The sequence below is a fragment of the Equus asinus genome, chromosome 12 (assembly GCF_041296235.1).
Source record: "Equus asinus isolate D_3611 breed Donkey chromosome 12, EquAss-T2T_v2, whole genome shotgun sequence".
NCBI classification, from domain to species: domain Eukaryota; kingdom Metazoa; phylum Chordata; class Mammalia; order Perissodactyla; family Equidae; genus Equus; species Equus asinus.
This window is the reverse complement of record NC_091801.1, coordinates 5,419,450-5,996,165: the sequence shown is the minus strand read 5'-3', so window position 1 is coordinate 5,996,165 and position 576,716 is coordinate 5,419,450. Positions and strand designations below refer to the sequence as shown.

At 36.0% G+C, this 576,716-nt stretch overlaps 2 long non-coding RNA genes and 1 pseudogene across 7 annotated transcripts; 2 read left to right on the top strand and 1 right to left on the bottom strand.

Moving 5' to 3' along the window:
- Positions 1–134,595: 134,595 nt before the first annotated feature.
- LOC106822062 (calcium-binding protein 39-like pseudogene) lies at positions 134,596–136,253 on the top strand (annotated as a pseudogene).
- A 1,801-nt stretch (positions 136,254–138,054) lies between these two features.
- LOC139039873 (uncharacterized) lies at positions 138,055–561,197 on the bottom strand. 6 transcript variants are annotated; one of them, XR_011493095.1, is made up of 9 exons: positions 560,952–561,197; positions 434,004–434,115; positions 292,791–292,919; positions 287,071–287,137; positions 249,490–249,548; positions 248,443–248,546; positions 147,674–147,799; positions 147,429–147,576; positions 138,055–138,199 (listed from the first exon to the last, which is right to left on the bottom strand). It is a non-coding gene; the product is annotated as an uncharacterized lncRNA (long non-coding RNA). The 6 variants fall into 6 exon arrangements; XR_011493091.1 differs by lacking the exon at positions 138,055–138,199 and adding an exon at positions 139,403–141,018; XR_011493093.1 differs by lacking the exon at positions 138,055–138,199 and adding an exon at positions 139,403–141,018 and having other exon boundaries at positions 433,994–434,115; positions 560,952–561,110.
- LOC139039832 (uncharacterized) lies at positions 379,110–386,552 on the top strand. The gene is made up of 3 exons (XR_011493040.1): positions 379,110–379,257; positions 383,686–383,834; positions 385,473–386,552. It is a non-coding gene; the product is annotated as an uncharacterized lncRNA (long non-coding RNA).
- Positions 561,198–576,716: the final 15,519 nt, after the last annotated feature.

The window sequence follows — 576,716 nt, the reverse complement described above, 5'->3', positions numbered from 1 at the left end:
CGCATACATACAGAATTTTACAAAAATGAGTTTGTGGGTCTCTCAAGGGAACCTCAATAAATAGCATCCTTTTTCCACATCTGAAAAGTTAGAGAAACAAACTGCAAAGGAATATAGAGAACAAAATCATGTTTATTACTAACAGAGGTTAGGTAGGGCAAGTAGCTTTATATCCGTTAGCCAAATAGGCTTGCTAATAGGAAATTCCAGGACCACACAGATTTCTCCAGCTACTCCCAGGTTATTCTAAACATAGATCTAAATGTAAAATGCAAAACTATAAACTCCCAGAGGATAATTTAGGAGAAAATCAAGATGACCTTGGATTTGGCAGTGATTTTTCAGATACAATGCCAAGGGCATGATCCTTGAAAGAAAGAATTGATAAGTTGGATTTCATTAAAATTAAAAACTTCTTTGTGAAAGACAGTGTCAAGAGAATGAAAAGATAAGTCACAGATTGGGAGAAAAGTTTACAAAAGACTTAGTTGATAAGAATGTTATCCAAATATAAGAAGAACTCGTAAAACTCAACAGTAAGAAAACAAACAACTCGGTTAAATAAGTGGTCCAAAGGCCTGAATAGATAGACCCCTCACCAAAGAAGATACACAGATGGCAAATAGGCATATGAAAAGACACTCCACATCATATGTCACCAGGGCAGTGTAAATTAAAACAACAAAGAGATACCACTCACTTCACACCCATTAAAATCGCCAAAATCCAGAATACTGACAACACCAATACTGGCAAAGATGTGGAGTGACAGAAACTCTAGTTCATTGCTGGTGGGAATGCAAAATGGCACAGCCACTTTGGAAGACGGTTTGGTAGTTTTTTTATAAAACGGAACATACTTTTAACATATGGTCTAGCAATCACACTTCTTGGTATTTACCCAAAAGAGTTGAAACTTATGTCCTCACAAAGACCTGCATGCTTATGTTTATAGCAGCTTTAATCATAATTGTCAAAACTTGGAAGCAACCAAGATGTCCTTCAGTAGGTGAATGGATAAATAAAGTGTGGTGTATTTAAACAATGGAATATTATTCAGTGCTAAAAAGAAATGAGCTATCAAGCCATGAAAAAATTTGGAGGAACCTTAAATGCATATTACTAAGTGAGAGAAGCTGATCTGAAAAGGCTACATATTGTGTGATTCCAACAATATGACATTCTGGAAAAGGCAAAACTATGGAGACAGTAAAAAATATCAGTGGTTGCTAGGGGTTAGGGAGGAGAGAGGCAGAGGGCAAAGAAGTTTTTGGGCAGTGAAATTACTATGATCCTATAATGGTGGATACATGTCATTATAAATTTATCTAAACCCATAAAGTGTATAACGCTAAGAAGGAGCCCTAACGTTAGTTATGGACTCTGCGTGATGTGTGAGTTTAGGTTCGTCAGTTGTAACAAATGTACAGCGCTGGTGGGCGATGTTGGTAATGGGAGAGGTTACGTCTGTGCAGAGGCAGTGATATAGTATGGGAAATCTCTGTGGCTTCTGCTCAATTTTGCTGTAAACCTAAATCTACTCTAAAAAATAAAGTATATTAAAAAAATACGAAAGAAAACGTAATTCTGTGCTAAACTGGGTTATCTAACCTCTAAATATTCAAAGTAGGCTTCCACCAATATTGGGTCTAAATAATCAAAAAGGACTTTATGGAGGAAGTTGGACATTACTTGACCCATGAAAGATGGATACAATTTGACTGGCTGTGGGTCAAAAGAGGAATGCCCTTAACAAAGGTGTAGCAGGATCTAAGACTCAGAGAACTTAATTATATTTGTTCTCAGAGAGAGTGGCACATCTCAGATTAGAACACTAGTCTGGTCCTTGGCTTTCTTCTTAAAGTGGCTTTGAAAAGTATATGTTGAACCTTCAGAGCTGTACTGGGGGAATTGAGTTCAGCACCTTCATCATTATAGTAATTCTGCTTTTCTCTGTTATGTGGACTACGTATGTTTTCCTGATCTTTGTGACAAAATATTGAAAATGATAAGAATTGGAAAATTGAATCTAGATAGCACTGGCAATTAAAAGAGTTACCTCTGTGGAAACTTAACTTCAAATCTCATGAAGCAATTATGAATAACTGTTAATTAACATTCACTTGAACATTTTTGTGGCAAACCATTAAGTGCTAACTCTGGCCTAATCTTTTGGGTTACATTACACAGTAAAAAGTAACTACAGTTACCAAGTATTTCCTGCAAGTTAATATATACAGGATGAAGGAAAAATTGCTGAAACCAAGAATATTAGCGTCTGAAAAATGTTGTTCACCAGAGGCTAGTATAAATTCTACAATAAACAAGAAGACTCATTGCACTTTCACATTTATAATAGTTGTTCTGATAAAATGTTGAATCAGCCATAATCATTTATATTCATGAATTGTGATTTCTTGGTAATTTTGATAATTGCATATGCAACTGTGGAATTCTTTACCATTTGGTACCTGTTGTGCTATGCATAGTGAAAAACCATTATATTAAATTGCCTCTGGAGCAGGAAAGTATTTTCTGCTGGAATAAATTCTTGGAGTAGATGTCTGATTCAAAAATAGAGAGGTGAAGAGATTCAGTTAGGATTAGGATTTTGAATTATGTTAGCCATTATTTTTCTCCTTTTTGGAAAATCTAAAACCTAAGCAAAGATAGAATTTAATAACTTCTATCACATAATCAAGGCATTCTTTTTTACATAGTAGCTAATCCCAAACCATCAGGGTATAGATTATGCTTTTTTTTTTTTAATGGGTTTTCATTTTTAAAGTCAGTATTATTTAACTTCAAAAAACACAATTATTATTATCCTATCTTCTGCCTACACAGCCAAAAATTTATAAAATCTTTAAAATTCTTTCCTCATATCTTTCTAGTTTACCATCAAACAGTATATGTAACATATTCTAGCTAGTATGAATATAAAAAGTCTTGCCTTTTGCCTTGTATTTTGGACCTAATTGTGATTTTATTAAACATACGTTTTACCTTAGTCTTTTCCACCCTACATGTCTTATTTGTTGCTTGTTTGTTAATGTGCCTTTTCCCTTCTGCATCATACCCATTGAATGGGCACTTATGAAATATTTGAACTCAACCTCATTGGATTTTTTTTTTTATCTTGCACTGTTTGATCATTCTGTTGACTAATTTTCTTTAGATAATAAACATATCTATTTAAAGTTTTATGTTATGATACTATGATATAATACATCTTACTAATTTTCCAATAATCACTTTGGCATCGAATAGCCTACCCCTTAGGATGTATTTATTTATGATATCATTATAGATATCATAATAGTGCATGATTTTATAATCATGTATAAAGGGTTATACTTTTCCAAAAAGCCTTACTGTAAATTTTTTAAGGGCATTGTATGATTAATTAATGCTGCATGTTTTCTAAGAGACAGTAACTTCATACTGGGAAAATTAAGGAATCAATTTCAGGAAAAGCAAAAGGGATTGCTCTGTGTAGTGCAAGTGTGGTAGAAAAAATGACACTTGCATCCTGGTTGTACATACATAGAATTATTGTAAAGTTGTTCTTTGGTTTGTAATTGGAGTGTTGTTTCTCTGTCTTTTTGATTCACTGTCTATAATATTACTCAAAATGACAACAACACTGGGCATTATATTGTGTGATTGGGCATTATAGTGTGTGATTGACAGGTAAGTCTGCCATTGCAGTTTATTAGCGCGTTACAACAATGCCTTATCTTTCACTGCTGTGATTCATTGAGTACCTGCTATGGCTCTGCCATTTCTTTCATTATATGTTAGCTTTTGAGTAAATTTCTGTCATTTATTCTCCAGCCAAGACTAACCCAGTGAAGTAGTTCGGAAGCAATCACTCTTTCAGAACTGATAGCTTGGCTTTGTTCTAGAACATTAGTTGGTGACATTTTTTGCAATAAATGTTTTATTACTCTTGGGTCATATTGTTGAAGTTTGATTAGAAATCAAGGACCCTGTCAAGTAAAAAAGGGTCTCTATGGGGCCAAAAATAGAGTGTGTTACCCAGGAAGCTCAAGATAGAGCATAAACTCTTCAGGCACGGATTAGAGTCATGTTGTGTGAGTTAAAATCATGTGTTGTATCAAAGTTACAAGATAAGAGTGGCTGTTGGGATGAAATCTATGAGGACAGTCAGTCTAGTGTGTATGTGTTCTACAAATTCATATTTATGTCAAATGTAAGGTTTTAGAAACTTTGTAACAATTCTCCGTGGTATATATGTCAGCATTACTACTGCCTATGAATAGAAGAGAGAGTGATTTCAATAGCTTTGCCTCAGGTCAGCCACCTAACGCATAAGTTGGTGATTAAGAAAACGTTTTTGCCGGCGGGCCCAGTGGTGCAGTGGTTAAGTTCACACACTCTGCTTCAGCAGCTCTGGGTTTGTGGGCCCAGATTCTGGGCACAGACCTACATACTGCTCATCAAGCCATGCTGTGGCGGCATCTCACATAAAATAGAAGAAGATTGGCACAGATGTTAGCTCAGTGACTATCTTCCTCACACACACACACGAAAGAAAACATTGTTAACATCTTGCCTTTAGGAAGGATCTGTGCTAATTTCCTCATTTTTCATATCATCTTTAGATGCCGCCCAAGATGATTAACTCAGAGCTAGAAATTTAACTATGTAATTTAAAGTCCTAGAGGCAACCACGGGGATAACTCAAATAAATAATATAAGATGGAGGAGAGACAGGAAGAGGAAGTAAGGTAGGTGCCAAACTCCTCATCTCTCGTGGTGGGGAAATGAGGGAAACTGTCAGGCATTTATGAGTAAAGAAAGGGAAATAAACATATTATGATGAAGGTAACCAAGAAAAGAACTGCAAATTAAAATGTTAAAATACCAGTTTTAGGAGTTTGGGGCTAGAAGGTCAGATTTAGGAAAAGAGACCTTACTTTTCATTCTTAACTTCCATATTGTTTGAATTCATTTTTTCATGTATATCCTATATCTTTAGAAAACAATCTGTCCTTTGGTATTTCTCATTATTCTTATTGTCTATACAATATTTTATATTCATATGCAACTTTACGGAAATCTCAAATAGCTTAAATCCTCCAGTCTCTATCTAAGAATGAGCCATCTCATATGACCTCCAGAGCATTTTCACTGGGTTTGTGCACCTGCCAGTCCTCTTGGTGGAACCGTCTAAACTGTGCCTACACTGTCAGTTTGAAGGCTTATTGGAGCAAGATAGTTGTCATAGAATATGGTTCTAAAGGTTGGAACAAGACCTACGTGCAAATATAAGAAGAGAACAGTTGGAGTTGTTCAAAGATGGGATAAATTACTTCGGGAGCTAGTGAGGCCCTGTCACTGGAGGGTTCAGCTTAGGGTAGGGGGCATTACCATCATTCATACAGTGGACAGTAAGACAAAACTGTGGCTGAGTTTCTGCCTTATTGGGGTGCAAGGTATATGCAGGAAATCTTTTTTTCTTTTGATGTGTAGAAGAGGATATAGTGCACAGCCTCCCAGGTAGCGTTTCTCCATGTCTCATCCACAGACCTCCTAAAGGAGAATCAACATGGAGTGTTGAGAAATTTCTGGGCCCCAAAGTATACATGCTGCCTCAGAACCTTTTGGTCCTGAGAATCTTAACCTTTTTTTTTTTTTTGAAAAGATTAGCTCTGAGCTAACATCTGTGCCCATCTTCCTTCGTTTTATGTGTGGGACCCCTGCCACAGCATGGCTTGATGTGTGGTGCATAGGTCCTCACACAGGATCCGAACCAGAGAACCCCTGGCTGCTGAAGCAGAGCATGCAAACTTAACTTCCACACCATGGGGCTGGCCCTGAATCCTCACTTTTAATAAGCTCCCCAGGTGGTTCTGGTGCCAGCTAAAGTGTGAGAGTCTTTGCATGAAAATCAGAAACACATACAAAATTTGTGCCAGATAAGTATATTTCAAGAATGTGGCTCTTACGTGACCATTACAATGTGTGCAGTGAAATAATATCTGGGGAGAAGATAGTCTGTGCCAAGATTTAAAAAAAAAATTGTGTCTTTTTTAGTTTTATCTCCTCTCTTCATTTAATATTATTTTCCTTTCACTTCATGCTATAGCGGTAGTGATGAATGCTGATGAGGCAATAGTTAATCCAACCCCAGGCACTCATTTTCAGGTAATTATTCGAAACCAGAACAGCTCTTAACAGCACTGACTTACCTGTTTGGGAGATTGACTAATTAAAAGCTCAAAGCAGACAGCCTTTATTTTTTTCTAAACTGCTTAAGAGGAAGGAAAGAAAAAAGAAAAGAATGTTTGCCTTCTGATGTTTTTCTGCCGTTATTTTATAGTATTCAAATATAGAGGGTGTTTTTGATTTCTCTGTTCTGAAAAATAGGATGGAAAATTCACATGAAATGGTGGGGGAGGCACAAGTGAAAAATGAATCCAATTTATTTAGCCAGATTTATTTAAAAAGATGCAGTAGAAGAGGGCAATGTCTTAGACAAATTATCCAGATGATTAAGGGAAAATAAATAAAAGTTTTGAGTTTCATTAACTAGGTATATTTTTTATACTGTCTCAAACCACCATACTTTGTGGATTGTAAATTTTAGTTCAAATTATCATTGGTCTAATAAGACAGATTAATGAGCTATATGCTGTAGTTCAAGTAATCACTCCGTTGATTATGTAAAAACAAATGCCACCATCTTGTTGTTGATACAATGAGAGAGGATTTATTTCTTCTTTTGTTTCTTTTTTCTTTCTTCATTTTTTCGCTCGAGACAACCATCAAATCAAACCTCAGTATATTTTCCACAGTCTCACACTCGGCCAGGTCAGTATTGGAAATGTGTCTTTCTGAGCACCCTCGTCGCACTTGGGTGCCCGTTTACTTTTGGAGCTGTGTAGTGATATATCAAAACCATCTTTTTAAAGCAAAATCCATTTCAAACGACAGTCTCCTATCTTTAAAAGTTTCCAGCCACCTTAACATTCTAAGAAAAGCTGAAATACCTGCTATGGGCGGGAGGATTTTGGCTAAATTTCACATGTTATTAATCTTCAAGTGTTTGCTCCGACCAGTGTGGTTGCACTTTCCCTTTTCAAATGCACTTTTAAACTGTGTGTGTCGCTCTGCTGTCTCCGCAGAGGTGGCTGTGCTATCATTGTGTGTGAAATGATCCTGTTTATAGTTTGATGCCATCTTGTTAAATCTGGGAAGTGATTAGGGGTTTTTTTTGGTTTGAGAAACACCGTAAGATACTGTGACTGTTGCCATTCATGAATTCAGATTCATCCGTGTAGATTATACCCCTTTTTTCTTTTTCTTTTGAAATGAAAAGACGAGGGCTTTTGAAACTGTTCTTTACGATGGTATGTGCTCTTTCGTAGAATCTGAAATGTAACGGTAATAAATATTCATCTAATCTACAGGACTTGCACACAGAGTTTATCACCATTTCAATTTCAAGCTTTCATTATCTGCCGCTAGCACTGTCACTTTGGGCTGGCTCATTTTCCATCCTTTGATAGTGACAACAAAAGATCTAGACTCTTTTTATGTGTCGTAGTTATGTTTGGGCTTAGTAAAAAACCTTATAATGTTCATTCATTCACGCACGCTTGTCTCATGGGATAAGGTAACCACATCATTTGCTTCGGTTCTTTTACTGTTCTTGTTTAAATTCTGAAACTCTTCTGTTTCTGAATTCATTTTCTCTGGCACATCCAGTTCTCTCCAGTCCTCCCGTGAACAGCTGTGGATGGTGATGGGGCGATGTATTGCGATAGTGCTTCTGCGCCCTGCACATCCCCCCTGAGTGGGTTTATAAGACATGGGAAAGTACAGTATAGCTCTGTGGCAGGTGGACTTTCAAATAGCGTTCACCGAGACCTTTCCCTTTCATATCAAGAAACGTGAGTTATATACCCTACTTGCTACGCTGACATTTCACAATTGATATCCTCACATGTTTTCCCTTTCACTTGACGGGCAGGGATGGAAATTGAGGTGTCCTTTTCAAACAAAACAAGCTTTCATTTTTAACATCTGTGAATGTTGACTACAACAAGTCTATTTGGCTGAATTCTACTTGTTTTCTAAATTCCTGTGTTGTACACCTGATGCAGTGACTACCAAGCGTTGGAAAAATGCTAAATAGTTATCTAAGAGTTCCTTACCAGTTTAGCTCAATGATTGCTATATTCAAATATATATTTAGTTTAGAAATTGTTAAGAAAGTAATTTTATGCCATCTTTCATTTCTTTTTCTCTCCACTAGTTTGAGTATTTGTTTTATTGATTTAAAGATGTCACAGAAATTGATGCTAAAAGAACTCTTGAACAGTTTGATATCAGATACAGTGTTTAAAAAATCTTGACAGTGAAAAGCATTATCTAGTGTAATTTAGCCCCCGTGTTTTGAACTTATTTTTACTTTGTACTCTGGAACAATTAGATGACCAAGCAGTTTTCCCAAATGGAAAAAATGTTTTGCCGAAGAGATAGGGAGTTGCACCTACGTTTTAAGCTTCTTTATACCAGGCAGTTTCAAATATCAAAAACTTTCAGCAGAAATATCACATGCTTGTTCTCAGTCCTGCAGTAAATTTGGTTATGGAAAATTTAATACAGTCTGTGTGGAGAGTCTGGAGATAAGTAAGTGTGTAGTTTCCTCTCGGGTAACTCCAAATTGTTTTCTTTAAACTTGTGATTTAGCAGGTAATCCTCGAGGTGAACCTTGAAAATCTGGTTATACTGTGACTCCAGGCCCTCTGAAAGCAGCAGTGATGGGCTAGCTGCCTCACCACTTCCAGCTCGGGGCCTGGGGAAACAGACATGGGAGTGTTTATGATGAATTGTAGTGTGAGGTTTACTTAGATTGAAAAGTAACCATGAATGGTCCTAAGAGAAGTTTTGAAAGGGTTTAGGACCCATTAGTGAGTGGCAGTTTTGAAAATTTCATTTGTACAGGTATGACCCCTGGTACCGCCTCTCTGCTTATTCAAAGGGAAGACAAATGCTTATGAAAGGTTTAAGATTACCCTATAGAAACAGGAAAGTTTGTCCTCTGAGAAGTAGAAAAGAATCTGTGATAGGGAAGGGTTCAAAATCAATGACCCTAACCATTTTGTTGTAGTAGAAAGTGGATTTTGTTGGAAGTGATTGGGCACAGCAGGAACAGCTTATTATTTATAAGAGTAGCTAACAGTTTTAGATCCTCAATTATATGCCAGATGCTGGGCCAGCTGCTTCGTGTGTATAATCACATTTTATCCCTTTAACTATATAAGGTAGAAACTATTATTTCTCCTGTTAGACAGGTGAGAGAATTGAGACTCAGAAAGATAATCGTAGAAGACAGAATTATGGCCTCCCCAAATATGTCCACCTCCTAATCCCTGAAACTCATGAATATGTTATTTTCCTAGGGATGTGGGAGGATAATCCTGGCTTACCTGGGTGGGTCCATCCTCATCACATAAGTCCTTAAAAGGAGGAGCACTTTTCCTGGCTATAGTCAAAGATGTAGATGTGATGATGGGAGAAGAGTCAGAGACATGCAAAATTATGGTTTTAAAGATGGAAGAAGGGGGCCATGAGCCAAGGAATACAGGCACCCTCTAGAAACTGGAAAATACAAGGAAACACATTCTCCTTTAGAGACTTCAGAAAGTATTTTAGTTCATTTAGGCTGCTATAACAAAATACCACAGACTGAGTGGCTTATAAGTGACAGAAATGTATTTCTCACAGTTCTGGAGGCTGGAAGTCCAATATCAGGGTGCCACCATGGTCAAGTGAGGGCCCTGTTCCAGGTTTCAGATTTCTTGTTGTATCCTGATATAGCAAAAGAGTCTAGAAAGCTCTGTGGAGTTTCCTTTATAAGAGCAATAGTCCTTTTCATAAGGGCGTCACCCTCATGATCTAAGCACTTCCCCAAAGCCCTGCCTCCTACTAGCATCACACTGGGGATTAGAATTTCAATATATGAATTTTAGGGAGAAACAAACATTCAGTCCTTAGCAGAAAGGAACCGACCATTGAGAACAGTTTGATTTTAGTCCAATGAGACCCATGTCAGACTGCTAACCTCCAGAGCTGTAAGATAATAAATTATGTTGGTTTTGGCCACTATATTTATAGTAATTTGTTACAACAACAATAGAACATTAAGACAGTAATGGTATTTGTATCTATGAAGGTCTGAGAAGCCTCAGAATCCTTAGCAGGGCTGACAGAAAGTATTTCTCCCCCGAAGTCAGTCAGTAAAGACTAGAGGAGGTTACTGCTACTTCAAATGCGAAGACAGCAACTCAATATCTCAAGAAACATAAAAAGTCAAGGAAACATGACACCACAAAAGGATCACAATAATTTTCCAGAAGACATGAATATCTGCAATTTATCTGACAAAAAAAATAAAAATAGCTCCCTTAAGGAAGCTCAATGAACTACCAAAAAAGCTAAAACACAGACAATTCAACAAAATTAAGAAAACAATACATGAACAAAATGAGAAGTTTAGCAAAGATAAAAATGATAAAAAGGAATCAAACAGGGGAAGGCCCCATGGCTGAGTGTTTAAGTTCACATGTTCCACTTTGGTGGCCTGGGATTTCACCGGTTCGGATCCTGGGCGCAGACTCAGCACCACTCATCAAGCCATGTTGAGGCAGCATCCCACATAGTACAACCAGAAGGACCTACAACTAGAATATACAACTGTGTATTGGGGGACTTTGGAGAGAAGAAGAAGAAGGAAAAAAAAAAGATTGGCAACAGATGTTAGCTTAGGTGCCAATCTTAAAAATAAAAACAAACAGAAATTCTGGAGCTGAAGAATATAATGAATGAAATGAAAAATGCAAAAGAGAGCATCAATAGCAAAATGGACCAAACATAGGAAAGAATTTGTGAAGTAAAAGACAGGACCTTTGAAATTATCCAGTCATAGAACAAAGAAAAAAGAATGAAAAAGAATGAAGAAAGCCTATGAGAACTATGGATGCCATCAAGAGAAGCAATCTGCAAATTATTGGAATCTCTGAAGGAAAAGAGAGGGGGAGGGGACAGAAAGCTTATTTAAAGAAATAATGACTGAGAACTTCCTAAATCTGAGAGTAGAGTTGGATATCCAAGTTCATGAACCTTGTGAGTCCTCTAAAAAACTAAACCTAAAGTGATCTTCTCCAAGACACATTATAATAAAACTGTCAAAAATCAAAGACAGAGAAAATCATAGATGCAATAAGAGCAAAGAAGCTTGTTACTTACATGGGAATTCCCATAAGGCTATCTGTGGATTTCTCATTAGAAACCTTACAAGCCAGGAGACAGTAAGATGATATAGTCAAAGTGCTGAAAGAAAAACCCTCCCAAGAAAGAATACTTTATTTCACAAAGTGGTACTCGAGAAATGAAGGAAGTAAAGATTTCCCCAGCCAAACAAAAGCTGAGGGAGTTCATCACCATGAGACCTATCTTGCAAGAAATGCTTAAAGGAGTTCTTAAAGTTGAAATGATAGGATGCTAATTAGTAACGTGAAGACATATGAAAATATACAACACATTGATAAAAGTAAGTATACATTCCAATTCAGCATACTCTCATGCTGTAATATGGTGGTGTGTTAACCACTTAATTCTATTAAAAATATTAAAGGAGAAAAGTATTAAAAATAGCTATAGCTACAATAATTTGTAATGAAGACCCAATATAAAAGAGGTAAATTGTGACATCAAAAACATAAAAGCACAGAGGAGTAACAGGGTAGAGTTTTTGTATGCAAAGTTAAGTTATAAGCATAAAATAGATTGTTATATCTATAAGATGTTTTATGTAAGCCTCATGGTAACCACAAAGCAAAACCTACAATAGATACACAAAAGATGAAGAGAATCAAAGTATACCACTATGGAAAATCATCACTTCACAAAAGAAGACAGGAAGAGAGAAAGAAAGGAACAAGGAAACTACAAAACAGCCAAAAAACAACTAATAAGATGGCATTAGTAAGTCCTTACCTATCAATAATTACTCTAAATGTAAGTGGATTAAATTGACCAATAAAAAGGCATAGACTTGCTGAATGCTTAAAAATCAAGACCCAACTATATGCTGCCTACAGGAGACTAACGTCAGAATAAAGGACAAACGTAGGCTCAAAGTGAAGAGGTGGAAAGATATTCCATGCTATGGTAACCAAAAGAGAGCGGGAGTAACTATACTTATATCAGACAAAATAGACTGTAAGACGAAGTCTGTAATGAGACAAAGAAGGTCGTTATATAATGACAAACAGGTCAAATCATCAAGAGGATATACTAGTTATAAATATATATAAACCTACCATTGGAGCACTTAAACATATGAAGCAAATATGAACAGATCTGAAGGGAGAAATAGACAAGACAATAATGCTAAGGATTTCAATACCCTACTTCCAACAATGCATAGATCATCCAGAGATAAAATTAATAAGGAAATGTTGGACTTGAACTACGCTTTAGATCAAATGGACCTAACAGACATGTACGGACCATTCCTTCCCACAGCAGCAGATTCTTACACATTCTTCTAAAGCACACACAGAACATCTCCAGGGTAGGTCATATGTTAGATCACAAAATAAGTCTTATCATTTAAAAAGATTGAAATCATACCAAGTATTTTTTCCTACCACAAAGATTTGAAACCAGAAATTAATAGTAGTAGGAAAACTGTGACATTCACGAATATGTGGAAATTAAACAATATACTCCTGAACAACCAGTGGGTCACAGATGAAATAGAAAAATATATTGAAACAAAGAAAAATGGGAAAACAATATAGCAAAACATATAGGATGCAGCCAAAGCAATTCTAAGAGGGAAATTCATAGGGATGAATGACTACATTAAGAAAAAAGAAATATCTCAAATAAACAACCTAACATTACACCTCAAGGAACTAATATTTGACAAGGGAGCCAAGAATACTCAATGGGGAAAGAAAGAATAGCCTCTTCCTTAGATGGTGTCATGGAAACTGGATAGTCACATGCAGAAGACTGAAATTGGACCCCTACCTTAGACCACTCAAAAAAAAAAAAGTAACTCAAAGACTTAAACATGAGACCTGAAGCTTAAATATCCTAGAAGAAAATGTAGGAAAACCTCCTTTACCTTGGTCTGGGCAACAATTTTTGGATATGACACCAAAAGCACAAACAACAAAAGCAAAAATTAATAAGTGGGATTACCTCAAACTAAAAAGCTTCTGCAAGGCAAAACAAATAATTAACAAATGAAAATGCATCCTATGGAATGGGAGAAAATATTCACAAACCATCTATGTAATAAGGGGTCAATATCCAAAATATGTAATGAGCTCCTACAACTCACTAGCAAGAAAAACAACAATCAGATCAAAAAGTGGGCAGAGGACCTGAGTAGGCATTTTTCCAAAGAAGACATACAGATGGCCAACAGGTATATAAAAAGATGCTCAACATCACTAATCATAAGGGAAATGCGTATTAAGCCACGAGATATCACCTCATGTCTGTTAGAATGACTATAATGAACAAGATAAGAGATAAGTGTTGGTGAGCATGTGGAGAAAAGGGAACCCTTGGGCACTCTTGGTGGGAATGTAAATTCGTACAACCACTATATGTGGGTTCCTCAAAAAGTCATAAATAGAAGTGGCATATGTTCCAACAATTCCACTTCTTGGTTTATGGCCAAAGCTAATGAAATTGGGATCTCAAAGAGATCTGCATTCCCATGTTCATTGCAGTATTATTACCAATAGCCGAGACATGATAACAACCTAAGTGTCTACCTACCAATGAATGGGTAAAGAAGATGTGGCATATATATATATATATATATATATATATATATATATATATAATGTAATGAGATATTATTCAGCCATGAGGAAGAAGGATTTCTGCCGTTTATGAAAACATGCATGGAACTTGAGGGCATTATGGTAAGTGAAATGTCAGACGAAGAAAGACAAATTCTGCATGATCTCGCTTATATGTGGAATATAAAAAAAACCAAATGCATAGAAACAGAATAGAATGGTGGTTGCCAGGGGTGGGGGATGGGGAAAATGGGGAGATGTTTATCAAAATGTACAAACTTCCAGTTATAAGATGAATAGTTCTGGGGATCTGATGCACAGTGTAGTGACTATAGTTAATTTTCTATTATATACTTGAAAGTTTCTATGAGAGTAGATCTTAAATGTTCTCACTCTCAAAACAAAATGATAATTATGTGACATCATAGAGGTGTTAACTAACCCTACTGTAGTAATCATTTTGCAAAATATCAAGTTATCATGTTGAACACCTTAAACTAATACAATGTTATTCGTTAATTATATTTCAATAAAGCTGGAAAGAATACATAAATAAACAAATAAACGAATAAATAAAAAGATAAAAGATGTTGTTGCAAGGGGGAAAAATCATTTATTGAGTGCCTACTATATGTCAGGCATGGGGCTACATGCTGCATAGGTTGTATGATATGTTGATACACAAAACAGTCATGGTTCTTGTCTTTTTGAAGTGGAAGACATTAAAACAATATGAAAACAAGGAAATGGACCACTAAATATCATCATGACAATTGTGATGAGTTATGGCGCATATTTATATATGTTCATATATTTATGAATTATGAAAGAATAAGATAGTAACTGTGATGAACTATGTTTAAATTGAGAGACACAGAAAAAGCTAGCACTTGGGCCATTGGAAAGAGTGTTAGACATAGAATAGGGCACATGCTAATATCCTAAGGAAGGAAGAGTGCGTTAGCGTGTTTGTGGAACTAGGGGAAAGCCCTAGTAACTGGCAGGGTGAGGTAGAAAGAAGACCCAAGATGAGGCTGAAATCATGAGCCAGATCAGACAGGGCTTTTATGGGCCATGCATAGGAGTTTGAATGCCATTGGAGCCACTGTAAGAAGCCATAATAGAGTCTGTAAAGCGAGGGAATGACATGAATTGATTTCTGCCTTACCAAAAATTGATACGCAGAGAATGGATTGTGGAGGACAAGAGTTGAAGCAGGGAGATGAAGAATGTAATCAATGACACAGCAGACACCCACTCCCCCTCCTCAGTCTGCGCAAGTTTAGTGAATGGCTCCTCCGCAAAGAGGTTATGCGTGATTCTTGTCTCTAGAAAGAGGCAGAGGGGCTGCATTACCCCTGCCTTATCTTAGCCAAGATTTCAACTGCCAGAACATGAACTCCTTAAATGACTGGACATAAACAACAAAGATTTCTGTCAGCTTTCATGTTGTAATAAAATTTATCCTCTCTGCATTGACATTTGTATATTTTCCCCCAAAATTTGGTAGCATGATTTTGCGGGACAAGTATTAATCTAATCTGTGAGTTGGAAAGCTAACATATGAAGAAATAACTTCTTCAGTATCACAGCTTATATGAGAACCATTTTAAATATCTTCTTCTGACTTTTATTATAATTTATAAAATTCAGGATAAATAGCCAAGTTTCTTAGGTATGGAATTGTGTCTGCTACAGATCTAATATCTCTCCGTATTCCTCTTACCTCAGTTCATCTGAGCACCTCTGTATAAGAAGCTCTATTTCGCTCTGAAGATATTACATGAAAGTCAAAAGATGCCGAAAATATAAGTGAATGCAAGTTCCAATTTCATTTTGAATTAAAAAACCATCACTGGTGTAAAACTTGACAATAATGACAAGCTAAGGCTTTATATAGAAGAAAAAAATTCTTTAAGAAATTGAAAAGCTAATCATCTTACAACAATAAACACTTACCCACATTGTTTATACGTAGTATTCTGCTTGTTAAAGAGATTTTAAGAGTGTGCATTAGTGTGTAGAGTTAGTGCCGTGTTGGTGAATTAGAGTTGCTAACTACTTGAATTGTCAACTGTGCGTTTTGGTAGATTTTTGCCTTGAATGCTAATGTGGTCTTTTAAGTATCATTTTGATGAATTTGATTGTTACATTACACACAGTCTGGGTTTTCCAATCAGTCATGTCCACTTCGTCACTGTCAGTGTGCTCCCGTAACGTTAAATATGACCAGAGGTAAACATTATTGAAAGCTGCGCCTGTTACTGCGGTTTTACAGTGGCGTAATTTTGTTTTTATTTCCTTTGATTTTATGCCGATATGGGTTTTAGAGGTATTTGCCTGCAGCCTCTTTCAACTTTTCTTTTTAATTAAAAAGCCTAATTGGGAGTAATAAAAACTTCCAATTAAGCCTTTTAAATAAAAATTGCAAGCTGAAAGTGGCTGTGGTTGCAGACAGAGGCTGTGCTGACACTTTCATCATGGCAGGATTCCTTGACTGCAATGCAATTTGTGTTCCCAGTTCAACTTGAGACCTGTGAGTAGGAGAAGTGGACCTTGAAAGGGAGACCCAAACAGATAATTATTTGGTTAAACATCCTTGTTTTTTATGGGGGAGTGGTTGCTTTTGAGGCAGGAAGGATAGTGAAGGGGAGCTTAGATCAGTCATCATCATGGAGGGTTCCTCAGATAAAGATTTCAGTCATATTGGACTTTTAACAATAAAAATAGGAGATTCTAGCATTTGAAGAAAAAGATAAAATATTCTAGCTTATTTGCTTTCTTCGTTTAGGTATAAAATAATCTAAAAGTTTTTGACTTGCTTTATTTTCTTTTGTTTCTTGCATTAGAGAAAAGTGCTAGAAAAAGCCTGCAATGAAGTCCAGAATTACACAGTCTCTAATCAGACAGATTGGTGCAGAATTTGCTTATCCTTGTCTATTAATTGAATAATAAAAGACTAAAACAAACCTTTCCTACTATTCGAAATGTGTAAATATGTGACTTTCTGCAGTTTTCTTGTTTTGTGTATCAAGCTTTAATTCCTACTAGCCATAGGATCGTATATGCCTGGGGGCAGGAGGAAAGGCTATGGCTGGTGATTGGACTGCAAAGGAGCGGTATTTTAGCTTTTCTCTGTGATTGGCTCCTGGTTGATTTCAACATAATTTGCAAAGGTTAAAGGAGGGAAACAAAATGTCTGACTATCTCAGTTAAGTAAAATATTTTAATACAAATTTTTATCCTTTGAAATCTATGGTCACTATTTATGCCTATTTTTAAAATTCAGTTTTCTTATTTTCTATACAAGTAGCACCTGTTGCTTACAGAACAATTGGAATATATTAAAAGTCAAAATAATACATAGTCTTACATCCACCCGCAGTTAACATGTTTGGTATATTTCTGCCCAGGTTTTTTCCCAATGCATTCTTTCTACACACAGGTGTAGACACATAGGCAAAAATAATATAATTGGAATAATATAATTGGAATTATACTGTTATAATGTTTTATTTACTTTTTTCCACTTGATGTTACATCTAAGCATTTCCCATTTTTAAAAGACGCATATATCTATCCTAATTTATTTGACCAGTTGCCAAATTTTTGGACATTCGGGACTGAGAGGCTGAATATCACAGCGTGTCAGAGCTTGAATTTTGGAGTCATGCTGCCCGGCTCTAACTCTTGGTTCCAAACTCTACAAGCTATGTCATCTTGGGCAACTTCCTTTTCTGAGCCTTTATTTCCTCCTGCATAAAATGCAGAAAAGCACATTGTGCATCTCAGGAATGCAGGTGAAGATTATATGGGTTGTCTACCTAAAAGTGCCATGGCACACGGTAAACACTATATAGGCATTAACCGTTATTATTTCTAATTATTTCCCATTTTCAATAATCTGTGAATTTCAAATAATCTAGTAATATTTTTACTTGGTTAGATTTGGCAAAATTAACTCATTTCTTGTTATCTTTGGTCCTACTAGATGCCTCTAGAAGGATGTATTTATGTCTTTGATTATTCTCAGGAAATTTTGAGAGCTTACTTTGTACAGAGCCAAATATTTATTGTTAGGATTATTCTCAGATATTTTATATTGTTTTTAGTAGCTATTATAAATGAAATCTTTTTTCTTCATTGGACTTTTCAATTGCTAGTTGTTTGCCAGTTATTGATTTTTAGATATCCATCCACTGATAATTTGCTATGCTTTTAGTAATAATTGAAATTAAATGTTACTCTAAAGACATAAGGGCATCTCAATAAAATTGTTTCCAAGCCTTTTAAAAAATGAATATTTTGATAGACTGTAACGTTTCCTACCTGAATATTATTCTCTTTAGGTTTCTGTTTTTCTTTGAGTAAATTTTGTAATTTTGTACTTTTTTTAACAGAAAATTATCTATTTCACAAATTTCTTTTCAAATATCTTAACATAATTTTGCATTTAATTCACTGGTAATTTAAATAAAAGCCCTTCCATTAGTTATCAGATCCTTTTTTCCATGTTTAATTTTATTTACCTATTATTTAATCTTTTATTCTTGTGTAGTTTTTCTAGAGGTTTATTAACAGTATTATTTTTTTAAAAATATAAGCTCTGATTCATTTTATTGTTTTCCTTTTGTTTCAAATTTACTTTTACTCTTATTTTTTAAAACAATTATTTTTATAATTTCTCCAGGTCGATGATTAGCTTGTTTTTAAAAAGTTAGACAATATAATTATTGTAAATTTGCCTCTGAATATAGCTTTGCTTGCATTTAGTGCATTTTGTCATGCATTCTTTTTGTCATTTCCTAAATTTTAGAAAAGTCTCTTTTTGACTCTACTGTGGCATAAGTTGTTGTATTATAATTTCCTCATGATTTCTTCCCTTGGCTATTGAAGTCCTGTGGCAGTTTCCTTCCTCTGTGAGTCTCCTTGCCACACCATGCTCCAGACTGCTGCTAGGAGTTTCTTTGTAACAGCAATATGATCTCCCCAACACATGTCGTTTAAGGGTACAAATTTGCAAGCAGTAGATAGAAAAATCCTGGAAATATGATGCACAACATAGTCATTATAGTCAACAATACTGTATTATAAAATTCAAAGTTGCTAAGAGACTAGATCATAATTGTTGTCACTACAAAAAAGAAATGATAATTACTCGATGTGATTAGGTGTTAGATGTTAGCTAACACTATGCTGCTAATCATGTTGCAATACATAAATATATCACATTAACACATTGTCCACCTTAAATTACACAATGTTATATGTCAATTATATATCAATAAAGAAAATAAAAGCAATATACTCTTTTCCCCACTGACTCTCTACTTTATATGCTGTAAAGCCAACATCCTTTAAGATATATTAGGACATCTTTTATTTAGCTCGAACCTTCATCTGTAATCCTCACCTGCCATTTTGTCACCATCACCTCTGGGAAATCCTGTCACCATTCACATTGTATGACTCCTTCTATTTGGTTACTTATGATCTTACTCAACTTCTCTTCTCACATCCTTTATTATGTGTAGCACCCTCTGTGTAACTTCTCCTTATGCTCAGTCATAATTCAGCCATCTCTCTTGGGAGCTCTCAGAGAGTTTAGGAGTCATTCTGATCCAGCACCCACCATATTCTGTAGGCATGATTCACCTCCACGTTTGTTTCCCACAATTGACAGTTGATAAGCACAGGGAGCAAGTCTTCTGGACTTTTATATCACTGTGACATTTCATTGTTAGAATGCTTCTTTGAATTAGATATTATATGTTTTTGAAGATGAAGAAATTGAGATTCTGAGAATTAAATCATATTTCCAAAGCCACAGAGCTATTCAATAACATAGGATAGTAATTAATCCAAATTTATATCTACTGCACTAATATTTCACAAGCTTTGACACAAATATCTGCTCACGGTCAAAGAATTGTAAGGGTGGAAGGCAGCATCTGAGGGCTCTGCCTGAAATAGCTCAGCACGAGCACATTCTCATTTGAAGTACTGTCTTTCATATTAAGCATCATTGCTTTACTTCTACTCTAAAATATATTAATATGTATTTCAATATAAAGCAATATTTCATTATTCTCCATAAGGAAAAATAATCTTTTACCTAGGTTTGATAGTTGGTTGTAGACACTGTTCTGTGCTGACCTAGCTCATGATTGTTAAGCTGAATTATAAGGAGATGAAGCCACATTTTAAATTCACCATTCAAGTAATTTTTTTTTACATTAATTTAGATTCCCGTAAGAGTACAGATGCAGCTAACAACAGGTTTGCCCCTTCAGTTGCTGAAGAGAGCTATGCAGAATGCTGATACAAAGGTGCTATGGTGCAAAGTTTTAAAACTATTCTTGGTGGGCATTTCTATATACTTATCATCTTAGTGAGACGTCAGATCAACTTTTTATACCGTGAACTGAAAAGTTACTTGAGCTCTGGCTCTATTATTGTTCCAGGAAAATTACTGTCAAAGGACCTTTTTAAATAAGACTCTTAATTTTATCATTAATACTGGCTGAAACAACTCATAGTGCCTACAATCAGCTCTCTTTGTCCAATTCTCAAACTTCATTTTTGCTCTAGTAATCATGTGTTTTGCAGTAAAAATATTCATAGTTTTGTGTGGCAGTGTTTAAGCATTCAGTCTTGGGAGAATATTTGATTGATACACTGGCTTTCAGAATGATTCTATTATTAAGAATTGAGTGAATTAACAACTTTGTCATTATATTTTTTGTTTCCTTCAACAGAAAAAATAATACACTTTAGCAATAAATTAGAAGCCTCTGACCACTGCCTTCGTGAAGCCTAGGAAAAATCTGTGTAGTAGAACAATCCTTAGTATTCACCTTTCATGTTTGTATATAGATGAATATTCATAGAGTATTTAAATCAGTTTTTTGCTCCTATAGTTACCATCTCTACCATCTTATTGAACACACTGAGATGATCTAGAAACACATTGTTCACGGTCCTCAGTGTATGACATTGTAGTTGCTGAGTGTCTGATGAATTTGATCTAAGCTAACTTTCCTGGGATTGTGACTCTCATAAATTTGGCTCCATTCATATTCACCCATTTTCCCCTCCCAGTCAATAGTGTTCCTTCTTGTAAGAACCATCAGAAAGATCATTGAAAAGTTGTTTATCAATTATTTTACAGTTAATTACTTTAAAATTTGACATGTTTTTATAGATATCATCACTGGAGATAGTGTACCATGATCTACACAATTGTTTCATCATTCTGTATTCTTGTCTAACAAATTGTTTTAGTATATGTAGTGAGCACATTAACATGCCTGGGACATGTGATAATTCATCAGATTGGCTTTTCCTCATCCGAGGTCTTTACCCATTTCCTCCTACTACATGAATTCTACTTTCCAAGATAATTTTGAAGTTGACTTTGAAGGAAACTAAGAAATTTTACTTTACTTAATTGATTGTAATTTTCATTATATTACTCTAAACCCCTCTGTAACTGAAGTCAATGGGTTTGTCTCTTGGTCATCATGGAGCCGAAAAGCACAGCCAAGGCCGAGGTAGGTGAAGAAAAGTTTTATTGCTTGGGCAAGCAATGGAGAACACTGGGGATAGCTCTCAATACAGTGTCTCTCAGAGCTCAGTGCAGGAGGAAACTTTATACATAAGAGAGCAGAAGATACAAGGTTTATTTGTAACAACTGTGTAACAACTGGATAACAATTTAGGGCTCAAGTGTAGCAGGTAAACATGCTATTACATACATTGCATGATCTAAATATGGCTGTTCAGACCTCCCAGGGAAGGAGAATTTAAGATGCTAATGAATTTAAGGTCACTTTAGGACACTTGGGGCTGGAATATTTGGCAAGGGTCTTGCAGCAAACATGTAAGTTTCTCTGCGAGATAGCAACCTGCGCAAAACAGAGCACATAGTTTCTTCTTGTCTGAAAAACATTTGACAGACCATGTTAGTTGTTGACCAGATCCTCTGTGACCCTCTCTTTGCCTGGTTCCTTGGTCACACCTCCAAAAAAAAGCACTCTGAGCACAAAAAAAAGCACAAAAGCACTCTGGCGATGTGATTTTAAAATTTCCTTCTGTTGGAATGTAAATGTTGTTGTCTCCGTGGTTATGGGTCAGGGCTTTCACATAAAAGACACAAGATTTAGGCTTGTTTGACTTCCCCTGAAGTCAGTAAAATTAATGCCATAAATAAGCTTGTAAAGATATCTTAGTGGGTTTAAATTTACTTATTATCAATTTACAAATTGTGGTTGGGTTAGGTCTGTCATCTCTTTTGCTTTAAAGTTCATTGATGGAGCTTCAGGGTTAGAAGCCGAGAATCACGGAATCTCTCTCATTATCATGAGTATCTCCAAGTTCCAAGCTTGCTCTCTAATGTTATTATTTCTGGTGTTGCATCTTTCTATTTGAAAATAATTAACAAAGTTATTAACCTTTGAAAGGTAAATGGAAAATGATGCAGAAATAACCAAAATCAAAGTTTTTAGTACGTAAGTATCGACAGGGAAGTAAAAGCAATACAGAATAGTTATATCTTGTATTTTGTAAACCAAATTTTGATCTGGGTGAATTTTATCAGAAAGTTGACCTGATTTATAGAGTATTTGTGTGTGTCTGTATGTGTGAATTCAAACCTTTAAAATTTCTATAATTTATAAGGTGACAAACATTAAAAAAAAAACATAGATCTCTACATGTGTCTTCCACAGACTAGCTGAGTCATCATGCAGTAAGCTCATCTTCTCTGATGAACCAATGGAATTAGGATAAAGTATTCAAGCCATAGCTCTTTCACTTTTGAATGCACCTCAAATATTGATACTGTAGGCATTCAGAACGAGTCACCCCGAGATGTGCCACTCTGGCAAGCAGGTTATTTCAAGCTAAAAAACAATCAAGGCCCAAAAGACTCAGGAAGAACCTTTGACCTTCCCCCTAAATGCCTAAAAAGAATTTAGATAGAGAACCTGTTCCAGGAAGGAGCTATTGTCACAGGTAACTATAGGGTAACATGAACTAGGTGTGGCAGACAGGGAGGAACCTAGCAAGGCCTGTTTGATCAAAGTCCTCTCGGTATTCTTTTGTTTGTGGATGCCCCCGCAAACATTTGTTGATCAAACGTTAACTCTTTTTTCTTCCTGTGAATTGTCCCCTTTCCCTTTGAAGTCCCAGAACCCTGCCCGTTCTTCTTAGTCAAGAATGAAATATATACCTCATTTGCCCGACTGTCTTTGGAATTTTTCATGCTTATGTGAATTCCTTGTGCACATGTATTAAATCTGATTTTCTATTGTTAATCTGTTTTATGTCATTTTAATTATTTGACCAGCCAAACAACTGAGAGAAGGGGGGGAATTTTCCCCTTTCCAACAATATCTTTGATTTTCTCATTAGATAAATGTAGCAAATCTTATAGTAGTTCATCACACTTGTAAATATTCTAATTTATTGTGTTTTCATGAAAAACATGGATTGTCCAGTATGGAAAAATAGATTTCTGCTAATACGTTTGTGCAAAATATGAAAAAACCTTATACCATCCAACTGCCATCTTCCCTACCCTATTTCATCCTCCCCCACATTTATTTGGAGATAATAGGTCTTGTTTCATCTTCACTTGGGAAAATCATTCCCATTGAAGCTACTCCTGTGGAGTCCTTCCCTGTTCTGCTTTGGGCTCCCATTCACCTCTGTGCTGTTGGTTGCTGGATATTCCTGGATGTAGTCCTCTCAGCAGGATGTTCCTCAGTTTGCAGAAGAGCCAATAGACAGGGATGAAATGAGTGGTCTGCACTTCCCTGTACTGCCTCCTCCCTTAATTTTTTCCTAACTCTGTCAATAAATTAGTACACATTTATCAGACTTGACTGAAGTGCTGAGGGCTTCTGGAAGTTTATTATAATGAGAAGGCAAACACTTTCAGCTGTAGCTTCCTATGACTGCCTCCTTGGTGCAAAGGAAAACACTTTTCTAATGGGGTCCTAACTTGGCTCTCCTGGCACCCCAAATGTTCTAAAGCACCTCCTCCTTTAAACTTCTGTAGTATGAATCTCCGTTATTTTAAAGGAAACCCCGTGAGGCAAATGCTCCAAAGTGGAACATAACCCAAATATTCAGCTATTTAGTCCATCTTAACTTGAGTAATGTTTTCAGCAGGATGGTTTCCATTGTAGACTTTGGTACTCTGAACTCAAGAAAACTGGACCCTAATAAATTGAAATATAGTGATATTTCATATGTTGATTTTTTTTCTCATGGTAAGAGATATTTGCTAGCATAATATGAATTTTAGTAAATCAAATCACATTTTAAATACACTAGAGATGTTTGATGCTTGAAGGAATAACATGATGAATCATTTTGTAAGACAAATTATCAATCTTACTGTGTAGTCTTAGTTTACATAGATCATCTTAAAGTTGGCATATATATGTGTACAATTTTCTGGCTTGTAGTTTGTCAAACACCAGGTATATTGTGCTAGTTTCAAATAAAATAAGATATCAATGCAAAGTCAGAGTTTCTTGCAACTTTGTGAAGTAGTGATTATTCTAAATGGATATGGGAATTTGTGTGTGTGTGTGTGTGTGTGTGTGGAGAAGAGCATTGGAGACACTTGTAGAGTAAATATTAACTGTCATCGATCATTCTCATCACGCTGAGTTCTTCTTGGGCTGCAGTCATTTATAAGGTAGCCCGTAAAAGAAACAGAGGAGCACCATGCAGCTCAGATCAGGTATCCATCTTCCTTCTTTGTCCACAAACCTCACTTTATGTGAGGTCTTGGTTTTGGGGACTGATGGGCTAGGAAAGAGTATGAAAGGATGAGAGGACATTAGTGGCTAAGAAAGAGGTATCTTTTAAAGGGCGAAAACTTCAGCTCAGCAACTGAGATGCGTGAGGGTCTCGTGAAGAAGCAGCAAACTCTCTAGGCATTTCAAACAGAGAGTTTAATACAAGAAAATGGTCACACAGGTGAGGAAGATCTGAGAAGCCACACAAGAGATGGCAAGTCAGTCAATATCTGCAAAAGGAGGAAATCATTACCAACTCCACCTGGGGGATGGCAGGAGGAGATGTTGTTACAGGAGCTCCCAAACCTGGGGATGCAGGTCGGAGCTAGAGCCATGGTGAGGGCTGTCTTGTAGGAGCTGGGTCTATGAAGGGATGAGCTGTTCTGAGTGGGCTGGAGCCCTGGGGAGATGCAGTTATAGATGCCACTCTAGGCTGTGGGAAGAAGTGCATCAGTGGAAACAACATTGTTTCTCCCTTCTTCTCACTTTCCAATCTGCATTTTCTTTCCATTAGCCAGACCTAGGTGGAAATCAGTTGGGAAGGGTGTCTGGGTTGTTTATGGGGTTAATTCCCCCCATATACAGAACAGAGCAACAGAAGGGCCAAAAATGGATCTGAGATTAAGCAGAAGAATCACCAGAACATGTGGTATTGACATTTTAATTTCTGCTTGGAAATCAAACATCACAGAGATGCAGGTGCCTTATTTGGTTAAGAAAAAAAAACATAGTAAGAGACTATATGGGGACCTACTAAACTTCTCCAGACAGTGCATCCAGAAATGAGTGGGTTTGAATCTAAGTCACTGAAACAGAGTGAATCCTAGTAGAGCTGTGGAAAAAATTTTCTGAACTGGGAATGAAATGGAGATTCTAGTATTGACTCAGCAACTCCCTAGCTCTTTGTTCTTGAACACATCTTTCACATTTTGAGCATCAATTCTTTTTCTCCCTTCTTTCCTTCCTTCCTTCCTTTCCTTCTCTCCCTTCCTCCCTCCCTTATTTCCATCTTTACTTTCTCCTCCCTCCTTCCCTCTCTCCCACCTTTCATTCTTTCCTTTCTTCCTTCCTTCAATGCTAAGTTTGAGGATTGGATAAGGATACTGTAGGGGAGTAGGATTTGCTACTGCAAAATGTGTCTCTTTGGCTTAATTATTTTTAAGAACAAAAGACTCAGGAAGAAACTTTGACCTTCTCCCTAACTGCCTAAAAGAATTTAAGATAGAAGGCCTGTTCCAGGAAGGAGATGTCACCATAGATAACTATAGTATAATATGAACTAGGTGTGGTAGACAGGGAGGAACCTAGCAAGGCCCATTTGATCAAAGTCCTCTCTATGTCCCATTGTCTTTATAAGGCATGGCAAACATTTGTTTACCAAACATTTGCTTTCCATCTCCATGTGAAATGCCTTGTTCCCCTCTGAAGTCCCAAACCGCCACTCCCAACATCCTCTTTTGTCTTTAGCTGAAGATAGTATTTAAGGTGGTGGCTTCAGCCATTTTGGCAAGTTACTCAGGTTTGCTGGGTTTCTCCCATGTATATACATGTTATTAAACTTGTTTGATTTTCTCCTGTTATTCTGTCTCATGTCAATTTAATTCTTAGACTAGGCAGAAGAACCTACAAGGGTAGAGGAAATTTTCTTCCTCTCCTTCAGTTGGCGATGAGGTTGGGGGAAAGCTTAACTGGCTGGATGCTGCTTGCTCTGGGACTACCGCAGCTGTGAGATCTTGGACCTCCGACAATTGTTGGCAAGAGGTAAGAGTTCTTACCATGTCAGTCTCCCAGATCTATGCCTGCAGCATCCAATGGAAGCAATAGTGGTGTGTTTTTTCCTTTTCTAAATTTGGATTAACAGGAGAAAATATTTGTGAAGCTAGTTTCTTGGACTTAGTGACTAGGAAATTTGGTAGAGTGTTCTTTGTTTTTCTTGATCCTTCTCCTCCCAAAGATCGTCACTGTTTTTCCTTGTCTCTATCTTTAGTGTCATTTGTCATAAAAAGGAAAAACCATAGGGCAGGACACAGGCATAGACCCTATAAGCCTGTTGTTTGGGCCAGCCCCACAGTCTTGTCACAAACTTTGCTGTGGGTTAATATGCACATGAAGTAAAAGATACTGCTAAGGGACATCTTGGAAGCAAAAGCTGCAAAATGGTGAGCATGGTTGGAGCATTTAAGAGCCATTAGGGTGCTCATCACCTCAAGAAGACTCCCATGATAGAATAAGTTGGTCATGGAGCAGATTAGATGGACACTATGTCACCTCCTAACCTCAAGACAACTTCCATGAGATGAGGTACACTGTAAAAACAATATACAGTCCCCAACCCTGTGGTACATCTCTCTTAGGTATTAGTTTGGCTCCAAGAGACCTAAGACTTAGCTAAAGCTGTTATGTGCATATAAGGAAAAAAAAGTGGACGAGGTTTTTCCTTTTGTCTTGCTCTATCTCTTGAGAGCTGGCTTTGTGAGAATCTCCTTTCTGATCTCCACCATCCAGAGCACGCACACACTGGCATGCATCTTGGCCACCAGTCAAATGGACTGGGGTTCCAAGACACACTGTGTTTGTCTGGCTGTGTTAGCTCTCAGGGAAGTTTGTCATAAAGGATCCCAGTCCATAAGGGGCCTTTGTCTTCTCAACCTTTGTTGCTTGTTAGTGCTGGAAAAATCCCTGTGGGAGGCTGGAGCACAGCTCCCTCCTTACTGCTGTGCAATGAAGACCTTTGCTTTCTCAGACTATTTTGGGGAGTGAACTTTCTGGATCTTGTGGGTTTGAGTTGCTATTAAGATAAACTTTGTTTGATTTTCTCCTGTTATTCTGTCTCACGTCAATTTAATTCTAAACCAGCCAGAAAAACTTAAAAGGGCAGAGGAAAATTTCTTCCTCCCCTACAATACTCTCTGAGATTCGTTTTGTGTGTAACGTTTCATGCATGTTGGTTGCCAGAGTTGTATCTGTGAGTATAAGATGCCTTTTCCATGATTTTATCCATGTGTTCCTACATTGTGGTGTGACATCCAGAAAATTATTCTAGCCAATAGGAGCTCTGCCTACTGGGTTTTTACCCTTATTATTCTTTTAGGACCCCGTGGAGGAAGGGTGGTAGCCTTCAGTATTCTTTAATAGTGAAATCCTTTGAAAACATGATATCTTGTTAAAAGCTCAGTTTTTCTCCTTTCCTTCCCTTGGACTCCTCCTGTTCCTTCTTCTTCTTTCCCTTTTTCCTTGCTAATATGCATTTAGGGTCTAATATATATAAGCTATAAAAATTTAAATGAAATGTCCTTTAAAATGTTTCATGGAAGACATATAGTTACCAGGAAGTGAATACGCAGAAAATGAAATCAGGACTTATACACACTTTGCTACTGAAAATTTGGTTTAAAAATGTAATGATTAGGTTAAAAAGGTAGCAGTATGGCTGGACTTGCTTTTCAAAAACACAGCTGCTAATTAATGATCACCTTTCCTGAAATTTCATCCTAGGGCTTTCTTCTTCTAACCTATTGATTTCTATTATCAATGAAATGCAAGTGGTATCAGAACGCTGGTCTCACATTCCACCAAAGCTGATCAAGTGTATTTTTTAGTTTATTTGGGCACCAGATACCCAAGGGAGAATGGAGACGTAACATAAGATGGGAGAAAGCATGTAACAGGAGTCCCCGAAATTGATGGAAATCTTTGCCTGTTTCAAAATTTACTTTAAAGGCTAAATTGCACAGTCAGGGAAAGGCAGGTTTTAGTTTGGGAGAGGGAGGTTGAAGGCAGATGTCTGTGCTCTCTCTTGTCTCTTTCAAATGACTGCACATGTGTTGCCTCTAAACCCGGCAGACTCAAATGCTTGGATGAGCTACTAAGTAGAAATAAAAATGATAATTCTCTTTTATTTCTCCTTTTGCTATGCAGTCATAATAGGTGGATTTTCATTAAGCATGGGAAGATAAAAAATGGGAAATGCACTTTCCCTGAACTCTCTCAATGTTCTATAAAATGTTCAATTAACTGTACTTGCCACTGTCCATATTTCTTTCCGTACTCTCTAGATTGCGTGAGGCCTCTCTAGTGTCTCAGTTAACATTAAAAAGAGAGTCAATTTATTATTTTTTACTGAACTCAGAATAGCTGGGTGAATAAATACTGCTATGAATCATTTCTTTTGCTTCATGACCTGTTGTTTAAACTTTTGAGGAACCATAACACAGTAGGAACTAAAACTATCTTAGACGAAAAGTCAGCTAGAAGATAATAGGAATAAAACTTGATTTTCCCTATTTCTTTGTGTACCATATCCAGCCACCACCTTTACCCTGGGCTATCAAGCCATGTGACCACCAAGTAAGTAATTCCATTTCTCATACCACATACACAATTAATAATAATAAAGATTACAAAGGAGGATGAAGAGTCGGTTGAGAATCTGAGGCATTACACATAGAGGAATTTGGGTAGGAATCCCAGCTCTGTAATGTAATAGCTGTGTGACCTGTGGAAAGTTATTTACTCTTTCTGAGCACTAGTCTCCTCATTTGTAAAATGGAGATAATAGTACTTAACTGGCAGATTATTGTAAGGATTGAGACACTGAATGGAAAACATCAAGAATAGTCAGGGATGCGTGGTGACAGCTCAATAGTTCCAGAGTGCTATTATCAATGGAAATGAAGCAAGAGGCTTTTTGTCATTGTTACAGTCAAGGGACTATTTTGCCACAAAAGAGCAAAGTTCAAACAGTGATTTGTCTTTTTATTTCAGAAAATGTGAGTCTAGCTCTGTTGGTTTTTATCTAGGGAAGGGCGTGTGTGTGTGTGTGTGTGTGTATGTGTGTATGTTGTGTATGTGTGGTTGCATGTGTGTGTGTGAGAGAGAGAGGGAGAAGAGAGAGAGAGAATATCCTGGCACAGTGGGTGGTGATGTTCCTTCTTGGGTGTATTTATATCAATTGCTTTAAAACGTTATTTAGTGGCAATGTATAGGAAAGAGCAATTGACTTGGAATAAGAAAACTTAGGTTGATGTCTCAGCACTGCCAAATATTGATTGTACTAAATGCTTGATTCATGTAGGTGCCCAAGAAATGTTTATTAGGTTTAAAGACAAATGAGTTGTTAGTCCCTGAATATTGGAGTTGGATGTAATTTCAGTAGGCTGCACTATTTACTTCTTTTAAAGATCTTGAAAGAGTGATGAGAACTTGAAAGCAAACTTGGGTTGAGTAACTGTCCATGTCTGTGGAACAGGTCGAAGCTGCTAGAAATGGCACATCGTCCAAAATGTTTTCTTTGCTGACCTGGAGTCACTAACAGGGATTTCATTATTACTGAATAATTTGTCTACATCAGTGATTTTCAAACTTTTTGCTCTCAGACACATTTATACTTTTAAAAATGACTGGGCACCCCAGAGAGCTATGGTTTATGTGAGTTATATCTGTTGATATTGCTGTATTAAAATTTAAAAGAAAAAATTTTAAAATATTATAATAAGACCATTACATGTTAACATAAATGACATTATCATGAAATGAACTACATTTTCCTAAACTAAAAAACAAAATAATTAATTAATGAGAACAGTGGCATCCCTCCCTCCTCATTTTTGCAAATCTGATTAATGTCTGGTTTAATAGAAGACTGCTAGATTCTCTTATCTGTTTCTGCCTTCAGTCTGTTGAGACAACACCTATCATGTGGCTTCTGGAAAACTCTGTCATACACTTGTAAAATAATGAGAGTGAAAAAAGCAATGAATATCTTAGATTTGTTATGACATACATCTTGACCTCATAGGTCTCCTGAAAAGGTCTCAGGGACTCTCAGGGGTTCCTAGCTGACACTTTGAGAACTGCTGAATTGGTTAATCGTTTCTTTCAGCTATCTTCTTTTAAATTCAAAGGCTCATGGAAAGGATACTACACTTATTTAAATTCTTAAGTTCTGAGTGAGAGAGAGGGAAAGAATGAGAGCAATGTAGACTTGAAGGGAATGTGGCCTTGAAAAAAGTGGGAAATCAGGGCAATGAATCCTCGTATCAGTTCCGTTTTGCAGTGTGAAAATTGGCTCCATCACTTAACTGTGGCTTAAATTTGGACAAGTTACTTAATCTTTCTAAGTCTCAGGTTCTCCGTCTGTAAAAATAGGAATAATATTTAATTCCTGGCATTGTGATGAGTAAATCAGATAATGTTTTTAAAACACTCAGCTCAATGTGTGACACATAGTAAGTGGCCCCTTATTAAGCCATTATTTTTAATTGTTATTTTATCCAAGATTTGACCTGCTTATAAACACAAAACTCTCTTCTCAGGGTTACACTTTTGTGCAGAAATGAATTTCTTTGTGTAAAAGATTTCCATATTTAGAATAATGTCCTTAAGTTAGAATGTTACTGGACTTACTAGCTCAATAAATATTTTTAAAGCTTTGAATTTATGTGAGGAAATTACTTTCCGAAGGGCTATATCATTCCCACTCCTATCAGGAATCTAGTATTTGATAATTTTATGTAGATTCTGGGCCCTGGGAGATAGCGGTAAGCAAAATAAAAGAGCTGGATCCTTAGCTGTAGCAGGTAGTATAAATGTTTAAATTTTTACAAATTTCATAGGTAAGAAACGAAATGTCTACTGAGTACAAAGCATCAACATAAGCACTTGGGAGTATAGGTGTGGTCTTTTGGTATATGTGAAATTTTTCTAATGTCACAACTGGCATTTAATAAAAGTAAATTTATTATGTTTTCCTGCACTAAACCCTAGTACTAATGATTTTGTTTTGTTTTGGCTGGTAGACCTTTAAAAGCTTTCAGGGCATACTTTATCAATGTATTTATTTTCCAGGCAGGAGCTGACCCATGGGCAATATATTCTAAGAGCTCTAATTTTATCCCGTTTTGAAATCCTGGTAGAGCTAAAGTAAGAATGAGGGCGGTGTGGAAGGCAGAGTGGAGGCAGACTGGGGCTGAAATTCCAGGATAGACGTCATCAGACAGGTCTCAACTAGGCCTGTGGCAGTGGGATTGTGGAAGAGGGCTTCAGATGGTGTTATGGGCTGAAAGGTGTCCCTTCTCAAATTCATATATTGAAGTCCTAAACCCTAGTGTCTCAGAATGTGACTGTATTTGGAGATAGGGTGTTTAAAGAGGTAATTAAAATTAAACGAGGTCGATTGGTTGGGCCCTAATCCAGTATGACCATGACCAGTGTCTTTATAAGAAGAGGAGATTAGCACACAGACAGACTAGAGAGGGAAGACTGTGTGAAAGTGCTGAGAGAAGATGCCGTCTACACGAATGAGGTTAAGCCGCTTACAGGGAGAAACCTGGAGAAGAGTTTTTGGCTGCAACCTCTGTGCTGAGCCCTGGGGGAATAGCCACTGTGTGCAAGTGCTTACTTGCTGGCTCATTAGCAGGTGCTTCTCCCTTTGCCATTGTTTTGTGAGACTCCTGAATGCTGAGCTCTCTGGGCTCTTAGAGCTAAGTTACTTGCCGGCTTCTTCCTCAGGCAGCAGCTTTAACAGTTAGGGCTCTTGTGTGTGCACAAACTACTTCCAGGGGATGCTGGTGACTTGGTTGTGGTGTTGGAGTGAGCAGGAGGAAGAAGGCAGGAGAAGTACCTTCTGGCTCCTCCAGGCTCTGGGAGGATTGTCGTCAGCCCTGGTGCATGCTAATCAGAAGTCAGACCCTCAGACAGCAGCTTGTGAAGTATGCAGTCCAGCCTCTTCCGGGGAGAAACTGCAAGAGGTGGATTTTGCTCCTGCTCCCTCTGTGCTGAGCCCTGTAGGGACAGCTGCAGCTGCTTGCCGTCCCATTAAGAGCGCCTTCTTTGTTTGCTGTAGTCCTGTGGGACTTGTGAACGCAAGCTTCATTGGCTTTCAGAGCTAGGTGCTTGGGGGTCCATGCCTCAGGTGGGGCAGTTGATGCTGGGATACTGGATGTGTGGTCCAAACTCTTCTCTCCTCGGGGAGAAGCTGGGAGTAGAGGGTTCCATCCAAGATTGTATAGGGCTGTCCCCAGGGGTAGGGTTTATGGCCAGAGATGATCTCAGCCTTTCCTACCTATTTTGATGTGCATATTTTCTTTTATGCCCCATGTCCCACAGCTGACTTCTAGATTTCTCTCAGAGGGAATTGTACATTTCGAGCGTACGTGGGAAGAGGGAAATTCAGAATCCTCTTTTGTCGCCATCTTGGTCCAGAGTCCAGTCAGTGTTCTTTTGAGCGAATTCTGACTCAGGCTTGTGGTTGGCTGACTGGGTAGATGATAATACTGTCAAGCATATAACTAGTCGGGCCTCTGTTTGAGCATGTAATTGTTAGCATAAAGTATGACCTTAATCCATTCTTTTCATAAGAATATTTCACTAACTAGTTGTTTATAACACTTGCTCATTCTCACAAGCGTCAAAAATTTTACTTGGTCATTTATTTTACAAATGACCTTTAATTGGCCTTTTAAAAAATTTAAATTAACAACCAACAGGTCATCTTACAAGGTAACTTTTGCCCTTGTTTAGCTTTTTTCTGCTAAACTCTTTTTTGCAAGTGTTGCAAGCTGATTTGGAATAAATTTAAACTTCCTTAATTGAGTTAGGTTTTATTAAAGTTATAGAACTATGGATAATTAAGTCATGAACAATAAACTACAAGAGATTTTAGTGGAAAAAAAAATCAATGCATGCAAACCTGATTGTTGCTTTTCTGGGAGATACTAAATTAGACCCTGCAAAGGCTGCATTGTGTATACTACATTTGGAGCTTGTCTTTTAGCTAGTGCACGTTAGCAGAGAGACCATAAACAAAATTAACTTAGGTAGTGGCTTCAGTGTAACAACTTTTTTTCTTGCTTTTCTAACTTTGTGGACACTGATACCAAATTCTCAAATATTTTTTTTTTTAAAGGAGACTGCTATTCATATCATTAGTTTCTTTTCTTTGTCAGAACAAATAAAGTAGAAAAATACTTAATGGTGATTTGGAATTCAGCAGAGATTAAATGGTAAATACTACTTTTTTGAAATTAAAAGGTCTTTAAAAAAAGATGTTTTTCTGAAATATTTGATTATTTTATACTGTTTACCCATTGATTTATTTGTTCATTCATAAGAACTTTCTTATTTATTTTTGAGCTATTTCAGAAATTAAGATGGTAAAGTATTGTTATTTTTACAGGAATCACGGGAATATGTGTACGAGGATGTTTATTCAAAAAAGAACGTCTTTTTTTTTTTTTTAAAGATTTTATTTTTTTCCTTTTTCTCCCCAAAGCCCCCCGGTACATAGTTGTGTATTCTTCGTTGTGGGTCCTTCTAGTTGTGGCATGTGGGACGCTGCCTCAGCGTGGTCTGATGAGCAGTGCCATGTCCGCGCCCAGGATCCGAACCAACGAAACACTGGGCCGCCTGCAGCGGAGCGCGCGAACTGAACCACTCGGCCACGGGGCCAGCCCCCCATAAGTCTTTTTTAAAAGTAGATGTTCTCTTTCTTTATTTAATGTTCTACAGCTCAAGTATGTAGGATATGATGTGAAAGGAAAACAGAGAAATCTAGAGAATATAATCCTAAGAACATACAATTTTAGAGATGTATCTACAATTCATTTAAACTCATGATTTACTTATATACCTAAGTTATATGCTTTTTATGTCTAAATATATCTTAATTTCGACTATTTAACTGTCTCTCTCCCTTCCTCCCTCCCTTGCCTTAGCCCACAGGTTTGTTTTATTGCACCATTTCAGGTGCACCATTCATGCTGCAGTCTGTGTGACTAGAGCCCCCTTGTGCTTTGTGACCTCACATAGCAGTCCCATGAATCCAAGATATGGCCACTTCTTACTTAATTTCTACAATAACTCCATAAGTGGCCTCTATGACTTCCCTCTACGTGATTTCTACTTTGAACTGAAGTCATAGAAACAAAAGTTTGAGTTATAGAACTTGCTTGATGTGAGGTGCTTTTAAAACAGTGAAACGCTCCTTGGGGAATACGTCTATAGAATACATTCAGGTGTCCTTGTTAATCATACCACCAGCCCATTTCATTCATCTGTTTTTCTGAAATATTTAAAACTCTTCTAGAGAGATCTTTTAGTATCCAAAAAAAAAATCCATGGAAACTGAATCTTCACTGGTTATTGGATTGGGTATCAAGAATTTTTGGGGATCTTTGCTTCTTCGTCTGCAAAATGCAGGTTGTGGGACTAAATCAGTAGTTTTCAAATTCAGAATAGCTGGGTATAGTTGTTAAAAATATAGATTCTAGGTCTCAACTCCAAGCCTGTGAAATATGAATATCAGTGACTTGGACTTGAGACTATGTATTGCTAAAATGCTTCTCAGGTGGTTCTGATTTGGAGACCATTGGAACTGGGATTATAATACTTGTACACATACCAGCTGCCCTTGATGACTTTTTCTTTTTCATTTATGGTTGAGTTTTTTATAATATTTTCCCCCTTCTCCCTCTCTTCCTTTTCCTCTCCCCTGCTCCTCATTATTTTGCATTTGGCTTGCTGTTCATTCTGTTTGCTAATCTATTTTGAGCCATGAATGCAGTGTTGTTGTGCTGATAGCATGTGGTGTGTCTAGAGCTGTTTTACCATATGTTGGCTTCCCTCATTCAAAATGCCATTGCTATATCGAGTTATTATTTATGAATTTCTGAGCTTAATTTATTGGATATATCTACTTTGATCTCCATTTGTTATTATTCATTGATATGGATGTCTTTTCCTTAATGAGGATTAAGTAGATTTCCTGAACAGACATAGAAAAGAAAATTCTAAGATGATAACAAGAATTAAACTACTGTAGCTTGGCTAACTCTGACAATAGGAGATCTTGTGATAGATAAAACATTCAAAATCAAAAGTAACTCTGAATTTTGCATGTTTTAAGGGGGCTATAGGACAAAAATAAAAGAAGCCTCTGTTGCTGAAAGATAATTGAGGTCATTGATAAAGTCAACAGTTATTTATGGGGCACTTATTCTACACCAGGCTGTTCTTATGATGCGAAGGTGAACAAAAGGAGCCAGGTCCTTGCTCATTTGCGTTAGACTCATGCTCGTGGGGAGACAGAGAGACAATCAATAATTAGTAAATACATGCTAATATTAAAATAGACAGTGGTAAGTGGTAGAAAGAAAAGTTTAATGGGATGATGAGATAGAAAGTGTTTGTGTGGTCACTTTGAATTAGAAGGCTACGAAAGGCCTCTTTGAAAAAGTAACATTTAAGCAGAGAATTGATTGACCAGAAAGAAACTATGCAAAGATCAGGGAGAAGAACATGCTGAGAGAAGGGGGCAGTTTAGTGCAAAGACTCGAAATCTAAGGATGTGCTTGGTGCATTTGAGGAGCCAAAAAAAGGTCAGTGTGTCAAGAGAGAAGTAGATAATAGGTGAGAGAATTGAGAAGCAATACAAGTGGGGATAAATTGTGCAGTAACAAATATTTCTTGTAAGCCAAAATAAGAAGTTTGTAGGTAAGAAGTGGCATTATTTTATTTAATTTATATTTTTTGACTGCCATATGAAAAATGTACTAAAAGGGACCATAAGCAAACTTAGGAAGCCCAGTTAGGAGTCTGTTGCCTTGGCCAAGCAAGATATGGTTATGCCTTGGGCTAGAGTGATGGTAGTAAGGACAGAGCAAAGTGTAACGATTTGAAATGTGATTTCAAGGTAGAGTAGAGAAGACTTGCTGATAGATTGATAAGGGTATTAAGGGAAAGAGAAGCACAAAAGTCTTATGTCTTGAGCAATGGGGAATGGTGGTGCTGTTTCCTCAGATGTAGATGACTGGAGCAGCCTCCCATCTACCCATTCTTCCTTTATAACTCTTCTCAGGCATTTTGATATGGGATCCCACAATCAGTCTTCTGTGGTAAAAAGAGTTGATATTGACACCTCTAACCTCTGCCCTTCACCAGCTTTGGGCAGTGAGAAATTTACACAGATTTTGTGGACTCACATTTCTCATTTGTGATCAAAATATTAGACGAAATTGATACCGAACCTCTTACTCTCAAGTCCGTCTGCTTGATGCACAGTAAATCAATCATTAAGACACCAGTGTTTGGAGGTAGAGAAAGGTTTATTCAAATTGGCCAGAATAAGAAGGCGGGAGAATAGGTTCTCTCAGATCTTCCTTAACAAAGGAGAAAGCAGGGAGTCTTTATAGGGCTAAGGGGCTTGGGAGGTGGAGTTTTGGGGAAACAAAGGGGAAGACTGTGTTTCTTTCACTTTAGATAAGACCTTGGGCAACCAGACTGCTTGGTGTTAGTGGCAGCTAGGGCTGGTTGTCTGGTGATTGTAACTTCTTTAAAGGCATTCTTTTTCCTTTGTGAAACAAGCTGATAAATCCTTAAGTGACCCCTTTGGTTAGACAAGAAAACAAGTCAGTAAGTTATAATTATGTGCTGGCTGTGAAGCAACCATTTGGATTCAACAACTGTATCTAACGGTGACTAGGCTACTTAGTAACTTCTTTTCATCTGTGTCTGTGTTGGGAACAAGGTCGGAGGGTAACCACATTCTTATGGAATATTTGCAGTAACCCTCGGTTACCTGGCTTCAAGATCATGAATATGAATAGCAGAGGACCGGCACATAAAAAGAGCACCATTCGTTACATATGAATTTAAACTGTCCCCAGCTATATTCTTTTCTTTCACTACAGAACATAATTCTTATGATTTAGATGCCACTAATCAAGGTTGTCACTTATGTGCATTTTGGTAGATTTTGTCTGAAAAGATGGAGGACTCTGAAGATTGTTATTACATCTATTTGAAGATAAGCCTATCTGAAACTGTAGTTACCATTTGAACTTACTTCTTAAGAACAGGTGTTTCTCTATTTACCAACTCACAACCTCATGACCGTATTGGAAATAATATTTGTTCTTCTGATATTTCAAGGTTCTTTTTTTTCGTTCCAGCCTTATTGAGACATAATTGACATGTAACGTTGTATAAGTTTATGGTATACAATGCAGTGATTAGATACATGTATGCATTGTGAAATATTTACCACAGTAAGGTTAGCTAATACATCCTTCCCCTCACATAGTGACCATTTCATTGTTGTTATGATGAGAACATGAAAGCTCTACTCTCATATCGGTTTTCAAGTATACAATACAATATTGTTAATTATAGTCATCATGCTGTACATTAGAGTCCTGGAACTTATTCATCTTATCACCGAAAGTTTGTATCCTTGACCAACATGTCCCCATTCCTACCACTCCTCAGCCCCTCAAAACCACTATTCTTCTTGTTTCTATGAATTTGATGTTTTTAAGTTCCACATATAAGTGAGATCATACAGTGTTTGTCTTTCTCTGTCTGACTTATTTCATTTAGCATAATGCCCTCAAAGTCCATCTCAGTTGTCGCAAATGGCAGGATTTGCTTCTTTTTTTGTGGCTGAATAATATTCCATTGTATAGACCACATTTTAAAATCCATTCATCCATCGAAAGACACTTAGGTTGTTCCTGTGTCTTGGCTATTGAGTAATGAATTATTATTCATTAATAATATGAATAATAAATGATGAATGATATGAATCATGAATAATGCTGCGATGAACGTGGGAGTCCAGATGCCTCTTTGAGATAGTGATTTCATCATCTTAGGATATATACCCAGAAGTAGGATTGCTGGATCAGAGGTGTTTCTATTTTTAATCTTTTAAGGAACTTCCATACTGTTTTCCTTAGTGGCTATACCAATTTACCTTCCCACCAGCAGTGCCCCTGGCTGTCAGTACGCACTACCCTGGCTGCTGGGTTTGTTGCAGGCTCACGGCAGTGGAGGTTCCCTCTTGTGGCTGAGCAGTGCTGGCTTTGGGGACAGGATGATATAGGCAAAATGAAGCTGTCTTCCTTCCCTTTTTGTGTATTCTCAGGTCTTTTGTTCCACTGTGTTGCTGAAATTTCTTAGGTGGACTCCAGAGCTTTCCCAGAGCTATTTTGGTTTGTGGATAGCTGTCTAATTATTGATCCTTTTCGGGGGGCAGGGACAGAGGCAGACGCCTCCTGCTCTTCCATCCAGGTGATGTCATTCATAAACTCTGTGTATCTTCTTGTTGACTAAAGGCAAATCCTCAGTCCTAGAACAAGAGTAGTGTCAGAGAAACTCGAGGAAAATAAAGTAGCTGGTCAGTAGGGTAAACTGATAAAAAACAACAGTGGCTCACTGCCAGGGTTTACATGTGTATTTCCATACATATATTTGAATCATATTTGAATACAAAGCAATAAATGAGAGTAAGAGATATAGAAAAAATCTGGATGCTGCTAGAAATACAATTTCATATTCTGTTTTTCCTTAACAACAAAGAGTAAGCATTTTCCCACCTGTGTATATACTGTGAGAAGCTGATTGTTAGTGTATGTGTGGTATTGCATCATATAGATGAGTTATGTGTTATTTCATCAGTTCTCTAAGCACCCATAGAACTCTGGTTTCACTACCAGTATCACAATTTTATGCTGTTTAACAAAGTAGGATTGAGCATTTCAGAAACTTATGGACTCACTTGTTTGTGGATTTACTTTAGTGGCTGCTAACGTAGAGTTCTACTCTGCTATATCCCAGTGGATATGCTCTATATTTTGGGTATATACTCTTATGGGTCTGGGATTTCGATATACTGATTCATAGCTCTGGGCTCATACTTTTTTTTCATGGATAGTGCACAAATTGAATTATTTTTAAAAGACAGTAAATGGTATGCTTTAAGAAGTCTGTATAACTTACCTTTAGCTCCTTTTGTATATTTAAATATGTTTTAGAGGAAAAAAATCACAGTACCCAATACTTTTAAAGCTAGAATTAAAGTGCATTAAGACTTTCTTGAATCTTGTTATCTGTCATTCTAAATCCTCTTGAAGTTAGGTATAAAGAATAATAGATATATCTTCAGTCAGGATACTGACGATTTTCACTGGCTTTTGGATTAGAAGATTTTCAACTATCAGTGTTTAAGCTTCAACTTACTGTCAGTTAGTCTTGACAAGGCCAAGATAAGATTCTAATAGTTCTGATTGTGGAGAGGGTGCTTTTTCATTAGGTGAGGCAAAGTGTCAATTAAAAGGGTATTGAGATAAAGAAATTGAAACTAGATTAAGTTTATACTTTTTCGTGGATGATAAGAAAATCCATTTTCGAGTTACATTTCATTGAGAATATATACTATCAGGGGCACAGCTGGAACACCTTATATACTTAAAAGACTGCCTTTAGTCCTCAGAAGACTTATTAACTGTCTAATAATCATTTCAAAAGAATTTTTGTATGTATAAAACAAGCATATTTTACATAAAGTGAAATGCCAAGGTCAAATAATGGCAGTCACTTTTAAAGAAACTATAATCAGCAATCTTATTTTTACTTTTCTCTTTCCTGATAGATCCCTACCATTTAAATACTGAGCATTTGCAATCTTTCCATGGGGTTTCTAGTCTTATAAGGAAATTTGAAAACAGTATTTGATATGTATCCACAAAAATAAATACCGTGTACATTTCCAGTGTGACTGTCCTTTTTTAGAGGCAAGGCGTGGTAAGGCTAAGCTTAAGATTTTAGTACAACATTGAAAATGGAGCGTGTGTCTATAAAATGCATGAAACACCAAGTTAGAATTTGCTATCCTGGCTAATCTATATAAATAAAATTAAGTTTCTCTCTGATGGTTACTGCATCTAGTGAAAAATGGTTGGGTAGATTTTCTCAAATTCAGAAAGCCTGCTAAGGACTTAATATGTAGGCTATGCATTAAATAGGAAATTCACTTAGAGAAGACCCAGAAGAGCCTCAAAGAGATGCTTCCAGTGGAACCTCAGGCACCGACTGGCGCAGAGCTGCTTGTCACACTGCAGCTTGATCTGGTTTGCTTCCTGGGCAGCAGCACCAGAGGTTTATCTATATATTTAGCAATAGTTAATGAATTCTTCCTGTTCATTGCAAAAAAGACATAGTACTGAAATTTAGCTACTTCCTTCTGGCCTTTATGGCTTCATATGAGAAATTCACTGTTATTACAATGAGTGTTCGCCTATAATGTAACATATCACTTCTCTCTGAGTGCCGTCAAGATTTTTTCTCCATCTTAGATTTCAGAAGTTTAATTATTGATGGATCTTGCCAAGAATTTCTTTGAGTTTATCCTGTTTAAGGTTTACTTAGCTTCTTAAATCTGTAGGTTTGTGTCTTTTGCCAAATTCGGGAGGCTATTATTTCTTTGAATACACATTCAGCCCTACTTTCTTTCTCCTTAGCTTTTGGGGCTCCAGTGGTATGAATGTTGAGTCTTTTTGTTATATACCCACCAGTCTTCTAGACTCTGTTCACTTTTTTTTCTGGCCTATTTTCTGTCTAGTTTTCATCCTGAGTAAATTCTATTGATCTTTCCTCAAGTTCACTGACTCCATCCTCTGTCATCTCCACTGCTCTTGAACCCATCCAGCAAGTTCGTTAGTCCTCTTATCATATCACAGCAGTTCTGTGATTTCTATTTAGTGAATATTCATTGTTTACATTTCTTTGCTTGGATTTTCTATTTTTTCCATTTGTTTTAAGAGAATTTGTAATTGATTGTTAAAGCATTTTTATGATGGCTACTTTAAAACACTTGTCAGATAATTCCAACCTTTGATTCATCTTGTTGTTAGGGTCAGTGGGTTGTCTTTTCTCCTTCAAGTTGTGATTTTTTAAATTCTTGGCATGCTGAGTGATGTTTGATTGTATCCTGAACAACTCATCTATTATAATAGGAAACTCTGGATGCTATTTAAATCTCATGTTTAGCAGGGAGTTACCCTATTGTTTAGTACACAGGCCTTGGCTTACGGTTTTGGTCTGTGGTTCCGACAGCAGTTTACCTTTCAGAGCATTTGCAGTGTTACTTTGGTCTACTCGGTTTATCAGTGGCTGAAGTGGTTGTTATTGGTCCCTGCTGGTGCTGCACAAGAGGTTTTCTGAGGCCGGGGAGCTGGAGCCTGTGGGTGGAGCGGGAGCCTCAGACCACAGGTACTCTGAGGCTTCCAGGTCCAGGTGGGGTTGTGTTGGGATTGCTCTTGCCAGCCGCCCCCTGTCTGTTGGTGAAGGAGAGGAGTCTCAGGCCCTGTGCAGGAGAGCACTTCCTGTGGCAGCTAGTTGTTAGTGGGGTTCCATGTCCATCCCCCTTATGGGTGGTGCTGGGCTTCCCTGGTGCTGTCAGAGAGACTCCCATTCCACCGAGGGAAGGAAGGACCTTGCCTGCTATTGCTAGGTTGGGAAGAGAGTGCGTGTAAATTGCCCTCCCCTTGTATTGTTTTTCTAGTCCTGGGATCCCAAGCCAGTTTGCCTTCCTTTTATTGCCTTTCACACTTTCGTTTTGATTGCCTCTTGTGTTATTTCCAGAATTTATAGTTATACTTAGTGGGGAGGAACAGGGAGAAATGAGTCTTCTCGTCTTGTCTGGATCTCAGGTTGCCACTTACCGTGGTATATTGGAAAAACAAAGGAATTTGAGGTCCAAAAGTTTCAGCTTGGAATCCTTGTTCAGCCACTAATCTATATGACCTATATGATCTTGGGAAATTTATTTAACTTCTCTGAGTCTTATTTTCTCGCCTGTAAAATGGATTCATTTATTCATTCACTCATTATTCATTCAACAAAGTGGCTGCCATTGTGATATTTCTTGAAGCTGGGCACTGTTCTGGGCACTGGAGATGCAGTGGAGCATAAGGACAGAAAAGATCCCTGCTCTCATGGCACTTTGTTTTTGTGGCATATACAGATAACCAACAGGTAATCTGAAAATAAATAATTCCAGAGAGTAATCAGTTCTATGAGAAAAATAAAACATGGTAATGTTAGAGAATGACTGAGACTGGTACTTAGATGGGTGTACTTCACATGCTCAGGGGGAGTCTCTCTGAGGAGATGACATTTCATTCATTCGTTCCGCTGATTCAGCCCACATTTACTGAGCTCTTACTAGGTCAATGGGTTATATCTGAGAAAATACCTGAATGATGAGAGGCCCCCAAACAGTTGGAAATATAGGTGGAAAGCACTTCAGCTAGAGGAATTTTTGTAAAAAAGCCCTGAGGTGGGAAGAACTTTGACAAGATCAAGCTTGTGTGGTTGGGATGTTGTAAATGAGGAGTATTATACCAGCAACGAGCAGAAAAGTAGGAGAGAAACAGATTATACAGGAGCTTTGGAGTCATGATGATGAGCTCAGTTTTATTCTGCCAATAATGGGAAGCCTTTAGAGGGTTTAAACAGATAGGTGATATAATCTATGCATTTTTATAAAGATTACACTAGCTCTTTCATAAGAGAATGGAATGTAGGAGAGCAAAAATAAAAGCTGGGACCCTGGTTAAAAGCTATTTCAGTAGCCCAAGTAAGAAATAATGAAACTCGAACTTGAGAGGCAGCCGTGGAAAAAAGAAGTTGTAGATTGGAGATATATTGTGCAGTTTGAGCAGGCAAGATTTTCTCAAGGATTGGCTCTGTGAAGTGAGGAAAAATGAGGAAACTGTTCAGACTTTGGCTGGATGATAGGAGCCATTTTAGACATGAGAAGATTGGGAGAGGAGATTGTATTAGAGTTGGGCTCAGAAATAAATGTATTTATTTTTGATAAGTTAGGTTTTGAGGTGTCTGTAAGGTATCCACGGAGATGTTCTGTGAGTAGTAAATATCCAAGTCTGGAGCTCATGAGGTTCAGGGCTGGGGCTACAGTATGAGTCTGGGTATCACCAACATTTAGATGGTAGTATTTAAGGCAGTAGGACTAGAGGAGATCATCTAAGGGGAGATTTCAGAAAAAGAAGAGAAAGAGCTGAGTTACTCCATAATTTTAAAGTCAGGAATAGGGGATACGTGCAGCAAAACAGATGAAGAAGGAAAAGGAAAAGGTGGGGACAAAAATCAAGTAAGTCAGTGTCAAAGAAGCTAAGTGAAGGACACATTTCAAGAAAGAAGGGTTCAACTTTGTCCAATGCTTTAATAAGATAAAGATGTAGGCGTAACTGGGGGATTTGATAACCTGGAGGTAAGTGGCCTTGACAAGAGACACTGCAGAGGAGCAGTCACAGTTATTATGAAAATTATTTATATATGAAGTTAGACATTCTACTAATTTTAATTACTTCCCCATGTCAGTTTCTTCATGTGTAAAGTGGTGATAATGATGCTTTTATGCTCATGTCACTCTTTTTATGCTCATATCATTAGATTTTTATAAGGATCAAATGACAATGCATGAGAAAAATTAACTTTTGTAGAGTTCCACAAATGTACATTTAATATTTATTTTTCTGTTATATATTTGGAGGTAGATATGTTTTAAGTGAATGAACACTGACCACATACATCCAATGAATGGATGCTTTTCCTTTAAAGAATGTTTGATCCAAAAAGAATTGCCTGTACATCATATATATTTAAATAGTTGGACTTGTTTTTAAAATGCACATGGAGATATGCCAAAAAATCCATTATTTTAAAACCAAATATTAAGCCGTACTTTTCCAAGGTGACAGATATAAACATTTTAAAAGTGCTTCCGAAGTTTGTTTTCAGTGATTACCTTATTTTTATGATCCACTACTACTGACGTTACCATCATAATAACCACAATTAAAATCGCAGCAATAATGGCTACCATTTTTAGAGCATGTTATATATCAGACACTTTACGTATGTTAATCTCATTTAATGTTTATAATCACCCTATGATATAGGTAGTATGATTATCTGCACTTTACAAGTGAAAAATTGAGTCTCCGAGAGGCTAAGCAATTTGTCCAAGAACTGCAGATAGTGGAGGCCATTTTTAAAATCAAATTTTTCTTAATCTTAACACAATTCTGCCTTTTCACTTTTGAGTGTGTTGAGAGGTTTAGATTTGGTAAGATGAGAATTCTGGAATATACCTACATAGACAAAGTTTCTAGACATGAGACTAAAACCAAGTTTTGTTTATTCTAAGAAAAGGAAAACTACATAGGGAAAAAGCTAGAAAGTAGATTAGAACATCAGAATTAGAACATTAGATCAAAGAAGAAAAGGACTTGAGATGTAGAACTCTACCCAAGAGAGAATGTATGTGTTGAAAGAAAGACAGGGGAGATAGCTAGGTTACTGTATATGTAAATAAAACAATATATCTTAGCTATCAGTTTACTAAGCAAGAGAAAATTCTAGGAGTCACAGTTGGGGAATGCTGAAGTTTAAGGATGGGATATCCGTTACTTGGGAAAGGTCAGGAAAGGGAAAACATATGTATTTGTTTTACGGGCAGCTGAGACGTGGAATTGATTGCCATAAAGAAAGTAGTTTATTGTATTCACAGATCCCTAGAAACAGAAGGCATGGCACACAGCACAGGGCCACAGCGGGAAGCACCAGCGTCAGTCAGAAGGGTCAGTCACTCCTTTTTTTTTTGTTTTGTTAGATTTTATTTTTTTCCTTTTTCTCCCCAAACCCCCCCCCCCCCCCCCCAGTACATAGTTGTATACTCTTCGTTGTGGGTCCTTCTAGTTGTGGCATGTGGGATGCTGCATCAGCGTGGCTTGATGAGCAGTGCCATGTCCACTCCCAGGATTCGAACCAACGAAACACTGGGCCGCCTGCAGCGGAGTGCACGAACTTAACCACTTGGCCACGGGGCCAGCCCCAGTCACTCCTTTTGAGTGAGGGGACAGTATGGCCAAGATCCTTTATTGTGGTTTCTGTGAGAAAGAACAGGCAAGGCAGGATAAGCAGCCTTGGCTTTGGCTGGTTTGAATGATTTCAGCAGGCTCTGGGCTGTAGGATCTTCCCCAGTAGTTGGTACTGGGCCCTAGGGTGATAGGGCAGATGGACAGTGGCCTGGAATGTGAGAGGCTGATGAAGAAAGGGTTGATGTGTGGGCTCTGCATTGATTGATTTGCATATGAAAGTTGCGCTCACAGGCAAGTTGTTTGATGTCACTAGGAATTAGCTAACCCTGGGAGGAGCAGTAACCCTCCCAGGTCACTGAGGCCCCAGATGTCAAAGCATTAAAATACAGAAAATAAAATTGCATGGTTAATACAGCATTAAGCACTTATTATACACTAGCACAGACTTTGTCTCGTTTATTTCTCATGACAACCCTTAAGGTAGGAATTATGTTTTGATTTTATAAATGAGAAAATGTGTGTTGGTTGATTGTGGGAAAAGTCCCAATTTGGGATGAAATCCCGACAGTGTCAGGGCACTAAGTAATCACTTAGCAGCACTGGGCCCTGCCGTTCTGCAGTTGCTGCAAGATGTGCCTATGGGTGGTGGGGAGAGAGAGGCCTAGATGATTTCTCAGGTTTCTCTCTGCCTGAGTTGCTTGGTATAGACTCATGGGATTTGTAGGAGAGGAGTGATTTGAGGAAGCTTATCATGGCAGTGTGCATGGGAAGCACTGTTGAGAGGGAGCCCACCCAAGTGAGTGTGGTCACAGAGGCACCAGGCATAGGGGAGAATTAAACTAATAGTAGGAAACCTGCATCTGAACTCTGTCTACACCACTTTGTTTCTGGGTAACATTGAGTGACTTCCTGGATTAAGGGAGCAAGGACCAAAGACAATTCCAAAGAGCCTGGGAATTCAAAGTTTAGTAGAAGAGCTGGCAGTGATGAAATTAAAGAGGAATGGAAAATCATGTGTTGGAATAAGATGTTAATGAGTTATGTAGAAAGTATTCAATAAATAGATGTTGAGTTGGATATGGTTTCATCTGGTGTAGATTTTCTAAGAAGAGCGGGCTGTAGTTACCCTGAAGAGAATCTGGATGTTCTTATTAAACTTAAATCTAGAGATTTCCATTACTTATCTCTCCCTTTCCTTAGTTCCTGTGACAGTGGTCAGCTACCACACATTCTCTAGTAAATACTCTGGTAATTGTTTTTTAATTGCCTTTAATTGTGCTCCAAATGTTTTTCTTATTTCTTATAAAAATAGACTAATAACAACTCAAGATAAGAGCATGTCTAGATCCCTTATAGCATCTAGTAACTTCTGGACATATAGATATCCAGTAATTATGAATAGGTTATGAATTTGTGGCTTGAAAGAATCTTAGAGAGCTTGTAATTTAGTCCTCTGCTCTTGCTAATGAAGAAACAGTCTTGGGAAGGGTGAGGTGCTCATCCAACATCAAAGGTGAGGCAGTGATGGTGCCATGACTCACAGGCTAGTGCCTGCTTCACAATCATGCCTTTTGATTGAGAGATTGAGTATTCAGTGCTTTCGCTTTCTTATGAGCGTACTGGGCTTTAAAAAAAAGCTAAATTCATTTAAATGTTTTACAAATTCTAATTGCCCATAATTATATAAAATGTCTTAGAGGATATAATTTTTTAACAAGGCCTTTATTCTGTCATTTGTCATTGATAGAGATGACAGGAATAGAATATGTATTAAAAATGTCAAGTGTACTAGGATGATGACATCTTATGTAAGTGCATAATTAAATCGTATTTTGGAAGAACCGATAATCCTTATTTCCAAAGAAAGTGAATTATATTTGAGAACCCTTTGAGGGGGTTCCAGTTGGCATTCCATGACTCAAAACCAGCTTTGTTTGTTACCCCAGAGCTGCCAAAGAAGAAGACAAGATGATATTCTCTATGGCAACACAGGAAAGACTATGTAAAATGTACAGATGTCTAAACGCTTCCCAAAGGCACAGTGGAAGTTGCACATTTTATTTCTAACAGCATGTCCTGGGGCCAAAAACAAACTGCTCACCCTCATTACAAACATTGACAGAAGTATGATCTAATATGGGATTACATGAAAAAATGTTTGCTTACCAGAAAATAATATTACTCATAGGGCTGCAGATGATACTATTAAAAAGTGTTATTCTGCGGCACTAATGTTTGGCAACACCTGTGTTTCTACCCTGATTGTATATAACTCTCAAATTGCCAAACTCTATACTCAATCCCTTGTCAAAAGAGGAGAGGAGTGGTGACAATTTTTGAAAACTTGACTATATCATAATTCTACTTTATAGTTATCTGAGCCTAATCCTATAGGACAGATAATGCTAATAATGAAAAGAAATGTGTTCTTTATTAGTAACACATTTATGTCAGTGCTAGCTCCTATGCTGTAAACAAATGTGGACCAAATAAAGAAGGAGAGTTAATGGGAAACAAGAAAAATTGTGTAGGAGAGATGAGGTGAAGTGGCACTCTCAGTGGGCCAAAATTGTCATAGACCAACTTTAGTCAGGGGTTTTCCAAATGCAGTCTTTTTCTAGGGGGTGTTGAGATTTAAGAGAATGCAGTCGGTGAGACAGGGGAGTGGTACAGCTTTGTGAGATCATGGAGCTTTAAATTTAGGAAAATTGACCTAAGATGATGTGGGATGAGAAATGGAATATGCTTGTGAATTGGCTTCAGAAGCTACACAGGGCCATTGGACTGTTAGAACGGCAGGTCTCTGAGGGTCAAAGAAAACAGAGAAGCTTTGGATATCTAAGAAGCATAGAAAGTAGGGATCAAGTAAGCGACCTATCTTCCTCGTGGGAGACACGCAAACGGTTTTAGAATTTTAGAGAAAAAGGACCGAGGAGGTACAAAAATTTTTCTAAAACTTGCCATTTGATGAGCAAGACCTCTGATGAGTTGTCTTACTTGGTTTGGGCTGAGATGCAAATGCACTGAATTAAAGCCCAGGGTGGAAGGAGTCATACTCAGGCTCTTGTGAATGTCATTCACCCTTTGAGGGTTTGGAAATCCTTAGTTGTCACTGCTGCTGCCGTTCTGTGTGGAGGACTCAAGGACACTTTTGTTCTGCACGACCACACTGCAATGCCTTGTTCCAAGTGTGGTTCACTTTGGTACAGTGGAAACAGGACACATAGGGAGATACCAGCTATGCAAACATATAGAGAAACATGCTTTTACGTATGAACAACAGCAGTCTGAATTTAACGTTGGTAACATTGCAAAGACCGCGGCTCTGTTCTCTCTGCATGACTGCCCAGGGAAACAAAGGTTGGGTGCTTAAACATAGAAATAGTATCTATTGTTTTAAGATTTATTGCATACAAGCACCATGGAGTGTTTAGTCAATGTGAGGCAGGATATAGATGTTCATTTTTCTCTTTTTTTGTTTTGAATGCAACTATTTCTTCACCTCAGTACCTAGTTGGATTTGAAGATTAAGCCAAAAGGGAATTTATTTTCCCTCATTCAAACTGAATTTTAAGGGCCACTGAATGCTATTTTTAAAGGATGTAAGATGAAAGAAAAGAGTTCACTTGGAAATTAGGAAGGAGAAGAGGGTTTGCGGAACAGACAAAAGACAGGACGTTTCTTTGGCAGAAGAAAATATTTCCATATATGTATATATTTATATATATATATATATATATATATATGGCTTGAGGACAAAATTATATAAAGGAGAGGGTTTTCAGAAAGAATATTTTCTCAAAGCTGATCCCAAGAAAGTTTCCCCAAAAAGGAGGCCTTTGAAATTTGGGAAGACCAGACGAAAGACCCTGCAGACGATCAATGCAGAGTCATTGTTGGGGTTCCTGGCTCCACATGGGAGTTGAGCCATTGCAAATTGTTCCACCTTCTCTTGAGACACACCTGCCATGGCTTGCCCCCAACTAGAATCTGTCCTAGCAGTTTCTCCTTTCAGTGTCCTCTGAGGACCTCGCTTCTCTGTAATTCAGGGTCCTATGTTATTCTTTCCCAGCAGGAGAGATACCTGACCTTGCCCTGTGACTTGCTTTATTCCTGTTTGATTATTTTACTGTTGCCACCTCCTCATCCGCTGCATTTGCCCACCACAAATCCCAGGAGATTTCTAAGGAAAAATTGAAGTTTGAAAACTGTGCTCCCTAGCCACGTCCCTCCACTTGGGAGCCCTGAACTAAGTCACCGTGAGACTTTCTCAGGTGTGGTAAATAAAGCCATGTTATACTTGTATCTCTCACTTAATACTAATCTCTGGTGTAAGTTCAGCTATTTTTTAGGCAAATTTTTTAGGAAAATGAAGCTTTAAGAGGTTATACAGCTTGCAGGAAATAGAGTCGTGTGAGGGATCCTGTTTGGTCAACTCCAAAACCAAATTCTTGATGATTTTTCCTTCCTTGTCTTTTATTTTTTTCCTCTCCCTTCCTGTTTCTACAAGCAAAATATCAAGTTAGTATGCATCGTCTTTACTTTTAAACAAAGGCCTTCTCCATTGCAGTCTGTCTTGCCTCAGTTAGCTAATAATAGGAGTGAATCAACTGTATCAGGTGACCCCGACTCTGACATCCAAGAATCAGCCTTTTTGCCAGAACAGAATATAAATATCCTAAATATTTAATAAATATGCTTCCGGGCAAGAGTTATGTAATGCCTCACCAGGAGGATGGTTTATTCATGACTGGCCAGCCTTTTTAAAGCTGGATGCCTTGCTATAAAAAGCTGAAGGAGGAGATGGAAGAGGTAAGACAGACAAAACACAAATTTAGATATTCAGAAGTCTGAGAATGGTCTTAAATGGCCTACTTAGCTCCCTCCTGAATTGACTATTTATAGCTCACCATCCTGTCAATTAAAGACCTAACTCCGCCTAAACAAATGTGTATGTTCTCTCTGAAAACCGCTTCATGTCCTTATGTGCAGTCTGCTTCAGACCTTTTGAAGCCTGAGTTTTGATGTATATTTCGTAAAAATCATGGAACTCAATATATTTTGATATTTTATTATTATGGTTATATATAACCATCATAATACATAGCTAAGAATAGCATAATTATTTTTTCAACCCCATCTCCTGTCTCTCTTTCAATTACATATGAGTTGGGCAGTATTGAAAACAAGAGAGCCGAAAACAAAACTATCACCGATACTGAAATACTCATTTAAAAAATACCTATCTTAGCTCAGGAGCAATAACCAGTAAGAGACAAGTTGAAAATGGTCATTTTCTCAAAAGTCTGTTAGCACTCCACGTTAAGGATAAGACACTGTTTTTGTTTACTATTGTCTATGTGGTTTGAACTTGAATGTTCAATGTGGGTGTAAGACTAGATTGAAATGGAGCTTGATCTAACAGCACATGTGTGAATTTGAGAGAACTTGCCTAATGGATGACACCTTCTTGGTAAGCGCGTTATATCTAAAGCACTGAAGGGCATCTCTAGATCTTGGTTGAATTATTTACTTGCAAGTGATAGTGCTGGTGGTCAAATGAGCAGTTGCACAATTTGTCAATTAACAGCTTACTTAGTCTTGCTTTTAACATGTCATATACAATTCATATTATAGGTTGCATCCTATAGTTACTTTTTTGTTCAATATTTTCTTCTTAATTATTGTTAATTTTCTGTTGTCAATAGAGAAGGAAAAAAAAATCTAATTTTTGCTTGCCAAGGAAAAATCTAGGGTTTTTATTCTCAATATATAACTGTCAACATATCTGAAGTAGGAGAGTTTTGCTGAAGAAATCATTCTTTAATCAAGAAGGTACAAACTGGCTCCTCCTTGAAACAATAGAAAAGTAAGAGTAAAAAAATGATTGATTAGAATTGCGTGAGCAACAAACTTACCTAGGATTTTATCCACAGATCAGGCTGTATCATAACCAGCTCTCGTATTTAAATGGGACAATCGTTTCTTGCAAACTGGGAAATTACTCTGGGAAGGATAAACAGAATAGAAGTTCCTCCCATCTGACCCTATGCCAGTTTTTCTGTTTATTCTTACTTCTTTATACTTGCACAGTCTAACACATTTAACCTTCCCACAGGAGTTGCTCGGATATGCGTTAGATGTTAATATGCACATTTGAATGAGGAGTCAGGTTCCGAGTTATAATAAAATCCACTTGTAAAGAATTTCCTCCCGATTTCAAATATTTAAAACAGCCACAACAGATTAAATTATTTTTTCAAGGAAAGTCAGTTGTGCTTTATTCTTCTTAAATGTTCAAAATTTACTTTATTAGTTATTTTATAGTATGTCCTTAATGAATACGATCATATCAGACCAAGGGGAATGAAACCCGTTACTGAGAGGGCTCTCTAATGAGCCATATAGAACTGAAATAACTACATATGCATTCCACAAATGGACCATTAATTGGGAAAAGAACCAAAGTGTGAAGATATAATCCTATAGGATGGAACTTCAAATGGTGATCTATTTTAAGACTTTAGAACTTTCGATTCACTCATGTGGAGGAAAAGGTGAATGTGAAACCTATTTTGTTTTTCTTTTACCTAAGGTATAGAATTTCCATTAAGCCATTGTTGTAACCTAACTTTGAGGAAGAAGTAATTTTTGAGAATTTTGTGAACAAGAACTCTTATCTCAATCTAATACTTTTTCTTTTTTTGGTTACTCAAGTAGCATGTTCCATCACACTGGGGTCTCTTCTCTTGGGTTGCTGGTGCTGCAGAGTTTGCTTAAGATGTAACATACTGCCCTTAGGGAAAACAAGGACATCTCGATACTGCTGTGTCCACTAGAACAACCCTGTTAAGAACCAGGGCCTTCTGTGGATGAATAGCAATTTATCCTCCACAGGCCAAGGGGCAGGGCAGGGCTGGAAGGGAGCATGAAATCAGGCCACGCTGCCACCAGCTACCACCAGCCTCCACTGGCCCTGGAAAGAGTAGCCTGGACTGGGCCAACAGCCACCTCCTCCAGCCAGCCAACCCGATCGTGTGTCCACACTGCTGCCCCTGGTACTTCCACCCACCTATGGGGGCTTTCATCCCCAGGGCCCCAGTAGGCCTGCTGGTTGCCTTTCTCAGGGCAGCCGTCAAGAGACAACCCACCCCCAACTGAGCTGGGGCCACCACCAGGCTCTTCCTGTGATGCATTTCAGATATACGTGACCTCTCCCTGCTTTGTAAAACAAAAACAAACACTGGATGAATGTGTGAGTGAAAAGCCAAGCTATTAATGTTTACAGTTGACCACAAGCATAAACCCGGTCTGTCTTGGACACACTGGGATATATGGTTGCATTACTCGGGGTTCTCCAGGATTCTTTACATGTATTTTATATATATACATATATGTAAAGATACTTATTAAAAGGAATTGGCTCATAAGCTTATGGAAGCTGGAAAATCCAAAATCTTTAGAGCCCATGTCCCAGTTCCAGTCTGAAGGCTGGAAGCTGCTGTAGAACCAGGAAGAGCTGATGTCCCAGATTGAAAGTCGTTTGGCAGGAGAATTCTCTTACTCGGGAAGGGCCAGCCTTTTGTTCTATTTAGAGCTTCAGCTGATCGGGTGAGGGCCGCTCACATATGCAGGGCAATCTGCTTTACTTGGTGCGCCAGTTTAAATACTAACCTCCTTCAAAACTACCCTCACAGAAACACCCAGAATAATGCATGACCAAATATCTGGGCACGCCAAGGCCCAGTCAAGTTGACACACAACATTTATAACTGCAGTGGTCATCCAGCTACTTTCAAAGCAGCAGATGATTTGCGGTCTCATCGTGAACCTCTGTCCACAGTGATTCACACAGCATTTTCTTTCACATTTACCTGAATGAATTCAGTCTCTTCTTGTTCTATACTTGCTCTCAGCTTGGGCCAGAACTTCCCTGGCTCTCATCCCATCGTGTTTATTTACCTCTTTCTTCCATATATCAAGTTTCATCTTGTCATTTGCAAACAGCGACCCCTCTGTGAAGGGTATGTTGTGGTGGTTGGTAGATGGAGGGATGGAGGCAACGGGGGTTAGCACGTGCTGCCTTTGCTTCAACTATGACAGCTCTTTTTTTCCTGTTTTATTTATTTTTCTTCCCAGTAAGCTTTTGTTTGAGGGCAGATTAGTTGGCTAAATTCTATTTTAAAATCACTACATATTTTCCTTAATGAATCCATGATTTTTCATCCAATGATCCATGAAACTGCTAAAATTGTTTATAATAATTTGTTTCTTCATACAGATATATTTTTATGAGAGAGGGAACACAAATTCTCATTTACTTAAAGAGATCTATAACTCACAGCAAATCAATCATTGGTCAAATGTTGTGCATGCCATCCTGTGTTTTCAAAAGGAGATACAATTTAGAAATGACATTCAAAGATTTTGAGAGTACTGTTATTTAATAAGTCATCTCCTGTGTTTCTATTGGATCACTTACAAAATGATAGTGAAGTGATGCAAGGGTTCAACACTGGAAAACAAAGAGAAAAAAATGCTTTTTCAATCCACATTTAGCTGTAGACATTCCTGCCTTCTTGGTGGGGTGGCGTATTTGATATATGGGGAACTAAATATTTTCCTGCTCAGCAGCCTTCTCTGAAACTTGGCTAAATAGAAAAGTCATTGAGTGAGATCAAGTTTAAACAGGAAAACTTTCAGTTTTCTATTGCTGCATAGCAAACATTCTCAACACTTGGTGGCTTCAAATAACAGTATTTCTTTTTTCTCCTGATTCTTTTGGTTGACTGGGTGGTTTATTTCTCCACATAGCGTCAGCTGCTTTAAGCTGGGCGCTTGGCCACATCAGCTTGGTTCTCCATGTGGTGTCTTATCCTCCTTAGTATTTTCATGTGTCCTCTCTCTTCAGGAGAACAGCCTGAAATTCCTTCTAGCATGCAGACTGGGTTCCAGGAGGACAAGTCCCTGTGTACAAATGCCTATCAATTCTCTGCTCACATCATCATGCTGATGCATGGCCAAAGCAAGTCCCATGTCCAAGCTCAAAGTTAACATGGGTGAGAACTACACAAGGCTTCAACACTGCACATGTGACTCTTTGGGAGTCACCAGTGTAATGTCTAACACAGAAAGGACTTGAAGAAGTTGTTTGCACCAAGCAGGCTGGTAGCTCATGGTCAGAAGTTAAATAAATCTACTTTTAGTAATTAAAAAATTGTGTCATTTTGAACACCCAAGTTTAGGAAATGCATCCATACATATAGTAATGGAAAAACTTACACCTTAATTTTATTTTAACTCTCATTATTAAACTAGGAAGAAAGAAAATGACATAATTGTGTTCTCTTCAAATTTTTTCATGTGTTCTCTTCATATTTTTTAATCCAGAAAATTAAAATTAAGGCATAGATAATAGGGCAAAAGGAAGAATTTAATAATTTGCAAACCTTTCACATAAGTGATAGATTAATATAAAAAATTGCGTCCTTGAAAAGTCTAGCGAAATAGACGAAGCTCTCATAATTAAAAATCAAGTAAAACAGAGAAAACATATGTACAAAATGAAGAGTGAAAATTGGTCATAGGGACAAAGATTATTATGATTAATTCTAGGTTCACTAATATGTCCTTCTTTATATTATTCGGGAATCCATTACCAAATACTATAAAGAAACAAAAATTTGAAGTAAAAATATTGAAAAAGATGGTGCAAAATTATCATTATTTGTAGATAATGTGATTTGCTATCCAGATAACTCAAAAAACTCTAAATTATTGAAATTAACAAGAAATTAGATATTTATAAAATACATATAGAAAAATACAGAGATATATTATTTATCATCAATGATCACAAAACATTGTGGAGAACAGTTTTCATTCACGTTAGTAGAGGAGCTTTATCTAGGAATAAGTAAACATATTACCTGGTTCATGAAAGGCTCTCAAGAACATTTTCTGGATGATTGAGGATGAGTTAAAATGAACAAGAAGAGTGTAGAAACCTATGTAAATAGAGCTAATACACTTCACCCAAGACACAGTAAAGGCTTGGTTAAATAAATGTATATCATGTTCCAGGATGGGAGGTATAAATATTGTAAAGATGTTAATTTTATCCTATTAATTTAAAGATTTATTTCAATTCCATTATGTACCTCTAAAGAATTTTTTGTGACTTAAAGTCATGTAAAAGTTTAATGGAAGAACAAAAAAGGGAAGAATGGTATACAGTAAAAAGAAGGGTAAGATATGAGAGCATTACCAAGTACTTGATATCCTACCAGGGCCATGGTAATCCAAACAGCATGTGATGAGTACCAGATCCCAACAGTCGGATTAGTGGGACTGAATAAAAATGTCAGCGACAGGTTTTAGTGTAATCAGAATTTGATATATGGTAAGTAAAATTTCAAACCAGTAGGAAAATAACTGTTTATTTAAATAGTGATGCTGAAAGCATTATTAACCATAAAAAAAAAAGAGATCTCTATCTCAAATTATAATCCATCAGAAGTAAAAACAAAGGTAACTGGCACATTTGCCTACATAAAAACTCAAATTTTTATATGTCAACATATTATGAATAAAACTTTAAAAATATAAGTTTCAGTTATGCAAAATAAAAATGTTCTTGAGACCTACTATACAACATTATGCCTATAATTAACAATACTGTGTTGTACACTTAAAGTTTTGTTAAAAGTGTAGATCCCACGTGAAATGTTCTTACCACAATAAAAAACAACTTGATAAAGTATTTTTTAAAAAAAACAAAAAGTGAATATTTTCATTAAATAGAGAGCCTTTACAAAAAGTAATGAAAGAATGAGTAATGAAAACACAAATAACAAAAACACCATTAGGATGTGAACTAACAAAGCCAATACAAAATGGAAAAAGAATGATAGTTTAACCTCATAATTAATTAAAGAAAATAAAAGTCTATGCATTTTGTATTTTAAAATATGGAAAATTGTGGAAAAATGATAGCCAGTGTTGGCAACAGTTCAGGTAAATGGGACTTACACGTTATAGAGGGGAGTGACACATTTGTGTAGAATCATTTGGTAATACATATCAGAATATTTTAAGTGATAACATCTTTTGATCTAGTAATTTTTTCTCCTAAAATTTGACCTAAGGAAATAATCATGGATGTGAATTAGAGCACTAATATTTAATAGCAAACATAAAATGAAATATAAACAACCCACATTTACAACCATAGAGTATTATTGAAGGACCTCAAATCTATATGCTGGGAATACTTGTAGGCATTAATAATGCATGGCAAAAGAATATCTTCTGCACAGCGGGCAATAATGTTCAGGGTGATTAATATTGTATGAATAAGTGTTTGATAAAGTATTATGCATAGTATAATCCCAGGGGAAAAAGTCCTGGGAGATATATACCAAAATGTTAATAGTGCTTATTTCTTGTTTGTGACATTATAAATAGTATTTATTTCTTTTCTTAGTGTGATTTTCTGTATTTTCCAAAATTTCTTAATTGTTGTTTTTTATTTTTGTAACCAGAAGAAAGCTATCCAAAGTTACTAAATATTGGATACAAAATGTAATAAAACAAGACTGATCTTTCTGCTTGCATACACTGATGTGAGCACGTTTACACACACACCTGCCAGAGCACAGATCTCTTGGTTTTGTAGCATCAGCCCTGAGGGCAGCTGTGAACTAGTAAAGCGTCCAGAACTATGGTGTCTGGCACACGTGGACTATTTTGACGTTCTCAGCTTGTGTTCCCCAATCACACGGGGCATTGAAGACCCCTGTGACTGCGTGGTGTAGAGATTTGGCCTGCCATGGCCAAATCTGCTGTCTGAGGGCTTTTCTTCAGGCCCAGACCTGACCATTTTCAAGTATGCAGAATACTACTGGCCTAAAAGATATTTATTTATTTTTTTACTTTTTCTTCAGTTACTCCCTGGGGTGTTCTCTGTCAGCGACTGATACAACATTTTCCATTTTATGTAAGTCAAGAAGAAGCATTGCAATGTCTGTCTGATGTTATTCATCCTCCCTCTCTGTTCCCGTGTTCTTTCCTCCATTTCTCCTTTCTCTCTCTCTCCAGTCTCTTGTTCTTTCCTTCCTTTTTCTCTCCCTCCCTCCCCACTTCTTCTTCCCTCAAGTGCCTACTATATGCCAGGTGTAAACTGAGTGTTGCCCAGCGATGATCATACCTCTTTACTTGCCTTCAAAGAGCTCAGTTTCTTGGGGGGATACGTAGTACTTAAAGTAAAACTTGCCATTAAAAGTGTTTTGTGTTTTCAGAGACTTTATGAAATCAATACTTTGCAAGAGCTAAATTGAATAATTCTCATCAAGATTTAGTGAGAAAGATGGTGAGAAGCCTAAATGTTTTGACAGAATACTTCAACAGAAGCCGGGTGACTTGCCTCACTATATCACAACACTATTAGTATGGAGCAAAACCTCTTGGTGTGATAATCAATTTGCAAACCCTATCTTAGCAAATTGGAACTATTTTTTCCAATATCGTGCCATGTTCTGAATGTTTCTGTTCCCTCCAAATCCATATGTTGAAACCAAATCCCCAAAGGTGATGGTATTAGGAGGTGGGGCCTTTGGGAGCTGATTAGGTCATGAGGGCAGAGACCTCATGAATGGGATTAGTTCCTCTATGAAAGAGGTCACAGAGGGATCCCCTGCTCCTTTGCCTATGTGAGGGTACAGCAAAAAAGACAGCCCTCTGAGAGGAAGCAGATTCTCACCAGACACCAAATTTGCCAGTGGACTTGATCCTGGACTTCCCAGCCTCCAGAAATGTGAGAAATGAATTTCTGTTGTTTAGAAGCCATCCAGTCTATGGCATTTTGTTATAGCAGCTCAGATGGACTAAGACCTATCCCCTGAAAGTGTTTTCCAGCTTACCCTGACCAGAAGTAAACTTTTCCTCTCCCCATTCACTGCTAACTCTATATAGGAGTGTCTCCCAGCCCCGGTCCCCAACATCTGCAAGTTATTTCATTCTCACCGTGGCCTCAAATGTGGCCTTTCACAGAATATCTGGTTTTTCTAGGGTGGTTAGAACGATGGACTTGAACTTTGCGCTCGTTTCCTCTGCTTCTCACCATTCATCGCTTTTACTTTCTTTTGTTTCTAAAGATTCTGGTTGTGAGTATGTCAGCTTGGGAGTGGGGATGAAAAAGGTGAAATCAGATTTTAATTGGTGTATGGGAATTTTCCCCTAGAGATTAAAAAAAGAGCCAAGGCCATGGTACTGTTCAAAGTTCAGGTAGTACGCACACTCATGAATTAAAGATAACATGATATTGGTAGACAGGAGTCAGCTATAAGAACGTTCTGATTTATTAAACTTGTCTTTTTAAGTAAGATAAAGTAGTTGAGCTAATAGACAATTCGAGTCTTTCTCTCTGAGTCTCAGAAGGAAATAATTCTGCTATGAGAGCCTTGGGAGAGAGTGAACTATAAAAACAGGTTCCCCTCTGATGGACAGACATTGGGAGAGGAACTATAAAGTAGAGAAGGGGACAGGTGCTGGTATATCTATTACTTTTTTGTCAGCGCTTCCTGTAAATTAACTTTTGCTGTTAAGGGATGCTTAATTTATGTGACTGTGCAGAGGGGCAACGGAGAGTTGACATGGGATACAGAGCAATGTTAATAGCTTAAATTTTTTATGTGCTTCCCTTTTTGACCTTCTGAGCCTTCCTCCACTCTTGTTTACCTGGGCATCCATGAACCCAGGAAGAGATTTTAGGTTTTAACATTCAAAAGGAAAGTTTTTGCTTCTATACTTTGCCTTGCAAACCAAGCTAGTGTTTGATGAACTGTTTAGAGTTTATTTCTCTGTAAGCATGGGAGAAATCTTGTCCGACAGGCTATATCACTGAGTTTTAAATACAGGGAAATGTTGATAGGTAGCAGAGGAAGAAGAAAAAGGGAAAGTTCCCTTTTCCAGTCTTGAGGGATTGTGGAAAGCAGGAAGATGAAAGAGACAAAGTAGCATGTGAAGTGGTCAAAAGCACGGGTCTCAGTTCTGTTCTCCAAACTTCCATCTAGAGCAGGTAGTGTGTGAGAGAGATAAAAATATCATGAAGTAAAGAGGGGGTGGGACTTCTCCGTGCCCCTGTTGGCTACTTTGGGAGGAAGTCAGGTTTTCACTTTGCAGACTGACCCACCCTGCAACACTGAACACATGCCTGGGGAGAACTTGATAGAAAGCACTAGGCTAGCAGTACAGCCCTTTAGCCATGGCCATGGGATGGATCATCTGTGCCAGGAAGCAGTAGGATCAAAGTTGGACCTTAGAACTGTCTTTAGTACCAGCAGGAGATATGATGAGACCTTCTGTGCCAGGAAGCAGTAGGATCAAAGTTGGACCTTAGAACTGTCTTTAGTACCAGCAGGAGATACGATGAGACCTTCTGTGCCTGAACCCTGAGCAGAAACACAGGTCCAACCAAAGAAGAATGGACTGAAAGTTTACCAGGGCCAACTTCTGTAGTGGCGACTAGAGGAGCCTGACAACAGGTCGGGAAGGAATCTGGTTCAAGAATCATAAATTGTTCCGCTCTGCCTCTCGTCTAAGGCATGCGAGCGGTACAGCCATCTCATCCGAAGGAGAGAGAAGCAGCTGGAGGGATGCCGTCTGCAAGACTGAGCGTCTTTCTGAGATGGAACATGTCCTGAAAGGCTCTTTTTTGATATCAGATGAAACTTTAGGTTAGATTGGGTATTTACTTCACAAACCATGGGGGGGCACAGGAGGAGGGATAGATTAGTTATAGACAAAATAACAAACTATATAGTATATGAAAAAGTTTGTTATTTAACAAACTTTTAGTTGCTCAGGTTACAGTATGAATAAAAATTGGAAACTGCTCTTCGGATGTCAATTATTGAAGTTAGCCCACAGGTGTCATTCTGCAAAATTGTCTAGTTTCCCATTCAACATTTTTTAAAATTAAATACTGATTAAACCTCCTTTGTTCTTCCATGTTTTCCTCACACCTCAAGCCTCAACCCCTACCCCATGCATGTTCTCCTTCCGAGGTTTCCAGCGCTGGATTATGGGAAACCAGGTTTTCAAGATCACAAAGCTTGGCTTGATGAAATTCCATTCAAGGAGTGTCACCTGGTGTGAACCTGCTACGCTATCTCTTTTGTAAGAGCCTGGGTGCAGGTGTTCGCTTCTGCATTTCTGCATCCAGAGCTGAAATTCACCTTTTTTTTTTCTTTTAAATCTTTTAAAGACAAGTGGGAAGAAACGTTACTGCCTACTCCTGTTGGAAATTATAAAGACTCTCCGGGTGTTAAAATGTGTTAGTAGCAACTATAATTAAAGGAGTCAAGAATGGCTTGCCGTACAGATAATCTGCATCTAGCCTTTGCTTCTCCCTTTTTTGTGTCTAACTCCATGTGACGTTCTGCTTTTTCTGTCTCTCTGGATCATAGTCTTTTGTTCTGAGGTTTGCATGTGCTTCATGTAATCTATGAGTCCACTAAAGTTATATAGAAAGGCTGTAGAATAGGCATGTTTTTCTGGTGAAGATCCATATTTTTCAGGAGATTTTCAAAGAGGAATGGGACTGAATAAATTCAAAAATTCTTTTTCTGTCTTTATATGTCAGCCTTATGTTGTCTCATCAACTCTTCGTTTTCCCCTTTCCCGTCCCCCTCCTGTTCCTCCAATATGGGTAGGAAAGATGAACATAGAAAAACTTTGCTTTCTAATTATAACATAAAGAGGAAAGAATGAGATATTTTATATATTATCTGAAAAAATAAAGTTGTTTTGTTATATGTTCCTTGGTTTATTATTTAACTGTAGATCATTAGCTATTTTAAAGCAAACAAAGAAAAAATCAAAATAAAACCAACAAAAAAAGCAACAAAACACCCTCTGGAATCCTTTTGATTTTGAAAAGAAATATAAAAAACAAATTAGCTAATATTTTGAGGAAATTGTTTTTTCAAGTGAAAACATTTTTCTGAATATTAGAATAATAAATTATTTTAGAAACATTTAAATCATACTTAAAGCAGAATATGTATATATCCTAAAATCCTACCACCCAGACTTAATCACAATGCAAGTTTTAGAAAAAAATCTTGACGGTACCTTTTGTATTAACATACAATTTAAAATAAATAGGGTCATAGTATAATTACTATTTTGTAATCTGCTTGTTTTTCCTGCTGAATAGTATATCATGGTCATTTTTCTGTGAAAGAGACGATCTAAGATTTTCAATGCTTATGTAGACTTCAACTTATATTCATATACTAGAATTAATTTTACCAATATATTATTTAAATGTACTTTAGGTTTTCCTAATTATTCACTATAATAAACAATATTTTCATGTGTGGCTTTTTAATATATCTTTATATTTTTATTTTTATTTTAATTTTTAAAATTCATTAGGTATAGTTCAGACATAACAAAAACATATAAAGGAAAAGGTAGAGGACATGTATGTATTCACCACTAAGCTCAAGACATAAGACAGTGCCGTAGAGTTGGGTCCGCTGTAGGTGCTGACGTCTTTACACAGTTGTCGAATTGACTGCTTCAGATAAATTCCCAGAGACTGAATTTCTAGATCAAAAACATGGTGAAATCATTGTTTTGAATACATTTTGTTTATTTTTATTTTTTATTCAATAAGTATTCAGTACTTGTTGAGTTCTAGGGGCTATGCTTAGACCAAGGATAGAGAGATAAAGGACATAATTCCTATCTTCAAGGAGAATATAGTCTGGAGTCAAATAATATGACAAGTAAAATACAGCATGAAAAGTGAAGAAATAAAAATAAAAATAGGACACAAATGGAACATAGGGAAGTTAAACCTAATTGGATTGTCATAACAAGTCTGGAAGAGGAAGTGATTAGATTATGAATTAGTTAAGAAAGGAAGGTAAGCATGGAAAACTTCAAATGGAGAGTAGCATCTGCAAAGTCCAGTAATGAAAGAACACATCCCACTGGGAAAGTGTCCCTAGTCTGGTGTGGCTGGAGCATGGAGTTCTACGAGAGAACAGTGAGGGAGAAAGGCATAAGAGAAGGCGGAATTTGAGTGTTAGAAACAGAAAAACATTAGTGAGCGCTACTGGTAGCATGAGTTGAAAACTAGTTTTTGATAAAGTAGTAGTTAACATATTTGAAGGCAGAAAGGGAGAAATTCTAGAGAGAGAGATTGAGAATACTGGGAAACCATTAAATTATCTGATGAATTTTACTATGTTTACTGCTCTGTTTCTGTGTCCTTCTTCAATTTTAAATATTTCCTTTTGAGAGTCAGTGTAATAAATATTCATTCTTCCGGCTCCTATTGAGGATGCAGCTTGCAAAGAGAAGTCTATGGTTCTTCCTTGCATGTCCCATCCCCTCTGGCTCTGTGCACGGAGAGGCAATGCCAGGTGCTGCGTCTCTTTCTGACCGAACATTCTCTGTGTTCTTATTGATTGCACAGAGAGCAGAGAGTGGTTATGTGAAGATCAGGACTAGTGAAATTGTTAGATCTCTTTTCACTAAAAATACAGCGTCAATGGTCATCCCAAAGCAGTAAATCGGTATGCAATGGCAAGTTATTCATGTTATAGGCAATTAACTTTAAAAGTTTTATCTAAAGGAATCATGCTTCTTATGGCAAGTTCTGTATAAAATTTATGGCATTTCAGTTAAAGCTATTAACCACCAGGGAAGACAGTAAAAATTGAGAGTGTGTGCCAAATAATCTTCTATAGTAGTAGACGTGTGCTTTCTTCCTTTGACCTTTGATTGCCTAGATGTTAGGGGCTGCCGTGTACTGAAACAGCGCGAACGCCCTGCACCTTCCAAGCCTTAGCATCTGCTTGAAGCTTAATGACTCACATCCCTCCGGGCAAGTGTGCTTCGGACTTACAGCGGTAACGCTGCTTCTTGTGGGTAATGGCAAGTTTTCTGCCTCTCCAAGTAAATGGTCTTAAATGAACTTTGTTCAAAGAACTTTCCTTATAGAACCATTCGCACTGTTTTTGACCTTGTACAGAACTCATTCTCCACTGTAAGAATGGTCATTGCTGGCTAGAGAGATAAAATTACATAATGATCATATAAGACTGGCACAAGCTGAACCATGAAAATTGAAGAAAAGGGATTTTCTCGAAAAAATTACTTTCTGTCCTTGCTGTGTAGTGTTATTGTTTCCTCTGTTTTTATGCTTGAGACTCACTTTTTTTGGGATTTATGTTACCCAAGTAATTGGCTTTCTAATTTCCTTTGGGAGTTATTAAACTGCCTAATAGACTCAGTGGTTTAGTGTAATTTATATGTGTTTTGACTTTTAGGTATTTAGAATTCTAATGAGGGGTTTCAGTTGTTCTAGCTTATCCTGAAAATAAGTAAAACTACTCTAATTTTGAATTTTAAGGAATACTTACTTAAGAAATGAAATATGCAATGAGCATAAAGCTTTACTTTTATGCTTTTAAAGTTAGTTCAGCGGCTGACCCCATTGCCTAGTGGTTAATTTCAGCATGGGCTCTGCTTCAGCAGCCCGGGTGCGCGGGTTTGGATCCCAGGCACCGACCTACACCACTCATCAGCCGTGCTGTGGCGGCAAACCACATATAAAATAGAGGAAGATCAGCACAGATGTTAGCTCAGGGCTAATCTTCCTCAGTGAAACAGAAAATTAATCCATTTGTTTAAAAATGTGTGTGTGTGTGTGCTTTATTTAACAAACACTATGATAGTGACACACCTGAAATATTACAGAAAAATATCAGGAGTTTGAGGAAATGTTTGAATCTGTGGGAAATTTCACTTCATAAAAGATGTTACATGAAACTAAGCAAACCATGAACTCATTGAAAATGACAAAGTTAGAGCTAAAGTAGCTAAAAGGATCATTTTAAAGACCTGGGAGCATTGCTGGAATACTGTTCAGCTATATTTTAGTAGATAATTCTGATTACCTTCCTTATAAGGAAAATGTTTAGATTTCTATGCTTTCAGACCTTCTCCTTCAGGATCTGTTAAAAGTTAACATGAACTGGAGAAGTTATTCCAATTATTGAGTGCCTCTTATATGCAAAGTTTCATGATAGACATTTTGAGTGATACTTATTCTTTCATTTCACAAATATATATTGAGCTTTTTCTATTGTGAATCTCTGGAAGCTTTCAGTAAGGTAAAAGCTAAATCCCTTCCACTTAGTGGGAAGGCCAAACTGTGCATGGTAAACTGGGGTAACTGAGGGGTGAATGCAATAAAACTGAAGCCAGGGAGACTGATTTGGAGGTAATTCAATAGCCAGAGAATGGACTATGAAGGACCTAGACCAAGGAAGTGGCAATGGGAATAAAAAGCAAGTTGTGAATTGAGAAATAGTTTTTAAAAGTTGACTAAGTGAATGTATGTAGTTGGGACAGGCAAGAGAAAGAGCTAGAATAATAAATGCAGAGGGGAAGACGGTCAGTAGAGAAAGACCAAGGCTTTGATTCTAAAAAGTATGAGAGTGATGGTAGAGACTTCCAATTGAAGGGGTTGATTAGCAAATGGAATGGTCTAAGTAGAGACTAAGTTCTTAGAGAGATTGGGAGGCCGTGGAGGGAGAGGGAAATGAGAATTTCTGTATTAATTTCTCCATAGTGGGAGGGGAACTTACCCACGAATAGAGAGGTGAGACCTCACCACTCTGAGTAGACTTCTACAGACCTGGGAGCTGCAGCTGAAATTATCTGGAGCCAGAAGGAGAGCTGCCTCATTCATATCCCTTGACTGAATTCTCAGCTCAATGCCATCCCAACTCTGTTCACGTTGGTCACCATCTCATCCAGACTCAGCACATGGAGCCCCATCCTCATTCTGGTAGTGATCTTACTGGGTTCATCATGTCCCATGGGTGCCTAGACAATGCAAAGACTAAACTGCACTCATCTCCCTAATCTTCAACAAGGTCTAATGGTATTGATAAGTTTCAGGTCAACAGCTGGAAAAGAAAAAGGAAAAATGAGCAAGGAAATGGATTGTCCCCTAGAACCTCCAGAAGAAGACTTAGCTTTATCAACACCTTGATTCAGCCTTGTGAGATTCTGAGCAGAAACTAAGCTGAGTTGGCTGGACCTCTGACCTATGGAAACTGGGACATAATAAATTTGTGTTGTTGAAAGTGGCTGCATTTGTGGTAATTTGTTATGACAGTAACAGAAAATTAATATAGATAGTTTCTAGTTTAGGACAATTATGAAAAAAACTGTTATAAAACTTAAATATAGATGTTTTTGTTTAAACATGTTTTCATTTATTTTGGGTAAATACCTAGGAGTGTCACAATCAATTCTTGGTATTTGTGGTAGTTATGTTCTATAAAGTTACCTCGAACACTGAGTTAGCAAGTAATGAGACATTGTTCCTGGGAGAAATGCAGGGTTAAGTTTCTCTGAGCTAAAGTCACGTTTTTGTCAATTGATCAATACGTAACCTTGTTTTATGTGTGTTTTCTGTTTAAAGACACCTTATGTAATATGCATTGTTGCTTTGTTAACATTGAACTCATGGCCAGCAGCACTGTAACTTATGGCTGAACCAAACTCATGTAACACGTGTGTTTTCTCCGTGAGGCACATCACAGCCTTCTTGAGTGGAAAAATGCTGGACAACACTTCAGCACTATGCACATGGGGGCCATTTTCAACAGCAAAGTCACCAAGAAAAACACAGAAATGCAAAAAAAATTAGAAAACTAAATAGACTTGGAAAAGAACACTTATTTACAGTAGGAGAGTTAAAACAAGAAGCCAGAACATTGGCTTGTTCAGTCTCAGCTGGGAATGTCCATGTTGGGTGACTCAAATTTTTTACTGCTGCGTACATGCCAGCGAATGACCACCAAAGCCTTGCCAGTGTTGATTTGGGGATTACAAACGAATTTCAGCAAGTAGGCAAATTCACAAATATGGGATCTGTGAAAAAGGAGGATTGATTGTATTATGGGACCATATGGTGAGTGTCTGTTTAATTTTATAAGAAAATGCCAGTGACTTTTTCCAAAGTCACTGTTCCATTTTGCATTCTCAACGGCAACGTGTGAGAGTCCAGTTGCCCACTCGCTCGCAGCAGTTAACATTGTCAGCCTTTCTGATGTCAGCTATTCTAATTGATATGTAGTGGGATCTCATTGTAGTTATAACGAACATTTCCCTAATGACTAATTACACTGAGCATCTTTTCACCTACTTGTTTGTCCTCCTTATTCTTCTTTGCTGAAGATATTTCTGTTCAAATATTTTGCTCATGTATTAAAAATTGGGTTGTATGATTTCTTATGGTTGAGTTTTGAGAGTTCTTTCTATAGTATTATGGATATAAATCCTTTGTCAGATATGTGATTTGCAAATGTTTCCTCCTAGTGTATGGCTTGTCTCCTCATTCTCTTAAGAATGTCTTTGGCAGAGCAAATGTTTTCAATTTTGATGAAGTCTAATTTATTAATTTTTTCTTTTATGAGTCATGCTTTTGGTGTTAGATCTAAAATCTTTTCGTATAACAAAGTAATACAGATTTTCTCTTATGTTTTCTTCTAGAAATTTTATAGTTTTATGTTTTACATTTAGGTCTATGATGCATTTTGAGTTAGTTTTTATAAAGGGTGTGAGATATAAATTGAAGTATAGATAGATGTGTAAATGAATAAAATGTCCACTTGCTTCAGAACCATTTGTTGAAAGGCTCTCATTTCTTTATTGAAGTAGCCTTGCATCTTTGTAAAATATAAATTCACCACACATGTTTGGATCTGCTTCTGGACTTGATTCAGTTCCATTGATCTGTGTGCCGTTCTTTTCTCTAATACCACACTGTTTATATTAAGCCTTGAGACTGGGTGGTGTGAGTCCTCAAACTTTATTCTTTTTTTCTAAGTACATGTGTTTCCCTATAAATTTTAGAATTAGCTTGCTGACAAAAAAAAAATCCTGCTGGAATTTTGACTGGGTTTGCATTGAACCTACATATCTATTTGTGGTGAATTCACATCTTAATATAAAATCTTTTAATCCATAAACACATTATTTCTCTTAATTTACTTAGATTCCCTTTGACTTCTTTCATCAGTATTTTATGTTTTCAGCATACAGATCCTGCACATATTTTGTTAAATTTATAACCATGTATTTCATTGTTCAGTTGCTTTTTTTTTTTTTTTTTTGGTGAGGAAAATCCGCCCTGAGCTAACGTCCGTTGCCATTCCTCCTCTTGTTTTGCTTGAGGAAGATTAGCCCTGAGTTAACACTTGTGCCAGTCCTCCTCTACTTTGTATGTGGAATGCCTCTACAGCACGGCTGATGAGTGGAGTAGGTCCACATCTGGGATCCAAACCCCTGAACCCCAGGCCGCCAAAGCGGAGTGTGCGGAACTTGAACCACTCAGCCATGGCGCCAGCCCCTGCTTAATTGCTTTTTAAATTTCAATTTCCAATTGTTCATTGCTAGTGTATAAAAAAAATCAAATTTTGTATATTGACCCTATAACTTTAACTTTGTAAACTCACTGATAGTTTCAGGAGTACCCACTCCCTTTTTATTTTAGATTCCATAAGGATTTTTTAAATAGATAGCTAATTAGGTACTTTATGAATAGTGACAGTTTTATTTCTTCCCTTCTAATGTGTATGCGCATATCATTTCCTTATCTTATTGGTATGATGATGAATAGGAGTAAGTTTCTAAGTTTGGGGGAAAACATTCAATCTCTTACCATTAAATATGATGTTTGCTGTAAATTTTTTAAAAATGCTACGTTTCAGGTCAATGGAAGTTCCTGTACATTTCTAGTTTGCTGAGAGGGTTTTGTTTATTTGTTTGTTTTTATTATGAATGGATGTAGAATTTTGTAAAATGCTTTTTCTGCATCAATTGAAAAGATCTTATGGTCTTTCTTCTTTAGCCTGTTTATATGATGAATCATATTGATTATGTGTTAAATCGGCCTTGCATTTCCAGGATACACCCAAACTCCCACTCAATTATAACATGCTATCCTTTTTATATATTGCTGTATTTACTTTGTTATATTTTGTTAATAATTTTTGTATCTGTGTTCATGAGGGGTGTCAGTCTGTAGTTTTCATTTCTTGTGATATCTTTGTCTGCTTTTTTTTTTCTTTTTAAAGATTGGCACCTGAGCTAACTGTTGCCAGTCTTCTCCCCAGAGCCCCCAGTACATAGATGTATATTCTAGTTGTGGGTCCTTCTGGCTCTGCTATGTGGGACGCTGCCTCTGCATGGCCTGATGAGTTGTGACATGTCCACACCCAGGATCCAATCCAGCGAAACCCTGGGCCACTGAAGCAGAGCACGCAAACTTAACCACTCCACCACGGGGCTAGCCCCCTGTCTGCTTTTGGTATGGATGTAATGCTGGCCCCACGAAAGATTAAGAGGAAAGTGTTCTATCCTCTTATATTTTTGTAAAGATATGATATACAATTGGTATTATTTCTTCCTTAAATGTTTGGAAGAATTCACCGTTAAAATCACCTGGGCCTGGATTTTTCCTATAAAAATGTCAGAATAATGTTTAAAAAATGTAATTGAACACCTATTATGTATCTGAACTGTTGGTCACTTTCTCACACATTTTCTCAATTTCTATACCTTTCTTCCCTCTACAGTGAGTTTTGGCTTTGGTTAGCACAAGGTATTGATGGGAGGAAAGATCAATAAGTAGATTTGATGTAAAGTAGACACTACTGTGTTAGTATTCTTGATATTTCACTGAGAATGCTGACATCTTCCTGTAAAAGAGCTAGACTTAGCTGAAGATGAGGCAACTTGTGACTTTAGATTAAGTTGTGAGACTCCTTTGAGCCTGTTTTCTTATGTAAAAAATAGATATAATGCATCATAAAATGTAGTACATCAGATAAAGTATTCTGAATTTATGCCTAATTTATAAATGATCTAATTTGTCAGGTTTTAATGGAATACAAACATTCGTTTTTCATCAAGTTAAAAAAATATCAAGGGTTTAAGTTATTTGACTGTGAAAGAAGAAACTAGTTAGTTGGTCATCAAAATGTGCATTCCGTTTGTGCCCTGGGTACATAGCAAGATTCTTTCTCAGCCTCCCTTGGACATATTTGTGGCCATGTGACTGAATTCCAGTCACTATAATGTGAGAGGAGACTTGCATGCCATTTCTAGTCCTGGTTCCTAAAGACCTCTCGTATGCAGACCTCCTTGTTTCCTTCCCCTTCGTGCTGACTAAGACGGAGACAGTCAATGGTGACCTTGAAAACTGCACAACTACTCTGGACCCCAGTCCCTGAATTCTCGCGTGGATGAGAGTTGACCTGCCAACACGTTCACCTGTCCAGTAATGTGGTGTGAAAAACAAAATAATCTAATGTGTTTGGCTCATTTGGGGATACATTTGTTAACAACAGCTAGTGTTACCACTTGTGCCGTTAGAGACGGTGAGAGTTCTTGCCTAATATTACTGTAATTTTCTTTTGTAAAAAGTTATTTTTTGGGGTCACATTGGTTTATAACATTGTGTGAATTTCAGGTGTACATTATTATATTTCAGCTTCTGTATAGACAGCATCGTGTTCGCCACCAAAAGTCTAGTTTCCATCTGTCACCATATGTATGTGCCCCTCTACCCCTTATATCCTCCCCCATCCACTTCCACTCTGATAACCACCAATCTGTTCTCCTTATCTATGTGTTTGTTTGTTTTTTATCTTCCACATATGGGTAAAATCATATTGTATTTGTCTTTCTCCATCTGACTTATTTTGCTTAGCAACGTACTCTCACATTCCATCCATGTTGTCACAAATGGAATGATTTCGTCTTTTTTATGGCTAATATTCCATTGTGTATATGTAGATACACACACACATATACACTTATATACATATATGTATATATACACCACATCTTCTTTTTTTTTTTTTTTAAAGATTTTATTTTTCCTTTTTCTCTCCAAAGCACCCTGGTACATAGTTGTGTATTTTTAGTTGTGGGCCCTTCTAGTTGTGGCATGCGGGATCCTGCCTCAGCATGGCTTGATGAGTGGTACCATGTCTGTGCCCAAGATTCAAACCGGCGAAACCTTGGGCTGCTGAAGCGGAGTGCGCAAACTTAACCACTCGGCCGTGGGCCGGTCCCATATACCACATCTTCTTTATCCAGTCCACTGTTAATGGGCATTTGTGTTGCTTCCCAAGTTTTGTCTATTTATAATTTTCTTATTAGGAAAAATAAATGTTCCAATTTGAGCAATTCCAAATGGAATAGAAGTATCCTATTTCAGAGAAGATACAATTTATCATCCCCAAAACCTGTAAGTCAAAGGTAAGAAAGAAAAATATTTTTAAGAGTTTCTTGATCAGGGAAAGATTTCAGGGGTGTTTGTGATTGTGTTTGGTTCTTTAAGGACAGGCATAGGAATCTAAGGAATGCTGCACAATAGGGCATTCCAAGCAGCCAGGATATTTAGTGTATGTAGTAGAAACTTTGCTCGCACCTATAACTGTGTGAGACACAGTCTTTGAACAATGTTGATTCAGGAATTGCTAAATGACTCCTGGAGAAGCTAAAGGATTTATATGTCCTTGAGAGCAATAGGAGCTACCAGGTATTCATATGCCTCACTAACAATTTCCATGATTCTACTTTAATGCTGCGAAATATTTGCACACGTTTAAACAGAATGCTGTGAGTACTTTAGAAATAACAAACCAGCAATTAAAATACAGAGAGACAATAGATTCATGTGCTCTCTGTATGATGGAAGATTGTTTAGATTTCAAGGTTTATTTTGTCCTGCCAACAGTGTTATTAATCATCCTTCCTCATTTCCTTTCACTGCTGGGATTTGACAAGGATTTTCTTTCACCTTGAAAAAGTGCACATAGTGGAGAGTTCCTTTGCCTTATTCCTGCAGTCTTAACATACCCTACTGAGTAAAGGTAGATTGCTTTTTATTCTGTATTCTGCTATATTTTTGAAAAATGGTTTTCAAATCACAGGTTTGATTCCTCTCTTGGTATTGAAAGATCGTAAACAAATACGTTTTTATGTTATTTTTCTTTAGTAAGCTTTACGACTTTATCCTCGGCAACTGGACTAATTCAATAAGCAGCAGACCATAAGGCAGTAAATGGACACACTATTAATTTTTATTGCTAAAGTTTCTTTTATGTACTATTTGATCTAAAGATGGTATTCACGTTTTTATGGTGATACGGGGAGACTTGAGAAAATCTAGTTGTATAATTCTTATTGATAAAGGCTGGATATTTTTAACTCAGCAGCCCAAGGAATGGCAACAATTCAAATCTTATGAACCAGTTCATTAAGTGAAAAGTCTTGAGTGGGAAAAGGAAAGCAAAGCAGGTTGATCATAGTTTTGTTGCTCATTCAGTAGTGCACAATTGTGGAGCTTTAACTACTGTGCTAATACCAGCACACTACAAGAGCTTGGGGGATGATTTGTTCTTTTCTTTGTTCACCTGCAAAATGAGAAGACTAGGCCCGAATTACCTCTAGAAGAGCTTCTTAAAATTGCTTTGATTAAAATTGGAGCTGAAGCAGTTAACCATTAAAACAGAATAGTCAAATTAAAAAAAGAAATATAAAAGGGAAACAAGGGTGTGCCCTATTTCTGGGTGGGTGGGCATTCTACAGGCCCTCATCTCCAAGACATTTTGCTGCTAACTTTGAAGTCATACTAATTGTTAAGTACAGCAGAATTTCCCTTCCCAGGCTCACACTGACTGAGCCAATGCTCTCACTTCATATTCCCTCACCTTTGAAAATACTGTGTGTTCTATAGAGCCATGGAAGAAGTGCTGGATACAATCTAGAACACTGGGGTGGGAATGATGGTACAAGCCTTGAAAGGACTGTATTCCATCACTTTGACCAATATTGATTGAGGATTTATTGTAAAACTTCATGGAAATACAGATAAATACAGGCCATGCCCACTAGGAGCTTGATCGGAGAACTATGGTCCAGTCATAAAAGATACATAAAATATAATTGAGAATCATGCAAAAGCTGTTTGAAATCTGTTCTGTGCTATATGCTAAATGACTGGTGTGGATAATTAAAGGTGAAGCAGCTCATTCTATGCCACTATGGTCTGGGAAGTTTTATGGGCATTTGGTTTACTCCTCGAAGTTTGTTTCATGTTAAGCAATATTAGAACACAAAAGATTATTATATTTACATCCATGAGGCAGAAAATAAATACCAAAGGCACACAATGAGGAAGACATGATTCAAGGCTGGAGTGGTCTGAAAATTCTCTAAGGAGGACATAAGACATGAGTTGGGTATCTCCCCAAATCTATGGCAAACATACTACTTAATGATGAAGAGTTAGAAACTTTCCTTTACAGTGAGGACTGAGACAAGAATGACCATTATGATTGTTCCTATTTAACATTAGGCTAGCAATTGTAGTAAATGTATTAAGATAACAAAAAGCAATAAGGGAATGAGAATTTGAAAGCAATATACAAAACAGCCAAGTTGCTGGACACGAATCTATAGTAGACACTTTCTGAAAAAGCTATAATGAGATATAATTTACATACCATACAATTCACCCTTTAATATTTACAATGTACAATTCAAGGAATTTTTTATATTAATTTTAGTATATTCACAGTTTTACAGTTTTAAAATCATAATCTGATTTTAGAATATTTTCATCAATCAAAAAAGAAATCCCATGCCCTCATCCCACATACCCTAGCCTTAGGCAACCATTAACATACTTCTGTCTCTAAAATTTGCCTGTTATGGACGTTTCCTGTGAATGGAATCATACAATATGTGGTCTATTGTGACTGACTTCCTTCATCAAGGATAATGTTTTTGAGCTTCCTCCATGTTATAGTATAGAACAATACTTAATTATTTTTTACTTTTTATTGCCAAGTAATATTCTACTATATAGAGAAGCCAAATTTTATTATCTGTTAATAAATAGATACATCCATTCATTAGTTAATGGACATTTGAGTTATTTCCACATTTGTCTATTATAAATAATGCTGCTCTAAACGTTCATGCACGAGTTTTCGTGTGGATGTTTGTTTTTATTTCCCTTGGGTAGAAGGAATTGCTGGATCATATGGTAACACTCTGTTTAACCATTTGAGGAGCTGCCAGACTGTTTTCTATACCCACCAACAGTATATGAGGTTTTTAGTTTCTCTACATGCTCACCAAACACTTGTTTTTATCTGTGTTTTTGATTATTGCCAATGTAGTAGGTATGAAGTGGTGTCTTGTGGTTTTGATTTGCCTCTCTCTGATGGCTAATCATGATGGCACATATTTTCATGTGCTTATTAGCTATTTGTATATTATTTATGGAGAAATGTCTATTCAAATCCTTTGACTTTTAAAAATTGGGCTGTTCATCTTTTTATTGGTGACTTGTCAGAGTTCTTCAGAAATTCTGAATGCAAGTCCCTTATCAGATATATGATTTGCAAACATTGTCTCCTAGCCTGTGGGTTGTAATTTCACTTTCTTGCTGATGTTCCTTAATGAACAAAAGTTTTTAATTTTGATAAAGTCCAATTTATCTACTTTTTCTTTTGTTGCTTGTGTTTTTGTGTCATATCTGAGAATCTGTTACCTAACCCAAAGTCATGAAGATTTAATCATATATTTTCTTCTAAAAGTTTTAGTATTTTAGCTCTCACATTTGGTTCTATGATCCATTTTGAGTTAATTTTTATATATGATGTGAGTAACTTGTCCAAATTCATTTTTTTTTTCTCATGTGGATATATGATTGTCTCAGCACCATTTGTTAAAAAGATGATTCTTGCCCCATTGAATTGTCTTGGTACCCTTGTTAGGAATCAATTGACCATCAACATGAAGGGTTTATTTCTGGACCTGAAATCTTTCCCTTTGATCTATATATCTACCTTATGGCAATACCACAGTGTCTTAACAACTGTATGGTAAATTGTGAAATCTACAAGTGTGAGTCCTCTAACTCTGTTGTTTTTTCTGGGTTGTTTTGGCTATTCTGGGACCCTTGAATTCCCATATGAACTTTAAGATCAACTGGTCCATTTCTGCAAAAACCACCAGCTTGCATTTTGATAGCAATTGTGTTGAATCTGAAGATCAATTTAGAGAGCATTGCCATTTAACAATATTAAGCCTTCTGATCCTTACACATGAATGTCTTTCATTTGTTTAGATTGCGTTTAATTTCTACACTGTTTTGTAGTTTTTAGAGTATAAGTTTGGCTGCTTTTCTTAAATTTGTCCCTAAGTCATTTATTCTTTTGATGCTATTGTTAATTAAAATGTTTTCTCAATTTTATTTTCTAACTGTCCGTTGCAGGTGTATATAAATACAATTGGTTTTTTACTTTGATCTATGTCCTGTAAACTTGATGAATCCATTTGTTAGTTCTAACAATTTTTTAATGAATTCCTTAGGATTTTCTGTATATAAGATTTTGCCATCTGAAAATAAAGGAAGTTTTATTTCTTCCTTTCCAATCTGGATGTTTTCAAATTTCTTTTTCTTACCCAATTGCCTCGCTTAGAACCTCCAGTACAATGTTAAATAGAAGTGGGGAAAGCAGACCTCTTTCTTGTTTCCAAACATAGGAAGAAGGCATTCAGTCTTTCCTTGTTAAATATAATGTTAATTGCAGGCTTTTATCAGATTGAGGAGGTTTCCTTCTCTTAGTTTGTTGAATATTTTTATCATGAAAGATTGTTGAATTTTGTGAAATGCTTTTTTCTGTTTATTGAGAATATCATGTGATTTTATCTTTTTTTCCTATTGATATAGTGTATGAGACTAACTGATTTTCAGATGTTGAGTCAAGTTTGGATTTCTGGGATAAATCTCACTTGGTAATGATGTATAATCTTTTTCATATACAGTTTTTATAAACTGGATTCAATTTGCTAGTAACTTGTCAGAGATGTTCGTGTGTGTATTCTTGAGAAATATTGGTGTATAGTTTTCTTTTCTTGTAATATATTTGTCTGTTTTTGGTATCAGGACAATACTGGCTTCATACAATGACTTGAGAACTGTTACTTCCTCTTCTATTTTTTTTCTTAAAGCATTTGTGAAGAATTGCAATTAATTCTTTGACTATTTCGTAGAATTCACCAGTAAAGTCATCGGGGCATGAGTTTTACTTTTTCAGATGTTTGATTATTTATTTTATTTCTATACTTGTTATAGTATATGCTGATTTTCTATTTTTTCTTGAGTCAGGTTTGGTAGTATGTTTTTCTAGCAATTTGTCCTTTTCATGCAAGTTATCTAATTTCTTGGCATACAGTTATTCATAGTATCACTATAATCTTTTTTATTCATGTAAAGTCATTAGGGTTGGCTCTTCTTTCATTACAGATTGTAATTTGAGCCTTCTATCTTCTTGGTCAATTTACTTAAAGTTTTGTCACTTTTGTTAATATTTTCAAAAAACAAACTTTTGGCTTCATCAACATTCTCTGTTTTTCCTTCTCTATTTCATTAGTTATTATACCAAAGTGTTACAATATGTCATGCGCTGTTTAAATACTTTTTGTATAAATAACCCTCTCTTCAGCCCTTTGATGTAGGTACTGTAATTATCTACATTTTACATATGAGGAAATTGAAGAAGAGAGATGTTGAGATGTTGAGTAATATGCTGAAGGTCACACAGCTAGTACTTGACCGGACCAGGGTTTAAATCTAGGGAGCTTGCCCTTAGATTTCATGCTCTCAACCATTTACTACACTTCATAAAATTATTTGTAACAGCACTGTTTGTAACAGTGAATCACAGCTATTAAACTGAGTCTGATAAAATTATGTATATTGACATGGAAATATATTCCCTCTATGTGTGCATAAATACATATGTGCCTGCAAAAATGCATATTATATATGTTAATACGAGTGATGAGGGAAACAAAGCAACTTACTACAGAATATGTTTAACATAATCTTGCTTTGATTCAAACAAAATAAAACCCTCTATCTCTAACTGCATAGAAAAAGTTCTGAAAGGATATTTAATGAAAGTTTGAACAAAGCTGGTTTTATTTTTTCTTTGATGATGTGATGATAAGAAATATTCACTATTTACATTTATCCATTTTATAGTTGTTTTCAAAAAGTATGTGTTATTCTTTATAATAGAAGTACAAAGCTATCATAGATTGATTTCCATGAAAAGTGATTGAAATAAAAAAATGGCACAACATGGTTTAAGAAATGTCAAATCCTTGTTAATACATTAAGATTTTTCTAATTCCTGAATACTCTCCTGACAATGGAGTGAAGATGACTCTAGGGTATGTGTTCAGACTGTGAAAGAGAGCACACCAAGTAAAGGATAGTGGGGAATTGTGTGAATAATTAAATGAGCATCTCTAACTTGACAGTGTTCACATAAATCTGTTTTCTATAAGATAAAGTAATTTTTAGAATTATCAGTGGGAAATTAGTGTGAATTCATTTAAGCAGAGAAACTTATGGGAGTTGGAGGGTAAAATGAGCTAGAGACAATGAAGATTTGGGGGGCAAAGTGAAGGGGTCATATAAGCAAGAACTTAGAAGCAGAGGATGCTGCACAAGAGATTCCTATGCTTAAAGTGGATTCTTCTGACTACATTGCACTAAAATGGGAAAAATTGCCTTTGGTTGGATAGTTTAAGTCAATTGTGTTTGACACACATTTATTCGCTGTGTATCACCAGCTGGGGACTCTGATAGCTCCTATGGTAATACAGAAGTTACCAGGTGATGATACATACCCCTTAGTAATAAATAGTGCTTCGTCTGCTGTCTTCATGCAGTCTCACATGTGTCTCTTTTATTTTCATTAATCAACAAATCAATCAATAGCCATTTAATAAACATCTACTCTGGAAAAAATATAAACCTTATCATTAACCTATAAAGTAAAATTTTGATTTAGCAAATTAGCATTTCAGATTCAGTATGGAAGGGAAAGTTTTGCTTCTTGAAGTTACCCTTTATGAAAACAGAAAAATGCTAATAGTGTTCCAAATGTAGTCTTGGCATTTGCAAGAGTTTTGATGTGCATTATAAAAGATGCCTTTGTTTCAGCCTTTCCCCTCCTCATGGGAAAAGGAATCTGCAGGGTCAAGAGGATGCTCCACTCCTCCCAGGACTGGAGAATTCTCTGAGCAAATAGACCCAGCTCACTTCTAAGGTCTTTGGGGGCTTCTTTGCCAACTATGTTTTTTCAATGACTGGTCAAGTCACCAGTGTGTGCACTTTTCTGCCCAATAGTTGGTCAAGAGGTAGCTGTTTGGAGGACAATGGAAGGAGTTTGGACATGTAGCCCTGGGTGTTCGTATCCATATGTATGAAACCTGCAAAAGGTGTGATGGGTCTGGCATGGAGGGAGGTGCTGGTCAGGAGCTTGCACTGGTGCTCTTACCCGGACTCCGCAAATAGTAAGGGAGGCCTGGTCTTTGTATTCTCTCTCTTGTCCTTTACTTGTTCCTGAAATAGAGAATGTTCCTTCACACCTCAGAGCCCATTCACACACTGTTCTCTTTGTCTTGCATGCCTTCTTATCTTCAGTTTCTTTATTCCCCTGTCAGCAACCTTTCATTCAAACTCCTACTTCTTCATTTCTTAGCTTAACGTTGCTTCCCCAAGGATGATTTCCTTGACAGCACATGCTATGTCAGTTCTCTGCAACAGGCGCTAATAAAACCCCAATGTTTTTCTTCATAGCACGTACTTACAGTACTTGAATTTATATAGTTATTTGTCTAATGCATGTACCAACCTCTAGACTTAAGTTCCATGGCAGTCGCATGATGTCTATGTCTGTTTTATTTATAACTGTTTTCTTATCACCTGGTATAGTGCCTGGCACATAATAAACATTTAATAGATGGATGAATAAATGAACAAATAAACAGACAAATGAATGAATGGAAATCTCTCCATGAAAAGAGACTTTCCTGATTTGTTCTTTATAATCCTAGGAGGCCCAGCGTTATGGGAGGCTATTTTAAGTTTGTGAGTTTGTCTGCAATGCAGGATGCTCCTCCTGAGTTTGGAATTTGAGGAGCAGGCCAGTTACTGTTGTTTTTGAAGATGTAATTCTGTGGTGGATGGAATAATGGCTCCTTAAAGATGTCCATACCCTAATCCCTGTAAACCCTGAATATATTATTTACGTTGCAGATGTGATCAAGCTTATGGACCTTGAGATTGGGAGAGTATCCTGGATTCTCCAGGTGTGCCCAGTCTTAGCATACAAGTTCTTAAAATCAGAGACCCTTCTAGGGTTGTGTAAGAAAGAGATGGCTGTGTGAGAAGGACTTGATGCCCTATTTCTGGTTCTGAGACATAGTGGTTTATATGCAAAGACTGGAGAGAGGCCTCTAGGAGCTAGTGGTGGCCCCAGATGTTGACAGCCAGAAGGACGTGAAGTCTTCAGTCCTACAACTGCATGGAACTGAATTCTGCCAACACTAAAATGAGCAGGAAATAGATTCTCCCCTGGAGGCTACAGAAGGAAGGTAGGCCTGTGGACATCTTGACTTCAGCCCAGTGAGATCCATGTCAGTCTTCCGACCTGCAGGACTGTAAGATTATCAATAGAGGTTGTTTTAAGCCACTAAATTTGTGGTTACTACACTATAGAAAAATAATACACATTCCTATTCAGTTCTGAGCTGTAATGGGGTCTTCAGAGTTAAAGTCTTTGCTTTTAATTTGGGGAAAATGCTCTTTACTGTCCTTAGATTTGTGAACATTTACTCAGTGTATTGTTTCATGTCATGAATTTCAGTGTTATTCATTTGTATATTCTTTTGCAGTCTCATAGTACTGATGGAAGAATTTACAGAAATTTCTACAACATTCTTGAAATTCTCCTTTTGACATACTGAAATAATAATAATAAAGATTTAATTTCTAATGGGCTGTACAACATATTTCCAGGTTATCACTTAAGTTTGCCTTTAGTTTAACATACATTCTGCATGTTTGAACAATTTAAATCTGCATCATTTAACAAAAGAAAAATCAAAACTTTGTAGTAAAGCGTAAATTAAAAGCATGACCTCAGTGATGATGATAATTGTAGTATGCATGCAACTGAAGTGTACTGTCTTGAAAGCACAAGATTTTAGAGCTAGAAGTGATTTTAACCTCTTAACTCTGGAAAGTAGGAAACTGATGCCAGAAAATATAATACGTAAGTGACTTGCATAGGTTTATCTTGTCTGTTGTGAGGGACCCAGAACTAAAATTCCAATGTTACGTCTTCCAGTTGAAATTAGCATCTGATAAATATTCCATTCTTGAGAAAGAGGGTAGAATATACATATAAATTTAGGTTTAAACTAGATCTCATAAACCCAATAGTTTAATTAAAGGGAAATATATTAAACTCTTGGGGTTATGGGATCCAGTTAAGCCTAAATTATAATGAAAAATGTAAAAATAGTAGTAGTTTTATTACGTTTATACATATATGGTTCAGAGTTTATTTTCTTTTATAAGGGCATATAACTTTAAAAGACAGGCTGAGATTGGTAAATGTTAATAGTTGTTAAGATAAGTAGTAGATAAAAGGTGTGTTCATTATACTATTTTCTCACATTTGTATATATTTGAAAGTTTCCTTAATTAAAAAAGAACATGTTGTAGTTCACAAGGTTAAACTCTCAGAGGCACAGCAAATTCCATGGAGTTTGAAATTATCAAAAGGAGATTAAACTTTGTTTGATTTTATCATGCCATGTTCTTTGACATCCATCCTGTTGTGTGTGTGTGGGGGCGTGCTCTGCATGTCATTCTGTCGAAGGCACAATGTCAAGAGATCTTTTCTACAAAAACAATAAAACTCTAGGCGTTTGTGTTAACCAATAGGGAATGAACATGGAACAAGGAAGAGTTAGCATGAATATCAATTCATTATATAAAATATATGCAGGTCTAGATATTTGCAGATGTAGATAGGTATGGCTGTTTAAATTCTGTTCTCCATTTTAAATAACTTTCTCCTTTGGGTTTCTTTAAAGAAAAAAAGCTGTGCCAATTTTGACAAAAATGACGGATTTTATGTTTGCATTTTGAAAAGTCTTTAATATTTATTAAGATTATAAATTTAAGGATAGCTTAATTACATTCCTGCAGATTTAAGGGAAATTAATAGAATAATGAAAGAATATGTTGCAAGTTAATGGTATCACCATTAATGACCTTATTCTCTTCAACTGGATGTATCCAGTATTGTCTGTGCAGATATGATTTTTATATTTGCTAACAAGTCATGGAGGGAACCAGCTCCAACCGGGCCTATCTTCTGGTGCTTCTTCAACATCGTGCTCCAGCTCATTGCACCATCAGAGTCAAGCACAATTTCTCATCGTATCCTCTGACTTGTCAATTTATGCTCATTTAAAATGAAACCCCAGTGGCAATCCTGTTTTAACTAGAGTGGGAGACATGCAGTTTAGAGTTACAATTTTATTTTCCCTTCAAATGAAAGAATAATGACTCATTAAAGTGCCTGCATTTCCCCAGATATCCTTTCAGTAATATATCTGACAAAAATTCCAGACTTGTATATCTGACATTAATGGGAAATACTGATTATCTCTTTTCCTGGCCCCAATGTTCAATGCCATTTTTCTGTATAAATACATTGTAAGAGAGCTCTTGCCCTCTACTTTTATTCCATGTGACATCTTTAAAAAAGACAGTGACAATAATTAGAGTTAGAATCATGTCTTCTCTTAAAAGTTTCTTCCACAAGTTAGTGGATCTCAGAATCAAGTTTTTATTATCTATGGAACAGAAATTGCCTATTAGTGACCCTCTGATTTGGCCTGTTTCCCAAGAATCATGGAATTATAGATATGTGGTTTATTTCTGCATGTATGTAACACAAGATTTGGCCTTTCATTGATATATATTTTTTTTATTTTTAGGCCAAGTTCTCCAATTATTTAGTCTTTAAATGCAACTAAAAATAACCATCTTTAATTATCATATTTAAAACTACCACCAGGTAATTTAAAAATATAATCATTTAAAAAAGATGTTGTTGGAAGGTCCAGTATTTCATAATATTAACAATTTTACTCTTTTAGAAACTGGCTAGCTAGGAATGTGTCTTATCGGTGCTTTCCTTCTGAAGACCCTGGTTTGTCAAAAAAGATGACCTTCCATGTCCCAAGTTATGTGAGTATATTTACTTTTCTCTTCAAAAAAGCAGCACCTCAATTTTCACTACTGAAAACTCCTCATTGGCTCTTAATTTGGATATCCACTGACTGTATCATTGACAATGTCCTTTTTGGTTTTCCTTTATTTAGAAAAACCATCAGTTCTGACATTTGTTGTATTTTTATTTAAGTCAATCTTTCCTTTTTAATTCCATAGTGGTTTTTTCCTCATGATAATTTCCCCAGCAGCATGAATTTGAGCTACCTTAGGACCAGGGCCTCTCCCTCCTCCATGAGCCTACAGGACACAGGTAAAAGCAGCATAGTCGGAGAAAAGCATGAGGATGTGGTGGCCAAACAGATTCATCTTTGAATCCCAGCTTCATCTGATAAGGTTGCTGAGAAGAGTAAATTTATTAATATATGCAAAGATTCTGGCACAGTGTTGGTGTTCAACAAATGTTATTTCTTTTTATTTCTGGCCACAATTTCTTCTGTACTACATGCTTTATTATTTATATTTTTGGTTTTAATTAGCATTTGTAGCATTTTAAAGTATTTGGCAGAGTGTCTCTCATATAGCATCACTCAACAAATACTAGTCGTTATTGAAATTATTACCCTTATAGTTCCACTCCAGCGTCCCCTTACTCTGTTTCCCATGAAGATCTTTATGCTTTCAGCAGCAAATATATTTATTGTTCTCCTCTAAATGTATGCTGAGAATGTTCTTGTCTAGGACTGGCTTTTTGATGTCCTTCTCAGGAGGCTGAGTTCCTAAAGGTGAAAAGAGAAAAAAAGGTAAAGCAAGAGAAAAACCACAGCATTAAATAATAAGGAAAATTTGGAAAGGAAAAAAATGAAGCTATATTTCTCTTATTTTGATAGCATTTACAAAAGAAAATTTTGAGTAGCAATGTGCACTCAATAAGGAATTGTCATGATACTGATATTTTTAGATTCACTATTTGGCCTTTTGACTGATTCTTGTATTAATAGTGTATACTGGTGTTTGATCAATTTAACAGTAATTGAATGTAACATGATGCATGAAATCTGCTGGGGGATTACCATCAGGATGCAATTTTCGTTCATGAATGATATGAAGTTTTTTGAAATGAGAACTTCAGATTTCACCTTGAGATAAAATCTGTAGTCATTTTTCAATACAGGTGACTAGATACATTGTTCAAACACATTATGAAGAAAATGAAACAAACCATGGCCACTTGTGTGTTCATTAAAGTATATGAAGTTAACACGGTGGCACTTTCTTTGAAAATATATCTTATTTGATATCAACATTCTTGAATACCTGTTCTAAGTAATACTAGTTATAATCATTTCATATGTCGTCTTATCAATGCTGGCTGTTCCCTTCTCTAATTGTTTCTTCTCTATGAGCTGTGCCACACAATGATTTTTAGCGTTTAATTCCGGTCTACTATGAAATCCTCTCCTCGCTAGCAATGTTATGTTAACAATGGAAGGCAGATATATGAAGTCCCTTATTGACTCTTCTACATATTTTTAATATTCAGTCAATTTGCTACCCAAGAATGCTTTGGGGGTGCTCTCATTGTGGGGATCTCCTTCTCACCAAGGGCTGCAACTGGAACGTCCCAAAGACTTCTGGATCTATACAGTCAACTCAGGACTTTCTCCAGAATTCCGTGCCTGCATTCTGAACTGCCAGCTGTTCACCACTACAGATATTTAAACTGCGTACACGAAGAGCTGAACTCATCAAGTTTCCTTCACACAAATCTTAATGAAAGGCACCCCCACTCATACAGTTGCTTATTTTTTGAGAAAACTGAGTAGCATCCAAATGCCTCCTTTTCCATAACCAACCTCCATGTCCAGTCAATCACTGCATTTTCTGAATCCTGCCTCCTTAATTGAATCTGTTTTCTTCTCTCTATCCCCACAGTCCTACTGCTTTTTAGGCCATCAGCATCATTTACCCATTTTATTGCATCCTATTTGGTTAGCCTGCTTCTTGCGTAGATATAAATGCAGGCACAGAATTCTTTATATCATGTCACTCCCATCTCTAAAACATGTGGATGGCCTCCTCTGCCCTAAAATTAAAGTTAAAACTCTTAACATGGGTTGCAGTTTCCTTTATGATCCTGTTCTGGCTCCCTGCTTCAGCCTCATCTCTCTCTTCTTCCTCCCAGCATTCCCTGCTTCAACTCCGCCGAACCTCTTTGGGTTCCTAGGGTAGCTTATTCTCTATCCTCCTTTGGGGATTTTGCCATTTTTTTCACCTGAGATACTTCACTCTCTACTCCATCTTTATTATTCACTCTTTGTATTAGCTAGGATTCTCCAGAGAAACAGAACAAATAGGATACACACAAACACAACACACACATATGATTTATTATAGGGAATTCACTCACATGATTATGGAGGCTAAGAAGTTCACAGATCTTCAGTTGGTAATCTGGAGACCCAGGAGAGCTGATGGTGTAAGTTCCAGTTGGAGTCTGAGTCCAAAGACAGGAGAAGTCCAATGTCTTAGTTCAAAGATGGGCAGAGAGAGTGAATTCTCCTGTACTCTGCCCTTTTGTTCTATTCAGGCCTTCAGTGGATTGGATGAGGCCCACTCACGCTGGGGACAGCAATCTGCTTTGTTCAGTCTACCAATTCAAATGTTAGTCTCATCCAGAAACACCCTGACAGACATATGCAGAATAACGTTTAACCAAATGTCTGGGCACTCTGTGGCCCAGTCAAGTTGACAAACAAAATGAACCATCACACCCTTCTAGTCTCATTCTGGATACCCTTTTCTCAAGAAAAAATCCATGGTCCCCAAGTCCTGGTGAGATTGCATTGTTACTCTCTCATCTGCTTCCATAACACCTTTTTTCCTCCATCATGGCACCTACCACACTACACAGTCGTCGCCTGCTTACTTACATCCCATACAAGACTCTAAGTCTTGCTCATTCTCACCTCTGTAATTCCTAATTTAGGAGTTAGGAATTACACTTTGGTACTTAGGAGGTGTTCAATAAATATTCATTGAATGCACAAGCTATTCTATTAACCTTTAACTCGAATCCTTGCTAACATTAAAACAATATAATTATTTTAGCTTGATTGCTTATATAAAACCAACATTTAGTGCTGGCCAATTATGGCTGAACATATATGTAACAATATTCAACATTCTGGTTTCATTAACTTTCCTCTGGGATTTATACACTAAACCCACTCAATCTGTGGTTTAGATATTTTATGCTGATTAAAACTGTGGCTACCTTGTTAGAATTCCCTTTGCTGCTCACCACCTGGGAAACGGGCGTTCAATTTCGCTGTTTCAAATTAGAGAGCAGCGTGTGGAAGGAACAGAGGCTTTGGAAAAAAACAAGGCCAGGTTAGAAGACTTCATCCTGTCTTAGTTATTGCCTTTTGTATACTAAGCATCTAGAGAACTACTTGGCACAAAATAGGTTCTAAAAATTGCTAGATGAGCCAACTTTGACAAGTTGCAAAAATTGTTAGTCACAGGCTTCTCATTTAGTAAGTGCCCGTAATAACTGTATTTACTTCACAAAGAGCTTTGAGACTATAAATGAGTTAATATACTCAAACTGAGTGCAGAGTGGATGTGAAATGAAAGTCTCTTGTATTTCTTATCTGCCTATTATCAGATTACCTGTGAATGTGTTTGTAAGTGCAAAATATTTGTTCCATCCTGTAGCCCCCAGTTACGCAATTTTTTCGCTTTATTTTCAAGTACTTACCATGTCCCAGGCACTGGCCTAAGTGCTTTACATACATCGTTTCATTTCATTTTAATAAGGAATTGCTCTTCTTAGTTGACAAGGAAAATCTCGTCTTATACAGATTCCATAACTTGCCCAAATTCACACAGCTATGAGGTTGCAAAGCCTCTGCTGGCATCTGGGTTTATCTGATACCAAACTTCAACCGTCATAACTGTTCAATTTAAAGCACTTGGAATAAAATCTATGTCCATTAAAGTTAATTTCTTTGCCCTGCTTGTCCTACAGGATCAGCATCCTACTATTATATGTCCTTTGCGTCTGTACAAGCACTGAGGGTATGATGATTAGGGGAGCAAGGCAGGGGCCATTTAAAGGTATTTCCACCAGCCTGTGTGAAGATGCTGCAACTGCTTTGGCTCCTTCCCAGCTATTTTGGCCTCCTTGCGCTCCCACAGTGGGTCTTCATGCCCAGGGCAGAGCTGGAACACGGCCATGGCTGCTGCAGACGAGGTCTCCCCTGGACAGACTTTGGTTAGACTGCACCGGAGAATTTGTAATGGGAAAGTTGTTTGTCTTCCCTTCATCTTTAAGAAGGTCAGGAAAGACCCAGCTGGCTACGTCCAGGTAGAGGGAAATGCAAAGATGAAACTCACCTAGCATCTCTCTACTCCTCCCTCCACAGTGTTCACCTCAATATATAAATGGAGTCCCTAAATTAACTTTCCTTCCTTAACCCCAATGCCTGATGATGTCCTTCCAACTGTATTTTGGAAACTTTCCCTTCCTTCATTTTCTCAGATTTACTTCCACAATAATCATTCTCTCATTCTATCAATGGTGACTTTTTCTTCTTTGTCATTATTCTTCCTCTTTATCTTTGACAATATTCTTTTTTCCCTCTACAATAAAAATAACAACAAACATTCTGACTTGATTCTGATTTTTCTTTTAATTACTGTCCTTTCTTTTTCCATTTGATGTAAAACTCTTAGGAGATATGGTTATCTTAAGTTGTCTCCCACTACCTTCCAAGTTCTACAATTTAAACTATTTCATTGAGTTAAATACTTCATTGAGTTAAAAAACTAACAATTGAGTTACATTTACGATTTTATAAATTACCTGAATGATACAAGTTGTTTTCATTGTTTCTAAATTGATACTTCATATATTCATATAAGCATTTACAATCAACTGTATTATAAATTATCCCTGGAGAATCAAAGTTTTTCTCTGTAATTAGTAGGGGCCATCTTTCAATATTGCAAGCACTTAGCCTGTTTACAAATGAATCTGCTTTTTCACTAAGGGTTTAATAAATTAATTTTTTTTTTAAAGATTTTATTTCTTTCCTTTTTTTCTCCCCAAATCCCCCTGGTACATAGTTGTATATTCTTCGTTGTGGGTCCTTCTAGTTGTGGTATGTGGGACGCTGCCTCAGCGTGGTCTGATGAGTAGTGCCATGTCCGCGCCCAGGATTCAAACCAACGAAACACTGGGCCGCCTGCAGCGGAGCGCGAGAACTTAACCACTCGGCCACGGGGCCAGCCCCAATAAATTAATTTTTATAATAAATTTATTCAATTATAATAGGAGGATATCCTAATGATGTGTTAATAATTAAAAAAATTTAAATATATGGGTACCCAGTTAGTTTTGTTCTTAATCACTCTATCTATACAGACACACACACATTCTTTTTTTTGCCTACTTCAATCCATATAAAATTTAATAGTAGTTTGACTAATGTGATAAAAATTATTCTATTTATAATTCCTTCAATTTTGGAAGAACTTTAAACGCTTGGTTCCTACAAGTGGAAATAAACATTTTAAAGACACAGTGTTGTCAGAGTTCTGCAAAGCGTTTGATTATTTTTTAGCCTCAAGAAGTGGGAAAATTGTACTTATTTAAATGTCACTGTTTTGCAAAAACTTTTAGTCTTTCTCTTCTTTGTCTCTTTATCCCTCATTTGCCAGTGCTTACATAATATATCCAGTAAATGTATTTTTTGGAAGTATAACTATTTTTAACGGATGCAATTCTTCATTTTATTGCTTTGTATTTACATTGGAGATTAGCAGGTTTGCCTGAATGCTAAGCAGATTAACATCTCTTTGTTTAGCTTTATAATTTTTGTTTTAAGCGCTGAAGTCTGTCATTGACAAAGCTGAACTAATGTCAATGATCTTATTTTTCAAAATTTTTCTGACAATGAAATTTTGGAAAAACATACATATATATAAATTAGATGATAAAGGTAGAAACTGAGGCTTCAATTACAAGAGTTACTCAGTGTACTTTTTATTCTTAAGCCTACTAGATGAGAAAATTCAAGCCATTATTCTATTTTTTAAGTAATTTTCTGCTATTTTTAAAACTCTTTACCATATTTATTCCAATTCTTTAACTCCTTTAATAAGAAAATCAACTTAAATTGTTGAAGGTTAAAATTAAATTTCACTTCAATATGCTTTACCTAGGAACCCTGAGACTTTCTAAGGGTTTAATTAACTCAGTTGTGTAAGGGTTAACAGTCAGAAATATATCCAGGTCATCTAAGTCATACAATTGTCAGATGGTTGCTAGGCAACAGATATCAGGTTTGGCTGATGCAAGTTTCTAGGCAAAGCTTACCGTGTGAAAAAAAGAATAAATTACGTGACACCCGCATTTTTGTTGTTATGCTTTTTGAAAATAAAGTTGTATTTGTAGATTAAAAAGCCCTGACATTTATTATGCATATCATCTTTCTTCTAAATGCCAGAATTATATCATTTGATAGTTAAGTGATAAGGTACAATGAATTAAAATGACAGATGACATTTTGTTTCTTATATGATTTTAGATAAGGGCCTTTCACCTAATCCTGTTTTTATATCTTATCATCAAGTTAATTAATTTTCTGAATTTGTCATGGTTGAAAAGAAGCTTCAAGTCAAAATTAATTGAAACAAAATTAATTCAAAATGTACACATTTCAATGCTACGGAGGACAAGAAATAAAAATGACATATGTTACATGATTCTAGCACACATCAAAATATTTCACTGGTGATGGAAGTGATGTTGAGAGAGAGACTACATTTTAGAAATCTAAGGTGAAACTCTAATTCTTTGTAAATGACTGAAAACTATTACATATTACTTGATTAATTTTTGTTTTCTGTTATATATAATACTAGAGCATAAATATGATAAGAAATATATAACTTTCAGCATAATGACCACTTCCTAGTTATAAACTCCAATGATAGTTTTTCTCTCCCTCTTTTTATTTTCCTTCTTAAAAATTGATGTACAAAGAGTAGGTGAGAATTTTGATTGTAGTCAAAGATGGTTCAGTTCAATTGGTTGATGATAACATATAACAAATAGTAAAATAAAAATATTTGGGGCAGGCCCCATGGCCCAGTGGTTAAGTTTGTGTGCTCCGCTGTGGCGGCCCAGGGTTTCGCTGGTTCAGATCCTGGGCATGGACATGGCACCGTGGCCTGGCTTGTCAGGCCACGTTGAGGCGGCACCCCATGTGCCACAACTAGAAGGACCTGCAACTAAGATATACAACTATGTGCCAGGGGGGATTTGGGGAGATAAAGCAGAAAAAAAGAAAAGAAAAAAAAAAGATTGGCAACAGTTGTTAGCTCAGGTGCTGGTCTTAAAAAATAAATAAATAAGTAAAATAAAATAAAAATATTTTAAATTATGAAGCATCAATTCATTTCTGAATATGTCTAACATACAGAGAAATTGTGGTTATGCTTATTATGTATTCTCTATACAGCAGCTTTTAAAATACATGACCTTGTTCAACAGCAAAATGCCTAACCCTTTCTAAACACTTTTAAAATAAAGAATATGTATACTTGAATAAATATTTTTACTGGGTTTCAGAAATGTTTCAACATGTTATGAAATAAGCATATTTAGAAAATCAGAGTTGTTACAAATTGATGTCTAGATTGCTCTAAAGGTAATGTTGCTTTCAAAGTTCTCTCTTAAAACTATTATGCTCAATTTTCTTTTTGTTTTTGACATCCAGAAAGAGAGGTATGTCTGGATGAGAAGAGTTTTATTTAAAAGGCAAGAAAAAAACTCTATAAAGAATTAGTATAGATGCTCAATGCTTGAATTTCTGGGGATATTTTGGGAATTAGTTGTGGTTAACTCACCTTTGTTCATTTCCTCTAGCTGTCTTGCATGTTGAGGGACATGTGAAATCAATGGAACCAGATGTACAGAAGACAGTCAAGCTGTAAAAATCTCACATCCCATAAATTGATAACTACAGTTATCATTATTTTAATAAGGCTTTTATTAGTATTGGAAATGCCTCTTGTCTTACAACTTCCATTGAGTTGTTAAATATCTAATTACCTTTTTCTTCTCGTCTTATTTCTTTGCTAGATTATTTATATAGAATTTCATGGACATTCTAAGAAATGATGATGATAGACTTTTTAGTCCTGAACTGAGCTGGAGTGAAACAGTGACTTTGGTTGGGTCAGTCAAATCATGGTATTCATTTCAGTTATTTCATAAAGCACATTTTCTGGAGTCACATTAAGATCTTCCTTTTGAGACACACTTTGTTTTCCCTCAAACTATGGGCATAATCTGCTAGCAACTGACAGCATACCTCTGTATAGGAAAGAGTCCCATGTATACAGAAGAGATTCCAGGTTTCCACCACGGACTCGGAATATTTGAATGTGAATCCTAGAATTACTGAGAGAGACTGTCCAAAGAGGTGGCTTGTTCAGCTATAAATAGGAGAATAGAAGAAAATATGAATAAGATGAAAAAATTAAGAAAAACGTCCTCTCGCCATTGGTTTGGCTTATGTTGTAGTTGAAATAAATTTGATTACATTACAACTACATTAGAAAATAAGTGTGAAATAGGATTGTATATTATATGTTGGAAAAGCCATTGTGAGGAGACCAAGCCAGGAGTCTGAGGATGCTTACTATACTTAGAAAAGGAACAACCTCTAGTGATCAGAGAAAGAAAAGAAATAGAGAGGAGGAATGGGACCAACATTTATCAAATGCCCGACACCTGAAGGACACTATTCTAAGTGCATGTTATGCCATTTAACGTTTATAACCCAGTAAGGCAGAGAATGTCATCTCCAACAGATAGATGAGAAAAAAAAAAAAAACTTCAAGGAGTTATGTAATTTTCAAAGAGTCTTAAACTGGCAGCCAACAGAGAAGGCATTGGAACTCAGCCATGTCTGCCTGCTGGCCCAGGTTTATGCGCTCGCTGAACCTGAAATCAACAGAGGTAGCAGCACCTGTAGCCAAAGATCCCTCCTTATGTTCCTCATTTGATGGCTTCTTGATAGGTGCTGTAAAAAGAAACCCTCAGAGGTTCAGGCCCAATTTTAGAAAATAATATATTATTTAATGGAGGTTATGTTTTGACACATTATTTAATGGAGGTTAAGTCTTAACCTACTTTACTTCCTAAATCTTATGTAACACAAATACTTCTGCTGCAGATATACAGGTAACAGCCTGAGTGTGTTCATTTTACTAAAAGAGGAGCACTGGTGTTATGAAAAGACATAAATGGTGACCATCACTTAGAAGAGTGGTTTGCAAACTTGTCCTTTTAAACTTATTTTTGAATGTGACTCACAGTAAGAAAAATATACTTTCATCACCAACACACACACATACACACACAAATTTATAAAATAGTACTTTACCTTAACTGCATGTAATGCATTATATATCCCATCCCACCCATCCCGATTCATGCCGTAGCATTACTACCTGCTGAAAAATACTCGTTATAGACACACTGAATAGATTTTATAATACACTATGGGCCATGATTTATAATTTGGAAATTACTGATTGAAAGATAGCAGGTAAAGCTTCCTGGAGAGTATAAACTATAAACTATAGACTTAGACTAAGAAAATAAGGAGAAGGTAGTTAGGTAAAAAGTAGGGGATGGGAGGCAGTGCAAAATTGTGTTCCAGGCAGAGAAAACAGAGGTGTGGATCCCTGGAATTGGAAAGGAATTTGGTGAGATTAGGAAACTGAGAGAAGGGACAGTGTAGCTGGAATACACTGGCAGAGTGGGAGAGTGATGAGTGAATCTATATGCATATAACTCAAAGCTGTGTAGACTATATTAATAATGAATTTTTTGAAGGAAACTAATGGAGGAGGGAGTGGTGTTGACTTGATCAGATTGGTTTCATGAACAGGTCAACCTGAAGGCAGGGTGGGGAAGAATCTGAAGAGGGGCAAGAAGAGCAGTTAAGAGGTTGTTATAGTGAGCTGGGTGAGAGAGACGGTAGTTTAGAATAGGCCAGAGCAGAAGGGTTAGAAGAAAGTAGATGAGATCAAGATATATTTAGGAAACAAAACAAGAAGATTTGGCGATGCATTGGCTGTGAAGAGGCAGTGAAGTAGAATGATGGGTTAACAACAACAGTTATAATAATTGCTAACATTTTATAATAGTTACTAAGCATCAGACACTTTTCTGAGCAATTTATGTGTTAAATTTGGCTTTCAAACATTTTTCTGAATGCAACCCACCTTAAGAAATCTATTTTATGTTATCATACACACACATGTATTTATAAAACTGCACCTCTCAGATTTCTGGCTTAACAATTCAGTAGAGGCTAGTGCTATAAACTGAAATAAAGAATAATGGAGAAGTCGGTTTTTTGGAGGAGAAATGAGGGATGATGAGTTTGATTTTGGATATCATGAACTTTAGATGTCTCTATGTGGATCTGAGCTCAGAAGAATTATTTGGGCTATAGATAAAACATTTGGGAGTGATCAGTGCATAGATTAAAATTAAAGCTTATGGGCTGAATGAGATCATCTGGGCAGAGACAACAGAGTGAAAAGAAAATGAGGTCTAGTTTAGAGCCTTATACAAGTCAAATATTAACAGTCAAACTGAGAAGGAAGTGGAAAAAGGAGCTGAAAAGAGTGACCTAAGACAGAGGAGAAAGTCAGGAAAGAGTGTGGTCACAGAATTGAGGTGTTTTGTTTGTTTCCTAGTAAAATGATGAGTATATTAGAATGAGTAATAAACTGTGTCAAATGTTTCCGTAAAGTCAAGTAAAGTAATAGTAATAAAAGTTCCCTCTGGATTTAGAACATGCTTGTTGATGGTGACCTCAGTGGGAGGTGATCTCTGTGGTGGAGTGTGTCAGGGTTGTAAATGTGTGACTTAAACAAATTGTCTTTAATCTATGATTAGGTAAAGTTCACATGCTAACATGCTTTTAAGGTAATGTTCCCATTTTTGGATAGTTAAAAGCCTAGTCAAAATTACGGTTTGGCCCACTAAGTCTGAGGTTGGAGCTCTGTCAACTGTAAAGACTTACTCTTCCATCACAGTAGGGATATGAATGAGAAGAACCACAGCACACTGAAGACAACAGGAAAGTAAGGAGAGTCTCGTAACAGCACAAAGGAAAATTTACAGGAGCTGAGGAATGAGAAGGAGTTGAAGGCATGGAGAGTGGAGGAGTGAGGAGAGAAGAAGCTGTCGTACAAGATGTACGTACGCTTGGCCTTCTGGCTGTGCTCTTCAAGTTGGAGGGCTTTCTGTGGATGGTTATGGCAGTCGTATGAGAACAAAACAGTGGTTGATACTTTTCTCAGTTGCCTTAGACCTGGTTCCTGAAGCTCTAGCACACAAGGAGGTTGTCAGTTGTTGATGGGACAGATCTTCAAGTTAGAGCAGATACAGGAGAGAAAGAAAAGTAAAACCCTGAAGACTATTAAGAATAAACAACTCCCTAAAGAGGATTGCCTACAAAGAGAAGGAGAAGCTAGGTTAGTATTTGGGAGTCTTCTCTGAAATCAAAGAAATATTTCTTTTCTTAAGGAATGGGGATGCCAGTTGGTTTGTAACCTCAGGAGTTCCTCAGATGAAATTCAAAACTGGCCCCCATATGCAGAGGGCAAACAGAGACTGAAGAAAGAGGCAAACCACTCCAGATTGGTGGGTGGCAGTTTTAATAAGTAAGGAAGCTTACATGTGAGGCTTGTCCTGGGAGGCCACAAGACAAGTAGATCTCTGCTTCTGCCCACCAGAATCTTAAGAGTTTATATAGAGGCTTTAACAGGGTTCAGTCATGTACGTTGTCCAGATGGTCTCAACAACACGTTATTCTCTCGAGGCTGCATCCTTGAAATGGCTCCTGGTGTGGGAATGGTGGGCAGAAAGTACATCCCAAGGACAGGGGAGGGGGAAAGGAGCCTCCAACTACCCAGGTCCAGCTCATCGGTCAACCAATTGTCACATCCTCTTGATGACCTCCTCCAACAATACCTCATCCATTGTAATGGGAGAGAAAGTGGAAAAGAAGGGAGCAGTTTCAGGTAGGCTTATGGATATGGTGGTGCAAAGTTGGGTTGGTTAGGCTGAAAGCTTCTATCTTCTCTCTGATATATGTAGATAAAGGTAGGCAATGAGAGAATCTCTTGGGAGAAAGAGAAATGTCAGGAGGTGAGAGAGAGTCAACAAGAGAAACCTAGCAGGATTCCTGGGCAGGATTGAGGTTCCAGTTTAGTTTACAATGGTTTTAATCTCAGATGTGTGACTTTTCCCACCAGCTCCACAGCTTTCACAGGGGAGATTGATGGGTGGATACATCCTGGATTGGGGTGTTTCGAGAGGCATAACTAAAGGACAACAGGGAAATTGTGCTCTGCATATTAGTGAAAGAATGACTAAACTAATGGACAACAGACTTTAACTGGTAGACGAGAATTATACACAATGACTTCAAAGTGCAAAGTGTGTCTGAATTTTTTAGTTCTGAACTCATCTTGAGCTGGACCTCCCATTTCCACTGAGGGTAGAAAAATAAATTTGCCAATTAAAGATAACTCAATCTTGTATTTTAACATAGTTTCTTTGGGAGCAAATATTCCATTAATTAAAAGTTCAAAATTCTTTGCATGAATATTTCTCCTTACCTCAAGGGGTCTTGCCTTCATTTCTTCTTTCTCAGATGGCTTGTTGATGGAGGATTTCAGTACCAATTGGTTAGGGGAAAACAACAGTTAAAACAACCTTTTGTTCTCATTCTTGTCATTCTCTCTCTCTCCTTGGCTACTTCTCTCAATAGCTGGACATACTTACATCTGTATCTTGTTGAATAGGAACTACTGCTCTGTCACATCATCTTCTGTATCCAGGGACTATGTTATTAAAAGGGGAGCTTACATACAGAAAGAAAGTAGAGGGGGTTGCTGGATTGATGGTCCCAATGTGTTAGGAGAACAGATGTAGCAGAAATGGTTCAGGACACAAGATGGAAGGATAGGAAGATGTGCTCAGGGAGGATGATGTCTGAATTTAGTATTCCAAAGCTGGGAAAGTTTTGTAGATGACAATGTCCAGAGTACGCCCAAGGGAGTTGTTAGATAACATAAAATGGTGATCTTGGAGACAACAAGGTGGTAATGCAAGACTGGTGTGCAGTTTGGGTCATCAACATTGACTTGGAATCAACTAAGAGAAATGTAAGAGTTGGAATGGAAATTGAGACCATGATCCAAAATCTTCAGTTAATGAGGCAAGTATTCCAGATGGCACTGGCATGGATTTTAAATGTCATTTTCAGTAGAGACTTTCTGATCACCATAGAATAATAAATTGAAAGGGGAAAATATAGTATAGAAGCTTTTTAGAGCTAGCATGCAAGGGGGAATTTATAACTAGAAAATGATCCAAGAGAACAATGTTAGAACTTTCATGCCAAAACTTACTAAAGAAGATACAATTTCTGATGAATTCTGGAAGTTTTGTCTTTGGTCTTCAAATGTTACATGACATGGAGTAAATGTTTTCTTCACTTCTAAATAGATAAGGAGTAGGAGAAGCATAGATGAGCAGTTAGGCGAGAGGTACCAAGTTGCCATTCTCTCCTCTGCCCCTTTGCCTCTAATCTGGTAGTGTAGCAAGATTTGGAGTTGCCACTGCTGCTGCCAACAGCCAAGTCTGCACTTTGTTGGCATTTTGCATAGCAGAATATGAAAGTGAGTTATGAATAGCAGTCAGTGTCATTTTCTTGTATTTTGATCAAAAAAGATTTATTGAAATATCCCTGAAGTGATTTCCAGATATCTCGCCCTACTGACTTGGATGTGAAATGCAGGAAAGCAGTGGGGTGTTGTGAGGGGACTAAAGAGAGAGACAGGCAATTCCTGGCTATATGTCAACTGAGAGAGGCTTTGAAATTTACTGTTTAATTTTGATTAACTAGTTAAGCACTTGATTTAATTAGTAGTTGCTTCAATTGGAGGATTTGGTGGGTAATTTTTTAAATTTCCAAGGCTTCATTTAGTGGGTAGATTTTATCTATTATAAAATGCATTTGCATGTAAGACTGGTTTCTTCAATTGCTTTTTCATAAAGAATTCTAGAATTGACACTTTGAATAAGGTTCCATATTATGTAAAGCAATCTTTTTAAAAAAATATATAAACCAAACTGTTCTGATGAATTCATGGAGTTATCATGTGGTCTCTTTATTTACAGTCATTAGAATTTATGCTGTTCTCAGAAATTATACCTTATTACATGGCTTATTTTTTTTTAATCCTAAAGGTGTTATCTAATTACACTATAATTAAATGCAATTTATCAAATAGAAATAAAGACAAAACCAGTAATCAGAGACTTTTCCTTTGTTCATAGATATTCAGTGGAGGTGTATCGTATAATTAGTTTACGAGTGTTTACTCTAGAACAAGTAGAATAAAATTGCCATCATTTTTCCTTTCATCATCTGACAGCGCACTTGGAATTCATTTGCATAGCTTTACAATGGACGCCATGACTCCCAACACAGATCTACTGTTGTATAACTTGCAATGAAAAAGTGAACTTTGTGAAGAGGGTGGAGGTAAGAAGATGGATTTATTGTTGAATAAAAGAGTTCAAAGTTTCTTTTCTTTTGTCAGGGAGCAACTGATGTTCACAGAGAACTCTTGTGATCTTAGATGAGCCCAAATCTCCAAGAAGACAGATCCTCTTTACTCCCACGCACACAACAAAGAGAAAGATTACCAAGACATGACTTACAAAGGAGATGGCCTGAAACTGGTGTTGGCAGCTTGTTCCCTCACCCACCCAAAGCAATAAAGGGATTACAGTCAGAGAGGCTGGGCGGTAGGAGATAGAAGACGTCTCACAGTTGGTGTGCTCTGTGTTCTTCCCCTTCCCCAAGGTAGAGAAGTGTGTGCATGTGTTGGGCTGGTGGATTGTTTTCTTCTCATCTCAAATCTATTAAGAAGCACTGCATGAAAACCTCGCGGAGATACAGATCTGTGTATCCGTGGTCTGGAGAACATGGAAGCTGAGGCAGGAGCCGCTTGCCAGGCAACTAAATAAAAAGAAAGGTGCATTTTGGAAGTAAGTACACTCACACCAATTACTGTCAAAAGTGTGTATGTCCAGTTGTACTCTTTCAACAAGATGGGTACGTTCATCTATACCGTATGCATTTAATATAAAAGAACTAGCTTTCCAATTAGCAACTAGCTAACTGGTTTGAGTTCAGGATAGGGACGCATCATTTCCCCACCTCTCCATCTCCCCACCTCAATTCCTTCTCCACTCTTGGCTTTCTGGAGTAATGGTCTCTCTTAATCCGTCAACGCACCTGGAGTAGAATTTTGACTCCATCACTCACTGACACATGAGAGTTTCTTTCAATTTACTGAACTTCTTAGGGTTTTATTTTGTTATCTGTTAAATGGAGAAGAGTATAGTGCCTACTCCATAGAGTTACTGTGAAAAATCAATTCATGTAAAGTAATTAGCTCAGTGCGTGGCACATGGAGCTAAATAGATGTTAGCTATTATAAAGTAGATATTAAAAATGGGTGTCCACTCTAGAGTGTCCTAGTGTGCCCAATCCTATCCCAAAATATAGATTCAGGAGTTTCTCCTCTGAACTCAATTGGGAGTCTTATGATCTCTGTTGATTTTAAAAAGTCCTGAGTGTTGCTGGGAGATGTCTGCACTGAGTAGCTGAATGATACAGAAGGGGAAGTCGCATATCTCTCATATGGTTAATGGGCAGAAGAGGCTTCTGCATAAAGTCCAGAAAATATTCCTCTTCATGAATTAAGTTGGCAGAAATATCTCTATGTGACTACCAAGTGTTCGCACTTAAATGATTCATGAAATGACCAGCTGCATCAGTTCTCTGGAACCATTGTTCTTTAGTGGTGTCCCTTAAAGAAGTATTCCTCCAGAATCTTCCACTGCAAAATTTTCCAAACATTATGCTCTGGAAACCCTTTCAGGAATGGCACTCCAGGGGTTTGAATCCTCGTATCCTCTTAACTTCCCCTTCTTCACCCCATCTAGCCAGCGCTCAATTGGTCCTTTTTTTTTCACAATAGAACTTAGCGAGGCATTGAGAGACACTAGATGTTAGCAACAGAAATATGTCTACCTTCCTAGATGATAAAAAGAGAGTTTGGTAGGCCATGGGTTTGAAAACCACAGCTCTCATATAGTTTAAGGGAAAAAGGAGATACTTTCACACCATACCTTTGTCTTTATGGATCAGATAGCTTCACCTGTTGCAGAAAAAAGGAAGTGAGGGAGAGAGGAGGAGAGAGGGGAAGGAAGGTAGAATCTTTTTATTGCTTATTACGTCTATGCACACATATACATTTATAAATAGCTAGGCAGCTGTCACCCACTGTGTGCTAGGCTCTGTGCCAAGTGCTTTTTACCCCACTTAATCTTTCCTGTGAACCTAAAAAAATAGTATCATAATCTCTCGTACATACAAGAAAAATATGGTTCAGAAGAGTAAAACACCTTGCTTAAGTCTGCATGGCTAAGAAAGGGGCGGGAACATCCATTGTCTCACTCGGAAGCCCGTGCTCTTTCCACTACACAGTGGTATCTCCGATTACTCAAGGTTAGTTAATTTTTATTCCTCAAGCAGAGATGACCAAAAAATGGGTATTCCTCTGGAAAAGGTAACAATGATTTCATGCAGGTACTCATAGCTTTTTCTGAAGTGAATTTTCCAAAGGAAAAGAAGATATACTTAAAAAAATCCTAGAGGGGGCCCGTCCTGTGCCTGAGTGGTTAAGTTCGCGGCACTCTGCTTCGGCAGCCCAGGGTTTCCCCAGTTCAAATCCTGGGCGCTGACATGGCACTGCTCATCAAACATGCTGAGGCGGCATCCCACATGCCACAACTAGAAGGACCCACAACTATGTACCGGGGGGCTTTCGAGAAAAAGGAAAAAAATAAAATCTTAAAAAAAAAAATCCTAGAAAGAGAAATATAAATTAGGTTCACTTCATATTATGGCCCAGAGGTTACATTGTTATATGTGTTTAATATTTAAACATATGGAACACCGTATTACCAGATTTAGAACACCCAATATTCCCAAACTTGGAAAGGAAAAATAGTTTATTTGACATCTATCATTAATCTGCTATGTTATATGGTATTAAGCAGACATTTCTTCTAATATTAAATAAAAACAGTTGGTTCAATGAAGAGCCTTTTAAGCTTTACCTCCCAACTACTTTTTGTTTTTATTTTTTCACAAGAAAATACTGTGCTTAAAGTTTCTGTGTACTAAATGTTTCAAAATTTCATTTTTGAGAGATTATTTCTTAGATCATAAAATATAAGCTATTCCTTACTACTTTATCATCCAACACCGTTCTACAAGTTTTGAGCAGAAATTTCAGATGCAAAGACACATTTAAATGGCATTTAAAAATCAAACAGGACATACATCTTTGCATTAGTTTATGCTCAGGGCAGGAAATTAACATTTCTTATCTGTAGCTATCAGATGCTTTTTTCCCAGAAGGAACATGCATTACGGATTCTTATCCTATTTTTCAAAACTACGACTAAATAAATAGTTGTTGGGCTTGAGAATTGGGTAATCTGTGTAATATTCCACTTCCCCCATGGGACTATCAATTGCCTATGCTTTTGTAGATAAAACTAAGTTTTTGGGTTTATTTTTTAGTTTATGTAAATATCAGAAATATACAGTACAAAAATGTAATGAAAACATGAATATATAAATTATCTTATGTCAATTGTTATTTCTAATCTGTATTTTTCTTCTACCTAAATCATACAGGCATTCAAAATTGGTCTATTGTGAATGTTCATGGAATAAATCCGGAGTAAAATCTAGATAATCTACCTCCGATGTGCATATTGCAATATATTATATTAGACATATATCTATCATATCCATCCTTATCATTTAAAATTTAAACTTCCTAAAGATATCACTATCTGTATTGCATTTTTAAAATATTTTTCTTTATTTCTCATCTTCATTAAAATTTGCCATGATTATTATTTTACTGTTCAACATAAATAAGCAGGAACATAAAAGAAAAAAAGCCTAGTGTTTTTATTGGGATCAGTATGTGCTTATATTATGTCCAGTGGAATTCATTTATCTTGATTTACATCTTTTTTTGCTATTACTAAATATCCAAACAATTTTCTATACTTTGCACTTAATTGTATAATTCTCTTTTCCCAGTTTTTGCTGACCAGAGCACTTAGGGAGGGATGGTGACGGGGCATTATGAGTGTAGCGCACTTCTGGGTCAGGGCCACTGCTATTACATCAGCCGTTGAGGAGTCACATTTCCACATGAATGGTTTTTAGAATTTGGGGAAGATATAGAAACACTGCCATGCAGAGAAGATAATTTCCGCCTTTGAAATTGATTAAAACTGGTCTTTTACTTAGGAGTCTTTTCCTTTACATATTTAGGTTGATGTGTCTACATTTAACGGTTCTTTCCTTTTCAATATTCATGTTCTGGTTTTAGCACCTTTTCCCCAGGAAAAGCAGAAGGGAATTGCTGCAGTCCATTTTCAGTTTCCCTTAGGATTCAGAAATACTGTACACCAGGAACTTGTATCTTAAGATATTACGGATCCAGTTCAGCCCCGTCTGGGCAAGGAGGCTGTGAGGCAGTGGGGTGATAGTAATGCGTGAATGCTTATGTCCCTCTTTCTAGACCACATGTCTAGAAGCAGTGTCTTCTGCTTTTTCTCTTGATGTCGAGGCAACTTGGGGGCCCCCCTTCTTAAAGTGAGCACTTCAGCAGACAAGCAAGAGAAACCAATAAGTGAAAGGAATGTGACATTGTGAGTTCTCTCTTTAGCTTCTGTCTGTTGTCCCACTTGCTCTAATAGTGCACACAACACTATTTTTCATAAAACTCGAAAGTAACATAGCTGGTTGGAAAGGGCGTTGGAAACTTATCTCACTCCTCATGGATTCCTGCCTCCCAAATTGGAGTCAAAGTTAAGATAACCCAGTGATGATCATCATATCATCTAAGGCTCTCTAGACATGCTGAAATGTTCTCATAAGCAGTTTTGCAGACAGGAAAAATACAGGTTTGTGTAAATTGCTGGCTCAACCCTTTTGTGATGTGATTTCAAAATGAGAACTCTGATTTTATTTCTTATATATTTTACAGCAAGGAAAATGAGGGAGTGAAAGCCATTTTATGGAATCTGTTCCATGGAACGGGAGCTGTGCTCCATAGAGTCCTCGACGTCCAGGAGGAGGGTAGGAAAAAAATTTATACATGCTCCATTTTAACTGTAGCGGCCAGGCTACTCTTTCTTCCAGCTCACATTTCACCTATTTTTTGGTTATCTTATCATTCTTTGCTGGGCCCCTTCTGCTTAGAGCTCTTTTTAAATAAAGACACAAATTTATTTTTTTGAGTGATTGTGAAAATTCTTTGTCTCAATTTTCAGCTGCTCCATAGCGGAACTTTCTTCATTTGCTTTTTAGTTCCTGTTCCTTCCCTTCTATGTACTAGTAGTTTTTGACATAGATCCTGTGCAGGATCCTTTTTGATTATGACTCATCTTGAAAAGACATGAGATCTTCCAAGATTGAAAATTTGTAGGAGGGGTGTGTGTGTGTGTGTGTGAGCACACAAGGTGCATTTGATTCAGGCTAGAGGGACCGTCTCTGTCCCTAGGTCACATGTGTGAGTTAAGCTATCCTTTCTTGCTCTTCAGCTGACCCAGATGGGCAGTGGGGGCCTCGCCTGCTCTCCTCCAGCCACAGCAGAGAGGCTGTGCAGTATCTCCTTCAGGCCATTTTCTGGTCCAGGTCCTGCCGCGTGACATGCGTTGGCTAATGTTGTTTGTTCTTGTTATTACAAAGTTATCATGTGTTTTGGTATTATTAGGATAATGATTTTTTAAATGTACTGATTATAAGATGTCACTGAGAATTGTCTAAGTTTAGGATGTTGAGGTTGTTATTTGTTGCAGGGCCTCTCTGGCAAAAATCAGGTCTCCAAATATTTGGAAATAGTATTTTCCTGAATAAAAGTATCTAACTGTAATAGAAATCTATACTTTTAGAAATGAAAAAGATCAGTGATTGTTTTTTAAAAGATAGATCATAGGTTGCCATGTGGAAATTTGAAGCTTCTGTAGCTAACAAATAGCAGAAAATGAGTGAATTATATGCTGGTATAAATTTAAATGATTTTCTCAAATCATATGTATACATAGTGTAGGGGAGGAAGACATTTCCTCTACCCACTCTGGGTCTTTCTGGCCAGAAAATGAATTAAATTCACATGAGACAGAATAACAAGAGAAAATTAAACAAAGCTTTATAACATGTATACATGAGAGAAGCTCAGGCAAACTGAGCAACTCACCAAAATAGCGAAAGTTCTCATTTTAAATACCATCCTCAGCTAAAGACAAAGGAGGATGTTGGGGGTGGGGGGAGTCAGTTATGGGAGATTGCCAGACAAGTACAGTAAACAAGAGTCAGGTTATTATGCAGACTCGAGTCCTTGCCTTCTAGCATTGACGAGAGTTTCTAGAGATATGGTCATCCGCCCTTCTTCCTGGTACAGAGAGGGAGACACCTTTACAGATGGAGATTTCCTTTACAAATATAAAGGGTAAGTAAATTCTGCTTTTCAGAGTTTCTTTCCTCTACCAGTTTTTAAAAGTAACCAGCCCAAAATAATCCTCATGCCAAAGAGACATATCTTGGGGTGGCCAATTCCAGTCCCCCACAATAGTAACCAATCGGGTAGATCAGAAGTGCTCGTGATGAAAAGTAAAAATCACTAGACTCTTCTCTCCTAACCCCTGACCCCCGGCCCAGGGGAGATCTTTTAAAACTATTGTTCTGTTTATGATCTTCTTAACTGGATAATATGGTCATACCTCTATTTTATGCTTTACTAACTTATAAAATATCTATTGATTGTTTAATATAAAGTCATTTTTATTTTACCTGTTATTTTTCAGACGTTATTCTGATAGTATAAATGTAGAGGTTCGGGCAAAAATTAGATCGGTTGAGAGAGAATGGGCATGAGGGAATCAGAGACAATGAATGTTGTCGATTCTGTGGGGTATTGCTCTAAAGGGGACTGGAAAATAGGTCCACAGTTGGAGAGGGATGTATGATCAAGACAGGTTTTTGTTTTCATTTGTTTTGTTAGCACTAGAGAACTTACATGTTTGTAAGTCAGTGTAAATGACCCAGGAAAGATGGAAAAAAGTGTTTAATTTGTGCAGAAACTGTTCTTAGCACTATAGCTCTATCTGTGTTTATGTCTATCTATAGGTCTATATCATATCCATATGGATATATTCATTGAATCCTTACAACAGCCCTATGAGATAATATTATGATACCCATTCGCCAGGTACAAACTTGGGCACTGACAAGTTAGGTAACATTCTCAAGATCACAAAGCTAGTAAGTGTCCATGTCAAGATTCAAATTAGAATGTCTAGATTAAAAAACAGAGACTTACTCCCTGCGGTCGACTGCCTCTGATACCAGTTCAGTTTTAGTTTTTCTGTGATGTAGCTTTTACTTCTCCCTCCCTCTGGAAGGTGTTAGTATCTTCTCCTTATCATCGGCGTTCTGAAGTTTTACACTGTTTTATCCAGTTGTGGGTCTTTTCTGTTGGACACCAGAATGGCCATTTCAATCTAAAAACTATGGGCTGTTCAAAGCTATGGAATTCTCTTTCATCACCATCATCAGCAATCATCATCATCACCATTTTCTCCTTATTAGTCTTCTATCGCTGTGTAACAAATTGCTGCAAACTAATGCCTATTTACCATTCCACAGTTTGTGTCAGAAGTTCAGCTGGGTTCAGCTGGGTTCTTTGCTTAGGGTCTCCTAAGGCTGAAATCAAGGCGGTAGAAGGGCTATGTTCCTTTTAGGCTGGAGTCGGGAGAATCTGTTTCCTTGCTCATTCTGGTTGATGGCAGACTTCAGTGTGTTGTGACTGTAGAACTGAGGTCCCTGCTACCTTGCTGACACTCATCCAGGGACCACTCTCAGCTCCTAAAAGCTGCCTGCGTTCCTTGGCACATGGACCCACTCCATCTTAAAAGGCAGTGATGACATGTCGAATTCCCTTTATGCTTCAAATCACTGACTTTTTCTTCTGCTGTCAGCTAGAGAAAATTCTATGCTTTTAAAAGACTCAAATGGTTAGATTGAGCTGACCCAGACCCCTTTTGATTAACTTAAACTCAACGGACTGACAACCTTACTTACATCTGTAAAATCCCTTTTGCCACGTAACGTAATATGATCATGTGTGTGATATCTCATTATATCTTATCATATTTGCCATTTTATGGGTCAGATTTGAATTTGGTCAGATTTACTATGTTTATTTTAAATTTTATCTTTTGTGTTTCTGGTATTATATACAATGATTCTTAGTTATATGTTCATATTTCCGACAGTATTATGGAGAGGGTGTGGTGGGTTTCCTCTGACTCTCGTTGAGTAGGTCTGTTTCCTCAGGTGATTGAGAACTTCAGCTGGGGGCAAGGTATGGGACTAGCTGGGGCATTTGACGGACAGACCTTGAGGAACGCAGATAGAGAGCCGTCTGGTAAACTGTGGGCCACAAGAATGTAAGAAGAATTTTTGGAGGGTGCTTACTTTAGAGTCATACCTTGACTTTCTCTAAACAGGTTATTTCAGTTTTTTAGAGTATGTTATCAAGTGTCATACCTGGGGAAAAGTCTGGCTGTCTGTGCAGAGGTTCTGGAAGAGAAATTAGGTTGCTGACTGGTAAATTTATTTTCTGTAATATTTTTAATGAACCTTCTTGTTTTCAGTTTTATTTCTCACTTTGGTTCTTCATTGCATCAGTTGAGTTTGAGACCAAATCCTCCCCAGGTTACTCTCAAGTGAGTTTTTTCACACCTACTCACCAGTATTTTTATGGCATATTTCTCCTCTCTGTTTAATCTGTCAGTCTACTCACATATACCTTTGTCTTTGAAAAGTTTGTTGAAATCTCTTGTATTCTCTGGTGCACTTCTCATTCTTTTCTCTGGAATGAAATTATTTATTTTGTGCTTCAAAATCTTCCAAGAGTAGTTGGAGGGGTGGATAAAAGGCAAACACGTTTCCAGCCTTCCATCTTAAATTGGAAGGGAAAGTATGACTTTTTTTTAACAGATAGATAGATTGGTTAAGTATCTTCTGAATTTGCTGATTTCAGCACAGTGATTAAGAGCACAAACTTAAAAAAGACTTCAATTTAAAACCAGCTGTACCAATTACTAGCTGTACTCCCCCTTTAACTGAATACTTACCACAGTTACCTCAAGAATACAATGGTTGAAACTATTAATGGAGATAACAAAGGATTGACATTTAGCATAGAGTATATCCCATATTAAGTGCTTAATGAATAGCAATTACTGCTTTTCCTTCGTAACAGCAAGATACCAACAAAAAATAACTGTGTGACCAAAGTAATATGGATTATTTGGTTTATATTGTTGTTATGATCACTATCATTATCAAATATTAATTGAAGTCTGTGAGATCATAAGCAATAAAAACACAAAGATATAATGATAAAAAATTGTTTTTCAATAAATATACTTAAAAATAATTGTTGCATGTAATGTTTATATATTATATTTGTGTTACAACTGGATATGATTTTCCTTTGAGGAAATACTTCCAGTTTTTATAATGCCTATGTATAGTAAAATATTTCCTTAACAGAAATTATTTCAAAGAGGTTCTATATTTCTTTTCTATGGGAAAGCAAATATATTTCTTAGTTATGTAGTTTTTTTTAAGGAAACCCTGTGGAATATAATATATATCTGAAATATAAAAGTAGGCTTCAACTTACGTAGTTATCTTTTAGCACATATATTATAAAATAATTCTAATATGTATAAATATAGTCTAATAACTATTATACTTTTATATATAATAATAAATACATATGTCCTAGGCAAATGGCCTTGTTATTCACTATATCTCTGCTCCCTTAGTCAGACAAAAATTAATTCTAGTTAATGGGATGCTGGATGATTATTAGCTTTGAGAGTAGAAGAACCTTTCTTCAATTTGAAGTTCTAAGTCATTTATCACCGTGTGCTTGGGGATAATTCTGAGACTTCATACATTAAATAAAAAAGACCAGGGGCCACCCTGTGGCGGAGTGGTTAATTTTGCACGCTCCGCTTCAGTGGCCCAGGGTTTGCGGATTTGGATCCTGGGCATGGACCCACACACTGCTCATCAAGCCATGCTGAGGCAGCATCTCACATAGAAGAACTAGAATGACCTACAACTAGGATGTACAACTATGTACTGGGGCTTTGGGGAGAAAAAAAAGAAGAGGAAGATTGATGACAGATGTTACGTCAGGACGATCTTAATAAAAAAATAAAATAAGTAAAAAGACCAGAAATACAAACTAAATGTGTTCTGTTTAGGAAAAAAGGGATGTGTAAGTATATGGACAGTGGGCAATTCATCCTTTGAATTTCATTTTCTCTATTCGAAATATGCTAGGGTATTATCTCAACTTATGGGAGCAGTGACTTATTATGACATACACCATGTCTCTGGTAGTACTGAAATCACTTTGTGTTTAACATTACTGACTTTTAGAATTTTTAGTTTTCATCTGGAAAGCATGAATATTGTTACATAATTTATCCAAAAACACTCTCCCTGTTTACTCTATACAACGTGCACACTACATCCAACCACAATCTCTGAATCTGCTACTTCTGACAGTTACTAGCAATATCATCAAACCAGTTTCCCAACTAATCAATTCAGGGTCTTGTCAATTTCCCAATCTTTTTTTTTTTTTGCATTTTAACTTTTAGTTTAAAAAATTTTTTTAATGACCACAACTTACATTCTTCAAATTTAATTTATCACCAAACCCTATTAATTTGTATTGAAGATATTCCATTCTTACCTCCACTTTTCAAGTCTTCATTACCTTTTGCATCCCTTATTGTGTTTCTTTTTATCTATTTATTCTGAAAATCATTATGGAGAACCTATCATGAGCTTATCACTGTGCCAGGGACTTACTTCGGATAATAGTGGAGGAAGCCCTCTCTCGTGGTGAGTTTTATGACGGTGATAATGGGAAGATGACCAGAAGCCAAACTATTCTCACATCTCTTCTCCCCGCCATTGCTACTTCCTATCATTCGTTCTCCACAGTGACTTCAGGTTATTTTTTTCCAACACAGTTCCTACAATACAAATATTGTTAACATGCTCAAATTATTGAAGGACTCCAATTATGTATGGTGTGAAATACACATTCCTTCAAGGCACACCTCTACCTTCTGTGCCAGCATGCATTCTTTCCTACTTTTTTCCATACTACAAAAGGACGAAGCATTTATATTCTCCAACAAAATCTGAACAAAGCAACACAAAATAAAAATTGTATGTTATTTATTGTTCCTTGCATGTGCCTGAAGTTCTGACATTCTCTTGTCTGCCTAACTCGTCCTTCAAGACTCATCTCCAATATGACATCCTCAAAGAAGTTTCTCTAGGAGAATTAGATTCTTCTCTAGGCTCCTACATTCCCTCAGCCTCTAGAAAATATCTCTGTTATAGCACCTGTCACGTTAAAATTCAATCATCTTTTCATGTTTGTTTGTTCAACTAGATTGAGCTTATTTAAGTCCAGGGCTGAGATATTCACTTCTGTTATTTCTGGCACCTAGCTCAGTGCCCGTCCTATTAGGTATTTAATACAAATTTGATGAATGGTTAGATGGATGGATGGATGGGGAGATGAATGACAAAAATTTGCTTCTTTCCAAAAATAATTGTTTTGAATATACCATTAGTCTTGCTCTCATTTCAATGCCAACAGTTTAAAGAGATTTCAATGACATGACTTTTCTGACCCTAGAAATAAATTTCTATATTTTACAACTCCAACACAAAGAGCTTAATAAAACTTCTCAAGTTGTGCATTAGATTCTTTTGTTTTTAAGATTTGAGTCTTGGAGAGAGAGCTTAATGGAAATTCAAAGTGGGTCTGAAGGACATCTCGGTAGTTACTTGTAAATAAGAACATTCTGTTTATCTTCTTCTGGTTCACTAAGGAAAAAAAAATGACAACAACACTGGGGAAAAATAGATCCTGCATTTTAAATCACAACAAACAAAACTAATAAACAGCAAACCACAGAGACCTGTCAGCTGAAAGGAAGATACAGCATTCATTTTATAAACAATTCACTAGTGTGTCAACAGACAGTCTGACAGGGAAAGAAAGTGAGCAATTTTTTTCATGAAACATCTATTTTGCTGAATAAATCTCAAGCAAAATATGGTGTGAGCAGTAAGGACCATGCAAATATAAGGAGTCCATATTTCCAACAGTAAAAAAAAATTTTTTTGTTGAGATACATTTCCTTTGAAACTTGGAAATTATTCCAGTGTCACTAAGATTAACCTTTTTCTACAATAGAACGTTTGAATAGATGTTACAAGGGATTCTTCTCTTTCTAATGATGAAAAAAGTCAGTTATGGTGATAAAAACAGTAAGATACATGTAATTATCTTCATATTAGTGGCTTGATTCTGGTGATAACAGAAGAAAGTCATGAAATTGAAAACAGATTTGAATTATTAACATGTAGACCAACTGATATGATTATCCACTCGACTTACCAATAATTACAAAGACGATCAGATTAAATTTTTAATGCAATAGGATCCTCGTCCTAGTTTGCATTCTCCCAAAAGCAAATTCTGAGATGTTGGTTTAGGTACCGAGAGTCTATTTGGGAGGTGATCCCAGAATACTGGAGTGAAGCAGTGGGGAGAGTGGGACAGGCATGGAGGGAAAGCCAGTCACAAGTGGTTTCTTGAACTAGTTATTACTCTAGGCAGCTGGGCTCAGTCTTGCTGGGCACCCTCGGGAAACCATGTAGAATGAATCACAGAATTGTTCGCCAGTGAAAGTGAGGCTGGGACATCCACCCAGTGACACCCATCTCTCACTGACTGAAGGTTGCTCCTGGAGATGTATATCTACTGCACTTAGGGACTTTGCCTTTAGAGTAAGACACCCTGGGATCTTGAGGAGGGTAGCCTACAGTATGTGTAAGAACTGTCCATCACAGCTTTAGCCGAAGGTAGAGCTGGCCCTACAGTGTGTTGCGTGGGGCAGCAACAGTGTCCTATGGACATGTGCATTTAATTTAATTTATAATTTCTCAAGCAACTACTTTAAATATGAAGATGTATGTTTTTGTAATTTAATTGCTCTAAGAGATTGAAGATAACCTGAAGAAAATAACACAGTATTTAAAAATTTGCAAAATTTAAAACAAATTTGGAAAAGCCATAATGTGTTAGTCATGTCACATATGTGGTAAGCACATTCTATCATCTTCTTGTTGTTGCTATTAACTAACCGGCTGGAGATGATTCTGCTCTATGTAATTGTGAAGACATCATTCTAATGAAGATCTCTTTTTGTTATTCTTTGAGACATTTTCTTTGAGTGGATCATGCTAATAACATGGGAAAAAGCTTCTGACATCTAAGTGTGTCTTTGCCTCCCATCCTTTTGTTGTATGTAGAGCAGAGCTCCTCTTGAGCATTAGAGCAGTAACTAATTTTTCTTTTCTTTTCTTTTTTGCTACTAAGCTATGTCGTAGATCCTCTATAAACATTATGTCATCAAACTTTTAACTACAATAGTTAAAACATTTTTCAACAAATATCCATTTCATTGTGAATAAGTCTTGAGCAAAATATATGTGAACAGAAGGTGCTTACCATGTTCCAGGCACTGTTCTAAGGAAAGTACCTGTGTTAACATATTTAATCTTAATTAAAACACTGTGAAGTAAGGAGTATTATTTTCCTTATTATGTAAGTAAGGGAACTGAGGCACAGTGAGGTTAAGCAGTGTCCTAAAGGTTGTAGAGATGGTAAGTATTTGAACTAGGTTTCAGGCCAGACAGCCTGACACTGGAGTCTGCGCTTGTTATCAAAGCTACTGAGTGGCAATATTGGGATTTAAATCAGAGTGCAATTTAAACTTGGATTGGTCTGATCCCAAAACCTATATTTTAATGGTTATTCTGCATCATGTTGCTTCAGAATCACCACTTCAATCCTCCTCTGTTTGTCCAATAGTCTGAATTTTGGAAGAGCAAATAGGGTCACATCTCACTCATCATTGGTCTACTTGAAACCCTTCAATGGCTCCCCATTACTTGAAGGATCGAGCTCAAGCTCCCTTTTATGTAGTTCCTTTTTACCTGCTGGCTTCACATTCTGCCAATCTTTGAATGCCACATTCTCGTCATATTGATTTTCTTTCAATTACTCATTTCATACTTTCTTACCACCATGATTTACACATGATATACTCTCTGCTTGGAATACTTCTCTGACTTCAGTTGGCTTTACCCCATTTTTCTTTATATTATTAACTAATATATAATCACTTTATGAATATCACTTTTCATCTGAGCCAGGAAAGGTTTTAAAGTGAAACAAGACACTGTTAAAAAGATACGTCAAGACAAGTATAAGCCAGCACTGCTCAAGACAATACGGGACTCACGGTCACCCCATTGATAACGGTCTTCCTGTCTCCTCATCTCTCCCAGTTTGAGTTAGGTACTCCTTTCTGTCCCTGTATCTTATAAATGTTATATACTTTTAATGGGCAACTGAAATTAACCCTTTTTGAGAGTCTGTTTCACTCGAATGTAAAATTAACGAGGATAGGAGTTTTATTTTGCTCGTCTTTGTACCACTTACCAAACTCAATTGATCGTATGTACTCCACAAGTATTTGTTTAATGAATGGACTCAATATGCATTTCCAAAACCTAACTATAGCAGGAGAGGACAGCTTTGTGGGACTTTAGTTTAGTATACGGAAGTGGTAGCACTGGGTAGTGGTGGGACCTATGTAAAAGGGATGGCCAAATTAGTGTAGGTTAAATTGGACTAATTTTTTGGCAGAGCTAAGGATTTGGTTTGGTCTCAGATGGAGAATTATCTGGTTTGAGATGAGATCACATACCTGTATCAAAACTGGATTAGTAGGAAGGACTGACAAACGCAAGAATAAGAAAAGCATGTAGCTCATAAGTTTTGGCAGGGTCTGAGTTAGTATCAGGTTTCTCTCATAGTGAATTTCAAAATAATAGTATCATAAAGTAATAATCATTTCCTTCTCTGTGCTCTGATTGCTTTTTATGTGTACATATAATGTATGCATACATTTATGCTATTACATCATATTGTATATATGTGTGTTGATATCTCTTTGGTTATGTACTTGTTTCCCCCATTAAGCCATATGCTTCTTGAAGGACTGGGAACTGTGTCTTATATACACTTTTTTTCTCTTTCCGCCAGATCCATTGATGTACTTGACATATAGTAGGTATTTAACTAGTTTTGTTAAATAGATGAAAAGTTTTCCCTATTTGACTCAGTCCTCTTTCTATGTTTGATCCATCAAACTGCTGATTGCACCTTCACTAAGTATGTGCTCAATTAATAACAACAGACTGTCATCTTATTTTTGTTTTTGGTTAACTGATTAATTTATATTTTTCCAGTACTCTACTATAAGCTTCATGAAGGCAAAAATTGTCTATTGTGAATATTTATATCCCCTGTGGTGAATATAGTGATTGGCACATAATAAATTATTTTAGAAAATGTTGAATGACTGAAAAGTTGCAAGGCACAGATTTATCTTTGAAGAGAATAGCGTCTTTAGCAGGTTGGCCTGGGTTTTCTAAGTTCTTGGTGGAGTTTTCTGTCACATGTTTCATCCAGGATCTTCTCTATTCTTTGGACAGTTCTAGTGGCTGGGAAGTCATTTCTTGCTTGTGAGAGTGAAAATGCCCTACTTTCCTTGGTACCACTCTCCTGACTTTGGCTGTTTTTTCCCCCTAAGGTTATGTCTGTGGAAGCTTCAAGTTCAGAGTTAATTAATTCATACATTTCTCAAGTATTTACAAAGTGAGTTAGTTATTTCTAACATTCTCTCATCTTTACCTCCTGGGCTTTTTTTTTCTATTACTCACATCCTTACTCTAAAATTGCAGGTCAAGTGACCAGCTCCTCTCTCGCTCGCTCCCGCCCCTGAGCCACTATCCCTGAGAAACACTTCCTGTGTTGGAACTACGGCACCTTGAGTCTCACTTTGAGTGAGAGGGTGGGATGCAAACTTCAAGCCTGAACTTAAGCTCTTACCAACTTACTACTCTATCTTTTAATACATGTTTATTGAATAAAGGAATGAACTAATGGAGACGAAAGCAAAGATAATTGATGAGTAAGATCGTACGCAGCATTATTAAATAGTATTCATGGGTGAAAGCCATGCCTTACTGAAATTTTATATTTCTAATTTTTTGTTGTTATTGCTTGGTTTCTGATAGGTAATGTTTTTTATTTTTAAGAGGCTAGTCTCTCTTCTGAATATTAAAAAATTATAGAGTTATTTTTAAAAATTGCATATTAGTTTCCTTGCAAATGATCTTTAGATCAATGAATCTAGATAATCATCTATACTTAAGGTTAGCCCAAGGCAGGAACAATTGTCCTCCTCTCTTTTTACTTTCCTGAGTCATTATGCACATAGTTCCACAACCATATCACATTTTAAAGAGGGAAGAAAATACACCAACTCATCTAGGGAAAAAAGGTATTTAATACTCATATTTTAGTCCACATCATAACAAAATTTTCTTCTGTAGTACACAAAATATAGCATATTATTCAATTCAATCATTCATTCAACAAGCATTCCTTGAGTGCATCTTATGCGTTGGGTGCTGTGCCAGAGTCGGAGATGTAGAGGACGATACAAGAGTGTCCCACAGCCCTTGAGCAGCTTAGTCTGGTGGAGAAGACAGATATGAGGCAACTGGTGCTAAAGGAGCCGGGAAAGAGGATGGTGTCTTTTCTTCTTAGCAAGATCACAGGCAGTGAAGTGTTCATGATATGAAGAGAAGTAAAACAATTTCAGTCAGAGAAAGCAAAACACCAATAAAGTAAAAGAATAGATTTGTTTGAGAAACTATAAGAAATGCTGCGTGGCTGGAAAATAAAGGAGTAGGCCCTGGGGAGCAGAGTGATTTGATTTGGGGGTTTTAAATGTCATGTAGACAGAGACAAAATGAGGAAGGCTGGCCTACAGTAACGAGAGACTGACATCAGTTGATGCCTGTTAATCTGCCAACTAGGACGTGACAAGCATCTGAAGTAAAGCTCTGGCGATGCGATCGAGAGGAGGTGGAAGAATGAGGCTTGTTAGGAGAAAAAACCCGTTTCATGTGTGTGATGAAGGTGACTGAAGATTCAGGGGCACCCCACCTGTGTGGCATCTGTGCTGCTTGAGCATCGTGGGCTTCTCCTGACCTAACATTCACAGGCACTGTTTTTCCATGTTGACATAGTACTTTTTTCTTAAAATGTGCATCTTACAAGACTATATGGCACTGTTAGAATATTGCCTCAGAATGGTGACATCTGAAGGAAAGTGTGATAATTTTACCTATATTGGTAGTGTTAATGAAATATTCACCCTGGAAAAGATAAATTTCCTTTATGACTCATGTGTTAAGTAAAAGTCACTAATAGTCAGTGATGTTTTGTGTCCTTGCCTTTGCCACAATAACTGGAAAGTAAAAGTCTATAGGTTTTTAGAAATCTTAATATAAATTCTATTCGCACTGCAACACAGTTCTTATTGCTATGTTAGTGTGTATATGTATGTATTTGGTTAGTTAGGTAGGTAGTTACTTAGAGCCTGCACTATCTACAAAAAAGTGGTTAATGAGGAGTCGGGATCCACATTGTCCTGCTTCTGCTAAAAATATTTATAAAAACTTGGACAATTTATCTATGTAGCCTAAGTTGTAGATAACCTACTTTAAAATATATAAGCATCCTAGAGAAGGAAGAGATAATGAGGTAAGGTTTGGGTGAAAGAATGAAATAAAAATTCAACTAAAAAGATCTTGGGATAAAGAATCTTGGGTTATGTTTTTGGAATTGTCAACGATTTGTTACCTAGAGTAACCAGTTCATCTGAACCCTGTGAAGAAGCTGTTGAAATATATGAACTCTAAAGTTACATGATTCTGGAACATTTTATTCATTTAAATAACTCTAATAGTCAAAATATACTAACTGAATGTTTATTGAGTATTTCTTAGGGCCTGGGTAATGTGGACACGCATTCTGTCGTGTACTTCCCCGACAACTCTTAAGGAATCATGACTACTCTGTTTTAGAGAGACTGAAATGAGTTTCCAAGAGACATAACAACATGTCTCAAGTCATAAATGGTGGAGCTGGGGATCATATATGTCTTGAGATCGTATACCTATAGACACACACACACACACAGCAGCTTTGCAGAAGTAAAATGAAGCAGAATATTGTAAAACTGATGAATTTTAAATGGGTTAATAATTATTTGAATAAATATTTGCCTGTTTTTGGGCAGTGGTCATATTTATTGATTTCCATATCTCCAGCAACAATTAAATTGTCTGGCAAAGCTACTCAATCATATTAGTTGAAATGGGTTAAATGATCTGAATGTTAATAAACAGTATTGTTCTTGGAACTGTTGGATATACGTCTAGGACTCTTGGTAGACAGAGTAAATTTGGTTATTTTATGGGACAAAAATCAGCTTTTCTGGCCCAGGATGATGGTGGAGGGAACAGTAAAGAATTGAAGGAAAAAAGAAAATAAAATGATCCAACCACAGAACTAAGCACTAAGATACTGGAATAATGTTTATATAATACTGTGGGGTTTTTTTCTATCAAGTGTGTTGTTGCCAGACCAAATATATTTTTATTCTGAGCCTTTAAGTTTTGTTCTTTTCATAAGACATCACCAATCATCTTTTATTCTCTCATTTTTTAGTACACTAAAATTCAAAGTTGAGAGCATAATTAGGTCTATTTGAATAACTAAGAGTTGAAGTAAAAATAACCCCAGTGGGAAAAATGTCATGGGCTCTCGGTTATAATTCACCTCCTTATTCCCTGTTGCTACCATTGATACAATGTTCCTCTTTTAAATATTATACTGAAACCTTTTTTAAAAATGTCACTAAGATATGTATCCCCAGGTGATATAACGAAACATGACGTTCTTCTTCCTACTACTCATTCTCTTGGGAAAAAGAATAATTTAGGAATTTATTTTGTGATAACGTCTGTCACAGCTTTCAGTTCAGTTCTTTCTTAGAGCTCTTGTTATCTAAGGAGTTATGTAACTTTTAAATGCCCTTTTGAAGCAAAACTGAAGTCACATCTGTCTTTACATGTTGCTTCCTACTGTTAGTGACTTTTATTTTCAAGTTTTTCTTCTTTTTAAGGATTTGCCTTCTTGGATTTCATTTTTCCCGACATTTTTCAGGAAGCTGCTAGAATATTTATCCTACTTTTACTCAATGGCTTCCTGCTGTTTGGGTACTAGAAATAGTGCTATTGGTACTCTCATAAGTTTTTCACAGACTTATTCCCATATTGTTATTCGTCAGATAATTATAAAGCAGGGAAACTCAGCTTAGTAGCTAGTCAGTTTTTCTTCAGGTATTTTGTCTTTTAATTTGTCCTTAGCTTGTTCTGGAAACAAAAATGCACGTAATAAAGTTGCCATGAAAAACTGTATGTCGTTAATCGTATGTTGGGTTAAATACATTGTGTGGTTCTGGAAAAGAAAAATAGAACCAATCAATACATGTTACATAGAGAAAGAGGAGAAATTATTATGGGAGTTAATTCTGTAGGGTTGCAGTTGTCAGAATTTAAAATGATAATCAATTCTACATCTTTGAAGATATTTGAGAAGAGATTTAATGATCTCTTGCCTGAGATGTGATAGAGGAATTATATGCACACAATATCAACAGAGTTGAATTAAATGATTTAGGATTTTTTTTGGCTATAAATATGTAAATGCACTCATGATGACATACTTACTTATATGTATACACATATTTCTCTAAATTGTATTGGTGTGTGTAATACAAAGGGTTGGACATAAAATGTTGAATAGCAAGAAGTTATGGCATTTTAATTAAAAAAGGAAACTCCAGCTGTTTGAGAGATACAGGCAAATCAATGGATACAGAGGGAAGCCATCATTCTGCCACTGACACATGATAACCATTGCTGAGACTGAATTGGTGACTCATGTGCTGGTAAAGAGTAAGCCAGGCAGGCAACAGATTCATTGTGATTTGTGGATTCCTAGAATGTGAGAAGTGATAAGGCAACCCACATACTTAGAGGTCAGGGGCAGAAAATGTGGTTGTTTTCAACTGGGACAGATCAAAAGACATTTTCTAATTGCTTCTAAGACTTGATGAGTGTGAGGTTTAGACTGAGAAGAAACTATTTATTTCACTTAGAGAGTTTCTTCCAGGATGGTTTTGGGAATGGAGGGAAGTTAGTGCATGTCCAGAAAACTGGGAGATCAGACACAAATCTCATATGCCTACCCAGTGATGATACTTGGAAATGCCTAGAACGAATTGGGTTTGCATTTTAAATCTATTACAAGAGAAATGTGACACTGGACTAGGATATTGTCCAACATGCTCCACAGAGGAACAAAATTTTGGTGTTTCTTGAGAGTATTGCCTCTCTGTGATTCTGGGACAAAAGCTGGGAGGTGTTACAGCTTCAGAATGTGTAAATTTCCTTTAAAAAATGTGTGAATGCTAGTATCAAAGACAGAACTCTTGAATTAATATGGATAAGATGGGGAACCCTCTTGAAGTACAAAGATGCTTCTGGTTTAACCACATAGCAGTCTATAAAAGAGCTCAGCCTGCAAAATTGTTCATATAGAGTTGTCAGTTAGCATGCTGATGCTTCGTACCAACTTATTTTTAAATTATTTTTACCACGATAAAATTTGCCATGATTAAATTGATAAATACCAAGGTTAAATGTTTTTTCTTTCTCTATAAAAACAATATTTACTTGCCTTTTCCATTTCTATCTCCTCCAATTGATGATTGGTTGATGGGATTAATAATTTGTACTAGAATGAAAGAGATGAAGGTGACTAACTCAGTTGGGTGAGGCAAAAATATCTAATTCCAACGTGAAGAATATACAGACTGAACAAGAGACCAAATAACTAATTTTGAAAGCAGCCACTACTGAATCGGTTAATATTTTTGGTTTGGTTGAAGCTGCACTACTGACTTCCGTGCTGCATCCACTATGGCAGAACTAACATAGATGCTCAGACTCTTGCATTCATAGACCAGCTTCCTCTTCTGCTCTGAAAGGACTACTGTTACCTAATAACACACATTAAAAAGTTCTATGCAAGAAGCATTGGTTATGAGAAATGGCTGGTCCCAGTATTTTAAGGCAATGTTCAGGTAAGATTAATTTTACCTGAGAATGGCAGTGGTGATGAGAAGGCCCTGTTTGTTTTATGTGTAGGGTAGCAAGCTGGGCTGCTCCTCATGATGCGCACATTTGGGCAGAGCAGGTGTCAGATAATGCCGAACTGATAATCCTTTGAAATGTTTGATCTCTGATACTCCTGCGACCCTGAAATTCCATGAGCAGCCGGAGAGGGGTTTTAGTCCTTACAAGATCACTTTCTTAGTCCAGACTCTCATCATTTGTAATATTGATCTACCCAACCTCTTTTTTCCACAAGATCCAAAGGGAATATGGAAAATAAAGGTAAGTTAAAAAGATAGAAAATTTTTTCATGATTAACCAACCCCACTCTAAAAAAAAAAAAAAACCATATTAATCAAGAACTGAAACTCTAGACCAACTAATCTAGTAGTGTTGAGAGGAGGGGATTAAGAGAGAGAGACCAGAGGCAGGTGAGAGCAAGCTATGGTACTGCATTTTCAGTTATATCCTTAATGGGGGGAGTGTGTGTGTGTGTGTATTACCTTGCTTTTGACTCACGTATAATTTTCAGCTTTATGTATCTACCATCTTTGACTTTTCCATTTCCCAAGTGAAGTGCACCTTAGTTGTTTCAGCTCCTGTTTACCTTAAACAGTACAGAGATGAACAGCCTCATACCTGTACCCTAATGGATCTGTTTATAGTTTCTCTGACTCACATACTCAGAGGGGAGATTATTGACTCACTGTCTATATGTCTACATAGTTTCCCCTAAAAACTTCATAATGCTCTTCAAAATGGCTCACCAGTTTCGTCTCCACTCAATAGAGCGTGAAGGATTCTGCTTTCCCATGTCTGATAATTCTTGGAATTACCTGACAATAAGATTTTTGCCAAATTTAAGGGCGAAAGTGATATCTTATATATATATTTCAATTATTCTCTGATTATCTGTGAGGCCAAGTATATCTTTACACATTTTTGGGTCATTTGGATTTCCTTCTTTTGTTTGTTCGCTGTTTATAGCCTTTGCTCATTTTTCTATTAGATTTTCTTTTTAAAGACTTTATTTTACCTTTTTCTCCCCAAAGCCCCCCGGTACGTAGTTGTATATTTCTAGTTGTCGGTCCTTCTAGTTGTGGCATGTGGGACACCGCCTCAGCATGGCTTGATGAGCAGTGCCAGTCCGCGCCCAGGATCTGAACCGGCGAAACCCTGGGCAACTGAAGCGGAGCATGAGAACCTAACCACTCGGCCGAGGGGCCAGTCCCACTATTAGATTTTCTGCTCGTTGTATATTATCAGCAGGACCTGTTATGTTCCTGATATTCATTACTTGATGGGCTTAGACATTCAAACTGGCCTTTCCTGTCTGGCACTGTTAACTTTGTCTATGGTGTTCCTTATTGAACCGAAATGTGAATTTCAAAGTAGTCAAAATTTTTGTGATGGTTTTGAAAACTTGAAAAAGATGCATTGTTTCTGTACAGCTTGTATATATCTCTTAAGTCATGATTATTCATTTAGTTATTTAAATCTTGTCTGTCTTTGCCTATTTTGGGGTCAGCTTTATCTGTTTCTGAAAGTAATGTGATAAATTCTCTAATTATAAATGTGTAATTCAAAGTCTTCCTGTAGGGTTTGCTTGTTTTTATGGCTCTATTGCAACATTCTTGCTTCCGTTTTTTTGTGGGGGGGTGGACAGCACCTACACAAATCATGGCACATCAGCATCAAGTGTTTATGCATCAAATCTTGTTTTAATTATTTTTATGTATTTTTTCCTCTTCAGTCCCCATTCCCATTCCTACACCCTCCACTATGGGCAGCCACTCGAATGTATTTAACATGTTGTCAGGGATATGCATATATCCTTCAAAGATCTGTATTTTTGTTTTGTTTATTGATGCATGTCCCTTAAATTTACTTAATATGAATAACTGTATTACTGGTAGAAATTACATGCTGAATCCTTCTGGATTCTCTTGACTTTTTTCTTGAAAACCATTTTTAAATTGGGTCTAGTGTGTCTGAGGACCCACTTTATCTCGTTTTTGCATTTAAATAAAGTTTAAATGTACATTAAAGTTTTAGGTTCAAATATTCTTTCCTTCAGCACTTTGAGAATACTGCCCCATGGTAATCTAGTATCCAGACTCAACTTGTGTTCCTTTATAGATAATTTGCTTCTTTTGATTTCTTTTGCTGTCTCTTTGTTGCTGATCTTCTTAAAAATCTGTTTTGTTTTTTCTTATCTATCCTATTCGTTTTGTGAGGAATAATTTCATTCTGTAGACTTACATCATCCTTTTCTTTTGTTAATTCTGGGGCAGTCTTAATCATGATTTCCTCCCCTCTTCTTTTATTTTTTTCTTTCCGTGTAAGCTTCCAGATATGTGATAACACTTTTACGCTTGACTTCTTTATATTTTAATTTTAATATTTTCCTTTTCCTTGAGAATTTTCCTGCTTGAGCTCCTCAGATAGCTCTTTATTTTCTCCTTTGTGCATCTTTCCCAGAAGTGTCAAGGTAATATGTATCTAGAGGAAAAGAAAAATTTCCAACCTAGTTTTCCTGGTGACTTTTAAGAGATAAAGAAAATCTCTATTCAAAAAGAAAAAAAAAAGAAAACTCGCAGATAATCCAATAGAAAAATGGGCAAGATACTAAAACATACAATTAACAGAAGAAAAAAAGGCAGAGGCAACAATGCAAGAAAAAATACTCAACCACATTACCAATCAAAGAACACCAGTTAGAAGCATAATGAGATATTACTACACATCCACCAAATTAGTGACATTAAAAAATGTGTGACACAATCAAACGATGGTGAAAATGTGGAGCAACAGAAACCCTCATTCACTGCTGGTGGGAAGAGAAATCGGTGTATCCATGTCAGTAAGCAATTTGCCAACACAGGATGTTCATATGTACTTAAAAAATTCAACTCCTGTGAATATCCTCTGAGGAAGTGCATGCACATTTGTTAGCAGATATGTGTATAAAATTTTTCATAGCAACCCTTTTTTGAAATAACCTACAACTCTCCACATCAAAGTGTTCACCTGCAGTATAAAAAATAAATATATTTGTATAATGGTACAATGGAATATTGTACATCAATGAAACTTGTGAACTACAGCTCACACAGCAACAGAATTGCCACATTCACAAGGTCGAGCAAAAGAAGCTTTATTCAAAATAATTTATATTATAAAACTCCATTTATATAAAGTTCAAAAACCAGCAAAAAGTATTTATATTGTTTAGGGAATGAATAGAAAGTAGGCAAGAACAAATCTCTTAAAGAGTAGGATAAATGTAAAAAGCCTGTTTTACAAACATAGCAGAGGAGAAAGCAAGAAAATACGGCTAATCCTATAAGACCAAGTAACTGAACGCAGAAGCCTATTGATACCTGTGAGCCCAGGGCCTCATTTCAATAGGTGTGTACTCTGCAGGGAGCAGAAGACAAACCTGGGGCTCAAGCACAGCAAGCCATTGGGTGGGAAAGTTCTGCTTGAAGTCAACTTAGTGAAATAGACAACCTAAACAAATATACGTATATAAAGAAACAAATAAAAAATTCTACCCTGTTGTTAAAAAAGAAATAATAGGCCCCAAATGGAGTCGTTTGCCCCACAACAGCAAACCAAGACACGATTGCAGTTTCAGCCTCTCCCAGGGATGTGGCTTTTAAATAGTCAACCTGAAATTTCCTGCTTAGCACCAGGGAGGTAATCTGCATGATAAAACCTCTGTGTTCCCTTTCTCCCCAAAGAAGCTGTCCTGGCCTGAAACAATCCTTTTCTTTTCTTTTGTTAATAACTTCCTTAGCCTACTCTCCTTCTGCCTGTAAAAACCTTCCATTTTGTACAACTCCTTGGAGTACCCTTCTACTTGCTAGATGGCACACTGCTTGATACATGAATTGCAGATTCAGACTTGAAAAGAGTACAGTTATTAAGAAATTCGCTAAGTTAAGGTAAAAAAGAAGAAAACCATATGGAAGAAAGATTTTGTAAAATTTAACAATCATTCATGATTAAACCTTTAGCAAGCTAAAAATAGAAGTTGACAAATATAAGAATATGCAAATATAAAACTTGTTTCTATACACCAGAAGACAGCAATTAGAAATACAGTTTCAAAATTGATACTAAAAAATTGTTGCCAAGAAATAAATCTGCAAAATATGTAAAAGAACTTTATGAAAAAATTTATAAAAATTATCAAAAATGTTAAAGAATAATCAAGAAATAGAGTAGGTTCATGCCAATTCAATCCAAAATAATCTATTAGTTGTGGGTAATTTAAAGAAAAAAATTCAATAATAAATGGTACTGGAAAAGTAGATGATCCAATTAAGTATTATTTCATACTATATCAAAATTCGGTTTAAGATGGATTGAAAATTAAATGTGAAAAGTAAAACTTGGAATATTTTTGAAGCAAATGTAGGTAAATGCTTTATGATCTTGGAATTGGAAGTGTATTTTTAAAAAAGAACCTAAAGTACAAACAAGAAATGGAAGGTTTGATAAATTCCTCTACTTTAAAATTAAGGGCATAGCTTCATCCTAATATATAGTGAAGATATATTACATAAAGTGAATATATATTATATGCATAATATACAAAGTGAAGAGACAAGCCTCAACTAAGAGATAACCACATAAAATAAATGACTTTCCTATTTCAAATAAAAAGAATTCTGAAAACTATTAACAAAAAGACCAATGACCCCACAGAAAAATTGGCAAAAAACAAACAAGTATTTTAAAGAGGAAAAAAAATGTTAATAAACAGAAGAAAATGTATCCAAACTAATTTATAAACAGAGAAATACTAATTTAAAATCAATAAAATTATTTAAAACCATCAGTTTAGCAAAAATTTACAAGTCTACTAGTTCTAAATGTTGATCAGGATGTGAACGACGGGAACTCCTGTCCTTGCTGTGGCATTAGCTTGTGCAGCTACGCAATTACCCTATTAAAGAGCAATTACACTCTTATTACATACTCTATAGACCCTCATAAACGTTGGCACAAATGCACTTGGACAGAAATGTTCATAAGAGCATTTTTCATAACAGCAGAAAACTACAAACATCCAAAATGTGTAAAGCACACTGGATAAATCGTGGTACATTTGCAAGACAGCGCACTATACAGCAGAGAGAATGAATAAACTAGAGTTTCCCACCATCACAAAGATGAATTTCACAAACACCATAAAAACAAAAAGTTTTAAAAGGAAACAGATCGTGTACTTTAATCTCAATAAAACTAAAAGCAATCCTAAGGGAAAATATATATTATTTGGCAAAATGTAATTATGTATAAAAGAATGATAAAAATGCAAAATTCAAGGTACCATTTACTTCTGGGGTGAATGTAATCTATGCCATCCAGGAGTGGTACATAGGGAATTTCAAGGTGTAGGTATTTGTAAATGTTTTAAAGCTGAGAAGGGAGCACATAAATATTAATTTATTATTCTTCTTTAATATGAACAAAATATTTAATAATAATAGAGCAACAAAAATGAATGCAGTAAATCTACAAATACTGGTATATAAGTTTTCAATTTCAGAAACAAATAAATAATTGAGACGGTAAGGTAAATAAAAATGACATATTTGTATATTTACGTCCATATAAATTGTTTTAGGGAATGGGACACAAGAAACCGTTGCTGGTTTTGGGTTACTATTGGGGAATAGAGCTGAGAATCTTGTTTAGAAGGAGAATTAAGAAATATAATACTTTTTTTTTGCTTTCTGTATCAGTTTATGTCCAGGTGCATACATTATTTTTCTATTCATTTAAAATAATAATGGGTGATGTGATTCTGAGCCATTTTATGGTGTCTTCAGATAGAGCTGTATTTTTTTAAATCTCCCAAAATTGCTATTAAAAACTGTTTTCCTCTGGGTACTTCAACTGGAGTGAGTAAGAAGACTTAACCTTGCATTTTATACCCTTTGGGTTTTGTTTGTTTGTTTAGTTTATTCGTTTTTGCAGGTATTCCTGTTAATAAAAGCAAACAATAGGCATGGGTGCAGAAGGAGAGACACCTGTCCTGTTGTTAATGACATCTTTTACACTTGAGAGAAGTAAGATACCTAAACTTTCAGATACAGAGGAAGACTTTGTTCCCCAAAAGTCATGCACACAAAGCAAAGAAAAATTGTGAGAGAGTAAATTTGACCAGTCACAGGGAAGTAACTGAGGAAATGAATGTTGGTGGCTCAACTGAAACTACTTTTTGGATAAGTGTTGGTAAATTAATTATTAGAAGAATTTAGCATTTAGAAAAAATTGGTTTTCAGTGAAGTGGTTTTTGGAAATTAAAGCCAGACAATTCTGCTCCCAGGGGAAAATTTCCTTGACCACTTGGCCAAAGCCATCCCATCTCACAGTAGACACAGGGCACAGAGCTGAAAGCTGAGATCTGAAGTGCAAAACGGTAGCGCCTGGAGACTGTAAACCCACCCATTAAGACCCCAGAAAGGTCATTCTTGCCCTTCCTAAACCTGGGTTATACATGCTCTTCTTCATTTCAGTTAATAGCATCTTTTTTGCTTAGTTAAGCAAAGTTGATCTCTCTCTCTTTCTTTTACTCAAAAGATCCTTAACTAATTCTGAAAACAGCAGCTTCTTTTTTTTTTTTTTTTTTTTTTTGGTGAGGAAGATTGGTTCCAAGTGACCATCTGTTGCCAATCTTCCTCTTTTTTTTCTTCCCAAAGCCCCAGTAGGTAGCTGCATGTTCTAGTTGTAGGTCATTCTAGTTCTTCTGTGTGGGATGCCACCATAGCATGGCTCGATGAGCAGTGCATCGGTCTGCGCCCAGGATTCGAACCTCTGAACCCCTGGAGTGAGTGAACTAACCACTATGCCATGGGGCTGGCCCCCAGCTTATTCTTTTTAAAGATAGCTTTGGGATGGGCTTTGTATTCTATCCACTTGACCCATTTAAAGTGTGCAATTCAACACTTTTTGATCAATGAGTACTGACTAAACCACAATTTAATTTTAAAACATTTTTGTCTCCCCTAAAAAAACTCCATTAGTGGTTAACTTTTTATGCTGCCCCTACCTCCAGCCCTAAGCAACCACTAATCCTTTGTCTCTATAGATGTGCATAGTCTGAACATTTCATGTATGTGGAGTCATACAATGTTTGGTCTTTTGTGATTGACTTTTTCACTTAGCTTATTGTTTTCAAGGATCATCCATGTTGTGGCATGTATCAGTCTTTCACTCCTTGTTATTGAAAAATATTCCATTACAAGGATATAACACCTTTTATTTACCTATTCATCTTGATGGACGCTTGGGTTGTTTTCAAACTTTGGCTATTATGAATAATGCTATTGTGAACACTCATGTCAGCTTTTTTGTGGACATATGTTTTCCTGTCTCTTGGGTATGTATCTAGGAGTGGAATAGCTGAGTTGGTTGGCAACTCTATGGTTAGCTTTTTAAGAAACCACAAACTGTTTACCACAGTGGCAGTACCATTTTACATTCTCACCCATAAATGCAGGACGGTCTCAATTTCTCCACGACCTCACCGTATTTGTTCTTGTCAGTCCTTTTTATTACATCCATCCTACTCAGCATGAAGTAATATCTCATGGTGGTTTTGATTTGCATTTCTCTGGTGAATGACATTTAGCATCTCTTCGTATGTGTATTGGCCATTTGTGTACCTTCTTTGGATGTCTATTCAAATTCTTTACCCATTTTTTAATTGGATTGTCTTTTTATTATTGAATTGTATAAACTCTTTATTCTCTATGTAAGTCTCTTATCAGATATATGATTTGCAAATATTTTCTCCTGTTCTGTGGGATGTCTTTTTATTTCATGATGATATCATTTGCAGCAAAGAAGTTTAGATTTTAATTTTGATGTGGTACTATTTATTTATTTTACCTTTTGTGCTTTAGGGGTTATGTCTAAGAAACCTTGCTAACCCAAGGTCATGAAGATTTGCTCTAGTGTTTTCTTCTGAGAGTTTTTAGATTTTCCTTTTTTTTGCATTTAGGTCTGTGATCCAGTTTAAGTACTTTGTGTATGGTGGGAGGTAGAAGTCTGTCAACTTTGAAATAAGTTAGCCAGTTATTTTACCAGCAAAAAGAGTTCATCCAGGAATAGTAGAGGAATTGCAATTCATGAAATGCAAATATAGTGAACAATAGGCAAGTCTAGAGAACAAAGGAGGGGAGTTTGTTTTTATGGATTAAAGGGAAAAGTTGGGAGGAGTTGTTCTAAGCAAAAGTTCATTGGAGGAAAGTAAGAGTTCAGGGTAGCGACGGCTTCTCATTGGCTGAACTGTTGCTGGGCAGGAAGAAAATCTTTATTCCTCCTGCTGGAGTAGTAAAGTAGCTGCACTTCCTGCCCCAAATTGTAAAGTTAGCTGCAATGGCAGGTGTGTGCATGAGAACGCCCCCTACAGGGCTTCACAACTCTATTTTAAGTGAGGTTTCCTTTTCTTAATTTTCATAGGTCCAATGTCACTCTTTTGTATCTGGCTGTCATGTTGTCTCAGTACCATTTGTTGAAAAGACTATTCTTCCTCCCATTGAATTGTCTTGGTACCCTTTTCAAATATTAATTGATGATGAATTCAAGGGTTTGTTTCTGAACTCAATTCTATTCCAGGTCTATAAATCTATCTTTATGTCCATGCCACACTGTATTGATTAATGTAGCTTTGCAGTAAGTTCTGAAATTGGGAAGTCTCAGTCTTCCTGTTTTACTCTTACTTTTCTATATTGTTTTGTCTATACCAGATCCCTTTCATTTCCAAATAAATTTGCAAATTATCAGCTTGGATTTTAATAGGGATTTCTTAGAATCAGTAGATTAATCTGGGGGGTATTGCCATCTTAAAAATAACAAGTTTTCTGATCTGTAAACATGGGATGTCTTTCCATTTCTTTAGATAATTTTAATTTTTTCCAACAACATTTTGTAGTTTTCAGTTTACAGGTTTTGTACTTATTTTGTTAGATTTATACCTAAGCATTTTATTCTTTCTATTGTTATTTTAAATGAATTGTTTACTTAATTTTATTTTAGGAATGTTCTTTGCTGGTGTAGAGAAATACAGTTGAATTTTGTATATTGTTCTTGTATCCTATGATCTTGATGAATTTTTCATTAGTTCTATTAGTTTTTTAATGGACTCTTTAGAATATACATACAATTTGAAAATAGAGGTAGCTGTAATTCTTCCTGTCCAATATAGATACCATTTATTTCTGTTTTTCCCCCTAATTTCCCTTGCTAAAATGTATAATATAAGTAGTGAGAGCAGACAACTTGGTTTTGTTCCTGATCTTAGGGAAAAAGTTTCAATCTTCCACCATTAAGTATGATGTTGGCTGTGAGTTTCATAGAAATGCCCCTTTTTGGATTGAAAGTTCTCTTCTATTCTTAGTTTCTTGATGTTTTTGTCATGAAAGGGTGTTGGATTTTGTCAAATGTTTTACACCTCAATTGACATGATTGTGGGTTTTTTTTCCTTTTTCCTATTAATGTGTTATGATTTTATGGTTGAACCACCCTTGCATTCCTAACAAGTCCTACTTGGTCATAGTGTATAATATAATTTTTATATGTTGCTGAATTCAGCTTGCTAGTATTTTCTTGAGGACTTTTCCATTTGTGTTCGTAAGAGATATTGGTCTCTAGTTACATTGTCTTGTGATATTTTTGTCTGATTTTGGTATCGGGGTAATACTGGCTTCATAGAATGGAGAAGTGTTCCCTTTACTTGAATTTTTGGAAGAATTTGAGAAGTACTGATAATTTTCTTTGGATATTTGAAATAATACACCAGTGAAGCTATGTGAGTCTAGTTTCACTGAGTCTAACTGAGTTCTACCTGAGTCTTTTCTTTCTGGGTAGTTTTAAAATGACTAAGGAGATTTCACTACTTGTAATAGTTATCTATTGCTGTCATAACTTATTACTGTGAACTTAGTGCCTTAAAACAAAATAAATTTTTATCTCACAGTTCTGTAGGTAAGAAGCTTGAGACAGGTCTCATGGGTCTAAAATCAAGGCGTAGGCAGGGCTGTGCTCCTTTCTGTGGCTCTAGGTAAGAATAACATGCCTTGCCTTTTCCAGCTTCTAGAGAATGCCCACGTTTGCTCATGGTTCCCCTCCTCCATCTTTGAAACCAGCCTTGGCATATCAAGTCCTTTTTACGTCACATTCCCCTGACTTTCTTTCCATAGTCACATTCCCTTTCATGGACCTCAACTAGGAAAGAGTCTCTACTTTTAAGGACTCATATGATTAGGTCAGACCAATTTGAATAATCCAGGATAATCTCCCTGTATCCAAATCCTTCATCTTAGTCACATTTGCAAAAATCTCTTTTTCCATGTCAGGTAACATATTCACAGGTCTTAGGGATCATGAGGTGGACATCTCAGGAAAGAGGACATTATTCTGCCAACCACGCTTTTTAAGTCTATTCAATTTTATGCATATTGATTTATACGACTTCTTAAATTAGTCCAAAGGACAAAGGTGAAGAATATGCAATTATACTGTCTTTTGTAATTTGCCTACATAATTACCTTTACTGACACATCTTTTTTTAATGTGTGTGGATTTGAATTACCGTCTTGTGCCCATTGCTTTCACCCTGAAGAGCTTCATTTAGTATTTCTTATAAAGAAGGGGTGCTAGCAACAGATTCCCTCGGTTTTTGTTTATCTGGGAATATCTTTATTTCACCTTCATTTTTGAATGATAATTGTGTTGGATATAAGATTGTTGGTCAACACTTCCTGCACTTTGAAAATGTGATCGCATTGTCTTCTATTCTGCTTGTTTCTGATGAAAAGCCAGATATTAATCCCATTGGGGTTCCCTTGTACATGATGAGTCATCCTTCTCTTGCTGCTTGAGATCTTCTCTTTGTCTTTCAACATTTCCACTATGGATCTCCTTGAATTTATCCAGTTGGAATTCATTGAGGTTCTTTTGACCGTGTAGAGCAATATTTTCCATCAAATTCGGGAAGTTTTCAGCCATTATTTCTTCAAATATTATTTCTGTCCCTTTCTTTCTCTCCAACTTTTTTTTTTTTGGTATTTCTATTAGATATATGTTAGTGTATTGAATGGTTTCACACATTTCTCTGAGGCTGTGTTAATTTTTCTTCATTGTTTTTACTCTCTGTACTTCAGATTGTATTATCTCTACTGATCTCTTTTCAAGTTTGTTGATTATTTCTTCTGCCAGTTGAAATATGCTTTTGGGTACCTCTAATAAAGTTTTCATTTCAGTTACTGTACTTTTCACATCCAGAATTCCCTTTTGTTTTTTAAAGTAATTTTTGTCTCTTCATTGATATTCTGTATATGATGATACATTATCATTATATATCTTTTTAATTCTTTAAGCATGATTTCCTTGAGTTCTTTGAACTTATTTATAATAGGTCATTTAAAGTCTTTGTCTGCTAAGTCCAGCATCTGGACTTCTTCAAAGGAATTTCTACTGCCTGCTTTTTTTTTTCCCTGAGTATGGGTCACTGTTTCCTTGCATATCTCCTAATATTTTATTGAAAACTAGACATTTCAGATAATATATTGTAGTAATTCTGGATACTGACCTTCCCAAGGAGTTATTGTTTTTAGATGGCCATTTGTTTATATACTTAGCGACTTGACTTAACTGTAAAGTCTTTTCCTCCTGCCATGTGCAGCCTCTGATGTCCCTGCTAAGATTATTTTTCTGCTTTTTGTTTTTCTTTTATCTGAGCTACCCATGAGAAGCCTCTGGCTTGGCATAGCAATTTATTGATTAAAGTTGTGCCTAAGCCTCCATATTCAGTTCGATTTTTAGCCTGTACTGTTGGTGTATGTGTGCACTTGAAGACTGCTCTATCGGTTCAGGGAATTTTTATGTTTTTCTCGTTCCCTCTTCAGCCTGAGACTGGCTTAGAGGCTTCTTCTCTGATTTCTCATGGGAAAGCACAGCCTGGGCATGCACGCAATCTTCTAGACTTCCAGGATGACTGTGATATTATTTTAAATCCTGGCTTCTTAGGTATCACCCCTGGATCAGAGTAGATTAGTTTTCACTCAATGTTCAGTCAGAAATCGTGTTTAAGCACTGCCAAAATAGTCTCCAGACTTAGATGAGTAGACACTTTACTGAAGGGATTATTGCAAAGTGGAGGAAAGGGGCTATTGCAATAGGGAGAATGCAGCAACCATGGCAACAGGGGTTAGGCAAAAAGAGTTTCTCTTATGGTGAGGCGTAGACAAGGCTGGAAAGAACTGGATGTGGGTGAAAGGAATGAAAGGATAGAGGGATGGGATAGCAGATGAAAAACTTCTATCCTGTTGTCAGCCTATTTTCAGGAGGAGCTGTTTAGGACAAGTCATGTGCTGACTCAGGCTGAGGGGAGGTCAAAGTTCAGGGGTTCGCAGGAAGGAAAGAAACTTAACCAAAGTTTGGTTAACAAGTACTTTGTTCCAATTGATCGGTGAGGACTAACAGTTCAGCCAAGACTTCTGAGGCAAAGAATGGGAATTTAGAGTGTCTGCATCTGGTCTTGTAATAGATAAACAACCGGGACATCGGTGCTCTTATCTAAGTCATATAGGAATGGTTATTCCTCTGCAGTAAGCTGTTTCCAAAATACAAGGAATGGAGGATTTCTTTAACCATGACTGTTTCCCAGGATCAGAGGGCTCCAGTAAAACTCAGACTTGTCAGCCCCTGTTGCCATTCAGGCTTTTGCCCTGTGTTGATGGGTCTATGTGTCGTTTGGGAATGCTTTCAAGCTTGCCCCACATCTTCTGTTTGCTCCTGGGTGGGTGCAGCCAAGGGTATGCACAAAGCCTTTTTGTTGCCTAGAGCTGACTGTGAGCCCGGGAAGACTCTTCCTGGCTCTCTCTATCCCTGGTTCTTTCTATTGAACTTCTGGCCTCTCTGCAGTTTTGTTTGTGTCGGAGTTACCAGCCTCCTTATAGTTGCTCTCCACAAACCCATCCGTTGTTTTTGACGACACCCTTAGGCATGGAGTGCTCTATTTCCCACTAAAAATAAAGTCAGTCTGCTCAGGCGGAGCTGAGAAGCTCTTCATCCTTCTGTGCTGCCTTTCTACCTGGACAGAACCCCTGTGCTACTGCACGGAAGCTGGGGGCAGAAGCCTATTTTTCCCAAAGTGACACATGTAATCGACTGTAGGCGCTGGAATGTGTGTATAGCAGCCGTTGGTCTTCTTGGCTTGCCTTTCGGGGAGGCTCTACCCTACCAGGTGCTGGGGCAGAGGTGATGGGCACTACTATCCACCAGCTCCTCCACCTGGCACAGAGTGGGGGTGAGACAGGGAAAGAGACCAGGGTCTCCTTTGCCACACCTGCTGGGAATAGAGCTTCTCTGGGGGCCGAGGGAGGGAGGAGTGGAAGGAGGTATGAGAAACGCCAGCACTTGCCCCTCCTGGGGTGATACCACAGATCCTAGGAGCTGGGGGAGAGGAAACCCTGCCTTCTTGGCTGCCCATGTCTAGGGTAGAGCTGGGGAGTGGAGGTAGGTAATGAAATGATGTTGGCTCAAATTCGACCCTCTCACTATTTTTACCAATATTGAATAGTTTTTGTTGAATGAATTTTTATGCATTTTCTGTGTACTCATACAACAATTTCCAGAGACTTTAGATGATTACTTTTTTTTACAATTTTCACCAGTTGAATTCTTGTTTTTCTGAGGAGAAGGTCAACCAAGCTCTTTATTCCATTCTTTTAGAAGTACCACAGCAGTTTATTCTCACTCCAGTTTCTTCCATTATTTCCCCCTTCTATCTTCTCTCCTTTTATTTGAGTGGCTCCAAGTTTTTACCTCTTTCAAACTCTTCTCAAATTACATAGAGATCTGCCAGCTGCCTTCTGTCGGGTCAGACCATAGTTTTCCCACAACTTCTTGTCTGTGGTAAATATTGATGGACATTCATAGGTAATCAGTCTTCTAACTTTTCAGAATTGCATATGAAAATATTTATTTCTAGCCCTAAACAGAATCACTGGGCATCGATACATCTCAAAAATTCATTGTTTTAAGTATTTTTCGTGCCTCTGTGTTTTTCGTACTCACATGCCTCTCTCAATGTATTCTAGTTAGAATATAAGTTCCTAGGTTACAAAAACCAGACATACATCTTTCTCGCAGTGCAATGCCTTGCAGTGTCATAAAATCAAATCAGTGTTAAATGCTGGAGTTAGACTATGACTTTGTTTAAGCATGGGGTAGTGGAAAGAATATTTCACACCAGGCCAAAAGAGTTGGTCTCAAGATGAAATAGGTCCGGTACATAGCAGTCAGCCTCCTCATCAAACATAGAGTAAGAGTTCACTCATTCACAGTCATTCATTTAACATAGATTTACTGAACATTCATCATGGGAACAATAATTGCTCTCCCTCATAATATTATGGTGATTTTCCAAAGGAAGCAATAATGGTTGTGAAAGGATTTTTTTTTTTACAACTATTAAAATATGTAGATGTAAAATTCTGACTCCAATTACAATGTGTCTGGGTGTTTTCCACTCCACTAACCTATTCTCAGGCACCAGCTGGGGGTCGTATAATTCAACTCAATTCTGACGCTATCTACCTGGAGATGGTATCCGATCCCATGGGTTAAGGGCTCAGTCCTACAAGACTGCACTCACCCCTACCTTCAGATGCCAACTGCAAGTCCGAGTTGTCAACTGTACTTCTGACCGACTGGCTATAGATCAGAGAGGTTCCAACAACACTTCCTTGGGTTTCATTAATTTGCTAGAATGCTCACAGAACTCGGAGAAACATTTACTTACTAGATTACTGGTTTATCACAACCAGATGAAAGAGATGCATAGGGCAAGGTATGGGAAAGGACATGGAGCATCCGTGCTCTCCACTCTCCGTAAACAGCCATGTGTTCACCAACCCGGAAGCCCTCAGAACCCTCTCCTTTTGATTTTTATGGAGGCCTTATTACATAGGCACGATTGATTAAGTCATTGGCAACTGGTGATTGAACTCGATCTCCAGCCCCTCTCCCCTCTGGGGAAGTCTAGGGGTGGCACGGAAAGTTCCAACCCTCTAATTACATGGTTGGTTTCCCTAGCAACCAGCTGCCATCCTTAGGTGCTTTTCCAAAAATCACTTCATTAATACGAACTCAGGTATGGTTGAAAGTGGCTTGTCATAAATATGAAGACACTTTTATCACTTACGAAATTCAAAGCATTTTAGGAGCTCTGTGCCAGAAATGAGGATGAAGACCAAATACATATTTCTTATTATAAATCACAGTATCACATGATGTAAGGTTATGTGATTCATCACAGTTGTTTTCAACGATATATAGTTCTCATGACGACAATCAAAATTAGCATCTGTCTGCTGCAATCCATTTGTTACCACCTTTACACACAACTTGAGATTACAAAAAAAGTCAAATTATTAGAAACCATCTACACAGCAAAGCTCACAACAGGGACTGGCATGGTGGCATAATGGTCAGGTTTGTGTGCTCCACTTTGGCTGCCCAGGGTTCGCCAGTTCAGATCCTGGGTGTGGACCTACACACTCCTCATCAAGCCATGCTGTGGCAGCATTCCACATAGAAGAACTAGAATGACCTACAACTAGGATGTACAACTATGTACTGGGGCTTTGAGGAGGGAAAAAAAAGAGGAAGCTTGGCAACAGATATTAGCTCAGGGCCAATGTTCCTCACCAAAAAGCACACCTAAAAGAAAAAAACAAAGCAGCCAACCTCACAACATACCAGATGTTCCAGGAATGTTGTGAAATATCTCTGTCCGTTATTGATCAGATACTATTTTATTAAGAAAATTTATAATAATGTGTTAGAGAAGACACTCCCTGGCAGGGGAGGCCCAAGTCAGACTTTAATACACTTTGTGGCCTTGGGTAAGTCAATTTAAGTTTCAGTCACATTCTGTTGAGGTATTATAGTACCTGTCCAGTCTCATTTGCAGGATGGTTCTGAGGATTAAATGAAATTCGTGTGAAAAGATATTGAAAAGTCAAAAGCATCATATAAGTCATAGGTGTTAGTCACAGACTATATTCAGTTGAGTTATAAATTTTCTAAGAAAAGCTACCAGCTAAATATAAACTGTGCTAGGGGCCCAGAAAAGTATTCCCTTGTTCCTGAATGGATAAACTCTTGGCTTCTGGGTGATAACAAATAGAGAGTAGGGCTAACATCAATTGGAGGACACTTGTAATAAAACAATTGCGGGCATGAAAAGAAGAGTCAGAGGCACAGCGCTTAGGGCCAGAGGCATCACTGCGTTGATCTGGGAATGCTCGCAGTCCACAGTGCAGCAGGGTTTTGGCAGACAATAAGGAGATTGCTTTGTGTGTAGAGTCCTGCTGGATATGTGACATTTCTGTTCATTACTCACTCGCTTGGTAGGTTTGATTACTGCTGTGGCCAGAGAGTCTGGGAAAGAAAAAGGAAATAGATGGGCCAAAGACCTTTGATATATTGGAGTACAATAAATGGCAGCAGAAAGTAAACTGCCGTCTGAGGAGTGTGGGAGGAAAGTGGTTAGCACGCGCCCCTGACAAGTTCTTCTGCTGCTTGATGAATGTCACGCCGGCATTTTCAGAAAGGCAGAGAGTTAATTTCCTGGAGGAATAAAATATTTTCTCCAAAGAACAGTTAGATAACTAAGAGAGGTGATACAGGTCAATAATACAGAAATAATAATGGTAGCCATTAGTTAATGGTAGCTCGGAACTTCATGTATCTTTCCACTTAGTCATTACAATAATCCATAAAGGTATCATATTCTCCATTTTAGAGCTGAGAGAGTTTCAGTACCTAGACCAGGGTCACACAGCTAATAGGTGGTGGATTAGAATTCAGATCCAGATGATTCTAATTCTAGGTGTCATGTTCTTTGCCTAAATTCTTGATTCCCGAACACCAATCCTTGATCAGTGTTTCTTCATGTCAGAATTTTCATTGGTTTCCTGGATATCTTTCAGAGAAATTCATGACTATATATTTGATAAATCTTGGTGACAAAATTAGAAGTTGAATATTCTATGTCTGTTCTTCCTTATTATATTATAAATTTCTGATTCATGAAATTCAGACATTTTTACAGCATACTGACTGCATGAGTAAACAAATCTTAAATGCTGTTGAAGTTACTTCTCTGGAAAATATTAGTCAGTTTAGGGGCTAAGTTATTTTTTTATATACAAATGTTTAAGTAATTCAAACTCTTAAATGTACTAAAACAATAAATATACCAACAGGATATGAGAAATCTTAGCATTAAGCTTCATTTGCCCAAGTTCACACAGCTATTAGGTTTGATTAACTTTAAAATGTAGGTAGTCTGTTTCCCAAGCCTGTGTTATAAATCACTATGCTAAATTTTCTCAATGTAGACATTTAGAGGACTTATTTATTAAGTGAATAAGTGAAGAAAAAGTGGCAGATTGGCAAGTGTCACATATAATAAGGGGTCATGTTAACACATTTTATCTTGTCCATGTGGTGGAAAGGAATGGTTTACAGTTTTTAAAGAAAGCAATGACAGGGAGTGGTGGTGCAGCTGTTTCCTCCGAATTCAGGACATCGACAAACATTTATAAACATGAAACAAAGAATGTTGTTCCTCTGAATCCTTCTTGGAGAATATACTAGACAACCAATTTCAGACAACCAAGAAATGATTGGAGAATCTTCACCATAAGGAGTTAGCTGTGAGGAAAATGAGAGCACTTGAAGCTAACTGATGGAAGCCAAACATACTATAAGATATACATCAAATATTGAGAAGAAACAACATCAGGAGCTAAATGTTCTATTTAAACCTGTAGTTGCTGCTCAGAAAATAAGTAAAGATGCAGACCCAAAGTCGGTGGTTTATATGTTCTTCATGCAAGAGCAACGTACTGGAGGAGAGAAGTAAGCTGTGTTGATCAGTGACTTTGGTGAAGGCTGAGGAAGTTGAATTTGCAGATGATACACAACTTCTGAGCATTTCTTATTGGAAGAAGAGATTGCTGTAGAGGAAAAAATGCCTTTGTTTAGTAAATCACACAAAAATCCAGTGGAAATTGTGAAAAATCTGAAAGACAACATGGTCATTTTGGAAAAGCAAGACAAAAAGACAGACAAGGCCTCAGAAGAAGTCTCAAAATCGCTGCAAGCAATGAAAGAAATTCTGTGTGGTACAAATGACAAGGAACCCCCAACTGAAGTTGTGGCTCAGCTGGCACAAGAGCTCTACAATAGTGGGCTGCTGGTGACACTGATAGCTGACCTACAGCTGATAGACTTCGAGGGAAAAAAAGATGTTACCCAGATATTTAACAACATCCTGAGAAGACAGATAGGCACTCGGAGCCCTACCGTAGAGTACATTAGTGCTCATCCTCATATCCTCTTTATGCTCCTCAAAGGATATGAAGCCCCACAGATTGCCTTACGCTGTGGAATTATGCTGAGAAAATGTATTCGACATGAACCACTTGCCAAAATTGTCCTCTTTTCTGATCAATTCAGAGATTTCTTTAAGTATGTGGAGTTGTCAACATTTGATATTGCTTCAGACGCCTTTGCTACTTTTAAGGATTTACTAACCAGACATAAAGTGTTGGTAGCAGACTTCTTAGAACAAAATTATGACACTATTTTTGAAGACTATGAGAAATTGCTTCTGTCTGAGAATTATGTGACTAAGAGACAATCTTTAAAGCTGCTGGGTGAGCTGATCCTGGACCGACACAACTTCGCCATCATGACAAAGTACATCAGCAGGCCCGAGAACCTCAAGCTCATGATGAACCTCCTCCGAGATAAAAGTCCCAACATTCAATTTGAAGCCTTCCACGTCTTTAAGGTATTTGTGGCCAGTCCTCACAAAACTCAGCCTATTGTGGAGATTCTATTAAAAAATCAACCCAAACTCATTGAGTTTCTGAGCAGCTTCCAAAAAGAAAGGACGGACGATGAGCAGTTCACCGATGAGAAGAACTACTTGATCAAACAGATTCGTGACTTGAAGAAAACAGCCCCTTGAAGGTCTCACCCAGTGCCTGCCACTGTCGCCGTCGCATCTGTTCAGTTTGTACAAGTGTCATTTCACAAAGGAATTGTTCTGGGGAAGGCTTTGGAGGTGCCTATTTTTTCTCAATTCATTGCTCAAGGTAGATGGAATATAAACATTTGAATGAAAAAATAATTAACCTAGAATAATATATTCACTTAAATCAAAAAAAAAAAAAAGAAAGCAATGACATAGATCTAGATATTTGAAAGATGTCTTCATCTACATGCATGGAAGATGGAATAGAAAAGGGAAAGATTCAAAGCAGAGAGTAATGCCGTTAGAGTATGAAAGAAATTGCCAAGGAGAATAAGGACAAAATTAGGTCAGAAAAGGTTTGAGGTTCTTTCAAGTTCTTGATGACCTACTCTTTTGTCTCTTTCATAGTCTCTTTCCTTCCCCAATGTATCACTTGGTCCAAATGCAACGTTAATTGTATCTTTCAAAAACAAGTACAGTGTCAACAGACTTTATAATGGTGAAATGAGACATAGTATGTAGAGTGACTACTCAATAGTTCTTCAAGAAAAGGAAATTCTTTTCTTCACCTTTACATTCCATCCCCGGATCACCTAGATACGAGAGAGAAGTGAATGTAAAGTTACTACAGACTTGAGTTTAGAAGAATAAACAGTGACAAAAGTATTAGGAGATAAGGATAGTGTCCAAGCTTGGAGAATTTTATTTTGGTGATTTTAGAAGATAGAAAAGTCAGTGAATGTGTTTTAATTTTGCCTAAGTTTTGCTTTTTCTGCTTAGTTCTGGTCAGAGCTAATGGTTCCAAGTGATCCCAAATGGACTCTAAAATTTGGTTAAATATAAGCATATATACAAGTGGAATAGAAGAGTATGCAATTTTAACTGTTATGTAAATGATTTAAAATAAATATAGCATTCAAAATCTCTCTTTCCCTCTGTGTGGGTGTGTGTGTGCGTGCACGCATGTGTACCAATAATCAAAGTTGGTACAATATGTGTACCAATAATGAAAATGAATTTCTGAAACAGAATCCATTTTGGGATATTTATTCTGATTCATATGATGTGACTCAATGTAGCAGAGTTAAATAACGTGATAAAATATGTTGGGTTAAATTTCTAGTTTCTACTTTAAATGCCATAAATCTATTCATGTAAATAAGATTTGAGATAAGCTAGAAAACTTAATGTGTAACAAGCATATTCAATGAATACATCAGAAATGTAATCATAAAAAATACTAAGGATAGAGGTTCTGCAAAATGTTATGCATTTTTGCTGAGCATGTAGGACCTGCATTTTCTGAAAATATAGAGGTCCTCTGTGCATTATTTAACTTTCAAAGCAGTGAATTGCAAGGACTAGGGTTATAGAATGAAGTCTTCTTGGTAGAGAATCTGAGAAGTGACAAAGAAGGAGAGAATGGCAAATGGGAAGGGAGATTTCTTCTATGTTCCTCTTTCTGTAAATGCGTATCTCTAGTGCAGAAAGAGGACTTAGCTGGATAATTTTTAATTATTCTATTAGCATGAAGTTCATCAGAGAAAATAAATGAAAAGAAAGCTTACATGCAGTGTTATAATTCTTTTCTGTATTTTGTGTTGACCTTTTTTTTTTCAGGGAAAGATTTGCCCTGAGCTGACATCTGTTGCCAATCTTCCTCTTTTTTTTCCTCCCCAAAGCCCCAGTGCATGGTTGTATATCCTAGTTGTAAGTTCTTCTAGTTCTTCTATGTGAGCCGCCACCACGCACGGCAACTGACAGATGGGTGTTGTGGTTCTGCGACTGGGAAACAAATCAGGGCCACTGAAGCGGTGAGAACAACAAACTTTAATAACATGACAGTAAATTCTCATAATTTAAGTATTTTCATAATGATCCTGTAGGGAAGGTGGAACTATTCCTCTACCTTCTAGCTTCTTCCGGCTGGTGTAAGAGTTAAAGAATTACATTGACCTGAAACAGAATAACAAGGGAAAATTGAACAAAGTTTAATAACATGTATACATGGGAAAAACCCAGGAAAACTGAGTAACTCATCAAAATGGCTGAAGCCACCACCTCAAATGCCATCTTTAGTTAAAGACGAAGGAGGGTATTGGGGGTAGTGATTTGAGACTTCAAAGGGAGGAAGGCGAGTCACATGGAGATGAAAAAGCAAATGTTTGGTAAATGTTTGCATACCACGCAGAGACAGTGGGACATGGGTAGAACTTTGATTAAATGGGCCTTGCCAGGCTCCTCCCTGTCTACCCCACCTGGTTCATATTATACTACGGTTATCTATGGTGATAGCTCCTTCCTGGAACAGACCTTTTATCTTAAATTCTTTTATGGGGAAGCTCAAAGTTTTTTTCTGAGCCTTTTGTTCTTAAAAATAATCAAGCCAATGAGACATGCTTTGGGGCAGCAAATTCTGATCCCCCACAATGCCAACCTGAATGTGATTAAGAACAAATATAAATAAAATAAGAGAATCATGATAATGTCTTATGTGAGAAAAGAAATTAACATTTGGACCTTTGTCACTGAATAATAATAATAATCAATCTGGGGGGTGAGGGTAGGTAAAATGGGTGAAGGGGGTCAAAAGGTACAAACTCCCAGCTATATATAAAATAATAATGAAATGAATAAGTCCTGGGGATGTAATGTACAGCATGGTGGTTATGGTTAATAATACTGCATTGCAATAATACTGTACTGTGTCTTTAAAAGTTGCTTAGAGAGTAGATCTTAATAGCTCTCATCACAAGAAAAAAAATCTTTTGACTATGTGAGGTGATGGATGTTGACTAGACTTCCTGTGGTGATCATTTCACAATATATACAAATATCAGATCCTTATGTTGTACACCTGAAACTAATATACTGTTATATGTCAATCATATCTTAATAAAAATAATATAATAATATTATAATACACAGAGAAAAGTCAATTGGAGTTGTCAAAAACTTTAAATTATTATTAATAAGTGGCAACTTTGGAAAACATTGTATAGAAAAGACTGTATTGGAAAAAATCCTTTTATCCTGAAATATATCAATAACATGCTATGAGAGACAGACGTGGTTAAGAAAAGTGGTTAGAGTATGTGACATTACTAAAATTATTTTGCTTATTTTAGTTATTTATATCAGATAGTCAACATAGTTTTTAAAAATTGCTTTATTGTATATGGATATATATTTTCAGAAAGACTTTTAGTTTTGAAAAGTTTTGATATAGAACTATTTCATAGGATATTCAGTAAATAATATTTCAGAATTATATGATGTTAATTGTTTCCAACATTCTCTTTCGCTCGTAATTGCGTGGTTTGAACAATACATTACACGGATATTCTCACTCTCAGACCGACATGTGAAGCCTCAGGTGGTTCTGCCTCCCCCACTTCATAACTCTGCTGCCTCTTTCTGCCTCCACCTGGGCTATGACCACTTCCGGTACAGAAACAGCCAAGGAGGAAACAGGCTGGAGAACTGTGGCTTTCTGTCCTCAACTACGATATCAGAGCTGGGTTCCCTGGGAACTGTAAATTTTCGTAATGACTTTAGACAACTCTCCCCCCCAAAATTATCAAATTTTCCAGTAAAATATTTGATGCATGATAATCAGGGAATTGAGCAATGAGGACAAGACTAAATCCTGAAGATGCACACCAGGTAAATGCTTACTAGATAGACATTGTGACTTTGAACTGTGACCATCAAATTTTTTTTTTGTTTAATATTTGAAAGAAGACTTGAAGTACCCAGGAAAATGGTGATATGGGGGGTTCTGTGAGAACACATCCACCTTTCCAAGTGGCAAACATTAGAATATGTCTTCATTATTACAAAAAAACCCCAAAAGGAAAATATTTCTAACGCTTAATACTGGCAAGCAGACACACACGCACATGCGTTATGGATCTTCTTTTATATTAAATACAACTGAGAAAATACTAAATTACATATAAGTAAAGTAAATAATTCCTAAAAGTAATCAACTATCTCTACCAAGCAGAATTTATCTCAGGGAAATTCAAATATGGCTCGTTTGTCTGAAATATAATGAATACATATATATCATGTTGAGAGAGAAAAAATGTCTATCATATCATCATTTAAGAAGATACCCCAAATTTAATACTCAATCTTGATGGTTTACAAATTAAAACTCTTAAAATACCAGAAATAGGATATTTAAATAATGTATAATGCCTATCTTTAATCAAAAATCTATATTATACTTAATAGTGAATCCTAGAATTATTCTTTGAGAGTCTGTGAAAAAGCTACATTATTATTCTTTAATACTTTCTTTATGAAATCTACAAATAAACTAGAAAGTAGATTTAGTTAATTATAGAAGGAAATAAAGTTCTCTTTAATTACAGGTAGGAGATTACACAAATTGAAAATATAAAGTAATACATTGAATAATTCCTGTAATTACTAAACAACTTCTATGAATCAATGATATGTCAATACAAATAATCCATAATCTATAAATCAAAATTGGTGTGAGTTTATTATGAGCCAGATCTGAGAACTAGCCTGGGGCCTTCCTTCCCCAAGGAAGAATGGGCACCAAAGAAGTGAGGTGTACAGAGTCGTTGTCCGCCATCTTGGAACAAAGAACATCCATCACATATGATAGGAATATCTCTTTTACTACAGTCATGAGATGCTGAGCTGGCACAGCAGGTCAGTGGTTAGCAGGTCAGTGGTCACAGGGTAGCACAGCAGGTCAGTAATTAATCCTTGGTTCCCGGGAAGAGATGCTTAATCTGTAAAGAAATGTTGATATAGGAGGGGACTACATCCCTATCTTTAGGGGCATCATTCTTGTCTGTGGGACATAGTAAATGTTTAAAGCAGATGTACAATGCATGTTCAACAGGCCATGTGAGGCCCTTTTGGAAAAACAAGGTCAGGCTGAGTTAGTTTTAAACCAAATGGCTTCCTCATATACTCCAATATATCCTATTGCTTTTCATTTATTTATCAAATATAAATAACAAATGTACATAAAGAAGAAATAAAATAGCTTATACATTTGAAATCATGTTAAACCTCATTAAAACCACAGAAAAATAATTGATCTATTTCTTTTTTTTTTTTTTTTTTTTTTAAAGATTTTATTTTTTCCTTTTTCTCCCCAAAGCCCCCCGGTACATAGTTGTGTATTCTTCGTTGTGGGTTCTTCTAGTTGTGGCACGTGGGACGCTGCCTCAGCGTGGTCTGATGAGCAGTGCCATGTCCGCGCCCAGGATTCGAACTAACGAAACACTGGGCCGCCTGCTGCGGAGTGCGCGAACTTAACCACTCGGCCACGGGGCCAGCCCCGATCTATTTCTTATTTGATAGGTAAGAATGGACAATAGAATAGACATAAATAAAAAAACTATTGCAACAGATACTTGATTCTGTGTTGGCAAAGTAAAGCAAAGATATGTGTGAACATCCGATGTGTGTAAAAGTTTCCAGTGTCCGATCGTCTCATCCAGATAGTTCAGGCAGAACTCACGCTTAATTCCTGTGAAAATTGTCTTATAAGAACAGACAACCCAACTTTGTTGCATTGAAAGCTCTATCTTTGCTGGAGAGGCTGGCCTTGCACAAGGACCAAATCAAAGGAACATTGGCTTAAACATTTGCCTCTGAAAGGCAACCATGGTTAATACATAATTTCAGTCTTTGAAGACAAGTAAGAATTTCTTCTAGTTTAAAAATGCATTTATTCCTCAAATATGTATTGAATCCTTAATCTACGGCAAGCCCTGGAGATCCGTGATGTGTTAGAAAGATTCTGTCTCAGGGAGCCCACGGTATTTCAGCATAGAAAGAAAGTTAATATATTAAATATAAAATTGAGGACTTCAAGCTTCTCTTGTGAATCTAAATAAACTCTTCTTAACATATAGTTATTACTATTTCTGGTGGGATTTACAGATAATCTACAGATGGTGAATTTAATAGGGGGATATTAATAATAGACTTGCTCTTTAAGGGGTCGTGCACGGCAAAAGTTGCTGGCATATATTCTTGAAAAGAGTACTTTGTGTGTGAAATTGAATTAGACTAGGGGGGATATGACTATCTTAGTCATAGAGATTGAGGCTACAGGTATATTCCTTAATAATGACTCTGAGTTCTGAGAGGAGATGGAGGATTGCAGTAAAGGAATAATCATCTTACGAAATGGTCACATTCTAGCATCTTTTGCTTCTAACTTTGGGAGATGCCCTTTTTAGACATGTAGCTTTAGCATTACTTCACGTATTTAGCTTTACAATTATATTTGTTGTACACGGATAAAAAAGTGAAAAAAACTATTTGAAAGATTTATAAATTAACTTATATGATCATTCAAAAATAAATACATGTAGGGGCCAGCCCTGGGGTGCAGCTGTTAAGTTCGCATGTTCTGCTTTGGCGGCCCGGGGTTCGCAGGTTCAGATCCTGGGTGTGGACATGGCACCGCTTGGCAAGCCATGCTGTGGTAGGCGTCCCACATATAAAGTAGAGGAAGGTGGGCATGGATGTTAGCTCAGGGCCAGTCTTCCTCAGCAAAAAGAGGAGGATTGGTGGTGGACATTAGCTCAGGGCTAATCTTCCTAAAAAAAAAATACATGTATATGTGCAGTTGAATATGTAAAAATATGTATCTAGGATGCAATTTTGGAGGTGATAGAAGAGAAATAGGATTACATATTTGATTTTGAACAACTTTGTGTTAAAGTTTTCCTGAATTTCAAGCTAATTACTCTATAAAAGTCTATAAAATGTGGATGAATTCATGGTAATTCATAAACTTGATGTATATAACATATTAAAAACAGTTATGAGGGGATTTGGGCTGAAAGCCCCTACTACTACCCTGCTACTTTTCACTAGTGAGCTGCTCTTAGTGGTTTTGTAGAATAACTCCTCCTCATTCACTCAGCCTGAGTATCTTAAAAATAGTTTATATTGGAGAAGCAAGGTAAATGTTTGACTTTTTTTCTCTTTAATAACTAATTTTCAATTTTGAGAATAGTGAATTAGTACATTTTTAATCAAATATTTTATCCACAATGTTTTGTTTCATTTTTATCTTTCTTTATCTAATCATCCCACTGGTCAACATTGGCATCTCTAAGATTGAGACAGACAGACTTTATGCGCCTATAATGTGATGTGATATGAAATACACAGCACCAGGCATGAAATAATCTCTCTCCCTCTACTCACAAACAAATTGAACTTCAATCTATATAAGCCTTTACATCTAAGTTCTCATCAATAGAACATATGAGGATGAAAGCAATTAACATGTTCAGAATGTAGGGCATTTTCCAATACAACTGATCCAGTTTCTTCAACAACTCTATTGCATTAAATTAAAAAAAAGGAGATTGAGTCTGTTCTGATTAAAGGATTGGAAAAATATAACAATGATATGTAGTGAGTGGACTATGTTTAAACCCTGATTTTGATAATCCAACTGTATAATGACTTTTTTTTGACAATAGGGAGAATTTGAAAATAGACTGAGCATTAAATGATAGTAAGGGATTATTTCTAATTTTGTTAACTGTGGAAATGCCATTGTGGTTATGTCATAAGGTCTGCATTTATTTATTTTTAGATGTTATCTGAAACATTTAGAGAAGAAATGACACGATGTCTGGGATTTGTTTTAAAATAAATTGGCAGACAAATATAAAAGAAAAACAGGAGAGAATAGATGAAACAATCATAAAAAATTTGGTGTTGAAGCTTAATGTTGATTTTGTTATATATTTTGTATGTTTGAAAATTTTTATATTGAAATTATAAAAAGTTAAAATAAAGCTGTTGAACAGTGTTAGAGCTGCATAATCGTCCATCAATATGTGTACTATGCAATAATGTGAATGTGGCTGGTGATAAATGTATCAAAATTGAGAAAGAATATGGTAGAAAAGAAAGAGCAAAACTTTTGAGTGAAACGGATCTGGATGTGATTGCTAGATTTTATCTTTGCCTACTGAATGACTTTCGGGTAAGGTCAGAGTTACAATTTTCCCTTATATAAAATAAGTATAATACTTTTTGCAAGGCTAAAATGCAACGATGTTTGAAAATGGCTAATGAAAATGTGTGGAGTGTATATTACACTTTATAAATGTTTCTTATAGTAATTGGTCATGATGATGATGATAACGTTGATATTGTTATCATTCTTGTTTCAGAAATCTCATTTGGTCTTGATTTAACAATCTATTCGGTTGAATGAATCTAATGATCTAATGAATCAAATGAATCTAATGATCTAACATTGATCTTAACTCTGTTGGCATCGATGTCTCCAGAAAAGGAATCATTTCCTACATCTTTCTACAGGAGACAAAGGTCCCAAATAGTCTTTTGTTCAACAAATATCTATCTTAGGCCCTGTTCTAAGGGTGGGAACAAAGCACTAAAGATACACAATACATCTGTCCTCAAGTGATTAATATGCTAGCAGGAACATTGCATTATGATTGAAAACACATAAATTCAATCATTTGAAGTACTGAAATATATGAAATTGAATAAATTTCAATCATTGCACTATGATTGAAAACATGAATATTAGTTATAATGTATGCAGAAGCATTGGGTGGAAAGATTTGAATGTGATCAAATTCACACCAAAATCAATGTTCACAACTAAAAGAGGAGATTCACTATATTTTTCTAAATATAACCAATAAAACCAATTTTTGGTTTATTTCTTGTACATTTTCTTATTATATGTCCTATTTTTTATTCTCTACCTGTGCCATAAAATAAATGAATAAATCAAAATATTTATAAAATATGATAAATTTTGATTTCTTGGTAAAACAAAGCCACTTTATTTTTATTATTTACCTTCTAATCTTACCTGTAATTTCCTTACAAATATCGCTCTATGTGTCAAAAAACTTGAATACCTGGCATAATTCTGAAGATATATGTAATTTTAAATCATATGTTTAAATATAGCTATGCAGGATACTTACCAGTAAATTATTAAACAGAAAGGAAGAAATAATGGTTTATTTCCTCTGCTTATATGCAGTAAGGTTATGTATACAGGCAAATCATCACTAGGACCAGAAAGCTTTATGCTATCATTTTCAAATTTCCACAGTAAAATTACTCAATTTCTTCAGCCCACTTTGTCAGACAGCATTTCTAGAGTAACAGGCAGGCAATTATTTAAAAGTCTGACCTGCGGTAAGTTTATTGTTACCGAGGTAATCTTCTGTATAACATGACTCTTTCTTTTACTTCCCATTAAGTCATTTCTCCCTACCTTCACCCTAATTTTAAGAAAAGCACCAGATTTTCTATTTGAAAGAAAGTGCTCATAAGTTTTTAAAAAATTATATGCTTGAAAGAAAAACATAAAAAAGTCCAGTTATATTTATTTTCAACTTACTCACGTTATGATTCTGATTATTAGAATGTCATAAGCCTAATTAATGTGTATTTCTCTATATTAACTTTTATCTTTATAAGTACAATTCTTACTGTAGGTCTTTAGCGTTGTGGGCAGCTATTTATTTTTAAATTTTAAATAGATATGATGATCTTTGCAGTGTTGACAAATCAAAAATTTCCTGTCTTTGGTGACTTACAGGACTCTTTTCCACAAATATTAGTAAAAGCTTTAGCCATCTGAGCAGGTAACCTTAACCTATTCTTTCAGCCGGGAACCCAGTTTGGATCCTACTGTTCTTTTATGAGCTAGTGAGTTTTGCATTACTGTACCTGTCTTATGGCTCAAATTTTAAAAGAAAATCTATAAGATCTCTGCATCTGTCTGTATGTTTATGTGTGTCTATATGTATATTATAGGTGTGTGATATTTTCTACTTCTGGATGATATATTTCCAAAGTTAATTTGTAAAGAACTCTATTTAGTTAGCTTAAAGACAAACAAACATTTATATAAATCAAGTATACTCTCAGAAATATTGAAACTAACCCAAAAGTTTGTCAAGTTCATGTGATCCAGGATAATCTTCAGTAAATAAAAACTAGTTTAAGTTTGTTGGTTTAGTTAAAATAGTCACGTCTTTAGAGTTACCAGCATTAAATATAATACTTTTATTCTACCTATCGGGCTCTGAATATCAGCTTCCAGTATGGTCAACTTCTGACCGTAAAGCTCTTTAAAAAAAAAAAATCCTGGGGCTGGCCCCGTGGCCGAGTGGTTAAGTTCGCACGCTCCGCTGCAGGCGGCCCAGTGTTTCGTCAGTTCGAATCCTGGGCGCGGACATGGCACTGCTCATCAGACCACGCTGAGGCAGCGTCCCACATGCCACAACGAAGAATACACAACTATGTACCGGGGGGCTTTGGGGAGAAAAAGGAAAGAATAAAATCTTTAAAAAAAAAAAAAATCCTTGAAAATATCCCATCAGATTTCAGCCAGGAGAAACAGTAAATATTCCTGACAGTATTGAACAATCCTGTGGGGACAAGAGGCATCTCTAAAGAAAATGCAAAAGATACTATCCTCCCAAGATCCAGAGCCACTCCCAAAGATAACCAAAAGAAAGACTTGGACAATTCTCCTGAGAGCTAGCAAAAGTCAGTAGGACTCTAGCTGCAAACGGAGTACAACCCACACTTCTGTATGGCCATTTCTAGCCACAAATGGGGTGCGACTCACATCTCTGTCTGTTCATATTTTTCGGGCCCCCAACCTGACAGTTGCCAGGCCAAATTCTCAGGACACAAAATGAGACAAATAAGAAGGCAAAAGCTGTCCTTTGGAGAGAAAGGATTGATAACTGATGTTTTTCCTGCCAATCTGAATTTGGAAAGGAAGGGACGACATAAAATATTACCTTCCTCTCTCCAGCGGGCACCACAGAGATTGGGAGAGCTGACTTTGGTAAGAATTCTCATCCTTTGCCAGCTTCTGCCAGTTTTCCCAGGATGACATCTGTAGGCATAGGACCAAGTGGGGTGTCCCACTAGGTCTCATCCTGGTTTCCAGAAACTGCAGAAGAGGGAGAATAATTTTCCCTGTATAGTGAGTGCCTGGCCGAGACCCCTTTTTCTCTTGGGCACCTCAAAAATGGATAAGGTGATCTAAGATGGTTAAAAGTTCTCCACTGTGGCCACTGTAATTCAAGATTATCTTTGATAAGGTTAACTTACTTGTTTAGTGTTAAAACAAAATTTTACTCACCTGAGGCTTCTCACTGGACCCAGTCTAGTTTAAGTTGGACCCAGTCTGACCCCAAATCCAGTCTGGTTTCTAAACAGGACCCTGTCTGACCCTGGACCTCGTCTCGATTTTAAATTGGATCTGGTCTGACTCCAGCCAGTTTCTATACCTGATCCAGAAAAAAAAAAAAAAAAACTCAAATAATGTCTGAAAGCTTATAACAAAAAAACTGTGAAAGTAGGATCCAGGACCTGCGAGGGACTTACCCATGACCTCCAGGGGCAATGGGAAAGCGGTGAGCTCCAGGGACTCAACAGGAACCTACTCCTTGTTGCTCACCATGCCTGGGGTCCACTGGGCATCTCCTTTGGTTTCCTCTTCTGACACCAAAACTGTTGAAAGATAAAATGAGGCATATTCAAAATTTTAAGAGTTCATTTGAATAAAAATGGATTCAAAGCAGGCAGCACCAAACCAGAAGTGGTTAAGAGCACTCACCAGTGGGACAATTCTTTCCTTTACTGGGGGCTCCCAAGAATCAAGAGATGATTATAAAAAATATGGAATAATTAATTCAGAAAATATTCACCGAGTGACAGCTGCCAGCATTAAGTCTGGGGCTGAGGACTTAAAGATGAATAAGGAAGTCTTTGCCCTTAAATAGCTTACGGTCTAGAAGAGAGATTGTAAGACTCAAAGTGGGATGTCACCAGTGAATTCAGGGAAAACCGTAGATCAGAAATTTTGCCCATCCCTGAGATTGTTCAGCGTGTGGTACAGCTTCATGTGGGAAATTTTCTTTCTATTAGCTCAGAAAATGGTTAAGCCCTCTGCCCTTTCTGAAGGTTGAAACTATTCTGAATTCATGTGCTCAGCTCCGTTTTACAATTTGCTTAAATTGTTTTAGGAGCACATCTCTCTTTCTTAAATCTCCTCCCAGGAGAGGATTAAAAGCCCTGCTGAAATTCAGGGAAAACGTAAAATAAGATTTTAGCTTTTGAGCACCATGCGAGTTGCAGAAATTCAGGGAAGACGTAAAATTAGATTTTAGCTTTTGAGCACCGTGAGAGTTGCATGCACCTCAGAGGCTGCGCCAGCAGGCCAAGTTGGGCAAGACTCACGATGAGCCACGTGCCTGAGTTGGCACTGACTGGACTTTTCCTCTCTGCACGTGTCCGGCAGAGTTATAGGTTGAGACTAGGAGAAATTTGTGTGTGTGTGTGTGTGTGTGTTTTAAATTGGGGTGTTTACTAAAAGTCATGAAAAAGTTCAAATATGTGTACAAAACCTTCTAAAGAAGCTCATATACACAATTAGAGAATTTCCCTGTATGGATGTATATATTAGCTCTTCTACTAATTACCTTCAAAATAACTATATGACAGAAAAGAGTGGGTAAAATACAGTTGTTAGCTTCTCACACCACTCAAATCGAATGTCAGAATAACAAAGAAATTAAAGAATTGGCCTGGATAATTGTCCTTCATTATTTCAGTCCATAAGCTGCATCCAGGGGACAAAAACACCCTCCACTGAACACCTCCCACTCTGTCCCCTTAATCACACTGTATGAACACAGAGGTCTTTCAAAGAAAGGAGTGGAAAAGTGGTCCTAATTTAGCTGAGAAACTGAGTAGACGATGTTTGATTTTTTTTTTTACTATTACATGTAAATTAGCGTAAAATTAGAGTAGAGTTACTCTTATTTATACAAACAGCATCTATAATAAAGTATCAACTTGAGAATGGCCAGGAGGACCTTGCAGATGAAATGAGCACTGGACCACATCTTGACAAAGACAAAGACATACATTCATATATAAGGAATTAACGTAAAAGTGTTCCAATAATACCCCTGGAGAGACTTTTAAAATAAACAAAATCTTATTGAAGATTTGTTTTCAACCCAAGCTGTTGATAAATCCAAAAGATAAAGCCCCACTGAAGATTAGTTCAGTCCAGAATGAAAAGAAATGACATAAAGAAACAATCCAATGTGAACCAGAATCAGTAGATACAGAAAGAAAAGCACAAGTCTCCTGATCTTGTTACATCTTAGAAATATTGGAGAGAAGCTATTAAATAAATATATTTAAGATAAAAAAATCATAAGAAAATAATTTGAAAAAAAATAGAAAATGAGCAGGATACTAAGACCAAAAGACAGATAGTCTTGGGGGAAAAAACAACAGATCTTGAGGAATTAAAAAGATATTTTCTTTAAAATTACCCATAGTGATAAGATGATTATTTAACTGGTATTACATATTGAAGATATTAGTTGAAGAGAAATTCAGAGATAAAGATGTTGAAAAAACCTAGGACATCAATCAAATAGACAGAAGTTCAACATTCAGTTCATAGAAGTTCCTAAGCTGAAGACAGAAAGTAAAAGCGGCTGCTCAAAAGATAATGTCTGAGAAATTTAAAGAATCAATGAAAGACATGAACCCTCTGATTTAGGAAACATTGGAGGCAGAAAAATCACACCTGGGAATTCAAGTAGAAATGAAACAGCAGTAGATAAAATAGAGACAGAAGGTGTGAAAGGTGGCCAGAAGAAAAATGAATTGTTTACAAAAGGATAACAATTAAACTGGCAGTATTAAAAGAAGCCACAATATGATAGTATGTTCAAAATGCTGGGAGAATATCATTGTAAATCTAGGTAGCTAAGCTGTCTTTTAGGATAAAGAAAAAAACAACATTTCAGACAAGAACAAAGAATTTTCCACTAACAAAACCTTGCTGAAAGAAATTTTTAAAAAGATATTCTTCAAGAAGTAAAAATAAACTCAGAAGATGTGAAATTCAAGATGAAATGGTGGTGTTGACATAAATAGACCAATGAGACCAATGAAATAGAGAATCAGGAAACAGGTTGCACTTCTACAGTCTAATGATTTATGACAAAGATGGTAATTGCAGAACAATAGAGAAGGTGCTGAGTCAATTGGATATCCATATGGAAAAATTATACTGACACCTTCCTCACACCATACACAAAATTAAATTTCAGATCAATCAAACGTGAACGGTAAAACAATAAAGTTTTTGAGTGAAAACATAGCAGAATATCTTCATGACATAGCCGAATATCTTCATGACCTTTGAGTTGGCAGACTTGTTAAACAGAGCATTAAAAGAAAGTGGTAAACTGGCTTCTGTTAAAATGAAAAATTCTTGTTCAACAAGAGATACCATTAAGAGAGAAAAAGATAAGCTGCTCAGTAGAGGAAATCATGCATAATACATATATCTGAAAAAGGACATATGCAGAATGTATAAAGAACCTTTATCAATCAATCACAAAAAGACAGAAGACTTAATACAAAAATTGGCAAAAGAAAACTTCCAAAGAGGATCTACAAATGGTCCAAAAAGCATATGAAAGGTGCTTGTGTTCACTAGTCATAAGTTCATGCCAAATTAAAACTGCAGCGCAATATCACCACAGGCACACTGCAATGATTAGAATGAAAGACAGATATGTACACCACGTGTTGCAAATAACGTGAAGCCACTAGAACTCTTATGCTGCTGATGGGATAATAAATTAGTACCACAACTTTGGAAAATTATTTGGTTGTAGCTATGAAGTTGAATATGTGCATGCCTTAGGCTTTGGTGATTGTGAATAAGCCTCAGTTTACTTCCTGCTAAAGGAAGATAATAACATCTATTTCACAAGGTTACTGTAAGGATGAAATTAAAAGTGATTACAGTTAAAAAATAGAACAACCCTTAGTTTAGTTTGCTTTACCAGTCATCACGGTGTAATTACAGTATTTTGCAGAGTCCGAGTGCTTAAAAGTTGATTGAATCAAATATTTTATTTAAATAATAAATATTTAAAGAAAATTTCTTCTTTTGCACCATGGAAGAGAAAAAATAAAGTTTTACTTCGGTGAACAATAGACTGAAGTGAGCATCGGCACAAGTCTGTGACGGACACTTCCCTGTGTCACGTTTAGGTGCTTGGATTTCAAACTGGGCTCAAATTCCAGCTTTGTATCTTCCTAGGAGTATGATTTATGGCAAGTTATTTAATTGCTGTGAGCCTCTTTTTTTTTCGCCTTTCTAAATTGGAGATAACATGTCTATCACGTTATAAGCATTCAACAAATAATATTTTTACTGTTCAGTAGAGGTAGAGATGAATATCATGAAAGGGTTTAAACTTCCAAGTTTGTTTGAAGAAGAAAAGGAAATGCCTGAGTCAATGAGTAAGCAAAGAAACAAACAAAAACCAGAAATGCTTTGTGGTATTGAGAAGAGATTCCCAGGGACCATAAAAAAATACCATATAGTCAACTCGAAATATTCTTAATTAGACTTTATAAACATTCAATATATACATAGAAAAAGACACCTTTAATTCAGTACTTTCTTCTCTAACTTTTGATTTTGTTTGCTTATTTCTCAAGTCAAAGAGATTTGATCTAATTCACATTGACATTTCCGTAAAGAATTATAGGGGTTTTTGATTTATTTTGGCTTTTTCTTTGGCTGTGTTGGTGTGATTGGATAGATCAATAGATCATGAGCTTTAACCAATTTTTAATCAACTGTGTTGCCGCTTAAACTCTTTACCCCAGATAACATCGCTGTCATGTAACGGCAGCTTTCAGATTTGCAAATGCAACATCCTGGTGGAACAGCCTGGTAGGAAGTTATTTTCAAGTAAGTGTTCCTAGAAGTTCTGTGAAATTCATTTTGACCCTGGGTGGGGAGGGGTTGGGGATGAGAGGGCTGAGTTCTCAGGGCTAACTCCAAGTTCAACCAGAATGGTTCCTTTGTTTATCTGCTTACACAGTGAGCTTTTCTACATAATAGGAGATGGGAGGCTATTGCTATTTTTAACCACAGTTACTTTTAATTAGAATCGAATTAGTAATTAAAGGAATATTTTCATAAATTTGTTTAGGCACATTCAGCAGTAAGAGAAAGAGTATGCTTACTTGTTCTGTATCATAAAGAACAAAACACTTCTGCACTGTAAAGAAATCTGGTAACGGTGGGTGAGAAGAGGAGGAAGGAGAGAGAGAGAAGGGCAGAAGACAAGCAGAGACTGGGTGAAGGACGGTTCAAGAAATATTCCTTGTGGTGGGAATATTGACCAAATGGTGATGTCTACTCTTCCATTGGAAATCATGGTGTTTCTCTGATGTAAGACCCTCATCTGATTCTCTCCCATATAATAAGTAGAGCTTATTGCGTCATGAATGTTCCTTATAATTTATATTGCTAAGAGGGCTGAGAAGATGTTAGACACCATACTAGAGGCAGTTCTCATGAAAAGGGGCTCTGAGGTAGAGGAATCCATGAAAATGTCACCACAGCAATTTCATATAAATCCACGAGGACAGTCTGACTTCCAAGGGGTGTAGAATTTTAGGGGTTGGAAGTATTGAACCAATAGGTCTAGAGTGTGCACCTGGAATCGGGGCTACATCAATAACGGCTCATTTGAAGAGAGGATTTTGTGCTTAGTGTGAAAACTCTTCCTGTAATAAGTGATTCTTGCAATTACATCCTATTTTGACCACAGAAAAAGCCATCGTACGTTCCATATACCATAAGAATTTTTACTGGAGCTGAATCTGCTACAAAGATCACAAAAAAACGGTTTAACTCAACCCTTTTCTGGCTAAATGGGAGGGAGCATCCTTACTAATGGCATGGAGATCATAGTCACAAAGAATTGTTGATTTCTGAGAACTAAGGAGGACCAAAGAGGGCCCTCGGCAGGGGACCTTTAGCTACTTCACACTTCAGTAAGCTTTTGCTGTACAGTGTGAATTTCCCTAGAGTGTAGTGTTTGCTAGTCAACACTTGGATCCACCATTCTAAGCCACTTCATTGGTCTAAGTGTGAATCTCTTCTAAAAACCTAATGGTAAAAAGTTGATGGTTAATACTCATTTGTTGAATGAATAAATGAATGGATGAATGTCATTTAAAGCTTTGTAAATACCATATTATGTATTGCTAAAAACCTTCTAACCTATTTTTTAGATATTCTTTCATTTTGAAGGGAGAAATATAAATGTGAATCTTATATTAGCACTTTGTTAACTGTGAATGTAAAAACGGTATTTAATAATACCACTTCTGATAGTAGAATTTGGATATGAACCTAAATAGTAGTCACACAGGGTCATTTATGTGTGGTCATAATTGGAGGAGCTGTAGAGCCAATTTGCATGAGATACAATGAGGCTTCTAAGTGAAAGCTCTTCCTAAGAAAGACAGAGTCAGAAAAATAAATCTGAGAATATGTCAAGATTAAAGAAGATTGGCAATTTGGGGCCTGTGTTGATCCTATTAACCTTTAGCCCTAACGGTTTCCCTTCCCCCCTCTCTTTATCCCAGGTTCTTGTGCCAGAGTACAGAGGAGTGGAAACTAAAGAAATGTATTTGAAGTAGCTACTTCATTAAAATGTCTGTTAGGCATTGGTACCATAACTCAGCGATATTCTGAGATCCGTATAAGAGAAATGTGAAAAAGGAAAGAGAGAATGATGTCCCTTACTTGTGCAGAGAATCCTGAGCACAATGAAGCCTTTATACATCCTAGATCCTGGAGTGTTCACTGGTGGCATCAGCCCTTGAGGCCTTTTTGGCACGGGTGTATGGCAATCATAGAGAGGCATTTGTCCACCCATTCATTTACACATTCGTTCAACAAAGATTTATTGGGGTCTTAGACAGGATTTAATTGAGTGGCACAAACCCCTTTTTTGAATTAGTGTTGGACCAAACAGACAAGTGGATCGATAACTTCCAGGACATTGTGAAAGAGGAATGTACCATGTGACATAAGATTATTTAGATGGGCAGTCAAGACTACTCAGAGAAGATTTCCATGCCAGGGTCACAGCCTGAGTGTTAAAGGAAGAGTACGTGTTAGAAGAAGAAGGTTTTCATGGCAGCGAGAAGAGTAATTGTGAAGCACACAGACATGAGACAAAACTAAATCTTCAGAATATTTTGGCAAACTGCATGCTACCATCTACATGGAGCCTTCTTTGGTTTATTTAAATAGGCCGTAAAATTCATAAAGCATTAATTTTGAAATACTCAAAGGAAATAGGCACATTTTTCAATTTAGTTAACTCCTCTGTACTTATGCCTCTTACGCTCTCCTTTCTAATATTGACTCAGGTATTTCTGTTGGTTGTTTATCTTCCAGTTGGCTTTTTACAGTATCCTAGGTCATGTTTTGTGTTTGCCAAGCAATCACTGTGAATCCTTTCTTGGATCATAGTGAAAACTCCAAAGCTTCTCTGTCTTCACCCTGCCTCAATCACTACCTCTGTAGAATTATAACCAATCTCTAGGTTTTTACATAAACTTCCTTAGCACAAAAATTCACAAATCAAACTGGACATTCTTTCTGCTTAGCTGGTCTTGGTAGCTGTGCTCTTCAATTGACCCCCTCACACGTGGGCAGTTTCTATAATAAAGTGAAAAATGAAATTATGTTAATTTAAAACTTTGTGATGTCTTCTGATATCCATTCCAGGTGCCTGTGGTTCAGATAGATATTTTTGGCAATGTTCTGCGAAGTTGGAAAAACATCGCTCTGTGGGTTTCTGAGAAACATTTGCAATTTTTCTCCTATGCATTGTGCTAGTAGCAACTTCTAATCAGCAGGAAACCGGGCATGAGCGATTTATCCATTAAGTGAGTCATTTGAGGTAAGCAAAAGAGAGACTTGCTGATGCTTAAAGTGATATTTTTACATTTTGGTCAAAGGCCATTTCTCATAAATGTTTTAAGATATGCTAAGCTGAGAGTATTTTGGTTCAATTGTTAGTGGGTTAACAAAATCTCTATATTTTTACCGTGATTTTTTTTTAAAGAACTCAAAAATAGCTATGGGACTTTTTCCAAGACTACTTAAAAATCACTTTTGAGTTGAGATGTCAAACTTTTAAAATCACTTTTGGAGAATAAGAAATACATTTAAATGTATCAATTAATATAGAAATAAAGTTTAAAAACCAAATAACAAAAGCAAAAGAAACTCAAATGTTATAAATCATCTAATCTTTAAAAGACTTTAAAAACTAAACTTTTAAGGTGCGATTCTGTTCGTATCACTATCTGGTTTCTACATTACTTTTTCCAATTTTTTATTTTGAAAAATTCAAATCTATAAAGAGTTGTAGGAATAGTACATTCATCAAATAATAACATTTTACCACATGGCTTTGTCTTTCTCGAATACTTCAGCATGTACTTCAGAAAACAAGGATAATCTTCTACATTACTATAATAAAATCATCACAATCAGGAAATATAACATTGAAAAATATAATTGTTTAGTATATAGTCCACATTCAAATTCCTCCAGTTGTCCAAATACAATCCTTAATAGACTTTTTTTGATCCAGACTCCATTAAGACTAACATTACATTTAGTTGTTATTCTCTTTAGTCTGTTAATAAAGCAAAGCTTTGCCAATTGTTAATAAATCAAAACTAAACTTATTACAACTAGTTGAAGTAAGGGAAAACCATCTTGACAGAACAAGATTCTCAAAATAGATAATTAAGTTCAAATGGTTCCAAATCGGAAGAATGCACCCCAATATGGATTCGTCTAATGGTTTTCTCAGGATTTGACTGAAGCTAAACATTTTTGCCAGTCATACTACAAAGGTGATTTTTGTGTCCTCTGTACAGAATATGACGTCAGTTTGTTTCATTATTGGTGACATACGGCTTGATCATTTCTCTAAGGTGTTATCTCTCAGGTTTATTCACTACACAAGTTCTTTTTAATAAGTAAGCTGTGTGTGGGGGGAAGTTTATGAGAATATGAGTATCATATTCTGCATAAATCCACTGATATTATTAGCTCCTATTGATTATTTCTGTTATTACTATGATAGGTGAAAAATAATAAATTTTAATTTCTGTAATTTTTTGACTTTCTTTAGTTGGTATTTGTCTGTAAAGAAGAGCTTTTCCTTTCCCTTACTTTGTAATTATTATTATTTAATAACAATGTAGATATTAGGCTCCTTTCTTATTGCAGTGTGTTGTGCTCTTATTCATGTTGATACGGAAGCCATTCCACATGTGGCGAGTGGAGCTTATTCATGCCGGCTCCAGGATCCTTTTGAGACAGTCCTATAATCTTTAAAAGAAATTGCTTACTTTCTGCAACAAGGAGACTTTCTAGTCTTATCTTGTACATTACCTGCCTTGGTCCTGGAATCAGCATTTCTCCAAGGAACGCAAGTATTTTTCTATGCATTTCCAAGCCATCGTCACCCACCCCCTGCAGGTGGTCATTTCATGGCTTCAGGTTTTCACTTCCTGTACTTATTTTTTTCAAAATTAAAGCAATATTTACTAAATATTCCTTCTCATTCTTTCTTACCCAAAAAAGGAGTGCATTATAGGTACTTTATGGAACTTTTTTTTTCGCTAAAGAGCTTGTTTATCCTGGAAATCACTACATATGAGATAATAGAAATTTTCTTCTTATTTAAAGCTGCATAGTACTTCATTTTGTGGTGAACAGTCATTTACTCAATCTACTGTATATGGGTTATGTTTTTTAATTGTATTTTTTAAAGTGTGTCTTAACTGTAAATTCCTAAATTGGGATCATTATGTCAAAGGGTTAACACATGTGAAGTTTTGTTAGATACTGCCAAATTCTTCCCAGAGGGCTAAATCTATTTTGTATTTATACCAGCAATATATGAAAGTCTGTGTTTTCACAGCCTTCAAACAGACTGTTCTCAAACTTTTGTTTTTGTCGATCTGTTAAAGAATATATGGATCTTAGGATTGGTGAAATAACTATGACTTTTTTTATTACTAGTGAAGTTAAATGTGTTTTCATATGTTTAAATGTTATTTATATGTCTCGTGTCTCTTTTTGCAAGCTATTTATAACTTTTGTCTTTATTTTTATTTGGTTTTGGTGTTTTCCCCTGTAATTTGAAATGTAAATTGAAATGCAGAATTTTTTCAATATTTCCTTTTATTACATCAGTATTTTGAGTTATAGTTAGACTTTTTTCCACCCAGTTTAGAAAGGAATACCATTGTGGTTTTCTCTGGTAATTGTATAGATGTAATTTGTATATTTAGATCACTGATTCATTTGGAGTTTATTTTTTACTCTTTTTCTTTTCCAATTCTCATGCCTCTAATTGTCTCTTCTAATCTAATTTCATGGGCAGTGCCTCTAATTTATTGTTAAATAGTAGTGGAGATGGAAAGTATTCTTGCCTTGTTCTTGAACTTGATTGGCGTGTCTCTTTTTCTTCCACATTAAGATTCTGGTGTTAGGGCTCAGATATAGTATTATATGTATGTGTGTATATTTCTATATTATAGAATAATTTTAATCAGAAATGGGTGTTGGATTTTATCACAGGCTTTTTAACATCTATGGAGATAGTTATGTATTTTTTCTTTTTATGCCTATCAATATAGTGAATTTTACAAGTGAATTTCTATCTTTGCATTTATTAACCTTCAATTAGTGATGATATGCTATTTTCTTAATTAGTATTGGATTTTGTTTGCTAATATTTTATTTATGATTTTTGGATCGATATTAATAAATAAACTTGGTATGTGCTAAATGTTTTCAGTTTAAGAACAATGTTATTACTGCTGCCTAAAAACATTTTGAAGTGTTCCTTAATTTTCTGTGTTCTGTAACAATTTGTGCAGCGTTGGAATTATCTGGTCTTTGAAGTTTTGGTAGAATTCTCTATGAAATCCTCTGGACCTGACTCTATTTTGTTGGGTGGTCCTTTAATAACTCTCTCACTCTATGCCTCTTTCTGTCTTTCTGCCTTTCTCATTCCCTCCCTCTTTCTCATATGGAAATCGTCTGCTTAAACTTTTTGTGTCTATTATAATCAAATTTGATTAATTATATTTTTCTGAGATATCTATTTCCTCTAAGATTTGACATTTCTTTGCATAAAGTTGTGCAAAGTATTCTCGTAATATTTTACATCCTTCTGTTTCAGTTTTGTCCTTGTCCTTACCCTTGTTCTTCAAGCATTGTTGTCACCTTTGTTTTAATCTGAGATCTACAATTAAGTATATTTAGTGCTCAAAATCAGTCCTTCTGCTAAAGTTTTTTCAGTCATCTCTTGAGTGGAGTAAGCTTTTCCTGCAACTGAATTTGTAGGAAGGACTCATACAGTATTCCCTGAGTTCTTACAGGATTAAACAGTTTCAACAGACTTGATGCTTGTTTCTCTCATTATTTCAATTTTGTTTTCTCTTAGTTATTAGAATGTCTTTCTTAAATCTCCCATATTAACTTTGAAGTTTAAGCTTTCTCTCCTTGACACTGAATAATTTAGTTAATATTATCCTATGTTAATATTACTATTAACATATGCTAATATTTATCCTAATATTGAAAAATTAGTTTCATAGTAAATGAACTTAGATGTCCATTTCTCTTCTAAATTTTGGAATTGATAATTCAAGGCTTTTTAATGTAAGTTTTTACTTAAGACTGTTTAATTCAGTTTGGAGTGTTATGTTGAAGTTTTTAATTAAGTTGGTTCTTTTTAAATTTGCTGGCTCTTATTAGAATTTTCTATCAGCTGAGATCTTTTGATTCTCCTTTTATTGTTTTCTTTTTATCTTAGGTCTACAGAGAAGTACTCTGCAATTTTCTGTTGATTCAGTGTTTTAAAAAAATTACTCTGGAATGGCAACAACAAATGTCTACATATAAGCTGAGACTTTCCGATGGCTAATTAGGTCTCTGTTCAAGAGTTCTCTTTTCTGCTAATCTATTGAAGTGCATATATTTATTTAATGGATAGTGCTCTTTTCAGGGAAAGAGGTTTTGATTTGTCTTCTCTTTTTATCATGTCTTTTTCTCTTTCTTTAGAGAAATAAATTTTCTTTTTCTTTTACATTCTTGCCTTTCACAATGAAGTCTCGAATGTGTGCCTCCCCTTTTCATATTGCACTTTTCTCCCCGAGAAGTGGTGATATAAATGAATGGAGTAAAATAAAAATTATACAAGAAAAGGAAAAGAAAAGCAAAAATAACTGGAAATTCTTAAGAGAATATGCTACTTGGATAAAATTGATAGAACGATGAGGTTGAAATAACAGATGATACATTGGCTTAAATATAAGTTGGATTTATTACTTCTCATTACAAAAAGGTGAAGTTGGGTTAATTCTGTGACTTCTTGCTCTCGAAGACACAGGATGCTTTACACTTGACATTGCCATATTGAATTTTGTTTTTATATTTTCCCTCTTATGTTCTAAATCACTTGGAAAAGAGTGTTCTTATGTAAGAAATGGCAAAAACCAGAAGAATGTCCTTTTCTTGAGTGAGTAGGGTAAACGTTTTTAGAATCTTAACTTCCCCTACTTCCACAAACCTGGTTTTTTTCCTTTCTGTCTACTTGTCCAGATTCCATAAAATCATATATAAGTTTACCGAGATTAATTTTTAGATGAATCAATATTTCCTTGTCCTGGACCACAAGGTATTTAAATTCTGTGTTCTTTTAAAAAGCAAAAAAGTGTATGTGATGATTGTTGATTAACTCACCAAGTGTGTCTGACACAGGTAATAAGCATAACAAATTCCTCTAAAACATAAGGGCATTTAATTGGAGATAAAATAATAAGAACATCCTAAGAATCTGAAGGATAACAATCTTGAAAATATCGTAGAGTAAGGTAAGAATCATAGTATCATCTTAGAACACATATCTGAGAGATAATAATCTTAGACCATTCAGTAGGGTCTTAATGATTTTTCTCTCTAGATTAGAGTAACTGTAGGAGGTCTTTGGGAAGAAAGTCACAGCACAGAGAACTTAGCTCTTTGCTGTTTCTAAAGATTCAACTCCTAAAATTTGAGATCTTACATTTGTGGACAGTCAATATCAATTACCTGTTAATGATGATCCTTCTGGTTCTACAAACTTACAAAGCTGGTGCCAAATTCTCCCCTTACACAACATAGTGCCCAAGAAAGTGTTAAAAATTACCTCATTGTATCCTTATTAGGGGTCATACTTGAAGAGGCAAGGAAATTGAGCATTATTTTCCCCCAACTTCTCTTCCCCTTTTGGGAGAACCTGTACGTTAGAAATTGTGCCTCCTTAGTCCTAACGACTAGGCCATGCTGGGTAATGTTGACTATAGTTAATAATACTATACTGCATATTTGAAAGTTGCTAAGAGAGTAGACCTGAAAAGTCCTCATTCCAAGAAAAAACATTTGTAACTATGTATAGTGATGGATGTTAACTAGACTTATTGTGGTGATCATTTTGCAATATATATAAATATCAAATCACTATGTTGTATACTTGAAACTAATACAGTGTTATATGTCAGTTATACCTCAATAAAAAAAGAACACAATGACACAAAACAACATAATAAAATGTAAGGTACATCATTCCATTAAGAAGAAAGGAAAATGAAGTAACTGTTTACTTAAAAACAAATCCAGAAAGCTAGATATGATGACTATTTCCATGATAAATTTATTGTGGGGAATATCAAAATTATACAATTATTTATATATTCCAATATAAATTGTTTTACAAGTATTGCCTATCTATTCTACTGCACCTTATTGACCTTAACACTATTTTGGTCATTATACATATTATTTTTCAATAAATCAACTTTTGAATACTTACTATGTGTCAGGCACTGTGCTAAATTGCTCTGCATAGCTCCTTATTGAATAATTGCTAGTATTAATACTTTGTACAGGTGAGGAAACTGTGGCTTATGAAGTTTAAATGACTTTGCCACTATAACACAGCTAGTGGGTGGTATAGTTGGGTTTTGAAGCCATGTAATTGTCCTGTATGCTTAACAAATTTAAATGTAAATATCTATAGAATTTATCACAGTATTCTTGAAGTAGAGAACAGAATAGAAAGGGGTATACTCTGTCTTCCATAGACAGGCCCAAACTTCACACCGTATTTGAGACTTGTCTAAGGAGATAAATTGATTATAATGAATTGTCTGCATGGCATTCTATGGTCACACCCAAGAGAAGTTTCTTTAGCTTTGCACCTGTGAAATGAATTGTCAGCAGTGACTCCATTTTGTACCCTGGACTTCATCTTGTTAAAAATATGAAACTGTGCTGATCTTGCTGACTTGCCAAAAGGGAGTTATTTGCTGAGACAGAACTTTCTGAAGGACTGTGCAAAAATATACTTTTTCTGGTAGCAACAATATGTCTTTGAGTAAGTCAATAAGCTGTAACATAAATTTACCCTCCTTAACAAACAATGGAGGTAATTGTTCTGGGCTTTCCTTCTTGCTGATAAAAACTCTTGACTTTTACTCTTTAAGGAAATATTTTTCTGGACACTGCTGGAACCTGTGTTCCCTGAATCGCAACTCTAAGACCCCAAATAAATGCTCTTCTTTTGTTTCGCAGTTGTAGTTTTCTTTTCTAAGTTGACATATTTGGTGTCAGAGAGGTGGGACGTGAAGCGACTTCCCACCTGTTTCCGGTGCTGCTCTTGGTTCGGAGCAAGACACCTTCGTGAGCCTCTTGTACGTTGTCATCTCCCTGATGGCCTCAGGCCCGGGTGGTGAGTCCTCTCGGTTCTGAACCTCCCACCTCGGTTGAGGTTCTGGCTTTTATTCTGGGTATCTTTTGCAACTGGCTTAAGAGAGTTTACTTTCTTTTTTGGTGAACACATACTCGTAGCAGGAAGTCTGCAGTCAAGGACTGTTACAGGGACTCAGCTCCATTTTGGGACTCCTGCTGGATTTATGTTAAAAAAATTATGGCCCCTCTGTATATAAATTTTTAGAGAAAGGGCACTGGTATATCAAGAATGATTTAAAACTTGCTTGGCCCTAATGGGGCTCTTTTGAAATATATAAATTAGTTTATTTGCATGCACAGTTAGAAAATATGAGATCTAAAACTAAGCAAGTGGCATGGGAAGCTTATTTTAATTGGTATGTTGAAGCATCCTGGGAACTCGCCCATCTTGTTCAAAAGGGAGGAAAACACGTGATTCTGCTGTTTTAGAATAGCTGTTGCACAACAGTGCCTCTCATAGTAGAGGAGTTTTAGGGAATCCAAAGGCAAGATAGATTCCACCTGATCCATGGACCAGGATCTTGTGCCCTTTTGGAAATGGGTGAACTTTTGGATAATTTGGGATTGTAATAGTCATTCTGGAGAAAGTTTGTTTTGGTTAAGTCCGCCTTAAGAGGCACCCTTGAAAGAGAGGGTTCCAAACCTCTCAGAGACAACGGAATGCATTCTTTGGTGTGCAGAAGCTTCTGAAGGAAAAAATGACTTCAAGAACAGCTATAAAAGGATCCTCACAGAATGCAAATAAAAAAAAATCTTTAGTAAAAATCTTTGACCTTTTGATTTTGTTTTTAAAGATTTTTTAAATTTTTTTTTCCTTTTTCTCCCCAAAGCCCCCTAGTACATAGTTGTATATTCTTCGTTGTGGGTCCTTCTAGTTGTGGCATGTGGGACGCTGCCTCAGCATGGCTTGATGAGTGGTGCCATGTCTGCGCCCAGGATTCGAACCAACAAAACACTGGGCCGCCTGCAGCGGAGTGCGTGAACCCAACCACTCGGCCATGGGGCCAGCCCCAATCGCCTTTTGAGCAGGTAACCTTAACCTAGTCCATCTGTCAGAAACACAATTTAGATTCAATGATTCTTTTGGGTTTTGTACCTGAGACATAGCTAAAATTTTTAAAAATCTTTGTGTCTCTCTGTATGTCTATTTATGTATATATATAGAGAGAGAGATATCTCCATATACATACATGATATTTTTCTACCTCTGGATGGTATTGCCAAAATTTACACAGATTAAGTATTCCTAAAGTTCTCAGAAATATAAAAGCTAATCCAAATGTCTTTCGAGTTCACATTATCTGAGCTTAGGCACGCCTATAGAGTTATCAATACTGAATGTATTGATACATACAAGTTTTTCTACCTGGGTTTACTAGTCAAATAAACTCATGCTATTTCTATTACAGAATTTGTCAACAGGAAAAATAACTTAAGATGATGGTTAACTATTTAATGTCTAATCCAAACATAATTGTTAAAAACAAGTATTTAAATAAATGTAAATAAGATAAAAGCTTACTAAATTAAATTAAATAATGGATATCCATTGAGTATCTAAATCATTTCCAGATATGATGCTTACTAAGACATTATAAGTTTGTCTAGTTTTGGCTTTCTAATTTTACTGAGAAACAAACAATATTTGGTCCATCAGTAGGCATGTTTTGTGCCACATTGAAAAGTTTGCTGTAAAGAGAAATACGCTTCTAGAAATTATGAAATGTGTTTATGGGTTTGCTAATCTACTACAAGATTCTAACTATGAGCTTATAATCTAAGATAGCTCACAATTGCCTGCTTCCTGGTTTTCACTGGAAAGCAAAGATTACAAAGAGTTAAAAAAGTTGGAAGAAGAGCTGAGAATACAAAATGAACCAAAGAGAAAATGTCAGAACACTTAGGGTGATAAACAGAAATTAACTCTGTGCAAACTCTGTGCATTGATGCTGAGAGAATGCAGGCAGAGCAGCAGGTGCCTCTGAAAGATCAGAATCAATGGAATTCTCATGAGAGCTTTTTCCTACTATGGGAAGATTTACTGTAACTTTTCATTTTTCAAACTGTTGTCACAGACCGTTGATAACTTATGATTAACGTTTATTTAAATAGAAAATATACATGATATCTACATTTATCCATATAGATAAATGGATAATGTATATCTTCAACTTTATCTATAATTCATGAATAAATTTATTGTAAATTTATATGTTGCATATAAATAAAAGAAAATAATTTCATAAAATGCCAAATAGAAATCATGTATGACATATATTAAACATAGGAAATACATCAGTTTATTAAATTTTTATTTAGATATTTATATGGTTTTATGTATGTAGGTAAATTCTGGACCATAATACACTATATTTCTTGCTGTGGAATGGTTCAACATGTTTGAAAGCCACTGCTCTTATACCACAGTAAATTAAGCCACAGAAAGATCTTTGCAGCCAGATGGAGAGGCCAGTACAAGAGCACCCATCCTTTCTGTCCTGTACACACAATGATAACTCCTCAAGGCCTGGCTGTAATCACTCTCTGACAGGCTCATAGTCTGTTGCCTTGTCTTTTCAGATTTGTGGCCAGGCAGCCATCTTTGTTTAAAAGAACTTTGTCCATTTCTTACCACTACTTGCAGGGCTGGGAATTCTGGTGGTGGCTTCCCAGATATTTATAGCTCTGCCATCAGTTTAGAAGTCATTGTTCCATCTTTCAAATCTTTATTCTGCCCACTCAACTTAGAGCAACCCTCTTCAGTAATAATGTGGCAATCTTGTTCTACCTGCCTGTTCTGTCACTCCCAGTCTAGCAGAGTAACGTCAGGATGAACCTATAGACACAAGTGGATATCACGCCGTAATTTGCAAAAAGTGTATGGTTTATTTTAACTATATTAGGTATAAGGAGTTTATATTCATTTAATGTAATGCACAGGCAATTATACTACCCTCTCAGGTAAAATCTGTTATTAGTCTGTAACAACACTTTGCCTCATTTCTTTTCTAGACAAACTGTAAGCTTTTGAAATTGAGAGAGTGACTGTATGAAAAGTAAGCAAGAAAAGTAAGAAAACAAACTAGGCAGAGAATTGTAGAAACTTTATGAAAAAGGAATCTTTAAAAAGAAATTTTAATGTGTGATCGAGCTGGCTAAGATTAAAATGAATTCATTGAAAAATAAATATTAATAGCAATAGTACACTGGTGAAAATTAGAAGTTGGACATTAATTAAAAGGACAAAGGACAAAGTGCTTTATTAAAAGGACAAAGTTTTCTCAGATTACTGGTCTGCTCTTAACAAGAAATCATAATAAAAATTTCTTTATTTTTAATGTAATTTGCCTAGAAAACAAAGATCGTGTGTTTGTTCTTTATGAAGTCTTCAACTACTTAGAAAAGCTGAGTTTTGTCAATGTTAAAGGAGCTGGGTTTTGCTTAAAACTACATAACCGTCTGTATTTGCCCTTAAAATCTTTTGTCGCTTTGGTTAAATGGATAATTAAATATTGTTTCATCAAAATCTATGATCCTTTCTGATCAAATGTTTTAAAACCTTTTTGATATTTTTAACAAACTTCCCTCAAATCAAATTCTAAATAAAGTCTTTTTAACCTGAGAGATGTTAACCTAATTAGGCTTATTCAATATGTTAAATTACATGGGAAAAATCAAATAAGCAATCGTTTCTATATGGGTATATATTGTTAGTGCTCCAAGAATTATGTGAAATTCCTGGAAATATGATATGCCCTACTATAAGGTTATCAATCATAACTGCAATTATTATCTTAAAATGTTGCATGTCACAAAAATAACCAAGTTCCCCTGTGAATTTCATTATAATGACCTCTCATCAGATCTTTAGAAGTGGGCATTTTAAAGTCTTTTGTCATTTATAGATAGGTTGTTTTGTTTGCTTTTTGGTTTTCTTTTAATGAGGAGGATTGGCCCTGAGCTAATGCTTGTTGCCAATCTTCCTCCATTTTGTGTGTGGCATGGCTTGATGAGTGGTGTGGGTCTGTGCCCAGGATCTGACCCCGTGAACCCAGGCCACTGAAGGATAGCACGTTGAACTTAACCACTATGACACCAGGCCAGCCCCAATAGGCAGGTTTTTCTTACTCTGATACTTTGGCAAAGAACTGTGGCTGAAAAAATGCTTCGTCTTCAAAGAGATTCATAGAAGAGACTTTGACAAGTACTCTAGGATACAGGTTTTGAGAACTTTGGGATTATAACACTGAACTGGGCGGGAACTTCTAAAATTCTTATGGGAAACTGATTGCTTTAATATTTTGTTTTCTGGATTTAAAGGACCCCTTTTTCTCCTCTCCTTTAACTGATATATAACTTACAGCAATTTGGTAACGTGTATTTTTGCAACAATGGTTGAAGCATTTATCTTTTTCTCCCTACCTGATCCCTCCAGAATTCTGAAATTCTTATTAAATACCTTTATTTTCATCACAATATATGTATGTGCATAAGTCCAATAAGAATCTCTTCTCTTTATAACAGGATGCCCAATGCACCTACCCTACTTCCTTTGATCCACAGCTGATAAAAGGGGATATACTTCAATTTGGCAAAGGCTTAATCAAATTCATAGAGAATAAGCACACTTTGGTAGAACAGTCTTTCCACAGTGCACTCCTGGGAGAGAAAAACACCAGATGTTGTGATCTGCAGCCCAGAGCTTTTATTGAGACAGTGGAAAAGACACCTTTAGAAAGATTCCCTCCAACCTCGCTTGAAGGAAACTTATCAGCTACTATTAACCAACCCTGGTGTCACTAATTTCCAAGGAACAGATTCTTGGATTCATAAGTTACATCTAAAGAAAGCACTGAACCCTGACTGGACCTGCGCACCAACTGGTGTCCTGAAAGTAAGACTTCCAGGAATTGAAGCAGACAACAGCTGAGTGACCAGCTTTCCCAAGGTTCTGGGCCAGGCCCGTATATTTTTTATACCCTTTCTCACTGAACATTCTGTCATTCCCTTCATACTTATCTCTTTTTTTAAGCTTTTTTAAAAGATTGAGGTCCTGTTGGTTTATAGCATTATGTAAATTCCAGGTGCACATCATTATGTTTCAACTTCTGGATAGGTTGCACCCTGTTCACCACCAAGAGTCTAGTTGCCGTCCATCACCGTACGTACGTGCCCCTTTACCCACATACTTTTCTCCTCGTCTTCCTATTGGGAGAACTATTCTATCTATTCTACATCATGAAAGCACATGACCCCCAATGGATCTTTGTACTCCTTCTTGTGGATCTCTTTACCTAAAGTAAAGAATGCCAAGAATGGGTTAATGCTTGGCATCTTAACCTAGAAAGCATCCTGCAGATCCTTTCGAAGGCTGGACATGAAGGATTGTTGGATTGAAGTATTTGGGCTCTTATTTGTCCTGATAGGTATCTCAATGCTTTTTGCTCTAATGCACACCATAGGAATTCTTAGGTGCTGGTAAAACCCTATGAAATCAGAAGAACTCATTGCTATTATGTCGGTGATTGCCTTAGGGATCGAACCTCTTGCTTAGTCAACATATCAAACCACCTTTCTTTAAGTTCTTACAATGGCTTTTGTTAGGGTGATTTTTGCTTTCAGGCTGGCCTTTTATTTTTCTTCCTAAACCTCATTACTAACTGTCATACCTTATCACACCCTTTTGTTCTTTCCCTGCAGAAATGTTCTGATTCCCAAAACCTCACTGATTGTTGGGTCTATGCTAGAGTAAATGTGCCTCCACAGCCCTGAGGACTCGGCCATGACCCAAGAGACCACAATTGCATGGCAACAGATAGTCAAAGCTTCCTCTCTCCTGAGAATTTGAATTTGAGAGCCAAAAACCCTAGTTGGCTACTCAGTCAATGAAGTCATATTATAATGAAGTTTTATTGACCTCATCATATTGGTCATGTGCATGGAAAAGAAGAGAAAGACAGTCCGCAGAGAAAGATAAAAATGAAGTAGCCATGCACAGAGAAGAAGAGATGAAAGTGTGTAGTGTAAATGAGTGAGCGAGCGAGAGAGAGCCAGAGAGTGGCAGGGGCTTAGAGGTCTTTGCTTCTCAGGTCCTGGTTACAGTTCACTTAGAGTTGCCAAAATGCCTTTCTTGTCTCAATTTTATTTTTACTTCAGTTAGTTTTGGAAGATTTCTGCTAATAGAAACCCAATAATCCTGGCTTTAGCGGTATTCTCTTGCTATTGTTTCTATAGTATGTCTGAGAATCAATTGAGAGTTGAAAGGATTCTAAGATATCATAATTGTATAGATGAGGAAGCCTAGAGAGGTTAAAAATATGACACAGATAATTGAAGATCCTGACTAAATCTAGGACTCCTGATGTCACAAACACCAGTGTTCTATAGAAAATTAAAACAAAGATATGGGAATAAGTCATCATTTTCTTGTTTTTCTCCTATTACCACCTTGTTTTCCAATGATACTCTTCTAATGAAATATTGTTTTCAGCCTAAAAAAATTTACTTTGAAGGAGTCCAGCCTACTGAAAATAATGAGATATCCATTCCCTGTACCCAGATATACCAGACATTTTGACATATTTGCTTCATCTGTCTCTTTTTTAAAGGCATAAAATAGTCAAAATCCAGTCAAAACTTTGCTTTACAAGATAATTTTAGAGAAAATAGTCTAGTATGTACTTTTATAAAGTACTCTCTACTAAGCTCAGACCTTCTACTAAGCTCAGACATGATTATATAGTCCAATTGTTTTCTGAGTTTCCTAAATAAAAATGTTCAAAATATATTACCAACTTGGGATTCATATCACTTTTTTTACTGAAAAAAAATTTATATTTATCCAAAAAATTTTAAAAAATGATATTGAAGGCAATTAGATGTACTTTACTAGCAACAGATTGAGGTATATCTTTACATTTTTATATTTGTATGCTTTTTTTATAGTTTTGGAAAATAATCTTTAGTTTCAACTTTCTTGCCTTGTCTCACTTAGAGCCTTTGCTGGAAGTTGGGTATCACTCAAAACTAGTAGCAATCAGTGCTCTTTCCATTCTTGCTAAAATATCAGTATTGGTCTATAATACATGGGGATAAAGAATATCAAGGGAGAATTTTTTAAATGCTGTGGCAATGAATTTATATAGTATTTACACGACTATCAATATTCTTTCAAGGGATTTATATTGTAATTCAAGTTTAGTTGAGCATAAGTTAATAAAGTACTAGCCAAATCTTCTTATGCAAGACTCTGAAAGATTCTTTCCAATTAAAAAAAAAGTAACACTAATCAACTATATATGCCTAGGGAAATTCTACAGGGAATACATAGTGTTCCTTCCTCAAATAATGAAAAATTTAAAGCAATGTGTTTACTCATTTTTTTCCTTATTTGCCCTAGTATATGTATTTGTCAGAATATAAAAATTATGAGACTTTATCAATCATTTGATTGTTTTCTTCCTATTTGCCTTATTTTCTTTGCTTTATTTATCAGCCACTTTTTATTTTGTTATCATTTGAGATAATTTCAAACTTAGAGCTACAACTCTAGCACAAAAACCTCCTATATACTACATTACAATTATAAAAATCAGAAATCTTAACATTGATACAATACTATTGTCTAATCCACACTCTGTAGTTAAATTTCTTCCATTTTCCTAATATTGGTCTTTAAAAGGCTTTTTACCCCCCCAGTCCAGAGACCACTCCAGGATAATTCCTTATATTTAGTTGTAATATTGCTTTAGTTTTATTTAATGTGGAGTTCTTCCTCAGAATTTGTTTGTGCTTTATAACCTTGGCCTATTTGAAGAGAATTGGCTAGTAACTTTGTAAAATACTCCTCATTTTGGGTTACTTTAGCTTATTAAGTCTTTCACATTACAAGAATTCCTGTATCGAATTGTGTTGCAATGTACTATTGAAAGTTGAATTATTTTTTCTTCAGACCTAAGCTGATCTTGCTTAGTCGTTTATGGAGGACATTTATTGCATGGATCGAGGATCCTGGCTCTGGAGCGAGACAGATTTCGATTTTCTTCTACCTTTCCTACAATTAGTTGTACTCATCTTTCCAAGCTTCACTTTCCTAATCTGTAAAATAGGGGAAAAGTTGCATTCTCAAAGGGGTTGCTGGAAGGATTAAATGAGATAGCATATGCAAAGCATTTGGTAAAGTGTCTGACATATAAACAGAGCTCCAAAAAAATGTTGGATACATTATGCTATTTGCCAGTGGAAAGTAACATGAAAAAGACTGACAAGATAGTTTAGTGACATTAAATAATACAGTACCAATATTCGGGCGAGGAGGAAAGTGAGTGAAATTGCCTTTTTCATTTGAAGACCTTTGCAGCATTTATGTTTCCACATTCCAGGCATTAGGTCTTTTTCATGTGTCAGTTTTCAGTCTAGAAAGCTTTATATCTAATTTTCCAAAACAAAATATCTCGATTTACTTTATTTTTTTTTAAATAAAAATCATAGCTAAAGCAATTTCTTTCTGATAGAGTAGAGTTTAAAACAAGGGTTTCCTAGTAATTTGGTCATTTGCAACTAATTGGCTTATATGTTATATATTACTTATATGCTTATTTGCTTATATAGTAGTTCTTTCTGAAGACAGATCTAGAAAGTCCGTTTAACAATCCATGTAGCTGAATTGACAGTGAGAGTAATAGCTTTGATCTGGGCTGTAGGAACAGTGGTTCATTTGAAGCAGGCTGCAGGAGAAAGGGGAGAAAATACACATTTTTCGCTCATTGCTTGATGCAGGATCGATACTGTGAATTTATCTTGACCTAAGCTGTGTCTTGTGTGTTTTGCAACCTTCCACGATTCCTTCTGGTCATTTGTTCTACTTTCTGGTGATCCTCCGTCCTAGGGGTCTTAAGCTTGTAATGTAACAGTTTTGTTCTAGCTTTTCCTGCCCTGCCTTATTCACATATAATTTTCCTTTCTTCTTGGGTGAAGTACCTCAGATCTTTTTAGGGAAAGAAACTCCATCAGGAAGCCATTTTGGATTCTTTGCTAGATGTCCTGAAAAAAATTTTAAATTTTCACAGATATTTACATTTTATATAATATATGTTATAATTAAATACATAATTGGCTATTTCCCAGGCTTTGTGTTTGAGAGTTTTTGTCAAGTTTGAGTCAACTTGTGTTCTGAAGCAGTGTTCTGTGGGGTCTCTTGTCTCTAAGCTGCCGTTCACACCTTCTTAACTTTCTCTAGTTTTGAAGATCTAAGTAGAAGTAGTGTATTTAGCCACAGTAATTACATCAAGGCCAGAGGTAGGAAGGACAGAAGCATGACTCAGCTCATCAGAGGATGGGCTGCCTGCTGGCGAAAGCACTGGAGTGGGATGTGGGAGTTATGCACGGGCAGAGGGCTCTGACAGCGAGGTACTAGCTGGCTAGAACGTGCCCGTGGCAATTTTGTGCTGGTTAATTTCAACAGAGCAGAATTTTCATTTTATTCAAAAGCTTGAATTAAACATATCTAAGTTTGTTATGACCTCTGTCAATAGGAATAAAGAAGATAAAAAGCAAAACACACAGAGAATTTTAAAAAGAAAACAACTTAAGACATCATCTCAAACATGAGTAGATAGGGTGATTTGCATGCTTTGTTTTTTCTTTGTGAGTTTCTGGGCACTTGATTTTTTCATAAGCTACGTTTTTGCTTTTTATATGCAGGGCTATTAATTTCTCATATCTTGGCAACAGCTAGAAAGTCACTTCTGAAAAATTATTAAATGGCTTACAATTTTGATGCCATCTCCTTATAATCTTTAGAAATAATTTTTTTTTCTATAGGACTCAATGACAATTTTCTACTACCAGTGTACAATATTTCGTACATTTTAGGAGCTGTCTTTCTCTAGAACTGAGATTTAGAATTCAGATACATTGATAGGTAAGTGGCCGGGACATTGGAAGGAAATTGGAGGTGATAACAGAAGCGCCCTTCTACTGGGGAGCATTCATATATCAGAGACGTTCTCTTGAATTTATTTAAAAGTCAGAAACACGGTATTGCTATTTAAATAATTTTCCTACATAATAATTCCTTTAAAAGTTGTAATTGCTTTAAATTTTACTACTGATTGTAGTCATTTGTGTGATTGTGTCTATGATTGATGCGTTTTAATGTTGCAATTGTCTGGCAATTTTCCATGATTATATCCATGATTGGTATTCTTTATGGTGTAATTGTGTGGTAATAGTCTGATTATATCACTATTAAGATTTTTACATAACTTTTTCTCAGGACACATTTGAAGAAAAGAGGCTTTATCTTCCAGAGTATAAGCCCCTGTGTAAGCAAGTCAGTTCACCTGGCTTGGTGAATTGTCTTTTCAGCAAGTCAATAGGCTGAGTGATTTTCAGAAGAAAATCACCACGTTCACTTTTCGTATTATGATACTGAGAATGTTATTTAGAAATTTATGTTACTAAAATTCATAACTTCTTAATAGGAAATCAGAAAAAGCTCTAATAACAAAGACTGAAGTGACCAGAATATTTGGGAAAAATCTAGCAAAGAGCAGTATGAGGAAGGCCAAGAGAAGAGAAGAGACAGGAATTAATCAGATGGCACAGAGAGGTCAGGTGAAGGAAGTACTTAGACATGTCTACCGAATCTGGCACTAGGGACAATGACCTTGACCTCATTGAGACCAGATCCAGTGGAGTCGTGGGGAAAGACGCCAGGTGTAGACGTAGTTAGGAATCAATGGGAGATTAAGTCACATAATACGAGAAGACAGTTTTTTTCTTGGGGACTGAATGTGAAAAGGAGAAAGGTAGGTAGGATAATATATACAGGAAAATAAAAAAAAGTAGGGAGGTTTTTTTTTTAACACAGAAGAGATGATTATACACTAAAGGTAAAAAGGCAAAAGAAAGATACTGAGGAAAATGGTCTCTGAAGAGGGTCGGAGTTTTACTAAGTTCAAAGTAAACTCTGAAGAGATAACTTGGCACTCCCTGCAGCGAGATGTAGAAGAAGCGAAGGTGTTACGTGAAGATAAATTCACTTGTGGGTGGGGGTAGAGGTTGATGCAATTTCTGCTACTTGGCTTCTATATTTGCTGTAATTTAAGAAGATACATTTTCTCTATCAAAGAAGGGCATGGAGGCGGGCGTGGGCATGCAGATGAAATGGAGAAATAGAGGAAAATGTTAGAGTTGGAGACCCTGCCATGTAGAAGGGCTGATGGAGTTTATAGATGAGAACAAATAGGATTGTTGACTGAACCTGAACAGAGAAAACTTATGTGGTCCAGAGGTATGATTTTTCCCAGCAGCGCTTAATGGCCTGCATATAAAAGCAGAGAAAGTAAATGTTTGGAGTGATTTCCTGATAGTGATTTACAGATCCAGTGTAGTGGAAGGGCAAGAAAACAAAGCGGTTTTGTGGTTTGTGGGTGGAGAGTACTTGAAAGGAATGGACCACAGTGTCTGGCTGAAACAGGGGGAAAGATGCAGTCAGTAGGAGGCTGATGACACACTCTATGAAATGGCTCGTGTTCTTGATGAAATTCAATCATCTGCGTAGTGACAATATGAAAGTAAAAGTGCCTAAAGGGTAAATGTTTTTAAATAAGAAAACAGGCTTTCAGATTCAAAGGTTTTGAAATATTGTTATTTGGCAGGATGACAAGAGGAATTGGTTTTAAGAACAGCATTGTTCATAGTTATTTTAATTAGCTTACTTATTCTTTTGAAAATTAAAAAAATGTCAGAGATAGAACTGATTAATTCATTTTGGTTAGTGGTTCTCAACAGCGTCTCTTTTTTGAGGAAGACATTTCTGCGGCCGACACATTTCTGGCAGCAACATGCAGCCTCCATTGAAAATCACTAATTTCCATCTTCAAGTGAGGTTAGAATTGTGCCGTCCAGGACTGGAGGTAATAAGCACACAAAGCTACTGAGCACCTAAATGTGGGTAGTGCTATGGAGGAAGTGAATTCTAAATTCTATTTAATTTTAATTAAAAACGGAAGCACTCTAACACCTTTTGTCCCTACTAAATCTTTATTCCTTTAGTGGGACTACATTTCACTCGAACCCCCACATCAGCATTATTGTGTTGTCATGAATATGACAGGTGTATCATTAATAATTTTTATATTGATTAAATGTGTGGATGATAATATTTTGGATACATTGGGTTAAATAAAAATATATTATTGAAACTAATTTCACCTGCTTCCTTTCTACTCTTTAAAATTTGGCTACTAAACAATTGAAAATTACCTATGTGGTTTGGTATATTTTGATCGGACAGAACTAGTTTAGAGTTTCATCGATCATAGCTGTCTTTTGGAAACTAAAAATAATAAAAATTTCTTTGTTAAAATTAAAAATATGTAGAGAGAGAGTATGTTCATACCTTTTCCTTCAGTAGTACAGGAAAACTAACATTTTGAAAAAAAAAAAAACCGACAAAAAGCAGAAGCAGTGAGCCTTCGGGAAAGGCACCTACCGTGGGCAGCTCTCCACCGGCGGCTGGACTCGCCCCCGCAGCAGTGGACGCAGCTGTGCAGCATGGCGCAGCTGCAGCCACTGAACCGCACGGAGCAGCAGAGGCCAAGAAGGAGGCGCCGCCCGTGGAGAAGCCCGAGCCGGTGAAGATGCCTCTGGAGACACAGTCAGCCCGCTGGAGATGGCGGCCGTCCACAACCGCAAGACCTTCGGGGGAAACCTAGCCTGGGATGATCGGCCACGACCTGGGTGAGTTCTTGATCACCTACTGGTGATCGAACCACGGCCAGCCTGGCCTTGGGGCCACCCATGCCTCCTGTTTCATCTCACTCAAGTGGCTTGCTCGGCCAATAAAGGCACAGACTTCTTTCATTTTTATGGTTTTTCCAAATATTTTGTGTATTTTAATGAAGCTAATGCAGACAGAATCCACTTAAAACCCATATCCCAAGCCAAAAAGTACAAGGAAAATAAACAAGAGCTGTGTTCTGTTCTATACACTTCTGTATCAATAACTTTATTAACTGGTGATGAAAATTAGAACTTTTCTGGGCTCTTCTGACAAGATTTTTCTTTAATCTTAAGCTGCTTTCTCTCCCGTGAAGCTGGCCTTGGAGATAGTCATTACTCTCACCGTGTGTGTCGTCTCCACCCCAACCTGATCTTCCTCTTCCTTGGGTCGAGACCTTCAGGGTTTAGAACTGAGAATATTCTGTCCTTGCCTTGTTTTCCTTGCCAGATTTTACTACTGTATTTGGGAGACAAACTTCATTGTTTCACATTATTATACGTTAGTAGGAAAATGAAAATTAAGGCAATAAAGAGAAGCCAAGTTTCCAACTTGTAGGGAAACCAACGGCGTTGGGCCTCAGCATTCTGTGGGTGGTTTCCCGTTTACCCCGTATGCCCTCCAGGACCTGTGCTCCTTCTAGGTAGCAGAGGAGACACAGAGCAACAGAGAGAAGCTCCTAGAAGGCAAGGAACTCAGGAGAGCTTTGAACCATTTTTCAGATCTGGAGAGACAAAAAAAGTAGAGTTTGGTTCAGCCAAAGCCCCTGGATTTGAGGAACATCAAGACCCCAGACAGAAGGGAGGCACAGAGAAGTGCATCAAATATTCTAGTTTTTCCCTTGAGACATTTACTGATTCTAAGCTTCCCAGGACAAGAGGCTAAAATCCAGACACCTCAGTTTCCCTGAACGTTCATCTCTGTAGCCACAGCCCAGCGAGACTGCTGTGCTGTGCTCAGCTCTCCCTCCCTGCTCTGGGTTTGCAGCGCAACTGCCTGCCCATAAAAAGGGAGGGATTTTAGGGTTTTCTTCCTTTGTTTTCTTCTCGAGGATCACAGCCCTGCACTGTGTGTTTTCCCAATGTCTGAAAAGAGTTGTTTCATGCTTTTCCAGTGTTCTTGCTTTTTATTGGTGAGAAGGCAAGTCCAGGACGAAGGCAAGTTCTGTCACGGTTGGCAGTAGAAATAATTTTTTAAAAGTTTTCATAATTACAATAATTTCTTGCATGATAGTCATAGGGCATCTTTAGAAGATTCTTGTCATTTCTTTAGATTATTTTATTATTATAATCTTGGATTACTTATAGTTAATGAAATTTGAGCTCCTAAACCTGAGATGATTTGTAAATCAACATACTATAAGTAGGCAAATCCAGATTAATTTAAGCATTAAGGACAGCTTATCAATGAATATCAACCCATGTTGTGAATAGAAGCATTTCAGGAAGATTTTTTTTAGCATCTGGATCAGTTGCCATCTTTATGTGTCCTATTTAAATTTAAATATTTATTTAGTATTTAACGATTTAAATTTTTGCCATATTTTAATGTTTGTACATATACATTTGTATATGCATGTAACTCAGAACACAAAGTACATGTGGTTCAAAAAAGGGTTACCTGGTGGTGTCTGTACCACCCTTCCAACACCTCGCAGCAATGTACCCAAAGAAGAGGAAAAATGTGTGTGAGGGGTGGGGACCAATTTCGAATTACTGAAACTGTAAATTTAAGGCTCTTCAACCATTAAACAAAAGTGGAGGAATTTGCCAGATATAAGAGCGTCTAATGGAAGTGGGGGAAACAAGAAGTGGCAGATATATTACTTTGTCAACTTTAAGATAAAATAGGGGCCAGCCCTGTGCGGAGTGGTTAAGTTCTTGCACTCTGCTTCAGTGGCCCAGGGTTTTGCCAGTTCAAATCCTGGGTGCAAACATGGCCCCGCTCATCAAGCCATCCTGAGGCAGGCGTCCCACTTGCCACAACTAGAAGGACCCACAACTAAAAATACACAACTATGTACCGAAGGGCTTTGGGGAGAAAAAGGAAAAATAAAATCTTTAAAATGAAATAGCTGGTTATCTTACCAGCAAAATGAGTTTATTTGAGAGTAGTCAGAGGAATTGCAATTCTTTGAGTGCAAGCTATGTGGGACCATAGGCAAATCCAGAGAACAAGGGAGAGGAACTTACTTTCATAGAGAAAAGGAGATGTTGGGAGTGGCTGTTTTAATGGAAAGTTCTTTGCGGGAAAGTAAGAGTTGAGGGTGGTGAGGGCTTCTCATTCGCTGAGCTGTGGCACCTCTTGGCTGGACTGTTGCTGGGCAAGGAGAAAATCTTTATTCCTCCTGCTGGAGTAGTGAAGTAGTTGCACTTCCTGTCCAAAATTGTAAAGTAAGCTTCGGGGACGGTGTGTGCTTACGAGCTCCCCTACAGGGCTTCCTGACTCCACTTTAAGTGAGGTTTCCCATTATTAATTTTCACAATTTCTACCATGAAGCTCCTACCTCAGAGCTCTTCCACATGTCGTCCTGTGTGTCCCATACCTGCCCTTAGCAGCAGAGCACACGTTACAGACGAATAAAAGAAGCTCCGAGAGACCCCAGTGATGGTCCCAGGTTATAAGTTATGTCAAATACATTGTTCTGAATCTGAACTCAAAAGTACATCTGAAAATGACACCGGCATCAATAAATATTCCTATCCATGTCCAAATCCAAAACTACATTTTCAGCTGCATCCAGATTGTAAAGATGCTGGGTTGCCTGGACCATTGAACCAATTCTTCATCCTCAGTGCCCATAGTCTGTTAAATCCTGGAGCTGATAAATTTGATATTGGGGACTGTTAACTCAGTCAAATGGAGGTTACAACTTTGTAGGAATGAAGAAAAATAATGATGACTGGACCTAAGGGGCCCTTGTGACTTATTAATTACTAATTTTTAATCTACTTTTCAGTGAAGCACATTTCAGAAAGCATTATGTATGCTAAAAGAAGTGATTTATTTCCTAAAGTCTTCTTAAGAATTAGCTAAAATGGGATAAAATATTCTGAAATTCAATAAGAATTCAGTGAAAATTGTGTGAAATGTATTGCTACCGTGTTATTTTGCAAAGACAATGGTATCTAATTTAGGTTTCCTTGATTTATTGAAAGAATTGTAAGGTAACAAAGATTCTTAAATTAACAGCTCTGCACTTTTGGAGGTTAAAACTAAAAGAAGCATTAAAAATGTAGCTGGCCTTTTAATTTAAGATTCATGAAAATAGCATCAGCAAAAATGTGCAACGTATAATTATACTTTTCCTAGCATATTTACATTCTTTTTCTCATTGTCTTGCTTTTGAAAACAAATCTGGGCACCAAATATTAAATACTCAACTGTTATGCTAGCATTTTTAAAACATCCAACTTAACAAAAATAATTGTTTTAACATCTGTTTCTTTTTCAAAGAAATCTCAATTCTCCTAGATCATCTGTAAAATGTCTCAGGCACGGAGATAATTCAAATTCACTACTGCTCATTTTGAATTTATGTGCTCTTTTAAGTACATTACTGTTTAATAATCACTCTTTCAAAATCGCATCTTAATTTGAATAGTAAGAGGAGAAATATGCTTTTCTTCTTGAAATCTTTCCTATCTGTTAAAATGGCCAAGTTCCACCTCCTTCTTCGAGGGTTCTCTGTTTTTTTCTATCCCACACTGGTCTTCTCCTGTTGTAAGTTCCTACGTCATGCTTCCTCTGTTTCCTTTGCATAGACTCATGTACTCTTCACTTTTATATGGGCATAAGCCAACTACACTTTCAGATCCTGGAGGATGAGAACCTTATTCTTCTACAGCCCTTCAAAACGGCATCAGAAATAGAATGAGTGTTGCAAAAATATTTGCTTATTCACAGTTGGCTTTGCATAACAAAAGTATCTCCTAGTACCTGAGTTATTGGTAAAAATTATATGGTCTTCAAAGTGCATCCCAAGGAATCAAATGCAATAATCAGAACCTGTTCGCCATATCTACAGGCAAACCTGTCTGAACGATTTCTAAGAGAATTTACTCGGGAAAGTGATAAGTTTATAAGCTCCGTGGTGGTTGGTTCTTGGTGTTATCATCATTGAGGGGCTGTGGTCTCCTGGAGGCCCTGCATGGACCCCTTTATTTCCACTCCCGGCTGTTGCATTATTGTCAATACATATCTCAAACTTTTAATCTGAGATATTTTTCAGAGTGAGGACTGAGAAGTCATGTTAGTACGGCACCTTCTTTGTCAGAGATGATTATAACAAGCAAAAGATGTCAGTTGGGGAACATTTATATATAGATCGAATATGCCAAGAACAATCAACAGTAGAAGGGAATTTAGATCAAAAATTTTGAGAGGAAAAGAGATATGTCACCTTATTCTTCTTTAGATGTTTAAAAAAGTTGAATTAAGAGGAAAGTCTAGATATAGAAATATGTGAGGATCTACAAATTACCAGTAATGTTCCTTAGTAACTACCTTCTTAGCTTGGACTGTCTTTCATAACTCTTCTAAGAAAGTCATATGGAGGAAATAACTTTGCATCCCAAAATGTTTTCTGTTATATCCAGCTGAATATATTTGGTTTAATTTTGCAGATATTGTTTTGATACCTTTATTGTATGGACACAGAGCAAGGCAATATTTTATTTCTAAATTCTGCACCCAAAGATCCCGTCCGTGAGTTTTGTTTAGTCACTGTCCCTTTTGAAAAGGAGCAGCAAAGTCATATTAATGAGTCAATCTGATGATGGAATTTAAAGGTCCCTTCATTCTAGGGACCTTTTCTAAATATAATCCGTTTTCTAAAGATTATCTTCTCTGGCTCAATAGCAAGAACAGATCCTTTTCTTTGCTCCTTGTCAAGTAGTATTTTCACCTGGGATAGCTTGCCATATTTCTTTTTTGGAAAATCTTGAAAATATTTGTCATATGAAATTCCGTCCTTTTCCCTGATGGAGAGCACAGTTCCTTCGTTTGATAGACAACCTCTTGACTTGAGAAATGCTGTGTTTTCCAGAGAGTCTGAATTTGTGAAACAATAGCAAATTTCATTTAAATTAAATTTCACAGCAATATAACCTCCTCCATTTTGTGCAAACATATATGGAGTTTGGTTTCTGTGGTTACTTCTTGCTTGTTCTGTGCTCTCTATGGTTCTGTGTGAAACTGGATGAAAGATCCACAAGCCTAGAGTGTCATTATAATGAGGTAGACACTAATAATAATGCTTTAGCTGATGGCCGTGCAGCAGGTTAGAACACGCACAATTTTAAGGTCACAGTTATAAAAAAGATATCATAGGGGCTTTATCCTTCCAACACTAACTGCTTATTCAGTTATGTCATAGGAACAAGAATGAGAAGAAAAGAAAGACTCAAAAGTATAACCGTATTGATTATCTATCTGATTATCCAGTAAGACTAAAAGAATGTACTCATTCATAAAGGTGAGTTTTTTCAAGAATGTGGAATAAAGTACAATACCATAGTTTATGTGTGTGTGCATGCATGAGTGTGTATTAAAAGAAAATTCAAGTTTACAAATATGTATTTTGACCTGAGGTAAACTCAACAAATAAAAAAATGGAACATCTTAGGAGAAAAGTTGTTCCCAGGATTCTATACTCAAGGATAGCTCTGATCCATTTTATTCATGGAAATCATTTAATTTTTCTTGTGAAGCAATAATATAATATAGATTTGGAATGGTGTTCTAAAAAACCAAGCTAAAACCTTAAAAATTATGTTTTGGTTGTGTCTGTGCTATCTGTGTCAGGTTAAAATAGTTCCATACGCTTTTAGTTTATTTTGGCATCTGGACAGCAACCATGATGGAGTTATTGCCTCCCCAAATTTCAAGATTATCACACATAAAAAAGTCTGAGGGCACTGATGGTAACCATTTGATAGGTAACCTAACTATGATTTACTTCCAGAAATCCAGCAGCAGTCCTTATCAACGGATGGGGAGTGGAAGTGCATTCGTTTCTTTAACCATTGTCTTCTAGCTGTTCTTAGAGACACAGGATCTGTACCAAGCACAAAACTGAGCACTATCCCTCTTCTTCGAAGGTGTGGCTTTTTTTTTTTAACTTTTCTTTTTTTTTCTTTGTAAAGATTTTATTTTTTTCCTTTTTCTCCCCAAAGCCCCCCGGTACATAGTTGTATATTCTTTGTTGTGGGCCCTTCTAGTTGTGGCACGTGGGACGCTGCCTCAGCGTGGTTTGATGAGCAGTGCCATGTCCGCGCCCAGGATTCAAACTAATGAAACACTGGGCCACCTGCAGCAGAGTGCGCGAACTTAACCACTCGGCCACGGGGCCAGCCCCTGTGTGGCTTTTTGAACAGGGCAGAGTACAATCCTTTTCCCCTTCGGATTTAGGGCCCCAAATCCCCACAAGTAAGCTATGATGGATAAGGGCAAACCTGGAGATGCCTTGAAAACTGTATTTCTATGTCTCGTATTTTTCCATAGAATTCCTTAATTTAGAGTTTTAAGCTGTTGGGGAAGGAGATAGGTTATTCCACTTACATCCAGTGGAATAACACCAGGGCAGGTGCCCTAACCTGGATGGGAAGAGATAAATCTTCATTTTCATTAATCTGTAACTGAAATGTAGCATTCTTTTCAAATACAAATGTAGGCAATAAACCACAGTTATAGTACCAGGACTTGTGACTTTCTCCCCAGTAGAGGTCATCAATATTTTGACAACATGTTTAAGTAGCTTCCGATGTCTCAAGTATCTTTTATGCTCATTGATACTTTGGATTTATGGTAGTTATGAGACCTTTCAATAGGTCTAGCTACTAATAATTAATAAAGAAGCACATAGATTGGTAGATAACGTATATTTTCTTTTAAAGTAGATTGCTATCTGTATTTCAACATAATTTGTTTCCTTGGAATTCTGTTTACTTTGTTATGGTTTCCTTATGGTTCTCTACATTGCCAAATCTTTCCATGGCCCCAAAATTAAAGAAGCCCTGCTATAAGCAGAATATTTGCTGAAAATTGGGCAACAGACTGGGATTTGTGTATATCAACCTGTTCTCCAGCCCTGACTCCAAATTGAGAATTTAGCTAGCACCCAAGCGCTAAACAGTGCCAAGCAACCCAACACCAAATTTCTTGGTGAGCACCAACTCTGCAAAACTCCTGCAAAGTTTAATGTTGAGAAAAGTAAAGGTACTACAGATCAAAGGAGAGAAAATATCAAATGAAGACTCAGAAAGAATGAGCTATTATTACAGAAACCATAAAATTACTTCAGAAAACTCTTTGACATCCTTGATATGGAACACCATCAAAATCGAACAGGATAAGATGAAAAGGGAGAAAGAAAACAAAGAAGTAATTGAAGAAATAGAATACCAGTGTCTGAATTAAATTTTCATCAGAAAAAATAAAGAACAGGATTCCCAAAGAAGAGAATTGATTTAATGATATGTATGATAGACTTTAGACAATTTCCTCTATAGCAAGAAAAGGAAAATAAAAAGGAATGACAGAGAATGGAATTATAGATATTTTAACAGGAGAAAAAAACAAGAATAATTAGATATCTGGAGATAATTTGGAGAAATGTTTCTTCAGAAACATGGAGAAATGTTTTGTCAGAAAAAAAAATTATCAACATGTACCAAATGAAACAGCCTCCAGTAAAAACTTAATCACTTCAGGTAAAACGTTAAAAAAAGAAACCTCTATTTTAGAAAAAAGTTCAGTAGGGAGATGAAGAAAAAGAAAATCTACAACAAGACAGATAAAAGAAAAAAAAAGACAAGCAGATTATCTGTAAAAGAAGTAGTTTAGCCTCCAAATTCTCTGTAACACTAAACACCAGATGTCAGGGGAGGATGTTATGGAGACTTGAGATGTTTTTTATCTGAATAAATTTCCTTAGAAGTAGAATAAATATTCAAATACGCAAAAGATTCACTTGCAGATTACTTTGAAAAGTGTTTAAAAGTTTTCAGTATATATTTTACTAATATTCCAACTAATTATAAAATAATTCTAAATTAATTGCTCGTAATTGGAGAAGTCAGGTATAAAATGTAACAACTAGGACAAATTGAGCATAAATCGTTGTTCAAGAGAATCTATGAGATGTAAAATTAATTGCAACAACCTTGGTGTAAATCACGTTACATCAGTACATGTTGTAATGTGGGAATGGGCAGAGGAGAATTAAAGGGTGTTAAACTCCTTATTATAAGAAAGAGATGGCGCTTCACTTTGAGTCTAGTACTACTCAAGTTCCAAACTCTCTCTAGAATTGTTAATAAAGTTAAATCTATTAGAACTTTCTCCAGCAAGAGAGACTACCAAAAAATCTTACTGCTGTCTCAAAAGGGGAGAGGCTTTGAATCCAGGATCAGATGATAGAAGGCAGGTCTTTCCAAGTGGGGATCTGATGGAGGTAGGGCCCCATTCATGATATCCTAGTTTAGGCTTGGTTGACACACAAAGCAGCGGTCCTGAACTGAGTCTTGACTGATAAGCGAAATGTTTATCCAGGGGAGCAATTGTGTCTGATAAATTGATCATGGGAATTTCCTGAATGAAATAGTGAAGTCCTGTAGTGATTGCAGCCTTATCTCTCATAGATCACATTTTTGGGAAGAAATGACTAAACCACATTAACATAGGTGGGCTTCAGGCTTTTCTAGGTCATGTTGGTACACATGGTCTCAAAGATGTTTTTAAAACTTCCTAAAAGTAACCAGTCATAAAATTAACACCACTGCAATATGGAATGTATAATTACAGCAGGTAAATATGTGTGTATGTATCTATAACAAAACTATGTATGTCAAAATATTAAAAACTCTGTTAAAATGAAAATGCTTTAACTATTGTATTGACAAGAAAAGACTTTCAGCTTGAGTCAAGGCAATAAAATTTCAGTATGTGCCATTTACAAGAAATACATGAAAAACAAAAATCAAAAACTATTTTTTGTTTTTGGCAAATGTAGAAATGGCAAATGCAAAAAAATCTCCAGTATTCACTTAAGGCAAAGTGCCATTGAAGTAAAAGTCCTAGAAGGGAAAAAAGGTAAATTTTAAATAGAAAAAAAATTACAGGCCTTAATGACGAGATGACATGCTTTATATGGTAAATAGCAGAGAACAACAATATATCAAAAAATAGCTTTAATGAATCTGGTAGGAAATAATCAAGAAGATAATACATTAAAAATTCTAGCCTTTACCAGCATAAGCAGACATACATTTATAAGTATGTTTGTAGAATTATAAATAGTCTATTAAAGAGCTTAATTATTGTGGGAACAGAGAAGATCGAGTGTCCATTCAACAGGACCTCAAACAAATCCTATAAACAGAAAAGGTTATATTATACAGGACACACTGATTTGTATGCAGTATAAGTGAAAATTATTGTCAAAGGTTTAAACGTTATTAATAATAACATCAACAAACTACAACAACTCTTAAATTTAAAACAATACAAAACTTTTCCAGGCAATTTTCGAGTCAAAGTAGAAATTAAAACCATTAAAATACAATTAAATATGATGAGAACACTTCTCACTAAAACTTGCATGATGCAGTCAAGGCTCTACTTAGAAGAGCAGTAACTCTAAAAGCTTTCATTATAAAATAAGAAAGTAAATTAGCTAATCAATAGTTCAAGAAATTAGACTAAATTAAAAGTAGAACTGAACCAGCTCTGATGGCCTAGTGGTTAAGGTTTGGCGCACTTTCCTTTGGTGGCCTGGGTTCAGTTCCCGGGTGTGGAACCACACCACTCATCTGTCAGTAGCCATGCTGTGGTGGCCCCTCACATAGAAGAACTAGAAGGCCTTACAACTAGAATATACAGCTATGTACTGGGGCTCTGGGGAGGAAAAATAAACAACAGAGAGGAAGATTGGCAACAGATGTTAGCTCAGGGTAAATCTTTAAAAAAAAGAATCACAACTTCATTATTAAAAAAACAAATAAAACTAGGTAAAGCCAGAGAAAGAGTATGATTACAAAGAAAATTATGACTATAAATCATATGAATGGAAAATTCTTAAAAAAATGTTTTTAATGACTATTATATGTCAAATATTTGTCAGGTACGTACCGTGGGTCATGTAAATGAATCCTCACAACTGACCCAAGGGGCAGTTCTTACACAGTTTTATAGAAAATTATTACATTATTACCATACCATTCTATTGATGAGGAATCAAAACCTTACAGAAATTAAATTTCTTTTGTAAGGGTGCATAGTTTACGGGTGGTGAGGTTGTAATTTGATCGTTATTCTCTCTGATTCTGATTCGAAAGTTCATGTCTTAACCAGCGTGTGGGTTTCTGATTGTTGCTGTGACAGATCACCACCGACTTGATGGGATCAACAACACAGTTACTGTCTTATTGCTTGGGAGGTCAGAAGTTCAAAATGGGTCTCATTGGGCTAAAATCGAGGTGTTGGCAGAGCTGTGCTTCTTCTGGAAGCTCTAGGGGACAATTCACTCTCTTCCCTTTTCCAGCTTCTAGAAGCTGCCGAGTTCCTTGGCCCATGGCCCCCTCCCAGCTCCAAAGCCAGCAACGGCCTGCTGAGTCTTTCTCACGTAGCATCCTCTGATGCTGTTCTGCCTCCCTGTTCCTATCATGAGAATCCTTCTGATCACATTTGGCCCACCCAGATAATTCAACATAATATCCCTATCTTAGAGTCAGTGAATTCTATCTGCAACTTTCATTTCCTTGTGTCATATTGCCTAATATATTCACAGGTTCTGGAGGTGAGGACATGGACATCTTTGAGGGGCCTGCCACAATAAGTATGCTCAAAATGGTACTCTTCCAAGTACTGCCTCTTCGAATGTAAAACAGGCAATTTTGATGACGAAAAAATATATAGAAATTAGAAATGACAGTATCTAAATAAATTAATTAGAAGTGAGTGTGTGCTGTATGGGTAGGTTCTTAGGAGAAGATGCTCTAGCTGTTTAGGCAGAAAGGCATCTCCTAAGGGATCCCTCTTGCCCACAGACCTTTTAGGAGGGCTGCAACAATACAGCCAAACACAGAATTAGCCAGGGGAGCTACTTTATCTTTCTAGTGGAGAAGCTTCCTGCAGGTACTGCCGGCTCCAGACCATGCTACTTTGCTTCTTTTTACTCTAATGTATTAGTCTGTTTGGGCTGTCATAATGAAATACCACAGACTGCATGGATTAAACGACAGAAGTTGATTTCTCACAGTTCTGGAGGCTGGGGAAGTCCAAGGTCAGGGTGTCAGCATGTTCAGGTTCTGGTGAGCATCTCTTCCTTGCTTGCAGAGATGGATGCTTCTCCCTGTGTATTCGAATGACCTCCTCTTCTTTGTGTTGGGCTGCGGGGTTATGGAGCTCTCTGAGTCTCTTCTTATAAGGACACCAAACCTGTCAGATTGGCATCTCACCATTGTGACTTCATTTAACATTAATCATTTCCTTAGAGGCTTTGTCTCCAAATATAGCCACACTAGGGGTTTAGGGCTTCAACATATGAATCTGCGGGGAGAGGACACAAAGATTCAATCTGTGGGCCGGCTCCGTGGCTGAGTGGTTAAGTTGGTGCACTCTGCTGCGGCGGCCCAGGGTTTGGATCCTGGGCGCGGACATGGCACTGCTCGTGAGGCCACGTTGAGACGGCGTCCCACATCCCACAACTAGAAGGACCTGCAACCAAGATATACAACTGTGTACGGGGGCGGGGTCTGGGGAGATAAAGCCGCAAAAAAGAAAAGATTCAATCTGTAACATCTGGTAAGACGGATTATCATGCGACTAACTTCTAAACACAAGAATTCTGTGGGTACCTTGACTGGCAGAGCTGAAATCTGATATCGGCACCGTAGTGACATGGATGTGAAGAAATGTAATTGTTGTATGTATGTATTTTTTGGAAGGTGAGATTCACTTGTGGAGAACTATCAATCTGTGGGATGGATGTTCAAAATATTTTGGGCAGCCACAGAAAAAGTGTGTAAAAGTAGATAGAGAAGAAATGCGAAAATAAATATATTCTCTAAAAATCTTATTAATTCATTTCAAGGGTCTTTTTGTGAAATAGATGAATCATCAGGAAATTGTCCAAGTTGACTAACGTCATTGTAGAAAACCTGAGAAGTCTGAAGTAAATGAGGTTGTTGTCCTATCCCCTAAAACAGTGGATCTAGGTCATTTTATAAGATACTTTTTTCAAATCTTCAGGGAACAGATAATTTTCAGCCTATTTAAATGTTTCCAGAACATAGAGGAAGAAGAAAAGCTCCCCTGTAGTGCTGATAACAAGACCTAACAAAGAGTTTACAAAGAAATTATCAATCTCAATAATGAATATAGATGCAAAAATAGCAAGTAAATTATCAGCAAATGATATCCAGCTGTATTTAAAGAGCTTAATCCATCGTGGCCAGTGGGGTTTATTTCATGAATGCAGGAATGGATCAATACTAGGAAATCTATTAATCAGATCTTTCATATTAACAGATCTAAATTGAAATATATTTAGCTATCCCCATGTGAAATTTGATTGAATATAATTATCATTTCTGGCTCAAATTAAAAGACTAGAATTTTTGCCTTACTCCAGTAAAACTACATAAAATATGTACATCTCAGACTCAAAATATGCATCATGCTTCATCATTTTTTTAAAAGATTGGCATCCGAGCTAACATCTGTTGCCAATTGTTTTTTTAAAAAGTCGTCGTCTTCTTCCTCTCCCCAAAGAGCCCCAGTACATGGTTGTATATTCTAGTTGTAGGTCCTTCTGGTTGTACTGTGTGGGACACTGCCTCAGCATGGCTTGATGAATGGTGTTAGGTCCATGCCCAGGATTTGAACTGGTGAAACCCCTGGCCGCCAAAGGAGACCATGCAAACTTAACCACTTGGCCACAGGACTGGCTCCGCTTCACGTTTTATTTTAATCTGTTTAATTGGCTGTTTGATTTAGCACAAATTAAAAGGAGCAGGCATTCTAAAACAGAGGCAGTATTTTCATTATTTACAGAAAAATTATCTATGCATCTTTGGGCAACAGAATCATCAGAAAAACTAAAAGAAGACATGTAGCATATACAGTGATGGGCATGCCTTTGGGGTCTGACATCCAGCTGGGCCATTTGCTCCTTGGACAATTGTTTAACACTGGATGATAGTTCAACTTTGCTAAGTCTCATTTTATGTAGGTTAAAATAGTCATACTACTTGAGCCTATCCTTCATTTTGAAAAGGTTAGATGAGATTACACACCTCAAGCACTAAGCATGAGCCTGGCACAGTGTGAGCACTGGTGGTGGTGTTCATGATTATTATTGTTGTTGTTAGGGTACATAAAATAGCAGTTAAACATAAAATAAATGTAAAAGAATCAGTCACTTCCTTATATACCAGTAATATCCAATCTGAATTTTTTAAAAAACAGAAACATCAAATTTGACTTCCTTTGTTTTATTTATGAAAACATAAAAGTACAACCATTTTATCATCAGAAAAGCAACCCCATAAATTCCATATTAACACATGTAGGAAAACAAAGTAAAAGAAAACAGAATAATAACAAAAAGACACTTTGATTGACTTGAAAGACTCAATTGACTAAAATGATGACTTTCTTTTTTTGCCCACAAACCTTTAATTAATGCCTACAAATTTGTGGAGAATTGGGGTGACTAATTGACTTTGGGTGGTTGTTGTAAGTGCATTTGTACTGGGTCATTACTAACAATTGTTGAAGAATTAAAGAATCACCTACAATCTCTGGAACCTCCTAGTTCATTCCATTGATCCTCTGAGGCTAGGAGAATGTGAATACCTCTTTCAGGTACAAACCAATTTCCTGTAGTGATTTCATACAAGTAAACAATATGAAAGCATATCAGAAGGAAGTCCAGTACAAATCTTCTTACCATTTACTCTGTCATTTGTCTTTAATATCATATATATGTTACCTCATGGATATGCTGTTAGTATCTGAAATTGATTTTATTCTTCCTGATTCAATAGCCCCAAAATGAACAAAAATGGCCTCTAATTTGTTCACATATTCAGTCATTCAATCACATAACAAATATTTCTGAGTACCTACTCTATGTTAGGCACTGTAGATGACTGGAATACATTAGGGAACAAAAATGACTTTCTGCGGCTTATATTCTAGTGGCAATTTCCTTCTGTTGAAGTTGTATGATTCCTGGCACTTACGTGGATTAGAAAAATAAATTACAGTGTATCTGACAATCTCTCATAAAAAAAATCAATATTGGGGCCAGCCCCATGGTATAGTGGTTAAGTTCCTACCCTACTTTGGCGGTCTGGGGTTTGCCTGTTCATATCCTGGGTATGGACCTATGCACTGCTCATCAAGCCATGCTGTGGTGGCATCCCACATACAAAACAGAGGAAGACTGGCCCCAATGTTAGCTCAGTGACAGTCTTCATCAAGCAAAAAGAGGAAGATTGGAAAGATATTAGCTCAGGGCTAGTCTTCCTCACCAAAAATAAAACAAAACAAAAGAAATCAATATTACTTTGCCAGTAGAAGTCACATTTGCATATTTTAAGCGTCTTTCTGGTAATTCTAATCACATAGAGCTATCCCTATGCAACAGAAAATAATTTAAAAAGTGCATAACCTATGTCAGATTCAACTTGGTAGATTCAACCATAAATCTATATCTCCAAGATATTTTTATATACTAATTATAGTATACTGTAATTATTTAATTTTCATATCCTAATAATTATAGTAATTTAATTTTCCCTCTGTTATAACAAAATGAATATTCAATTCAACAAATATTTTGAATGGCTATGATTGTGTTACGTATTATTTAGCAAGGAGATTATCTAGAAACCCTTTTGTCAAGGATCTTACAGTTGACTGGGTGAGACTGTCAAAAAATAATGAACTTTAACATAAATGGGGGAACACAGGGGAAGGAAAAAAGCAAGGAAAAACTGAATAATATAAATAAGAGCTAAGGGCATTGTCATGAAGCTCAGCCTTGAAAAAATGGGCAATGCTAATAGGCAGATAAGGAGTGAAAGGAAAAAGGAAGGTCCAGTTTGAGAGAACAGGATAATTAAAATCAGAGAGGTACAAGAGTGAAAATATATTTGAACATTGAAGGTGTTATGAAGTTCAAAGTGGCTGTTATTTTTCAAGGTACATGGAAACAGTGGCAAGAGATGAGTTTGGAACTGTATAATTATGAAGAGCCTTAAACACTAGGCTAGGGAGTTTAAACATTATCCTATAAGTAATAGAATATGGTAAAAAAATTTTGAGGACCAAGACCCAACTTGTGCTTTAGTTTAATTGTGGTTGATGTCATCGAGTTAATTTGGGAGAAGGTAGAGAGTAGAGATATAAAGACCCAGAGAGTAAACTAGTACCATGGTTCATTTGAGATGTGACATGGATCTGATTTGGGTAGTGGAAGAAGGAATGGAAAGAAAGAAGAACTTACAGATCCAATGTGGATGATAGAAAGAACTGGATATGACTTCATTATTATCCAGAATGACTTGTGAGGGTGGAGATGCTATTAATCAAAAAAGAACGTAGGTAAAAAAGGAATTTTTGACATAAAGAAAACTTCCCTTTGGTTACTTTTAGCTTTGGTTGTGTTTAATTTGTGTTGTGAGAGGAGTTTAATGTGGAAATGCAAGCTGGCAATAGTATATTTGGGTTAAGACAATTCTCATATGCAAAATTCTACCTTATACGTACCTTAATATTTTGAATATAAGTGACATTAGCTATACATTTTATAATGATATTTATAATTACAAAATATTTCATATATTGGTAAGGAATTTAATATGTAAATACTCCCCTCATCATTGGCTACATTGTGTTTGAGTGTACAAATTTCGGTAGTTGTTAGAAGGGAGTTCAAGAAAGAGGAAAAAGAGAAGGAGGATAATTAGCATGTAGTACTATCTAAAGAGAATGTTAGATTACTTTGATCTTTTCACTCAGATGAAGAATCAACAGAAAGGAAACTTTGGAGGATCACTAAATATGTCATTCAGATCACGTTCCGTTATGCCAGCCTACCGTGCACAATGAGTGGTTTATGTTCTTCGAGGGAAGCGACCACAGACTTGGTTTACTTCTCAAAGAAGCAGATTTTAGATTAATGTGTTTCAAACTTTAATTCACACAAATCTAATGTCTTTTCATCTTACAATGTACATTCTGATATAGTAGGTCTCGTTTGGGACCCACTATTGTGCATTTCTAAGATGTTCCGGAGGATGCTGAAGCTGCTGGTCTGGAACACACTGAGTAGCAAGACTCTAGATTTACAATGTGAACTTTGGGAGAGACGAAAGGAATACTGTGATTTAGATCCCACGAATGTTTTAGCAATCCATAGGAAAAAAGAAAGCCGTGGGGCTTTTAGTATGAAATTATTGACCTCAGTTTTCTTACCCGGTTGGATTCGATTCAGATTCTGCGCACTGGCCGTGGTGCTGAAAATGGCTCCTCACACTTGCAGAAGGCGAAAGTCACAGGTCTTTTTCAGTCTTAGTTACCTGAAAATTGAATCTTGAGTTGTGACGAATTCTTAATCTTGGCTCGGCACAGGATGGCCTTAGGTGCCACACATTCCTGGAAGCAGCACCTCCTGTTCCAATGTTGCTGTGAGATTTTCAACAGCCCCTTCGTTTTTTGCTCTTTGCTTTGAAGTTTCTTTGATCTCTCAGCTACCTGAAGAGAATGGGCAAACTTTCTAGCCTATTGGGAAAATCTCTCTCAACCACCCCCATTGCAAATAAAAACAAAAAGTAAACCTCAAATGCAGAGTCAGAGTTAATTTTTTTTCCTTCTGGTTTTCTTTGCCGAATATTTGATAAGGGGTTCACAGATGAATTTGTGAAGTAGCTGAAGATTAACTTCAATAACTTCCCAGCCTTCAAAAACCCCTCCTTTATCCATTCCTAGGATTCCACAAACTTTATTTTTTTTTCCCTTTACTGGTTTACAAGGCATTTATTTGATGTTCTATTCACACGAATGTATACATGATTAACAGTTGAATTATTTCTTCTTCTTCTTCTCCTCCTCCTCCTCCTCACCCTCCCTTTCTCCCTCCCCTCCTCTGAGGAAGATTAGCCCTAAGCTAACATCTGCTGCCAGTCTTCCTCCACTTTATATATTAGTTGCCACCACAGCATGGCTGACAACTTGTGTGGGTCCACGCTTGGGATCTGAACCTGTGAACCTGGGCCGCCAAAGCAGAGCACACTTATTCTTAAATATATTTTAAGATTCTGTGGTGCTTAGACTGAAGATAGTCTCTCTCTTCATATTCTAGTGTTTCTATTTTAGCTTCTTCCCTCTTATTCTAATCATGACTTTGTTTCTGAAAACCAGAATAGTAAATCCACTAAAGCTATTAAAACTGGTCCAAGAAAGTTGATATATATAAGAAATACTTGTGTACATTTTAGGGAAACAGAGCAGATTTTTCCAAAACATGTCTTTCTTATCACAATTTCTTAGTTGTTTAAAAGACAATGCAATTGTTTAGTATCCAATAATTTTGAAGACACTGGGGAATTTTTCCTAATGTGTATGCATTTTTAAAACATCTTGACTAATTTTGCTGAATGTTTTATGCTTATTCTATCTCATGTCTTTCATATTTAAAATGCATGTTATTTTGTGTTTCAATAGAATATTTATCTTTTTGTATTTCTTTGTACTTCAAGGAAACAATGATCATAACACACAAATAGAATTTTTTACATTCTTTTTCTGTGTCTTGGTATTTCGTATTTTGCAAACATGAACATTTTGTTCTTTATCACTATATATGCTGTAAGTTTCTGGTAATTAGAATATAAAGTAAATATATGAAAGCAGAAAGAAGCAAATCTCTGCTAGAACGTTATTACTCTAAACAAAGGGGTCAAGAACAATAATATTTGCGTTTCAGTCCCATATCTTGTCTCTAAAGGAGGTATTTGGAGTCTTATGAAAAAGACAGAACATTTTGATACTAGTGTTAAGGTTAGGCTATATGTGAAATTTCCCGTGAAGTTACTTTTTAAACATTTAAATGTTTTCCAGTTATCCATATCTTGAGTAGTTTTGATTCTACAAGTGAAGTATGTGTGCTTACAGTAGTGTAGAGACGGACAAACTCATTTTATCCATTTATAGAATTTTGCACAGAAATCTCTGTTCATCTTTTCCTCCCAAACTCAATTTTTAGCCTCCTGTGTCTTCTCAATGGTTATAATTCCCAGTGAAAATTCTAATCTTTTTTTTTCTATTCTCTCTATCTCTTGGTAGTTCTAGTTGCCTTTTTTGAATATTTTTTTGCTCGACTTAACTAGTGGAAATAATAAACAAAAATAAATACATCATTGTACCTTATAGTATTGGTTAAGATGAAAAAGAAGGGAATTTTAAAAGAGATCAGTTGGAGGACCTAATATAGATTTGGGGATATCACTGAGCAAGTGGTATTTAATTGGTGTTTTCTGAGACCAGGCAAATAGGTAGGACTTAGCTGGATTGAGAGTGTAGAGGAATTACCTTCTAGATAAATGAAAAGCATGTGCAAAAATCTTGAGGCCAGAACATATTAGGTGAGGTCAGAGACCCTGAGACCAGAGCATACTTGATGAGTTAAGAGATTAAAAAGGTGCAGTGTTTTCAGAATGTAGTGATTAAAGTGTGAGAGGGACATGAGATGGTGTTGGAACAGTAATTATTGGAGGCTGTGACAAGGATTTTGGTCCTTTCAGCATTTGAAAATCATTGACATAAAAAATGCATTTAATATATTTTTTAAAATTATTTATAACATTATGTAATTTTCAGGTGAACATCATTATATTTTGATTTCCGTATGGAAGACATCATGTTCATCACCAAAATCTAGTTGCCATCCATCACCATACGTATGTGCCTTTTCACCCCTTTTGCCCTCTCCCAACCCCTTCCCTCTGGTAACCACCAATCTATTCTCTGTATCTGTTTGTTTGTTGTTTTTTTATCTTTCACATATGAGGGAAATCATATGGTATTTGGCTTTCTCAATCTGACTTAATTTCACTTGGCATAATACCCTGAAGGTCCATCCATGTTGCAAATGGCAAGATTTCATTTTGTTATGACTAGTAGTTTTCCATTGTATATATATGCCACATTTTCTTTTCCATTCATCTGTTGATAGGCACTTAGGTTGTTTCCGAGTCTTGGCTATTGTGAAGAATGCTGCAATGAACATAGGGGTGCATATATCTTTTTGAATTAGCATTTTCACGTTCTTTTGATAAATACCCAGAAGTGGAATAGCTGGATCATATGGAAGTTCTATTTTTAATTTTTTGAGGAATCTCCATACTATTTTCCATAGTGGCTGCACCAGTTTACATTCCCACCAGCAGTGTATAGAGGGTTCCCCTTTCTCCACATCCTCTCCAACACTTGTTATTTCTTGTCTTTTTAATAAGAGCCATTCTGACAAGCATGAGGTGATAGCTCATTGTGGTTTTGATTTGAATTTCTCTAATATTTAGAGATGTTGAACATCTTTTCATGTGCCTGTTGGCCAATGTATATCTTATTTGGGAAAATATCTCTTCAGATCCTCTGTCCATTTTTTAATTGGGTTATTCATTTTTATTTTGTTATTGAGTTGTGTGAGTTCTTCATCTATTTTGGATATTAATGCCTTATTGGATATATGATTTGCAAATATCTTCTCCCAAATGGTAGGTTGTCTTTTAGTTTTTTTGATGGTTTCTTTTTTTTTTTTTTTTAAAGATTTTATTTTTTCCTTTTTCTCCCCAAAGCCCCCCCGGTACATAGTTGTGTATTCTTCGTTGTGGGTTCTTCTAGTTGTGGCATGTGGGACGCCGCCTCAGTGTGGTCCGATGAGCAGTGCCATGTCCGCGCCCAGGATTCGAACCAACGAAACACTGGGCCGCCTGCAGCGGAGCGCACGAACTTAACCACTCGGCCACGGGGCCAGCCCCTTTTGATGGTTTCTTTTGCCATGCAGAAGCTTTTTAGTTTGATGTAGTTCCATTTATTTTTTCTTTTGTTTCCCTTGCTTGGTGAGACACAGTATTCAAAAAGATGCTGCTAAGACTGATGTCAAAGAGCATACTGCCTGTGTTCTGTTCTTAGAGTTTTATAGTTTCAGGTCTTACATTCAAGTCTTTAATCCATTTTGAGTTAATTTTTGTGTATGGTGTAAGATTAATGGTCTACTTTCATTCTCCTGCAGGTGGCTGTCCAGTTTTCCCAACACCATTTGTTGAAGAGACATTCCTTTTTCCGCTGTATGTTCTTACTGCTTTGTCAAAAATTACCTGTCCATAAATGTGTGGATTTATTTCTGGGCTCTCAATTCTGTTCCGTTGATTTATGTGTTTTTCTGCCAGTGCCATGCTGTTTTGCTTACTATAGCTTTGTAGTAAACTTTGAAATCAGAAAGTGTGATACCTCCAGCTTTGTTCTTTTTTCTCAGGATTCTTTTGGCTATTTTGGGTCTTTTGCTCCATATAACATCTTATATTGAGTGAAAATTCAGATTGAAGGAGATTTTCTTTTTCTTTCCTCAGGTTCCTACATGGAAATTTTTTCATTATTTTCATAAGTTCCATGATAGATTTTTAAAAGCATCCTTCTAGAAAAACTAATGAAAATCCCTGGGTTCTATTACCATGTTTACTTTTGTTTGTTCTTGTCATAAGTATTCTGAAAAAACGTATATGTGTAGAAGTAGAAAATATAATTTTAATTTTCGGAACATTTTTAGATTCATAATTTTTATAAACAATACTCTCTCTAACATAAGGGAATATCTGCAAAATATTATGATAATTTACTGTTGAAACCAGAAAGTCATCTTCCATTGACACATTGAGGATACGGAAAAGCTACTTCATTATGAGCAAGTGTATCCTCAGTAATATTTATTTTATTCATGCTCTGATGGAATGTTTTGGTCTCTTCTTGGACCACTTAGGCATTTCATTAATGAGACAATTCGCTTCTTAGAGCTTTGAATTTAGATGTATTTTAATTATGCCATATGCTTCACTACAAATGGAGCTATTATAGATATCATTAAATTCAAACTTTTATCACAATTGTTTCAGTTGGAAGCCTTTGCTTGAGAAAAAGATGCAGAGAAAATATGGATACTGAGAATAAGATTATACCCATAAAATCCTTGCTGCATTAAACTTTTTTAACTGATTTGGGTATTGGATTTCTGCCATTTTGCTTGGGAAGATCACTTATATAAAAATGATTCTTTATATTATCAGCAAATTTTAAAAATATCAACCATATATTTATTCAATTTCAAATGATCTTAGCTTGTCAGTTAACTAACCTGAAATAAACCCTCTTTTTCTTAATCTCTAATACATTTCAATATGTAAGCATTTTAGGTTCTTTGTCCTTCAAATTGATAGCATTTTAAATTAATTGGTCTACATTTAATGTACTTCCTTTATTTTTATGAGTAACTTTGTTTCCTTTTACCAATTTTTTATCTCCAGATTTATTCTTGTTAATTCATCTCTTTATGATAACAAAGGACAAACTGATTGCTGAATTAGCTAAATTATCTAACCAGAGATTATATCAGATGACACAGGAGATATGAAGATGCAACTTCTTGTTCTTTTGATAATAACATTTTCATCTTGATATGTTCAACACTGTTTTTCTATTTTCTTTTCTCAAATTCATCCTTCCTTGTTGTTTCTTTCTGCTCTCCTAATTTATTTCATTTCCTCTGATCAAGAGATTTAAAAATTATAGTTAGTTTTATAGAGACTCAAATGTTGTAAAGATGTCCATTATTCTTAGTGGATCTATAGATTCAGTGCAATCTCAATTAACATTGAACCATGATTTTTTGTGTGTGAAAATTACAAGCTGAGTTTTAATTTTATATGGGTCAAGAATTCTTGGACTAGGTGTAACCAAGAAAATCTTGAAAATGAGAATATGTCAAAACATTTAGTAAAGATACTTTAATGAAGACAGTATGGGATTGGTCTAAATACAGCCTAATGGAACAAAGTAAAGAATCCAGAGCCAGACCGACAGCAGGACATCAGTGGAAAAATGTTTCATGTGGTGGCAGCCACAAAAGCTAGGGCCCCAGGCATGTGTACAGCTCCTTCCAGAGAGATGCTGGTGGCCTAGTTTTAGCATTGGAGTGAGCTGGAGGGAGAAGGCAGTGGAAATACCAACCTGCTAATTAGAAGCTGCATCCTCGGGCAGGCGGGCTGCAGGTTATAAAGTATGCAGTCAAATCCCTTGCAGGGAAGGACTGGGAGATGGGTGTTTTGCCTCCTCCCTCTGCTCTGAGCCCTAAGTGGATAATCCGGGTGAGTGCTCACATGACCACTAGTTAAGAACCACTTCTTTGTTTGCTACAGTCTTTTATGACTCTTGAATGCAAGCCCCATTGGCTCTCAGAGCCAGGCGGTCCAGGGGCCATCTCTTAGGTGTCAGATGCAAAAGTTGACATGTGAACGACTAAAATCTAAAGGGCTGACAATGCATAGTTTTGGCAAGAATGTAAAGCAAGTGGCAGTCTTGCTTACTACCGGCAGGACTATAAATTGGTATAGCCACTTTGGAAAACTATCTGACAGTATTTACTAAAGTTTAACATCAACTTGCCTTATTATCCAGCAATTCCACTTGTAGATATTTTCCAAAGAGAAATGAATGCACCAAAATATATATACCAGAAGGTACATAGCAGCTTTGTTCATAATGTCTCTCAACTAGAAACTATCGAAGTATTCATCAAAGGTAGATTTTGGCAAATATATATCTATGAAAACTATCAAACTATTATTACTTACAATAACATAAAAGAATCTCACTAATTCATTGAAAATTCATCAATAATCTTAGCATATGTGATTTTAGCACTTTTTTTGCATGCTTAGTATACTGAGAAAATAATATTTTAAGTATAAGCACTACACAAATAACTTTCATTTTAAAAATAAAAAGCAACTTTTAACTTAAAATTAGAGGTAATAGAGAATGAAAAAAGTAGAGAAAAAGGAGGAGAAGGGAAACAGATTAGGAATTGCAATATTTATTTCTATAAGTATTTTTCAATTAATTATTTTCATTGTAAAGCAGTAAGAGTTGTGAGAAATAAGATATAATTAGATCTTGTCTAAACTAAAAATCTAGTTGATAAGACTAAAGCAAGCGAAGAGAGAAGTAATGGGTAGTTCTTGATGGATACAAAGGGGAGGAAGAGTCTAAGTTTAGCCAGGAACCAGGAATCCTGGAGGACATGGCATTAGGCACGGCTCTTGAAGATGGGAAAGATACTGACAGGTGATATTATGTGGGAGAGTCCCCCTTTTGGAGGGGTTAGCATATGGAAGTAGGAATGTGGAGGGCAAATCTGGGAAAACAGCAAATTAGGAATTTCTCACTTGCAAGTGTTTGGAAGGAAAACATGGCAGAAAACAATGGAAAGGCAGGTTGGGTTCAGATGCTGGGTAGTGTTGAATTCCATTCTAAGTACTTTGGGCCTTTTTCTGTCAACATCGAGTCCTTGTGGAAGGATTTGAGTAGGAAAGTGACACTTGATCTATGTTTTGAGAATGCAATTGGAGGAAATGTGAAGGGAGGATTTAACTGGGGAAAAATAATACGACTTTAGGGGAAAATTTTCTGAGTACCCAATCCCTTTATTTAATACATGATAAAAGAGGCTCATAAGAGTTGATAGTACAGGAAATGATACAACCCAGGTTTCTGAATTTTTAACCCAAGGAATCTTTTCTCTAGAATTAGGAACAGGCAGCAAGCTATGGAATAGTCTCAGTAAGAAGAAATGATGGCCTAAACTGGGGTAGTGCAAATAAGAATAAATTGACATTTGAGAGGGACTTTGGACAGGAGTGGCTGACAGGATTTGGTAAGTAATTAAGTGTGGGGATGAAGGAAAATATTTTTTTGGATTCCAGCTTGAAGGACTAGAAAGAAGAGGAAATTTTTAACTGAGCCAGGGAAGAGGAGAACCAGCGGGTTTGGGAGGGAAGAAAAGATGGCGTTTAATTTATTTCTATATACAAATCACTAGCTTTACTTAGGAGTCAGCATTAAGTTCAGAAATTCTATTGAAGACTCCTTTTTAAGGCTGAGATGATATCATGGTTAATGACTGCCTGGTTCAGCCATTTGAATGATTTACTCAAGTCAATTGCTAAGAACTAGATTGATTATTTGAGTAACCAGATAAATGCACTTTTTCATTTTTACTTAGTTGTTTTAGCATTGTGTAGACCTATTAGGAATTTTCCTTCATAAAAGTGTGTCTGATGCTCGTTTCTTTGAGCTTCATCTAAGTTAACTGTGGCAAGAGGGAGAAAAAGGTGCATTGTTCAACAGCAGCCATGTTCTCCCCACAAAGCAGCTTTGAAATATAACATTGAAAATTCTCTATCTATAATGATTCATTTATTCAAAAATAGTGATCGAGTTCTTCCTACGATGCAGACATTGTGCTTTGCCTAGGGATACAAAGGTGAGTAAAAATAGACACAGACCTTGCTCTCGTGAAACTGACTGATTAACGTGGAAGCCAGGTACCTATCAATTCATCGCCAGATGTAATGGTTTCATCATAAATACTAATAAGTTCTCTGCAGGAAGGTCACACCGTGGTATGTGGGTGTGAAGTGGAGAAAGGTATGCATCACTGTCTATAGTCAACCTATAAAAAAGAATTAGCACGAATAGTGTTTGAGAATCTAATTTGAATATGTTTTTTGGAATAATATAAACAGTGTCACACTGAGAATCTAAATGCTGATCCAGATCAGTGAAGGTTGTGGTTAAATCTTGTTCTAATATTGTATTGTTTACTAAAAGCTGAATGTATGGGTCATGACATACCAGGAAAATTAGCACAAGGTATTTTTTCTATGAGTGCACTTTTCTTCTCAAGGTATTTAATTCATTTGAATTTTTATGTGAAGTGAAAATCTTAGCCAATTTAACTCTAAACGACACTTGAAAAATACTGCTTTCTGAACTTTGCTAGAATCAGCTGGTTTATTTGATCACTACTTTACTTTTGTAGAATTTTATTGCTATGGAAATCATCTCTGTTTAGTCTAACAGAGAATTTTTACAAACAACATATAACCCTAACCCCAAAACAAAATATTTTGTATTATATGCAAGATAGTTTGGATTCTTGGAGGGCACATCTCTTGGTCTCCTCCTACCTCTGGGTTGATTCCTTATCTCCTGTGCTGGCTTCTTGTTTGCTAACCTCTGCTTAAATCTGCTGTTCTCCGAGTCCTTCTCTGCTCCTCCTCTGCTCTCTGCTTTCTGTATAGCCTCATTCATTCCTACGGTGTAATTGTCATCAGTAACATAACTCTGTGTCTTCATTTGTAGAACTTGGTGATTTGCTAATTAGGCATCTCCAGCTGCTTTTCCCCCAGGCCTCTCATGAGGAAGAGTTCAGATCTAGAAGTTATCTAGAAATTAGGTATCTAGGTTTGAATCCATGCTTTACCATTTACCAATTATGTGTCTTTTGAAGATATTACTTAACATCTCTGTGTTTTAGCTTCCTTATATCTAAAATGATAGAATGATGGCACCTACATCATAGGGTTGTTTTGGGGCTTAAATAAGTTACCATTTAAAGGTGCCTAAAAGGTATATGTAAATATCCCATGTGTTTGTGAAAAGGAGTTGCGTTTCCAAACTGCAGACATGGAGAAACAGCTGTTAGATCCACCTATTATTTGATTTATTAGATTCCTATATATTCTTCCTTTCTCTTTTAATTTTATGTCTGCTTATGGATACCATTATTTCTTGCACTGAAGGTCAAGGCAGGATTACATTATTTATCTTTTAACATGCCTCTCACATATCTTAGGACAAGATGGTAAAGTGAGTTAATGCTTAAATTTAAGTGCTAACGGCAGATCACATAATAGAAAACAAATACAGAGATATATCCAGGCTCAAATATAAGGCACATATTTGCACGGAGCAGAATGTGAACCGTGGTGGGAAGAGCTGGTTTTGTGGCCCTGATGGCCTCTGGGTTAGTAAATGCATGGTGGAAGCCCGAAGTTTAGCTCCTCTCAGTAAAGGGCATTTGAAGTGGTTTTCAAATAGACTATTTCATTGCTTGGATACAGAGATCAAGGTGTGGCACCCTGCTCACAAGATATGGCTGAAAAAACTGCCTCCAAGTTCATCTCGGGGTTATGCTGATCTCCAAGAGCCCAGTCGAAGTATCTTGACTGAATCTGCCATGTCCTTCCACGCACTGGAAGCAGACCCCCATTCTTGACAGACAAGACCAACTGCAGGCATCCTTAAAATACTGAGACAAAGAGGGGTGATACACAGAGGAAGGGAATGGGGAAGAGGAAGAAGAGGAGCATCTGAGGTGTTAGTAACAACAGAAATCTTCTACCCAACGTAAGCCTGAGAATAAAATTTTAAAGTATATTTAATACCACGCTAAAGAAGACAAAACAATTTATCCTGGATGAAGATAATTCTCTGTACTGTTCTGATAAAGACTTTAAGTATGTTGTGGATGTTCACTGAGTCAAATTAATACCTAGCTTCTATGAAAAAAGAATAAAGAATTATGTTCTTGAAAAGTAAATCCTAAACACTCCAAAAGCATATGCTGCATAGTAAGCACTCAATAAATATTCCATGAGTAAATTAATAAAAAAAATAGACCAATATCTCTTATGAGCATGTCTAAAGATATTTAAGAAAATATTAGCAAATAAAACTCAGCAGTGCTTATAGAAAACTATAAAATCCTGGCAAACTGAATTTCTCAGTGTATATATAAAAAAATCACATTATAACCAAATATGGTTTGTCGCAGTAATGCAAGGAAGTTCAACACCACAAAATCCATTTTTGCAGTGTATGTTTAGTTGATACTGTGGTGGACCACTGGATACTCCTTTTGGATGTAAGGGCTATTTTCCTAGTGCCTGGGAATGCTATTTCTTAGCCGTTAGCCCCCAGCTACTGTTCATTTTCAAGAAATGAGTGGATGAAAAGAGTCACCTTGTCCAAGTTCGGGCCCCTTTTCCTAGACAACTTGCATCAAATGACTGGTCCATGAAGGAATTTAAGGCCATGGCTCCCACTGCCAATGTAAGACAAGTCTGATATACCATCCCATTTCAGCCGTGGAGCCTCTTGTGGTGTTGGCCAATGTTTCCCTTGAGATTTCATCATGGCTTAACTTCTCCCTCTGCCCAATCCTTCCTCTTTCCCTTTCCTTCCATAGATGATGTTCCCAAGACTTGATTCCACATCAACTTCTTACATGTTAATTTCCATCTCAGAATCTTCATCCTGGGAAACCCAGCTAATGATGGAATAATATTAATACAGTCATATGGCATAACGACGTTTCAGTCAATGATGACCACATTTCTATATGGTGGTGCCATTAGAGTAGTACCATATGGTCTGGGTGTATAGTAGGCTGTACCATCTAGGTCTGTGTAACTACATTCTGTGATGTTTGAAGAACAAAATTGCCTAACAACACACTTCTCAGAATATATCCTGTCGTTAAGTGATGCATGACTGTATATTAAAGAAAAATTTATAGGGAAAACATTTGAATGATTTAACATTTATTGAAGATATATCTCTTAGGAAACTAGAAATTGAAGGGTATGTTTATAGAGTGATAAAATATATTAAAACCAGAAGCAAACCCAAGAAAATCCACAGAAAGAGCATTGGAACTAATAAGAAAGTGAAGCAAATTTTCTTACATACAAAATCAACATGCAAAGGTTCAAAAGCATCCCTATACAACATGAAAAACTAATAGAGAATATAATAAAAAACACATTAATAATGGCAGTTAACAGTTTTTGAGTATGTATTGTTTGCCTAGTACTTTGATAGAGGCTTTACATATTCCCAAGTCAGGTATGAGTAAATATCTAGGAATAAACTTAACAAAAGATGGCAATGTGTATATAGAGAAAATTATGGAATAGTATTTCAGGGTATAAAATAAAATCTGAGTAAATGAGGGATATGCTATTTTCAGGATTATAAGATTCACAAAACTTTAACAAACTAATCTTAATATTTATGCATAAGATCTAAGGGCTAAGAAGAGCCAAGACATTTTTGAAAAAGTTGGAGGAAGTTTCCTCATCATTTATAAGCTTACTATAAATCTTGGAGAATAAAGACAGAATAGTATTAGAGTGGAGATAAATAAAAATAGATCAGTGTTGGGGCCAGCCCCATGGTGTAGTGATTAAATTTGTGTGCCCCACTTCAGTGGCCTGGGATTCACAGGTCAGATCCTGGGCATGGACTTAGCACCGGTCGTCAAGCCATGCTATGGAGGCATCCCACATAAAACAGAGGAAGATTGGCACAGATGTTAGCTCAGTGACAATCTTCCTCAAGCAAAAAGAGGAAGATTGGCAACAGATGTTAGCTCAGGGCTAATCTTCCTCACTCACACACACACACACACACACACACACACACACTCAAATAAATCAATGTAACAAAATTAGAAAGCTCCAAAGCAGGCTATGAGTATATGCAGCCCTGATACATGACAGATGGGGCATCGCACATCGGTAGAGAAAAAATACAGTAAATGGTTCTAGGACAATTGACTAACCTTGTAGAAGAAAAAAATTTAGATTCTAATTACACCAGGCACAAAGATCAATTCTAGCTAGGATAAAAAACCTTAATAGGGCTGGTCCCATGGCCGAGTGGTTAAGTTCGTGCGCTCCGCTGCAGGCGGCCCAGTGTTTCGTTGGTTCGAATCCTGGGCGCGGACATGGCACTGCTCATCAAACCACGCTGAGGCAGCATCCCACATACCACAACTAGAAGGACCCACAACGAAGAATATACAACTATGTACCGGGGGTCTTTGGGGAGAAAAAGGAAAAAAAAAAAAAAACCTTAATAAAAAAAGCAAACGTTTAAAAATTTTCAGAAGAAAATATTGGCTATCATGTTTATGATCTGGTGGTTGGCAAGGATAATTTCAAGAAGACAAAAAGCACAAGCCATAAAGGAACCAATTGATGCATTGACTTCATTAAAATTTAAGTCTTCTGCATATCAAAAAATATCACACGACTTCGTTTTTTATTATTCCTTAACTTGTTTTTAATATTTTATTACATATTGATGGGTTTTCAAATATTATATATTTGAACATTTCATAAATAACATCCTAACTTGGTTTTTCTTTTCATTTAATAATATATTTATATTTTTAAGAAGATAGATGTAGTCTTAGTTGATTCATTTTTAATTTCCATAACATACTGAGTTGCAAGAATATTCCTCAACACACACATTGATAGAAATTTATATTGTTTACTGGGGTTTTTTTGATGAACAATGTGACTATGAACACTTGTAAAATGGCCTTGCATGAGATTTTCTCTGGAGAGAAAGTACCTAGAAGAGTGAAAGAATGAAAGTAGACCATTATCTTACATCATAAACAAAAATTAACTCAAAATGGATTAAAGACTTGAATGTTGGGTTTGAAACTATAAAACTCCTAGAAGAAAATATAGGCAGCAGACTCTTTGACATTGGTTTTAGCAGTATCCTTTTGAATACCATGTCTACTCAGGCAAGGGAAACAAAAGGAAAAATAAACAAATTAGACTACATCAGACTAAAAAGCTCCTGCAAGGCAAAGGAAACCACGAACAAAATGAAAAGACAACCTACCAACTGGGAGAAAATATTTGCATATCATATATCTGACGTGGTTAATTTCCAAAATATATAAAGAACTTACACAACTCAACAACAAAAAAACCATCCGATCAAAAAATGGGCAGAGGATATGAACAGATATTTTTCCAAAGAAGATATACAGCTGGCCAACAAGCACATGAAAAGATGTTCAACATCACTGGTTATTAGGGAAATGCAAGTCAAAACTACAATGAGATATCACCTTACACCCATCAGAATGGCTATAATTAACAAGACAAAAAATAAATGTTGGAGAGGATGTCAAGAAAAGAGAATCCTCATATGCTGCTGGTGAGAATGCAAACTTGTGTAGCCACTATGGAAAATGGTATGGAGATTTCTCAAAAAGTTAAAAATAGAAATACTATATGATCCAGCTATCCCACTACTGGGTATTTATCCAAAGAACACGAAATCAACAATTCAAAGAAACTTATGCACCGCTATGTTCATCGCAGCACTATTCACAACAACCAAGATGTGGAAGCAACCCAAGTGCCCATCAACAGATGATTGGGTAAAGAAGATGTGGTGTACTTTTATATATATAATGGAATACTTCTCAGCCATAAAAAAGACAAAAATCATTCCATTTGCCACAACATTGCTGGCCCTTGAAGGTATTATACTAAGTGAAATAAGCCAGACACAGAAAGACAAACACTGTATGATTTCACTCATATGTGGAAGACAAACAAACACATAGACAAGGAGAACAGATTAGTGGCTACCAGAGGGGAAGTAGGAGAGGATGAAAGGGGTTAAGGGGCACATGAGTATGGTGATGGATAAAAACTAGACTATGGTGAGCACAATGCAGTCTATACAGAAATGATACATAATAATGTACACCTGGAATTACACAATGTTATAAGCCAGTATGACTTCAACAAAATAATTAAATTAAAAAAAAAACTAAAGGAGGGAGGCAGATAGGATGAAGGAGAACACATGGAGTTTAATACAGAACAACAGAAAAAATGAAAAATCTGAAGCAATATGGCATAAAGTTAAGATTTGCGAAAGTTGGGTGAAGGGTACATAGCTGTTCATATTATACTACGTGATTTTTAATATATTTGAAATATTTCATATGTAAGAAAGAGCTCCTTGTTTTCTTAATGCTTTATGCATTGAGTTCAACTTTATATGGTATTGATATCATGAACTCCGCTTTTTGTTTTTCTCTATGTATATTGGCGTAATCCACTACTTGCAACATTTCTGACCTATTTTCGTCTAGAAAATAGTTTTTAAATACTGCATAAAAGATATTGTTTCTTGATTCAGTCTGACATCCCTTTTTCCTTCCAATAAGTAGATGAGTTGATCTTACTCATATTTCTCAACAGCTTCGTTGAGATGTAATTCGTATACCATACAATTAATCCATTTAAATTCGCCCATTTAAAGTATACAATTCAATGTTGTTTTGGTAATTCATTCACACAGTTATGCAATCATCACCAATTAATCAATCTAACTTCAGAATATTTTTGTCCTTCAAAAAAGAAGCTTTATACCCCTTACAGTCGCTTTCTATTTTTTTCCCCACCACTACTCTCCGCTGGGGAGACATTAATTTCTGTCTTTGTAGGATTGCCTATTTTGGACATTTCATATAAATGGAATCAAACAGTATCTGTTTTGTGCCTGGCTTCTCTCACTAAACGTAATGTTTTTGAGGTTCTTCTACACTGTAGTACATATTACCACTTCATTCCCTTTCATTGCCAGGTAATATTCCATTGAGTGAAAATACCACATTTTATTTATTCATTCTTAAGCTGACAGACATTTGAGTTTGTTTCCACTTTTTTTTTTTTTTTGCTATTTTGTACAAGTTTTTGTACGGATGTATATTTTCATGTGTTTGGCTGTATACCTAGAAATGGAATTGCTGGGTCCTATAGTAACATTTGTTAAACATATATATATGCGTAAAATTTTAAGGATCTTCCAAACGGTTTTACAAAGCTGCTGCACCATTTATATCCCCACTAGCAGTATCTGCAGTCCCTGCTTCTCTGAATGCTTGTCAACACTTGTCATTGTCTGCCTTTTAAATTATAGGCATTTACAATGGGCGTGAAGTAGTATTTCATTTTGGTTTGATTTGCATTTTCTAAGTGACTAGTGGTGTTAAACATCTTTTTGTGTGGTTATGGCTATTTGTGTCTCTTCTTTTGAGAAATGTTTTTTTAAATACTCTTCCCATTTTTGAGTTGAATTGTTTGTCTATTATTGAGTTGTAAGAGTTCTTTACATATTCTGGATACAAGTCCCTTATCACATATAGTATTTGAAAATATTTTTCTCTCATTCTCTGGACTGTCTTTTCTCTTTCTTGGTGGTGTCTTTTGAAGCACAAAAGTTTTTATTTAGATGAAGTCCACTTTATTTATTTTCTTCTTCTGTAATCTGAGCTTTTAGTGTCATATCTAAGAATATTTTGCCTAATTTTGCACCAAGATCACAAAGACTTACTCCTATGTATTCTTAGAATTTTATAGTTTTTGCTCTTACATTTTGGTCCATGATCCATTTTGAGTTAATTTTTGTACATGGTGTGAAGTAGAAGTCTAAGTTCATTCTTTTACATGTGAATATCCAGTTTTCTGAGCACCACTTATTGAAAAAGACTTATTGAATTGCCTTGGTATCCTTTTTGAAAATATGTTGACCCTAAGTGTCAGAATTTATTTCTGGGCTCTTATTTCTATTCCAGTGTTCAAAATGTCTGGACTTATGCCAGTACTGTATTACATATTAATAATAAATATTCTTATTATTGTCATTTATTTTTGTTGTGTTTTTTTTCTTTCTTTCTTTATTCTTTTGAGGAAGATTAGCCCAGAGCTAACATCCACCACCAACCCTCCTCTTTTTGCTGAGGAAGACTGGCCCTGAGCTAACATCTGTGCCCATCTTCCTGTATTTTATATGTGGGACACCTGCCACAGCATGGCTTGACAAGCGGTGCCATTTCCACACCCAGGATACAAACTGGTGAACCCCAGGCTGCCCAAGTGGAATGCACGAACTTAACTACCCTGCCACGGAGCCAGCCCCTGTTGTATTTTAATTTTAAGGATTCCTTCACTTCCTTCTATATTGCCTATTTACTATCGTTATTGCTATTATTGTACACATGTATTTTCTTTTGTTAATCCTAAAATAATCTGTAAAAAAATTCATTTTTTCTTACTTTTGAGTTAAATTTTATGTGTCTGGAATATTTATTGTTTGAACTTTTTTATAGGTCCCAAACAGCATAGACGGTAATATTACAAATACTTGCACTTCATCCACAATGAACATTTTTCATTATTTTGTCATTTTTAGCGTCAAGTTTTTGATAAAGTAATATGTTTGCCCCAAAGTTATAGTTCTCCTTGGACCCCTCCCATAGAAAGTAGAAAAGCAAATCACAGCCTATGAGAACACATTCACTATCTCTGTTCCTCTGTCTCACTCGGTCTTTATGTCTCTGTTGCTCTCTCCTTTTCTCTTTATCTGTAATTGCCCGTCTGTGTGTCTATGTATGTGTGTATGTATGTATGGATGTATCTATTTGATCTTTCCTCAGGAGCAACTGCAATCATGAATTTGACATTTCTCTTTCAAGTATGCATTTAAACAATGTTTTAGCATTTGTCATTCATTCACCCATTAAATATGTGTTGAATGCCCAGTATATAATAGGCGTTATTCTAAATGCTAGGGATAAAGCAGTAAAAAATATAGAAAAAATTCCTTCTTCCTCTATTGGAACTTGCATTCTAGAAGGAACGGTAGTAAGCATGATTTTAGGAATAATTGATGCTATGTGAAAACAGCAATTAAAGTAATAAAAGGCGATGAGGTGTGCCTTTTGATAGACTTTGATACCTTTTATAGGAAGTCAAAATATAATCTATTTAAATTTTCTAATCTTTAAATTATACCTCAATACTAGTTTATTGTAACATGATTACTGTTAATATAATTGACACTTTCAAAGAATTTTTAAAATTTGTGTGATGAAACCATTTTTACCATTTTTCTTTTATCTACAATATTTTTTGTCTTATGAATTAAAATTTCGATGGTTTACTTAGGTTACTAGCCATATAGATTAATAGCCTAAATAGTTTTAATATAAAACTATTGCTATTTGTATGTTGTGTATATGTTGAAATTTTACACAATTAAAATTGTTACTAGTGGCTTTTGGCCTTCATTGGGGTTTTACTTTTAAACTAAACGTATTATTCTTTGAAATCAACATAGTATAGTGTTTTTTAAAATAGCTTGCTCTTTTAACTACTAAGATTTTAATACATATTTGTGGTAAGCAGAATTTTAAAATGGCTCTGGTGGCATTTGCTATATGGTGTTAGTTCCATGATTATGTTACGGTATATGGCAGAAGGGAAATTTTCCTGTTGGGCCTAGTTTAATCACGCAAGCCCTTGAAAAGCAGAGAAGTTTTCCGACTTGAAAGAGAACCGAAGCGTAGAGAAGGAATCAGTGCTCCGTTGCTGGCTTTGAAGCTGGAGGAGGCAAGCGCAAGGACTGAAGTGCACTCTCTAAAAGCTGAGAGCCACCCTGGGGGACAGCCACCAAGGACACGGGGACCTCAGTCCTCCAGCCACATGCAGCTAGGTTCTACTAACAACCTGAATGACGCTGGAAGTGGATTCTTCCCCAGAGTTTCTAGAGCAGAGCCATCTGAGCTGACACCTTGGTTTTGGGGTTGTGAGACCCTAAGCAGTGGACCCAGGGAGGCCCCCCTAAACTTCTGACCAGGACAAGGGTGAAATAGTAAATGTATGTGTGTTATATTTGTGGCAATTTGTTACGCAGCAATAGAAAACTAATAAGGTATTAAAACATTAAAAAAATCATAAAAATGTTCTGTTTTCTTTTTGGCTAATGAAAATGCCTCAAATGGTTTAATAGCTTTGTAAACATCTATTTTGGTTTTATGTCATAGGACGTAAGAGTAGGGTTTTTTTGTTTCTTTTCTTTTTTTTGAGCCCCTGTAATGGGGCCTGGATATACAGGAGGCATACGATGCAGCTTCTGTGAACTTAAGTTCTTAAACCATATTCGTAGGCTTAAATCCAGTCCAGATATATCTGGTAATATAGTGAGTCTTGACAAGTAAGTCAGTCTCTTGGAGGAAATAAATTTTTCCCACTGTGAAAGATTAAATTTCATAGAGAAGCATGAACTGTTTCGTAGTTTTCTGTTCCTTTAATACACCTTTAATGTTTTGAAAGAGTTTGACTCATTTCACGTGTGGGATCAGTTTACCACTCGCTCAGTATAAATCAGAGTTATAAGTAACTTGCAATGGCATACCTTAAGATTTCTGAAATTCTTTGCATTTTTCAACTTTAATCTTTATAGAAAAAGTCTGAAAAATGCTATTCCAAAAAATTCATTTATTTTGATATGATATCAAGGGAAAAGATGTCCTTCCTCATCTTAACCATATATATATGTGCATGTATGTGTGGATATTTATATATAATCTATATACACAGATACATATGTGTGTATATAATCTATTACAGACTTCAAAGTAATCCCAACTTCACGGACATCTTTGGCCTTGGCTAAACCTCTGGTAGATTACTGAGTTATATTATTCATAAATTTTTTCACTGAATGTCAAATAAGTGCCATGTCCTGTGCTGAGGTTGTATATATACATTGAATAACTTATGATGTCTTATGATGTCTACCTTTCAGGAGTTAGAAATAAATGAGAAACATAAAATATGATAAATTTGGTAAGAAATATGCCAAAATAATAAAGAATTTTGATTCAGTGCATATAGGAATTTATAGTAGTGGAGGCGATACTAAAGGGATTTTATTTTTACCGTATTTGTTTAAATGCCTCAGGCAATACTTTTCACAAATTCTATCTTCATTAGAAACAACAAAACATAAGTAAGATACAATTTCATTTTTAATCTCCTCTAATAAAAACTAAAACAAGTATATTATTCTTCATTTATCTTCCTGTGTTTTGTAACCTTTAAAATAGTGAAAATAAAAGCACTCAATTTATAGTACTGCAGAAGTGTTAAGGAATCAATTTTTCCAATATGTCACCTCTACCTTCATTATCATGGACAGAAAGTGTCAAGGATTTTTTTTAATATATATTTTATCTCAGTAGGAGGCTCAACAACAAAAGGAGAGCTGTTAGTTTGATAATATGTCAGCATAATCTTTTAATCTTTGATATTAGATTGTATAGTTTATGCCATAATAAAAAAGCTTATAAGAACCATAGGCCATGCAAGAAGAATAAATGCTGTATAATGAGAGTTAGATGTGTAGAGAAACGTTGACTTTTTGATCAGTATGATTAACTAGAAAAGTTTAGTTTATCTTAGGATATTACCTGGAAATTGAATAATTGTAGGTATGGAGTGAAGGACAGACAGATCTTTAGGGTCAAAAGATCAAAGTTTGAATCCTGAATCTGCCACAAAAAATTTATTTGTATTTACTTTGTTTATTAATTTACTTTTGCATTGGACAAGATACTTGAACTCTCTTGATCTCTCTCTGTACAAGCAGTAATGATAATGTCTTTCTGTCAGGGCTGTTAGGTTCAATATTAATAATATATGTGAGATTTTCATTTTAAGCTGTAAGATACACTAAAGTAGCAAATGTGATGCTTATGCTTATTTATATTAATAACATCAAATAAAAATAGGTAATTGTCACTGTTTAATACCAAAGACTCATGATATATCTCATCTCTCAAAGAATTGTCAATAGTCATTGTTATTTACACATTTGCATGGAGGCTGAGGATGACGGGAAGTCAATATTATAAAGAACACATGCACAGCAGAGTTGCAGGTTTGAGGATGCACAGAACAATGAGGTGTGGGATAAAATAAGTGGGGAACAATCTGGGCAGATGGCACATAATCAAGAGCCTTATTGATGCAGCTTCTCTATCTTTCTCCAGTAAAAGAATATTCTGCGGAAATGATTTTGTTAAACTTTTGTTAGACATGTTTTAAGGCTTTTTGTACCCTAATGTAGCAAGAACTTTTAATATACATTCTTGATTGGTTGGTTGGTTGTTTGAATGATAATACATTCTTAGACAAAGTAATCAGATTACATTGTTAGCAGTTTTCAAGACAGAGAGGCAGGGTTGAATTCACAAGGGCTAGCTCTGTGTAAATGGTCAGTCTGTTTCCATGACTACAGGCTGGCTGAGTAAACTATAAATTTGTAGGTGCTGGTTTGTGCCCTTTTATCTTAAAGAATCTGAAGAAGGTTGTTTCTATAAATACGGTTTTCATCCATGGGCTATGTACGAGTCTATTTATATAGCTTTTAAGCTATGTAAATATCAGTTCATAAAGATACCTTTCCCTAAATCTTGCACCATGTTTTCACTATTAAAAATGACTGTATTTGTAGTTTCCAGTATTCTAATTATAAGGAAATACACTTTATCACATCTTCTGAAGGCATCCGTTTTTATAATTTTCTTGGCCACAGGTGCTGACGTAGTTCTCAGCAACACAGAAGGCTGTCTTTTTAAATACAATCTATGACCTTCTTTTCAGGACTATTACAGCAACCAATTTTAGCAGACACAAAGAGGATTTCAAATTATGATACAGAAGAGATATTTTCAAATCCAAAATAAGGTTTAGGAACTTGCAAGAAACATAAATGAACATATTTAAATCTTATTTAAAAGGATGGAGAGTTTTCATTTTTTATATAAAAAAGTGCATGGTTGTTTTTTTTAAATTTTAATTTATTCTTTTTACCCTGATTTTTTTCATGTAAAAAAATACTTAGAATTTTATTTCTTTTAATTAAAAATAGCAGCCTTACTTCATTTTTTTCAATTTTGAAATCATTGAACTGTGTTTTTTCTTTCTATGTGCTTTGATTCTGTTCGGTGTCATAGTGCAATTTTTCTTTCTTCCTCACCTCCTCCCAGACCCCTTCTGAGTTGAATTGATAGCAGAACTCTCATTGATTTCAAAGGGAATTTCATACCCGCCAAAACCTCCCTGGCTGTGTGTATGTGCACATAGCCAAGTGATAAAGTGGCTGAGAATTACTTACAGCATGTGCAAGATGAAGATTAGAATAATAATTTCATCATTATCATGATTATTGCTATTTAATATTTATATAGCACCTTACTCTGAGAAGCTCAAGAAACTTTATGAATTTTAAATTATCCAATGAGCTCTAATCTTAGCTACACCCCTATGTGCTGGGTAAGGCACAAAATTAATAATGGATTTGAGAGACGTATATTGCTTGGGAAATCTAATTCCATTGCTGTTTGGCTCTCTTCTGTTATTGGAAAATGACATTATATATTTGCCTAGAAAGCTGGATTGCTATGTCATTATTTTAGTACTGGATCTATTTGCTATTTATTTTGGAATAACTCCGGGTAACAGCTTACTCAAAAGTAAAGAAGAAATATACTGACATATAAGCGCAAAGAAAACTTTTATGTATATTTAGCATTAGTCATTAACATTCCAAACTAATCTTTAATGAAAAAAGGAAAGTTTTATAGATTTTTATCTTGTATAGACTATACTAGTTTTATACTCAGTGCCTAAACTTACGGATATCTGAATAAATTTTTCTGGTTCTTTAAGGTAAATAAACCTGGATTCAGTATCCTGTCTGTACACCTATTTTACACATGAAAGTGAATTTCAGGTCATTACAATGAATTACTTGATGCTACTCTCCCAATCTAAAATTATAACAGAGTGTAAACATCATGGCTTTCATGAATCTGAGTTATTAAGAATATTAATTTTCTCAATACTTCAAATAGTCCTCAATTCTTAGACTTTTAAAATATAATTTTTACTCTACTGGATTTAGAAGTGGATTTTAGATATTTTTTTCTTGCATAATATACTACTGACTGTCCTTAAGACTTTTATCTTTCTGTTGCTCTTTTTCCATTATGTAGTAATAATCTAAGAGCTTGAAAAAGTTTATCCAGAATTGGCTAATTCATATCTAGGAAGACATTGAAATAATGCTCATCAATCAATAAATACTTGTGGTATAATCGAGTAAAGAACGAAATTTTGCCAGTGATTGGGGAAGAGGAGGAGGGGTGTGGCTGGGGATGAGTGAGCAGCATTATTATAACTTCATCCAATAATCATACAATTTAAATATATACTAAAGTATTTTACAAACAAGGAAGTTGAAACTGAAGGAGCTAAGTAATGTGAACAAGGTCACACGGCTGGTGAGTGGTTGACGAAATCTGTTCTCAGAAACCTGTGCCTCCAAACCTGTGGCCTTCCTTGTCGAATAGGCCAGGAATGGAATAGATTTTGACACAAAGGAACATACCTGGCGGGCTTCTGAATAACCCCAGTGTGTGAACACTAAGACAGCATGTAATTTGCCCACAGGACTACTGTTTTATGGCTTAGAAGCATTGCTCTCTTTGGCCTTCTCAAATATTTTTCACTTCTATATCCACTCTCACAGTAGGTTTTCATTTCTAAACCATTTTCACTTTATGTAAATGAGGTATACAAGGATTTTCTATATGAATAAATAAATATAATTCAAAATACTACGACTACTGCTACAACCTCGTTGAGTAGTAGTTTTCGGCAATCAGCTTATCTCACTTGCCTGCCCGCCATGCCTGTTTTTTCAAATCATAAACACAGCAAAACTGCAAATAACTACATGTCATAGAGAATCAAAGCCACTATTAACTATTAACAGTGAGTCTGCTGCCAAGCCTCTGCTAGAGTTATCCACGTTTAGGTTTCTGTTTATTTGCTTATTTTATTTATTTTTTTTTGAGGAAGATTAGCCCTGAGCCAACATCCACTGCCAATCCTCCTCTTTTTGCTGAGGAAGATTGGCCCTGAACTGACATCTGTGCGCATCCTCCTCTATTTTATATGTGGGACTCCTGCCACAGCATGGCTTGATAAGTGGTGCATAGGTCTGTGCCCAGAATCTGAACTGACGAACCCTGGGGATGCCAAAGCGGAGTGCTCGAACTTGACTGCTATGCCACGGGACCAGCCTCTATTTGCTTATGTTTTTAAGCCTTGCTGAGAACTTAATTCTTTGAGGAATCACCCCACAACAAATCTGGCTGCCACATGAATCTCTCTTTACTGGAAAGCCCAGATATGCGTGTCAGAGAAATGTTGGAGAAGTCATTTGGTCATTGTGTAAGTGCAGTTCCAACATTTAGATTTCATTTACAAGTTAAAATATATATATATTTTTAATTAATATTTTATTTATAATTGTTGCTTCTATATTCCTCAGTAAAAGAGATCTATACTTTCCTTTTCCATATCTTTCTTAACTATAATAACTTAATCCTGCGAGTATAAAGAATGAGGATGAAATGAGAAGTGCTAAGGGACTGTGGGTCTGTCTGCAGATACTGTGATCATCATCCTTGCTGGCCACTTGACCACAGCAGTAGACATGAGATGTACCACCAGACTCCACTGCAGGAAGGTACCATGAGCCTCCAGCTGTCACTCTTCATGGTCTTCACCAGAAGCAGAGAGCTGCATCACCAAATTCGTGCCTTTTCCAGAGAAACCCACACCTAGTGACTGAGTGAGGCAAGGGTGCAAGTGCTTGGCCGTTTCAGCTTGATGCAGGGCACCCATGATGTAGGACACTTGCTCCCAAACTCTCCGCTTGTTAGACCAAAGGTGTCTTAGGCCTGCATCATAGTTTTTCTCTCTCTGTCCAAGCTGGCTTTATTCTCTCTCCTTTCATACATATTGGTCTCTAATAAACGCGTTGCACCTCAGACTCTATCTCAGTATCTGCTTCAGAAAAACCCAACCCATGACAGCTACCTGATATTACTCTGTTGCGCGATGTGGAGGAGGAAAAGAACATAATGGGAAGCTCTCCTTTGGTCTTCTCTCCACTCTGGATTGCCGCTTTCCTCCAACAAAGGGACATAAAATTTCTTAACAGTTGCCTGTTAGTTTCTCAGATCCAACAATTTCCTTGTTGATTCTGTCAGTTCACTAGTGTTGGGTTTAGGAGAGAAAGCCAGCAGTCTGCGTTAGTTCACAACCTTGCCAAGAAACGATTGGTGGGATATTAAAAAATGACCAAGTGCTGCCTGTCTTTCCATGGTTGTTAGATAGCAGGAGGCCTTTGTACAGTTTGTACTTCAATCATAAAAATACTAAGGACTTTTCAGGTCATGGTATTGAGATCGATTTTTAAAAAAATTTTAGCTTGCAAGACTTGAATTGAATGGAATTTCTACACCATTGATCGCCACCAGAACAGTAGTCTTGATGGTTATTTGTCTTAAGAAGTAGGTTCAGTAGATAATCTGTTTTCTAGCAGTTAAAATTTAACTGGATAATTTGAACTAAACTCTTTTGAGGTTGGCATTTTGTGTTTCCTTGTCATTCTTATCAGTGAAGTTTTCCCATAATAGCTGAATGTGACATCAGATTTATAATTGTAAGGCTGCAGACCAGGCACTTCATAAAATTGAAGGTACTCTCTTGAGGAATAGATGCTTTAGTAAAGCTCTAAGTGCGTCACTAACCTCGGTCTACCACTCTGGACTTTCGGTGTCAAATGTGCCATTACTTGATAAAGGTGCCGTGAAGGAAACTAAACCCCGATAAAACTTGCTTAGTGATCCCCATGGTGTAGCAATGAGGAAACAATGAAAGCCTTGCCCCATAGAAGTTTTGTGAGTAAATATCATAGAGCCAACTCCTGGTGACCAGGCTGAGAGAGAATCCTAGGTATTCCAGTTAAATGAGATGGGCATGCCAGTGAACTATTATTAGGAGTCATTCAAATGCACAGAACTAAGTCTCTGTCTTGCTGATTATTCCACTTAAGCAGGCACGTCATTTAGCAGGGTAATGAATAAGTGGAACTCTCTTAATCAGGGCACTCAATTTCTGAGTCCCTTCTGCTCAGCAAATTGCAGCATGGGAGTTTATTTTCTTCTACCAGTTTCCCCAGTATGGATTCTTGGACCTCGATTATTACTTGTTTGGAAGTGATTTCTTTATTCTCATGGTGCCTATTTCAATTTGACGACTGAGGATATGTAGTTGAACAGTTCTATACAGGGACTCATTCTCAAAGCTCGTCAGTACCACTTTCTAGGCCAAAATCTGAGAGCTTATTTCAAATTTCACACATATGCTCCTACATAGAAAATGTTAACTATGGTCATGTCTGCGTAATAGGATTATAGATAATTTTCATTTTCCTTTTGTGAACTTTTGTATTTAAAACATTGAACACGTAATACTTTTCTAATAAGAAAAAAATTATAAATACGATTTTTAAAAATGCGTCTTCTTTAATTGCCACGTTTAAATAAAAACAATGAAAATGAAGTTTTTAGAATCAGGAACTGATGGTATAATTACTTAAAAGAAATAGCACAGGATGAAAAACAGAATAACTAAATTTCCTTCTTCCAAAAAATGTTTAGCTATCATTAGTACTGACTTTTTTTTTTCTTTCCCATTTCCCTCAGCAGAAGTGCCTGTTATCCATCTGTTTCTCTTACAATAAACAAAGATAATAGACACAGAAAACCTTACAGTTAAAAGAAATCTTAAATTTCAGCTCTCACAGCTTTATTTCACAGATGATGGTTTGTGTCATAGTGGCGGGGTTAACCTGATTTGTAGGCGGGTTCGCTTGACTGTAGACCATTTTATCGCTTCATTTTTGGAAATCAGGAGCTCTGGACAGAGCAGTACTATTTTTGTGAGATGACATTACTGCTTTCACAGTGTTAATCTGACCTCTCAGTTCTTTTCTTGGTTATGAAACTCTGGTTCTGTTATTATCCCTCGAGGAGGTCATATGCTGACCCAGGTAGAATGCTTGAAAATACTTCAACTAGGAGTTAAAATTAGATGACTTTTTCCTCTCATTCATACCTATGACGAAGAGTCTGTCCTCTTTATTTTATCATCTTTAGTGAAATTATCTTTTTTTTCACTGGCAGCTCAATAGGAAAAATAATATGATGTTGAAGTATGAAATATGAGTCTGAAGATTTAGAAGTAATAGAAGAATGAGTGAGAAGAATTGTTTGTCATTTATCCTGGGTTCTGTGCAGCTGCAAAGGCGCAGTCCAACAGATGCAGCTGTTTAGGCCTGCTTCGCCTGGTAATTTTTCCAGCAGCATGTCCCTTAAAAAGTGTCATCGACTATTATGATCATCTATCTTATGTAAAAATAGAGTGCTGTTTAATTTGAACAAAGTTACTCTTCACAACTGTCTTCTCACAATAGCAAAATGAAGCAAGGGAAGTTTTGTGTTCTTGTAATTATAGTCTTGGCTGCAGTTTTTACTGGCTGCACTTCATTATTTCACTGTAGCTTGGCGGTCCCAGCCAGTGTAGACACGGGTTTCGCCAACCTCATTTGTATTAATCCATCAGAATTCACCTGGTGTTAAAAGGAAGGGTAACTTTGTGGGGGTTTTGTTTCTTTTGTTTTTTGCCTCAAGTGGCAGAAGACATGTCCTGAGTATATCCATTAGACAGGAAAAAAGGAGACAAGTCACTATTTAGCATCTTCAAGCTAACAGTTCCCCAATTCTCTTTTTTTCCCAGGCTTTCTGGGCTGCAAGCATGGTGAAGGCCAGCAGCCTCTTTAAGTCCAAACTTGTAGAGATGCTAGTGCTCAAAAAGTTGATTTGTAAATGTGTGTCTATTTTCAGTGAAGTTGATTATGCCAAATGTTGAGGCCTTCAACACCCTAATAATAGTCTTCTCTACTGAGATCTTGAACCAATTGAGAAATAAAATGAAAATGCTAGCAGATGGAGGCCAAAATATCACCTTTGTTTTGTATTTATGGGCAATACTGAGCTGGAGAAGCAGCAACCTGAGCTATACAGCAGGGCTGGACAGGGGCAGGCCTCTCCCTGGCCGCTCTGGGAGGTTCCTTTAAAATCGGTGGCATGAAGGAGCAGATTGGGAGGTATGTTTCCTGAAGGCAGCTCACTTCTGAGAAAGCCAGAAGCAAGCTCTGTTCTACTCACGTGCAACTCTCCCTTCAAACTCAAAATTAGGTGAAAAGTATGAGAGCGAGTAGAGATAGGCCAAGGTTGTTATAGCCAGTGAACTTCTTCTGCTGGAGAGAAATATTAGAAATAGGGCATTTCCCACTTCACCATACATGTTGAAATAATCCAAAAATAGCGTATGCTATTTTGAAAGCAACACTTTACCATTTATCTAACAACATTTATATTTTATCTTTTAATATACAACTAGTACTTACCTTCTTTCATTTATTTTCTAAAGTAAGAACATGATTGAAGACGTTTAGGGGGAAAAAACCACCTTCTTTCCCTTGACCAACTGCCAAGTAGAGCAGTTTGTGCCAGTTGGCAACAATATCTTGTATGTCATTGTTCCGGGCTGGAAAGAATTATGGGATATTCTGATCATATCCAGAGTTGCTACAGATGTCTGAAGCTGATTTATTTATTTTCTTGGGAACTGCAGATGGCCAAGTCCTCCTTTCATTGCCTTTGGGATCAATCCATTTCCTGAGCTGATGGAACTAACTACCCTGCTCTTCTTGCTACACCTGTCCCCGTTGGCTGAAAAGTCTGCTGGTTTTCCATCAACATTCTGTTTAGGGTCTTAGGGCAGATGTTTTTTGTACTTCCTGTACAAGGTTAAATTCTTGGGGAAAAAAAGACCTGGACAGTACTTTTGATTATAATGGATATGCTCATTTATATGAAAAGGTAAACTTTTCCCATTAACTTTTTCCTCATAAACACTTTTTTCTTAATGTTGAGTCATAATAAATTACAATTTTTGTAGGACAAACATCATCCATTATTGGCAATTTCATATGGTTCAACCTACTATCATCTGAATTAATTCAAAGTTCATGATATGCTATCTGCATTCTCTAAAGAACCATAAATGTTAGTGTGTTTGTATATATATACACACAAACATAAATCACATATATATGTGTAACATTTAAGGTATGTACATCATATATGTTACATATATGTGTGTACATGTAGCATTTAAAGTTTTTTAGAGCATGTAGACAGCATACCTTGAATATATAAAACAAGTGTTTCTTATAACTTAAAATGAAGCATATAGCTTAAAGGTTAGTTGCAATGTGGAATCTGAAACCATGTCAATGAAATTCATACTCACACTGGTGAGAGAATGAGCGTTTAAAAGGCAAACAATGTCTTAGTGTTGTTAAGAAAATAGTCTTAAATTTCAGTCCCACTGAAAAATTTCAGAGCTCCTTGAAGGGGGCCCCCTTCAGGACCCCTCTGGTGGTCCCCCAGAAGTCGTTGTACTACACTTTGAGCACCCTTACTTAACAAAATATGCAAATGTAATAGAGCTTAATAGGGGTGTGTGTGTGTGTGTGTGTGTGTGTGTGTGTGTGTGTGTGTTGGGGCTGTATTCTATGTAGGGGAAACATTGAACCAATGGCTAATGACGAAAGAGGGGCCAGCCATGTGGCTGCCTGGGAGACAAGCCTTCTCTGCAGAAAGAGCAGCCAGTGCAGGTGCTCTGAGCAGAGAAGTGAGGAGTCTGCATAATTCACTTATTCAGATAATTAGATAATCTCTTTGTAGAAAGATACATTTGTAGGGGCTGGCCCTGTGGTCGAGTGGTTAAGTTCGCGTGCTCTGCTGCAGGCGGCTCAGTGTTTTGTTGGTTCGAATCCTGGGCACGGACATGGCACTGCTCATCAAACCAGGCTGAGGCAGCGTCCCACATGCCACAACTAGAAGGACCCACAACAAAGAATATACAACTATGTACCGGGGGTCTTTGGGGAGAAAAAGGAAAAAAATAAAAAAAAATAAATCTTAAAAAAAAAAAAAGGTACATTTGTAAATTTCAGCTACTCGAAATGACTCCAGTTTTGATTTAATAAAAGATTTGACAGAACTAGGAATGTGATTCTCCCTTAGAAAGATGCACTGATTTTATCACATTGCCACTTTATTAATAGCCGTTCTGTTCTTGCTTGTAGAGTCTATAGCATGTAGATGTCCCTTGCTTCTTTTTCTACTAACTTTGAGGATATAAATGGCAGCGTATATTTATAGCTATTTTTTCCAACTCAATGAAATAAAATAGACAATAAAGATATATAATAATTAAGCAACTAAAATACATAGTTTTTTAATTTAACTTGTAAATATAGGAAAGGCATAATTTGTTAGAATTAACCATGTGTGAAAAATTTAAATCTGTCTGTTTATTTCAAATAAGTCTCTGATACAATTATGGATAGTTACTTCCCTTAAGAAATTCTGAAGTATAAATTGCATTTATCATTAAAATAAATAAATGAAGAAATGTGAATTTTACATACAATTTTATAAAGCAGAATTTACAAATATCTTCATCCCAGAAAATGCCTGAGAAAATATTTCTGGAAGCATAATCTATTTTGTAGTCATGATCCACTTCAACTTACTTGTTGTTCTGTATCTATCTTTAGAATCTTTCTATAAGAGTGTTTATTGGTGATTCCATTTTAAAAACCTACAAAAAATGTGTTTTTAGGCATACTCTTGATATCAGAATTTGTAAAATTTTAATTCACAATAACAAATGAAAATATTCCTCAACTTCTCATTTCAATCTACCTCAGTATGTGGCAGCCAGTCCTACTAGGGAGGGGTCCTTGGTTGTCAAACACCTAAACATTATCATTCATTGCTACCATCTCATTTCAGTTCAGCTTTCTGTCCTTAGTAGATATGAAAGACGATAGTCTGCACTGCATCTCCCCGAGGGAACTTCTCAGGAACTTGTTATGTCTTAGGCTGTAAGAATTTGATTAACTGCAAAGTCACCAGAGTTACCTCTCTGCCAAGCCATCTGTGACAATTGGGATGTTGTGTAGGAGGACTGGGCAGGATGTGTGAACCCTATCAAAGTGTGAAAATGGCACCTTTTATAGCCTTTGTTTCTCATACAATTCTTTCTGGTTTTGCTGCTTATGATTCATTTCGAAGTGTTTTCTGAATCATTTCAAAATCCTGGTATGTGAGGTCCAGCTCAAGTACTAGCTCCCTTGGGAAGTGTTCCCAAATCCTCTTGTAAGAGTCTCTAACATTGTTTTTGAAAACCAGTTAAAGTTCTACCGAAAGATACCTCTTTGAACGCATTATCACAACACCCTTTATTTGCTTTTATTGTCTCGCCGATCACATTGTGCTTTGTGTTAGAGTACTCGTGGACTGTGAGCCGCTGAGCCATGGCGGTGGGGATAGCGGAAAGTATACACATCTTAGATTTAGGCAGCTGTGGGTTGGAATCCAGTTTGGTGTTAGGGATCTTTCATCATCTCTTTAATATTTTGTTTCTTCATTTTTAAAATAGGGTAAATAAATATTTTTTAGTTTGTTTGCTAATTATATGGGATTTTGTCTGCAAAGCAAATGGAGCATATTGAATACTCAATGAATGTTTAGTACATTTACCTTTCCCTTCTTGCCTGGGGGTCAGGATTATGTTTTACTCAAAATTTAATCCCACAAATTGCCATGCCTAACCTATTGTTTTGGGTTTCTAGAAAAAAACAATTTAAATTCTGCTGCCCCTTTTCAAGTATTGCAAGCATTATTTCCATTATTATCAATGCTCTCATCTGAGAAACGTTTGGTTGAAAATACTACAGAGTTGAAGAATGACTGTGTTATCTAGGGAGAGGGAGGAGGCATAGGTGATGCTGGGAGCCGTCAGCCTACAAGTTAAGCCTCTGCCTTGTGACACGGTCCGGGAGAGAGACGAGGGGACGCACGGCGACCCTCCAGGGAATCTACCAGGCTGCCCCTGCACCAAGTCTCCCTGGTACTTCTGACTTTCCTGCTTCTGCTCACTCTGTTCTGCACCTGGGGTTATTTGAGGGGAAGTCAGCCCGGCCCTGGAAATGGGAATGATGCAATGCGGTATTCTAGGGAAGATTCTGGGGAACAACATCTTCTAGGGAAAGAACGTTCTGACCCATCCCTGGAAAGAGAAAAAAGGGAACCTGACAAGTCACCTAGGAAGCGGGTTATTAGCGGTCACCCTGTTAGGGACACATGGTCCCCACAGATCTCTCTAGGAGGGCGGTGGTTGCCACGGCCCATTGAGTCAGGAGGCTGCTGGGGGTGGCCTCCTCGAAGTAAAGGATTGCAGAAGCTTGACTCCCCGAGGCCTACACACAATCCAGATATGATTGCTCTAAGGACTATTGTCTACCTTGCAAAAACCCACTTACGCGAGCCAAAAATATGTACTGGGACTGTTCCATGAAATCATCCTTGCATATCCTGAGCCCTATATAAATCATACATACACAAAATAAAGTCAGACTTGGACACCATACTCCTTGTCTCACTGCCTCCTCCTTCACCGACTCCGTCCAGCCCTCAGGAGACCTGGATCCCCCTGGGGCGGGACCCCGGCAGGTGAGGTCCTAGAGGATAGCTCTCCATCTCGTTTTTAGGGGAAGAAAAGTTATGCCACATCTGAGAGACTTAACCAAGTAGAGTAAGCATGACCAGAGTAGTTAGAGAGAGAAGGAGGAGGCAGGAAATTAGACAGAACTCGAGCATACATGGTCTTTCCAGACATATTAAGGATTTAAGACTTGATCCTCAGGGATATAAGAAGATATTGAAGTGTATTTTAAACATCACAGTATTATAATCGGATTTAGTTTTTTTAAATGATATTTGTTATAAAGTGGAGAAAAGGTGAGTGGTAAGTAAGAGTGACAATAGAGAGATCAATGAGGGTGCCCTGGTGTTAATGCAAGAGATCATGTAAGTATATATATCCATATGTAAAGACATAAATACATACATGTGGATAAACATAAGCATAAGTATTTTAACTTATGAGTACTTTTATTTATCTTTAATATTCTGGTTTTCCCATAATAATTAGTCTATGTGAGATAATGAAATATTATAACTTTATGTAAAAGATTACTATGTATAACTTTATTTTACATTTTTCTTAATAAATATACTAATCTAGTATAATTTTTGACAATTATATAGAATCTTTTTATTTAGATGTACAATATTTTATTTAAACCTTTCCATGTACTTTTTTTTGAGGATTCTGCTCATTTCAAGTTTCTTCTCTCCTCCTTTTAAGTATTTCAAGTGCTCTTTCTTTTCCCTTGTTTTCCCATATTCTTTCTCAAACGACATTTATTTCCCTTGGCTCAGTTTGGATGAGGCCGCATTGACTTACATTGTGAACTTTAATTTTGGTGTGATTTGTTTTTCTAGGACAGATTCCGCCCTCTGCCCAACAACACAGCGGTCAAGTACTCCTCTCAGATGTACTTTACTCCGTTGCGTTTGAATGTGTGTGCTCCTTCCATCCAATCTTAAGTAGTAAATAAAAACCTATGATTACAGCAAATGCTGCTACAAGCATTATCTGTTTCCCTAAGTACCTGAATAACCTTCTTGTTTGGAGAATAAACAAGCAGTTCCCAAACAGGACTAGCCACCAACACATTGGTTTTACTAACCGTTCCTAACTGGTCTTTAGTAGGCCTGGATGAGACCTGGACGTGTGTATTTTTGACAGTCTTTGCAGATAATACCTGTATGAACCAGGAGGTTTGTTTACCACCTATTAGGCATTGTCCTAAGCACTTTAGACACTTTACCTCATTAAATCCTCACAACCCTATACGTTGCTACAATTACTTCCTTTTTTACAGGAAGGCAAACTGCGAGGTTACTTTCACCGAGCTACATGGTGGAACTGGGCTGATTCTGGAATGTGGGCTTTTAACCACTATGTGATCTTCCTCCCGGAAGCCTATACCTTTCAATATGTATTAGGATACTGAGAACTTTCTTCAAATAGCTGGGAAGGTGTTTTCTGAATTTGATGATTTTTACATACAATACGTTGATGGTGAAAATTACTAGGGAGAGCAGAAAGATAGTTTGGCTTGGTGGAATAAAGGTCAAAGAAATAATGTTGTGTCATAACCACAAACAGCTTTTGAGGGATTTAGAAAGTGAGCTGCTCTGTTTTCTTGTGTGTCCATACATCTTTAAATTAGGGGCTGTATGGTAAGAATGTGCAAAGCATCTTCCTGTTGTTTTCACGGAGTTTCTGTTTCACAATGTAAAGTCCACTGCCGTGGAATGAATTGTGTTCCTTCAAAATTTATATGTTGATGTCCTGACCCTCAGTGTGACGGTGTTTGAAGGTGGGACCTTTGGGAGATGATGAGGTTTAAATGAGACTGTGAGGGTGCAGTTCTCAGCATGGGGTTAGTGCCCTTATGAGAAGAGACACCAGAGAGCTCACTCTCTTTCTCCGCCACGCGAGGACGCAATTAGAAGGTGGTCACCTATAAGCCAGGAAGAGAGCCCTCATCATATGCTGGCACCTTGATCTTGTACTTTCCAGCCTCCAGAACTGTGAAAACATAAATTTCTGTCGTTTAAGCTGCTCAGTCCTACTTAAAACTGACTTCCAACATGATTGCCATTTCCTTGTTTGCAGATTGATGGTTACTTTTCAAAATAGATAATCTACCTAAACCTCCACCACCATATACTCTTCCTATCAGGTTGTTTTTGGGAAAAAAGAAGCGTTTTGAAATTAATGTTATTTTCCAAATTTGGCTTGTTTTTTTTTCTACTTTACATGATTATGATAATTCATATAATGACAGTTGACTTAAATTGTAGCATGGGCTCGAGATAACTTATTTTTCATTCTAGGGAAGTGGGGTTAGAGGAATCATCTCACGGTTGAATTACTTGTGTAAGATCCCTAGAAATTAAGGTGATACAATATTATTTTTAGAAAGATTATTAACCAAAATTTATAGGAAAACATTTTCATAGATAAAAATTTAGATTGCTTGGGGATATTTGGCAGAATGCTTTGAGTAATTTCAGCAATTATAAGCTTCATTTTACTTTTGTAGGTCCAGATTGAGAGATAGGAGACCTGCCATTTCATCTTGGCCGTCTCCCAGGCTTTGTGGAATCAGAGCCGTTCACAATCAGGTGAAGCCAAACTTTGGAGCCTTGCTCTCTGTCACTTTCTTGATACACCAGTCTTACATAGTCTGGAGAAATGTCACCAAATATCAGATTTTTAAAGAAATAAGAGCATATGACCTTTCTTATTTAGTGGAGTAATTGAGATAAACATGCCTTGCTCCTGGAGAAAGGCTAGCTGGCCGGTTAGAAGACATAATCAGGAGAAGGGTGTTCTGAGAGAGCACCTGACAGATCCCGTGTGTGGGAGTAGTGGAACCTCTCAACCCACTGCACAGTCTAGGAGCTTATGCTGTTTCTTCTGCTTAAAACGCAGGGAGACAGTAGCCTGAGCACTGATGTGTACCCCGGAGGCAATAGTACACCCTCTAGTTTTAGAAAAACGTTACTTCATAATTTATTTAAATATTTTATAGGGCATAATGAACAGACCAACCTTTTCAAGGATGCATATTCATATGATTTTGTCTCTTTATTTTGACCTCCATATATATTCATACAATTCTTCATTTCCATCTCTGTTTTCTTGTCTTTGAAGTCTGGAGAACTATTCCAGAATTTTGCTGAAATTATTGACTAAATGTAGTGCAATATCGTTTCTTTTTTTTATTGTTTCTAATGCAGAGTAAATTTTTTTTCATATAAGTGTTTCCTAAATACTACATGGAATGTACTTATACAAAATTTATTTATTGTTTATCTGAAATTCAAATATATGTGCATCTTGTGATTTTATTTGTTAAATCTGGCAACCCAAAGGAGTTAGGTTTTGAGGGTTTGTTAAATCTTTCCAAGTATTATAGACTAAAAATGTCAATAATTTTGAGTCAATACATATACATAAGAAAAAATACAGCTGAGAAAATGGAAGCAATAAAAACAAAAAAATGGGTCAAATGGCATGTGGATCTTTACATATCACTGTAAGTCCGTTCATTTTGACATCGTGTTGATCTATTTTAAGATGTAGCATGGAGAAATCTCTAAACCTAAGTGGTTAAAGGTTCAGTCTCCGTGGTTAGCACAACTGGCTATATAATTTACAAGGCCTAGTGAAAAATGAAATGCCAGGCTCTTTGCTCAAAAATTTTTGAGAATTTGAAGTCAGAGACAATAGGGCACTTACCCAGGCATGTCGCCCCTCTGAATACGGGTCCTTGTGCAGCTGCACGGGTTGCATCCAGGCAGCCGGTGCTGATGGTTAGAGAGATCTGGCACGTGAGGGAGGTATTACTGTAATATTATTACAACTGCCGTTTTCCAGATGAAAACTGTGAAGGTTGGGAAGGTTAAATAGTAGCCTACATAGAAGTTGATTCACATTTGAATCTAGGTCATCTGAGACCAGAGTGCTCCTAACCATGAACAATACTCAATTCTGCAATATTGAGTCCTAGAAAAAATAAAACCAAAGGAGAAAGTTCGTAGATCCTGGCTTGGGGAGATAAATGTTTAGATGGGATTCAAATGCCTGTAAGGATTAAGCAGATCAAATACATGAGTAAGGGAGATTAGGAATCATTATAGCAGGATTGGTGGGGACTGTGGCAAACTGTAGCTAAAAGCACAATGTGCAAATCCATTTAAGTCTAAAATAGATAAAGCACGTTTGTGAGCTAAATTCAGCCATGGAGGGGAGGCAATTTGTGATCCTTTGACCATTGGTTTCGATATTGTGAATAATCATATTCATTGTCTCCCCCCGCCTTTCCTAAATAACAGTCTTTGAAATGAATGTAAGTGGGGTTATGGAGTTTTCTAAAGAATGACAATAGCAGTCATATTAAAAAAAAAAAAAAAAGCTTTCCTTGAATTTGATGAGAAGGAATTTATAGCCTCTGCTCCAACGACAGCGTGTGAAGCCTCCTGGTTTGGTGTATACTGTTTGTACATAGTCTTTCTACTTTTGATGCTTTGGGATTTTATCAATTGATTTTCATAAGGGCTAGCTGACTAGGTGCTCAAAATTGCCACACAACTTTTCCCATACTTCAAACATAAAACCTTTCTGGCACCCAGAGCTAGGATCTGAAAATGCTAAGTATTAAGCAAAATGGATTAATCTTCAGAAGGGGCGCTTCAGCCTGTCAGGGCAGGGGGGTTAATGGAAAACAGTGTGTCATATTTGCCATTTCCCCTATATTATCTTGCCCAGAACACCTGCTTAATGAACTAGACATAAATTATCATACTATAAGCACATTCCTTAATAACAAAAGCCTTGTGGAAGCATTCCTTCCTGTTGAAATAACAAACTCAGAAAAATGATTTTTATGAAGCTTTCTCATATGCTACATGCAAAAAATGTAAAAAATCGATTGACGACTCTACTGGATTTTTCTTCTCTCTGAGGGTAATAAAAATCATTTTATGAGTTTAAGTGGTTTATTTCAACTGGAATTTGAGTATTGCTTTGTCAAGGTCATGGGTGCTTTCAATTTGGTAGGCTCTTAGGCCTGTAAATGATCCTTTAAAGATCTTCTTTCCCCTTCATGTTTTTTTCACTTGTAATAATTCCTTAATTCCTGTTTCTAAACTTTCCCCTTTGAAATATAAATATATACCGAGGTGAGGTACATATGAGGTCAATATTACTGTAGATATTATTTATATCTCAAAGGGCAAATTCTTTAATTATTCAATATATATATTTAATGATGCTCAAATAGTATTAGTTAAGTATAAGTTTGTTAATTAGGAATATATTGCTAAGAAATATTTGTATTGAGTCCACATGTAATGTTGACGTGGATGCTTTTTCTTTCAATTGTTTTGATATTTTATTGGAATTTTGAAAGATAGGTAAAGCTAGATGAAATTACCTAGATAAATTGTATCTCTTCTTAAAAATCCTTTACTTATATAAGAAATGGATTGAAATCTGCTATGTAAGTTAATATTTCCCTTCTTCAAATCCAAAACATTTCTTCAAGGCACCGTCTGTTTTTATTCCATTCATATTGCTCTGCTCCTCCTGACTCCTGCTGCCTTTTTCCCCTTCTTTGCTCAGTGGCTAAAACATTCTTCATTATGCAGACTGGATGTTTTGGGGCATTAAAATCAAAGGGGAAGGGCTTCCCAAACATTTTGTACAAATATTTTCTTTTGCTGAAAATTCTCAACTAATAATCTTCACATGAAATATCAAAAAGAGATATCAAAAATATTTTTTAAAAACCCAGAAAGTAATGAAAAGCAATCAGTTCTTCCAGGGCCCGGCCGGTGGTGCAGAGGTTAAGTGCACATGTTCCACTTCGCAGCCTGGGGTTTGCTGGTTCGGAACCCGGGTGTGGACTTGGCACCGCTTGGCAAGCCACGCTGTGGTAGGCGTCCCACATATAAAGTAGAGGAAGATGGGCATGGATGTTAGCTCAGGGCCAGTCTTCCTCAGCAAAAAGAGGAGGATTGGCAGCAGATGTTAGCTCAGGGCTAATATTCCTCAAAAATAAATAAGTTTGTGTTGCTTCTAGAACTTTCCCTGCTCAGAATAAATTTGATCTTCAGTGCCTCAGTGGCAGGGTACCCAGATTTCATAGCTGGTATTAAAATGTAAGATCCTCCTTCATTGACCGTTTATCGTATACTCACCCAATTAACGTTTTGAAACAGGTGGAATTATAATTTCAATGAATTAGCAAAAATTTTTACTTAGAAAAGCTCACTTGGTTGCTCTCTAAAATTGAGGGTTATTAGCAAAGACGCTACTCCCTATTTTTAGATCCAAGAAGTAAGGGTGAGGGAGAGTAACAGCTATGCCAGGGAACTGGGTGTTATTGTTCTCAAGTTAGAGGCGAAGGCGCTGAGAATACATTGTGTCACCGTTGTGACAGAGAGAGGCCCGTGTCGGGCCACTCTGCAGTAGTGTCTTCAAAACTTCTCAGAGGGGCTTAGGACCAAGATTAGAGCTGCTTCTTGACACTACCTGGGAGTAGAAAATACTCTTTGAATTTGGTTGTATAACAGTTTAGTGTGATTTAAAGGTGTCTTTGCATATAGACTCCTTTGTTTTGAGAAGTAAATCATAGGCTTAGTTTGGATTGTGAGGAATGATGGAGACTTGTACTGACACCCTTGCCCAAGAGCCGCCTTCTTGTAACCGTTGATAATCACAGAGCAGAGCTGGGTTTCTGAGTTGCATCCCTTCATCCCTTAAGTCAAATGGTCTCCTTGTGTATCAGAGCAAATTATATTTGTACTCAAATGTGAAACAAAGAAAAATTATGTCTATACCTTGATTTTGTTCTCACTTAAAAAAAGATTTCAAATAGCACTTATACAACCCAAATTTAATGACATTTTAAAAAGTAACAAAAGTGGACTCTAGATCACTTAATAGGCCTCTAAGATGAGCTAATTAGTTGCACAATTCATTAGTTTTGGGATCTAGGCAAAAAGTTATACAGTTTTGGTTGACTTATGTATTGATTTAAAAAGTTGATATTCGTATAAAGGATACGGATGGGAGGAAGCGTGTGTGAAGAGAACCGTCAACTAAGCAGTCCGTAAAATGGGCTTTATGTTACGTACATTGAGTTACAGTGAATGATGCTTTGAGAAAATATTTCAAAAAGGCGATGACTCTCTAAGGAGCTGAAGGAAAATGTTTTATTTATTTATTTACAGAACCTGGAGTATAATGACAAAAATACTAATTAATGTATGCTAAGATGATCCAATAAGACTTTGCTGGGACTGGATTACAAATATCCCAGCACTGAATTCTCAGTGAATATTTAAAATGTAGGGAAAGGGTCCTTATTGTAGCACTGAACAAGGGTCACATGCTTCAATTATCAGAAGCGAAAGGAGGGATTTCATTCTATTTTGACAGTTGAAAAGACAAGCTTCTGTTCTCGGTTTGGTCTCCTGATCTGTGTGTACCAACCTGTGGCAAAGACCAGAATTTTCCACCAGTGACAACTGTGCATGCTTCTCACCTACGTGTAGAGACTTTTGGAGACCTCCGCGTTATGGAACATAGTGCAGAACTTTTAATTAGAAGTTCCAGCTTTCACATTTGAAAAGATTTTACCTTTTTTATATTTTTATTAGGAATTAGTATGTGTGTCAAGAAATGCATTGCACAGTGAGAATTATGATTTATTAATTAACACTGGTTATGATACTAGCACTTGCCAATTTATCACAGTAGGTGAGGATAAATATAACAAACACAATTCAAACCGTGTCATATTTTTTTTGCTTACATAATACTATTCATTGTATAATCTAATGAAAACAAAGATTATTATTACTATTACAATCCTCTATCAGTCTATTTTTCATTTTTTTCATTATGTCTATTTTACTTTTTATTTCCTATTAAATTTTTTATGTGCTAGACTGTGTTGTTAAGGTAAAAATTTAACTTTGTTAATTTAAGATTAGTAAAATTAATTCTTACAGGCCCTTTAACTATGCACAAGCATTCTCTGAGAAGTTGAATTTTGATGTTAGAATTTACTCATCAGTAAATCTGAATATTTTTAAACAGTTGACTAAATATGATAAGTAATTTACATTCTTATTCATCATTTGATTTACTGTTTTATCTAAAAATTCTCCATTTGCTAAAACATTGTATTCCCTGGAAATAATACAAAGGATCAGATTGTTAAGTCGAAGGTAAACACAGCAAAGATCTTACTCAGGGTACACTTCATTAATAATTATTCAGTAGTCATGAGGCGTAGGTGAAGCAAGAAGGTGTTCAAATGGGGAGATGACTCCCCAGCCGTTTATTTTCTCACTGGATACACTCCAACTCCAGTTAACAGATGAAGTGTACAGACGCTTTCCTTAGAGAGGAAGAACACTTTAAATCAGGAAAGATCTTAATTTTATACTCTGTCATGGACCAGGTGTCCCCTCCCAATTCGTGTGTTGGAGCCCTAACCCCCAGTATAGCTATATTTGGAGGGGGGTGCCTCTGAGGAAATAATTAAGGTTAAATGAGGTTGTAACAGTGGGCCCTGATCCAATAGGATTAATGTCCTTCTAAGACAGACACCAGAGAGCTCTCTCCGTGTGCACACAGTGACGAAAGATCATGGGAGGACTCAGCGAGACAGCAGCCAACTACAAGCCAGGAAGAGAGTTCTCACCAGGAACCGAATTTGCTGGCTGGTCATGGACCTCCAGCCTCCAGAACTGAGGCAATAAATTTCTGTTGTTTGAGCCACCTAGTCAGTAGGGTTTTGTTACAGGAGTCCTAGAAGACTAATATGTGCTCAAGTAGTTATACTGCTTTTGTGGCATTTTCCAGCAAGCTGTGCCCAATAAATTTATAGATCACGGGTTTGCTTACCATAGCAATCTTTGAAAACCAGGTACATTTTGTTTAAAAGCATACTGAAGAAAAGGAATACACTGCTAGCAAAAAACATTTAGCATATTTACAAGGAGATTGGACTGGACTACATGCCTTCTTTCTTTTTGAGGAGCACTGCCCACCGAAATCCCTCCCCAGCTACGGGATATAAGTGGATGGAAGATCTGTTGCTATAACCCTTATCTCGCAACACTGTTCACATTTTTCTTTTCTTCTACTGAAGATACGTTTGTAACGTGTTTGTAATCAGAACCTACGGAAATAACACTTTTTCTAATGGTTATATAGTTTTCTCATTATATGAAAACACTTCTCTACTGATGGACATCTTAAGCATTTGTTAACAGAAACTGTTGCAGTATGCTTGTATATTTAACTGTATTTGATTAGCTTATTGCTAAAACATATTTACCCTCTTCCTCTCATCTTCAAGGGGTCACCATATTTCCTACTTTTTGATTTCGGGTCCAGCCATGTTGATTCGCTTTGAGCAATAGAATGGGTAGAAGGGACTGTGTGTTACTTCCCAGCCCAGCCTCTAAGAAGCCCCTCGTGTTTCTGCTTGTTCTCTGGAGCTTCTGCTCTCAACCTGAGAGGACTATGCCCAGATAAGCATGCTGGATCCAGGAAAAGGATGAGACCTGTGGAGCAGAGCCAAACCTGTCTAGCTAACTCCAGCCCAGATCAGACAAAAAGACCCTCAGATGCATGAGTAAGCCTGGTCCCCAGCAGTAGCGCTGCCAAGAAAAACTCAGCCTAGAGCAGTTTTCTCTCAGCCAACCAACAGAAAGATGAGAGTAAATTATTGTTGGTCCAAGTGTCTGAATTTTAGAATGGTTTGTTACAAAGTATTTTTGTGATACTAGCTACAACCTGTATGTCTATATGAAGGATATGTTCCTAGAACTAGAATTGTTGGGACAGTGAATATTTTCCTAATTCAGTGCATTATAGATTTCATTCTTTATTGATATTATTGACATATATTTCCATACATATTTCACGATAAAATGTAGCCTAAGTCAGTATGTGTCACCATTTGTAGTTTCTACGTTTGGAAATTTACCCAAGCATGACCCCATCCTAAAAACATTAATCTCAATAGTTTATTCTTACTTTATTAATTAATTGCATTTATCTACGTAAAGTATAGATATGGATGTCTTACTTTTACAGAAGCACAAAGGTCAAGATAATGTAGTCTACTGCCTAGAGGAACAAAGTCAGATAGATGTGTTCTGTCTGTGGTGAGCGCTCTCTGTATAGAAGAGCTTTAGGTCTCTAACTTCCTGGAAGGAATTTGGATGAGAAGTTCTGTGTGCTTCCTTCATTGTTACGTGGAGCTTTAGGACTCTCAACAGTAGAACCCCAAACTTACATTCTACAAATTGTTGACAGAAGCTGTTGCAGTATGTTTGTATATTTAACTGCATTTGATTAGCTTATTGTTAAATCATATTTACTCTCTTCCTCTCATCTTCATGGGGTCACTGTATATCCTCCTCTTTGATTTTGGGTTCAGCCACGTGACTTGCTTTGGCCAATAGAATGGGCAGAAGTGACTGTTGTGTTGATGAGTTTATTTGTCAGAGCTAGAGTAGAAAGAAACATTTTCTGAGGGTACTCTGGAAGTAACGTGCACTTGTTAAACTTCTCAGTTTCCCCAAGGAAACATATATCTTCTCAGATTGTTAATGCACATGGCAGTGTACAGAATATGAAGTATAATTGTATTTAGGATGCTTACCAGGGAGCAAAATCTGGACCTGAGAGCTGCTCAAAAGCTATAAAAATCACTTTGTAAACAACTTGATTTGCTTAAGTATAGCTGTTCCACCTATTTCTCTAGACATTCTAAGTGCCCATCAAGAGCTTCAGAGAGTTGCGTACATCTGGATCTCACTGGTCTCTTACCCAACTGCCTGTTATTGAATTGTTTGCTAAATTGCCCTCATCTTTTACTAAGAGATATTAGAAGCAACTTCTCTGTGACGGTCATTGTTGTACTTATTTTAAGTTGTTGGTATTGTTTAGTATATAACACAGAGTCCTCTCTTTGAAATCTCATAGTTAACATTTGTTTTCAATCCTACTTGCACAACTGTATTTTTCTTTGCCTCAAATTTTCAACTCTTTTAAGTTCATTTGCTACTGTGTGCTACTTGTATTTCTGAAAGCCACTCTGAGCCTTACAAGTACATAGCAAAGTATAAAATGTGAATGTAAATAAGAAACTGGTTGAAGTATGATAAGGCGAGACAAACATCAGGATGTCCTTTCTATGTGACATTCAATTATGAGACAGAGATGGATTCTTCCTCTCACTCTTCATTCCCCCGCATAGCTGTTAATTTAACTGCCTACTTGTTTTGGCATTAGGTTAGCAAGATCAAATGTGTAGAATTGCTCCCTGGTTCTCGTTTTCTCTTTGGAATATAAAGGAGAAAGTATGGCCTGCAGAACACTTGCAGGGGGATAGTCATAAAATCTGTCAGGCTTCTTCACTGATTCATGACATGCATGGCCCTTAAGACACTAAAAATTATATAATGCACCCAGATTTTTATTGCGTTGAAACAGGGAAAAATCTTGGACAGAGCCATCACTCCTTACAGCAATTCAAATGATTGTCTTACTCTGTTAGACTCAAATTGTCTCCACAGAGGCCCCAAATCAGTATTTCCAAATCATATGGACATCAGGCACATGTACCTTATAAGGGTTAAAACAGGTAATGATTAAAAGTTTAAAACATGAAAAAAAAAACACCACAAATGTTTTCAGTTATCTCTGTATATGTGAATTAATTATTTTGGGGTACACTAAAAACCTTCCATTATTTTTCTCTGTACAGAAGTCTTTAAATAACTTGGACTACATATTTTTAAGATTTTGAGGTCATTTTTTGGCTCAACCTACCTGCTTGAGTTAGCCAAGTGGATTGTTTTTAAAGAAACTAACAAAAGGAAAATACAGCTATTAAAGAACATTAGTTTGTTTTGGAACACACACACATATACACCCACGAGATTTGCTTTCAAGGCATGCATAAGGATTTTTCAAACTCTGGGGTACTTATATTTTTCCTTTTAGATACTGCATGGCATTTGTCTTGGGTATTGGATTATTATTTCACTTTGCTTTTTTAAAATTCTTTTATTTTTTTGGTGAGGAAGATTGGCCCTGAGCTAACATCTGTGCCAATCTTCCTCTAATTTTTTCTATATAGCATGCTGCCACAGCATGGCTGGATGAGTGATGTGGAGGTCCATACCCTGGATCCGAACCCATGAACCCTGGGCCACAGAAGCAGAGTATGCGAAGTGAACTTAACCACTATGCCACTGGGCTAGCCCCTTTCACTTTACTTTTTAATTGTAGACCATACATAAGTTGTTATTATTATTTTATTTATTTATTTATTTATTTGAGGAAGATTAGCCCTGAGTTAACATCTGCTGCCAATCTTCCTCTTTTTGCTGAGGAAGACTGACCCTGAGCTAACATCCAGGCCCATCTTCCTCTACTTTATATGTGGGACGCCTGCCACAGCATGGCTTGATAAGCAGTGCAGACCCGCCAAAGCAGAATGTGTGAACTTAACCTCTGTGCCACCAGGCTGGCCCCTATTATTATTTTTGATGAGGAAGATTGTCACTGAGCTAACATCTGTTTCCAATCTTCCTCTCTTTGCTTGAGGAAGATTGTCACTGAGCTAACATCTGTGTCCGTCTTGCTCCATTTTGTATATGGAACGTGGCCACGGCATGGTTTAATGAGTGGTGTTTAGGTCCGTGTCCTGAATCCGAACCCATGAACCCCGGGCTGCCAAAGCAGAGCACGTGAACTTAACCACTATGCCACTGGGCTAGCCCCCATAAGTTGTTTTATCCATTAAATCAGCACAGCGCACTGAATATTTTTCATGAAATTATTAATTAAATTAGAATAAATCAAATACAATTAAGCCTTGCAGAATAGATCATAGCGTCAAATGTTAAGTATGGCTGTTATCCCATTGGTCTGAAGAGGAGATGCCGTCAATGCAAGTTGATCTCATTGCATGTGTGAGAATGATCCAGGGAGAATAACCAGAAAGATTAGTGAGTGTGAAGAGCCCAGGACCAATGGCGTCACGGACAATATTCTAAGTTATCAAAATATTAACTTCCAGAAAGTGAGGATGTGTTAATAGAACTGTCATCATTCCCACTTCGAAACTTCCATTTAAAAATGTTGTGCTAAGTTGCATCTTTCCAGAAAGATACGTGATGAACTGAAGCCATTTATCTCCTACTTCACCTACAGCTCTCAACAGAAGCATCATTTCCCCAGAGCCATCTTCCTTATGACCTCATCACTCCCCCAATGTAGGTCAGGTTTTATTAACTTTTTATTGTACTTTTGAAGAACCACATTACTTCCCTTTGTTGTAATTAATTGCTCATTTATATATTTATTTGATTAGTTGATAATAAATCCTTTTCTAATTATTTTATCACCAGACTCTGCACAGTGTAGGGACTCAACACATGATTTTTAACTTTGTGAATGATTGAAAGGATTCTTGCTGACTTCAAAGAAGTTACTTCTTTTCTATCAGAACATATTTTTTTTTTCATTCAGAATTCTGGACTGATGGTGGATAAAAGTGTTTCTTATTGCATTTTGTTTTAAAACACACATATGTGTATATGGCATATATGACATTTTAGAAAGATTGTTTTCTGTTCTCATTAATCTGGCTGGCTAGATCTTGGGACTTACCTTCTGTTGTGAGATAATTGTTTTACCTGCATGCCTTCTGAATTAAGGGCACTGATAGTCGATTTTTTTTTGTCTGACCAGGAATATGCAGATAATGATTCTCTGTGGGCAAAGGTTAGGCAGGTTTTAGAATCTTTAAAAGATCAAGAGTTTCCCAATATTGAGTTTCCTTAGCAATGACAAAGATGCGTGTGTATGTGGTCCACTTTGGCCTGCCTCTGCATTATACTCCATGGGACTTGAGAGAGCGAGTGTAACCAGTGTGGATGTGAAGCTAATGTTGCTTTAATGGTTCAGATCCATTCGGGCTTGTTGTCGCCTTCCCAATGCATTCTATGCAACTGTGGCAAGCGGACCTAACAGCTCTAGTCATTGCTGTTGCTTAGGGACTTGATGCCTTCCTGCTGAAAGGTTTAAAATTATGGGTATCTATATATATCTTTCAATCATTTTAAAAACACTAAGAAGTTTACAGGCGACTAAGACATTATCAGACAAAAGTTTAATGAAACCGGGAATCCAGAATGTTGTAATAAGCAAAGAAATCAATTTTACCCTATGGGGTTTTGCCAAACCTGGAGAATCTGAGTTTAAGTTTTTAGTGTATAGTAAGGAAGGGGAGAAGAGGGAGGAGGAAAAGCTGGTCTAGGTCTGCTGGAAGCGGGAATTCTTGGGTGGCAACCACAGAGCTGGAAGAAGTATAACTTCTCAGTGTGTGTGAACCAGGAGGGAACCAGCCGTCCCCAAGTGCTACAAGGAAAGTTGCCTTTTCTCTTAGAGAAAAGGGAAAAAATCCTATGAGACATTAACCACAAGCTTTCCGATGATGATTTGTAGGACAAATCACATCACCCAGCTGCCCAAAACACTTTGAGGTGTTAAGTTTCACTTAAAGTGGGAGTGTTCCGAGGCACCTTGGGGAAGCAAGTGCCTGTGCTCTCTAGAAGGAGGCCCATTAGTTCTAGAGCTCAAGGATTCCCACAAATAATGGGCCAAAGAAAGAGAATAGCTGACCATGAACAAGAATCAAAAAACAAAACAAAAACTCTAGAAGGAGGAAATGACCTGCAAAAACTTCAAACATTGGAGCTAAGGGGCACATATTGTTACATTATAATACTTAGTATGTTTGCAGGAAGATAAGCTTAAAAAGATCTTCAGAGTAAAGGAAACTACAAAAAAGGACCAAACAGATTTGAAAAATAACAAAAAAGAATATCTAATAAATAAAAGATAAAACAACTTAAAAATAAAATTTACTGACTTAATGGATGCATTTACTAGCTAATTAGATGAAACAATAGGAAAATTAGTGAACTCTAAGGTTGAATAGAATAAATTATCTGGAATATAAAATAGAGGTAATAAGAGAAGGAAACCATAAAAAGAGATAAAAAGCCGTAGAGTATTAACATGAGAATGTCCAACATATGTCTAATTGGTGTTCCAGAAGGAGAAGTAAGAGAAAAATGGAAAATAAGTATATTGGAGTAAATTATGCTTGGAGTATTTCTGCAAATAAAGACACCAATCTACATATTCCAGGAGCAACAGTGAGACCAACAGCTTACATCTCAGTATCAACAAAAGAAATGGTAGGAACCAAAGAAAGGTGAGATCTTCAATGTGCAGAGAGAAAGTGTGTCAACCTAGAATTCTCTACTTGGTGAAAGAGAATGTCTAGAATTAGGGTAAAAAAACAAGACATCTTAAAAGAGACAGAATCAGCAAAAATGTTCCCACCTGTAGATCCTCATTAAAGGGAAATCTAAAAGATGTATTCTGGCAGAAGCAATACCAAGGAAAACACTGGAGATTGTGAGAAGGAATGAATAATAAAATAAGTGGTAAATATGTAGTAAATCTAAGTGATCTTTAGTCTTTTAAAAACAATATTGTTTTGTGAGGTTAAAAGGCCAAGATAGAATTAAAACAAACAAAACAATAACATACAAGGAGGAAGAGTAGTAATTGAGGTCCTTCTATGATCAGAGGGGAGAATAAATGTGTTAATTTTCAACATTGATAAATTATTTCTGTGTGTTGTAACTTCTAGACTAACCTTAAGAGACTAGACTAGAGAGCATACAGTCCAATGTAGTAAAGTTAAAAAGAATAGAATATGAGAAAAAATACCCACTCAAACAAAAAGAACAACAACCAGGAGGCAATAATGGAGACAAGAAAACACAGAACAGAAGAAAGAAATTGGAAGTGTGAAATAAGGTGGTAGATATAGACCCAGATATATCTGAAATTAAATGTGAATGTAATAAATGTTCCATGTGAGAATTAAAAAAATCAGGCTGCATAAAAACATGAGTTCCAATTTTATTATATGTTAAAGATCACTTCTAAAATATTGGAAATCAGAGAATTCAAAGTAAAAAGCTAAAAAATAATACCACACTATCCAGTGTGACTATGTTAATATGACACAAATAGATTTAAAGCAAAAATCATTACTAGACATAAGGAAGGTCATGTTATAAGGTTAAAATATTCAAACAATTAGAAATATACAAAAATTGTTAATTTTTGGGCCTTATAACAGCCTCAAAAAGTCCTTAACCGACATAACCAATACCTTGTATAACACTTTGAATTGGGGTCATGACATCTAAATGAAAATGCATTGTTTATGTATCATATTTATGCTTTGAAATCCAAATATTTTCAGAGGTTATGATGTAACATCATTAATCTTATTGCTAGAAAATATGATGAAAATGCCCACTACGTAATTTTTAAATCTGTGTTATTTATGGATATCAACTGCAAAATCAACTGAGTTTGATTCCAATTGTGAGGACAAAGTTTGTCCTACGGTTCTAGTTTGTAGTTTGCTTTGCCGTTGCTGTAATGACTGGCCATGTCTCACTCTGCAATTCTCAGGCTGACCTAACTCTATTTATATTGAGTTCCCTTATAATTTGCTACGAGTATTTGTTTTCCCTTATTCACCATATGGTCAAATCGTAATTATTATGTGCATAGAAAAGCACTTATTGATCTAATAATTGGAGTCAATGGATTAAGTGTTGTGATAATAGATTGAAATTTAGATTTGGGATTAAAGAAAAGGAAGTTTTGGCAATCCTTGTGATTTTGGGTGAGACCTCTTAGGACTATTATAACTTGATCTGGAAAAGGAAAGAACTAGAAGAGAAGATTGTTCGAATAAAGTCCAGGTTAAATAACCATCGTAATGATGATGCTAATGCTAATAATAATAATCCTAATGACTTCTACTCTGACTTCTATGTCTATTCCCAATATTACTGTATATTGAGTTCGTACATATTTTTTAAAATTATTATTGATTTCCAGATATTTTGAACATATTCTGAATACTATATCTTTACTAGTTATATACATTGAAAATATCTGATTCCTTCGGGTAGACTGTCTTTTATGGAGTCATTTGTTAAATGAATCATTAATTTCAATATAATGAGAAATTTAAAAATTATCATAATAAAAGAAAAATTTGATTTTCTTTTAGGGTTTGTGGTTTTGTTCCTTGTTAAAAGAAACTAGATGAACTTTCTGTCTTTTAATTTATTTAGTACTTATTTTATGAAATTTCTATTTATTCAATATTTATGTTCTTTAATATAGTTTTATGTTTTTCTATCAAAGGCACATTCAATGCTAGATATATTTGAAGGTTCTTATAATGTAAGCTTCTTAGTAAATGAATCTTTTCAATTGTGTGTTTTTTACTTTTTTCCCCCTAATTTGTTGAAACTTGCATTGTTTTAAAATATTGATTTTGTTGTCTGGCAATCTTGTTGAATTCTTATGTTAGTTCTAATTATCACCTACACATTATCCCATGTTTGTTAAATAGATGATCATATCATCTATACATAATAACACTCTGCAATTCTTTCTGACCTTTACACCTATTATTACTGTTAAAATTTTTTTTTATTACACATTGGATAAAACTTCATTACAATGTTAAAAAGAATGGTCCTAATCAACATCCTTATCTTTCCTTTTTTTTTTAAGATTTTATTTTTTTCCTTTTTCTCCCCAAAGCCCCCTGGTACCTAGTTGTATATTCTTCGTTGTGGGTCCTTCTAGTTGTGGCATGTGGGACGCTGCCTCAGCGTGGTTTGATGAGCGGTGCCATGTCCGCGCCCAGGATTCAAACCAACGAAACACTGGGCCGCCTGCAGCAGAGCGCGCGAACTTAACCACTCGGCCACGGGGCCAGCCCCAACATTCTTATCTTTCTTAATTTAACAGAAATATTTTTAACAAATTACTGTCAATTATGAGGTTTTCTGAGAGTTTTTGGTAAGTCCTAGACCTTTCTATTATACCATACTGCCTTGTATGTAAAATATCTTTACATTCTTTAAACAAAAGAGACTTAATCATTTACAGAAGGGAAATCATGATACTCTTTGGAAATATGGTGAAATATATGGATTTTCTCCACAGGAGTAAAATGAACTTTTGTACATTAACACAAGCACTTTGTGTACAATTTTAGGGGCTCATGGGTCTGTTAAATATCCTCTATTGACTACAAGTTAAGACTCTTTGATCTAAAAGAATTTTATTCATTAAAACATTCCACAAACATTTATTGAACACCCGTTATATGGCAATGACTGTGAAGTATACTGTGTGTAAAGAAAAGAGCACATTGAAACTCATGAACTCTAGATATTCATAGTATGAAATTTAAACTCATGCAGGTGTTAAAATAAAATACGATATATGAGAGCTTTGAGGAGAATATATGAATTCTTATCTCAGTGACTTGGTTCTTTGTTAGTGAAAGTGCAAGGTGTAATTTCAAATACCATTTTGTTATTACATAAAAGTTTCTGATATCATGACTGAGCACTAGGTTGGGCCAATGGGAATGAATTTGTGCAATAATACGTTACTATATTCTATCTAGCCTCTCTACTCCCGTTAGTTTTTTTCTTTTCTAAATTTCACATTTCATCGTACTACACTGGTATGTACACTCGTGCCTTATTTTGGTTCAGCCCACATGCTGGTACTTAGAGCTTTTTTATTAGTTTTGCAAAAATGTCTGCAGGCCATTTTGGTTAAAAGGAATACAGATCCCTCAGGCTGTATAGAAGAAGCTTTGTCTGCCTTCGCTTTCAAAAACGTCGTTGACAACTTGAAAATAAATAAATGGATAAAATGCTTTGGTGGAGCTGATTGTAGTGATGGACAAGGCGCCTTCTCTGGGGAAGTGTGGCCGCAGGCCTGCTGCACTGAGGACGGATTTAAAGTCTGGAACTTTATCTCACCTGCAGTGCTTGTTGCCTCTCGGCGTGAAGAGTGATGATTATTTTCGCTGGACCTCGCCGCTGCTTCCCAGGCCTCCTGCACATTTCACTGGTTTATACACACTCAGAGGAGGCATTCTGCCTGTGGCTGGATTAACCTCACTTTCTCCTGGATCTTTAAAAGAAGGATGTCAAATTGGGCAAAGCTTCCTTGGCTGTATTTCTAGTCCATCAGTCTTCAGAAACGAAATCACTTACACCTGTTTCTAGGGAGGTTTCATTTCGAATGATTAATGCAGCCTGTGCCTCACTACCAACTAATGCTAAAAACAAGACACAGAAATACCCCTTTAAACTAAGTTTGCAGCAAGTTTTGGGGCAAAGTATAGTAATTAAATTGGTACATTATCTTTGCCTATCAGCTCATATTTAATTTTCCTATGTGCGAGAAGTCAAAAGATTTGGGGAAAGAACAGCAGCTATTACTACAATACAATGAAAACAATTACTCAGCGCATCTATTACTACTGAAACTTGGGGCAACTCATCAATTGACTAATCCTCAATGTATGGTCTTGGATATTATTATGTTAAATGTCAATCAATTTCTTACCCAGAATTGGTAAAATTAACTATCAATTAAACTAAAATGGAATCCATTCCAAAATGTAGTTGTGAGTTATTCCTCTACTAAATGTTTAATATTCATATAAACTATTGGATCATTAGTTCATGCCCAGTCTTGAACTTGATCTAATACTTAAAGCCTTGATCTTTTGTTTCATGAATATTTAATTGGACTGAACTCTTTTCCTTTTACAGTGGAGCGAGAGTGAAACATATTCTTTATGGCTAAAGTTATCCCTTGTGCTTGGCATTTTAATTTACTTTCTTAAACTTTTTAACCAAGGACCATTTCAATTCCAATGAGCATACTTTATCACACTTTTTCAGATGACTACATTTTCTCTTTGAAGTTTTCTTTCTAATTCTTCTAAAGCTTGAGAATATTTCCCATCTAGTTCTAGCTTACTAAACACAACATTGAGGTCATATAGAAATCATTCTTCTATGATTTGGAGATTTTGGTTGATAGGTGACTATAGTTCAAGGAATGTATCGTACTTCTAAATGTCTACTAGAAATTATCAAATGTGGGTCATCTTTATTTCTCTAACTGATTAATGGTACCTGTGACTTATCATGCAGAGTTAAGTGTATTAATATAAATTACTATATCTAGGAGAGTATTTAATACAAATTACCTGTCATAACTACTCCCCCCCAATATTGTCTACTATCTTCAAGTGGCGAGGTGGAGTGATAAGCGTCATATTGGGGTTGCTGCTTATATAAGAGGGTAGGAGGAGATGAATTTTTACCATATACCTCAGTATACAGTATGAAAATGTATATCGTATATATTATATGTTTACATTGACATGAATTACAAAGAACCACATTGAAATTATTGATTTCAAGTTAACCATTATTACTAATAAATTTAATTATAATGCTATCAATTTTTTAATATCTTATGTCTTCCCAAGCATTTGCTGTTTCTCATTTTATTCTCATCAAATAGATGATGAGTTAATGATGTTCATATATACTTATTAAGTAATATAATCAGGATGAAAGAACAGGTTTTCTGAAACCCAATGTGGCCGTCTTTCAGCTACATTGCTGTTACATAAATTTCAGTGTTTCACACATATATTAAAATCATTGCCTATATTTGGATCTTCATTTATTTAAATCAGATATTTCTATACCATCTTTAACACAGACTTTTTCCAAGTAGTACAGAGGTTCCAAAATTGTGGTCAGTATCCTGAACCTAGACTGGAGATGTCTTTTCTTTGTCTCGTGCAGTGTTTAATATTTATAAATAATTATCATAAAAATCTGGATTCCCAGCTTCTCTTGAAAAGTGAGAATATTGGGCAGCAAAGATTCTAGGTTTCCTTATGGAAATCATCAAATAGGGCTGAAGAGCTGCTGTCTCCTTGATATAAGATATTCTATTTTCTGTAATCCAATCCTTTGTGTCCTCCTAACACTGAGAGATTGTCAGCTGCAGAACGAACAAAATATGATGACATTATATTACCAGAATTCTTACATGAGGCTCACTTTCTAAGACTGCCTACTATAGGCAATTGATTTTTGACTGCCGATAACTTAATCCTACTTTTGTGTTGTTTACATTGAGTTCTTACTTAAACTTCTAGTCACCAATACATCCTTTAAATGGTGGTGGTCCTGTCTGAGACACAGTTAGGATTGCACAATGAAAAGCCTTCTTCTCATCCTGCAAATCTTTCTAGGAGGCTTCTAATTTCAACTTTACAGTGAAATTTCTAGACCATCTTTCTCTTTATTTTCTTTGATGTTTAGGCCTCTATATCTCGCTTCTTATTGCACATCTTCATTTGGGTCTAGTGTAGATATCTCTTATCAAACTGAATTTTTCATATTGTTACCTAGATTTCATCTTCATTCTATATTCCTTAACTAAGAATATAGTAATATCATGTTCTGGTTACCAAAATCAGAAACATTGAAGTTTTCTGTCTCTCCTACTCTTTTTCTCAATTCCTAAGACCTAAAAAGCAACCAAGTTGTGTTCATTTGACATCTCAAATCCACCACTTTGACTTAAAAAACATTTGCCACCTATGTATGTACTAGAAACACACAATGAATACAATTAAAATAAGAAAATTTTCCCAAATTCCAAATGTTCATAATTAGACCTATGAGTAGAAAATTGTAATTTAATGTGATATGGAAAATGGTAGAATTATACAAAGAGTGTCACAGGACTCACAAGAATGCCATCTAAGCCATACTGAGGGAGACTGCTATGGGAAATTGTGGTGTTGCTTCAACTGAATGATGCTTCAATTGAGTTAGCCAATGATGAACTTAGGGAATCGGAATTTCATGTAAACAGGATAAACTGAAGATATACAAGGGCAGGGTAGATGTAGGAAAATTTATAAGCAGCATAGTTTGCTTGAGGATAAAGTATATGGTAGGAAGTGTGGTAGATGAGTTGGAGAAATATATAGGAATTGCATTATGAAAGGCCTTAAATGACATATAAAGAGCTTAGACTTTATCTTCTCAGAAGAGAATTTGAAAAAAGTTTAGGCCGAGGGGTAGTAAAATCAGAGATACAATCTAGTAAGAATATGGTTGAGTATTTTTATTTGGTATAAATGCCTTCATGGAAGGAGTCCAATTAAGGAGAGAATGTAATGGTTATGAAAAGAAATTTGAAGCAGTGAAATAAAGTGGTCATAATAAGAACATAAAATATTTGATGTGATAAATATTTAGGAATTAAAATCTGGTGCTCAAGTCAAACATAGAGGTAGAGGGAAAGAGGCAAAGAATAATTTTTTTAGTTTTTTTGCTTTGGTGATTGAATAGCTAGTGGTGTGATCAACAATCGCAACTTTTCTTATAGCTGAATAGTATTCCATTCTTGGTATGTATCCAGAATGGAATACTACTCAGCCATAAAAAATGATGAAATCCGACCATTTGTGACAACATGGATGAAGCTTGAGGGTATTATGTTAAGAGAAATAAGTCACAGGGAGAAAGTCAAATACCATATGATCTCACTCATAAGTAGACAATAAAAACAATAAACAAACACAGAGAAACAGAAATTGGATTGGTGGTTACCAGAGGGGAAGTGAGGAGGGAGGAGGCCAGAAGAGGTGATTAGACACGTATATGTGGTGATGAGATTGTAATTATTCTTTGGATGGTGAACATGATGTAATCTACACGACATTGAAATATATAACAATGTACACCTGAAATTTATGTTATAAACCAATGTTATTGCAATAAAAATAAATAAATAAAAACAAAAAACCAATAGCAACAAATATGTATTGAACTGGGAAGATGTTCATGGTAAGTGAAAACGGCAGGTTGTTGTGTAATATCCAGAGAATGGTTCTATTTTTTATCCAACATAAAAATAGAAATAAAACTCCCACAAATGTTCATAATTATTAATATATTTTTACAAAAGTTTTTAAGTGGGAAACCATAAGTAGAAATGCTGATTGGGGTTATTTATATAGGATCAGTTGAATATGATGAAAGCTATATAGGGGACTCTAGAGCTAGATAGATGCTCGACACCCTGCCATAAATATATGAATTAATTTTCCATTGAACTATATAAAGATTTCTTCATTCCTACTAATAAAATCAGCCATAATAAGAATTATGATAAAATAGCCAATATGCTTACCAGGTGCAGGTACTGTGGCAGGTTTTTTAGATTTTTTATGATACAGCAACTGTAGAACATTTTACAAGTAAAGAAACTAAGGCTTAGTGTAAAAAGGCTTACACTTAAAGGTTAAGTGTAAAAAGTAAATTTGCATTTAGAGAGATGCCTACATTTAAAGCCAATTCAGTCTGAATTTTTAAATACTACTTTATATATGATGTGTAAGTGTAACACGGTTGGCTGCAATTAGGAATGCAGTCTTTCTCAAGGGGACAGATACCTGAGCGATTTCACTTTACTTCTAGCTTATTTGTAGTTGCTTAGGGAAAAACCCACCAATGCAATCTAAAAATACTGCAATTTTTGTGGGAGTGGGGGGCTAGGCAGCAGTTTTAATAAGCAAGGCAACTTACATACAAGGCTTGCCTTGGCTGGCCACAACATGAGTAGATCTGCACACACATCTGCCAAATTCTTAAGAGTTTATATAGAGGCCTTAATGGGATTCAGTCATGTAACCATCCAGATGGTCTCAGCAACACATTACTCTCTCCAGGCTGTGTGCTTGAAGTGGATCCTAGTGCGGGAACAGTGGGTGGAATGTACATTCCAAGGACGGGAGGGGTGAGGAGTCTCTGATTGCCCTGCTCTGGTGAGAGTTTCAACTGGTGGTCACATCCTTTCGATGCCCTTCTCCAACTCTCCACCCCTGGTGACCGGCTCTGACAAATCACACATGCCCCTCCTCTTTGGCAGTGCACCCTGAGCATCAGCAAGAGGTTTCACTAGCGTGAAGGCAGCACATTTGGTGGCTCTCTGGTTGCACTGAGGCAGACAGCATAGCAACAATATAGGGACATGCAAGAGAAGGACATAGAAGATATACTCAAGGATTAGGATAATGATTTTTCCAGTCATGAAAAATAAGGTGTTTTTAATTTTGTACTTCTTTCTTCATTCTTATCTTCTGATGCCTCCCTGAAATCTCAGAATTTCATCCAGATTTTCATTGTTGCAACATCAGAAAATATCCCTTCTGGGGGAAACAAGGGCCTGGTCCATCAGGTCAGCAGCATGTCTCACAAATATGAATTGGGATGCTCAGGAGATGTTTGTGAGTTGAATTTATATTAAGAACTGGTATAGTGTCAGAGACTAGGGAGGAAAATGCTTAAAATGTGATTTTATCATCAAAGATGATTTTCCACCTATAAATCACAGTACAGAACCTAGCTAAAGAGCATGCTAACTTCTCACTGAATTGATAAAATTGACCTTTTAAAATTTCACATAAAAATTTTAAAAATTGTGAATATTGTTAAAATGATGTTATATAATGTTATTACTCTTCCCAAGAAAACCTTATCCTGAACCTTGTCCTTGCTATTATGTAGACTATATGACAAGGGCTCTCTCTGTGGACTAGATCTAATGAATGGTCACCTATAATCATTAATATAGATGTATAAAAGCATGGCACAAGGGTGACCCCAGCCTGGACTTCAACACAAAGGCCACAAAAGCACATTTCAGTCAATCTTATGAAGCTTCGAATTGCTAACATATCACTTCAAATTTGTAGTTAATAAAGAATGTCACAGAAGAGGCTAATAACACCTACAATGCTATAGCCATGCCCATTTTGTCTTTTGCCTTGCACAAAGTAAACTCGAAGTGGTAAATGTACTTTCAATGACAAGATTTAATTTTAGCACAAACAGAATATTCTGTGTAATGTAAAAGCTGCAAAGTCTTGAGTTTAAGCCATAGAAAAATCAAGAGTTCAAAAATCTTCAATGAAATTGGAATGATCAGCTGTGACTATTAAATATCTCATTGATCTTTACTTATTGACTGTGCTGAGGGGCATGGAGAATCCTGACTGAGAATGAGAAGAATCTTAATTTTACTGCTTTATAAATGTTGGCTATTTGGTCAGAAGAACTTGAAATTAGTGATTAAGTTCACACGACATTGCCAAAGGAGGAGCTTTGTTTGTGGACAGATGCACGAAGGCCGGCAATTCACTTACTTGTCACTCAATCATGGAGATTGAGTAGGATTTTTAACCTGTTCCAGCTGAGTTCACTCCCCCGCCAAGGTCCAGAATTGTGTAGTTTCCCCTTAGGCCTGAGGCTGTTATATAAAAAAAACCCTATTATTGTTATTATTATTATTTTGTTTCAGCTTAACCTGCAATGGATGACTTAGACTTCCGTGGAATAAGAATGAACCTCAGGAGTCTGAGTACTTGAACTGCAAATTACAAATCACATAATTATGAAAACAAAAGAGAAATAACACATTCTAAAAGTTGTGTCTTTTTGGGTAATAATCGATTTTAATATTAAAAAAATTTTTTATTATAATGATTGAATACTTTGAGTTGTGTTTTGATTTTGTGTTCAATTTTTAATCGTTGACTGTTTTGATAAATAATTTTTGTTTGTTTTTGTATTTATCTCATTTGCTTACACTATGCAAATGCTTATATAATTTTCTTTTCCAAGGTGGTTAGTAAGACCTCAGTGCTTTATATCCTTCTTAGCTTTATTGCTTATGTTTTAACTCTATCTTATGTTCCAGAACTCGTCTTCTGATTGCTCAAATGCCACCATTAACTGCTCATTTAAAGTTGGCTCTAAGATCACTTGTTCTAATATTATTTATGACTAAACAGAAAAAAATGCTGAAAGAGACTTCAAACAATTCTTGTCACTTCTCCACTTTTGATGATGAACTATGCCCAAAATAATCAACAGAGGTCATTAGCAAATTGGGCCTGAAAAATGGTAATAGATATATATTTTTTGGCTTGTCCATATTAATGAATGTAAGCATTTCCTCCAAGTAATATTCCTTGACTGAATCTTTTTGTGACTCAAAAGTACCTTTAAGTAATGTTATTGAATTATTGATTATCTGTTTGGTAATAGGCAATCTACTTTCACAATTTCTCAACAACAGTATGTCTCTGAAATTAAAATTCTCCAGATAGTTATGAATAACTAGCTTGTATCAAACCAACTTTTCACCAAAAACAACTGTAAAACAAGTTTAAAAGAAAAGAAAAAAATACCTTACATATTGGAGGCATTGGAGAATCTTGAGGGCACCAGCAATTGTTAGGACAATATCCTAATAAAAAGAATACACAAGATGAGCCCAACTTTCCACAAACTTTCCCCTTGAGGTATTTTCCGTTGCTAAGTGGCTGAGGGCATAAAGACCAGGCAGAAAGCAAAACCTCAGGACCTTTGGCAGTCTTAGAGGGCTAAGAGACATGATAATATGAAGTAGAGGTATAACCAACCCAGTCGGAATTGGAGGGACCAAAATCCTCAAGAAACAGGAAACACAAACAAGTGTGTCTGATTTTCTAAGTTGATGTTCACTATAAGGCATTTGTCATTTCCTAAGCTGTTATGGAATGAAAGACCAAGAAGGCAAGAAGATGGCTGAAACTAAGAAGCTAAAATCTTAAGCAGATGTTTTGTCAGGTTCAATGTGCTGGGGGAACAAAATTGACAGTTTACGGTCTGTCAAGGAAAAAGGGCTCAGATAATTGCGCCAGCATTTCATTTGAGAGCTTTAAAATGTTATACCTTATGAATGAGGACAAATCAGAGATAGACCGTACCTCAAAGAGAGTAAAATCCAGCTTCCTATCATCTGAAAACCCTTATTGGAGCCAATGATTTGTTTATGTTCTGGCTGCCATCTAAGGAACAAAAAGTAAAATCTCTATGAAAGAAGGTAAAATTATAAGAGCAGAGTTCTTGAAATTTTTTTATTCAAAATGTCTGGAATCCAATAACAAATTACTAGGCATTAGGATCAAGGGTGAAATGATCACAAACCAAAGAAAATATAGATAATAGATACAGACCTGCAGCTAAATATTTTACTATCCTACTCAGTCTAAAATATCTCTGATTAAAATGTTCATGAAAACATTTGATGTGATAGAAAATTTTATCAGAGAAATTAAATCTCTAGAAATAATTTCATGGAAAATACAGTAACTGACACTAAGAACTCAATATATAAGTTTAAATATAGATTAGACACAACAAAAGAAAAGTAAACTTGAAGAAAAGAGAGAAAATATATTTCTGAAACATGGAGAGAAATAAAAGGATGTAAAATACAGAAATGATTCTAAGAATATATAGGTCACGGTGAAAAGCATTAATACACAATTTGAATCAAAGAGGAAGAGAGAAAGAGTAAACAAAGCCATGTAAAGTGGTTCTGGTCAACAGTTTTCTGTAACTGGTGAGAGACATAAAATCCACGCGTTCAAACAACTCTAGAAACCCAAAATAGCTAGGCATATCTCAATCAAACTGCTAAATAGCAAAGACAAATTATACCTAAAGCAGTCAAAGACAAAAAACATTCATCATCATAAGATAGTTAACATTAAGACTGAGAACTGACCTTTGAGAATAGTTAATTTGTAAGTCAGAAAACAGTAGTATGACAACTTTATTGTGCTCAATGGAAACAACTGCCAGCGTAGAATTCTGTAACCAGTAAAATATTCTTTAAAAATGAAGATGAAATAAAAATATTTTAGACAAAAATAAGATTTCATAGCCAGTACATGTGCTCTATGTGAAATACTAAAGGAATTTTACAAAGAGAAGGAAAATGATCACAGATAAAAACACAAAAATGGAAGAAGAAATGAAGCGCAATGGGAAAGATAAATAGATGGGTAAATGTAAATGAATATTGATTGTAAAAACCATAATAATATCATCTGTCAATTTAAAATATATGTAGGATTAAAAGTACATGACAATAACATCATAGAAGACAGAAGAGGGGCAAAATAAAATGCTGAAGACCCGTGTGTATTCTATTCCATTTATTCATCCTTTGATTATTATCATCTTCTTTCTTTTCCTTATATGAGTTTAATTAGCTCTTCTTTTTCTAGTTTGTTAAAGTCAGTTCAATGGTCATTGACTTGAGACCCTTCTTCTTTCTAATAAAATCATTTAGTGCTATAAATTTCACTTTAAGTTTGCTTTGGGTGTATCCCAGAGGTTTTTATATATTGTGTTTTCATTTTCATGTACTTCAAAATACATTCTAAGTTCTATTTTGATTTCTTTTCTGACCCATTAGTTATTCAAAAGTCTATTATTTTGTTTTCAAATTTTTTTGGAAACTGTGGGGTTTATTAAAGTCAAGAATTTTAGGTGTCCTGGTTTCTGAAGAATACTGTAGACTTGTTTGGCTTTGATATGTACATTCAACATGTGATGTATAGATAGATAGATAATAGATGGATAGGTGGACAGACAGTCGATTCTCATTATTTGCAATAGCTATGTTCTATAGAGTTGCCTCAAACAATGGATGAGTGAATACTGAATCATTGCTCCAAGGGGAAATGCAGGGTTAGGTTTTATGAGCCTCTGGTCACAACATTTTTGTCAAACAATCTATGCATACACTGTTTTATGTGTGTTTCTGTTTAAAGTCACCATATTTAACATATATTTTTGATTTATTAACATTAAGCTCACGGCCACCAGTACTGTAAGTCATCCTTGAATGAAGCTTATCTAGCATACACATCCTCTCCATACGGCACATCACAGCTGTCCTGCACTTAGAAACCCTAGACAGAGCTACAACACTACCTGTGGGAGCATTTTAAATAGTGAAATCACCAACCAAAAGCACAAAAATGTGAAAAACATGTTAAATAGAGTGTGAAAAGGACACATGTGCAGGAAGAGAGCTGAAATCTGAAGGCAGATCCTGGTCCCGTTCCACCTCAGCGTGTCCGCGGTGCCTGCAGAAGGGCGGCAGGTATTGATGGGGGCTTACAAAGAAATTTTAGTGAGTAGGCAAATTTGCAGACACTGAATCTACATGATGAGGATCAACTGTACATACATTGGCAGTGTCATTAAATTGAGGCTTGAGAAACTTGTATGGCTCAAACTTGGCAGTGGAGAATTTGGGTCCCGTATGAATTCTGAAACTGTCTATTCTGTCAACAGATACATTGACTGGGCTATCCAGGATAGCAGACATTTTTGTCTTGGATGACTTTGCTTTAACTTCCAGAATTCTGTATGTCTTTGGGTAACCCTCCCAACTAGCTCCTTTCTAGGGTTTCTGGCCAATCTCTACTTTAACCATTTTTTACTCCTAAAAACAAAAAATGCATTCCTTTCTTGTTCTTTCATAATATACTTTGATGTCCATTACTCATAAATCACAACAAAGTAGAAATGATTTTTCTTTTCCAGGAGGAAAAGGACAACTTAACTCTCCAACTCTCACAGGAACTGAGTGACAATACTTCTATTTTCAATGCAAAGAAAAATAAAAAAGTAAACAGTTAGGTTTCCATATTTAAACAGGATGAATATTCATATCTTGAAACATATTTTCTTTAAGTGAAAATTCTCAAAGTATATCTGAGAACAATGCATATATATATATATATACACGTATCTATAAAATGTATAACATTTTCAATTAAGATTTTTTGGTAAGTGGAATATAACTTATAGCTACTAAGTCAAATAATAAAATGGCAAAATCCATGAAAATCTGCCTGATAATAACGTATAAAAGTTTAGATTCATATCTGAAAAAAAGTTTGTTTCAAGAACCTTAAACATGGATTTCATGTAACAAAATCTTGAATTTGAATTTGCATTGAATTTTTCTTATAATTCCAAATATACTTCCTTTATTTTACTCATGAGGATTTCTTTTCTTTTTTTTTCCGAGGAAGATTAGCCCTGAGCTAACATCTGCCAATCCTCCTCTTTTTTGCTGAGGAAGACTGGCCCTGAGCTAACATCCGTGGCCATCTTCCTCTACTTTATATGTGGGATGCCTACCAAAGCATGGCTTGCCATGTGGTGCCATGTCTGCTCCCAGGATCCAAACCGGCAAACCCTGGGCCACCGAAGCGGATCGTGCGCACATAACCGCTGTGCCACCAAGCCAGCCCCAGATGAGGATTTCTGTTTGGAAATATTGTTTGATCATTTGTAAATCATTTGTATTCCTAAATAGTTCAAAATGATTTGACTAGCAGAGCTGGCCCTGAGGTGCAGTGGTTAAGTTTGATGTGCTCTGCTTCAGCGGCCCAAGTTCACGGGGTGGGCCTACACCATTTCTCATGCTGTGGTGGTGACCCACATATAAAGTGGAGGAAGACTGAGACAGATCTTAGCTCAGGGCTAATATTCCTCAAGCAAAAAAGAAAGAAAAATGATTTGACTAGCAAAACATCCTTCAAGTCACACGTGGTTAAGTAACCGAAATTTCCCAATTTTCTTAAAAGAAAATAGGAACTATTTAGATTAAAATGCCAATAAATATTCTATCCCCTCTTGCATAGGTTTAAATGAAAAAGCTGACCATAGTTTAAGAAAAATATGAATGATATGAATAATTAGTTTTCCTTGGAACTTATACCACTTTTTCTTAATTATTCAACTATAGGACCACTCTAATTTACTTTTTGATTTGGCCTTTGGAAGTATTACAGTGCGCAGGACTGGCTCAGTATATATTCTTTCCCTTTTAAATGGAGTGACATTAAATTCATAATGTATAGAAAAATTTTAGGCTTAGCAGATATTCATTAATCTGTCAACACATCTTTCTTTTTTGGGGCAGCCAAGAAGATTAAATTAGTAAAACTTGCTGAGAGAGAGCGAAAATGCGTATTGGAGAGGAAGGGCTGTGTCCTCTTAAAAGCATGTTTTAGCACGGGCATTAGTAGGTTACCAAGTATAAAGTACACATCTCTGTGTATCATATGTTATCTCCAAGATATCTTTGGGAATTTATGACTGTAATTATTTTGATTTCTTGACATCCAAAAATACTGGATGTATTCCCAGTTTTTTTCTCCATATGTCCAATGTTTTGTTGATAAAGAAAATGCTTGAATATGTGCACACATACAGATGAGTGAAAGGAAATCAAGCATTTAACCAAGAAGCCAAATCCTGCATTTTATATTTAAGAAATATGCATTGTCCTTTGTCATTTAGTATGTCCCAGGAAAAATCATTTTACTCTCACAGTTTACAAATAACACTTGTAGAAGAGTGATGCATAAATCAGAAGTGCTCCCAGCAATGACTGTAGCAATTCTTCAGCCATCAACAGACAAGCCTGTAGATTTGTCAAGTGGAATGGTAAAGGACAATTTTAAATTGTGAGGTAGTGTTCTTAGAAAGCTATTTTGATAAAGTGGCTTTTTTTCATTTGTTTTTAAAAGAGTTTTAGGACATTTAATTAGTTTAATTCTCCCTCTCTAAAGTATGAGAGAAAGCTCTCTCAGATTTGCTTTTATAACTTTTGTATTTTATATATTATAAAATAAATCCACATTTACTGCAGAACACTTTTGAAAACATGCAGAAGAAAATGAAGCAAAGTCTTCTAAAACACCACTACCCAAAAGTAAATAATTATTCTTAAAATCAGGAATGTACAGCTCCATTTTATGTGTGTGTGGGTATATATATATATATATATATATATATATATAAAGAGAGAGAGAGAGGGGCAGACAGAGAGAAAGAGGGAGAGAAGGACACGTTTATTACCCACAATTTTCTTTTTTATAACTACATTGAAGGACTGTATCATAGTTTATTTATGAAATCCCATAACTTTAAAAATTTATGAAAAAATTTATAAATTTATAAAATCCTAACCATTTGTTGTTGAATAGCTATTTTCAATATTTTACTGCTGTCAGTAGTGCACCAATGTATGTTCCTATAGCTAACACTTTGGCTACATGTGTGATTACTTCTCTAGGATTAATTTCCAGTATTAAAGTATAGATCATAGCAAAGCATCTTTGAACCTTTTTTGATACATGTTGACACATATTGCCAAATACATCAACTGATACATATATCCAAATTGTTCTTGTAGCAAATTGCACTGTCACCAGCAGTAAATGAGACTTTCCTTTTCCACAAAAGTTCCCAGTGTTTGATATCAGCGTTAATATATTCTCAAAAATATTTTAATTAGCTTTGGTTTAAGTGAATAAGAGGTTGAACATTTATTTCTTATATTAAATGTTTTGAAATTGTCTAATAATAATATTCTTACACATCTTTATACATTTTCTATTGCGGTTTGCATCTATTTCTTACACATTTATATAAAGTCTTTCATTTGTTGCCAATCTTCCTCTTTTTACTTGAGGAAGATTTTCACTGAGCTAGTGTCTGTGCCAATCCTCCTCTATTTTGTATGTGGGATGCTGCCACAGCATGGCTTGATGAGCAGTGCGTAGGTCCACACCTGGGATCTGAACTTGGAAACCCTGGGCCACTGAAGCAGAGCGTGAAAACTTAACCACTACACCACTGGGCCAGCCCCTGTAAAATCTTTTGTTAGAAAGATATTGACTTTTCATCCTCAATATTTTATGCAATTTTCTTTAGCCAATTATTTGCCTTTCATATTATGTAAACTATTTTATAATCTGGGAAAAAATACATACATATACACACATAATCATGTCTCACTTTTTAGTAATTTTTCTCCTTTCTGAAAAGGTTCTCATCTAATCATCCTATTTCCTTTTAGATTTTTAAAAATATTTTCAATTTTGCATCAACACTGTTAATCTGCAATTTATTTTTTGTTAGTATAAAGTGAAGGATGAAATGTATATATTTTATTGATTAATCTATACTTTTTGTACAAAATGCTGCATCTGTCAAAATTAAAAATATCCCAAGGTCTATTTTGAATTTTTAAATTTGGCTTCATAGGTTTATATATCAGGTTACATATTCCTTTTCATATCCCCTTTCTTAGTATTGTACTTTCTTTTATATTTAAACACTTAAATACTAATAAGAATGTCTCAAAAAGATTATTTGCATTCCTATCATCCTTATAGCATTATGCACAATAGACAAAACACAGAAGCCACATTAATGTTCGTCAACAGATGAATGGATGAGGAAATTGTGATACACACATACAACAGAATATTATTCAGCCTTTAAAAAAGAAGGAAATTCTGCCATTTGCAGCAACACCAGGGAAGCTGGAGGACATTATGCTAAATGAACTAATTCAGTCCCCAGTCCAGAGGGACGAATACTGCAGGAGACCATGCATGTGAGAAATCGGAAATAGTCAAACTCACAGAACCAGAGAGGAGAATGGTGGTTGTCAGGGCATGGGGCGAAAAGGATACAGGAAGATATTAATCAGAGAGCACAAAGTTTCAACTACATGAGATGAATAAGACCTAGAGATCTAGTGTACAGGATAGTGTCTATAGTTAATAATACTATATTGTATATTTAAAAATTTCCAGAGCGGTAGATCTGATGTTAAGTATTCTTATCACAAAAAATAATATAAATTATTCAAAAGGGCAGTAGGAAACTTTTGGAGCTGATGGATATATTTATGGCATAGATTGTGGCGATGATTTCACAGGTGTTTACTTATCTGCAAACTCATCAAATCGTATACATTAAATATGTACAGCTTTTTGTATGTCAATCACACTCGAAGAAAGTGGTGGTGAAAAAGAGTCAGCCTTATTTTATTATTGGAGAAGAACACAGCTGTGTCTGATAATGAAGATTAGTAGAGAAAAAGTTTAAAAAGTTAGACTAATTGGCCCTATGTTTCCACTGTCTCGTATCACAGACACATTATTTACTTGGAGAAATTTCAAGTCTCAGCTACAATTTCCCCCACCTTGTGCGTGTCCCTCTGCCTCTCACTCTGATTTTCATTGCTTTCACAAGATTTTTCTCATTTGAGGGCCTCAAAGATCAACTCTGATAAGCTATGTTGCCCTGGTGTCTTTTTGTCACTTGGGACACTGATTGACCCTATCTAGCTCAAGGAAGTGGCAATACCTTGCTTTAGTTTTACTCTTTTCATTGCTTCCTTTATGACAAAAAAACCCACAACAGATTATGACCCTCTTGGTAGACGTTTGAGCTAGTGTGTCTCTGTGGGCAAAATACAAAAGCTAGAGACACATTTTTAAGTTTTTCTTCTTCTTAAAGTGTCATATGGTTAAATGTGTCAATTTTATTCTCCAGCACATAGTAGCATCCTGTTCACTGTGTTCATTGCATCCTCAGAGATATTTATATACGAATTTCTAGGAAATTTCATCTGGGACACATGAATAAAGGAATCTGACAAAAATGGGTTATTGCTTCATAACATTAATAAACTCAAATAAATGCAAATTTTGCGCTAAATAACACGAATTTTAGTTATTTTATCTACCTATTAAATTATTAGTTCCATGATATGACAGTTCTTATTGAAGAACTTTGCTTATTGTAAAATATACTAGGGCAATTAAGTCTGATTTAAAAATAATGACTCATCTTTTAAATACTTGATTTACATACATTCATAATTCTTTTTATTGATCAATTGCCAAAATTAAGAGAGGTTTCAAGGTGAAATAAGCCTAGGGAGTCCAAGTTGGTAAGAAGAGAGGCACAATAGACAGCCGGTATCATGTTGGGTTTGTCTCCCTGTCTTTCCCGGGCTTTTCTTTTCCCCACTGCTGACATTCTGTCACCATCCTTCTAATCCTGGCTCCCGAGTCCACTTTCCTCTGGGTTTCAGCACCTTCCAGACAGCAGGAGTCTATGGATTCTCTTGTTCAGCTGATGCTCATGTTTGTTTTCTTTACCTTTGGGGGACTCAATTACCCTTTCAGATTCGAGCTCATTGGTGACTGAGTGCTTTCCTGAAATTCAGTTCCTAAATAACCAGCTTGCTAATTCCTGAGGACCTGCTCATGGCAATGACAGTGTCAGGGCTTCTTCGCTTTCCCTGTGACTAGATTCCGAAGCTTTACACACACACACGCAATAACTCCTATTTAACTCAAACTCTTATTCTGTACTTTCCCTTCAGTACTATCTATTAATTTATATCTATTTCTTTATTTGCTTTACAAGGATAGAGCCAAACTCTCCCTTTCAGAATTATTCTTTGTTTGTAATTTAAATTTCTTTGATATTCTTTAATTGTTAGTTTGAAAGGTGTGAGAAATGGGAGAAATGTAAACTAGTCTTATTCATGCGTAAAGATGAATATATTAAACTTCAGGAAAAAAATGATCACTATACTTAAGACCTGAGAATAATAATTGAAAAGAGAATTATCTTTAGTTTGTCAGAGAAAAAGAGGGAAAGAAATCTCTCCAAACCTAAACTTATTCCTGGCATCTAAATTAAAGTTTGTATGATAAGTTTTAAAAGCTGAAAATATTAATAATGTTCAATTCTTATCAAAATAAGAACATAGAATAGTCATTAATGATTGAATTAATTAATTAATTTTTTTGTGAGGAAGATTGGCCCTGAGCTAACTTCTGTTGCCAATCTTCCTCTTTTTGCTGGAGGAAGATTGTTGCTGAGATAACACCTGTGCCAATCTTCCTCAATTTTATGTGGGATGCTGCCGCAGCATGGCTTGACAAGCAGTGCCAGATCCGCGCTCGGGATCTGAACCTGTGAACCCCCGGGCACCGAAGTGGAGCGCGCAAACTTAACCACTACACCACCAGGCCAGCCCCAGAATAGTCCTTAATTTAATTGACATTTTTCTTCTAGAACATGGTTCTTCAAAGGTTTAGGACCCTGCAATCTGCATATTCATTTCATTTGTTTGTAAGATGTCTTTGTTTTATTAAAAAAGTATAATTCATCGCATTGACTTAATATCTCATTAGAGTTACATTTTGATTTTTCCTCTTTTAAAGACAATATTAGCTACATCTTGACTACATATTTCTTCTATTTTGGTGTGTATAATGCAAAGACTTTTTACCAATAAATAATTAATATTATGGAGTTCTAGTTTATAATTTCTTCATCTAAATTGTGCATTCTTTAACAGGACACATAAGGCAAGGACATGTCAGTAGTTGCCCCATTGCCAAAAATGTTCTTGAGATACAATGAGTGAATCATTCTCTCTCTCTCTCAAGATTTATTTTGTTTTTGGGTTTTGTTTTTTTTACATACTACTTAAAATCTTCTAACATAGTATGTACTTTACTTATTTGTATTTATTTTTATTTACTCCTTTTCTTGCTATAATTTTCTGGGAGCCAAGGCAAAATTAAGCAAATTGTTTAAACAGTTTGTCACCTTTCAACCCAATTTATTTTAATTTTGTCATCAATAAAATGATAGAAATATCAACAATTTTATAACATCAGAACAACTAAGAATGAGAGAACAGATGGGAGAGAACACTTTGAATAAATTGACACAAAAGGACACTCAAAATCAGCAAAACAAATTTGACTAGGGAAATTACATAGAGGAATCAAGTTAGGAAAAAATTAATGGGAGGTAGAGAGACAGAGATTAGCTTGTCTTGAAAAATATGTATTTAAGAAAAAAAGAGTATGTTGAGCATAATGTATTAGATATATCCAACTTGATCACCCCACCTATTTATACGATTATACACTGCTTTATTACAAAATAAGTACATACATATACAAAATAAGTACATGTATAGATCTACCTATTTATACAATTATACACTGCTTTATTACAAAATAAGTATATACATATGATATTAGATATAATCTTTTCTGTTAGATATTTATATTGTTTAAGAAAGTAGTTATATTTTTTAAAATATTTTTTTGCTTTATTGACATAACAGGAAATATGTTAATATATAATTTAAAAATCCATATAGATATCTATTAAAATGTTATGATTATGATTAGCATTTAAATTACTATTAAATTATGATTTTAATTAAAAGTTTACCTAATTATAGTGGAAACACATGCATATCATATTTCATACTTTGCTCTTGTTGCTGAGAAGTTCAGAATTAGATTTAGTGTTTAATCATTAGTCTGAGAAGTCGATCTATTTGTTTGTTCCGCATCATTGATTCTAAACAGCCCAGGAAAGATGAGCGTCCCCTAGGAAGGTGCGTTGGTATCTCTGAGTTCATAAAATTTTTCATCATATTATTGCATAGGTTTACAAAATTATTGAGAAAACTACATGTTTTATTTTATTATCTGTAAATTTAGTAGCCTAATTGTGTATATGGCTTTTGTTGACATATCTCAAATTCTTTTCAGAAGAATAATTTTTATTATATATTCTTTACTCTGATAAGTATACATTTGAAAAGCTCTACATAACTGAGAAATAACATAAATTAAAAACTAAAGCCTGGTTAGGCTCAACGGACATTTATTGAACACTGTAACATGTAATGTGCTGTAGATAGAATATGAATGACCTGATTTTTTTTCTCCTGCTAAATCATGGTGGGGAGATGAATATTTGAAGGCATCATCTCAGTACAGTGTTGTCCATGAGAAACAGCATCTGTAGAGATGTTCAAGCTGAGGCACTCTGGAGCGAAACTAACTGAATTTGGATTCTCAGCTTTGCAACTGACTAGCTGTGTGGTCTTTGCCAAGTTGATTAACCTTTCTGTATTTCGTTTTCATTATACATAAAAGAATAATAATATTAACTATTTCATATGGTTATTGTCTGAATTACATAATTAATGTATGTGACATGCTTAGCCTCGAGCTAGAATTATATTGTTAACCAAATATAATTTATCACTGTGACTAGTGGAGCCTGGATTGGTGAGGAAAGTTAGATTTGACTTCCTGGAAAGCTCTCCTGCAGAGATGATTCTGATTCTTGAAGGCTGAATAAAAACTCTCTACAGGAAGCAAGGGGTTGTAGAGAAGCCCCGGAATAAGAAAGACGAGCAGTTGACAAAGACATGGATGTGACGTCATAATCTTGAAATGTCATCAGTTTTATATGATGGAATCGTAACATGCAAGGTGGGGAGTGGAAGAAGGGACACTAAAGAGAGATCATGAAAAGAATCGAAGTCCCTCAAAGGAGATTTGACTTTACCTTGCAAGTGATGGATTTGAATCAAAAGTGTTTTGAAAAGAGGGAGCAATTTGGTCATATCGGACTTTGCATAGGTATCTCTGATGCAATAGGTGGAGAGAAATAAGATGGGAGGTGGAAAACAGCTTATGAGGTTATTGAAAATAGCACTGGCTGATACGGATTACATTGCTCTATGGTCAAGGATTAACTTACGGGCTACTCTTCTTGAAATAATACTGCTTATTTTCCATTTGAAAATTTTGGTGAGAAGCAAAAATACTGGCCACAGGGGAACTAAGTCTCATGGTAATAACATAAATGGGAGAAGAAAGTTGACATCGTTGCTAATAATGTTTCCCAGAAAAAAAGTTGACTGAATATTATATAACTGTTACAAGGATTTCTGTATGTTTTTGTAACAAGTTGGTAAACATCCTATGGATTATTATACATATAAAGGCAAAATTAATAATTTATTACTTATTCCCTTTTCTACCTTACAATAATAGTAGTAGTAACAGTAGTGGCAGTATTGGTGATCTTATAACCTATTGAATTAAAATAATAGAATTCAAAAGCATTTAGGTTCATGCTTGTTCATTTGAGTAAGCTCTTGCATCAAGAATTATTTTCCTGGGGCTGGCCCCATGACCGAGAGGTTAAGTTCACATGCTCTGCTTTGGCAGCCCAGGGTTTCGCTGGTTCGGATCCTGGGTGCAGACATTGCACCGTTCATTTCGCCATGCTGAGGCAGCGTCCCACATGCCACAACTAGAAGGACCCAGAACTAAATATACAACTATGTACTGGGGGGATTTGGGGAGAAAAAGCAGAAAAAAAAAAGATTGGCAATGGTTGTTAGCTCGGGTGCCAATCTAAAAAAAAAAAGAGGGAATTTCCTCAATTAAAAAAAAAGAATTATTTTCCTTTCTACTGTTTACATCATCACTTGCATATTGATGGATATAATATTATTGTTTGAACTTTTCAGTATAAGCATACTGTTGTTCAATAGGAAATACCAGTATTCTTTCTCTCATGGATGATCTACAATCCTTATTAAAGTCACTATGCGTATGTTCATTGGGGAATCTAGAATGAGACATGCAACAAGTCCAGGTACTTCTGCAGAGCATCCACTATGTTCCCAACACTGTGGGTGTGAGCCACACCACTTCTTGCTGAGGAAGAAAGAGCAGGGCTCTCCTTTCGCATTTGAGGAAACTGTGACTTTGGCTATTTAGCTGACTTACCCAAGGAACAGCCCTAAAATTTATATTCAGGCTCTTTGACCTCATATCCAATGTTTATTTTCTTTTGTATCATTACTCTATGTCCTGCAAACAGTAGAAGAAACAATTTGAACTGTAGCCCGAATTTATACATGCCTGAATTTTAACCCTATTACTGAGAATGATAAAATGGTATTTTGGACACTTAAGAATTTACTCTGAGCCAAGGGAGTTTGTGAGCCTGTGCCCTGAGTCAGAGCAAAGCAGGCAGGAACAGCTACCAGAAAAGCAAAACCCAAGAATGACATATGCTTAATTTCTTAGGTACATTATTTAATGCCTCCCGTCCTCCCTTAAAACAATTTATCTAGTGAGTTATAATAACAGCTATCTTACAAAGAAGTCAAGAAAATTAAATCATGAATATGTACAAAAGTCCAGGCATAGTGCCTGGAAATATTTAAGTTTTCAATATGTATTAGGCCTTTTCTCTTTATTAGTCAACTTTATAGATCTCTGATTGAGTTCTTGAAAGAAAAGCTCCTTGAGAAATGCTTAACTTTGACCAGGTAGCTCTTCAATGTAAAGTGTGGCCTTGGCCCAGTAGGGGGCAGCAGAGCACCAGTCCCGAATCCGGAAATCTGGGCACCACCTCCTGCAGGTTTTACAGCGCAGGTGAGACAAGCCCTTGGCCTTTCCCAGAGATCTAGACTGGTTGGGGAAGGACAGGAGAGTTAAAGCTGTGGTCCATGTGCTTACACAACGACAAGCTAAGCTTCAACAAGGCAGACATCCAAACTAAAGACTGGAAAGCGAACTGAAATAAACAGCAGCGTCAGCTAAGCCACATCCAGTTGCACAGTAAGGTCATGAAAATAGTTAACCAAGGGCGGGAATGAAATTGAAATTAATGCTATCAGATTCTCAGTTCTGGGGCAGAAGAGTCTTGTGATATTGGAAGAACTTATACCTGCTTCTAAGATACGGCTCCACTTTGCTCTATTGCGGGCTTGGCTTTTGCATGTTCACTGTGTCAGGGTCCCTCGAGCCAGCCTGCCTTGTCCAGGCACTTCAGGTTGGGAGTGGAGATTGCATTTACTAAAGCATTATCTGTAAAATTGTGTGAGAAGTCGAGAAATCTTCAGCAGAAGCATGGACTCCCAGGTCAGTATTTAAGACTTTGGCTTCCCAATACATGAGACACTAGAGATTTTCTAGCTGGACGGGAGAGTCTGATGTTAGGACAATTTTAATTTATTCTGTTTCCTTCATGAGTTCCCAGAATAAATGGTCCTTTATTGACATGATGGAGACTTCATGGGTCTGAATAAGGCAAGGCCAAGGATGTCAACTTAAGCTAAGCTAAGGATGGACAAAACATATTTGGGAGACAATGGGTAGAGCAGGGGACTCTTGTAGTTAGGTTGAGCATGGAATCAGGTGCTCTGACTCCATCGAATCAAAATGCAATATGCCTTTCAGTTCTCTCGATTTAGCAGGACAAAAGAAATCATAGAATAAAACTTAGGTAAAAATATAAATGACAGAACTCAGCTTTTGCTAAATCATGTTGTTTATTCTTTGGAGACATCCTCTTCTGGAAATCATAGGGATCTTAGTTTAATTTCTATAATTTAGTAATCTGTTTTATTAGATCCAATGGTAGGCAGTTATAGTTCTTTTTCTTAGCACAACCACATTTACTCATTTCCAGAAATACACAGGCTCAAAGGGTAGACAAACCGTTTTCTCTTAAGGGTCATAGGCTGTGTTGGAACAGGGCTGAGAATTGGAGGCAGGAAGGTTGTCTTCAGAAAATTTTCTATCTCCTTAAACTCCTTCTAGAATGTAAAATATATTCTTCATTTATGGAAAAATAGTTTGAAATACTGCTTTCTTAAATATCCCCTCACGTGCAAGTCAGTGATTTATTACTCAAGAGCATCTCCGGTACCCCTGCATCTGATCTTTCACCTCCAGGAAAGATGTTTAAATCTCAAGTCTGAAGCCATTCCATGCCAGAGTGATGAGGACTTGTCACTTGCTCCCATCAGTCTCAAGTAACTCTGAGGTCCCTCTGCTCTCAGACAGCACTAGAGAGGTGTTATGGCTTGAATTGTCTCCCCCCAAAGTTCATACGTTGAATCCTAACTGCCAGTGCTTCCAAATGTGACCGTATCTTGGAATAAATTTGTTGCAGATGTGGTTAATGACGATGAGGTCATTAGGATAGGCCCTAATCCAATATGACTGATGTTCTTATAAAAAGGGACAATTTGGACAAAGAGACAAACAAGCACACAGGGAGAATTCCATGTGAAGACTGGAGTTACGTTGCCACCGCCAAGGAACTACCAGAAGCTAGGACAGAGGCCTGGAACACTTCCTTCCCCTTCAGAGGGAGCGTGGCCTTGCTGACACCTGCATCTCAGACTTCTGGTTTTCAGAAGTGTGAGAAAATAAAGGTCTGCTGTTTGTCACTCAGTTTGTGGTACTCTTTATGGTGGCGCTAACAGACTAACATGAGAGAGAAGCACATAGCTCTGCTGAGCACTCTCTTGGTAGTTAAAGTGGCTTATTTCTCAGGACGACATTCTCACCAGGGCTATCCCTTTTAAGAGATTGTTCTTTGTCACTGAAATGGCACTAGAAATATAACCTTTCTATTGTATATAATTTAATTTCCATTTTTCTCTTTTTGCCACAAGACGTTATTCAACTCCATCAAGATTCCTTTTAACGTTTAATTCACAAGCTTAATTAATGCCTTTGTTTATAATAATTATAAAAAATTTAAATAAGGAAATGTATTCTATTCAGTCAACAGGAATGATGTGAAGAATGGATGAAACAATACGTTATCACTACGACAGATCTAATTGTGGCAAAGTGTCTTATAAGCATCCATAGGCAGCCAGCTCTGCTCAACCAGTCTAAGAGTGAGACCCCGTGAAAGTATTAAATCTACTGAAAGTCCTACGATTGCATGTGTAATTGTTTTCTGCATGTACAATTGTAGGACTTTCAGTAGATTTGTCCTGTTGTCTTGATTATTTTACAAACCTCTCTTCCATGTTGCGTTTGATGACGACAGAGTTGTGCAGCGCCAAAGTTATGAGACACATGGAAAATAAAATTGAATGTCATTAAGATAACTTTAATGACTTGTGAATATGAAAAGTGAAGACGCATGGAAAAATAAGAAATTGGGAAATTCAGTAAAGACAGTCATTTGCAATTTTAGCAGTATATAGGTATTTATATAGTGAAATAAAGTATTGAATTACAGAGTTTTAACTCAACTTGTGAAAGTTAACATCCTATCTGAACAATTTGGATGTTGAATCCTCAGTTAGCAAAGTGAGCATGAAATTTGGCTCAGTGGTGCCTCTTTGGTGGGGCAAGGGTCACTCCAGATGCATGCAGCCCTCCTGCCCAACCCTGACCACTTCTCTTGGCTTATCAGTAACCCCAGCTTACTGAGATGGCAAACAATACATCTGAGATGGTTAAAATGTTTCCTTCTTGGATAAGTATCTTTCCGGTATGGAAAGGTTAGAGTTGAAAATAGAAATGACAATGTAAATCAAACCTAGGGAATTCACACATTGATGTTAGAGTTAGGAGTAATATATGTAATTGGTATTTTAAATGTTTGTAATGTTTAAGAGAATTTGACTCATTAGATCATCTGAGATTTTATTAGATTAAAATTTACAATTTGAAATGCACAGTTGATTTTGGACTTGTGATTTCAAGATGAAAAATATAGAGGAGTTGGCCAACACTCTAAACTATGTTGGGATCCAAAATAATTTGAATAACTATATTTGTAAGTTTAATTTACTAGAGTCTCAAAAATTATTTTTAAGTGCTTGGAAAGGTTCTGCTTCTTAAGTCATACATTTGAAGAAAATAAAAATAAAGTATAATTATTAAATTTTGAAGTGGGTTTAAACGTGAATTATAAATGGGTTGTAAATAAAACTTTTTACTTATTTTTATCTATTTATTTATTTTGGTGAGGAAGATTGGCCCTGAGCTAATATCTGTACCAATCTTCTTCCACTTTATTTGTGGGATGCTGCCACAGCCAGGCTTGATGAGCAGTGTGTAGGTCTGTGCCTGGGATCTGAACCCACAAACCTCAGGCTGCTGAAGCAGCGCATGTGAACTTAATGACTATGCCACTGGGCTGGCCCCTCAATAGAACTTTTTTTTTTTTTTTAAAGATTTTATTTTTTCCTTTTTTTCCCCAAAGCCCCCCGGTACATAGTTGTGTATTCTTCGTTGTGGGTTCTTCTAGTTGTGGCATGTGGGACGCTGCCTCAGCGTGGTTTGATGAGCAGTGCCATGTCCGCGCCCAGGATTCGAACCAACGAAACACGGGGCCGCCTGCAGCGGAGCGCGCGAACTTAACCACTCGGCCACGGGGCCAGCCCCTCAATGTTTGTTTATTTTGAGTTAATCAAACAAAGAAAAAGTGATTTTTTCTTTCCTATGAGATTAAAAAATGGAATAAAATTATTTGTACATTGAAATTATGAGGCAAGTAATATTCCCATATTTCTTTCTTTAACATATTGAACATTAATTTTAAACCTGAAAACTGTAAATAGTACTGTCTAAGAAGAAGACAGTCATGAACATCATGAAATTCATTTTGACACTATGCTAGAGCCTAGAGTTTTATTATGAAACAAGAATGTGAAACCTGCTCTCCCAACTTTGAGTTCCACCTTCCCAGCAATATCAAATAGCAAAAACCTCTGACAGATGCTGTTGTCAGACTCTGTCAGTTTCTTCCTGTGAAAAAGTTTTGAATATCAAAGCACACCCAGTTCCAGCACCTCATTTTTAGGAGCTTTACAGATCTTGTTTTTTTGGCTCTAAACGTGGGAACTACTGCTATTTGAAAAGTTATCCTTTAGGGTCTTATTGCCCTGTGGCGAGATCTGTGTTCTTGATGCTCTGTAAAGTGTGGTTTTGCAGGAGTATTACACAGCTTTCTGAAGTGACATTGTCAAATTCACAAGATTCTCCCTTCTTGTGGGATAAGAGAGAAATTATTTTGCTCTTTGGTATATTGTATATCAAATAGACATTTGACACTTCTACTAAGGGAACAAGAGGAAGTCTGTGTCATCAACATAAATTAGAATTTACAGAGCCCTGAGTGCAGCCACATCTCTGTTACTGTGATTCTGAAACCGCCAAAGATGCCACTTAGGGAGTTAGGAAAATAATCTGCGTTGGAATTCTGCGTTATATTTCTGCTTCTTGAATTAACTAATTCTGTGACTGATGGTAAGCTATTTTCTGTGTACCTTTTGCTATATCTGTAAAATGCGTCATTTTACATCAACATAGTGTCTTTGTGCAAAACTCCTTTTCATTCTGAAAACTCAGATAGGCTTATGGAACAATTTTAATTTGCTATAGATAGTTTCAAAATTTGGCAAGGCGTGCATCATACGTATAGGATGGGTTCATTTGCTCTCTGTGTTTTGTTTTGCTTGCATTTGGTTTTCCTCCTCTTGCTGATTGCGACACCTTCGCTTGGCCCGTCTCTGGTGAGGAGGGAAGCCAAGGTGAGGCTCTTGGGTGTTGGCCGTGAAGTGGAAAACCCTCTGGCCAAGGACTGGACGTTTGAGTATAGTTCATGAGACGTGCTTTTGATCAAATTAATTAGTTAGCCTGGACACATTTGGAAAGGAACTGGAAGTTGTAATCATCATAATGCATTTATCCAGGTTGCTGAGGGAAATTTCTTTCCTTCAACTTCGTGTTTGCCCAAGGATTTTATAAATGCTACTTAATCATAGATTAAAGAATTACAGCAACGGAGCTTTACAATCAAAGTCATTATAATACAGTGTGCCAAGAAAAGCATTTCTTAGTTTTGTTTTTACATTTTTCTTTCTCAGTGAATTACATGCGTATTTATCTTTCTATCCAACCTTCCAATATTGTGCTGGATACAATATGCTCTATAGACATTGAATGAATGAATGAATGAACCACCACTTCCTATTTGTTAACGATAGTCACGTAATAAATTGCCCCCAAATTTAATGGCTTAAGCCAACAATAGAGATTTATTATCTTGGACAGTTTCTGTGAGTCATGAATTTGGAATTGGCTTAGCCGGGTGGTTTTAGCTCAGAGTTTCTTATAAAGTTCCAATTGTGATGTCTGGCTCTCTCCTTAGACTACTTGTGTGTGCTCATGTCATAGAAGCTGGCTTTTCCTAGAGCAAATGATCTCAAAGAGATCAAGATATAAACTGTGATATCTTTTATGATCTAACCTTGGAAATCACGTGCCATCATTTCCACAATATCCTGGGCGTTAAACAGTATGGGAGGGCACCACACAAGGACTTGAATACAGGAGACAGGGACTACTGGAACCATCTTGGAGGCTGGCTATACATATTTACAGACACTTTATATTTGACAAAAGGTTTCACATTTATTAACTTATTTTCTCATCTAGTTTATAGCTTTCATGTTAGAATGAGGCAACTGTGACACCAAGAAAATTAATCACTTCATTACCATTCTTAGGGGTCAAGAAGTATATTCTCAACAAACTCTGGAAATATACAAGGAACTGAAGAATGATCTTAACAAATGTGTATCTATTTAACTATTCCTAACTGTTTTCCAGACCCCTTGCTATAAAATCCTATGCTTATCCGGATGTGGTACACAATGTGAAGCATCTTTATCCAGCTGAGATTTGCCTAGGTAAATCCTGAGCCTTCATAGAATGAAACAACCTCAGTTAACGTCAGTAAATCCCTTTAGTTTAAGTGCACAAAGTCAATCACAGAAAAATCACAAAGCATAAAGTAACCCATAAAATAACACTGCCGGTCTGATCTCTTAGGAAACACAAACAGCAAAAGGGAAGGATGTTTTCTAAAATATGCACAACCTCTCCTGGCAAAACAGAGCCCAAAACAAATGACAGGGCATGTTTATGCTAGAATGGCTATTACCTTAAGAAAATTCAAAGCAATTTTCTGTAAAAATAAGGTTATTGCATCCTGGAGTAATAACGGTCACTAAATTGAGGTCAACCTTACTGACAAATATGCCTAGGAGATGAGGAGAGTCCAAACTCTGAACATTTAAGAAAAGCACAAAATTAAAAATTACATTTTCTGTGATTTTGACTTTTGTTTCTTTTAAATTTTGTTTTATTTGGATTTCCTTTTTTTGACTTTTTTTTTTGTTTGTTATGGGAGTACACATATCCCTTGTGTTTTGGAATAGTTAGCTAGGTGGTAACAGTGACACACTCAATAATTCATGGTACCAAATTATTCAAAATGGAGGAAGTTATTGTTTTCCCATAAATCACCTAGTTTAGTCAGTTCTGGGTGATTTGTGTTTGAAAAAATCTTCCATCACAGATGCAGGGAAGGGAGAAAAGAGCTTCCAGACTTTTCCTCCTTTTGTATGCCAGGCACTGTGCAAAACAATCTACTTTTATTAACTCATTTAATCTCTACAACAAGCTGATGAAGAATATCTGAGATGCAAAAGATGAGGAAGCTGAAGATTAGAGGTAGTTATTGCTTGTGGTTAATAGTTAAGAAGGGCAGAGCCAGAACTTTTTCTGATTTCCCGTGTCTCCCAACTATTCCATGCTGTCTCCCAGGGAAAATCAAGGTTCAGAGAATATTTCATTCTGACGTCAGTTAAAGATTGAAGTAAGGCTGTTGGGTTACTTCACCAGGAGCCGTAGAACACCGAGAGAGTTAGAAAACTAGAAAACTGTGATCCAGTCATACATTATCTTAAAAACGAACAAAACTTTATCAAAGTTCCTAAATTATTCCCTGCTTAGAAAAATAATAAAGATTTCTCTTAGATAACTACAATTATATTTTCAGTGACATACAAGGATGATGGCAGATCTTAACTCAATTGAGTGTTTTGCTATTCACTCTCCTTTTCTTGATGCCGTCGCACTACTTAATCTGGCAAACTTGCAGTGACACTATTTGACCAGAATTCCCTTCAGGCATCGCGCTCAGATTTGTGTTTAATTTTGAACCAAGTTCTGTTGGCCTGATGACCGGGCGTGACTCTTTTCTCTCATCAGCCATGCCATCAAAAGCTTCTTGAGCTGTGTAGGAAATTAACTAATGCCCACTACACCCAGTGTGTTCCAAACATTGAAATGACAGTTGTCTTAATTTCTTAAGGGTAGCATACCTAAGGGAAAAAAGAAACAGTTTCTAAAGAACACGGTTAAAAAAAATATGTTAATACTCCTAGTCCAATTTCCTACTTCCGTGAGAGAACAAACATAAGCACAAACACCTGATGCTCTCCAGGCCAAGCCCTGGGACTTAACACCCTCTTTCAGTTTCTTGCTCCAGCATTTGACAGTCCTGCTGTCATGGAGTTCTTTATTTAGTGGCTTTAAGTTTCAAGGTACTCAAGTCCTCCTAAGCTCTTTTCAATCTTTTGTTTGCTTTCTAGTGATCAATCCACATGCATTTTATCCTTCAGTCTAAGTGATTCATTGTTCAATTAACATTTCTTGGCTTCTATAAATTATTCTGCAATTAAGTTGAGCGTAGGGTAATTGGTTTAACCCATGGCAGCTTCCTCCCGTCTGTGTTCTCACTGAGGCTCTGTGTCCGAGAAAGGCTGTTGTTCTCCATGCTGTATGCATTCCAAATGCACTTTTTCTTCAAATAAAGAGTGTGCTATTGAGGTCGGAGGAAAGGTTATACACTCATTTAAGGGCAGTCTATGGCCATTAGCACAGCATTTTCAGTTCTTCTCAAACTCATTACCACATGAATCTTCATGAATTTATGTGACTCCTTTTCTGTCATACAGAATACAGACATCTTTTTTTACCATCATCATCACAGATCACTGCTGAACCTACTGCTGATTCTTTTTGCACGTGATAACTTTTATAGAATTGCGGAATATCAACATGGCCCTTATGTAAAATGACCGACCCACGATTAAAGGAAGGAGGCAAGCCCGGACAGCCTTTTGATGCCTCTCCAGTATGTGCGAATGTCTGCAAAAAAACCTGGACAGGGGAAAAGACAAATAGAATGAGGAAAGGCTGTATTCCTGTTGTCGTGATTAGCAAAACGAAGTTCATCCACTTGCTAGGGAGTGTGGTGTAACGAGGTGGGGGAATCAGAGTCAGGAAGCCTGATTTCTAGCCCCAATTTGTTACTACCTAGTTCAGTGCATCTCAAGTTTTGAAGTGCATATATATCACTCGGGGGGGGCTTGTTAAACACCAGATTCCCTTTCAGTCGTTCTGGGGTAGGGACCAGTTCCTAGGTGATGTTGGGGCTGGTCCACACTTTGAGTAGCAAGAACTTGGTTAACTAAATTTAAAGAGGTCCCTGGTCCTTTTTAAGTTTTGGGGTTTTTTCATTCCCAAAATAAAATGGTTGAACTCAGTAGTATGCAAGGCACCTCGTCAATCTTACAGTGTCTTGAAATATACAAGCCCTTAATACCTCTAGTAAGATATATTAAACTATAACCTTTGGTGATTTTATTTGCCATAAATTTACTTAAGAAGAAAATTCGGTCCTTTACTTCTTTTTGTTCCCTGATGAGGTTTGAATCACAGTTAAGGAAACATTTGAGATTAATGAAAAATATTCTTTTCATAAATAAACTATAAACTATAACTTCCTGATACAGAGACATACTAAGAAAATAATTGAATATCTATACAGCAAATGCTTTGTGCACACATATGGTCTTTATTTTTGAGAATATAATACTTATCAATGAAGACATAATATTTAGTAAAAAATGTAAATTTATATACACTCATACATATATATACATCAGTGAATATATATGTATATTTACTTTTTTCTTAGTTATTTTTAACATCTTTTTATGGAACTCTTCACAAATATAAAAATGGAAAATGAGCTTATGTACCAATCATCCAGCTTTGAAAATATTAATGTTCTTTACTAGTTTTTTTAATCTATTTCGTATCATCATATCAACTCACTTTTTTTTTTTTTAAGATTTTATTTTTTTTTCTTTTTTTCCCCAAAGCCTCCCAGTACATAGTGGTATATTCTTTGTTGTGGCTCCTTCTAGTTGTGGCATGTGGGACGCCGCCCCAGCGTGGCTTGATGAGCAGTGCTGTGTCGGCGCCCAGGATTCAGACCAACGAAACACTGGGCCACCTGCAGCAGAGCACGCAAACTTAACCACTCGGCCACGGGGCCAGCCCCCCAGCTCACTTTTTGAGGAAGGTTGGATTATATTAAGGTAAATGCCAAATATATAATTTGTCAATATTATTTTAATATAGCATTATTTTGATACAGCATTTACAACATTAGAAATCTTTCAAAAAGATCGTTGCTCTTTCAAGATTCCATTTTATCTGCACAGGTGATTCTGTAAATAATGTTGCATAAATCCAGTGGTGCACTCATAGAGGTTTGACAACTGGCTCTCTGAGAACAACAAAACAAAAACCACTGGTTTGCTGCATTTACAATTTCTCTGGTGTAAATACTCTTACTATGGCCAATTTCAAGTCAGCAACTTGACATTATTGAATATGGATTTGAAAAGAGATTCTTACAACAATTCCCTTGGGCCAGAATACGCTGACTCCAGCACACCACTGTATAAATCTGCCTATTTAATTACATGGTTTGGGCACGTGAATGTATTTCCATCCGCAACTCAAATATTAAAGTCCTGGGTCATTTTGAATGTGGAATGGATATCTTATCTCTGTAAATATTTTAATTTATGCCGGCAAGTTATCAAAGTATTTCTGTCAAGTGCCTGCATGGGAGGTGTGGAATATGCGAAGAGTTAATGATTTTTTAATTAAATTAAACAATAGCGTATATCCCTATCATGGCACCTGTACCAGTGGGGATTCAATAAAAATTTGTTCAATGAACAAATGAAATATTGCAATATGAAAGTGAAGTTATAATTATGCAAAAGTACACATTCTCTTTCACGTAAAATAGAGGCCAGAGAATTGGGTGTTTTATTTAAAATAGCATTCGTAAACTACATAGTTGATTTATATTCAAAACCTAAAATGCCTGGGGCTGTTCTGTTTTTGGAGCACGTGAGACATCTAAAATCAAGAGACGGGAATCGGGGGGTGTGATGTTAAATAATGCATGAGTGATATAATTTTATTGTGTATCTCATTAGGAAAATGCTGCAAGAGACAGTCATGTTAAAAAGATAAAGAAATCTTTTTCCCTTAGACTGTTTCTCAGCATCATCATATTTAAAGAGTCAATTTTCAGACAACCTGATGGGAAATTGTCTGACGTTATAATGCACTATAGACAGTTGCTGTTTTCTAGATCAAAAGGAAAATCATGGATCTCATTTCTAATTCAAGCGTCAGTCTCTTTCTCTTTATTTCCCCTCTTTTTAATCTTCTGCAACAAACAATTTCAAATCTCTTCTACCTAATAAAATGTAAATTACCTCCTGGGTTCAAAGTTATTAGAGCAATTTTATTAGCTTTTGCATTGTACAGTATTCTGGGAAGGAATTGGGTTGTATAAGTAATCATCTTTTTCCTTATCTGCGGGCTCCCATCTATAATTAATGGTCTACATCACCTTATCTTACAGACCACCATTTCTTCATAGACAAATATGTGATCTGGTGCAGATGTGGCTGAGTGTCCTAAAAAGCCAATATATCAATTTTGCTGCCTTTTAAAGCCTACAATTTCATGCCTAACACTTGGCACTGTAACCATGGTAGCTGCAGTTAGATGCCGGATCTAAAACATCAAATAGAAGGATTATTTCTTGAGTCTGTCGTATACAGTCAAGAACTCTAAGAGGGACAAATTATGACAGCTTGTGAGAAGACTGTGTGTAATCAAGATATTAATCACATTTTTAAAAATATTCACTTTAGGGAATTTTTTATTTGAAGTACTTACCAGAAAAATAGTTACAAGCAAGTTAATATACCCTATATATGATCCTTGGTTTTTTACAGTTTCTCTTCAAATAAAAAATATATTCGCTAGATTTTCCCATGTTTCTTTATTAAGAAGGAGGTACTGTGAGGAATAACTGAGTTGTTTCTTTCCTGTTGTAAATTTTGATATAAACACACACACATACATACGTAAAAATATGAATGTAGAATGTTTGAAAAAATATTAACCTTATTCAGATACCAAAGCATTTTTTAAAAATCACAGCATGTTGATTAGACTCTGTGGTGGACATCTGTTTTTATTTTTGCTTTTTGCTCCTCAGCATCTATTTCCCCTGGCTAACGATTTTCCAGTCTACCTTTAAGGGTGTTTCCCACTCATTATGTGGAGTTTTGGTGGGGAAATCAACGTATGTGCTCTACCTACAATCAACAGAAACGGGAGGATTCCTGCAAACTCCTTCAGCCAAATACCTCACACCAGCTGCCTACTCTCCCCACAGTTAAGCTTTGGCGTGGGGTGCCGGGCAGAGCTATGATCTCATCTTGAGTGATGAGATTTTCTCTCTCAGGAATTATGAATATTACTTCATACAACACATTAAAAGAGAGACGAGTTTGTTGTTGCTGTTCATTCATTCGTTTCCTGTCTTTTCTTGGTTAAGGCTTGAGTCTTAGTTTTTACAATAATCAAAAGATCCATCAATGGACTTGACTATACCAAATGCAGTTTACTCAAGAGGGAATTTAACTACTTCTTTAGGAAGCAGAAAAAGCTGCCTTGTGATTTAAAATAATTCCCACTAGTCCTTTTTATTCTCTCTGTCCATTTTGTGTTATGGATAAGTATTATAATAGAAAAGAAAAGGTGGTATATTTATGTTCAGGATCACAGGTCACAGGTCTCTGATACTGCCATCTGGAGACAACATCTCTTTGGAGGCCAGTTATAGAGTAAGATGTTCCGGAACTATTCCAGGACGCTGTGGAGCTGTATAGGGTCAGAGGCTAGGACTGTGACAGCTTGTCTAACCAAGCTTAATGTCAATAGGTGGTTAACTAACGTGCCCATTGACTGTGTTCTCTGAAACCCTATAGGGACCATGTCATTCTGGAAAAGAGCACATATTCTTTGAGTTATTGTGTTATTCATTAGAAAGAAAACCTTGTTTTTCTTTGGTTTGGTTTGGTGAAAAATGGCTAAAAGTGCTGCATCCTAAGTTATTCTTAGTTCAGACCGCGGGTAAGGACTACTCTTGTTTTATCTTGAATAAGTCACCTACCCTGGGCCTTCATCTCTACCTGCAGTAAGATCTTGACTGACTTAGCCATATTACACTGTGGCTAGCCCATGAGTTCAAGCACTTTGCATTTTCCAGTTAAAATGAAATATGCAGTATAATTAAACAATAATACAATGATGATTAATCATTTTTCACAATTTAATTATACAATGTGTATGATTAATCATTGTAATTTAAAGGGTATAATAAGCAAGAAGAATAATTATGTATAATGGAACATGAGGTATGGGTTAAAAGGTATATATTAAAATTACTCATAAATATCCTGGAAAAACATTAAATGGTATTACTGAATATGCCTTAAATGGAATTAGCCTCAAGGCTTTATATACAAAAGACAGGCCTTTCCCTCCCCCAGCACCAGGCAAGGAAGCTTGCTCTTGTTTTCTCTATCTTCTTTCTCCAGCTGAGTGTATATTTTTAAGTGCTCTGCATTTTTTATTCAAGTCTTGTAAAAAGAGAACAGAAAGAGATCTGAGATTTTTGCAAGGACGGGCAGGATCAGCTCTCCTGGTAGAATCTTTAATGCTAGTCTTCATTTGAAACAAACCTTTTAAATATAGACAGCTTCCATCATACCAACACCTCATCTTTAGTTGCCTGATTTTTGGTGAGTTTATCCACACAATGTCAAGGAAAGGTTAGATTTTTTATTTTAGCGAAAGAGAAGTGTTCGATGAGAGGATGTGATCCGACGTTCCCTGTGATTCTTGCTGCTTGATACCAAAAGAGGTATTTTTAACTTTTTTCTCTGTCATGGTACATAGCAGAAAGGATATCTGCTGATTCATTAATACATTTATTTATTCAGAAAATATATGGGTGGTAGCCATGCTTCATATAAACATCCGGTGGATGAAATCTACAAGTATAAATGTTCACATCGCTATCCAGTGCCTTCCTGGTAGGAAGATAAGTTCCTACCAGCCCAAAGTGAAACTTGTGCTATAAATAATGGCCACATTTTCAATAGAGTTTACTTGGGGGAAAAACCCCAAATATTTGTAATATACTGAGCCTAACTCGCTGATTTAAATCTACCTTGAGATTTTTTTAGCCTATCACTGGAAATTAACTGGCATTAATAACATCTTTCAATGCGAAAAGACATTCCAGGTTCCAGACCGATGACTCAGAGTTTAATTTTGTAATACAACTTAGTTGTAAGTTAGGGCTTGGTTATTCCAAGAAATAGACCACAAGGATCATCATTGTTATGGCAGGGAAAATAAGAAGATGTAAGTAGCATTTTCTTGCTTTAACATCCTAGAATCCATGATACTTAACTTGAGCACAGTGTTTGATTAAATCACTAAACAAAAAGATCTGAAAAGCAAGCGTATTTGAAATGCCTTTAGGGTATTGTTCCTCGATCCTATACTTGTAGCTAAGCTCCCAGCAACATCAGCAGGAGTTAGCATGTCTCTAAAGAAGCCTAGAAGCAATCTGAGGTGACAGGGCCCTGGCTGGGACTTGCAATTATGAATCATGCTAAAGGAGAGAGTCCGTGCAGCAGAGCTGAGAATGCTGGGTAAAGCAGCAGACGATCAAGCATCTATCAAGAGATATCAGTATGGCTTCTTGGGGGGTGGTCATGTGCAGCGAGAAGGGGAGGAAAGGAAAAAGGAACTGAAAGAGGAGATGAAACAGAAGCAGATGCAGCCGAAACAGAGTCCGCTGTACACCAAGAGGCACACACTGGGCTACAGAGAATATACTCATCTCCCCACCTATTTCTGCTCACTTTGCCATCAGAATGGTCTTTTGATAAAAGTAGAGTAGCTTATGAAACCATTTTGTTTGTCTGACAGGGACCAGCGTGGTTATTATTGTTTTTGACCTATTACGTATCTAGGGAACACAAAATTGTGTATGGACTCATTTTTATAGTCTAGCTGGGGGAATAGTTCTAAAGATGAATAATAATAAAAGGGGTGGATGGGAACTGCTAAATTAGTACTGTAAACCTTCCCTGATATGGAAGTCCAGAGCAAGTTGCCATCTCAGCAAGCTTTACCCTGCAAGGAGGGCTTGGGCGAACCTTGAAGGAAGGCTGTTACTTAGACTGCAGTGTACGATAGTGTATAGAGTAGCATAGTGTACAACACAGGTGTAATACTGAGTAAAGATTGGAAAGCCTAATAGGTAGGCAAAGTCAGGGAGATAATGAGCTTTTCCTTTGGGTGTAGCAGAGGAATTCCTCTGCACAAGAAACTGATATTTCTTGTGTTGGGCTGAGTCGGTCATTTTTAGCTTCTCCAAATTCCATTCTCTTCCCAGTCATAATGGCTTATCCTCTGCAATTGTCAAGATAGGGTAGCAAGTGAATGGGCTTTCATTCATTCCTTCATTCATTCAATCTGTAATATGTGATGATCAGTTTTATGTGTCAGCTTGGCTAGGTTATAGTCCCCTCTACCATTTGCGACAACATGGATGGATCTTGAGGGTATTATGCTAAGTAAAATAAGTGAGACAGAGAAAGACAAATGCCAAATGATTTCACTCATATGTGACAGATAAAAAGACAAAAACATAGATAAGGAGAACAGATTGGTGGCGACATTTTAGTTGCCTTTATTGCTCACAAGAACCAGACAGATAGACACGGTTAACACTGCCCTCCCCATTTTAGAGATGAGCTAATGGAGGTTTAAGAGGTTAAATAGTTTGTCATTGTTGCTAGCGTTCCAGTGCTAGGCCCACAGCATATTAGCAGTGCAGCAATGACAAACTATTTAACCTCTTAAACCTCCATTAGCTCATCTCTAAAATGGGGAGGGCAGTGTTAACCGTGTCTATCTGTCTGGTTCTTGTGAGCAATAGAGGCAACTGAAATGTCTAGCGCTGTGCTAAATGCTGCTGCGTCTATTCTGTTATGGTTACTGCTTTGGTCGATTATGCCAGGTTACCAGGCTTTGTTTAGTAGACAGTTACCATGGACTAGAGTTTGGAAGAAAGAAGCCTGTTTTGGATTTTTAGTTCAATATATTAAAATTAGAATAAAGCCATGCCATCACTGGAAAATGTTTGTGGTTCTCATTTTACAGCAGTTCTCACATCTCTTCACAAGTACATGTTGGCAGCAGGCAAATGATGTCCAGTGAGTCACAGGTATCGGAGGAAGTCCTGCCTTATAAATCGAGAATCCTTACAAAATTACTCTTAACTCTAGTGGTCCTAGGAAGCTGCCTCCCTAAGTGGATTATTGCACAGTAATTGACCAATCTAGCTATGATTTCCTGAAACCCTCAAGCTTAGTTTAGTGGTAAAAGTTTCAAGCCAGTCAAAGAGAGTAGGAGTTACGCTCTCCACTACTGGCAACCTCAGGCAACTGAAGTTATTTGGAAGGAACTGCATCTAAATGAATGAATTCCCTTGCTTAGGTTTCAGAACAGCTGGCATAGAGGCCCTGCATTGAAACGAATAAACAGCATAGATTTAAAATAAGAGTATAATTTACCAGGAAGGGCTGCATAAGAGCTGTAGCCAGGAAAGAAGGAAGAAGAAAACGTTTCATGTGGCCCCAGTGATGTTATATCAATCGCAGTGCATGTAAAATTAAGGAGTAATATAGGGCAAAGAGAGAGAACATCAGTGATGCTCATTATAGAGGTGAAACAGCACATCTCAAATCCTTTCTCAGAAAGTCTCCTTATTTTAATTTGATGAGCAAAATACATAAACTTATTTGTTATCAGCATTAAGAAAACATTGACAATGTACTGAACTGTACAATTATGTTTATTTATAATAATTAACAGAAAAACATATCATAAAGAACTACTAATGAACACTGTCTGAAAATAATGAAGAAACAGATCAAAGGAACGAAAGTAAAATTTTTAAATATAAGTACTATGCCTTGTACCAGGCGTTTTTTGGTATAGGTTATATTTGACATTTCAAATTAACAGAAAATGTAATTATTTAATAGATGATATTGGAAAGCTGGTTTTTCCAAAAAATAAGTTAGATAATTTTCTCATATATCAAAAAATATCTGACATAAGTTATAGCTAATTTTAACGGTGCCATAAAAATAAAAGAAAAATAAAAGTGTTTATTTGATCTTGGTTGTGAGAAATTCTTTCAAAATGTGGATGATAATGTTTTTTGGATATAATCCCTATTATTTTCCTTTTCTAGATTTCATCCTTTTCCGTCAAGCACACTGAGCAGGTAGCTGGCTCTCTACATTATTTCAAAAGGACTGTGGCACACCAAAACGTAGAAATAGTCTATGTCTACTCTTAGATTTGTTTTTTTCTTTCAAAGGCCCAAGTCCAAGAATGAACACTGTTTATGGGGAAGGAGCAAAGAAAGGTGGGCCCGTCCTACCTCATTGCCTGTTGCCTCAGCTCTGCACACAGCCCGGGCACTGTGCGCCACCCTGGAGAGCAGGCAGAACTCGAGTTTTCAGGCAACTGAGGAAACTAAAACAAAGGCAGATACCACAAAGGCAAAAAAGCCGTTTTTCCCTGCCTAACTATGGAAAAAAAATTCTTTAGGTCACTAAATATTTTCTTACTTACTGAATAATATTTTCTTATATTACACACTATAGTTTTTTAATCACGTACCTGTTTTGGAAACTTTAGTTGGTCTCTAATTTGTATTCTAATAAATACTACTTTAAGATGTGATTTAAATATTTATTTTCAAACAGTCTCCATTGTTTACTTAGAATAAATTCCAAGTGGAGGAAATTGTAGGTTATAGTACAAATTAATTTTCCCCATTCAGGTATTCAATATTCTACACTGACATCTACTGTTGGCTCGTCATGTGCTATGTCTTGGGAATAAAGTGGCATGTAAGACATAGTTTATACCTTCAAACATTTTATTCCTTTCAGTGTTGTCACCAAGAAGCAAAGAAGAAATTGCAGTATGATTTAAATGCTGTGATGGTGCTAAATATAGTGTGCTGTGGGGAGCACAGTCTTAGGAAGGAGAGGGGTCACTTCTGGAATTCCAAGAAGTGATATCTAGGCTGAACCATGTAAGATTTATAAAACTTATCCACATAAAAATGAAGGAATGAGATTCCAGAGAGGAACAGCACGTGTAGAAAGCAAGCCTAGAGGAAGAAGCTTGAGGTGTGTGAGAGAGTGTAGCCCCTTCAGGAGGCTGAAACTAGGTCAGTGGGCCAGTGCAGAGAAGATGGAGAATGTCACAGGATAGATAGGAGCCGAGAAAGTCATCAAAAACCAGATCGCAGAGAGCTTCGTGAGAGACATTAAGGAGACTGGACCTGTTTACAAAGGTGAAAAAAGTCATTGAAAGATGTTGTAGCAGGATGGAGCATCCTAAGAATTTACATCAGCCTGAATCCCTGAACAGTGTGAAACTCGTCAAGAGTACCACATCCTGCCTGCAACCAGGAGCACCCACCCGTATTGGGTTGCTCTGTGTTGGGAAATACACACCCATTCTGTTAAACCACTGAAGTTCGAGGTTAGTTATTACAACAGCAAGCAGTTTGCTTTCCATATGGAGTGAATAAAGAGGGTCCTCATTGTTGAAGTGCAAATCATTCATTCAGCATTCAAAATGTAGTGGCTGATTCCTCAATAAAAATCCATATGTTAAATCCTATTGTGGTTATAATGAATAAGACAGTGTCTGCATTTAAGATAAATGAAGAGGTTCGACAGTGATAAGTAGGGAAAATATTAAAAAAAGAAAGGAAGTTAACCTGCAATACACCTTAATAAAGAAAAAATTGCTGGTGGGACATCAGTTTGGGAGTTTTCTCTCGGATATTCTCTGATGTTCAATATCTAGTAATGGAGAAAGTGGGCTTTGGAAGTTGTTATAAATATATCTGCATATACGTGTGTGTGTATATGGTATAAAAGTGTATTAACTGTGCACACTAAAGAAGAACACAAATTAAGCATGTTCTAAGATTGCATGCTTATATACAAATAATGGCTATTTTTAATGTAAAGTTTCGAGAGTATTGGTTGAGTTTGGTGGAAATGTGGGACTTAAAATTAAACATATTTCTGACTAATTTTCTCCTACTTCTCTTTAAGGCTCTTCCAAGAACAGGAATAACCCATAAAAAACCCACCTGTAATATAACATTTCTATGAAATTGCACGAATACATCTTCATTTGTAAATGATCAGTAATTAGATATAATTTTATAAATTTTAAAAGATGTATTTTAGACTATATCAGAAAACTAAAATTTTTACTTTTGTGAAATTTTTCCTGAGAAGTATGAATGTTGAGTCTTGGTTATACCCCCTAAAAAATATGGCTACAAAAAGATTTAAAGTGCTACGAGATTAAACTCTTATCTGCTGTCACAGGGCCTTTAATTACATGAAATGGTAATGTTTTTCTCTTAATAGATCGCGTTATTTTTGGAAGGGACTTATACAAGAGATTGCAGTGTTGATTGAATATAGAGTTCCTCTTCTTAGTGTCTAATAACAAGTAGTGTAAACAGAGAAGTCAATTGAGGTTGGCGTGTTGGGGGAGTAGGGTTGGAGTTTATGCTATTGTCTGCAGAAGCAAATTGTGCAGGCAAAAGCAATCAGCAAAGATCAATTTAGCCTGTGGAGTGGAGTTTCTGGTAAAATACTGCTCTACATTCCACCTCCATTTATACTTGCCCTACAGGTTATTATTTATTATTGAACATTATTACGAATTCTTAAGGGAAAATAGTGTAATTATTTGAAGCAATGTTACACAATTGTGCATGCAGTATACTAGAATTCTTGCAATTGCTACTCTGACTTTTAGGGCAATGGGCTCTTATTCAAGAGTTACTCCTTGTGGTTTCAACTTTAACAGATTAATTTCTGTTTGTTAACATATTATGCTTACTTATAGTCACCGGGAAAATAATTTTTAATTAAGTGAAGTCTATGAATTATTATCTCTGAATAATGTTTGTCTTTTGTAAAATGACCCAAGTGTTTAGCTTGATATAATATGTAGAAAGCTATGTAGTATTTTGGGCTAGTAAGTGTTGAGGGAGTTTTCATCTGAATTACATTTCAGTAGTTATGACACACTGGGAATCAACGTTACATACTTATTTTTAGGTGCTATCGCTATTACCAGAGTAACGCCATGATATTTACTTTGTGTTGCAGGATGAATTGTGAAGGCACACTACGTAATTACTGTCAGTAATATATCAAGTGTTATTTATCAAAAAATTTATTTAAAAATTGAAGAGAGTAGAGTAAATAAAAACTAGAAATTTATTGAATACCCATGATGTTCTTTACATTAAACTAGGAGCTATGTGGTGTATAAGCTGGGTGCAATGTATTGTTCTTTATAGTTGGGAAGACAATAGTCATGCATGACAAGCAACTAGAGATAGAAGATGATAGAGTGATACATCACATGGTCATTGAATACTGAAGTTCAGAGAAAGGCGAGGTGAGTAGAAGTTCTAGTATTTAGAAGAATATTTCTGTAAGCAGTTTAAACTTGGTTTAGGGTAACAGCATGAGTAATGTTTGGCTAGTTAAAGAAAAGGACCCATTCTGGACTTGTAGAACACCAAGGGAACATGCATATAAGTTGGCTGTAGCTTTGTGTGTTGAGGGAACCAAAGGGTGGCGGAAACATATTGGTTGTCAGTGAGAAAACTAGTCGACTGAGGAGAGTGGACATGATTAGAGAAGGCTTTGAAAGCTATGGGACACATACGTAAATCTCTATTCCAGCTTATCTTTATCTACCTCCCTACCTATCTATTTATTATCTATCTCTGACCCAATTAAGAAGCTCTTGACTCCCTAGGTCAATAATGGAAATGCTTTTGTGAATTTGGATTGTTTTGGGGGTACAAAATTTACAGGGTAAATTTTGGCTTCAATATACTTTTCCTCCAAAAACACAGTTCCTCCTCTCCAAATCTTCTGTTCTCAATGATTTAAATCATTTATGCAAGAACAGATGATTTTTATTTGAGCTTAAATTAACTAGTTGATTGATGTGTGGAAAGGAAGCTACCATTAATTAACTATTATATTTTAGACAAGGTTGCACACGTCAAGTGTTTTATTATATAATTCTTTGTAGCAATACCTGGAGTTAGATGTTTTTATCATTGAACACTGGGAATTAAAATACTACTCAGCCATAAAAAAGATAAAATCTTGCCATTTGCAACAACATGGATGCACGTAGAGGGAATTATGCTAAGTGAAATAAGTCAGACAGAGAAAGACAAATATTATATGATTTCACTAATGTGGAAGATAAAAACAAACGAACAATAACAAAAAACCACGCGATGCAGGGAAGATATTGGTGGTTACTGGAGGGAAGAGGGTGGTGGGAAGACAAAAATGGTCAAGGGGCACATTTATACAGTAATAGTCGGAAACTAGACTTTTGGTGGTGAACACAGTGTAGTCTATACAGAAGTCAAAATAAAATGGCGCACATGTGAAATTTACATAGTGTTATAAACCAGTGTTACCTCTATAATAATATTTTTTATAAAAGCAATTAGGAACATAAAGTTATCAAGCAAGCCAGACCCCTCTAATTCCAGAGTCTATGTTTTCTTTCATAATTAAGCTGCCACATCAAATTGTCAGTGGTTAGATCTATTAAATATATTCATCTTTGCTTCACCCCCTACTAAAATAATGTGTAACCCCCACTCCTATTTCCCATAGATGACATGGGCATGTTGATATCAGGTGTCCCTGTGCCTACCGTTGATGAACCAAAGGCAGGCACCTGATCTAGGTTGAGTCAAATAGTTTCTGTCATTACGGAAATTTGAACTAAGAGACACAGAGATGAATTGAGCTGATATTTGTAGTTGGATCTATGAACGATGAGGTGAGGCCAGAAGCAATGCCATGAAAAGAGTGGAACGTTACAAGTCAAAGTTATCTGGAAGCAGAAAATAAAAGTCTTAGAGAGGAAGCAGATATCCAGGGAAGAAAATGAAACAAATGTGGATTGAGAAACAGAGGCATGCAGGAGTCTGTGTCTTTGTCTGACTAAAAATGTCTTTTTTAGATTCTCTTGCTTGATTAGACATATGACTCTAGGTTCATAATTCTATTTTCATTGCAACTTACATTATTTTACAGTATCTTGAGCAGAGGAAAAGCTGTATCCTCATTCATTTTCATCTCCTTGTAGGCTGTTTTTTTCTTAGTGGAAGTTTGTAAGTGGTGTTGTCTTTTTTATTTGTTGCTGTTGTTGAGGGCAAACATCTCAAGGTGTGTCTTTGATTTAGTCACCCAAAAATGACACGTTTCTTTAGTTTTATTTAATAAGACTCCGCACGAATAATTTTAATGTGAATAGAAATGAAAGGAACTTATACATAAGTAAAAGAAATTGATTCTACCCATCAGAAAAAAATTATCTTCTTTCCTTCTTCATACAGGAGTGCTAATAATAAAGTAATTTAAACCAAGGTGTTTGTTTGCTTTAAGTCACTAGGAAAGTTGACTATTTTCAAGACTTATAGATAACTATCATGTGTGAATATTGCATAAGAATAGCAAGACAATTTATAACACTTATAAACAGTGAATCAAATGCATTTAGGTAATAATTCAACAGTAATAGTGTGAATGTTACTACTTTGGGGTGCTCTGTACATAATAAATTATTTCTGTAGTATTAATATGAAATGTGACAGCAATTTCTGAGAGTGTCTACTTGCAATAAAAGTCTAATTGGAAATAATGAACAGCATATCTGGAAGTGGGAAATGGACTTTCCTTTTATATGGCAATATCATAAGGCTAGAAATATTTTGGAAAATGGGTACAACTTATTTGTCCATCTTTTTCATATATTTTCTTTCAAAGATGTTTCATGCAAAAGTAGACTATGTATAGAACAAGATCAATGGTTAGGTGCTATGGGGGTTATTCTACAGATGTTTGTGGATGGCTATTGGTCTATTTGGCCATACAGAAAGGGGACACTTTTCCTACCTCCTTTAAGCAAAGGTAGACTATATTTCAAATGACAAGAAAATACAAATGATAAGCAGAGGGATTGGAAAGAATTGCCAGAGTTCTTTGAAAGATTCTAGTGAACTAAATTCTTTAAATCACTATTTCTTCATTTAACAAATATTTATTGGGGATGCCTGTTTTGTGCCAGCTACTCTTCTAGGTGTCCAGAATACGTCAGTGAACCAAACAGACACAAATCTCTGCTCTTGCTGTGCTTAGGCTATTTCATATGTCCTTCTTGCTACACCTAGTTAAAATGCATCATAAATGCTTGGTAGCTTTTACTACTAATGTGCAAAATTTGATGTGTATTTATGCCTCTCCTTGGAGCCTATTGGTTCATTCAATTTTCTTGTTCTCTCAAATGCTAACAGCAGAGAGCTTGTTGAAATCCCTACATTTCTCAGCCAGGATCACTTACAAAGACCCATGGCAGTAGTACTCCAGAAAACATAAGAGACTGTCATAAAAGTGCTGACCTCTCAAGGGTACCATCTGTTGAAAGAAAAGCTAGTTGTAAAATCAGGTAATTCATAGACATTGGTTTGCATATCTAGTTTGGGTAACTATGAGAAAATCATGGATGTACTTGGAATTCCATGTGTACATAGCACTTTATCAGGAAGATGAGAAATAGGCAAAGAGTGTACAGGAAGATAAAGGTGGGGTTACTGCCAAATCCATGTAAAATCTCAATCTAGAAATTTCCACGAGATCACTGTTGGCTGTACAAAGACAGAATTGGGAAAACATACATTTAAGGGAACAAAAAAAATCTCACCATGATCTAAAATATCATTGAGCCAGGATTTAAGTTTACACAAGGCAAAAGGAAACTGAGGGGCCAGCCCCATGGCTGAGTGGTTAAGTTCACCTGCACTGCTTTGGTGGCCCAGGGTTTTGCCAGTTTGGAGCCTGTGAGCAGGCATGCTGAGGTGGCGTCCCACATAGCAGAGCCAGAAGGACCTACAACTAGAATACATATCTATGCACTGGGGGGTTTGGGGAGAAGAAGAAAAAAAAAGAAACTGAGAAAGTAAGAATATACAATTTTGTGTTGTTATATGAAGCGTTTCCTGGGTGCACTAGTAGGGGATTTGAAAGAAATGCACAGCACAGTACTTGTCACTAGAAGCAACAGGCTAGAGAGGATGCAGTGGGTGGTGGCCCTGGGAGGTCCATCAAAGGGAATAAGGCGCTGCTTCACATGGCTAGAGACAGAGAGAGAAGATCCTACCTCTAGACAGCCTCAGAGCTGTCGCCAGCAGCCAGCCACCAGAATCCATAGCCATCAAGAGGCATTGCTATTAAGGAAAGATTTACAGAAGCTGTAAAAAACATCTGGAAGTGTTTGCAATATAATATCAAGTGAAAACGAAAGACACACAACTTTATATGTAATACAATATTGAGAAATATGTATATACCATGTATGTCCATGTATAAGAAATGAAGAAAAGGAATACACATTTTCTTCAATGACCGTGATTTAATTTTATGATTATGAAAAGTGAAAAAATGACCTTTTTTCTGTAGTTCAGTCTAATTAGTATCAAATTTTATATAATACAAACTCAGGTCTGATTTAAGTACAGCTTAATGTCCATTTGAAAGGGTTTTACAGTTAAGAGACTGGTTTCTTCTGTGCATGAAAGTGGATTATTAAAATATTACTGTAGGAGTGAGTGACGATTATGAAGTCTTGTATTCTTTACTTTTATAACTGACCAAAGGAAGCAATGAGGAAAAGAAGTGTAACCACTTCAAATATATTTTAAGGAATGCTTAAAATACCAGTTACAACAATATGAGTTATTATGATTTGGATCTAATTTTCATGGAAGCCAAAAGGAATTTATGGTGTTCATCACCACATGCCTCCCTCGGGTAGAGCCTGGGGACAGAGACACATACCAGAGTTGTTTAGTTCTGTGTGGGATGAGAAACTCCCGTTGGAGAAATTAGTGATGCTTGTACATAAGGAGTGTCAAACTGAATTCCCTTGCAAGAGGATTTCTGACAGAAAGTGGAAACAAGGGAAGAATCTGTAGGCTCGAAGTCAAGTGGTAAATAAGTGGAACAAGAGTTGCTAGGAACCTTTTCTTTCAGACTAACAACTCTAGTGTCCTTTTCTTTAGAAGTGTTATCAGCCAAAATGGACTGTGACGTCCACAGCCAGTTTTTCTTCTTTCTGTTTAGAGCTCACCTTCAGTCTCTTGCTAATATCATTTGCTGTTTTGATAAAGGATTCATCCTTCACAAGTTTATATCCCAGATGAAAGTTGATGTGTATATGTTGACCACCAAATGGTTGGCCACAAACTGTAAGAGCAGAAAGGTGATGTCTAGACAGTGTCAGGGTGGTAGCCAGGTAAAAGGGAAGTTGACTGTGTAATCCATTCCTTTAGAAAGCTTGGGGGAACCAGGTGACCAGGGGTGTCAGAATAACTGCCCCCAAGTGTGAAAGAGTGTATGCTTTCATAGGTTATCAGGATAGATTTGAGTGTCTACAAACATCTACATTAGGCAAATAATCTGTCAATAAGTCAGTTTAAATCTAACAGTCACCATAACGAAATACTAGTTAAAATGAGAATGGAAAAAGTCAGCAAGCAAAACTAGCTTCCACGTATATTAAAGCCACTTAATTCTCAAATTGAAATAGTCAATTAACAACACAAAGTGATGAAATAAATTGAAATAAAATAAATCCTAACTTTGTGTGTGACAGATGATTAATCAATGCAAATCATCTAAAATAATATGGTCATTCAAATTGACATGGCAATCAACAAGATAACAGATACTGGAACCCAATCTCTACCCTATACTCTCAGTTCTTTATCCATTCATAAACATTTCCTGACGCCCTGCATATTGACTTTTATGCAACCACTTTACCTTTCCTCCTCCCCAGGGGCTTGTGTTGCTGAAGCACGCAGCTTACAGTCAAGATGCCTTATTGGCCTAACTACAAATCAGTGAGGGCTGAGGTCTTCTTTTCTTAATTAAAAAAACCACACGGTTTGTTCAGTGAGTCTTCCTGTGAAAAGACTTTGCCCATCGTTTGTATTTATGATACAGCGGGAACGGAAAAATCTGAGTGCTTATGTCAACAAACTGACAAACGCTGGGGAAAGCAACTCTGACAGCAATAGTGAGACTGCATTCTCATTATTCAAAGAGGTTGCTAGTGTCAAGATGTGAGAAGTGGGAAGGAAATACAATCAAAGAAAGAAGGCCAAAATTCTGCTGCTTTCTCATGCTTTGTCTAAAGGAATTGAGCTGATTTTGTTCTGAATTTATTTTATTTGACTAACCTCTCAGTTCAAGATGGAAAACATTGTTGGACATCCTGTTAGAATTATTTATAACTGAGTTTAATTTTAATTTGTTACCTAACTTCATTTTAACTCTCTATTCCAAGATAAGGCCTCTGAATTCTCTATTCAAATACCATTTCTACCATAAATGTCGTTGAGCATTGAAAATTTGATCCGGCTAATTCTATCCAGCTGTGATCTTATATTACGAGAGCTTTTAAAGTCTTTACATTTATGTCACATATTTGACATTTATATCAGGTACAATAGAATGAGTTCAAAATAAAACAAGTGATACTTATGTGCAAAGTATAAAGCCTCTTTCTGGCAAGGTTCTTACCTTTTCAATAAACCATAGAATTTATTGCTTATGTTTTCTCTTTGGAGAAAACTTGACCTTGTTTCATACCACATATTGTTGACACTTAAGCTGTAATAAAAGAGTTTCTTTTCTTTCTTGTAGCTACTTTCTTTTTTAAAAGTAAAAAAGGGAAACTTCTCCCTACTGGTGTCTAATTCTTATCATTTTCTGCTATTTTTTGTTATTGACAGAATGTGTGTTCTCAAGACCATCTCCAATGTTAAATTCACGTAGATGGCCTTACTTCATATGCCCACGGTACAATTGTGTGTGATCTCTGTACAATTGAAAGGAGAAAGAAAATTACAGTCTAAGGAAGTCGAAAAATCGAGCTCTATTTCAAAAGTAAAACAACGAACACACCTTGAGCTCTTACCATGGACCACGCACTCTTCTAAATAGTTTAAATCCATTGTTATTTAAATTGACACAAGATGAAACTGAAGCTCAGGGAAGTTAAGAGACTTGCCCCAGGTCTTCTGGGAATTGAAGATATGTGTGCTTGCAGAGGTGACATCTTATGACTATGCTATGCTATTTTCAAATATTGCTTTAAATACTGACTATCACATCTTTGTAAAGCAGGAAACTAGATAAATGGAAGGTTTAAAAAAGTCAAAGATATAATTCCGCATGAAATTTGAAAGAATTTTAACGACATGTAAGTAACCTTGTACCATTCTGTTTTACTCACCCATTTTATCAAAGCTCTGAGAAAAATTTGTGTTATTATATGTTGACTTTTTTAAAGTGAATATACAGTTGACAACTTTGCAGCTTTCTTGTGGAGGATATGTGTAAAGAATAAGTTTTCTTATATATAAAAAGATCTTTAGTTTGCAGATATTTCTAAAATTCCGAGACAGTAATCCATTTATTTTTCAGTATTGATGTTATTTATATTTTAAAGATGAAATATTTCCTGGTGTTTGGGAGCACATGCTTAATTCTGAAGGATATTGGAAGGAAGCAATTACAAAGCAGATGAAACATAAAGAGTTCTTTATATTCTAATGGGATGTTCTAAATGGGCTGTAGGTGAGGGGCTCTGTAGAGTAAAATAAAAGGGGATCAGTAGAACCATATAAATGCTTTTTACTGTGCTGTCAGGCCAGGAGAATAGCAATATGGACATAACCACCCACTTCAAGAAATCCTCAGAATCCCAGGTAAGATCTAAAAACTATTAAAAAGGACAGGGTAAAACTCCATCATTATGGATTGGATTGTGTCCCTCAAAATTCATATGCTGAAGTGCTAACCCCAGTACTGCAGAATGTGACCTCATTTGGAGATAGGGTCTTTCCAGAGTTATACAAGTTAAACTGAGGTCATAAGGGTGGACCCTAATCCAGTAGGACTGGTGTCCTCATAAAAAGAGGAAATTTGGAGACAGACACACATACAGGGGGAACCGCATGTGAACATGAAGACAGCCACCTGCAAGCCCAGGGGAGAGGCCGGGAACAATCTTTCCATCATGGCCCTCTAAAGGAACCAACCCTACCAACACCTGGATTTTGAGCTTCTGACCTCCAGAACTGTGAAGCACTGCATTTTTGTCATTTAAGTCCCCCAGTTTGTGGTACTTTCTTACGGCAACCTGAGCAAATGAATACACCCATATCATTCTTTTCCGGTGTAACGGCAGGTCTCTATCATTATCTTTGTTACAAGACAACAGCCCACTATTCCTTTAAGATGTTTGTAAAATGACACTGTTGTTACTACTGTAAAACGGAAAGGCAAAAAAGGGAAAAACTCAAAATCAGTGAATATTCCAGTGTTTTTATGCTCACTTTTTTTCACTGTCCTAACTTCTTATATTACAAAATAGTGCTTGATTATATTTTTGTTGCAGCTTATGCTTGGTTTAAAAGAAAATGATTTGTTTGTATACAAATAAATCTGCATAATTCACTCCTCTATATTTTTGTCCATTAAGAATAATTCTAAAAAAATTTGAATTCAGTGCAGTGCATAGGTTTTTTACATTGTTCATAATATTGCATAACTATAAAACATTAAATTGTTTTTTAAAATAATAATAATGCTAAAGTCAATGCAACATTGATCTTTTGTGTGTTCTCTGAAATAAGAGTTGCTTTTATTTTCTATTTTAACTCATTTAATTGAAATAACTGAGATGGAATTAAGAGGATACAGATTCTATTTTAATTGTTAGCTTCTCTTATCTACTTCTTATGATTTAAATATATTAAAATTGTAGAAACAGCAGAAACAGAATAACGTATCAGGGGAATGAATTTTAAAAATTGTATTTACTATCACATAACTTCTGAAAATATGTTATTATAGGGAATTACGCTTTACTGTACTTTAAAGACTGAAAAGCATTGTAACAAGACAGCAATTGGTGGTTATTTAGAAATACTCTTTTAAAAAGTACCTACATAAAAATTATAAATAGTAACTTACAATCCTTTCCTCATTGCAAGGGCCCAGAGAAAGAAGTTGTTAGATATGCATTAAAATTTAATTACTATCAAATGCCCCAGAATATATACAGATGTTGTTGAATGCTATAAAAAATATTTGGAAAATAAGCACTCGGTTGTAGAATACCACTTTAACCACCATCTATTCCCATCCTGGCGAACGGCATTCAGCAAATAGCAAAAAGGCCTTCAGTTTTTACTCAGTAAAAGCTTGCTCTACAGCATTATCTTCTGAATTTAATATATTTTTTCTGAATGATAGCTTTCCTCTGTCATCCAAGCACAAAAAGCCTGTGGTAATTGTCATGGTGTCTGATTCATTGTCCAAAGTATCTTCATGGATAGTGTTAATCAAATCTGGGAACGTTCACTTCCACAGCCGCCGGTGGCTCGGCATTCTCAGGCTGCGGTCTTGGTATCCAGCCTCTAACAGCATCTCTTGCTGTGTTAAACAGCTATTCAGTATGTATAGTTGTTGGTCTTGACCTTTTCCTCTTCTGGTATTCAGATTAACAGAAGGTAGAGTGGCTGAGAGGCCTCACTGATGAAATCTTTGTGCTTGATTCTTAATTCAGAATATGGTGGTAATAATAGTTCTTGGCTTAAGCACAATCCGTTTTAAAAGTCCTGTAATTGCTAAATTATAATAATCACAATCATGTGAGATGACTGCCACGGAGGAGATCAGGAAATATGCTTCTCTATTTTAAAAAGATGTCTATTTAATCCATTTCAAAGCCTGCCTGCTTGAAGCGATACACAGCCAGTATTTCAATTATACAATTTTTAAGAGGCTATCGCTGCAATCACTTACTTGGAAATAATGAGGACCTTCCCATTCCATCGCATCCTGCCATATGATAGTGTGTGCGCCAGTCCTTTGTGTCTACTGAGAATCAGTCTCAGGATAGCAGCAAATTCGTTGAACCTGGTTAGGCACTGGCTTAAAAAACAGATGGAAAGAAAAGTATATTTATTTCCATTTGCAAAAAATATATATGAATAATTATGCCTATTTAGTAAACTTTATGCTTAGTTTGGAGATCATCTCCCCTGTGTGGAAAGGACACTATCAGGGTTTCATAACACTGAAGAAGCGTGTGTGTGGTCTAAGTCACTGAATATGGCTTTTAACCCTGGGGCACTTCACCTACTGTTCTTTTCACCTACAGTAAGCAGAACGAGAGTCTGAATGTTCCATCATTTTAAGCCTGTGTAGCACCTTGGAAAATATACCCAAAGGTTTAAAATCATGTTTATGTTAAAAGCTTGGAAAGGATTTTAAAGATTAGTATTTAAAATACATCATTCAAGAAGTCATTCCTATATCGAAAGAGAATTTATAATTTCCTATGGCAGCAAATCTATACTTAAAGAAGATTGAAGTCTGAGTATCATAATAATGTAGTCTGAGAAAGAATGATGTCAGGTGCACATTAGTGATTTCCCCTAAATATTATGCTCTGATTAAATTAGCATATTTAAATAGCCTGGTAAATATTGATAAGCAATGAGTATAGCTCAAAAATATAAAGCAGTAGATAAACTTCTGCAGGAATTACAATACAACGTCTCACTGAAAAATTGTAGATTTTGGAATTTAGATAGACCTTAGAGATTACTTTAATCCTCACATTTTCTAGATGATTAAACTGAAGCTCAGAGTTGTTAGAAGAAATGCCAGCAGCCATAAATCTAGATAGTAACAATCAAGATTGTCACCCATTCTCCATTTCTCATGTATTTTCCTAGCTAAAAAGACCTAGTTTAGAATCCCATGTCTACCATCTGATTTTTTAAGGACCTTGGTCAATTTACCTAAACCATAGAGAACCAAGGTTTCCTCATCTTCAAAAGGTGAAAAAATGTGAGAAGGGTTGATAAATATTTTTAAATGCATGGTCATAATGTATATACTGAAAATTGGGAAATATTATTATTAAAGATTATGTGACCTTGGCAAGTCTCCTTATCTACATATTATTAAAGAAAAAAGAATGAATTAAGTATAGTCAATAATATTGTAATAACTGTATGGTGACAGATGATAACTAGACGTATTGTGGTGATCATTTCATAATGTATATAAATAGCGAATCACTATGATGTACACCCAATAGGATATTGTACATTGGTTATTCTTCAAAAAAAACAACTAAAGAGTCCTTGGGCTTTCTGTTGATGAAGAGGATTCATTTTTACATGGTGCTCCCTCTGTCTATAGAGACTAGGGTCCTAGGGGGCCTTGACCAAGTATTTAAATCGTTTAAAGAAAAAATTCTAATTCAACTCTGCTCCAGGCCTTGGTATGCCTCAAGGGTAGAAAACCTGCAAAAGTGTCTCTTTTCTTTCCCAGAAGAGCTTAGTAAGTAGTGGGAATGCAGATTTAAGACAAGAATTTAACTTCCTGTAAAAATGTGGAGAGCTAAAGAGCTCTCTTTGCAAGAGAGAAGGACAGGATTTGGGGGCACAGAACATTGTCTCAGGTGAAGGCAAGGAACTTCTCATTGGGAAATGGCTCAATAATTTTCAGAACACATCTATCTAATACTAAATTTATTTTACTGAGATATATTCAATACTGCCATAGAAAGTAGAATTTCAAACTGACTTGATCTTTTCTTCAACCCAAAATTATTGTTAGCTGCACTGTGTTATACTAATGAAAATCAAAATGACCCTGTTAATCATATTTTGATGCAATTTGAATGTTGTGGGCAAATTGAAAGAATGATCTCTAGGGATAGTCATTCCAAAGATTACAGGTTCTCCCCCTGCATTTTCTAAAATGTAACCTGGAAAAAGGCAACAGCAGCCAACCAGATAACTAGCAAGAGACTAAAAAAGGGACTACAGATTGTTCTCCATTGAATCCCATTGCTGCTGTAGTCGAAAAGCTTAACTGAGAGAGATGCTGCCCACGAGAGAACACCGTCCCCAGGTGGGATGGTCCTGTTCTTCTGTAGGAGCCTGCCTAGTGCTGATCTTCTCTAAGTCTGTGAATGGCATCGTTGTTCTGCACTTCAAGAGAAGATCGTAGGCTTAAGGTCTCTGACAAAATAATAAAACACTTCCCAAACTGTAAGAGGCTCTGTTTCTGTTGGGTTTTGTTCCAAGACATTTGAAAGTCAGCATGTTTATGCATGTGTCTGTGTGTATATAATATTTATACAATATATATGTGTAGGTTTATATTTTTATATTTCTATATAATATATTTATATTTATACATGTGCATATATACACATTCTCTATATATGTATATTTGTAAATATAAATATATATGCATATATATATATATATATTCATCAGAAATCACCCTTTACTCCAAGATCCAGGCTTGAAGAACTCTCTGCCTGTCTTGTGAAGGAAAGAAAAAAAGGAGGACAGAACAAATCATACACTGAATCTTCAAAGTTCCCCTAACATTGAATTGGCCATAATAAACCATGTGCCCAAGACTGACATCAATGGTGCAGAAAAATATAATTATCTCCCAATCAAGTCAGAGTAAGCAAATGCAAAAAGTAATACAGTCTATCTCAAACATTAAGTCAAAGCATATAATTTAGCAATAAGTGCTAACTTTTTAGGTTAAAAAAATATTGAATCGGGCATTCTATATCCAGATATCCTCAATGCTTAAGTTTGTAAATATGATTAAATGTTGGTGAAAAACAGAAATAAAAGTATTTTTCAAAAGCAAACATGCATAATGTAAACGCATTGAAGTTATAATATCATTTATAAAACTCAAATTATACCACCAAATTCTAGAACTTACAGGGAAGTTTGGGCCTCTCCCAATTTCTTACTAACTGATGAATTTTCACAAAAGACAACTTCATATAATATTAAATCTAAGAATTATATGTTATCAAGTGTAACAAATTTGAAATGTGACAGTTATTTTAGTCCAACTAAGTCCACTAGGAGTAACAGTGACATAAACAGCTTTACTCTGTTCTTGTACCGCCCTACCATCTCTCCGTATTGAGGGGACACTGCGTGCGTCAACTACATGAGAGCCCTGGAGAGGTGATCTCTCTGAGAAGTGGCAGGAAGCAGTCGCCTCTGCCCATAACCCTCAACTGCTCCCACCTCCATCTTTTATTCATCAATATAAAAACTACATTCCTGTGTATAAATGAGTTGATCTGAAAAAGGATGCTTCCTTCTCAGAGGCATGTATCCCAAAGTAACGCAATATTTATGTGAGTGGCAAGGAAAAAGACCTCAAGTTAATCAGTTGCTCAGCATCCATAAAGTGTGAAGCTCTGTCAAGACTTAAGGATAAAGTAGGAGGAAAATCTTACATAGTTTCTGCATTCTTGGAGACATAGAGAATAAAAGCATGCTGTTAATATTTAGGTATAAGTAAGGAGGACAGTAAGTGGGATGGAGGAAACTCTGGCGTGGTATTTTTTGAGCAAAGATGAAAAGGAACAGGGAGAGTTAGCTTAATGGAATGAGGTGGGAAAAAGTGTTACAGGAACGGGCCAGAAGCCCACAATGGTAGTGTGAGGACCAGAAGCAGGAGGCAGCATGAACTACGAAATAAACAGCTGAGGAAGACCAGCATAGAAGGTGGAGAGAGGTGGAGGTTAAATCCAGTTGAGAATGCAGAATTAACAAATAATTGAATATGTGATGGGGATAATAATTGAATTATGAGCGGGGAAGTACAAAGTGCTATAACACCACAACAGACGGGATTTTTCCCCAATCCTAGGAATCAGGGAATGTCTCCATGGAAAAATGACACATGCAGTGAGAAGTCAGTGAGGAAAATAGGGAGTAAAATATAATGTTCTAAGTAGGGGTGACATTATTCGTCACAAGTTGCGTTCCTGAGAGATGGACTCTGCCTGCAGCAGGATGTTAGGAAGTGCTCTTGGCATTAACGTCTGTTGAAGGGAAGAGGTACAGCAAGGAATGGGCAGAAGGAGAAGTCAAACTGTGATGCAGTCTCAACAGAAGCCTCTTCTTCCAATCCTACTGGGGGCTTTGAAGTATAAAGACCTCTAGGAGTTGTCCTGAGTTGGGCCTAGAAGTCAAGCTTTTATACCCCACCATCAGTGAATAATTGGATGCTGGCTACTCTGGCCACCCCGCCTCAACCCAATTCTTTTCAGCTGATGCAATCCCTAAAGAGGGTTGGCAGTTCAGATACATGTACTGGTGGCAATTTCAGGAGCTAAAGTATAAATCCGTCTTTCCTAGAATGGGACCTGGGTAACACCTCACAGCATCCACCACACTGTGCTTGAAAGATTGGGAGTTACTCTGATGTACTGAAAGAAATCTAGGATGAATAGCAGAGAGAGATCTCAAAGGCTGGTGGTAAAGCGTAAGACTGTAAATAACATGAGGGTCTGGATCAGGAAGGACCCTGAAAACCATTTTAGGAGTGTGGACTTTAATGCAGAGGCAAAGAGCAGCCACTGGGGCTTTTAACTATAGGAGTGACATGGATAGATTTGAATTGAAAGGTCCCTTTAGTAGCTCTGTGGAGAGCAGATTGGAGCAAGCCAGTAGTGATTCAGAGGGACCAAATTTAAGGAAGAGTCTAGGTGGCAGACAATGGTAGCCTGGAAGTAAAATGTTAGTAAGGGAACAGCACAGTTCTGTATATGGGTCTGAGGTTGATGAACACTTCTACAGAGATTAAGATTTGGCTGTTAAGTCTCGCAAACAGATGAGATCATGGTGGGAATGAGTGGATGATTAGGAATGTAAAGACACTAGGAAAGAAACCCCAAAGTATTCGACATTTATTGGTCAACAAGAGAAAGGACACTCGGCAAATTAGAAATTAGAGAAGTTGGAGGGAGGAAAACCACAGTGGGTTTCCATGGAAAGCAAGAGCTGAAAGTCATTCTTTTTCCAAGAAATAAAGAAAGGGAATCTTTCTCAAGTGCTGCTTAAAGAGGAAGTGAAATTGGGACTGAAAACTCTCTACTACATTTGGCAATAGAATAGGGGCAAGGAGTGGGAGGTAAATCTAAGAAAAGTGACTTTGTTTAGTTTTGAGAAGTTAGCGTCTTTTTTCCTGACTTTCATTTTCTCTGAAAATAAGTCATAGCTGAGTGTGCTAAGAAACTGAAAAGAGGTAGCAGAGTTTGAAGCTGAAGAGATCAGCCAAAGTTTGAAATATAATTTTTGGAGGTGGAAAGAGAAAAATTACTTAAAAGACCAATTACACTTGCTGGTCAGTATCATGACACTAGCTGATATTTCTGATGAGCAAATTATAACACTGTTGAGCTAGTTGTATTTGTTTATTTATTCATTCTTCTCTATTACCTGTGTCATTTGGGTGTAGGCAAAGAGAAAATAGTGGTGTTTAGCTGGGTAGATACTAACAGAATAAAAGAGCAAGAGAGTTGGAGTTTTGATAAGACAGTGGCTGAAACAATGGATCACGTAACCAAAAGTGGATAGGAATGGAATTAAGGAAAGAGTGTAATTCCATTTTGTGGCAGAGACAAAGACAACTTCTAAACTGCAAATATAGACAGTTTCGAAACTAATGGCAGGACTTCAAATTAAACATGGCAGACCAAATAGACGTATTTACCTCCATTCTCCTTGAGAGACCGTGAAAATGACAGTAACAGGAATTGCCATAAAGACCTAAGTCTGTAAAGGCAAACAGGACCTGAGGGAAGAGGTGAGCACCAATATTTGGAAAGCTGGAGGCCGAAGACTGAAGTAGTAACTAACTTGGCAGACCTGAGCAAAGGACAGTGAAGTCAGCCCCAGGGACGGCACAGAATCAGCTGATTCAGGGACTCTGGGAAGCTCAGAACTTGGATGTACAAAGTGCCTCTAAGAGTGGGGCTGCCAAAAGATCAGAAAACATGAATATTGGTTAAAATATAGCTGTACCATTTTATGGAATTAACTACAGTGTCTTTCAACTCCCTACTTTTAAGAGCATTAACAACTCTCTTCTTTCTGGTACCTATCCTATCTCATTACTATGTCTCCACATCTCACAATTGTGCTTTTATTTTTAATTCATTTTTATTTTATTTATTTTCTTTTGAGGAAGTTAGCCCTGAGCTAATGTCTGCTGCCAATCCTCCTCTTTTTGCTGAGGAAGACTGGCCCTGAGCTAACATCCAGGCCCATCTTCCTCTACTTTATATGTGGGACACCTGCCACAGCATGGCTGGATGAGTGGTGCCATGTCCCCACCCAGGATCCTAACCAGCGGACCCTGGGCTGCCGAAGAGGAATGTGTGGACTTAACTTCTGCACCACTGGGCCAGCCCCCACATTTGTGCTTTTTTATTGTACTTTATATTGCACTTTTTATATTTAAATTTCATATTTGCACTTTTATATTATGATATATGGTGATTCTTGGAGTGTTAAAGGATGAGTAATTAGGACTCTTTTATTACCCTCTTGAGTGTGGAATCAAGTGTGTGAGAGAGAGAGAAAGAAGGAGAAGAAGCAGGAGGAGGAGGAGATTGAAATGTCTGCTGTGCTGCTGATAGAAGGCGTACTGGAAAATAGGAGTCCAAAGCTCATTAACTCAGAACAGACAAGAACAAATATAGACCTTCCCCGAGGAACAGAGACTGCCCTAATATGAGCAAACTGCATGGAGAGAGAGAAGGCCAACCAAGATGAGCCTTCTCTGAAAGGGAGAGGGAAGAAGACGGGGAGGAAGAGGAAAATGCTGGAATAAGCATAAACAGCTTATAAACAGCTAAGAATGCCCATCAGATAAATTACACAGTAGTGAGGAATGGAGAGAATCTTGGAGTGTTTCTCCCTTATTTTTCACACTAAAGAAGTCAAATGAGAATTCCTATCCCTCTATGGCAACGTTAGATAAGGGTTCCTGCAAACAATTATAAAGTTAAAGCTTAATGACGTTTAGATATTCTTTGTAAATATTGTTTGCTGCAGAGTCAAGTAGTATGCTATGAATGCATTCTTTTCTTTGTGCCTTTTACAATTTTTGTTTATTTTGTTTTGATTTCTTCTTTTTAAATTTTCCTTTGGCTCTTGTGGAGTCAGACTGCCTGATTTCAGATCAAAGCTTCAACACATCCCAGCTATGAACTTACATTCCTGATCTGTAAACAGTGATACTAATGGCATAGCCTTTGTAGAGTTATTGTGATGATTAAATGAGTTAACATACATAAAATGCTTAAAACAGTGCCTGACACATAGTAACACTTGAAGTGTTTGCTATGATTTTGCCTTTAATATGATACATTCCGTTCTTTCTGTTTCTCAAGCCATATAATATTATGTAAATCATATAGATGTAGATAAAACTTTCCCCAAAGATTTCTCCTGGAGTCTTCTGTTCTCCTGCTCAAAGCTGAAGAAATTGTGATATATGCCTGTAGACAGTGGCCTCTGGAATTTCCCTCTTGGGTTTTGTACATCAGACCTCTATGGTCCTTTTTTACTGCCCCTCATTTTACTAAAGTAGATCTTTAATAGCACAAGGTGTGTGGATGAGGTGAATTCTTAGCCGTTGCAGGATGAAAAAGTATTCTCTTCTCACTTTTAATTGCTAATCTGGTGCCTCCACGTTTTCTATTGTTTTCTCTCTGATCTTTTAAGGCGCTGTTTTATCTTCGAACAGCCATGATGTGTCTTCTGTTTGCAGTCTCAAAGAGGTCCATTTGTAAGCAATCTGTTTTTTCTTTTCCTCTTTAGAATATTTCAGCAATCTTCTTTTTATAATTGGTAATATGACATTTCAGAGTGTAGGCCACTTATTTTTATCCACTCTGGTCAATAATTTATGGAATCTTTATTTTGATGACAAATACCTCCTTTCAGCTTTTGTAAATTATCTTCTATTATTCTCCCACCTGTACTATTTTCTTGAACTTCTGTTAGTTGGTGATATCTCCCAAGTAAAAAAATTTCCTTGATTGATGTATATAATATAGAATATGTAACATATAATATGTAATATATAATATAATAAATGATACATAATGTGATAAATGATATAAATTATATAATATATATGCTTATATTAAAGAGATTTCTTCAGCTTTATCTTCTAACACTTTCATAATTACTTAGTCTTTTCTTATTTAGGTAATTGCATTTTTTGTTTTTCAAGAAATTCTTCTTGGTCTCTAAATGTACTTCTCAGAGCATTGAGTTTACTAATTAATTTTCCTCAAAATTTTTGTTTGTTGAATTATGTCCATCTTCTCCCATCAATGGTTTCTTTTTTGTTTGTTTTGATCATTCTTTTCCATGATGCAAGTTTTCCTTAAATATCTAGTAATTCCTGGTCATGCATTCATATTTAATATAAGGTGATACAAAGGGTGATTGTAGTGTTCGTGTGTTTGTGGGCAGAATTTCCAACAGACGCCTGACTTTGGAACAAGCAGCCTATTTTAGTGAGGTTATTAAAGGCAAGAATTCAGAACATGCTACTCTGGGGAACTAAAATTGCCTTAGCTCTCCCCTTTCAGTTTAGTCCAGTTTCGTTTTATTTTGTTGCTTTTTCAGAAGATAACCATCAATTGTTTTCGCAGGGTCTTAGATGCTGTGTGGCTTTCATTTTCCTCTAGGGCCTGGGAGAGTAGTGGAATCATTGCCTCTTTTCTGTTTAAGCCTTCAAATAATACGTCTTTTTTCATCTCCATTCCTCACTCTTAACTTCTGTTATGCTTTTGGTCTTTGAATTTGTAGTCACCTTGGGCATCTGCTGAGTGGGCTGGCCGCCCACCAGAATTCTAGGTGATGTTTTCTTAGCTTCACTTCACCAGAATTACTTGAAATCTCTCCTTCATTGATGACTTTCTATTTTTCAATTGTAGGATCATATTGTTCTTTGTACATTTATTTATAATAATTTTAATTAGTGTCTCAGGACAGACCTAGTGTGAACATGTGTGCCTAGCCTGCCATCTTGGCCTGGGCCCAAGTTGAGTTTGAAAACACTGAATGTATGTGGAATGTGGACTAGAGCAGAGGAACGATAGAGAGTGGAGACCAGTGAGAAGCCTAGTCCAGATAAGATGAGGGTGTCTTGAATTAGACTGGCCACTGTGGAGATAAGCATATATGGACTCAATAAGTATTTTGAAAGTGAAATTTACATTATATTATTTAGTGATTTGGTAAATAAATCCAGATTTAAACAGTTCAGGTTTTTCTTCATAGTTTTAGAAGTTCTCTGTTAGCTTTTGTTTTTCAGAATGAAAAGGTGATTCTCATCTTTTCATTCATCAGGTTAAAGCACAATTTGGGGTGTTTCAGAATATGGGACTGGGATTACTCTTGATGCCAATTTTCTTTTTTTTTTTGAGATGTGATTGACATGTAACATTATATTAGTTCCAGGTGCAGTTATCAAAGAAATTATCCTTTCCCCTTTGTATATTCTTGGCTCCTTTATTGTAAGTTAACTTACCACATACGCGTAGGTTTATTTCTGGGGTCAATTCTGTTCCTTTGATCTATGTTTTTATGCCACTATCATACTGTTTTGGTTACTATAGCTTTGTAATATAGTTTGAAAGCAGGAAGCATGAGGCCTCCAGCTTTGTTCTTTTTTCTTAAGATTGCTTTGGCTTTTCAAGGTCTTTTGTGGTTCTATACAAATTTTACTGTTGTCCTATTTGGCCAGTTTTACTGTTAACAATGTGAAAAATGCCATTGGAATTTTGATAGGGATTGCATTGAATCTGAAGATTGCTTTGGGTCCTATGGACATTTTCATAACTCAATAGCAAAAAAAAACTAGATTAAAAAATGAGCAGAGGACCTGAATAGACATTTATCTAAAGAAGACATACAAAAGGCCAAAAGGTACATGAAAAGGTGCTCAACGTCACTAGTCATCAGGGAAATGCAAATCAAAATCACAATAAGATATCACCTCACACCTGTCGGAATGGCTCTCATCAAAAAGACAAGAGATAATGAGTGTTGGTGAAGATCTGGAGAAAAGGGAAGACTTTTGCACTGTTTTTGGAAATATAAATTGGTTCAGCCACTATGGAAAACGTATAGTTGGTATAGAGGTCCCTCAAAAAATGAAAAATAGAACTACCATATGATTTAGCGCACCCACTTCTGGGTATTTCCAAAGGAAATGAAAACAGAATCTCAAGGAGATATCTGCACCTCCATGCTCATTGCAGTACTATTTACAAAGTCAAGATATGGAAACAACCTAAGTGTCCTTCGCTGGATGAACGGATAAAGAAGATGCTATATATAAATATACAGTGGAATATTATTCAGCCATGAGAAAGGAGGATTTCCTGCCATTTGTGACAACATGAATGGAGCTTGAGGGCATTATGCTAAGTGAAATGAGTCAGAGAAAGACAAATACTATATGATATCAATTATATGTGGAATCTAGAAAAGCTGAACTCATAGAAACAGTGATTAGAATGGTGGTTACCAGGGGCCGAGAGGGTAGGGGAAAGGGGACATGTTGGTCAAAGGGTAAAAACTTCCAGTTATAAGATGAAAAAGTTCTGAAGACTGAATGTACAGCCTGCAGATTATAGTTAATAATACTATATTATATACTTGAAAGTTGCCAACAGAGTAGATCTTAAAAATTCTCACCACAAAAAAGAAATTGTAATTATATAACACGATGCAGGTGTTAGCTCATGATATGGTGGTAATCATTTTGCAAAATATGTGCTTATCAAATCAATACATTGTACACCCTAAATTCACACAATGTTAGAAGTCAATTATATCTCAATAAACCTGGGGAAATAAAGGAAATACATGGATAGAGCATAAAATAGAGTTAAAAGCTATAGATTTGGAAGCTCCATTTTCAGGGTACACAAGTAAATTAGCAAGCAGAGTAGAGGAGAATGGCAAAGTGATGAGAGTAGACCAGAAGAAAATCAGGAAAGATATTTACTCAAAAAGCAAGAGAGAAATAATTCACATTGATAAATTCTATGAAAAGGTCAAGAAAGAGAGATTTAGGAAAAGCCTTCACAATAAGCTATTTAGAAGTTACTTGTGAAAAAAGAAAACCACTTATCACTTAAAGACTTTTTAGGGAAATTTCTTTCATTCTTTTCACTCTGTGCAGCTTCGAAAAAATGTAATTGTAACCATATTGAATATTTAATTTCAATGTTCTAATGGAAATATTAGGGCAATACAATTAATATTGTGTAGTATGTATTTTATGTAAACAAACAGACTTGGGAAATGTATATAAAAGTGGCATAACATTGCATTGAATGGATAAATCATAGTTCAAGATTCCCTGAAAATGGACATTTTATTTCCTTCCAGTTTAGGCTATAATTAGTATTTCATATTTTATCTAGTATAGGCTGTTTTTCTCCACTGAGGATTATTTCCTTAAGAAATAACTCCAGATTTAGAATTATTATGATAAGAATTTAACTATTTTAGAGGATTGTGATTTATGTCACTAAATTGCTCTGCGTTTACAGTGTCGCGAGGATGTACATTGGTGCATCTTGAGCAACACTTTCACAACTATGAGGCTCTTCAGATAGGCCACCACAGACTGCTGGATTGTTATAGATGCTAAACTCCAAATATGTAATTAATAGGAAAACAATGTGGAATATAAAGACTTCATTTTAAATCTTCTAAGTTATTCCCCTATTCTCTTGCATTCTGCTTCTACTGCATACTTACTTAAAGCTGTTTCATACAGTGAGAAAGTGCTGTAGGAAAATACACATCTTAGGAAATTTAGGGGACGACAAACTCTGGCGAGTTAGGATGTTTTAGGAAATGGCGGTGGAAACAAAGTTAATAAAGTTGCCCAGGTTACCAACAGATTGAAAAATTAATGTATGGGGAAAGACTTATAAATTATTTTCAATATACTTACAGAAAAATGAGTTGATAGATGTTAGCTGCTTTACACAAATCAGAAACAGTGGGACTCACAAACAAGAGAAAAATGAAGAAAAAAGGAGACACATACTGAGGAAGGGAAAGCGATTTCTGAAGTGATAGGTTTTAGCAACTCGTATGAACTCCTCAATGCTAATCTGAAATGTATACACTTGTTTCTGAGCCAAACGCAAAATAGCAGATTAAACATTAATTATTGATTCTCTGCTTTTGGAACAGGCTATTGAAATGAGGTTACCGTTTGGGGAGAAAAGCAGGCCCAATCGTCAGATGAAAACGATACTGACAGTGATAAAGTATTGTGTAGCTCTGACTTTTTCCTTAAGGTGATGATTTTTCCCCATTCAAATTCCTAAAAATATGTGCAGGACCAAACAAAGCAAATGCATATACGACTGATTTCACTCAAGCACCTTCTGTGGAATCTGTTGAAAAGAAAAATAGCTTAATAAAAAGAAAGAGAAGAAGAAAACCATTGAGGAGAAAGATATTAAGTGAAAAGAAAACCTAAAAGATTGATGAACTGTTGAATCTAGAGGTTTAACTGAGCCTTTCAAGTTAGATTTTCTTTACGTCACTGTCAAACAAAAATGACCCTATATACTATATTGCTTTAACATTAAATTGGCATAAATTATTTTTTATGTGGTGCTTATGGCATCAGATTTTATTAATCATCATCTCACATCTACTTTATTTTCTCGGAGTGAAGTCTTAAAAAAGTAAGTTTTCCCCTGTTGAATTTCATTTTTTTTACTTTCTTATATTCTTTCTTAATATCAATGGAGATGATTCATTCTCTAAAATATATACATAACAATATGTATATATTTTAAAAATTTAAATTATCCTACTAGCACATTATGAGATGAAATGGAAAATAAAACATAAGGTTTTGCATATGAGGTATTATGCTATACAAATAATTGGCATTTATAAAATATGGATCCTTCATCCTCAGATGCTTGATTTATTGTGGAGAATATTTCCTATAGCAGAATTTCTACATACAACCCACACTATTTAAGATTACCATTCATTCTTTTATCTATTTGTTCCACAAACGTATGTAGAGAACGTACTGTGTGTGAGGACCTGGGCTAAGAAATCAAAGTTAAGTAAGATACTGTTCCTTTCCTCAAGAAACTTAAGGGATATGTTTTTGCCAAAATAGACAAATTTTGCAAGAATAGTCAGGAGGCATGTGAGATCTCGGTAAGGCAAAGACCAGCCAAATTGTGATGCAGACAATTTCTGATCAGTATGTCTAATCTGTCACTTCTGCAGGACCCCTTGCCCACTCCATGGCACCCCTTCCTATTGAAATGTCTACTGCACCCTCCCCACCACAGTGTCTCATGCAAAACTTGATTTTTCAGAGGGACTAGATAGATATCAATCATAAATTACTTGGAATGATTGATATCAATGAGTTCTGTCTCTGAGAATACTTTTTTTTTTTTTTAGGAAGACTGGCCCTGAGCTAACATCTGTGCCCACCTTCCTGTGCCCCTGAGAATACTGCTTTTCAAACCAAATCTCAAATTGTAGAAATCTAGTCATTAATCACCACTGGGGAAGTGTTGATTATCCTGATCAGATAAGGAAGCTTTACTGTAGGCCTAAAATTTCACTAACTATAGCCTTTGAAAACTGAGCCAGGGAGGAGCCTGCAAGTGTCTTATTCCCTACCTCTTACCCATTTCTTACCCTGTTTTCTATCCTGAATTCTGACCTATCCCTAGTTTTCCAATTAGTGTGAGACTTATTAAAAATAGAAACATGCACACAAACATAATCTGGCTTTAATAAATTGGCAAAAAGAGAAAAATCCCCAATGCCTCCTTACTTCAATAATTCAAATTTATTTTTTTTAAATTATAATGTCTGTCTAAATTGTATCCCTTCACAGTTCTTTTCGGAACATGTAGAGGTGATCTAAGATGACTTCTATTTGTATGAAATTATCAGATTTCTAATGTCATCTTCTCGCTGATGAGGTTGACTGACTGCATAGTCAATTCAAATGAGAAAATGCTTCCAACCATCAAGATGATCAAAAAACCCAGCTCAAATAAAGGTGCTTCCAATAAACAAAGCTGGAACAATTTGAGGGAAAAAAGAGGGTTGTTAGCAGAATTCAGTTCTTTCTCATTATGGGGCTGGGGTACCCATTTTCTTGATGGGTGTCGATTGGAGGCTGGTTAGAGTTTCTAGAAGCCATTTCGTTCCAGGGCTTGTAGCCTCTTCTCCCCATCTTCAAAACCAGCAACAACAAGGAGAGTGTTTCTCATGTTGAATCTTTCTTACCCGTTCTTCCTTCGTTTTCTATTTTAGGGACTCCCATGATTAGATTGTATCCGCTAGATGGTCCAGGATAACTTTCCCATCTCAAGGGCTGTCCTTAACTAAATTATGTCTGCAAAGCATCTTTTTCTATGGAAGGAAACATATTCATAGATTCCAGGGATTCTTTGGGGCACCGTTATTCTGACTATCATAATAGTATTGAATAAAATAATTATCCATGAGTCTATACTGATATACGTAAATAATAAATATGTAAGTGGGGGAATAGGGATAACTCTTCCTTATGAAAGAATTTCGAGTGTTAAATGTAGCAGTAACCAGGGAAGCAGACACACTGTAGTAATAATTGTTGCAAGCAGGATCTACTAATGGATGCTGAAATTAGTTATCCAAATTTAAAGAGAAAGACAATATTTGTATAGTCTCAAAATAATCTTACCCAACTTTTATACTACTAATAATAGGAAAATAGTAAGTTTACAATGGAGAGACCTAACAGACACTACGTTAACCAATGGATCAAAATTAACTTCCCAGTAAGAAGATATATCAAGATCATATACACCCTGATATTATGCTCTGAGAAGGGCATATCACTTCTGTCACGTGCCTGCCAAAAATGCGTTACCCCATCCTAATCATGAGCAAATGTCAGATAAACTAACGTTGACGCACGTGACCAATACTTTTCAAAGTGGCCAGTTCATGGAAGACAAGGAAAGACTGAGGAACTGTCACAGATTGAAAGAGACTAGGGAGAAGTGAGAACAATGCCGTGTGGGACCACTGATCAGAATCTAGAACCACAACAAAAAGGAATTAGTAGAAAAATGCTCAAATAAGATCTGCAGTTGAGTTAATGCTATTAGACCAATGTTAATTTTCTCGTTTTGATAATTATACTATGATTGCATAAGACGTTAACATTAAGGGAAAAGTGGGTGAGATTATATGAGAGCTCTCTCTGTTCTATTTTTACTGCTTTTTTTAAGTCTAAAATTATTTTTTTTAAAGTTATCCAGTAAAATCACCTTTTTTTTTTTTTTTTTAAAGATTTTATTTTTTCCTTTTTCTCCCCAAAGCCCCCCGGTACATAGTGGTGTATTCTTCGTTGTGGGTTCCTCTAGTTGTGGCATGTGGGACGCTGCCTCAGCGTGGTCTGACGAGCAGTGCCATGTCCGCGCCCAGGATTTGAACCGACAAAACACTGGGCCGCCTGCAGCGGAGCGCGCGAACTTAACCACTCGGCCACGGGGCCAGCCCCCAGTAAAATCACCTTTTGTAGGGTTATGGATATTTTTAATTTTCTTCTTTTTGTTTATCTGTGTTTTTTGTATAAGGATTATGTATGTATTACATTTTTATTTAAGTAAAAAAGTTAAAATTGAGAGGGGGAAAAAAGTCCTGGCTCAACCATAGATGCACAGTGTTCCTATTTCTAGTTCCCAAGGAGGGAAGGGCCTGGAGGAGCTGACTCTTAAACAAATAACTCCTGCACTGTGGAGGGCTTCAGCAAAGACCCCTCCATCTTTCAGTTCACAGAAGAGTATTTCTCCATACAAAGATGTGCAAGGGCATCCTTCAGAGCAGTTTTGTTTACTGGGAATAACATGGGCTTAGAGTCTGAAAACCAGAGTTACCTGCTCTTTATTGATCATTATTAGATCTTGTTCAGATTAGTTCACCTCCGAGCCACTGTTTACTCGTCAATCATAATAAAGTTAATCTTCTTTGGTGGTGTGTTTTGCAAGGATTAGATGACACAAATGTGGTCATGGGCTCCGATAACTGTGGAATGCTCTTCACTTATCCGTAAACTACGATTGTTTCCTATCTGCAATTGACAAGTGAGCCACTGGCAAATAGAATTCCTTGTGATAGCAGATCTGAGGACGTTACTGAACTCAGTGCAAAAGCCTATTTTACTCCCACTTAACTGAAGTGTGGCTGCAGGGAAGGCTTTGGTGAAGAGGGAGATGAGTGAGCACTTTTCTCCTTTGAGCCTGCACTTAGGGTGAAATATGTATGGAAATCAAGTCATTTTCAGTTCATCTTGATTTTTGTTGCTCTCCTCATACCTTCCTGACCTTCCTCTGCCCCTGAGCTTTCTCAATGCTGAGTGATGATTGAGTAGGTAGAAATCATGTGGAAAGCATATCATGCGTGCGGGATGCACAGGGACGTAAGAATTTAATTTTCTTTCAGTGCAAAGCAGTCCTGCCTGTTTAAAACTGATTTCCCTTTACAGCAAAATCTACAAAAGTGTATTGGGGAAAAAAGTTTTCCACTTTAAATAAATTCTGCTGCTTCTGCTTTACGTGAGGAGATTTATGAAGTTCATTTAAAAAATTGGCTAAGTAAAGGGAGTTTTCAATCTGAAATGAAGACAAACTAAGGGGAAAAAAAACCATAAAAATATATGGAGATCTGACTCATCCTAGCCCATTAGCTCGGCGCTGGTGCGCGCATTCATAATGTTAATGCAGGAGTACAGTTTTAAAACCTGATTAGAGTGGAGACTGGGAGTTTAAAAAATAATCAAAGGAATCAGCTTTAGAGTACGCATCAAAGAATATTCTTTGTGCAGATGAGAATGGAGAGAAAGGGAAAACCATCTTGTATTTAATCCTTGATTCTCAGGGCAAGTGTTTTAAGAAAACAGATAAAAGATTAGAGCTGGACTCACACACAACATAAGAGAATTACATAAATTTATGGCCTGAAAAAACCAAATCTCTTCATTCCTAATGTAATTTCCAGCCAGCAATAATCTTCTAACAGCCTAGTAAAAGCATTAATAAAAGAAAGTTAATATAGGCGGCAAATTCTTAATTCTTACTTATGTTTCTTTTTATTTGGTTTTGAATTTGTAGCTACAGAGCTCACACCCAGCCCCTTTCAGCAAAGTAAAGATAAAAAATTTTAAAAAAATTCTTCTTCATTTCTTTCTCTTAGTTGCATGGTAGCAATAGGAAGGCAGATTCCTAATATGGAGGAAAAGAATGATGTGCTATGAATGGATGAATCAGCCTAATATGATTAGCGTATCTTTGCAGGTAAATTTTTTTTTCCTTGTGAGGGAAAAACATTCCATACCCTTGTCACATTTCTCAATTTATATGGAGGAAAATGAGTCATTAGGGATGGGTTATCATCTGTGGATGAGACAGTCCACTCATCTTGTGGTTGTGTACATTTTCCATTTTAGATTCTACACATTGCTCTAAGTTACCATGCGTTGCCTGAGAAATTAAATGTCTTTCTTTGCACTGAGAAACAAATGCCGAGCAGCTCATTTTCTTTTGCTGAGAGAGCTAGAGCATAGGTATAAAAAGAATTATGCTTAATATGGATGAAAAATGTTTCCCCAAAAGTATTGAAAATTTTCCTTTAGTCTAAGCATAGTGTTTCTTAAAGAGAGTCTTGCACAATCATTAACATCAATTTATGTGGGAGGTAATTTGAAAAGACTTTTAGAAAGCCTGGGAAGCCAAGACTATAACACATCTGTTCATTAGCTCTCAGTCTAACTACCGCACAGCCATTCAACCTCACCTTCCTGAATCAATGTTCCTATTAAATGGAGGGTGTCCTTCTGTGGGCTCTGAGGAACTGCGCCTCGCCAAGACTTAGAGCATCCATAAGGAGACCTACTCTTGATGTCATCTGTCTGATCTATCACCCAAGAGAGCCATAAGGATAGTCAGCTTTAATGACTATAAAGACTGAATCAAATAATTAAAATTTTAAGTAGAATTTGAAGTTGTAAATGTCACAAGAACAGAAAACGACTAATTCGTTTGTGGTATATCCTATGACACTAATTTGGCAAAGTCATTGATACAGCAGATCGGTGTGTATGGAAGTTGTCTTTGGAGAGTAAAGAATAACTGAGTACCATAGTTTTTAATCTAGATACAATTTGGTGAACCAAGAGATAGCACGAATAGGCCTTTGCTATAGCAAACTAGCATTCTGCAAGCTCAAAGACAGTTCTAGGCTGTTATCTTAAAAAGAAAAGAATGTATTTAAGTGATGTGTGTTAACTAAACTGAGTATTGTCAAACTGTTCAATCTCCTAAAGGCTCAACTCACATTATGCACAAATTTAGGTTCTAAAATACTTGGCAGGTAACAGACGGCCGGGGTGAGTGTGGAGGGTGAGGGGTGGATATCACGCCTTTGCAAGAGGCATTTGGAATTTATTAACTTGAAAGTAAAATTATTTACATTTTCTTTAAATTGACAAAGTGTAAGCATGAAGTCAATGAAGATAAGGTCAAGCAAAATTTTAAAAAGTACCTAGAACTATCTCAATTCACCTTCAAAACAATCCCATGTAATAATCCCCAAATTTCAGAAGCTGTTTTCTCCGAATCATACAAGTAAGTGGTAGAATTAAATTAAGGATTATTATACTCCACATGGAAGTGCAGGAGTCAAAAGAATTTTGCTGTGAGTGTAAACCTTCAAATTGCTTTGGCTTTCCGAGGTGCAGGCTGAAGAAGACCGAGGGTGCGGCTGCAAGTCCAGACCACATTTTCCCCCTCACAGTTTGCATAATAGAGAACAATAGAGTCTTCTTCATGTCCAGAAGCTCTGGACCAAACAGGAACTCAACAATCCTACTTTGAATTATTCTGAATGCAACGTAAAGGGATATCAAAGAAAGAGAAAATTAGAGAAATTAAAGCGATTTAAACCTTCCAACAATTCGGTAAAGTTTTGTAGGAAAATAATTGTTTTTGTGTGTTTTTATACGAATAGTTGAATTCATTGTGTATAAGCTGAGACGGAGAAAAAGCAAAACCACCCCCCCTACATTGTGTTCATTTTTGTATCAAAAAGAAAAATGCTTATAATTTGTGGCAAGACTAAATGCCAATAAACAGATATGGAGAATTATCAAGAATTATCAGATCTCCACACACCAAATATGCCTGCCACTCTTCCAATAAAGGACTCATCTGAATAAATGCAGGGAGACTCGTGTCAGGTGTAAGGATTGTGACATCCCCTCACCTGTGGTCAGATAGCTGGGATCGAATCTGGGAAAGATTGCAACGGAAAGATTCTTTTGACTAAACTAGATGCAACAGGAAGACCAACATGAGGCCTCTTATACCAGAGGCAGTTTATTAATATTTATTGCAAGGAATTGGCTTACGTGGTTGTGGGAGCTAACCAGGCAAGTCCAGAATCTGTAGGGTGGACTGTCTGCAGTCCAAAAGAGGAATTTCTTCTTCCTCAAAGAGACCTTAGTTATGTTTTTAAAGCCTTTCAACAGGTTCAATCAGACCCACCCACATTCTTCAGGATAATCTCCTTTACTTAAAGTCAACTGATTATAGATGTTAATCACGTCTACAAAATAACCTTTATAGCAACACCTAGATTAGTGTTTGATTGAATAACTGAGGACTATAGTCTAATCAAGTTAACCCAAAGAACTGACTATCATATCATATTGATTGAATAAAGGACAAAAATTGCATGATCTTTTCAATAGATGCAGAAAAAGCATTTGACAAAATCTAATGTTTCATGATAAACACAGACAGACAGACACACACACATATATACACTCACTCAGTAAACTCAAAATTGATGTCTTGTCCTGACAAAGCATATCTACAAAAACAAAAACAAAATGCAGAGCTAACATACTAATGGTGAAAGATTGAAAGCTTTCCCAATAAGACCAGGAATAAGAAAAGGATGCTCGCTCTTACCATTTCTATTCAGTATTGTATGGAGCTCCTACCCATGTCAATTAGACAGAAAAAAAAAAAGAAAGAAGAATCCAGATTGGAAAGGAAGAGGTAACAATATCTTTATCCTCAGATGGTATGATCTTTTATGTAGAATCTCCCAAGGAAACCACACACAAACAAACAACAACTGTTGTAGCTAATAAATGAGTCCAGCAAGTTTGCAAGACATAAGTTCAATACACAAATTCAATTGTATTTATATACACTAGCAATGAACGTTCTGGAAATAAAATATGAAAACAATTCCATTTACAATGTCCTCACAAAGAAGAAAATACATAGGAATAAATTTAACAAAAGAAATGTAAGACTTCTGTATTGAAAATTACTAAATATTATTAGAAGAAATTAAGGAAGACCTAAATAAGTGGGAAAGAAAATCCAGCGTTCATGAGTTGGAAGGCTTAACAGTTATTGAGACGGCAAGACACCAAAATTAATCTACAAACGCAAGGAAATTCCTATCAGAATACCAGCTTCCTATTGGCGGAACTGGCTCTAGAATTTATATGTAAATTCAAGAGACCCAGAAGAATAAAATGATCTTATAGAATTTGTTCAATGTGGACGAGTCACATTTCCTGATTTCAAAACTTACTGCCAAGCTACAGTAATCATACAGTATGGCACTGGCATAAGGAAATACATAAAGATCAATGAAATAGAATTAAAGGTCAAAAAATATACACACTTACGTGTATATTTATGGTTAATTGATTTTCAACAAGGATACTGAGGCAATTCAATGGGTGATGAATAGTCCATTTAACAAATCGTTCTGAGACACTGGATATCCACATGCCAAAGAGTGAAATTGAACATCCTCACACCGTACACAAAACTTAACTCAAAATGGATCTTTAACCTAAATGTAAGAGCTAAAACTATAAAACTCTCAGAGGAAACTATAGGCATAAATATTCACCTTTGTGACCTGGAGTTAGGCAACAGACTATTAAATCTGCAACTAAAGCACAAGTAACAAAAAGAAATTCAATTCATCAAAATTAAGAACATTTGTGCTACAAATGTTGCTATCAAGAAAGTGGAAGGTGGCGCTGGCCCCGTGGCCGACTGGTTAAGTTCGCGCGCTCCGCTGTAGGTGGCCCAGTGTTTCATTGGTTCCACTCCTGGGTGCGGACATGGCACTGCTCATCAAACCACGCTGAGGCAGTGTCCCACATGCCACAACTAGAAGGACCCTCAACGAAGAATATACAACTATGTACCGGGGGGCTTTGGGGAGAAAAAGGAAAAAAAAAAAAAAAGAAAGTGAAAGGTAACCCATGGAATAGACAAAGCAGTATTTGCAAATCATATATTTGATGTCACTTATATCCAGAATATATAAAGATTTCTTACAATTTAATAACAAAAAGGCAAATAATCTAATAAAAATAAGCAACGTTTCAGAATATAGATAATTTTCCAAAGATTAAATCCAAACAGCTGGTAAGTACGTGAAAAGATGCTCAACATCACCAGTCACTGGGAAAACTAAAAAAAAAAAAAAAAAATAACAACCAACCAAAATGAGATACCACTTCACATCCACTAGAATGGCTATAACACAGAGATAGACTATAAGAAGCCTGTCGAGGCCATGGAGAAATTGAAACCCTCGTATATTATTAGCAGGAGTGCAGGCATTTTGGAGAATAGTTTGATATTTCCTTAAAACATGAACATAGAGTTACCAAAAGATACAGCACTCCCCCCTAGACAGATACCCAAGTGAAATTAAAATATACATCAACACAAAAACTCGTAAATGAATTTTTAGCAGTATTATTCATATAGCAAAAAGGGGAAAACAACCCAGATTTTCATCAGCTTCTGAGTGGATGAGTAAAATTGGTATGTTCATAGAATGGTATATTATTCAGCTTAAAAAAAATAAAAAGGAATGAAATACTGATACACTCTACAACGTGGACGAACCTTGAAACCACTATGCTAAAAGAAAGAAGCCAGTCACAAAAGGCTACGAACTGTGTGGATTACATTTATATGAAATATCACAGAAAAACAAATCTTTAGAGACGTAAAGTAGATTCCTGGCTTTTTAGGGCTGTGAGTGGAGTGTGCAGAGGAATGAGGAGCGACCTCTACTGGATAAGGGTTTTGTTTGAGTTTATGAAAATGTTCTGAAGTTAGATTGCAGTGATGGTTGCACAATTCTGTGAGTTTAGAAGAGAGCACTGAATTGTACACTCTAAGTGGGTAAATTTACAGTGTATCTCACTGAAGCTATTAAAAATTGTGAAGACATTGGTAACATGGTGATAGAATAGAAAGGCATGAAGCCTCCAAGAGTGTAGAAAATAATGTATTACCTAATGGGTTTTCAAAAGTAAGTTTTAATCTAAAAAGTTACAATTTAATAATGCCAAAGGTAAACCCAATACTATATATAAAATACCAACAGTATTACAGAGTACATGTGAAACACGTTGGGGGAATTAATGCAAGCTCAATATATATGAACAGTTTGATGTGGGTGTCAAAACAGAAGAGAGATATATATAAGGGTATATTAATAAAAGCATTTTGCCTAGAATAAGGAGGTGATATTTCTACTCTACGACAAGTCAAATCAGTTTTCAATCCAAAACTCTAAGAAAGCCTTGGGAAAAATGCATTGTATCTAATGAAGACTGCCTGAGTTATTTTAAATGAACAAACCATGCAACATAAAAATCATTTGATGGAGCTGCTGTATTTAACTCGAAAAAGAGAAGTCTGCACAGGTAATTGTCTTTAAATATCTGATGTAAATTACTGCAATGTAAAGTAGTGACTGTTGCTCAGGAAAGCAGAATTAAGAACAATGACGAAAGTTAGAAGTAATCAGATTTCGATTTTAGCAAGAGAACAACTTTTATTAATACAGCGAAATGAGCCAGTTTATTAGGAAGCGAGATTTCCATCACTGTTGGTATTCAAATAGATGTAGCACAATCATTTGGGGATTTTGTTTCTAGAAATTACAAAATCTAAAGGGATTGAGAATTTCTGACTTCAAAGTCAATAGTGTAGTGGAAAGAATATAGATTTTGGAGTCCAAAAGATTTGAGTTTTAAATTCCCTCCCTGACAACTCTTAGCAGTGTGGCTTGGGGACATTGCTAGATTTTTGAGTCTGCTCTTCTCAGCCGAATGACAAGATTTGATAGATCTTCTTCCATTAGGTTTTACCAAATTCTGAAAATGTTTTTTGATAGAATGAAAGTCATTTAAAAGAATTATGTAAATCTGGTTTCCAGGGTGGCATTTAAGAAGCTTGGAAATCACCACTCTGTCCTCAGAACAAGTAAAAAGTTAAACAAACTGAAAAATCAACAACTCTTCTTAGGTCTGTAAGAGAAGTGATGTTACAGAGCAAACCTCTGCCGCAAAACTGACTGACAGGCAAATACAGCAAACCATAACTGGAACAGAAAGCCGGGAGCTGAAGCCTCCAAGGGGACTAGTGCCCAGGGCAGGGAAACTGAACTGCAACAGACGAATTGCTAGAAGTTCAGTGTGGACAACTCTGAGAGTCCAAAACTCCAGAGGACCCAGTCATCGGAAAGGGGGGCCCCACACTTTTATGAATTTTGCTTCTTAGGGTAGTACCAGATGCTAAGAGTGGATGTCAGAGAAAAATCTCCTCTTGCTTCTGCCAGAAGGTAATGGGAAAGGTATCATTTTGAAATATGCCAGAGCATTTTGTTCTTCTTAATGATGCCTACACTCAGGAGAAATTGGTTAACCAGAGCCTAACCTCCCAGGGTTTTATCAGAGCCTAACTGACTTGGGGGAAGGGAAATACCCAACCCCAGCTGCTCTAGCCTTCCATGTGGGAGGAATACCTGACTCCAGCCCCCTCTAGCCCTCTTGTCTCACCTAAAAGCGGGGAGTGAAAAACTGAGAATCAGGTGTGATGTTCACAGTCTAGAGGTACAGGCTCTCTAGAAGACTGAGACATAAACATAAGACTATAGCACACTTCACCTCCCCTCATACCTCCCCACCATATTACTAAAGGTCTATGGATGGAAGTTCCTTTTACCCAGCTATCAAGGAAAAATTACATAGCAACTTGAAAAGCAAATAACACAGCTAGAAGAAACAGAGGAAGCATCAGAAGAGGGCAGGGAAGGAATGTTCGAATTATCAGACTGGGTGTTTAAAACAACTATGATTAGTATGCTGAGGGCCCTGATGGATAAAGCAGAATGCAAGAACAGATGGGCAATGTAAATAGAGAGATGTAAATCCCAAGAAAAAACCAAAAAGAAATGCTAGAGACCAAAAACACTGTAACAAAAATGATGAATGCCTTCGATGGGCCCATTAGTAGACTGGATGTGGCTGAGAAAAGAATGTCTGAGCTTGAGGATGTGTCAAGCAAACAGAAAAGCAAACAGAAAAAAGATTGAGATTGTGGTGATGGTTGCATAACTCTGTGACTATAGAAGGGAGCACTGAATTGTACACTTTAACAAAACAGACCATCCAAGAACTGAGGAACAACTACAAAAGGTATTAACATATGCACACTGGCAATAGCAGAAGGAGGAGAAAGAGAGAAAGGAAAAGAAGAAATATTTGAAACAATAATGACTGATCATTTCTGCAAATTAATGTCAGGAACCAAACCACGGACTGAGAAAACTCAGAGAACACTAAGAGGGTAAAAACCAAAGAAAATTTACCTAGGCATGCTATTTTCAAACTATAGGAAATAAAAAGATAAAGAAAAAAATCTCGACAGAAGCTGGCGGGGAAAAAAACGCCTCACCTACAGAAGAGCAAAGATGAGAACTATATCTGACTTCTCTGAAACCACACAACGAGAAGAGAATGGAAGGACATAAAGTGCGGAGAGAAAAAGCCACAAGTCTAGAATTCTGTACCCTGTGAAATTATCCTTCAAACATGAAGGAGAAATAAAGACTTTTTCACACAAATGTAAATTGGAATTTGTTGTCAGTGGACCCACACTGCAAGAAAAGTTAAAAGAAGTTCTGTGGGGAGAAGGAAAACACTATAGGTCAAATAGTCAGATCTATGTAAAGAAAGGAAAAGCATCAGAGAAGGAGTAAGTCAAGGTAAACTAAAATATTATCTTATTTTTCTTATTCTTAATTGATTGAACAGGCAACAGGTTTTTCAAAATAACAATAGCAACAATTTAATTATGTATGCTTTTGTGTATGTATATATATATATATATATATATATACTTATGCATGCTTATGTATAAGTGAAATGAATAAGAGCCCTGATACAAAAGATAGGAAGTAGGGTTTAGGATTATTTTGTTTTTATAAAGAATTATGTATAAAGAAGCTTGGATAGTTCTATTTTTAATTTTTTGAGGAACCTTCATACCATTGATCCAGCAATCTAACTTCTGCATATGTATTCAAAAGAAATGAAAACAGGATATCAAAAAGATATCTGCATTCTCATATCCATTCCAGCATTATTCAAAACAGCCAATGAAGTGGAAACAATGTAAGTGTCTGTCAACGTGAATAGATAAAAATGTGGTTCATATGTATAATGGAACATTATTTAGTCATGAAAAAGAAATCCTTCCATTTCCCACAACATGGATGGACCTTGAGGACATTATGCTAAGTGAACAAAGACAGAAAAAGACAAATATGCACCTTATACTTGCACAATGTTATATGTCCATTACATTTCAATAAAGTTGGGGAAAAACATAAATTTTTAAAAAAGGAAAAGATTGGATAGTATATAAGGCTGCAATAAAGTATTTTTGTCATTTTCACTTTAATAATTTTAAACTTTAAATAAAATGTAAAGATAAATGTGCTCTATAATATAAGCCTTTCTATTTTATGTGTTTCAAATTATAAGTTGGTTGGTAAATAAAGTCATTAAAAATAATGTAGGATTTATATTCATGAGTTTAGTCAATGAATAGAGGTCATATAAGGGAATTTACATTGTCAATTAAAACTAAATTTGAAAACTATGTATAACTGTCATTGATTTGTAGATGTTAAAAATTTTTGATACAACTACTTAGATTAAGGACGATATTTGAAGATTTTATGAATATCAAAAGTATTAAGAAAAAATAATTTCCTGTCAATATGAAGATTGGAATTGAGTCTCTATTCTGCTTTGTTTTTGGTAATACTTATATTGATAAAGTTATTATACCTGGCAATATATCAATTCTTTAGCCAAAGTGTTGAAATTATTACTATTTAATCTAATGTCCACACTACTACTAAATTAGCCAATCATAAAGCTCCAAAGTAAAGATCGCATTATAAGTAATGCTAGGCTATACTTCTTAATTTCTTCCAAAAAATATTTCATTTCAAAATGATCAATATAAACGGTATTGCTTTTAAAAGATATGTATACATATAGTATATGTAATATAATATGATATGATGTAATTTATACTTCGTTTGTCTTTTTCATGTTACTAAAGGAGGGTTATTTTCCTGTTTTATCTTGGAACGTGGTACATCTTCATTCTCCAATCCCTTTTTAGGGCCCAGTATCCAAAACTCTATAGGTGTTTAGCAGCAGAGAGAGATGTCAGCTTTCTCTTAGCCACTGAATACCACTTTTCGATGATAGCAATATCGAAAGCCTAACTTTTTCCAAAATGACATTGTTGTTGGGGCTGGCCCTGTTGCATAGTGGTTAAGTTTGGCATGCTCCAGTTTGGCAGCCTGGGTTTGCTTCCTGGGTGTGGACCTTCATCACGTGTCAGCTGCCATGCTGTGGCAATGACCCACATAGAAAATGGAGGAAGATTGGCATAGGTGTTAATTCAGGGTGAATCTTCCTCATCAAAAAAAAAAAAAATGATATAGTGGCAGTAGACATTTGGAAATGTGAGTGGATATACCCAAGTTTGTTAGAAAGCAGGTTTCAGGCTTATTCTTGGCTCCACTAGGAAAAGTTACAGGTTTTCAACCATTTACTTTTTAATTAAATTTACTATTCACTTTTAGGCTGACTTACTCTTTATCAGACTCTGTTGCTTCTAAAACTAATAAACTTTCTAGCAAAAGTAATCTTTTGCTCCAGAGATATCTATAGCTAAAAAGAATTAAGTAATTTCATTGAAAAGATACTGTATTTAAAAGAAGTACAGAGATATTTTTATAGCCTAGGTGGTCTTCTTTTGGTTTTTCTTTGGCTATAAAGAATCTTTCTATTTGGAAGTGTTTCATATAAAAGATATAATTTCTTTGATAAATGACTGAGTAAGAGAGATGCAAATCTTCCACAATGACTCTGACTTCAAAATAATTCATTATTTAAAATCTCTCTCTTTGTCTTTTTGGTATACTTCACTTGGCATTACTCATTTATATTCCCTGATAGTATAATTGATGAAAGTAATTAAATTCTTTCTTAACTCCAGTTTTGAAACAATTAAAATTAGATAATACATTATTAGAGAAATGATTATACATTCATTTTGTATTCTTTCAAACTAATCAAGATATACAATAATGTGTACATAGTAAGTTTTTGAACAAAGATTGACATTTCCACTTGAGTGACAGATTGATACTCTGACTTGGGAGTTGAAGTAGCTTTTAGTTATTTGGCAGAGCAAATCTGAATTGGTTGTAATGCTCTGTCTCCTGTGTTCAATCAGTGCTTGCCATCTGAATAGAAATCTACATCAACTTGGCATGCTGAATTGAGGTTCTCAGAAGCATATTTTAGGAATAGTTGATATTGGTATCAAGACGTGTCGATGCATGTTAAAATGTGTTTAAAGCATTTCTGTAAACTGATGTTGTCAGTAAACCATATGTTTCCATTTCTCAAGTCTATTATACAGTAATAGAAAACGTTGACTGGGTATTTACTATGCATTAGGCACTATTCTATGTTCTTTCAATGGACTAACATTTAATTTTCAAAATAACTGTATGAGATGGAGCCTTTCATTAACCTTACTTTATAGATGAAGAAACAGACACAGTATAGTTAAGTAATTGTTAAAGTCACACATCTAGTTAAATAGTGAAGCTGAGGTTCAACCACAGGCAGTCTCCTTCCAGAGCTCAGATTGGCAAAACATGAAAAGACATAATTAGGGGCTGGCCTCCTGGCCAAGTGCTTAAAGTTCCACGTGCTCCACTTCAGTGGCCCAGGTTCATGGGTTTTGATCTTGGGTGCAGACCTACTTCACTCATCAGCCATGCTGTGGAGGCATCCCACATACAAAGTGGAGGAAGATTGGCGCAGATATTAGCTCGGGGTTAATCTTCCTCAAGTGAAAAAAAAAGAGGAGGATTGGTAACAGATGTTAGCTCAGGGTGACTCTTCTTCACACATACACACACACACACACACACACAGACATAATTATTGCTTTGGATATTGACAAATATTATCCACCAGTGATACCAATAGATCTTTGCAAAATGTTCACGTACAAACATTCAGGAAGTCATGCCCAAAAATGCCAGACTGGGGCTGACACTGACATTATCTATTTTCAGGAACTTTCTAAGAGTACATTCTTAGTTAAGAGACAGTTGTCAGAGTCCAGTAATTTTAGTCACTCGATTAAATTTAATGATTTTGAAAATTGGTTACATTATTACCATTCTGTTTAAGCTTCACTTTCACTATTCAGATGTCAATACACTTGCAAATTGGAGTGAAACTTTTGAGTTAAGACCTTTGAAACCATTTAGAACAGGTAGGAGGTTTTATTAGAAGACCTGGACTAAATTTAATAAGAAAGATGTAACTATTATTTTTTAACGTTTTCTTACTGCTAAGCGGAGTCATTTCTGTAAGAAAACACATCATGATTATTGTTAAAAATAGAAGTTGGAACAGTCTTTCTGCAAAGATTTATAATGGAAAATAGTATTATATTGATTCTTTTGGAAAAGAGCTTAAAGACCTGCTATAGGCCGGGCATTTTTTCCATGCTGGACATACAGCAGTAAACAAAACAGACAAAATATCTTGTCCTCAGTTTCACTGCCAGTTGTTTATGGGCCTATGAAAACTTCTACAAGAAGGAACAAAAATGTAAATACTTAGAGTGGCTTATCAGGTGACATAAATAGGCAAATAAGACAGGGTTAAAATATCAGAGAGTGATGGGGTCTATGGTGAACTGGAGTGTTCATACCTAACCCAGAGGTTTTTGGGTTTCATTTCTTTAAATCATTTTACCAGCCAACCAAATGTGTCTGCTTTTCAAAATAAGAGAAATTCCACCTTTCCTCAAGAATCTCAAGGATTCCCTGGTACCTTAAACCGTCCTTTCAATCCTTGTTCACACTTGAAGATACACTACAATGTCTGCTACAAGAAGTCAACCTGAATTTGTTTCAACCCTTCTAGGGATGGGAATCTCAGTACTTGCTGGCTCAGTCCACTCTTTCTGGTTGGCTCTGACCTCATATAGACCCTTCCCTTTGAATCCACTTCGTTGTCTACTGGAAACACATATATCTGAAGCTAAACCACGTCAGAGTCGCCTGAGCAATCAATTAACAAGCATTTCCTAATAACGTTTGTGTATTATTCTAAGGCTAACCAGAAGAGATGTAAAGTATCTAGATGAGTGACCAGGAACAACACTGATGAAAAATAAATAAGGAAATGCTACAGACTGTGTAAATTATTATAACGTCAGTAAAAGAATTAGGAAATAACATCTATAAAACTGATAGAAAGGAGAAGGAGAGATCTCACACATAAATGAGATCAGACAGTATTTGTCTTTCTCTGTCAGATTTATTTCACTTAGCATAACGCCCTCAAGGTCCATCCATACAGTTGCAAATGGCAGGATTTCCTTCTTTCTCTTCTTCTTTCTGTTTAATAATATTATATCTTTATCCATTTCACTGTAGACAGACAATGTTGTTTTCAAATTTTGGCTATTGTGAATAATGCTGCAATGAACAAGAGACTACAGCTGTGTCTTTGAGATCCTGATTTCACTTCCTTTGGAGGAATACCCAGAAGTGAGACTGCCAGATCAAATGGTAGTTCTGTCACCTCTGCAGCCAGGGTTTGTTTCCCAGTCAGGGAACCACACTACCAGTCTGTTGGTTGTCATACTGTGGCAGCTGCACGTTACTGTGATGCTGAAAGCTATGCCACTGGTATTTCAAATACCAGCCGAGTCACCCATGGTGGACAGGTTTCAGTGGAGCTTCCTGACTAAGACAGACTAGGTAGAAGGACCTGGCCACCCACTTATGAAAAAATTGGCCATGAAAAACCCATGAATAGCAGTGGATCATTGTCTGATACAGGATGGTGCAGAATGACTGAGCAGAGTTCTGCTCTGCTGTACACAGGGTCACTAGGAGTCAGAATTCATTTGATGGCACCAATAGCAAATTGGCAATCCGTGTGTCTTCTTGGGAAAAATGTCTATTCAGGTCCTCTGCCCATTTTTAAATCAGATTTTTTTTTTTGCTATTGAGTTTTATGAGTTCTTTGTATATTTTGGATAATTAACCCATAATAAGATACATGGCTTGCAAATTTTTCTCCCATCCCATAGGCTGCCTTTTTATTTTGTCGCTTGTTTCTTTTGCCATATAGAAGCTTTTTAGTTTCATGTAGTCCCATTTGTTTATTTTTACTTTTGCGGCTTGTGCTTTTAGTGTCATATCCAAAAAATCAACTTATATCTATAATAGTCTATTATAAGTTGGTAAGTTGTTTGATCACATTCTAAAGTTCTGTATTTTTACTCTGCCTCTCCACATTTTATGTTTTTTATGTCACATTTTACATCTTTATATCTTGTGTATCCCTTAACTAATTATTGTAGTTTTAGTTATTTTTACTGCTTTTGTCTTTTAACCTTCATTCTAGCTTTACAAGTGATTAATCCACTACTTTTAATATATATTTACCTTTCCAGTGAGATTTATGCTTTCATGTGTTGTCTTGTTACTAATTAGCATCCTTTCTTTTCAGCTTAAAGAAGTCCTTTACCATTGCTCGTAAGGCTGGTTTAGTGGTGATGAACTCCTTTAGCTTTTGCTTGTCTGGAAATCTCTTTCTCTCTCCTTCAATTCTGAATGACAACTTTCCTGTTCTAGGGTGGAAGCTTTTTTCCTTCAGTACTTTGAATATACCATGCCATTCTCTTTGGGCCTGCAAAGCTTCTGCTGAAAAATCTGTTGAGTGTCTCATGGGGGTTCCCTTGTATGTAACAAGTTATTCTTCTCTTGCTGCTTTTAGAATTATTTTCTTGTCTTCAAGTTTTGACGTTTTCACTATAATGTGTCTTAGCGTAGATCTCTTTGGGTTCCTTGTTTGTAAATCTCTGGGCTTCCTGGACCTGGATGTCTGTTTCCTTCCTCAGGTTAGGGAAATTTTCAGCCATTATTTCTTTAAATAATTTCTCTTCCCCTTTTTGTCTCTCCCCTTGTTTTGGGAGCCCTATAATGTGAATGTTAGCCCACTCAATGTTGTCCCATAAGTCCCTTAAGCTATCTTCACTTTTTTTCATTCTTTTTTCTTTTTCCTGCTCTGATTGGGTGAGTTCTACTGCCCTGACCTGGAGTTCACTGGTCTTTTCTTCTGCTTCATCTAGTCTGCTGATGAGCCCCTCTAGAGTATTTTTCAGTTCAGTTATTGGATTACTGAGCTCTGTGACTTCTGTTTGGTACTTCCCTATATTTTCTGTCTCTTTTTTGAAGTTCTCACTGTGTTCATTCATTCTCTTCTCAAGTTCAGAGAGCATCTTTATGACCATTACTTTGAGTTCTTTATCAGGTAAGTTGCTTATCTTTGTTTCACTTAGGTTTTTTCTGAAGTTTTCATCTTGTTCTTTCATTTGGAATGTATTCTTCTGTCTCTTCATTCTACTTGACTCTCTGCGTTGGTTTCCATGCATTAGATGAAGCAGCCTCTCTCAGTCCTGAAGGGGTGGCCTCATGTAGGAGATGAGCCTTATCCTTCTGTCCTGCCCTAACCCTTCCTTGTCTCTCAAACCTTTGTGATTGTCTGAGCAACCTATTATATTTTTAACAGCTCCCAATATATGCGGTGTGCTAAGCCCAGTCAGTGTCTCAAAGGGAAGGCTGTCAGTCAGCACCTAGATTCAGGCTGATTGGAAGCCAGCCTCTCAGGCAGCAGCTTTTACAGTACACAAATATGCACAGTTCTATGAGACTGCAAGCATAAGCCCTGCTGGCCACCAGAGACGGGTGATCTGGAGATGTCCCCTGGGTGGCAGTAGCAAAAACTGGGGCTCCCGGTAAGTGTATAAGCTCTTTTCTGGAAGATACAGGTGAGCTGCAGTAAGTCAGAGGGTGAACACAAGGGTGGCGTCCACTGGCCTATGTTCCCTGAAAGCAGTTCCATAATCTTCTAGATGTGCACCAAACCTGAAGCCTGCAAAACAAGCTCCAGGACAAGCAAATTGGCCTTTTTCACAGAAAGACTGAGGTATTCTTCTGTCTACTGTCTATGCAGTGCCTTCTGGTGATAGCCTACCAAGAACTGCCTCTCAAATTGTTACAAACCCCTGGGACCCAGGAGCACAAGCCCCCAGGCCATCAAGGGGTGTACCTCGTGTGCGGCAGCCACAAAAACTGGGGCACCAGATACTTATAAGGGCTCCCCTCCTAGAGAGACTGGTGCTCTGGAGCGCAGCAGAGGGAGAGCGTGAAGATGGTGCCCACTGGCTGTAGCAAGGCAGAGGGAGAACGTAAAGATGGCACCCCTGGAAAAAAAAAAGGAAAACAAAGGAAAGGAAAAGAAAGAGAGAAGGCGCCTGTTGACTAGACCAAAGCAGAGGGAGAGCGCAAAGATAACGCTGATTGACTAGAGCAAGGCAGAGGGAAGTGCGAAGATGGCACTTGCCAGTTTCCACCCTCCGAGAGTGTTCCAGCAGGTCCCCAAATGTGTTTAGATGCCAGCCCCTCAGTTAAACTTGACTACAAGCAAACGAGCCTTTTTCACTTAAAGTCTGGGCGCGATCGGCTGCCTCTGGGCTGGGCTCTGGCTGGGTGAGTCCAACCTTGAAAACCCTTGAAGAGCCATTTCTCAGATTGCTACAGTCTTGTGTGCCTTGTGCGTGTGAGCCCTGTTGGTTTCCACAGTTAGTTCTTCTGGGGTCTCATCTCTCAGGTGCAGGTCTTAAAAGATTGCATACCTGATGTGGGGTTAAAACCCTCCACTCCTCAGGTAGAAGCTCCAGGTTTTGAGTTCCCTCCTGATTGTGAGGTGCTGAGCCAGGGGTAGGGTTTATGGTGACAGTGTCCCAGCCTCTCACCCACTCCAACGTGGGTTTCTTCTCATTTGCCCAATGTGTAGTTGTTGCTCAGCCAACCTTTAGGTTTTTTTCAGAGGAAGTTGTTCCACATCTAGCTGTAGACTCAGTGTGTACATGGGAAGATGTGAGTTCAGGATCTTTCTATGTTGCCATCTTGAACCAGATCCAAATGATGGATGCCTTATTCAGCCATTTTGCTGATGCTACTGTCAAAATTCTTAAACTATATATATATATATATAGCTTAAATTAAGGAAATTAATTTATACTATTTAGATGTTAATTTCAAATGTATTAAATTTTCAGAAAGAGATTTTGTCTAACATTATTTTCTATAAATTAATAAATTCCCAATAATACTTTGAACCAATATTTTTATACAATAATAATATAATAGAAAAAAATCACTATTTTAATAACATTTATAAATATAAATTAGTGCCAAAATATAGGCAATGTTTTGTACTCAGAGTATAAATAATGTTGAGTTCCCCATTGCATAGCAGATAGAAATTTTCACAGAAATTTGAAAAAGTAGCTGGGTATTATGGGGTCAAAAGTCCCTTCGAAAAAATGCTACTCAGAGATGCAAGGAGATGCTTCAACTTTATTTCTTATAACTTATTGAATTTCCTCCTAACTCTGCATCTCAAAGACCCCCAACGAAAACACATTTGCTATTTGTTATAGCTCTTTTCTGATTGAAATGACCTCTTTCCTATTTATATTTGTCCTTTCAGGCGAATGCTCAATTGTTTTGATCTCTCCTTCTCCACTAGCTTCTGGGTACATGAGGAGCTTATGGGCTTCTTGCAGCAAAGCAGAAGTCTCTCATCTGATTGGATGTCTTTGGGAAGTTTCTCAGTCTTCTGTCTCTGACCTTGAAGGTACCAGTATTACTTGTCAGCCTGGCCAAATCTCCCCTGCTGAAGTCTGTGGGCTGTCTCTCAATCCCTGTTCCCTCTCTCTCCTCAGTCAGGACCTCGTGGTCCTCTCTGCTGCCTCAGCCCCACCACTCTTTCCCTAGTGCTGTGTATTTCACCAAAGCCTGGCCTCATTAATCTCCAGCCTGGGTAGTCGACTTTCAGCCTTTGCCTCTGTGTCTCTGGGTCCCTGCTATGGCAATCAGACGACTCAGTTGCCAACCCAGAGTTACCTCTTCAGATCCTCGAGAAGTGGCCCCTTTGCAGTCCACTTCTGGAAGAGAAACTCTCTCTTCTCTGGGTCTCAACTGGGAAATGTAGCAAAACTCCCTTTGCCTTTCCTTCTTCCTTCAAGCTATCTAACAGTTCTCTTCCAGTGGGAATCTTAGTCCGGCTGGGAAGGTCAGGACACACTTCCTCCTTCACCTTCCTCTCACTGTTAAATACCTATCAAGGCCAGGTTTTCCCCAGTCTGTTTCCCATACTTCTCCTTCCGTAAGTGGCATTTTATACACCATCTTCTTAGGGAACACATGGAGCTGAGGGAGAGAAACTGATTGAGACTTGAGGAGTAAGGGTTACAAAGCATATTATGCCTTTTACATCAACTTGCCATAATAAGAATTATAAAATAAGGCAAGAAATAAGCCTTGCCAAACTCCCAAACATTTGTGAGTATATCACGATTTCAATACATTTTCATCTCTTTTATTTTCTGTAACAAGCTTTTAGCTGTCTAAATGAATTGCAAGTTTGGAGTCTTTATTGTATATCCTTGAGCTTATGTTATTTGTTTATACCTGCTTATTTTTTGCCTCTGGGTGTAAAACACATATTTTCAAGAGCAGAGATTTTCTGTATCATAATAAATCTATGACGGTCAGCTCCTAAAATAGTGTTCAGGGACTCAGTTGTTTATGAAGAAAATGAATAAGCAAAGAATATTGTGGGAACTCTCCAATGCATACCAACCAGCTTTCACACTGAGATTTCTACAGTGAAAAAGAAAAATAAAATGATTAATCTGGAACTTTCCTTCTCTTTTAAAATGTTCTGAATCAATCTGTCCTAAAGAGCTGAAAGTGTCTTGCTAACATCCTGAAGCAGCTTCTTTCAGAACGTTGAAAACCTGAATAAATTCAACATATTAATTGTAGAATACTTTTACATCAAACCATCTCTAAAGTAGCTATTGCTCTGAGACCCTTTCTTCATTTGCAAAGTTTAGCTATTTGTTTATATATTGGTCCTCTATAAAGTGTTTTAGTATTATGGGAAAAGGCCTGTATTGTTTGACATATACACATGGGCTCAAAATAATAAGTAGGTTTCATCATTTTGAGAGAATTTATCTAAGTGTTTATTTGTATTCTTATACTAACACAGTGACTGGTACATAGTACATAGTGGTCCTTAATAACTATAGAATAAGTATTTTAGAGTTTAGATAGCACTTCACACATACTCTTTCCTTAGTTACTCATGACAGTTCACATATTATTCACCATTTTTGAAATTAAGAAAAGTAAACAAACAGTAACTTTGCTACACAGAATTCCTTTGAGGTTAATTAAAAAACATAACACAAACATTTTAACGTAAGAAGAACTGAAATGTGAGAAGGAGGAAAGCATGATCAGGCATTCTGAAGCAGGGCTGTGGAGGTGGAAAATGAAGGTTGTTAAAAGAAAAAATCCATCTTCTTACTGCTCACAAATGCAATAGTTTAGAAACCTTCATTCTCAACTTTGTAGCTAGCAACTATACGTAGGATCCAAACTGAAAATTATACTGTGCCCAGCAAATATCAAATGTCAACTGATGCTAAGTACAGACACACCTCTTTTTATTGTGCTTTGCTTTATGGCACTTTGCAGACACTGTGTTTTCTGCAAGACCCTCCATCAGCAAAAAGATTATGACTCAATGAAGGCTCAGATGATGGTTAGCATTTTTTAGCAATAAAATATTTTTTAATAAAGACGTAATTGTTTTTTAGATATAATGTTATTGAACATTTAATAGACTACAGTATAGTGTAAACATAACTTTTATATGCACTGGGAAGCCAAAGAGTTTCTGAGACTTGCTTTATTGTGATATTCACTTTACTGTGATAGTCTGGAACTGAACCTGCAATATCTCTGAGGTATGCCTATAAATGTTAAATATAAAATGAAGCCCTAACCAAACCCAGACTGGACTGTTGGTAAAGGCTGGTAATTCATTGTTCATAATCATTGAACTGTACCCTTACCCCTGGCGAACAGGTGCCATCAGCAGTTTAATGTCAACCAAAAAGGCAAAATATATTTCCTTGTTGTCTGTGTTTCAGAAATTACAAGCATTAGAAAATAATTATTTTTGGTAATTCTTTAAAAAACAATTATTAGCTTATGCTTTTGGACACACATACAATGTACAAAGATGTAATTTGGTGATAGAAATAACTTAAAGGGATTCAGACAGAGCTTTAAATGAGCAGAGTTATGTGTGTTATTGAAGTTAAGCTGATAAAATTAAAATTAGAGTCTTATAACTTTAGAATATCAAATGTAATTCCCATGGTAATCACAAAGGGAATAGTTATAGAACATACACAAAATGAAATAAGAAAGGAATTAAAACGTTTCACTATAAAAAACCAACTAAACACAAAAGAGACAAGAATGCAGGAAATGAGCGACAAAAAGCTATAAGGCATGTAGAGAACAAATAGCAAATGACAGAAGTAACTTTCTTCATATCAGTAATTACTTTAAATGTAAATGGATTAAACTCTCTAATCAAAAGACAGAGACTGGCAGAAAGAATAAGAAAAATGATTGACCTATACGCCATCTAGAAGATAGATGCACAAATAGGTTGAAAGTAAAAGGATGGACAAAGATATTCCATGCAACTAGTAACCAAAGAGAACAGGCATGGCTATCCTAGAATCAGACAAAATATACTTCAAATAAGAAAAGTTCACATGAGAAAAAGAAGGGAATTAGAGATCAACAAAAGATTCAATACAGCAAGAAGATACAATTGTAAACATTTATACACCTAATAACAGACCACCAAAATATATGCAGCAAAAATTGAAGAATAGAAGGCAGAGATAGACATTTCTATAATAACAGAGAGTTCAATATTCCACTTTTAATAATGGCTAGAACAACCAGACGCAAGATAAATAAGGAAATAGAGGACTTGAACAATGCAGTAAACCAACTAGATCTAATAGACATTTACAGAACACTCTATCCAACAATGACAGTATACACATCCTTCTCAAGTGCACGTGGGACATTCTCTAAGACAGACCATATGTTAGGCTACAAATCAAGTCTCAATAGATGCAAAAAGATCGATATCATACAAAACACCTGCTCTGATCACAAAGGGATAAAGTTAGGGTCTGGCCCAGTAGCGTAGAGGTTAAGTTTGCACACTCCACTTCGGCAGCCCAGGGTTCATGGGTTTGGATCCTGAGTGCAGACCTGTGCACTGTTCATCAAGCCATGCTGTGGTGGCATCCCACATACAAAATACAGGAGGATTGGCACAGTTGTTAGTTCAGTGACAATCTTCCTCAAGAAAAAAGAGGAAGATTGGCAACACTTGTTAGCTCAGGGCCAATCTTCCTAACCAAAAATAAATAAATAAAATTATTTTAAAAAAATCCACAAAGGGATAAAGTCAGAAGTCAATAACAGAAGGAAAACTGAAAAATTGGCAAATTTGTAGTAATTAAAGAACATATGCTTAATCAATGGATCAAAGAAGAATCACAAGGTATATTAGAAAATACTTAGAGATGAGTGAAAATGATAGCATAACATATCAAAATTTATGGGATGCAAGGAAAGCAGCACTAAAATGAAAATGTATGGTATAAATATTTATGTTAAAACAGAGGTAAGATATCAAATAAATGACAGAACTTTACAACTTAAGGAATTAGAAAGATAACAAAGTAAACCCAAAGCCAGCAGAAGAAAGGAAATAATAAAGATTAAAGTAGAAAGAAATGATATAGAGAATAGAAAAACTATAGAAAAAAAATCAACAAAACCAAAAGTTGGTTCTTTGGAAAGGTCAGCAAAATTGAGAAAACTTTAGCAAGATTGTCTAAGAAAAAAGAGAGAAGACTCAAATTACTAAATCAGAAATGAAAGTGGGACATTACAAATCATTCTACAGAAATAAAAAGGATTATGAAGGAACACTATTAACAACTGCACACTGACAAATTGGATAACCTATACAAAATGGGCAAATTCCTAGAAGCACAAATAGCCATTCCCTATAATCCTAGAAAATAATAACATATTTCTAACATAAAGTGGGAAGGTAAATTGGTGTAGTCATTATGGAAAACAGTGTGGCAGGTCATCACAAAATTAAAAATATAACTACTATATAATCAAGCAGTTCTATTTCTGGGTACCCATTATGGATATCATTATTATTTGGATTAATCGTAGTTCCATGGTAAATGAGTCTTTAGAGTTGCCATGTTCTATATATGGTACATGAACTTCCCATCCTCTTTTCCATTGTTTGGTGGAAATAGAGCCTTTGTTCCTCCCTTCTTGTAAATTCCCAGTTAATACCCGTTCTTTATGAGAAAGTGCTCCCTGCCTTGTGTATATGCTGTGGAAAACTGGGAAATGGTAAGAATGATGCAGAAAGATAAAGGTATGGAAGTGTTTTTTAATTCTAGCATGAAACCACTGACTAGCACTGGCCTTATTCTTTCCTAGATTGTAACACATTCTGTCAGCTAAAGACTGATTTGTTGTTAAGTCAGAAATGCATGAGTGAATAAAGTATGAATATAAAGATAGAAGGTTTTATTATGCAAGCATAAGTGGAAACCTCTGATTGCCTGTGTCGCATTATTCTCTGAGGCCCAATGAATGCAGAGAGGTGGAAAAAAGAAAAAGGACCAGAGGGGTGATTTATGATAAAATATTAGAAAAATTATATCTGGATGCTTTGGCCAAACTTGAAGTAGTGTGGGAAGTGAGTAGAAATGGATCATATATTTTATTCCATTCAGTGCCAATTCAAATGTTCACTTGGAAATTTCTTGGGGAAATGAAAAATTATGGGCTCCAAAGCTACAATAAGGATCATCACAGTATTGCCATATTTGAAAATGTGAGGATAAGTGACATTCTACTATCGATTTTAGATGTGCTTTGTCTCCTTAGCTAGGTTGTAAACTGTGAAGCAAGTATGTGTTTTCTCTTACACATTATTTTAAAGGAGATTTAAAACTTCCTTTGTCTTTGGCGTCTTCTTTCCCTTTGCCAATCTACGTTATCACTAAATTCTTTTATATCTTGTTTCACAAATGCTCATTTCAATTTCAACTGTTATTTTCACCTTATAGAGATTATTGTTGCAAGTTCTTTCTCTAATAAATCATGATTAGGGAGAAAAGCCAAAAAAAGTGAGCCTGCATATTGAGAATTTTCTTTGAAAGAGTGCTTATTTGGTGACCCCATTTTTAAAAATGGAAACATTGCATATTAATTTTTACAACTGGAACAACTTCTTTTGGTGCAAATGGTTTCATAGATCAGAAATGTTTTATGTTGGCCTGCACAGTTTAGCATTTAAGAGATAAACCTTCAGGATCAGAGTACCTATGCTTCAATTCCCAGCCACAGCTTTCCGTAGTTCTGTGATTAAAGCAAGTTAATTAACCTCTTAGAGCTTTGGTTTCCTCATCTGTAATAGAGAGAGAATTCTCCCTATGAACTATTACTTGTGTACATGTAAGAATAACTGGCTTGTAGAAATACTCAACAAAAGTTTAGCCATTATTAAATGAGTTTCTGAGCATCAAATAAACAAATTGAAATATCAGTAATAAGGATTCAGTTTTCCAACTTTAAGAAGAAATAAGTCAATGGGAAATGACCTAATTCTAAAGAATAGAGCCTGAGCGTGGGAGATGGGATTAATCAAAGAAGATTGAGTCCCCTCCAAGGCTTGCGAGTGGTGCACTGTTTATTGGGTTTATTCACACAGTGATCTAATTCAAAACTTCACACCTTGGCTTTCCTCAGTAAGCACAAGCTAAGAAGTTGAATATGGGGTCATTGCAGGGGCCACATTCTGGCCCAGGGAGAATTATTCATATCATCTCTATCCCTAGTTACATCCATATGGAGAAAGAAAATCTACAGAGTGGAAATTTCCCTCTTTAGGACCAGGGGTAGAGGTCTAGGGACAGACATCATTGGTATTGTTACTCTGTTTTATTTTATTTGACACCTAGTCAAACAAATAAGCATTTTTTTCTTTTTGATACTTTTAAGTGAGCATCATGTAGGCTTTTATTTATTTTATTTATTTATTTATTTTCTGCTTTTATCTCCCCAACCCCCGCCCCGTAGATAGTTGTATATCTTAGTTGCAGGTCCTTCTAGTTGTGGGAAGGCTTTTATTTTTATGCATGAATGAGACAGGCGGGATTGAAATAAGCCTTCTAAAAATTTCCCAGAATAGTCCATACACCATTCTTTTTCTTTTTTCTCTTGCTGAGGAAGATTTGCCCTGAGTTAACATTTGTTGCCCATCTTCCTCTTTTTGCTGAGGAAGATTTGCCCTGAGCTAGCATCTGTGCCAATCTTTCTCTATTTTGTCCTCTTTCATTCTGTTCACTAAACTCTTGTCATAGCAGTTTTCAGATGTCTTCCCAATCAAGTTACTCTCCTTTTTAAAGATATTTAATTGTTCAAAGGTTTATGGGATAAGGCACAAACTCTTTAGTATATCAAACTAAATGATTATTGATTAGTCTCCATTTATCAGCCTTGTTCCAAAATGTGCTCTCCTTCTTTGGGAGTTATGTTCAGTTTCCCAGATAGGGTATGTGTGTGTGTGTGTGTGTGTGTGTGTGTGTGTGTGTGTTTTAATGACTCTGAGCCTTTGGTCATTCTTCTCCCTGAGCTTGGAATGCTGACAAGGAGGAGCCTGGTTGAGGTGCCCACCTTGAGCTTAATGGGTGAGTGTGAGATGGAGACATATGGTATAGGGGTGCCATGAATGGTGCTGGTGAAGTGAGCCAAGCATGAGGTATTTTCCAGACTTGGAATAGGCGACTTTGAGGAAAGGATAGTGACCTTTTGAGACTTCATTCACACACCTTCCTTTTGGCCTCTTTTCCCAACATGCTGTACCCCTCCATAGGCTTCTTCACTACAACCTTTGAGCCTCGGTCATATTTTATACAGATGGCTCTCAAAGCACTTTTTTGTGCCATTATTTTTTGCTCTCTTGATTCTTGTAATGGTTAATTTTATATGTCAACTTGACTAGGACACAGTACCCGAATATTTGGTCACAGATTATTCTAGATCTTTCTGTGAAAGTAATTTTTAGATAAGCTTAATATTTAAATCAGCAGCCTTTAACTAAAGCAGATTATCTCCCATAATGTGGGTGAGGTCGGCCTCATCCCATCAGCTGAAGGCCTTGATGGAAAAAGACTGATCTCCCCAGCAGAAGAGGGGGTCTTTCTAGGAGAGCACATTCAGACTCAAACTGCAACTCTTCCCTGGGCCTCCAGCCTGCAGATTTTGGACTGGTCACATCTCCACAATCATATGAGCCAATTCTTCAAATTCTGTCCATCTGTCTATCTATCTGTCTATCTATCTATCTCTCTATCTTGTTGGTTCTGTTTCTCCGTGAACCCTAACATATTCCTTAAATGCAACTTGAGGACAGGGCTAGGGCTATGTCCTTTCATCTTTTTATCATCCAGCATTTTGTTTGGTATTCAAATTGATGAATAATGAATCTATTCAAATTATGAACAATCATTCATGCTAATGCCATGTTAATATTCCTAACCTCCCACTTCCATCAAATATGTTCAGTGTTAATCATCTGCTCAAAAATCTGCTAATGTGTCTCCAGTGGCATCCTATTGCCCCAGGACTGGATGAAAAGTCCTTTGTCTTGTATTTTATGCCTTTTAAACTAACACCTGAAACTGCTAAATGTGGCACCTTCTTCCCCAGGACATAAATGCTGTGCTCTCAGCAGCCGGTCTGTTCATTGTGCCCTAGCACACTTTGTTCGTTCTCCACCTCTGCCTTTCTCAGGCCATCATCCTTGCAGGAGCGTCCTCCACAACATCTATCTGTGAAGTACTTGCCTCCACCTAATCCCCGCCTTCTCTGAGACGTCCTCTCTTTCAATTCAATTCTAGAGATCCATCTTCTTGCTTTAAAACCCTCTTCCAAAGCCATAAATTTAACATAGCATGTCGTGCCTTGTATTGCTGGTTGTTCATTTTTCTCTCTCTGTGTTCCTTGTGTTAGTGTTAATCTGTCAGTTTAGGGACAAGTGTTGAAAGTTAAACATCTACAAGTCTGAAACGAGATGAACTAAGAGCACCTTTTTAAAGAATTAAGAGAGATTGAAATACAGTATCATGGCAGATTGTGTTTTGATTCTATCATCAATATGATCTTAAGGAAGTTTTTAGTAGATGTTTATAGGGGGCTTGAATTATTATAATTTATTTTTCACATCTTCACTAGAGTATTATTGAAATTTTATTTGCTGGTGAAGTTCCTTCACTTTTCTAATAATTATCTGAGATTCAAGGAGCTAAATTATTTTGTCTTTCAAAATAATAGTCTTTAAGGAAAAATAAACTGAGAAGAGAGAAAGGGAGGGAAAGAGAGCTATCTAACTATCTATCTATCTATCTGTCTGTCTGTCTGTCTGTTGAGATAGATAGAGTTTGGCTTTTTCTCTGTGTGTGTGTGTGTGTATATGTGTGTTTATGATTTAAGAATTGTTTTTGCCAGAGAAATTTCAAATTTAATTGTTCAAAAGAGGAATAAAGGCCAATATCAAAGGTAGGGTAACAAAAGAAACATCGAAATGTACCCACAAAATACTATTTTAAAAATGCTATGTTTAAGATAGAATAAAAATAAAGGGACACTGATTTTTTAAGACCATTTGTTTTAACAGCAGTTTTCAGTTCACAGCAAACTTGAGAGGAAAGCACAGAGAATTCCCATACACACCCTGCCTCCGTATATGTATACCCTCCCCTATTGTCAACATCCTCCACCAGAGTGGTACATTTGTTACGATGAACCTATATTGACACATCATAATCACCCAAAGTCCATAGCTGACGTTGCAGTTCATTCGTAGTGTCATACGTTCTGTGTGTTCGAGCAAACCTGTGATGATGTGTATCCACCATTACAGTAGCATACAAAGTATTTTTACTGCCCAAGGAATCCTCTGTGCTCCTCTTATACCTCCTCTCCTCAACACGCAAGATCCCTGGCAACCACTATATTTTTACTTTCTCTGTAGTTTTGCCATTTCTAGAAGTCAAATAATTGGATTCACATAGTATGTAGTCATTTCAGATTGTCTTCTTTTCCTAGCGATACGCATTTAAGATTCTTCCATGTCTTTTCATGACTTGATACCGGGTTTCTCTTTAGCGCTGAATAATTGTCCACTGTCTGGAAGTACCACAGTTTATTCATCCGTTGACCTACTGAAGAACATCTTGGTTGCGTCCAAGTTTTGGCAGTTATGAATAAAGCTGCTGTAAACATCTTTGTGAAGCTTTTTTTTTTTTTTAATAAAGATTGGTACCTGAGCTAACATCTGTTGCCAATCTTCTTTTTTTGTTGTTTTTTTTCTTCTTCTCCCCAAAAGCCCCCAGTACATAGTTGTATATTCTAGTTGTAGGTTCCTCTGGTTGTGCTATGTGGGGTGCCACCTTAGCATGGCTTGATGAGCGGTGCCATGTCTGCGCCCAGGATCTGAACCGGTGAAACCCTGGATCACCAAAGTGGAGCATGTGATCACTCAGCCACGGAGCTGACCCCTGTGTGAAGAATTTTGTGTGGACATAAGTTTTCAACTCCTTGGGGTAAGTACCAAGAACCACGATTGCTAGATCATAAGGTAAGAGTATGTTTAATTTTGTAAGAAATCACCAAATTGTCTTCCAAAGTGTCTGTACCATTTTGCATTTCCATCAGCAATGAATGAGAGTTTCTGTTGCTCCATATCCTTGTCAGCATTTGGTGTTGTCAGCATTCTAGATTTTGGCTATTCTAATAAATATGCAATACTATCTCATTGTTGTCTTAATTTGCAGTTCCCTGATGATAAATGATGTGGAGCATCTTTTCATATGCTTATTTGCATCTGTATATCTTCTTTGGTAAGGTGTCTGTTAAGGTCTTGACCCACTTGTTAATCAGGTAGTTTCTTTTCTTATTTTTGAGTTTGAGAGTTCTTTATATATTTTGGGTAACAGTCCTTTACCAGATGTATCTTTTGCAAGTATTTTCTCCCAGTCTGTTGCTTGTCTTCTCATTCTCTTGACATTGTCTTTCACAGAGCAAGTGTATGATTTTAATGAAGTCCAGCTTATCAATTATTTCTTTTGTGGCTTATGGTGTTGCATCATCACCATACCTAAGGTCATCTAGGTTTTTTCCTATGTTATTTCTAGTAGTTTCATAGTTTTGCATTTTACATTTAGGTATGTGATCCATTTTGAGTTAATTTTTTTGTGAAGGTGTCAGGTCTGTATATAAATTAATGTTTTCCATGTAGATGTCCAGTTGTTCCAGCATCATTTGTCTAAAAATCTATCTTTGTTCCATTGTATTGCCTTTGCTCCTTTGTCAAAGATCATTTGACTATATTTATGTGGGCCTGTTTCTAGTCTCTTTCTTCTGTCCCGTTCATCTATTTGTCTATTCTTTCATCAATACCACACTCTTTTGTTTACCGTAGCTGTACAGTAATTCTTGAGGTAGAGTAGTGTCAGTCTTCCAACTTGGTTCTTCTCCTTCAAAATTATGCTGGATAGTCTGGATCTTTCCCCTCTCCATATAAACTTTGGAATCAGTTTGTCAATACCCACAAAATAACTTGCTGAGATTTTGATTAGGATTGCATTGCAACTATTGATAAAGTTGGGAAAAACTGACATCTTGACAATATTGAGTGCTCCTATCCATGAACTTTTATTTAGTTCTGCATTTAGTTGTTTCTTCTTTTATTTAATTCAACAGCGTTTTATAATTTTCCTCATATAGATTTTGTGCATATTTTGTTAGATTTATACCTAAGTATTTCATGTTTTGTGGGTGCTAATGTAAATGGTTGTGTTTTTTATTTCAAATTCCACTTGTTCATTGCTAGTATATAAGAAAGTGGTTGATTTTGTATATTAACTTTGTATCCTTCCATGTTGTTATAATAACTTATTAATTCCAGGAGGGTTTTTTGTTGATTCACTTGGATTTTCTAAATAGACAATCAGGTCGTCTGCAAACAAAGATGGCTTTATTTCTTCCTTACCAATCTTTGGAGCTTTTATTTTTTTGTCTTATTTCATTAGCTCAGACTTCTGTTATGATATTGAAAAACAGTAGTGGGAGGGACGTCCTTGCCTTGTTCCTGATCTTAGCGGGAAAGCTTCAAGTTTCTTACCCTTAAGCATGACATTATTGTGGGTTTTTTGTAGATATTATTTATCAAGTTGAAGAAGTTCCTTTCTATTCTCAGTTTATGAGAGATTTTATCATGAATAATTGGTCAATTTTGTCAAGTTTTTTTTGCATCAATTGACATGATCATGCGATTTTTCTTTTTCAGCCTGTTGATGTGATAGATTACATTACTTGATTTTTGAATGTTGAACCAGTTTTGCATACCTGGGATAAATCCCACTTGGTTGTGGTGTATAATTCTTTTTATAGATAGTTGGAGTCACACGTACTTTTAAATAAAGGAAAAATCTCTATAGTATGGAACAAAGTGTTTAGCTTCACAACTTTGAAATGTGAATCTGAGAGTCTTCTCCCATCATGTGAGTAATTATATAATATGAACAATATTCAGTATTTAATAACTGCATAATGAATAATTGCATAAAGTGAAGATTAGATAGAGTAATGCACTTTATATTCAGTGAGGGTGAATTGGAATAGATAATGTCTCTGTTTAAATTTAGGATATTAGAAGGAAAACTAAGAGGAGAAAAAAATGTGAAGTAGTATATGTCAATTCTGGCTGCACACTAGAGTCACCTAGAGAAGGTCTGAATGAGCTGGTACTTGGGAATCCACCCATGAGGAAATAAAGCAGGATCTGTGGGGGTGGGGCCCCATAGTGATATTGTTTTAAAACTTCCTGTGTAATTTTAATATGTTGGTATTGTTAATAACTGCTGTTTCACAAAAATAAACCATATGAGTATGATAATAAGTCAGAATATTTTGGGAAAAGTTACTCAACAGTGTCTGTTTCTTTAAAGAAATATTAATTCAATAAGCCTGGATATCCTAAAAGAAGCACTTTCTCAAGTAGCAATAGCTGAGGCGATGCATATGTTGCTTTCTTGTCATAACCTATATATAAAAAAATAGATTTAGTCAATTATATGCTCCAAAAGACAATGTTCTGATGTCCCAAGTCACTATAAGAACAGTCCCCTCTGTGGTTCCTAACTGCAATAGTATCCTTTTCTTTGCCCCACATTAATTGACCTTCCTTACAGGTTTCAAATGTTTCCTGAAAATGTTCTTTTTTACCTAAATGATATATTGTAAACTCATTTTCTCTCCATTTCAGTTAGGAAACTTGCAAGTTGACTCTAAGTTACTGGGAAATGCAATTTCTGGGAACCACATCAAGAAAAATAACACAGCATCATTTAGGGGCCAGCCTCATGGCATAGTGGTTAAATTTGGTGCATTCCACTTCAGCAGCCTGGGTTCATGGGTTCAGGTCCCAGGCATGGACCTACACCACTTGTCAGCCATGCTGTGGCAGTGACCCACGTATAAAGTGGAGGAAAATTGGCACAGATGTTAGCTTAGGGCTGATCTTCCTCAAGCAAAAAAAGAGGAAGATTGGCAACAGATGTTAGTGCAGAGTGAATCTTCCTCACCAAAACAAAAATCAAAAACCACAAAACCACACCATCATTTAGTCTTGTCTGTGTGTTTGACTAAAAGCTGTATCTTTAAGTTTATCTTCTTAAAAATAATGAAGTCCAACAAGATTTTGAGAGATGGCAGTTGAGGTGCCTTCTTGTTTGTGCCCTTTTTACTTTGCTAATTGGAGGAAGAAAACACAGAAAACATAATTTTGTATTTTGAATCCTCACCTACTGTTGATTCATTTCTGTGTTGATTACCATTGTAATCATAATGCTATTTTTAGCTTCTTAGTTGTGTAATATAGGATTTGAGGAGCTTGTTTTTTAATGTGAATATTTTCAGGAAGCTATCCTTTGTAAAAGGAATGGAAAATGTGGCCAGTATGATTCTAGGTACCCAGAAAATTACATTTTAGCTTTCCAAGATAGATTTCTTAGATTTTTTAGATTCTAGAAGGACTTTTACCCTAATATTAGTATTAACTGAGGGCAATTATTCCTTCTCAGTATCAGAAAAAGAAAGTTCTTCAGGATTTGATTTAATCAGATTTTTGAAGTGTGAGTCTAGACCTCTTCCTCCTCCTCCTGCTCCTCCTCCTCACTATCATCATTACGCTTATTTTTTCCTAAGACTCATTATAAGCTATGATTAACAGGGAAGTTGTAAGGACAGCGGGTATTTTGTCTAACTAGATACTGTAGAAGGTGACGATTAGGAATAGTGAAATAGGGAAATACTAAGCAAGGCATTCTGAGCCAGCAAAGATCCTTCATTTGCATTCCTAACCTTTAAGAGCGAGGATACAAAGCTTCTAAAACCAAGCCCCAAATGATGGTTCTACCATAAGGGAAAGGACAATGAACCTTATCACGGGAATGGAAAATAATCCAACATAGAGAGTGGGTCTTTGAAGAACATTTGTACTTGAATACTTTTGGAATATTGGACCACTAATATTTCATTTGGGGGAGATACAGAGACTAAAATAAATATTTCTTATCAGGAGTAAGTAATGTATTTTCAGTGGGGACTGGAAAGCGTATTAGTATTTTTGTTGTTCTTGCCCTATGATGCAAATGGTTACATTTCTTATAATTAATAAAGCAGACATAAATCAACATAAACTGCTTTCCCTTCTTATCTCTCTGGTTAAGCTCCTGCCACTTCCATACATGATATTAATAAATGCCAGTCCAGTAAATTTCTTGCACTCTTGAAGTTCTTATTTACCAGTTATTAATCAGTCAATTCTCAATCACTTTTTTTTTTTAAAAAATTAATCTCTCAGTAGTATTAACCGTTTCCTCTTTCTTGAACTTCTTGAAACACTTTTAGCATCAGGCTTAAGGGATACAAAATTCTCCTGGATTTTCCTCCTATTTAATGAGTCGCTCTTATCTCTTTCCAGGATTCTCCTCATTCACTGACCTCTGAATACTGGAGGGACTCATGGTACAGTGTTGCTTACCTTTTTTAAATTTATAATGACTCTGTAGGTGATGACACTCACTTCCATAACTTTAAAACTATCTATCCTCTGCTCTCTTTAAAATTTCTATCTCCATTCTGGACTATTCCCTGAACTCCAGAATTTAGAATCCAATTTTCCTACAATCATTGGCTTTTGATTATATAAAATAGTCATTTTGAAATTTAGACAATGAACTCTTGATTTCATCAACCAACCTGCTCCTCTCTATGTTCCTACACTACTATTACCTAGTCTCTGATGCAGTTTTTCATCTCTACCACTTAGTTTATCAGCAAATACATTTAAAATATAACTATTATCCAAATACTTCTCACTATCTCCACCAATAACACTGTAGCCTAAGCCACAATCAGTGATTGGCTAGACAGCAGATGTGTCTTTTTGGTTTAATGCTCTATCTCAATTCCTATAACAGGTCCTTGGAGATAGTAGGGGTTCAATAAATAAGTAAAGGAATTCAGGCAAGCATTCATTTATACAACATGTTTATACTGAACATACACTATTTGATAGAAAGAGTGGCAGGCCCTGGTGATAAAAGAAGTGAACAAGACAATTATGTTGCATGCCATCGTGGATCCTACAGTCAAGTTTATCATATGAAGATGTTTCACCCAGCTGGGCCTTTGCATATGCTGTTCATCCTGCCTAGAATGTCTTTTACCTCCTTCTTTTCCCATCTATCAGCAACTCATCTAGCTAGGTTTACAAATGAGAAAGAAAAAAAGATCAAATTACCAATATTAGAAATGAAAGAGGACAGATCACTGAAGATCACATAGATACTAAAAAATGTTTTTTAAAATTATATTTTTATATAAAAATATATATAAAAACTTGACTGATAATTTGATAAAATAGATGAATGGAGATAATTTCTTTAATGATACAAATTACCAAAGCTTACTTAAGAAGTAATAGATAACCCACATATTATTGAACCAAGTAAAGAAATTAAATTCATCATTAAAAGCTTTCCAGTAAAGAAAACTCCAGGCCCAGGGGTCTTCACTGGTTAAGTCTACTAAAAATTTAAGTAGGAAATGTTTGTAATTGGAAGAAACAATAAAAATTATATACAAATTTATCATAAATAAAAGACAAGGAACAGTTCTCAATTTATTTCATGAGGTGATATTACCCTGATTTAAAAGCAATAAAAAATATTATAAACAAGGAAAACTACAGACTAATATCCATTATGAACATGAGCAAAAATATTATTAACAAAGTCAAATACCTTTCAAAAAAAACCTTTGTTTCAAAAACAAAGTCAAATATCTTTACCTATAAAGATAATAGACATGATGATCAACTAGCATTTATCCTAGGATTTCAAATTCAGTTCAACACTCAAAACTCAATCAGTGCAATTCATTACACCAACAAAATAAACCACATGATCATCTCCATAGATGAAAAATCATTTAAAATAGTTTAGCATTCATTCATGATCAATATTCTTAGCTAAATAGAAGTAGAAGGAATAAGGACATCTAAAAGATCTTGCAATTAATAACATATTAATTTTTATAAAATGAGTGATATTCCCCTAAAATTATGAACAAGGCACAGATGTCTACTTTCATGACTTTTAGTCTACATCATTCTGGACATTCTAGCCAGCACAATAAAACAAGAAAAAGTGGAATTAAATGAAAAACTAGACCAGATGGGCTTTATAAATATATATAGAACACTCCATGCAAAAACAGCAGAATACACATTCTTCTCAAGTGTGCATGGAGCATTCTCAAGGATAGACCATATGTTGGGAAACAAGGCAAGCCTCAATAAATTTAAGAAGACTGAAATCATATCAAGCATCTTTTCCGACCATAATGCTATGAAACTAGAAATCAATTACAAGAAAAAAGCTGGGAAAGGGACAAAGATGTGGAGACTAAACAACATGCTACTGAACAATCAATGGATCAATGAAGAAATAAAAGGAGAAATTAAAATATACCTGGAGATAAGTGAAAATGAAAATACAACATACCAACTCTTATGGGATACAGCATAAGTGGTAATAAGAGGGAAATTCATAGCAGTTCGGGCCTATCTCAGCAAATAAGAAGAATCTCAAATAAGTAATCTTAAACTACACCTAACAGAACTAGAAAAGGAAGAACAAACAAAGCCCTAAGTCAGCAGGAGGGAAATAATAAAAATTAGAGCAGAAATAAATGGAATTGAAACAAAAAAGAAAGTAGAAAGGATCAATGAAACAAAGAGCTGGCTCTTTGAGAAGATAAAACTGACAAAACCCTTAGCCAGACTCACTAAGGGAAAAAGAGAGAAGGCTCAAATAAATAAAATTAGAAAGGAAAGACGAGAAATTACAGCAGACACTACAGAAATCCAAAGATGATGAGAGAACACTGTGAAAAACTGTATGCCAACAAATCGGACAATCTAGAACAAATGGATAAATCCCGAGGCTCTTAAACCTCCTAAAACTGAATCAAGAAGAAATAGAGAATCTAAATAGACCAATTACAAGTAAAGAGATTGAACCAATAATCAAAAACCTCTCTAAAATAAAAGTCCAGGACCAGATGGCTTCTCTGGAGACTTCTACCAAACATTCAAAGAAGATTTACTACCTATCCTTCTTAAACTCTTTCAAAAAATTGAGGAAGATGGAGCACTCCCTAATATATTCTACAAGGCTAACATCACCCTGATCCCAAAGCTAGACAAGGACAACCCAAGAAAAATTACAGCCAATATCACTGATGAACATAGATGCAAAAATCCTCAACAAAATATTGGCAACCAGAATACAGCAATACATTAAAAAGATCATACATCATGATCAACTGGGATTTATACCAGGGACCTAGGAATGGTTTGACATCCGCAAATCAATCAATGTGATTTGTCACATTAATAAAATGAGGAATAAAAACGACATCATCATCTCAATAGACACAGAGAAGGCATTTGACAAAGTGCAACATCCATTTATGATAAAAACTCTCAATGAAATGAGTATAAAAGTACCTCAATATAAAAAGGCCATGCATGACAAACCATAGCCAACATCATACTCAATGGGGAAAAACTGTTGGCCATCCCTCTGAGAACAGGAACAAGACAAGGGTGCTCACTTTCACCACTCTTATTCAACATAGTACTGGAGGTTGTAGCCAGAGCAATTAGTCAAGAAAAAGAAATAAAAGGAATCCCAATAGGTGATAAAGAAGTGAAACTCTCACTGTTTGCAGATGACATGACTTTACATATAGAAAACCCTAAAGAATCCATGAGAAAACTATTAGAAATAATTAACAGCTACAGCAAAGTTGCAGGGTACAAAATCAGTTTACAAAAATCAGTTGCATTTCTACACTCTAATAACAAACTAACAGAAAGAGAATTCAAGAATCTTATCTCATTTAAAATCACAACAAAAAGAATTAAATACCTAGGAATAAATTTAACCAAAGAGGTGAAAGACCTATACAATGAAAACAGTAAGACATTATTGAAAGAAATCAATGATGACATAAAGAAATGGAAAGACATTCCGTGCACATGGATTTGAAGAATAAATATAGTTAAAGTGTCCAACTCCATGATGCAATCTACATAGTCAGTGCAATCCCAATTGAAGTCTCAATGCCATTCTTCATGGAAACAGAACAAAGAATCCTAAAATTCATATGGGGCAACAAACAACTCCAAATAGCTAAAGCAATCCTGAGAGAAAAGAACAAAGCTGGAGGCATCACAATCCCTGCCTTCAAATAATATTACAAAGTTATGGTAATCAAAACAGCATGGTACTGGTACAAAAACAGGCACACAGATAAATGGAACAGAATTGAAAACCCAGAAATAAAACCACACATCTATGGAGAGCTAATCTTCGACAAAGGAGCCAAAAACATGCAATGGAGAAGGGAAAGTCTCTTCAATAAATGGTGTTGGGAAAACTGGACAGCCACATGCAAAAGAATGAAAAGTAGACCATTGTCCTACAGCATACACCATAATAAACTCAAAATGGATCAAAGACTTGAAGGTAAGACCTGAAACTGTAACACATCCAAAAGAATATATAGGCAGTACATTCTTTGACCTTGGTCTTACAAGGATCTTTTTGGGGTTAGCCTGTGGCCGAGCAGTTGAGTTCATGCACTCCACTTTGGTGGCCCAGGGTTTCGCTGGTTTGGATGCTGGGCATGGACATGGCACCACTCACCAAGCTATGCTGAGGTGACATCCCATATAGCACAGCCAGAGGCACTCACAGCTAGAATATACAATTATGTACTGGGGGGCTTTGGGGAGAAGAAGAGGAAGAAAAAAAAAAGATTGGCAACAGATGTTAGCTCAGGTGCCAATCCTTCAAAAAAAAAAAAAGGATCTTTTCGAATACCATGTCTACTCAGACAAGGGAAACAAAAGAAAAAACCAAACACGTGGGACTTCATCAGACTTAAGAGTTTCTGCAAGGCAAAGGACACCAGGATCAAAACAAAAAGACAACCCACCAACTGGAAGAAAATATTTGCAAATCATATATCTGACAAGGGGTTAATCTCCATAATATATAAAGAACTCACACAACTGAACAACATGAAACAAACAACTTGATCAAAAAATGGGCAGAGGATATGAACAGACATTTGTCCAAAGACGATAGACAGACGGCCAATAGGCACATGAAAAGATGTTCAACTTCACTAATCATCAGGGAAATGCAAATCAAAACTACACTTAGATGTCACCTTCTACCTGTTAGAATGGCTATAATCAGCAAGACAAAAAATAAAAAATTTTGGAGAGGTTGTAGAGATGAGGGATCCCTTATACACTGCTGATGGGAATGCAAACTGGTGCAGCCACTATGGAAAACAGTATGGAGATTTCTCAAAAAATTAAAAATAGAAATACCATATGATCCAGCTATGCCACTACTGGGTATCTATTCAAAGAACTTGAAATCCACAATTCAAGGAGACTTATGCACCCCTCTGTTCATTTCAGCATTATTCAAAGTAGCCAAGACATGGAAGCAACCCAAGTACCCATCAACTCATGATTGGATAAAGAAGATGTGGTATATATATATATATATATATACACACACACACATACATACACAATGGAATATTACTCAGCCATAAAAAAGACAAAATCATCCCATTTGCAACAACATGGATGGCCCTGGAGGGTATTATGTTAAGCCAAATAAGCCAGAGAAAGACAAACACCATATGATTTCACTCATATGTGGCAGATAAACAAACACATGGACAAAGAGAACAGTTTAGTGGTTACCAGGGGGAATGGGGTTGAGGGGTGGGCAAAAGGGGTGAAGGGGAGCACCTTTATGGTGACTGACAAATGATAGTGTACAAGTGAAATTTCACAATGTTATAAACTATTATGACCTCAATGAAAAAAAATCAGTTTTTTCTTCTACTGGATTAAAAATTATTTATATTCTTTCTCTCTTTAATGGTTAACCTTAGAATGTGGTATATATTTTCTATATTCCTCCTAGTCCAGAGTACACAGAATACGTCATCTATATCTATAGCTATATCTGCTTACTCCAGAGCAATACCACATTCTCAGAACGCTTTAACTTTGATCATTCCCTGCTACCGTTAGATTATCTGAATACCATATTTTAGAGAGACTTTGTGTTTTATCTTTCCTAGTAAGACACCTCATTACCATTTTCTACAGTCTGTGCTACTGTAGATTTGTGTACCTGTTTACAATTTCTTCAACACTGCACCTTCTGTTGGCTCAGACTTTACTTTGGGATTATTTCTTTTCTTAAACAATCTTCCTTAGAAGTTCCTTTATGGAAATTTGGAAATGTTTCTTTTTTCACTGTGTTTCTTTGTATGATTATTAGCTATTTCTTAGTACTCTGTCATTTTTGAATTGCCACCTCCTGTGTGTCAGTGCTCTATATGGAGAAATCTTACGAGACCTGTGTTAAGGGAGCATTCTTCCAGAGGATCCTTGCTTTTAATTCTTCAACATATTCCCTAGCACCAACCAGTCAGGGTTTCTCTTATAACATCCCTGTTCTGAGTTTTTGAGATGATGTAGATAAAGTTTAATACAAATTCAAGTAGAGGAAGATGGGTACGGATGTTAGCTCAGGGCCAGTCTTCCTCAGCAAAAAGAGGAGGATTGGCAGCAGATGTTAACTCAGAGCCAATCTTCCTCAAAAAAAAAAAAAAATTCAAATACCCTGGGAAAATATTTTTTCCTTTGTCTGGTATAAAGGAAATTTACTGAATTTATAGTTTCTCCAGGACACCAACGTCATCTAAGGGTCTCCAAGAAAGACCTAACTCTCCAGACCAGCCACCCAGGGCCTCAAGTGCCCCTCTAGCTTCTCATCTCTTTACTGCTCTGGCTTTTGGCCCCTAGGGATTTCCTTTAGTTTCTGCAGTCTCAGTTCTGTATTTAGATGTTCTACATTTTGTTGAATTTTGTATGGTATTCTTAATTGCTGTTGAGGATGGGTATTACATCTGCTTTGTCATTTTGGTTGGAATATAACAATCTATTCATTTTTCTTTCAGCAAGAATCTGACAACATGATAAATTTGCTTATAATTAAACTATAAACAGAGAATGGACTCACATCCCCAAAGGTTTAATATTTAGCATATCATGACCACAAACCTGACATTTTAGAAGACTTCCTGATTTCAAACGTTTTGTCTTGCGTTCAGTTTACATGCTTATATCCAGACTGATTTCAGGAAAGACCGTGACCTAGCATCATACTAAACATTTTGAGAAATGCTCAGCTAAGAAATGAGTGATTGCTTTGCTCCCCCTCGTTTCTCACTGCTTCTTTCAGGAGTTAAATAATATTGCTATTTGCTTCAAATTTGCTTTCAAAATTTACTGAAAACTTATTTTAGCCCCAGTGCTAGGCTCTGCCGAAGCATCAAAGAAAGGAATAGAGACTCTTCTATTCAAGGCAAATTAGTATTTAGAGCAGTAAGTAGGGCATAAGACTAAAGTGTTTATAAAGTGTTGTGGAATACAGAGGAGGAAGTCCTTAACTGAAAGGCAAAACATCCCACAGAAAGGTCCTGGCTGAATCTTGAACAAGTCAACGTGATACCTTCACGATATCATGAGCAGTGGGAGGGATGTTAGGAGATGAGAGGAATGTTAGGGAACGGTGAAACCTTAAAGAAATTGTATGCAGCTCTAAGACACTGAGGTATCCCTCACAGGCAATTAGAAGTAATTATTTGGACTCAAGCAGGGAAATGTGTAATCATATTTGCATTTCAGAAAGCACATGAAAGATGTATTTGATGTCAAATAGAACTTAAAGTAGCCTGTGTGATCTAGAGAGGGTCTGAAATTCCTAAAATTTTAAAAATATTTCCTTTTTTTGCGAAGTTCTTGAACCTAGAACAAGAGACAAGTGGCGATATTGTGACTTAAATTTTGAGTCTTTTAATCATTGCTATTGTCACTAGCATTCTTTTTTTTTTTTTAAGATTTTATTTTTTTCCTTTTTATCCCCAAAGCCCCCCAGTACATAGTTGTATATTCTTTGTTGTGGGTCCTTCTAGTTGTGGCATGTGGGACGCTGCCTCAGCGTGGTTTGATGAGCAGTGCCATGTCCGCGCCCAGGATTCGAACCAACGAAACACTGGGCCGCCTGCAGCAGAGCGCGCGAACTTAACCACTCGGCCACGGGGCCAGCCCCGTAACTAGCATTCTTGAAAATATTAAATATAACCAATCTTTTGCTGTTCCCCTCCCCCATGAAAGGAAGCCTCCATATCTAAAGAAAGTATTATTTTAATGTTAAACAATTACTTTACCATAAGTCTATCTAAAACTATAAATGTTTGGGGAATTTTATTTCTCTGTCTGACATTCTACTATGGACTCTCAAAATGGAGATTTTTTTCACTGAGTCAAGTTATTGTGTCCTCAAAAGTTCTTTCACCGAGAGCTAATAGCCTTAAAAGGCTGCATTTACAGATGAACAATTTCAACCTTGGATCTAAAATCATTTTTCAAAACTTATTTACTTCTTTACAAATGCCATCTGTCATGGATATGAGAATAAGGAAAGGTGTGCAATAAGGGATATTGTTGGAAAGGGTAGCCTTAGGTGACGAAGTGTTAATGTGGTAGATGTGAGACTGGGAGAGGAACTACTGGTTGCTGACGCGTCCTGAGTAGAAGAAAGGGAAAGTGTGTTGAAGAGGGATCATTTTCAGACCTAGGAGAGAAAGGCCCTTGCCCTAAGTTCCATGCGTTGTAGGGCTTTGCTCTGGTCCTGCGCTAGCCATTCCTTGTCACTTGGGACAAGGTATCCACAAGGCCAAGAGAATGATTTTACTCAGGGCTCACATTTCCCATTTTAGACCATGTCTCATGTCCTTGAGATCTTGAAACACCCGCCTAATAGCACCAAGACTGTCCCTTAAGTTGATAGTTTTCTTCTCTGTGTTTGTCTTCCTAAGAGGTGCCCTCTAAGCCCAAAATGTGTGGCCAAAGAGTTGTTCTTTGTGGAAGGTGTGAATGGATCTTGGAAATTGCATACAAGAGCCTCACACACATACCCACACGGCCCCTCACCCGATGGAATGGATCTGGAGTGCAAAGAGCCTGGGAGGCAGTGCCTGCACCATCAGGCATGGAATTCAACCCTCGAGGTTATTTTGAATTTATTTTAACAAGATAGGAATAAAGAACACATTCTATTTAACAGTTTGATCATTTGATTTATAAATTCAACATTTAGATATATGGTGTGTGGACTTTTTTTTAGTCTGTTACCTTCATCCCAAAATGTTAGGAGCAGGTCAATGGGGGATTTTATGAAAGACACATTTTTCTTCCTTCACAATTTCTTCCTGTGTACTTTCATCATCACCTCTGAGCCAGAGAGTAAAATTAAACTAAAGAAATCAGGACCAACTTCCTGAATCAGAAAACTGGCACTGGAGGACGACTTCGACTCTTGGCCCTTAATCTTAAACATGGGGTAACTGAGATTACGAGTTTTGTCCTAAACCATCCAGAAGGGTAGCGGCAGAGTCAAGATAAAAACCTAGATATATAGACAGCTTCATATTTCTGTCTTTTATTAATTAATATATTCATTTTATATCTCTCTTTACATACTTCTTACTGCAAATAACTTCTTTTTAGGTCTTATCAAAAGTTTTAAAAATCAAAATCATGTCAATGCATGTTGTAAAATCAAGATTCATTGACTTTTATTGTAGTTGCATTTTTAATTTTGTAAACAATGTTATTACTACTGAATCAGTGATTGACATTTTTGAAGACTGTTAAATGTTATTAGTCAGATATTCCATTAGTGTTTACAGAAAGCATCTTATAAATTGAAATTATGATTTCTTTATTAACGTGTTTACATAAATATTGGAAATTCCATGAGAACATGAAAACGTAAACAACTAAAATTTTATATTCTATCCAGTGAATAATATATTCCAAACATTGGAAAAACTAATATAGATAAATTAAGAAAATTTAATCAATGAATTAAATCTGTGCTAATCTGTTATACTGGTTTTAAAATTGATTGAATAATGACATTGCTTCAAAATGAAAAATCTTCTTCAGAAAACATAGCTTGCAGTTCTAATATCTAGATGAAGTTGTTACTGTGACTGTCTTAGCATTATACATTTCTACTTTGGATATCATATCACATATATTAGAGATAAAGGACTAAAAATTACTGCCCAGAAGCTTATTGCTTATTTTCCATCCAAGTATCATCTAACTATTTAGCCATATCTGATTACCCTATTCAATTAATTAAAACTTAATGTCCACTCACATTCATCATTTATCAGACACTCTTTTGAATTACAATGAATAAAGGAGCATTGGCATTCATTCTGGAAAGCAAGAGGTCATGGCTATAGACAGGGTGCTTAAAAATGCATCACAGTATAAATGAAGAAGGAACTATTTTCAGAAATTGTTGCTCGCATGAAGGCAAACAGGGTGTAAACAGGACACTTTAGTATCTGCATGACCCCACCTCCTTTCTTTCAGCACATATTATCCAAATCTTACAAAGGTGATCAACCTTTAACATCGATATCTTTTTATATGTGATCTTTTTAATTCTTTGAGGAAGGCAAATAGGCAAGCAAAGAAAAATAAAAGTGGAAATGGTAAAGCAAATGTTCACACATTCAAAGAATTAAATAGGCTATTTACAGATCGAGAATCTACTTTTATACATTTAACTCTTCTATTGAGTTCATTTATTCTCCGTTAATTATCACAGATAATCAACATACATAACTGAAAACTGATTTTAAACAATAAAAGCTGAGATTTTCCCAGTCATATTGATATGTTCTTTTATTAAATACCTTGTACTTGTTTTTATTGGAGGGAGAAGGCAGTAGTTGGGCAAAATCTTTGAAAATTTGGGCCAAATTTTGAAAATATTTTTGCTATGATGCATTGGACAAATAATTCATAGGCATGTAAATATAGATAGAAAAGATAAAAGTCAATGAATCAATCACTATTTAACTCCAATTGGCGGTAGCTATCCTAGCTTGATAAAGGCCTGCAGATCAAATTAATCTTTAAATTATTGGTTTGTGATCTAAGTGGGGGAATTCACAGATTCAGGTAACAGGAAGAGTGACATTGGGGCCTGGTTTTATCACGCAAGGAGCCTGACTGATTCTGCTGATGGGGAAGTAGAGATTGTGATCTTTTTTCCTGCTGTGTTCAAAGGCAGGAAGACAGAGGCAGAGTGTCAACCTGCCACTAGGTATATCAACAAATGGCTCTCAGGAATCGTAGAGCAGATAAAGTTCATTGAATTTGCTTCTAGGAAAAGAATTTTCTAGAGGTTAAGGTAAGAGTTTGTCATATTATGTGTCTCCTGTAAAGTGGCTCCACAACCATGAAGCTTAGATGCACAGACCAAGGGAAATAGAAACTGGGAATGTAATGTGCAGATATCTTCAGAATATTGGAATGCTGTGTCAAGATGAAAGATGGCCACAAGCTCTTTGACATTTCTCCTATCAATAGATGGATTCTTTTTCTCTTCTCCTTGAATGTGGGCTTCCATTTGACTGCTTTGACCAATGGAGTATGGTGGAGTGTAGATAGGCCTGGTCCCTGCCTAGCCTTGAAGAAGACTGGAAGCTCCCTTGGTCTTTTGGAGTCCTGAGCTACCAGGTAAGAAGAAGACTTCCCTGTGGGGAGAACAAATGGAGAGGCCTTGAGACTTGGTGGGGAGGAAGAGGGCTCCAGCCAAGTTTAGGCTTCTGGCCATCCCTGCCAAGGAACCAGGGATGTGAATGAAGCTACCTTGGACAATCAAGACAAGTGGAGCTTCCAGTTGAGAGAGACTGGAGTCAATACCATATGGAACAGAAGAATCACCCATCGGTCTCACCCTCTTAAGTTCCCGACCCCCAAAATTGTGAGATATTAAGATTGTTCTTTTTGTCACTAAAATTTAGACCAGTTTGTTACGCAGCAATAGAAAATCAGAAGAAATGCTCATCTTGAATTTTTTTGATTCTTTTAATGTAATGAATTGCCTTCATTGGAAAGAATATATGTGCAAATCCTAAGAGTAAAGACTAAGAAATCGTTTTTTTTTTTTTAAACTTTGGAACAGGAAATCATGACCAGGCAGACTAAGGTAGGAAACAACGGAATAAACATTCAATGGTGAAATTAGGAAAAGATCTCAGCATTAATAACAACAACAAAAATCTTATTGCTAGACATATTAATTATATTGATTGGAACTGACTAAAGAACACTGTCTCAGTGTTATAACAACATTTTGTTTCTTCAAAATGACATACTACCTTTAATTATAGGATAATTATAACTCATAATGGGATTTGTTTTGTCCAACTGCTTGCCGTTAAGTGCAGACCACATAGAACTTTCTAAAGGTCTGTCTCACTTTGAATACTTTAAGGAAATAAAGCATAAAACGTAAAGAACTCCTGTTATATTTTACCCTAATCAAGTCCCTAATTAATGAAATTAATGATTAATCATTAGTTACTCATGGTAGAAGACACTAAAATTTTATCAGGGAGAGAAAATGATCAAAAGCAGTCTTCATTTTCCATCAAAAACGCCAACCCACATTAAGTAACATGCTTACAGCTAAATGTTGCATATCATTTTTAAAGTTTAGAAATTAAAAAAGGTCAGATAGCTTCCTCAGAAAATATGACAATATTAAAACTCCGTTCAGAAACTGATAAAGATTAAAATTCTGAATAGGCAGTGAAAGTTTTCCTGTACCATCAAAGATTTTAATTGACTGAGTCTTCATATAGATATTCATTAGGCAACGATTTTTTATTACTTCAAGAGAGCATAGTTACAATTAAACTGAGATGACCTTTCCATTTTGGGATGGCTTATTCAGACTATCTGCAGTTATGACTGAATGGGTCACCTTTATTCCTGCACTAAATGAAAGTGGTTCATATTTTTGTCGCTGCTACTATTTCATAGTTTTACCTTGGAAATTAATCATATCATATTGATCCCTAAAGGCACACACCAATTGCAAAAGGAAAGTTTAATATTTCACAATCTTGGCATAGTTAGGAGAAAACACAGAAATAAATTGTAGTTGAAGGATTCTTATGGTAAATTAATTTGGAATCTTTATTCATTAAAACCCAAGACTTTTGGCTATGAGGTATGCTGGCCGGGGGATGGAAGTATGCTCCAGCAAGAGCAAGGAGACCTGATGCTGTGGTAGTGCCAAGCAGAGTGGGCCACCTGGGCAGCAACATGCCTTCACGCAAATTGTGCTCTGCGTACGGCTGAAGGAATTGAAGGTGAGAGTTGAAGCCTGTCTGTGTTCTGCTGTCAGTCACTGCACAGAGGCACAGGTCTCATAAGCCCAGACAAAGAGATGCCTTTTCCTCAGAGGAGGTTCTCACAGGACTTGTCTTTCTAACTTTTACAAAGATGGCATTTTAACAGCAGTGGCCCTGGGGCTAGCTTTCCCAATCATTGTGTCCAAAGAGACACAATGAAACTCATCTGCATTTTTAGTCTGATCTTGACTAAAGGGATGGACAGTTTGTAAGGCAGAGCCATTTGAAGTCAAGTAGATTTAGATTTGGTCCTTGAAGCTTTGGTAGGTTGAACAAAGCTATTTTAGTCAGCAGCTGGGTATTCCTGGATAGGGATAAGATCAAGCTCCTAGTAGAAAGTGATAAGCAGGAGCTACGTTGAGGCTTGACAACCAAAACTGGTGAGAGGTTTAGGGCGAGATAGGACATCGTTCCCAGCAGGAAAGATGGCAGAAGCATAGTCCGAGGCTGATTAATACATCATGGCTTTGTCCTCATTTAAACAGAGACTGGGTGAGGCTGAGTTGGCAAGTTGCCTCACTTAAATGAGGTATTAAAAAGTGGCTGAATGTTAAAGCTAAAACAAGAAGTTTTGTGCTATGTTCCTTTAATTTATGCTCCAATACTCCTTAAGGGTATGAGTTTACTCTCCCCAAATGTTAGTAGTACTAATAAGTATTTACTGAAATATTAAAAATATTAGCCAATAGACTTACAGTACTTTCCATTTCCCAAGAACTATGTTAAGTACATTATATTTTTTTATCTCATTTAATCCTTATATTATCTCTCTGAGGTGAATAATATTTTTCCTGTTTTCTAATTTAGGAATCTGACTGAGGCCTAGAGAAGTTAAGTCACTGCAGACAGATACAGAGAAGTGGCAAAGGTAAGGTGAACCCAAGACTAATATTTTTGAAAATGTTCATTATTACCCTGTTACCTCTTCATGATTAGAAATATTTTGGTGAAAACATTAAAACACACTAAGCATGAGAAAGCCTCTTCAATGATTCTATACTGTATAAATTATAAATATTAGAGAATGTCTTAGTTTGTGTTGTCGTGGAATCAGTCAAGGACTCATGTTTTCATGGCTTACCTGTGTGGTGGTCCCAGGAAATAACATGAGGAAGTGACATAGGAAGGGACAGAAGCCAGTAAGAGAGTGTGTTATCAAGCCTATAAGAGAGTGTGTTATCAAGCAAGTTACAATTGTGGACTTCTGGAGCTCAATCCCACTGGAGAACCCTGGGAACCAGTGTAGGAAATATTAGGCTATACGAGGGGTAAGTTAATTGTGTTAGTTATCCATCAATTCTCACTAGATGTTGGCTGAATATATTTCTGGGGGCGTTAATTGCCTAGCAATTCGAGCCTGTCATGCTCAGGCAGAGCCAGAGGAAGCCCTCAACACTGCCTGCTCACATTTGGGCCACATGCCCTGAAATAGTACTGTGTGAGGGAACATGATGGGACAACAGGAACCACTTAATCAATATCCATCTCTCTTTCTTACCTTACGCATGAAGATTTTCCTGATCAACCTCTGGCAAATTATAATCTCCCCTTACTCTAAATGTCTATAGCATTTTATTTTTACCATTCTCATAAAATTTACTAATTATTTACCATTATGATTTGTTGTAATTTGTGTACAAGTTTTAACTCTCCAAAAAAATGAGAAAATGACTTGAAGGTAGGTACCACTCTTCAAAATCATACCACAGGTCTGGCTTTGTGTCTTGTTGTTTTTAGTCCTTCAGTATGTATTGTTTATCTGTACTTGATCCTCTTTTTCACAAATTTATTTGGAAGCAGAAGCCAAGATTTTGTTTTTGAAACCCTATGTTTATTATGCTACATTCCGTCACTGGACAATCTCATGCCTTTTTGGGTTATGTCTATGTTCTCACTGTAGATGGCCACGAAATGGTTTCCCAGCCTGATTTCAGTTCTGAGAACCAGACTTGTGTTGTACTGTAGATCAACATGTGTCCTTCAAGATTCTTAGTCTCACTAGGTTCTAAAATCAGACTGCTCATTTTACCTGGACTCTGCTGGATGTTTTACTCCACTCACCACTTTTCTCCTCCCTTCCCTGTACCTTAGGAAGCTGATTCGTATGCACCATCTCAAAGAACCTCCTCACCCTCCCACATCTGGTTGGGTTCTGCCATCAGGGAGAACTGCCAGATCACAGAACTAGAGAAGAGAGAAGTCAGGGTATTTCTCCTTCTGGGTCTTACCCTACAGGTCACCAATGTGCAGCTGAGTCCTGCTCCCCTCCAGAGGCCCAGTTTCCTTAGTTCTTTCAATCTCTTCATTCTGAAAAAGTGCTTTCTTCTCTCTTCATTTCAGGCCTTAGGCTGGGAGAGGCCCACTGTTTCTATTCCTGATATATTGAACTCTAGAATTTTACCTCCTCCCTGGCCACACTTTGATATGTGGCAGGTGGTTTCAATTAAATTCTTCTCAAATTACCAAATTTGAGTATGTCATTTCTTTCCTGAAGGATACCCCAAATTGACAAAGCAACCAATGAATATTTCTTTCTTTCCTTGATTGCATTACCATCTTACCAGTCTTGAAAAAAATAACCATGTCTAACATTTTCCTTTCCCTATTTACTTTGGATTATTTACCGATCAATAGCTGAATCACACTTATTCTGAAATAAACTAACTCCCTTATCTTGTCCCTCATCCCACTGCTTTATAATATTTGAATTAACAAGGTAAGTTCTATGCTGTGTCTGCAAATTTTAGTTTCTAACCCGAATGTCGGGAATCTCTAGAAATCTCAGTTACCTAGTCAGTGAAAATAATGATGAGATATTACGACAGTGTCTAAAGTCCCTTTCATTGGTTTAAGTTTAAAATGTAGACGTGTAAATATAAAGTGAAGAGGTGTCATTTAATTGGACACTCCCAAATATTGTTTGCAAATTTAACATTATGCCAGTTCAAGGGTTGAGTGTGTTGTTGTTGTTGATTTTGGAGTGCCAATTGTAGTAAGCAATAAAGGATAACAAATGTACTGAATGGCAATGTCGAGTTCTTACTAGATTGCTGGAATCAACAGGCCAGAGCTCATTTCCTGGCGTGACACTTCCCATGAAGTTTTAAAAACTCCCCTTTTGTAAAAACAGAAATAGTGCCACCAATTTGCAGGATTTGGGGAAGAAATGTATGTAAATCTCTGGCTCAGAGTAGACAATAACAAATGCCATTTCTCCCACAGAAATATATAATCTAGTAGGGTGCTGAAGCTTAGAAATAGAAAATAATTATAATGCAGTGTGGTCAGCCGTCAGTGAAGGACTTCTCAGTGTGGGTTCAAACAGCTTCTCCCTCCTACTCCTCAGGTTTTCTTATCTACCTAGGCGAGATAATCAAAAGATGTGGACTTCAACAATAGGTTTTCCTGCTGTTTCTATGGCAACCAGATGACAATAATCACAACACTTCACTTTAGTCTTTAACGCAATTTAGTCGGCAACATTGGTTAAGCACCCACTGTGTGCAGAGAAATGTACTGGAAGGTTATGGCAACAAGAAATTTTATTGTCATAAGTGGAAACTGCTAGGAGAAAATAACTTTCTCTACAAAAATGTCCTCTGAAAAAAATTTTTAAAAATCTACCTCATTATTTGCACATTAGGGTTTCTAGATTTACCTTGAGCCGTAAGTGCTTCTTTGCAATCTTCTGCACAAATAAAATTATCAAGGAAAGACTGGAATTTGTCCTCGATGCTGAAAATGACCTGAGTTAGCGGAGACAATAGTTGAACACTATTCTGCTAATGCTAGCAAATTTCTCTCTAGAACTTTCTCCTGGGAATATAGACACACTTATTTTTCCCCTGATACAAATATAGGAAAAGGACGTTTATCCAAAATTCTCCTTCTTTTGGAAGGTCCTAGGATGGTGAGGTTAAGCAGGAAGCATGTCATTAAATAATGGCAAGCAGTAAATCCGTTATGGGGACCTTTCTCATAAAGCAAGCCATGTAACGGCCAGATGCAGAAGGTCAAATAAAGAACTCAAAACGTCTTTCTTCCAATTTCTCACAGCTGTGTGTGGACCGGGCTAGAACAAATACCAGGTGTCTCCCATTGACCTTCAGAGCTATTCAAAATTCTTAATAAATAATGTTTTGGCCTCGATACCCATCTCTTTTCCAGAGCAATTTTCCACTGAGATTTATTTCACTCAGATTCATTTTACATATGTAATACTATACTCTGTTTTTTTTTAAAGATTGGCACCTGAGCTAACATCTGTTGTCAATCTTCTTTTTTTCTTCTTCTTCCCAAAGCCCTCCAGTGCATAGTTGTATGTTCTAGTTGTGAGTGCCTCTGGTTGTGCTATGTGGGACGCCACCTCAGCATGGCCTGATGAGCGGTGCCATGTCCATGCCCAGGATGTGAAGCCACAAAACCCCGGGCCACCAAAGCAGAGCCTGAGAACTTAACCACTGGGCCATGGGTCGTCCCCTATAATACTATACTCTCACACCCATCTGCATATTGCTCAACTAACTTTAAAAAGGAGAAGAATTAGTAGAATTCAGTGATATGGCATACTGATAAGTGCTTATTTAAAGCTGTGTGTATGCTTGCATTATTCAATTTTAAATACTATTTTTTCTTACTGAACAATAAGCAGAAGTTCCTTATATTAAAAAATAGAAGTTATTATGAACAAAATAAGAATATTAAAGTAATCCGTAATTTAATACCCTTGGAAATCAACTGCTAACATCTAGGTATATAAATTATTTTATTGTTAAAAAATGAGATTGCACATTTTACATAATTTATAACCTCCCTTTGTATTTACCGATATATCATTGATCATCTTTACACATTGTTATGGACTGCACTGTGTCCCCCTCCAAATTCATATGTTGGTGTTCCAAGCCCCAATGTTAGATGTTACTATATTTGGAAATAAGTTCTTAAAGGAGGATGAAGGATAAAAGAGGTGATAAGGGTGGGACTCCTAATCTAATCTAATCTAATCTGGTCAGTTTAATGTCCTTTTAAGAAGAGGAAGAGGCACAGAGAGCTCTCTCTCCTGTAGCACAGAGAAAAGGTCATGTGAGACAGGGCGAAAAGTTGCCCTCTGCCAGTATAAGAAAGAGTGCTCAGCAGAAACCAACCTTGCTGGCACCTCGGTCTTAGACTCCAGCCTCCAGAACAGTGAGAAAATAAATTTCTGTTGTTTAAGCCCCCTAATCTGTGGGTTTTGTTATGTCCGTCCAAGGGGACTGATACATACATTAACAAATGTGTTTCCATAACAACATTTTAAATATCTTCTGTATATCGTAATTTATTTTTACTTTCTATTATTGGATAGATGGATTACTTCAATATATTTGAATCTTAATATTTATTTTCATAGGAAAATTCCCAGAAATATTTTTGAATATGAAGCAATGCACATTTCTAAATACTTTTGATCCATATTGGTAACTGTTAGTCCAACTTATACTTCTGTAAGCTGTGTAAGAGTGCGACCATTTCATAATATCTCCACAAGCGAAAGAATTATCATTTTTCAAAAATCTTTGTGAATCTGGTAGCCAAAAATTACAACTGATTTACTTTTTGTTTAATCTGAATCTTTGGGTTTGTAGTGAAGTGAGCTTTTTGTTAGCCTGTTTATGTTTCTGCTTTGTGACTTGCACATGCACATCCACTTACTGCTTTTCTCCACCCTTGAAGGTATTTATTTTTTTAATTACGAGAGAAAATATGCTTATAAATATCTATTTTTCCATTGTAAGAAAATTATATGCAGAGCCAAGAGAGTGTTGTGAATATTTATTTCAGTGACATGAGAAACAAATTTATCTGTGGCGAGTGTGGCATTGACTGGTACTTGAGCATAAAGAGCATGGGAAATACTTCGTTTTCCCGTCACCATTTCCTTATGTTATTTCTTCTAATTGCTGCTTCTCATAAAATCTTTACTTTCTCTGCTGATCTTTTAAGTGGTAATATTTCCCATGGCCAGGTCCTCATTTTACACATGCCAATTAGTTAGTCAATATCCTATATTCATTTGCTGATGAATATTCCAAATCTGTAACAACTTCTTATATCTGTCTGAACCCAATTTGTCTCTTCTGATTTCTCTCAAAGAATGACTACACCTTCCACTCAGGTTCCAACATCAGCAGCATGGATGCCATCTTTGACTCATTTATCTTCTTCAGCTTACATGTAATGAGCCAAGACTTTAATTACTTCAACAAACATTTATTGATCTGCTGCACTATATGAGACAATGTTCTAGACTCTTAGGATACAGCAGGAAACAAAGCAAACTAAGCTTCTATTTTTGCAGAACTTATACTTAGTGGGTGTATGTATTAGGGTCCCGTCAGAACAAGAAATGAACCAAGAACATTTAATTGAAAGAATTATTAACTAATTTCAGGCATCTAACTATTAAGGGATAAAGGAACTCTAAAGAATACCAGAATAGCAGATACAACTTCTAGGGCTGAGAGCACACCGAAGGAAGAAACAAATTTGGAAAAGACTGCCCTCCCCTAAAGGCTGAGATTCAGACCTTACTGGAAAGGATGTGGATGTAATCCCATCGGATGGTACGGATGGTAGAGACTTTGACTGAGATGCCACTGGCAAGGACTGGCAAGCAGGAAACTGCCTGCTGGGGAATGATGTGCTTAGAAGCCACGCATTGGGCACCGGCAAGCATCCTGGGATGCTTCCCACTGGAATGCCACCAAGATGTGCTCAGAAGCTTTTCACTGGGTATCTGGTAAATCTGGTTGGCAAGCCACCTGTTGGGGTGTGATTGAAATTCACTGGGAGACCCCCACCTTGCCCAGACTCCCTGTGAAAGCTCACTGGATAGTGAATGCCACTGATGTCCTGCATGCCAACGGTGGCTGTGCGCTGTGGGAGCAGGAACAAAAGCACCCCAGAGCTTGAACCATGCCTCTTGCAGTGTTCTTCTTGTGCTCTTTACTTACAAAGTTCAACATTGTGCCAGCTGGCAAAGTAGAAATGTTTGCAGGGTTCAGATTCAGTATCACAAGAAAGGCAAAGAAGGAAGGTTTTCTTGACGAGGCAAAAAGTTATTAAGTGGCACAGTCCACTCCTTTGGTTATAATAACAAAACAATTCTATGTTTCCACTTAACCAGATAGAACTATAATTAGCACAAGGAAAGTTGTCAACTGTTCCCCAAAATGTGAAGGAACCGAGTCCCAAGAGTCACTTTATCCATTTCTGGCTATATTAAATTACTCTTCAAATTCTGTCACAGTCCTGTTGAATATTATGTACCTGAAAACTAAATTATAAGGTTAACCTGTGACAACCTGTATATAAATTAATAATGAATATAAGGAGATAAAAGAAGCAAATGACTAGCATATCTAAACACATGCATAGACAAGCAAAGAGAAAATAAAGTTACTATATATCTCGACTCCATAATTGGTCACGAGTCTGTCCTTGGTCTGTAATTGAACTATGACTACTGTCTTCTGCTACCATTCTGTATTATCCTGCTCTCATCAGGAACTCAGATGGTTGCAGTTTTACCTGCTGAAGTCACCCAAACACTCATTCCCAAAGGATCTGATTGCTCAATAGTCCTGAAGTTTTGGGATTGCTGTAGTTTTCTTAGTTTTTTTCCAAGTACTAAAAGGCATCTCAGAGAATTCCCTGGGCTCTAGACATAGTTCTTTCTTCCCCTCATTGCATAGCATTTACCCAATTTGTCCTTGGTAAATGGGATCAATCTGTCCAGCCAGTAGGATAACTCCTTTTTATGCCTGTATTTTCAGTGGCATCAAGAGCCCAAAATGGTCCAGTGGCAGGCTCAGTTTACAGTTTAATGGAACCATTGTCGTGCTCCATGGTGGAAGCCTTCCTTCCTTGGGGTCTAAGACCTCCAAAACAGCAGAGCTCAGGGTGTTCAGGAGAGAAAGCAGAAGCTATGGGAGTGCCTTATTAAGTATAACAGTGAGAGAAGCCATTTCAACGATGACTTTGATTTCAAGAACTATGTATGCTGGATCTAGGGGACAAGGTGCCATAATGTGATCTCTAATTCAAGGATATACAGCATCCTCTAAGATGACTTCACTTGCCTCCCAACTGGCACTGTATCTGAGTTTTTCATAAGCCATTACACCTTCCAATTGGACCAGCTGCTACTGGGTGATGGAGTATATGGTAAGATCAGTTATTTCATGAGCTTGAGCCTTTGCTGCATGACATTTGCTGTGAAACGAGTTCTTTTTTCAGGAAGAAATGCTGTGCAGAATGCCATGATGATGGATATGGAATTCATCTATGAATTTGTGGATAGTTATGTTGGCAAAAGAATTACTGGTATGGCAAGCAATTCCTGAACCAGATTATGTGTCTATTCCAGGCAGGATGGATTTTTGCCCCTTTTATTATGAATTAGATTCAATATAATCAATCTATCACCAGGTGGCTGACTGGTGCCCTGGGAAATGGTGCCATATCAAGAATGCTCTTGGCAGGCTAGGCACACAGCAGGAGCAGTTGCCAGGCTAGAGTTGGTAAAGGTTTGCATGTCCATGATGTTAAACCCATCCACAGCCTCCAGCCATGCCACCACGGACACTTTGTTTTTGGGCCCACTCAGAGAATACAGGTTTTTCTGGGAAAAGAAGTTGAGTTACATCCACAGAACACATCACACTGTCTCCCTGATCGTTATGAGTATCTTCAAAAGTGGCTGTACTTCAGGCGGCATGCACTTGGGACATGATTGTCTTCACAACCTGTGCATTAATACTGATCCATATACATACGTCTTCCATAGACTTTCTTGTCTACAGTTTTTCATTTCTCTTCCTTCCAAATCCATGGCTATCCAGCCAAACTGCTAGAAGTTGCTAAAGAATTAGTGTGTATTTGTACTTCTGGCCATCTCTTTCAAGACCAAATGGACAACCAAACACGCTGCCCAGAGTCCTGTCCATTAGGAGGACTTTCACTACTCTACTCCAGAGTTACCCCTGAGGGGAGCACTAAAACTTGCGATGTTTACTCAGATGTCAAGAGCACATTGTGCAGAGTCCTCTGTAAACTAGGCTCAATTTTTTTTTCTTCCTCAGGTAAGAGCTCTCTTGAAGCCCACAGATGTGGACTGAGGTAGAAGAGACAATGTAAAAGAAGTTGACTTCAAATCCATCTGAGTCGCCATGCAACCTGCTCATACCTGTCAGACCTTTCCGTAGGTCTCTTATATAACACTGATGGTAGATTGCTTTTGTGAGTGACAATTTTATGGCAAGGTAGGTCATGTAACTCCCGGTGGATAGTGGTAAGCTCAGTCTGAATGGCTAACTGATGTCCCATGGTTAGACACTGTCTCTACTAAGGTCCAGTAGTGAGCAATCAGGAAGCCTCAGAAGCTGCTTCTCAAAAGAACAATTATCTACAGGAGTAGACATATATTTGTTCTCAAATTCTTGATTTCTGCCCTATGACCTCCTATTGGTGATTGCCAGAAACTCCGTGTGTTTGCCACAGACACATCGAGTATCATTGAATCTGCTGTATGATAAAGCTCGAGTAGCGGAGCAGTTTACCCTGTAACCTGGACTTCCTGTAGAGCCTTATCTTGCTCTGGTCCCACTCAAAACTGGCAGCCTTACGGATGATTTTGTAGGTTTGCCTAAGTAGCACACTCAATATGGTATAAATCTCATCTAAAGTTCAAAAAGACCTCCTCCCCCACTCCCCACTGGTAAATAGCGTAAAGTGCAGAAATTTGTATTTAGCCTTGTAGGGGAAATCTTGACTTACTCTAGAACACAGAACCACAGAAAGATCACTGAAATGGTAGGCTCTAAACTTGTGAGGTTTCTCCCACTCTCTAGTATTACTAAGGCATATGAACTATTTTCTAATTTCCTGTTTATCAGCTCCAGTCAGCATAACGTTATCAATGTAGTAGACCAGGGTGACATTTGCAGAATGTCAAGGTGCTGAAGATCTCTGTGGATGATATTAGGGTAGAAATCAGGAGAATTGACGTGACTCTGAGCCTACACTGTGAAGGTATTCAATTGGCCCTACCAGGTAAAAGCAAGATGCCTCTGGAGGTACTTATAGATCAGTATAGAGAAAAATGCATTAGCCAGGTCAATAGCTGCATAGCAACTGCCAGTGTCTGTGCTGATTTGCTCCAATAGAGATGCTGCATTTGGAATCGTGGCTTCAGTTGGAGTCATCATCTAATTAAGTTTACTATACTCCACAGACATTCTCCAAAATACATCCCTCTTCTCAGATGGCCAAACAGTTTAGTTAGAGGAGAATGTGATTTGACCCTGAGCCATAGTTTGTAGACCTCGCTTTATTGGGCTGCTCTATTTAATTCTGACCACTAGTATATCACTGCTGCCCTTAATGGATGATGTTCCCACCTTGTCTTTGATGGTTAAATGTTGCCACTTGGCCTATGCTATGCAGAGCCCATAATATCCATTGAAATCAGAGAGATTATCTGAATGAGGGCATTCCAATACCATATCTGGCTTATGAAAGAGAATAACTATCAAGAATAGAAATACTCAGTTCGCTAATGTGTTTCTTCAGGCCTTAGTGAAAGGAGTATCTCCTGTGCTTCCCTGGGGGATGTATTTGGGGTGAAGGTGCTGGTCACATATGATAAATCCATGCCAACATTCCTTTGTCCTTAGGACTCTGATTCTTATAAAATTTAATTCCTGTGCCCTTAAGACTTCTTAATTCTCTCACCATATCAGGTCCGAGAGTTTGGGAATATTAATCTCATTTACTGTAGGCCACAAGTGAATTCAAGTTTAAGGAAGCTAATCAAGTAAGCTGGCAGTGCCACCTCCAGCTCCAGGAAGTCACACTTTTAATCTGGAATCTCTGATAAGTGCACCAATATCAATGAGATATTCATATATCTATCTGAGAAATCAATGAGATATCTGAGATTCAGAGAAAGAAGACCCAGCTCTCCAGTTTTCAGACCAAAAGGACATGAGCTTGGCATTTTCTTTCTGTGAGTGCTCCAGTGAAGACACTACCGTATTTGTAGTCACCATCACTGCCTTAACAATCAAGTAAAGCAGCCACTGAGTCCCAAGACACTTGTTTCAGTTGACACATTATCACAATCTGATAGGGGTCAGTTTTATTAATGATGATTCCACTGCAGGCCATGGATTACAAGAATCCCATTTTCCGGAAAAGATCTGAGGCTTGAGCTCAAAACTAAGACCACGACCAAACCAATACTAAAATCCCATCCTTGAGGGTCTATCTCCTGGAACCACTTCCAGCACCAACTCTGTCCACGTAGGAGACAGAAATCATACCACTAATTTGAATTGGAAATATTTAATATAAAAGATATAAAGAATATAATTTAATACAAAGACATTAACTCCAAGAGGGGAATTACAACTATGCAGTAGAGAAAACCATATTAGTTTTCTATTGTTGTTGTAACACATTACCACAAAATTAGTGACTCAAAGCATAAAAATGTGCTATGTTGTTGTTCTGTTTGTCAGAAGTCTGGTGTGTGTTTCACTGAGCTAAAATTAAGATGTTGGGAGGACTGCATTCCTGAGTGGAGAACGCATTTCCTTGCCTTCTCTAGCTTCTAGAGGTCACTTACATCTTTGCTTCATGATGCCCTTCCTTCACCTTCAAATCCAGCCACAGTTTAATCCTCTTCATTTTTCTGGCCCTTCTTCCATCATCATCTCTCTCTGACTACAGCTGGGAAAGCTGCTTCATTTTTAAGGACTCATGTAATTAGATCGATTACACCCAGATAACCCAGGATAATCTTCCCATCTCAAAACTGATGACCTTAATCATGTGTGTAAATTTCCCTTTTCCATGTAGGGTAACATATTGACTAGTTCTAGAGATTAAGGATGGACATCTTTGAGGGGATATTTTTCTGCCTGCCACAAGAACTCTAAAGGATCCAAGAATTGTGTATATTTGAAGCAGCTGCTACTTCTACAGCCAAGGCAGAATACTCAGGGAAGGAACAAACTTGAAAGGGCTTCCTCCAAGTTTGAGATTCAGACCTCATTAGTAAAGTATGGTTAGATAGAAATGGGTGGAAATAGTTCCAAATTTTGAAGTTTTCTCTGTCTAGTGGGCAAGATGAAAAATACACATACAAATGAATAAACAACCTTAAATAATATTGTATTTCCTGAAGAAAATACAAAAGTATGATCTGATGAAATGTTATTGAGAGAGGTGACTAATTTAGATTTGTTGGTCAAGAAGAAATCTCTGAAGAAAAGTCACATTAGCAGATACTTCATTGGTATTGAGAAGCTAGCCTTGCAGACGTCTCAGATAGAGAAATGCAACTCCCCTCTCCCCCAAGAAGGAGCAAATATAGCACCTTTGTGAAGCACTAAGAAGGGCTGTAGGGCTGGATCTTGGTGAGTGTGGGGAAGAGTGAGGGATATTATGTTGAAGAGGTAGACAGGGGTCAGGTACTGCAGGACTCTGTAACCCAGGAGACAAGGATTAACACTTTTAGTTCTCATCAAAGTAGGATGAAAAGCAGTTAACAGGTTTTGGCAAGGTGATAACGTGACCTGATTTATATTTTTTTAAAAATTACTCTTGTTACTGTATGGAAAATAGTGTCTTATTGATTTATCTGTCTGCCCTTTGAAATGTGAGTTTTTTGTGGGCAGAGACTGCACCATTATTGTCTTCTTCTGAAGCCTCTGGCACATTCCTTGAAACTTGGGAGGTGCTTTATAAAGTGTTTTTCAACAACTGAATGAATGATTGAGTGAGTAAATAAATAAATGAAACAAATTTTTTTCTTAATAGGGAGTTGTCAAGAGTGAGAAAGGAGTGCCAAGTGGGAGCAAAAATTTGTGGAGCATTCTTCTGGGCAAGACCAACCTTCCATGGCGATGGCAAGGGCAGGGAGATTAATCCAGTTAACAGGGTGCCTGTACCCCAAATGCGTGCTTGGAGTACTAAGAGTGAGCCCCTATTTGCCTTTTCCCAATTTTGAGTTTCCTCCTGAGCATCAATGCTGGTGGAGAAAGTTAAATAAAATGGATGTATCACTCCATAATGTATACTTTAATAACACTGGTTCTAACCAAAGACGATCCCATAAGCAATCAGCAGCACCAAGATATTCTCTTTCTAGACAACAGGTTGAAGTTAGCTCATTGATGCGTAAACCATATTCTTACCCTTCATGACCTCATTTCTTTCCTGCAGCATCAATTCTTGCCTGACTTTCTCTCATGGTGGAACTATTTAGAGCACATAGAGTTCTGCACCTAATACTTTTTACTGAATTTACACTTTATTAAAGGCTTAGGGATGAGTCATACAGATAAGATAGCCAGGAGTGGAATATGAACAGATCGGTTTTGATACAGGCTCAAATATTTTATCTAGTGCTTTTGGTCATGGCTTCAATTCTGCCTGTTTTTCTCTCCTTATTTGTTTCCTCTGCTTATTTTTTCTCTTTCTCTGTCTCCTTGTTTCTTCTGTTATCATGTTCTGGCTTATCTATTCTGTTATTCTTAAATTTACGAATTCAATTCTTCTACTAGTTAACTTTTCAATTTTCATCCTCCCATAAGACTGATTCTCCCTGTCGTCAATATTGCCCCTCAAGAAAATCCATCATCATGGTCTCATACCTTTTTCTAACAGTGTTGTGTATTCTAGAATAGGAACGGAAAGAATGGTGCAGAGTGGGCAGTTTAAAATGAGAGGTCCTCTTCTGTACTAAAAGTATGTTGCTGAAATGCCAGATCAGCAGCCAGTCTGGTGAGAGGAATTATCAGCGCAGTAAGGAGAGTGATGAACGTGTAAAAAAAAAAAAAAAAAGAATTACAGGACTAGAAGGCAGTTGACTGTGAAGATAGATTTTACAGAATGTTGAACCAAAAGAGAGGAGACAAATGTATAGTCAGAAAGGAGGACGTCGAATTTTAGTTTTGTTGTTGAGATTTAGAAGGATGATGAGATCTAAAGTGTGACTATGGTGTTTAGTGACTGATGCAGAGTAGAACAGAGGTGTGGGACAACGTAGTACAGATAATCGAGGATGTGTGAGCTCAGGTGTTTATTCCTTTATTCTAAGAATCTTTAAGGGACTTTTGGAACAGCTGAGACATGGAATAGTCATTACTATAAATTCTATTACTTATACAAAATATTGATTTTAATAATTCTTAACAGGACCTCATATAAGCAATTGAAAAGACTATAAGCACTCAAAAATTGCGTTCCTCTCTCTCTTTGCTTTCCTTTCTTTTAGTTATAAAAGGAAAATTTTGTTTACTAGTATAGATTTCAGATAATAGGAGATCCATCCCCAATCATGAAAGATCTACCTACTTGTTCACATGCTTTTCAATGTTTTTTATTAAAATTTAAAAATTTTATTGATGGAGGTCTGTGTATTCTCTGTTAAACTAATTCCTAGGTTCTTTTTTTTTTTTTTTTTTTTGTGAAAGATTAGCTCTGAGCTAACATCCACTGCCAATCCTCCTTTTTGCTGAGGAAGATTGGCCCTGAGCTAACATCTGTGCCCATCTTCCTCTATTTTATATGTGGAATGCCTGCCACAGCATGGCTTGCCAAGCAGTGTGTAGGTCTGCACCCGGGATCTGAACCAGTGAACCTTGGGCCACTGCAGCAGAGTGTGAGAACTTAACCACTATGCCACTGGGCCAGCCCCAATTTCTAGGTTTTTCTATAGATTTTGTGACTACTGCAATTTTATCTTTTTGTTGTTTTAACATTAACATTATTTATTACATTTTTGTATCGTTTAAGGCTCATGTACATAAATCTTACTGTTTTATGAAGGTTGATCTTTTTATGTTCTAAAATACAATGTCAGTAATGCATGGGGAGAAAGAGAGATACCAGGTTTAGTCAACTTACTCTATATCTCTGGGTCTCGGTTTCCACATCTGTAATTGAGGAATATGAGTGGCACCTACTTCACAAGGCAGCAGTGAAGACTCGATAAATTTGAACTGTGACTGGAACTTTTTAATTAAAGAGTGAATATTAGCTATTATTAGTTCACTATTATTGCTCAATGTTAACAATTTAGACAGAAATGAATTCTGTTATTGATGTAAAAAAAACACTTTATAGAATTTAAATTTTTGAAAGGTTGTATTTAGAGAAGAGCAATGACTGCATGTTGATCCCAGTTGGCCAATAGCATCTTTGAGGGCTGATGGATTATTTCAAGTGCAAACTTAATCCAGAAATATGATTCACAATTCCACATTTACTTTTGTGATCATTCTGAGCTATGGAAGTCAAGCAGAGCTAAAATCCCCTTTCTTTTCATCAGAAGGAAATGGTTAAATGGATTGAGATTCCATTATTTGTGAAATCAATCGTTTGTAAACTAGACACCTCTATCTTGTTTTTGCAAAGACTCACCATAAACCTGTCACCCAGCTACAGTCTAACTCTCTGTAAACTTAATGTGCCATTACTTTACTAATTTTGAAGTCATATTAATGATTTCTAAATGGAATTAAGCAGTATATACCACTTGTTATTGACAAGAAAATTTTTTTTTCTTCTTCAAAATCAAAATTCTTTCACAGTAGCTTCTAGTGTGATGCAGTAACTTGACAATCTTAGAGAACACATCACATTCTAAAATGCTGTTGAAAAAGTATTCAGCATGATGAGTTTAAAAAAACTTCACACATTTTTGTTTCTTAAATAGTTTCATGGCCATGACCAGCATTCGAAATCTAGGGCAAATTAGGTGTGATACAAAAGTGTCAAATAGTTGGTAGCTAAAGACTTCGTTACTTATATTTAAAGAAACTGCCTTGGCCTCTAAGAATGTGAGAATGAACAAAATTAGAAGATTCTGGTAATATTTTTGTACCTGAAATATAGCATAATGCCTCTATTAAAGACTTATAATAGAACATGCGTCAACACCGGCATGATCATGATCATCATGCACTTCTCTGAACCTTTGTAATCCTTAAGAGTTGTTTAGAAGTGCTGCGATTTAGGGCTGAAAAGGTGGACAGACGTGTAGGCAATACCAATAATGAGAAGAGATTTTGTGTACCAGCATTTACAACATACAATCATCCATCTTCAAACTCTTGGAACTCAAATATTTGACATGATACTTACAATTATTCAAATAAAATCTATACTGAAAAATTTTAATGGACAAAAAGGAATCATACTTAGGAAAAATATACTTTAAACTAGAAAAATATGATGAGTCTCTAATCAATTTAGTGTTAGAGTATGACCTTGTGTCAAGGTCAATACTGTAGATAGGGTGTGGCTAACACACACCAACAGTAAAATAAATGTTATATGTAGTTGAAACTGAAGACCTATTCATGGTGTGAATACTTTGTTCTCTATTCCAATGTTAAAATTTATAACGAGTAAACTTGCTTTGTCTAATGGTACTTTCTTTTAGCTGATAAATATGTTTGGTCTTTGTTACAGTCTTTATCCAAAGCTTAATATATTGAAAAACTCAAGTATCCAACCTATCTATCATAGAACCACGCACCTAACAGTCCCTAAACACAGACTCCTTAATTTGAATTGAATTGCTGTTAATAAGTACATTTGCAAGAATGTGTTTTTCCTGTGATGACAATAATAAGTAAAGGAAACTACAGGTGCATAAGCATGCTAAAATAATCTTTCCCCAAATTTGAATAGCTAAGCACTTATTATTTGAAAATACAGCCAGCCACATATTTTCCAGAGCAAGTATAATAGTGCTCTTGGAAACTACAGGCTATCCACAACACAGCCTTTCCTAGTTCTTTACTAAAACAGATATTAATGGAATACAATAGTTGCTAATGGGCTATCAAACTCCAGGATAGAAAGGAAGCTAGACTGGGGTGATATATGCCCATTAGCGAGTTCTTAAAGTAACCATAGAGTGAAGCACTGGCTCTTCCAGGCATCAGTCTAAGCAGGAGTAAAGGAGGATTCAACTCTGAAATAGGCCATACCTGAATTTCTGCCTAGTAGGAGATTTCATGTTGCTTGATAAACTTATAATTAGCATGATATATGGCAGGAAACTTTTCCATTTAAAAAAATTGAAAGAGATTCTGAACACAATTATCTTACTAGAATCTGGCCAGAAAAACTAAACATTTCCCAAGTGAAGAATAAAATGTGACCCTTCAGGAGGGTGAAAGGAGTTTCAGAGCATCTCAAACTCTAAATTTTATGAAGCAATAAAAAATTCTCAGAGAAGAGCCGGCTAACTCCATATTTGCATATGAACTATGACCCGTGATTCACTCTGAAAACAATCTGAGGATAAATTTATAATTTAGCTCCAGGTCTGTATAACGTGGTGTCAATGAATCAAACAATATATAATAAATTTCATAGACAGTTTGGTTTTAGTTCTTGAGGTGTAAATTACGGGTGGGCTGCCATTACAGATAGATGTATTGTTGGGATGATAAAAACAGTGAAGTTAAAAAGTCTTATTCTGCTTTAAGTATCTGAGCTTCAGAAGAGAGAGAAACTCAGTGGGGGAGATGACGAGTGATGATCGGAACAGAAAAGAACTAATCCCAGTGCCAAAAATAAAAGGAAAAATCAAAGCTAAGCCACCGGTGTGACCTATCTCAACCATCCCAGGGTGAAATGAATCAATCCAACTTGCAATCTGTGGCCGAGTGTAGAAATGGATCTAGAAAAATCAAAGAGGATAGACTGGGGGAGGAGGCTGGGAGAGCCTGCTGGGTAGTTGTTTGATTAAGCTCAGCTCTGCTGTATCAGATGAGAAAAATCAAACAGCTTCGCTGTGTGTTGGTGGAACATTTATGGATTTTAATTCTGCCGGAATGCACATGTTCATTTTGTCTGAGAGTGGAGTCAGACAGACCATGTCACCTAACACACTTAATCTGTATTTATCAAACATTCAACTCCATTCCTTTCATTGATCTGAAGAGCTAGAAATTCAGAATTCATAAAGTTTAGCACAAGAAATCAGATAATGGAATCACAGATATTCTTGGTAGGTTTGAAGACTCCAGTGCATTTTCAAAACCTAAATAAGCCTGCATGAAACCACTTAATAAAAACACAGAGTAAACCTCTTTTAATACAGGCTTTATTACCATTTACGATCCCCCTTGTTCTCTACTTTCCTCAGGGAAAAATCATATTTCAGTACAAAATTTGCATGTCTATAAATCTTTTGAATCTTGTAAAAATTTACCTTTTAGTAAATCTGAAAGTAAACAATAAAACTCATTTCCAAAGCTGAGAAGAGATAAATAGGTCAAGATAATCCCACGCATCATTCTCTATGTTCTTAAAAATTACAGTGGGGTATTGTTAAGGAATTTCTTTTCATTATTTTCAGTAAAGTTTTTATCTAAAGATGCACATTCCTAAAAAATTATTTTTCATATTTTCCCCAAAACCTTTGAACTATTGTGTGTATAGAGGGCATATAAATTGGATGGTCAAAAAAATTTTTGTATCAAAATTCATGGTCATTTAAAATAGAAAAGTAAAAGGGAAAAAAAGGAATACGGTTATTTTTGAACAAAGCTCTTCATCCTGATCATGTGTCCATAGGACAGGTTGGGGATTCAGGCTCTCTACAGAAAAAGGACTTAGCTTTCCCAGGGGGTCTCTTCATATGCACTTAATGGGGAAATAACTTACATTTCTTCAGTTACACTTAACCATTCAAGAGGTGATGTTGGGAAAAATATCAAGACAATGAAAAAGTTCTAAATATGTATATTATAATAGCGGAGGTTTGTTGTTCAATTAATTTGGTGGGAAAAATAATATTAACGGTGGTGGTATTGCCACCAGATAGTCTTCGTCTATGAATGAATATTAGGAATAAATAGATCTGCAATCAAATTCCAGCTCTGCCACTGTCAAATTTCATAAGCTTGAGAAAGTCACCGCATGGGTGAACCTCAGTTACCTCATCTACAAAATGAAGATGTGAAATGTAATTGTAAAGCAAAACACAATGCCACGGGCATCCTAAGCAAACAGTAATACTTAATTCTGATTAATAACATTTGATTAATGACATTATTTTTACGCAATCACAAGAATTGATTAATAGCAGTATATCTTTCAATTAATTGAAGTATAAAGCATGTTATTAGACATTGCAGAGCAGGCACGCACCTTCTCATCAACTATTGTAGGACAAAGGGCGATAAGAAACATTGGAGAGAAGATAAAGTTCCTTTTCTTTCCTTGGACTTATATTTACACTATTTTGTAGCTAGCTGAGGCTTTCAGAGTGCTTGTCAATCTGGGGAAAGTGGCAGAGCTTTATTTAATTGATGAATGCCTTACTAATTTGAAGTGCTTCATTAGAAGAACTTTTGTAAATTATTTGCAAGAACAGCAGGATTGCTCATGCATAAACTTAATGAACTAACCAACAAACAAACTGATAAGATTGTTAAAAAGATGCTTATCCAAGAATTCTTTAGTGGCTTCTCTACAGGACCTTTAGAAGACTTTAGTGAATTTTCTCAGATTCTTGTTTGTCTTTACCTGTCAAGAGTGGCACATGCCAGATGTAAAGAAAATGTGATTAGCATGAGTAATTTTTTATTAGTTCACATTAAAACTAATATATGCAAAAAGCATGATAGAAACTAGTACTAGTTAGAAAGACTATTTCTGTACTCAGACTAAAATTATGTCAACCATGTTTAACTTGGCTTAACTGATGTGATTTTTGGAATTATCAGCATGTGATTTCAAAAACACTTAGGAACTTGGTAAAGAATTTGCCAAGGTGAACGCCATGACATTAAAATTATTCAAGAGCATATGTTAAACCTGTACTCTGTATCCGGCACTTGGCCAAACCTTTGCAACACAGCAATGAGTAAGACATGTTCTCTTCCTCTTTGTCAGGTAGAGAAGACAGATAAGGAATCAAAAGTTATAATACAGACCCTTCTAACATCCTGAAAGACAGTGGTTTTTGACAGCGTGTGCATTGTCTAATGATTTGTTCATGAAAAGCAATTTGCCTGAGAGGAATTAAGGAAAAGGAACTGGTTGACACGAGATGTGGTTCACAACAAGCATGCTGAACCTCAAACTGCCTTGAGAAGTCTGCAAAACACTAAGTAATCTGGACACTCTTCTTTAAATCTAGACTCCACCCTTTAACTTTTGGGAACATAACAGTACAGATGTCACAACCAATTCATTGGAATTTGCGTGACACATGAAGTGGTTTTGCTGTTCTGGGCTGAGTTGCCATTCACAGGATAAATTCAGATGGTGCACTTCATCACTGTTGACATTTTTTAAAATAAACTTCATTTGAAGTATAGCATATTTACAGCAGAGTGCACAGGTCAGAAATGTTTAGCTCAGGGCATCATCACAAAGTGAACACCCATTTAACCATGACCCTGGCCAAGATATAGAATATTATCAACTCAAAAGCCCCCATGATTCCCTTTTCCAGTCACTACTCCACCTGTCTTCTTAGAGGTAACAATATTCTTCTAAAACAATGGCTTCTTTTCAATGTCATATTTGTGAGATTTATCATTATTGTTGTGTATAGCAGTAAATCGTTCATTTCCATTGCTATAGAATAATTCATTGTATTAATATATTTCAATGTTCTTATTCATTCTCCTGTTGTTTGATGTTTCATTTGTCCAGTTCAGGCTTATGATGAAGAATTCTCCTCTGAATACTATTGTCTATGGCTTTCAAAGGACACATATATGCATTTCTCTTGGATCTATGTTCAAAAGTGGAATGGCTCCTTCCTAGAATTTATGTATGTCAAGTATATGTAATAAAAACATCATCTTTGCCTGTCTTCCACTGTTTAAAATGTTGTCTTTTGATCAACACAAGGTCTAACTTTTTAAATTAAACTTTCTTTTAAATTAATAGACTATTTTTAAAGAGATTTTTAGGGTTATAGAAAAGTTGAGTAGTATAAAGTACAGAGAGTCCCCATTCATGATCTAGTTTAATGTTGTCCAAGCTAGCAATATTTTCCTTCATCCTTAATGCTTTAAGAGCTTTGTTTAAGAAATCTTTGCTTATCCCCAAATCAAGAGATGTTTGCCTCCTCCAAATTCAGAATATGTTCAACTTTATCAACCAGAGCATTTTTGTTTTAACTTTTACCTCTAGAGTTACTATCCATGTGAAATTTTCACCACTACGTATTTTCCTGTTGATCTGCAAGATCACTATTGCCATCAGTCAAGTATCCATATATGAATGTCTATTTCTGAATTCCATTATCTTTTACTTAACAATTCATCAACGCTTGTAACCACTGCAACACTGTCTTAATTACCATGTATCTTTGTAAGCCTTGATACACAAGTTTTTAATTCTAAAAATGTCCAATTTGTCAGTTACTTCTTTTGTGATTAATACAAATTATTACCTGTTTAAGAATTCTTTGCTCATATGAAGTTGATGACAATGTTTTTCTGCATTTCTTTTAAAAACTTGAGTGTTGGGGCACGCCCTGTGTCCTAGTGGATAAGTTCTGTGTGCTCTGCTTCAGTGGCCCAGGTTCGGTTCCTGGGTATGGACCCACGTCATTCATCAGCAGTCGCACTGTGGTGGTGACCCCACATACAAAATAGAGGAAGATTGGCACAAATGTTAGCTCAGGGCAAATCTTCCTCAGCAAAAAGCAAAACAAAACAACTTGAATGTTTTATTTCTGTATGTTGTGTATTGTATCATTTAGGGTTTGCCAGAACGTCAATATAGGGCTGGATGCTAGGTACTCTCAGCCAGGAGAGCTGGGTTTTGCTAAGCAGACTTCCTTTCTTCCAGAGTCTAGCTCCCTCCAGCAGATTGCCTGACTATATACTCACAACAAATGTAGAAAGCCACGGGAAAAAGTTTGGGAAAGACTACAAAATCAGAGGACAAAGGACAAGCATGTGAGGAGAGATCAACTGGGGCTGTGAATGCCCTCAATCTACCATAGTCTACTCTTTGACCCTAATCATTCATTTTTATCCCAAATGCAATATGAAAGAAATCTAAAAATTCATTATCTTCTCAGGTACCCAAATGAATCATCCAATCACAGTATCAGGCTCAAAGATCTATCATATCAGGTCCAAATGGTTCTCCTTGGAAGTTACTCTTACTAATCTGGAGACCTATGCAATTCAAAAATAAGTTATCTGTTTTCCACACAGCTGATGTGCAGCGGTTTTTAAAATTTAACTCCTATATAGATGCTACCATCCACAAAGGGAAAGAATTCGAAGTATATAGCACTAGTCTGTAGCAATTCTGAAATGCAGCTGTATTAATGTTGCCAGCTTCCATTACACTGGTGTTGGGAATGTTTCTTGTTTGAAGCTCCAGTTCTGCTCCGAGGAGTGACGCCCCAGCCCTTGTTCTCCATAGTTGTTGGGTAGGCCCTCCGAGAGTCATTGCTGTTCTATGACAATGAGGTGATTGCTCCAAGAGTGTATCCATATGTCAAAGATTATCAATTTGTACAATGTAAATGTGTCCAGCATATTATATGTCCTTTATATACAAATAAAGAAAATCGTTAGGTATTTGTGAAAAAGTAAGTGAACTACCACAATACACACTAACGTGTATGAATCATGAAAACATAACGAAGTCTGTAAAGATGCGTCTTCAAACACCACATACTGCATACACAATTGTAAATCTCAGAAACAAGCAAAACTAAAAAATGTATTAAGTTATTGATAATGTTTTGTTCTTGATTTAAATGATGTGTGCACAGATGTTCATTATTCTATACTTTAACAATTTAGTTGTATGTTGCATACATTTTTGCATATGTCAAATATTATTATTCAAAGGGCAATGAAGGAGAGTGAAACATGCACGTAAGTCAGTGATGTAGAGCAGATTGTGATAACCGTTTAGCAATGGGTTGCTTTGGGACTTTAGGATAGTAAGAGATGTGCCTCAAAGCATTAATGATGCTGATGTAGGGATATACCATTACACATAAGCCAAATTCCTAAGAGATGGTATATCATTTGAAAATTGGGTTTCAACATCTCATACTAATGCCGTCTTATTGGTTTGTCTATATTAGGATAGACAGACCTTACACATATGGCACTGTAAACTCTAAAAGTTCTTCTTGATTTGAAGTCATTGAATTTGTTTTCAGACAAATCTATAATCTACATATTTCTATTCTCAAGGCTCCTTGTGTTATCTCATTGAAGCACCTTGAACATAAGATATATTAAAGATATAATAAGAATAGATCAGTAAGAATTAACTGTTAATAGTCTTTTCAAGACTTAATGGTGCAAAACAGTGAATTAATGTGTTCATATTAGTTCAAAAATGCTACCATTATGGCAGGAATCTTCTTTATTTTTAACATAAAGATAGAATCACCCTGCTAAATTCAAGTTTACCTCCAATTTTATGTATTTCAATAAAGAATATTATTTGTATGGTATACAGAAGGATAGAAACATCTGGTGTTTATGCATTTTCTGCTAGATCACAGATGACTAATTATTTTCCATGTGTCAGGAAAAAAAGTGATTAATCACCCATCCTTGTTAGCCTAATGTTCTGCAACTAAGATCTGTTCTTTAAAGTCTTCAGCCTCTTTTGTACATTTTGTGGCCACACTTAATTACAAAGACATTTATTTCCGTATTTTTCAAAATTTTTTTTAGATATTCTTTCTTTTAGATGCTTCTAGAAGCTTTGCTTCAAGATAAATTTAAAAATATCATTGGACAGGCCCAGAGAAATTCCTATGTGATTTTGATTGTTTAAACATGAATTAATTTGAAGAGACTTTATATCTCCATTGCTCCATTGCTGTTTTCCCATGCTAAAAATATCTGCCAACTTATTTATGGTTTTATATGTATTTCAGTAAAATTTTATAGTTTTCATTGTGTACTTTATATACGTCTTTGCTATTGGTATAGGATATTTATGTAATTTTTATAAATTTTTTTAATACACAGAAGTTATTGAGTGTTGTATATTTATTATTGTATTATCTCTAAATGTAGTTAATAATGCCTGATTCGGGGTGAGAGAAAGAGCTTAAAATTGAAATACAGAAACAAATTTGGGGTGACTGCTCTAAGAGGAGCTAGGTTTTGAAGCTATTTTATAGGGCTTTCCAAAGAATTTGGAAGAAATAGTGTTTCCCTAATGACTTTCTTCCCTTCGTTATTCAGAATAACTCACACTACATTCTGCCTTTTAGTGACACATTTATTATGAGGCTATTTTTTTTCTAATCTGTTTTATAAATTTAATGTTCAGAGAACAAAGACAAAAGGTTTGGAAAACAACAGGCAAAGACATTGCTTGCAAAGAGCAGAACCCGATCACGGCAGAGTGTTTGCTAAGGAACTTCCTCCACTGTCAAAGCAGGCAGTGTTCACAGTCCTTGCCTGGCAAGATTTTATAATTGTTTGTGATCACTGACTCTTGTGTTCTGTATAGCAAGCATTGGCAACAATCATGTGCTTACTTTATTTTCCTTTTTGTTTATAAGTACTCAGGTGATAAGAAGCCACATCTAGACCGGATAGAAGACCCAGAGATCCTGGATTCAGAACTGGACGCACTTATGGATAGGACTTGCAATGGACTCCTTTGGGGAAATCTATGTGCACACGAGGGTGTTGGCAGAGACTGTGGCAGAGGTACTTAGTCCCTTTACACTAATTCCTCTTTCTTCCACTGTTAAAAAGATCCATACATTTTGGCTGGGCACTCTTCGCTCAACTAAAGACCACATTTTCTTTTCTTTTTTTATTGTACATATTTAAGGTGTACAAACTGATGATTTAATATATGTATACACTCTGAAGTAATCACCACAATTAAGCTAATAGCATATCTGTCACCTCACATAGTTACTTTGTGTGTGTGTGTGTTGTGACAATACATAGGATCTACCCTCTTAGCAAATTTCAAGCATAGGGTATGGTTTTGTTACCTAGAGTCACCATGCTATATGCATTACATCACGAGAACTTATTCATCTTATGTAACTGAAATTTGTTTCCCTTGACCAACATCTCTACATTTCCCCTGCTCCCCAGACCCTGAGGAACCAGTCTACTCTCTGCTTCGAAGTCCATGACTATTTTAGGTTTCACATGTAAGTGAGCTCATACAATATTTGTCTTTCTGTGTTTGGCTTATTTTAGTTAGCATAATGTCTTCTAGGACCATCTATGTTGTCGCAAATTGCAGGATTTCCTTCCTTTTGAAGGCTGAATAGTATTCCATTGAATGTGTAGACAACATTTTCTTTATCTATTCATTTGTTGATGGACATTTAGGTTGTTTGCATGACTTGGCTATCGTGAATAATGCTGCAGTGAACATAGGAGTGCAGGTATCTCTTTGAAATCCTGACTTCAGGTCCTTTGGATAAATATCCAACAGTGGGATTTCTGGATCACATGGTATTTCTACGTGTAATTTTTTGAAAAATCTCCCTACTGTTTTCCATAATGGCTGTACCAATTTACATTCCCACCAACAGTGTACTAGGGTTCCCTTTCTTCACATCCTCACCAACAGTTACCTTTTTTTTTTTTTTTTTAAATAACAGCCATTCTAACTATTGTGAGGTGATATCTCATTGTGGTTTTGACTTGCATCTCCCTGATGATTAATGAAGTTGTGCACCTTTTCATATAGCTGTTGGCTATTTGTATGCCTTCTTTGGAGAAATGTCTATACAGATCCTTTTTCCATTTTTTACTTGGGTTGTGTATTTTTTATTATTGAGTTGTATGAGTTCCTCATATATTTTTGATATTAATCCCTTACCAGATATATGGTTTGCAAATATTTTCTCCCATTCGGTATGCTGCCTTTCATTTTGTTGATGATTTCCTTTGCTGTGCAGAAGCTTTTTAATTTGATGAAGTCCCACTTGTTTAGTTTTCCTTTCATTGCCTGTACTTTTGGTGGCATATCCAAAAAATCATTGCCAAGATTGATATCTATCAAGGAGCTTTATCTTTATGTTTTCTTCTAGGGGTTATACGGTTGCAGCTTTTATATTTTAAGTCTTTAATACATTTTAAATTGATTTTTGTGTATGGTGTAAGATAAGGGTCCCATTTCTTTTTCTTTTGCATGTGGATATCCAGTTTTCCCAACACCATTTATTGAAGAGGCTATCTTTTCCCCATTGTGTGTTCTTGGTGCCCTTTCAAAGATTAGTTGACAGTATATGCATGGAAAGACTGCTTTTTTATATATACATGGAAAGACTGTCTTTTCAAATCTCCTTAGGTAAGGTAGGTCAGGTGTTATGATTAAGTTCTGGTGATGAGATATGAGAGAAACACACATATGTGACTTCTGACTCACGCCTATGAGAATAATTGTGTCGATCTTCCCCTCTTATTTCCTCTCCATTAGCCGAAATGTATGAGTGATGCTGTAAACTATAATACACAAATTAGGCCATGATATATGGAAACCAAACCTTGAGGATAGCTTGGGCAACAGCACAGAAAGAGAGTGGATTCTCATTACCACATAGCTGCCATTCTACTCATTGACAGCGCACACCAGGTAGTTACTTGAGAGAGAAAGAAGTGTCCATCCTGTTTAAACAACTGTTTCTCCTGAAGAAAGTAAATCTATATGCAAACCAATTTTATTTATATCTATTTAATTTCTTTTACTACAACTTTAAAACCATCTCTATAAATGTATACTGAACTGATATACAAATAGAGTTCCTTGAGTCTCAGAATCAAAAGAATTAAGCCAAGGCTTTTTTTATTGTTTAATTATGGGGTATATTCAATTGCATTGCTCCCTTGAATACATTACTGGTAATATGAACATATAAATAATGTTTAGTGAGATCAAAGTTATATTATTAATGTGTTATTTGAAAATTAGATTGGTTTTTATTTTCATTTTGTCCTTTTTAATTTCAAGTTTTATGTAAATTTTATAATTTCCATACAAAATAGTAGTACATATTCTATAATCTATAAATAAGTTGCAGATGTGTTTAAAAAATAACTCATTGATTGGGTGCACTTTTCAGCCCATGTCATAATTTAGGTGCTGGCACTTTTGAGGGAACACAATACCAGGCTAGCATGAGACAACATATCTTCAGAGTGAAGCAGGAAAGAAAGACAGTGAATATTTAAGGGAGCGTGTATGGGAACTGGTCACAGCTTTAGAACGAGGGTAGCTGGTCTCACAGGAAGTCTTCAGAGAGACAAAGGAAACTACTACAGCTCCAAATAATTGGCCAAAGGCAAGAGAGATCATCTGTATACCAGGCTCCTTTTCCTATAGACAAACTTGTTCTACGAGGCATCAACTGAGCTCCTCTTCTGGATGGTACTCTCCGGCTCCTTCAAGGGAGGCTGGCTCCCACAGCCAGGCACGGCACACAGGGAGAGGGAAGGAGCTGGGCCAGTCTGTGGTGTGTGTAGTCCCTGAGCAGCACCCGCTGAAGCCTGCACCTCAGCAACAACAGAGAAGCCGTGGGTGAGAGGAGTTGAAATGGGAGGCAAGGTGCTGTCAAAAGTGTCTGTGAAAGACTCAAGGGAGTCATTTAACAGATTAGATAACCCAGATACTTCACTCTCTGCCGTGAGCTTGGCAACAAAGCTCTTCGAAGCCTTTCTCCAAAGATCTTGTGACTTACAGGAAAGCATGTAGGGCCGGGCAATCTTCCAGGCGTGTCCACAGTAATATAAAACAGAGCACATCCGCAGAGGCAAAGCACAGGATTGAAAAATAGTCCGGAGAGCAGCTCAGAAGAGAGGGACACTAGAAAGAGGCAAAGCCCCAACGAAAAACAAAGACTAGTAGCTTCTCTTTAAATGCTCTAGATTTTTATAAGTAATCATTGAATAACCCTAAGGTTAGGGTATTTTTAAGCTAAAATATCTAAAAAGGATCTGCTGCTACTAGAGAAGCGTTGAATTTGAAGTCTAATGAGTGAGAGAGGTCGAGAAGCACTTAGAGTCTTGAGAAGTCCTCTTCTGGCTGGCTGTGGAGTGTGGGAGGCCCTGGGGATGCTTAGGAGGGGTGTAAGGACTTACAACATTCATTTTGATACATAGTAAACTGAACTAGAAGGCATCTCAACGTGTTGAATATCTTTATTTACCTGTGGTCTGCTCCACCGTGGGTTCAAAATCCCCCAAAACCTATATTAGCCCCATACCAGGGAGCAATTTTCCTAAGTCCTAATGTATTTACATGCATTTACTTTTTTTTCCTGAAAAATATCTAAATAGTAGATAGGTAATTTTATAGGCTATGGTTTTGGATGAATTATATGGGTATCCAACCAGTTCAATTAAAGCTACCTGCCATTTTAGTAAAAGGAAAATCATGCACAGCAATGGTTTAATTAAATTAAATTAACAATTTCCACACGTTACGGAGAATTAAGTCTGAACCTTTTAGTATTCAAATGCGTTTCAGGCTCTTTTAACTGTTTGGTTATTTTAAAGCACAATATTTTTAAAAATTGAAGATGACTTTAAAACAATCACTTTATCATATCCCAGAGGATTACTGTAAATGATGATATGTTTTAGCAGGGAAGAAAAAAAATACGATATCTACTTTATACATCTGTGCTTTTATAGGATATAGTACAGTGATTAAACAATATTTCATGATCTGGTAATTTTTGTCCATATTTATAAGAAAGTTATGGCACTGTAAATTAACCATGACTCATGAGAATAAAACATGGTCTCACTTGTTCTCATAAGACATTGTATAATATAGCTCTCTCTCTGTCGAATCACTCTGAATGCAGAGTAATGGTCTGTGATGTTTAATACTTTTGGTTAAAATCCCATTTTTATGGTTCAAGAAATGTGTTTTGACCCATGCACTCATGTACTGATTTATCTACTTCGCATCTAGTGAACCTAAAATGGTTTTAAAAGAGTTCTGAAGATGCCGGTGAACATCTGAAAGTATTTTATGATACCTATATTAAAAAAAGAATTCCTCCATTACAGAGAAGTTTAAATTGCCTAAACCATAAAAAGATGATTTTTCTAACAGGGGAACTTGTGTTCCATTCCTTGTTTCTTTCCTGTATTCTATAGGCTTTTTGGAGTAATTCAAGATCGTTTCTGCCAGTGCCCAGGCAATTAACTCTGTGGCTGCAGTTCACCTGCTAACTTGATATCCCATCATATTATTAGATGCTGAAACTTGAATTTCATCTAGCCCAGAAGTCTTTGAACTCAGTGAGGTATTGTTATATGAACTACATTTTATCTCATTTAAAATTGCTCACTGACACACACAAATGGAGAATGGCAAGGAATTCTTCAGCAGGAAGTCCCGTGTTCACTGAAGAAGGAAGTGATCACTTTTTGAAGCCATTCTTTGTTTTCTAAGAAAATAATTTATATTGCTTAATCAAAGAAGCTCTTCCTCCAAAATATGCAATGTTTCTTATTAAAGTGTTGCTATAGACTGAATGCTTGTGTCCCTTCAAAATTAGTACCTCAGATCCGAACTCCCAACGTGATGGTATTAGGAGGTGGGGCCTTGGGAGGTGATCAGGTCATGAGGATGGAGCTCTCATGAATGGGATTAGTGCCCTTGTAGAAGAGACTCCCGGGGGCTCCCTTGCCCCCTGCACCATTTGTGGACACAGTGAAAACATCGCTGTCTGTGAACCAGGAAACAGGTTCTCATCAGATGCCTAATCTGCTGATGCCTTGATGTTGGGCTTCTCGGCCTCCAGAACTGTGAGAAATAAATTTCTGTTGTTTATAAAGCCATCCGGTCTATGGTATTTTTGTTCTAGAAGCCCAAACAGACTAAGACAAATCTATTATTAACAGGCGTGGAAATTTAAAGACTAGATTCCTCAAGAATATTGAGGAAGTAATTTTTTTACGGCCTTTTTGCAATATTCTATGATTCCTCTTTGTTTAACATGATGCAAAAAGGAATGAAAAAAAAATTGCTTATTATCTGTTTCTCCAAACAGAGTACACTTTGTAAACCACAAATAAAAATGGACCCTGGCCCGCTCCCCAAAAGCCATTCTGTTAGTATTTCTGGGAGACAATAAGGCTCCTCAGACCGCAAAAACCTATCTTCTGGTGGTAAGGACAATTAGAGTTCCAGCTGGTGATATTAGGCTATAAATTCTGAAGTACAGTCATTGTCCCCGTCTGTCCTAGAAGGCCAACACTATGAGAAGAATATATAATAGATGATATAGAGAATAGGTAATAGTTACTTGGCCCTCCTTTTAGTCTGGGATATTACCAAGTGGTAGAATTGAAGGGGCTGTCCTGGTGGTGTAGTGGTTAATTTCCCACACTCTGCTTTGGCAGCCCGGGGTTTGCAGGTTTGGATCCTGTGCATGGACCAATGCACCCGCTCATCAATCCATAAGAATAGAGGAAGATTGGCACAGGTGTTAGCTCAGGGAGAATCTTCCTCAAGCAAAAAGAAGATTGGCAACCAATGTTAGCTCAGGGCCAATTTTCATCACCAAAAAAAAAAAAAAAGAGTTGCATTAAAATAAGCCATATACAATTTATTTTTAATTCTGATGTGTTTACACAACATTTAAATACATATACTCTTTTCATACAGTTTAATCAGATTCATGTGTTTATAATTGTTTTCATCAAGATTTGTACTTCAGCAAGAAGGCAACAATATTATATAATATATGCTAAAGATGCAAATCTCTAGTCCATAACATTACCCCAAACCTGTAAAATATGACCTTAAAATGCATGTATTTGAGTTAAAATGCTATGAATCGATTTGCTTTTTAAAAAATATATGAGCTTAATGCTATCAAGTGAAGATCTTACAAATATTCAGTCCCATTCTAATTTTGGATTCCTTAATTTTATAGGTAAAGATTTCTCATCTATCAAGTCAAATGCTGTGATTTATCTACATTTTCAGAATTATATACTGACTGAGTTGGGATCATCATCAGCGTCATCTTATTTCATATCACTATTATCTCTCCTGTACCTGTAGGTCAGTTCTCTTTCTGGCAAGTGATAGGGAATATTAAAACTGAATGGGGAAATATTCCAAAAATAATAGATTTGATATCTTCCTTCCATGATTACTTTTACTCTTTTAGCAACATGCTGTTTCAATTTAATAACTTCTGGAGTGCCTTTTCTGGCAAAGCATGTTCTTAATACGGGCCAGGCAGAGATAATTGAGTTAGGTGTTTGCCATAAGGAACCTTCCACCTTGGAAAAGAGTTACACGTGCTTTTGAATAGCTGTAATTAGAGGTCTACCACAGACACTGCCAAAAGGGAAGTGGGAATCCATCGTGAAGAATGCCAGAGAAAAATCATTAACGATGGCTCAGGATGTGAAGAGAAACTTTAGCATTTTGATCCTTTTCAACCAATGCCTATTTTTATCAGTAAAATTCAAGCATGCATTGCCCAGTCCAGAAATCTACAATCTGTGAAATGAAATACAAGCAGCATCCAGGAAATCTCCAAAATACAAAGTGGTGATCAGTTTTCTGAACTCTGCTGGACTTAGATTTTTCTCAAGCTTTATAGTTCCTAATTATTCTATATGATTAAGAGGCTCCATAATTACTAGGATGCTCATAATTTATTTTCAGACACTATTTACCCCCATTATGTCGTCTTTGATTCCCTCCCTCTCTCTGTTGCTTTCATTTGTCCTTAGAACTCAATTTATCCCTCGTTCTTTTAAAATAAAATAGCGTTCCTTATCCAACTGTCAATATCTTATTCCTGTATCTTATTTTATACAATTTTAAGATGATTATCTCAAGATAGTTCTCAAAATTCATTTAATCATTTTTGCAAATACAATTTTAGACCTACCAAATATATGCTGAAGCTGGATCTCAAATTCTAATTAAACTGAGATAAACTTATGTGACCTTAAAAACCCCAATGCAGGAGGCAGTTATGTTTCTTTCTTTTTACTTTAATTTAGAAGCAATATTTAATATGTCTCAATTTATATTTGTTTAATAGATTTTCATTATTTCTCAAAGTATAACATCATTTACTGAAAGTATATATTCTACAGGTATTTCTATATGTTATTCAATTAGAAAAATGTAATTATTTTATTAATTTGATATCATTTTTAATATGGTGGCAGGTTTGGTATATCTTACTAAATCAGCAAATACAGTTATGGGTAATATAATTACATTGTAGCTATAAATATAAATGTCTAATTAGACACATTTCCCTGTAGAGAGATAGAGGATGTATAGTCGTGTTGAGGTTTGGCATGTGTTTTATTATTTCGCTACTAAATGACTTCATAGGGCTTTCCTAAAAGGAAAGCAGGGTATTTATCTTTTTGATGTCTTTATTCCTGAAGATATCTTTACAGATAATTAAAATATTAAGTTTCAAAGACTTGCACTTAGTATGTTTATCAGTCAGAGTACCAGCCAGAAACAGACAGCAAGCTAAAATTAGGCTAACTGAAGGCGGGTTTAATAAAGGAACTAAATATGAAGTAGGCGAGATGGAAGGAAACATCACGAGACAGCCAGAACTCCCAGGCTGGTGGGAGTGGTGCTCATCAGCCCTGACCTTTCCGATGAGCCTGGGGAGGGAGCAGTTTTGGAACCTTGAAAGGAAGCTTGCTGTGGAGAGGGCTGCCTTGGAAGAAGGTTCGTTTGGTTGAGGGACATGGGCAACGACAAAGTAAGAGAGCAAGGGAATAAATGTTCCAATATCTTCTTCCATGGATCTTTGGAAGGATTTCCCTATTGACTAAATCCAACCAAGAGCCTGAGCACATGGGTGTCCTTGACGTGGTTTGTACAAGTCAATCTTCAGAGACCCAAGCGCAGGGTGGATCTGGGAGGCAAACAGAGGCTATCAGACACAGTAGAAGTCAGGAAAGAGTCAAATTATTGTCAAATAATTCACAGAGAGTCTTTAGCCCATCAACGTAATCCAAATAAATTAAAAGTTTATCACTAGGACATAATTTACACCAGGCTAACTTACTCAAAGTAGTGAATAAACAGAATAAGACAGAAGAAATATTAATTTACCATCCTCTAAAATCCACTGTATCATCTTACAGCACAATACACCCATAATTTAGTCATATTATTTTCTAAGATTCCAGGTGGGATTGAATTTGTTGTTAATTTCTTTGTAGCAAAATTTGGCTGCTGCTGAGTCAGAGAAATACATAGAGGTCCAATTAGGTCTTAAGGACACATTTAAACAAGTCAATTGTGCCCCATTGTCACTGTGCCTTCTGGCTGGGGCTGCCTTCTGATAGTGTACTCTCCCATGTTCTCTTCCTGCTCAGCTTTCATCATAAAATAAAACACGATGTCAGCAAAAGGATGAAGTAGGCAGTTCTAAGCTCTTGTCCGGATCACAGAAACATTGAAAAGCAGGCAGAAACTGTTAGGACCAAATTTGTCAGAACTCTGGAAAGCAGTCAAAGGTGTAGAGCAACCAAGTGAATGATGAATCAAGAAAAAGGCAACTTCAAACATGACAAACACATAGCAACAGAGATTGGATTGGTGGTTACTAGAGGGGAATGAGGGAGGGAGGAGGGCAAAAGGGGTGATTAGACAGGTGTGTGGTGATGGATTGTAATTAGTCTTTGGGTGGTGAACATGATGCAATCTACACAGAATTTGAAATATATTGATATACACCTGAAGGTTATATAATGTTATAATCCAATATTACTGCAATAAAAATAAATAAAAGGAAAGACAGAAAGAAAAAGGCAACTTCCAAAGAGTAGGAAAGTTTTGCGCTGTTTCTATTTGCCTTGCCCCACTCCCTCTGGTCTTGAAGGGGGAAGTCAGCTTTCTCAGTGTAGGATCCTCGTCCCTGGTTCCAGAAGGAGCAGAGCATACCTTTTCTACAAATGACTGCATATGTCTGTTCTAACTGGCCTAGAAACTATCTAAAAGACTGACACTTGTCTCTGTTTCATCTAACTTAGAACTCAGGCCAAAGGAGTTGTGGGAGTCACTGGAAACCATCACTAATGGAACTATAATGCACAGACGCATGGGAAAAGATTATGGTATGTTTTAGTATGCTCCTTAGTGTGCTCCAAAGGCCTAGGAGCAAAAGCTGGAGAAAATCTCTTTGGGAAATTAGATCGTTCAAAAGCACTGTTGTGTATGGGAGAATGCAGAAGTCCATGCACTCACTCACAGCAAGAGACACTCTCAAAAAACGATTTGAGAAAACTAATCTTTCACCTCAGTCTGATTCCTACGCTCAGTGTAAGGCTGGCTGAGTGTTGAAGGAGTGCCCGGGTGCTTGGCCATTCTGCAAAGACTGGGGGTGATGTTTTTTGTTTGTTTTGTCATTTTTATCTCCTGATTTTCAAGGGAATCTGTCAAAATAGTAGTTGAACAAAAGCTAAGGAGCAGAGACTTTAGTGTCCATACATGGTAAAGAATATAATGTCTGTAAAAAGTAATTTTGGAAAGTCCTAAAATAAATGGACTACTATAGCCTTCAATGATGAAAGTGAGAGAAAAGTGACCCATCATGTACAAGGGGCATTCGCAAAAATGGACAGCTGATTTCTCATCACCTATGGAAGCCAGAAGATAGTGTGTGGCATATTGAAAGTGCTGGGGGAAAAAAGCCAAACTGTTAAGAAAGAATTCTCTAACTTACAAAACTGTCCTTCAGGCATGGGGGAGAAATTAAGACTTTTCCAGATAAATAAATGCCGAGGGAGTTAATTATTACTATATTGCCCTATAAGAAACGCTAAAGGGAGTCATACAGGCTGAAATGATCGGACACTAGACAACAGTAACTCAAAGATCTCGGATAAAGGTAAATACAGGGGCAAATATAAACACTAGTATTTTTGTAGTTTTAGTTTATAACTCCATTTTAAAATTTCCTACAGGATTTAAAAGACAAAGGAATAAAAATAATTATAAATCTATACTGTTGGCTACAAAATGTCTGGAGATGTATTTGTGACAACAAAAAACGAAGTGAGGGGAGGCAGAGCCATATAGGAGCAGTTTTTGCATGCTATTGAAGTTAAATTGCTATCAATTTGAACTAAGTTGTTATAAATTCAGGATGTTAAATACAATGCAGACCATAACAAAATTTAGTATTTATACATACAGTATCCATATATGAAACGAGTAGTGAATTAAAATGATTCACCACAAAAAATCAACTAAGCACAAAAGAAGGCAACAATGGAGGAAACGAGAAACTTTAAATATAAGTGGATTAAATTCTTCAAACGAAAGGCAGAGATTTGCAGAATGGCCAAGAAAACACAGTCCAGATACATGCTGTCTACAAGAGACTTGCTTTAGATTTAAAGACAAGAATAGATTGAAAGTGAAAGGATGGAAAAAGATATTCTATGCAAATAGTGACAAAAAGAGAGTTAGGGTGGCCATACTACTGACAGACAAAATAGAGTTAAAGTCAAAACCATGACAAGAGACGAAAAATAGGATAACGTGTATTGCTAAAAGGGTAAATTCATCAAACAATATAATAATTATAAACATATATGCACAAACAACAGAATCCCAAAATCTATGAAGCTAGCATTGACAGAATTAAAAGGGAAAATAGTTCTACAATAAGAGTTTGAGACTTTAATGTGCCATTTTCAATAACAGATAGAACGTCTAGACAGGATCAATAGGAAATAGAGGATTTGAGCAGCACCACAAAGCAACTACGCGTAAAAGACGTCTACACAACACTCCACATAATAGCAGCTGAGTACACTCTCCTCTCAAGAGCACACGGGACATTCTCCAGAACAGACCATATGGTATGCCCCAAAACTAGTCTCAGTAGATTTAAAAAATAAATATCATTCAAAATATGTTCTCTGACCACAACAGGTTGAAATTAGAAATCAACAACAGAAGGAAAACTGGAAAATTCTCAAATATGTGGAAGGCAAACAATATATTCTTAAACAACCAATGGGTCAATGAAGAAATCACAAGTGAAAATAGAAAATATTTAGAGATGAAAGCAATAAACACGTAACATACCAAAATTTATAGGATGCATCAAAGTTGTCCTTTGATTTTCAGAGAGAAATTTATAGCCATACAAGCCTACATTAAAAAGAGAAGAAATTTCATCAATAACCTGATGTAACTCTTGAAGAACTGGCAAAAGAAAGGCAAACTAAACCTACAGGTAACAGAAGGAAATAAATAATAAAGATTAGATTAGACAAGAATAGAAAATAAATAGCAGAAAATAAGATAAAACATAGAGATAACCAATGAAACCAAAAGTTGGGACCACAAAACTCTTTATATTTATTGCATATTTTGCAACTAATCATTTTTAATGATTGAATTTTGCCCATTACATAGTATATTTAGATCTTTTTCAAAGAGGAAGTTATAATAGGAGCATTAAAGCAGGCAGCATACTAAAATTTCTAATTTGTCATCAGATTAATCTTTAGATAATCACAAATAAAACTTAGAAATTCATCTAAAATAGGAGACTTCGCTAACTCAGTTGTGAATTCCAAATTGCAGACAAGACTGCTCCTCAAATACTTCCTACTGTAATGAGGGAAAACATATTTTTGTTAAATTAGTGTCTAATGTAAAGTACCATTTATTGACTGAATAAAGACTGAAGTTTTTTAATATTTTTTTGCTAAGGAAGATTCACCTTGCATCTGTTGTCAATCGCCCTCCTTTTTGCTTGAGGAAGATTCGCCCTGAGCTAATGTCTGTGGCAATATTCCTCTATTTTGTGTGTGGGTCACCACCTCAGCATGGCTGCCCATGAGTGGTGTAGGTCCGTGGCAGAGAACTGAATCTGGGCTGCTGAAGTGGAGCATGCCAAACTTAATCACTAGGCCACAGGGCCGACCCCAAGAATGAGTTTTTAAAAGTATAGCATAAATCAGACTTTGGAATTCATCTCTATTTTGCTTAGACTCTATCAAAAATTACGTAGAGTATACTGGCTTGATAGGTGAGAACATATCATTCTTGACTATGCCTTGTTTGGACAGAATCCTATTTTCAACCTTAGAATTGAATGTCTACTTGGCATCATTCATTAATTTGTTTGTTCAAGTGCTGACTGAAAATGCTGAACTCAAAGACATAGCTCCTGTGTTCTGGGACGCAAAGAGCTAGATCTAATTACAGATTGGAAAGTCTGTATGAAGGAGACTAACAGAAAACTAAGAATTATTGGGTCGGGGGAAGAGATAGATTATTTCCCACACACATACCTTGTTTATTCTGTATAAAATTCAGATGAATTTGGTATTATTATTATTCCCAATAGAATGAAAGCATCATTGAGGTATTTTTTTTTTCTGTCAGGTATCCCAGAGTCCTAGAACAGTGCCTGCCATCTTACTACTCAGATATTTGTAAATGAGGGAAAGAAGAAACAAAAAACAAAAGAGGAAACAGAAGGAGAAATGGCTGAACAAGTAAATTTTTACTTAAGGTGAGGTAACAGAGGCTCAGAGTGGTAAAGCCACTTGTCCGAAGTCATCACATGAGTTTATTCTAAGTTTATGTCTCAGGCTAATAAATATATTTTGAAAAATTTATTTGAAATCACATACAGGAACAAGGTCAAGATTTGTTTGTGAAGAATTAAAATAAATTAACTCTCAGTAATATGTTGTGATCTAATATAATTTTTCTTCTTTACTACAGACTATAATCTTAAATTTAATGAAAAGGGTGATGAAACTCAGTCCCTTCAAAGACAGAGCACTTTTTAAACTATATCCTTTAAACCTAGTAGCATCTAGTACCATTACAGACTCCCACACAATGATGCTGATGATTAATAGCATAATTTTTGAAACAAGGCAAATTTCAAAGAACTTGCAGGCCCTTGCTAGATAGCAGAATATCGACCTTCATCTGAATTTAAGAACTACTGTATGCATCAAAGTTTGTGTGAATCATACCACTATGGACAGGATGCTCAATAAACACAAGAAACTTTTGATAAACTGATTTTAAACCATATCCAGACAGTATATGGTGTTTAGTCCAATGTCCATGTTGCTTTTACTGTATTCCATTCAATTTCACTGAAGATATTTCAACCTAGCATTACATATGATTTGAAATATGCCAACTCAGGTATTATAAACAAATGCTTTTCATCAGGACACTGAATATAAAAATTACCAAGTCAGGTTTTTTTTTTTTAAGTGAATATTTTTTACATCTGGATATATTTTTTCCTTGTGTGTACCTACTAATATTAATCCTTTATTAGTGGTCATTTTAAGTGTTGCAAGTATGTTTTATTGACTAAAATATTCAGAGTACACATTAATAACTAGGACAAATACTTGACTTAAATGAATCACCATGATCTCACTAGACTTGAACTTACATTGGAAGGATCCACATCGGGTTTAATAGTGTCGCTTTAATAAATGGATGTGGATACTCCATTATTTTGCACACGCCTGAAGAGACCAGCCAGATTCACCAAAGCTAACATAGTGGAGCTGACACTTTCAGGTGCCAATCATGGTGTGAAGCCCTTTCTTTGTTCTATTTGATTTAATCCTGAAAACAAGCCTATGAGGTCGGGCAGTTATTCTCCCCAGTCCATAGATAAGGAAACAGAACATTAAAATAACCTGATCAACTTATAAAGGTGGCAAGTAGCAGGTGCAGATTGACATCCACATAGTCTGACTGATGCTGGAGGCCGCACCCTATACCAATGCCCACAGGACATTTCATTTTGCACTACTGTGTCTTAAACTGAGTAGATAACTGGTCATAGAGCTCTGAATCTAGTATGGGATCTGCTATTGAGTGACTTAGTGCACAATATCTGGCTTAAATATGTTCTTTATGAAACAATTTTATATAGCTGAATGCATCCATTGTGATTAACAGATCTTGAAACTGGACTCATGAGTATTTTCTAATATTTAAGTAATTTTTTCCTCTTTATTTTTCAACAAAGAAAAAAAAAACCCACTGTGTTTTTAGGTAGGATAGGGTTTGAAGTCAGAATATCTTCTGTTCTAATTAAAGCTCCATGTATGTGAACCTTTAGGAAGTCAATTTATCTTTCTTCCTTATCTATACACATAGAGATAATACCCACTACATATTTTTGCTGAAAGACATTAAGAAAATATGGAATATAAAACATTTATCAAAAAATTCAGGGGACGGCCCTGTGGCCTAGTGGTTAATTTTGGCATGCTCCACTTTGGTGGCCCAGTCTCAGTTCCCGGGTGTAGACCTATGCCAATCATCAGTAGCCGTGCTGTGAGGCAAACAACATACAAAATAGAGGACGGATTGGCACAGATGTTAGCTTAGGGCAAATCTTCCTCAAGCAAAAAGAGGAAGACTGGCAACAGATGTTAGCTCATGGAGAATCTTCCTTAGCAAAAAAAAAAAAGGTACAGAGAAGAAATTTATTAAAAAAGATAGCTTTATTAAAAAGTGTCTCTATTATATTATTTACATTGTATTAGAATTAATAATGATTATCAAAAGCTTTGGGCAGGTTAGAAAATCAGATTAATATATTAAGTAGATTCTGAATATGGTGGTGAAATCTAGCTGTTAATGATTCATATTCCATATTTTCCCATTGAAATACTCATGAAAATATTTTAAGTAAAGCAAATATAGTATAATATGAGAAAATAGTGTTATTGATGAACAACCTGCTAGAAATCAGAAAGAATAAAAAAGAAAGAATCTCTATTAATCAAGACATTGAGGCAGACTAGCATTTTATCCAGGCTGAAAAGGTGAATTCCAATTGAAGGAATCTAGTCCTGTTTTGTCCCTGCCCACCTCTCCTCCCCATTCCTGCACAATTTCCATTGGTGTATCCAGTTTCTCCAAAGGTTTACTCCCTGGATTACTTCTTGGAGATGCTAAGATGAGTGGTTAGAAAAAAATGACTTAGTGTAAATAAGGTCACACAATTCTCTGTGTGGGTCCAAAACACTTTCACTAAAACTTTTAGAGGAGAGATGAGTTAGTTGGAATGAAGATTTTTTTCTTTGATTTTCGAGAGGGAATGCAGTTCATATGCTACATATGAGACAACTCTCTACACACTGAGTATGAATATTCACACTAGATGTGAGACAAATAAAGGCTACAGACGGCCTCACGTCAGTTTAGGCCAGAGCTTACTACCAAACCAGTTATGGCAGCACGATTTTGACTTCAGGATTTTGGCTTTTGGAATTGTAGTTAAGGGAACGTGGACTTGTACCATATCCTTTCTCTCTGAAAGCCAAAACACAAGTTTGCACATTAAGTCTCTAAACATTCCTGCAGTATGGAAAACTCTTTCATCTGATTCGGCCTTCTGTTGCATAACATTGAATATCGCTTCATTTACTCCACTAAATATTGATCATGTACCAGACTTCATAATACAAGACAGATTTAAGGATGAACAAGACAGATGATGTTCCTGCCCTCATGGTATGGATAATCTAGAAGAAACAAATGGGACTGAAAGATAATTTCATGACTAATTAGACAATCCCAGTTGAGCTGAGGGATAGAAAGGCTTAAGAGGGAGTGCTCTGAGAAAGATTAGTGAGGTACCTACCCGAGTCTGACAAGGAAGGGAAGACTTCTTCGAGAAAGTGGTATTTAAGGTGGAAGCTCGAAAGGAGTTGGAAGAAGAGAGCTCTGAGAGGAGAGCAGGTGGTTGAGCAGAGTGCAAAGGAAAGACTTGCCTGAGGAGAAGCTGGATGTTATCCGGGCACCACAGTGGGTGAGGGCTCGTGAGCAACAGTTGTGGACTTTATCCTAATAACAATGAGGATACTGAGGGACTTTAAAATGGATCATCATGCTCAGACTTGCATTAAAAATGTTACTGTGTTTTCAGCAAGGGAAATATATGCAAGTGTGGGAGATGAGTTAATGGGCTATTTTGAGAAATGTTGCTTTATCGGCAATTCTTTGGGGAGGCTGATTCTGGAACTGTAATTCACACAAGGCAGCGCAATTAGTGGTCTGTAACTCTGGGCATTAGAATTGTAAATGGATGGATTTCGTGTCTGTCAAAAGATACCATAAACATAGGCACAGGTTAGAGATGGAGATGGAAATAGTCATAAAGGCAAAAGGCAAAGGACTGACACTTGTAGCATATGATGAACCTTACATGTTGATATGAAGAAGGCAACCTGTTAAATAAATGGACAATATATACTATATATATATTTTTTTTTTGCCAGAAAATGTATCTTAAATGGTGCTCCAATTCAATAACAGTCAAGAAAATGAAAATTCTTGAAACTCAATTAGGTGCTAAGTGTTATGTTATCTATTATTCTAATAAGATAGCAATGGTTAACTCTTACTTTCCAATGGAAATTAACTTGTGAGAACATATATAATTATAATTGCTATAAAAAAGATTGCTGATGTCTTATATTTGTGTAACACAAATATTGCAGACTGAAGTTTAAGAGAAAAAGTCAGAATTCATTAACCCTATTCTCTGAGACACGTCTGAGAGACAAATAGTAATGGTGAACTTGAGAGAAAAGAAAAATACTTTTTAAAGTAAACATTCCAAAACAGTTTTGAATATTTAATATTAGTGGTTCACCAGCAAATGTATACTCTTGCTGGAAACTAGGATGTTTAACTATTAGTATATAATTTTGATTATCAAACCAATAGTTCAGGGACTTGCTAATGGCAGTCGATAAGGTAGCATTTAAACCATGTCAGTGGGGAACTCTGTGGGTACCCATTTTAGTGAAATCACAATGCAAAGAGTCAAGACCACGGAAATAAACCCAATGTAACAGAATTTAAGTAGTCTGAAATGTCATGAAAAAATTCAGTATTCATATTAATATTTTTGATGAAATATTTAAAAAGTAAAGGTAAGAGTTTTGTGTGCTTTTTGTTTGTTTTTTATTGTATTTTAAAAGCAGCCAAGTTTGTTTTTTTCCTCTGTTCAGAAACAGCACATTAATCAGAACCTTCGGAGGCCAGATCAGGAAATATATATAAACCCTGATGAATTTTGGTCACCTGTCATATGGGCACATCTATACAAGCTCCTTGATAGGATTTTCTGTCAAGGGCTTTATAGTGTGTTCAGCCTTGGACTGACAAATGACTCAAAAAGTGAACTTACACTACACTTGCCATTATTTCAATCGGAAAAACTCTAGGATTGAAGGCTCCATAAGTACCCACTGCCCTTAGGAAACAGTAGTATTATTTGTACCTTTGTTTAAACCCTTTAAAGTCATGAAATATTGTATGGCTAATTGTGTCCCAAGAAAGCCTGAAACCAAGGGCATTGTTAACTGATTCCATCTTCTTTTCATGTAAAAATCTTTCTCCTTATTCACAGCTACCGAATAAACTAAACAATCGTTTCCTTGACCAATGCTGTTGATTTCAGTTCTTACTTCATCGTCATGTTAGAATGGTAACTTGGACATATTTTCTGAAATAAAATTAAACTTATATCAACTATGATCAAACTGTTTTTGTGTTACAGAAGGTCCGTGACTTACAATGGTTTGACAAAGATTTTTCATTTTTCAACTTTATGATGGTGCGAAAGCCATACACATTCAGTAGAAACCAGACTTCAAATTTTGAATCTTGATCTTTTCCTGGGCAAGTGATAATGCAGTAGGATACTCTCTCATGATGCTGGACACTGGCAGCAAGCCACAGCTTCCAGGCAGTCACAAGATAAGGAGGATGAATAATCGATGCACTTATGAGCATTCTGGACTCATACAACCATTCTGTTTTTCACTTTCACTACAGTATTACATAAATTATATGAGATAGTCAACATTTAACTATAAAATACATTTTTTGTTAGATGATTTTGCCCCACTGTAGGCTAATGTAAGTGCTCTGAGCACATTTAACACTTAAGGTAGGTTAGACTAAGCTATGATGTTCCATACGTTAGGGGGATTAAATGCATTTTCCATGTGATGTTTTCAATTTACAATGGGTTTACTGAGCCGTAACCTCCTTACAAGTTGAGGAAGATCTGTATATAATCCATCCTTTAAATCTGTATTCACAAACAGTAATAATTACATCCATAATACATAAAGATAAAGGTTTATAAATTTAGCTTCATTTTGTTTATTTATTTATTAACTTTTATTTTTTGAGGAAGATTGGCCCTGAGATAACATCCGCTGCCAATCCTCCTCTTTTTGCTGAGGAAGACTAGCCCTGAGCTAATGTCCATGCCCGTCTTCCACTACTTTGTATGTGGGACACCTACCACAACATGGCTTGCTGAGTGGTGCCATGTCCTCACCTGGGATCCAAACCAGGGAACCCCGGGCCTCCAAAGCAGAATGTGTGAAATTAACCACTGCACCACCGGGCCAGACCCCATTTTATTTTATTTTTAAATGATCATTTGGGGAGACAAAAAATTACTAAAAGTAATTGTACTAGAAAATTCTGTATCAATAATCAAAATTACCTATTGACAGAAAAGTGTCAAGAGTAAATGGACTGAAAAAAAACCAAACAGGACATTAGTGAGATTTATCTTAATGCTGACCCTGGTTTGCAGTTGGAGAAGGACACACCAGTTGGAGTCTCCTTGACAGATTTTTTTCACCTTAAAAGAAATGTCATTATAATACCCATGGCCTTCCGCAGCAGAATCGCATAACGTGCATGAGCGCTTGTAAGATATTCTGAGTGCTTAGAGGGAAGGCATTTTATTAACCTGAGAACTTTTCCTTAAGGCTTGAACATGCAAATCATAATGTGAAAAATAATCAGTTCTGTTTTCAGATTTATTTCATCTATCTGCAAGTGTTATTTTCCTAAAACACAAGAACAAAAAAGTAGTTTCTTATAAGAAGTATAACTATCAACACTTCTTATAATATTAGGATAGAAATTATTTTAGCATAATATTTATGACTACTAACAATATGTAGCATTTCCAAAGTAAGCAAAGAAAACAAGATTATAATAAATGTGGGTATTAAATTAAGTATTTGTTAACAGAATAATTAATGCTGTAAATCAGTGGCCTTGTTTAATTTCAATAAGTTCATTGAATGTAAAACTTCTTTTAGATTTGAAGATCCATAGCAAGTGCTGATTATTGAGTGATTAGATCTAAGAGCTCCGTCTCAGAATCGAGAGAAAAGAATGGCAATCTGTGTCATTAGGTCTCTTTCATTTTTCAGTTTTTCAACTCATTCACATAAAATTTCAAGAAAATTTAGACCTCGGAAATGTATCTTCTAGGTGATATTGTTGCTGATGACAACTTACATCCTTCCTTTTATTTACTAAAGGAGAATTTGTACTGCACCTCTGTTTAAAGGTAGGTGGACCCTTCTAAAGGTCAGTAAGAAAAAGAAAGTTGACTGAAAAGAGTAAGTTCAGCTATTTGATATGAAACTCAAAGCTTTAGATTATTTTAATTTTAATAACCAAAGACCTTGAGAGATCATTTGTTTCAATGACATGCCTGTCAAGTCAGTATGTATGTTTCATTACATGCATTTCATTATTATTATTATTATTTATTTAATTTTTTTTTTTTCGGTGAGGAAGATTGGACCTGAACTAACATCTGTTGCCAATCTTCCTCTCTTTTACATGTAGGACACCTCCAAAGCATGGCTGATGAGAAGAGCAGGTCTGTGACCAGGATCCAAACCCACGAACACAGGGCCACCAAAGCAGAGTGCGCCAAACCTAGCCACTAGGCCACGCGACTGACCCCACATTATTATTTTTTAAAAGTGCTACAAAGATGACAATACCATTAACAATGAGAGAAAATGTGTAATTTCTATATAACTTTTACCTTCACTCACATGAGGCTCTTATTTCTTCTTTTGATCTTTTACTTAAGTACGCTCCTTGAATACTTGAAAATAGCACTTTAACACTCTGTTCTGAGCTACAAATGCCAAATTATTTTAAATCTCTAATTTCTTACATAAACATTTAAAGTTTTAATGCTTTTTTCAGTTTAATTCTATTTTAGTCATGCCAAAAGTCACATAAGAGAAGATGTCTTTATGACAAAGAAATGTGAATGGCAAAAGCAGCAAAAAAAAAAAAAGAAAAAATCTACCACATAGTTTTTCATTTTGTATAACTCAGGGTTATTTTTAAAGAAAATATTATTGTTTATACATTCTAAAAGAGATTTAAAGCTATGTGGTTAGCAAGTTACCATCCAAAAATCTTTGTTCTTTGACATTGTGAATAACTTGAAAATATTTCAACTTAATTGCCATTCAAATAAAAAAAGCCTTTGAAAATTAAATGAAAATATTGAAATACATACATTCATTTTAAAAAATTCTCAGTTTTCGTAGTTTTTAAACAAAAGTTTCCACTTATACATCTTTCTAAGGAATCATGTTTATTTGAATGTTAATGTATGGCAAATTTTGTCGTGGATGTATTATTAAGCTATCATTAATCAAATTGATGCTTTAAGATATATTTGGAATAAAAATAATATCAGATTTGTGTGTATCCAATATTATTTTGCATTCTTATATTTTCAGGAATTAAAATATGCACATATGTATATGAGCGAGTACGTGATGGACATATGGCTTATGGCATTGTCATAGTAGCACAGTATATACTTGGTTAACTACAATATAGAATCAATTGAGGTAATTAACAAATATTTTAAATCATTTTTTCCCATGTTAAAAAGGTTTAACTGCTGGAACTGGAATGAAAATTCACCAGATCACAATGAACATAGGATTGGGAGTCAGACTATCTAGCAGCCAAGTCCAGGTAACAAATTCCTGATGTAAGGGATGATGGTCCCTTTGATGCAGAGTTGGTGTAAAGATCAAGGGAGATAGCACATATGTAATTTTCTAGAACAATAGTGGACACATGTATGCATTCTATTTGTGATGGATGTTTTAAAAACGTCCATTTTCTGCGCTTTCTGATAGTTCATAATCATTAATTCTCAGGTGATGTAGAAACTAAGAGTTACTTCTCAATAGCCATTTCCCTTGCTGCTTCAGCAATGGCATCCCTGGAATTTAGCTGACCAAAAAATCGTCCAGAATAAAGACTGAATGGCCAGCCCTCTTTTTAGCAAGTTGTGGTCATGGGACTACATGTGGTCAATTAGCTTTAAACAAAAGCGATATGTACAGTTTCTGGAATGTGTGTTAGTGGGAGGAATTATCTTTCTCCTCTTTTCTTTTTTCTGCCTGGTTGGAATGCAGATGTAATGGCTGGAACTGCTGCAATAAAGTTGGGACATAGTGTTGAAACTATATTTTAATGAAGGCAAAGCAATAAAGCAAGGTTTTCCTGCAAAGATGTGTTAAAAAGAATCTGGAGAAGTTGCACTACTCACACTAGTATTGCTACTATCAGAGTACAGCTTTCTCTTCTTCTAACAGCACTTTGGGTACTCCAAGCATAATGGTGGCCAACTTCCCACAACCCACCACTCTAAGGTAAACTGTGCCTGTCAGTGAGCTTTATTTAGACACGTATAGCACCTAGGTAGATATCCTCTTCTTTCACTCTCAAACATAAGTGCTGTCTTAGTCAAATGTGGCTGTTAGAACAGAATACCTGAGACTGGGTGGATTAAACAACAAACATTTATATCTCACAGTTTTAGAGGCTGAGAAAGCCAAGATCACGGTGCCAGAAGATCCAGCATCACGTGGCAGAGAGCAGAAAGAGAAATCAAAGTCTCCTGTCTCTTTAAATAGGACGCTAATCCCATTCATGAGAGCTCCACCCTCATGGCTTCACTACCTTCCAAAGGCCCCGCCTCCTAAAACCATCACTTGTGGGGCTAGGATTTCAGCATATGAGTTTGTGGGGGACACAAAGATTCACTCTTTAGCAAGCGGAAACTGAAGACCACCAAGTTCTGAGGAAAATCCAATGCATATGATTAAAAACAAACAAAACAAAAAGAGGAAAACTGATTCTGAGGGAAACAAGACTACCTTATGCAGCCAAATATAACCTTAAGAAACTGCTTAATATCCTCAGAGATTAGAAAAGATCCTGAGTTCCTATAAGGGGACTGTTATAAAAAAGTAGCAGGCATAGAATTTTAAAAAGCTCTTTAGAAATTAAAAAAGAGTTAGGAGAAGTGTTCAGGAAATCTTCCAGGATAAGAGCCAAGAGTCATGGAAAATATGAAAGGAAAGAAAAAATATATAAAAGTTTAATTCAAGGTGTCAAACATTTAAATAGTAAAAATTCCCCAAAGAGGAAATAAAGTAAAAAAGGGAAAGAATGGTTAAATTGATAAAAGAGGAAAATATCCTAAAGACAGTCGCTTTTACTTGAAGGAGCCCATGAAGTGGCAAGGAAGATGAGTGAATGCAGACTCACACCTGACAAATCATAGTAAGAATTTAGGTTGAAAGGAGACATGATTCTAAGTGACTTCACGGCAACTTATAGGGAAACTGCAATGGCAAAAAGATTCACACTATTGTTCTCACCAAGAGGAACGTTTATTAGAAGATGATTGAACAAGCGACTCAATATTCTGAGGGTAAAATGATTTTAAACAAAAAACTCTATCTATACCCAAATTGTTACAATCATGAAATCAAAGATATTTTAAATCAGCCCAAAGATCAGAAACTTTATTTCCCGGGAATATTTCTGAAAACATTACTTAAGGATGTCCCTAAGCAAAATTAGCTTGAAAGTCAAGAATGACCTAGACATCCAGCAATTTCTCAATTAAAACTTTTGTGTGAATTGAAATTCTACTTATTGTACTAACTTGGCTATTAATTATTAGTTTTTTTTTCACTTCTGGTATTCAGCCAAAGAACACGAAAACGCTAATTTGAAAAACTACATGCTCCTCCATGTTCATTGCAGCGTTATTCACAATAGTCAAGACTTGGAAACCACCTAAGTGCCCATGAATGGATGAATGGATAAAGAAGATGTGGTATATACACAAGGGAATACTACTTAGCCATAAGAAAGATGAAATCTTATCATTTGCAACAACATGCACAGACCTTGAGGGCGTTATCCTAAGCAAAATAGGTCAGATGGAGAAAGACAAATACAGCACGATTTCACTCATATGTGGAAGACAAAATGACAACAAACGCATAAATAGATTGGTGGAAACAGAGTGAAAGGGGGTAGGAGGAGGGCGAAAGGGGTAAAGTGTCACATTTGTACGGTGATGGATGGCAACTAGACATTTGGTGGTGAACATGATGTAGACTATACAGAAGTTGAAATATGATGATGTACACCTGAAATTTATATAATACTATAAACCAATATTACCTCAATAAAAAAAGAAAAAATATTTTTTTCATAAATATGCTTTAAGTGAAGCAGTAGGCATTTTTCAAATGCCTGCAGTTGTATCAGCACAAAACTAGCATATATTTTAAATAGAAAAGAAATTTTGGTATCAGAATTTGTTCTTGCATCAATTTGGCAGTAGAAGGAAGTCAAGGAAGTAGAATCACTATGAATGATATGGAATATGGTATTTATTAGAGGGTGTAGAATTTTGAAGTTGATTGAAAAACGAATGGAACTTACCTCCTATGTTTTCTTCTAGGAATTTTATGATTTCAGGTCTTACATTCAAGTCTTTGATCCATTTTGACTTAATTTTTGTGAATGGTGCAAGATAATAGTCTACTTTCATTCTTTTCATGTGCCTGTCCAGTTTTCCCAGCACTATTTATTGAAGAGACTTTCCTTTATTGTATGTTCTTGGCCCCCTTGTCAAAAATTAGCTGTCCATAGCTAGGCTGATTTCTGGGCTCTTGATTCTGTTCCATTGATCTGTGTGTCTGTTTTTGTGTCAGTATCATGCTGTTTTTACTGTTATAGCTTTGTAGTACATTTTGAAATCAGGGAATGTGATACTTCCAGCTTTGTTCTTTTTTCTCAGAATTGCTCTGGCTATTCAGGGTCTTTTGTTATTTCATATAAATTTTAGGATTCTTTGTTCTATTTCTGTGAAAAATCTCATTGGAATTTTGATAGGGATTGCATTGAATCTGTAGATTGCTTTAGTTAATAAGGACATTTTAACTATGTTTATTCTTCCAATCCAAGAGCATGGAATATCTTTCCATTTATTTGCATCTTCGATTTCCTTCAACAATGTATTATAGTTTTCAGTGTGTAGGTATTTCACCTCTTTGGTTGAATTTATTCCTTTCTTTTTGTTGCAATTGTAAATGGGGCTGTATTCTTAATTTGTCTTTCTGCTACTTTGTTGTTAGTGTATAGAAATGCATGAAAACATGAATGCATAAGGATATACACATTCCTATATTCATTGCAGCACTATTTGCAATAGTCAAGCTATGGAAACAACCTAAACATCCATTGATGGTTGAGTGGATACAGCAAATGTTGTATATATACCCAATGGAATACTACTCAGCATAAAAAAGAATGGAATCTTGTCACCTGTGAATAACATGGCTGGACCTTGAAGGTATTATACTAAGTGAAATAAGTCAGATAGAGAAAGACAAACACCATATGATTTCATTTATATATGGAACCTGAAAAACAAAACAAATGAACAAACAAAGCAAAAGCAGACTCGTAGATACAGAGAACGGATTGGTGGCTGCCAGAGGGGAGGGAGGTTGATGAGTGGGCAAAACAGGTAAAAGAGGTTAAAAAGTACAAACCTCCAGTTATAAAGTCAGTCAGTCATGAGAAGGCATTGTACAGCGTGGGGACGATAGTCAATAATATTGTATTAACTTTGTATGATGATAGAGGGTAACTAGAATAATTGTGGTGATCATTACACAATGTATACAAATACAAATCATGAGGTTATATACCAGAAACCAATATAATATTGTATGTCAATTATGCTTCAATAATAAAAAAAATGTTTCTGATGGAAGAATACTATCCAAGTGTCAAGAGGCCTGAATTGTATTCCTAGGTCTTCCCTGGACAAATGATTCTGGAAACTTGCTTATTTTCTCTGAATATCTGCTGTCCCATCTGAAAAGTTAAAAATTTGGAATATAAATTATCTTGTGTTAAACAAAAACACTCTGAAAGTCTTTTGCTTCTTTTTCTGGTGGAGGGCTTGAAGTTGCTGTGGAAAAATAGGCTTGTAGTCAAGAAGAAATGTGCCAAGTGAAGCAGAAGAGAGTGAGGACAAAGTGGAATCCAAGAAGACAAAATGGCAGCTGTATCTTTCCCTCACCACCCTCAAACTCAGGGATAGGATGGCGGTAGAAGGAGAAGGCAGCCTTTGCCTCAGTACTACATGCCAACCTGTCCCAGGACATTTGAAGGAGGCAATCCAACAGAATCTGGAGGAATTCAACATGGCTGCTTCCCAATATCCCAAGGTAAGATAACAGAGAAGGGTTGACAGGGGGAACCCCTGGTGCCCTTCACTGACTTTCAGAGAGAATGGCTGCTGCCTCACTCTGCCTTCCAATGCTCTCCTAACCTGGGACCACACACGGAACGAGATTTGCAGAAGGATAGTTCAACTTAGCTAAGTTGAACGGTACACAAAACAAAAAATTTGGACTCTTAAAAGATGTGGCACTGGGCTTAATGGGTTTAGGCTAAAAGAAGAAATAAGGCAGGGGTTGCAACAATTATAAAACAGATTGTGATATGCTGTATGCTGTTAGAATCTTATATCCATACTGTCATGTGGCCTTAAAGATCATCAGCTACTTTCTGAGTTCTGAAAATAGCTAGGTTGTTTTTATAGATTGAATTTATTTACATACTATCTTTTTTTGATGTTGACTTGTGGCCATTTCATCAACAAACCCCTCCTCTTTTTTTGTGTGTGTGTGAATGGCAACAACTAGAGAAGGATAGGTTAAAATCTCTGACTGAAATCTGACTTGTACAATTTTGAGAAATTTTCATTAATATATGCTCACAACTCGCTGATTTCTGGAAGTCTCTACCAGCTCATCCATGAAGGACAAGAGGAAGGACACAGACTTCACAGCCATCCATTCACGTTGGAGAAGTGCCGCTGAGTCAAAGGAGTGGGAAGCCTTTGTTTTCTCCTAAGTTGCTGCCACTCAAGGCCACTATGGCTCAGCCTTGACATCGAGAAGGTTGGGGATCAAATTTAGGATGTTAATTACTGGAGATGAACTATTCTTAATAGTATTTAAGCACTTCTTAACTCATGTGATATCACTATAAATTTGTTTGTCTATAGCCATATGTTTAAAATTGCTCCTTTCCTAGGCAGGTTCCAAATAGAATTTGCTAACTGATTTACTGAACAGTTTGAACTCAGTAGGGCACAAAGATGAAAATCAATTAGGACATTCTAAGTGACTATTATGTGCCAAACTCCGTAGGAGACAACTCAAGTTATAGGCAAATGAATTAGGCAGGACCCCAACCCAGAGATTTTCATTTAGCGGAGGAAATAAGGCATAAGTTGCGACAATTGTCATATAGAGTAGACTATGATATGTCACCAGACTGTTAGAATCTTTCATCCAGACCATAATATGATTTTAAAGATCATCAGCTTCCCTCTGATGAAGAGAGAAGAAATGTTGTTGTCGGTGGAATTAAACTCTTTCAATGTCAATTTGTGGCCATTTTCATCAAATGAAAAAAACGTAAATTGATTAGAAGTAAACTGCTTCTGAATAGCAGCATTAAAAAGTGGCATTTTAAAGGACAGGGTAGAAGTATAGGCGAATATTAGTTTGGTAACCCAGTAATCTTGAAAATTCATTGACAAATATCTTTTGGCTAAATAACCTGGAGAAACTTAATTTAATTTTATTTTTTGGTCATCGGAGGAATTCAAGTATATTACATGGAATATTCAATTAATAACGGGACAATGGTTGGTGTGTCTAATACCATCGCTGTCATTAATATTTTAATACAAATTTTTATTTTAATAAAATTTAGTATAGACTATTTACAAGGAGGATTATTTACATAAAGCTGTATATATCACATATTAAATATTATTGAAGCCTGTAATCTTTTTCCTTCATATTTTCTGAGTGACTTTGTTTTTAATTATTGGTATTATTTTGTAATTACCCATGTATTTTAAGGGGCATGAGCAGATGAACTTCTCATCTTTAGAGAATATTTATAAGTGTTACCTTTAGCAATTAAATTATGTAAATCTGTGGTCAAATTATAGCTTTAATCATCCTTTTCAATTATGCAATCTACTTCAGTTTATCTGCCTAAAAAACTAGAATTACATATTATCATTTCTAAAAGATCAGGTGAAAAATTGGGTAAGCTGCTGAGAAGAATTCAGGGGCAAAGTATATTTTTGAAACAGAGGTATATCTTTGGAAGTTTCTCAGATGATTCAGAAAAAATTGTTACTTTAACAAGAAAAAAGCAATAAAAACAATAGCAATTTGGATTAAGTTTTAAAAACCAAACTTAACAGAAAACATAAAAATGGAGTTTGAGGGCCTGGCCCCATGGGCAAGTGGTTAGAGTTTCGTGCACTCCGCTTGGGCAGCCCTTGTTCACACATTCAAATACCCCTTGGGGGCCCACTCCACTCATCAGCCACACTGTGGGAGCATCCCACATACAAAAAAGTGGAGGAGGACTGGTGGGGATGTTGACCTGGGGCTGATCTTCCTCAAGCGAAGGAAGAGGAGGATTGGTGGCAGATGTTGGCTCAGGGTGAATCTTCCTTAGCAAAAAAAAAAAAAAATATATATATATATATATATATATGTATGTATATATATAATTCAATACACTAAACTTTTTCCAGAGATTTGATAAAAATATAATGGATATTTAAGTTTTAACAAATATGATATCTCAAATAAAAAATATCACAATTTTAAAAAATTTTAACAGAAGATTTTAAACTCCTTACAATCTTTTTATCATTTTCTTTTGTTTCTTAAAATATATGGACATCATTTCGGCTTATTTTTTGCATAGAAACAATATTTCGCAATTGTCTCCTGTTTTTTGCATATGATTTTAGTTATTTTACTTTTAAACACCAAGTAAAACAACATATTTAAAAGTGCTTTTTATAAATCATAAAGTGCTATGATGCATATACACATATATGTATTTGGTGCTATATCACCTGGATGCAAGCAGTCACTAGTGTCACTATGATTATCACTCATATCATTACACTACTCTGTTCTGAATTCAGTGGTATCCATTATGTGGAGGCTTGGAGCCTAAAGGCAGACTTCTCCAGAGAAAGACGTGCTCTGAGTGTTATCACAGCTGTGTTTGCATTCATTCTCGGCAGGTATCTAAATGTCCCTAGTGGGTAGCAATTAACGGGAAGTGTTGGCTATTGTTTAGTTTTTGCATTATTCCTGGGAAGACAGGGCTTGAATTCTGACTCTGTCGCCTCTTCATTGCCTGAACTTAGGAAAACTCCTCCCACTAGAGTTAGCTATCTGTGTTGATGATGACAACACCTCACTGGAAGGATTTTTTAAGAATTATAAAGATAATCCATTAATTGGTCTGACACAGAGAAATGTTTAGAAAACAGAGCTCTTTTAACACTGTGTACTATGAAGGTAGTCCATATGATCACCATTTTTTCATGTACTCTTTTAACCTAATAGAGGAATAAATGATATATCGTTTTACGGAGAAAATAAGCACATGTTTAAGAAGCTCGCTTAATGTTATGTTTTTACCAGTAGAGAGCTCAGGTACTCTAGTTGTCTGAATTAATTAATGATTCTTATTAATTAATAGGAATACACAGTTTTAAAGCTGAAAAGAAATGAAGCTTTAAAGAAGTTATCATTTGGATAGATTTGTGCAGCTAGTCAATGTAAGAATCAATAGTTAAGTCCGGGGATCCTGATACCCAGGTTGACACCATTTTCATTAAATCACTCTCACAATGTGTTTTCAAAACTATATAGTCATGCAGTTTCATTTACATAAAATATCCAAAGAAACCCATAGACAGAGAAAGCAGACTGATGTTGCCAGGGGCTGGAAGGGAAGGGGGAAAGGAAGGGTGACTGTTTAGTCGGTACAGGGTTTTATTTAGAGGCCTTATGAAAATGTTTTGGACCTAGATAGTGGTATTGAACACTGAATGTACTAAATGACATTGAACTGTTCACGTTAAAATGGTTAATTGTATGTCATGTGAAGTTCACCTCATTAAAAAAACCCTAGAAAATGATAAGATATTTCTAATGTAAGGCAGGAAAGTAAATTGGTGCAGCCACTATGGAAAACAGTATGGCAGTTATTCACAAAATTAAAAATTGAACTTCCATATGATCCAGTAATCCCACTTATAGGTGTATATCCGAAGGAATTGAAATCAGTGTCTTGAAGAGATATCTGCATTCTTATGTTTATTGCAGCATTAATCACAATAGCCAAGATTTGGAAACAATCTAAGTGTCTAATGATGGATGAATGGATAAAGAAAATGTGGTGTATCTATATATATGATGGAATATTATTAGTATATTATTATGTATTATTCAGCCATTAAAAATAAGGAAATTTTGCCATTTGAGACAACATGGATGAAGCTAGAGGGCATTATGCTACGTGAAATAAGCCAGACAATGGCAAATACTGTATCATATCATTTATATGTGGAATCTAAAATCTTTTTTTAAATTCCTGATTTCATATAAACAGAGAATAGAATGGTGGTTTCCAGGGGCTGAGGGAAGGGGGAAGTGGGCTGATGTAGGTCAAAGGGTACAAATTTTCACTTCCAAGAAAAATAACTTCTGAGGATCTAATTAATGTACAGCCTAGTGACTGTGGTTGATAACACGGTATTGTGTACTTGAAAGTTACTGAGTAGATCTTAAACAGTCTCACCACACATACAATAAATAAGTTACCTATGTGAGATGATGAATGTGTTAATTGTCTGGTTCTTGTAACCATTCCACAATGTATGTGTATATCAAATCATGACATTGTACACTTTAAATATATACAATTATATCTGTCAATAATTCCTTAAAAAAGTTTAAAAAATCAGGCAAATTAAAAAAAGAATATATGTTCAGGGTTCAGCAATACATTTTAATATGTATTTTTGTCATGCTCTCTCAGTGGCAGATTCTGGAGTTCCAAAAATTTAGTAATGTATCATTCTTTTTTTTTTTTTTTTGAGGAAGATTAGCCTGAGCTAACATCTGCCACCAATTCTCCTCTTTTTGCTGAGGAAGACTGGCCCTGAGCTAACATCCATGCCCATCTTCCTCTACTTTATATGTGGGACGCCTACCACAGCATGGCTTGTCAAGTGGTGTGTAGGTCTGCACCCAGGATTCAAACTGGCGGATTGTGGACCACCAAAGCGAACCATGCAAACTTAACCACTGTGCCACCCAGGCTGGCCCCTAATGTATCATTCTTTTGAAAGATATGAAATCAAATAAGCTACTGTAAATTTTGACATAAATAACACCAACATTTGTGTCAAAAGAGCTGAGTGGAAGACTTCCAGTTTAATGCCCATGTTAACTTGGCATGTCTGCTCTTAGAGGAAATTATTTATAAAGTAAAGAGAAACAAAATATAGTTTAGGAGACACCTATGATGCTAAACCATAAATTAGGAAGGTTTGGCCAAAAGAAATTCACCTGGAGTTTCTCGCAGGAGGAAGCCATAAGAAGTTCCTGAATCTTCCTATATTAGAAAATGCCTGATGATGGACACCTCTTGGCGGTGAGAGGCTCACCAGGAAAAGCAAGTTGTAAAACACTTGTTTACAACAAAAAGAACAAAGTCGACCGGTTGGTGGCAGGACCTTACTTGGGGCAGGATTAGCTGTGAGAAGCAGTGTGGGGATGCAAACCAAGGAATCATACGCATATCCCCCTCTGGCACTGGGGAGAAGAGACACTTGCATTGTGAACGATGATGACCTGCCCACCTCCATTATCCAGGGAGACTAACAACTAAGGAACTCCCAGGCAAAACGCTTTGGTCATAAGGAGAATCCTCGTTAGCTTGGAACGCTGTTCTCCACATGAACCTCTAAATCGCTTGTCCTCCAGCTCTGAGTAAACACAAAGAAATCAATCCAGGATCTGTATAATGTTACCAAAGAGGGGAGGAAAGTAAAAGGTAAAAGGATGGCAGATGAAGAATATCAAATAGAAGAACCTTATATTGCAAAGAGAAGATAAAAATTGTGTCTAATTGTTTTCAGAAAATTTTAAACACTTAAGGAAGTGATGGAAGCAAGATCAAAAGTGAAGGTATGAAAACTCAGGGGAGAGAGAGAAAGGTACGAGAAGAAGGTAACAGTTGAGCTGGAAGAGCTAAACGCCCGTATAACACCACTTCACCCCGTGGCCAGTCTTGAGATGGGGTGTTACTCTAAATGATCGGGGCCACGATATTTGGGGGATGGCGTGCAGAAGACAGGAAGATTATGAACTCTGCCTTTCCACTGCTTGCCTAGGGTGGTCCACCAAGGGGTGGGGCATTGTCAGTCTGGAAATCATCTGGACATTCATATTTTGGTCCTATTTAAACACTTTTGGTGACCTTGCCTTTATTTTAGGCATATATCAGGCACAATGAGGACTTGAATCTCTTTGACAAGTCATCACACAGAGAGGGATATAAATACATCACTGAGATTCCCACAATTACACAGGCATTACGGATAGAAAGGTATAATTTGTTGTCTGGATTTTTGAAAAGCTTTGACTAAATTGTTTGTCTTTTAGAAGCAACCATGTTGGCACAAGCCATTTAGAATGAGGTTTTAAGAACATTTTCAATCTGTGTATAGGGTATATAATTGGAGGACACAGCAATCCTTTCTGTGCTGGGTATTTGCAACATAGATGCTTATTGTGTTTTCTGCTCATCCAAATCTATGCAGCAAAGAAATGCTCCCAGATGTTTTGAACAAAACAGCATTTCTATGAGTATTCCAGATGCATGAAAAGCATTCTTGGAAAGCTAAATCGCTTTTGTAAGTTGATGTTACAATGTTGTGAGTGTGCCCAAGGATAAGATATTCCTACAAAGGTTAATGTTTCTCTGTCTCAACATATTTTTAATATTTATTGAAGAATGAGAGAAAATATCTTTAACACTTATTCCATTAAGATAAAAGAAAGAAAAAATATCAAACAGAAACGATTTGAGACAGAGAAAAGCTAAGAATAGCAGTAATCAATAGAGATAAAGCATCAGAAATATACTATTGTTCTCCTTTATATTAGAAAAATAAAAGAATTAAAGAGGCATGTAGGCGATAAAAGTCTAATCTCTCTTCTTTTTCCCTCTCTTAACTTGCTATGTTTTCTTCCGTGGAAAGACTGAAAACTAATTCAAAAGAGCAATTTGCTGGGTTGAAAGAATTAAATTGGTAGGTTCTAAGAACTTGAGACAAATCAATGCAGCGCATTTCAAATCCTTTTCCTAATTTGTTTTGAACCTCACTCTTCTTTCTTTCTTCCACTGGGAGAATGCTGTTTTATTAATAAAATTTAACTTGCATATAAACAGAGTGAACCTGGGTTGAGTAACAGTCCTCCACAAAGCAGTAGTTGAAAACTCTTCTGCGATCGCAGCATCTTAAGCTGAGAGCACAAACACACATTCCAGCTCAGGAGTCAGTGTTAACTATTCCCACCTGCATGATTTCAGTCATGAGTATTAACTAACTAAAAATACCTCCATAGGAACACAACACTATATTCATTTTTACAGATTACATGAGACATGCTCTTTTCATAAATAAAATGTTATCTTTTATTCAACTACTATCCCTATCACCTCTTTTCTCTTCTCATTTTGAGACCTAATTATCATTCTGTAAATAGAGAATTTGCATGCTATGTATACGAGAGAATATATTCTTCTAAAAAATAAGATTCCAAATATAATTAGTTTACAAATTTTAGAAAACTCTTTCCTTTCTTTTATACTCCTATGATCTGTCTAATCATAGCAGCATCAATCCATGAAAGAGTTCTCCAAGACTGGAAGTAGAGATGACTCCAGGTGTCTAAAACACGAACTGAGCTCTGTCAGTTTGATCATTTCAGCAAACAAAATAACAAGCACGGTGCCACGGAGAGGATACCATCTGGCCAAGCTAGCACCCCTGCTGTCAACACAGGCGCCCGTAAACCAATGGGTGGAGAGACAAACAAGAACAATGCAAAAGATCTTCTGGAAACAAGTATTTCCCACATTTCTTGTGTTAGTTTTCCATTTGATAAGATGAGGACACTACCAGAGGCTATATAAAATAGATTAATATTGTTTGACTAATGGCCATTAGTGTAGTATAACCATGATGCTAACAGTCACAAGTCATGAAAAATAAAGAAATAGAAAAAAAATCAAAAGTTTACACTGTAAGAAAAACAACGCATAGCAGTTATATATCGCAGCTTGCCAATGAAATCAGTTGTCTCTGAGTTATCATAGATAGCCCTTCTTTCACTTTCAAACACATCTTCTTAATTTAAAGGTTCATCTCTCTGCTTCTGAGAACCTGGAATGTAAGATACACACTCAGACAGCAAATCATTCCACAGAAGGTGATCCCATTTTGGAGGAGTGACACAGATTCTTAAGGACTTCCTCTGGAACTGTGTTTCTCATCCTTGCCTGGCATAACATCTGACACCTACTAGAAATTCTAATATTTGAACAACAGATAAATTAAAATATACAAAATAGAACAAGAACATACATATATCACAGCTACCCAATGAGGAATAAAGGCACACAACTACTAGCAACTATATGATAATTTAGGCAGATTTTGGCTAAAAAGGTAACTCAAATTTTCTAAGAATGATTAACAACTTAGTTCATTAAAGATATTTGACAATTGCTTTTCTTTGCCTGTTGATTGCTGTGGGATGCTACAAGGAAAAAAAGGATCTTGTGGGACGTCACGAATTCTCAGGGCCCCAGTGAATCCTTCACAATATCAGAACTGCCCTATATGTAATAAGTGATCATTAGAACTTCAGTTTATGGCTACATAAATTCTAACAAACAAATGAGAAGAACAAGTTAATAGGCACAATGAATATGCCAGTTAATACTTAAATTTTTTTAAAACTAATCCTTAAAGAAAGACTAAGGTACAAAGATATGACTTCCAAAGGAAAACATGTTTTTTCATTCTTAAAATCATGTGTAAAGGTTCATCAACTGTAAGAAATGCACCACTCGGGTGCAAGATGTCAATATTGGGGGAGACTATGCTGTGCATTTGTGGGGTAGGGAATATATGTGGGAACTCTCCATACTTTCTGCTCAACCTTGCTGTGAACCTAAAACTGCTTTTAAAATGAAGTCTGTTTTAAAAAAGAACCAAAAGCAAAACTACGTATACATAGAGCAGTGGTTCTCAGTCTTTGCTGTGTTTGCTGTGCATCAGAATCACCTAGAAGGTTTGTTCAAATACAGATTGTTGGGCCCACCCCTAGACGGTTGCATTCAGTAGTTTTGAATGAGGCACAATAATCCGCATTTCTAAAAAGTTCACGTGATGCTCATGCTTCTGGTCCATGGACCACACTCAGAACCAGTGACACAGAGGGACTCAGAGCAGTGTTGTCTTACAGTTGATGAATATTGGGAATGTTTTTTCTTTAACATGGAAAAAATAATGAGTTCAAAAGGCATTCCTGTGTTAGTAACCGGTTAGCCACTCTTGAAAGAGATTATGGGATATCAATGAGATTAGAATCTTCCCAGATTTTCTATTTAAAGTTATTTTCTAAATGATGATTGGCCTCATCCTTTTTACTGAAATGACTGGCTCTTTTCCAAGTTATGTTTATGAATATTTCCAGAAACAATACAATTTTTAGAAAAAATGTTAAGGTATTTTTACATGAAATATGTAACAGGAAAGAATGAGTAAATAGATAATGTAATAAATGTTTTGGTAGTTTTTATCAATAATGATCTACTATCCTGCTTAAATATTATAATAATCACAATTTTAGTAAAATGGTATAGAATTCACAGCTTCTATCTCTGATGAATATAGGTTGAGGAAATATATACTGCATGTTTCAGGGTAATAGAATGTGACTAAGTATTCTATCAACATCACTGAAATTAAAAAGGAAAATAATTCCTTTTACTGACATTTGAAAAGGCTAAAAGTGGCAATTACACAGACATATTGCATTACTACAGTTATAAAATTATTAAACAATTTTCCCATGTTAATGCCTCTTGGACTTGTCTCGCGAGTCCAGAGAATATAATGAGAATTTAGCCTGACAGAATTATTCATTATTAGCATTACTATTATAAACTTCATTCTCCTGCATGCATTAATCGTTAGTTCCAGATTAAGCTGGAACCCGAGACATTCTGCAACTCGTTAGGAAGACCATTTTGCAATATTTTAGATTTTTTGTCTTACACGTTGATTAAATCTTATATAATTATTTAAATACCTGATATTTATATTTGATTACAGTTTTGCAAGCTTCAGATGACATTTCTCAGAGTAGATATAATGCATAATATCTCCTTCGTGGGCTCTCCCTGTTTTGTGTCCTGAGATATCTTAGATATACAGAGCAGGAATTGAAATCCTGGTCTGTGGTTCACTTTTCAAAGTCACATTCTACTTAAAACATAGATGTTTTAGAGTGACTAGGAACCTAAGCATGATTAGAAACAATCTAAGAATTTTAGCTCACAAATGAGCAGAGCCCAGAGACGTTCTGTGGTTTTTCCAGCTTTACACAGTCAGTGGCAGGACCAAGAGTAGAACTTAGACCTGAGTATTCTGCTCAGCGCTCTTGCCTCAGTACCTTTGTGCCTCTCTACTTGGCAACTCGATGAAGCAAATGAAAAGAATAGCTCCCTTGTTTTGGTTACAAAGAGCAAAAATATGCATATAACATAATAGACACTGGAAGGCAAGCAATTGAGAACCAGCTTGTGGGTGTTTCTCTACCTGAAATTCCCCTCAGGCAGCTGAGGATAACAAAGGCATTCCCACTGAGAGGAAGAGGATGGAGAGTTGCTCTCTAGGCCTAGGGCAAGGTGTTTTAGGGGAAGCCCATGACCTGGAATTTCCCACTCACTTGTGAACTGATGGAGCGTGATTCCGTCAGTCTTCAGGATGCTGTCAAAGGCGTTTAACTGACTTGTGTGTAAGCTTAGACTGGCAACCTATTCATAGTATTTCAGAATTATATTTTCATTCTCAATTGTTGTATATCTCCTATATTTCATGATGCTTTGGATTTTAAAAGATGAAAATCCAAATGGGAAAGGGAAATTTGAAAGCACAGTTGGTAAAGATTTAAAGTAGTAAAGATTTGAGAAACCAGATTTTTAAATATGTCTATTTTGTACATTGGAAAGGGTGTCTGTTGTGCTCTGTATGGAAGTTAGACCCCTGTGGGTGGGTGAGCAGTACTTGTTGAGTCAGAAACTTCATTTTCATGACCAGAAGAGCAATTGGCTCAACTCCGTGGGCACCACGGAGAACCAAACGTGGGAAATAGAAAGAGCAGAGGCTGAAGAATCAGAAAGAACATGATTCAAAAGTCTAGATCTTCCACTGAATGAAACTGGGCAGTAGCACAAAGCAGGACTAGAGTCTCAGCTGTGGCATTACATCTCTGTCCAAATCCTGCCCTCCAACAGACAGGCTGTCCCGTGTCGGCCATGGTAGTTCAGCTTTCTGAGTCTGAGTTCCTCTTCCGTGAATGACGAATAAGAATATGTGGCTCACGGAGTTATTGAAAGTCTCCAGCAAGAGCGAGAATAGCTAGCCTAGAGACTGATTTTATTTATTACTTATTAAATTATTTTTTCCACTTAACTCTTCTTTCATTTATCTTCCTTTTTTTATTTTTAAACTGTTTAAAAACCAACTTATATTTCTTGTTGGCTAAAGGATTTTAAACACTAGCAATGTAAAGGAATGAGTTAAACTGTTCTATGATACAAGAGAACATATAAGATTAAATAGAGAAACATAGGGATTAAAGAGAAATGGGGATTCAAGCAGAATTTTAGGGAGCACCTGAAACGGCTGTTACAATTTCCAGTCTTCTCATTCTTACCCAATAGAATGAATCCTCTTTTTAAAATTATCTTTTTATTTATGTTAAATATTTGGAAAATAGGTTATTGAGACAAATTAATTATGCAACAATATGCCAAGGGCAGCCTGAGGAGAGAGTTTGTAGGGTTAGAGGTCGGGTTGCTTTTAAACAACTGCTTTATTTTGATGATCATATTTTTAAATCTTGAACAGAAGAAACCTCAGAGAAAGAAGAATATTTGCTAATCTTTAAAGGTGTTATTTGAGGAAATGTGCCATTTGTGTAGCGTTTTTATCTCACACTAAAATGACAGTGCAAGAGACCTGGAGGGACAAAAACGGACTGACTGATATTTTCGTGAAAATCTGTATAGAGCATGAGACTATCCACAATTAAATGTAAAGAATCTGAAAAAGTATGCAACATATTTCAAGCAACTGAATACTTTTATTGTTTCACAGACCAAGGAATTAGACAAGGGAATATTAAATAATAATTCTTTTTATGAACAAGTGGCAAAAACATGACCTCACTGGAAAACAAAAAAAAGAATTAATGGTATTTCAAATCTCCAGTCTATAACATTCATGTGTGAATCATTTTATTTCTCTGAAATGACTCTTTGGAAATGGTCATGAAGACAGTAAGTGGACCAATAATCTTAATGAAGAGAGGATACTCATATTTTCTCATCTACGTGAAATTTTGGGAAATATTGACGTAGCCTGGAAAGCAAAACTAAACCAAGCTAAGCACTCGAACTTCACGTCTAAACGTCTGAACTTTTAGGCTGGTTTGTCACCCTAAAACATTACAAACTTGAGAAAATAATGTAATTCCTCTGGGACCCGGTTTCACCATGTATTAGAAGAGGAGATTCAAAAGGTAATTTCCTTAGGGGCTGGCCCCGTGGCTGAGTGGTTAAGTTCGCGCGCTCCGATGCTGGCGGCCCAGTGTTTCGTTAGTTCGAATCCTGGGCGCGGACATGGCACTGCTCATCAGACCACCCTGAGGCAGTGTCCCACATGCCACAACTAGAAGAACCCACAACAAAGAATACACAACTATGTACCGGGGGGCTTTGGGGAGAAAAAGGAAAAAATAAAATCTTAAAAAAAAAAAAAAAGTAATTTCCTTAGCGGCACTTCCAGGCTGCGGCTGTCGGAAGTCGGCCCGCCTGGGTCTTACAATGTTTAGGAGACTAGTTGTCAAGGAGATGTCTCCTCCTGCATCACTGCCGTCCTAGCTCCAGAACTGGGAAAGCATGGGAGCAAAATGGAATTCCAGAATTGAAGAGTCACAGGTTTGAGGGAGCCTTTGTTGAGAAAATATAGAATTCAGAAGTAAAAAGCAATGCATATCAGACATAGGCCAGTTCAATGCCAATTCCTTTGAAAATGGGTATCCACTCTCCGCAGACCATATAAATCACCCCTTCCTCTGGGGTCCCTAGACTCTTAGTACAGTGCGCTTGGCTCAGTGACACACATGAACGTGGCCTCCGTTAGACTGGGTACCCCTCTAAATAAGGCACCGTTAGTCTTTCTTTTCTCAGCATCTAGCAAAACACCTGACACTCTGTAAGCTGAGAGTAATGCTTTTCAATCCTATTGAAGGCTTAAATTTAAATGAATCTAATGCACAGTAGCAAACATTTTTCAGGTAAAGATCTTCACACACAGACATATACACACTCACAAAGGCACACAGAAAAAGCTGGGAAAAGTAGAATACTCAAAAATTTGCATAATTAATGAGCCACTTGTTGAAATTTAGTGAAGTGAATATTTTATACAATTATTGTCAATATGGATATTCATATATAAATGTATAAGTATACACACACATGTAGCTCGTTTTGGTTACATGTTTAAAATTTTCTAAAATCCATGTAAATCAAGAAAAACTGATAGCCTTTAAAAATATCATTGGGCTAAACTGTATTTTATACAATCATGCTCGAATTCGTTAAAATTATGACTCCTCTAATTCCTCTAATAATCATCACATTTCATTTACTTTAGAATTTTTTTAGTTCAGTACATACTGTATAGCAAAAAAGGGCTCATTTCCTAAGAATATGATTTGACCGTATTTCTATTTCTGTTAAATATTCTGCTAATGCAAACAAAGTAAAATAGATAATTAAGGTACTTTTTAGGATAAATCTATAAAATCCTTGAAAAACAACTGTATAGATTTAAATCCACATGCTTAAATTTAACATTATGTAAAAGGCCTTATTTTTGTTAAATGAAAAATAGAAAGATTTCTACTGGTGAGGTACTACCTTCTTTTATGTCAATATTTCCTACCATATAATTATAGGTTAATAAATACAGATAACTCTTTATATAAAAATGATAGCAATTTACCCATAATTTTTATTGGAGTAGCAACAATCCAATAGTTGTCAAAAATATTGTCTTCCTTTGTACCATGTAAATATATAACATATATAAATATAATATGTAATATATTACAATATAATATATATGTATGTAATGTGAGCCTTAAAAGCATCACAAAGGCAGTGATAATTTTTGCTGCTCTATTTTCTGTTTTTTATTTTTATAGATCAATAGTCTTTCTTCCTTTGATGGTCTAAGTAAGAAATTCCAGTTAGAAAATTAACTAAAAATTCTGTTCAACATTCATGGTTTGTATTTCTCATTTGGTAATTTTCTTGATTTGTAATAGATATGTGAAAGTATGTCCATTACACTTTATAATCCTTCTCTTATTATTGCTTTGCTTTATTAAGTTTAGGTAGAAAGTTAGAATTTTGAAGTCTTTTTTAAAAAACATATTACTCTATGGGAAAGAATATCATTAAAATATTGGAAAAAATCTGTATAGGTCATTACCCAAGCAACAGGAAAGTCTACATTTGTGAAGGATTTTAAAGAATAATGGTACAACTGATATATTGCTTCTAATTTTCTGCTGGAGCAAACTCTGAAGCCTTGATCCAAAACAGACAAAGCCTTAGTACCGATGCATCTGTCTTTGAAGAGGGTCACCCTGAAGCGATGACTCAATGATCTCAGAAGATGAGAGAGAATGGCAAAACCAGGAAGTAAGATAGATAAGTGAGGCAAGACCAAAAAGTCATTGAAAGGTCAAAAGAAGAAGATAAATTCAGTTACATTATCCTTTGAAAAGTGGCTTCTGCTCATGCATAAATGCCAACATTTGAAAGTCATTATCAGGAACATTGAAGGGGAAAAGGCTCTTCTCTGGCCCTTTCAAGGTACTGAACAAGAAGTTTCTTTAGCATAGAATAAATTTGAATGTTAAAACTGGAGAGCGTACAACCTGCAATTCTTATGTTCCAATCTTGTTTCTAGGTAACACTTGATAACTTATCATATTTGTGACAAATATGCATTCAGTACTGGTAGCCACAGACATATTTGCTTTGGCTGTTGGATGAAAAATAACACCACAATCGACTCTCAACACCCATGAGCCATTTAGTCAGATATGGCAAACCCAGTATCTATTAAATGTTACTTCCCACCCCCTGCCTCCTGACTCTCTAGGGTCTTCTGGACCAGAGATGTCACCATGGTTGGAACAGGGAGCTGAAAGAGCCTTTTTTTCATGAGCTCACGTAAGTGGCTCTAGCTCAAGACTAGCCAATGGTAAGCCAGAGGCCAGACTCCAGCCCATGTCCAACATGAGGGAGAATCACCCCAAATCAAGGAGTCAACACAATTCTGGTAGCCCAATCTTGCAATCTGGGTGAATTCATGAAGGAAATAGAGCTAAGCATTGGGAGTGGTGGTAGTGGTGGGGAGTGGGCAGTCAGGGTTGGAAAACATTGAAGAGGAGAAACAGGGACTAGCTCCATATGGGTTTCCATCCAGATTTGGGGTGCTCTGCTTAGATGTCACTCCTGGCCCTGGTTTTTGAAAGGTAACTAATAAAGATGAATTTATCTTTGATTAATTTGAAAGGGATATTTGATTTCGTCTCTAATCGCAGATTTGGCAGGCTCATAAGTTAATATTTATTTGATGGTCTAATTAGCAAAGTGTCTTGTTAACTCAGGTTAAAATTAGGAATGGAATGTATTGATTGACTTTTCCTCTTGTCATAGGAATATACTTTGCTTGGATCACTCATTTTTTCCTCATTCTTCAAAAGCTTTTTACTTAACGTATTATTTTTCTCAATGAGCTTTTTAAAAAAGTTTTTAATTTTGTAATAATTTTAGACTTAGAATAATATACTCACTCCAAAATTGTATCAAAATCAGGATATTAACATTGACATACTACTATTAACAGAACTACAGACTTACTCAAATTTCACCAGTTTCACACTAACGTCCTTTCTCTTTTCCAGGAGTCTACCAATGATCCCATAGTGCATTATATCTTTAAGTCTCCATGGTCTCCTTGAACCTGTAACAGTTGTTCAGTCTTTTCATGACTCGGCACTTTTAACACACTTTGATTGAAGAGTCCTGATTGATTACGTTGTAATGTTCCTCCATTGGGTTTGTCTGAAGTTCTCTCATAATCGGAAAAGTTTTATGCATTACTTTGCAAGAATAACACAGAAGTGATGTTATGTCCTCAGTGAATCATATCAAGGAGTTTAGAATGGTGCTGGCCTTGTCACCAGGGTCTTTACCTTGATCACTTGGTTGGTCTGACGTCTGCCGGTTTTCTCCAACGTCAAGTTACTCTCTTTTCCTTTGTAGTTAATAAACTGGGAGAGAGAATTTGAGGCTATGCAAGTCTTGATTCTCCTCAAACTTCTACCACCAAATTTAGAATTCATTTTCTGGAACTAAGTGAATATTCTTTGCGCTCTCTCTCTTTTAGCTCATTTTGATACTTAGGAAGGTATGTCTATGTAGTTGATCCAATGGTTCCCTTTGGACTTCTAACTTCATTGATGCCTTTAGTGCTGCATTTCCTTATTTGATTCTTTAATATCTTTTTAATCATCCATTGCCTTTTAACAATAATCTTTTCTGTTTTTTTCTTTATGCTCATCATTTTAGCTCCATTATTTCTACTTAGATGATATAACACTAATTTGTCCACCTTCATCCTCATCTTTCTTTTAATTGTATGTATACGTTTACGTATTTTAAAATGCTCACCATCAGTTTTTTTTGACAAAAGTTTTCTCAGTCATTATTTAGATGACATCAAACTTTAATAGATCTGTGGGAATGACTAACGCCTGCAGAATTTCCTAAGTTCTTATATATTAAAAACTTTTTCTAATATGCTTGATATTTGAAGGACATCGTGTCTAGACATAAACTCCTGGGTTCAAACTTTATTTTACTGAGTTTAAAAAAAATACTACTCCATTGGTACCTTGATTTGTATATGATTTTGCAAAGTCTGATGTTCCTTTAATTCTTTCACCCTTGTGAATTCTTTCATCTTTTTGTCTGGGGACCTTGAGGATTTTATCTTCATCTTTGAAATCTAATAGTTTTACTGGGAAATGTCTAGACATTTATCATTTTGGATTAACTTTTTTAAGTGTTTGGTAAGCCTTTTTTCAATGTGTAGATTCACATTCCTTTTTGTATCTCTGAAAAGTTTTCTTGGTTTATAGTCTTAAATATATTAAATTTTTTTGTTTTTTCTTTTTCAGAGACTCCAATAATATGAATATTATTCCTTCTTTGCCTATCTTCCATTTCCACTACTTTTTAACACTGTTTACTTTATTGTGCCATTTTCATTATCTTGGCTGTTTTCCTATCTTCATTTAATGTATTTTTATTAAATCTTAATTTGAGTCTGTTCTTTCATGTGTATCTTAAAATTAATTTTTTGTTTTAGAGATAATTTAGTCATTTTTTGCACATTTTCCCAGCTTATCATTTTTATTTTCATTTTTTTCTATTTGTATACTTAATTCTAAAATTTCGTATTCAAGGTGATTTTTCAGATCCTCAAATGCTTACTCAAATGTGTTTAATGCTTTTTGGAGTATAGACATATTATTTTTTTCCTGTTTCTTTGTTCTTTTTAGCATAGATTTGCTCCATCAATTGTGTGAAATTTTTTCTGATTTTTAAAAATATTTTCCTCTTAACTTTACAATGCTTTTGTTCATTTAAAGTACTAAGGAGTTTTACTAGATTCTCATTTTACTGGTGTCATTTCCTGCCAGACTAGGAAAAATCAGGTACGTTGACGGAGTTAGTTGTCTGTTTCCTTGTGTGTTTGTTTTAGTGGGCTGGGTGAGTTGTGGGTCTTTCAATCTTGAGTATGTATCATTTTTCTCCTTTTGCCTTGCAAGCCTATAAATCTCTCCCTTTTTCTTCTTTCTCCCCCCACCATCTCATTGCCAAAGGTCACTTCTTCCTTCATATTTGCCTTTTTAATTTCTTAGAAGTTACGTATTTAGAATCTTGTGCCTTTATATCTCATTCATCCCTGTAAACTGAGTCTGTCTCTTTAAGTTATCTACCTTGTCCTTGCTATGACATCTGATATTTTTAAATAGCACCTACTTTGAAATCTCTTCTCTGCAGTCTGTGCTCTGACCTGCCTGGTTACTATATTAGTATTTTAAACTTTAGGGTAGTTTTAATCTTTCTGGTGGTTGCTCCAACTCTCCCACAGGAACCTTTGCTAACATCCCTTCTCTCACATCTTTTCTCAGTCAATCTTGCTCGGCTCAAAGCTTTACAGAGGACAAAGGGGGAGCAAAATGCTGGGGATTTTTATCTTTTCCTCTTACTCACAGTTACTTTGCAATTTTGGCATTCGTTGTCCTCAGATAATGTCGAGGGTGTAATTTTGTGTAGAATTTCCATAGTTGTGACGTTATTTCATGCTATTTGAGAAGGACTTTTGGAGAGGTTGATGATTACTACACATCCACCATTGTCTTGAGCAATCCTAAAACCCCCCTTTGTCAAGGGTTTAGTATAGCATTTCTACCCATCCTTACATGTTAAGCTCAGACCCCTGTTGCTAGGAAGGGTCTAAGATTTCATCTGTCCCCAGTCACACACTTTATGTGTATGATAGCTGAAGCTGTGCTGCTGGAAGTGATCAATTCAGGTCATATGAGGTTTCATGCCTTCATAGAAAATGCCCTTCCCACTTTACCATATCCTCTCACTCTGCATGTGCTAAGATCTAAGGTACCTATGAGCAGTAATAGACTGCATGTTTAGGTTTTTATCTCCTTATATCATACAGTGCAGTGCTGTCAGTAGAGGATGGAAATTGGGATTGACTCACCTACCTGGATAGGCAGGCAGAAGCTTCTCCTCTCATCACAGTAGAGTAAGATACTTAGAATGGAAGATAAATGGAAAATGAGTTCATGACAAGACACACTTTGTGTAGATACTTAAAAGCAAGGTTTTACCAATAGCTGACTCTTCATATAAGTCAGATCATTTCAGTGTCTATCTCTGAGAACCAAAACACTTGAGAAATATGAAGTCTGTGGAGTCTGAGGATAGCCATGCAGCATCATAGCTCCAATTATTAAGGCTGGAAAGCAATGCTTCACAGCCAGAGAGCCCCACCAGCACAAATGACTCCAGAAAATTTTGCCTCAGCCTCTGTCTTTACCATAACTCCTATAATCAGCCATCCCTCTACATTGTATATTAGCCTTTGTATTAAAAATTTCCTGTGTGTGCATGTATGTATGTGTGCAGATGAAAGACTCATTAGCCTGTTCTGACTAAAGTATATATGGCTAAGAACATTGGAATAGGATCCCATTGACCTATTTTATTTTTAATAGGAAAAAACCCCATATCTATATTGGTCCAATGGCAAGACTCTTTAATCATATGGTTTCCTACCTCAGGGATAAGTGTGGGGGAGGAGGATGTTTTAGATGGTATAGCTTCCTTTACGCTGATGAAACTGTGAGATAGAAATATATACTTTTTTTCATATTCATCATGTTTCTGTTATTCTTACTTTATGAAACTTTCAAAATATTATTTTCTGGCTTAAAGAGAATTTTCTTTATTATTACTGAAATCATCATATGGGTTTCTTTTGGATTAACTGATTTTTAAATAAATTATTTGTTGTTAAAAATGCTTCTACTTAGTTTTAATGAAAATATGAATTTAATTTGCTTTAATTGTATTTTACACACACAAACATAAATATATACATGAAATAAATACATGCATCCACGTCTATACAATTGTGTCTATATATCTATACATACACATGCACAAATATCTTATGCACATGTTTAATTCTATTTTATAAACATGACTTGATTTTATAGCTATGGCAGTTAGCCTTACTATCATGTTCCAATAGAGATGAATCTTCCAAATATAAAATTTGGTTTAACTGGGAAAATAGGCATTTTATACAATAATCATACAAACGAGAGTTGACAAGATATTTTTGTAGATTAATCCAGATATAATCAAAATAGTTTATATCACAAAGGTAAATGCTAGTTAACCATGGGTATCTTAGTCCTGTGTAAAAATAATATAATAAGACAATATGAGATTAATCCTATTGAAAACATATTTTTTCTTAGGTTTTTATTTGATATTTTGTATTTTTAAATTAAATCCATGTAATGATATATCTTATTTAAAAATAGACTAAGTTTAATGACAAATTCATATATAAATCCATTGCTCTCTGCTTTGGATGAGTATTACCTGCTTTGTATCCCACCTCATGGTCTATTTAATGTTCCCTGCCAAATAGGGTCAATATTCTAGTAGGTTAAAGAAATAATAAATAATATATAGTTCTTTTGGAGAGTTATGCTGCACATAAGTCATTACAGTTTCTGTGATAATATCCTATATATTCAATATCTATGAAAGGTCATAATCTTCAAAAAGACAATTTCATGTTTTGACATATAAATTGTGAGTAGCATATCAATACATTTAAAAGTTATTTGCTAAAATTATTCACAATGTATTTTGTAAAGAATTAATGGGGAAATTTTAATTTTTAAAATCCAAATACTCTTGAATTCAACAAACACAAAAGACCTAAATTGCCCAAAGGTAAAAAAATTAATCTTTTTCTTTTATTTGGCATAAAAAAATGGATATACTCTTCACATAGTTCAAGTGCTGAACTTGGTTGTAGAAATTTTTTATTCTAAGGCTACTTCTTGTGAAAAGCAATCTTTTTATAATAGCAGTGTTAGGAAAGAGGAAGGCATATATAAATATATTTATTTGCTTATAGTAATAAGTCCCCTTTAATGATGTATTTTGCTTACATAAGAAATATAAAATTAAAACAGTGTTGTACAACAGTCAGGACAGTAGTTAAATAATGTGAACTTGCAATAACTTTGCCAGGAGACTAATGCCATGATTATAACCTACACATGTTGTTGGATTCATATCACAGACAGTGTATGCTTGCTTTGTCGGTTTCTTGCACAAGTTTTCCAGTGATAACAAGGAAAACTTAGAAAAACCAATAACTAGATGGCAGGTGAAGGAAAAGTTCCTGAAATTCACATAGAGGTTTCTAGCACGAATGAACCATGAATCTGAGATCAAGAATACTGGCAGAGGAGGATGTACAGACAATAAGATAACAAATTTTGAGTCAAACAATCAATATTTAACAATGATCCATACTTCACTCAAAATTTAACAGTTTTGAGTCAAATGATCAATATTTCCATAAAAAAAATTGTCAGTAGGCATTTGGAAATTTCAAGACTGTCCATGTGGACAAAAATCATTTACATTTAGGTGGTAGAAGAAAATCTATGAGAAAAGTCCAGAAACAGAGTGAATGATAAAGGAAAGAAGTAAAATATATAAGTGAAAATATATAAAGGTGGAGATCCACAGAAGGAGATTGATAAATATCAGTCACAGAGGTTAGGGATTGCTAAATAAATGGGTGACATAGTAAATTCAAGAGCAGAGGTTCAACAAAGAGATGATCATTAACATCAAATGCTTGGAAATTAAAAATATAAGGACAACATAATGTTGCATATTTAATGAATGGAACTAAAATAAACAATGAGAAAGCGCAGAACTTCTAGAGGGAAAGCATGGGCAGATTTAGTCCAGAACGCTAGTGTTTAAGGAGTGAATAAAGCGCGAGTTGATGTTTGGAACTTCTTTCCTTTAACAAAATTGCAAAAGAAGAGATAAGGAAGCAAGGCATTGGAAGCTTTTGAATGCTTGATTTTGGGAGAGTTGTTGGTTTTCTTCTCTGTTTGTTTATATTTTAACTGTTAGAAGAACTAGGACATAAGTTGGCCATAATTTTCTTCACTGGAATTGGAATGTTGCAGTGTTTAGAGTTCCCCAGTAACATCGAACATATGAAAAGAATAGAAAATTGCCATATTCCTATTACTTATGGGAAACTGTCAGTGTTTTCCCAGAGATGTTTTATATTCTTTTAAATAATTTACTAATAAATGCAAAGAAATTCCTACACTTTGGGAGATAATTCATCAGAGTGCTAAAAAAAAAAATTCAAAACATATTATCTAAAGAGAGAGAACATTTGCTCTATTTTCCTAAAAGTCATTTCCATGTATTTTACCATTGAATGTGAATGATACCTAAGTCACTTAAAATGTGAAAGTCTTAGATTTAACAGCTTACATGTGTCTCAACTAGATGTTCCCAGATCCTCCGCAACCTTGGAAATCCTTTCTTATTTAACTAAGTATATCAGGTAGCCCTTCCCCAATTTCTGAGGCTTCTTAGAACACTTACCTTCTCATGTTCATAAGTCACACAAGATTTCTTGTTAAATTTTCATTTCTACACTCATCATCTTACCGAATGTAAGAGAAAATGAAATAGCCCGTAACACAGGCCAGAGAGTGACTGAAAATTGGCTACCTGGTATTCTGGCTGTTCCTCCTATCAGGAACAGTTTGTCCTTTCCCAGAGCGCTGCCCAGGACAGCCACACGTGGTTCAGCAGACTGTGCCCTGCGCAGACGCAAAGCTGAAGGGGCAAGCGAAGTTTCTGATTGAGCCCAGAGCTGTGGCCCATGGTTTCTCTCATCTGATGGAAAACCATCTTTCCTAGTTTCACAAGAAGCCATATGGGGTAGCATCAGCTGTGGCTCCTCTGGATCCTATATCCTTTTAAACTCCTCCCTCCATAAATGTCTTTCTTCCTCAATTCTCTATACTTTCCTAAGCTCAAATCTTCCCAACTCCTGCTGCCCCGTTGCCTAGGACCCGAATTACAAAGTCTCCTGCTCTAATTTGTCTAGGCTTTCACCTAGGCTGTATCCAGTGGCTTCAATTTTTTGCATAAGCTCAAAGTCAAGTGGTTTTCTAAAAGTTATTTTTTTCCCAATATGATTTCTGCTTTCCTGCCATTTTTAAATAAACTTTTTTTTGACCTTTAATTTTCTGTGGTTTTGCATCCTTCTAAATAAGAAACAATCTTAATATTTATGCCTCAATTTAATGAACCCCTTTAGAACCATGGAATGGTAGAAGGAGTTGAGCATCCTTAGATCTAGGGGTCAATGTTACAGAGCTCTTCTTCAAACTGTTTCTTCACAGTCATTGACTATTTTTGAAATAAGAAATAGATTTCCACAGCACCAGGAAATAAGCAGGGGGCAATTAATTCAAAGAAAAGAAAAAGGAAAGGTAGTACAAAACAATGTATTTTATTTCCCTGGGGAACACAGAACATCTTGCCCATGAAAGAACCTGAGGTTTCTTTGAAGATGACGACTTGAAAGGACCAGGCTATTGACTGATTCAGAGCAGCCTTGGGAGTGAGTGAAAAGACCATTCAGCCTGGCCTTGGTCCAAAGGAAACTTTTCTCTTGCTTTTTTTTTTTTTTTTTTGTAAAGATTGGCACCTGAACTAACATCTGTTGCCAATCTTTTTTTCCCTTCTTCTTCTCCCCAAGGCCTCCCACTACATAGTTGTATATTCTAGTTGTGGGTCCTTCTAGTTGTGGCACGTGGGATGCTGCCTGATTGTGGCCTGATGAGTGGTGCCATGTCCGTGCCCAGGATCCGAACTGGCAAACCCTGGGCCACCAAAGCGGAGCGCGAGAACTTAACCACTCAGCCACGGGGCTGGCCCCCAAAGGAAACTTTTCTAACATATGTTAAAGCAGTCCTAAGCAAGATATCTGATATTTCAGAGCAGTTTAGGACCGTCAGGAATAGAATAATATGGTAAACAATTATCCATTAACAATTTGATGAAACAGCATCAGAGAATTGGTTGAACATTTTTGCTTTGCTTATCTCTGTAGTGAATAGTCACAGAATCTCTCTTCTAAGAGAGGTAATTACATTGGGCTTCAACACCAGGTTACCTTATAATTTATTATGGGAGTATTCTGTAATCGAGCAGACATTGCTATATGCATTTCTTTTCCCTTGAGGTCGTTTTAAACTAGTCTTAAAACTACATTCCCACACCTCAACAGGGCTTTGCATTTGCTCTATGAACTTCCCTATATATACTTCATTAGTGAGCATCAACAAAAAAAAGGTTTCCATGGATTTGTATTAATCATTTCTATGTGGGTGGTTTTCTCCAAAATAGTAGAATAGACTTGTATGTGTGCGTATATTTAAATTCTGTTAAACTCTTTTGTAGAGCATGTAGTAACTTTAACAAGGAAACAAAATTTGTTTTTCAGTTATTATAAAACTGCATAGATAATTATGCTATCTAGTGTTTTAATGCTATTTTGTATGGCTGTATACCTTTTAAATAATGGTATAGAATGAGGTGTTTACATTATATAAGAAGACAAAAGTATGTCTGTACATCAAATAAAGGTAAATCAAATAAAGGTAAATGGGAACTCTAATAAAATGATTATCATAAGACGGCAGGAGCCAACAAGTTGTAAAATAGTTCTCCTAACACTTAGCGTATTTTAGGATATCATTCTGGAGAATGCCCAACCCCAACTACTCAGTGCGTTCTTTCTCACTAGGCAGACGTCTGGGTGTAAACCTTAAGTGCTTCTGGTTGTTTTCATTGTCCCTTTATACTAACAGGTTGAACAAAAGATTAAAATCTAATTGAAAACCAAATACCACCATCCGGAACTGGTCTCACCTGTGCCCGTATGTTAATAATTACAAATGGTGGAAACAAACCCTGGGGATTCTTCTGATACACAAATTTGCATTCCTTCCAGAATCAGAAATAATACTCATACCGAGGGATTATTAGTGTTTCCCACGGAGCCTTTACTCAAAGCACATACAGAACTCCATAACATAAAAGGAAAACCAAAGAAAGCTCATTATTGTAAGACAAAGTGCTTCAATGAATAGACGTGAAAAATTAAAGAGGCAGAATGTATCTATCTCCTGTTTGCACAATGTGCAGAGAGATATATCTTTTATATCCCAACAGAGGGAAATTTAAATATTAAAATAGTCATTTATATCACACAAGGGTGCAACTAAATATGCCTTAAATTTTAAGCTTCCCACGGTGCCCTGCTAGAAGTCCACAGCTGAGGAGGCAATAATCTATACCATTCGGCTGACCGACTGATCTTATAATGGTAAGCTATCAGAATTCAATTTGGCCGTTGTAAAGCCCATAATTTCAATAGAATGCTGCCGGGATTTTCATAAATTGAGGTTGAAAAGTAAGTGCCAGAAGAATCTTAGTTTCATCATTTACACATTCAGTTTTAGATTATTCTAATTTCTAAAACACATTCTTTTTATTAGAATTTTTTTCTACTGCCCTATGGTCAGAAATCAATTTTTAATAGAACTTTGTAAAGATTTCCCTTTGTTTAATAAAAAAGCCACATATAATTAAAATTTTCTAAGATCAGAATAGATTGCTAAAGGAATTTTCATAATTCTCTTGGTGGTATTTAAACATCTGGATTTCCACTATTTTGAAATATTTATGTTTCAAATTATTCCTAAAATTAAGTTTGCAGAGGCTCTTGTATGCAATCTTTTACATTTACATTTATTCTGCTTTATTAGAAATGTAGTTTTAAAAAACTTAAAACTTTATAGAAAAATGGGTGGAGATACAAAGAGAATAATTGGTGGAAGAAATATAAATGTCAATAAACATAAGAAAAAACTTTATAGCAACCAGCAATACAAAATAAGTACACATTATAATGTGGTATCATTATTGTTTATCAACTATTAAATGTTTTAAAAGCATATTATTCAGTACTAATAAAGTTAGATGAGTATTCTCATTCATATCTGGGAACCAGTCTCATAAGGACCATGACTTTAAATTCATTATATTTTCATTGGTTTTACATAATACATCCACTTCCAGCCCTAATGAAATAATCAGAAATGTATGCACAAATATTTTTCCAAAATGTAATAATGATTCTAATAATAACGACCATACGCAAAATTTAATGAACAATTGTCGTGTCATCTTTTTTTTAAAGGTTTTCAATATGTTAACTTACTAATTATCACCACGATCCTATAAACTTTGTACTATTATTACCCTTACTTTACTTATGAGAAAATTGAGGACCAGAGGCTTTAAGTAACTGGTCCAGAGTCCCATAGTTACTCAGTATTGTGTCCAGATTACATACCAACCAGGCAATTCTTGTTGCAGAGTATGTGATGTGAAATCCACATTATTTTTAGGAATAAGAATAATAATGATAATAACAATAAACGGAAATAGCCAGAATGCTTTACAATAGTAAAATTCTTTGCAAAAACTGAGATATATACACATGACAAAATGATAAGCAGCAATTAAAGCTTATTTTTGAAAATTTCTAATGATATAGCAGAGAGCTAATATTTTATGAAATAAATAGGAGACTACAAAGCATTTAAATATGTTTCTAATTATTTATAAACATGCATATATAGTGTAGCAAGAACATTACCTTTAGCAATTATAATTTATCCTCAAGATAGAATAGTCTTTGTTCAGGAAAGAACCTTGATAATTTGTCTAAATATAGATTATGAGACACTGATGTCATTGAATAGTAGGAGACAATAGTAGAAAATGAAAATAGTAGAAAATGATTTCTACACAGAAAATATTATATATCTTCCCCACTTGAAAACAAGTTCATATGTCTATGTATTCACTCATTCACGACTGGAATTTTAGGGTGAGGGAAGAATGACATCAAGGGAAGGGAAAAGATAAGAGAACTGGAGAAAAGAAATGGGATGCAGAATAGAGAAGAAAGTGAAAGAGAAGGAAATCAAGAGTAATGGAAGGCAAGCGACGGGGGTTGATTAATACTGCAAGAGGCTCAAGCCTTAAATTAATGAGACTTTTTAAGAAAAAATAATTTAGTATTTAATTTTAAGTTTTTTGCTTTGTGGTTGCTATAGTGAATTTCTTCTATTTCTCCTGAAACTCGAGTCTAAGTTTAAACAAGGCCACCTTATAGAGTTTTTGCCTTTGTTTTTTCCTTTCTTTTTAGTTTGGTAGGATGACATAGCAATTAAAAGTGTCCTCAAACTTGAAAGACCCCATTCAGGTCTTTGATCAAATGTTACCTGCCCAGTAAGATCTTTCCAGACCAGTTTTTAGAAACTGCAACCCCTACTGTACTCCACTGCTTAATTTTTCTCCATAGCACTCAAGACCATCTGACGTATAAGCTATTATACTCATTTGTTTGCCTGGGCGTCTGCCCTCATACTCTTCACCACCCCTGGAATATAACTCACAAGAATAGGCTTCCATCTGTCTTTCTCACTGTTGTTTCCCCAGGATCTTGAACAGCGCCTTCCACAGAGTCTGTATTCACTGAGTATTTTTTTTTTAAAGATTTTATTTTTTTCCTTTTTCTCCCCAAAGCCCCCCAGTACATAGTCGTATATTCTTCTTTGTGGGTCCTTCTAGTTGTGGCATGTGGGACGCTGCCTCAGCGTGGTTTGATGAGCAGTGCCATGCCCGCGCCCAGGATTCCAACCAACGAAACACTGGGCCGCCTGCAGCGGAGCGCGCGAACTTAACCACTCGGCCACTTGGCCAGCCCCCACTGAGTATTTTTTGAATGAATGAAAGGATCTGTGTTCATGTTGTGGTGAACATGTAAAGATAGATAAAGTACTAATCGCAAAAATGCAGAATAGTGAAAAAGAATACAGTAGGATGCAGAAATAAAAACCAGAAATAACTAGCAAAATATATATATTATATGCCCCTTGTGAATTCTCTAAGCTCTTAGAGAAGATATACCACAGAATAGGGGAAAAAAATTGACATAGTCTTACCGAAGTCTTGTGAGATGAGGTCAACGCAGCTCACATAGGAAATGGAGATATGACTGGAGATTATATATCCAAATGTTAATGAGTTATCATTTCTCTGTTATGGGACTATTGGCATTTTTTATTCTAGTCTTTATCCATTTATATATATTCCCATTAAAAAACAAACGTGCTATTTGAATTAGAAAAACATTTATAGAAAGAGGAAAAATCTATAACCATCCACAAAGATGGGATAAAGAATTACAAGCTTTCCCTTCACTTTCTTCATCTTCATCCATTTGAAAATTGAACTTGTTAGAAGGAGAATGGTAATGTTACCTTCAGTAATGGGGGACCTGAACGTACAATTATTAGACAGCTTACTCCTTTGTAGATTAGTAGGAGAGATTGTTTTTTCCAAATCCATATACACCCACAGGAGGAAGGCTTCATCTGCTAAAAGAATTCTGCGGGAACTAGGCTACCCACTCACAGAAAGTCTTTCCCTCATAAACGAAGAGTGCTCTATCATAAATCTCTCCAGTTGTAAATCCATTTTTACTTTTTCATTTTTTTACTTCTAACATTCTGTAGATTATTTTTCTTGAAATATCAGTTTTTTTAGAGGAGTCTCATAAATTGTGCAAAGGCATGAAGCTTTGATTTAATTAAGTCTAGAATATTTTAAATTTTGGACTCAATTGATTCTAAATACTGCACAATGAAAAGCACTTAAAGGGTATAGCAATTGGTTTTTTATTTAACATCTGTGTAAATTTATCTTTTAACGTATTTGCTCTCCATTTTCAGATTATCATTTTATTAACTGGCTCTTTGTGCCATAGTTGTCCGTTCATTCATTCAATAAATGAGCTAATATTTCTTGAACATCTCCTCCACACAAAATGAAGTGTAAGAGTTCAATCAATATGATGATCCAAGATATTCACATATAAAACAGTTAAGCAAGACTAGTAATAAATAGTGTATTGAGCAACCATGTAAAACTATATAAATAAGACTAATTTCTACCCATCCATTACCACATCAAACAAAATGGATGGAAGTATTTAAACCAAACTTTTGGAAGCTAATGTAGTAATTGTATATCTTAAAATACAGGTTATTGGCATAGCCGACATACCAACATTCACCTTGGAAAGACCTTGGGGCACTGCACAGTGAAATGTAGTCATACTCCTGATCCTCCTTGAGTACGTGGAGAAGCTAGGTCATTACTGATGCAGAGATGTGTTTTTAACCACCCTGGAAGAGAAAACACACGGTCATTTCAAAAACAAGCTTCAGATCAAATCACAAGAGGAATCACTAGGAATTGCAGGTTTTGATTTGTTCCTGAGGTGCTTTTCACATGGGCAACTCTCTGGAGAGCTCTGCACATTGGAAAGCAATGGGGGTTTCTTAGACTGTGGTTATAATTCCCCTGAGCAAGGCTGGGGAGGCAGGCAGCCGCTAATAACCTCTGGATGTTCAAGGAAGAAGTAGGTTGAAGGAAATAGGATTGCGAGGACACAAAAAGAATACAAATAGAAGCATAGAAAAAGCAGGGGCTTGGAAGTAGGTCAGATTGCATTAGATTTTGGCTTCAGAATTTACAATAAATGTGTCCTTGGAAAAGTTATTTGACCTTCTTGATCTTTAGTGTCACCATGTGAAAAGCAGAAGTAATTTAAATTTCTCAGAGTTCTTGTTTGTAAAGTGTCTGCCTTCCACACACAATAGCAATGATGACTATTATAATTCCCAGGTTGCATGGAGATTTTTAAAATAGTTTCCATATATGGATTCCAAAGAGGCAAACCAGAGTTTCTGTTGTGGCATAAAGTAGAGGTGATCTTGTCTCATACAGAGAAACTGTCCACTCCACTGACATTTCTCTCCAGTGAGTTCAGCAGTATTTATGCTGGTGGACAAGAGTATCCATTTTTGTTAAGCTACTGAAGCTTGGAGAGTCTGAATATCTAATGAGGGATGTTGTGGTAGTTAATTTTAATCTCTCTCTCTATATACACACACACACACACTATTGCTTCTGTTCATCCAGAGAATCCTGACTAACATATGGGGAAAAAAGACAGAGGAAATAGTGGGTCCAGCACTTTGAAAGTTAAAATTTAAAAAAATTTGTTACATTTCATATTAAAAAATATATATCATAGTAACTATTCTTGTCATTGTCTTTTTGTAGAATCTGATGGCTGAGAATGACTGTGTTTTAGGTCTGGAAAGGACTGAAAGAAGTAACTCTTTCTTTTCCTCCATGAAAGCAGCCAACTGAGTAAGTTTACAGAGGCCTCCCAACTGTCCAGCTATTGGCTCTTGGATTTTTTCACATGTGAACCCTGATATTATCGGCAAAAGTAAAACATGGGAGAGTTTGACTTTGAGGACTTTACAAAGTGCTTTAAAGGGTCATTATTGATCAGCTTATTTGTTGACCTATCTTGGCTTGGCTGGAAGAGACATTTAACTGCTGAAGCACATAGTTGAAGCAATTGAAATTTGTGATATTTTTTCAGGTCACCTTTAATATAATTAAACTGGAGTTAATTGCACATATATTTTACTCTACAGGTAATAAAGACAAATTAAGTATTCTATTCACAATACTTATTTGCTATTTTTAGGTTCAAAATTTATACATACACACCACTTAAACTTTCCTTTGCATTCAGACATAGATTAGGCAACTGTCCAAAATCTAGAATGAGCATGAAGGAAACCACTGAATTTCATTATTATTAGCCTCACACTTCTTGAATAACACTAATCTTGCCACTTACTCTACATGCATCTTAACCTTAAAAGAAAATTTATTTCAAGAAGGAAAAAAAATAGCATGTCTTTTCAGATCAAATTAAATTACCACAACAAATACTATTCTTCTTTGTACCAACTTTTTTTGAGACTAAATGAAATATTTAGCTGGGTATAACATTTTCAGAAAGCTGACTGTCACTTCTGGCTCTTCCTCAAACAACTAAGCTTGTTGTTGCTTTTAATTTCCACTCATTCCTGTCTTAGTTTCCTAAAAGAACTTCAAAATTCTTCAAATTGATGCTCCTATGAAACATCTACTGAAGAGCTTATAATAAGTGTTCCATTTTCTACTTGACATTTATTCTTGGCCACTATTTCTTTAGTTACTCTTTTCATTCAATAATTTACACTATGACCCATGATATCTCTGCTGTAATTGTTAAAATTCTTAAGTGTCTATATGTTCATTTTAGCACAGAAAACTGTCGCCTTTTATTTTGGAGTTTGGCCTCATTTTGTCATCAGATTTTAAGGTTCAGATAATCTTTCATAGCATAAATTTGGTGTCTAAGTTGAAGTAGTAACAGCAAGGGTAGGAGGTTTTTCAAGAAGAGAATTTTAATAACAACAACAGAAATATGTGAGATGGGGGAAATCATTAAATTGATAGAATTAATAGTGCTCTCAAGGCAAGTATTACTGTTTTACCTGCTTCCTGCTTCAGAATACCATCTTGCCTCCATTTCAACATAAATTAATATAACATGCTAATAGATTTTTAGTATGAGGAAGTGCAAAGATATTATTTTGTTCTATTTATTCAGAAAACACACAGTAACATTGATGAGAAAACAATTTCAATGAGAGTTGTGCATTTAAAAGAAGTTGGTAATGGTAGAAAGAAATTTTAGCCTTTGCTGCCAGGATTCTTAAAATAGTGTTGCTATACATTGTAATTTGGGCATAATTATGGAATTTTTAGTAAAAAAAATTGAACTGATTAATTATAAAATTAAAATGCTTAGTTTAACACCACTGGTAAATTCTTGGTCTTTGAAGCTATTGTTCCAACTTGAATATTTGGTATTCATCACTAATTCTTTTCACATAATTTAAATTACAGTTGCTTTAAATTAAACTGATTTTAAGTTATTGTATCTTCAACATAGACAGTCACTGTTATATCAAATAGGATTCCTCTATGAATCTGAATGCTGTTATCATCTCCTGGTTAAACAACCCTCACATCTTCATTCTTAAGTCACCTTAAGCCATTTGTTGCCTGGTTTCAATGACCTTAATTCTTTCTTTTTTTAAACTCCAATTGCTAGAGTTTTCATGAAAGAAATAATGGAGAATGGAAATAAGTTTGGCTCTTTTTCTTTTTAGTTCTTCATAAGTCCTTGATGGTTCTGAAGGAATTTTCAAACCTGTCTTACGGTCTGTCTCTGCAGAGAACCCAGCCAAAAACATCTCTTGTTGACCAATGAAAATATACAGAAAAGATTGAATGCTTAAATAAATAAAAACATAAATAATCTTATGCCAAGCTCACAGACATCTATTGAAACAGTTTAAATTTGTCAATGTCACACTGAGAGAATAGGAGGCTTGTAGTGAGTATAATAAACCTGGTGTGATACCACATTTATCTTTTATGAAACACAAAGACCTTTTTATTGGACAACCAAGTCATACCAATACCTTATATTGCATTGGCCAACTCTTCCAACCCACCTTCATATGAAATACTCTTAGAATAGTGCTCCCATTTGTATTTCAACAGCTGGCCATTTGAACTTCAGATTAGGATTTTACATTTCCTGTCATTATTCTATGTATCTATATAACGTGTCTCTACATCATACATATCTATAGCTATCTATCTCTATCCCTATATATTAGCCTATTTTTCCATCATCTTGAGTTTTATTGCTCTTCAATATGTTTCCTATTTGATATTTTAATTTGGAGTGATGTAGTAGGTTCAGTGTAATATCTATCAGAAAGAGTCAGTTCCTTCTTGTGAAAAATTAATTGAAGAGGTAAAGAAATATAAACAGAAAAGGAGAGGGAAAGAGAAGCAGGGCAGGAGGGAGGGAAGGAAAGGAGGGAAGGAGGGAGAAAGGAAGGAACAGAGGGAGGGAGGAAAGGAGAAAAAGACCTGTTTCCTGTGATTTCATCTAAGTCATAGACAAACTATCACAAGACACATTGTCAAATTGCCTGCTGAAAACTGGATACACTTTCCGTATGGCATAACTGTGAACAAGAAATATCAAAATAAGGAAATCTGTTTGGTTCCCCACAATTTGATTTGGTTGCCTTCTGATGTTCCCTGCTGACCCCACATTTCTTTTGCACATACTCTCAGGTCACTGACAAATAAGGTCTGTAGTAATATTGTCTACAAAGGACTGGGAATTTAAGGTTAATGACATTTAATGCTTTAAATACGGAATATTCTTTTTGGTCCTAATTACCCCCAAATACTACTTTTTATGTAATTTTAAGGAAGAAACTGCAAAAAGTGTTATTTGACTTTCGAGAGGCCCAGGAGCACATTCTACACATAGAAAACGCCTTGTACACAGGAAGAGTTTATAATTGTTGCAGAAGTGGTTTGTTGGGAAACGAAATCATTTAGCATGTCAGAATATGGGCTTGGTAGTAAGTCAGAACTGAATTCAAGGATCTATTCTTGTGCGCTAGTTCCTTCATTTATAAAATTTAAATAATAATTCACTACAAATAGGGAGATTGTGCCCACTAAATAAGATAATGCATGCGAGGTGTTCAAAGTGATGTTAATATCAGCTATTATGAAATACACGATCCAGTAATTCTAATCTAATTTCTTTATTAGGGCGCACTCAAATCTGTTTTACTGAAGAACCCAAAGAACATATCTCTATTAAAAAATACTTGACTCTCTCTACTTATGACTCTAAAAGCATACAAAAGCAAATCCACCAGACAGGAGTAGACCAATTGATTTGATTTAAATTTTCTTCTTCATGTTTTAGTCTGAAGTAATATAGTAAGTTCAATTGCACATCATTTTGAAAGAGCCATTTCCTTCCTATGAAAAAGTACTAATTAAAAAAATCAGTTAGGGGCCCGCCCGGTGGCACAGTGGTTAAGTTTGCATGTTCCGCTTCAGCGGCCCAAGGTTCGATAGCTCGGATCCTGTGTGTGACCCATGCACCACTTGTCAAGCCATGTTGTGGCAGGTGTCCTACATATAAAGTAGAGGAAGATGGGCACAGATGTTAGTTCAGGGCTAATCTTCCTCAAGAAAGAAAATTAAGTTTTTATCTTAAAAAATTAACAGAAAAATAGAAAGAAATGAAGAAGGAAGGGAAAGATGGAAGGAAGGAAGGAATGTGGGAGGGAAAGAATGAAATGGAAAATATATGCCTAGATGTCAACTGAAAAATCAATAAAAATGCTCCTCTTAGGTCACTTTCCTCCACTGGTTTCTTCTCTTATGTCTGTGGCTGTTCCTTCATAGACTCCTCAAGATTCAAATCTATTACTTAGATTCTTCTCGTTGTATACTTTCTTCCTGGGCATTTTGTCCATATCAATGGCTCCAATTGTCATCTATCTGCAGGTGATTACTATACTTACAGCTTCAGCCCAATTATTCCTCTGATTTTGATATCTATTTATTCAATTTTCCATTCGGCAACTCCAGTGAAATGTCTCAAAGGCAAACACAACTGGCCCAGACTAAATCCATAGTCATCACCTGGGTCCCTCCCCAAAGCTGATCATTTTCCAATGTGTCCTGTTTAAACAAACATCAGTTCTGCAATCTGAAAACTGTGAAGTCATCAGTGATACATGTATCTTGCTCACCATCCATTTTTCTATTTGTCTGTGAAGTCTATCAGGGTGCTTTCCTCAAATACTTTTTGAATGTAAGTACTTCTTTCCATGTCCATCATGATTGTGCTTGACAAACTATCATTGCCTCCTGCCCAGACAATTGAAATCATCTCCCAGTTGGTCTATTCACATTTTCTCTTGGACTGAAGCCAGAGTGATCTTTCAAAATTCAGATACAACTGTTTCATATCTCAGTGTCAGTATTTTCAATGTATAACAATAGGACAAACTTGACCCACCTTAAAGTGGTCCACACAACCCAGTATAATCTGGCCCCTTAATTCTAAGAAATGGAAAACTCCCTAACCAAAAAAAAAAAAAAAAAAAAGTATTAAAATATATTGGATAGCTCAGAGAATTTTCTGGAGAGACACAAAACCAAGTCTGGATGCTATGCAGCCAGGAACAGTGACCAAAGTCACTCCACAGTATGTGTCCCATGAAGACACTTTGGCTGTTGATACGGAACATAAAGACTTTGCTGCTAGACACAGGACACCATTGACACCGATCATGGGACACTGCTTCCAAAACTGCTCCTGGAAACTAGATACAGCTGCTGCTGTTCTCATCACTCTTCAACTTGAAATGAGTCTAAGAGGTCACTAACTTTTCCTGGCCTGGCTTTTGGTTAAATATCAGTGATGAACACTGACTGGCATAGCCTAACCCATAGACTTGTACTCTAGCTTTGAGAGAGTAGAAGAAGTGAGTATACAGAATTTTGAACTTCTGTGATGAGAAGTAGGTACTTCTTCCCAACGAAGGCATTTCACAAACATTGAGAGAATGTTCTTATTGTTGCCAGAAAGATTGAAAAATGCCCAGTGAATTTATCCACCTCTCCCTCCAATTATATCTCATGCTTTCTCCTTTCCAGCCTCTGTCAATATCTTCTAGTCCCTCACATTTGATGATCCTTATTGTCACAAATGTTTCACACATATCTCCATTCTTTTAATGCTCTACTTTCTCATTCTGTACTTAGTTAACTCAGGTGACTCTTCAGAGCCAACTTCAGTCATCATTACATCACAGTGATGACCTTCTGGGTTAAAGACCCCTCTTGCACACTCTCAGAGATACAGACTCACTCAAAGTATTTATCACTGCTGCAGTTTTACATTTGTTTTTGTGACATTTCATTAACACATCATACATTTCATTGTATTAGGGAATATGATTGTTTTTGCATAAAATTGGGTATCTTCAGGATCTAGTATGATGTCTAGAATAGAAAAGATGCTTAATAAATATTTTTGAATGAATTAATGCATAAATGAATTCCTAAAAGTTAATTTATGGGTACTTAACGATAGTGTCTTCACATGTACTAATTTTCTAGAGCTGATAGAACAAGCTACCACAAACTTGATGGCTTAAAACAATAGAAATTTATTCTCTCACGGTTCTGGCTGCCAGAAGTCCAAAATCAAGATGTCAGCAGGGTTGGTTCCTTCCAGAGGCTCTAAGGAAGAGCCTATTCCAGGCCGCTTTTCTGGCTTTTAGTGGCTGCCAACAATCCTTGGTATTTCTTGGCTTGTGGTGATTACCACTCCAATATCTGCCTCCATCTTCACATGAGCTTCTCCCCTCTGTGCCTCTGCATCTAAAATCCACTTCTCCTTTCTTTTATATGGATAGTGTAATCCCAGAAATGGGATTTAGGGTGAACCTTAAATCCTAGATAATCTCATCCCAAGATCCTTAACATAATTACATCTGCAAGGGATCCTATCTCCAAATAAGGTCACATCCATACATACTGGGAATTAGAATTTGGACATATCTTTTTTGGGAGACATTATTCAGCCAACTACAATCTACCCTCTATCCCACAATAATTCATCTCCATCCCACATGTAAAATAAAATCACCCAACCCAACATCCCCATGAGTCTTATCACATTCCAGCATCATCACTAAGTCTAAAATCTCATCTAAGTATCACCAACTCAGAAAGACCCAAATGCCATCATCTGAATACTCTAAATCAGGTATTTGAGATTTTGAGTATGATCCATCCTGGGGCAAAATTTCTATCCATCTGTGGACCTGTGTACTAGAAAATAAGTTATATACTTCAAAAATGGAATGATGGATGGACATAGGGTGGACATTCTCATTCCAAAAGGGAGAAATTAGAAGGAATAAAAGAGTCATTGGTTCTTAGCAAATTCAAATTTCAGTAGGTTTCAGAGCTGAAAACAATATTCTGTGCTTGATCCTTCACCTGTGGACCCGCACAGTTTACTTTGAACCCTGTTTCTGGGGCGGGCCTCTCTGACCTCTGTCTCTGTTTCTGTGGCTCTGCTCTTGAAGTCATTATACCTTTTTCCTGAAAGTTAGCACATGCTCATAGTCAAATAGCCCTACCAGACTGTTTCCTGCCTATAGAATCCCAGAAGTCCCACAGTCTTCCTTTATTTCATCCATCTCTGCCTCTTCAATTCAACCTGGCAATGTTTCTGCAGACATAACATTCTCAAAAACTTTGCAGATCTCCTGTGTATGTCAAAGAGATCCACACCATTAGACAAAAGCCTACTCATAACCCCTTCCTGGACAATCCCATTTTCTTCCTGGTTTCTATTGAAAGGGTTGATGGGATCCATGAATCACACACCTCTTCTCTTTAGAAAAATGTGGTCCAGCCACACAGTCGGGCTTCTGTCCATAGCATGCTTTCTCAACAGTGAATTCTCTAATTTTAGAATTCTTTGCAATCTAGATAGACCAAGAACTTCCAAAATCATCAAGTGTTGGTTTCTTTTTGCTGAACAGTTCTTCCCTCACTTTATCTCTTTCCCCTCAGATTTTACTATAAGTACCAAAGAGAACGCAGGCAGCACCTTCTGCACTAGGAAATCTTCTCAACTAAATATCCAAGTTCATTGCTTACAAGATCTGCTTTCCATTCAAATCTAAAAAACCATTCAGCCAAGTTTTCTGCAAATTTATAACAAAGATTGCCTTCCCTCCAGTTTCCAATAACATGTTCCCCATTTCATTCTCAGACCTCACCAGAAACACCTTTAAAATCCACATTTCCACCAATAGCCTCTTCAAGGTGATCTAGGCTTTTTGCATTATATGCCTCAAAATTCTTCTGGCCTCTACGTATTGTCCAATTTCAAAGTCACTCCACGTTTTCAGGTACTTGTTACATCAGCTCATCCTTCTGGGTACCAAAAATCTGCATTAGTTTCCTAAGATTGCTATTTAAAAAATTACCACAAACCTGGCAACAGAAATTTATTGTCTCACAGTTCTGGAGCCAAAAGCCCAAAATCAAAGTTTTGGAAGAGTTGGTTCTTTCTGGAGCCCCTGAGGGAAAGTCCATTCTATGCCTCTCCCGTTCTTGGTCTGCCATGGCTTGTAGTTACATTGCTCAAATCTCTGCCTCCATCTTCGCATGGCTTGCTCCATCTATTTGCCTCTTTGCCTCAAATATTCTCTTGCTTTCTTTCATAAGGACATCTGTCATTGGTAAGGCCACCCTAAATCCAGAATGATCTTATCCTGAGATTCTTAATTATATCTACAAAGATCCTGTGTTCTGATAAGATCACATTCACTACATCAGATAATACTTGCAAATGTATATGATTGTTTTGAATAAGTATGCATATACAAACTATCTATATACACACACATCATACACATACATATAAAACTATAAATATGAATATATGTGTGTGTGTGGTTTATATATAATATTCCTAAGAAAACATTTGTTTCACATTGTAGCATTTCTAAATTGAAATATATCCTATGATGGACGTACATAGTTAATTTCATTAGATTTCTTTTTTTATCCATAATCTATTCTTAAAATATATTGATCATTTATTTGAACCAAGGAAATATGGTGATTTAAATAACCTTGACTCATTAGTTAATAGATCAAAAATCAACAAGGAGAAAATTTCCAACGATATGCTGTCAGTCCTGCATGGGTTTGTGGCATAGGTGTTTGTGTGTATGGATGCGACCTTTAAAAATCAACTGATCATTTTTACAATGGGATGCAACTGGTTTAGAGAAGTTTATGTGAGAAATATAAATTGACCACAGCTAAGTTGCCAATGGTGTGAAACATTTACCAAAAAAAAAATTTTCATTGTTATAACTTTCTACCATAATTAACAGAGAATTCTGTTCTCTTTTCCATTAGTTCGCTTCTGAATCACTGTGTTTGATACAGAGCACCAAGCTTTCTGATTGGCACTGACAAAACAGAGCCTATCAGAGACACTAATGGACACCTTTGATGGGGGCAAGAATAGTTCAAAGATTAAGGGTGGTAGCCTGGAAAAGAGATGTCTAATAGGAAGATATCAAATTATTTTTGAAAACGTGGAACAATTCTACGAAATTGGAGTGAGAGTTATAAGTTTTCTACGCAGGGCTGGAGGACAGAACCAATGAACACTGTGTTATTTCATATTGATGCTATTATTAGATACTATGGGTTTATTACTGTTTTGTATTTCAGAAGGGAGGGTGGGCTCGGCTATTTACTTTGCTTGGGGTCTCACAGGCGTAGGCGGACTCTCATCTGCAGCCTCTGGTAGAGGATCCACTTCCAGGCCCTTCAGTTTGTTGTCAGAATTCACCCCCATGCGGTTTTAGGACTGAAACCCTTGTTTCCTTATTGGCTCTTAACCAGATATTACTCTCAGCTTCTAGTGGCCTCTTGCCTCCCAGGCCTGTGAACCCTTCATCTGCAAAGCCAGCAACAGCAGATAGAGTCCTTCTTTTGGTTCAAATCTTTCTAAGCTTTATTTCTGCCTTAAGTATCTTGCTTCCAAATGGAGAAAATTCTCTGCTTTGAAGGCCTCATGTTAATAGACTGAGCCCACCCTAATAATTTACAGTTTCCTACCCATCTCAAAATCTTTAACCTTATTCACACCTGCAGAGCCCTTTGCGCCAAGGAACAGAACATACTCACAGGTTCTGAGATTTAGACTGTGGATATTTTTTCGGGGTCATTTTGTTGCCACAACCATAAATATGAGTTTCAGAGAAGCAGGTTTTGTTTTAATATGAAGAAGGGTTTTCAATGAAAAAATTCTATCCAACACTGGGATTTTATTTACCTTTAAAAAGGTGCTCTCCCCATCAGAAGTGTTCCAGAACAAGCTGAATGCCCATTATTTAGACATTGAGAGATAAATATTCTTATTTGCAGGTGCACTGCAAGACTTTTAGTTCAATTCTGTAATATATATGATTAAGCATAATTAACATCCTTTTAAATAGTTATTACCTTGCCTCACTGTTTTAATTATTGGGAAATCTCACATTTGGGAAAATGTCTATTTTCTGCAGTGTCCCTTGCATTTATAGTCGTGCTGCTGCCATACTTATTTAAGAGATATGAAAATTGTTCCTGTTCTTCCAATCATAAGCCTGCATTGCATGATGGGTGGGAATGCAAGGCGCTCTCCTAACAGATTTACCTCTACTCTAAAAGTGACTTTGAACTTAAATTAGCCTTCTCCAACTTTAGAAAAGAAGACTTGCAATTTTTCCATCAATTTACCTTTTAGCTCAACTTTTAGACCTATAAATTCTATTTTATCTAAGCTTTGTCTTACATTACATAGTTTCAGAAGAATAAGCATAGAGGAATAATTATAGTGCAAAAAAAGACCAGACTCATAATTATGTCACCTACTGTTTATAACGCTAGACATTATTCCTTAAAATGACACTGAAAGAAATTGGCAGAAGATGAACTCCTAACATTTCTATTGTCAATACACAAGTTTAAAAAAATACATTATTGACACTGGTAATAATTATTCTGGGAAAGAAAGTGATAACCTTTAAAATGCCAAGCTATTTAAACTTTTCAGATTTAAAAAACATATTATTTGTGTGATGTGTCAAGAATATTTAACTAATAAGAGCTCTACTAGCATGTGCTGACAGTAGGCTGACAAGCTCCAAACCAGAGCAGGATGAAGGCAGCCTAGAACCCTGTAGTAATTATCTATGTGAGTCATATAATGGTCTTCTAAATGTCATGTTTGTAGACAGAATGGGAAGAGATGCCTTAATGAGATATAGGGTGCTTGTGTTCGAGGACTCTAAATTGTGCTGCCATTAATAAGTGGTGGCAGATTAAGGGGATATATCACCAAAACAGAAATATGAAAATTTTAGAGACTTTTCAGTGGACTCTCAAAATTCTTCTATCTTCAAATACCCAAGAGTCCTTGCCTAACGTGTAAATTGCTTGGCGCTGAATCATGTCTAGGTATCACTTTTTTTCCCCCATTTTGGAAAGGATTTTGATGTTGTACAAGTCAATGAACAGCTGAACTGAAATGAACACAGACTGTCACTTCAAGAACCCATCTCCATGGCAAATAACGAAGCTGGAATAAAAAAGGAAACAAAACATATTTCCTGTCAGTCAACTGTCAGGGTGTTTATTTGTTTCTTTAAGCAGAGTACTCAGATAACAGCAGGGAAAACGGATTTTCGCTTACAATGTTGTTTAATAAAGGATTTGGGTGAGCTGAGGATATTTTCCATTTATCTCTCAGGTAATTGCAAAATAAAATTCTTTTATGATTCTAGAGAGGTCAGAAAGCCTTTTCTTCAAGTTGTCCTAGTCATAGCAGAAGGTAAATAAGCTAAAATACATTTGAAAAAGTAAACTAAGTGAATAAAATAAACTTGAAAGAAATAAAAGATCCTAATTCATTGTTTTCTGCCCTTGTATTTTTTCGTCCAGTGATGTCTGATGTAAATGAAAGCAAACTCATGTTGTTTGACCTCAAATATCTTTTATCGTTTGCTTTAACTGGCTTCCAACCTGGTAATGACACAAATGAGACGACATGATTTATGTAGACACTCTTGTCATGATGAGTGAAAAATCAGGATGAAGTTCCCCCAGCTTTAGAGACATTTCCATAACAAAGGCCACCAAGATGAATTCTCATAAAATACTTTTACAGCCTGAAGGTCCAAGGGTGCAAATTATGAACAGGAAGACAAATGAGGTAACACATTTTAGGTAGGAGGGGTGCTTTCCCTGTAAATCATGGCCAGCTTCATTGTAACAGGCACTCCGCCCTCTGCGGGGGGCACTTTTAAAGAAGGCAAGGGCCTTTATGCCAGATTCCAGATACCAGCCCTGAATTCTGTTGCAGTGACTCAACCTGCAGACATTTGGCTCTTGAACTGGATGCTCAGTATTCTCTTTCTGCATTTCTTCAGTATACATTGAGCTCCAAAATATGCTACTTTGAATTCCAATTCTTGTCCTTATTGAACGTAAACAGTTTCTCCCTCCATTTCCTAATATAATAGTGCCTTTCCTTTCTCTTACTCTTCCATTGCTTCTGCACTCTCTATCAAGATATAACACTTCTGTCTAATTGTCCCCACCTTGACTTCTAAATTATGCCCTAATTTTAGTTTTAAATCACAAGGGAAATAAAGTCCACGTTTCTAAATTAAAATGTTACATAACTAACATACATTAATACTTGGTATAAATTTGTCCCTGGAGACCTTTCTTAGGAATGTCTCAGAAGAATTTTGGTAATGTCAACATGAATATCATTGTAGATTTCAGAAAAAATATAAAATATATGATTTATATCTTCAGTTTTAAGTTAAATTAGTATGTTTATACCCCATACACACTTGGTTCTCTCAGGAGTAGTCTCTCTTTATTAAAACCGTAGTTTAGAAATAAACCATTTATAAGAGTGTAAAATAATCACAATTGTTATTGTTATCATATCTGAATCTTCAAATAGTTTTCTTTTAATTAAAAAAATTTGGTTATTCTGGAAAAACACATTTTTTTCCATCCATTAAATAGAAATAAAATTATCAAAGAAGTATGTAGTTTGAAATTCTGTTCTCTTTGATCAGAATGGTGCCTCTGTTTTCTCTTTCAAAAAATGAAAAGCAAACAGGCAGGCAAGAAAAACAAAAAGCAACACTATCAACTCAATTCTCTAATTTGAAGGACTTTAGGAATTAGAGGTTACTCTAACAGTGTGTAGAGAGAAGTTACAGCTAATCAAATAGTCTGTGGCTGCTTGTATGAAATTCCTAATGGAGAAATGCATACACTTTCATATTGCTTTATATCCTCACTTCTTGGGGAGTCAAAGTGCACACGAAGATATTAAAAGCTCCTAGAAGCCCTGTAGTAAGGAAGCCTATATTAAATCTTTCTCAAACTTATTTGACAATAAGCATTCTCCTGCACAATATTTTTCATAGTCATTATTGACAGTTAACAAAACACTCATAAAATAAAAATAAAGCTGAAGTTCTCAGGTCAGAGGACATTGATTAATTTGAAAAAAACAAACTATTGCAAAAGTTATTAGTTTGATTCTTAGCTAGTAACTTAAATATCTTTGAACTTTCATAGGCTTATTTTCAAAATGAGCATCATGCAAATGATACCTACCTATCATGGTAGCTACAAAGATTAAATAAGTATTCAGAATCAATTTTAGACAACAAGGCACTAAGCAATTATTTACAATAGGGAGATGTATATTTTAAAAAGTTTAGTTTTAGGTCAGACTTATCTTCAAATCCTTGCTTGGCCATTTACTACCTATATGACATTTTGCAAACATCTTTTCATTTGTGAATATAAGTTTCCTTATCTGTAAACTGAGGTTAATAATATTTAACTTGCACTGTAGGAATTGGAGATAAAAATTTGAAAATCCTATGATATAGTTTTTTTATATATATAAATATATATGATATAGTTAATTTATATATATAAATTATTATGATAATAATTTAATTTAGAATTTTATTTTTAAAATTTGTGTTATTAGTGGTGAATATGGTATAAAGGATGTGAAAAAGTGAGAAAATACATATATTATCAGAAACCTGGTAAAAAGAGAATATGTAATTTTTCTCTCGATAGGAAAAGAAATTACTAGTGGTTTCTGTGTTTTCAAGAAAAAGGATAAAAAGAACAGTGTTAAACATGGCAAACCATTCTTTTTACTCAATCATTAAAAATAAAAAGAATTATGATAAAATAATTATGATAAAATAATACTAAGTTTAGTAATTTACACTATGTATCATACTCTGTGATAAGAATTCTACATTCCATATCTAGTTAACTACTTGAAGCAGCTCTACGGCATGGGTATTATTATTACCTTTCCTTTAAAGGAAAGGAAAAGAAAGTTCCTTTAAAGGACTAGGATATATAAACGTAGTTGTCAATAGAACTTTTCATCAAACATTTGCAGCACTTTTCCATCTGAGCACAGGCTAGGGGTACTTCCTGGCCCCATCATTGTTGGTGGAGCCATGTGACTAATGGCGGTCAATGAGTTTTGACTGAAAGTCAAGAATTTAATTGCCAGTTCAAAATCATCCAAGGCTCTCTTTGGTTTCTGGAAAAGTTACAGAGACTATTCAATTTTGGCTGCCACTCAGCTTTTTCCATGAGTGACTGGAATGAGCAGAGTTTCAATGAACATTCCTTTTCCCTAGGTAAACTTCAACGGACTCGACACATGAATGAAAAATAAACTTATCTTGTTTTAAGTCACTAAGCTTGGGGCCTGTTTGCTACCCCAACATAAATGAGCCTATCTTGATGATTAACATATCAGAAATATATTCATAGCAATATAGTTATGAAATGAAAGGGCTAGTATTTGAACTGTTCTCTCATACCAGAGCCTTTGCTCATAATTCTAAACCTCATTTTTCCTCTCCAAATATGGCAAGTAAGGTATGGAAGAAATCTAAGAATTATGAGAGGATGTTGTCTAATGACACATGGACCGAACTAATAGCACCCACTATTACAAGTGTTACTGTCAAAGCACATATTAAGAGGCTTAATGAGTATTTTTGTGAAGATTAATGATAAATATGATGAAAGAATGAATCAGAAACCCAAAGAAGCTCGAGAATAAATTTGTGCATTAGACATGTGTGGTCCATTAAAATAAAAAAGTGATGTCTCAATGTCTAGTTTCCTTTAGGGCCAGCTCAATTTCATCTGTTTCATGGGGGCATGCTAATTTTCACTCTTCAAGTAGAGTTTCCATGTAGTACTGTAAAGCGTCTACAGTAGTAGCACTCAGAAGAGTACTTTTACCAGTCTGAGAACTTTTCTAAATCACAGAGATAATTTAAAAGCATATTAAAAGATGTAGAAGTAGATGATCGGTTCAATAAAGGAAAATGAAAAAGGAAACCAAGATTGGCTGAGCTGGTAAATTAGATTAACAAAATTGAATTTAGAGGAAATACAACTTTGACTTTGCAAAGTTTAAATAATCATTTCAGTTTGTGGAAAGAGATTGTTGAAAATTTTTTGGCAAAGTCATTGCTGGGCCTCTTTTCTAAAAGATTTACGTTTTCAATAACACAAATTGTAGGCTACAGAAATAGTAGGAAGATGTCATTTATCAGAGAGGCAGAGAGTAGGCATAGCCTGTACAGCCAGAAAAATTAGCTGGAGACACATTAACGTGAAACGTCTTAAAATGAAATACTCAACAAGAGCCTCAGGATTCGATGTTTCTGTATCTTATTAAAGTCATCATTAGTACTTTGCAGCAATTTTATACTTGGATTTCCAAATACCTTAGGGGCAAAAGATTATCATTATCCTTATTCTATAGATGTGAAATGAAACTATAGTTAAATTGGTAAAAGCTTTTAAAGTTATGCATACATAAATATAAGTTGAAATAAAACCAAAGACTGCAGATTTCAATTCCGTACCCGTGAGACAAAGATACATTAATTTTAACTCAACTCATTTCTTTTCTTGATCATGATAAACAATTACTCACAACAGAAGAATTGTCTTTCAAAGACAATAAGTGACCTATTTTAATGCAAGGTCTATTTTATTTTCTCTATTCAGCCGTATTAAATTTTAAAATTCTAAAATTTAAAGTAAATGCTTTATGACCATTCTTAAAAGAGATATATTTCACTGTGAACTTTTATCTAAGATTTTTTTTATTATATTAGTGAAACTATTTGAATAAAATCAATTTTCAACTGTTTCATAAACAAAAAATATTTTTCCATTTTCTATTAATTACTACATTACATAGAGCTCCAAAATTACATTGAATGCTATACAAATTGTCTTTGTTTCTCTGTGTTGTTATAATTGATCCCCAATGCCTAAAAAGCCATGCACATGAGGACTGCTTGAATACATTGTGGCATCAATTACATTTACAGAATGAGCTAAGCCAGTCTTCATTGTAGCTTTAAATGTGTGCCATCAGTAAATTTTTATTAGGCTGAATATTGACAGCAAAAGTTTAAGAAAAATCATATCAGTATTTAATTAAAAATTTTATTTTTGAAATATTTACATTTTTAGGAGATGCTTAAATAGAAAGATAAAATTGTCAAAATACTTAGTGGTCACTCAACGGCAGCCACAATTCAATATTTCTTTCACTCCTCAAACTGGTTGAATTTTGAAGGATTGAAGGATGGGCTTGAATGAAGTCAGAGGAAGTGAGAAGGTGGGTGGTAAGAGATATTGGTTAGGGGACCATTCCAACAATTCAAGAAAGAGATTGTGGTATATTAGAGTAAATGACTGGAGATGGTATGAAATGAACAAATTCAGGAAATACTTGTAAACTAGAGTTGTTCACATTATCGTGTAATGGAATAAAATCCATGAACTTGATGTGTTCACAGACTTCCTCCCTCATCTGACTGACCAAATAAAATTCTATAATTACCAGCTTAATTTAGTTTTCTCCTCTTTCATAAAAAGGACAAATATTCTCTTGTAGAAAGTCAAATGAATTCTATTAGATAATCTAGGTAACTGAATGCTACTAGAAATGGATTGTTGGAAGCAGAAGGAAGTAAAGCTGGGGTGGTAGGCGAAATTCTAAGATGGCCCCCAAGATTCTCTCCCTGTGATGTGTACACCCTGTATAATCTCCTCCCATTGGGTGTGGGAGGGCCTCACCTGATTTGGTGAGCCCTTTTGAAAAGAGTAGTTAGAGGTCAAAGAAAAGATGTTAGAGAGATATGAAACAAGAGAAATTTCTCTCCTGTTTTTGAAGTCTGCTGTTTTCTGAGAGAACCATGAGGCTAGGACTTGAGAAAATCTCTAAGAGCTGGTAGCGACCCCCGGCTAATAGCCAGAAAACAGGTACCTCAGTTCACAACCACAAGATCCAGAACTCTGGCCTCCACCTAAATGAGCTTGGAAGAGGTTCCTGAGAATGGAGCCTGGCTTATACCTTGATTTCAGCCGTGCGAGACCCTGAGCAGAGAACCAGTTGTGCCATACCTGGACTTCTGACATGCAAAGCTGTAAAGTGACAAATGGGTTTTGTTTTAAGATGCTAAGTTTGTTGAAATTTGTTACACAGTAATAGAAAATGATATAGATGGCAAGGCTGGGGTGAAGAAATAAGCAGCACAGAAAGAGTCTGTAGGACTTTACAATAGACAAAGCTAAAATTCATAGAACCGAAAGGAGAACTAAAGAAGTACCTATACTTTGAGAGCTTGACACACATTTCTCAATAATTGGTAGAACAAATAGACTGTACGTCATGAAGGATAGAGAACACCTAAACAATACAACCAAGCTGACCTAGTTGACGTTTATAGAATATTTCAATAAACAATAGCAGAATACACATTCTACTTAAAATAAAGCCCTTATCGTTCAGTTACATAAATCAGCAGATGAGTTAAGTGGCAGCTACACTGTGTTTATCCTCAACTGAAGTGAAATTCCCAAGTCATGAGACAGTAACAAATATGATATCTGATGACACCTTCAAACCAAACTTTTAAACTCGAGTCAATCACCGTGCCAAAGAACAATTCAGATTAAAGTTGAAATCAGCAGATAAAGCAGTTGCAAAAAATTTGACTAAAAAGTGGAGTGTGGCAGTGAAAAAGTTAAAGGCATACTAGTGGGGGGAAAACCCTCTGATGCCCCACTTCTCATGGTGCCCTAAACATGTGCTAAAACTTTGCTTAATGGTTAATCCAGGATGCTCTATTGAGCTGCCCTTTCTAAAAACTCACATAAATGGAATCATCTACTATGCAGTATTTTTGTGTACGTGTTCTGGAAATGTGTTTAATTACTATTTTTCACTTAATGTAGGGCTATTTGGATTCTCTATTCATTTTTAAGTCAGTTTTGGTAATTGTGTGGTTCAGAGTTTGTGTACATTTAATGTAATTTGTCAAATTTATTGGCATGAATTTGTTTAGAATATTTTCTTAATTTCACCCTGATCTCATTAGTGACATCTTAACTTAACAGTATCCTCACTCTTTCATTCCCGGTAATGTAAATTTGTATTTTCTCCTTTTCCTTTAATCAGTGTAGAGACATCAATTTTATTGATCTTTAAGATTCGCCTTTAAGCTTTGTTAATTCTGTTCATTATTGGTGTGACTTCAATTTTATTGATATCTGCTCTTATCTTCCATTTACTTCTCTTAGGCTTAGTCTATTCTACTTTTTCTAGTTTTGTAAAGTAGAAATTATATTATTTATTTTAAATGTTTTTTATTTCCTATATGTATCTTACAAATATTAGTTTGCTATATTCTGGTTATCATTTAGCTTGAAATATTTTCAAATGTATCTTGTAATTTCTTCTTTGACTCATGGATTACTTACAAATACATTGCTTTTTTCCTGAATATTGATGTGTTCTATATATAATTTTAATTTTTGATTTCTAAAATAGTCCCATTAGTGTCAGAGAACATATTATGTAGTAGTTCCTTCTTTTGATTCATTAAGAATTATTTTGCCCAAGGAAAAAATCAATTATGTTGAATATTTGGCATCCATTTGAAAATAAGATATTTTCTGAATTTCTCATGTGTTTTCTCTAAATGTCAATTAGAGCAAGTTAGTTGATAGTGCTGTTCAAATCTTCTATAGTGTTATAGTTTTTTGGTTTAGTTCTAAAAATTTCTGAGAGAGGAATATTAAATTCTCCAATCATGATTTTTTGATTTGTCTATTTTTCCATTTAGTTCTGTTAATTTTTACCTCCTTTAATTTGAATCTGTTGGTAGAAGCATACATACTTTGGATTTCTATGATTCCTATTGAATTGACACATCATTATGAAAGCTCTCTTTTTATGTTTTACTAATCCAACTTTCTTCTATTACCACTTTGCATGTTACATACGTTTCTCATCTTCTTGCTTTCAACCTATACTCATATATGCTTATATAGTTAATTCTCCCTTTTAAATTTTTATGAATATATTTGCCTTCAATTTGAGTTTTTATTGGACTATTATTTAATGTTATTAGTCATATACTTGCATTTAATTCTACCTCATTGCTATTTTGACTATTTGCCTGTTTTTATTTTCTTATTCTTGCTTCCTACTTTCATTTGGGGTAATCAAATATTTTTGGTGTTCCATTTTAATTTCTCTACCAGCTTTATAATTATATATTTTTTATTTGTTAGTGGTTGCACTGGAAATGGCTATATGCATCCTTAAATGACCACAATCTACCTAGTCTTACTGTGCCACTCAGTGTAAAATATGAGAAGCTTATAAAAGCATATTTACATTCACTCCACATGGTCGACAGTGTAATTCTCACGTATTTTCCTTCTACATGTTATAGACTCCACAGTACAGTGTTACTGTCTTTGCCTTAAACAGATACTTGTCTTTTAAAGAAAGCAAGAAAAAAATCAATCTATACACATTTCAATTCCTGGGGACTCTTTATTCTTTCTTATAGGTCTAAATTTCCATGTGATATTATTGTCCTCCAATCTGATTAGCTTGTTGCTCAATTTTGTAGTGTAGCTCTTCTGAGGATGAACTCTTTCAGTGTTTATCTGATAATATCTTTACTTCACTATCATTTTTGAAGGCTATTTTTTTCTGTGTGTAAAATTCTACCTGACGGTTTCTTATTTTCAGCATTTAAAAATGTTTTTCAATGTCTTCTGGCCTGATGTATATTGTTTCTGATAAGAAGCGAAATGGCCTTTGTATCACTGTTGACCTGTATGTAATGTGTCCTAGTTTTTGGATGCTTTGAGTTTTTTAGAATTTTTCTTTATCGTTGCTTTTAGTAGTTTGACAATGACGTGCCTTGGTTTGATTTTCTTTTTACTCGTTCTGTTGGAGTTTTCTAAAATCTTGGCTCTGTAGGATAATGTTTTCAAAAAACACTGGGAAATTTTCACCCATTAGTCCTTCCAATGGTTTTATTATTATTATTATTCTGCCTCATTCTCTTTCTTCTATACTTCTGGGACTTCAGTTAAATGTAGGTTATTGTGATTCTTATTGTGTCATAAGCTACTGAGATGTCTCATTTTTTGCCCTAATTTTATATTGTATTCATCAGATTGGATGATTTTTACTGATACTTGTTGAAGTTTATTTATACTTTTTTCTGTAGGGTCCAATATACTGATAATTGAATTTACCTTTTAATTTAATATATTTTTAAAGTTCCAGAATTTTAATTTGGTTTTGCTTATGCTTTATATTTCTGTACCAAGATTTTTCATCTCATTACCCATGTCCATTTTTCAAAGTCTAATAAAATATTTATAATAGATATTTTAAAGTTAACTGATTATTCCAACATTTTTGTCATTTTGGAATTTGTTTCTATTAACTACATTTTTACTGAATATGTGTAACATATTCTAGCTTCTAATATCTAGTAATTATTTGTTTAAATGTTTAATAGGTTTGAACTATGTGCCTAGCATTTTTTTTTTTTAAGATTGAGCCCTGAGGTAACATCTGTTGCCAATCTTCTTTTTTTTTTTTCCCTTATTTTTCTACCAAAGCCCCCCAGTACAAGGTTGTATATTCTAGTTGTAGGTCATTCTGGTTGTGCCATTTGGGACACAGCCTCAGCATAGCTTGATGAGCGGTGCCATATCCATGCCCAGGATCCTGACCAGTGAAAGCCTGGGCCAGCAAAGCAGAGTGCAAACTTAAGCACTTTGCAATGGGCGGCTCCTAATATCTAGTAATTTTGATTGAATGATAGACAATGAGGATGATATATTTTATGGAGATTAATCATTTTGTCTCATTTTATTTTGTCTTGGCAAGCAATTCTCTTACTTGTAGAACCTTCTGATGAATGATCCTTCGTTTTATGTTTTTGCCAGGGCAGATCTGGTTCAGTTTTGATTTTTAGTCCTAGCGTGTGTTCCTTTCTCTCAAGATGTTTCTGGAGATTTTGTTTCATTTCTGGGGCATCAACTGAACGCTACAGATGCGCAATAAGTTCTCTCCTTTCTGGCTACACTAGAACTTCAAGATCTCCCAGCACTATACAACCTTTGTCTTCTTTTACCTCTCACCCCTCAGAAGCTGCTCTCTGCTGGGGCTCATGGAGTCCTCCCTGCACTTGTGCAGCTTACTGTACCCAGGAGCTTACAGGAAGCCCTCAGGTAGACTTCTAGAGCCACACTCTGCTCAGTGCTTTCCTCGGCCACATCCTACTTCACAAATGCCAGCCACTGCCTTAGTTTTAACTCCAGTCTTAGTCTTTAACTCAGCAAGACCATATGCTCCGCTTTGACTCCCTATCTCTGCACCACAGTCTGGAAAGTACCTCAGGGCAGAAATTTGAGGCCAATGTGGAGCTCTCCTTATGTGTTCCCTTCTCCCATGTATCCAAATCCTGTGCTGCCTGTTGTCCAATACCCATGTATGTATATGAAGAAAACAAGTCCTACCCCACTTACTCCAGCATGGCCAGAGGTTTAAAATACTTCTGGATTTTCTTAAAGGTGCCACAGGAAAGGGTGCATGTGAATGAAATTGCTGTAGGTTTTATTCATAGAAATTGTAAAGTGACTGACTCCACCTAGAATTATGCATTGTGGCAGCCTTCCACAGATGTTGAATTATTCGGGTGTTGTGGTAGACAATGGGGCTAATATAGTTAATTGTAAAATTCATTTAGTTCTCTAAAAAGAGATGTATCATTAAAAAAAAAAAAAAGGAAGAGAAGAAACTCTGCTGCTGAGTAAGCCAAAAAATTTTAACTGCACCCTCTGAAGTAATGCTTGGCAATAAAGTGTGATTGACAGAAAAGTCGTCAGGTTTGATAATGACACAGAAACCTGAAAGGACAGACATGGTTTTTCGTTATTAAGGAAGCTTTTATTTTATGTAAAGTAAAATTGAAATGAAAAACTTCTAAATTTTCCTTGGAGAACCACTTCATCAAATGTAGTTATTATTCAATATTTGTTCCGGGATATTTTTAATATTAGCCGAACTCTGGTTCCATTTCAGAGATCAAACTAACAAACAGCCCAACTATGTCAATAATTAAATCACAGCTTGATGGCCACTTCTTCAGTTTAGCACTTTGCTGGAATAGATGTGTACTATAGGGGAAGAAAAATTAAATACAGATGACTAAAAACTCTTTTACTTTACTGATTTTTGTCTGTTTTTTAAGTTTAATTCATCGTAAATGTTCCTCCAGACTCCAAGCCTACTGACAGAAAATCAGCCAGCTGTCAAGCAGAGTTCATGTTACTGAAGCAACGTGAATTATTATTATTTTTTTATGCGAGGGAAAAGTAACAAATGGAAAACAGCCGTCAGGCATAGTTCAATTCATTATTGTTTAATTCAATAGACAGAGGTAGAATCTCATGAAATATTAATTCCACCAGAAACAGAAGCACGATCATAGGCACTTCCCTCAATTCCCGACAGCGCTAGGGGAGCCAACGCAAAGCTGTGCGATCAGCTTGGGTCTCTGTATGTCACCCAATCTTTATCTTGTCACAGGAGGGGTTTATGAATGGTCACAAGTTTGTGGGCAGTGATGTCAGAAGAGGCTTCTTTTTCCATACAGTCCAAACAGAATAATTACTATACAGTGTTGGATAAATCATATATTTAAAACCTTTAAGATACTGTTATAGATTATTTACAAAACAAATTTAATAATTGATTTTAAAGAATATCTGTTTTTGATAGTGGCCTTGCTCTGATCTGATCAAAGTAGTTATTAATTCCATAATTTAAATTTTTTTCCCAAATGAGACAGTGGATCTCCACTGTTACCAGGAAAAGGTGACCAGTTCTGATAAAGCTGTGAAATTAATACGCTCTTGCACTCTTCTAATTCCTTCTTAATCATAAAGAAGTCTATTTAAAGCACAATTTTACTTTTTACTCCTAATCTAAAATCTATCCATGGCTTTCTATATTTTTTAGCAATTAAAAAAATAGTACTATGGCATGTAACATAAGACCTTCCTTGACTTGACCCTTGTCTGTTTCTTCAGGTTTATCCAAAACATTTCCATTCTCAACTTCAGTTTGTGAATTTCAGCTACCGTAATTTTCTCACATTACCTATCCTCCGAATCTATGCAATAACTTCTACCCTTCCTCACTTTATCTTGTTCTATGATTTGCCTCGTTTTCATTCTCTAAATTTCAAAATTTCAAGTCAAGCATCATCTCCTTCAGGGGGCAATCTCTAAACTCCTTCTGCTCTCCATGACTGCTCTCCATTATTTGTTTTCTTCTGCATTTTTCCATAACTGTTACCATTTTCTTTTTTTTAATTGAAGCATAGTTGACATACAATATTATATTAGTTTCAGGAGTAACCATTTTTAATTAAATATATATCACGATTCCTTGGTTAAAGTGCATCCCTCTCATTACAATCTGCGCTCCATAAGGCCAAGAACTATTTCCGTTAAACTATAGAAGAACTATAATACTTCTTTGACCTATCTGTTTATTGAATGCCTAGCAAGTAACAAGTGTTACTATTTGTCGAATAAATAAATGAAGGGTTTTACTTGGCTACCTATTAGCAGTAACATAAAAGGAAATAGTTTTTAGGCCAGCTATATCATCAGTAGAGTTAACCCAAATATTTCCACCTAACCATTAAGCAACCCTTTTGACTCATATGAAGAGTAAATATATTAACTTGCAATGAATTTGATCCTAAGTTTCATTCCGTTCACGATTTATTTCTACAGTTATTTGGTTGCTTCCTCCCTGTAGGGCTCTCTCCCCACTAGGCTTCTACTCTTCTCTCTGCAAGGACACGGACTCTGCGGTGCCCTTCTCTCACATCCTTCACAGATCCTACTCCTATTTGGGTACCTGGTAGACGTGTAATAAATACTGGATTTATTACATTGAAATAGATTTCACATCTCTGCATTTTAATATCAAAAGCAAGTAAGAAAACGCAACTGAGAAAAGGCATTACAAATATACAAACCAATTACCTGTTTTCCTATAGACAGGAAAAAACAGTTTAATACACCAAAAGTAGTTTGGTTGTTTTGGTGCTCTGGGGACGTAGACATGCAGACAGTGCATTAAACCTCCTCCGGGCAGCGACTCCTCTGAAGGTGGTGAGGGGGGGAAGGAAGTGAGCGGGGGAGCAGCATTTTCATGCTGCTACTTAATCTCTGATTTGATTTGTGGCTATTTATTGGGGAGAAATAATTCAAGACAGTCAACAACCAGGCTTCAGAGGAACATACAATGTCTGTTTGGAAGGAGTGTGTGATGAGAAAATGGTATTTATATGATGATAAGGAAAAATTGATTTTCTTTGCCGAAAAAAGAATTTTAATATGAGCTGTTCATTTTGTGCAGTTATAGGTGTTTAAGCAACTAAAACTAAAATTACATTATATGTATAGAAAATGAGTATTAAATTAATTTAAACTGTTTTCATTTTTTTATTTATTCTATAATCTGTCAAATCAGTTTCCACATGAGTTTAGAAATTATAACAACTACGATAATTAAATAAGCTACTTAAAATTTCATGATATTCAAAGTGGCATCTCTACCATAGTAATTTTGTTTCAAAGAGCAGAAAGATTATTGTCAGGAACATTTCATTTTGTAGAAAATGAGAAAATTAAAAGTGCAATTATCTTTTCTTACTTCCAAATTAAACCACCATAGGTATAAAATTGTCAATTGAACAAATAACTATATTTGGGGAATTACATTTTGGAGCACATGAAATACCTAGTGTCCTGGAAATTGGATTCAATTCACTGTCACAAAGAAAAAACTGACTTTTTTCTCTTGACAGATAAGATTGTTTTATTTACTTAAAATTATTTAGAGCAAAACATATATTTTCCAACTCTCAAACCTTACCTCTTATATGGTAATTGAGTTACTTTTGTGACTAACATAAATGTATCAGTCAGGATTCTCCAGAGAAACAGACCAATCAGATATATATATAAATATATATAAGAAGAGATTTGTTACAGGAATTGCTCACACGATTTCGGAGGCTGAGAACTCCCACAATCTACTGTCTGCAAGCTGGAGACCCAAGAAAGCCGGTGGTATAATCCAATTCGAGTCCAAAAGCCTGAGAACCAGGAGCACTGATGTCCAAGGGCAGGAGAAGATGGATGTCCCAGCTCGAGCAAAGTGGGTGAGTTTGTACTTCCTCCCCCTTTTTGTTATATTCAGGCCCTCGATGGGTTTGAGGATGCCCATCCGCATTGGTGACAAAGACCTTAGCTACTCAGTCTACAATTTCAAATGCTGATGTTTTCCAGAAACATTTTCATAGATACACTGAGAAATAATGTTTTACCAGCCATCTAGGCACCCCTGACACCAGTCAAGTTGACACTTATAATTAACCATCACAATGTGGGACCAAGATAATAAAATACACGAGGTAGGAAACATTCGTTGATACCCTCTCTGGAGTCTTCATTCTATCATCTGATTCCTATTCATTGAGAATTCATCCAATTTTCACTTGGTTTCTCCTTTTCCTCATGTCAAACCTACTCTATGCAAAGAATTTTCTATTAGTCGTTTATTCTTTAATATGTGTTCTCTTTTCTCCTCTTCTTTCTGTCCTAGAGGATGATGTGCATGCTATGTCCTAAAATAAACCAACTGGTTTTTGTTGGTTGAATATAAACCTACTTGGCCAATAGTTCCACTCCAAAATTAAGCTTCTCTTTGAACAACTTACTCTCGGATAGAAATTTTAAAATCATCTCTCTGAGCCTGCTATCCCCTAAGATCTGGATTACCCAGATGTAGAGGCATACTTTTCTGGGATCTTAGCACCAAGTTTTGTTGTGTTGTGTGTGTGGGCACATCTCTGTACACACCTGTGAGTTAGGAATAGTGTGAACCCTTCATTTCACATTCAGGCAGGCATCCCTTAGCCCATGCTCTCTCTTCCTTTTTTTTTTTAACCTAGACTTTTTTTAGAGCAGTTTTAGGCTCACAGCAATATTGAGCAGAAGATACATTTTCCATATGCCCCCTGCCCCCACACATGCAAATAGGTCCTTCATTATCAACATGTCCCACAGGGTGGTACATTTGTTACAATTGGTAAACCTACATTGATATATTGTTATTGCCTAAAGTCCATGATTTACCTTAGGGTTCATTCCTTGTCTTGTATATTCTATGGGTTTGGACAAATGTATACTAAAATATATCCAGCATTATAGTATCATACAGAGTAGTTTTACTGCCCTCAAACTCCTCCGTGTTCTGCCTATTCATCCCTTTCTCTCTTCTAAGCTCTGGCAACCACTGATTTTTTTACTGTCTCCATGATGTCGCCTTTTCCAGACGGTCATATATTTGGAATCATACAGAAAGTGGCCTCAATTCCTTTTTGACACATATAGGATCCCACATTTTCCTTGCATACTGTCCTCTTTCATAATAAGAAAAATACAATTAAATTACAACCACACTTGAGAAAATATACAATAAAATCATTCTTGTATTTTTCTGTTTTTCAGCAAGTAATAACCCTTCAGTCTTTAGAAGGGAGAAATGCTTCTCTCAGTTTTGACCTCCATAGGTATTAATTAAACAAATGTCATCATACAGGTATGTCCAATTGGACAACAAGAAAATCAGTCTTGAGAATAAGATCATTTGTTAGAAGGTTATTAACACTTAGCATATATTTACAAAGCACACATTAAATGTGAGGTTCTGTGACAGGTGGCACAAGTTAGTCCTTGTTTTTTTTTTTTTTTGTCTTTTCATTGCCTGCAGAAGGTTTCACGTCCTTTTCACTTTAAAAAAATTAACCTTGCTTCTAGCTCTTCAACTGCAGAAAGTATATCTATTCTCAAGGTTGGTATTCCCATTAGAAATAAGTATAATCTTTCTTCAGAATGAGAAAGATATAGATTGTTAATTCTTCGAATGTTTTACTAAAATTGGCATTTCCTCAAGCAGCTAGTGCAAAATCCCTTTCCAATAAACATTGAAGAATCAAATTATTTACAGATGAGGCTTTTATAAGTGTGATATATAGTCAATCTTCATCTATTGAGGAAATATATGTGAGCCATGCGATAATAATCCAAAAATGTGAACATTTGGCTTTTAAATGTGATTTTTAGCTTAAATTAGGTATTAATTCAAAAGCTTGCAACAAGTGGCATTAATCACCCACTATAGAATTTGCATGTGGTGTTCAAAGAGGAATGAGGCATGAACTCTGACCTAATAGATTTAAAACCTAAAAAGAGAACAGAAAATATATGTTACTATTAAAATATCACATGCCACATGAAGTCTAGAATAAGGTGATGCAGGTGTTCAGGGGTGAGAAAAGTTATTTTATTCCTACACAGAATACCTTGATGAGGCTCTGACATTTAAGAGGTTATAAGTAGTTTCTCTTGATGATTTTTCAGATTTATTTTATTTTCAATATCCCTTTTCTTTCTTTCAAAAAACAGCATGCTCATTTCAGTCAATTTGAGCTATGAAGAATTTGGCAAATCGCTGTCATTATTCACTATCCATAAACATTTGAGCATAATTCCAAAATATTATTTCAATGTATATTCAATGTACATTAATGAGATAGCTTATATTCCCTTTTTTTGCACTAAGTCTTGGAAATCCAATATGTATTTCACACTGACAGCACACCATGGTTTATACGACCTTCCTTCTAAGTGCTCAATAGCCACATGTGGGTGGATGGACAATATTGGACAGTAGCTCAATATAGGGTAAAGAGGTCAATATACATATATTAGTTTATTGTTGTTTTCCAGGAGCCCTAAACAATTAGAGTCATAAAATATGCTTCTATTTTTTTTGTTTACGTCTATTTCTACTGCATGACTGATTACATTTCATGCATTTTCCTGCTAGGCTATTCACTTCATCAAAGTCTGGATTTTATGATTTATTAGGGATTGTGTTACCTGTTATTATATAAATATCATCCATTTCCTGTTCAGTAAATTACTTTTTAAATCCTACTTCAATCTTCCAATTTTTCTAATTTCCCTTGTGATTTCTTCTTTGACCCATGAAGTACGTAATTTTTAATTTTCAAATATTAGAGGATTTCCATGATTCAGTTATTTTTATTGATTTCCAATTTAATTACATTGTTGTCTGGAAGCATATGTTCTATGATTTCAATCCATTTAAATTTATTGAGACTTGTTTTGCGGCTCAGTGTACATTCTATCCTGTAGAACGGTCCACGTGCGATTGAGAAGAGCACGTATTCTGCAGTTTGCTTGAAGTCTATAAATGGCACTTGGTTAAGCTGCTTGATAGTGTGATACAGTCTCCTGATTTTCTGCCTAATTATTCTATCAATTATCAAGTGGAGAGTTAACATCTCCAACTAATATTGTTGGATGATCTATTCTCTTTTCAATTCTGTGAACTTTTGATTGATGAATTTTGAGTCTCTGTTCTTAAATGTGCATATATTTATAATTGTTATACTTCCCTGATACAGTGACCATTTTATCATTATGAAATATTTCTATCCTTAGGAATATTTGTCTTAAAGTCTGTTTTGTTGACATTAGTATAATCACTCAAGCTCTCTTATGGTTATCGTTTACATAACATATTTTTTCTTCTTACTTTCAACCTACTTTGTCATTGAATTGAAAGTATACTTTTATATACAGCACATAATAGAATCTTGTTTTTTAATCCAGTTTAACAATCTATGCCTTTTGATCGGGGTGTCTGGACTGTTCATATTTAGTGTGATTGTTGATATGATTGGATTTATATTTGCCATTTTGCTGTATGTTTTACACGTCTCTTTCTTTTTTGTCTTTCCTACATCACTTAGTGGGGAGTAATTCCTTTATTATTTATTTCTGAATTGATTTCTGAATTGTTTTCTTATTGGTTGGTTGAGAGATAATGATAGGCATCTTAACTATTCACAAACTACTTCAGATTAATACTAAATTTTTGGAAAATATAGAAATCTTCAAATATAGCTCTATTCTGTCCCTCTTCTTTTGCTATTATTGTCATATATACTATACTGTTATACAATATTCACCCAACAATAGTGTTATAATTATTTTTATGCAATCTTATGTCTTCAAAGTATTAAGACAATGAATGATTTTTAAAAATAATCTACAGTCTTTTATATTAACCCACATGTTTATAATTTCTGGTGCCTTTTTTTCTCTCTTTGAATATGAGTCACCACCTGGAGTCGTTATCTTTCATTTTAAAGGACTTCCTTTAGCTCTTCTTTTAAGGAGATCTGCTAGCAATGAATTCTTAGGTTCAGACACTAATCTTGTTAACTTGAACCTGTGATAGATTCAAGAATGTTGCTCATCCTCCAGGTCTCCTAGCCTCTGTTTCTGGAAGTCACCTGTTCCCAAGGGTAAAAAATGGCTTCAAATTCATACTGAATGCTTTGGCCTTTAATGTGACAGTGGTCTCAATTACCTAATTTATCATTAATAGGATCCCATATTATTGTTTCATTATTAATCACCTTGGTCATTTAGTTCTAGCCATTTTTATTTTAAGCAATACATTTTTATTTCAAGCAGTACATTTTTATTTCAATTTTTCTTTTTTGCACTTGCTACTGAGATTGTATGTTATCTGATTTGAATGTTAAAAATCTTATTTAAATTCTACTAATAATTCTCAGTGCGTTTACAATAGTTAAATTTAACTTATATTTATCCAATGATGATATCTAAGAAAAAAATGATAGTGTCTGCCAGAATGATCTAATCTGCTCTTAAATTCCACTTTTTTCTCACTATCATCTGGATGGACTGTTTTAAGCTGGAATTGTCGAAAATGTTATACTAATATTATCAAAAATATTTCTAGAATTTTGACTTCAAGCTTGTTCTCATATCTACAACATTCTATTTTGTTCTATATGTTTCATTGGTCTCAAGTTTACTAGTAGTCCTTTTATATAATGACTTTCTGGTTTCAAATAAAAAAGCAAGTGACTAAATATTATATGTACAACCAACTTTTCATTTATATATGAAAGCAATAGTGAGATATTCTCACATATCCAATGGTGTGGAGAAGAAACTACTCATATGCTTCCTGAAAAATAAATATAATCGTTAACCTGCTTAACCAAACATATTGTTTGTATGTGCATCCCTTCATAATAATTTAGAATTCTTTTCAACTCAGCCATGAATTGTGAAAATTTACATATGTTATTAAATATTCTCCCAAATTACACTTTTAATGACTGTGTAGAATTAAGGTACGTAGGTATATTATAATTTTTTTAACCATTAACTCATGAAGCAGGACAGCAGAGTAGCTAAGAATGTTGGCTCTGGCATCCAATTGCCTGGATTGAATCCTAGCTCCAAAAACTAGTAATGATATGACTTCTTGGGAAAGTAACTTAAATTCTCTGTTCTTTTTATAATAATACTTACTTGATAGCATTGGGAAGATTAAACAAGTTAATGCATGTAAAGATCATGGAAGAGTGCCGGGCATCTTACAAGTAATAATGTTAATGCTTTTCATGCTTTCATTTCTCATTAAGTCTGTTACCATCTATAGGTTATCAAATTCAGCCAGACTTCTATCAATTGATCTCATCATTACAGTATCTAGCAGAGATTTCTTGAACTATCTAGCACTTGAATGGCATTCTTCCCTAGTTTATAGTGCTGGCACTGATATATATTTATTTATTTGACCACTACACTGAGAAATGTTGGATGTGTGTGCTCACGTCAGCATTTCATCTGAAAGTCAGCCTTAGCCTAGCTTGCATCTGAATAGTTCACCATTTTAAAAAAATGCCCTATTCATTTCCCATTATTACTTTTTAGCAGTCAATTAGATTTTTAGTTTTTAAATAGATTATCTGAGTGTCTCCTCCATTAAGAGACATGTGCTTATTTTGAATTGTGACACAAAAGTGACCTCACATGCAGATTTTCACCAAGGTTTTCCTTTAAAAAGCTTTAGTCTTGGGTAGAATGCAGTGCGTTTTAGTAGATTGAAGTAGAGAGATTCATTTACCCAGATGCAACTTGAACCAAATTTCAGGCAAAATATTAACTGCAGGATCCTCAATTTCTGTTAAAATTAAATTGCCTTTCTTTTAAGCAAAGTGAGGTTTATTCGATACACATTAATAAAAAGAGAAATGCATTTTGTAAATAAGGAAAACATTAACAACTAGAAATTTACTTACACTAAGGGATGAAATATCATCCTTGTTTTTAAATGCTTCTTTATTGTCATATTATAACATATCATTTTATTCTTTCCTCTTTTCAATAATTGTTAGCATTGTTTATTGGGCACCTCCTACGTGCAAGACACTTTTCTAGCTACTGATGATCCAAAGTGAGCAAAACAATCACTGTGCTCATGAAGCTTGCTTCTTTCTAAATCCTTCCTAGGCTACGAATATTGGTGACCTTAATTGATTCATTATTTTTATCTCTTAGCCATAATGTCTCTTTCCTCAGAGGCAATCTCTTTATGATAAGAAAGGTAACACATTTAGAGCCTATCATTAGACTTTCTGCCCTGATGTATACATATCTTTCTTTGGAGGGAGTTGATCCTTCCAAAGGTCTGTAAAATTCCTGTGTGTAGTGAAAATTTGTTACTTGTTTTTCAGTGGTATTGATGAAATTGATCTGCAAATGCACAGCGTAAAAACTATATTTGATATATTTGAGAATATTTGATAAACCTAAAGTCAGAATTTCTCTATTAGTAAGCAGAGAGATAATACATGAGATTTTGTTTGAATATAGATATATGAGATTTTATGGGACATTTCAGTCATTCATTACAAGATGGCAAAATATTTAAAGTCAAGAATCCTTTTGCAATAGTGAATATCTGGTTAACATGCATAAAACTCAATATTCAGAAGGTTCAAGATTAAAACAGGATGCCAAGTTAGGGGTCAAGCTTGAACTTGGGATGGACCCATAATCTTGTGTATAATAAACAAGTCATAACTTTAACGATAACCCCTGTACTCAAAAGGAATTACTACTTAAAATGCCATTTTGCCAGCCTGCCAAGTAATTTCACTCAGTATACCTGGCATATCTAAACTCGGAATTGTCAGAATAATTTCCTGAGTGAGAGTGAAAGAGCATGTATCTGAAGATATGATATTTCAAAGCTGAAACTTTCCAATGGAAAGGTGGCAGAGTTTATTCAATCATAATAATTGCAGGTTACTGTGATATCTTGGAAAGAAATTTTAAATAGAGATGGAAAATAGGGCAGTTAAACTAGGTTCTTTTCCTGAGTCTAACACAACTAGATGTACAATCTTGACAAAGTCACTTAACACCTCAAACTGCATGGTTTACCTATTAAATGAGAACTGTGACTAGACAATCTCTATGGCCACTTCGACCGTCAAAACTCTAAATAGTGGCTGGCCCCGCGGCTGAGTGGTTAAGTTCACATGCTCTGCTTTGGGGGCCCAGGGTTTTGCGGGTTCGGATCCTGGGTGGACCTAGCGCTGCTCTTCAAGCCATGCTGAGGTGGCGTCCCACATAGGAGAGTTAGAAGGACCCACAATTAGAACATACAACTATGTACTAGGGGGCTTTGGGGAGAAGGAAAAAAACCCTCTAAATAGAGTCTTCACTTGTTTTCTCAAGTTGGCCTCCAGCAGATACAGTGTAAGTATTCTAGATTTAACTTTAAAAAAGATCCGAACATTAAGTACCCAAGGAACTAATGTATTTTAGAAGATAGCATTTAAGAAGAGATTTTAACAGAAAACACATCTGACAGTTTTAGCCAGCCATAGTCTGCATTTCAAATTCTATATACCTGACAAATTTTCTAAATGAGTATGGGCAGAGGTATTTTGTGGCACACAAAGTAATTACATTACTTGAAGTATTCATTAAATGATAATGGTAAGGAATTCATTAACTGTAAATTTCATTTCCAAAGATATACCCTGCCATGTTTCTGACATGTTTGTCACTCCAAAACAATATTTTTAATGAATTGATAAATTAATTAATTGACATGGAACTTATCTTCTGTATTAGGTATTCTAAAAACACTCGTAAGTTCTATTCAAACTAAACTTGTACACTGTATAGACAAATGTGGTCGAAACCTTAGTCCAGGCTGTATTTAACAAAGGATCTTGGATCATTTATTGTAAGGGTTTCCAGTGCTAATTTGACCATTTAAACACTTCTAGGTGGCACTATAGAACTGATATCTTTGACAAATATCAAATGCCCTCCGTGCTATAATTGTTCTAGGCTTGAAGGGGAGAGGCATTTATGATCACAGCTGGTTTCTACCTTGAATGGACTGGCTTCTGAACATTGGGAAATCTCAGCAGCAGACTTACAGCAGCATTGCTTTAGTCCCCTTCCAAGGCATGGAAACAGCAGGGCAGAAACAAGGAATGAGAGAAATACCTGGACTCAACAATATACATTTACTCTGTTTATTCCCTTAAAAGACATTTTGAAGACGTTTATAAATAAGCTGTTTTGACAGACACTAATAAAACACACCACCCTGGTGGTCTAGTGTTTAGGATTTGGCGTTCCTACAGCCCGGGTTCATTTCCTGGTCAGGAACCACACTGCCATGTGTCAAATGTCATACTGTGGCGGCTGCATGTTACTGTGATGCTGAAAGCTATGCCACCTGTATTTCAAATACCAGCAGGGTCACCCATGGTGGACAGGTTTCAGTGAAGCTTCCAGTCTAAGCCAGTCTAGGAAGAAGGGCCTGGCCACCTACTTCTGGAAAAATTTGGTCATGAATAGCAGCAGAGCGTTGTCTGATATAGTGCTGGAAGGTGAGAGGATGACACAAAAAGGACAGAACTCTGCTGTACACAGGGTCACTAGGAGTAGGAATGGAGTTGACAGCACAACAACAACAACAAAACTTCTCACTGGTAATGTGGACCTAGGGGCTCTATTATAACTAGAAGCACTTTAGAAAGTAGCGCATCCAATCTGACCCTCGGGCACAAATCCCCTTCAGAACAAACTTGCCACTCCCACAGAAGCAGCTGCGATCTGGAGAGCTCTCCTGCAGGGCTTGTAGGACGGCAGTTTGCAGACAGACTCTACCTTACTACATCTGAATCCAAGAACGTTTATGCTTGAAGGAGCCTGTCAGGTCTTCTGCCCCAAACTCCCTGTCTTACAGACAGAAGATGACATGAACACAGTGGTAGAGCCTCATGGAAAACAAGGCTCTTTGGCTCCCAATCTGGTGCTTCTTTATTTCATACAATCTCTCCTGTGTCTGGTCATATCCAGAAAGACTTCACGGAAGGTGGGTCTTAGCCATCATCTGTGAATTAGACCCTTCCACAGCCAGAGGAGGGAGAGTTCTCCATTTTGTCCCTGATTCCAGGGTCCAGTTCTGTCTCTTGGGCTTAGGTTGACAAAGAGATTGATAAAGAAGGGTCATGAGTCACATTTTGACACCAGCAGCCAAGGGTCCATAACGTCCTGCCTGAGCCTGGCTGTAGGCATCGCAACCGCCTCCCTGAAGTCATTGGGAATCGCTGCCTGCCCCAACGCCTCGAACCGCCTAGGTCAGGGGAGCTGTTTCTCTCGCAAAAGCAAAGCGCTAACAAAATAAAACACCAAAAGGCAACTACTGATTGTTACTGCTGTAACTAAAGAGAGTTAGTTTAGAAATATTCCTTTTTTCAAATAATCAATTATGCCTAAATCATTGATTGTAACTTTAATTTTAAGAACCACTCATATTGTGATGGCCTTTCTACCAATTGTGATCATTGTGATTTTTTAAAAGACATTATGCTTTTCACTGACCTTAGGCTTATTACTCCTAATAAATTTGTATTTTAAAATCAGTGAAAATTCTCCAATTTTCAGTAGCTTCTTTCTAAAATGTGTTGTGTTATTAATAACATTAGTCTGAAATGAGTTTTTCTTAATGGGATGGAGCAGAGAGAACTCTGGTAAACAATCAAGAGAATAGGACTCTAGGTCAAGTTCTGCCGTTAGTAACCCTGTCTTACCCTGGAGCAATACATCAATAATTTTTAGCCTTATTTATTATTATTATTGTTATTATTATTATTATTATCACCAATGACTGACTCAGTCCCTGTGGCCAAAACTTAGGACTCATTTTTGAGACTTTTCTTTCTCTCATACCCTATGTTCAACACACTGTTCCTGTTGCTTCTGCCTCTGTTATGTATCTAGAATCCAAACACTTTTTAATATCTTCAGTGTTAAAATCTGAGTCCAAGTAACCAACGCATCTCCCCTGGGCTACTGCCTCGGTAGCAATCTTCCTCTTCCTCTAATCTTGCTATGACTGGTCTGCCTGCTCCTCTTTCCCGTTTTGTCCAACGTGCCAACATCAATTTCAACTACTCTCGCGCAATTCCTCCTGTCCTTGGACATGCCAAGCCTGTTCCTGTATCAGGCCTTTCTCACTTGCTCTTACTTCTATTTGTAACATTCTTCCAACCCTCCACCTCCCAGAAGTCACTCTCTATCGCTATATTTTATTTTACTTTTATCAGATTCAGAAACTTCCATTAGAATAGAGAGAAATGCTGTGGTTATGTTCTGTCTGTTCATGCTAGGATGGAAGTTCCTCAAGGCCCCTAGAGTTTAGAGCACACAGCTCATTGACTAAATGCACGCTGACTTGTTTTTCGCTCTCTCTTCACTGCTAGAAAAGTTCCAAGCACATAGTTTATCTTCGATGAGTATTTGTTTTTTAGCTGAATGGCTATTTCATATGAGAGATCAGAAAACACTTCTCAGAAGAAGTAATACTAAGCTAAGTCTTCAAAAATTAGTAGGAGTCAACCAAAGATGAGAGGGGATCTGAAGCAGGGGGATCAGAAATTTCAAAGACATACTCGAAAAAAAAGAAAACCAGCATTATTATCAAAACTGAATAAAAATTTATGGTATTAGGTTTTCTTCAAAATACTAAATACAAGTTCTGGAAAAAATTAAACATTGAATTTGAGTAAAGCTGCTGGATAGACACATAAAATGCAATTTTAGATAACCAACTCATTGGTGAAGCATATAAGTCTAAAATTGTCCTGTTTTAATTAAAATCATTTTATATTCCTTGAGCATATTTTCCTAAATGTGTACAAATTCTGTGTAGAAATATTCTTTTAGTAACATCCCTAAATTAATCTTAAATATTATGTCTGATTATATTATAGATACTGTTCTTACTAGCTTGAATTCAAACTTGTACATTTAGTTAATAACCTATTCATTGTCAACCCTAGTATTCATCAACTTAACTTCATTTTGACAATGAAATACATCACCCACTCTGCTGCCAGGAAATTCACTCAATCTCATTTATATCATGTTTTCTTTTTAATTAGCCTTCTCTCTCTTGATAGATGCCTGCAACCTAGGCAAATAATTACCCTAACCCTATTCCTTCAGGCTATAATACTTTGATAACATTTCTTTAGCTCAGTGTATCCCAGTACAACAATATATGTTTATTCACTTGACCCTATGCATGGAATCAAATTTCATGGTTTTCTAACCAAAACTCATCAATGACTTCCCATCACACTCGGAACAACATCTATGTTCTTTCCCTGGCACATACAGCCCAGCACGATCTGGTCACTAGGTACACCTGATCCCTTGCCACGATCCTGCTGGCTTTCTTGAAGTTCTTCAAATACCTTTCAGCCCAGGAGCTGTTCACTTCCACTCCCTCTGCCTGGATGCTCTTTTCTCAGATATTCATAGTGCTCATTCCCTCACTTCATTCAGACCTCTATTCCAACGTCATCCCCTCAGAGACACCTTCACTAATCACTCTATTTGAAATAGGGTAGGTAGAAACCCTACCTAGTTTCTTTCCAGCCTTATTTACTCTATTTTATTTTTCTTTTTTGAACTTGTCAGGATCTGACATTATATTTGAATCTTTAATCGTTTATTGTCTCTCTCCCCAACTGAAATGTAAACTCCTTGAAGGAAGATACTCTATAATACTCTATACCCAGTTCTTAAAATGATGCCTTGTACATAATAGGAATTGAATAAGTATTTGTTAATGAATATGTTGGGGGCCAGGGAAGGCCACCCCAAAATATCCCATAGTGGCATATTGATTATTTTGAATTAACATTACTTGGAAGCAGCCAACATGAAAAGGGCATTTCCCCCTCCTCTCTCTGTTCCCCCTGAAAGCAGGAAATAAATTTTCTCCCAGCACCAGGAGATAGAGACATCCTTATCACCAGAGCTGAGGAATTCAGAGTTGAGAAGGTTGTGTAACCAAACCATGTTAGTTTTACTAGCCACCTCAAGCCTAAATTGTGCTTCAATTCCACACTAATTACATACCACACACCTGTTTCTTTGTCCTGTCATTTCCTCACAAATTTATTGTTTCTTTGTGTAAAAATATATAGAAGCAGCCTTCTTTGCCCCTCTCAGAGAGCATCATTTTTACCATCTCCGATACGTACATATTAATTTCTTTTTCACCTGTTAATCGGGTCTTGTGTCAATTTCATTATTAGTCCAGCCATAAGAATTCAAGAGGGGTAAAGAGGATAATTTTCCCATCCTCTACAAATGGATGAATTCAATGACCATTAACAGAAAATAGTATTCTGAGCCAAGTATCACAGTGATAAAGGAAATTTGGCTAAACAGAGTTGAAGCAGGTTATGAAAGGCTGGGAATCAGTAGTAGCTGCCGTAGCACATGGTACCATTTCTTCGACCTTCACTTTTTGTGAAAACAGGACCTCTTAAAGTTCAGGAGCATTATCAATCAGGCTCACTACAAATATTTAGTTGACAGTCATATGAGGAAGCTCACCTGCTCTGTTCAGTTCATTCTTATGCCCGATGATCTTATAATTTTATTCCATTCTTCCATTTTATCTCATTTCTGTATTATTTTTGGACTCTCATTTTGGTTTATAAAGCAATATCCATTTCTCTTTATATGCACCATGATTAATGTTATATGCTTTCATTGTCAAATTCCCAGAGGGCAAGACATATCTGAAAAATATTTTTTGAGGAAAAACCATCTATCTATCTATGTAATACACTATGTACGTATTTTTTAGATATTTTATTTTTATTTTAATGGCATCATGTATTATCCTGATGATATTTATATTGTTTCAAAATCTATATAAGTTTTTCCAAAATTAGATTATAGTGATGTTTGCACAACTTTTTAAATTTATTAAAAATTATTGGATTGGACACAAAGAGTGGATGTCATGACGTGATACCTTGACATATCTTTTTAAAAAAATCAATATTCATGCTTGGTGTTAGGTCATTACATCAGAGTCCCGAGGCAATTTTTTTTCCTGAATCTTGTGCACAGTTAAATTGTTTACATATATACACAAAATATACTTTTAATTTCTCAAAAAAGTGTCATTCAAAACACTTTTTTTACCATCCCTCAAGTCATGTGAAGTATGCCAGAAAATGGGAGGTTATTTTTGTTATGTTAAGGTTCCATCTAGATAATTGTGACTCTACTCAATGGGCTGTGTACTAGGTAAGATGACCTGATTTCACAAACGAGAAAACCAAACTAGCTCAACTAACGCCCTACTTCCATCTACTGTTAATCTCTCCATACTGCCTTTCTGCTTATACGCCAGTGAGCTGTGCACCCTGATCAAGCACTTCCAGCCATCACCTAATCAATATTTTTGTCTCTCTTAGTTCAAATTCTCATTATAGAGGATCTCACTGATTGTTGACTAAGTGAGGAGGAGAGAACATGAGTACATCAAGTACTCCCTCCAGATCCAGTTTGTGTCTGGTTTCTGCTTCGTGTGGTCATCTAGCAACACCTGCAACACAGAAAAGTCATGCCAGTTGGCAAACAATCCAAATGTGTCTATTCAAAGATGAATAAACTATAGCGCATTTTTTAAAAAGTTATTTTTTCAAGCATAATGTGACAGTGTGCCCTCAATCAACATGGACTAAGTTCATAAAGAGAAGGGAGATTTAGAAATGATCTGCTTTGTTGAATCAATGGAAAATTAGGTCTGATAGCAAGGTTTTGACCATTTTAGCTGAGAAGGAGTTTTGAAGTGCTTATAATTTACAAAGTTCTCATAGTGCTTATGATTTGTGGCACTCATTGCACATTTGCTATACTTTAATTTCAATATTTATCTCATCTTTCTGTGTGGTCTTGCAAATTTACTGTCTCTTCTTTTATGACACTGATTACATCTTAACGCCTATCTTTTTTCTAGAATATTTTGTTGTAATGAACATATATTAATTAACGTGTTCATCATGAGATGTGTATGTAACTATGGACATCCCTTTGTCTGCTTGATAACTATATTCTCACCCCTTCCCTTCACACTGTGGTGGTCTTTTCCAGGAAACAGAGTCTCTAATTGTAAGTTGTAAATTTTCTTCTACTTACATTTCTACGCGATTTTAATTATATTCATAAGTAATAGTGGAATTTATAGGGTGTATTATGTCAACAATTAAGCAAACTGCAGTGTCCCCTGGCTCATTTAAGAATGATTTCTAGTACATCACCATGATGAAAGTTAACATCCAAAAACACTGAGGAAAGAAATCACTGCCTCAGGAAAAGAGTGCTGATTTAGACAATAATCAGTATAACAAAGACAGAAAACCAAGAATAAAGTACAGTTATATCTGAGACTTTGAAACTTAGGAAAGAAAAGTTATGCTCTTTGGAAGAATATAGAACATTGAGAAGGGCATTAGGTTGAAATCCATGAAAAACGGCCTTGAGAATTCTATGCCTAGGACATAAGCATTTTTAACAATAGCTGTAAACTTACTTTTATGTCTAGATTTTCCTAAATTGCAAAAGATGTCCTTCTTCTTCCTCTTTACCCTCAGAATCTCAACTAAAAAATTTTCTTTTTTTTTTTTGGTTTAGCAGTGAAAGAAGCATACAGTTGGAGGGTTAAATAACTTTAAAAAATAAGAAAGTAATATTGAAATAGATCTTATGGGAAAGAGCAGAAATCTTTTCAGTTTTGCTTATCCATGTGTCTTTCTGAGTAGGCACGCACAGATTCAAATGTGAGATGAAAATCCACTGGAAACACATGTAGACCTATTTTGGAGTGCATAGAATAGTAGTTGACAGCTGAGTACTCCCAGGATTCAGACAGAGCTGTACCAGAATTCAGGCTGTACACTCCTTGATACTGTGACCTACCCAAGTTACTAACTCTTTCAAGACTCTGTTTCCTCAGTGGTAAGGAGATAATAACCCAAACTTCAAAAGGTAATTGGAGAATTATATAAGATAATGCATGTGTGAAAGATTGATTGCAACAATGGCTGTGTGCCTTCTACAGTATGATTTTGAAACTCCTCTTGTTAAACAGTGCTGTCTCTTTTCCTCTTCTTGCTTTGGCCAATACGATATGATAATAGTAACTGGGTGATAGTTTGGAGCTTCTCTTTAAAGAAGTCTTGCATACTTCCTTCTCTTGAACCTGCCCAGCTATCCTGAGCATAAAGCCGGGCTAGCCTACTACAGAATGAGAGACAAGTTGCCCAGTTATTCCTATCACTCAAGCTGAAACCCAGCCAATGACAAGACATGTTGATGAGGGTGTCCTAATCTGCCACTTCCCAGATGACCCACCAGGTGACTGCAGACACACGAGTGAGCCCACCCAGAAGAGCCGCAGCCAGAAGAACAGTCTAGCTGAATCCACCTTAAACTGGCAATTAGCAGAATCGCAGGCTACTTTTGTTGTTGTTGTTTAAAGGCAGAGATTAGGGTGGTTTGTTACGCAGCAATAGCTGATTGATAAGGCAGTCAAATGTTCAAAACAGTGTCTAACACATGACAGGGATGCAAGTAATCTAGTTAATATTATCAGAAGTTAAAATTTGTGTTTCAGTCGTTCTTCTAATGAGTAATAGATACAAACTTTTCAAACTTGGTCTTTACTAAGAAGTTGACATAAAAATTGAGATTCCTTAAAATCGATACTGTACTTGATTAGAAATCTCTTTATCTTTTTATGCATTAGTAAACTAATTAATTGCTTGCACTCAAAAACCACATTATTTGTAAAAGGCCTCTTTTTGGCTTTTAAATTTTTAACTTCAAATACTGCATCTGCTTAACTGAAGTTAAGTTTTGTATCTGGATTAAGACTCCTGCTTCTCTGAGCAAAAACGTCAGGATTCTTGCCTCTCAGACGGTAGTTTAATACATCACCCAGAGAGCCACGTGTGGTAAACAATTCATGTTTAGTCCTGCCTCTTAACTACAAACTATTTAGTTTTTAACTATTTCATGGGTAAGCAGATGTCCTAGGAGGCCAAACACAAAAAGATGATTCTGGAGTGAAAATCAGCTCTTCAAAGTTTACCTCAAATAGTCAAGTAGAAAACTTCAAAAAATTCCAAAACACCCTCAGAGATCTGAGAGAAAGTAAAATTAATCCTAAGATTTAAAAATCTGGCATTTCTGTAAAGTCAAAGGTGAAAAAAAATCCAAGCCTCACAGTTTGCCTTCTTGTCATTGACATCCCTGAGGACTTCAAGGTGAGGATTTAAAAAAAAATGATTAAATGGGAGTAAGAATAGAAAAAAGAAAAAGAGGGTAAAGAAACCTTAGAACTTATTCTTAGCCAAAGACTCCTAACTTACTATTTTCTGCCCCCTGGACCTTTCTGTTTATAAAAATAACATAGATGAGACATCATGGCATTTGTCTTGAATGACGACAAAAGCAGCCTGACTCTTACCAATCATATGAAATGAATGCAGGTATATAATTATAGAAAATAGGGCAAAACTTAGTGATTATCCATAAAATACAGAGTCAAGCCTTTCTCTCCATAACAATGAGAGTTGTACACTTTGAAATTTGGAAAGTTATATGAGAAGAAATGCGAAGAGTCGGAGATTTCACTCTACTTCAAGCTAACAATTCATCCTGCCATGGTTTCATAGATGCTAGAAGATGACACAGGATTTTGGATCAGAATCAAAGGACAGTTTATTGCTCACAGCAATAGCAGTAGGCAGAGTATCAGCATTTTTGTGTCCCCTCTCTGAGCCTCAATCCTCATAAGATAATAAAAGGAGTTCATATGTACACAGAAGTGGATGGTACACTCCTTGAGTTTAGGGGAGCCAAATCTTTTATAATGGGCTATGACTTGCCTGCCTGTATTAGTTTTCCATTCATGTGTAACAAATTACCACAAATTTAGAAGCTTAAAACAAGACAAATCATCATTTCAGTTTCTGTCAGTCAGCAGTCCTGGCACAGGATACCTGGATTCTCTGTTCTGGGTCTCACCAAATTGAACAAAACGTGCCACTGTGGCTGTGGATAGTTGAACTCAAGGTGTCCTTTGGGGTTCAGAGACCTGTTCCAAGCTTACTGGTTGTTGGAAGAATTCATCTCCTTTCAGTTGTAGGATTGAGGTCCCCATTTTCCTGTTAGTGATTGGTGAGGCTAGCTCTCAGCTTCTAGACACTACCCACAGTTTCTTACCATCTGGTGCACATAGGCAATTCACAAAATGAATGCTTGGTTTCTTTCAGGTCAGCTGGTTTGTATTTCTCTGCCTTGCTTTCCTATTATCTCTGCTTTTAAAGGGCTTATCTGATTAGGTCAGACCTGGCCAGGACAAACTTCCTTTTGTCCTAAAATGTAACATAATCACAGGAGTGACATCTTATTATATATACAGATTCCACCTACACTCCAAGGGGATGGGATTATAAATGAGGATGTGTCATTGGAGCTCATCTTACAATTCTCCCTACAGCATTGACTTTTTCCCACAAGTAAGACACTATTTCCAGCTTCCAACATGGTAAACAAACACATCCTTTGCTTCTTAGAAGGAACTCTGTATCTTTCAAAGTGGCATTTGTCCACCTCATGGAAACATGAGGAATGGCAATGGGGTGTGGGGAGAAATCTACAGGTGTTGTGAGGTGTTTGCATGGGAGGTGTATTCTGGGGCCATCTACTGCTGACTCAAACCTTATGAGAAAGGTTTAAAGAAATAAGCAATCAATTATGGTCAGAATCATCTGGCAAGGAACAGCCAATCCACAAGTCAATCAAATTTAAAGCAATTGAAACATTTGGGAAAGATGCACCAGCTAATTTTTCTTCATGAGGAATGCTCTAAGGCAATTAGCAATTCTTAATGATAAATATCATTAATGTCCTTCTCTCCCCTATAACTCCTGAAATCTGAGGTGTTCCTTTCCCAAGTTCTGAGATTTATATCTTTCCTTGACTCCACAAAATCAGTGTATTTCATTCTAGTAGCAAAAAATTTACCACTTTTTCTAATCATCCCTTGCATATACCCACACATTTTGTCTAGAAATGTCAGGTGAAAGAAGGATAAGGGAGGTTTTATAAAACTTATAAATACCTGTGTGGGCCAATGTAGAGGGACATATGAACAGTGTACTCAAACATGCGATTATTATCCTTATGATCTAGGACCATGCCAATTCAACAAGGAAATCCAGGTAACTAAACAAGAATTAAGTTAGAATCATCCATACTCCATTTTGGCTAGGCTGCCACCTAGGGGATATATCAACCAGGCTAGCCAAGGTGTTGTCATTAGGGGTAAGAAAGATATATCATGCCCCAAGATGGTCAGAGCAGGATTTAAAATTTGTAAAATGGATCCTTATAAACTCCCATCCCTTTTGTGCTGATTGTTTTTTGAAGAGTAGCCAACAAGAGGTGATCCCTTTTTGGGAACATCCACTTTCAGTGACCAACCTGCCTTATTAAGTTGTAAGGACCAGGAGGAAATGAGGGAGGTAGAACCAGAAATGATTTTGAGTCAACTTTTGAGGAAACCATCCCAATACTCCATAATATAGATGGCTGGGGATGGTAGAGATCGTGGAAAGTCCATGAAAAACCTTGACTATAAGCTCATTATTGTGTGATTTTTGCTATAAACGGTCAGACGACAAATAGTCTTTAAAGCCAGAAACATGAAAGAAATTAGGTTCCAGGGCCACAATGGTGTAGCCAGAGTCAACTAACAATAAAGATTCATGGATGCTAGTAGAAGACGTGAGACTTCTGAGTCAGAGATGGAGGATGGTTTATTACTCAGAGCAATAACAACAGTCAGACTATCACCATTTTTGTTCTGGTTCCCAGAGGCTCAATTTGCACCATTATGTAAAGAAAGCCAATTGATACCTGAACACACAGTGGGTTGCTTTACAGGAAAGGAACTCTGATCTTAGAGAACCCAAATCTTTTGTAAGGCACAGTAAATTTGCCTTTGCTTCCAAGGGATGCGTTATCTTTGTTCATCATAAGACATGCACAGCAGGTGAGGGTGACAAAAAACATGAGAAGCCCATGGGCAACTGTCTTCCAACTCTATTTTTATATGATAGGAATTGAAGGAAGCCGTGCTCAGCTGCTTGAGTCCTTTAACCAATGTTGGATTAGGCGAAAAGCTTTAGAAGTTTTAATTTAGAAATTTCACCACCTTTAATTTTATATAATTTTTTATTTGTATTTTTTCATTCAGCTTTTGCAGTTTGTCAGAATCTGTCCTAATTTATCATGAAGACATCTGTGAATGAACAGAAACATTTAGTATGGTTCACAAGTGGCAATGCAGATGGCCAGTCTGGATCACTGCACATCCATTCAACTGAGGCACAAACTGACGGGTCTATTGGATGGGCTCCAGTTATCTGTACCGATTGAACTGCCTAATTAATTAAGATTGTAGACCTCATTTTTGTATATGTGATCCTAGAATTGACAAGCTCCTTCTTGGTTTTCCTGTACTTTTCTTTCCCTCAAAATGGAGAATTTCATAGGCAAAAAAATATTTTTCAACAATGTTTTAAAATATAATTAGAAAGCCACAAAAGAAATATTTTCCTTCATTTTCACATTCCTGATGGGAAAATTTGTTTATTATTGTAGTACCAAAAAAGCATAAAAACTATGTACTGTGCAGACATATCTTGGTATTGTTGAAATTCTTTTGTCAATTGTGATCTGAAAAAAAAAAATGTAAGAGATTCTGAGGGAAGGAAAATGGGAAAGAATTGACAATGAATTGTTTCACGTTAGCCTGTAATTTCCTCTGGGGTTCTGTGGCTAATCTTTGCAGAGGTATCTTTAGTGAGTTTTCTTCTGAAGAGAATGAAACATTCAGCCCTTCAAGAGACAGAGAAGGATTAAAGAAAAGTGGAATATGACAATTCAGAGAGAAGAGGAAGAAAAATCACTATGGTAGCTCTTTCATTATGTAACATATTCTCTGACCGCTTTAAGTCAAGAGGTCTTTTGGCACATAGAGCAAATGAATAGCAGTAGGAGAATCTGAAGTTTCAAAAATCAAACCTACAATTATTACTGTTTCAAGTGGGGTGATTTTTCCAAAGTACAAAGAGTCATCTTAAGAATGCAACATAATAACCCAGAATAATTTAATGAATTATGTGTGACCCAACTGTTGATTTATGATCGGCAAGTAGGACTCAGTAGTGTTATAAAATATTTAAAATGTAAAGTATTAAGACTATTTCCAGTTAATGATGGAAAGTTATGATTGTATACAACAAAACATGGCATTCTATAATATAATGATATAGTTGAATTTGTTCAGTTAAAAGGAAATAAAGAATGAGAGAAAACAATGCATTCACGGAGGGAAAGGAAAAGAGACAATTATGGCATTGATGAAAACTAAATATTTTAAAAATAAGACACAAAAACAGAGAACCCATTTGCTAATCCCTAATATGGAAGGTGATTTATGGCACACATAAGAAAAAAAGGGGAGGGGGGAAATATTTCCTCATATAATCACATAACACTAGTATTAGTTTACTTCTTGCCATTCCTATTCTGCCCACCAATAATGTCTAGAAGGAAGAAAGGTCCTTAGAGGTACAGAGGGGTCCTTTTAATGTATTTACTATTTTTATTCTGAATAAGACATAAAATGACCTAGTCTCTTTAATAGAGCATATCCTGATAGGATAATGTTCATTTGGGGTACAGTATGAGATACATTTGAGAGGGTCGTGGGTTATAAAGGCAGATCCTTACAAAGGATCAAAGTTGCTCTCCTAGTCTGTCTATACTGGTCATTAAGTATATGAGACTTTTTACAGGTTACTAAATTGCTGTGGCCTCAAATGCCCTCAATGAAAAATGCGTAATATATACCTCATACACTGCTGAAGATTGAATGAAATAAAACTTGAAAAGTGCTTACAAAAGTGCCTGCAAGCTACTCAACGTTAAAACATTAGTTTTGTTCATTACTGTCATCTTTCTTCTATAGAGACTTTTTGGAGCAATTCCTGGAGTCATATAAAATTTGATCTACTATGCAAGTCCTCCAATTTTGTTCTTCTTCAGGATTGTGTTGGTTAATTTTTGTTATTAGATTTCCATATAAATTTTAGGATTATCACGTCAGTTTCTCAAAACACCATGCTGTGTTGCTGAATGGAAATTGATTGAATCTGTATAGGGGGTGACCATATAACCAGGCTTGCCTGAGACACTCAAAATTTACTCCTTTCTTAGCATAATTACTAATAGCACCACACTTCACTTTTAAAAAGTAACAAAGAAGATGACAAATTAGAAAATAATTTAATTTATAGATTATTTTGATAGCAATTCACATCTTCACAACATTGGTGTTCTAATACACATCATATATTACTCTATTTATTCAAGTATTGTTTAATTTCTTTCTCAATAATGCATCAGAGATTTTTCTGGTGAGATCTTGTATATCTGTCTGATTTCTTCCAACATATATGCCATATGCAGTCTGGAATAACATATAAGGTATATGCAGAGTTGAATAAAGATGGTGACATCATATTGTATCATTTTAACTCAGGGAAAATGATTTTGATAGTTCCCATCTTCTGTGATGTTTTCTTAAGTTTGTTTATGTAGATAACCTTTAAGAAATTAAGGAATTTACTTTCCTCCTAAAAATGAGAGTTTTACTATGAATTTTTTATTACTACAGATTTTGAATTTTATCAGATGATACTTGTATACAAGGGAGAGGATCATATGGATTCTGACAATATGATAAATTTTATAAATTGAGTTTTGAAAAGTAACCCAAACACGCATTCATGGAATAAACCCAATTAGGGTGATAGTGTATTATACTTTTTTATTTATACTGGAATAGGTTTCATAATCATCTTATTTAGAATTTCTACATTTATGTTCATGAGTGAAATTGGCCTGAAAACCGTTGTTTTCAAGTTTAAAAATGATTCCTCTTTCTGCCTTTACTGAGAAATTGTATAATGTCATTTCCTCTTTATATCTTTGGAGGAACTCACTGATGAAGCTTTCTGGACCCAGAGATTTATTTGGGAGTGGGGAGCTAATTAAATAAAACAAATTTCTTAATAGATTTAAAAATATTCAAATTTTCTATTTATTATTGTTTTGACAATTTGAATTTTTTTGGAAAATTGTCCATTTTACCTAAATTTCCATATGTGCAATCATAAGGTCCTTCACTATATTTTCTCGTATTCTTTCTAATGTCAGTAAAATCTTCAGTAACGTCTCCCCTTTTACCTGTTGCTGTTTTATAATTCCGCTCTCTCTTTCCTCTGATCCTAGCCAGAGGTTTATTCTTTTATCCATCTTTTCAAGGATCAAGATTCTTTTTGTCATGTTCATTTGCTATTCAATAATTTCTGTCTTACATGTTAATTACTTATATTTTGCATTTAATTTGCCCATTTTTAAAATATATATGGAGCTTAAATCTTCCATTTTCAGCTTTCTCCTCTTTTCTCATATGTGTATTTAAGGCCATAAATTATTCTGTATGCACAGAAGTCTTCAACCAATAAAATTGAGTATTTTAAATTTTCAATATCATTCTTTTCAATTAATTTTGTACTTTTCATCTCATTTCTTTGATCCCAGGGATGTTTAGATGTATAGTGACTCATTTTCAGATAAGGAGGGAGTTTTATAGTGATTTTATTATAGATGAATTCTAACCTAGCACTCCTTTTGTCTGAGACATAATCAGTATGATTTCAGTTGAGATGAGATTTGCTTTATGGTATATCTCATGGTCAAGTTAGGTAAATGTTTCAGCGGTACTTAAAATTATTTGTATTCTGCAGTTATTGGAAGTAGTGTTCACTGTACGTCAACTGTATTTTTTTTTTTTTTTGAGGAAGATTAGCCTGGAGCTAACTGCTGCCAATCCTCCTCTTTTTGCTGAGGAAGACTGGCCCTGAGCTAACATCCGTGCCCATCTTCCTCTACTTTATATGTGGGATGCCTATCACAGCATGGCGTGCCAAGTGCTGCCATGTCTGCACCCGGGATCCAAACTGGCGAACCCCAGGCTGCTGAAGCAGAACGTGCACACTTAACCACTGCGCCACCATGCCAGCCCCTGCACATATTTTATATCCTTAATTTTTTCCCAGCTTTTTGCAGCAGATGCTATTAGGGGTTTTAAAAAAAATCCTAGTAAAATTGTGTATTTGTTTCTTTCTCCTTTCAGTTAATTCAATGTGGCCTGACGTATTTTGAGGTCACATTATTAGGTGCATACAAACTTTCCTGTTTGATTTAATCTTTTATGTTTATATAATATCCTTCTTTATTCATCTGTGGCCTTAAATTCCTGCATCTGCTAAAATAAGCGTAGTTACACCAACATTCTGGGTTTTTTTTTTAAAGTTTGTCTGTTTTGTTGGATTTTTAGATATTTAGTTTTTAGGTTTGAGATTTACCATCTTTTGGCTTTCAATCATTGTTAGTAACTTTTCCAGCTTTATTGAGGTATAATTTATACATAGAAACTGCACATATTTAATGTATGCAATTCAATAAATTTGGACATATGCATACACCTGTGATACCATCACGACAATCAAGTTAATAAACATATCAATCACCTCCAAGAATTTTCTTGCGTCCCTTTGTGTTTTTTGTTTGTTTCTTTTTATGGCAAGAACAATTAATATGAGGAGTAAACTTTTAACAAATTTTTAACTGCATAATATTGTATTGTTTAGCACAGGCACTCTATTTACAGCAGATCTATAGAGCTCGTTCCTCTTGTATAACTGAACTTTACACCCATTAAGCAACAGCTCCCCATTTTTTCCTCTTCCCATCCTCCGGCAACCACCATTCTATTTTTGGCTCGTATAAGTGTGACTATATTAGATGCCTCATATGAATGAAATTGTGCAGTATTTGTCCTTTTGTGTTTGAGTTATCTCACTTAGAGTAATGTCTTCCAAGTCTATCCATCCTTTTAGAGTAATTATCTATAAAATTTGTCTCATAAATAGTTTTTAAATAAAGTTCAATTTATATAGATATTGCATTTTAATTGGATTATTTTTTCTTTTTTTTGGGTAATAAAATTGCGTATATTTGAGGCATACAACATGATGATTACTATAGTCAAGGTAACTAACATATCATGTTCTCACATAGTTCCATTTTTTTGTTTGGTGAGAGCACCTGAAATCTGCTCTCAGCATATTTCCAGTATTCAATGTAGTATTATTAACTATAGTCACTATGGCTGTACATTAGATTTCTAGACTTATTCCTCCAACTTTGTGCCCTTTGATAAACATTTCCCTATTTTCTCCACTCCCACCCCCTAGGCCCCTGGTAACCACTGTTCACTCTGCTTCCATGACTTTGACTTTCTTTTTCTTTAGATTCCACATAGAAATGAGATCTTACTGTTTTTTTCTGCCTCTATCTCACTTTTTTCACTTAGCATAATGTCCTACAGGTTCATCCATGTTGTTTCAAATGACAGAATTCCCTCCTTTTTCACTGCTGAATAATATTCCATTGAATATATATCCCACATCTTCTTTACTTATTCTTCTGTCCATGGACACTTGGATTCTTTGCATATCTTGGCTGTTGTGAAGAATGCTGGAATGAACATGGGAGTACAGATATCTCTTCAAGAGTATCCTTTTATTTTCTTTACCTGTATACCTAGAAGAAGGATTGCTAGATCATATGGTAGTTGTATTTTTAATTTCTTAAGGAACTTCCATACTGTTTTCCACAGTGGCTATACTAGTTTACATTTTCACCAACACTTTACAAAGGTTCCCTTTTCTCCATATCCTCACTAGCATTTATCACCTGTTGTTTTGAGAATAGCCATCCTAACAGGTGCAAGGTGACATCTTATGGTGGTTTGGATTTGCATTTTCCTGACACTTAGCAATATTGAGCTCCTTTTCATGTAACTGTTGGCCATTTGTATATCTCCTTTGGAAAATTTCTATTCAAGTCCTTTGTCCATTTTTTAATTGGGTAATTTTTATTTATTTTTTGCTATTAAGTTGTATGAATTCCTTATATATTTTGAATATTAACCTTTTATCAGATATGTGGTTTGCAAATAATTTCTCCCATTTTGTGGGTTGCCTTTTAATTTTATTGATTATTTACTATGCAGAAGGTTTTTAATTTCACTTAGACTATTTGTTTATTTTTGTTTTTGTTGTCTTTGCTTTGAGTGTCAAATCTAGAAAATTGTTGCCAAGATCAATGTCAAGGAGGTCACCTTCTATGTTTTCTTCCAGGAGTCATACAGTTTCCAATCTCTAATGAATTTTGGGTTGATTTTTGTGTACAGTGTAAGACAGTGGTCCAGTTTCACTCTTCTGCATGTAGCTATTCAGTTTTCCTAACACCGTTTATTGAAGAGACTATCATTTCCCCAGTGTATATTCTTGGCTTCTTTGTCAAAATTAATTGACCATATATATGCATAGGTTTATTTCTGGGCTATCTATTCTGTTCTATTGATATGTGTGTCTGTTTTTATGCCAACACCATACTGTTTTGATTACTAGAGCTTCATAATATAGTTTGAAATCAGGAAGTGTGATGTTCCCAGATATGTTTTTCTTTCTCAAGATTATATTGGCTATTCAGAGTCATTTGTGGTTCCATACAAACTTTGAGATTTTTTTTCTACTTCTGTGAAAAATGGCATTTGAATTTTGATAGGGATTGCACTGAATCTGCAGACCACCTTGGGTAGTATGAACATATTAACAATACTAATTCTCCCAAGCCGTGAACACAGGATAGCTTTCCATTTATTTGTGTCTTATTCAATTTCTTTCATCAATGTTTTATGCTTTTCAGTATGCAGATCTTTCACTTTCCTGGTTATATTTATTCCTATGGATTTTTTTGTGATATTGTGAAAGGAATTGTTTTCTTAATTCTTTTACAGATAGTATGTTGTTAGCGTATAGAAATGCAACTGATTTTGCATTCTGAATCTCTACTGAATTTGTTTATTAGTTCTAACTCTTTTTGGTGGAGTCTTTCGGGTTTCCTATGTATAAGATCACGTCATATGCAAACAGAGACGTTTTTAATTCTTCCTTCTGGATTTGGGTGTCTTTTATTTCTTTTTCTTGCCTAATTGCTCTGGTTAGGACTCCCAGTAGTAAATTGAGTAGAAGTGGCAAGAATGAGCATCCTCGTTTTGTTGCTGATCTTAAAGGAGAACATCCTAGCTCTTCACTGCTGAGTATGATGTTAGCCGTGGGCTTGTCATATATGGCCTTTATTATGTTGAGGTTTGTTCCTTCTACACACAGTTTGTTGAGAGTTTTTAATCATGAAATGATGTTGAATTTTGTCAAATGTCTTTCTGCATCTATTGAGATGATCCTTGGGTTTTTATCCTTCATTATGTTAATGTGATGTATCACATTTATTGATTTGTATGTGTTGAACCACCTTTTCAACCCAGGAATAAATCCCACTTGATCAGAGTATATTATCCTTTTAGTGTGCTGTTGAATTCAGTTTGCTAGGATTTTGCTGAGAGTTTTTCATCAATATTTATCAGGAATGTAGGCTTGAGGTTTTCTTGTAGTGCCCTTGTCTGGCTTTGGTGTCAGGGTCATGCTGGTTTCATAAAATGAGTTTGGAAGTAATCTTTCATCTCCTATTTTTGGAAGAGTTTGAGAAGTTTTATATTAATTCTTCTTTAAATGTTTTGTGCAATTCACCAGTGGAAACAACTGGTCATGGACTTTCTTTGCTGGGAGGGTTTTGATTACTGATTTAATCTCCTTATTCATTATTGGTCTGTTCAAATTTTCAATTTCTTCATACTTCAGTCTTGTAGTTTGCATGTTTCTTGGAACTTATCTATTTCTTCTATATTATCCAATTTTTTTCATATAATTTTTCATAGTAATCTCTTACGATCCTTTGCATTTGTGTGATATCAATTGTAATGTCTCCTCTTTCATTTATAATTTTATTTATTTGAGTCTTCTTTCCTTTTTTCCTATGTAGTCTAGCTAAAGGTTTATCAATTTTGCTTATCTTTTCAAAAAGACAACATATAGTTTTATTAGTTTTTCTGTTGTTTTTGTACTCTCTCTGTTTTTAAATTTCTGCTTTTATCTTTATTATTTCCTTCTTCTGTTAACTTTAGGTTAAGTTTCGTCTTCTTTTTCTAGTTCCTTTAGGTGTGAAGCTAGATTGTTTATTTAGAATCTTTCTTTTTTTCTTAATGTAGGCATTTATTAATATTAACTTCCCTCTTAGAACTGTTTTTGCTTCAACCCTTAAGTTTTGATATGGTGTGTTTTTATTTCGTCTCAAGATAACTTTTAATTTCCTTTTGGGTTTCTTTTTTGACTCAGTAGTTGTTCAAGAGTGTTTTTAAATTTCTGTATACTTATAAATTTAAAATTTTCCTCCTGTTATTTATAGCTAGTGTCATAGTATTGTGGTCAAAAGGATAATTGATAAGACTTAAATCTTCTTAAATTTTTTTTGTGGTCTAATATATGATCTGTCCTGGGGAATGTTTCATGTGCATTTGAAAAAGAATTTGTATTTTGTTTCGGTTGGATGGAATGTTCTGTATATGTCATTAGGTCCTTTTGGTCTATTGTGTTGTACTATTTCCTTGTTGATTTTCTGTCTAGATATTCTATGCATTGTTGAAAGAGGGGCATAGAAGTCCCAGACTATTATTGTATTGTTGTCTATTTTTTCCTTCAGTTCTGTTAATATTTGCTGGATCTGTCTATCTAGATCTATCTGTCTATAATCTCTAACATTGGAATAACTAAATATATATCTATATTTATATTTAAGGGGTCAATTACATATATATGTATATATATGTACTCATGTACATATATATGTATATATAGCTATACATGTAATGTAATTATACATATAGATACATTATATTATACATGTATGTATATAATTATAATATAATGTGTATATATATAATTGACCCCTTTACCATTATATAGTGACTTTTACGTCTCTCTTGACAGTTTGTGACTTAATGTTGATTTGTCCAATATAGATATAACCATCCCTGCTCTCTTTTTGTTACCATTTGCATGGAATATCCGTTTCCATCCTTTCTCTTTAATCCCATGTGTGTCCTTAAAGTTAAGTGAGTCTCTTGTCAGTAGCGTGTCTTGAGTCTGGTTGTTTTATCCATTCAGCCATTCTATGTCTTGTGATTGGAAAATTTAATCCATTTACTTTTAAAGTAATTATTTATAGGTTAGCATTTACTGTTGCCATTTTGTTCGTTGTTTTAAGATTGTTTTGTAGTTTTTTGTTCCTTTCTTCCTTTCTTCTGGTTTTGTGTTGTGTGAATTGATGATATTTTCAGTGATTTGCTTTGATTTCTTTCTCTTTATTGCTTGTGTATTTATAAGTTTTTTATTGTGGTTACCACGAGGTTTCTGTAAAATGCCTTATAGTTATAACAGTCTGTTTTAAGCTGATAACAACTTTACTTCAACTGCATACAAAAGCTCTTCATTTTTACACCTCCCTTTACATTTTTTTCTTACTGATGACACAACATATATCTTTGGGTCTCCATTAACAAATTATTGCAGCTATACTTATTTTTAATACTTTTATCATTTAATATTTATAGCAGAGTGAAAAGTGAATTACATACCACCAGTACTAGAGTATTCTGAATTTGAGTACATTCTTACCTTTACAGAGAGTTTTATACTTTCTCATGTTTTCATGTTATTAGTATCCTTTCATTTCAACTTGAAGAATTCCCTTTCACATTTCTCGTAAGGCAGGTCTAATAGTGATGAACTCCAATAGCTTTTGTTTACCTGGGAAAGTCTTTATCACTCATTCATTTCTAAAGGACTGCCTTGTCATGTATAATATTCTTGTTGGCAGTATTTTCTTCTAACACTTTGAATATATTATCCCCACTCTCTTGACCTGCAAAGTTTCTATTGAGAAATCCACTGATAGCCTGATGGGGGTTTCCTCGTGTATGAGGAGTTTTCTACTCTTGCTGCTTTCAAAATTCTCTCCTTGTTATTGACTTTCAAAAATTTAATGTGTCTCAGTGAAGACGTGTGTTCATATATAATCTGTTTGGCGTATCTGGGCTTCATAGATCTGTATATTCATTTCGCTCTCCAGATTAGGGAAGATTTCTGTCGTTTATTCACATAAACAAACTTTCTGACTCTTTTTCTTTTTCTGCTCCTTCTGGGTAATGGCCTTTTCACTCATGAGAAGAACCCATGTGAAATTGGGACTTTATGTTTGAGATAAAAATGGCATGCAATATAAAGTCTGAATATGGACCCTGACTTAATAGTTGAAACCTATTTCAATAAGACTTGTTTAATGGCCCAGAATAAGATCAATCTTGGTAAATGTACCATGGGTAGTGAAAATAATGTGATTTTTATAATGCCAATTAGTGATGATGATATTCAAGTCATCTAAATTCTTACTGACTGTCTCACTGCTTTTTCTATTGAGTATTGAGAGATTGAACTACTTGATAATTGGTGTGTATTTTTCTATTTTTCCGTGTAGGCCTACTAGCTTTGATTCATGCACATTTCTTAGTCTGTTATTGAGTGTACAAACACTTAAAAGCATTATAGGAGTGATGTTAGCATCATGGAGGAGTGAGCTCTTCTTTTAGACTCTCCTCCATAAGATACAATGAAAAAGGACACTCATAAACCAACAGAGGACATTCACACAACACAACAGATGTCTGAGAGACCCATGCAGCCATATGCCTGATGGTGGAGGTACTGAGCTCTCTGGGAGGCAGTGGAAAGAGGTGAGGGGATCTCTTCTCCTTCCCCCAATGGTAGCAACCTAGGGTACGGCACTGTGTGTGGTTCTGAGAGGAGGGGGGTGGGCAGTACTCTGCAGGAATGCCTTAGCTCTCCATATTGCCTCCTAGTCCATGGAAAGCTCCACTTCAAGGAGGCTAAGCAATTGCAGGGGCATATTCACCAAGCTGAGCAGCCCAGAAGGGCAGATAGCGAGGGCAGAACAGGAGCACTCCCAGGACTGTAAATGCAAAATAAAGCACCCTTGCCTCAGCCTAGCAAATCAGCTTGGCCTGTTGGCTAGTGAAGGAGGACCCTGCCAGAGCACTGGTGCATATGTCTGTAATGCAGCTTTGGCTAATGGGCAAACACAGACAGGCCCTGTCGGCTCAACTTCCAAAGGACAGGCACAGCTGCCAGGGATCGTGGTGGGTTCAGAACACACCCCAGTGCGGCAGGTGGAATCTGTGACCAGATACCATCACTAGGCAAAGACATAAATCCACCCCATCAAATAGGATGACGAGGTATATTAATACTCCCGACCAGAAGGAAAATGACAAGCACTCAGAAGTCAATCCTGAAGGCACAGAAATTTACAATCTAACTGACAGAGGATTCAAAACAGCTATCATAAAAATACTCAATGAAAAAAATACTCAAGAAGAAAAATCAGAAATAAGCAACCTTAACCTACCTCTAACAGAACCAGAAAAAGCAAAAGAAACAAGTCCAAAATCTGCAGAAGGAGGGAAATAATAAAAATTAGAGCAGAAATAAATGAAATTAAAACCAAAAGAACAGTAGAAAAGATCACTGCAACTAAGAGCTGTTATCTTTGAGGAGACAAACAAAATTGACAAATCCTTAGCCAGACTCACTATGAAAAAAAGAAGGCTCAAGTAAATAAAATAAGAAATGAAATTACAATGGATTACACAGGAATACAAAGGATTATAAGAGAATACTATGAGAAGCTATATGCCAACAAATTGGGCAATCTAGAAGAAATAGATAAATTCTTAGACTCATACAATCTCTCAAAACTGAATCAAGAAGAAATAGACAATTTGAATAGGCTAATCACAAGTAAAGAGATTGAAACACTAATCAAAAACCTCCCCCCAAAATAAAAGTCCATGACCAGATGGCTTCCCTGGAGAATTCTACAAAACATTCAAAGAAGATTTAATACCTATGCTCCCAAACTATTCCAAAAAATTAAAGATTTAATACCTATCCTTCTTAAACTATTCCAAAATATTGAAGAAGACAGAACACTTCCTAACACATTTTATGAGGCCAACATCACCCTGATCGGAAAGCCCGACAAGGATAACACAAAGAAGGAAAATCACATGCCAACATCACAAAAATACTCAACAAAATATTGGCAAACCAAATACAGTGACACACTGAAAGGATCATATATCATGGTCACATGGGATTTATACTAGTGATGCAGGGATGGTTCCACACCTGCAAATCAAACAATGTGATACACCATATTAACAAAATTAGGAATAAAGACCACATGATCATCTCAATAGATGCAGAGGCAGCATTTGACAAGATCCAATATCCATTTATGATGAAAACTCTCAATATAATGAGTATAGAAGGAAAGTACCTCAACATAATAAACACCATATATGAGAAACCCACAGCCAACATCATACTCAATGGGGAAAAGTTGAAAGCCATCCCTCTGAGAACAGGAACAAGACAAGGGTGCCCTCTTGCACCACTCTTGTTTAACATAGTACTAGAGGTTTTGGCCAGAACACTTAGGCAAGAAAAAGAAATAAATGGTACCCAAATTGGCAAGGAAGAAGTGAAACTCTCACTGTTTGCAGACAATGTCATTTTATATATAGAAAACCCTAAAGAATCCATCGGAAGATTAGCAGAAATAATCAACAACTATAGCAAAGTTGCAGGGTGTCAAATCAACTTATAAAAGTCAGTTGTATTTCTATACTCTAACAATGAACTAAGAGAAAGAGGTCTCAAGAGTACAACCCCATTTACAATTGCAAAAAAAGAATAAAATATCTAGGAATAAATTTAACCAAGGAGGTGAAAGACCTATATAACAAAAACTGCAAAACATTACTGAAAGAAATTGATGATGACATAAAGAAATGGAAAGATATTCAGTGCACATAGATTGGAATAGAATACCTAGTTAAAATCTCCATACTACCTAAAGCAATCTACAGATTCAATGCCATCCCTATCAGAATCCCAATGATTCTTCATGGAAATAGAACAACCAACCCTAAAATTTACATGGGGCACCAAAAGATCCCAAATAGCTAAAGCAATCCTGAGAAAAAAGAACAAATCTGGAGGCATCACAATCCCTGACTTCAAAATATACTACAAAGCTATAGTAATCAAAACAGCATGGTACTGGTACAAAAACAGACACACAGATCAACGGAACAGAATTGAATGCCCACAAATAAAACCACACATCTACAGACAGCTAATTTCTGACAAAGGAACTAAGAACGTACGATGGAGAAAGGAAATTCTCTTCAAAAAACGGTGCTGGGAACACTGGACAGCCACATGCAAAAGAATGAAAGGAGACCATTATCTTTCACCATCCACAAAAATTAACTCAAAATGGATTAAAGACTTGAAGGTAAGATGTGAAACTGTAAAACTTCTACTTCAAGAAAATATAGGCAGTACACTATTCAATATCGGTCTTAGAAGCATCTTTTCAAATACCATGTCTACTCAGGCAAGGGAAACAAAAGAAAAAAATAAACAAATGGGACTTCCTCCGACTAAAGAGCTTCTGCAACGCAAAGGAAACCATGAACAAAACAAAAAGACAACCCACCAACTGGGATTAAATATTTTCAAATCATATATCTGACAAGGAGTTAATGTCCAAAACATATAAAGAACTCACACAACACAACAATAAAAAACAAACAACCCAAGCAAAAACTGGGCAGAGGATACGTACAGACATTTTTCAAAAGAAGATATACAGATGGCCAATAGGCACATAAAACGATATTCAGTGTCACTAATCATCAGGGAAATACAAAGCAAAACTACAAGGAGATATCACCTCACAGCTGTTAGAATGGCTGTAATCACCAGGACACAAAATAACAAGTGTTGCAGAGGATATGGAGAAAAGAGAACTCTCATACACTGCTGATGGGAACGCAAACTGGTGCAGATGCTGTGGAAAATAGTATGGAGATTTCTCAAAAAACTAAAAATAGAAATACCATATGACCCAGCTATCCCACTACTGGGTATTTATCAAAGAACTTGAAATCAACAATTCAAAGAGACTCATGCACCCTATGTTCATTGCAGCATTATTCCAAGGTGTGGAAGAAACCCAAGTGCCCGTCAACTGATGAATGGATAAAGAAGATGTGGTATATATATACCACGGAATACTACTCAGTCATAAAAAAGACAAAATCATCCCACTTGTAACAACATTGATGGACCTTGAGGGTATTATGTTAAGCAAAATAAGCCAGACAGAGAAAGACAATTGCTGTATGATTTCACTCATGTGGAAGATAAAACAACATGGGAGTAAAGAGAACAGATTAGTGATTACTAGATACGAAGGGGATTGGAAGGTGGGCATAAGGAGTAAAGGAGCACATATATATGGTAATGGAAAAATAATAATGTACAACTGAAATTTCACAATGTTATAACCTATTCTGACCTCAATAAAATAAAAAAAGTCATGATAGCTTTTTGATAAATTGACCCTTAATCATTATGAAACTATCCTATTTATCCCTGATTACTTTCTTTGCTGTGAAATTTACTTTGTCTGATACTAATTTAGCATATAGGTGATAAATATTTCCAAACTGAAATTCTCTGGTTTTAATTGGGAAATTATGGATGTGGTTGTATATATATCTAACTGCTTAATATCTGTTTTGATTTTCTATCTGTTCTTACTTTCCATTTTAATATTTTTCCAATTTATTTTGCATTTGAGCATTTTCATAATTCCATTTTATTTATTTTGTTGTTTTATTAGCTGCATTTACTTAGTTATATTTTTTGTTGTGTATTTTTCGTATTGGTTCCTTGAAGATTTGCTTTGTCATCTTTAGTTTATCACAGTCAATTTTCAAGTAATACCATATGATTTCATATATGAACCTCATCAATATTTTTCACATTTTCCTTCTTCTTTGCATGTCTGTTAAAATCTTTTATATAATGCCATTTATGCTCATGAATTACTGACTAAGATTCTGCTTTCAGATGAGCCCAAATTTAGATATTTTCAGAAAATACAATCTATAAAGTAACGTGATGAGTGAAATTATTAAATTAATATAAGAATAATCTTCACTTCAGGAAATTCTACAGGACAAAAGATCCAATTTCTTAATATTGAAAAAAGTATATCCATAGAATAAAAGATACTTAAAACATTTATCAACAAAATGCAATATACAAACTATACCCCAAATCATAATTGTTGATTTCAATATTATTCTTGTATTAATTTACAGATCAAAGAAATAGAAAATCAGTAAAGATAAAGTACCATAAATACTCATACCAATCAACTTCTCCTAATATACATTGCTAGAACATTGGCATTTTGGGGGATATATCTATATATTAATTAGGTTTGAATTGAGTGAGGGAATATATTTTTCAAAGCTTATCAAATTCCCTTTAAAATGGATCCATTTTATTGCATATAATTTATACCTGAATAAATTGTTTTAAAAATATAAAGAAATATACTTAAGAGATACAAAAATAACACCACATGAAACGTATCTGAAAACAGATTTAAATAAAGTGATTTCGGATTCAATAATACTAAGGAATGAACTTTAGTTTTTGGCAAGATAATAAAATTGTGCTGATTTTTTTTTTTTTAAAGATTGGCACCTGATCTAACAACTGTTGCCAATCTTCTTCTTTTTTTTCTTTCTGTTTTTTCTCCCTAAACCCCTCCAGTACATAGTTGTGTATTTTAGTTGTGGGTCCTTCTAGTTGTGACATGTGGGACGCTACCTCAACATGGCCTGATGAGTGGTGTCATGTCTGCACCCAGGATGCGAAATCCTGGGCGACCAAAGCGGAGTGCGTGAACTTAAACACTCAGCCACAGGGCAGGCCCCTGTGCTTATGTGTTTAACATAAACTCTATTCTTTTCACAGAATGCTAAAATATTTTTGGTAAGATTTCATAATATTTGGAATTTGTTTTAAAATAATTTGAACAATAGAGGAATGGGTGCATATCAATGAAAAATATATGGCCATTGTTTGATCACAGGTGAAGCTGATGTGTTATAACTTGAGGCTCTTTATATGACTTTATGTACTATCATTAGCTGTTTGGGATTTTCCACAATAAAAAATTTTAAAAGCATGAGTTGTTTCATAGTAATTAGATCATGGATTGTATAATTCCAGATCTTTTCATGTTGCAGTCTAGAAAGAAGATACTGTATTATTTGATTAGAAAATTGCCCATAATTATTCTTTTATAACACTTTGATACTCTTTCATAAAGAAGGAAAAGAAAATTAATTAGTATTTATTGATGGCCAATGTTGGGACAAAGTATTATTCTAAGGTACAGAATTATTTGAATCCTTCTATAGACGCTTAAAATTAAAAGTTTCCAATTTTTAGAATAAAAAAATAGAGGCTCAGCAATATCACCAAATAGCAAGTACCAGACATGTGATTTTGACACAAAATAAAAATAGGACCATGAAAACATGATTTTCCAGCCTTGATAAAAAGATAAACTTTATCTTATGATATATGAAAACATGGAATTAATAAGAGATATTCTTTACATTACTGCTGGAACTCAAGAAATTGTACTAAAATGTATAGGATACTTTTGAAAAAGAAAAAACGTGGCGTTTTCTATAGAAAAATCTCATGCATTGAGTTATTGAGTTATTTTGACTAAGCGATAGCAAGATTTTACCATATGGCCACACACCAAATCTATATTCTGACTCTCCTCAAATCCTTTGATCCTTCCCTGGAAAGGAAATTGATTATACCAAGGAGAATTTGGCACTTTCTTTTCCCCCTTTTTTCCTGAGATTTAATGTTTTATTTAGCTCTTTCTTATTTCTTATCCAGGATTTCCATAAAACCCTGGTTCACTCATGGTAGTTTGTTTGTTTTTTCCCCCTCCCCAATCAAGGAAACTGCTTTTGAATTAGATGTGTTGTTAAAACATAGATTGGCATTACTTTTCACTCTTTACTAGAAAATAACATTGGCAACATTGAAAATTCTGATGGTTTATCTTGCTTAGCTGATGCTCCCATACTCTCTATTGATGAATTCTGAAGACAGGTTTTCTTCTTGTGTAAATCTTTTCTCAATCATTAAGAATAACTTACTTGATTGTTTTGGAATGGATTTAATTCTGTTTTTCAAATTTACCAAGTCTCTCAATCTCACCCATTAAAATGAAAATTGGTTTTCTCTTCCTTAGTGAAATATTTTATTGTTTAGCTTTAAGTGTTGGCAGAGGGAGTTAATAGCTCTCTATACCTCTGAGCAATTAATTCAAGACCTACAAAAAGTCCTGATCATTTTCTCTCATTCATTTAACAAATAGATATTTGGCACCTGCTTTCATCATGCACTGCTCTAGGAACTAAAGACATAACAAAGCCCTTACCTTTGCATATAAAATGCTGTATGTATGTGTGCTCCATAATTATTTATAGGCTATTTTTTTATCCAGCAAATCATTTCTAAATCCTACCATATTCATGGTTTTGTCCTTGGACTGTTGGTATTGTAAAAGAATTTAATAAGTGGAACTGTTTTAAATCAGAACCAGAGCAGCTATTCCAGAGGACATGCCTCGCTCATCTTCTTCCTTGAATGTTGGACTGGGCCAAAATGACAATTGTTTTATGAGCAATTGTTTGAGAAGTCAGCAGGAGAACGGACGTCCTGATCACAAACACTGAGGACTGTGGATTTTCTAAATATAGAATCAATAACCAATCATGTATAGTAAGAGTAGCTGAGCTTGTCAGTAACAATGAATTCTTCCTAAAAACATCTCACTTCATCTTTCTCCTTTTTCTCATAAAACTCCTTAGCCCCCTCCTGTAATCAGGACACTATTTGGGCCCCTACCTGAATCTGTGCTCCCTGAATTGCAATTCTTTGACCCCAAATAAATTCTTTACCTCTTAAAATTGTTTCTGTTTCTGTAGGTCGACAATATAAAGAGGAATAAGACACGGTTCATGTCCAGATGGGGAAAAATGTTAAGAAATTTACTTGGGAAACTAGAAATAACCTGGATACTATGGTGTTACGGTACGGCATATATGCTATAATGAAGTATTTCCCAAATGCAACATGGGATTTTTGAAAGGACTGATTTGTGTGTGTGTTTGTGGGGTGTGTGAATGTATGTGTGTGTATTTGTAATGGATTTGGTAGGCTGGAGTGAGGGAGTTTTGAGTGGAGGCAGTTGGAGATTGGTGAAATTTCTTCCAGCAAGATTTCTACGCAGAGGTACTGGTGTGTTTTGCAACAGCAGGAAACATCAGTGTGTTCCATAAAGGTCAGTACCTCTCCTTTCTCCAAGGCTCCTTTGACAATCTAGAATTATTAAATTATACTAGCAGAAGCAAAATCTCACCCTGCTTCTGGAATTTCACATTATCTTCTATTTCACAGCAACATCACTGCTCTGAACTTTCTCAGTTCTCTGTCATCTTCCACCTGCAAGCAAATCTATAGCCATATTTACCCATTCCTCTGACCAATGTTAGCATCTCTACCTTGTCTTCTTTTTTGTGTGTGTGAGGAAGATTGGCCCTGAGATAACATCTGTTGCCAATCTTCCTCTTTTTGCTTGAAGAAGATTGTCCCTGAGCTAACATATGCGCCAATCTTCATCTATTTTTTTGTGGGATGCTGCCACAGCATGGCTTGACAAATGGTGCTAGGTCTGCACCCGGGATCTGAACCCAGGAACCCTGGGCTGCAGAAGTGGAGGGAGTGTGTGAACTTAACCACCACGCCACTGGGCCACCCCATCTACCTTGTCTTCTTGATCCTTTGTGATCTTCCTCCCTTTACTTACTCTGTTAGTCATGACAAATCTTTTTGGGATCCCAACCTCTTTTCTCCCTGGCTTATTCCTTTACCTTATATTCAATTCATTTCCGTCTACAGAAATGAATTATACCCCATAATGTTAGCATCTATAAACATAGGTTCCCTACCCACCACACAAGAGGGGCCAAATAAAAACTGAAACACCAGGCTTATGGCAAGGAAATGGTTTTTATTTTGGATGACATCAGCTGGGAGACAAGAGTGAGCTCTCAAATTTTTCTCATTTTGTCTTGTCCCCCCAAAAGATGGGAGGCCAGTGGTTTTAAAGGTTTGTGAGGAACATGGCTGCTTGTAGATGGCAGAGGGGAGTCAGTGGCCTTGCCGATCAGAGCTTTCCCACCAGCCTGCGTTCAGCCTTGGGAGTCTGCTTACAGGGAGGAGAGGATAATAAGGGAATTGGCAGTTGGGCAACCTTGGCTATTTGTCTCCATGGTGGATGGTGGATTCTGGAACCAGGGAGCCAAGGAGTAAGCAGGGAATGAGTGCTTTGGTTTTAACCCCATGTACGCTGGACTTAATGTAGGGGGAACTGAGATAAGGGCCGGTATCACAACTTGAATCCCTCTCTGGTAACTGCACCCTTTCTTGCTTTGTACAGCCTAGCTTCATGAAAGAATAGTCTCAATTCATTGCTTCCATTTCGTTACCTCTCATTAACAACTAGTTTAGTTTCTAAAGACATATTGAGTGCATATGCCGCGCTAGTCACTGTTCTAGATGCCAAGGGCACAGATATAAAAGACATAGTCAGATTCTCCTAGAGAGAGAGACAGAGAAAAGCAGATCAATAGCTTAAAAAACGGCTGTTCAGGCTATTAGGTCCAGAGAAGGGACATTTAAACCAGAAGAGATTATTTCGATTGGACAGTCAGTGAGGGTGACATTTGAATCGAGTCTTGAAGAATGAGGAGCAGTGAATGGGAAGCAAGAGTGTTTAGAACAAATGATAATGTGCAAGAAACTTACACATTCAGGAATGTGGTATTTTTAATAATTAAAAATAACTGTGTGATGTGAGCAAAAAATAAATAGCCATGGTATTGAATTACTACCTAAAAATTAAATATCCATTAATCCATCCTGCTATAAATAAATGACTGAATGAAGAAATAAATGGGAGAATTCTTCCCTACAGAAGAATTTCAAATAATAAATACAGAAAGGATGAGGGAGGTAGAAAATTATCACTAGAATGCCACAGTAAGCATTGCCTCAGGCAAGGTCCACAGATGAATGCTAAAGTTAGTGGGTGGAACTTTAAAGAGAAACAGGCTATTTGCATAACCTCCGAGGCCCTCCTCTGAAGTTCTTGTAACTTACTGTGGCCCTGTAACGGATGTCCACGAGTTTTTCGATACTCTTTTCTCTAGGAGGTAGAGCTTAATTTGCTCCCCTTAAGTGTTGCTTCTACATTTAAATATTTAGTTACTTCTACAAATAATGTATGGAAAGGGAAAAATAGTAATTTTACAATGGAGAAACCTGACAGACACTACTATAACCAAATCATCAAAGTTAAAATCACCAGTAATAAGTGATTTTGATATCATACATCCCCTGATATTGAAACTGGCTCAACACAAGGTTGACATAAGGGAAGCCATACCATATTAGCACATATTATCATATTAGCACACAAAGGGCACGATCTGCTCGCCACGAGACAAAAGCCAATTGTCAAGAGGCAAGATGGTGGCAGAGAAAGGGTATTTTATTACAAGAAATATTATTATTTCTTATTAGAAAAGAGACCATGTCGTAACTTTGAATGACCTCTAACTAACCCAGCTGGATTTGCACCCTCCAGGAGACCCACCTGTTCTATAGATTTTGTGACCCCTGCTTGTGCATATACCTTCCAGCTGCGATAAGACGATAACTTCGTTCTTTTGAGTTCCTTAGGACTGTGATGACCCCTAAATAGAGAGTCTATGCTGACAGCCATCATCAATGAAAACTGAAAGGTCTGGTGTGGTGACTCCCGGTCTGTGACACCAGAGGGTCAACATTCCTAACCCCCTCCCCTATAGCCCACTGGCCTATATATCTGCTTCAAGATCCTGTGCCCACCTTAAGATGGTTCTTTTGGACGTTAGTCAGCCATCTCCCCTCTTGCTAGCAACTTGTAATAAAATACCCTTTCTCTGCCACCATCTTGCCTCTTGACAATTGGCTTTTGTCTCATGGCGAGCAGATCGTGCCCTTTGTGTGCTAATATGATATGATGAGAAGGGCACTTTACCTCTCTAATATTCCTCCCAAGAACTTATACCCAGTTATGAGAAAATATCAGGTAAAACCGAGTTGTGAGATATTCCACAAAACACCTGACCAGTATTCTTCAAAAGTATCAAAGTATATGGAAAAACAAGGAAGGACTGAGAAACTGTCATATATATGAATAAACTGTGGCACCACGACAACTAAATGCAACATGGTATCCTGGATTGGATCCGGGAACAGAAAAGGACATTAGTGGAAAAACTAGTGAAATCTGAATCGAGTCTGTAGGTTAGTTGACAGTAATATATCAATATTAGTTTCTTGATCTTGATAAATATATCACGGTTATGTAAGATGTTATTATTAAGGGAAGCTGAGTGAAGGATACAAAGAAACTCTCTGTATTATATTTGCAACTTTTCTGAAAATCTAAAATTATTTCAAAGTACAGAAAGGCATAAATAGTGACTATCTGTAGCATAATGAGCATACGTTAAATGGTAATGTAAAAGCAATAGTCTTAACAGTCAAAAATATGATCCATGAGAAAGAAAAATAAGTTGGGCTTCATCAACATTAAAAAAAAACCCACTAAACTTCTACCCTGTGAAAAACAATGTTAAGGAATGAAAAGAAGGCAAACCACAAAATGGGAGAAAATAATTGCAAAATATGTATCTGATAAAGCACTGATATCCAAAATACACAGTTCTTTTAAATCACAACAAGAAAACAACCCATTCAAACAATAAGCCCAAGATCTGAACAGAGACCTCACCAAAGAAAATATACACATGGTAAATACCCATATGGAAAGATGCTCAACATCATTTGCATTAGGGAATTGCAAATTAAAACACATCTATTAGAATGGCCAGGATCTTGGGGCTGGCCCGTGGTGCAGCAGTTGAGTTCTCACGTTCCGCTTAGGTGGCCCAGGGCTTCGCTGCTTCGGATCCCGGGTGCGGACATGGCACCAATTGGCAAGCAATGCTATGGTAGGCATCCTACATAGAAAGCAGAGGAAGATGGGCACGGATGTTAGCTCAGGGCCAGTCTTCCTCAGCAAAAAGAAGAGGATTGGTAGCAGTTAGCTCAGGGCTAATCTTCCCCCCCAAAAAGAAACTGTTTAGAGTGGCCAAGATCCAAAACAGTGATGATATTGAATGTTGCTGAATATGTGGAACAACAGAAACTCTCATTCATTGATGTTGGGAATGCAAATGGTACAGCTACTTTAGAAGACAGTTTAACAGTAGCTGACAAAGTCAAAGTAAGCTTACGATAGGACCCAGTAATTGCACTCCTTGGTATTTTCCCAAATGAGTTGAAAACTTATGTCCAAACAAAAATCTGCACATGGATGTTTATGGCAGCTCTATTCACATTTGCCAAAAATTTGAACCAATGTGTCCTCTCATAGGTGAATGGATAAACAACAGTGGTACATCCATTTGATGCAATATTATTCAGTGAAAAAAAGAAATGAGCCATCAAGCCATGAAAAGACATGGAGGAAACCTAAATGCATATTTCTAAATGGAAGAAGCCAGTCTGTAAAACTATATAACTGTAGGATTCCAACTATATAACATTCTGGAAATGTGAAAACCATAGAACAGTAAAAAGATCAGTGGTTGCCAGGGGTGTGGAGGAGGGAAGGAGGGATGAATAGGTGGAACACAGAGTTTTAGGGCCATAAAACTATATTTTGTGATTCTATAATGGTAGATATATGACATTATCTGTTTGTCAAAACTCACTGACCTGTACAACATAAAGAGTGAGCCCTAATGTAAACTATGGACTTTAGTTAATAATAATGTCTTCATATTTCATCAGTTTTAATAGAGGACCCCACTAACGCAAGATGTTAATGACAGGGAATACTGAGGGTAGGGGTTGGGTGGATATATTGGAATTCTCTGCAATTTCTGTTAATTTTTTCTGTAAATCTAAAACTTCTGTGAAAAATAAAGCCTGAAAAAAAAGCAATGGTCTTTAAACAGGAAGTGGTGATTATTTCCCCTTGCTTTTCTCATGGAATATGGAGATTGGGAGATTAAATAAGGAAGAGATCACATTCATGGTAGCATTGGGAATGAGATGTGGGTTTAGTGTGGTGTACTGTGGAGAGGAGCTTATGGGAGAAGACAAATGACAGATAAATGTGCAATTTTATTGGAAAGTAAAATGCTTGATCAGTGTTGCCTTTGGTGATGCTATTTTCCTATGTGTAAAACAATTCTTGCTAAAAGTTATGGACAAAACCAAGTATGATCGTCCACTAATTTAATTTTCATTTGAAAATTCAGTTAGCATTAAAGAATGGGACAGGACAGGTCCATGCAATAAAGAATTATCATTATCCTATTGGATATTCATGTAATTGAAAAAAAATACCTTTTACATTGTTCTCATCCAGGTATCTACTCCATCATTCGTATTTACCTAGTTTTTGCATAGCTTAATGGTAAAGCTTTTGTTCTCTAAAAAAAGCGCCCTCCTACTGAGACAGTCTGGACCACTAAGAATTACAAGAATCCACTTTCCCTCAGCAGGGAAAGGCCAACTTAAGGCCCATCGTGTGCCGTTTTCTGTTTCCAATGAGTCCTTAGAATCATGGTCAGTGATATTGAGTTGATAGCTTGAAACTACCATGGTGGGGGTATCTACATCATGGGAATTGGCAAATATTACAAATCAGGGCATCATTTTTAATAGTACTGGTGTTAGTATTTTGGAGAGCTAAGTTTTAAGCATTTACTAGAGCAAGAATGCATAAAGCTAACACTAAAATCCAATCAAATAAATCCTGGCCATTTTTCCCTAGCTTGTTTAAATATTGCAACTCCTTTAGCAAGAAAAGTGAGCTGCAAACAAAAAAGTGAAGATAAAAGAGCAATAGAGGATTATTATGTGCTCCTCTAATAAACGGTCATCCCCCTGGTAGCATGGCTGCAGTATCTCCCTAGATTTAAAGCATCCACACCTGCCTCCTTCCAGTGGATGAAGTAAGTGGGCAGACAGAGAAGAATGGTGAGCTCTACCTAGAAGCCAAATCCATCTGTGTTTGACATCTGAGGTGACTTCCAATGACTTATCAAGATAACGGAGCTGTGTTTTAAACAGATTTCATCTGTGTTTTATGCAGGTGTCGCCTGAGTTAAAACTATACAGAGGACACACAGATTAGAAAAGATATAACAATGTGTACATAGAAATTTCTTCACTTGTCAACCCTACTATCATTTTTTGGCTGAAAAATGTCCTTAGTCCAATCCTTCCTTTTTCCAAAGAGCTATATATGACCTAAAACACTAGTTTTCTCTCATTATCATAGCAATTACTGCAAGTCGTTTATGAATGTTAATAATGCCACATTACTTTAACAGGGAACATTTCCTTTCCTTCCAAATTAGTAATAAATGTATGTCTTAAATGTATTGAAATGTTTGTAGAGCTTTATTTCGCAGGATTCTCATGCTGGAGCCGAAGCTGTCATTTGTGAACAATGATTTCTCTAAGCCGCTCTAGTGACTGTACGTCTCAGGAATGCAGCGAGCTCCCTGGTAAATCAATTTGTGTCAGCTGTGCAGTGCAGATTTGCAGCAGCATAATTCAGGCTGACTTCGCCAAACAAGACTTCCTCTGACAACACTTTCAAAGTCGCAAGATAGCTTGGAAAAGTACAGAATTGTCTTGAGATATCACGTTCCCCCAGCAGAATTCAAAATACTGCTGCAAAACTGACAAAATTGAACCTAAATTGTAATGTGATATAGTAAAGCAGCTGATAGATTGTACTCTGCACCAAAAATTGCTAACTCAATGCCCAATAGAGAAACCACAGAACTGTAGCAAGAGGAAGAGAATAGTCCTGACTCTACAGGGAAATAAAAGCCAAATGAATACAGGGTAAGCAAGTAGTATTTTCCAACTTGGTTAGATACATAATGGCCCTGTTTTTAAAATTACAAAGGTGGCACAGAACATTGGAGAAAGCGTACGAGTTGCCAGTTGAAACACTGGAAATGCTTTTAAATTGTTTGTCATTTGTTTAATACGTTGTACAGTTCTAAGTTAAGATTAAGGGAAAAGTGGCTTTGGCGTGTGAATATTTAAATGTGTTTACTGTTAGTTGAAGCCTATAGAGAAGTTACAGTATGATTTAAAAATCTCATGCTTCCTTTTGTAAATAACATTCTTTTCATAGTTAAGAACAAATGCTCATGATATAAGGTGTCAATGTATCACAGAGTCTCTCGGAAGACATTCGAGACTTTTTCCAAATGTGTGATTGGAGAATGATTACATTTGGGGAAAAATAAATAGTCCCGTGAGATGGCACATCATAAATAAATGCTTTTGCTCTTCAGCTAACTTTATATTTACTGTAATCTGACACTCTTTGTATAAAGGCTTAATTTGAATTTCACCCAATCATGCTATTTAGTTATTATTGACAGATATTTTATTGCTGTGCAACTGAAAATGCTTTGGTTGCTGATGGAGACATGCTTTAAGATGGATGTGCCCATAGTTGCGAAAAATAATGCTAGACACGTAGTACATCTTTAATATTGTTGATTGAGTCATTGATTGGGTTCCTAAATCAGGACATGGAAAAGAATTAAAGTGAATTGTGAATCCCCACAGGCTTGTCTTTTCTCGTAGAAGAGGCTAGTGACCTTTGGAGCTCCCATTCTCATCTGTATTTCTTGAAGTTTTGAAAGTGGGTATTGACCACTGCTGTTAAATTCCACCTTACGTACGGATAATTGGAGAGATGAGAACTCGTTCTGTAAAACGTGATTGACAGTGACTCTCCTGCTTGCATCTAATGGAGGTTTTATCCTACCTTCTCCTGTTGCAGTCAAACCAAAACATCTTAAAAATCAGGCTATCAATACATAGCTCAGTGATTTTTTTTGTATTACTTTTTACGTAAAGCAGAAGGTCTCACACTTTGAACAATGAGTGACGAGGAGACTATTTCCTATCAAGAGTGACCTTCGCATTGGGGGGAAAAAACTCAATTTCAAGAACAAAAAAAATAATGTTTTTGCTAATAAAGAAAAGAACCAAGTATTCTTATTTCTGTCTTTTTAGCTTTCAGAATAGAGAACTTATTATATTTTCCAGTTATGCGTACATTTGTCTTATATTACAAAAGAAAAATAAAGTATAAGAGGGGTATAGTCAACAAGATAAATAAAAAATTATAGACAACAAGAGAAACAGTCAAAGCCAGAGAAACACTCAGATTGTCAAAGTAAAATCACACCTGGGATGTGGTTTGTTGTAATTTTTAATAAAGTGTGGCTTTTTTTCAACTGGAGACATAGAAGGGATTAGGGCTTCCTGGTAGCTGTCCACTGAGCTAGGTGAAAGCAAGTTCAGTGCTGTCCTGCAAGCTGGAAACTATCTTCTCTTGTCTTAGATTTAAATCCATAGTAGGGGGCTGGCCCATGGCTGAGTGGCTAAGTTCGAGTGCTCCACTTTGGTGGCCCAGGTTTGCTGGTTCGGGTCCTGGGAATGGACCTACACACTGCTCATCAAGCCATGCTGAGGCAGCGTCCCACATAGAAGAACTAGAGTGACCTATAGCTAAGATAAACAACCGTGTACCGGGGCCTTGAGGAGAAAAAGAAGAGGAAGATTGGCAACAGATATTAGCTCAGGGCAAATCTTCCTCTGCCAAAAAAAAAAAGAAAAGAAAAGAAAAGAAAGAGAGTATTATTTAAAGCATTAGGCTAGAAACCAGGAAAGGAAAATTTTGGTTGGCTATCTTGGCAATGTGGTATAAATGCAATTAGCTAAATAGTTTTGTTTCTGGAGTGAACTAAGAGGTGTTTCAGGTTAACACTGGGTTTTCTAGAATAGTTTAAAGCAAGTTTGAGCATGAAAGATGGGGATGAATAAGGACTAACTGAATTCCTTCCAGCTAGCCCTCTGTAGTACTTTTATTTTATTAATGTATTTACACGTTTATCTCTTCATTCTCTACTCTCAATACCAGAGACTACATATGTTAAGATGGACACCAAAGTGTTTCTTAGTGAGTGATATCACCATATACAAGTCAATTTAGAGAACTCATTTCTTTTTTCATTATAGAACTATTAGAGCGTAGCTCTTCAGCTAGTGCATTTCCATGTTCAGCCCTCAATGAGGAAATCAGGAAAAGCAAAATCAAGCGCCTTTGAATGACAAGGGTAGAGAGACCGCCTGGCTTGTTCTGTCCATCTATAAACTTGGTCCTCACTGTGGACTGAATTGTGGCCCCTCCAATTTTATATGTTAAAGCCTTAACTCGTTGTGTGATGGTACTTAGAGATGGGGCTTTGGGGAGAGAATCGGTTCAGTTTTATTCTGACAGTGGATTTAAGGAGTGTACAGGGCAGTAGTATATAGCAATACTGAGGAGAGATTTTTGAAAATTAGTCTTATAACCTACACTTATTAATATCTAAGGATTATATTTTATGGGGATGCAAAATATGAAGGCTTTACCAGGGACAGAGGAATCTGAAATTAACATTGTAAAGTTGCATGAAGGTGGGTAAGTTTCTTAGCATCGTTGTGCCTCAGTTTGTTCAAGTGTGCCCACTTCAGAGTGTTAATGTATATAAAGCACTGAATAAAAGTATTATTATGTCTGCATATAATATCTATTAATTTCACCTGTACAATTATGCTTTTTGTGTATGTGATAGAATTTGTTTACCAAATAAGGGCAATTTTCCTGCCACCCATTTGTATAACTTATTTTAAATGAAACGGAATAAATTGACTTATTTTTCCTTCCATATTCTTGTAGGTTCCTTTCCACATTGGTGTTGTATGGCTTGAACAAACTACTCTTTTATCTTATGATATTAACTACTTCGTAGTCTTCAGCTCCTCCTCCTTCCCTCTTAAGAACAAGTGGGCCAGCAGGAAGCAGAGGTGCTCCTCTGATCCTCCATGCCATAAGTCTTCCCTGGGCAAGCTCTCTGTGTGGGCAATAGTCACCCATTCTGGGTGGATATGTCTAGTTAATCTTTGAATAGTTATTTTCTTCAGTCCATGTTAGGCATTAAAACTATAAAGTTTTACTCTTCTTATGTGCTAATTTTAAATTCTCCTTCCCTCTGTGCTGAAAAATGATTCTTAATTTTCACTAAGTCAAGATTATCACATTTTTGACTAATACTTTGTTTTGTTTGTGTATTATAATAAGCCCTGCACTACTCTCAAATCACAAAGATATATTCCTATATTTTCTTCTATTATCTCTATTAGATTTTTAAAATTAACTTTATAGTTTGCTTTATAGTTTCCTTTTCTTTAGGAATATAATCCACATAGTTCACTTTTCTATGTAATGTTTATAAAGGAAATTATGGTTCTATTATTTTCTATATAATAAGTGATTATTTGCAACATCATCCATTAAACATTTCATTTCCCCATTGAGTTTTGATAGCATCTTTATCATACCTTATATTCCTATATAGATGAATCAGTTCTTAGCTCTTTTATATCATATTATTCTACCTGTCTTTTCATCCATAGCAGCATCCTTCCTTTTTGTCTTAATTTTGAAGGCTTTGCAACAAGTAGTTATATCTGATACAAGAAATTTTCCAACTCTGCTCTTCTTCCTCAAACCTGACTTAGCCATTAATGAAAATGCATTATTTTAAATAAATCAGACAATATGACTTTATATGTTCTTTAAAAGAAGCCAGGAGGCATTCTGATTTGGATTCCTTTTCAAGAAGTTAATTTGTAGAGAATTGAAATCCTCATGACGTTACATAATAATGTTTGTGAACGTAGTTGGTCATGTGTGTTTTATTCAATGTTTGCCCTAAATGTGAAAGGGTGCTTGGCATGTAGTAGGCACTAAATATATGTTCATTAAATGCTTTTATTTTTCACGTTTACTTACACCGCTTACTTCTGTTAATTTTTTTTCGGAAAAGGGCTTAGTTAAACCCAATAAAATTTATGAATTTTGTTGCAAGTTTAAACATTATTTTATAGCATATTTTCTAGAGTGCTACTGAGGTAGAGAGAGACAGCAGTCATATGTATTGGTTGATTTTAATTTGTCAGCCTTGTTGTTTCACTTATTTATTCTGAGAGTTTATTGATTCTGTGGGTTAGCTATGTTTTGCAACATTTTCCCTTCCAATCCTTATTCGTTTCATTCCTCTGCTTTGGCTAAGGAGTTTAGTACTATTGATAATGGGCAATCTTGTCTTTTTTATGATCTTTAGGGAAATACTTCTACAGCTAAATATAAATGTCTATCGTAGGTTCTCCTTTGTTTTTTCCTTTCTCATCTTTACTTTCTTCATTTTTGACTTTATTAAAGAATTTCCCTTATAATCTAAGTTGTCGTTTTAGTCGTAAAAGGAATTATATTTATTAAATATTTATTTTGACTCTATTGAGATGACTCTTTTTGCCTTTAGTCCATTAATATAAATTATATAGACAATTTCCACAATACATATCTCCTTGCATTTCTGTAATAAATTCTTCTTGACTTTGATCTAATTTGTAATTATATGAGTGGATTATAATTACATAATGGATTGCTAGTTAGTGTTAACTCATATTTTAGCTAGGTGTACACATCGTTTGCTTTATTTTCATGTGCGAATGTGGCCTTTAACATATTTTGCTTCATATAATCACAATGTCTGATTTGGAAACGAAGGTTATAGTAGATGATAAAATTAAAATGGAGAACTTTTCTCTTTTTCTATTTTACTATAAAATATGTAGGATAGAGATTTTTGGGTTTTGAAATATTGAAAAAATTAATTACTAAATCTGTCTAGTGTGGAGATTTTTAAGAAAGTTTAATTTATATTTTAATATCACTAATTATTATTGTTTTAATCAATATTTTACTTATTCTACTATTTTTATAGTTAATGTTTTCCCCAGAAATGTATGTATTTTATCCAGGTTTTGTAATTTATTGATGTATAGTGATTTATAAAATAAATATTTTTCAAATACATATTTTTCCTTGGTATTCATTCTCTTTGTCATTGTTTTCATTATCTCTTTTTTCAGTCTTCTCATAAGATATTCTTTTATTCATACATTCAAAGATCACCCTTCATTTAATCTTTCCCCCATCTTTTGTTTGCTAGTCTTAGGTTTCGTTGATTTCTGGTCTTATCTTTTTTGTTTCTTGGGTTTTGGGCCATTTAATTAAAACCTCTTCTCTTTTTCTAAATTGTTGAATGAAGTATTTGTCCTATTTCTTCCCTTTGTTCTGGGGTGTGGAACAAACAGCAGCCTCTCATCTGGGAAGGGAGACATCTTTGTCCACCTTCTTATCAGCTGACTTTTAAAAAATATGTCTTTATATGAAATCAAAAGCTACCCATCGTTAGCTCTGAAGTAAACACATTTTTTGAAATACAAATAGTTTATTAAGTGACAAAATAATCAGTGACATGAGTTCTTGATAAATAATTAGAGATCATATATTTTCCCTTTTTGGTAATAAATTATAAAGGAAATTCTTTTTGGTGTGGTGGCTTTTAAAATAGTGCTTGCATATTTTCAATAATTCTCTCATCCATTGGTGGCATATAATTCCCAACCTATGAATCTTGGTTGTATGCTTGACTCACTTGCATTCAAGAGCACAGTATTATTGACCCTGGGTGACTTTAAAGGTTCCTAGACCTTTTCATCTGAAACTCTTTAGGTTCTCACTGTGGTGAAATTCAATCACCACATGAAAGGTTCAATTACCCTAAAACTATTAAGTTGTAGGGGACTCATACTGGAGTGTTACTTGATATTCTCAGCTGATCCCAACCTTCCAGCCATCCTTTCCAAACACTAAACACTTGAGCGATGACGTCTTAAACCCTTCAGACCAGCACATCTATCAGCTAAGCACTAATCAACTCCATGAAGAGAAAAAGCAGCTCCTAGCTGAGCCTCATTCATATCCCTGACTCACAGAATCCATGAGTTAAAATAAAATGGTTGTTGTTTTCTTTCTTTTTTTTTTTTTCTGCTTTTATCTCCCCAAACCCTCCCTGTACATATTTGTATATCTTAGTTGCACGTCCTTCTGGTTGTGCGTTGTTTTCAACCACTAAGTTTTGGGATAGTTTGTTATGCATCAGTAGACATGCTGAATGTAATTTGCTACCAGGAATGGGACAATGACACAAGCAAAACTTTAAACTATGTGACACTGGTTTGGGACTAAACAGCAAGTAGAAGCTGAGAGGGCTTGAAGGAGAATTTTAGAAGAATCCTGATTGTTTTTAAGGTATCTCTTGGTGAAAGCTTAAAAGAAAGTGAAAAAAACCCACAATTAATTGGAGGCTGAAGGAAAAGAAACAGTGTTAGGTAGTGGCAGAAAATTAAAAGATATTTTCACCTCAGATAATGTGAAAAATAGAAAATGTACCTAATGAATAGATGAATCTGACCGAGTATACTTCCAGGCAGGATGTAGAAAGTTTCAATTAGTTTCTTCTAGATGAGTTTCATAAGATACAGATAAAATGTGCTAAAGGAAGTTATACAGTTATCGGGCAGAATGGAGAATATTTTCACTCTAGCACAGATTTCACAAATTTTGATATGTTTTATTTTTTTATTTTCATTGAATCATAATATTTACTAATATGCTTTGTGATTTTTTGATCTATTATGTATTCATATGTTTTTTAAAAATTTCAAATATTTGAGAATTTTGTCAGATATCTTAGTGCTATTGATTCCTAGTTTAATTTCATTTTGTCAGAAAGTGTGTTTTGTATGATTTCAATTATTTTACATTCATAGGAAATGACTTTAAGGTCCAGAAGATGCCCTATCTTGTAGAATATTCCTTGTACACTTCAAACAAATATGTATTCTAGCATTTTTGGGTGGATTTATCCATAATTATCGATTGGGTCATGTTGCTTGAAAGTTTTGTTCAAGAGTTATTGAATTTCTCAGTAAGTAATTTTTTTTTGCTGGAGGGAGGTTTATAGCAATATAGGCCTACATCAAGAAACAAGAGGAATCTCAAACCATCTAACAGTGCACCTAAAGGAACTAGAAGAAGAAGAACAAACAAAGCCTTAAGTCAGTAGAAGGAAGGAAATAATAAAAATCAGAGTGGAAATAAATGAAACAGACACTAAAAAAGAAAAAAAAGAAAAAAAAATCAATGCAACTAAGAGCTGGTTCTTTGAAAAGATAAACAAAATCAACAGACCTTTAGCCAGACTCACCAAGAAAAAAAGAGAGAAGGCTCAAATAAATAAAATCAGAAATGAAAGAGGAGAAATTACAACAGACAACTCATAAATACAAAGGATTATAACAGAACACTATGAAAAGCTGTATGCCAACAAATTAGATACTCTAGAAGAAATGGATAAATTCTTAGAATCATACAACTTTCCAAAACTGAATCCAGAAGAAATAAAGAATTTGAATAGGCCAATTACCAGTAAGGAGATGGAAACAGTAATCAAAAACCTTCCAAAATACAAGTCCAGGACCAGATGGCTTCCTTGGTGAATTCTACCGAACATTCAAAGAAGACTTAATACCTATCCTTCTCAAACTCTTCCAAAAAATTGAGGAGGAAGGAAGCTTACTAACCATTCTACAAGGCCAACATTACCCTGATACCAAAACCAGACAAGGACAACATGAAAAAAGAAAATTACAGGTGAATATCACTGATGAACCTAGATGAAAAATCCTCAACAAAATACCAGCAAATTGAATATAGCAACACAGTAAAAAGATCATACACTATGATAAAGTGGAATTTATTCCAGGGATGCAGAGATGGTTCGACATCCACAAATCAATCAATGTGAGACACCATATTAACAAAATGAAGAAAAATCACATGATCATTTCAGTAGATACCGAGAAAGCATTTGATAAGATACAGCATCCATTTATGATAAAAACTCTGAATAAAATGGGTAGAGAAGGAAAGTACCTCAACATAATAAAGGCCACATGTGACAAACCCATAGCTAATATCGTACTCAATGGTGAAAAACTGAAAGCTACCCTTTTAAGAACAGGAACCAGACAAAGATGCCCACTTTTACCACTCTTATTTAACATACTATTGGAAGTCCTAGCCAGAGCAATCAGGCAAACAAAAAGAAATAAATGGACCCAATTTGGAAAGGCAGAAGTAAAACTGTCACTATTTGAAGTGACATGATTTTATATACAGAAAATCCTAAAGAATCCACAAAAAACTATTAGAAGTAATAAATGAATACAGTAAAGTAGCAGGAGACAAAAATCAACATGCAAAAATCAGTTGTGTTTCTACACACTAACAACAAAGCAGCAGAAAGAGAATTTAAAAATACAATTCCATGTACAATCACAACAAAAAGAATAAAATATCTAGGAATAAATTTAACTAAAGAAATGAAAGACCTATACACTGAAAACTATAATATATTGTTAAAAAAAATCAAGATCCAGAGAAATGGAAAGATATTCCATGCTCTTGGATTGGAAGAACTAATGTAGCTAAAACGTCGTTATTACCTAAAGCAATCTACAGATTCAACACAGTCCCTATCAAAGTTCCAATGACACTTCACAGAAATACAACAAAGAATCCCAAAATTTATATGGAACAACAAAAGACCTTGAATAGCCAAAGGAATGTGGAGAAAAAGAACAAAGCCAGAGGTATAACATTCCCTGATTTCAAAATGTATTACAAAGCTATAATAATCAAAACAGCATGGTACTGGCACAAAAACAGACACATAGATCAATGGAACAGAATCGAGAGCCCAGAAATAAGCCCACACATCTGTGGACAGCTAATTTTCCACAAGGGAGCCCAGAACATACAATGGAGAAAGGAAAGTCTCTTCAATATGTGGTATTGGGAAAAGTGGATAGCCACGTGCAAAAGAAGGAAATTGGACCATTATCTCACAGCATACACAAAAATTCACTCAAAATGGATTAACCACTTGAATGTAAGACTTGAAGCCATAAAACTTTTAGAAGAAAACATAGGCAATATGCTCTTTGACATGAATCTTAGCAGCATTTTTCAAATACCATGTTTCACCAGACAAAGGAAACAAAAGAAAAAAATAAATAAATGAGACTACATCGAACTAAAAAGCTTCTGCACAGCAAAGGAAACCACCAACAAAACAAAAAGACAACCTAACAATTGGGAGAAGATATTTTCAAACCATATATCTGATAAGGGGTTAATATCCAAAATATATAAAGAACTCATACATCTCAACAACAAAGAAACAGACAACCCAATTTAAAAATGGGCAAAAGATCTGAACAGACATTTTTCCAAAGAAGATATACAGGTGGCCAACAGGCACATGAAAAGATGTTCAACATCACTGACTATCAGGGAAAGGCAAATCAAAACTACAATTATATCACCTCATGCCCCTCAGAATGGCTATAACTAACAAGGAAAGAAATAAGTGTTAGAGAGGATATGGAGAAAAGGGAACTCTCATACACTGCTGGTGGGAGTGTAAACTGGTGCAGCCACCATGGAAAACAGTATGGAGATTCCTGAAAAAATTAAGAAAAGAACTACCATATGATCCAGCTATTCCACTGCTGGGTATTTCTCCAAAGAACATGAAAACACGAATATGTAAAGATACATGCAACCCCATGTTCACTGCAGCATTATTCACAATAGCCAGGACTTGGAAACAACCTACGTGCAGATCAAGGAATGAATGAATAAAGAAGATGTGGTATATATACTCCATGGAATACTACTCAGCCATAAGAAATGATGAAATACGGTCATTTGTGACAACAAGGATGGACCTTGAGGTAATACCCTCAAGCTAAGTGAAATAAGTCAGATGGAGAAAGTAAAATACCGTATGATCTCACTCATAAGTAGAGATAAAAACAACAACAGCAAACAAACGCATAGATATAGAGGTAAGATTGGTGGTTACCAGAGGGGAGGGAGGGGGGGAGGTGGGCAAAATGGGTGATAGGGCACGTGTGTATGGTGATTGCTGATAATCAGTCTTGGGGTGGTGAACATGATGCAGTCTACACAGAAATCAAAATATGATTATGTACACCTGAAATTTATATAATGCTATAAACCAGTATTACCTCAATAAAAATAAATGTCTAAAATTGGTTTCTTGTAGAGAGCACATAGTGACTCTTGCATGTTCATTCTGTTTAACATTTGCCTTTTTATTGGATGATTTGGAAAATTTACATTCACTGTTTTCACCAATGGGGCAAGTTTCAATTCACGTTTCTGCTAGTTGCTTTCTGTTTGTCCTATCTGTTCTCAGTACTTTTTTTCTTATCCTTCCTTCTTTTTTCTTTCTCTACTATTTATTTTTATTGACATGTTGCTTATTAGCTAGAATGCATTGTTTTTTATTTTTAGTGATTACTCCAGGGTTTTATATATATGTATATATTTATTTTTTTGCTTATTTTCAAATTATACCATTTTAATTACAATGTAAGAACCTTACAAAAGTATACTTTCATTTTTCCACTCCACTCATGTTATTGTTGTCATACATATGTCGTCATACATACTTTTAAAAATTTTGAAAATCCTATAATACTGGATTATTGTTTCTACTTTTAACACTCAGTTTTCTTTTAAAGAGATTACAAATGATTAAATATATCTTTCACTCTTTCCTCAAATTAACCATTTCTAATGCTCATCATTTCTTTCTGTAGGTCCAAATTTCCTCTTGGTATGGTTTTATTATTTCCTAAAAAAATTCCTTTAACATTTCTCATAAGGTAGCCTCATACATACCATGACCTACGTTAGATGGTAAGAGTCTAGTCTTTGAGCTGATGCTGTAATTGGATGAGACTTTTGAGGACCTGCGAAGGAAGTGAGTGTATTTTGCATCTGGAATGAAGGTGAATCATGGAGGTGACTTGTGGTAGGCAGGCTCTAAAATGGCTCCCAGAGTTTCCTATCTTCTGATATTTCTATCCTAATGTAACACCTTCCCCTTGAGTGTGGGTTTGACCTTGACAAACTGCAGCTTCAGAGGATTCCTTGACTTCAGTCTCCTGAGAGCCTCCGAGTCAGTGGTACCCAGCTAAACTATGCCCAGATGACTGACTCAGAAGCCGTGAGATTAAAAACAAAGTTTGTTGTTTTAAGTCACTACATTTGGGATAATTTGTTACGCAACAATAGGTAACAAATACCCAGGTTATCTCCCTATATTTTGTGATGGAATTTATCCAAGATGATTCAGAACTTGACTGAACATTTAAGACTAAAGACAAAAAGAATGGTATACATTATTGTATTCTATGTATATATTATATTCTAGTTGGTAAATTTGTTTTTTAAAAAGATAGCAGTTCAAAATTTGGAAACTGCTGTGGAAGAAAGAGATCATAAATAAGGGAAGTAGATAGGCTAGAATGAAACTTGTAGTGCTGGATTAGAATCAGGGGTATCAATACGGACTCATTGTTTTAAAATACAAATACAAAAAAATAGAATCATAAATACCTATGGATATGAGTGCAAGCATGAGGTATTATACATGTGCACATTCTCTCAGTAGAAGCAAGGACACCACAGGAGCAATAAGCACACTCAGTGCCAAGAACATGGTTTCTAAGTACAATCTCCTATAAAAAGAACCAAGCTTCCTTGGAGAACCGATTGATTCTAGACCTGGGCAGGGAAAATACAAAATGAACTTGAGAAATTCTTGGTACCAGAAAATAAGGAAGTGGGCATATGAAAAAACATAGACATATCAGAAGTGCACCAGAGCTGACCTTAGCATTCCCACGGGCCAAAACTGGAATAACATGAGTCAAAAATAAATAAGTCTTGTTGGATTTTAACCCCTCATATAAAATAAACGTCTGTGAGGCTGTACTAAAATAAATGAATAACTGAATAAATAACTAAATGGGGAAGAAGTAGCAACTCTTCCTTGTGGAAGAATTCCAGTTGATAAATATAGATGGAGTGAGGGAAACAGAACATCACTATGACTGTACCATAGTCAAAATGGCTCCAGCCAATGTCTCCAATGGATGCTGAAATGAGTCGGTGAAAGTCTAAACCGAAACTGAATATTTGCATTGCCTTAAAACAATTCCTTCAAAATGTGTCGTAATTATAATAGTAAGAATAGTGAGATTGAATGGATAATTCTGACAGACACTATTAATAGCCAAACAATCAAGGTTAACTTCATCAGTAAAAGAAACAGACATCCTGCATTCCTTGATAACAATGTGCTGAGAACAGCATGTAACCTCTCTACTATTCTTTCCAACAATGCATTACCTCAATCTAATTTTGAGGAAAACATTAGATGAACCAAAATTGAAGAGAATTATAAAAAATAAGTGGCCGTTACCCTTCAAGCATGTAAAGGTCATGAAAGACAAGGAAGGACGAAAGAAATGTTCCTGATTAGAGGAGATTAAGGATGCACGAAAACTAAGAACAATGTGGAATCCTGGGTTGGATCATAGAATGGAAAAAAATACATTGATGGTAAAATCACTGAAATTTGATTAAGTCTGTGCTTTAGTAAATAGCATTGTGCCAATGTTAACTCCTTACACTTTATAAATGTTTTATTGTTATATAGGATGTTAATCTAAGTAGAAGCCAGGAGAAAAGCTGATAGCAACCCTCTGCATTATTTTCGCTCCTTTTTTATGAATTCAAAATGATCTCAAACATAAAAAAAATAGTTAAAATGCAGCAATAACTAAGGGAAAATAACAGTTTAGAACAATAGGACAGTGAAGATAATCACTCTCAAAAAAGTCTTAACAACTACAAAACTTTCTTCAAAACTGCCCTTTATTTTGCCCAAAGTTTTCTAACAAAAACTGAAAGTTTTTAAAAGACATAATCTGACTCTTTTGGTCATCTAAATTAAAATGAAGAGATTTATAAACATGGTTTATTGGTTGCTATAATAGCCCATCACAATACAATTAACTAGAATATTGCAGATCATTAACAAGGAAGGTGGCAAAGAGAGTCAAGGACTTTCAGGTATAAGAATGATAAATACACAGAAGAATCATCGTGTCAATTGAAATTACTTTAGCGTGGATATGCAGAACAGATTCTAGCCATTCTTTTATAAGGATATTTGGCAGATGGATTCATAGTGCATGTGTGTTAGTGCAGGAGAGATTCTGTTAATAGACCAATAGTTCCAAGAGCCGACATGTTCTGGAGACATAATGGTCCATCATAACAATGATCAGTGACCTTAAAGGCTATAAATACACTGTAACTGTCTTTTGTGTCAAGAATCTGCAAGCTAAAGGGTGCCCAAGAACCATAACTTGCAATGGTACAGTCCCTAAATATGGCTGTACGTGATGGACTGTGACTGCTGAGAATGAGCCGTCATTGTCTACCGGATCAGTAATCTGCATTGTTAATATTCATAAGAGTTGCACAGCAAAGTCCTCCATACATGCCAGGAAAGGAAAAACGCACCCATTGTCCTTCATTTGTCCAGCTTAATAGCAAGAAATGACAACGACTATATCTTGAAATACTGTCATGAAAGTTTATCAGTAATGTCTGTATTAAAGGAGAAAAAATCAATTTTAGAAACTCTTTAATAGAACAAAAAAAGAATTTATGTTGAGGAAATCTTTCTTGCTTACTTGGATCATTCGTACAATATTTCATCATCCTAACCTTGGCAATTTCCAGAATAGCTCTTTCCACTTTCTGTCTAAATTATGAGCACGTGATCCTTTTATTTGGATGTTTAATAATAAAAATGGAAGAATAATGGTAACTTTACCGAACAAGAACAAACATCAACTTTTGTCTCAATCATTTGCTTATGTTTTTCTTTAATACCTAGAAAAATCACCTCAATCCTCTCTTTTTACTTACATACCGAAAAATAGGTCTTCTCCTGGGCATATTAACGTTATTTAAGAATCACATTCCATCTGTTATACTCATTGCTTAATTTGTCTTAGAGTTAACAGGAAAGAGCTGACTGGATGTGAATTTGTACTATAAAATTAGTGCACGCCATTGTTTCTAACTTCAGCTATTTTAAACACACGCACTCATTATGGTGAGTAGCCATGGAAACAAAGAACTGATATTGTTAGAAACACTGAGATTAGTTGTCAAAGTGACACTAAGAATGAGGCATTGTGAAGTACCGGGACCTCAACTGAGTACATTTAAAAGAAATACTGTTTTCCCAGTCTAATGTGCTCTTTAACTTGACTTATCCAAAAATCACTGTAACTCATTGATACCACAAAAAAAAAGTGAATTGGTGGTAGCTATTAAAACATGTGAAAAAGAATAGATAAAATAAAAGAATAGGCAGTAACTTAAAACCTAGGCATGGAACAGCATCATTAGGATGTATGAAAATAATTGAAAAGTAAAAATGAGAGGAATAATGATTTATTTTTTAGTACAGTATTACATTAAATAATTAATTTTTATGGAAGGAAAAATTGCTTTCATCAGCTTACCCTTCTAAATGATTAAATGTAACATCATCATGTCACAAGGCTGCTTTTAGTAATGTGGTAAAAGCCATTTTGACCACTACACCCTGATAAATAATTTAATGATACTTACCTAAAAATATGTGCTGTGCATGCCTAATTAGATGCTAAAACTTCAAGACATTTGTGAAGTCAATAGTACACAAACTGCTTATTCTACTCTGAATAATATGCAGGGAAACACCAAATATTTGTCAAGATGACAAATATAAATGTCCTTTAAGTCACTGAAAAATAACAAGGAGAACTTAAAAATAGTTATCCCATATGCAGTTTTTCTAAGGATATAAGTTACTTTAACATAGTGTAATGAAAAGAACTCTGGGTTCAGAATCAAAAGCTCTGGGTTTGAATGCCAACTTTGATACATAATTATTAACTATATGATGTAGGAAATATTAATTTGTTCTTTAATATCTGTGTCCTCATCTAGAGTAGAATTAAATAGTATTTGTGGACACACATCCACTATACAGGACATTACTAATAGATAGCATTATTATTTTCATTGAATTAGTTTTTATTTACATAAAGTATAATTCAGACTTTGGTGTGTACAATCCTGTTGGTTTTGGCCAATGTGTAGAGTTACATATCCATGACCCTAGTTATGATATAGAACAATCACATCACCTCAAATATTTCCTTCTTTGTCTCTTTGTAGTCAACCCCTGGCCGTACTTCCAGCCCCTGTTAACCACTGATCTGTTTCCATTTTGTTGTTTGCCTTTTCCAGATGTCATATAGATGGAATCAAACAATACGTAGTATTTTGAATCTGGCTTCTTCCACTTAGCAAAATGCATTGGAGATCCAGCCATGTTTTTCGTGAATCAAGAGCATGTTCTTTTTTATTGCTCAGTGGTATTCCAAGTCTTCCATAAGCATGCATATACCAGAGTTTATCCACTCACCAGTTGAAGGACATCTGGGTTTTTTTTGTTTTTTTTCAGTTTTGGGCGATTATGAGTAAAGATGCCATAAACGTTAACATGTAGGTTTCATGAGAACATAAGTTTTCATTTCTTTGGGCTAAATATCTAGTGATAGTTTTGTCATGTATATGTTTAATTCATAAGAAACTGCTAAACTTTTCAAAAATGGCTCCACCAGTTTGCATGCCCAACAGCAATGTTGAGTGTTGCTCTGCATCCTCTCCAGCACTTGGTATTGCCAGCTATTTTGGGGGCGCTGGAGTGGGGGAAGAATGACATTTAACAGGTTTTCAGTGGTATCACATTGTGGTTTTAATTTGCATTTCCTTAAAATTTAATGATGTTGAGCATCTTTTCATATGCTCATTTGCCATCCAAATATCTTCCTTTTTGAAGTTTCTACTTAAATCCTTTGCCCCTATATTTATTGAGTTATATGTTTTCTTCTTGCTTAGTTTTGAAAGTCCTTTTTATTTGGATACAAGTCCTTTTCCAAGAATATGACTGGCAAATGTATTCAGTTTTTCAACAGCATTTTTGTTTGCTTGTTTATTTTTGCAGAGCAAAAGCTTTTAATTTTGATGAAGATTATTTTTCTCTTTTATAGATAGTGCTTTTGATATTGTATCTAAAAATTCTTTGCTTAACACAAGTTTGCAAAAAATTTTCTAAGCTCTTTATTTCCAGAATTTAAAATTTTATAATTAGGTCTATGATCCATTTTTAAGTAATTTTGTACAAATTGTGAGCTCTATGTCAAGGTATATGTTTTTGCATATGAATTCCTAATTGTTTCAGCAGAATTTGTTGAAAGACAAACTTTTTGCTACTGGATTGCTTTATAACTCTGCTTTAAATCCATTGACTCTGTTCTGTGAGTCTGTTAATAGAAGTCTTCTCTGTCCCATTGACTTATCTCTTTATCTTTCACCAATATCATAGTGCCCTGATGACTTTTATGCTAAGTCTTGATTTGAGGAGTGGTGAGTCATCTCACTTTGACCTTCTATATCAAAATTGTTTTGGCTAGTCAAAGTTCCTTGCCAATTCTAATTCTTCTGCCTTTCTGTATAAAGTTTTTTAAGGAAAAGTTTACTGATAAAATCTTATTGAAAATAACCATATAGGATTTCCGTTGGGATTTTAATGAGTTTATAGATAAAATTGACCAGAATTGGCATCTTAACAATATTGAATTTTCCAATAGATCAGCATGATGTGTCTCACTATTTAATTAGGTTTTCTTAGCTTTCATCAATGTTTTGTAGTTTCCTATATGTAGATCCTACATGTATGTTGTTAGATATATATGTGTATATTTCATATGTTTGGTGCTATTTAAATAGTGCAGTTGTTTCTTTTTTAAATTTCAGGTGCCAATCATTCGCTGCTGGTATATAGAAATAATTGATTTTTATATATTGACATTTATCATGTGACCTTGCTAAATTGTTATTAACTATAGAATATTGTTTGTAGATTCCTCCAGAGTTTCTATATAGACAATCATGTCAACTATGAATACAGAAGGTTTAATTTCTTCCTTTCCAATCTTTTTCAGTTTTTACACGAATGGATGTTACATTTTTTCAAATGACTTTCTGCATCTATTGAGATACTTTTTGGATTTTCTCTTTTTTTTTTTTTTTAGGAAGATTAGCCCTGAGCTAACCACTGCCAATCCTCCTCTTTTTGCTGAGAAAGCCTGGCCCTGAGCTAACATCCATGCTCGTCTTCCTCTACTTTATATGTGAGAGGCCTACCACAGCATGGCGTGCCAAGCAGTGCCATGTCCACACCCGGGACTCGAACCGGAGAATCCCAGGCCGCCGAGAAGCGGAACATGAGAACTTAACCGCTACGCCACCAGGCCGGCCCCTGGATTTTCTCTTTTAGTGTCTCTTTTAATATGGTGAATTACACAGATTGACTTTTGAATATTGAACTGGCTGTGCATTCTTGGGACGCATTCTCTTTGTCATGGTGTGCTATCCTCTTTATATTTTACTGGATTGTATTTGCTAATATTTTGTTGAAGATGTTTGCATATGTGTTAACAAAGGATGTCCGTCCGCAGGTTTCTCTTCTGCGTTTTCTGGATTTGGTATTAGGCTATTGCTGGCCCCATACAATAAGCTGGGAAGCATTTGTTCCTCCAATAGTTTTTGGAAGAGATTGTGTAAAATTGGTATTTTTTCTTTCTTAACTGTTTGGGAGAATTTACAAGCGAAACCTCCTAGACATTGAGTTTTATTTGTTGGATCGTTTTAAAGTATGGATTATATGTGCTGTCAAGTCGGCCCTGACTCCTGGCAGCTCTATGAATGAGTGATGTCCACAATGTTCTGTTTCAAGGTATCTTTCTGATATTGATGTCTGGTTTTAATTCTGTAGTGATTCACTCAAGAACATACTTTGCATGAGTTTTTAAAAATTTATTAAATTGTGCTTTATAGCTCATAATATGATACAACTTGGTGACGGTATCACGCTCACTTTTAGAAAAAATATTTATCTTTTTCTTCTTGGCTGCAGCGTTCTGTGATGCCAATTAGATTGGCAGTGTTGTTCAGATCATCTATATCTTTAGTGATTTTCTGTCTACTTGTTTTATCAATTATTGAGAGAAGAGTTTTGAAGACTCCAATTACATGTGGATTTGCCTATTCTTTTTTTTGGTTCTATTAATTGTCACTTCTTGTATTTTGAATTTGTTTCCAGGTGCATAGATCTTTAGAATTGTTATATCTTTCTTGAGAATTGACTACTTCATCATTATATGATATCTCTCTTTATTCCTGATAATACTCCTTGTTCTGAAGTCTACTTCAGCTAGCATTAATGTAACCATGCCAGGTTGTTTTTTACTAGTCTTTGCATGGTGTGTGTGTGTGTGTGTGTGTGTGTGTGTGTGTATGTTTTATTTTATTGTTAACTTATCTATATCCTTAACATACTCTGCCTTAATTTCTTGAGAAGTAAAAAAAAAAGGAAAAAAAGAAAAAAAAACCCACCAAAAACAAACCAAAAAACCCCTACATTATTACGGCTGTCAATGGTTTTTGTGAAAGTCAAATAAGATAATCCATGTAGAGTTACTAGTTTGATGCCTGGCACATAGATAGTAACAATTTAATATTGCTAAAATGACAGTGTTATCACCCTTCAGTATTTGAAAGTGTAACTCATGTATCAGTTGATGTTAATTACGTTAAAATTATTTATTCTGAAGAATCCTGGAAAGCTTTTGTCCTTAAAGGCATCTCTACCTCCAGTGTCCTAAATTTTCAAAATTTTTTCTTCTATCTGTTCTTTGTTTCTATCTAGTACTATTCCAAATCTCAGGGTCAATCTTTTTAAAATTACTACTGCTTAATTGCCCATTCGTCCATGCTCTAACCATTCTTCAGGGAGACTTAAATAGAAACGGCTTACATGGAGTAAAATTTTACTAAATATTTGTGTGCAGTGGAATGAAAGTTTCATATCTGTGCTGTATAGGGTGGCTCATTAAATATTTGTCTTATTGAAAATCTTGCTGAATATCCTATCTTCAGGGATTTCATACAAACTAAGCTACTTCAAAGTACCATATTCATCAAATAGTCATTATTTGCTGTTTCTCTCTCTTCTCACCTCCAGGTATCTTATTCATTACATTTTTTTTTTTTAGATTTTGAACTCCAAGTTCTCCATCTATTTTGCAGAATTAATTCTCTAACACCTACCTGCAAATCAGGGAAGCATCCCTTACTCCGTGTATAATCATTCTTGTTATATTAAAAAAAATTACTTTCTTGGTAGCATGAACTGCTAACAGCTAGATTAAGTTTACAAGACAGAGTTGTGACTTGACTATACTCTGTTTTAATAGCATTTTAATATGTTGGTTTATTATTCATAATTTTGTACATTAATTTTAGAATTTGGTTTTAGAGGTTAAATGGAGGCAGACACCTAAGAGAATATTATTCTCATTGTTGATTCAGGTTAAACACATTTAGATAACTCTTCAGTTGGGGATTTTCTCTCCTGATTGTCTTTAAACTAATAATAATTAGTTCTTGTGAAGATTTAAAAAGAAAAAAGAGTTCCATTACTTTGGTGAGTTGAATTGAATAATAAGTTACTTTTAGTATTCTCCATAAGTTTAATGCATATTTTTTTGAAATTTTTGAAATTTCACCTGTTGTCTCTTGGCCATAATGTGATTGTTGATGGGTGTTTGCAAGTTGAATTCTCTTACACCCGTATGTACCCACAGTGGACTTTCCATGTTGGTTGCCCATCTGTGAATTAGAAAATTCTCTGGAAAGTTAAAGAATGCCTCTCATGCTAAAATTTGAAATGTAAATTAATGGTAGATTAATTCCTGATATCATATGTGCTTTTTCACATAATACTCCATTAGGGTAGTAGTTGAGATGTTCCATTACCTATCATTGTATTTTTACTTTTCGGTTTAAATTTTCTCCTCACATCTAAGACTGTTAAAGACAAATAGGAATAAATACACCAGCCTGTGTGGCCTTGGGTTTAGTAGAGTTTGTGTCTCCAGTTAACTGCAGGTGCAGAAATGAATTTTCAGGGGAAGTATGAGGAAGATTATGCCAAAAGATGCAATTTCCAGGTAATTGCCATGTCACTCACGGTGCGAAAACAGTTCCAGTAACTATGTGCTTAGACCCTGCCAAAGTAACATTATATCCTTATTCTTATTAGCTTTTCTTATTTATTTCTCTTCAATCAAAGGGATTTCAATTGTGTTATTGTGTGAATAGAACATAATGCAGCAATTCGTTTTCATTAAACTCGACTTAGAGACTGGCTTACAGAGCCTAGCAACAAGGAATAAAGAAAGAATTAACCAGAAGCTTTTCTGTCATTGAATTTTGTGAGCCAAGTGTTCACTGCAGTTCACTCTGGAGAAAACCAATAATATATTTAATTCCTTCCAATCAGAACCACTTGGGGCTTAAAATAAACCCGAAAGACAAGCTACAGGAAAAGAAAAAATATCTAAGACAATCTGTGTTGATGGAGTCCTATCCATTTAAATTATAAGTAATTCAACGTGCAGCTATAACTCAAAAATGTCTAAAAGAAACATAAGCTTTTTAGTGTGCCAACAATGTGGATGGGAGACATTTTAGTGTTGATGTTGAGCTCTTTGTAACCATGCAGTCATTTCCTTCCCTGTAATATTCAGGTCAAAATATTGGGCAAAATAAAAGCAAAACATAATTTTGATTCTGGAAGTCGAAACATTTAACTATTTTCTTTTCATGTCCTCATTTCCTAACTGTCCTCCCTGCTCTAGACTTGACCTACTGCAGTTTATTATCGAAAGTGCCCGCACAGCGATCTCTGAAAAGAAAATCACATCAGATGACTCCTCAGCTTAAAGAGACCTCGAAGGCTTTCCTCCACCTGCAGAATCAAACTGCAGACGTGGGCTTGGCCATACCCCAAGCCGAAACTCCCAGACGTGACTCTTAGTTACCGCTCTGATCTCCAGCCTAATGATTTCCCCTTGGCTCACTTCACTTAGTTGCCATTCCTTTTGCTGTTCACACATGCATGCCACAGAACCAGGCCTTTGTGCTTGCTTTCTCTCTTAGAAATTTCTTCTCTCCTCCCTTGGCACACTTATTTCCTATCAAATGTGTCCTAGTGCACAAATCAACTCAGGAGGACCTCCTTTACACTCAGTTACTATATATCATGTCACTGTTTAATTTTTTTGACAGTATTTATCACAATATAAAAATATATTATTTTTCCTTATTTTCTTCCTTTCTTCCCTGGAATATAAGCTCTAGAGAGTGAATGAACCAGGATGAGGACTGTTTTGTGAAGCTTAGTTGGAGTTCCTCTGGATGTAGTACTTACAAAGGCTGATTGGCCAGAAAGGAAAGTGAACTTGACCTTAGAAAAATTACCTATTAAACACCTTCATCAACATGTGTGAAAAGTCACATAACTATGTGATGGAGAGAAAAAAAGAGCAATCAAGCTGGTAAAAAGAATATCCAAAGACCTTGATATGGTTGTAAGTAACATGTGGTCACAATTAGGGCCTCTGCAGAGTGAATATCTACTCCTTGTAAGATAGTCAGAACCTTAGCAGTCATCAGAATATACTCTTATTCTTTTGTGTAAGACATTACAGAACATGATGTAAGGCCAATTATGAAGATAGTTGGGAAATATGTGACAAGGATATGTTAATTGAAGTCAGAATAATAGAGGAAGACACTCAAGAGGTGGGCCAGTGGTCATTTCTCTCCAGATTATGGACGTGGGAGACAACCATGAGAAGGAAAGAAAAGTCTAAGATCTAATCTTCTCGTAAATATACTGATAACTGACCTCTTGATGATTAGACTAATGATATTTTCTAGAAGGTAAGTTCTTATTTCTGGAATAGTCTCAGCAAGAAATGCCTGGTTTTAAATTCCTTATGGTTCATGAACATAAGTTCTGTAGATTTATAGGGCATGTCTCCAAGTAAAAGGTCTAGTAATCTAGGTGATTATCTGGGGTATAAAATGGAGATGTTCTATGACCTCCATGCTCCTCACTTTGTGAGATGACCTGAAAACCTCGCTTAGAGAATCCATCCATTATTGTGGGTCACAATGGGTGTGTCCTGATGAGTTAAGGAAGGACCCACAATCCACATAGGATGTCCCAAATTTCTCTTCTTCTGCCTGGCTTTCTTGATTGCATGTGTCCTTGAATTTATTAGTAAAGTTTGATACAGGGTAGGATCTCTGTGAGTCTGATGTGAGCATTTGATCACCTGTGTTACTTCAGCCTTCCAGTATGTATATTTTAAACAGTTCTAATTAGAGTTCCCTTATCTAAGCAGAACCTCATCACACAAGGTCTCTTTAAGCCTCTGTGACCACATTTAACATGTGTTGGTAACATTTCAAATTTATGTTTTCATTCATACTTCATACATTACTAAATTAACAAGCAGTTGGAAATGAGGGAACTAAAACATATTGTATTTCACTTATGTGCTTGAGGTTTTAAATATGTATGTCATTAGAAACTTATTTGAGGTAGGAATTATTAGTTCTGTTATTAAGGTGAATTAAATGAAGCTCAGCTAACTCATTAACTTACTCAAGCCAGATAAAAAAGAGCTCGAAATGTGAATTAGTCACATTCTATATCAAATCTATGCTCCAAAAGCAATTTTACATAGATGATTCATTCCAAGGGTAAATAAATAAAGGTGAAGTCATTTCACTCTTGGAGTCAAAGTTCAGGGCTGTTATAGCTTTATCGAATTGGAAAGTTTTATATGATTATATTTTTATGGTCTGAGTAGCTAAAACCTGACAGAAGAAACCCAATCAGTTCAATCCACTTTATTTCTTACTGCTATCAAATATAAATAGAGGAAGTGATTTAAAAAGTCTTAGTAAAGATTGTTAAAACGGCAATAATCTAATCTGTAAATACCTTCAGTTCGGTACAGATCTCAAGGCCATTATCTCATTCATGTGTACATCTGGTAATAGAGGAGAAGGAGGAGGATTCAAGAGTGACAGAAAACTTGAATTTTGGCTAATTTAAAAAATAATTCAGGCATTTGGAATCATATATATTTTTAAAGAGAGAAGTTCATAAATCTGAAACATTATATATATTAGTTACAATAAATCTGATATAGTCCTTCAGAAATAGTCAAAAAACTAAGAATGGAAAGAAAATCTGTATAAATTCAGAGACAATAGGACTCCTTTTAAAATATGAAGAACTTTTTCTTCATCTCAGTTAGTATAAATTTAAACTTTGATTAACATACAAGGTTCTTCAATGAACATAGACTGTTTGGTTATAGGTGAAAAAGAATTCAAATACTTCTAGGAAACTAAATGCAAATAGCAAGACACCCCCTAAAGACAAGATAAAAAAAAATGTTAATGCTTCGTTTCTTGTGGGACTCATCAGTAACAAGAATAATAAGGTGAAAAAAATGATTGCTCTTCTCAGGGAAAATCTCAGCCAGAAGAACCCTGTTGTAAGAAATATTTATTTTTGCTAAAATTATACAGCTAAACTTTTAATTCTTCGTTTCCTCTGCACAGATGTAGGCTTTGGACTAGTCTACTTCCCTTAAGGATTCTAATCCTTGTGTGTACTCCTTTGTACTTAATTCTGTAAAAACTCTCAATTTGGGGGCTTATAAGATGGAGCTTATCTATGTGGAACCATAAGTAACATGAATATGGCCTAGAGAAAGTATAAAATGGAGTTAAGCCGTCATGAAAGCCACATTAATATCACATGAAGTGAATAGTTGCTGACCTTGCTTCATTGGACGAAGGTTTTGAGAGTAAATTCTCAGCTTGCAAAAATGGATATATATAGGTTTGATATTTCAGAGCATGATATAGTTAAGAAGAATGAAAGCTGAACTGCAACCTAGTTTTAGGTTTGTTTGGTTGTTTAAATTTGATGTAATTGGGTACATTGAAATGGCGGAACGGGAAGGAAAATGTGCATTGTGAATTTCTAGGAAATAAAATGATTTTACTATTAAACCTGCAACTCATTTAAACTGTTTGGGAGGGTGGAAAAGAAAAAATGTTCTGGGCTCTTATAGTCACAAATAGTTTTCTTCTCTGCATAAGGAATTCTGAGTACACAAGGTATGCCTTATATTTTAAGTTTTTTATAAACGCAGAATTACTCAGAACGTTAAACCACACCACAGTGGGAATTTTGTCATTAAAACATTTACATCTAGCAAGCACTTGAAGTAAAATGTTACTTAAAAGTCTTTAGATTTCACCTGTAATCAGAAGTTAAAACTATTTTACCAAAGTTCTTTTATATTGTTTAAATAGATTTATAGATCATTAATTACAGAATATTACAAGTCTTATGCATGTGATCATTATTTGCATAAGCCAAATATAATAGAAATAGCAAAGTCAATAAGTGTGCATTTTCATTCCAGGAAAACCATCTGTTCCCCAAATGCAGGCCAATCCACCTCAGAGCAGAAGTGGATGTTCAGAGTCGTGCTGTCCACTTGCCTAGAGCACTTTCCATAAATTATGTCTTCTGTTCCGTTGCTTGGGTTTTTGTGTGCAGAATCTGCCTAAAGTAAAGGCTGAGTTCCAGAGCTCTTGTTATTTCTGATTCTCTATATTTTCCAATTACTAAAGAAAAAAATTATTAAATCAATGTGCAAACACATGGTCAGTTATTTTTCTGGAATTATTGGAAACTGTAAACCAACAATGATAGTTGGATCTTTAGTTTTTCTTTTCATTGAAGAAAAATATCTTGTCTTCCAAGGAAAATGACATAACTGCATACACTGACTAGGAAAAAAAAAAGCCTACTTAGTCATTTCTCTGAACATACCTAAACCTCTGTTGTGTGGTTGTCATATAAAGGGTAGAACAAACTAAAGTTTTAGATTTAGGATATGGGGCTAATCATGAAATATAACAAATTTTTGAAGAGATCTGATTCAGTAGTTCCAAGAAAAAGGACTTTAGCAAAGATTCAATGAAATGGTATTTGCTTCTGATTAAACGAATACATCTTGTGGTTATTATCCATGAAAATGTCACAGCAGAAGGGGGGATGGTTAACGGGGAAGGATTCAGGCATCTGTAGATTCCCAAGGCAGATACTATAAAAGTCTTTAGAAAAACATCCTCCTTAGGACTTGGACCCACCCTTGGACCAGGCTGTAGCTTGTGAAAAAAATTCAGAGATGCCACCCATGTCTCTGAGTGTCTGAAACTGAACACAGAAAAAAAATAGGATGGGGGATTTTCTCGCACTTTAATATTTCAGACTTTAAAATGAAAGCACACTTCATTTAGGAACTTAAACAAGGTAATGGAATAATTGGCTAGAGTTGATGCCACTTAAACCTTGAGTCTTTTTATGTGACTGACTCCCTGTGTACCCTGTTTGGGTATTGTGATGGACAATATAGGTGGGCAAATTTAAGATGGAAAACAGAATAAAAAAAATGAATCTTGGCAAAACTAGAATGGTTTTTGTGAATTTATTTGTTTCATACAAACCAGTTTCACATACTTCTAGGATCAATATTACGATATCAACAAATGTTAGGTCCCTTTCAACTGTCTACCTGAAACGTTTTTTAAATGGATGAATTGACCTAAGAATGATTTTCTCATCTCCAACAGAAATAAATCCAGTCCCAATCTAATGGCTGTCATAGCCCAACTATGTACGAGCCATATTAACAACATTTAATCATAAGATCTTTTTTGACATGTGTTTAGTTTATGAATTTATGTGTACACTATCCTCAAAACTTTTTCCTAAACATATCTGGGAAGAAGAGACACCAAAAGTAGTTAATTTACAACTCTTTCTACTACATGTGAAGAATGAATACGTTTTTGTAAAATTATAGGGAAAATGGAAAAACATAATGCAAAAAAAATTAAAAGTCCATATGTTTTACATATTCAAATAGTTATAATTGTTTTCCCTGTTTTAACAAAGTTATGGTATATGGTATATCCTGCTTTGTTCTTTGAGTATTATATTGTTGTCATAATTTCTTATGTTAATATTACTTGAACACATGATTTTAATGGCTACATAAAGGTCTATAATATACAATATTGTAATTTATTTTATCATTTCTCTGGTGTGGATATTTTGCTAGTTTTCAATTTTTCAAGTTGTAAATAACCTTAGAAAACAAGTTTGTACATGAATTTTGCTGTTTCTTTTAAAATTCCCTTAATTTATCATCTTTTGTTTAATATAAGCAGATCAGCTAGTGCTTCTAAATTTCAAGTGGTCTTCATTTAGTTTTATTTATGACTTAGGAGAATGTACAGTTGAATCTTGTTACTTATTAGTATGAAAATTTTGTCTTTTAATCACACTATATAATTTATTTACATATAATGTAATGAATGTATGGTTGGAAGTCTGCCATCTTGGCATTTGTTTTTTATGAGTATCATCTTTTTTTTTAGTTGTTATTGTGTTTGTTGTCATATTCTCTCTTTTCTACCTTCTTTTGGTGAATCAATTTTTTTTAACATTTGATTTTACCCAATTTTGAAGTTTGAGATATACTCCTTTGTACTATTTTTAGAGGTTCTCAAAAGTTTAAAATAGGAATCTTTTGGCATATCACACTATACCTTGACAATACTATACTACTCCACACACAAAAAATATAAGAAACTTTTAATAGTGATATTTTATGTAACTTCCATGTCAGCTCAAATCAGTAACTTAACATGTCCAGTTATCAGCCACTCCATGTGACCCCTGCACTGAAGAATTATACATTGTATATTTACCCAAGGACTAGCAGAGATACAGCTTTCTCCCTTCTTTACCATCATAACAGATATTTAGCAACATCTAAAATGTTGTGTAACTGTTTCTGTGCTGAAGAAAGCAACCGTTGTAAATATACAGAGGAAGAAGTTTTCCAGAAAAAACTTAGACATGATTTTACATGCATATAATTCAGCTTCGTGTAGTTTGGTTGATCTTTTCATCCTGAACCAAATGTCACGGTCAGAGGATTCAGAAATAAGATTGCTAAGGAATGTGTCATTGGCCCACCCTCACTGCAGAGATCGCTGGAGTTGGTCCTGTCTGAACCCCGTGGAATGATTTTCCCTTGAGAGACAGAGCAGCCTTCTGTTGCTGAAAGAACGTAAGGGAGCAGCAGCAGGCAGGTGAACTTCACAGGTAGGCTTCATACTTGATGAGCATAAAATTGGCAAAGGGAGATAATTTTAAGGACTATTTCTAGCTTTTTAGAGGCAGAATAAGGAACTTAATATTTTTCTCTACTCTTCTCACTCTGTCGAAGTCATTTAATCTATCTTTTTAGTTTCAAATGAACGCTAATACTTCATCCACAATTTTGTGCCACCACCACATACCTCTTTTCTGGTCTGTAGATAGATACGTGTGTCTACTAAAATGTTCCGCTTGATATGTTCTATAGGCACTTCAAACCCAGAGTGTGTAAAAGAAAACTCATTATCAGCCTCTACCCTGTCCTTCCATCTCTGAATGCTGTCACAACATTTAATCAGTTTCTACGTCCAACAGCTTCCAAAGCTGTAATTATTGAAGCTGTCTACTTCATGTCCACGTCATGCATCTGTCTGTACCTGTCATGATATAATAGCAACTGTGTCATTTCCTTTTTCTAATATGGCTCACCTCTAATATACTACTGTCAGCGTACGTTTTTAAAAGTACAAGTAAGAGTAAATAATTCTCGATGTTTTGAATAAAGTACAAAGGTATATGAATCTTTTAGGTTCTGAGGCTTTCCTGTCCCCTAGACGTCCCTGTGCCTTTTCCTAATCACTTGTGTTCTCATCACATCCATCTCCTTGCAGTTTTCTCATCAAAACATCCTTTTACACATTTACTCTTCTCTCAAACTTGCTTTTGCTTCTTTGCCTAAAAGCCCTTTCTCCAAATTTGTCAATGAATCATCCCTATTTTCTCATTTTCAGTACAACTCCAAATATCATTTTTACCTGGATGACTTTCTTCACCTTAAAACCTAGTGTTATCCAAAATCTGGGACATCACATAATGACAAATGTTACATAAATAGAACAAATAAGAGTTACGCATTTATGCTTACCTTTATTATAAAAAAGATTAACCATATCTAATCTGTCATCATGGTTATTATCTTTCTAGGCAAGGATTCTTTGATTTGAAGTCAAATTTTTAAAAGTATGCCAATATGAGTACAGATATATTCAGATATGGCAAAATTAAAGTAAGAACTCACTAATAATTGATACCAGGAATCGCCCTCTGGGTCTGTGATCTTTCTGTACACTCCCAAATGACTTATTACTCAAATGTAATTATTCCCCAATGAGGTGTGGATTCCTTCATGCAGATACAGTATCTCATTCACTGTTTCCATTCACAATTCCTGCTGTGTCAGAGGCTCTCAGTAGTCTTTGTTGAATAAATGAATGAATATGGATACTGAATGAATAATTGATACTGAATGAATATGATATGCTGACTGAATGGATACCGAATAAATAAATGAATGAATATTAATGAATGAACTCAGATCAAAAGCCAACTCAGTGTAATTGCCACTTTATATCTTCCTGTAGATTATATTATTTAAGATGAGCTTCTCAATTTGTTGTTGTTGTTAATCACTGTAACTTCAGCCATGCTTTTGACCACCAGAGTGTTTTGAATATTGGTTAGTGTGGTACGAGAGTGCCTACATAACTGCCTTTGAATATAAAAGAACATTGTGCTTCTCGGACAGAAATGATAAAACAAATCAAAACAATGTCTTAGACTAATACTTATCCATTAGAAATTCTGAGCATTTTCTTCTCTACCCCTGTGCTTGGATCAGTTTAGAATTTTGCCAAAAAAAGTCAGTACTTTTGTTTTTAACTTAGTTAAATTCTTGAGCTGTCATTTCACATGGGTTATTTTCATTTAGCTGACCCTGCTGCTGTCAGGTTACCTTAACACACCAAAGCTTTCTCCTTCCTGAAATTAAGCATCACACAATTCTTCTCCCTATATTTGGAAAATAGTATTATATCTTATGTATGGATAATAATATCTGACAGGTTCCCAAACTCCCGCAGGAAACCCGCCTCCATACATGTTTATTAAAAAGACATTGTCTATATCAGTACATGGTTTTGTTCCTCAACACTGTATTCATCAACATACAAAAAAAGTGTTTCCCTTACTAAGGTAACTGCCACCCTCTTGTCTATACACTCTGCAATCTTCATTACATTTGATGTCATGTCATTGCAATCCTGCAGTTTCACCCAAGCAGATATGGGCAAAGCGATATACACTCTCACCTGGTTTCTCCTTCCTCACTTCTCCTCTTATACTGAGGATTTAACATAAATAAAAATTACAGATTAAAAACGTTTTCTTTTTTAGTTTATTTGAATCAAATGCATGAAAGTTGTATCATGAAAAGTCTATTCTATGATGAAAGAAAATAACTAAATAACTTCCGCGGCTTAGCAGTCCGACTAACTGTTGGTTATTTTCCATTTTTTAATAAAAGAGAAAATTAAATTACTTACATGTAACCATGCTATCTTTTTCAACTCATTAAATATTCATTATTTTTAATATAAGGCAAAATCTAACAGATTTCTTATGGTAACTAGTGGATATCTAATTAGTAAATAAGAAAATTATAGGTTATTTAAATGATAAAATATTATTTTATGTTAAATATACAAAATGCATTTTAAATATGTATATATAGCATTTTATAATTATATTTGTATATCTATATGCAATTTTATAAGATCATAAGACATTTAACTGGTAATTATTAGATATCTAATTAGAATAGAAGAAAAGTCAAGTTTGAGAATCTGTTTGTTTGGTTATTCAAATAAAAAATCCTATATACTCACAGCCCTAATGGATTTGTCTTTTTCATTATTTTAGCTTTTCACCGTCTAACACCCTTTTTATATTGGAGATATATCCTATTCTTGTCAGGGAGGGAAGTCCACCTGTTAAATATAGGTGATGAAACGGCCAGATATTTCCTTTCCTAGTCTCTCTTGCACCCGGATCATAGGCGCATAACCTAGTCCCAGCCTAGAAACTGCATCCACAATCTTAGCAGCTGGTAATGCAAAGAATATAGGAATATCCACTCAGCGAGAAGGCAGTAGCAGTATGCAGCAACACTCGGATTCAGACCCCGGCAGCAGCGGGAGCTGTCTGCAGCGCCCGGTACTCGCGGTGCTGGCAGCCGTGGTGGTGCCTAGCGTTCAGCAGAGATGGCAGCAAGGGCTTTAAGGAACAGATTCCGGGGTGTCATTTTGGCTGAGGCTCTAGCTGTCCTGCCCCTGACCTTAGTTCTTCAATTATGACACGCCTAACTTCCTTTTCCATTTCATTAGCCAGAATCTCCTTCTTTCAGATGCAACTAAGAACCCCTAGTCTATAGTCAGCATTCCCTGGAACAGGACCACTCTTTTTCAATGGCCCAAGTCTTTGATGTCATACTAATTTGGAGATTCTACTTTATTTCTCTTTGGTTTGGTTGATACAGAACCTGCTTCAACTATTTACACATACCAGTTAAGGTTCTTTTCCCCCTAAATCTCTCTTTACAGCAGCCACATCAAATGCTTTCATATTACATTGTAAATGTGTACACGTATGTCATAAAAATGTATCCTTCTGCACTGTGTCTCTTTTGACTTTTTAACTATCTATAATCAAATTTTAAGTAAATAATGAACCAGAAAGACAAATCAATGACATATTTTAGGTTGTAGTTTCTCCTGAAAACATTTCGTACAATTCACTTTGGAGCAATTCACATGTCATTTTTTCCGAAGAGATAATGTGTCCTGTCATTGGTAATTTAGAGTATGAAATTTAAAAGCTAATTACAAAGCCAACTAGTGTTGATTCAAAGAAATAGAAAGTAGCTTTAAAGTAAGCATACTTTAAAAATGTTATTTTATTTACCTTATTAAATCAATATCCTGCTTTTCATTTTAAAAGTTAGTAACTTCTTAAAGACCTAATATTAAGCATTTTTATATGAAGCAAAAAAGTTATAAGTAAAAGAAATTATCAAACCAACAAAAAAAGTTGAAAAATGGCTTAGATAAAGTTATTTCAAGATTATGGTTTTATTCTAATGGAGGACAGAATGTTAGTTAAGAAATTCATTTGAAATAAATGATATATTTTGTAAAATATAGGGGAGGCAATAATTTAAATGGACTAAGGGAAAGAAATATGCTTCCTAGCTCAACAAAAAGAATCACCTGGGAAAACAAAACTACCTTGTCAAGATATCTGCCAGGGGTTAGACTCTAACCATTCTCAACTTCCTTTGCATTCCCGTTAGCAGTAAGGCACTTGTGGAGATTGTATGTTTTCTTTTCTAGTCTCCTGCCTCCCTTCGTCTCCCGGCTCCCTACCCCAGAAGGCTAATTTTTAAGGATTACTCAAACAGAGTCCTTAGCCTGCTTTCTTCGGATTGGTTTGGCCAGTGGAAAAACACCAGCAGGAGATCAACTGAGCAAGAAGAGGATGAGGTCCTGATAGTTGTTTCTGAGCTCCCTCCTTGTAAGGTCATGTTGGGCAGCTGCATCCCTCTCCCAAGGCCACAGCTCCTACCAGGTTGATCACTCACTCTGTTACTCTGGGGCTTTGGTGACTGCTTTTGCCCCCTGCCCTTTGACATCTAGGGTAGAAACAGTTTCTAGCTATTGCTAGCTCTGAGTTCCTGCACTTTGTCTGTGGTTGACCTCAACTCTGCCTCCAGTTTTGTGAATAGTCCATCAAATTACCACTTTGAATGTGCTATATATTTTATTGCTAAGACCATGACTGATATAACAGTGTTGTTGACAAGGCAAATGCCTTATCATTTATGTATATTGGCAAAGAAGAACACTAAAGATCCATTGCTATAGAGACTCAGTAACCCTCCAATGTACTTTATATGGGATTATTATTTTTAGCATTGATTTACCATTATTGGGAAACTGGCAAACTTTTATTTTTAATTATAATTCTTTAATTGCAACGAGAATTATAATACCAAAACTCTTGTTCCCTAGCCAGCACACACTCTCCCTAAATATATAGATCTACATGAGAAGTCAAATTGTTATCAGGTGTCAAATTAGTCAACAGAAAATAACAATGGAAGACAATAGTTATCTATTGTAAATAACAACCACATTTTAGAATTAGTAGAGTCTGAAGTGAACCTAAATTTATGAAATTTCCAAATGATTAAATAAACATAATGAAGCATATACACAGGCAAGATAATAAGAGGATTTTGCGAAGAAATGTGACAAATACTTCTCTCTCTTTTTTCCTAGTTCTGCCTACACATTCTTCTTTCTCATTCTCTCTGCTTATTTGTTGATTAATAGGCTACTTAGGTTTAGAAATAATTAAGAAGAAATATGAAAAATAGAGCAGGGCTAAGTGAAAATGTTCCTAAGTGAAAGTGGTAATGTAGCTTGAGTTTCTGAGGCAAAATATTTTCTTTCAGGAGGGGAAAATTGTTTTATTTTACATATTCTCTTATCTACATTAGATTATTTTCTTAAAAATCATTCCTTTGGTCCAATTAATTTTATATTCATCCACATAAATCATCACAGGTTGGGCAAAGTTTCTGAAAATGAGTCTTTTGGATACGTATTGTATCTGACACTGATTAACTGAAGCCAGAAAACAGAATTTATAGGAATGGTCCTGGATAGCTCACCAATCACAGTGGGAAATGAAAAATAAGACCTCCAGAAGAACTGGAACAAGGGAATTTCCAGAGATCTAAGCAGCAGCAACTTGAAGACATTCTCCCAAGGATGCTGGCAACCACAAAACTCCCTGATGGAGCTGATAAAGGCTCCAACTACCTCCCATGCCAGAGGGTTCAGCTCATGATCACATTCCAGTGGAGATTACATGCCCCACTCTGCCTGCGGTGGATGAAGGAGTCTACGCTTCCCCAGGGGTGATAATTTCACGGCAATTATGAGGAAGGGACAGTTCCCTACAAGAGGGGATGCGGGGAGGGCAAAAACAACAGGTGTTCACAAAAATGCATCTAGTAATTCCAGAGAAAAATGAATCTTGTTAAGAATAATAAAGATTTCACAGGAAAATATTTTCTCTAATGTGTGAATTTTCTTACACAATAACAATTGACATTATTTTTTCTTTTAAAGATTGGCAGCTGAGCTAACATTTGTTGCCAATCTTTTTTTCTTCTTCTTCTCCCCAAAGTGCCCCATATACAACATAGTTGTATTTCTAATTGTGAGTCCTTCTGATTGTGCTATGTGGGATGCTGCCTCAGCACAGCCTGATGAGTGTACCATGTTTGCGCCTAGGATCAAAACCAGTGAAACCCTGGGCCTCTGAAGTGGAGTGCGTGAACTTAACCACTCAGCCACAGGGCCAGCACCACAATTGACATTTTTTAAAGATACTTCATATAATTAGAAAAGTTATGTTTTGTTACTACCATGTTTGATTATCTTATCATATTCACAGCATATGCTAATATTAGATTTTATGGTAGGTTAAAATAGATGAAAGAAATAATGAAATATTTGTTTCTTGATAGACCTTTCAAAATGATGATATATTGATGTTTTGATAAATTTTGGATACTCAGAAATTTTGTGAAGTTTGTTGAAGACATCATAAAATAGAAGATACAGTAGCGGAGACCTTGTAAATTTCCTAAATCTTATAATGATAATAATTTGATTAGTTACCTGCACTGGTCCCTTTCTCAAGAACTTCACATGTGTTAAGAAGTAAAAATTCTTGTAACAGTCTTATGAAGAAAGTGCTATTCCTCTTTTACATATGAGGAAACTGAGGCACAGAGATAGTGAATACATTCCCTGGGATCCTACAGATAAGACGTCAGAGTCCTGAACCCGTATTCTGAGCTACCACTAACCGTACTACCTATCTCCTGGAAAAAACAGACTTCCAGGGGCCGGCCTGGTGGCATAGTGGTTGAGTTAGCGTGCTCCACTTTGGCAGCCTGGGGTTCTCAGGTCCGAGTCCTGGGCACAGACCTGTACACCACTCATCAGTCCATGCTGTGGCGGTGTCCCATATACAAAGTAGAGGAAGACTGGCATGGATGTTGGCTCAGGACCAATCTTTCTCACACACACACAAAATTTCCAATATAAGTTCGATTGACTATATATCAAAAATTTTAAGCTGAAATTTAGGCAAACAGGAAAAAATATTACTATTTATTTTACTCCAAAACATATATTCTTTGATGCTCAATATGTTATTTATTAATATTTATAATTATCAGAAATAGTGATATTGGTTGTAGTAGTGTGGCCGCAGTGGGAGTATTAAGAGTAGTTGTGATAGTAGTAGTAATAGAAATAACGGTACTGGTAGTGTGAATAGTAGCAGCAGTGACAATTCGTAAACATGGATCAGGCTGATGTTGCATTGAGTACTTTATGTACATCAAGATGTAAGAACTCAACCTTGTTTAATTAGCAGATGCCTATGATGATTTTCACTGGGCTCTCTCACATCCCTGGCAGGGGGTGTCAAACCATGCGGACTCTGCCCCTGGTTTTCTCTCATCATTGCACAAACTAGTCAGTTTTTGGTCACTTGATGGGTGGGCATATTCTGAGAGAGGGAAGCCAGATACGGCACTGGCAAGTGCTTCTGCCACATTTGGCCAAAGGATGGTCAAAAGTCCGGCTGAATACCAGAGAGGGGAAGAGGATTCCAACTCCTATTGGTAACTGCTGAAAAGTCAGGGTGAAAGAGTCATGGTTGTAGGGAGAAAAATAATTACAACGATTTTTGCTCTCTAGCACACCATGTCTTTAAGGTCTAAAGATGCTCAAAATGGTGATCTGATCTTTATGTGGCTGTTTAAATTTGTTAGAATTACATAAAATTACAATTTCTTCTCTGTAGTCACACAAGCTACATTTTCAGTGTTCAATGGCTACATATGGCTAGTGGCTACTTTACTGGACAGAATGAATTATAGAGCTTTCCTATCATCTGAGAAATTTCCGCTGAAGAGTTCTAGATAACACAATCTAAGCGTGAGCGATATGTGTCTCTTCTGAGCCAAGGCTTTTAAGAAGTGGTTTGCTCCCTGCATAGTCATCTGCTGATTGAACACATTTAATGGAGCCAGGCTGACGCCAGAATTGCCCAGCTAAGCCCAGCCCAAATGCAAACCCAAATGAACTTAATAGATGGTTGCTATCTTAAGCCATGGAGTTTCGGGGTTGTTTGTTATGCAGCAAAAAGTATTCACGTGACTGACCCTAATTTCAGTAGAGGTTGGGAAATACAGTCTAGCTGTGTGATCCAAGAAAGAAAGGAAATGAATTTTTGGTGAACAATTTTTAGTCTACTGTCTTATAGTAGTCACTAGACAGTAATGTTATTCATGGTAATTTTTTATCAACTGTTCCCACAAATATGCTATAACTTAGACATTATTATCTACTTTTTACGAATGAGGAAAGTGTGACTCAGAAGCTTTAATTCATCGAAAACTGTTAACTTATTTTGTAGAGATTTTGCAGTTAGCCAAAGGGAGACCCAGCTTTAAATTCAGGCTCTAAGTGCTTCCTCTTTCCACACCCCGCATCCATGCTTTACGCTTTACTTATATTTTATTGTTTTGTTTCCCACATAAAAGTAAATTTTGGAAAATAAAACCCCTAAAATAGACTCATATACTTACCATGCAGAGAAAATTGTGGTTAACGTTTTGATTTGTTCCCTTATAACAACTGCTCTAAGTATGTGTATTTATCTCACATAGTTCGATCACACAGCAAGCAAAGTTTTGTGCCCTCCTGTTGTTTTTACCTTTAAGACTAGCTAATAATATTTTTATCACATAGTAAAACACTTACTAGTAAAAGACTGCCATGAATTCTCTTCTATTTGTCATTGCCTTAACTTTGACCCAATATAATGCTTAACAGTTTGTTATTATATGTGTCCCTGCCATAAATATTCATCTCTATATAGAGTAGTCATTGATTATTGACTGCTTCCTATAAGACAAGCCTATGCGATAAACATCCCCTATATATTATTTCCATTGATCTTGATAACAACCCTACACGGGAGGAATTAAGATTCTTATTCTTATAAAAGAAAGTCTGTGAAGCTCAGAGTGGTTTTACGGTGGGTGTGAGTTCACGGTGCTAGTGTGTGGTTTGGGCCTGCGGGTGCCCAGGTACATCACATTCTTCCCCTGCTCTGCTCTCTCGAAACAGAGGGGCAAACTCCTGCTGCTGCATCTCCCAGGCTCCTGGCTGGCTTTGGTCTCTGTTGGCCGAGGAGAGGCAGGAGTGAGAATTTGAGTGGCAGAGGAGCGTGGAAGGGAGGGGTAGGTAGAGGATGAGTGTCCTTTTCTATCAGCTGCCTCAGCCAGCAACCCCAGCAACAGCTGTCTCTCCCATGGGGCCTCTTCTGCCCGATTACCCTAAAGTCGCCTTCTGCTCCCCCTCCAAGCTAACATTGGTCGCACCTTCCTGTTAAACGCTGGTTTGTTTCAACATCCTCTGTTTAACGCCTCACCTGTTCATCATCTGTACAAGCATTCAAATCCCTTTATCCTAAAAGTCAGGTGATCTTTGCTTCCTGCTTGGAGCCTACATTTCTGAATATTTTCTTTAATATTTATTCTTAGAAGTGACATTTATAGACCAAAACTTCTGTAAAAATTTAAGGCTTGGATGATATTATTTAAGTATTTGTGGGAGGAAATTATTATCAAATAGCTGGCTTCCTATGGATCCAGAAATTTTACAGTAAACTTATTTTAAAATTTAAAATTTTTGTTTTAAAAATTTCTTGGTCACTGTGGGCTGGCCATGTTAAGAAGCTGATAAATTATGCCTCCCAGAGAGACCGAGGACTATAGGAAACTTTCAGCAAATCACAAAATCTCCTGAGAATTACTGTATATTGAAGAAAGTAACCAATATGCTATAGCCTTTTGGTCAACACTGTTATTTTCTATTTCTCTAGGTCTACTGTGTATTCAATATTCCTGAACTCTTTGTTAAACTCCAGTTATCTCAAAAATTTAAGAATTATTTTCCAAAATTCTTGTCATTCCCAGTTACTCTAAATTGAGATAAATTGAGTTTTATTCAGCTCTGAGATGAGCAATTTATTAGATACAATGTTCTTGTAGGGTAAGAATTCCAGAAGAAGCTGTATATTTGCAGTTCCCATATTTTAGCATCTAGTTTTTCTATAAGTTTTTTATCTGTATGTGGACTGCATTATAAATGTTCTCCTCTTTTCAGCCAGTTACTAATATTATCATACAACTATATTGCTTCCTTCCCTCTCATCTTTCTTCATCAGTACATCTCATACAGAGATTTCATTCCCAGGATAAGAGAATTCCAGACAGGTTTATTGTATCGTTTTAAGGTAAAATGAAACTCCACTTTACCTAATAGCTTGTTAGTGATTTTGAAAAGATCTCTTTTTCCACATAAATAAATGGGCAAGAGAATGATATTGCCATGTCTTAGGATTCCTATCATGTTAAAATACCAAGGTAATTTTACTTTTCATTTTATATTTGGTGCTGAATCATTGAATAGCCCTTATTATCTTTCCATTTTTTGAATTAATAGAAAATTTTTTATTAATATAATTTTTATAATGGAAGAAATGTTTTCCATGATAGCAATTTTTATGTTTTTATTCAGACATTTTGTTTGGAACCAATTTTATACAGGTTCCTCCAATTTCACTTGAAGTCTTGTTTGATCAGGCCACCAAGTCTTTTGACAAAAATTGCCCTTTCTTCCTTTTGTGTGTTGAATTCCATCCATATCTAGCGCTTAACACAAAGAGATAAAATATGCTTTTGATCATATCAATGTAGCGAGTTTTATATACATGTCTATCTTTTCCAAAGTCAAATCTCTCAACTGGAGAGAAGAAATGAAACTCCAATTTGACTTCAACTTCTGCCGTTTTTAACCAAGTGTTTCTTTTGTTCATCCGTCTATTCATTCATCTATCTGTTCATTCATGCATGAATGAATGAATGCATTTATTAATTCATTAATGCACTAATTTAGTCACTCAATTTTTAAAAACTTGTACATATCAAATTCTTGCTATGTGAAAGGCTCCATAATTTGGTTTTGCTTTCTAGCTTTCTTGTTGTTTGCAGAATTTTTCATTCACATATCAATCAGCAAGTTTATAACTCATTATAGTGGGTAAGCGTAATTTAAAAAATTACAAATATTTCATAACTTAAGAAAATAAAATGTTGATAGTTGATTTTATTTCTCCATTCGTAAATGGCCAGTTATTTTTTGAATAACATAATTTTAAAAGAGTTGGTGATGTTTAGAGAACCAGAGTCTGGAAATAGTTTAGCATACATCACATGGGATCATGAGACTGAATTCACTGGCTAAGACTTCTATATCCATATAACGGTAAAAATGGTAAAAGTGTACAACCAAAGCATTCTCCTTAGTATACACACCACACATCCCCCACAAACAGGGTTACATAGAAATACATATCCAAAAGTTAACGAAAGAGGCTAGTTCTTGGGGAATATGTAGTAATTAGTATTCATTAGTGTAGGTATAGGAAGAGAACTTAATAGTTGTTTAATAGCCAGGGAAGTTAATTATAGAATATAAAATAATTACAGTGATATTATAAATCTATTTTTTAACTACCAAATATAAAATGTAATACATAGACATCCTAGTAATAACATTTTGCTAAGAGGAGCTTAGGGATTAGTTAGATATTGACAAGCATGACCATCACAGGATTGATGAACTCTGTATTACAGTAAATACACGCTGACAAAGATAAAGAGAAAAATAAAATTTGCAGCGAAATGTGTTCTCATAATAAATATATGATCTATTTTAAGCCACCAAGTCGTAATAAATTTTGTTTTCTTCCATGTTAGCTTGTTTAACCTGATAGCAATAATTGGTTTTTATGTCGTTTCTTCAATTTTATTTCTTGTAACTCTGAGTTTCAGCAGTTCTCCAATATGTGTATTGATTTTGAAGCTTTGCCAGTGCTTTTGGCTTTTGTTACTATGCAAAGAAGTACATGTTAACCTTTCAGATTATTGATCATTTGAAGAAAGGAAGGGAGAAAGATGTTTTTATTTAGTGCTAATGTAAAGATTATCATAACACCTTTGTGACATTTGTTCACATTTTAAAGATGATATCCAAACTTCAGGCAAAATCATCAAAATTTTAGATATATTATGTTCCTATAAATATATTTTCCTCCATATCTCTATTACTGATGAATTTGCAAGATGTATTCATTTTTAGCAGATTCTATGGTGAATGAACTCTCTGAGTTCTTCAAACATTCATATTGTAAATGCCATTCAATTGAATCAAACCAACACTTTATTGAGCACAAATAATTCCAGGTTCTATGCTTAGAGATAGCAAGGCAATCCCACCTAAATATACATAGTCCTTGCCTTTACAGACCTTAGTAATAATCCATCACTATATATCTGTATGTTTGTGCCTCTGTGCTTAAAAAGAAAAGAAAAATCTTTTACAAAAGCATTGTCCCAAGAGTGTAAATGCAAGACAAATTAAACAGATGTATGACAGGAAAAGATGTTAAGACTAGAAAAATTGGGGAATTATGTCAATTAAAACTCTGGTTGCAAATAACTGAAAGCTGTTGCAGATTTGCTTCTGGAAAATAGGAAAACTGGGTTAACGCATGGAAAACCAGAGCAGCAATGGCTGATTCTTACTGGGACCATAAATTACAAAGTAGAAGCCATCAACAATCATGTCAGATATCATTTCCATCACATGATCTCTTGTAGCTACATTTTTTTCTGCATGTCTGCTTCATTTTCGTTCTCTGTGGTATGCCTTTCCCCTTCTTACAGCTGGCTCTGTCAGAGCTCTAGTGCTGCAGTGTGGGCTCTACCACTCTCCCCAACCACCCCTCAAGCACTAGTCTTTCCTAGGGCTTGTCACGGTCTGTTATGATTAGGAGTTCACAGGGTTGAGAGGAAGGATGTGAAGAGGAGGCAGGGAGTACTTGGAGGCTGGCCAGTCAACCTGCATTAGTTATCTTCTATCTAGGGCTCCTCAACTACATCGATATAATCAATAAAGTGTTTATTAATATTATCTTCATGTTATAGAATTATAAACTGGTGTTCACACAAAAGAAATGAGTTTCAAAAGCTATGCCATTAGGAAGTGGCATAGCCAAGATAATCTGACTCCACTATTAACCACTATGTTCTTCCAGCTTCTTAGAAATAGGGGCAAAAAATACACAGTAGAGCTTTATTTTGGAGATAAAATCCTGGACAGTGAGGGTGAGGGAGAAGGAAAGCAATGAGGGTTTGAGGAAAGCACAAGGTGCTGAGTTGGAGCCGGGGCCACTTCTTCACAATGAGCCACAAAGGAAACTTAGCAGATGGCTCAACAGGTGCAATTTTATAAGTCTCTGGACAAATGCCACAAAGCATCTCTGCCTTGGAACACTTCAAGGGAAACGTAACTTATCTTCTCCACTCTTTCCCATTTAAGTTTTGGTACTTTCTCAGGTGGGCCTGTCCAGAGAAGTTCTGCCGTCATAGTGACTGAGGCAAAATGAGGAGCTTGGAGTTCGGGATCAGGCAAAATCAATAAAACCAGAGGAGATACCTAAGATATACCCAATATAGTCATTGAAAAGTATAATAGAGAGCCAGCCCTGATGGCCTAGTGGTTAAATTCAGCTTGCTCTGCTTTGTTGGCCCAGATTTGGTTCCTGGGCTTGGAACCACACCATTCATCTGGCAGTAGCTGTGCTGTGGTGGTGTCTCACAAAGAAGAACTAGAAGGACCTACAACCAAAATATACAACTATGCCCTGTGGCTTTAGGGAGGGAAACAAAAAGAGGAAGATTGGCAACAGCTGTTAGCTCAGGGTGAATCTTTCCCAGCAAAAAAAAAAAAAAAAAAAAAAGTATATTAGAGGAGGTACAAGAAAAGTCAACTCAGGTTTTACTTCCTACAACTTCTTTAGAAAGTAATTAGAAGAAATAATACGCATCCCTATGAAGCTGACAAAAGTCCACAAGGAGACCTGTGTATGGAGAGTCAACATAACATTGTGCACGGTAGCACAGATTTTGAGTCATTTTATGGGGACAAAACTAGGTAAAACAGTTATTCAAACATGGTTCATGCAGCAAACATGAACAATTAATTGGATTTAATTGTAGATTCATGGAGGAAGCCTAAAAATATAGTGTTAAGTGAAACATAGTGTTAAGTGAAATATAGTTAAGTGAATATAGTGTTAAGTGAAACTTGAGCAAGGAGAATAAATCATGTAAGCCACAGAATTCTAACATTAAAAAATACAGAAGCACAAAGAAAACTACAAGAACTAAATTCTAAGTACTAACAAGCCATTTCTAGTAGACTATCACAGCAGCTTTCATCCCTTCTAGCACAGGAGGATTACAAAGATAAATCTAACATCAATGGGAAACGAGGTGGATATTTAACAGTCATGTGTTGATCTGTGTAATGGGTTGAAATCCTGAAGGATTCAAGCCACAGAATCTGTCTGCTACAATCTTCCCAACTTTTCTCACCAAATATCATTGCATGCCCAAAATTAGTACACCTATTGCTGCAGACAGGCCTTGAGATCTGAGGAAGAGTTCCCTTGAAGCATTCAGGGCTTCTCTACAGTCTAAGACAGAGGAATCACTGGAGGCCAAAGATATGGCAGAAGAACTAGCATCTCCATGGCACACTGTGTTCTCATGAAATACAAGAAAGCGGAGGTCAAAAATTGAAGTAAAATGAGAGGGCTAAGAGAAAGTCTCCCCAAGGCATTCTTGGCTTGCACTGAATACTGTGTAGCTGTCCTGTGAAGACTTGTGGCAAAGCAGCAAAACGGATAGACATTGCTTAAGGAGGAAAAAACAAAGAGTGGGAATAGAGAGCAAGGATAACTCTCCAGCAAGGGGAAAGCTGGCAGATAACATATAAAACAGAGATCTCTTACAGTTCAGAAAGCTTTTACATTATTTATGAAGCAATATAATATCACTTGAAGGTACACCTGATCAAGTCTCTGATTAAAAGATAGAGCTTGGCAGATTGGATTTTTAAAAACACGAAAACCACATAGTTTTCTGGGGGGTCATCCAAGATGGTGACCCCTGAGGAATAAAGTATTTGGATTCCACATTTAGCACTTCAACTTTTAAGAGTTTCACCCCAAGGACAGACCCCCAAAACATCTATCTCTGACAGACAATGAGGCTTACATCCACAAGAACCACAAGACTCTAGCAAACAAAGCAGTTATTAATTGGAAATTCAACACTTGTTGCTTCTGCCCACCAGAGCTCAGCACACAGAGGCAAGAAAAATTGCCTGTCTCCCAGTCTTTCCATGAAAGGGGCAAATCTTAAGACTTTGAAAGCTTCTACTTGAGGGTCAGGCTTCTAATTTAGCATGCATGTAGTGGATGGCTACATTCTCCCCACAAACCAGGGAAGCTGCCAGAAACCTCTCTACTTTCTCTCTTTAGTCTGCTCCAAGTCTCTAATATCATCCTGTAAGGAGACTGTACACGTCTTGTATTCCAGCTTTTGTGTCTGCTGTCCAACAGATATGCTACAGTATCACATGGCTCTGATAGCAAACAGAGCTTGCATTTATGACTCCCACAGGACTGTAGCAAACAAAGAATAAGTTCTTAATGGGCACAGCAGCCCTCCCTTGGAGCTATACACCCAGGCCCAGCACAGAGGAGCAGGCAAAAATGCCCATCTCCCAGTTTCTCCCTGGAAGGGGCTTAACTACATACTTTCCCAACTGATGCCTGAGGGTCTGGCTTCCAATCAGCCCACATCTAGGTGCAGAATTCAATCCTTTCCTTTGGGACACAGACAGATCTTGGCACACCATCAACTACTGGGAGTTACTAGGAACAAGGAAGCAGCTTGTACAATCACAGAGTTTTGAGAAACAAGCAGAAGATTGGGCTGGGCTGAGTAACAAGATTTATCTACATGATACCACTCTGTCAATATTGCGAGAGGTGGCTGTTTTATCTAACATGCAGAAACCAAAACAGAAAGTCAGGAAAAATGAAGAAATAGAATAATATGTTCCAAATGAGAGAACAAGATAAAACTCTAGAAACAGATATTACACAAATGAAGATAAAGTGATTTACCCAATATAGTTTAAAAAAATGGTTATAAAGATGTTCATGGAGGTCAGGAAAGAAATGCATGAACAAGGTGAGAATGTCAGCAAAGAGATGGAAAATATTAAAAAGTACCCATCATAAGTCACAGAGCTAAAGAATACAATAAATGACCCCAAAAATTAAGTAGGGGGGTTCAAGAACAGCCTAGATCAAGTGGAAGAAAAAAATCAATGACTAGAAGACAAGGCAGTGGAACTCATCCCATCAGAGAAGCAAGAAGAAAAAAGAATGAAAAAGATTGAAGATAATTTAAGGGACTTATAGGACACCATAAAGTGGACCAATATTCACATTCAGATAGTCTCAGAAGCAGAGAGAGAGAGAAAGGGGCAGAAAGCTTATTCAAAGAAATAATGGTTGAAAACTTCCCTAAGCTGGGGAAAGAAACAGACATCAAGATCCAGGAAGCCCACAGATATCAAAGAAGAAGAATCCAATGAGACACACACCAAGACGCCTCACAATTAATTTGTCAAAAGTTAAAGTCAAAGAGAAAATCTTAAGTGGTAGAAGAAAATCTCTGTACATACATTACATACAAAGGAATACCCAGTAGAACCTTCTGTAAATTTTTTGGCAGAAACTTTACAGGCGAGAAGGTAGTAGGTTGACGTAAAGTATCAAAAGAAAATAAACTTTCCAACCAAGAATACTTTATCTGGCAAAGTTGTCCTTCAGAATTGATGGTGAGTTAAAGAGTACACCAAACAAACAAAAACGGATTGAATTCATCCCCACTAGATTGGCCTTATAAGAAGTGTTAAAGGAAATTTTTAAAATGGAAATGAAAGAAGGATGCTAATTAGTAACTGGAAAACATATGAAAGTATAAATCGCACTGGAAATGCTAAATATATAAGTTCAGAACACTCCAATGTTGTAATGGTGGTGGGCAAATCACTTATAACTCTAGTATGAAGATCAAGAGACAAAAATCTTAAAAATAACTATAATTACTATAAAAACTAAATAATTTGTCTGTGTTTGAATTTAAGTTGTTATCCGCTTAAAATAGACTGCTCTAAATATAAGATATTTTATGTAAGCCTCATGGTAAGCACAAAGCAAAAACCTATAGTAGAGACACAAAAAACAAAGAGAAAGAAATCAAAGAATATCACCACAGGAAATCATCCAATTAGAATGCAAGAGAGTAAGAGAAGAAGAAAGGAACAAAGGAATTACAAAATGACCAGAAACCAATAAAAAATAGCAACAAGAAGTCCATACCTATCAATAATTACTTTCAATGTAGATGGACTAAGTTCTCCAATTAGAAGACTTCAAATGGCTGATTGGATAAAAAACCAAGACCCAATTATATACTACCTACAAGAGATGAACTTCAGCTTTAAGGACACACATAGGCTGAAAATGAAGGGATGGTAAAAGATAGTCCAAGAAAATGGAAACCAAAAGAAAACAGGGTAGCTATACTTATATAGACAAAACAGACTTTAAACCAAAGATTTTAACAAGAGACAAAGAAGGTCATTATATAATGCTAAAGTGATCAATTCATCAGGAGACACAATAATTGTAAATATTTATGCAATCCACATAGTGGTACCTTAATATATAAAGTGAATTTTGAGAGATTTGAAGGAAGAAATAGACAGCAACACAATAATAGTGGGGACTTCAACAGCCCAATTTCAACAATAGATAAATCACTAGACAGAAATCCAATAAGGAAAATTTGGACTTGAACTACACATTAGAACAGATGGAATTCACAGATACTTACAAAACATTCCATCCAACAGGAGTAGAATACACAATCTTCTTAAACACACATGGAACAATCTCCAGGATAGATCATATGTTAGGTCACAAAACAGATATTAATAAATAAAAGAAAATTGAAATTATATCAACCATCTTTTCTGACAACAAGGATATGAAACTAAAAGTCAATTACAAGAGTAAAACTAGAAAATTCACAAATATATGGAGATTAAGCAATATGTTTCTGAGCAATTGAGTCATAGAAAATAAAAAAGAAATCTTGAGACAAATGAAAATAGAAATACTACATACCAATAGTTTTAGGATGAGGCAAGAGCAGTTCTAAGAGGAAAGTTTCTAGTGATAAATGCCTGCTCAAGAAAAAGGAATGAACTCAAATAAAAAAACCTAACTTTAGGGGGCTGTCCCCATGGCCAAGTGGTTAAGTTAGCGCGCTCCGCTGCAGGCAGCCCAGTGTTTCGTTGGTTCGAATCCTGGGCGTGGACATGGCACTGCTCATCAGACCACGCTGAGGCAGCGTCCCACATGCCACAACTAGAAGGACCCACAACGAAGAATATACAACTATGTACGGGGGGCTTTGGGGAGAAAAAGGAAAAAATAAAATCTTTAAAAAAAAAAAAAAAACCTAACTTTATAACACAAGTAACAAGGGAAAGAAGATAAGACTAAGCCCAAAGTTAGCAGAAGGAAGAGAATAGCAAAGATCAGAGTGGAAATAAATGAAATAGAGACTAAAAAGACAATAGAAAAGATCAATGAAACTAAGAGCTGATGTTTTGAAAATATAAACAAAATAGACAAACCTTTAGTACACATGTCAGAAAAAACAGAGAGGAATCAAATAAAATTATAGAGAAAAGAGGAGGCATTACAACTGATATCACACAAACACAAACGATCACAAGAGATAACTAGGAACAACCATGTGCCAACAAACCTGGAAGAAATTTATAATTTCCTAGAAACATGCAACCTACCAAGACTCAATCATGAAGAAATAGAAAATCTGAATAGACCAAATGCTAGTAAGGATACTGAATCAGTAAGCAAAAACCTCCCAACAAAGAAAAGCCCAAGATCAGATTCCTTCATAGTGAATTCTACCAAACATTTAAAGAAGAATTAAGAAAAATCCTTCTCAAACTCTTTCAAAAAATAGAAGAGAAGGGAACACTTCCAAACTCATTTTACAATGCCAGCATTACTCTACTAATGAAGCCAGACAAGGACACCACAATAAAAGAAAATTATAGGCCTGTATCCCTGAGAAACATTGATGTAAATACTCTCAACAAAATACAGTCAAACTACACGTATTAAAACACATTAATCAACAGACATTAAAAGGATCTTAGATTACGATCTAGGGAGATTTATTCCAGTGATGCAAGGATGACTGAATATCCTCAAATCAAAAATGCAACATACCACGTTAAAAAAATAAGGGGTAAAAACCATATGATCATCTCAATAGATGCAGAAAAAGTGTCTCTAATTCAACATGCTTTCATGATAAAAATTCTCAACAAACTGGGTATAGAGGGAATGTACCTCAACATAAAAAAGCCATATATGACAAACCCATAGCTAACCTCATAGTCAATGGTGAAAGTTGAAAGCTTTTCCTCTAAGATTAGGAAAAAGCCATGGATGCCCACTGTCATCACTTATATTCAGCATAGTAGTGGAAAATCTAGCCAGAGAAATCAGGAAAGAAAAAGAAATAAAACACATCCAAACCAGAAAAGAAGTAAAATTATTTCCATTTGCAGATGACATGAAATTATAAATAGAAAAACCTAACAAGACTCCACCACAAGACTGTTAGAGCTAATAAAGGAATTCAGTAAAGTTCCAAGATACAAACCAATATAACAAATATCAGTTGTGTTTTTACACACAACTATTATTGACTTTCCTACACACGTTATTAAACTAGCAGAAAGTGAAATTAAGAACACAATCTCATTTACAATAGCATGGAATTGAATAAAATACAGGGCCAGCCCAGTATTATAGCAGTAAAGTGCCTGCACTTCACTTCGGTGGCCTGGGGTCCGCAGGTTTGGATCCTGGACGTGGAACTAGCACCACTCATCAAGCCACACTGTGGGGGCATCCCACATAAAACAGAGGGAGATTGGCACAGATGTTAGCTCAGGGCCAATCTTCCTCACACACACACACACAAAAAGGAATGAAATACTTAGGAATAAATTTAGCCAAGGAGGTGGAAGATCTATACCCTGAAAACTACAAGACATTGATGAAAGAAATTAAAGACACACAAAAAATGGAAAGATATTCTGTTTCATGGATTGGAAGAATTAATATTGTTAAAATGACCATACCACCCAAAATGACCTATAGGTTCAACGTAACCCATATCAAAATTCCATTGCCATTTTTCACAGAAATAGAATAAACAATCCCAAAATTTGTATGTAACCATGAAAGACCTCAAATAGGAAAAGAAAACTTCAGAAAGAAGAACAAAGCTGGAGGCATTAGGCTTCCTGATTTCAAACTAGATTACAAAGCTATAGCAACAAAACACTATGGGATTGGCATAAAACTGACACACAGATCAATGAAACTAAATAGAGAACCCAGAAATAAACCCATGCATATATGGTCAATTAATTTTCAACAAAAGAGCCAAGAATATACCACGGGGAAAAGATAGTCTCTTTAGTAAATGATGTTGGGAAAATTGGACAGCAAAAAATTAAACTGGACCCCTCTCTTTCACCATACATAAACATCAACTCAAAATACATTAAAGACTTGAATATAAGACCTTAAACCTTTAAATTCCCAGAACAAAATATAAAAGGTTAACTCCTTGTCATCGTTCTTAGCAATGATTTCTTGGATTTGACACCAAAAGCAAAGGCAACAAAAGCAAAAATAAATAAGTGGGATTGCCTCAAACTAAAAAGCTTCTGCTCATCAAAGGAAATCATCAATGAAATGAAAACGCAAGCTATGTAATAGGAGAAAATATTTGCAAACCATGTATCTGATATGGGGTTAATATCTAAAATATACAAGGAACTCATACAACTTAACAGCAAAAAATAACCCAATTAAAAAATGGGCAAAGGACCTGAATAGACATTTTTCCAAAGAGGATATACAAATGGCCAACAGGTACACGAAAAGGTGCTCAACATCAGTAATCATTAGGAAACTCTAAGTCCAAATCACAATGAGATATCACCTGTTAAGATGGCTGTTTTCAAAAAGACAAGAGATAACAAATGCTGTGAGGATGTGGAGAAAAGGGAACCCTTTTACAGTGAGGGTGGGAATGTAAAATGGTGCAGCCACTATGGGAAACACAATGGAGGTTCTTCAAGAAATTAAAAATAGAACTACCATATGATCCAGCAATCCTAATTCTGGCTATATATCCAAAGGAAACTAAGTCATTATTTCAAAGAGATATCTATGCTCCCATGTTCCTTGAACCATTATTCACAAATGCCAAGTTATGGAAACAATCTAAGTGTCCATCAGTAGATGAGTGAATCAAGAACACACGGTATACAAACACAAAGGGATATTATCCAGCCTTAAAAAAGAAGTAAATTCTGTCATTTGTAAATACATGGATGGAACTGTAAGGCAATTTGTTAAGTGAAATAAGCCAGACAGGGAAAGACAAATACTGCATGGTATCACTTATATGTGGAATCTAAAATAATAGAAAAGAAAAAAGTCAGACTTATAGAAAGACAGAGTAGGACAGCGGTTGCCAGGGGCTGGGAGATGAAGGAAATAACTGGTAATAGGCTATAAACTTTCAATTATAAGATGATTAAAATCTGTGAGTCTAATGTATAACAAAGTGACTATACTCGATAACACTGTATTGTGTCATGGAAATTTGCTAAGAGAGTAGAACTTGAATATTCTCACCAAAAAAAAATAAAGGTAAACATACGAGATGATGGATATGTTAATTAACTTAATGGAGGGAATCCCTTCACAATGGGTATGTATATAAAATCACTACATTTTACACTTAAAATATCTTACAATTTTGTTTGTCAGATTCTTCCTCAATAAACCTGAAAAAAGAAAGAAATAAAAAGTAAATGAGGCCAGTTCATGACATACTTGAAGACTTGAATGTCTGTCAAGGTTGAATGACTGAGAGTACACTGGTGTGCTCAAAGAAATTGAAAAAATTGAAAAATACATTTTAAATATAAGGAAGACGATGGCTTTTTCTTGCAGATATTTGAGTTTGATGTGCCTGCAGGGCATTTGCAGGAAGGTTTGAGCTAGTAATTTACTAGAGATATGGAGATAGACTTTGTGGGAAATATCAGATTCAAGAGTTGAATTGAAGAGAAAAAGAAAGCCTATGGAATGAATTCATGTAACTGCCTCGCTCCTTCCTTACTGAGAGGGACACAGGAGAAGGCAATGAATAGCCTTGATCAGACCTCTTTGTAAATGTGCTAAACTCTATTGCTAACGGATATTTAACGGAGGACCCGTCTAAAAAATGATTTTTGTTAGTACATATTTAAACCTGCCTAGATTGCCTGTTTTTAATAAAATTATAGAATCATGGGGCTTGCCCAGCTAAATAAAAGGAATTTGTTATACAGGCATTTCCTCTTTGAGAATATTAAACTGGGGAGCTCAAAATTGAACAAGATTCTTTGAGAACAATATTTCCCTACAGACTGTTCAGAACTCTTCTGTTATTCTTAAAGCAATTTGGAAGATGTGTCTGCTGGATGCGGACTTCTACAGCAGGAAAGTCTGCATCTGGATTTTTACATTAATGATATAGTTTGGTGTTGGGTCTGATCTCGGATTTCTGTGAATCCGCCTTGACAATCCAACCCTTTTGGTAAAACAATAACATATTTAGGTCCCTGGCATTTCCTTGAGTAGGAGAAAGAGTGATACAGACCTGAATGTATTGATGAAGTGGAAGAAGACCTAGGGATGAGCAGGTTTTGGGGGGGAAAAAGAATTTTAAAGATTAAAATGTCAAATGTGTCAAATTCTGGAGTTCTTTCTGAGGAAGAGGACAGAGAAAAAGTTATTTCTTGACTATACAATAAATTCCTTTAAGACCATTCAGACTAGCTCTCAAGATGTTAAAGAAAGTGTGGTTAATAAGGATACAGATTCATCCTTGAAATAGTAGAACATAAAGAAGATAATGTTCCCAAACTAGTAGTTTTAGAGAAAGTTAAACCTGGTAAAGGTATTCTGTATACTGATATTAAGTAACGCAGATCATTTGCCAGCCAATATGCTTTACTTGGATTATCTCATTACATTGCTTTCACCAAACTTATACAGTAACTACTGTTATTAATCCATTTTCAAGGATGAAGGAACTGAGTTTCAAAAATTATGTAACTGCCCAAGATTATAAATATAGTATATTTTAGAAGTAGACTCAAAACCCAGAATTCTGCTGAAGTCCTCTGTACAAATCCTGATGCAATACACGCAGAACATCACTGAAATTGCATTCACGTGCTTTGGACTTAACAGCAAGGCAAGTGAAATCAGAAGATAGTTTGTAAACTGAGAAAGTAGGGAGATATAGTGCAAACAGCCTGTTAGATAGGAGTTAGAAGTGAGAAAAATGAAAGCATACATGATTTTGGATCAGAAAGGGAAACTCACAGCTCAAGTTCTAGAATATTTTGAAAATTTTGAGTAATCACTAGGCTTGAGCTGATTATTTTGACTAATGACTAGATTGGGTTGATTATTGAGGAGGAATTAGTGCAAATTCATAAACCTTGCCTTTACTAGTTCATGTATTTAAGCGTCTGTTTATAGACACTTGAGAGGTACATCAACCAAGTACGGCTGACTGGAACAGCAAATGGGTGGGCATGGAAGTTTACATCCAGTTGTTTTAAATATTGTATAAAAAGAAGGGGAAAATAATGTTAAAATGAGTTTATCAGTTGGCTTCTCTATAGGTATGGATTTGGGGAATATTCTCTGGCACAACTGAACTACAAGTCACTACAAAAGAAAAACTCGGATGCATTAGGTTGGAGTTTGTCTTAGTCTGTTCAGGCTGTTATAACAAATAACACAGACCAGGTAGCTGACAAACAACAGAAATTTATTTCTCACAGTTCTGGAGGCTGGAAGTCCAGCATCATTTTTAGCACATTGTCTAATATATATTGCCCTTAATACACACTAGTATTAATGTTATTGTAGATATTTTAATCAAAAATATTATATCTAACTTCTCATTAATTTGTTGATGACTATTAATCAGAACTTTATTTTAAAATTATTGTTATACTATCGTGCCTGAACTCCAAACACAAAAAAGTGTTTATTTACTGTAACTTTATCCTGTTATATTAGATTTTTCTGTACTATCTAACCCTTTCTCTTTTCTTTTCTTAAGGAGCTATTACCTTATCAGGAGCCATTAAGATGTCTATACACCTGCATTAACCTTGTTTTGACTCTTTCAAATAAGGTGGGTATTAGTACTAACTGCTTGACAACTGAAAAAACATTTTTTTAACTCAGTTGTTTGTTTAAAAAATGTAAGACAAGTAAAAGAAATCAATTGCAAAAGCTGAGAGCAGAATGTTAAAATATTACTTTCACAATGAGGCAGATGTAACAAACGAGTGCATTTATTTATTGTGCCTAGAATTCTCTGTATAATTGCACTGTATTTCCCGTCTGCTATTTGCGTGTGTATGAATAAAAGTCTCGCCCTCACTGCACAGGCCCTCCTCTCTCCTATTAGACCTTGGGCTGAGTTATAATGGGAGATTAAATTTTAACTGCAGACATAAAGCTGCCTCTCTATCTGAAAGTGTAGCTTTACGCACCCACAGTTTCACTGTGCAGCTTTCCCTATCCATTTATGCTCCAATTTCCTTTTTTCTAGAATTCTCCAGGTGCTTGAATGTGATTGTTTGAATAAGGTATGTTTGGTCAGTGAGGCATGTAATGCATTTATAAATTACATAGTCAAGATTTTGCATAGAAGAACTCTAGGCTTTATTTATAGTACTCTAAAAAATCATACTTTTTGTCAGAAGATCAGGATTAAACTACAAAATAGAAGAAATGGCATTGAAACTAGTTGAAAATGGTAGATCTTCGTGTTCCGTTGTCTTTATAATTTGTCTCTGATAATAGGAGCTCGCCCAAAGCCTGATTCCTTATGTTCTCTGTGCCACTGAGAAAAACATATGAAGTCACTAAAGAAATTTTCCTACTGGGTGAGTGGAGGGTATAAATAATAACAAATACGGTTTTAAGTATATCATGCTATTCCATTTAATTCTTATAACAACCCAATAGGATAAGTACTAGTATTATCTCTCATTTTATAGACAAAAGAAGTGATGTTCAACAGGTTTAAAGAACTTAACAGAAGATGCTTATCTAGTAAGTGGCAATCTAGACACAAACTCACGTAGTTGTTCTCTGCAGCTCTCTCACTTAACCAGCGGGGGTGATGCTACATTTCCGGTAGAGGGAATGACACTATCTATGACATTTTAGAGCCTACTGTTGCCAGCCACTTTTAATATATCATCTTCCTTAATCTTTACAATAATCCACGAGTGGGTCACTTGTCTACAAATAAAGTCCTCGAGAGGTTAACTAGCCACATCACTGCAAACAGGCAGAACTCCCATTGAAGTCTCAATCTTCCACTCCAGAGAGGAGCCCGTTCATGCCTTTCAGAAGTGGTGGAAAACCCTTGGATGTCTGTGTACTTGACAGGCAGGGGAGATCTTTTTGGGAAATGTGGTCTAAAGAAGGCAGAAATGCAAAACTCCACAGGAAACTGTTTCCAGTTATGCCCACCTGTTCTAGATCTGTTGACTGGAAAATCCAGAAATAGCTATATTGCACATTACACTCCAGTGTGCAGAAATACCTTTCCTTGTCTGCTAAGCATGGGTGGGTCAGGGAAAAGTTCTTGAGAATAGATTGATTTTATGTTAAGGCATCTCAGATAAATTGATGGTGAGTTTGAGAAAGGATTTTCCTTGCTTCAGGGTTCCAGAAAGCTTATTTTACCCTGCAGAGTGTATATGGTGATTACAGAGTAAGATTTGCAATAAGGAACAAAATTATATTTAATATAAACAACCACAGCAACGTGAATATAAAGGTCTGCTTTACAGGTCCTGCTGTGTGTGAAGGGAGGGAGCACTTTGCTTCTCTGAACCTCACTTTTCTCATCTATAATATGGGGTAATAACATTACATGGGGGTAATGAACTTCTGGTCTCTAAGGGAACTGTCAGCTCTAATAATCCATAAAATCATGGAAGCAGGTGGAACAAAGCATATTATTTTAGAAGAAAACACTGTATATGAAATTAGACATAAGAATCGTGTTAATAGTTATATCTGTTAAATCATGTCAGCAAAACTCCTTCAATTGATGCTCACGCTTGCTAAGAACCAATGGTGGAAAGTGTTCAGAAAAGACCAGAAAAATCCTAGTCTTAACTTGGAAATATTTATCTGGAAAATAACCTATCTTCCATGCAATCAGAAGACTTCAGCATGAAAAATACTTTAAAAGAAAAGTCTCTGTAATATAAGATGCTACCCTGTACAACCAATCCAAGGCATGCCTTCCACATTTATTCTTCCACAGGCACGATTTCTATGATTTTATATTTTATAAGCATATACAGTCATCAGCATAGAGAGGCCATTCTGCTACAACACTTGTTTAAAAAAAAGCAATTCCATTCCGTGCAATTGATATATTAGTGAACAATTTGAATATAATGGAAGTTTCATGTTTGCTTATGCATAATTTCTTTCTCGAAAAACACAAAACACGCACAAGCACAGACCGCAAACATCCACCAGCCACCTTGGTCTTGGTTCACTTTGTGTGTTATTCAACTAGGTTGTGTTTTGCTGTTTTCTTGCATTTGTGAGAGGATAGGTATATAGATATCATTCAACTTTCCAAACATGAATAATTCTTCTTTCCCAAAACACTAACCGGTGAATGAGAAAGAAAATCTTTAGGTATGGAGGAGAAGATTGAAATAATAAAGCCTTTTGGAAGAAACTATTTGCTATCTCTTCAGCTGTGAAGAAATCCAAATGGTAGAAAAGCACAAACAATGACACAAAAATAAAAGAACGACTTCAAGTGCTGTGAAGTCATGACAACAGGGACTTGAGAAATTTTAAAAAAATGGGAAGACTTGTCGAGCATATGGATTGAAGAACAAACAACAAAGATTCAGAAACAACCTGTCACACAAACAAAAAGAAAGCACTATCTCCACGTGTGTATCTGTGCATGAAGACCTTATTGCCAAACCTTGTAGAAGTGGCTCATTTTAGTGCGTTAGTGGCTGGTTTAGTGATTTCCAACTTTGCCATCATTTCTGAAGTCTTCAGCTGTTGGGACACCAGTGCATATGAGAAATCGGAGGGGAAAAAAAATCTCCAGCAGTGGTACAAAACATATTTGAAGTAAAAGGATACACATTAGATCAACTTTTCAATTTTGATCAAAGAGGCATCTATTAGAAATGCATCTCTGGGGGCCAGCCGGTGGCGCAGCGGTTAAGTGCGCAGCTTCCTCTTCAGCAGCCCGGGGTTCACAGTTCAGATCCCGGGTGCAGACATGGCACCGCTTGGCAAGCCATGCTGTGGTAGGCACCCCACATATAAAATAGAGGAAGATGGGCATGGATGTTAGCTCAGGGCCAGTCTTCCTCAGCAAAAACAAGAGGAGGATTGGCAGATGTTAGCTCAGGGCTAGTCTTTCTCAAAAAAAAAAAAAAAAGAAAAAGAAAAATGCATCTCTCAAAGCATCCACATCTCAAAGGAAGCAAAACGTGTCTCAGGATTAAGAATGAGATAGATTTGCTACTGTGATGTTTGGTGCCAACATGGAGAGGAAGACCAGCCACACCCATCCACCTTTCACGTTGGGTGTTACAACTTTACATCCAATTTCAGATAATGCTTCCTCCAACACTTCACAAGCTGCCTGATGCTGACACGCTTTCTAGAAGCAAGTGTCAGGTCTTTTTCAAGATAAACTGACATTTATTGTAGTATATATGCATTTCGTAACCATTTAAAACATACGTAAAACTGTGCTACATTTTTATTAGGTTTCTATCTTTTTTAGAAGTGTGTTACTGAGCAAATCTTTGAGTGTTGTTCCCATATTTCCATAGTCCCTGTGGTTTTTATTGTGCAATTTTGCTTAGTGAGGCAATTTTAAAAATGCATATATCATGTTATAACAGAACTGTATATTCAATCAAGGGTAAAATGGCCTAGCTGTTCTTTTGTTGTCTTCTTTCTACTTCTCCTCCTTTTACTTTATGTTCTTTTTTCTTTCTTAATTGTAAAATTAATATGCTTGTTTAAAAATCTCTTTTTAATAACGAAGAATTGTGTAAAATTTAAAAAGAAAGAAAAATTAAAAAGAAAGACCATCACTGCGATCCCTCCACCCCTTAGCATTTTCAGATCTTTAGATTGTTATAACAAAATTAGATTAAGTGATAAAAATCAAAAGGCATTAACCCAGGTTAACCCAGGTTTAACTCCATTGTTCATATACAAATGATATCTGTTGTAGTATCATAAGCAGCTAAAGAAATAGGGCAGTATATCTATTCACCTCATTTTGCCGGTGGCCATATAAACAATTAGTCTAAATCCACAGATAACAGATTCAGCTATATCACATGAAGACAAACTGAGAGGGAGTCTGCAATGTTATTTAAACCAGTGTTTCTGGAAATGTGCTCTTGGAACAACAGCATCAACCTTGCCTGAGAATGAGAGAAATGCTAATTGTCTGGCCACACCCCAAATTTACTGATTGAAAAATCTCTGCCAGTGGGGCCCAGCAATCTGTGTTTTAACAAGACTTCCATGTGAGTCTGATACATGCTTATGCTCATGTGAATTCAATCATCTCAAAGGCAAGCTAGGAATGGGAACTCTGAGATCAGATTACCTGGATTCAAAATCTAGATTTTAGTACTTTCTAGTAAACATATAACATTGTCCAAGTTACTTTAAATGCTATATGTCTCTTTCTTCAACTGCTTGAGGATTACATAAAATAAGTGGTACCAATAGAATACATTTAACAAAGCCTAGTATGTGGCAAGTACTCAATAAATGTAACATAGCATTTTAATCCCATTCTAAGCATCTTCTCTTAGGAGCATTTAATAGGCGAAACAAAGAAATGCTCATTTTATATGATTATGATCTTAATCATAATTAATACTATTTGACATATATGATATTGAATAATAAAATAGAGTTCACGGTTTGAGAATATGAAAGGAATGTAAGAAACCTTACCATGTCTCACGAGTCGGGTTCTCCAGGAAGGACGCTGAGATGGACTCTAAGACTCATCAGCGCTCATGGAAAGGGGAGGCAGGAAGAAGGATCTGGCAGTAGGAGCAGTTCCAACTTCATGCGGAAGCTTGGGCTAAAACAACCCGTTACAGTTGTCCTTCGTTGGGCTGAAATGGTCTGACAGTTGTCTACCCTCCTCCACCGTCATTTGATGTGGGCTACCCTCTGAAGGACATGACCTTCGGTGAGGAAGTTCTGTGGAGCTGAAGCCATCCTTGAAGGTGCTGCCAGCTGAAGCTTGTCTGCCAAAGCATCTCTCACAGCTGAGACAACAAACTTTCTTAAAGGGGCAGCAAGTACTTTTTAGAAAGGGATGTGGAGAGGGCATCACCATGGCCACCACGACTTCCCTTTTTGGTGTGCTAATGCTTTGTTAGGTAGGAAAAAGGGTGCAAATAAGGGTGGCTCTAATAAAAATAAGTAAAATGTATCATAATTTCCATGGGGGGAAAGGGAATGTAAAGTGACCAATAACAATAAAATATGTTTTTCCAAATAAATAAGGGTGTCGAAAGAAGCAGAATTTCTATAATTACAAAGCAAAGGGACTATGATCCTTTCTGTAAGAGAGAGGGAGCTTAGATTTTAGGAAATGCATGATGTTGTTTATTCTGCTGGACTCTAGAATGGATTTACCCTGGTGGAAACTATCTGTATGATGAGTTGATATTGGAGGTGTACCCTTAGCATAAGTAGAATCCTCCTCCACAAAAAATTGAATTAAATCTTGTAGTAAAGGTTTATACCATCTTTTTCTATATAAAGAAAATAAAGTATTTCTCAGACATGACATTTTGCTTATATAAAGGGAAGGAAATCAGGATAATATTTCACTAGATAAGAAACAGTATAAAATACAGAAAAAGATAAAATTTCCTCACAAAATATAGTTCTTTAATAGAAAAAGTTTAAACATCTGTGAGTTTAAGATGTAAGGAAATTTAGGTTTATACAGTAAAATTTAATGTTAGGGAAAATGACATTTCTGTATTCTAGGTACTTAGCTGTCAACTGCCTCATAGTCTATAGTCTTTATCAACATCTTGACACAGAGCCTAATCATCAGAAGGCTACAGATATTTCTATTCCCAATTTTCAGAGAACAGTTCTCTGATCATTATGATCTGACCCAGCTAGAATCCAGACATGAATTTCTGAAGAATCCTACTCTTTGTTAAACTTGGTGCTTTTGATTAGATGTTGCTCTGAAAAGGTTATCTTATCAAACTAATAAATGAGCTGCTGAACAAGCTGACAGACTGTCTTGAAATGGCTTTTGCCCCATGGCTTAATTACAAACCATCCAATAGGAAGGCAGAAAGGAAAGCGAAAGGTGATTAATTGATTACAATGTCACAGTAAGCAAGTTAACTCTCACTGCCCTAAATATAAGTTGACACTATAAATGGGAATAAGGGAGAAACAAAACAGTTAGGTTGAAAGCTATCAGACTACAACCGAGAACAGCTGAGAAACAAGTAGGGGCTCAATTAAAGAGAATGAGGACGCGCTTCCAAAGGAATATATTTTCACCCCATTTGATGTGATAATAATCCCTGGCCTGGCCCCTCCTTTTCTTTGTATTTTCTATCTTACAGAAATTCCAACATCCCAAGAAATAGATTTCCCAAAGAAAATTACTTGAAAAATAAATGCAGAAGGTTTGAATTTTATCAACAAATTTTTATGGGTCTTCAAAATATCCTAAGGACAAAATAATAAGTGTCAGGACTGAAGAGATGGATGTCGCCCACTATTCCAAAAGGGAGGGGCGTCTGGAAGCATTAGCCTCGCGTTTAGTTCTGCAAAGGGTGTCCTTCCTCAGGCATTCCTATTTCTCTGCTTAAGATGAAATCTGCTTTCCAAACAGTAGCCCGATCGAGGTGAACTGCCTACTGAGTAATCCACTGTCACCGTAAGGAAACATTTGGAATAAAAACCAAAAGAGAAAAAGGTGGAGAAATGAGAAGAAAGAGGAAGAAAGGGGATCAAAGCCAGGTTCGAATGCTGTGAAAAGCAGAATGGAGAGGATGGGTTAAAAGCCGGTTAAAATAGGAGGAGTTTACCACTCACAGGTGGTAGTTAACATATAGACAAAGAGAACTGATCGGTGATTACCAGGGGAAAGGGGGCGTGGGGGGAGGGCACTAAGGGTGAAGTGGTGTACCTACAACATGACTAATAATAATGTACAATTGTAATTTCACAAGGTTGTTAACTATCATAATCTTAATAAAAAAAAAATAGGAGGAGTTTTTACAACCTGAACGGAATGGTGAGGAAGCTGCCAAAGGTACTGCAAAAGATGGTGACAGTGACAGTAAAGGAAAAGAGAAAGATTTAAAACCTCTTCAAAATACAAAGACAAGGAGGACAGCCTGAGAACAAAAACTCAAGCTTGTGTTAGGAGAATTGCATGCACTGAGTTGGCTACATTCTTCTTCACGTCCATATATCAGCTCAAATTCTGACAGTGGGAAGCAGAAAAAAAGAGGGAAATAAACTATCCACTTGGTGATTAATACGTACAGATCCAAGTTCCCCAGAGCATAATGCTCTCCGTGAACATTTATCAGGCACCAGGATTGTTAGGAAATGAAAGAGAGTCAAACTGCTTCTTTAATCTAGAGCCAGTGAAAAATTAGGGAGACCCCTGGGGAAGGAGACTAAGGGAAAAAGAAACCTGGTTTGGATGTGCTTCACTTCATGGAGAGGTTCCATGGAAAAATAACCTTGCTCATCATTAATGCTAGAGTTACTTTAAATCCTTTTTTTTATAATTGCAGTAACATTGGTTTATAACATTATATAAATTTCAGGTGTACAATGTAATATATTTTGAATTCTGTGTAGATTACATCATGTTCATCCCCCTAAGACTAATTACAGTCCATTACTGCACACATGTGCCTAATCACCCCTTTTGCCCTCCTCCCGCCCCCTTCCCCTCTCGTAACCACCAATCCATTCTCTGTCTCTATGTGTTTGTTTGTCATTGTTTTTATATTCTAGATAGAGATCATAAGTTATTTGACTTTCTCTCTCTGACTTATTTCACTTAACGTGATATACTCAAGGTCCATCCATGTTGTCACAAATGGCCGGATTTCATCACTTCTTGTGGCTGCATAGTATTCCATTGTGCATATATACCACATCTTCTTTATCCATTAGTCCCTTGATGGGCACCCAGATTGCTTCCAAGTCTTGACTATTGTGAATAATGCTATGATGTACATAGGGATGCATGTATCTTTATGCATTTGTGTTTTCAATGTCTTTGGATAAATACCCAGCAGTGGAATAGCTGGATCACATGGTATTTAAATCCTTTTTTGGACCCAAATCTCGTTATCTGTTTTAAAACTAATATAATTTAAATGGCATTATTTCCTATTAATCTCAGCTATGTAAAAAACAATTATTGGGGAAAAATAAGATGCTGACTGTAATGTGTTTCTTACTTAGTATTGTGGATTACTGATTATTGTGTAGAGTCTGAACAATTGGTTAGCTATAGTTATGCAAAAATTTACTACCTTTTTGTTATCATTATCCTATTTGTATTAAACAAATATAGCAAATTCCTCAGAAAAAATAGTATCACTATATGGCTCAAGCTTCAGATCATGCCTCCTTGATCATCGTATCACAGGGATTTTTTTTTGAATTTTGGTCAATTGCAGCTCACAAAACAAAGGCAATAAATTATCAAGAATTAACCCATTGTTGAAGTCTTTGTTGTATTTCAAGCAAAATTAATTACTAAGTTTCATGTGGACACCAAGATAGAGATACCATTGCTTGCCTAGAATTCTATTCACATTTCAATCTGATATCAAATGCATAGATGACAGTGTTATAGTTTATGAGAAACATTATCCCTACTATAGGAATCTGGGGAAAACGTACTTCTGTGCAACCCTTTTGTTGCTTTATTGAAATGCTGCTTAAAAGTACCTCACTAGTGTGAGATTGACTAATTTGCGAAAGGGAGATAAATCATATACAATCATAGTATGCAAAATTTTAAAAAACCCACAAGCATTTTATTATTTTTCTGTTATAAAGTGGTAAAACTAGGGCATATGATTGGCTAAGAGTAGTAGCTTCGCAGTATGTATCTTTCAAAAACAAAAATGGATATTGGCTTGAACAATAAGTAAAGTGATTGGTCATCTAATAAAGTGTCCAGCTTCAGAATGTTGAGCCAGTCATTCTACAGTGTTATTAAGCATCCTGATTTTATTTTTTCTGTTTTCATTCTGCCACGTACTGTGTCAGCTTCAACTTTCTCCCATCAGGAACAAATGATGACATTCAGGAACAATCAGGTTCTTTCTCATCCATGGGAGATAGGAGTAGCTTTCCGACGACTCTTTCTTAAGATAAAATCTCCAGTAGGGTCTACTGAAGATTCCATTATAATTCATTGGCGTTAACCGAATCATATTGCTCTTCTTTGGTTAATCCCTGAAAACAGCCCCTCTGGGACCACTCCTGAAACTGAGGGTGGTGGAACTACTTCCCCTCAGAGCTACAGATGACACCAGGAAAGAGATTCTACTAGGAAGGAGGGGAACGAGTGCTGGGCAGGCAAAGGGTAATGCCCACTGCTGTTTGATGTGACTCAGACAATATTACACACTAGGTCTTTTACTTCAGCATTGGAAAGTGTTCATCTCAGATATCTAAGATTATTTTTAGATTGACCACAGTTATTTTAAGCAGGTGATGCAGAAAATTAAAACATCTGCTGATTATAGAAGGCTAAAATGTAAAATACCACATTTATCAATAGACCATTTAGTGACAATTGTGAGAAAAATTGGTCTGTAAGTGTTCTCTTACATTAAAAATAATCCAGGGGCCGGCCCCGTGGCCAAGTGGTTAAGTTCGCGTGCTCCACTTCAGGGGCCCAGGGTTTCACCAGTTTGGATCCTGGGCACAGACATGGGATGGCTCATCAGGCCATGCTGAGGCGGCGTCTCATATAGCACAACCAGAAGGACCCACAACCATATGTACAATTACGTACTGGGGGGCTTTGGGGAGAAGAAGAAGAAGAAAAACAAATAAAAAAGATTGGCAACAGATGTTGGCTCGGGCGCCAATCCAAAAAAAAAAATCCATAAATATGAAACATTTTATTTTAGATTTTGAGAAACAGATACATTTTATGTTAAGATGCAATATTATATATTTTTCTAGGAACAAAAATATTTTCAAAAGGAAAATGTTATTTAAGAGCTTCATATGGAGATTACATATTTCAGCTGAATGTAGCCAAAAGAATTACATTGTCACATTTATGAAGACATGGCAAGTAGAGGGATAGTTTGTTAAAATATCAGAAAATAAGCCATCATGAGGATAGCATATTTTAATACTTGTGGAATGACAGCTATTATAATTTTACTAGTTTTCCTAAATCTCTAGGTTTATAAATACATTGTTTACAAAACATTACTGATTCTGGCATTGTTTTAAGAAATAATAGTTGATATTCAGAAGCAATGCTAACCCAAAGTATTGTTCAACTGTCTACAAAAAGGATGCATTTAAACTGACATATAGATAATTGACACATTTCATAAATTGTTCCTTCAATTAAAAATCAACAATAAAAAATAATAAGAAGGAGGAACACAGTATAAGCAGAAAATTGCTTTTAATAATTAAAATTTAGGAAGTGAGTAGTTAAAATTGGCACCCTTTTAATAAGTACGAAAACACAAGAGAATTGTTTAAAAGCAGCTAGATGAACACAATTTGTACTTTCAAATTGGGAGAAGATTAATTTCTTTAGAGCCAGGATGGTAGATATTTTTTCTTGATTCCCAAGCATGTAATTGGTCTTTTAAAAAAAATGCACACCTATATTACAATAGTGGAATATGAGACACACAGTTGGCTTAGTAGAACATACCTACTGACACTTAACATTCATATGCACCTGGACCTAATTGCTTCCAACTATAAGCAGCTGCATCTTCGATTGAGGCTTTTCTGACTGCCTGACCCCACTCTGCCCTCCCATCAACCAAGTGGGAAATGCGAGGATTTACCACTTCTCTGAAGCAGCTGTAAATCAGTGATTAATAGGTTTTTCATCCATTGGTTGAATTACACGGTTTTCCAAAATTTCACAGTGAGTTTGAACACCAGTTACCTACATGGAATAAATCTTGGAACTTCAGCCTTTATAAAGTTATTTCTTCACTCCCTCAACTGAGATTAACAACCAAATACCAACTTGTATTCACATTGTTTTCCTACTGCTTCTGGGGGAACCCAACCAAAGATATTTACTCATTTTCCTTTGAACAACATATCCCTTTGCATTCTCTGCCTGTGATTGGGGTGGGAATAGTCCTGCTCTTGAGTTTGGGAGGAGGTCTTCACTCACTTAAGCCCAATAGGAGTAGCACATTTTCCTGTCCAAAGTGAATAGTTGAGGAAACATCAAGCGACATGATTTTGGATAATAGGAAAAAATGAGTACAAGCATTAGTGTAAAGATACCATACATGACTAGCACTGTTTTCTTCTCCAGCCAAAACGTTTTGTAAACAAGGAAACAGCCTGGAGACAATGGGGAAGTGCAGAGAAACAGAGTATCTGACAATAAGGCTGAAACAGTAGAAGATAGAGAGGAGAGAGGGCCGTTTGATGAAATTGCTCCATTGTATAAACTGAATCAAACTTCTGAAATTGCATCTTCTGATGATTAACATTAAATTTTTAAATTTTCTTAGCCAACAATTTGTTGTTGGTGCCGTTGAGTCAATTCTGACTCCTAGAGACCCTGTGTACAGCAGAGCAGAACCCTGCCGGGTCTTTCTCATCCTCCTCTCATCCTCTGGTGCTGTATGAGACAATATTCTGCTGCTATTCATAGGGTGTCCATGGCCAACTTTTTCAGAAGTGGATGGCCAGTTCATTCCTCCTAGCGCCAGTAATTACCCTATGTTTTATGAAATTTTGTTTTATATTTTCTGTCTCTTGCAACTAAAGAATTCAAATCCAATGGAGTTTATGAGAACCCCAAATAGAATAACATAAATACATATAAATACTTAAAACTATAATATCAAACCAATAAATTTGTTTTCCTGTAAGAGATGATTTAATTTAGTGCTTAAAACTGGACATTACGAGCCAAAGTCCAGTCTGTGTTTCAAATTTCCCCCTCTCATTTTGTTCATAAACCATTATTTAGTCCTTACCACATGCAAGGCACATACAAGATATGATTCTGCACTTAATCTAAAAAGAAACTTACCTAGTGAGTTAAATTATGTGCCGAACACTGAAAAATTCAATCTCACTAAATTCTTGAGCAAAGTCTGTAAGGATTTAGTTGAAGATCACCAGTATAGAGAGGAAGAAAATGAAACTCAGAGAGTTTAAATATAACGTGTTTAAATTTTGTAACTGGAAAAGCCAGGACAAGGATATAGGATATAGGAGTTATGAATCTAGATTTAAAAAGTTTTCTACTGTATTAAAAAAATAGTTTTTTTTTTACTGGGATATAATTAATATATAACATTGTGTAAGTTTAAGGTGTACATGTTGATTTGATACATTTATATAGTGCAATAGTAGCATTAGCTAACACCTCAACCTTGTCACAATTATCATCTCTTTTTTGTACTAAGAACAATTAAGATCTAGTCTCTTAGCAACTTCGAAGTTTATAATACAGTATTGCTTACTATTAGCACTATGCTGTGCCTTAGATCTCCAGAACTTATTTATCTATTAGTTGCAAGTTTGTGCCATTAGACAACATCTCCCAAATTCCCCTGTCCCTCAGCCCCTGGTACCGTCATGTTCTTTGTTTTTATGAGTTTGGCTCTTTTGATTCCACATATAAGTGATATCATGCAATATTTGTCTTTCTCTGTCTCACTCATCACATGTAATCTAATGCTTTCAAGGTTCATCCATCTTGTCACAACTGGCATGATTTCCTTCTTTCTCATAGCTGAATAATATTCCATTGTATACCTCATTTTCTTTTTCATTTACCCTTTGACGGACACTTGGGTTGTTTCCATATCTTGGCTATTATGAATAATACTGCAACAAACATGGGAGTGCAAACATCTCTGATATCCTGTTTTCATTTCCTTTGGATATATACTCAGCAGGGAAATTGCTGGATCATATGGTAGTTCTATTTTTAATTTCTTGAGGAATATCCATATTTTTTCCAGAGTGGCTGAACGAATGTACATTCCACAAAAAGTGAACAAGGATTCCCTTTTCTCCACAACCTCACCAAAATTTGTTATTTCTTGTCTTCTTGATAATAGCCATTATAACAGTGTGAGGCGATGCCTCATTGTGGTTTTCATTTGCATTTCCCAGGCGATTAATGATCTTAAGCTCCTTCTCATGTACCTGCTGGCCGTTTGTCTGTCTTCTTTGAAAGAATGTCTACTCAGTTCCTATGGCCATTTTTTAATCAGATTGTTTGTTTCTTTGTTATTGAGTTGTATGATATATTTTGGATATTAACCTCTTTTCTAATGTTTATATATTTTGGATATTAACCCCTTATCTAATGAATGGTTTGAAAATATTTTCTACCATTCCATTGGCTGCTTTTCCATTCATTGATGGTTTATTTTGCTGTGTAGAAGCTTTTTAGTGTGATGCCATCTCATTTGTTGATTGTTGCTTTTCTTTCTTGTGCTTTTGGTGTTATATCCAAAAAATCATTGTCAAGACCAATGTCCAGGAACTTCTTTCCTATTTTCTTTTTAGAAATTTTGTCGTATCGGGTCTTATATTTAAGTCTTTGATCCATTTTGAGTTAATTTTTGTGAGTGGTTTAAAATAAGGGTACAGTTTCATTTTTCTGCATGTGGTTATCCAATTTATCCAACACTATTTGTTAAAAAGACTATCTTTTCCCTATTCAGTGTTCTTGGCTGCCTTGTCAAATACTAGTTAATTGTGTATGCTGGAGTTTGTTTCTGGGCTCTCTATTCTGTTCCATTGCTCTCTGTGTCTATTTTTATGCTATTACTGTACTATTTTAGTTACTATAACTTTGTAGTATAGTTTGAAATCAGGAACTGTGATGCCTCCAGCTTTGTTCTCCTTTCTCATGATACTCTGGCTAAGTAGAGTCTTTTCTGGCTCCATATAAATTTTAGGATTGTGTTTTCTATTTCTGTGGAAAATGCCTTTGGAATTTTGATAGAGATGGCGTTGAATTTATAGGTGACTTTGAGTAGCACGGACATTTTTACAATATTAGTTCTTCTGATCTATGAACATGAGATGGCTTTCTATTTGTTTGTGTCTTTTTCAAAATTTTTCATCAAAGTCCTGCAGTTTTTACTGTACAGTTCTTTCAGTTTTCGGTTAAATTTATTACAAAGGATTTTATTGTTTTCAATGTTATTGTCAATGGGATAGTTTCCTTTATTTCTTTTTCAGATATTTAATTGTTAGTGTCTAGCAATGCAACTGAATCTGTAAGTTGATTTTATATTCTGCAACTCTACTGAATCTGTTGATTAGTTCCAACAGATTTCTGGTTGAGTCTTTACAAATTTCTATGTATAAGATCATATCGTTTGCAAATAATGACGATTTTAGTTTATTCTGTCTGATTTGGATGCCTTTTATTTCTTTGTCTTGCCTAATAGCTCTAGCTGGGACTTCCCATACTGTGTTGAATAAGAGTGGTAAGAGTGGGCACCTTTGTCTTGTTTCTAATATTGCAGGAAAACCTTTCAGTCTTTCACCACTGAGTATGACATTAGCTTTGAGTTTGTCTTATATGGCCTTTACTAGGTTAAGGTACATTCCGCTACCCAATGGAAAAAAAATGGGCAAAATTTGCTGAAGATTTCGAAAAAAAGAGTTGATAAAATTTATGGTGAAGTAAAACCTATAAGGAAAATTAAAAAGTGTGAAATTATTTAATCTGGAGAACTAAATATATGTATACGTAAAAAGTTCTTATTAGATATAGTTCAGTAGCTCTTGTAATAAGGGAGTGTATTTAAGACTGCAGGTCAAACTACTAGGGAATTTGGAAACCCTGTTACTCTAGTACCTTAAAAATCAAAACCCCAAACTATCCATTTTTTGTGGTTCAGTGTGGTCTTGCCTGAAGGGTGACATCCTGCATATAAGTTATCAGTTTCACTTAGAAGCCTTTGAACGCAGTCGACAGGCCACACAGTATTATAGAAATTTGAAGGAGTGAAGACTGGCAGCAGAGATAGATATATAGGCCTTTGTGAATGAGGTTTTAAACAAGAAAGTGGTTCTTAAATGTTGGAGAACCACTAAAATAAATTCCACAACCTCACTGCCATTAAACTTGTGTAACTTATGTAAATATGCGCCAACAGCAGGATTCAAAACGTTACAAAGAAAACAAAAAAAGAAATGACCTAACAAGCAAAATGATTGTTTTTGATTAATTATTGAACTAAATGGGAGCTCATTAAAATTAGAATGATAAAGAAAGAGAGAAAAAAGAAAACACACTTGGAAACTTTGCCTACTCATGGATATATTTTAAAATGGATAAAATTAATTGGAATTAATTAAAATTGTTTCTTAATAATATGATATGAAGCCTACCCCTACCTTCCTGTGGGGAGCTGATTAAGATCTTCCCATGTATGTTGATATACAGAGTAAATGCTCAAGCAGTTTTTAGACTTTATTCCTACTGAGAGAGAGAGAGAAATTGAACAGCCTAAAGAAAATGGGCGGAGGGAGTGGAAAAGCAGTTTTATATATGTAAAAGTTTCATATAGATTATTAAAGAAAAAACAAATTTATGTTTGAGTGGTAGTTTCGAGTGAAAGGACATTTTATCACTCTCTGGTTTTCTCTTTGGAAAACTGAAACTTGATGAGAGAGTCCCACAAAAGATAAAATAGAGAAAATTTTGGTATTTTCTTTATAAGGAAAGAAGATTCTCCTCTTTTCAATATCCCTTAACTCTTTTCACTTTCAAATCTTCTAAATTATGGTGAAAGTTTGGAACATTATTTCAAGCTGGAAGAAGAGAACGCGACTTAGAACCCAGTGACGCTACAGACCACGGCTTTGAAGTCACACCAATTTGCGTTGTGTGGGGAGAGAATGCAGATTATAGTGGTCTTGTAAGAATGTGCGGCTGTCGCTTGTATATTGCAGAAGCGTAATGTATAGAAAATGCTGCTGAAAGTTTAGTAGAGGCCAGCCGTTTTGGGTTGAGCCTAGGTAGAGAAAAATTGGAGCCAATAAGAGGGCATAGTGTAGCAAAAAGGGAGAAAACAGAGGATCAGATATCTCAATAATGTTTTATTTTGTTTTGTCAGGAAGTTGCAGATTTTAGTTTAACATTTTACAGGAGCAGTTGTTCCAGAAGGTGACAAGATATCTAGCACATTTTCACGGAAAGAAATGCCTGATGAAGTAAAAAGACAGATACTCAAGATGGAGATGTTCATACAACTGTAAAGCTATGATGCTGGATAGATTGCCCAAATCGATGTCTGAAGTCACTCAGAATGGTGGGAGAACTTGAGTCTCGAACAAAGTAACAGAGGCCAACATGTTTTCGGGGTGTGAGGATGACAAAGATGGTATGGGGTTAGAGGCTAATATGCTTGAGTGCCTTTGAATCTCAAAAGAATAGGTTTTTTTTTTTTTGTGCTTTTTTCTTATTTAAGGTAGAAGTGTAATGGTCTAGAATAGGCAAGAGAAATTGAGGAGAATGCTGACCAACTCTCAGCCAAAAGATGCACGTCAAATGGGAAAGTGGGCGGTCTCAATTGACTTCAGAAGGTATAGTTCCAGAGAGGAGAGAAATAAATCGCATTTTACTGAATTCTAAGAAAGTAAACAGAAAATTATTTCAATAAGTCGAGGGAGGAGGTGGAGGGGTTGCGGGTATCACATACCTTAAAAACTGTGGATCAGGAACAATGACATGATTATGTAGGTAGAACTTCATAGAGGCTTTGCTCACAAAAGTCAGTTTTCCGCCTTTAAAAACATCTCCTTAAAAATATAGAATAGCCATAAGACAGTTTTAAAACTTCAAAAGCTGACTTTTGTATATAAACAATTTAGAAGCTAGAAAGAAAATGCCTAAAATGGTAGGCAGGTAGAGTAAACTGGAGTGTTGTCCTGTGAGGGATGTGGGCTTGGCCTGTATGGTCCAGAATTGAAGGAGAAAGTCAAACCACAGGCCACTTTTGTCTACAATTCTATTTGGATGCATGCCCATGAAACAATGTCATTCTAAGTTGCTATATTTCAACTACTTGAATTAATACCCAAATGGACTGACCCAGATGGAGTCATTTTCAGCGTGAGGATAAGAATATGATGAGAAGATGTGCCACATCTTCAAAATTATACTAACTTGCCCATCTAAAATTTAAATTAAAATAACCCCAAATGACAATGATCTAAACAGTATACTGTTGCTATAGACAACAAAAAATCACTATGTCCTGATTTCCATGTACAACTTAAGGAGAAAAAAATGTAAAATTTGTGCAATTTGATATAAACATTTAGTCTTTTGAAACTCTTTTCTGACGGAGATCTTTATTTTAGAATTAGGAAGCAGTGAATAGAAATACGCAGTGTTAACCTTGAAGGAGATTGATGCAATAAAAAATCTTGCCATTTTCCACACTGTGTTCAACTTTTTTTGTAGACAAATTGTATGTATAAAAATGAAACTTTTAGTTCTTTATCACACAGTAAAGCAGCTGGATTAAAATTAGAATATCAGTTTTAACAAGTCACTGTACAGCATAAACACAAGGAAAGTCTATGTTCTGACATTCATGTTTAGAATCTGAAGCTGCAAAGACATTGCATTTAATTGAATCAAATTTGAAAAAACATATTCCCCAGGCTCAGAGGTCAAGATAGAAAGGTGGAATTTGTCTTAACTTCTTGTTCTTTTCTCCACCATAAACAATAAAACATTATTTTGAGTGTGTATTTCTTTAAAGGAAAAAGTGGCTATTATTTTTATCATTAAATAGCAAAATATTCATAAATTGCCAGAGCAATTTAAACTGGAAGAAAAGACACCAACAAAATGCCTACCAACTTTCATATTTCCTAATTGCAGAGGCGAACAATAAACAATGAATATGACGGAATCCAGCCCTCCATTTAGATAGACATCATGGCTGACAGTTTAAGAAAATTGATTTAAGCTTCTCACTGACTATGTGCCAAATATGTGAATTCCTTGAACCATTTACCATACCATTTTTAAGCTCCCAATTATTAAAATTGCACAGATAAGAGGAAAAGTGAGAAATAACAAGATGCCTCACCAGCTGTGCTGAGCTATTTAGGCTTACACAGCTTGAATATTAAATTATCCAGAAGGAGAAACTGTGTAATAAACATGGAAAGTATATTCTCTCAGAGACTCAAACAGTTCTCGGAACTAATAATGGTATTTTTGCACATCTCTGTGGTTAATGGGCAAAACATATCATAGTGTATGCAACACATATGGGAAGCCATCCTTTATTAGACATGTAGCATGAAAATGCTAGCTAATAAAACCAGATTTTCACAAAGCTTTAACTACCCTGCTGTAAGTCAAGAAGCCTTGGAAATAGTTTTGAATCTTAATGATCATCAGGGTAGCAGCTTATCTAATACGAGGATATAATAAATTGTATTATGCTCTGATTAAAGAATTGTTTTTGAAGATAATGTGACAACTGCCGGGGTGCTAAATAGGAATCTGGAGAACAGAACAAGTGAAAACATCTTCCAAAAATGTCTAATTTACAGCAAGGGAGTAGTTTCGGCACCGGAAGGATGACCACAATTATAAGAAGGCAACAGTGAAATTTCATTATGCAACTGCTTAATAGGGTGGCAGGGGTAGAACAGATAGTTCGATTAAAAACAAAATATTTTTATAACCACGCTTTCTTGCTTTAGGGTGAGTCTTATTTCAAATGTCACTTTATCCTTCCATTCCTATTTGTGTTCTGATAGTCTGTGGTGTCTTGTATCGGTCCTTGGCAGGAGGAAAGACTGAGGCTGGGTTAGTAGGAGACCAGTGGAAGTAGAACCGCTTAACTCTAATCCAGTTGAAGGTGTTGATAGCATAACAATCAGTGACATTCTTCTGGGTGTTTCTCATGTGAATCCTAAGGGCAAAGACTAGTAAGGAATAGAAGGAGGAAGAGGAGAAGAGGAGGAAGATCAAGATCAGAAAGAGCAGGAGGAGGAGAAGGAGGTGGGGGGGGGGCGACATCTTCTTACTAGGACCCCAAGGGAATGAGTTAATTTTAGGTCCAGGAAGAGAAGACTGTATGAGAGGGGAGGTGAGGGAGTAGGTAGAAGGTTTACAAGTGTATCACGTCCTTAGTCTGGAACAATCCTCCCACTGCTTCCTTAGATCTCAACTACTTTACCCACTTTCCTTGCTTGACTCCTGCATACTCTATAAATATTAGCACAGATGTTTCTTCCTCTGGGAATACTTCCTTACCCCTCAAAGATAGGAAAGACAGTCTTATTTTATTCCTATTTTCCTATGGCCCCACTAGATTTTTCTTCCTTTAGAAAAGAGATTACATGATTTTTAATGTTACATCCCCAGAAATTTTGTATATTTCCTGGATCATGCTATTTATTCACAAATGCTATTAGAATAATTGGTTAAGTAAAGAGACTCAGAAAATTCCAAGCATTCATGTAGATTATTTATTTTACTATGGCTTTGGTGAAATCATATTCATCTCTAGATTTTTTCATTTGAAATTGTTTAATAAAGGATTTTTTGTGTGTGTGAGGAAGATTCACCCTGAGCTAACATCTGTACCAATCTTCCTCTATTTTGTATGTGGGACCCCACCACAGCATGGCTTGATGAGTGAGTGGTGTGTAAGTCCATGGCTGGGACCCAAACCTGTGAACCCCAGGCTGCTGAAGTGGACCACGTGAACTTTACCACTATGCCACTGGGCTGGCCTCAATAAAGTTTTATTTTTAAAACAGTTTTAGATTTACAGAAAAGTTTGGAAGATAGTATAAGGGGTTCTCTTATACTTCAGTTGTAATCATGCCAGTCATTAGCATCTTAGATCAGTATGGCATATTTGTCACAAATAATGAACCAATACTCATACACCATTATTAACTAAATTACATACATTATTCTAATTCCCTTAGATTTTACCTTATATCATTTATCTATTCCAAGATCTCATTTAGGATACAACATTACATTTAGTCATCATGTTTTCTTAGGTTCCCATAGACTGTGACAGTTTCTCAGCCTTTCCTTATTTTTGATGACCTTGACAATTTTAGAGAATTGGTTAGGTACTTTATAGAAAATCTGGAACTTGTGGCTTGTAGGGTGTTTTTCTCATAATTAAAGTGAAGTCATACATTTGGGGGAGGAAAATCATAGAGATAAAGCACCATCTTCATCACACCATATCAAGGGTGCCTGCTGTTAACATGATTTATCACTTGATGTTGACGTCGATCACGTGGCTGTGGTAGGGTTCTTCACATTTCTCTGTTGTAAGATTACCCCTCCTATTTCCATACTGTGCTATTTGAAAGGAATTCACTAAGCACAGCCCATACTTAAGGAGTCTGTTTTTGTTTTAGATTTTGGGGGCATTTCAATATCGATAGTTGTGTTAATGTGAATAAAAACAATTT